Below are 493,147 nucleotides of genomic sequence, written 5' to 3' on the forward strand. Positions count from 1 at the left end.
CGACAGGTGTAATATTTTTACACTGTCGGATCTTAGGATGCAGTACCGCGGCCGCCGCTGGGGGGAGTTTGCGTCGTAAACCAGCGTCGGGTATGCAAATTAGCACTTTAGTGTTAGTTTGCCGTCGCAAAGATAGGGCACCTTTTACAAAGTGTAAAATTAGTACACCATGTAAAAGTATACCCGTCTTTCCCGCGTCGCTTTTGAATTTTTAAAAAAATATATATTTTTTTTTCACGTCGCGATTCACAAAACGATTCACAAAACGTAGGCGCGTCGGGAAATTTGCGCCAGGAGCATGCGCAGTACGTCCAGTGCGGGAGCGCGCCTAATTTAAATGGTACCCGCCCCATTTGAATTGGCCCGCCTTGCGCCGGACGGATTTAGGATACAACGCCGCAAATTTCCAGGTAAGTGCTTTGTGGATCGGGCACTTAGCCAGAAAATTTGTGGCGGTGTAACCTAAATCGGTTATGTTGCGCTGCGCCCGGGCTACGTGAATCTGGCCCTTTGTGCCCAATTTGGATATTTTCACTTAGGGGTGTACTCACTTTTGTTGCCAGCGGTTTAGACATTAATGGCTGTGTGTTGAGTTATTTTGAGGGGACAGAAACTGTTATACAAGCTGTACACTCACTACACAACATTGTAACAAAGTGTCATTTCTTCAGTGTTGTCACATGAAAAGATAGAAGAAAATATTTACAAATAAGGGTACCGACTTTTGTGAGATACTGTACATAGTATAACTAAGAACCATACATAGAATCAAGGTTTTCATAAATGTAAGAATATGTTCAACAAATGTATCACTTTAAATAAAAAACAATGTATACAACAACTAAGACCTGTGAAAGGATGATAAACACGGCTTCTTAAAATTAAATTACCAGGACAGCGGCACTGCCCAGTATTGCTGAGAGTGATACTCCGGACAGTTTTAAAAACGCAGAGCCTGTAAATGAGTCATGAGGTCCAGGCCCTCGCCATTGTTGTATGATGTATCACGCAGTCATATGTCGCAATTGTGTTGGTATTTTAGAAGCTTGTAAATACTCGTGCAAATCAAGCTTTCCTGATGTTCGGCTGCAGGGCAGGGCGTGTTTTTTTTTCTTCAGTGCCTGGGGAAAATGGGATGCAGTTACATCCAAGAGGGCGTAGCGTGCAAGAATATGCCAGATCTGAATGGTTTCAGGCAGTTTGCCTTAACTAGTTTGGGCTAAACATTCCAGCTCAGGAAAACAACAGGGAAAGACTAAGAATGTCTGCCGCATTAATTCGGCTTTTGTTACACACAAACCGTGGCTATTGTGTCAGCACTCCAGCTTATGAAACTCACTTTCATCACTTTGCTTTGAGATGGTTACACAAAGGTTATTATAATAACCTTTATGAATTGCTGGATTTACAGAACCGCACAAAGCGTCACTCACTTTTAAAGTCTCACTCAACATTTTAACCACTTCAATACCGGGCACTTTCACCCCTTTTCTGCTCAGACCAATATTCAGCTTTCAGTGCTAAAACACACTTTGAAAGACAAGCGGTCATACAACACTGTACCCATATGAAATTTTTATCATTTTTTTTAGACAGTGCTTTTTTTGGGGTTGTTTAATCGCCACTGGGTTTTAATTTTTTTGCTAAACCAATGAGAAAAGATCAACATTTAAAAAAAAAATGTTTTTCCTTAGTTTCAGTTATAAAATTTTGCAAACAAGTAATATTTTGTCTCCACTTATGTGAGCTGATGAGGCGGCATTGATGAGCACTGATAGGCGGCACTGGTGGGAACTGATAGGCTGCATTGATGAGCACTGATAGGTGGCACTGATGGGCACTGGTAGAAAGCACTGATAAGCTGCACTGATGGGCACCGATTTGCACTAATGGGGCTGCACTGATCAGGGCACTGATAATCAATACCCTAATTATCAGTATAAAGAATGTACTGAGAGCCTTACCGGTTATCGGCTCTCCTTTCCACATACGGGCACCGTGCGCGAGGAAAGATTTGCTGACAACTGGCACGTCTGTTTACATGGACACAACTGATCACATGGGAAAGGGCCACTGTGATTGGCCCCTTAACATGATCTGTGATCAGCTGTAGCCAAAGGACACAGCAGTCACAGAGCGTGCCCGGTATGTGCCCTAGGGGGCAGGGTTCTGCGACAACATCCATCACCCAGAACGACAGAACTACGATGTAGCCATCTTTTGGCTATAGCGCGGTACTTAAGTGGTTAAAGTAATATGTCACGGTATAAATATGTGAGCCTGGCATTTTTTTATTGAAGCAGAACTTTAGGGTAATGTAAAATTCAAAAATTGGAGTATATGTAAAAAAAATATATATTTTAAATCTGAACTCCAGGATAAGCAAATATTGTCAATATTCAGCATATGTATTCTTCCTACAGGCAGATTCACATATAGGTACATGATTCAGCACTTCCGGTTTGGCGACCAGCTCCCGCTGTGATTGGACAAAGCAGGAGCCAATCAGTGGGTCCAGTGGACTCGATTTCTGCCAGGACCTGCCGATTGCTCCTGACTGGGGCAGAACAGTGGTCTTCCTATGTAGCAAGGAAGACCACTCAACAGCGCCCCCTCCATATGGTGCCCATGGCACTTGCCATGGCTGCCATACCCTAGATACGCCACTGCGCGGACCCACATAGGATGAAACATGTTAGGCTGACGGATACAAGTACGCTATGAGCCGCAAAAGTTCTTATATGTTTTGATGCCTGTTTGTTCCTGTAAGTACCATACAATAAACTGCATGTTGCTTTTACCTACGGGATTCACTTTTCCTGTTTCCTCTCTGCATTTTTGGTTAAACTCCTGCTGATGAACGCAATGTACAAATTTGGGTCCTTGTGAGTTCTGGACATCCTTTACCTTTGACGCTGTTTGTGGACCATCATTTTCATCCATACATCCTGTTTGGAGTGAGACTGCCACTGACCTAGGCATCATTTGATTTCCATGCCCATAATGATGTCTTTCTGGTAAGCAGACTGATTGCACAAGGGTGTGGTGTGTTTCATTGTCTGCACACTGAAGCTTTGGTGGAGGCAGGGGAGGACTGACAACTCATGGGGCCCCCGGGCAATCGAAGATTATGGGGCCCCTGGGCTTACAGATGGCCACCACGCCAGGAGGCAGTGCAGAGGCGGGGCAGCTAAAATCTCAGGATTTTCACATCAAAAGCATGTCGGTTTCAGACATATCAGGGACAGATGTAAAAAAAACATAGATTTTTACATACTGTCCCTGGTTTTACTGAGCCTGGCAACCTTGATGGTGCCCCCTAGTGGCATGGGGCCCTCGGGCAGTGCGCGAGTGACATAATGGTCAGTCCGCCCCTGAGTGGAGGTCCTTTATTTCAACTTCATTGATGATCATACTTATTTGGACTTTTATATTCATATTATTATTAATATAATTTTGTATTCACTGGAGCGCTGCACTATTGGACTCTGTGCTATTTTGAAGTCTACATTGGGTTTTGATTTACACAGTTAAAGATCACAGTTTGCTATTCTTTACTATTGAGTTATCAGACTACTGTTTATTTTGATTGCAGAAAGTCTCCCAGTAAACAAACTTCCTGTTCACTACATTTGTCTCTGTTATTACTGTGTTTGCAAGTACACTGTTTGTTAGGTGTGCCAGAGGGGCTAGGACAGTTATAGGGGTTGAGAGGCAAAGTACGCAACAAACATACTTAAAGCGGATGTTCCGCCAAAAAAAAATATTAAAAGCCAGCAGCTACAAATACTGCAGCTGCTGACTTTTAATATTAGGACACTTACCTGTCCTGGAGTCCAGCGGCGTCCGCAGCAGAGGACGAGCGATCACTCGTCTCTCTGCTGCTCCCCCCGCCATCCACGCTCAGGGAACCAGGAAGTGAAGCGCTCCGGCTTCACTGCCCGGTTCCCTACGGTGCATGCGCGAGTCGCGCTGCGCCCGCCGATTGGCTCCCACTGTGTGCTGGGAGCCGAGTGTTCCCAGCACACAACGGGGGGGGGGCGACGGGATGTGACGCAATGCCCGTCTTTTGCCCGTGAATGCCGGGCCGGAAGTGGGTGCAAATACCTGTCTTTAGACAGGTATCTGCACCCCCCTCCCCCCTGAAAGGTGTCAAATGTGACACCGGAGGGGGGGAGGGTGCCGATCAGTGCGACTTCACTTTAGGGTGGAGAACCGATTTAAGTGGAACCTGTGGGGCAGCGCTAAATAAGCAAGGCAAATTGCCCTTTTGTGACAAGGGAAGCAAATTGCCCTTCTGTGCTAAGCAGGAACACTAATCTCTGTCTTCTCACAGTATAAGCTTTTTCCACACCAGTTAGCAAGCCCTCCATAGGGTACATAGGTCATTAGTACAGTGACAGTGCATATTTTTTTAGCACTGATCACTGAATTGATGTCCCAAAAAAGTGTCACTTAGTGTCTGATTTGTCCACCACAATATCGCAGTCCCGCTATAAGTCGCTGATTGCCACCATTACTAGTAATAAAAATGTAAAAAACAAAAATTCCGTAAAAAATCCCAAACTTTGTAAGCACTATAACTTTTCCGCAAACCAATCAATTTACGCTTATTGGGATTTTTACAAAAACAGTAGCAGAATACATATTGTCCTAAAATGATAAAGAAATTAGATTTTTTTTTTTTTTTTATTGGGTGCGTTTTTATAGCAGAAAATAAATATTGTTTTTTTTTCAAAATTGTCCGTCTTTTTTTGGTTAAAGCACAATAAATAAAAACCTCAGGCCTCGTACACACGACAGAGTTTCTCGGCAGAATTCACAGAGAAACTCGGTCAAAACCCGGATTCTGCCGAGAGACTCTGTCGTCTGTACACTTTTGGCTCGATGGAGCCGCCGAGGAACTCGTCGAGAAAATAGAGAACATGTTCTCTATTTTCTCGTTGTCCTATGGGAGAAGGCGGCCCGCCGAGCTTCTCGGCGGCTTCATCCCAGAACTCGACGAGGAACTCGACGTGTTTGGCACGTCGAGTTCCTCGGCCGTGTGTACGGGGCCTCAGAGGTGATCAAATACCACCAAAGAAAGCTTTATTTGTGGGGAAAAAAAACATCAATTTTATTTGGATACAGTCTCACACGACACGTGATGTAGTGCCGTATCGCATAAAAATGGCATTGTCATGAAGGGTGGTAATCTATATAGAGCTGAAGTGATACTAGGGCAAATTTAGACAGGAGCCACTTACCCAACCATCATATCTATGAAGTGTGGGAGGAAACCGGAGTTCCTTAAGGAAATGCATGCAAGCACAGAGAGAACTTGCAAACTTTGTGCAGATAGTCTCCTGGCTGGAATTCAAAGGGCCTCAGTGCTGCAAGGTAGAAGTGCTAATCACTAGGTCACTGGACATTCTGCTAGAAAAAGTGTAAGGCCGCGTACACACGGTCGGTTATCGGTTAACCGATGAAGCTGACTGATGGTCTGATGTGCCTACACACCATCAGTTAAAAAAACGATCGAGTCCAACGCGGTGACGTAAAACACAACGACGTGCAGAGAAAAATGAAGTTCAATGCTTCCAAGCATGCGTCGACTTGATTCTGAGCATGCACAGGTTTTTAACCGATGCTTTTGCATACTAACCATCGGTTTTGACCTATCGGTTAGGCGTCCATCGGTTCAACTTTAAAGCAAGTTCTACAATTTTTGACCGAAGGATAACTGACCAATGGGGCCCACACACAATCGGTTTGGACCGATGAAAAGGTCCTCCAGTCCGTTTTCATCAGTTTGGACCGACCGTGTGTACGCGGCCTTAGCCATGTCTTCAAATGCTAGTGACAAATTCATAAATTTTACTTGAAATTTTATCCCAGTCTAAAAATAAAAAATAAATCACTGGTTGCTGTCCTGGAATAGTAGTCTTTCTGGGGCTATAAATAAAAGCCTCTTTCAGCTCCAGTAGGGAAGCTCCAGAGCCTACACTCTTTCAATTGGCCTTCAGCACATTCATGCAAACATGGACCTGGCCTAGGAAGGCCAGACAATCGCATGGCCCTCAGACATTGAAGGCACAACTTGGTTTTAACAGCAATAAACCAATAGGTTTCCTGTCTTTCCCCACTTGGTATGTGACTGTTAACCAGGGCTGCTGTTAGAAGTCACAGGGCCCCATACAGCCTATTTTACAGGGACCCCACCTCAAATAATATTTTTGCAAACGTGCCATGGCAAGCAGAAATTATACCCTTATTGATAAATACCTATTCAGATGAATAGTGCTGCTCTGCAAGTGCCCCACAATCATGTGCAAAGCATGTAGTTATGGGGTTGAAGCAGGTGGTGGGGAGGCAATTTAAAACACTTGAACAAGTTTGTAATGTTTTTCAAATTCATTTTTAGAATTACATTTTTTATTTTATTTGTATACATTTTTTTATGCTTTTTCTAAACTGCCCTGTTGGGGGTGGGGGGCTTTGGGGAATTTTCAAGGGTCTAAACCAGGGGTAGGCAACCTTAGCCCTCCAGCTGTGATGAAACTACAAATTAAATCATGCCTCTGCCTCTAGGAGTCGTGCCTGTGATTGTCAGGGTCTTGCAATGTCTCATGGGACTTGTAGTTTCACCACAGCTGGAGGGCCGAGGTTGCCTACCCCTGTTCTAAACAGACCTCACATTTGAGATAGAGAAAGGGACGGAGGACAGAGATTCATCAGTCCCTTTCTCTGCAGCCTCAGGTACACTATATCTACAAGTGTCAGCAGTTAGGCAGTACAACCGGCACCTCCAGCTCATCAGGTGCCTGGGCCCCCCTTTTGAACTGATGGGGCCCAGGCCCAGTACAGGAGGGCTGTCTGTACTGCCTTATCAGCGGCCCTGCTGTTAACACCATGTAGTTTATTCATTACCTGAACTCAGGATTTTAAAGTACAACCTCACACCTTCACCAGGTTATATGCTGTACTGCAGGAGAATTCGGGCTTCACCAAAAGCTGGCTGTATACTCGTTCCCTGCGGACCTGTGTGTCTCCTAGTAAATCTCAATGTTTTTACTTATCAAGATCAGGTCTTGCCTGTTCTTGGTCTTGTAAACGCTTTGAAGTGCCAGTCCACTATCTCGTTTCAGTTGAGACAGTGTATCCGTTTCATCATTTTCGCCTTGTCTCTCTGGGTCACAGCGAAGCTATAGCCTCAGCTCTAGTTTCTGTTCAAAGCAAGACGTGTCAGGAGTGAGATGGGGGGAAAAGTGTGCTTTAACTCCCGGCCTGCCGGAGCGCTCGCTGGCCAATTGCGAAGCAAAATGACCCAGTTCTTAATTGCTGTAATAACTGTTTGACCCACACTGCAGCTTCAAGCGGCAGGAACATTTCTACTTGTGCGCTGGGCCATGTGCTTAAAGAAAAGCTGTCACATACCTGGGCAATTCAAACTGAGCGCATGGAAAATGCATAATCGGAGGTCACCTTCTAGGAAATATGGTTCCAAACAACCAGCAGATTCTGAAACACAGGCAGCTGAACATGTATTAAAATATTTAGACTCATCCTGTTTAAATGTGAGCTTGGACCTGTGCCATTGACACCTCCAGAAACCCCTATTAGTTTCTTAATGCATTGGGAAGTCTGGAGGAGGCATGGCATGGTGATAAAGAGGCTCAGGGTGGGTATAGACATGGCAGGTGATAAAGCGTCAAACGAGGAGTGGATGTATTGTATGATGATACAATGACAACGGATGGACAGAGGCATTACCAGATGTTGCCGTGGCAAAGGATGGGTGGAGTCATGACATGGTGATACAGTGGTTAGAGTTGGGTGAAAGCATGGCATGGCGATAAAGCAGCAAAGTATGGATGGAGGCGTGGCATAATGGAGTTGGCCTTTAAATTTAGGCTTTGTTCAAGCATGACAACAATTGCATGTAGTCCTAGATAGCAATGAAAACTTAAAGGATACTTTTTTGGCCATATTTGTTCTATGGATCACAGGAGTGCAATTTGTTCTGCACTCCTGTGACCTGTTTTTAACTGACAGTGGGCTAAAGCTTGCTGTCAGTTGACGCTGTCCAGACATAGGAAAGATCCCAACTATATGGTCGTTATCCATCGAAAAGCCTGGACCAACACCTGGCTGAGCCTCTTAGCAATCTGCTGAGAGCCTGAGACAGCCCCTCCCGCCCCCTCCACAGCCCAGTGCTACAGTAAGCACTGGAAGGTAGAACAAAGAGCTGGGCCTTTCAGTCATCGGCCCTTTGCTGTCCCCTCCAGCGCTTACTGAAGGGGAAGGGGCACTGAGAGATTAGTGGTGTTTAATTTCTCTGTTCTCACTGCAGAGCCGGCAAGGGACAGATGCAGCATCGGGATGATGCTGCATCCACTTAGGCGAGTATAAATGTTTTTATTTTTTTCTGAATTTCTCTTTCAAACTGGTTCTAGAATTCCTCTACAGCCACTGTCTATTTGCTGTAGGAGATTTTCCCTCACATCCTATCTGGTGAAATTATTGTAATCAGACAGGAAGTAAGGGTAAATTTGTCTAACAGAACCCCAGATATCCACGAAGCCTGAAAGTCTTTCTAATCTTTCCTCATTCTATCCAAAATAAACCCAAAACCTTTTGACTGGACAGACATTTTAATGAACTGGAAATGTCTACCTCTATGGGCTTCAATGGACCTCTGGAGAAAGGCCAACACTCCAATGAGTCTGTTGGTCTCTCAGAAAGAGGAGCGCTGGCCAGCTTGGAACAAAGAGTTTCCCTTTGAATCTAGAGAGTGATGTAAGTCTATGGACACTTTCCTGTATGATACCGTGCGCTGGCTTCTGCTTTAGCTAAATGCACAGGTATTGGAGTGTGGTACAAAAGATAACCTTCAGCAGGAGCTATAACTTTCATTGTGCACTTTGTCATGGTGGTGGCAGATGGTGAACTATGCTCTTTGTACTTTGCTTTTATATAAATCCTTTGATTGAAATCTGGCATAGACAACATTCTTCTAGGAGGTAAAGAACGACAAGTCTCCCCATTCAATGCAAACTGAATACAAAATGGAGAAGACAAATAAATCTAAATGAATTCATTGACACTTAACATTCATGTAGGTAAAATGTGAAGGGGATTGAGCCTTTCAGTAAAAACCTGACTCGGAATGAAGGCAGCACAAATATGAACAATTTGCCTGGGGCCGTTCAGCTGAGCACAATGAGCACTGGAGCCTAAGGCTCCTGCTTCTCAGAAAATTGCCCAGCCATGGGTCAAACTTTGCCAGAGGGGCAAAGCCACCTTTCATGTATTTTTTCTGCCAGAGGCTGAAAAGAGATTGGACTTTAAACTATGCAGCAACAGACATAGTCTCTTGACGTGAATAAGAACAAAATTCTCCGTCAGCCTGGTCTTTTGTTTCCATACTGGTGACTAAACTCTAATTGTGATGTTACAGTAAAAGCAGGTTTAATGGCCCAGTTTGCATGATGGAACAATTGTAAAGCATATCTACACTAAAAAACAAATCCAAATATTGCAACTTATAAGAGGTCCCTCTTTACATCAAAGTCCCCCTATCACATTAGAGCTCTCGTTTTTTATCAGAAGACCCGCTATCACTTCACATTAAAGGCCCCACACCATTTTAGACGTTCGGTCATCACATTAGAGCCCCCTACTTCACATCAGAGGCCCCCATCATGTCAAAGGTCCCTCTTTCACATCAGAGGTCCACCAGCATGTCCCCTTGTCACATTAAAGTCCTTCCTTCACGTCAGAGGGCAACAGGGTTCTGCGGCACCCTGGTTGAAACACACTTTTCTAGTGTATTCTATTTTGATTTTATCACAGACTGTTAGGGAGGGCTGCTAATCTCGACTGGGAAGTCCAATGTAAAGCTTCCAGCATCCTCCTTTTAAAAGGCCAGGTCAGGGGTTAAGCAATTGGAAACCCCAAAACATTTCTCTATACTAGTTTTCTCATTATTGATAAACAGAATCAAAAGTATTTGGTAAGTGTTCCCTTAGCTCTGTCTTAGAATATCTGTGCTTTTTGCCATAAAGTTAAAAAAAAATCAATCCCATAGTGACTGGGCAAGTAATGGCGCCTATGACATAAGCTTCAGAATCGCAAAGATTTAAAAAGGGGCTTAGAAAAATGAAATTGCTTCTCGTAAAATGGGTGTATTGTGCTTTTGAGTTGATGTACTGTACTTCATAAAGACAGTATTGAGCAAATACACCCCAGTCTTCCCCGGTCTAAACCCTCATACTTTATTGACAGTACGTAGACAACATTATTGAAACATGTCATGTTAATAGTTAATGTCTTTCCTAAAAGCATTCCTGAAATGCAATCTACATAATTTTCTTTAATCTATCGACGATTAAAGTGTAATGACTGAAAGGAAAGCAAACAACCTTTTACTGCGGGTAAGCAGGATGTGGTGTCAATCACAGCGGATAACGATTTGCGCCGAGATTCTTTTGCAGGGTGTGGGCACATACGTGTCCACAAAACCATTTCTAAAACCCCTGATTGATGTTGGGGGGGTGCAGCTTTGCAGATACCATAGCTTAGCCCAAGGCACTCTGTATTCATCTTATACAGACGTAGCAAAACGGCAACATACGTTTATGGAGAAAGTGACATTATTGAGCTTCAAGGTTTGTTGTTATGCATTAAAGAGTATTTAAGCCCAAAATCAAAAGTTTAGCTGTCTTTTTTCCCCCCTTTGTTTTCAAGTGGTGATCCTGCCAGTAACACGCTTCTTGATCACTCACTGTCCTGTATCTATTGTAAGCTCTAATGAGCAGGGCCTTATGTTGGCCCTATTGTAATTTGTATTTCTGCCCTCATGTTGTAAAGTGCTGCACAAACTGTTGACGATATACAAATGTACTTACAATTTAAGCATTACATTGTATTTACAATGGTTATTTAACATATCTACTATGTAGTTACAGAAGAAAAAAAAAAATCCCCGTCAAAAAAAAAATGTAGGCTCCGTGCACACTGGCTTAAAGTGGAGTTCCACTCTATTTTTTCAGCTTGGCCCCAGGCATTGCTTATGCCATCAATATTTGGGAACTTGTTTTTTAATTCACCTTTTATTCTTTCTGAAGTGCTGCACTTCCGTATTACCTCACCGCGGCGAGGTACATTACAACCTCCCGCCCGTGACTCCTGGGATATGGGTCATCAATCCCAGGAGTCAATAGGCATCCTTCACGCTGGGTGCATCTCGTTTTCCTTTCACACTGCGCAGGAGTGAGATCTGGAGGTGCATGCTGGGTAGCCAGCAGCACCATATCCCAGACTATGTCCGACCGGGCTTCAGATGCCCAACACTGAAGATCGATGTTTCCAGATTCGGGAAGGGATAGTGAGTAACATTGGATTTACATGGAACACAAATGATTACATATGCAGCTTATGCCAATTTGGCGACTCTCATGGGAGTGTTTAAATTCTGTAATTCACATCAGTCCCTGCTTTGAAGGAGATTACAATCTAAGGTCCCTAACTCACATTCATACATACACATTCTGGGACCAATTCATAAAGGTGCCAATTACCTAGCAGCATGTCTTTGGGGTGTGGGAGGAAAGCGGTGTACCAAAAGGAAACCCACACAAGCACAGGGAGAACATGATAACTAATTTATTGTGTGCTGAAACATATGCCTGTGGAAACGTAAAAATTAAAATTAAAATTTAGTTCCACAGTAGGACAGTGGTAGCGTAAGTGAGTGGCTGACTGACATTGGTTTGTCTGAGGAGGAAGAAAAGCAACTATACACAAATATCCAAGACAACTGATCACTTTGTCTGCTAAAACCAGTGAGCCAGAAGTTTCTATTGCATTATGCCAGCCATTCTCAACCAGAGTTCCTCCAGAGCATAGGTGTGCACAGCCTATTGCTTTAGGATGTGCACCCCAAAGCTCAAATACACACTACCGACCACTTTACAGTGTTCATTCAGAAAGGGAAGGGGCTGGTAAATATTTACCGGCCCCATCCCTCACTCATCCTAAAACATCCCCCCAGCAACAGCTGGCAGGAGAGGAGGGAAGTCGGAAGTGCTGCAGAGGGAATGAGGGGGAGCCAGGGTAGTAGGGGGCAATCTGTGCTACACAGGATGATTAGGGTGTGCCTGGGCACACTGGTCACACCCTGTGCACACGCCTATGCTCCAGAGGTTGCTAGAGTGTCTCTTGGCTGTGGCTGATTGACCTTCAATATGATGGTGCCTGCATTGTTCCGGCAACACTTGGCAAAGTCAGTGAAATTACACCAATATTTTTTTTAACTGTTGGGTGGCGTTATGACCACCACTGTAATGTGGGCATACTTTCCACTGACCTCCAATGTAATTTGTTTTTTTCTCACCTTCTTGAAAATCACTGTATAATAATGTTTCCTCTACGGCAGCCTTTCGCAACTAGGTGTTTCTAATGGGCTCCTTGAGCAATTTCTGCCTAACGGGTAACTACTGATACCAATGATTTTTTTACGGGGGGGGGGGGATTCTTCCCACTGACCACAACTGTAAGAAATACTCTTTCCACTGTCCATCACTTTAATGTACTGTGAGATGTAGATATAATAATTATTTCCTGAGGCCTGAAGTTATTTTAGGGTTTTTATGAGCTGTTATTTCCAATTAGTCCTGTATTTTTTTGACACCATATGTTTGTTGTGGTCGATGCAGTCTTCATTTGGAGTGCTTTTATTCTTCATGTGTAATTTAAACCAGTGGGCTCCAGACTTTTAATATACCTTGAGTCATATTTTTTTTTTCGTTTTTGAACGTTTGCCCAGACCCTATTCCCTGTCCTCCCAGGACTCCGGTGAACATTCTCTTCTTTTCCCAGCACACCAGACAAACAGGCTTTCCCCTCCAGCATGGCTAGTTAAAATCACAGAAGCAGATACTTTTGGCCTCCAGTTGAGGTTAATCTTGTTTTCTCTAGTGCGGGGGTGTCTATCTCGACATACCCCAAAATACTCACACATCTGTAGTGTTTTTTCTAGCATCTAAAAGTGGATGATGGTAAGGTATGATATGCTAAATAAAATGAATCTATATTAATCTATCTGGCCTCAGATAGGAACACATCTCTTGATGCAGCGTACTTTGGAACAGACAGTTTGGATGGTGATATAGTACAAGGTAGATTTGATTTGGCAGATTCGGTTTTCAGCTCTTAAATTGTAAGGGTTAAGATGCCTACTCATTCTGTGTTCAACTCCAGGACTTCTCCAGAGGCTCTCCCATGCTCTGGAACTCTCTACCTCAATCTGTCCCACTATCTCCTACTCTAGCTGCCTTTAGGGCAATCCCTGAAAACTCATCTCTTTAGGAAAGCCTCTCACGCCTCCAACTAAGTGAATTTTTATCACTTCCATCAGCTCATCCCCCACAGTCGTAATCTTTTGTGCAACTTGCCCCACCTATTACATTGTAAGCTCTTATGAGCATAGACCTCTTAACTCTCTTGTATTTTATTGTGTTGTAACTGTACTGTCTCCCTTTATATTATAAAGCACTGCACAAACTGTTGGTACTATATAAAGCCTGTATAATAATAATAATAATAATAATAATAATAAAAGGGTTAAGATGGTAAAAAAACAACAGCATAATCCTGTCCAGTGTGACCCCCAGGCAAGCTTTTAGTCCTTTCAAAGTCTTAGTCTGTATACTTGCTGTACAGACTTCCCTTTTATACAAGCTAAAGTCTATGTGAAAAAGGCCTAAGAGGAAATCTCCAAAGTGAGGTGAAATTTACTCTTAGACAGTTGGCAAGAGAAGAATTTCCCCCCATTGGAAGATTTCCCCTCACCTATTTTCTGAAATGTTGGTTTTCCTATCACTCTCTGTCCTGTTGACTAATGGTCGTCAGTATAGCTAGAGAGGGTGAATTTCCTTAGCAGGGAAACGCATAGAAAAACCTAATCTTCAAATGTACCACGCTTCACTGTTGCCAATGCACATCTGCTTATCGTTCCAAGCTCTGTATATATCTCAAGGCCATATACACACAGAAAAGAGTAAGGCTGGCCATACGCAGTTCGATTCTTGGCAGTTTAGTAGGAACCGAGATTCGGACCTTTAAATAGACAGGCTGAATGTATTAGGTTGATCAATCAACTTGAGTACAACCAGCCTTCCCGGATTCACTTGCGATTATTTATAGCAGCCGCAAGCGATAATCACTGTCTTCTTCCAGTGGGGACAAGTTCACCCGCCCCAACCCCGCTGGGCGCAGACAATAGTTGGGTAAGAGGGATTCCCCTACCAGCGCTGTCTGTGTTGATGGAGGAATTGTGGTTGCAGGAAAGAAATTCACACCATATGCCTTACACAAACCAGAGTGCACTAGACAGTGGATAGAAAAGCATTGTAAATTGTACTTAAAATAAAGTGACCTAATCAGGGCATATAACCAGGGAGGACCTCTCCAATGCGAAACCAAGTTAGAGGCTGATTCAGGGGTATGACTCCAAAGCATGTAAGTGAAGGTTCTTACTAACCCAGGATACAACTTTGGTCTTTGGGGACTTATCTGTAGTGCCTTGCTCCATGGTTCTTTCATTGTGCAAATCCTTGCTCAAATCCCCCTTCCCCCCAGCTACACTTGTGTCTTCAGCAACTATTTCATGTGACCTGGTGTCCCAATGGAGAGGTTCTCCATTGGTACACCAAATCTCAAATCACCAATTTCAAGTGTACTGTTAAAAAAAAATTTGCACAGTGTGAAAATATTTTTTGTTTTATGTTACATTTTGTAAAACCCTAATAAAAAATATTGAAAGAGAAAAAACTTAAGAGGTTCTAACACGTATTTCCTTCAATGCTAAAACTGGATCGTCTACCTCTCCACACCGATCTTAACTGGCCAAGAAAACCAAACCAATAAGAAACGACTCGCAAACACTTTTCCTTTCTTTTTTTTTACTTTACAGAAATGTTTATGGCATGAATTACTATATTAGAAATATGTATACACAAGTACATGACAATATTTTTTAAAATAATGTATAATATACAATTCTACATATACTTTATGTACAGATCTGAATGCAGCACCGGACCCATACAGATATAAAATTGCAGAATAAAATATTTCTAAAAACGTTTATTACGCAAAGCCAGTCTGGAAAAAAAAAGTGATGAATGACCCCCAGATATGTAGCATGTTTAACCCATACATGGCTGCGGGATCCTTCAGTATTAGTGCTAAATACATTGCAAACCTCCGCACAGCAGGAGGAATCCAATGCTCTGTATATACATTAGCTTATTACACATATGTGCATGTGCTGACACTGCTGGAGTTTGTAGGGCTTCAGAGTGTTATAAATTAAAGGGGTCAGTGTAAGGTGAGGAAAGCATTGTGTCAGTGAATAAAACCCTGGTCTTTTCAGATTGGGCTGAATTCCAGCATGTTGAATCAACCTCCTAGATTCTTATTGTTCTCAAGGATTTCAATAGAAAGATCTCTGTACCTGAGTTTACAATTTTGCCCAATTCTGTTGATGGGCAGAGCTTTGAACTCGGGTGCAGAGGTCTTACGTTAGCTGTTAGTTTTTTTATATGGTTTCCATTAGAGAGGGTTCAATAGGCAAAGCAAAACTGTGTGACATTGGAAGACCTCTCTAATAGAGAACCATTGTAATAACAGATAAATATAAACATATGCACAATATGGCCACCTGACCATTGCATGCATGCATGCATGACCAAAGGTTTATGAACGCTTCTGCAAATAACGGAGTTCAAGGGTTTTCAGTGAAGGGTGCTGGTAATACTACAGCATACAAAGACAATAGATATTATGGTAACAGTTTGGGTAAAGACCCTTTTCTGTTCCACCATTAATGTGCCCTGTGTACAAAGCTAGCGCCATAAAGACATGGTGTGACCAGTTTGATGTGGAGGAACTTAAGTGTCCTGCACAGAGCCCTCACCTTTGGGATGAATATGGGCCCATATAGGTTTCATGGTCAGGTGTTCACAAATGCTTGTGACCATATCATGTATAAGTATCCAGTGGACGATTCAGCCTGCCAAGCATTATCCATAAATGAGATATCCATTTTACTGGACTAGTTCTTTAACGTTTTTATGGCAGTGATGCAGGCTGGTCCAAACATTCTCCACATTTGAGACAAAAGGTCTTTCCTCTGACCTGTATAGAGTGATACATTGTAGCTATTATTTTAGAATACAGACATCAAATCCTAAGAGCTAATGACATCACAGCGACATGAAACACTTTGTGATGTCATTGTTCGTTAGGCATTTGAAAGGCTTATTGTTTTAATCCATAGTATGGCCTTCCCACTGTATAAACTTCAAGTGCATATTAAAAAAAAATTCACAAACGATCAGAACATTTTATCAAATGTCTTCTGAATTTTAGACGATTGTGTACACACCAATTTGTATGCATTTCCTTCAGTTAGGGTACAGGTTTAGTATACTTATCTTTGTACTGAACCCTGCAAAATAATAATTACTAATGAATAAAGTAAGTTACATAAAAGAGAGAAAGAAAATGAAAAAAAATAAAAATAAAAATTTATGTATATTGTTCATTTTAGTCCTTCATTGAAGACTGATATTTTAAAGTCTACAATACATTTTATGCCTGTTGGTATTGTGATTTACAAAGAAGATTACCGCATTTATCAGCGTATAACACGCACCCTAACTTTAAGAAGGAATTTTCAGGGAAAAAAATTTTCCATGGCCCCCTGCGTATAACACGTAGGTACAGTTTACCCTTTATTTTCAGGGTAAAAAAGTGAGTGTTATACGCCAATAAATACAGTAATTATGGAACAACTCCAGACATGAAAAATTTGTTTTAGGTGGTGCCCAACGGAAGTACATGATATGAGAGTTTTCAATGTCTCTACTGACCATAGCTGCCTTCTTGTTGATACATTGTCATGGTAATACAGTGTCTGTCATTTCAGACTGGCCAAGTCGTTTTTATGGAATGGTAGAAGGGCCCGCTTCCAAATTAATATCATGGCCTATGTTATCTTATGCTTAAAGAGTTCTGATTTAGCAGAACAAGCAAATTTACTGCAGTTTGAATATAGCTCATATTTATCCCTTAATTTGGACCTATACACAACTTTTTCCTGCAGTGTTTCCCACATAATCAATTGCAGGCCCCGTACACACGGTCGGACAAAACCGATAAGAATGGACCGAGGTTCAGTTTCATCGGTCCAAACCGACGGTGTCTATAGCCCATCGGTCTGTTTTCCTTTGGTCCAAAATTTTAAAACATGCTTCAAAACCGAACCGATGGACCGCTGCCCGATCGGTCCAAACCAATGGTTAGTACAGAAAAGCATCGGTTCAAAACCCACGCATGCTCAGAATCAAGTCTACACATGCTTGGAAGCATTGAAATTCGTTTTATTCAGCACGTCGTGTGTTTGACTTCACCGCGTTCTGACCCGATCGGTTTTTGGAACGATGGTGTGTACACACATCAGGCCACTTCAGCGGTGAACCGATGAAAACGGTCCATCGGACCATTCTCATCGGTTTTGTCCGACCGTGTGTACAGGGCTTCAGAGTTCTGACTATCTGATAAATCCCTATTCCAGAAGTCAGGTGACCAAATGCCATCAAAGGTGGGAATATGGAGCAGCATTTTCTACAAGAAAATAAAGCATTTCAGCTCCTCTGCTAATCTTCATCCATCCCAACAGACTGTTAATAGAGCTTTAAGTTGAAGTGGACCTTTCAGGTACTGAGCAATGCTAAATATATTCCTGACATCTCACAATATACAATGGCACTATCATTTTTCAGGAAAGTTCCATCTTTTATCATTAAAAAGCCAGCCTTGAGCTCTAGTCCACCGACTTTTCCTAGGCTAAAATTATGTCATCAGTCTGCTGAAAGCAGGACAAAGCATTTCTTGATAAGTGCCAGGGAAAGTAGACTTTTAAGTCAATTGAAGCATTCAAATTGTTGCTCCGGTCAGCACAAAGGAGGAGAACATTCATGGTTGCATCCCTAGTAGGACCACATCCAAGACCATCCAATGTAGATATGGTGAATTAATCCTAATGTCTAGGACTTGCCAACCCAAGGATTCCCCAACAGCAAATGTCACTTTTTGAACCAGCACATATACTGGTAGAGGATGAAAACCCGCTTATTACTGCCTGGCTTCAGAAAAGTTTTAGGCAAAAATGAAGCAACAAACTACCCATAAAATTAACTGCTTAGCCACATCTTCAATTTTAGATGCTAATCATTCAAATGAAATTTTTGTCTCCTGCCCAAATCCTGCCTGTAACACAAGAATTGTGTATTTCTGTCAGTGCACTCTAGCTAATCTGAGCCAAGAACTGACCCACCAGAGTGGAATTCTGGTAACAGAACAGCTGGGAACAGGGGGTTTGTACGATACTTCAATATGAGAATTTCTGATGGTTTTGTTCAGCATATGGGGAAAACTATTTTTAATGTTTTTATATGTACACAAGGAAGCAATCGGCTTTAAAAAAAATAATCTGTGTAGATTGGGCAGCCATCTTTGCACATATTGTTTGCAGGCTATACTTCCTTCTTAGTAGTGCCTTCCTATTTCTGTCTCAGTGAAAGTCTGGCAGTCAGGTCTGACTGGCTGTAAACAATGCCCTTTCTGTCACTGAGAGGTGGGAGTGAGGTGATGGACTCAGATCTTCAACTCGCAGACTGGAATCTCTGGTTGGGCCTAATGACTTGGACTCACCAGCTTTCCACAAAACAAGGGACCACTCGAAAGACAGAAGTCGCTCAAATTCTGAAATCCACATATAAATAAGGCAAGAAAGAGAGGCAAATAATTGTCTAAAGAGTCCAGAGTCCTTTTATTACAATCAGAAAGAAACATCAGGAAAGCAATTAGGTGGCCATTTTGCTTCAGGGGCCAAAAATTCCCTTCATCAAGGCTTAAAACTATGTAACAAAAAATAGCTAACTCAAAATAAGTTCCAGGGGAAAAAAAACACCAGCAGAAGCAATAATTTATGAGGGGTTGTGCCTGTGTCAGTAGCCAAGGAATGTGTCATATCATCTGGCCACTGTTTGTAGACAAAATCACCTATGCCAAACGCATTGGCTGCCTTTTTGCTTTCCTGTTACCTGTGATTTTAATAAGAGACTTTGACTCATGGGACGATCATTTTTTCACACATTATTTACTCATTTATTTGTGACTCTCTCTGTCAATGAGATTTATCTCGGCAGTTGTTGATCGGCACAGATTGAATATCTGTTAATAATATAGTTATGGAAATATGGTACAGGGTGTGTTTAAAGAAAAAAGTGAAAAAAAGATTGCAACAAAACTTATTTTTAGGTAAGTATAATAATAATAAATTAAATATGGGTTAACTATAAAATACGTTATTGTTTCCTCTATTAGGCATCATGCACGCGGGTTGTCTGTAAAATCCCCTCTAAACGGCAGAACTCCTGGTCGGAAAATGCTGCTAAAAAAAAATTGTGCTAAAACCCGTATATTGCACAGGCGTTTAAGTGCGTTTATTGTTTGATCGTTAATACTTTCTAGTAGCCAGAGTATTAATTTATCTAGGTACTAAAATGCATCAACGCTCAAAGGCTAGACGCATCTATTGTTTATGCAAGTTTTGATGCGCTTAGACTTAGTTAAGCGCGTTCCACGTTTTATCTGCTCTTCAGCGCCTTTCCTGAAAGTGCCTTTGGTGGGCTTTTTTTCTGCTTCTTAACCCTCTCTAATACTCCTGTAGACGCTTATTGGTGCATGGACACATAGGCTTACTGTACATAGAGATGTTTTTACAGGCCGAAAGAAAAAATGTTCAACGCCTGCATAGGTGGCATTTTAAAGCTCTATATGCATGAGGCCTTAGACTGGCGTTACAGACCACACTTTGTGTGGTGCAGCAGGTCACATGTGTTTCCAAATTTACTCAACAAAAATCTGTTTTTAATTGATGAAACAATTTAGACTTTGTGCTAATTGTATTTTTTTTTTAAACTATATTGTTCTTTATAGAAACCTCTGCCCATGTGCATCCTTATTGTTTTGCTAGGTATTAATTCTGTAGATAAACCCAATTTTTTTTTATTGGTGCAACTGGTTTCTGTCTAGAAACTAGTGACATGACAGTCCTGACATCATGAGTTTGTATTTCCTGCCTATACCACCATTTAAGCTAACTATACTCACCAATTTCATCTTTGAGCCATTGGCAATCGCAAATAAGACTGGAAGTAATCACCAGAAACCTGCCAGGAGTTTGACTGAACATTAGAATTTGGTTAATTGTGAAGTCGAAACTGGCCAATACATTTTTGAAAGATCGGGTTGAAATGAAAAAACTTTCCTTTTTGAAGAAGGAAGAAGTTCCTTTTAGAAGAATTTTGAGCCACGTCTCAATCTGGTCGATCAAAACCACCATCTTATGTTTCCGATTACTTTGTGATTTCACCAAAAATGTAATAAAATGGTTAATCACGTGATCAAATTTCCACATGTATAACCATCTTAATATGAATGTATTTTGGCATCATCTATCAAGCCTATTCTTTGATTCTCATCCACACACCAATTCAACGTTCGAGGACTGAAGTCATTATCAGAGAAGCTGAATAGTTTCAGGTTCCTTGCCAAGAAAAGCTGTCACCTTAAAAATGACTGTCAGGGGGAAGTAAAGCTAAAGTTTAGGTTTGGAATAGTTAAAGCGGAGTTCCACCCATTTTTGCAAGTGGGTTTCATCCACATGCCCACCCACAGTACAGCCCTAAATGGATATCATTGTATTCCCTTGGACTCCTGGGATATCGGCGTCATCTATCCCAGGAGTCCAAGGGTATCGCCTGATTCTCTATTGATTGACAGGTTGCCATTACAACGGGGCAGGAACTTCCGCCGCCATTGCTATGGTGACCTGCAATCAACAAACTGTGCCATGCAGTGTCATTACTGCGCAGGTGCAAGATCTGGAGGTGCATGCTGGGTAGCCAGCTGCACCTAATCCAGGATATAGACACATACCCAGAACAGCGATGGCCCCTGCCTGCTTCCGAGATCAGGTAATTTTTTTAAAAAAAAACACATAATTATAGTTTGGACAGTATCCAAATAGTAATGTACAATCTGTGCCAATCATGGGGGTGCTTTTAGAAAAGAAAATGATTATGGTGACTGGAGATCCGCTTTAAATTGGTCCAGCTTGGAACAGTGTACTGTGATTGCTGATGGCTTCTGGGTCCTGTGTCGAGCGGCTGTCCTGTCGTATGGTGAACACAGATGGTCTCTTGCTCGGCATGAGACGAGAACACTTTGCATTTTTTTTTCAATGAGTTCAAAGTGTTGTCTGATTGAACAAAGTAGAGATCACAACGCCACCACCCCACTTCATCCAATCAGAGAACGCTTTGCATTTCCTGATTGACACCTATGTGCAGTGAGCAACCTCCTATGTTCACTATACAGCAGGGCAGCCGCTTCGTTTGGGACCTCCAGATGCTAGTGGAGATCACTGTAGTGGTGCCTACGAGAGTGATCTCCAGTTTCCACAGGTATGCTTACATTGGGCCAAGCTGTATTTTACTATGTAAAATATGCATAGATAAACTTTAGCTTTAAATATCTTATGACATGCTAAGTCTTGTAGTGTCATGACCAGGGCTTTTTTTCTCAGAGAATAGGTGCAGGAACTCCCCCTTTCTGAGTCAATTCTTGTCTCCGCCCCCTACCTATCTCCGAGCATCGTTTCTTGATTCCATCCATCTCTCAGTAATGCCGCTTTGAGAGAATACAGAACTAAGTATCATTTTGTGGTGCTAAGTAAGTGTATAGAATTTAATGATAACAAGAAAAGCAGTCAAATAGATTCCTTGCAGCCAGCAGCAATAGACCCTCCCCAGCAACAATGGACCCCTGCAAAAAAAAAAAAAATACCACCCCAGCAACAATAGACCTTGAGCATCAACAACAGATCTCAAAGCAGCCAGCATCAATAGACCCCTGCCTCAACAGCAGATCCCTTCCATCAACAATTGACCCCTCAGCAACAAAAGCCCCCCCCCCCCCAGCAAACCAGCAACAATAGACCTCCCCTGATTAAATAGACCACCATGCAAAAATAGATCCTCTCCAGCAAAAATAGATCCCCCAGCAGCCAGCATTAATAGACCCTCCAGCACACCCCACACCCCTTGTCATTACACACAGTACATTCAGTACTGGAGGTGCCGGAACTGCGTTCCCGCTGAAAAAAGCCCTGGTTATGACACATGGCGGTGGCACAGACATAGGACACTCACATAAGTATTGAAAGCCAAAGTCGCTGATAAAGGCTGCAGCATTCGTAGTTTACCCCAGAGAGGTGAGTATACTACTTCCTCTCTCGCAGGGACCTGTGTTTTGATTTTAAACTTCTCGAGAGAGTCGCTTGAAGTGTGGAAGCTGCTTCAGAGACAAATATTGTCGGTTTGAGTGATTTCCTCGATCTGAATCCCTTTGTCATTAAAAATACAGCGTTACAGAATGCATCAAAATACTAAAACAACCAAAACAGTTACAGTATGGATAGTCTAGTTGACACATTTTTTTGTGCTCCTCAGTCCAGTACTGAATGTCACAGTTACCCATCCAAAAAGCAAATCCTTTTTTTTTTTAAATCAGCTTTTCATTCGACCAAATATATGATTAATCAGGTAATTGCAAGGATCAGTCGACTGGATGCATTAAATAGAGGAAAAATGTGTCTTATTTTACGTGTCTGTAATATCATTAATTGGACTGGAGACTGGACCCCCTTGAATATTTTGTTCCTCTGGTTCCCGTGGGCAGTGAGATTCCAATATAGAGAAAGCAATTCCACTTGGTGAGACTTTTTGTCTTTACAGCACAGCTGTCGCGTTGAGTACCAGTCCCCCTGGACCCCCTTTGTTTTTTTTTCTTGTTTTTTTTTCTTTCAAGCGCCGAGTGTCTGTCCACTTTGCAAAGTCGTCTTTATAAAATATCACGAACTGGCAACAAAAAGTCATATCGAGTCTGTTAATACTGTTAAGCAGGTCCTGAAGTTTTTCACATCGAGGACTTTAGAACACTTCATCGGCCATAAAAATGACACCATTCGGAATCAGTCCAGAGGCTCCTGTTTTATCCTCATTGTGTTCGGCTGCACCCGCCTGTCCTCCCGGCACAATACGTATTCGCTAAACTGTGAGGAGTCAACTCCGCCACCGCATGAGGCAGCCACGTGGAATCCCTTTTGAAACAGTCTTTCGAGTACCTACAGGATAAAAATAAAAATTTAAACTCTTGAAGAAACAATATGAGAAATATACTAAACAATGAAAATAGACAACCACAATGTACTGCTTGTATTCCACTTTCTCCCAGCGTTTATAGATCAATTATTCCAAAAGGTCGGAGACCTTTTAACAGCTGCTATTAAACATTAAAGGGGTTGTAAAGGTACAATTTCTTTCCCTAAATAGCTTCCTATACCTTAGTGCAGTCCTCCTTCACTTACCTCATCCTTCCATTTTTCTTTTAAATGTCCTTATTTCTTCTGAGAAATCCTCACTTCCTGTTCTTCTGTCTGTAAGTCCACACATGGCTTTACTAAAGGAAAACAGACTGTGCACTTTGCAAGTGCAGTTGCACTTTACAAGTGCATTGGCTCCAGCGCTTAGTAAAAATGGTAAAGCTTTACTTTGCAAAGAATACCGAATCACATGCATGGGAAAAACAAGCTTCCTCTCATTTACTAAGCTCTGGAGCAACTGTGGCCCCAGCTGCTTCTTTATATGCAGCAAACAAATACTCTTGCGCATAAGTGTGATGTCCGGATGGTCTAGTGTTCAAGGGATAATTTCTCAGGGCTTGCTTCTCTCAGTATCCTAGCAGTCATAAAATAAATAAAGAAAAAGAGGGCGCACCGGCCTTGTGCATTATCCTTTATATATTTATTGATAAAAAAAACAGTTTAAAAACTATTCACAAACATGTGAAGAAAAATCGCTTTGTGAAAGCCTCCTAATGGTGGCAATTGGTCTAGGTCAGCGAAGGAGAACATTTCCCATGATACCACACTACACGGCAGAGTGCATGAGCTTTATTGGAAATGTAGTTCCAAAACATCTGGGGTGCCGAAGTTCAACATCACTGGTCTAGTTGTTGACGGTCTCCAGAAGGGAAAGGAGAGGACATCAGGACCACTGCTGGCTGATGCGTTTTAAAGGGATACCTTCTTCCTGAGAGCCTCGAGTACCCCTTTTGAAATGCGTCAGCCAGCAGTGGTCCTGATGTCCTCTGCCTTCTGGATCACCTAGATCGATTGCTACCATTAGGAAGCTTTAACAAAGCGATTTTTCTTCACATGTTAGCGAGTAGTTTTTCATTCTGTTTTTATCAATAAATATATAAAGGATAATGCACAAGGTGAGTGCGCCCGCTTTTCTTTCATATGGCAGGGCCCTCTGTGTACACGGCAAAATGGCTGCTGTATTGCTTGCTGCATCATTTTTTAGGACCGTCTGTCTATATTGTGTTATTACTGTACCCTTCTTTGTCTTAAACCTTTCATGGTGCTGTATTTATTTTAAAGGAAAAAGAAAAAAAAAAAACATATGATACAAAGACACCACATTTTGTGGGGGTGGGTCATTTTAGATTTTTCCTCCAGGCAGAAAAAAGTCAAGGAAATTCTGCATTTTTATCCGCCATTCTCAGCTTGTCAATGAGCAACACACTTGTTAATAGTCTGAGGGCAAGTTTTACAGAAACTCTTCTTTTCAGAGAAAAAAGTACAGATCAATTTTTTTCCCTTTAAAGTCCATACCGCAGGCACCATCATTTAATTATGAGCCAGACATAAATTATGCATTTATACATTGTTGCATTCTCTGAAGTGGCAGAACATTGAAAAAAAATCTTCCCGGGTAGGTGTTTGTGAGGGTGTAGACGTAGGGTCTGTAGACATTATTCACACACAGGGAGAGGGAGAAAATGGCATTCTATCCAATGATCTATTTATTGCGCCATCTATTGATTTATCTCAGAGTCATCTTATCTATCTATCCATCCACATACATGGCTGAGCCAGCCATCTATTGACCTATTAATCTATCTCAGATTCGTCTATCTATGATCCATCTCAGATTTATCGATTTTATCTACAGTTCTTAGCATAAATGAGTACACCCCAACAGATTAGTCAGAAAACCTTTACTTTCCTTCTGGAAATAACATTTTCTATGGGACACTATACTACACAATACTCCCACAAATGCGGGCCATTGGTTGCAACCAAGATTTGTTAGTTTGCGCACACAAAAAAATATATTTTTCCTAACAAATTCATTTAAGTCCATGTTGTAAAATTGAATACACCCCATTGAAAGTCCTATGGCCCGTACACACGTTCCGAAACTCGGATAAACAAATACCGCTTTTGAATCGATCTTACGATAATCGGATCATTAGTACAGAGCTTTCGAGAGCCGATCACGACAGTTCATCTGTTATTATTTGACCGGTCATGCACATAAATTTTTCTCGTACGATACCAGATCGTACGATTTTTGTTTAATCAGTACAGCTGTCGTCCGAAAATACAATACAAATACACTACAACACATGACATCACTTCTGAATTTTTATTCTGTCGTACGAGAATTTTTGTAACTTTAGTAAACTTTTCAGGGTCAATATACGATTAGCATGCAAAAAAAAAAAAAAAACTGACGATCTGTCGTCCGATTTTCAGATCGTGTGTACGGGGGAATTAGGAGCAAACCTAAGTTTTAGACAACAAAATCCTAATAAACAAGAATTTCTCTACATATTGGCCATAGGAAAGAAAAAAAAATATGTTATTCTATCGACAGGTTTAAGATAGATAGCTCAATAGATAAATCAATCTATCCATCCTTATATTAATCAGACCTGTATCCCTCGGCCCCTTTCTCATGGGGTGGACTGGGGCTGCGATCTGCTTGCTCAGTAGGGGATCTGTTTGCTGATCCCCACTGAGCAGGCGGATAACACGCTCTCCTCCTATTGGTGGTCAGATGTAAATGGACCGCCAGTCCATTTACACCCGACTGCCATCCCATCCGATCTGCTGGATGGAAGGGGAATGGATTCCCATCCGTCTCCATTTAGCAGATTGGTTTGGATGTCGTCGGGTGTAAACGGACACACGTCCGTTTACACCCGCCGCTCCATAAAGAAGAATTGGGGTTCCGATCAGTTTCTCAGGCAGACCCGATCTAAATGTCTGTGTGAAAGGGGCCTTATTTACCGAAATTTCCTTTGTATTTGGACCCATCAGTTCTCCACATACTTTTGACCATTAATGTTTATAATGCAGGGGGTGTTACTCTAATCTTAGCAGACCATGTGACTGTGTTGGAGCTTGGAACTGTCTATTCATTTTTGCAGGTGGCAAATGCATTTGAATTTTCATGAATGGATTTCTTGCATGTGATCAGCACAGGGCCAATCAGCACTGTCCAGACAGAGGGTCAGTGGTCTGTATCCTGATAGGACAGCTCAGTGCAGTATGAAAACTCCTTCTACAAGCTATAACCAGGCACTGATAGAAGTCACAAGACTGCTATACACTGTAGTGTATACTTCTGATGAGAAAAGGTGTTTAGCTGTTTCTATTTACTAAAACTATTGCATTTCCATGTTCTGTGTACTCTGGGAGAACAGATACAGTGAATGCAGGCTCCTGGGTTTAGTAACACTTTAAGTGTATGCAAACACGTATATTTTTTATAATTTATTTGAAACATTTTCTTTGTTTCTTAACATGTTTCTTGACATAGTGACAATTACGCTTTAGACTTAAAAGCTGAACTCCGAGCAGAAAAAAGTAATTTAAAGAAAGCGGATTGGTTTCTATGTACAGCTGCACCACATTTTGCATTCTCTAGTTTTAGTAAATCAGTGAGTACCGGTATATGGCCACCCTTGCAAATGATTGGTGTATTTAAAATGAAGGGTACAGTTTATAGCTACAGCACACAAAGACATTGTAGACAATTGTGCTTTTCCAACCTTGTTATAACAATTTGGGAAGAACCCTTTTTTGTTCCACCATGACTGTGCACCAAGTCAGCTGCATAAAGACATGGTGTGACCAATTTAGTGTAGAGGAACAGGAGTGTCCTGCATAAAACTATGACCTTAACTCTACAAAACACCTTTGGAATAAAGTGGAAAGCCAATTGTGAGCCAGGTCTAGCCATCAGCAGTAATCATTATATTCTTCCAGTGGGGAAGGCACCCAACATTCCTCATCATTCCAGAACACAATAGCGCTGAAGGAGGGATTGCCTCCATCAACACTGTCTATGTTGATGGGGGAATCTAGCAATTTCCTTTCCTTCAACCCATGGTTGAAAGAAATAAAATGGTATGATGTATAGACTGCCTAAGTGTTATAGCAGCTTAATCAATTGGGCCCATTATAGTCTGGTAAACATAACAAACAGGAAGAACGTAGGAATACCTGAACGGAGTTTAATCGGCAATAGCCGTTTAGTGGAAACCTGATGACGTGGGTTGGGTCTTGGTTCCATCCAGCATTTACAGAGTTGCACATGACATCGCCGGTCTCTGGAAAGTTCTCCTCTATTAATGCCTTTTCCCCACTCAGTGCAATCCTCTCGCCAAGGTCTGGAGTCACACGCACCACGAGACAGTCACAAGGCTGAAAGTGTTTTCGGTGCTCCCTGTCCTGTTTCCATCGCTCAAGTTCCTTCACCATTGGGTGCAGCTGGTAGTATTTGGCTTCTTCATACAGCAGGTTCAATTCCTAAAGGTGCAGAAAACACACTGTCATATAGAGTCTAAGCAACTTCACAAATTCCAAACAGCTGTATTATGGAAGGTTTAAGGTACTTTAAAAGATCGGTTCCAACTTGCGAAGTTCAGACTAGACAATCTTATGATTTACATGTATCAGTATACTGCTTCTAGAGGCCGAGACAATTTACAACAAATGAACCACAATTTAGAGGGGATTTAAAGTGTATGTAAAGTAGAAGTCCACCCTTACACTAAAATCCCTGCATCTACGGACATCCACGATCTAACATGAACCTATCTAGCCCTATAAAGAAGAAATCTGTATACATACCTTTTCTGAAGTCGATCCAACCTGAATCCCACAATGAGCCATCAGCTGTGGAGGCGGGTGCAGAAGATACAGCCGACGACAAAAGCCCCAAAGTAAGTCTATGGGTGACGTCACTCCCCATTCATTTCACAGCCGTTGTCGACTGTGTCCTCTGCAGAGCTCACTGGAGACCAGATGGGATCGGCTTCAAAAAAAGGTATGTATACTCAGAAAGAATAATAATAAAAAGTGTGCATCCTTTTTTGATAGACATGCTACAGTGCCGTTCTTACCTAATGGGCACCCCAACGCACCTTGCCAAAGTGAGATAAATTGTGCGCCACAATGCATTGTAACAAAGTACTATGCCTTTCGGCCCAGCAAAATTTAAAAAAAGGAATGGTCTCACTTTTTTTGTGTGATTGTTGGGCGGCCCATTAAAATGAATAGGCTGCCCTAAACATGCAACAAGGCAGGCACGCTGTTGCAACTGCATAGGTGTCAATTGAACCTTAGGGAGGTCAGGGATGGTTTGTTTTAAAGCCTTAGCCCACCTCTTTCCCACATTTTTGCAAAAGTAGTAAATACAGCAATTCTGATCTCATGATTAATTTACATTTACAAATGTTTCCAATACAGGCTGCAGAGGACCTGTGATCAGTGCATTGCAGGTCTAATGCACTGGTGCTTAAAAGTATTCCATAAGTGCCAAAAAGAAAGCGTCCCCCCCTCCCCAGCAAAAAAAAACACAAAAAAAAATAACAATATAAATATATTACTAATGGGTTATGACAAAATTCATGTTGAGTCTGCCCATAGCAGAGATATACAAATGGCTCTGATCCATTGGTGGGGGTACAGGTGTGAGAGCTGAAGTGGTTACATTAAAAATCTACCTTTTAGAAGAATTCAGAGGAAGTTAGTAATGGTAGATGTAATCATTGTGAAAATGTTTTGCTTCTATTAAATCTACTTGGAAAAGGACTCCGGATGAGCGAAGACCCCGCCAATACAATCTATCCATTCCTATTCTCCTCTTTAAAATGTTTCAGAAACTGAAACCATCCTCACCTTGAAATCAAATAAACTTACACAAAAAAAAATAATTTTCAAAAAATTAGTCACGCCAGAAAACGCGATTGAACTTTTAATAGTGAATTTCCATTTCCATAGTCACCGGGAGCTAATTAGCAACCTACACAGCAAAGCCTGCAGCACATATAATTATAGATGCCCAAAAGCCGTACTAACGTGTAATTTTTTCCATAGTACAGAACCATAGGCTGATATTACCTGTCACCTTAATCAATAGGCCACTCGCTTTGGACACGCTGTCATTGCTTATTTGAAAAGCGCCATCTTTTTTTCTCAAAGCAGACCTTGTACGAAGAAAAGATTTTCTAACAGTATAATCTACACTACCTGCTCAGCTTTGAAAAATAACTAAAATGCCTTTGCTCTTATTTCCACGGCTTGATAATAAGCAACTTAGGCCTCGCACACACGACCGAGTTTCTCGGCAAAAACCAGCAAGAAACCTTTTTTTGCCGAGGAAACCGGTCGTGTGTACATTTTTCGACGAGGAAACTGTCGAGGAACTCGACGAGCCAAAAAGAGAGCATGTTCTCTTTTTCCTCGACGGGAATGGAGAAAATTGGCTCATCGAGTTCCTCGACAGCCTAACAAGGAACTCGACGAGCAAAACGATGCGTTTCGCACGTCGAGATCCTTGGTCGTGTGTACGAGGCCTTAGGAGTGTCCCATATCTCCCTCCTTCCAAATACATCTTGGACCCCCATTGCGGCAAAATACCACTCACTAGGCTTCTTATTACAAAGCTGTGCCCCTCAATGGACTCTGAGAAAAGGAGTCTACAGTAGACATGTGCATTCGTTTTCGTCCGAATGCATTTTCATCTAACAAACGATAACGAATGCGCAGAATCCGAATTATCGTTTTTTTGCAACAACCGTTCGATATAGATAGAAGATTCGACATGACGGTGACGACAAGGATCTGTGTCTGTGCCAAACCTAACTCTATTAGTCCAAGATTATTCAACATAGAGAGAAAAGATTTGAGATGAAGATTCGACAAAGCAGCTAAAAACATACGATCGCCACGATGCTCAAATGCTCCGCCCATAGTCTATAGAAGAATTCTAATGTTAGTTGACTAGTAATAATAATAATTAATAAATATAATTATTACTAGTCGTACAACAGTAGAATTCTACTATAGCTTGTGGGTGGAGCATTGGACCGGAAATGTAAGATTACGGCGTCGTAGAATTTTGGCTGCTCCCTCGAATCTTCTTAGAACATTCGACAGACAACATAAGCCTTCAATTGACAGATTCGACCTTAATTTGGATTTTCGGACGAATGCATTTTTTTTAACTAAACAAAATAAATAAAAACAAATTTCGGGAGTAACTAAATAAATACATTTTTCATACGAAACCAAAATCCCGAAACAAAATATTTCAGTGCGCACATGTATGGTTTACAGTGAGTGCAAAAATCCTATTATTTTATCTTATCTTCCATAGGGGACATTGCATGTGAATAGGCATTCTAGTGTTTATAATATAATGAAACCTGTACCCGCGCTTATGGCAAGCAATCCAAACCAAACAAAAACAAAATTAAGTGATACAGTGCCTTGAAAAAGTATTCATACCCCTTGAAATGTTTCACATTTTGTCATGTTGCATCCAAAAACGTAAATGTATTTTATTGGGATTTTATGTGATAGACCAACACAAAGTGGCACATAATTGTTGGAAAATGATAAATGGTTTTCAATATTTTTTTTACAAATTAATATCTAAAAATGGTGGCGTGCATTTGTATTCAGCCCCCTTTACTCTGATTGATATCCCTAACTGAAATCCAGTGGAACCAATTGCCTTGGGAAGTCACCTATATGGTAAAGAGTCCACCTGTGTGTAATTTAATCTCAGTATAAATACAGCTGTTCTATGAAGCCCTCAGAGGTTTGTTAGAGAACCTTAGTGAACAAACAGCATTACGAAGGCCAAGGAACACACCAGACAGATCAGGGATAAAGCTGTGGAGAAATTTAAAGCAGGGTTAGGTTAAAAAAACTATCTCATGTTTGAACATCTCACAGAGCTCTGTTCAATCCATCATCTGAAAATGGAAAGAATATGGCACAACTGCAAACCTACCAAGACATGGCTGTCCACCTAAACTGACCGGGCCGGGCAAGGAAAGCATTCATCAGAGAAGCAGCCAATTGGCCATGGTAACTCTGGAGGAGATGCAGAGATCCACTGCTTAGGTGGGAGAATCTGTCCACAGGACAACTATTAGTCGTACTCTCCGCAAATCTGGCCTTTAGGGAAGAGTGACAAAAAGAAAGACGTTGTTGAAAGAAACCCATAAGAAGTCTAATTTGAAGTTTGTGAGAAGCCATGTGAGGGAGGGGACAAAGCAAACATGTGGAAGAAAGTGCTCTGGTCAGATGAGACCAAAATTTGACTTTTTTGCCTAAAAGCAAAACGCTATGTGTGGGGGAAAACTAAGGCCTCGTACACACGATAGGTTAAACAGAGGACAACGATCTGATGGACCATTTTCATCGGTCAAAACCGATCGTGTGTGGGCCCCATAGGTTATTTAACCATCGGTTAAAAAAAAGCCAACTTGCTTTAAATTTAACCGATGGATTCCTAACCGATGGGTCAAACCGATCGTTAGTAGGCACAACCATCGGTTAAAAATCTACGCATCCTCAGAATCAAGTTGACGCATGCTTGGAAGCATTGAACTTCGTTTTTTTCAGCACGTCGTTGTGTTTTACATCACCACGTTCTGACACAATCGTTTTTTTAACCGATGGTGTGTAGGCGCGACGGACCATCAGTCAGCTTCATCGGTTAACCGATGAAAACGGTCCATCAGGCCGTTCTCATCGAATGGACTGATCGTGTGTATGAGGCTTAACACTGCACATCACCCTGAACACACCATCCCCACTGTGAAACAGGGAAGCTGGTGAGAGTTGATGGGAAGATGGATGGAGCCAAATACAGGGCAATCTTAGAAGAAAACCTGTTATAGTCTGTAAAAAAGACGAGACTGGGGCGGAGGTTCACCTTCCAGCAGGACAACAACCCTAAACATACAGCCAGAGCTACAATGGAATGGTTTAGATCAAAGCATATTCATGTGTTAGTATGGCCCAGTCACAGTCCAGACCTAAATCACATTGAGAATTTGTGGCAAGACTTGAAAATTGCTGATCACAGACGCTCTCCATCCAATCTGACAGAGCTTGAGATAGTTTGCAAAGAAGAAGAATGTTCAAAAATGTCCCTCTCTAGATGTGCAAAGTTGGTAGAGACACCCCCAAAAAGACTTGCAGCTGTTATTGCAGTGAAAGGAGGTTCTACAAAGTATTGACTCCGGGGGGGGGGGGGGGGGGGGGGGGGGGGGGGGGGGGGGGCGCCATACAAATGTACCCCACACTTCTCACATATTTATTAAAATTGAAAACCATTTATCATTTCCTTCCGCTTCACAATTATGTGCCACTTTGTGTTGGTCTATCACATAAAATCCCAATAAAATACATTGACGTTTTTGGTTGTAACATGACAAAATGTGGAAAAGTTCAAGGGGGTATGAATACTTTTTCAAGGCACTCTATATATTAGTAGTAGCTGCTGTCTAAAGGTGATTAATCATCCTGCAGAACATATAGCAAATAGCCCTTAGGCTGGCCATACGTTATACAATTTTCTTTCACAATTTTCCTTTAGATTAACCAAAATCATATAATATGGTGGTCAAACCTAAACACTTTCAATTTGTATGCAAGCAGGCTGGCCCTTGCATTAAATAGTTGAAGGTAAATCTAAAGGAAATTGAATAAGAACATTTTATAATGTATGGCCAGCTTTACTTGAGAGGGAAGACTGTGCTTGTCAATAATATACATAAACAAAAACAACATTACTAATGAAAAAAGAGAGAGAAACAAAAAAAAAGATCTTTTCTTATTTGTTGTTTTTGATTAGCAACATTTTGTCTTTGTTTATGTCTATTGCTTAAAAATGTGACAAGCAGACTCCTGCCTGTCAGATGGAAGCATTTGGGCGGCTGCCGCCTGATTGCTTCCACACACCCCTGGTAACGCTCCCCCCGCCATGTATCCCGGGCTCCAATTGCCCATCTAACTGCCCGGGACCAACATAGCAGGTGCCGCTGGTTAGAGGGGAGGGAGCAGAGCGGACACACACCCCCTCATTGTTGCTGAGCCGGAAAGCGTTGTGTTTGACTTCACTTACGGGTCTACCTCTTGGAGTCCCAGCGTACCCGGGAAAGCACAGGGGAGACCCTGGATGTCTTATTAAAGAGAATCTTTCTCTAAAAAAATCATCACATAGGAGTTTTTGTGATGAAAAAAGTTAAGTAAAAAACTAAGGGGCAGATCCACAAAGAAATTACGCCGGCGTATCTATTGATACGCCGCATAATTTCAAATTTTGCTCATCGTATCTTTGTTTTGTATCCTCAAAACAAGATACGACAGCATCTCGGCTAGATCCGACAGGCGTACGTCTTAGTACGCCGTCTGATCTAAGCTGCAATTTTTCGGCTGTCACTAGGTGGCGTTTTCGTCGAATTCCGCGTCGAGTATGCAAATTAGCTATTTACGGCGATCCACGAATGTACGATCGGCCGGCGCATTTTGATTACGTTGTTTGCGTTCGGCTTTTTCCGGCGTATAGTTAAACCTGCTGTTATGAGGCGTACTCAATGTTAAGTATGGCCGTCCTTCCCGAGTACAATTTAGAATTTTTTACGTCGTTTGCGTAAGTCGTTCGCGAATAGGGATTTGCGTAGAATGACGTCACCGTCGTGAGCATTGGCTTGTTCCGGGTTAATTTCGAGCATGCGCACTGGGATACCCCCACGGACGGCGCATGCGCTGTAAAAAAAAAAACGTTGTTTACGTCGGGTCACGACGTATTTACATAAAACACGCCCCTATTACATCCATTTGAATCCGCGCCATTACGCCGCCAAAGATACACTACGCCGCCGTAACTTACGGCGCAAATTCTTTCAGGATTCGAAAAAAAAAGTTACGGCGGCATAGTGTATCATAGATACGCTGCGCCCGGCGCAAAGGTACGTGGATCTGCCCCTAAATATATATATATATTGTAAAAATTATAACTTACACCCAAGCACATAAAAGCCCCTCCATTTTATTTTTCACTAATCAAATTATATATATATATATATATATGTATAGTGTGTGTGTGTATGTGTATATATATATATAATATATATATACCCTCCTAACACTAAACTTCTAGCCCTTCAGGGCAGCATCTTGACAAAAACCAGATACAGGCGATATTTTTAGTTTTACTGGCCACTTCTCCAGAGCATGACGCTTCAAAGGTTGAGAAAAGCCCTTGGTTGTTTTCAGAGATCATAGTGAAATCCTTCCGTATGCCGCTACCTCTTGGGTGTGAAAGGCCTGAGCAGCCGGGTGAATTCGCGGGTGTTTGTGATGAACACCGCCAGCCTGAAGAGTGTTGCACAATCACTGGCGTTGACTAACATTTTGAGTGCAACTCAACTTCACTTCACTGGTGCTTTGAAAGGTGACCATTTAGCATCTGTACAATACATGTATTTGTACATATTCACAAAATAAATCCCCAGAGCACTCCAATTCATTTTCTACAAAAACGTATAAAAGGGAAGCCTCAGTCCCCAAATGCTGAAATATGTATAGTAAACTGACACCGCCACTCATGCATGTTTTTCAGATTACTTTTATTCTACAGATACAGGTTGCAATAAAACTTCAGTCCCTTAAAAAAGGGGTTTGCTGGAGATATCATTTGCACATATATATTTCTTTAGATCAATGGCCTTATTGAGACCATGGCCTGCTAAATTCTTCAAACAATGAAAATGGGAAAATACATATTGAAAAGGTTAAAGGCTTTGGATGAGGCTGGGTGTCAGTCAGGGGATGGGGGTTCTGGAGGGAGTTAAGGGGACTCTGCAGCAGACTTGGTGGACTTGTGGGGGGGGATGAGGTTTTTGGAGGGAGCTGGGGGCAATTATGGGTGATGGGGTCTCTCCAGAAGGCTGGGGCACTGTAAAAGGCTGTAGGGCCCCCACAGATACTTGGGTACTCTGTTGTTGAAAGTTTGAAGTACTATGGGGGAAACTGGAGGCTCTGCAGCAAGCTAGGGGGCACTGCACGGTACTGTGTGACACAATGAGAGGTTGGGGAGCACTGTAAGCTCTTAGGGGGTCTTGAGGCGCTGTGGGAGGTTGAGGGGCACTGTGAATGCCAATGATTCACAGGGAGTCTGGGGGCACTGTGGAAGGTTGAGGAGCACTGTGGGTCACTATGGAATCTGGGAGCTCAGGGGATCTGCAGCTGGCTGGAGGACCAGAAGGAGGGAGGTCACAGCCCATTGGTTGGGAACCACTGCTCTAGATGTCCTATCTTGATTGCAGTTGATGCACACAACCATGTGGCTAGCACCTTAGGGATTCCATTGGGACAACATTTTGGCAATATACTTCTACCATTTATCAAAGGAAATATTTGTGAAATTTAGTTGTGAGGGTCTCATCATATTGCACCTACAAAATCAGCACTTGAGAGAGGTGCAGCTCACAGACTTGGTGCATAGCTCCCAACTGTCCCTGATTTCGAGGGGCTGTCCCCGATTTGGAGAAATGTCCCTCTGTCCCTCTTTCCTCCTCATTTGTCCCTCATTTTGGTGTGATCCATATAGTTGTATATAAAACTCACTATTTATCTTTCAAAAGGTGTTTCATCTAAATTCTAAATTGCTGCATTTGTAGATTTTAAAAGCCAGTATAAAGGAATAGGAAAGGTAAAAAAAAAAAAAAGCCCCAGTGGATGTAACTCATCTTTGTTTTAGGCAATTCCCCTTTACGGGGGCTTGGTTTTGGCACATGGTGTCTTAATGCCTACCTACTTTTGCTAGTAGGTGTCCCTCATTCCCATCTCCAAATGTTGGGAGGTATGTTAGTGCACCTGTGGGGGGATGAGGTTTCTGGAGAGAGGTCTCTCTAGGAGGCTGGGGGTTTTACAGGGGCACTGTAAAAGGCTAAAGGCCTTGCGTGGGCTGGGGTCTATGCTGGAAGTTTGGGGCACTATGGGGTGGGGAGGGAGGAACTGGGTTCTGGAGGGAGTTAAGGGGACTCTGCAGCAGACTTGGTGGACCTGTGGGGGGATGAAGTTTATGGAGGGAGCTGGTAGCAATTGCGGGGGGTGGTGTCTCTGCAGGAGGCTGGGGGCTTTGCAGGGGCAGTGTAAAAGGCTGTAGGGTCCCCAAAGGGGCTTGGGTACTTTGTTGGAGGTTCGAGGCATTATGGGGGGGGGGGGGCTGGAGGTTCTGCAGCAAGCTAGGGGGCACTGCAGGGTACTGTGTGACACTAGGAGGGTTTGGGGAGCACTGTAAGCTCTTAGGGGGTCTTGAGGCACTGTGGGAGGTTGAGGGGCACTGTGAATGCCAATGGCTCTCAGGGAGTCTGGGGGCACTGTGGAAGGTTGAGGAGCACTGTGGGTAACTATGGAAGCTGGGAGATTACGGGATCTGCAGCTGGCTGGAGGACCAGGAGGAGGGAGGCCCCAGCCCATTGGTTGGGAGCTCTAGATTGCCTAACTTGATTGGATTGCTGTTGATGCACACAACCGAGTGGCTAGCGCCTCAGAAATTTAATTGGGACAACATTTTAGCAATAAACTTTGGGTCTTCTGCCATTGATCAAAAGAAAATATTTGTACAATTTAGTTGCGAAGGTCTCATCATATTGCACCTACAGAATCAGCACGTGAGTGAGGTGCAGCTCATATTTATTTCACGCACTAAAACTAATATTTCCCTTTTAGACAGATTTCCTATGTAATTGGTTGCTGGCAGAAGATCTGAAAAATACTGTAGACTGCTATTAAAAAAAATAAAAAGTGTCACTGAGCCATCAAGTTCCTGCATCACACCATTACCATCACATATGATTTACGTATCAGCCTTCAAGGGCTAAATCATGTATAAACAACAATTAGGAAATAATGCAAATGCAATTCCCAGGAATACATAGGTTCCCATCCTCCAAGGCCTGAAAGTTTAGAAGTGTGACACCTTATCTCATGTACATACAACAATTTCACACCCGTACATGAAGTGCTGCAAGACGTATAGACAGACCCCCCTCCCGTGTGACCCCCCACCCCACCCCCACCTCTGTCGCCTTTGTGTCAGGCAGGCAGAAATTAACGCGGGCCTCAAATTGTTCCACACTAAATATTCCAAAACTTTTAACAACTTTCACAAGTGCCTCGGCGACACCAAACACAATTTCACCCGAAGGCGTCTTATTCCATTTGATTAAACTAAGGTGAAAACTGATAAATATTCACGAGGCGGTCGCAATGACTGCTTTCGCATAAGACATGGCTCAGGAATTGGGGAGAAATTTGCCTGTGTTTTACACTCTCCTAGGTGTTTGCTAATTAGAGAAATAACACAAACACTATATTTATCTTCCCAATACAACTCTGCATCTTACTCTTCCTTGCAAAGAGTTCTTATATATCTTTTAAACTTATTTTGCTCAATACTACCATACACAATGCTGTAGCAATGTACGTTATTGGCACATCGAGCTCAAGGTATCTTTTCAGCTGTATTGCAATTCTGGGTAAGGCTGGATCTCTTTTTTTTTCATGATTACATTTTTATAATTGCATTCTTTTTTATAATATTTTTATGCAATGATTTTTATTATTGTTTTTTTACTATTTTTTTTAGGTGCCCTATTGGGGGCTTTGGTGAAATATCAGGGGTCTAAACAGGCTCCTGATGTCTCAAAGAAAGGGACTGGGGACAGAGATTCCCCAGTTTCTTTCTCGCAACCAAGCAGCAGGGGGAATCTGCCGAGGCACACCTGGCACACCCTGTGCGCACGCCTATACCATAGGTGTGCGCAGCCTATTGCATTAGGGTGTGCACCCCAAAGCTCAAACACACAATAACGCCACATGCTGTCACAGGGAGGAGGCTCTGATGGTGGGAGACAGTTGATTGGGAGCATATTTTGTTACATCCTAAGTATAGGTGTAACGTGTTCCTACAGTTGAACCTAGCCTTTAATATAATGGGGGCATTTACACTGGCCACTGGCACCCCAACCACCCACCTGGTGCCACCCCTTGATAATGCTGATGCACATGGGGTTATTAGGGTGTGCCCAGGCACACCCTGTGTGCACGCCTATGAGGAACACCAGTGGCTGGGCGCCCTAGGAAGCAGTGCACCCTAGGCAGCTGCCTAGTTTGCCTAGTGGTAGCACCGGCCCTGGTATATCGCCAAGAGTTTGTGGACACCTGATCATCACACGTCCATGAGCTTGATGTACATCCAATTCCAAAATGATGGGCATTTAATTGTATGTGCCCAGCTCCCCATGACCTTTCTTGGGGGAAAAATTGCCAGAATTTAATCCCCCCCCCCCCCCCCCCAACAGATTTCAATGAGATGAAAAATTTGAGTTTCTTGAAGTTTGAACCAGATTCACTTGAACCCAGGCAGATTCACCCATCACTACTCACAAGATAAAGGGGCACAATTTTCAAAAATGTCTCTGCATGCCGTGATACTCTTCATTGGAAACACCTGTATGCAATTGTTTGGAGGTCTAACTTTTGATGTGATGGTCAGGTGACCACAAATTTCTGGCCATTCAGTGAGCTACTATGACTTGTTCCATAATGCAACTCAGAGTGTAAGACCTGAAATTACAAACCATCTTTTTCACCATGTGGCAAGCTTGCCATGGTTGCTGTGAGTGGCCCAACATTTCCTATAAAGTGTCCAGGAGTCCCAAAAACCTGGAGGCTCTAGGATGCAAAACTTTGCTTGAAGAAGTAACAGAACATCACACTATTGGCTTTCCACTGGGAGGTGTAAAGGGTGGGAGTTAAGGTGACCACATTTCCAAACTACCATTCGGGGACACCCTCCCTTCCCAAAAATCAGCTTGTGCTGTAACGAATCACAGCACAGTGACTGGACACAAGAGGCGGGATTTATGATTTCTCCAATCACAAGCAGGGGGCGGGGATTGTGCTCCTCCAGGCATTCCCGGCCAGGACAAGTAATATCAGTGAGTAAAGCAGTGATGTGGCAGCCTTTTTTGGGGGCATCAGATTGGCCCGGGAGGGGGGGGGGGTAGCTGAGTCAGTTTCATTCCGGGACACTGTATTGTCCTGGAATGAAGGTACCCGGGACAGACCTGCAAAATGCGGGACTGTCCCGGGCAATCCGGGACACGTGGTCACCCTAGTGGGAGTGCTTCCAACTTTCCTTTCCAAACTAAACGTTTAGCCACTCAAAAGCAACTGGTGGCTTTGCCATAAGTACACATTTGTATTCACTGGACAGCTACCAACTCTACTATATATCAAGCAACTTTAGCTGTAAAACTCAAATGACCAACCAAACGATTTTCAGGGCTTCAAGTGGTACGTCAGTACGAAATACGGGTTCCCCTTACCTTAAAATCTTCCGGAAGCAGCAGCTTAGAGGTCCGTAGGAAGCTTAAGATATAGCGGAAGATCTCCCCATCCCGATCGATGAAGTAGTGCTGTTTTAAACTGTCCAACACGATGGGTTCTGTACCATTAAATAGACGACTTATTCTAAGGAAAAAAGAAAGAAAAATTATTATGTGGGAATCATTGCTCTACACAGGTGCAGTATATTTCTATAGCCACACTCCCCCCCTACACTGATTATACACATCAGCTAATTTTGTAAGACAAAGACACTTTTTTTTTATATCTCATTCATTAATATATTTAAATCATTAAAATCATGCTGATTGATTAATCTGAAGCAAAACCTCAGGCAAACAGCTAAATACACAGATGAAATGCATACACTATATTGCCAAAAGTATTGGGACACCTGCCTTAACACACATATGAACTTTAATGGCATCCCAGTCTTAGTCCTTAGGGTTCAATATTGAGTTGGCCCTGCCATTTGCAGCTATAACAGCTTCAACTCTTTTGGGAAGGCTGTCCACAAGGTTTAGGAGGGTGTCTATTAGAGTATTTGACCATTCTTCCAGAAGCGCATTTGTGAGGTCAGGCACTGATGTTGGAAGAGAAGGCCTGGCTCGCAGTCTGCGCTCTAATTCATCCCAAAGGTGTTCTATCGGGTTGAGGTCAGGACTCTGTGCAGGTTGTTCAAGTTCCTCCACCCCAAACTTGCTCATCTATGTCTTTATGGACCTTGCTTTGTGCTCTGGTCCAAATCATTTGGTGGAGGGGGGATTATGGTGTGGGGGTTGTTTTTCAGGGGTTGGGCTTTGCCCCTTAGTTGCAGTAAAGGGAACTCTTATGCCGCGTACACACGGTCGGAATTTCCGACAACAAATGTTCGATATGAGCTTGTTGTCGGAAAATCTGACTGTGTGTAGGCTCCATCGGACATTTGCTGTCAGAATTTCCGACAACAAATGTTTGAGAGCTGGTTCTCAAATTTTCTATCAAAACTTGTTCCAAGCGTGTGTACACAATTCAGACGAAGAAAGTTCCACGCATACTCGGAATCAAGCAGAAGAGCCGCACTGGCTATTGAACTTAATTTTTCTTGGCTCGTCGTACATGTATTACGTCACCGCGTTCTTGATGTTCGCAATTTCCGACAACATTTGTTTTTAATGCAAACTGTTAGACAGGTTAATTGGGTTGGTGGCAGGCTGGCGAGTTGAGCTGGGAACATTTTGGTTTTGTTTGCCCTTCCATGTGCTCCTTGCTGCGAAATCCAGTAATAGGTGGGGGCAGCGGCCATTTTTTTTTTTGTAATGTTAAAGAAAATGTATGAAGTGCTTTTTCTTTTTTTATTTAAATTGTAAATTTGCTTGTATTGTTATTTTTTGTTAAACGCAGCATGTCCTGAGCTTGTTTTCGCATTTAAACTGCCTACAAGTCGATGGGAATACAATGTGAACACATAACAAATGCATCTCACCCTGAAATGACCTAAAAGAAAGCTTTCTCTTGGTTGCCTTGGACCTGCTTACAAGTTGGACGCTCCTTTACACACAACTTTAACCCTTTTAATGTCACCGCCATTAATAACACTGTATGCTTGGGCAAGTCAAAGGCTTTCAGCAAGAACAGCTTTATCCTCCTATGAGCCCAGGACTTTGGCAAATCATCTCATAATAGCGAGTGCTGGGAATTAGGTGAAATTCTGTTGGCTGATTCCCTCTGCTCTGAACGAATACTTAAAGTGTTACATATAGCCACTGAAGTGACTGGCCTCAGGTGATACACAGAAATGAAACACATCCTCCTACATACAGTAAGTATTGTCTGTTTATGTGCAGCCATTTCTTTTCTACAGTCATTCAAAGTTCAGAAATTACACAGCATTTCTGAGTTTCAGGATGCAGGGGGGGGGGTGGGGGGCAAGGATCTGATGTCTAACACTGTATAGCACAGGACAGGTAGCTGAGTGTAATCTGAGACCAGAGTGGAGGGAAAAGACACCCCCCTACACATTACCATAAGGGAGTCATGCACAGCTGATTGAGGTGGGGTGGGACCAGGGGTCAAGTCCTGGGGAAAAAAGTGTGGGAACTCCCACCCAAGATCCACTCCCCCACCAAAAAAAAAAAATGATACGCTCATATGCATACTTACTAAACCGCATGATTTTTTTTTTTTTCCGACCCACTGTACTTTAGTTTTAGAAATAACTTTAAGCAAGTCCTTTCTAAATCCCGCGATAACTTGCGGCAGACCTCCGCAATGTCTCCTGGGAACAATGACAAAAGCTCCCAGGAGACATTGCGGCATCGAGGAAGTGACGGAATACCCGCACACTACCTGATGAATCCATATACAGGAAGCGGCCAGTGACATGAAGGATTACTAAGGTTCGCCTGCTCCTGACAGTGACTCAAGCTGGGCATCGCCGCTTAGTGAAGGATTGGCTCGGGCGGCTCGGCTGCTCTCAGCTGCTCTAGTCCTGCAAAGGGAACTGCGTTCCCGCTGTGAAAAAAGTGCAGGGACTCTGTTCCCACAGGACTTGAGCCATGGGTGGGACCATCTCCCGGGATTGCTTGGTGCCTGGTTACACTGTCAGAAGTGACTCGTATAGATAGCAGAATAAGGAGAGAGCAGACAGGATCAACACCAAGTGCTATAGACTGAGGGAAGTGGACACTATGGAAAGATATGCTTCTTTCATTTATCATCTCTAGGGTTTACAACCACTTTAAAGAGGAACTGCAGTCTGCTCACATAATTTATAACAAAAACAACTTTGCCATTCTGAAGCTTCCCTCCAACCACTTTGCATATTATTTTATATATACTGGGATTCTGTACTTGCCAAATATGCTGCAGAAATCTCCCTCCACTGAGTCTCGCTGCAACCATTTTAAATGTGGGCAGCTGAAGCCGCTGCCTGTTCACTTCCTGGATTTACACAGACACACAGAGGCACACCTCCAGCTCTGCAGCTCTCATTGGCCCTCTTATGCCTCATCCTCCCTTCCTGGAAAACTCTCACGAGAGAGAAAGAGAGAGCAGTGCATGATGTCATAAGCCTAGGGCCTAGGCTTATGACATCATGCACTGCTCTCTCTTTCTCATTTTTTTTTCTGCCCGTAAATCTCTTATACAGCTCACTTCCTGTTTCTTGTCTGGTCATTTGCCTAGGCCCTAGGCTAATGACCAGACAAGAAACAGGAAGTGAGCTGTATAAGGGATTTACGGGCAGAAAAAATTTATAGATGGAAAGATGAAAAGACTAAAGTCTGTAAGTTGGTTATCACTTAAACCGAGTGCAGCGTCTTGTTAAATCCCAAGGTCCCCTAAGACGATCAGGACCCAGTGCTGGTTATAAGTATTTGCCCTTGACCTTCAGGGCTCTGAATAACTCAATGAGACTTGGATTATCTTTTTTTTTTTTACGTTTTCTATATTCTTTATTTGTTCTATGATACTGTACTGAACTTTAATAAAAACCTTTGTACAAGAAAAAATTACTAAAGTTCTGCGTTAAGTACTTGTGAGTCCCAGATCTACATTAGCTGGACATGGAGGAGCCAACAAGCGTCAAAAAAACTTTACATAGAATGGTCAAATTTAAAACTGATAATGATATCTGCTAGCACAGTACAGACAGGGTTAAATATACTAAATATAACTCCTCACTGTAGTAGCCCATCTGTGCACATGCAGAAAAATAACCGTAAAAGTGTGCAGACATACCAAGGTAGCACACTGGCACCTTGGGATACTTTGCTACAATGTAAAGTAGTGAGTGTATAGCTTGTATAACAGTGTAAATTTGCTGTCCCCTCAAAATAACTCAACACACAGCAATTAATGTCTAAACCGCTGGCAACAAAAGTGAGTACACCCCTAAGTGAAAATGCCCAAATTGGGCCCAAGTGTCAATATTTTTGTGTGGCCACCATTATTTTCTAGCACTGCCTTGACCCTCTTGGGTATGGAGGTCACCAGAGCTTCACAGGTTGCCACTGGAGTCCTCTTCCCCTCCTCCATGATGACATCACAGAGCTGGTGGATGTTGGAGACCTTGCGCTCCTCCACCTTCCATTTGAGGGTGCCCCACAGATGATCAATAGGGTTTAGGTCTGGAGACATGCTTGGCCAGTCCATCACCTTTACCCTCAGCTTCTTTAGCAAGCCAGTGGTCATCTTGGAGGTGTGTTTGGTGTCATTATCATGTTGGAATACTGCCCTGCGGCCCAGTCTCTGAAGGGAGGGGATCATGCTCTGCTTCAGTATGTCACAGTACATGTTGTCATTCATGGTTCCCTCAATGATCTGTAGCTCCCCAGTACTGGCAGCACTCATGCAGCCCCAGACCACGACACTCCCACCACCATGCCTGACTGTAGGCAAGACTCACTTGTCCTTGTACTCCTCACCTGGTTGCCGCCACACACACCTGACACCAAATACGTTTATCTTGGTCTCATCAGACCACAGGACATGGTTCCAGTAATCCATGTCCTTAGTCTGCTTGTCTTCAGCAAACTGTTTGCAGGCTTTCTTGAGTATCATCTTTAGAAGAGGCTTCCTTCTGGGACGGCCATACAGACCAATTTGATGCAGTGTGCGGCGTATGGTCTGAGCACTGACAGGCTGACTCCCCACCCCTTCAACCTCTGCAGCAATGCTGGCAGCACTCATACGTCTATTTCCCAAAGACAACCTCTGGATATGATGCTGAGCACGTGCACTCAACTTCTTTGGTCAACCGCGGTGAGGCCTGTCTGAGGGGAACCTGTCCTGTTAAACCGCTGTATGGTCTTGGCCACCGTGCTGCAGCTCAATTTCAATGGCAATCCTCTTATAGCCTCGGCCAACTTTATGTTGAGCAAAAACAAAATTTCAGATCCTCGGAGAGTTCTTTGCCACGAGGTGAAATGTTAAACTTCCAGTGACCAGTATGAGAGAGTGAGAGCGATAACACCAAATTTAACACACCTGCTCCCTATTTACACCTAAGACCTTGTAACACTAACGAGTCACATAACACCGGGGAGGGAAAATGGCTAATTGGGCCCAATTTGGACATTTTCACTTAGGAGTGTACACACTTTTGTTGCCAGTGGTTTAGACATGAATGGCTGTGTTGAGTTATTTTGAGGGGACGACAAATGTACACTGTTATACAAGCTGTACACTCACTACACAACATTGTAGCAAAGTGTCATTTCTTCAGTGTTGTCACATGAAAAGATAGAATAAAATATTTACAAAAATGTGAGGGGTGTACTCACTTTTGTGAGAGATTGTATAGTGTAGTTCGAAGGTGCGGTCGCTTAATGTGTTGGGATACTAACGCCGCGTACACGCGGTCGGAATTTCCGACAAGAAAAGTCCGATGTGAGCTTTTTGTCGGAAATTCCGACCGTGTGTAGGCCCCATCTGACTTTTTTTGTCGGAATTTCCGACAGCAAAAATTTGAGAGCTGGTTCTCAATTTTTCCTACAAGAAAAGTTCCGACGCACAAAAAAAAAAAACGCATGTTCGGAATCAATTTGACGCATGCTCGGAAGCATTGAACTTAATTTTTCTCGGTTCGTCGTAGTATTGTACCTCACCGCGTTCTTGACGGGCGGAATCGTGTGTATGCAACACAAGTTTGAACCAAGATCCCGTTGGGGAAAAAATCCACGGTTTTCTTGATGGAAATTCCGACCGTGTGTACGCGGCATAACGCATTTATGTTGCAGTATTTTATTTTATTTTTCAAGGCAGGCAAGCTTTGGATAATGTGATTTGGTGATTCTGCCGTAATTGTTTTAGGTTCATAAAAGGAGTGAATTGTAATGATGGGATCACTTTAAAGCGTTTCCCATGCTGCACTGTCGGCGTAGTATTAGAAAAAAAAAGGAAAAGTTAAATCGATTGTGATTCACAATGTTCCAACACTCCATCATCGAGTCACACATGTGACAGAATTTCTGTAACATAATGGGTCTGTCGTGTGTGAGTCCTGCCCTGGATTTAATACAAGGCCCCCCAATGAGAAGGCGATTATTTATGGGTCAGTTCCTTGTGTCCCAGATGTTGTCTGTAGATCAGTAAATCACGGTGGAGATCTCTGTGTTGGCATCCATGAGGGTATATTCTACATTCTGCCGCCTGGCTGTATTAGGGGCACGCTTAGTTTTCTATAAAGTGATAAAATCTCCAGTTTATAATGATAATTCCGGCACTGAATGCAGAGGTCCTCCCTCCCTCCCTCCCCCCATCTCGTGTGCAGCTTCTTCCCAACCAGATCTGCACATGGTACAGCTGTAGCACTAGGTCAATAGCCCGCGGCTCTGAATCTCATTGGGCCCTCGGCGATAGGCTGCTCTTGTTCTATAGCATTCTGGGAGCCGAGATTGAAGTATTCATCATAGAAAAACCTACTATGGGATTCGCAAGGACAGGCCAAGCTCCATTACATCTTTTTTATTTTATTATTATTTTATGTGCGTGTTTATGAATAGCGCAAGGCCTGCTTATGAAGACCGTGGAAATAATTGCTTCCGGTTTCATGCAGTGTGTCTGATTTTTTATTTGTTTTTTACTCTGAAATTGCGCCTGGTTTTCTCGCAATTTCTAAAAGTCTGACAGGGGAAGTGGTGATGTCAAAGTGAAGTGTAACAGACTGGTGGAAATAAAAGGTGTAAAAAAAACTTGCAAATGATAAAATGTAAAAAGTCATCCTGGGGCCGCGTACACACGGTCGTTCCAAACCGATGAGAATGGTCCGACGGGCCATTTCCATCGGTTCACCGCTGAAGTGGCCTGATGGTCTGATGTGCGTACACACCATCGTTCCAAAAACCGATCGGGTCAGAACGCGGTGACGTCAAACACACGACGTGCTGAATAAAACGAAGTTCAATGCGTCGACTTGATTATGATCATGCGCAGGTTTTGAACCGATGCTTTCTGTGCTAACCATCGGTTTGGAGCGATCGGGCAGCGGGCCATCGGTTCGATTTTAAAGCATGTTTTAAAATTTTTGACCGAAGGACAACAGACCGATGGGCTATACACACGGTCGGTTTGGACCGATGAAACTGAACCTCGGTCCATTCTCATCGGTTTTGTCCGACCGTGTGTACACGGCCTGGGAGTTGCTTTTTCTTGAAATGAAAGAGTTGGGGCCTATTCACACCAGAAACTGCACGGAACGTAGCGTTTTTGACGTAGCGCATCTATATGCATTTGACACGCGTTTTAATGCGTTTGCAGTGCATTTGTCTATATGTTTTTGGGCTTGGCATTTCTTGGCTGAACCCCCTACAGACCGGAAGGATCCCCCCCCCCCTTAATCACCAGGACATTTTTGGCGATTCGGCACTGCGTCGAATTAACTGACAATTTTGCGGTCATGCGACGTGGTACCCAAACAAAATTGACGTCCTTTTTCCCCACAAATAGAGCTTTCTTTTGGTGGTATTTGATCACCTCTGCGGTTTTTATTTTTTGCGTTAATAACAAAAATAGAGCGACAATTTTGGAAAAAAAAATTTACTTTTTGCTATAATATCCAAAAATAAATAAAAAAACTAATTTCTTCATCAGTTTAGGACTGTATTCTTCTACATATTTTTGGTATAAAAAAAAATCGCAATAAGCGTATGTTGATTAATTTGCACAAAAAGTTATAGTATCTACAAAATAGGGGATAGATTTATGGCATTTTTATCATGTTTTTTTTACTAATAATGGCGGCGATTTTTAGCGGGGACAGTGACATTGCGGCGGACAGATTGGACACTTTTGTGGGACCATTGACATTTATACAGCGATCAGTGCTATAAAAATGCACTGATTACTGTGTAAATTTCACAGGCAGGGAAGAGGTTAACACTGGGGGGGCGATCAGATGGTTAAATGTGTTCCCTGGGAGGTGTTTCTAACTGTGGGGGGAGGGGACTGACTGGAGGAGGAGAGAGATCGCTGTTCCTAATCACTAGGAACAACAGATCTCTCTCTCCTCCCCTGTCAGAACGGGGATCTGTCTGTTTACTTTGACAGATCCCCGTTCTGGCTCTATAGGTAGTCAGCCGAGCTACATTTTTTATCCCCCCCAACCACTCACCTAAAGAAGTGCATGCAACCACCCAGGGCTGCAAACAATCTGTGCCAGTGATGATTTGCTGCATTTGGCAGGTAGTACTGTAGCAGAATGTGTTCCATTTAAGTGTATGGGGCATTTACAGTGTTAAAGTGGTTGTAAACCCTTCCATATACCCAGTGAAGTGAAGGTGATACTGAGAGATAAAACAAATCCTCCTACGTAAGCTGTACCTGTTTATCTACGATCTTCTCTACATCTATTCAAAGTGCTGAATTTATAAAGCTTGTCTGAAAGTTGAGAAAAAAGGGGACAACGAGCTGAAATTACACTCTGCAGAGCTCAGTGAGGAGAGCTCTGAGAGTTGATTGGATCGAGGAGACAGGCCCCCTTCACACAAAAACAGAGCTGAGGTTGTCAATCGGCTCCCCTGTCACCTTTTTTTCTCTTTGTGTCAGAAGTGACTCATGTTGGTAGCAGAGGAAGGAGAGAGAAGACAAAAATGACACTTGGTGCTCATGATTAAGATAAGTACACACTATAGAGGGATATGCTTTGTTCAAATTTCATGTCTGAGGTTTACAACCACTTTAAATCAGGTGGCGAGGAGGAGACATATCGCTTCCTTGCTGCCTGTCAAATGCCTGCCTGTCAGAGGGGCGGCAAGGGCTGTGGCACGCACGAATGAGTGTTTAAAGCAGCACTGAGATGTACAGGATAAAAAAAAGGTCTAAATTGTATTTTATAAAAAAAAATATTATTATAATATTAATAAGTTCAAGATTTCGTTTTTTTATGATATTCAGCGCTAAATAGATTCAAGCACCATTGTCAGTTTTAGAATGTAAAGCATTCGTGGTAATTATACTTAAAACAGTGTTAAACCTCAAACTAAAAATTCAATACAGTATATTGCAGCTTACCAATCGTGCGACGTGGAGGCTGCATTCGTTTTCCTTTTTAATGGCTTTTGGGGGGGGGGGTGTTGGAGGTGACTTTATATTAATCACTTGCAGACAGCCCGCCCCCAAATTGTACTAAGTACGGGAGGCCTGCACAGGCAAAGCGATGTACCTGTACGTCACTGCCTGCTTCCGGGTTTTGGACGCGTACATGCTGTGATTGTAGACAGCGGAGCCTGTCAGCAGATCCTGGCCAATGATTCATGGCTGGGACCTGCTGATCAGTCGTGTACAATCTAGAGCTGCACGATTAATTGCAATCTTGATTCACAACACACCGGTGCCCCTCCCCCAGGGGGGGTTTTCAGGCTGGTGTAGCTTGATTTTTCGGATGTCCCCATCGGAACCATGGAACAAGTGTGGAACGCATAAGGCGCCGATATCGGAACTGACGTCAGTCAGCAGAGAGCGTGATGCGCTACTGGATGGATGCCTGGGCGAAGGCGGTACCACGTTTCTCTACTACTTACTGCTGCGGTGCTTGATATTCAGTCCTCCCTAGGTCACCATGTCCTCCCTAGGTCACCATATCCTCCCTAGGTCACCATGTCCTCCCTAGGTCACCATGTCCTCCCTAGGTCACCATGTCCTCCCCACTAAAAATATTTGCCAGCACACCATGGAACAACGTAAATGGCGTCCAAACGGATGATTTATTGCATGATCACAAACGTGCAACGTTTCGGAACCACGCAGGGCCCCTTCGTCAGGCATGTCCTGCCTATTTCACCATGTCCTCCCTATTTCACCATGTCCTCCCTATGTCACCATGTCCTCCCTATGTCACCATGTCCTCCCTATGTCACCATGTCCTCCCTATGTCACCATGTCCTCCCTATGTCACCATGTCCTCCCTAGGTCACCATGTCCTCCCTATGTTACCAGTCCTCCCTATGTCACCATGCTGCACAGTGAACACCGCCCACAATCTACATTTCAAAATAGTTCATTTAAAAAAGAAAATTCTATATCAAAGTTAAACTCGACAAGAAAAAAAAAAAAAAATGTATGGATGTGTGTGTATATATATATATATATATATATATATATATATATATATATATATATATATATTTAGTTATTTTTTTCTTGTTGAGTTTAACTTTGATATAGAGATTTATTTTTTAAATTAACCATTTTAAAATGTAGATCTGTGGGTGGTGCATGGAGACATAGGGAGAACTGAGAGAGACTGAAAGATATAAAATATACATACATATATATTGTAAATATTTAAAATATTTTATTTTTTTGAGAATCGTAATCTTTATTCTAAGCAAAAGAATCGCGATTCTCATTTTTCCCAGAATCGTGCAGCTCTAGTACAATCACAACCCAGAGCTCTGTGTTGACAATCAACACACACATAGGCACACATTTAACCCCTTGATCAGCCTAGATGTTAACCCCTTCCCAGCCATTGTCACTGGTGATGTCAGTGTCAGTCAGACCCCCCCCCCCCCCCAGCGTCAGTTAGTTTGGGATTGATTGCCACACTATCGCAGTCCCATTATAAGTCGCTGATTACCGCCATTTTTTTTATTAAAGACATGTAGCAAAATACAATCAATTAAATATTATTATTTTTTTATTGGATATGTTTTTTAGCAGAAAGTAAAAAAAATATTGTTTTTTTTTTCAAAATTTTCAGTCTTTTTTCATTTATATCGCAAAAAAAATAAAAAATAAAACAGTTGTGATCAAATACCACCAAAAAAAATCTCTATTTGTGTGAAAAAATGATATAAATTTTGTTTGGGTACAGCATTGCATGACGGCGCAATTACTATTATAATGATTTATAATAATAAATCATTATGCCTAGTGCCGAATAGCAAATAATTGACCTGGTCATGAAGGGGGTAAAATTTTCACGGAGGTCAAGTGGTTAAAGCGCATCCTTTCAGATAACAGAGTATGCCAAATGTATAGCAGTGTAATTGCTAAATAAATTTCAAGTTAAAAGAATGGTCGTAAAATCTTTAAAAATTGTCGAAATCTATCAAATAGATTTCCTTGCCTTATTGACATGACGGAAGGAATTGCCCAGAGCAGCTTCATAATAGGCAAAACTGTCAGAAATCAATATCTCCCATTAGAAAAAAAGAAAATATCAATTTTCACTTATTAGAAGTAGACCCCAGGATGAGGAGACCGTTCCATCCTACAATCCATTTTTATAAATTTCTTATTGCACTTCCAACCAGAACCTTATCGCTGTCTCCTATCTGAAGAGTCTAAGAATACAGAGTTTTAATATTTAGATTTTAGAGGATCAAAAGTAACATATATAAACAAAAAATTTACGAGACTTGGCAATATTAAAGGCATTTTTTTTAACAACATGTTATACTTACCTGCTCTGTGTATTGCTTTTGCACCTCTTCTTGGGTCCCTCATTGGTGCTCCTTGCCCCTCCCTCCTGCTCAGTTGCCTCCAGAGCAAGCAGCTTGCAATGGGGGCACCCAGGCAGGCTCGCTCCCCAGCATCGGCTCTGCGTGCCGGTTCACACACAGAGCCCTGCCTCCTTTCTCTCCTCATTGGCCTACTGGCTTTGATTAATCTTGAGCCCTTGGAACCACTTTAAAGTGTAAGGCTTCTTGACATGGATACTCCTGTTTGAGCATCTACTTTTTCAGACGTCTTTTTTTTTTTTTTATGTTTTTTCGCACATATGTGTTCAAGCACATTTTCGCGCATGCTCAGAAGCTTGTTCTCTGATTGACAATGTCAATGGACAAATCTGTGTGCATTTGCTGACCTAAAATGCAGATTTTCAATTTTTATTTTTTTTACTGAAGAATACACGCCTGTGTGCATAGACACATTACAATTATTGGGCTGTATTTTAGCTTAGTAAAAAATAAAGCTGTACTGAGCATTTTCAAGCTGCAGTGTGCAAGAGGCCTAAGTTTACTGTTATATAACAGCCTCAATAAGACCCCCTATCCCCCCCCCCCCCACATACCTTTCCTATGAACTAGATGGTGACAACAGTGGACCATGCCTGTGTAATTTGTGTTGGCCACTTGTAGTCTTCATCGGAGGTCTGTGTGACAGAGTGACCCTGCAGGATAGAGACGGGGACAGAACACATACACCTGCACAGGTTGAACTGGATGGACTATTGTTTTTATTCAACCTTACCTACTATAATACTGTGAGAACGTTGTCACCCAATAACATGGAGAGCCCGAACGAGGACCTTTATGGCAGGATCACCTGGTATTTTTTAAAGTCCACAGTTCACAGCCCCCAAGCATGAGCCCCCCACTGAATCGAGAGGTTCTTTTCCCCACAGGATGTTGTGATTTTTTTTTTATTATCCAACGTGGCTGTGTGTGGCTCCACGTCATCCATTCATAGAGACCTCAAGTCCCATCTGCCATTGGAGCACAAGTGCTGTGACATCCATTGATAACTTTCTCCAGGCCCATAACCGAAGGTCCGTACCTCAGTATGGACCTGCAGCTGTAGGAATAGTCTGCAGAGGTCTCTGCATTACACCTGCAATACACTGAATATGGTTGCAATGCTTTGCAGGCTCTAATGCAAAAGAATGAATAAATGGAAAAAAATATTATTAGTCACTGTGGATGAATTTATTATGTTTTTTTTTGCAAAAGGTGGAATTAGCATTTTAAAAAAAAGGTACAGGTAAAAGTACATTCTATCCTGTTAAAGCTTATAGAAGATTTTAGGTCTTGGGTTTCACTATACTAAAATATCAAAGTTGGCTTTTCATTGAACCATTTCCCAGTTCACCATGTGGTGGTCTCTCAAAGTCCAGCCACATTTACAGCCTCTTAGGACTGGCAACCCCTGCAGCAGTGGCATCGCTAGGGGGTGGCTATTGAGGCTAGAGCCCTGAATCTGGGGCCCATAGACCAGAGTCTCTTGCTGTGGGGGTCTCTGCCTAACCAGCGGGTTGTGGCCTCTCTGCAGCCGGGCTGCGGGTGCATCGAGCAGGCTGCATGAGAGAGCAAGGCAGGTAGAAGGGAGAAGAATCAAGCGGGTAGACGAGCAGAGATGACATCATCAACCACTTCATTATATATTACAATAAAACAATAGAAATAATGTGCTTCAATCACCCCGACACCCTGATATCAACCATGGTGCTGTGATGATTGAAGCGCTAACGCCAGCCATTGCCCGCAAAATATTGCCCCCCCCCCCCCCGGCCTGCAAAATGGTTGGTGACCGCTGCTATGGACTCTAGTCCCAGATCTTTTGCAGACCTAGCAACGCCCCTGCCCTGCAGTATTCCGCACCTATGCGGGCGCTGGCCATACAGAACGATGGGCTTCCTGTCTACCTGCAGAGCATGCAATAGGTTACCTGTAGTGCAGAGGTCTCTGGCTCCTGAGAACTCATACATGTTTTTGGGAAGGCCTTGGCAACCTCAAGTGGGAGAAAACTGAGTCTATATCTCATACGTTTATATAAATTCAGTCACTGCCCAGATGCACTGCAGCAGAATTCCATCAGCAGATAAACAGAAAGTAGTAGTTTTCCTGCACTAAAAATTGGGTTTTGGGATCTGGTTACTACTACAGCAACATAGACTCTTTATCCTTTGAGAGTTTGCCCTTTAGGTTAGTGGGTTAGAAGTATTTACCTACACCATCGGTAGAGTCCTGCATCTCAAACGCCCAACCTCCCCCACCACCTTACATACTGGAGCGAGAAAACTGGCTGCAGCCGCAGACCTGGCCTGCAAATCTAATTTTTCATACTTTTTCTAATATATGTCTTCCTTAAATTAATATTTAACTCAAGAAAGAGGCAAGCAAGGGAGTCCGGGGGAGGAATAATTACCTCTTTGGAGCAGAAATGCCTGAAGGACTTTGTACAGAAGACAAGATTTTAAAGGCTGGGGGACGTCAGTAGTTGCAAACTTTCAAAATACAGCATCGAGCTTTTATAATAAAAAAAAGACAGAAGCCGCTCATTATGGGATGCGTGATAAAAGGTGACACCCTAAATACAAAAACTCTGACAGAGGACAGCAAACCCTTGAACATTTAAAGGGACAGTAACCTTTAAAGCCAGCTTTTGTTAAATGGACCTGCTATAGAGAAATACGTATTCACAGCAGATACATTTTATTCTAAAAATTCGATTCAGGCTTTAAAATCTGCAAAAAAATACCCGATGGCCCTAAAAAACTCTTTGTTTAGGCACTTTCTGTATGGCATGACAACGCTCGGTCCCTGCTTTCTGATTGTGCTCCTGAGCCGTTATGGCCCGGACACACGATCCGAAAATCGCACGAAAATTACCGCTTTCGGCACGGTAATCGGATCGTTGGTACAGAGCTTTTGAGAGCCAAAAGTTCATCTGATATTATCTGATTGGACAAACACAAAAATTTGTCTCGTACGATACCAGATCTTACGATTTTCATTTAATCCGTACAGTTTTCGTTCGAAAATAACTTACAACACATGACATCACTTGCGATTTTTTAATTCTGTCATACGAGAACTTTCAACACTTTAGTAAATTCTTCAGGTTCAATATACGACTAGCATGCAAAAGAAGGATTGTGTGTACGCAATGCCAGGACAAGGTCATCTATAGCCCAGGGCGAACATGCAAAATTGCACCCCTCCCCCAGATGTATGAGCCTTATGTGTCAGCAAAGATCCCCAGCCCTATAAAAATATGCTTACCCCCAAAGCATAAATTCACCCTCCTCCCAGTACAAATTTGCCCCCCCTACTGAAATTCCCTCCTTCCCAGCGCACATCTTTGCCCCCCCATCTCCCCAGCTAAAATTCTCTCTCCCCAAATGCCCCCAGCACAAATCCCCCCCCCCCCCCACAAAAAAATTCCTCCTCCAAGCACAGAGCCTTCAAATGTCCTCCTTTGCCCCAATTCCCCATCCCAGTGCAACAGCGCTGAGAAAAAAGTGAAAAAAAATATATAAAAAAACAACATGGCCTTTGTTTACGGTGCACAGTGTTTTAGCAAACTAAAGCCTCGTACACACGATCAGATTATCCAATGGGAATTGTGTGATGACAGACTGTTGTTGGAAAATCCAACCATTTGTACGCTCCAATTGTTGTCTGATTTTCCGCCAACAAATGTTGGATAGCATGCTTTAAAATTGTCCGCCAATAAATGTGTGTTGTCGGATTATGCGATCGTGTGTACATCCATCGTGTGTCCATCGGACAAAACTCCAAAGTACAAACACGCATGCTCAGAAGCAATGCTCACCATAACACAACATTAGCAGAAGTTGCCCAAAGGTTGGAGCTAAAGAGCTGAAAAAACGCATAGTTTTGTGTTTGTTGGCTGACAATTCTTTGCCGTTTGTATGCAATACAAGTTCCTGGCCAACACGTTTTGGAAAAAAGTCCTAGGCTTTGTCCTCGGAAAATCCGATTGTGTGTATGAGGCTTTAGGGGTTGAATTACTAAAGGCAGAGGGCCAGATTCTCAAAGAGTTACGCCGGCGTATCAGCAGATACGCCGACGTAACTCCGAATCTAAGCCCGTCGTATGTTTAAGTGTATTCTCAAACTGAGATACACTTAAACATGCCTAAGATACGACGGCCTGCGCCGTCGTATCTTAGGGTGCAATATTTAAGCTGGCCGCTAGGTGGCGCTTCCATTGCGGTCGGCGTAGAATATGCAAATGAGTCGTTACGCCGATTCACGAACGTACGCTTGCCCGTCGCAGTAAATTTACGCCGTTTCCGTAAGAGATACGCGGCGTAAAGATAAAGCTGCCCCCTAGGTGGCGTAGCCAATGTTAAGTATGGCCGTCGTTCCCGCGTTGAAATTTGAAAATTTAACGTTGTTTGCGTAAGTCGTCCGTGAATGCCGCTGGACGCTATTTACGTTAACGTCGAAACCAGTGACGTCCTTGCGCAATTTACTTCGGGAAATTTTAGGGACGGCGCATGCGCAGTACGATCGGCACGGGAGAACGCGCCTAATTTAAATGATCCACGCCCCCTACCCGGATCATTTGAATTAGGCGGGCTTGCGCCGGAGGATTTACGCTACGCCGCCGCAACTTTTACAGGCAAGTGCTTTGTGAATTAAGCACTTGCCCGTAAAACTTGCAGTGGCGTATGGTAAATGAGATATGTTATGCCGCCGCAGAGATGCGGCGATCTACGTGAATCTGGCCCAAAGAGACTTTGCACTTTGAAAAGTGCAGTTGCACTCTGCAGTCGTTGCTCCAAAGCTTAGTAAATGAAGCAAAGAGTACTCAATCAGGTGCAAGGAAAATAGAAAAAAACGGCAATTTTGCTTGCACATGATTGGATAATGGAAGTCAGCAGAGCTTCTGCTCATTTACTAAGCTCTGGAGCAACTGTTCTTGCAAAACACAGTTTATTTGCTTTTAGTAAATCAACCCCTAAAGGTCGCCCACTTAGGGTTGAGATCTACTTTTAGGAACACACTGTTCAAGCAGGAAATTCCATGTCAATGACCACATTGCCCGTGCCTATGGGCTTTTGTAATTACACATTACCCCCTCGGCATTTCGCACACACTATATATAATGATGAAAGTATGGTAATATTACACCATAGGTCCACTTTAATGGCTCACACATGCACCCTAATGACAGCCAACCTGAACCCCTTGCCATTAACCTTTGGCATTATGTTTGTCAGCAAAGATCTCTGTTTATTTCCCATAAAGACCAATAATCCCTGCTTCTTATTATAAGTGAATTGTAAATCTGCATCTCTTAGTAAAGCAAGATGTTTTCAAGCATACAAGGTATCATGAGTCCTCCCAGGGAGGTTTGTAACGCTCTATCAAGCTTAATTACAGGTCAAAGTTATGAACACAGTACCTGTAATTAGAAGCGGATCATCAATTAAAGCAGAAAACTGGTTTGAGCCCCTCCCTCCAGAGCGTGCAGGAACGTTTCCTGGCCTTGTTTAGGTTGGTGACAGAGGTGACACTTGGATACATTCACAGCAATAATAATAATTAGATTTGCCAGACATTGCAAAAGACAAGGAAACAACTAAAACCTCCTATATATGAGTGTTGGTGCTGCATAGAATAACAAGGGGGATCTTGTTAATTTCCTAGTGTGCAAGAGAAAAAGAAGATTTCTGAATTGGTGTTTTGGCAAGCATACCGTGTTCCCCGAAAATAAGACCTACCCTGATAATAAGACCTAGCGTTATTTACCAGGAAGGCTGCAATATCAGCCCTACCCCAAAAATAAGCCCTAGTTTAAAATGCTTGTAAAAAAAACTATAATCCACTCTATTACAGGAGTATATAATGTACAATATGTGTGTTTCTGTAATATAATTGTGGGGAGGAGAGCTCTGGGGGGTCACAGAAGCGCAGAGCGGCACTAACGAAGGTATTTGGCATAGATATATTACAGAAACACACACATTGTACATTATATACTACTGTAATATAGTAAATTATAGGATTTTACAAGCATTTTAACTCAGTTCACACTGGGGATTCCTGACAGGCAGGGAGGAAGAGGGGAAGAGAAGACAGCACATTACATGGTAAGATCTACCCCGAAATAAGCCCTACTGTGTCTTTTGTTTCCAAAATTAACATAAGACCCGGGCAGGAAATATGGTACTTCCTTTCACAAATTTTATGTAATAAGATTTAAATTGCACACGTATATCCTGTATATGGGCGAAGGTTGGTGGACTCCTTTACGGGCATGATGAACATCCCATTCCAAAACCATGGCCATTAATATGGGGTTTCCCCCTATGGCCAATTTCATGGAGTTGCTACTCTTTTTTTTTTTTTTGTTAATAACATCCTCCACTTTTTTGGTAAGACGATATACAAGAGTTTTGGAGGGTGTCTGTACCCATTTGTGAGGTCAGGTACTGATGTTGGATGACAAGACCTGGCTCACAATCACCTTAGGGTCTACCCCACACTGTTGCCACATGGTTGGAAGAACAAAATTGTCTACAATGTCCTTGTATGGAGTAATATGAACAGGACGCTTCACTGGAGACACCTGAACTTTTGGAGGGTGGTCCACATGCAGTTAGTCATATATTGTATATGTTTAGATTTAGTTTACACATACCGCTGCATATAAAGCTGGTAAATGCAAGTCAACAAGCTTGTTTAATGTAAAGACTTTGCTAATGCCTAGTACACACGATGGGAAAATCGGCCGAAAAATACCGCTTTCGGAGCGATTGTCTGATAATCTGATCATTAATACACGACTTTCGAGAGGTGATCACGAAAGTTCATGCAAAAATATCCAGAGGCACATGCACAAAAAAAATTCTTGTACCATAAATTGTGTGACCAAGACCACGCATGCTCAGAAATTAAAGAAAAGTTGTATTCTGTAGTACAAGAATTTTACTAACTTTTTGTTTTTTGATAGGAGACTAGCATGCAAAAAAAAATAAAACATGGATGATCATTCATCCGATATTCTTCTTGTGAGTACGAGGCTTAAGGCCTGGCACTCCTGGATGGGGGTTTAGTAGTGCAGTTTTGCTGCTATAACCTCTAGGAATAGAGCATGTAATTCACTATTCACTAATGATCAAAAAACTTATCCAAATGTGTGTGTGAATATTAGCTACTACAGCATACTCATTGACCTCACTACATAGGGAGCCATTTGGATAGTCGTTGACCTCACTGCATAGGGAGCCATTTGGATAGCCGTTGACCTCACTGCATAGGGAGCCATTTGTTCAAAATACACTATATTGTCAAAAGAATTGGGATACCGGCCTTAACACATTCATGAACTTTAATGACACCCCAGTCTTAGTCCGTAGGGTTCAATATTGAGTTGGCCATTAAAGTTTATGTGTGTGTAAAGGCAGGTGTCTGTTAGAATACTTTTGACATAATAGTGTATGCAGTGATCCACTTTAGGTCCAAGCTACCTGGGAAATTTGAATACCTTTCTACTGAGGGATTGAACCACTTGCTGGAATTCACCTGAATAGGTCAGCCTTCTAAGGAATTACCCCCTATACTTTCAATGTTGGTTTGGAAAAGCAAACAGCCCAGTGTCAAAGCGCTGAACATTGCCACCACTTCCATGCCACCAGGTATAAAAATAAACAGCTTTGGGAAACACAAACCACCTGTCTATTCATCCAACTGTAAGGAGCTATCATGATTTTCTTATATAATAATGCATTCATGTTTTATACTTTCAAAACTTAAATAGATTTTATTCTGTTATCTTGCTTCTTAGCCCTGATGAAGTGGCAGTGCTGTGTCTCGAAACATGGCCTCTTTTTGTGACCACTTGTTTTTTTGTTTTGTTTTTAACCTTGTGACTAAAATTGAAAAAATTAACCATGAAATCCCAGCACATGAAAAAATTCCCATAGGATTCAGTAATGGTCCAACCTTCAAAAAGAAAGGCCTTCAATCCCTGAACCCCTGGGGCACAAGGCTCCTGACAGGGGCAAGGCACTCTGCTCTACCTAGGCCAAAGCCAGGTGGATGCCACTCCTTGGGGACCCTCCGAAGCTGGTCCACTAAGTACTCGGTGAGGTCTCCCCAGACCAGACTCAACCCAGGAGGAGAAGGATCCCTTCCACTCATAGGCATGCACAGCCTTTTGCATTAAGGTGTGCACCCCAAAGCTATATAGTCTGCACAAACTCCCTCTGACTTCTTCTCCCCATCCCACCCACTCAAACTTAATTGCAGTACTAGAAGAAAGCAAAGAGGAGGCAGGATCCATCTTGGGGGGGGGGGGGGTGTGTTCCTGCAGTTCTCCTGAGAACTGGGGGTGACATAAACTGCTGGGGGAGGAGATTCATCCCAGTAATGTGCATGTCATCCAGGCAGCTATGAGTATTTCGGGTGTGCTCTGGCACACCTTGGGCTCACACCTATTCTTCCTCTGTACTGGCCTTATTACATTAGGAATTACTAATGGCGCCCTCCCTTGGATAAATACACCAGCTTTCTGTTCCTGAAAACTGATAAGAACAGATACTATACTTAATCTTAGCCAAAAGGCAGAGAAGACCACCTTTCACTTTGTGACTGCTTGTTGAGCAAAATAAAGTTTTACACAATTTGTATGGCACTCACTCTTCCTATATTAATTGACTACTCCCCTACTCCCCACAAACCCTCTAAACTCAGATCCAAGTTTTACCCTTCCTATCCCAGGCCAACGATCCACAGGCACACCTACTGTCAAGATGGAAGGCGCTGGTGCGTTATCTTGCCAGCTACCGCACAGAATTAATAGTTTTGTATTGAATCGCCCATTATTGGCTTTTATGGGACCATGTTTTAGGTTGAGCCACCCTTGGAAATGAACACAAGAAGTCGGACTGGTAAAATCTTACTACATGGTGAATATATTTTTAATAGTGGTAACTGAAGCCAAACATCTGGTAGCACAGGGAAGCGAGCGTGTCTCTAATTAAGATGTTACAAACACGAACCTCATAACCAAAATATGCCACATTATACCCTGAACTACCCCTCTGTCTGAGGGCTCCACTTTTCTTTCCCCTCATCGGAGACTTGTGGTAAAAAGAAATGACGACGGATGAGCTGCAGCATCCGTTTCTAGACTCAGGATGACCTTGCCGAATGTAAAGAGCTGGTTACACATTTACCTGTTGTTCCAGAAGCTTATTACACCAGATCACAACCTGAGTGTTTATAAGTCGGGGCAGAGGCCGGTCAGACGCAACCGGAAAACACAGCAAAGCCAATTTGTCTGCATCGCTATAATAAAAAAACTCTGCTAATTAGGCGGATAATTACAGTGTTGGGCTAAATAAAAAAATATAAATCATGTACAGGCTTAAGGCTGGGTTCACACTATTGCCACATGCGGCTTACAGCAGGGGTCCGGTGCGTCCCCGTCAGGGGTTAAGTCCTAGGGAAAAAAGTGTGGGAACTCCCACCCAAGATCCACTCCCCCACTAAAAAATAAATAAAAATTATACCCTGATATGCATAATTACTAAACCGCATGTTTTTTTTTTAAGCAAGTTCTTTCTAAATCCCGCGATAACTCACGGCAGACCTCCGCAAAGTCTCCTGGGAACAATGACAAAAGCTCCCAGTAGACATTGCGGCATCGAGGAAGTGACGGAATACCCGCACACTACCCGATGAATCCATTTACAGGAAGCGGCCAGTGACATAAAGGATTACTAAGGTTCGCCTGCCCCTGACAGTGACTCGAGCTGGGCATCGCCGCGTAGTGAAGGATTGGCTCGGGCGGCTCGGCTGCTTTGTCCTGCAAAGGGAACTGCGTTCCTGCTGTGAAAAAAGTGCAGGAACTCCGTTCCCACAGGATTCGAGCCCTGGTCCCCGTTCAGCGTTTCAGGCTTGATTTCAGCCCAAATTTTTGGCTGAACTCCGACCTGAAAATGGACCAAAAGACACACAGGACTCCTGTGCAAATTCCATCAAAGCCCCATTGGAGATGTGTGAACCAGCTCCATAGAGAGACGGTCAAAATCTCCTGCTGTGCGAATTGGATGTGGGGAACTCGCATTCAATTCCTAATAGTGTGAACCCAGCCTAAATCTGTGGGGAATGGTCACACCTGACTAGGAAAATGGTATGTCGAAAAGTGTAACTTTTTTTTTCTAGGGGTACACATCTGAAGCCATCATTGTACCATTTACCTAAAGGGGGAGTTAATGATTTGCCATTCACATTTGTACTTGCTTTCTGCTCCTCCATACCACATAAAAGCCTGAACCAAAAAAAAAAAGGATCTCAGCTCTAATTATGTTATGGGATATTTTTTCTGCTTTCCCTTGCGTCTACTGTGCTGTTGAATGACATATTGTTGTTGATGCGGCAGGCACACACCGCTTATGACGGCACTGGGTACTGAGCGCCCTCAGAATGGCCATTACAATGAAGGGAGGCAGTACTGTTCATCGGTTATATTTCACAATCTCTTGTTTAAAAGTAGAGGTGTACTACTGGCCAGATCACCAGGTGAAAACAGAGGGGGGGGGGGAGGCTAAAAAAGAAAAGAAAACGAATGCAGCAAACCATATCTTGTGAATGGTAAGCTAAAATATACTATATTACATTTTGGGTTTAATACCACTTTAAGTTGGCAATAATCACCAGGAAGTCTAAAACTGGCAATGGTCCCTATTTAGCACTGAATAGCATAAAAAAATTCCCGAATGTATTATTATTATAATTCTTTTCTATTAAATTCAGTTTTGACCTTTTTTCATCCTTTACATCTCAGTGCTGCTGCAGCCTCTTTGCAGCCACATCCAGCCTATATAAACTCCAGCAATGGCTGAATGTCATTTCTCAGGGCGGGTGTTCCGATGGTGAAAACAGTGGATCATGGCTGTGTAATGTATGTTGTAATGACTATTGTAGTCTCCATCAGAAGCCTATGTGACAGGGTGACAGTGCAGGAGCACAGTTGGAAGACAGGTGCAGAGAAATGGCACCAAGCAAGGACTTTTGTGGCAGGATCACCAGGGAAATTATATGATAAATAATGGGGGTAAATATTTAATTATTATTTATATTATTAATAATCAATGAAAGCTGCAGATTTAAAAAATATAGGAAATTACTTTTGATAACGACTATTGGTTGATGTATTTGCTGCCAGACTTATCCATAACAATGTGTTAAAACAGGGGTCTCCAAACTTACTAAGCAAAGGGCAAGTTTATTGTCCTTCAGTCTTTAGAGAGGTCAGATTGTGTCATAGTGGGAGTAGAAAATGCCCCGGCATCAGTTCCCCATCATTGGTTTCAATGGGAGGAAAGGTGCTCCATTACAGATACCAATTAGAAGAACAGTGCTCCATAGATGGTGTCAGTAGTGGGAATGGTGCTCCATCTTTGGTGTGAGTTGGTGAAATAGTACCCCAAGGGCCAGATCAGAGCAAGCAAAAGGTCAAATACGGCCCCTGGGTCACAGTTTGGAGACCCCTGGTCTAAAGCAATCCACAATTCTGCCCTGTGCTACACCACCATCATCCAAACCCCTGTATCTGCTCTTCCCAAGACCACCTGCTCTCCATCTTCCTCGTCATCTCCTCCCATGCTCACCTTCAGGTCTTCCCAAGAGCCTCTCCCATCTTTTGGAATCCCCAACCCCAACCGGTCCAGCTATCTCGTACCCTGAACCTTACAGAATATCAGCTTTGCTTAACACATCTCTCCCCACTAAGCCACCTTCACCGTAAACATATCAAGAACTCTATTTATCCACAAGTGGTATTAAAATCTTTTATGAAAACTAAATTTGAATGGTATCCTTTGCAATATCAAAACAACTGGGGGAGAGGCAGATTAAAGGGAATGATAGGAAGTACTAGATGTCGCCTACTAACTCAAACACCTAAACCAAATAAGTTGTTGCACATATACTGTTCTTGTAATGTCAAAGAGTCAAACCTATTTTACGTGCCCCGCTTTAATTTTAATCATACAAGCAAGGAACCTCCTGTGCCAAGGTGACAACGCTTCATCTGCTGTGTTGTCACCCTAGGACAGGAAGTAATGTCACCCAAGGACAGAACGTGTCTGTGGATAGACATTGCTTGTATTATTTAAAACAAAGCAGAGCAACAGGTTCAACTTTTTGACATTACATCTTTTAAGCACTTGCAAATTCTGCTTAGGTCACCACTGTAGAAATTATAGGGCCAGATTCACGTACCGCTGCGTATCTATAGTCGGGCGTAGCGCATCTCATATGCGCTACGCCAACGTAACTTAGTGAGGCAAGTACTGTATTCACAAAGCACTTGCTCCCTAAGTTACGGCAACGTAGCGTATATGGGCCGGCGTAAGCCCGCCTAATTCAAAGTAGGCTGGTAGGGGGCGTGTTGTATGGAAATGAATCATGACCCCATGTAAATGAAGCGCCTAACTAACGGCGCTTGTGTGCGCATGCTCAGTATTACGTCGAATTTTCTCCCTAAGTTACACTGGCTCAATGCCTGTGATGTGAACGTAACCTACGCACAGCCCCATTCACGTACGACTTACGTAAACAACGTAAAAAGATACGCTTGTGCCGACGTCCATACTTTGCATTACCTGCACCTCATATAGCAGGGGTAACGTTACGCCAGACGTAAGCCTTACGTAAACGGCGTAGCGGGCGCAAGTACGTTAGTGAATCGGCGTATCTAGCTCATTTACATATTCAACGCGTAAATCTACGGAAGCGCAGCTTGCGGCCAGCGTAAATATGCACCCAAGATACGACGGCGTACAGCAACTTACGTCGGTCGGCTGAAGCCAGATTTCAGGCGTATCTAGGTTCCAGAATACTGCACATAGATACGACGGTGCATCTTTTAACTTACGCGGCGTATCAATAGATACGCCGGCGTAAAAGCTTTCTGAATCTGGCCCATAATGTTAAGCCATTGGTGGAATGTGCATATGTTCACAGGAAGTTCCTATTAAGAATCTACAGGAAGAGCTCCGCACAGAGAGAGAGAGAAAGAAAGAAAGCATGTAAAAAGAAAACAGTATTTTTCTAACAAAAAAAGAATGCAATTCCCTATTCCCTACATTGCTGTACATAACTAAGTATCTCTGAAACTTTATTTAAACTTTAACTAAATTTGGGATGAGCACAGCTCTCTCTAAAGGTATATAATAGGTTGGAAAATGACAAATGCCCATTAGGTTCAAAAGACATGAATTGGAGGAAGGCAAAACAAAACACCTGGGGCAAACGTGGTTCTTCCCACCTATTGCAGTTGTATTGCTTCCTTGGATCAATGTTTTCCACACTCTACAGCACCCATAATTAACATTTTGTCATCAAGGGACTCTTTAAATTACACACAGGCCTCAGGGAACCCCTCAGCTGACGGGACATAAGCATGAATAGAAACTTGTGAATATAAGAATAAATAAAAGAATAAGGAATGTATAATATAATTCAACATAATACAATCAAACAAATAATAATGACCACAAATAGAATGCAGACTGTGAAAATAGCAGTACCTGCTCACATTAGTAATCAAGGAAAAAAAAAATCACAAAATATCTGCTTTCCAGGGATACCTGAACCTATAGGGCCCTAAAGCCAAGTATCACTTGGTACCGGGTCTAGCCGCAGCTATTTTGGCCTGTCATAGACTTTGTCAGGCTGTGCCCCCTGGTTGCATGAGAATGCCAGGATTGGATGTGCATGAGCTAGACGCCAAGTGTATGTATGGCCTTATAGTGATGGTCTTTAAAATAGTGCCTCTTACATTGATGGTCAGTATAGTGCTTTCTTACACTAGTGCTTTTATACATTATTAATAGGTATGGTGCCCTCATATTAGTGGTCAGTGGAGAAAGACCCACTTGCATTAGCGATCAGAGGGAGAAGGTTTCCCTTCTACTGGTTTTCATTGGGAAATATTACTCTTAAATTGGTGGTCATTGGGAAGGATTTCTCTTATATTGGTGGTCATTGGGATAAAACTCCCCTTTCATTGGTGGTCCCTGGGATGTATTCCCTTTACATTGGTGTGCATTGGGAAGGATTACCTTTTCATTGGTGTGCATTGGGAAGGATTACCTTTTCATTGGTGTGCATTGGGAAGGATTACCTTTTCATTGGTGTTCATTGGGAAGGATTGCCCTTTCATTGGTGTTCATTGGGAAGGATTACCCTTTCATTGGTGGTCATTGGGAAGGGTTTCCCTTTACATTGGTGTTCATTGGGAAGGATTTCCCTTACATTGGTGTTCATTGTGAAGAATTCCCCTTTCATTGGTGTTCATTGGGAAGAATACCCCTTACATTGGTGGTCCTTGGGAAGAATCCCCCTTTCATTGATGTTCATTGGGAAGGATTTCCCTTACATTGGTGTTCATTGTGAAGAATTCCCCTTTCGTTGGTGTTCATTGGGAAGAAATCCCCTTACATTGGTGGTCCTTGGGAAGAATACCCCTTACATTGGTGGTCCTTGGGAAGAATACCCCTTACATTGGTGGTCCTTGGGAAGAATTCCCTTTTCATTGGTGGTCAGTAGGAAGAATTCCCCATACATTGGTGTCAGTGGGAAGAATGTCCCTTACAATTGTGGTTAGTAGGAAGAATGCCCGTTACATTTCTGGCTAGTGGGACAAATGCTCCTAACATTGGTGGTCAGTGAAAAAAATGCCCCTTACGGATAGCTGGAAAGATTATTAGTGTTAATATTAAACTCATCTGGGAGGCAGAAACTGTTCAGTGATCAAGGAACTGCTAGCAACCTCTGGAGGAATCCTGGTTGAGAAAGGCTAATATAATATACAGCAAGTAAATTAAAGCTAATTGCAATTAAAGTATGCAATCCCATCTTCAGCTTTAGACAAAACTAAGGTAGGCAGCATGGGAAGACTAGATAGACCACACACAGGCTTAATGTAGATCTAGACACAATGGCCAAAACATAAGATATAACATGTTAATGTAATTTCAAAAAGTTTTTAATCTTTGCAGCTTTTATTAAAAAAATTTATTGGTGATCCTGACATGCAGGTCTGTGTTCAGGAATTTCCAGTTATGGAGTGAAAACTGTTCGCAATTGTTCTCCTGTGTTGCAGCACGTGCCTACTAGAGACTACAAGTGGCCATGCCGACACACATCGTCACCATCCAGAGCAATGTGTGTGCAGCCAACGCAGGAGTGAAAGGCAATAGGAAGTGGCGAGGAGAGCAACAGCTCTAACAGCCAATAAGGAATGAAAAGGGTAAAAAGAGGATTTTATAAAAAATTCATTGTGCATACTAAGTTTCATCCATTTAGGGTTTACATCTACTTTACTAAAACAAAGTGTTTACGGATTCATCATTAAACTGTCGTCCTTCGTTGTCGATGGCTCAAACAGAAGTTGAAATCGAATCAGTCGCTTGCTCCTATTTCTCCCCCCATAAAGTCCTAATCTTTCATCAATATTCTAGAATTCTAAAATCTCTGGGTTTGTTCAGTGCAAAGAAAATCTGTACAAATAACATATTCAAGAGTCTGGCATTTAAAAAGAAGGACGCGGACTGGGAGTACGCACAACACTGGCATCAGATTTGACATGAAAATGAACAAAGTGACATCTCTTACCTGGAGTCGGGGTACTTCGTCAAGGTAGCTAGGCTGCTCGTGTACATATGTCCCCCTACGTCAAGGTGGACAGGTGCGTTGGATTTGGTGAGTTGGGCAGGGAGAGGAATTCCTTGCGAAGCCAACGGGGAGACCGGCGAACGCGTTAGAGACAGACGGGACATGCTGCCTTCGTCCTGATCGCAAAAAAAAAAAAAAAAACAATCCTTCAGTACAGACAGGCAAAATTTTGTGATGTGATCACAGATTTAATCAGATCATCTTTGCTTTCTCCCTGATAATACATTTCCCTTACAAATTATTGCCACTGCTACAATTAAACGTCTTTTGCATCATTCTCTTTAAAATACCAGAGGGTAGGAGGAATATGCTTATTAGCAAGGCGAAATCAGGAGCAGTTTTTTTTTTTGTAATTTTTTCAAGGTGTCAGCCTCCAGGGGCACAAAACAAACTGCAAAATTTCTAATTAAAGGTCGTGGGCTTACGTGTTAGATGTGAAATATCCCCTGACAAACGTGGAGCCAATTTGCGAATTGAGATTCGGGTTTTTTTTTTGCAAGTGCGTCTCAATAACAAGACACCTCTAAATTAGTGACTTCCTCGAGACTTCAGGCATTTATTTCTTACACATCAGATTACCTACTGTAGCATTTCTGTTTTTTTTTACCTGTGCATAAAAAAGAAAACAATACAGATGTGAAATTCTTTTTTTTTTTTATTGATGAAGAGGGGTCATTAAAGAAGCCTAATAGACGGGAACAATCTGACATCAATCTACCTGCCAGCACCAATTGGCATAGATTACCATTACGGATGCCCAAGATTCCACTTGCCTTTGATGTACACATGAAAAACTTCTAAATTGCTACCAGCCGCCCAATCTTAAGTACAAAGTACAAGTTACCTATGAACTTTGTACAGTAGGCCGATGGCGTTAACCCTTTCAGTACTACCTTTTTAGCATATATATGCATGTGTGTGTAGATACACACACACACACACACACACACACACACACACACACACATATATATATATATATATATATATATATATATATATATATGAAAAAATCAAAACTAGGGCTCCCTCATTTTCCATACAAGAGAAAACCTTTGCAGCCCTTAATGGGACACCTTACATACTCTATATTATAAAGGTTGTCAACCATAATCACATTGTTTGTCGCATCCCTCCTGTAACACAGTTGTCATCTTGTCAGTAGATCCATTAAATTTCAACTTCTTCCTAATAAATGACAACATTGCTCATTCTGCCATGACATCACTGCAGCGTTGTCACCCTGTGTATGGGATTTTAATAGTTGGACTTTAAAGAAACATAGAAGAGTGATGGTAGAAAGAAGACCAAAGGGTTCATCGTGTCTGCCCATTTTGTTTTTTATTCATTTTGTTTTGTGTTTTTTATTTTTGTTTGTCCCATGCCTGTTTAAATTAATTTACTGTTGACTGGCTCACTATGTCAGCTGAAAGTCTATTTCAAGCATCAACTACTCTTTCAGTAAAAAAATATTTTTTAAGGTTAGTTTTGAACTGTTCTCTTGCTAAGTTGAGGTCATGTCCTCTTGTTCTTGACCTTGGCTTCATATTGAAAATATTGTAATCCTGAACCTTATTCACCCCCTTAAAGGTTTCAGTCTCCCTTCTTTCCTCCAGACTATACATATTTTGTTTCCGAAGTCTCCACTAATATGTTTTATCCATCAGACCTTTCACCCTTTTTTTATCATCTCTGGACCCATTCTATCTTATTGATATCTTTTTGTAAAGTGTTTAATGAAAATTTGAGAATTTTTAGGGACTTTAAAGAAGCCATGACCTGATGGGGTCATGTATTCCCTAGGGACTTTGAATGAAATCATGGCCCGGTAAGCCATGTTACACAAAGTCCCACCTTCCTTGCTCTTCCCCTTTTTGTAAAGTGTATCTAAAGCCAAAGTTTTTTTGTTGTTGATCTGCATAGAGTAGTAAGAGGCTAGAACTTCCTTCTGTCTTTTATTGCTACCTGTTTTCCTGATAGGGATATTTAACCTTTCTATTTGTCCTGGTGACCCCAAGGGCTTAAAGTGATGGGAAGATCTCTCACTAGAGTTGAAATCTTCCAGTGGGGACACATGTTGTGTTGACAGCTAATGCCGCTTACACACAATCGGAATTTCCGATGGAAAAAGTCAGATGAACTTTTTCCATAAGAAATTTCAACCGTGTGTATGCCCCATCGGAGAAATTCCATCGGAAATTCGGATGAATTCCATCGGAGATTCTAAATATAGAACATGTTCTATTTTACTCCGATGGAATTCCGTCGGAATTCCGATGTGCTTTTGGCCGGGCAAAAGCCTGATCGTGTGTACGCGGCATAAGAGATGATCTTCCTCATTTTGCAGGGATTTCCGCTTATTTCCCGTTGTGATTATAGGACAAGAAGTGAAGAGAAATCTCCCAGAGGCACAAAAAAAAAGCCATTAGGGATTTTAACTATTCCCTACTTTATCCAAAATAAAATAGAACATTTTGTCTTTCAATATACTTCAATATTAAATGACAATCAAATTGAAAGCCCAGCTCCACACAAGCAGTTACAGCAACCATTTTTTCTTTTCATTTTCGAAAAACGTTTTAAACCATATAAATAAAAGCTGACAGCTTAAGGCACCCCCGGCAGTGTCATCGTTTTGGAATCTATTGTCATTACAAGTAATAACCATATACAGATACCAGAATCTAATCTTTTCCTGATGGTTTGCGTTTCAGGTGGTAACTTTTTTAATGAGTAACAATATCCTGAACAGCCTCATAGAGGGGGAGACAGCAGATGAAGAAGAAAGGCAGATTGGGGTGGGGGGGGGGGGTGGATATACAACTGTATTCTGTATTGGAAGATATATATCTGTCTCCTTGTCCTTAACCGCATTAGTGTGATTCCATCTACAGTTCAACCACCTATTGACATTCAAGGGTAGTTGGACATGAATGTGTAATCTGACTGGCCCTTGGCACCACCATTGCCTTGGCTCAGCCATTTTTGTTCCAATGGAGAGGTGAGGAAAGAAGACATGAATGGCCCTGGCAGACCTTTGTGCCACCACATCGCTCAGAGTTACTGGACTGCCATGCCACATCTGTTAGCTTTAGCCAAAGATGGTACTCTCAACCTTTGTCCTTTTCATCAGAAGTACTATTCTCAATACAGCACACACTCATGGTGGGATCCCTGACCATTTGGGCACGAATCGGTTGTTTCCTTTGCCCCACTACATTTAGACCCTAGTTTGTGGCTTTCTTTCGGGTAGTGTGGACAGCACTGAAGATAAACCAGGCAAAGGAACCCAATGAAACTAGATTTCACCTTGCATCACAATTCACACACACTGTGCAATAAGGCCATCATAGTGACCATCATAATGGCCGGCAAGAGGCTAATCTGAGATATTCGATATGGGAAGTAAACCAAAATTGGCTTCTAAGGTCTACTTACATTAAGGAGAAATCAAATAATAAAGGTTCTCACTTGATTGCTGTCCTGGTGTAGGATGCATTACACTCTCTTTTTTTTTTTTTTTTATAAACTATCCCTTTACCACATACAAGTATCCTGAGATATTCTGCGTAGACTTATCAAATATCCATATCTTTATATGTATCTATCTATCGATCTATTACTCTTTGTCATTTCAGTCTTTGTAGACTTAAAGTTCTCTTAAGCTGGCCATACATTATAATATGTTCTTGTTCAATTTCCTTTAGGTTTACCTTTAACTATGTAGTGCAAGGGCCTGCCTGATTGCATACAAATAGAAAATATTTTGGTTTGACCTCATATTATATGGTTTTGTTAATTTTAAAAGAAAAAATGGAACAGGAAATGTGTATAACGTATGGCCAGCCTAAGCGTTCAGGTATTTCCCTTTCTCTGTGTCCATTACTTGGCCATATACTCTCATATCCAATTATTTATCTATCTTTCTAGATTTTCAAAGTTTAGGTCTTTCCTTTTCTCTCTGTCCATTACTTGGCCATCAAAGTTCCATTGAGTTTGTCCTGTGTGCCTTTCTCTTCAATGCTTGTCACAGGTCTCACCTCTCTCCAAAGCACATATAAAGTTCTAATTTAAAGGATATCTGTCACTAAGAAAATACTTCTTGGTCACAGAGTCCCCCAAAGGAACCAGGGTTTCTGCTAAACCCATCAGTGTTTTCAGATTAGTATTACAATATAATAATAATTCTGATATTAATTGACTTATTATATCTCAGCTCCAGACTCTGTGTTGCATTCTATTACAGAGCCAGAAATTTAAAGAGAAGGTGCCCAGTTTCTTTATGTTCCACTGGTGATTTTTAAAGGAGCGTGCACATAAAATGGAAAAGTGATTTCTTTATGTCTTATGTCTGTGATTTCCGGGAGCTTTACTTTAATTTCTAAGATGGAAGCGATGTCTACATGTTGGAAAAAAAACATACAAAACACCATCACTGAAGTTTAGGATATCCATGATGCAAGATATGCATAATGATATGCCAGGTACACTGTACAGCAACAATGTATTGTGTTGTCCAAAAAACCTTAGACTATATATTCACTACCAGAGTGCAACAGAAGAAGCGTGTGTGGTACAGTCTGTTAGGCAGTATAACGCACGCAGACTGAAATCACTGCTGGGCTGTAATATAAACTTAGTACAGTCTGTTACACAATACATGGAAAAGGCAGACACAATGAAAGTGCCTAAAGGACTCTGGATCACATTACTGTGTGCACCCTGGATAATATACACACAGCATTCAATATGACAACAGATACTGAGGCTTTCCTGAGATACAGTCATCTGTTTACAGTCATTTGTACAATAAGATATTAATATTGATATTCAAATATATGCTAATCTTGTAGACTGTGAGCTCCTTTGACCAAAACAAAATGTATGCATAGTTGCATATGATTCATTTACTAAAAGAACATAATATAAAAAATCTGCAGGGGATTTGACTAGGAAGGAAAGAGCACTTGACATGCAGCAGTTCACCAATTGATAATCTTTCTACTGAGTCTGTCTGAGTTCATAGTGAGACTGCAAAAAAAAAAAAGACATAACCAGGTACAGGTAATGCTACAATGTGATACAATCTTCAATATTTCATTTTTTACAACTATTTTCTGTCTCAAGGTGCGCAACAAGGTCTACATATTCTCCCAACTCCAGGCGGTGCCACTGATTTTTCCACCGCTCGTTACTCATCCTTGGCAACACATGTAAAAAGTTAAAGTAAATTCTGAATTGTCTCCATCTGCTGTAAAGAAATGTGACCTCGCTTGATAGGTAAAAGATTTGCTTTCAGTAAGATTCCAAGGGGGCATTGTCTAAAACTGTCAGTAAGCATTAGAAAGTATTAGAGTCTTTTACTGAAAAAGTAGTAGATTCTTGGAGCTGGCCATCAGCGAAGTGATCAATTAGACACAAATCCCTTGTAAAAAGGCATTAATAAGCCTAAGTGATTTCTTTTCTTGCTTCCTCATTCTAATATCACCCCTTATTATTTAATAGATAGACAGAGTGACTTCAATGGAAAGACCAATGGATGCCATGTTACCTATGGAATGCTTGCATTATATGTCATTGGTCTGTTCAAAGTTTAATAAATTATTATTGTTTCAGTAATATCAAGTCACTGGTAGTTGCAGCACGTAGCTGAAGCATTTTCTAGGGCTGGCCATACACGTTCAATGTTCTTGTACAACTTTCCTTTAGATTTACAAAAAAACATGTAATATAAGGTCAAAACTAAACAACTTTCAATTGTATCCAATTAGGCAGGCCCTTGCGCTACACAATAAATCATAAGGAAAATTGTGCAAGAAAATCGATCATGTATGGCCAGCCTCAAGGTTATTTTTTGAAAGATTTTATTTATTCAAAAACACTGATAGAGAAATAGGACAGTAAAAGCTCAGAACAGAGTTGTGTAATTGACCAAATCTTGCACTTCACATTATAGATGTGGTGCATAAAAGACACACCACTAACGATCAATCTGGTGAGACTGGTACACTTGACAGCATATTCTACATATCTGGGTTATGTTCTGAGAGTTGATTAGGGTCTTCAGAATGTTTGGGTGATGCGTGGAACTACTTCATCTGGGGAGAGTCTATAGCGTAGGAGCCAATGGTAGCCAAAAAAGATAAAAAAAAAAGAAAAAAAAAGTGATGGTGATACCAATGAGTCGAAGGATGCCTGACAAAAGGGGGTCCTTGGTTTATCTTTTGCGGCTCACTTAGATGCAGGTTTTGGACCTGGGCAGTATCTCGGAAGAGGACCCAAGATCCCCAGGTGTATGTGAAGCGGTCACATAGTTGGGCGGTCAGTTCCAACATACGCATCAGGCAATCTAGTTTTTCAATCCATTTCTTTACTGTCAGTGGATTTTTAGAATTGTAATGTTTTGCTAAAGTCTATTTCACAGTATATAACACATTAAACCAATATCACTCACTGCAAATTGTTCCTCTGTGGTTAAAGGTAGGAAAAATTAGTTTCCCATTCCACTTAAAAAAAGAAAGATTTGGGATTTTCTGTACTGTCAGGTTTAGACAGCTGCATGTAGGTCGGGGGGGGGGGGGGGGGCATTTAGTGGACCATCACTATCATCATACACCTTTTGGAGGACTATGAGATCGGCGGTTGCTGGACCACTGGCCATGTTTAGGTCCATCCACACTCTAACTAGGTGTCAGGGTGAAGGACTTCCAATAACTTATTTTAGTGTTCATATTTTATTTTCTAACATTAGCTCTGGAATTTTAATGAAAGGAAAGGTTAGTTTGGCATTGCGGCCACAGATGGATGTCAAATAATCTTATGTATACATCCATCACCCAATCCTACAAAGTTCCAACCTGTGATAAAGAAAAATGCTTTCTGAAGAGCAGCCTACGTCCTTGTACGGCGCTCGGCGGTCCAAAACATCACACAAATATGTCAGACATGAAGAATTTCAACAATAATGTTCTGTTTGGCCACCGTATAAATACCAAACCCAATTAATTTGATGTCCACCTAGAAATTACATGCCCCCAAAATTTCCCCTCCACTCGTTACCTAAATATTTATTGCATGAACACCACTGGGGATGTGAAAGGTGGCACCAGTTGTCAATAAACTAACAAGTACAAGGTAGTATTGTTAAAAAATGTCTGACCTTTTCGACTGTTCTTCCAACCTTGCAACCCCAAGTGAATCTTCCATTGCTCACATCCTCGTACTCTGTCCATCTCATCATTTTTATTTTTTGCCTTTGTTCCTTCACACTGGCAAGAATAATGTACAGTTCAGGAGTTGGTAGGCACTTAGTAGACAGGTCCATGTGCTTTTATTGACATTAATAGTGATGGCCCAGTGACCTTCAAGTGCTGTAGTCTTTCGCCATACTGGCTACCTGGCTTCTGGGACTGGTCCAACCCTTGTGGCTCTGGTCTGTTCTACCATACCCTGGGTTATACACTATTACACTAGTCAGTGTTCTTAAAAGAATCACTGCCTTTAATTGCCTACAAAAGGGAGGGTGGCCTTGATACATGGGGTATTGGGTGATGGCTTGTTTTGCTGTAGGCAAAACCAATACTGCCAGGCCTTCAAATTATCTGGGAAATGTCTTCTTTTTTTTTTTCATTGTCTCCCCCCACCTCCACCCCTTCCTTCAGAACAGCACATCAAGTTCTTTGAAAAGGCAGATTATCTTCCCCCTGCCTCTGACGACTAACTGCACAAATGTTGCTTGTAAAAGCTATTTGCCCATGTAAAGTGAAGTAATCAGGATGCCATGCTCATTTACACACAAAATGATTCTGTGTCCCATTGTGCTCACAGTTGTTCAGCTCTCTAGGGGTGATTAAACTAGCTCGCCTGCCGCCTGAGTCGATTTGAAGAAAATCGTTTCTCCGTGAAGTTGCCTCTCTGCTAAGCTGTTATTTTAACCATAAAAGGTAAACGGAATGGCAGATTTTTTCTCTGAGAGCTTCATTCAAGCCGGCTGCCCTAGGCACTTTGCCTGGAGCAGAGAATGCTGAAGAGTATATTCCAGGGTGTTGCCGGCACTGCACAAAAGACCACAGGAATACTCCTTGTTTCATATATACATAAAGATCAGCTATTCACATCCTGCTTTAAAGAAAAGAAGGCTTGAAAGGTATAAGAAGTTTTGGGTGTATGAGGTTTTCCCACCTCTGCACATGGCTCAAGGCCTTGGTAACTAAGGCTGCTTGTTGATGTTGGGAACACAGAGGCTGTGGAAACTAAAGACAAGGCGGACTGGGACTGGGTAGGTGAAAGGTTACACAGAACATGCAAGGAACTCCCTCCTAAGTCTCCCACTAACAATAGAAGTAATGGGGGGGGGGGGGTTGGGTTGGGTTGATGATGATTCGGCAGGTATGCAAGCAAAAATAATTTGAGATGAAGTCAAGTTCACAGCTACATTATGCAAATGTCATGCTTGCAAAAGATATTAGAATCGGTGACCATGAAAGCAAGTTAACCTACACAACCCCAGACAAGCTTTCAGGGAGCATGCGTCTAATGGGCATGTCTCAGGAGCCCGGGGATGAGGGGTGACCCAGCACGGCTACAGAATGTATGGCTCTGAAGCTCATACTTTGATTATCACTTTAAAATAATTTAGCAGAACCACACAAAAAGCAGACTGAGTGCTATTTTCTTGTGAGAGTTAAGAATGCCTATACACATGCAGTACTAGTCTATACACATGCAGTACTAGTCTATACACTATCATTGCTGTCTGGGCATAGAAGGGAGGGGGGGGTCTACCTAAATGACAGAAGTTTCATTCCTAAACAGGAGACCCCTAAACGCTGGTCTGTAGGGCTGGCTAAAGTGATCAAATACATGAGATTTTTATTTATTTTTTAACTGCCCAGTAACCTCTGATTGACAAATACCTAATTAATGACAAATGAATATGTAATAAAGCAGAATAGGTCAGTTTCATGATGGGACAAGTCATTAAAAACTTCAGCTGAGCCCCAAAGGGAAAATAATAAATAAATAAAAATTATGTAAAATTAAAAAAAATACTATACTATAATAATATATTTTAAAAAAAAATAACAATTATATACATATATATATATATATATATATATATATATATATATATATATATATATATATATATATATATACATATACATATACACACACACTCGCACACATGTATATGCATACATACATATATAAAATATATATATATGTGTGTGTGTGTGAACATGTATCCATTTCTCCGTCTAGCCATTCATTAGGATCACAGTAACCCATCAGATGTCCCCTCGCCCTCTCCACCCTCCAGGTGGCAAATATGAGACAGCAGGGGACACAAAGTGACTCCTGCAGAGCCATGAGGATTTGCAGGAAAGTTTTGGACAAGTGGAAGTGTGTATAAACTCCCAGCATCCAGCCACCGTGTCCTCCCATCAGAAAAAAAAAACAATGGTGAGAACACAATCTCAATCCATTGCTTCCCCCAACTGCTCCAAAATCCCCTTTCCAGAGACCCTCAGTGCAGGAGTCCTCAGCTCCCCAACACACTTTGTATAGGGAAGAGACTGCAATATCACAATGTATGTTCAGGTTGGCACTGCAGGCTTCACAGACAGCTTGCTATGGGTGCATACTGTCTAGAGTAGCATGGGCATCAGACAATGCTACCGATGTCACCCCCTGGGTCCCTCTCCCTACAGTCTGCAGCAGAGCCCCCCCCCCCCCTCCCTCATCCCCAGTTAGAGGAGCAGCAGATGACACCCAGTGCCCAGCCACCCCTCATCAGGAGGGCACACACAGGAGCTGGGCACAGCTTTGCCCCCCTCTCCGTCACTTCTGAGTCACTTTGCAGAATCCAAGCAGGCAGGATGGAGCTGCTCCCTTCCTCTTACCTTGATCCTGGCCAGGTCTTTCCTCCACCTCCTGCTCTGCCCTCTGTGCAGGCGTCCTTTCCCTGGTAGAGTGCCCCCTGTCTCCTGGGCGCCCCCTTCTTCAGGCTGTCTCCCCCCCAGAGCCGGGTAGAGAGCAAGGCAGAAGCTGTGCTGGAAGAGGAGGAGCAGAGCACACCGTCCACACTCCTAGCTCTGGGCTCCCAAATACGCCTCCGGGGCAAAGGATTAGCTCCAATTAACTGGCCCGACGCTGCCCTCCCCCCTTTTTCGTCTGTCGGTGCCCCGGTGCCAGGAGCAGCTGTGCCAGGGATAACGGTTCGCCTATCACCGGGCTACTGTCACGTTGTCAGCAGACGAGGCAGGCAACCGAAGGGAAGGCAGGAGAGAGAGAGAGGAGAGGAGAGGGAGAGAGAGAGAAAAAAAAGCTGATTTTAATCATTGTCATTTCGTCTGATGTAATATTTCCCCGGGCACTTTCAGCTAGGCATAAATTTTCAGTTCCCAAATAAGTAACACAGGGCACGTTTCTCACATCCTTTGACTCGCTGTGTTACAATTGCTGTGCCACACAACTGCAACTCCAGTTCAAGGTGGAGGGGGGGCAAGGCTGATTGAGATGCCTGGTACCCCAAATCTGCAGCCAAGGCTCCCCCAAAGTGCCATTCACACCCCAATCTCAACTTTTCAGGATATCTGCCTTGCCACTTCCCCCCTCTCCTCGTTTTACCTCCAATTCAAAAAAACTTTCCCTAAATTCTGTGTCTCCCCCAAAATCTATTTTCGGGCAGTTCTTATTAGTGCAGTTTAACCCCTGTGCTGCTCTGTCGGGGCTATTTTTTTCAATCCTTTGGGCTCTTTTTAGGATGCCCGGTACCTCAAATGTGCAGCCAAGGTTCCCCCATTGTGCCATTTAGCTCCCCTCACCCCATACCCACACCCTCCCCACACCACCACTCTAAACTTTGTAAGAGATCAGCCTTGCCACCTTTCACCCCTCTCTTTTGATTTACCTCCAATTTTTTTTGGGGGGGGGGGGGACATTCCCTAAATTCTGTGTATCCCCCAAAATGTTATTTCGGGCAGTTCTTTATTAATGCAGTTTAACCCCTGTGCTGCTCTGTCGGGGCTATTCTCAACCCTATGGGCTCATTCTAAGAAGCTTGGTACCCCAACTTTGCAGCCAAGGATCCCCCCCAAAGTGCCATATAGCCCTCCATCTCAACCTTCTAAAACTTCTGCTTTGCCACTTTCCCCCCCTCTCCTCGTTTCACCTCCAGTTTTTGTAAAAACTTCCCCAAAATTCTGTGTGTCCCCCAAAATGTATTTTCGGGTAGTGCAATTTAACCACTGTGCTGCTCTGTCTGGGCTATTTCTCAACCCTATGGGCTCTTTTTAAGAAGCTTGGTACCCCAAATCTGCAGCAAAGCCACCCCCCCCCATGTATCATTGAGCCCCCACTCTCAACTGTTCCCTATGTAGACCCCCTGAATTTTAAATGCTATTTTCAACTCTTTTAGGACGACTGATACCCCAAAATTGCAGCCATTGCAACCCTAATGTCCCATATACCCCCCACCTCAACTTTTCAAGAGACATGCATTATGCCTTATGCCTTTTTCATTCTCCTTTGTACTCCCCCCCAAATCGTTTTTTTATTTTTATTTTTTTGTACTGTGCAGTTTAACCCCTACTTCTCTTACTATGGTTTAAGACTATTTTAACCCCCCAACCCCCCCCTTCCCCCAGAATAAAAATGTAAATGTATTTATTTGCTAACAGCATTTAACCCTTATCCCCTGGAGCAATATGCTACATTCAACGCCACTGCTGTCACATCAACACTAATCCCCCCACCCCCATGCGGCTCGCTAAATTGTTTCAGTCTGTCCAGATTAACCCTTTGGGGGCTGATCGCCTGCCACCCAAAACCCCCCCTTTTTTTTCAGAACGCTCCAATGTAACCGATGTCAGTTTGATTTTCTGTGTTCATGGTTTTGAAAATCATTTTAGAAAACAGAATAAAGAAAACTAAACAAACATAATACAAATAGTATCACAAGTCAAAACAGAAGCGAAATAAAAAAGATGGAAATTGTTTTGCCAGTCAGTTTAACCCAATACCTCCCACATGCTCTTTTACTTTCTCTTGCCCCCCCCCCCCCAAGTGACTATATTTTGTCCTCAAGTTACCCACATGCACTTCAATTTCCTGAGCCCACCTGATTTTGCTTTAATTTTCACCCCCAACCATTATCCTCCTTTCCTGCCCTCCCCCCTCCTTTCCCCAGCCCCCTTTCAAGCTCCCTGTCTGGCATTAGATTGCCCCCGGGCCATTAATACCAAATGACGTCTATGGACAAGCTTTGTGCTATTGCAAAATGCGCCCTCTGCACTAGCCGAGGGCTAAACTCGCCATTTCAATTATAGAGCAAGGCTAGCTGGAGTGATGTGAGCTCTGAAGATTTCCCATGTAGATATTCTACATCCCCACCTCTCTCCCCTGCCTCTGCAGCCTCCTATTCCCTGCAAAAAAAAAACAAACAAATACAACAAAAACATAATACCGGTACTAAATAAACTTTTGTAAGGTCACACTGTCAGATTTTGTGTATAATGATGAATACAAATTCAAAAAGAAATCTGTTTTGGAAATGCTGCAGCAGAACCTCTTGAGCATTTCAGCATTCAATTGATATGCTTACCTCCTGGCAAGACCTACAAAGTATCAATGGTGACCCTAGCAGCCAATCAGATCAACCCCTTCACTAAAACAGCTGGAATGTGGTTGCCATTGGCACTTGATACAAAGGGATTGCTTTTCTAAAGGCAAATAGATTATGCACTTTGCAAAGTGACTTGTCCCCGCCCCCCGCGTCATTGGATTTGATTGACAGCAGCGGGAGCCAATGGCTGCGCTACTATCAATCCAATCAACGCTGAGACTCTGTGGAGAAGAGGATGCCGGGGACGAACCTAAGCCCATTCACCTGCTCGGCTCGTCCCCGGGGTCCTCTTTTTCATGGAGTCTCAGCGTTGATTGGATAGATTAAAATCAGCGCAGCCATTGGCTCCCGCTGCTGTCAATCAAATCCAATGACGCGGGCGCTTGGGGGCGGGGTCAAGTCGTACACTCAGTGTTTATGGACGCCGAGTGTATGACACGGGAGCGCGCCCGCAAGGTAACCCCCTCGGGAAAGAGCTTTCCAGAGGGGGTTAGCTATTGCATTAGCTATTGCGGGGAGGAGCCAAGAGAGCTACTATGGGACTCCAGAACAGGAGGATCGGGGCCACTCTGTGCAAAACAAACTGCACAGTAGAAGTAAGAGCCGGTTCACACTGGGGCGACTCGTCAGGCGACACAGCCACCTGACAAGTCGCGTCCCATTGTAGTCAATGGAACCGTTCTAATAGGAGCGACGCAAGTTGCTCCGACTTAGAAAAAGGTTCCTGTACGACTTCGGGGGCGACTCGGGGCGATTTGCAAAATAACTTCTGTATAGAAGTCAATGCAAATCGCCTTAGAAGTCGTCTTCAGGTCGCCTGGCCGAGTCGCCCCCGAAGTCGTGCCGCCCTAGTGTGAACCGGCTCTGCGTATGATATGTTTGTTATTTAAAAATAAAAAATAAAATGGGATGCATTAAAGGAGTTGTAAAGGTAAATGTTTTTTCACCTTAATGCATCCTATGCAAAAAAAACATCCGACGGTACCGCCCCCCCCCGAACCCCCGTTTTACTTACCTGACCCCTCGAAAGTCCCGCGCGTCCACGTGATCCTCTTCGGTTCCCAGCCTGCCCGTTGATTGGCTAGGCTGGACAGATTGATAGCAGCACAGCCATTGGCTGGCGCTGCTGTCAATCACAGCGAATGCCGAGTGATACAGTCGGCGGCTATGCCCACCGCTGTATCACGGGAGCGCGCTCGCAAAAGCTTTCCACCATGCGAGCTCGCATGAAGGTGGAAAGCTTTTGCGAGGAGGAGCCGAGACAGCCGTCGAGGGACCCCAGAAGACAGGGTTCGGAGACACTCTGTGCAAAACGAGCTGCACAGTGGAGGCAAGTATAACATGTTTGTTATTTAAAAAAAAAAATTGCCTTTAGTGTTGCTTTAAGGTGAAAAAACACAAACCTTTACAACCTCTTTAGGCAACATAGTAAATTACTGTTCAACAATAACATTGCTAGGACAAAGTCTACAAACTTGCAATAATTTAGAAAAAATGATCTGGCATTCGGTGGTCACCCATGGCAACTACATTTTAGGAGTCTTTCTAGTAAAAATAAGTTATAGTAGGGACAACAGTAAAAAGTTCTGGTTTCTGGAGGGATTGATAGTCCTTTAGATAGCACAGTAAATCATTGTGCATAAACCAATAAAGCAGTTAGAACAGAGCCTTAGAGCTTGCAATCATTTTGAAGTGTTGATATGGGATTCTGTGGTCACCCACAGCAACCACATTCCTGATATTTCAGTGGAGTCGTTGAAAACTATCATCTGATTGGCTGCTAGGGTCAACAGTGATACTTTGTAGCTCCTGCAGGAGTTAACTTTTTAGATAGCTGAGTAAATTATTGTGCAAAAAACAAAACAAAAAAAATGCTTTATCCTACATGATAATTTTCCAGCTACTTTAGTAGTTAAATTTTTTTTTTTTTTTTTTAAATGCTATTTGGACAAATCCATTTATTTTGGAAAATTAAACTGGGTTTCTGTGGTCACCCACGGCAACCACGTTCCAAAAAGTCTTCTAGAAAAAAAAGCAAACTACGGCAGGGTAATGAGTGATACTTTGTGGCTTTTGCAGGAGTTAATATTCCTCTTGATGGCATAGAAGAAAGTAAATACATTTTAGATATAAATGTATTTTCTATCTATCTATCTATCTATCTATCTATCTATCTATCTATCTATCTATCTATCTATCTATCTATCTATCTATATATATATATATATATATATAATTTGTAAGAACAGAGCCTTATGCCGCGTACACACGATCGGAAATTTCGACAACTAATGTTTGATGTGAGCTTTTTGTCGGAAATTCCGACCGTGTGTAGGCTCCATCGGACATTTGCTGTCGGAATTTCCGACAACAAAAATTTGAGAGCTGGTTCTCAAATTTTCCAGCAACAAAAGTTCTTGTCGGAAATTCCGATCATCTGTATGCAATTCCGGCGCACAAAAATCCTATGCATGCTCGGAATCATTGAACTTCATTTTTCTCAGCTTGTCGTAGTGTTGTACGTCACCGCGTTCTTGACGTTCGGAAATTTCCGACAACATTTATCTGATCATGTGTATGCAACACAAGTTTGAGCCAACATTCCGTCTAAAAAAAAAATCAGAATCGTTGTCAGAATTTCTGATCGTGTGTACGCGGCATTAGACTTTGCAATCATTTTGCAGTGTGGAACTGGGATTCTGTGGTCACCCATAGCAACCACATTTCAGCTGTTCTTTCCATGTGGGCTGAAAATTAACTAGAATTGGTAAATTAGGAGATTCGCCCTTTACCCTAAATGTTTTTTTTTTTTTTTTTTGTCCAAACAATTCCCCTTTATCCAGCCAATATACAGGCATACCCCACTTTTAAGTACACAATGGGACCAGAGCATGTATGTAAAACGAAAATGTACTTAAAGTGAAACAATACCTTTTTTATTTTGTAGTGGGGGGTCAGGGGCTGTAGTGGGGGTGTCAGGGGCACACTGGAACAGGGCGGGGTATGCTCTCTGAGCTTCAGCTCCTTCTACTGTGGCTGCAAAATGTCTGTACAGTACTTGTAAGGCACTTTACATACACTCGCGAGTAAGGATATACCCGCAAGTGTATGTAAAGTGAGTGTACTTAAAGCGGGGTATGCCTGTACTGGGCTCCTGATTTTTAGGGATGCAGTTAAACAAAAGAAGATAAGAAAGTTAGGAGCGGCTGCATCCTAATCACTCATCTTTCCAGGGGCCCTGGCTTTAATAGTTTTTAAAACATTGTAACAAGAGGACCATAACAATATTATCAGCACAAGATTTTTTTTCCATCATTTGTAGAAGATCACTGGCGCCAACTAGTGCCCAGTGGCTGCAAGTGCACAGTCATCTTCACCCCTTAATAAAGGTCAAATGCTTTTGTTTGGAGGTAAGCAGGAGAAAGGGTCCCAGTTGTAACTCCTATTTTTTCAAAGACCGGGTGCAGAGATTAGTATAATTAATTTGATATTCCATATGCCTTTTGTTCCCGCGTATCACAAAGCTACAAAAGAACTTCATACAGTCTTTTTATCCCCTTGGCGGGCATAAACAACTTTATCTTCCCGAGGCGTCGTTTTTTTTTTTTCTTCTCTCTTTTTGTTTTTGGAGTATGAACTCCAGCCGAAAAAAGGGAAATTTTCTCATTAAAGTTACATCCCCGCAGTTAGTTCAATTACTTGATATATGCAGAAGATGTTGTAAATTTAAAGATTTAAATAGCTTACAAAGATGCCAGGGGCTCCATCAGTTAATTTCCTTAATTTATGGATTTTTAACGCGGCTTTTGAAATGAAAAGGAGAATGAGAAGTAGGTCATCGCAGTGATTAGCATCCTGCGCGTTGCAAGTTGTTTGCTGGTTCGGTGCGACGGGACAGGTAGGTCAGGTGAACTGAACATTCGCAGTTAAGGATTTTTTATTTTTTTAAAGTAGGTATTGGATATTGAGGCGATATCAGCGGGCTGCGTATGCCCAGGGAGACGTGTTACCTGCATGTTAATGTTGTCATTTAAAGCAGAACTCCAGCCCAAAAATATCAAGATAAACACCAATTACCTTTTTTAAAAGATAAAATAAAAATCCATCTATTGCTGCAAAATTCACCTTCTATTTGGAGATTTCTCACGCAGTACTACTTTTCTGCTGCTAGAGGTCCTCATTCTGATGGGCAGCATCATTCAACCCACTTCTTCTGAGCTCAGATTGTCCTGGACCATCCTCGGCTTGTGACTGAACAATGAAAAGAGAAGTAGCACAGTGATGAGATCATCTTTGTCATCAGCATGCTTCTCGTCTTCATGTGCTGCTTCTTCTTGTCACACTACAGCTCTGCTATACAGAGCCTACAGGAGGCTGATACCAGGTCAAATTTAGGCACTTCCACTGCTTGCATTTTAAAAATACTGTATACATTAACACCTTCCATACCGGGCCATAACAAAATGACGCCGGCAGGAACCCTCCCTCCGGGTGGACAACATATGACGTCCTTTATTCCTGTTCCTCTAGGGGGCATGCGCGCCCGGCAGCCGCGATGTTCGCCGGGTACCCGCGATCACGGCAGGAGTGTGGATCTGTGTGTGTAAACACACAGATCCACCTCCTGTCAGAGGTGAGGAGACCGATGTGTGTTCCCCAGTACAGAGGAACACAGATCGATCTCCTCCCCTTGTGAGTCTCCTCCACCTACAGTTAGAATCACACATTAGGGAACATATTAAAGCCTTCAGCGCCCCCTAGTGTTAACCCCTTCCCTGCCAGTCACATTTATACAGTAATCAGTGCAGTTTTAGAGGCACTAATCGCTGTATAAATGTGAATGGTCCCAAAAACGTGTCAAGTGTCCGATCTGTCCGCCATTATGTCACGGTCACAAAAAAAAAAAAAATCGCAGAAGCCGCCATTACTAGTAAAAAAAAAAAAAAATGCCATAAATCTTTCCCCTATTTAGTAGACACTATAACTTTTGCGCAAACCAATCAATATACGGTTATTGCGATTTTTTTTTTTTTTTACCAAAAATATGTAGAAGAATACGTATCGGCCTAAACTGAGGATTTTTTTTATTTTATTTTTAAATTGTGATATTTATTAAATCAAAAAGTAAAAAATATTGTGTTTTTATTTTTTTCAAAATTGTCGCTCTTCTTTTGTTTATAGCGCAAAAAATAAAAACCACAGAGATGATCAAATACCACCAAATGAAAGCTCTATTTGTGGGGGAAAAAATCCAAAAAGATTTCATTTGGGTACAGTGTTGCATGACTGCGCAATTGTCATTCAAAATGCAACAGCGCTGAAAACTAAAAATTGGTCTGGGCAGGAAGGGGGTGAAAATGCCCGGTATGGAAGTGGTTAATGAATGTATTGATGATTACAGAGCTACGTTGGTTTATGTCTTATATCTGACTAGAGTCCAGCTTTAAAGTACTTGTACACCCTGTACAACCACTTTTACCTACAGGTAAACCTAGATTAAGGCTTACCTGTAGGTGCTCGAAATATCTCCTAAACCTACACAGTATAAGAGATATTTACAATAATGGCGGGCACCAATGTCTATGGCGCATGCGCCACAGAAAACGGTGCAATCGCACTTTAGAAACGGCGGTCGTGCCATTTCTAAAATAAAACAAGGAGAGGGGCACCGTATGTATGTCAATGGGTCGGTCAGGGCACTACATCTTTTATCCCTGTCCTTGGACTATTGGGTACTACACTGAACTATTATATTGAGGTACCTGTGCACTGCGCCTTTTTACTTGTTTAGTGCCATTTCTAAAGGAGGTCATTCCGTGACTGGCGGCTTCCATGCATGTGCGGCAGTGACGTCATTGCGGCTCTTGCCAATCACAGCCCCGGAGCCGCTATACCTGGAAGTAACTCCGAGACGACACGTGGGCGGCCAGTGCTGTGTAAACTTCAAAAGCCAATATAAAAGAATAGTAGTGGTAAAATAAAAAATAAAAAAATGTGGGATAGATCACCTTTAAGGGGGCGCGGCAGGGGGGGGGGGTGTCCAATGCCTACATACATTTGCTAATAGGTGTCCCTCGGTCCCATCTTGAAAAGTTGGGAGGTATACTCTGACACACACCTTAGCGGCGGGTCCATGACAGCCTGGGCTCAAAGGAAGTGGGTTGAATTTCATTGGCCTTTTTTCACCCTGGAACACCAAGTACTTCTACTGGTAGAAAGAAATTTCTGTGGGGGACAGCACTAGATTGAAAGTGAATATTGCTGTTTTTTAATTTTTGGTAAAACCGTGTGCTAAAAAAAAAACAACAACTTCAATATTGAGCTTTCAGCACTGTCGCACTTTGAATGACAATTGCGCAGTCATGCAACACTGTACCCAAACAACAATTTAAAGCGGTGGTTCACCCACACTAACAACATTTTAGCATTAAATTAGGCATAGTAGCGCGAGCTACAGTATGCCTGTATTGATTTTTTTAGCCCGGTACTCACTGTGCAATCCTATATAGAAGATTCCGACTCCCCACGGGGAATGGGCGTTCCTATCAAGAGGGAGGATGATTGATGGCCGGCTATGGCACGTCACGCTCCCCGAAGACAGCCGGAACAGGTCTCGGCTCTTCACGGCACTATACGGCGCCTGCGCACAGACTATGCGCAGGCGCCGTGAAGCGCCAAGTCCTATTTCGGCTATTTCCGGAGAAGCGTGACGTGCCATAGCCGGCCGTCAATCATCCTTCCTCTTGATAGGAATGCCCATTCCCCGTGGGGAGTCGGAATCTTCTATATAGGATTGCACAGTGAGTACCGGGCTAAAAAAATCAATACAGGCATACTGTAGCTCGCGCTACTATGCCTAATTTAATGCTATAAAAATAAAAAATGTTTTATTAGGGTGAACCACCGCTTTAATAATTTTCTTCCCACAAATAGAGCTTTCCTTTGGTGGTATTTTATTTTTTGCTAGCTAAAACTAAACTAAAAAAAGGCCGACATTTAAAAAAAAAAAAAAAAGATTGTCTTTGTTTCTGTGCACTGATGAGCACTGATAAGGTGGCACTGATGGGCACTGATGAGGAGGCACGGATATGTAGAATTGATGGACACTGATATGCAGCACTGATGGGCACCGATAGGTGGCACTGATATGCAGCACTGATGGGAACTGACCGGCAGCACTGATGGGCACTGACCGGTGGCACTGATGGGCACTGACCGGTGGCACTGATGGGCACTGACCAGGGGCACTGATGGACACTAATAGGTGGCACTGATGGGCAGCACTGATTGGGCGGGTACTGACAGGTGTTAATGCTGAGCACTGATTGGCACTGTAATGGACACTGTTTGGCATTATGGTGGGCACTGATTTGCACTGTGGTGGGCACTGATTGGCACTTTATTGGGCACTGACAGGGGTTATGATAAGGCACTGACTGGGCACCATTTGGCAGCTGATGGGTACATTTGATGGGGGCTGTGCTGATTATCAGCACATACCCCACCCCCCCTCTGACAGGGAGAGCCGCCGATCGGCTCTACCAGTCAGCACAAACCGAGGAATGCCGCTTGCCGGCACTTCCTGGTTCACGCGATGATCAGCTGTGATTGGTCTTCTTACCAAGATCGGAGATGCAGTGTATCAGACTGACGGGTGCGCGCCGCCATGTTATCCTGCTGGACGTCATATGACGCCCAGTCAGGATAACGGAAACCACTTCCTGGCCATCAATCTGCTGTAGGCCGGGCGGGAAGTGGTTAAACTGCTGATCTATCAGCCACACAGGGAGTACATTGTTTTTAGTGGGTTGGTGGATTCATAGACTTTGTCAGGAGCACAGAGATTGTGTAGCACTGCAGAGCAGGAAGCAGAACTTGCTTATGCAATCAACAAATAGGTCTGATCCCATATATACTGAATATATATATAAACATACTATACAAGTTTTTTTACAAACATTATTGCGCCTCAATACGCTTATTTACATCAAGGTGATTTTATGTGTCGGCCTAAAAAAAAAAAACAATTATGTACATTCCCTTGAAGCTGCAAAAGGATTGACACGGTAACAGGTAATGTGTGACACGCTCGACAGCCCTGCTGCTTAATACACAGAGCCTGTGAAATCCCACAAGTCAGAGATGGAATGTGTGATGAAGATAGAGCCCTTAACGCACTGAGCATCTCATGGGACAAAGAACTGTCGGTTTCAGATCTCAGTCCTTCGGTTAATCTAGTGACTGCTATGTTTGCCTTCATCAGGGGGATAAATATTGATTTAACCGGAGCATTAAAGGGAAACGGCAATAGTTTTAGTTAAGTTCATCCTTTTTGAAAAGAATATTTATAGCAAAAACTTTTTTTATGGTTTAAAGTATTTTGGAAGGATTAGAACCTCTGTCAAGTTTTATTACAGTTTGTCCCCACCGAGTGGATTCACCTTTGCTATTTGTTCTGGTCGACCATTGTCACCGAGACAGAAAGTGATGGGAAATCCAAAAATCTATAGTTGTCACCAGAACAAAAGGTGAGGGGAAATCTTCCAGTGGGGGGGGGGGGGGGGGGGGACACCTTTTCCAGTGACACAGCTTTCTGAGGGGACATTCTCTCACTTTGCAGAAAATTCCTCTCACTTCCTGTTGCATCTCCAGGACAAGAAGTCAAGAGAAATCTTCCCAATGGGACACAGAGAGTGAATAATAAACTAGCAGGGGTGCTAAACATTCCTAATTCCATCCAAAACTGGAAAAAAAAAAGTTTTGCCTGTACATATACTTTAAAGCAGAGCTCCATGCTCTTTCAGAAAATAATAAAAGTTAGCAGCTACAAATACTGTAACTGCTGACTTTTAATAGTAGGACACTGTCCATGAATCCTTTGGTGTCCTCACTGGCTCTCGGGTGCTGCCGCTGCCATTTTGGCTGAGATAAACTAGCAGTGAAGCCTTGCGGTCCCCTACTACACATGTGCGAAGTGTGCTGGGCTTTGTGAGGAGGAGGCGACCCCAGCCAAGCATCAATCAGCTGTCTCCCACACTAATATAGGCCCCGGCACGGCGCTTTGCTTGCAAGTACTGTAGTTACTTGGCCTGTTAGTGGGGTAGGAGAGTGTCAGGCGCCCCCATGCTTGCCGATAAGTGTGACTGGCCAGCAGGGCCGCTGATAGGGGGGGGACCACCAGCCCTCCTGTAGGAGGCCCGGGCAGACAGGGGGGCCCAGACAGCAGAGGGAATCATTGTGGTCGGATGGAGGGGCAATTACAGAATTACTTCACCCTTCCTGTTCTGCCTGCTTCTGATCCCCCTCTGTGCCCCATGTCACAGTGCTGCACCCCACGGCACTGCTGGCTTACCTGTCTCATAAAAAAATTACAAATTGTAAAATAAGATACATTTTAATACATTTTAACATTCTTTAAAAAATTATATTAACAAAAAAGTTTAAAGATTTTTCAAAACTAAGGGCTAATTCACACAGGTTTGTGTCTTTAGTGTATTTGTTTGTAAAAATATTGTTTTGATATATTTGGGGGGGGGGGGGGCCTTGTCAGGTAGGCTGTACGGGGCCCCGTGATTTCTGACAGCAGCCCTGCTGGCCAGACCGGGTCCACATCCGCCTACCTTCATCTGCGCAGCATCATTTTCTCCCCACATTGAGCACTATATTTGATTGGCTGCTTGCTTCTGCTTGGGCCTTAGCCTGGCCCTGGCACATGATGACTTGGGGTACTTTCACACTGGGGCGTTGCGCCGTCGCCGCTATTTTAATATAAATATAGCCTTATTGATCATTTGCATTTTTATTCTTGTGCATGATTGTGTAGACAGGGCCCCAGTGCACTGTATTGCCCGGGGGCCTATAATGCTCTTAAGATGGCACTGGGTGTGCTGGACTTCTGACTTTGCTCACCGTGGCGAGGTCAGCCGGAAGTGGGAGCGAGTACCTGTCAAAACCAGGTACCCGCTCCCCCACTAACAAATGCAGTTTCCACTCCTTGAAATTTGTTATTTTATTATATAAACTCAAAAGTCTCAGTTTGATTAGAATGCTTCATACTTTTTTTACTATATGTATGCAACTGTTGTATAGTAAATTTAACAGCATTTAGTGCATGACAAATGATTCCCAGAGCAGTAGGGGTTATCAAAACAGAGCAAAGTCTATTAGTCCCTTATCAAGCTCCTCATATGGCTCAACAAGCAGTGACAGATCTTCATCAAATTTTAGAAGAAATATGGACAGAAGATTTCTTCTCTGAAACGTGATACTTCTTCTGTTTCCTTTATGTTGACTAATAAAATTTGCTAAGGTAAAATGTACTTGAAATTTCTTCTTCATCTTCTGCCAGAGTGCTGGAGATCACGACCATGCATCTGCTGGCTTCCAAGAACCGCATGGCTAAGCGGCACAGGGCCCCGTGTGGCTTTGAGGCTGCAGGTTGGGCACCAGGGATCTAGATAAAAACAAGTCTATATTTTTTTCAGCCTTCATTATTTAGCTCATACAGACACAACACCAAAAAAAAGTCAGGGTTAGTTCCTTTAAGTGAGATCTGTTTAACGTATCTATAACAAGTGGTGTACGCGTTCGCATATTACAAGCAGTGTCGGTGCACGTGCGGCTGTTTATTCCAATCCCATTTATAAGTGGTAGGCCCTGTGACCCGAGACTCTGCGCGGAGTAGGTGTGAAAATGGAATTCATCAATGCATCTGTTTATGATCTTCTGCGAGTCCTACGTGTCACGTTGTAAATGAGACACGAAGAAGCATCTTATTTCCAAGCCGCAATCTTCCAAATGTCTCGGTGGGAAGAGGCACAAGGAAGTTTGCTGGGTTGAACTGTAGTTACCTTTTTTAAATGTGATCTCCGGCCTTCCCTTCAGTCATGCACAGTTGTATCGGCTTCTCTCCTGTACTGAAACGGCTTCCTCTGATTTCACTGCACACTGTGAGCTTCTCACAATGTGCATCAGAAGCGGTAGTAAGTTACATAGAGCTCCACCTCATTTCCTGGCCGGAGGACATCCAGCATCGTCTGTTGCGGAACTACAGGTCCTAGCATGCATCTGCCTTTGGGAGTCATATTTGTAACGGTCAGCCTTGCACCATAGCTCCCAACTGTCCCTGATTTCGAGCAATGTCCCTCTGTCCCCCTCATTTGTCCCTCATTTTTGGCTGATCTATATAGTTGTACTGTATATAAAATGCACTTTTTATCATTCAAAATGTGTTTCCCAGAGCTGAACCTTTCATCCAAATTCTAAATTGCTGCATTTGTACATTTTAAAAGCCAATATGAAGGAATAGTAGTGGTAAAAAAAAAGTGGGGAAACTAGTTCTGAGGGCCTGGGGGGCAAGTCCCTTAATTTGCATAATTTCCTCTCACTTCCTGTTTGGCTATGAGGCAGGAAGTGAAGGGAAATCTCTGCAATGGGACAGGGATGGTAAAACAATTAATTGACAGGGGCTATAACCCTCCCTTACTCTCTACAAAATGAAAAAAAATAAAAAAGTGTTGCCTATAGTTACATAGTTACATAGTTACATAGTTACATAGTTAGTCAGGTTGAAAAAAGACACAAGTCCATCCAGTTCAACCACAAAAAATAAAAAAACAAAAATAAAAAACACAGTAAAATCCTATACACCCAACTCCATTCCCACAGTTGATCCAGAGGAAGGCAAAAAACCCCAGCAGAGCATGATCCAATTTGCTACAGCAGGGGGAAAAATTCCTTCCTGATCCCCCGAGAGGCAATCGGATTTACCCTGGATCAACTTTACCTACAAATCTTAATACTCAAGTTATATTCTGTACATTTAGGAAAGAATCCAGGCCTTTCTTAAAGCAATCTACTGAGCTGGCCAGAACCACCTCTGGAGGGAGTCTGTTCCACATTTTCACAGCTCTTACTGTGAAGAAACCTTTCCGTATTTGGAGGTGAAATCTCTTTTCCTCTAGACGTAAAGAGTGCCCCCTTGTCCTCAGTGTTGACCGTAAAGTGAATAACTCAACACCAAGTTCACTGTATGGACCTCTTATATATTTGTACATGTTGATCATATCCCCCCTTATTCTCCTCTTCTCAAGAGTGAATAAATTCAGTTCCTCTAATCTTTCCTCATAGCTGAGCTCCTCCATGCCTCTTATCAGTTTGGTTGCCCTTCTCTGCACTTTCTCCAGTTCTCTGATATCCTTTTTGAGAACTGGTGCCCAAAACTGAACTGCATATTCCAGATGAGGTCTTACTAATGATTTGTACAGGGGCAAAATGATATCTCTGTCTCTGGAGTCCATACCTCTCTTATACAAGAAAGGACTTTGCTCGCTTTGGAAACCGCAGCTTGGCATTGCATGCCATTATTGAGCTTATGATCAACTAAAACCCCCAGATCCTTCTCCACTACAGATCCCCCCAGTTGTACTCCCCCTAGTATGTATGATGCATGCATATTCTTAGCCCCCAAGTGCATAACTTTACATTTATCTACATTAAACCTCATCTGCCACTTAGTCGCCCAATTAGACAGAGCATTGAGGTCGGCTTGTAAATTGGAGACATCCTGCAAGGACGTTATTCCACTGCATAGCTTGGTGTCATCTGCAAAGACAGAAATGTTACTTTTGATCTCAGACCCAATATCATTTATAAATATATTGAAAAGTAAGGGTCCCAGCACTGAACCTTGGGGTACACCACTGATAACATTGGACCATTCAGAGTAAGAATCATTAACCACGACTCTCTGAATTCTGTCTTTCTGTCTATAGTTCTACTTTAGGCACAAATTTCTGATGATTTTATGGAGAGGACTAAAAAAGATATAACCATGCAGCAGAAAACATATAGCACAGTGAGGAAGGTTTGTGGTCCAGGATGATAGAACAGTCAAAATTAGAAGCACGCCCCCCCCCCCCCTCCATGCCGGCCTCCCACATACTGGCAGCAGTGCGGCCGCTTAATGGGGGCGCTAGACTAATTTGTCCCTCTGCCCAGTCCACCCCATAAGACTGGCACTACACTAACAGTGTAGCGCAAGCCAGCGGGGACTCTTTCTGTGCTGCCCCCTTGCAAAGTGCTGCCCTAGGCCAGGATACAGCGTTATACCTGGGTATGATTTAAAAAAAATAAAAAAAACGTTGTTTATGTTTAATAAGTACTTTGTTTATGTTTAAGAAGTACTTTGTTTATGTTTAATAAGTACTTTGTTTATGTTTAAATATGGAAACATTATACAGTTTATCACTAATGTTGCAAATATTTCAGCAATCAGCGCTGGACCATATATCGCTGCCACAGTTACCTGTATAATATTGCCTGTCAATGAGAATAAAATATGCCAGTGACCCAAATTCCCAGCTACCCCAAACCAGGTGCCTCTCCCTGCCTTTTCTCAGAGGCACCAGGTCATTAGTACTCGGGTCCAAAACGCATTCAGGATGGGGTTACCAGCTGTCCCATATTAGCACTGACATCCATTATTTCCAATAAAAATCACACTGTCCCATTTTGCTGTAATGCTAAAATAATGACAAACATCTGCAGTGGAGCCTGTAGCAGAATTACCACATTGCTGATGTTTCAACTTAAATCTGACCTCCTTCCTCCCCTTCAGTCTTGCACAGTTGTACCGGCTCCTCTCCTGGAGTGAAATGGCTTATTCTGATTTCACTGCACACTGTGAGCTTCTCACAATGTGCATTAGAAGCATAGAGCCCATCTCATAGCCTGGCTGGAGGACATCCAGCATCATAAAGCCTTTTCCTTCCCAGCCTGGCTGTCCCTGGCCTGCCCCATTTATTCATTGCATTTCAGTTCCTTCAATTATGGAGGCTCAACATCACATGTGCACATTACTAGGGGTGGGGTCTGCTTGCAAACACAGCCTGCCTAGGAGCACCCAATCCAGACTGACACCCACTCATTAAAGAGGAACTGCAGTCCGCTCACATCATTTGTAATACAAACATCTTTGCCATTCCAAAGCTTCCCTCCAACCACTTTGAATATCATTTTATATATACTGCGATTCAGTACTTGCCAAATATGCTGCAGAAATCTCCCTCCACTGACTCTGGCTGCAATCATTTTAACTGTGGGCAGCTGAAGCTGCTGCCTGTTCACTTCCTGAATTTACAAAAACACAGAGGCACACCTCCAGCTCTCATTGGCCCTCTTATGACTCATTCCCCCCTCCCTTCCTGGAAAACTCTCCCGAGAGGGAGAGAGAGAGCTGTGCATGTCATAAGTCTAGGCTTTTTACCAGACAAGGAACAGGAAGTGGGCTGTATAAGGTATTTACTGGCAGAAAAACAAAGTTTTACTATCCAAAGTTAAAATAACAACAAGGGCAGAAGATTTATTAGATATAAAGGTGAAAAAATGACTGAAGGTCCACTTTAAGGTATTTTGATATTTGCATAACTCCTCCCAAGAGCCAACCCACTGCTTGCATCAGGACTAAGTGTCACCATTGGAAAGATTTCCCACAACTTCCTGTTCTAACAGGACGTGAGGGCAGATCTCCCTAAAAGGTACACAACAATTAGAGTTGAATCCTTCCCTGCTTTATCCAAAACAAAACAAAATGTTCTGAAAGGATTCTGAGTTCTAGAGTTGAGGAAGTCTTGTAAGGTTTGCCTACCATCCAAATGAGAAGCCAATTTTGATTATCTAAATTGGCACTAAGGGTGAATTTAAAATATAACTATAGACAAAACTTTCAGTTTGGATAGAGTAAAGGATGGTTATAACCCTTTTCGTCATCTGTGTAGAAATTTCTCTTCACTTCCTGTCCCATAGCCAAACAGGAAGTGAGAGGAAATCCCTGCAAGTTAAAGCGGGGGTTCACCCTATTAAAAAAAAAAAAAAAAAAAAAAATTATTCTAGCATTACATTCGGCATCGTAGCGCGAGCTACAGTATGCCGGTCTTACATTTTTTATCCCCGTACTCACTGCGCTATTCTACATTAAAGATTCCGGGGAATGGGCGTTCCTATGGTGAGAGAAGGTGATTGACGGCCGGCCCTGGCACGTCACGCTTCTCCGGAAATAGCCGAAATAGGCTTGGCTCTTCACGGCGCCTGCGCATAGCCTGTGCGCAGGCGCCGTGAAGAGCCGAGACCTACTCCGGCTGTCTTCGGGGAGCGTGACGTGCCAGAGCCGGCCGTCAATCGTCCTCCCTCACCATAGGCACGCCTATTCACGGCGGGAGTCGGATTCTTCAATGTGCAATAACACAGTGAGTACGGGGATAAAAAATGTAAGACCGGCATACTGTAGCTCGCGCTACGATGCCGAATGTAATGCTAGACTTATGTTAAGGAGGGTGAACCACCGCTTTAAGGGAACCCCCCAGTCACCAGAACTAGTGTCCTCATTGGAAGATTTTTCCCTCTATTACTTTTCTGGGTGCAACCCAAAATTTGTGATTTTCTTTTACCTTCACTTTCAATGACAATCAAAACAGGACAAACCGAGAGGGTGACTCTGCCTAGCATTATAATCCCTCTCCACTCTATCCAAAACTAAAAAAGTTTTGCCTTTAGTTAAAGGGATTGTAAACCTACATGTTGTTTCACCTTAAAGGGGAGTTCCACCCACAATTTCACTTTTTAAATATAAATACCCCTGTAATACACAAGCTTAATGTAGTCTAGTAAAGTTAGTCTGTAAACTAAGGTCTGTTTAGTTAGGTTGTTAGAGCATTTAGTTAGTTTATAATCTAGAAATAGACCATGGCCATTAAGTGTGGGCATCATGAAGCCAGACTAAATGACTTCCTGGATTTCAGCCTTGCAGATCTCGCACATGCTCAGTGCTGCACAAGCGATGTAATAGGTTTCAGTCAGGTTTCCATAGCAACGGGAGTGTCAGAGGAAGTTGCCGCCCCTTCTCTATGCAAATAGGCTATTTGCAAGGACTACTGGGATACATGATGCCTATCCCAGAAACCCTTGCAAATAGCCTTGTGACTTAATAGCCTAGGCTAATAAGGAGGAGGAAGTAATGAAGGACTACAAAATAAAGGTATTTACAAGCAACAAAATAAATAAAAATTGTTCATTCTGAACACTATGAGATTAGGGCATGCAGCACAGACAAACATAAAAAAAATGGGTGGAACTCCACTTTAATGCATCCTATGCATTAAGGTGAAAAAACACCTTGCAATGTCCGGCCCCCCAGCCCCCCCCCCCCCGTTTTACATAACTGAGCCCCGAATTTCCATGGGCGCGATCCCACGTTGCTCCCCCCCACCGCTTCTCGGCTCTTCATTGGATAGATTGATAGCAGTGCAGCCATTGGTTCCTGCTGCTGCTGTCAATCAAATCCAATGATAGGGCCGCCGGGGGCGTGGCCGAGTCATACATAGCCGCCGAGTGTATGACACGGGAGCGCGCCCGCAAGGTAACCCCCTCAGGAGAGAGCTTCCCCGAGGGGGTTATCTATTGCAGGAAGGAGCTGAGAGAGCCGCCGAGGGACCCCAGAAGAGGAGGATCGGGGCCACGAAAATTCATGAAAATTCTCGTACGACAGAATAACAATTGGGAAGTGATGTCATGTGTTGTAGTGTATTTGTATCGCATTTTCAAACGACAGCTGTACTGATCAAACGAAAATCGAATCATAAGAAAAAATACATGTCCGATCAAATAATAAAAATCAATAATGTAATCAAATCAAAAACATTGAAATTTGCTCAGTTGCAGAATTGTCGCTGTCATTACTTTCAGTGTCTGAAGACAAATTTCCCCACAAATCGCTATCGCTCAATTCTGCAAGTGATTCTAATTTATTATCGCTGTTTTCTAGCTGCTCTAAAACCACTTTTGACATAAAGGGACACTTTTTGGTTGCTATGGACAATCTCCAGTTTCCAGGCAGAAAAAACAGTAGTTATTATATAAAAGTGCATGCAGGACACTGGACAGACCACTAGGGACAAAGGGGATGTGTAATAATTGTATACAGTACTGTAATCTGTATAAGATTACTGTATATGTACTGTTTTTACTTTTTTGAATTTGGCGCCGATCTCCGCCCCCGTGCGTTGCAATGTCGCAGGGAACGGAGCTCGGCGGCACTCGGGCACTGTGTGAGTCGAGCGAGTAGACAGCTCGCTCACACAGCGGGGAGACATTGCAGGATCCAGGGACAAGGTAAGTAACTCTGTCTGGATCCTGCAATGCGATCCAGAGTCTGGCTCGGGGATATCGCTAATGGTACTAAAATTCCACCCCGAGCCAGACTCTGGAATACCGACAGGCAGGTTAAAGTCCGCTTTTTTGTTTGTAAAATATTTTGGATGTGGCATTATATCTATGAGAACACACTCACCGACCTCCTCTTTCTCTCTACAATCTAGGAAGGAGGGTCATATGCATAGGCATGCGCACAGGGTGTGCCAGTTGTGCCCAGGCACACCCTAATCACCCTTTACAGCACAGATTCCCCCTACTTTCCTCGCTCCCTCCTTCCCCCTGCAGTGCTACCAGCGTCCCTCCTCTCCCGCCAGCTGTTGCTGCAAGGATGTTTTAGGATGAGTGAAGGAAGGGACCGGTAAATATGTAATTGACCATCCCCTTCCCTTTCTGAATAAACATTGTGAGTGATCAGTGGTGTATGTTTGAGCTTTGGGGTGCACACCCTAATGCAATAGTCTGCGCACACCTATGGTCATATGATACAAAAGGTATTAACTGTGGGGATGAGCTGATAGAGAATATTAGTTAAGTAGAGGCGGGATAGGCTTCCCTGAAAAAAAGAGTCATCAACGATCGCCTAAAAGTGCACAGAGTAGGAGATAGTTGGGCAGATTAGGGTAGGGAGTTCTATAGGATGGTAGAGGCTGGGGAGAAGTCCTGGAGGCGAGCCTGGGAGGAGGTGACAAGGAAGCCTAAAGAGCTGGAGATCTTGAGAGTAAAGATGAGCTCCGGCGTGTTCGCAGAGTCCACCAGGAAGTCGGCACGGCGCTGCGCTAATCACAGGCAGTCAGACATTGTCCTGATGTGCGGCTGCAGAGATCAGGAAATGTCTCACTGCCTGTGATTAGCGCAGGATAGTGCCGACTTCCTGGCGGGCTCTGCACGCGGACTCTGCGAACACGCCGGAGCTCATTCTCACTTGAGAGGAAAGAAGAGAATGATTTGAATTCCACTTTAACATGGAAAATATATCTGATGATAGATTTATATTTAAAAAAAAAAAAGTATATTTAAAAAAAAAAAAATGTAAACTATTTTTGTAAATGGAAGGACTGCACGGCGATCACATGGCCTCTTAAATTCCTTACTCCTCTTCTTCATCCAGGTTAAGCATCAGTGCTGAAGGACTAAAGTTGGATGCCAACCGGGAATGTCCATTTTGTTTTTATTAACTATCCCTGATAAGATGACCTTATTATGAAGGACTGAAATTTATATATTTTTTTCTTTTTTTTTTTTTTTTACTAAGTAGAGACAGTCCACCGCCCTCCAAAAATAAAACGGAAAGACCAAGCTTTGTACGGATATCAATTAAAGAGCACAGAATTAAAGAAATTTTAATGATCGCCTTTCATTAGTCTAGAATGCTTTTCACCTTCAAGGTATATTCGAATAATATTAAAAATAGCACCAATAACACATCACTCAATAAAATAGATTTTTCATTTCAGGGTCACAAATATCATATCGAGATTTTTTTTTTTTCCCTCCCCTCTTAAACAATAACACTTCCTATCTCTGTACTTCTCTGCATACTTTTGAAGTGCCATATTAAAACCAATCTCTAAGCCTCCGGGCGAAGTGGAGCAATTAGTCTTGCAGTTGTGAATAAATAAAAAATCCTTTTATATACCCGTCCTTGACACGTACCTTGCAAATCAGGGAACTTTCATCTGCCGGAATAAAATGTTAAATAATGAACATCAATACTAGAAAAAAAAAAAAACTTTCACTGCTTTTCATAGAAGAATCCGACACATTTTTCTTATTATATTCATTTATATTTACATTTAAAACACATTTTTCTGAAGGCAGACGGCGGCAATACCTCCGGTTATACCCATGCATATGTATTACATATATGCAAAAAAATTTTTTTTTTTTCAAAAACTCATATTTTTAGGATTTATAAAAACATATCAAGAATGTTGTGGCATGGGGAAAAACTAATTTAGTTAAAAGGTCACAAGACAAAGTATCAGTGAAATGAAGCAAAGATTCTTGTATTTTTTTGTAATGGGGGGGGGGGGGGGGGGGGTGATGTCTTTTTTTTTTTTAATCTATTGGGCATTGTCATCAGAGAACTAAAAATAAAAGTCGAAAAGTGCTTTAAGAGATGCAAATAATAAAATAACTGTAAGAACAGAAAGTTGAAAAAAATTGAAAAATCGAAGCTTACAAGTCCTAGATGTATCACCCAGCTGAAACATGTCATTTAAAGGTTTAAATTAGATGTAAAGCTAAACGCCAACGGTTTATGGAATTTTTAAAGCTCAACTATGAGGGGAGAGTCTCTTAAGGTGGAGATGCCCCTGAACTGCGAGGGTTAAATGCTCTTTTACATCTAAGAGGACCAGGAAAAGCAGGGTGGTTTGGGAGCGAGCCCACGTGGGTACCTCCATAGAAAGCTGCTTTCTATGGGCTTACTCACTGAAGAGGTGGAGCCAGGAGCACCCATGGGGGACCCGAGAAATGGAGGATAGGCAGAGGCGTAATAGAACCTTGAGGGCCCCAGTGCAAGAAACCACAAACGGCCCCCCTGGCCCCCGAATGGGGCTCTTCCCACTGATCCCAGGGCCCTTTACTCCCATAGTGGGACCCTTTATTACGGTCCCACATCGGGTCACCTTCCTGATGTCTTGGGGTCCCCCCATGGTGGCAGAATGCCAGAGCCCAGCTGCAAGTGTGACCTTTGTGACCCTGGTAGTTCCACCACTGGTGTTTTTTATTTTTGTTTATTTTTACCATTTTCTTTTTTTTATTATTATTTTTTTTTTTTTTACAATTACATTTTTTTATTATTTTCTATTATTTTATATATTTTTGGGACCCCCTGCTAGGGGGGTCCTGCCCTGCCCCCCAGGACCCAGGTCCTGCCCTGTTGCAGCTCTGCCCCTCACTCCCTCATCCCAGAATTTGATTGTCACTCTAAACAGACCCCTGATGTCTCACTTTTGAGACTGAGAAAGGGACTGGGGACAGATTCCTCAGTCCCTTTCTCTGCAGCCTCAGCTATGAATTAACAGAAATGGTCTCTGTTTATTCATAAACTGAAACATAGTAAACACAGTTTATTATGCCTCAGCTATGAATGAATAAAAATAATAGGTGGAGCCTGGGTTGCTCAGGTGCACACACACTCACGTCCACCATGATTGGGCGCCTTTGCGGCATCAGACAATGTTATGCCTGGCTCTGATTTAAGGTGGCGTGCTATGCAACCCTGTATATGTTTCTGTATAATGTTACCTGTTTTCTCATGTATGTGTGATTATATGTTGTTGGGGTCCGTGTGGACTGTTTTTTCTCTGCTTTGAATAAATTAAAAATTAAAAAAAGAAAAGAAAAAAGACACAAGTCCATCCAGTTCAACCATAAAAATAAAATAAAAATAATAAAAATATCATACAATCCCATATACCCAATTGTTAAAACTCCTGCCTTTTTCTTTTATTTTATTTTTTTGCTGCCCATGTCCCAATGGAAAGATTTCCCTTTACTTCCTATCCCAGAGACAAAGCAGGCAGTAAAATAAGATCTCTTCAAAGCAAGGGAACATCCCCTCGTAGACATTTGTCATCAGAACAGGTTTCCTCTTGAAATGTCGAATTTTCTGTCACTTTCTGTACCAAAGACAATGGTTACCAGGACCAATAGTGAAGTTGAATCTCTCCAGCAGGTACACAGCAACAAAAATACTGAGATAGATATTCTAACTCAGGGATCTATGGAATATGTGCCAGGGCGGAAACACACAATGTCATTTTGAGTGAGTGAATAACTTGTATAGCGCTACAAATGCGAACTAAATCGCCTCAAGGCGCTTTTTGCATCCAGTGCCATCCTGTGTCTTCAGAAGAGGTGGGTCTTACGTTTTTTTCTGAAGGCCCGATGGTTTTCTTTCATGCGGATGTCCGTGGGTAGAGCGTTCCATAGTCGTGGTCCTTGGACTTTCATTCTATGTGAAAGATCAATCCATGGTACACGCATAGGCTCCTTTATTCAGACCCTGCTTCCCATAAACACAGCACTGATGCCATAGGCTGTAATTGACAGATCACTAGGCTGTCAGATACAAACCCGACCTGTCCCTCTGCACCCGTAGCCCATCCACCTCCTGCCCACCTTCATTTCAAAGTGGCCCAATTGATGTCAGGGACAATCAGGTGATAGCCCTCCTCCCAATACTAGCCTAGGCTTTGCTGCGAATTTTTAATGTAAAAAAGCTCACTTGCCTATCCCCTTCTTCTTCTAGTAGAACTGCAGCTGGTATGAATGGGATACCCCTGCATGTCTGAAAGTTAAGGAAATGGGTGGATCTGAGATCTGATGGTGAATGAATTGGGGCTGATCTGAGGTGTGAACGTGTAGGAATTGGGGCTGATCTGGGACCTGATGGTGAATTACTAGCAGCTGATCTGAGGTCTGAAGATGCAGAAATTGGGATATTTTGAGGAGTGATGGTTGAGAACTTGGGGCTGATCTGATGACTGATGGATCAGGAATTGGGTAGTCTGAGATGTGAAGGTGCAGTAATTGGGGCTGATCTGAGGTGTGAATGTGCAGAAATTGTGACTGACCTGAGATCTGATGGCGAATGAATTGGGGTGATCCGAGGTGTAAAGGTTTGGGGCTGAGATTTGATGGTGAATGAATAGCGACTGATCTGAGGTGTAGGAATTGGGGCTGATCTGAGGTGTGAAGTTGTAGGAATTGGGGCTGATCTGAGGTGTGAAGTTGTAGCAATTGGGGCTGATCTGAGGTGTGAAGGTTCAGGAACTAGGGTGATCTGAAGAGTGATGGTTCAGAAATTTGGTCTGATCTGATGTATCAGGAATTTGGGTAAACTGAAACGTGAAGGTGCAGGAATTGGGGGGCATCTAAGATCTGATGGTGAATGAATTGGGGCTGATCTAAGGTATGAAGGTGCAGGAATTGGAGCTGATCTGAGATCTGAAGGCGCAGGAACTGAGGCTGATCTAAGTTGTGAATGTGTAGGAATGGGGAATGATCTGAGGAGTGATGGTTCAGAATTGGGGCTGATTTGATGTCTGATGGATCAGGAATTGGGGTAATCTGAGATATAACGGTGAATGAATTGGGGTAATCTGAGGTGTGACGATGTAATAATTGGGGCTGATCTGAGGTCTGAAGGTCCAGGAATTGAGGTGATCTGAGACATAAAGGTGCAGGAATTGGGGAATTTCTAAGGTGTGAAGGTGTAGGAATTGGTGCTGATCTGAGGTCTGAAGGTCCAGGTATTGAGGTGATCTGAGATGTATTGGTGCAGGAATTGGGGCTGATCTAAGATGTGAAGGTGCGGAAACTGGCTGATCTGAGATCAGATGCAAATAAATTGGGATGATCTAAGGTGTGAAGTTGCAGGAACTGGGGTTGACCTAAGTTGTGAAGGTGCAGGAATGGGAGCTGATCTGAGGAGTGATGGTTTAGAAATTGGGTCTGATCTGATGTCTGATGGAATCTGAGGCGTGAAGGTGCTAGAATTGCGCCTGATCAGAAATGTGACGGTGAATGAAATGGAGTGATCTGTGGTGTGAAGATGCACAAATTGGGGTGCAATGAGGTGGGAAGGTGCAGGAATGATGGCTGATCTGAGGTCTAAAGTGCACTGTTGATCACTGGCATGCCATTTGTCCAATGAATTTGAATTGACACTTAATGTGGAAAAGGTTGCTGACCCCTCTTCTAACCCTTTCACATTCTATCCAAAAGTAAAAATGAAAAGTTCTGACTTTACATGCACCAACTTTTTCTACTTGCTGCCTCTGTTCCTGCAGTCGAATGGTTAAGAGCGCCCGCCATTGTCACCCTCCAGCTCACTCATTTCAGCAACCAGCTTTTTATGGAGACGTCGAGGCAGCCATGTTGGATTGCAGTCGCAGGCAGCACAGCCTCCCCTCATAAAGTGTCGCTCAGCAGCTGGAAGCAGAGCAGGGTGTCGTCTGTCCCCTGTGGCAGTAGACACATTGCCCGGGACATGATGTATCATGTATGTGCGTTAGAAAATTACTGGAAATTCGCCAAAGCCTTTAACCAGCCGCAGTAGGCTGGGCGCATTTTAAGCCCTTTTTTTTTCCCACAACTACCAAATGTCTTCCATAAAATTAAGTCTCTCCCCTAAAATCGCTTTATTGGGATATTCTGCTAGGTTGCTGTGCCAGCACACACTCCCGTGGCGATCGCATTTATATGGAGGGAAGCTCGACTGCTGTGATTTCATACTACGCCAACATGTCTGCCCATTGCAACTAAACACCCCGGCTCCGCATCGCTTTCCACACGGTTTACTGTAATTATAAATGTATTGGGAACGCAGTAATGTAACGTTACAATACTTATTAAACATTTTATAGGCACAATTCTGCTGAACTGTTTTGTGACTGTAGCTCTTCTTTTATTTTTTTTTATTCCGCTTGTGTTTGAGGACATTACACATGTTCAATTTGGTGGTAACAAAACGCGTAATGTGCATTAACAAACAATTCGCCTGCGTTCCCCGCTGTGCCGAGATCGTATTTGCTCAGACAGCAGGGAAAATTCTTGCACATAAAGGCTTTTTTTTCCCATCTCTAAGCACATGGAAAGCAATGTGTTCGGATCCGGAATTAAAACAATATATTCCCCTCCATATACATAATCCATATAACCAAAGTTTAATTTACCTCCTAACCAGACTAATAACCCGACAGCCTGCTTAATCTATTTAAAATGTTTTTATTTTCCTGTCGTGTATTTTTATTTTTTTTATTCTCCAAGATCCACTAAAACGACGCTGGGAGTTAGAGGGGGGGAACCCGACCCATACTCCCTATGGATAATATGCAAATAAGCCAATCAAAAGGGAGAATAGGTTTCTGGGTAGCGCTATTTATACAGCGGCCCGATGAGTCAAGGCCTTACCCACTGGGTTTTTTATGGCAAGAAGCAGACTTTTCAGCAAACAGAAAGAAAAAGACAGTTTGAACCTTTTTTGGTTTCCTCAGCATTAGGTTATCTGGGCCAGCAATAAGTCTATATTGTACTTATACCCAGAGGTTATTTATGACCCATGGGTATATTTAAAAAAAAAAATTGGCAAATACAGGCCCATTTGTGTATCTGGATTTATCCGCATTCATTAGCCATCTGGCAGCAAATGCCGGCATATGCAACTGGGTATTTTTTGGGTAAGATTCTCATTTAGGGTTTATTAAAATTTAAAGGTGACCTCCAGCATTCCCTTCAATCTTGCACAGTTCTCCTGGACTGAAATCGCCATAGCCGCTCACTGTATCACTCAGCCCCGCCCCTCGGCGCGCCACGTCACTGGATGTGATTGACAGCAGCGCCAGCCAATGGCTGCACTGCTCTCAATCCATCCGCTCTAGCCAATCAGCGGCAAGGCCGAGCGGCGAAGAGGATCTCGGGACCGAGCAAAGGACTTTCGAGGGGTCAGGTAAGTAAAAGGGGGGCTCGAGGGTGTGGCATCATCAGATGTTTTTTCACCTTAATGCATAGATTGCATAAGGTGACATTTTTTTTCCCTTTACAACTCCTTTAAGAGGGCTGGAAGGGAGCATATGTTCCTTCTATACCACTGCAGTGAGTGGAGAGCCTCCACTGCAGCATTTTTAATTGGACAGCTTGGGCCAATGGTACTTTACCATTGGTCCAAGACTCCAAGCTATCCATTGAGCTCAGTGTCTCTGACAAGAAGTGAGGGGAGGCACTGTGAGCTCATCCTCTTAGTTTGCTGCAAACAGAGTGTGGCAGCTTGCATTTAAACTGATATTCCTACACTTAGTAACATGGCTTGAATAGACCCTGGAGGGTCTTTCTGTCAGGTGAGCGGCCAATTCACTCAAAGGTGGATGGTGGTGGTGATTGCACATTTATGTTAAAGCACAAATTAAATTTTTACCTGCAAGTGAGAAGGATATCTGTTTACTTCAGAATCATCACAATTTCTGCACTTTCTTTTATATATTTGGACTTTTTCTTGTGTTTTTTATAAAAAAAATCTTTGAGGTTTTTTTTCTAATCCCCCCACAGTTAGAAACACTAACAATGGAACACATTTACCGCTTGATTGCACCCCAGTGTTAACCCCTTCCCTGCCAGTAACAGTAATTAGTGCATTTTTATAGCACTGATCCCTGTATAAATGTCAATGGCCCCAAAAATGTGTCAAAAGTGTCCAATCTGTGCGCCGCAATGTCGTAGTCCCGCTAATCGCCGCCCCTACTAGTAAAAAATAATAAGAAAAATGCCATAAATCTATCCCCTATTTTGTAGACGCTATAACGTTTGTGCAAAACCAGGGCTTTTTTTCAGCTGGAACTTGGTGGAACTCAGACAGCACATCCCTGAACTCTACACTACGTACATAGCACACCCCCGAACTCTGCATGTAGTGCATCCCTAAACTCTGTACTATGTACCAAGCGCACCCTGGAACTCTGCAAGTAGCGTACCTCTAAACTCTGTACTATGTACCAAGCGCACCACGGAACTCTGCACGTAGCGCATCCTTCAACTCTGTACTATGTACCAAGCGCACCCTGGAACTCTGCAAGAAGCGTACCTCTAAACTCTGTACTATGTACCAAGCGCACCCTGGAACTCTGCAAGTAGCGTACCTCTAAACTCTGTACTATGTACCAAGCGCACCCTGGAACTCTGCAAGTAGCGTACCTCTAAACTCTGTACTATGTACCAAGCGCACCACGGAACTCTGCACGTAACACACCCCTGGGAGGAGGGGGAAAGGGTTGGGGGGTTGTGGTTCAATTCCTTCACCTGTTTTTTGAGAAAAAAAGCCCTGCGCAAACCAATGAATATACGCTTATTGCAATTTTTTTGTAGAAGAATATATATCACCCTAAACTGATGCTATTTTGGATATTTATTATAGCGAAACATAAAAATATATATATATATATATATATATATATATATATATATATATATATATATATATATATATATATATATTTTTTTTAAATGGTTGCTTTTTTTTGTTTATAGTGCAAAAAATAAAAACCGCAATAAAAACCGAGGTGATCAAATACCACCAAAAGAAAGCTCTATTTGTGGGAAAAGAAAGGACGCCAATTTGTGTTTTGGTACAACGTTGCACGACCGCGCAATTGTCAGTTAAAGCGCTGAAGTGTATACAGCCAACTTTGTTGGCTGTATACATGGTACTTTTTCTTGCTTAGCTTTAAATTTAAAAGACGGCCGGTCAGCAAACATCTCCAGAAGGTGATCAGAATGGGAGTCTACACATTTCTGTGGTGACAGGTTCCCTAGAAGTGATAGTTAATTATGAACCAACTACCAGTAACAAAGAAAAATCTAGGAATGGAAATGACACTTTTTTTTGGTGTCCCTTTTCAAGGAAAGCTTGCCACTTCTTTTATTACAGCAAGAGAGTAATGAAAAAGTGGCGTAAGGCCCCGTCTCTCCTTGCAGATATTTAATTGAATTTATTTTAGTATTCAGAGGAGCCCCGGGCACAGTATCAGACGAAGGACCCCCGTTTTTTTTTTTTCAGTTAAAGGGCTTGTGAATCTGAGCCATTCGAGGGAAAATGAGATTGCAGAAGTTTGTATTGTATATCACAGGACCGAGACTATAATGTCATTTTCCTCATATTAAAAGTTAGCCTCTCTGCAGCAATTTAATATTGTAAAATGGGGATTTTAACATAGAGACATTTAATTTAAGAGGAAGATTGGCAGGAATCGGTGTATATACATGCCCTGTATGTGAAATCACTGGGGAGGAGGAGGATACCTTTCACTGGCAGTCTACTGGGAAGGTCAATGAAACACAGGTTCCAAGAACAGGAACAAAAAAACTGTAACATTGATCATTTTCCTCTTTAGTTCCCAGGGCTTTAAAAGTGGCTACTCACTGCCATAGCAAATGTGCCCCACCTGTCACAGGGTATGTACCCATTAAAGGTATGCCATAGGTGTGCAAAGCCTATTGCATTAGGGTGTGCACCCAAAGCTCAAGTGTGTATAAATATATATATAGGGGAACATTTAACATTGGCGTCTGTGGAAAACCTTGGTCAGCTTGGCATGGCAAGTTGACCAAGATTGCACCGCACTGCAAATGTGTGAGATCAGCAGGTGCATGTTGGGTAGCCAGCATGCACGGAATCCAGGAAGAAGAACACCGTGGCTTCAGATGCCCACATTGGAGATGGCCGCGCTGTGCAGAAACTTCACAAAGTAAGAAAACGATGCACCGCCACCAGATAAAAAACTTGCTTACCAGATGGCAAGCAAACCAGGCATGTGGCTTTAGCCCAGCCAAGGCCTTTGCTTGCACGGATGATCTTGGGAAACCCTGGGTAGATGGTTGCACTGATTCTTGCACCAATACCACCATGCGAGCCGCAATAGTAACCTTCAGCATTGGACCCAAAAAGAGAAACGGACCATAGCGTAATATTGTCTAATTCCTAATTTATTATTTTAAATAAAAAATATTGCACTTACACTTTATAAGTTAAATTTTTTTGCATAAATAAGAAGCCGGCCGGCTACACTACAAACTCCCGTCTTCCTAACAAGACAGCGTGGCAACGTCCTCTCGTATCCTCCTGCCCCAGATGCGTTTCGTCATACGTGACGTCAATGGGGAACGTATGTACTGTATAAATGTCACTGGCAGGGAAGGGCTTAACACTAGGGGGCGAACGGGGTAAGTGTTCCCTAGGGAGGTGTTTCTAGCTGGGGGGGGGAGTGTAGTGACTGGAGGAGGAGAGAGATCACTGATCCTGATCACTAGAAACAGCAAATCTGTCTCTCCTCCCCTGACAGAACGGGGATCTGTCTGTTTACATTGACAGATCTCCGTTCTGTCTCTCTCAGGAGCCTTTGCGGATGGCTGGCGGACATTGCCACTCTCATCTGCTCTGGCATCACGGCGTGCGTGCGCCCACTAGAGGTCTTAAAGCGGCCAACGTACAATGACGGCGATTCGCCCAGGAGAGCCAACCTTGCGCAGTACATCTGCGGCGGCTGGTCTTTAAGTGGTTAAGGCGAAGGTGGCAAGATTTGGACAGTGATTGGATCTGGGGCTGAAAGAAGAGGTCAGTGTCCAGGATTACAATAGCCGCCCCTACAGCAGAGTGCAGGACACAAGAGTGTTACTATAAACATTTTTTGGCTGATAATACAGTTGTTATGTGCATACGGGTGCATGGTTGTAGTTGCCCTTAAAAATTGGGGCCTGCCATATGCCCAGCTGTTGGCATTCAGAATGGATTTATTTTGCGCTTCACCTTTTTATGTCATATGAATGTATTCATTAGGCTGTTTTGTGCGTTACTTGGTTGGCTGGACAGGCAGAGTATCCGTTTCACCCTCCATTGCTCAGTGCACGGGGGACGTGGCATGGACCAGCAGATGCTCATCGGAAATGATATGTACTCACTCCTGTGTGGGATTATAGTTGAAAGCTGGTCTCAGAGGCAATGATCATGTACCAGCCTGAATTTCATCTCGGAGTATGACAGGCTAGGATCAGCAGGCTTATCTGTCAAGTGACAAGCTCATTCACTGTAACACTGGAGGAGAATAAACAGAAAGGACGAGGGATCCCCGACTGGAGATACAGTTACCTGCTGGGCATGAGTATAGACAACCGCAGACCCAGATCTATAGGAGGAGGGAGGCCTGGTACATATAGGCTATGAGGCATATCTGTAAGAAAAAAGAATTGTTGCATTTTGTAGCTTTTTCGCTGCCTGTTGGAAGATGATGGGGCATTTACTAAACACATTTTGGCCAACATATTTATTTCTCGTTCATCAGCAGAAGATCCATCTCTTGTAATATTCTTTGTACTGTATTTATAATAGAATAGTGTTACCTTTCACAATTCAGTTTGAGTATATGATGAACACAGACAGTTTAGAATTTAGAGCAGTTATTGTAAACCAGGGCTCTGTGGAAGCCTAGGGTGAACCCCTCCTCCGCCCACCCCTCCATCTGATGGTGCCACCATAGTTGGATGTCTATCACTAGCCAGTGACATACTGCCAATTATATTTTTAGCTGTCTGTAAGGGTGGCATTCTATTTGCTGCTGTAAGGGAGCTTTGTTCTCTCTGACCACCAATGTAAGGAGCATTCTTCTCTCTGACCACTAATGTAAGGGACATTCTTCTCACTGACCGCCAATGTAAGAAACATTGAAGCATTCTTCTCACTGACCACCAATGTAAATCCCCTTTATAGCAGGGTCCCCATGGATCCCCTTTAGAGCAGGCCAGGGTCCCCATAGAGTCCCCTTTAGTGCAGGGTTCCCATAGATCCCCCTTAAGAGCAGGCCAGGGTCCACCCATAGACCCCCCTTTAAAAGCAGAACAGGGTCCCCCATAGATCAACCTTTAGAGCAGGTCAGGGTCCCCATAGAGTCCCCTTTAGAGTAGGGTCCCCATAGATCCCCCTTTAGAGCAGGTCAGGGTCCACAATTGTATGTTTCAATATTTCAAAAGACAAGTTTCATTTATTCAATATACTTTTGCAAGGGATGTTGTTCATCCCTTGTGAAAGCAATAAAGCTAATAAAAAAAAAAATGTAAGAGGCAGTGTACAATAAAAAGATGCAAACAAATAGTAAAAAATGCTGGATTAAAACATTGCAACAACCTTTACCTGTTTGTCTGTGACATGAAAAGTGTACGTCTATGTTGTGCATCATCTTTACAAAGCAGCGGTGTCAGGTGAGAAAGCGTTTAGGACATAGGCGTGTGCAAGGAGTGTGCCAGGGGTGCCTGGGCACACCCTAATCACCCCAAGCACATTGGCATCATCACTCTGTGTGTCGGCGGGGAGGTGGGAAATATCTCCCTCTGACCAGTTCTGCCATTAACCACTTCCATACAGGGCATTTCCACCCCCTTCCTGCCCAGACCAATTTTTAGTTTTCAGCGCTGTCGCACTTTGAATGACAATTGCGCGGTCGTGCGTCGTGGCACCCAAACAAAATTGATGCCCTTTTTTCCCCACAAATAGAGCTTTCTTTTGGTGGTATTTGATCACCTCTGTGGTTTTAATTTTTTACGCTATAAACAAAAGAAGAGCGACAATTTTGAAATAAACACAATATCTTTTACTTTTTGATTTAATAAATATCATAATTAAAAAAAAAAAAGAATGTTTCCTCAGTTTAGACCCATACTTATACTTCTACATATTTTTGGTAAAAAAAATCGCAATAAGCGTATTTAATCGGTTTGCGCAAAAGTTCTGCGATTTGTATTGTGACATTGCGGCGGACATATCGGACACTTTTGACACATTTTTGGGACCATTCACATTTATTCAGCGATTAGTGCTATAAAACTGCACTGATTACTGTGTAAATGTGACTGGCAGGAAAGGGGTTAACACTAGGGGGCGCTGAAGGGGTTAAATATGTTCCCTAAAGAGTGTTCTAACTGTAGGGGGAGGGGACTCACAAGGGGAGGAGATCGATGTGTGTTCCTCTGTACTGGGAACACACATCAGTCTCCTCACCGCTGACAGGACACACAGATCCATGGTCCTACTGATCCATGGTCCTGGCAATCTTGGGTGCCCGGCAGACATCGCGGCCGCCGGGCAGGCGCACCGGGTCCCGAGCAATGCGGCGGGGGCGCGCGCGCCCCCTAGTGGCCGGGAAAGCAAGGACGTCATATGACGTCCAGTCTGAAGGATGAAAGGTCCCTGCCGACGTCATTTTACTATGACCTGGTAGGGAAGAGGTTAATAATGTGCTACCATACCCTTTTTCACTGCATCGGCTCTGCCATAAGAGTACGTGTCTGGAAACGGCTTTGTTCCAGTCTTCTTTGGAAAAACGGAAGCGACATCACAATGTCACTTCCGGTTTACAGGCTGCCAATGGCGCAGTTTAAAATAAAAAATATACAGTATTCAGAATCGCCGTTTTTGGCGATCTGAATACTTTGAAGTGCAAAGGAAGGATTTGGGGTCTTTTAGGCCCCCGATCCCTCCATAAAGAGTACCTGTCATCACCTATTACTGTCACAAGGGATGTTTACATTCCTTGTGACAGTAATAAACATGATCAATTTTGTTTTTAAAACACAATGTCAAAAAATAAATAAACAAATAAATAAGAAAAAAACATTTTTTTTAAAGTGCCCCCCGTCCCTGCGAGCTCACGCAGCAAAGAAAATGCATACGGAAGTCGCGCCCGCATATGTAAACATTGTTTAAATCACACATGCAAGGTATCTCCGCGATCGTCAGAGCGAGAGCAATAATTCTAGCACTAGACTTCCTCTGTAACTCTAACCTGGTAACCGTTAATTGTTTGTAAAGCATCGCCTATGGAGATTCTAAGGTACCGTAGTTTGTCGCCATTCCACCAGTGAGCGCAATTTTAAAGCGTGACGTGTTTGCGCTAACTTTGCTGTTTCATTTTTTTTTAATTCATCAAAGTGTCTTTTTCCCCAAAAAGTTGCGTTTAAAACACCACTGCACAAATACTGCATGATATAAAATATTGCAACAAACGCTATATTATTCTCTAGATTCTCTGCTAATATATATATATATATATATATATATATATATATATATATATATATATATATATATATATATATATATATATATATATATATATATATATATATATATATATATATATATATATATATATATATATATATATATATATATATATATATATATATATATATATATATATATATATATATATATATATATATATATATATATATATATATATATATATATATTAGCAGAGAATCTAGAGAATAATATAGCGTTTGTATATATATATATATATATATATATATATATATATATAGTGTGTTTGGAGGTTCTAAGAAATTTTCTAGCAAAAAATACAGATTTTAAATTGTAAACACCAAATGTCAGAAATAGGCTTAGTCATTAAAGGGTTTTATTTATATATATATATATACACGCACACACACATGCATGTGTGTTATGAGCATTGGGGTGCACACCCCAATGCAATAGGCTGGACACACCTATGGTTCAGGAACATTAGTACCACCAGCTGCTGAAAAACATTGAGAAAATTTTGTATAGAGTGCAGTGGAGGATTCTGGGAGATTGGCTGTTATCTTCCACATCTTAGGTCAGTATCACAGATCTATCACAGATCAGTTCTATTTATAGAGCGGAATGATGAGCTGCAACTGAAGACAGACCGATAAACAGGAGCTAGAATTACCAAACCAAAGGCAGAGAGCACCACCTGGTGGAAAATCTTCTAATTACAAAGAGGGGGGACTAATGGCCCGTACACGCGATCCGAAAAATCAGATGAAAAATAGAACTTTTGTACAATAATCGGATCGTTAGTACAGAGCTTTCGAGAGCCGATCACGTCAGTTCACCCGATATTATTTTATCGGACAAGCAGAAGCTATCAGCTCAAAAACTTTCTGGCAGGATCAACAGGTATTGTCTGTACTTATTGAACAGGTATAACAAAACACTTTCAATGGTAAATGTATTACATCAAAAGTGACCAAATAAGAGATGCTTATTATTTGGGTTTACACAAAGTTTAACCCCTTCATGCCTACAGGCAAAACAAATCTTAAAAGACATTTTTTTTTCTTCTTTTACTTACCTAGGTGGATGCAGCATGGGACCGATGCTGCATCTATCCCACGGCGTGTCTGCTCTGAAAACCGAGCCACCAAACATCACCAAAGGGCTCAGTTGTTTTACCTCCCCGAGCAGAGAGCTGATGCCTGTCAGTCAGCATCTCTTCTGCTCTGTTCCTCCTCGCTGTTCGTCCTCGCTCACTGGAGCGATGAGCTGTGGAGGGGCGGGTAGCCGGAGGGAGAGGAGGATAAGCGGACAGTACATGGGTCCCTATTTTGAACTGATGGGGCCCGGCCCAGTACAGGAGGGCTGATCCTGAAGTTCAGCTTTAAAGCTGAACTAATAATAATAATAATTATAGTGTCTTTTCCTAAAGGGGAATGTTATCACATGCTGATTAATTTCTTCATTTCAATGTATGGATAAGTTCCATATTCTACCTGTTTGTGGTTTTTCAGGACTATTGCGGCATTGCATGTCAGAATCTAAAAACTTAAGAATGACCTGGGAGGAGACACGGGATAGGAGACACGGGATAGGAGGCACGGGATAGGAGACACGGGATAGGAGACACGCGATAGGAGACACGGGATAGGAGACACGGGAGAGCTGCTATCACATGGGTGAAGCAGGTGAGCATCTTTTATCTTTACATTTCTAAAATCAGTACATTATTTTGTTACATCTTCTCCTACAATTGGTTCTTCAATGTGATCCTTCCTTCCATATAACAGTGATCGTTCCTTCTCTCTAATCTCTCTCCCTAATGGTTGGTTCACACTGGAGACTCCAGCTTGCGGCACAGCAATCAAACCATATTTTATAGAAGGCATTAAATGTGTGCCTAATAGGGTTGCCACCTGTCCAGGATTCACCCGGACAGTCCGGGTTTTGAATCTTGTGTCCGGGTTTCAGGCAGACTGAAACCCGGACACATTTTTCAGACAAGGCTGTGGCTCTCCAAATAATCAATATAGTCACACACAAATCTGTTGCCATCTAGGAGCTGTGGGCGGCTGTCTGGTGGCGGGTTCAGTATCATTGGGGGGCAAGGCGATGATGTCAGCAAGAGTAATTTGTTTACACCCACTGTTCACTATGCACACCGTATTGCTACTCTCCTTGGGCACCCAAAGGTGTCCCAGGCCGCTAAAGTGTTTGGGTTTGGCTTGAAGAAAAGGTGGCAACCCTAGTGCCTAACTATGTGTAATATGTGTAAAGTGTGCTGCTTTTACTAATAGATCTCTAAGTTTCTTTAAGTTTTTCTCTCTGTGGGAGCTCTGTGTTGATTGACACAGCCAATCAGTAGGTCCTGGCTGTGAATCATTGACAGGCTTCCTCTGTGTACAAGCACAGGGGGTACCGCCGGGGGGGTGCATGCGTGCGCTCTAATCTCGAAAGCAGGCAGTGACGTACAGTTACATCGCTTTGCCTTTGTGGGCGGCCTGTTTGCTGTACATTGCTGCAGGAGGTCCACAAGTGGATAATCTAGGGTGACCACATTTCCAAACTACCATTCAGGGACACCCTCCTTCCCAAAAATCAGCTTGTGCTGTAACGAATCGCAGCACAGTGATTTGGCACAAGAGGCGGGATTTAAGATTTATCCAATCACAAGCAGGGGGCGGGGACTGTGCTCCTCCAGGCATTCCCGGCCAGGACAAGTACTGTCAGTGAGTAAAGCATAGATGTGGCGGCCTTTTTTGGGGGGATTAGTTTGGCTTGGGGGGTGGCTGTGTCAGTTTCATTCCGGGACACTGTATTGTCCTGGCATGAAGGTGCCCAGGACAGACCTGCAAAATGCTGGACTGTCCCGGGCAATCCGGGACACGTGGCCACTCAATCAAGGCAGCAGTAGCCAAAGTCAGAATCAAGGGATGAGCCCTCTTTCTTAGTTACCAGCCCCTCCCCCTTGTACTGTATGTCTCTTCAGCTACATATAGATTTTGTAATTTAACATCAGTCCCTACCCTCAAGGGGCTTACAATCTAAGGTCCTTAACTCACATTCATACATACACACACTAGGGCCATGTTAGACAGGATTATTAATTAACCTACAAGCATGTATTTGGAGTGTGGGAGGAAACCTGCCCAGGCACAGGGAGAACATGCAAACTCCAGGCAGGTAGAGAGACACCAGCAGACAGGCAGAACTCACAACATGAAAGGAGAGTTTTTGAAATGAACTTATATTGTCAGTAATAACAAGTGTTTGTAATGTTATTACAATGTTAATGTAATAGAATGAAAGTCATGCCTCCCAACGATCCCGGATTCGCCAGGACCGTCCCGTGATTTCAAGTAAATCCTGGTGTCCCGTGAATCCGGGCTGGATCCCGCAGTGGGGCCAAGTTCCCGGAACATGACTCCACCTGTGCGCCATGCTGAAGCTGTGCTGCAGCTGTCAAGGCTGAAACTGGCTCAGTGCCCAGCCAATACAGTCCCCCCGCCCAGAATGGAAGAGGAGGGAGGCTAGATATGCTCCACCTCCTCCCCATGTCCCCCTGTGTCCGCTCACAAACTCTGGCGTGCAGCCAATCCAATGGCTGTGAAGGGGTTTTGTGGGCGGGAATTTAAAAGCAATACACACAATGTCACTGCCTGAGCTTCTGGAGAACAGCCAGCCTCGGGTGAATGAACTCTCCCCTCTGTCTTCATTCCTTTCATGTACCATAGTGATCCTTCCTGCCTTCCATGTGCCATAGTGATCCTTCCTGCCTTCCATGTGCCATAGTGATCCTTCCTGCCTTCCATGTGCCATAGTGATCCTTCCTGCCTTCCATGTGCCATAGTGATCCTTCCTGCCTTCCATGTGCCATAGTGATCCTTCCTACCTGCCATTGTTGTGGAAATTTTATTATATGGACTCATGTGAACATTTTATTCAAGGATGTGTGTTTTATTGATTGTCATCTGTCTCCCTGTGTCTGATTTAATTGAAGCGTGCTCTAACAAAGCGCACTTGGGTTGGATCGAGACCAGCGGTAAAACCGGCAGTATGAAAACCTTCTAGTGGACTTGGAGACGTCTTCTCTGTGTGTGTGGATGTTTGCTGGTTTGTAAATATATCGAGCGTGTAAGCAGCTGTCAGTGATAGGGCAGTCTAGTGCTGCAAGAGCAAGTGGTAAAGTAATCATATGTGTTCATACTGCAGTCGAATTGTTATGTTTTTGTATGTATTTATGTTTAACACTTCTGCCTCTAGAGTGTCTCCAACACCACCCTGTGTTCAGCCCTGTGTTCTGATAGGCCGCACGAGATCTCGAGAGATTTGGGCGACCATTTTTGGGTGGTTTCTTTTTATAGTAAAGCTCAAGCTGGTTTTAGGCAGAACACGTGTGGATGTAGATAGGGACAGAGACCCTGCTTGTGAGGGAGAGAGAGGAGAAGCCAGGGAGAGTGTTCCGGCCTGTGAGGGATAGTTTAGGGGTCCTACGGAGTCCTGCAGTGGTAACCTTGGTCGGATGAAAGACTCCCAGCTGCTACGGGTAAAGTGTTTCCAGCCTCTTCCAATAAGCATTGTGTGCTGGGGTATACAATGTACCATTAAGTGGGAAGTGCCTGTGATACTCAGAAAGCCACATCGCTTAGAACAACAGTATCTGTACCGCATATCTGTGCCTCCATGCCTGGAGAGGAACCATTTACCGTTCGATTGTAAAGACTGTTACTACTACCGCCTCTCGGTAATAAACGTTACCTTGTTCAAAGAACTTTACGTGTGTCTCCCTCAGTGAATCGCTGCAGCCCTAACCCCGCTTACAAGCGCAATGCGCTGGACTTCTTGCCTTGAAATGTCTATGCACATTAGAGAAGCAAAGTCTGCATAACAAAAGAAACCCATTATATCTCTCTTGTGGCTACGCTATCCCTTTTGGATACATATCTGCTTTTATAAGAGGACATTAATATCTGCCTTGTCAATAAACTTGTACCCGTATATTGACAACAGCAGTAGAAATGTCCCCAAAGATCTTCTTAAGCTTATAAGAACAAATAGAATGATCCTCGCTAGATACTGTTTTAATCCATGCTGACTGTCATATCCTGTGAGGTCACATCCTGTGAGGTCATTTCCCAGGGAGGAAGCGATTGGCTGTTGGGGGTCATGACTTCCTGTTTGTCATTCCTTTTGTTGTCGATGAATAAAAACCAAGTGCTGTGCTCGGTAGAGGTAGAGGAGCGATGGTACTAAGGACGTAAGCATGTGGTCATGTCTGTTTACTTGGGCATATGTGAGAAATAGAGTGATTTTAAGATGCATTATTCCATTAGACGAAAAGGGTGTTTAACCACTTCAATACCAGGCACTTACGCCCCTTCCTGCCCAAGCCAATTTTCAGCTTTCTGCACTGTCGCTGCTTAAATGACAATTGCGCGGTCATGCTGCACTGTACCCAAACAGAATTTTTATCATTTTGTTCCCACAAATAGAGCTTTCTTTTAGTGGTATATGATCGCCTCTGGGGTTTTTATTTTTTGCTATACAAATAAAAAAAGACCGAAAATGTTGAATTTTTTTTTTTACGTTTTAATTTTTTTTCGGTTATAAAATGTTGTAAATAAGTATGTTTTCTCCTTCATTGATGGGCACTGATAAGGCGGCACTGACGGGCACTGATAAGGCAGCACCAATGAGGTGGCACTGACGATGGGCACTGATATGCGGCATTGATGGGCACTGGTATGTGGCACTGATATGCAGCACTGATGGGCATTGATAGGCGGCACTGATGGGCACTCATGGGTGGCACTGGTGGGCACTGATTGGCACTGATAGGCGACACTGATATGCCGCAGTGGTGGGTACTTATGGGTGGCATTGATGGGCAGCACTTCTGGGCACTGATAGGTGGCACTGATGGGCACTAATGGGCATCGATACAAGGCACTGATGGGCACTGATATTCAGCACTGATGGGTATCCCTGGTGGCACTGGCAGGGATTTTGAATGGGCACTGGTTGGCAGCTGCATTGGCACCGATTGGCATTCCCTGGTGGTCTAGGGGGCATACCTGGTGATCCAGTGTGGATGCCCATCCCTGGTGTTCCTGGGCGGCATGCTGGTGGTCCTTTGCAGTGATCCGAGGGGGGGCAGCCGATCGGCTCTCCTCTACTCGCGTCCATCAGACGTGAGTGAGGAAAAGCCGATCAGCTGCCTTTCCTGTTTACATTGTGATCAGCTGTGATTTCACCGGAGGCTCTTTATCAAGATCAGTGTAGCGGTGTGTAAGACTGACACACCGCATCACCAATCGCCGAAATTCGCGCCCCCCCCCCCCCCGGGTGTGCGGCGGTTGTTATCTGGCAGGACGTCAATAGACGTCCAGTCAGGATAACAAAACCACTTCCCGGATTTCAATTCACTATTGACCGGGCGGGAAGTGGTTAACCACTTCCATACAGGGCATTTTCACCCCCTTCCTGCCCAGACACATTTTTAGTTTTCAGCGCTGTTGCACTTTGAATGACAATTGCGAGGTCATGCAACACTGTACCCAAATTAAATCTTTGTTTTTTTCCCCCACAAATAGAGATTTATTTTGGTGGTATTTGATCATCTCAGCGGTTTTTATTTTTTGCGCTATAAACAAAAGAAGAGTGACAATTTTTAAAAAAACACTATTTTTTACTTTTTGATTTAATAAATATCACAATTAAAAAAAAAAAAAAATGTTTCCTCAGTTTAGACTGATACGTATTCTTGTACATATTTTTGGTAAAAGAAAATCGCAATAAGCGTTTGATTGGTTTGCAAAAAAGTTGTAGCGTTTACAAAATAGGGAATAGATTTATGGCATTTTTATTTATTATTTTTTTACTAGTAATGGTGGCAATCTGCGATTTTTATTGTGACCATGACATTGCGGCTGACATATCGGACACTTTTGACAAGTTTTTGGGACCATTCACATTTATACAGCGATTAGTGCTAATAAACTGCACTGATTACTGTGTAAATGTGACTGGCAAGGAAGGGGTTTACACTAGGGGGCGCTGAAGGGGTTAATATGTTCCCTTGGAGTGATTCTTAATGTAGGGGGAGGGGACTCACAAGGGAAGGAGACTGATGTGTGTTCCTCTGTACTGGGAACACACATCAGTCTCCTCACCTCTGACAGGAGGTGGATCTGTGTGTTTACACACACAGATCCACACTCCTGCTGTGATTGCCGGCAATCACGGGTGCCCGGAACACATCGCGGCCGTCGGGCACGAGCGGTGGCGCGGGCGTGCGCGCGCCCTAGATTGCAGGGAAGAAAGGATGTCATATGGACGTCACCCGGAAAGAGGGAGGGTTCCTGCCGGTGTCATTTTATTATGGCCCGGTAAGGAAGGGGTTAAAGCACAGGAGATATGGATTACGCGTAGCGTATAGCCAAATCTCCACGACACCTTCCATGTGAAATAGTGATCCTTTCTGCCTTTCATGTGCCATATTGATCCTTCCTACCTTCCATATGTCGTAATGATCCTTCCTTCCTATTATGTACCATAGTGATCCCTCCTTCCTTTCTTCCATATACAATAGTGAACCTTCCTTCCATATAACAGTGATCCTGCCTTCTCTCCAATCTCTCTCCTTAAAGGGGAGTTCCAGCCTTTTTTTAAGTTTATTAAAAGTCAGCAGCTACAAAAAGTGTAGCTGCTGGCTTTTAATAAACAGACACTTACCTGCTCCACGACTCCAGCGACGCGCCGGCCGGGGCTCCGCTCCTCGCCCCCCCTCGCCGGCCGGCGTCTTCATTCCTAGTATGGGCAACCGGCAGTGACAGCTTTCGGCTTCACGGCCAGGCACCCACTGCGCATGCGCAAGCGGCACTGCGCGAGCGGCGCCGTCCGATTGGACAGGCGCTCGCCTACAGGGAGGGGCTGCAAGAAGGCGATTAAGCTAATCGCCTTTCCAGCCCCTCGGCGGAAGGAGGAAGTGGGACAGGAAGTCCCCTTCTCCTGAAGCCCCCACTCCCCCCCCAAAAAAATTACATGCCAAATGTGGCATGTAAGGGGGCGAGGAGTGGGTTAAGCGGAAGTTCCATTTTTAGGTGGAACTCCGCTTTAAAGGTTGGTTGAGACTGGAGACTCCAGCTTGTGGCACAGCAATCAACCCATATTTTATAAATATAAGGAAGCCCAGGTTTTGTTTAACCACTGCCTTAAGCCTCTCCCACTATCATGGTTGGCCACACCCTTTTTCTGTGGCGTGCTATGCATCACTATCTCCCTCAAATGTCCCTCATTCACACATTCAAAAGTTATTAGTTATCAGAAGTATTATTTAGTTAGAATATTGTTGTAATCAAGTACCTGGTTTGATATAGAGTATGCAGTACTTATGGCACACAGCATACCATTTCTCAGGCTGGCTTGTCCATGTATGGCTAAACCACCTAGCTGAAACTTCACTTGATGAATAATAGGCCAGGGGCCTGCAGTATCCCTTCTTGATGGCCCCGAACATTGAATTAATAAAGCATACTTGACGGTGGACTACTGATCCCAGCTAGCCCGACTTGCAAATCCTAAGTCCTCAGACTGCAGCGACTTGACACAAAATCCCACAGTCCCTCCTCTGGCTCTGCACCCAGCTCCACTGTAATGCCTCTTCCAGATCTCCACTCTGCTTCACTCACCGACTCCTGCCCTGAGTCCTTCTTTAAAGATTTACCCGGACCATGTGAACCAACTGCTCCTCCAGCTCCTGTTCCAGGACAACTCTACATGAATGTGTAAGGAGAGGCTCCCTTGTAGCTCCGGAGCTCCTCTGCCAAATCCACACCCTCCCCAGGTGTGGGTGTCTCTCCAGCATGCAGTCTACCCCCTCCATCTTTCAATTCACCCAGCCAACAACTCCCCTCCAGCAGGCTGACTTTGAGTATATGAAGGAGGCCTGCCCCTGCCAATCCTAGTTGGGGATTGGTCAGGGCTCCTCACATGTACTCCATGCCACTCCAACTCTCAGCCCTGCCCCTCTTCCAGAACATTCTCACTGAAATGAGGGGAGGCGCCCAAGAGCTGAAGCACATGTCGGTCACACCCACTGCTACACTAACCACTACCTGCCCCCAGATCAAAAACAAACAAGCCTAGCTCTCAGCATTAGACCTGCTTAAACCTACCTGCGCTGACAGAACCTCAAACACTACACATCTAGCACCTACGTATGGTAGAGGGTGCTCCATACAAATTACCCCTTTTTTTTAAAGTACTGTAGACACCCCATATTATTTAGTGGTGGTCAGGATTGGTCACCAGGTTGGATTTGATTAAAATCACTAGTAAAAAAGATTGATTTAAATCATAATTTTTAAAGAGCAACTGTCATCTCGGTCCCTCAGTGGCTCCTCCTCTGACCCGCTGTTGACTCACCCACAGTCCCATTCACTTTAATGGGGCGGCAGTGACACAACAAGGTGAGGGACGTGGCGGGAGCAGGTGAGTGGATGACCGCTAACAGGCGCTGCCATGATGGGTCTGAAATGACAGGTGCTCTTTAAATGTAAAGTCTCATTCTTGCTGGCAGTTAGATTCTTTAATATTTGCAAACAAAATTAAGGTTTCCAATTTAGAATAAGCTGTCAGGTTAGTAAAACAGCGATATGAGAACCAATTCAATCATACATTTTGTAGTGTACATAGATTTGCAAAACAATGGGATAAAGGGATATTCCTGAACTTATAATGTTGCAGTACCGATAAAAATCTACTAGTAAAAAAAAAAAATATTAAGAAAAATGCCGTAAAACTATCCCCTATTTTGTAAACGCTATAACTTGTGCGCAAAACAATCAATAAACGCTTATTGCGATTTTTTTTTACGAAAAATATGTAGACGAATAAGTATCGGCCTAAACTGAGGAAAAAAATCGTTTTTTATATATTTTTGGGGGATATTTATTATAACAAAAAGTAAAAAATATTATTTATTTTTCAAAATGGTCGCTCTATTTTTGTTTATAGCGCAAAAACTAAAAAACGCAGAGGTGATCAAATACCACCAAAAGAAAGCTCTATTTGTGGGGAAAAAAGGACGCCAATTTTGTTTGGGAGCCACGTTGCACGACCGCGCAATTGTCAGTTAAAGCGACACAGTGCCGAATCGCAAAAAGTGGCCTGGTCTTTGACCAGCAATATGGTCCGGGGGTTAAGGGGTTAAATAGAAAACTATCTTTAGATAGATTTTTACTCCAAAAGCATTTTATTAAGATCCATTTTATAAAAATCAAAAAGATCGATTTAAATTAAAAAAAAATCCAATTTAAATTAAAAAAATCATATTGAAATAATAATAAAATAAAAAAATTAGATCCATTTTTTTTAAATCGTTGATTTATATCCACCCTGTTGGTCACAGCAATTACATGGGACCAGGGCCAGCCCGTTACCATGATTTGTCTTCTGGCAGACCGTGGTGCTGTGTGCCCCCTGGAGTTCTCACGTGGCACGCACCTGGAGGATGTCCACCCAGGATAATGGTGCTCCCGCCTCATTTTACAATAGGCTAAGTGGTTAAAAAAAGCCATCTATAAGCTCCAGTCCAGTGACTCTGCCAAGGTTGACATTATGCGTTAATCTTCTTCAGGCAGAAGGAGGCATTTCCTCAGTCTCCTCTCCCTCCAGTGATCAGACTGCAACATTGTAACTTTGTAGAAAGTCGCATGGTAAGCGGCTGCATTTGTGAAAACGGCCAAGAACTGCACAAGCACTGGGATTTACATGATTGTGTCATCTCTGAGCCGGCATCGCACTCTAGGAAGTATATGGTGACCATGGATGATGCAATACAAAAAAGAAAATGTATCCTCCCGGAGATAAAGATGCCAAAAGTGGGCTGTGCCGCATAAAAAAACGGGGTTTATTGATACAAAAAATGAGCAATTACATAAAATCAGACACTTTATCACCCATCACCCAATGTAAATATTAAAATTAGTTAGTTCAATATTTACATTGGGTGATGGTGATGGGTGATAAAGTGTCTAATTTTATGTGATTGCTATTTTTTTTTTATCAATAAACCCCTTTTTTTATGCGGCACGGCCCACTTTTGGCATCTTTATTTCCGGGAGGATACATTTTCTTTTTTGTATTGCATTAATTCTTCCAATGGACACCGCACCTTACTCGGTGAGCCCGCAACTAATGGGTTGCTGTGATAGGAAGAACATCCTGCACAGTTAATAAACATAGAGGCCCAGATTCTCGTAGAATCGCCTATCTTTAGGCGGGCGTAGCGCATCTGAGATACACTACGCCGCCGTAACATAGAGCGGCATGTCCCGTATTCTCAAAGAACTTGCGCCTTAAGTTACGCCGGCTTAGTGTAACTGGGCCGGCGTAAGCCCGCCTAATTCAAATGTGGAAGTGGTGGGCGTGTTTTGTGGAAATTAATCGTGACCCCACGTATTTGACACTTTTTTTCGAACGGCGCATGCGCGGGCATGCTCAGTATCACGTCGAATTTTCAAATTAAATTGCGCCCGCTCAATGCCTAGTCGACGTGAGAGTAACTTACGTCCAGCCCCATTCACGGACGACTTACGCAAACGACGTAAAACGTGAAAAATTCTACGCTGTTCCGATGTCCATACGTAACATTGGTACACCTCATAGAGCAGGGGTAACTTTATGCCCAAAAAAGCCTAAAGTAAACCGCATAAAAAAATGCGCCGGCCGCACGTACGTTTTGAGAATCGGCGTATCTAGCTCATTACCATATTCAACGCGTAAATCGACGGAAGCACCACCTAGCGGCCAGCGTAAATAGGCAACTTAGATACGACGGCGTAAGAGACTTACGCCGGTCGGATTTAAGACAAATCTATGCGTAACTGATTCTAAGAATCAGGCGCATAGATACGACGCCTCAAACTCAGAGTTACGACCGAGATACGCCGGCGTAACTCCTACGAGAATCTGGGCCAGTGAGCATAGGACCTGCTCTCCCTTTTTTTGACCATGGATGATGAACAAAGATGGTGCCGTTGGAGAGAAGAGCAAATGAAAGCACTGCTGGGGCAATACTCTGATTTCTGTGAGAGGAAATAAATACCTGGAAGTGGCACACTGACGCATTCCGTAGCATGTATGGTCTTAACATGAAAAATATATCCGATGACAGGTCCACTTTAAAGTCACGTACAATAATGAGGAAAGACAGGAGCATTTTGGAGCTGATATACTGAGAAGTACATGCTTTCTGATTCTGCCTAATAATACAGCAACATATGGGATGCCTGTCAGGAACCCTCACTAAGGATCGGCCGACGTCCTTCATAGAGTGTTAATTAAACTCTGGCGTGCCAAGCAAATATTTCATAATTACAGCGCTGGAAATTCATTCTGTCGCCGTGCGGAGTATCCAGGTTACCGCCAATTACTGTTCTGTGATGGGTGCCATTATACCCTGGCAGGGGTTAAATCACAAATGTAACATTTTGTGTACACCAATAATTAAGACGACACTTCCCCACCAGCTCTTAATTGACCGGGTAATTGATGTGACTTTTAAGCTGGTGCGACAGTTAATAGAGGCTTGGAAACTGGCGACTGACGCCAAAGACGAGGAACTCGCGTTCACCCGGATTTGAAGTGAACCCTTAACATGTATGACTGAGGCGCTAGATGTGTCAATAGCTTGCGGTAGATGAGGGTTGATGGCATTCAAACAGGGCACAATGGCTTTGACAAAGCTGTTCTCAACACAAGCAGGGTACCATAGGTGTGCGCAGCCTATTGCATTAGGGTGTGCACACCAAAGCTCAAACACACATGCGTGTGTAATATGCCATATATGGCAGTGGGCAAGTCAGCAGGGCAGAGATTGGTGTCAGTAGTTTATCTTTGTTTGTATTATTATTATTTTTATTTTTTTACAATTTTATTTTTATTCTTTTTTATTTTTTTTTATATTAGTTTTTTTTTTTTTTTTAGGAGCCCTGTTTGGGGACTTTGGTGAAATATCAGTGGTCTAAACAGACCCCTGATGTCTAACTTTTGAGACAGAGAAAGGGATTGAGGACAGAGATTCCCCAGTCCCTTTCTCTGCAGCCAGGCAGCAGGGGGAATCTGCATAGTACAGGGTGATTAGGGTGTGCCCAGGCACACCTTACACCCTATGTGCGCACGCCTATGCAGGGTACCCCCCTAACCTTGGGTATTCAAAAATAGGAATCGGGTATGGACAGTCTAGTGTAGACATGCGCACTGCTGAAAAATAGTTTCATTCATTATTTTTGTTTTTTTCGGGTCATTTGTTAGGATCGCAATTCATAAATTCGAAAATACAAAAATAAGAAAGAAAATCAGAAAATTTGAAAGAAGGACTAACTACTAATAACTAACTATTAAATTATAGGTACAGTGGTTCCTTGGATTACGAGCATAATCCGTTCCAGGAGAATGCTTGTAATCCAAAGCACTCGCATATCAAAGCAAGTTTCCCCATAGAAGTCAATGGAAATGAAGATTATTTGTTCCCGCATTGATTTCTATAGCATGCATTACTGTATGTGGCCAGGGGTGGGGGGGAGGCGCCGGAGAGACTCATAAATACTTGGAGACCGCTCGGCTGCTCTCGGAAACCATTGGAAAGGCTTGGAAACACTCAGGAATGGAGTATTTCTGAGGCTTTCCGAGTATTCCCAAACGGCTCTGAGTGTCACCGCACCTCAGGCCAAATGCAGTACTGCACACCGCAGAGGCTTGAATCCTGCTTGTTTCGCGAGACAACACTCGCATGCCAAGTCAGGAATTTAAAAAATGAATTGCTTGTGTTGAGATTAACCGTGTTAACCGCGTTACTCGCAATCTGAGGTATTGGAATTTCCTTTCAAATTTGGCTGTTTGTGAACGTAACGAATACAAATGTATCTGAAGTTACAAATTATGCGAAATAAGGAATGACGCATCTAAACGACTGGAATGGAACAAATTAATAATAATAATAAATAATAATAATAAAAAGGTTTTATTATTATTTATTATTAATTAGTTACGTTCTATTCATTTAGATATGGCATTCGTTATTTCGGATAGTTTGTTACTTCAGGTAAATTGGCATTCAATACATTCACTAAAAGCCAAATTTGAAAGGAAATTACAATACCTATAATGTAATAGTTATTATTAGTTATTTATTATTTCAGATTTACACATTTTCAGGTTGTCGGAACTTCCGAATTTTCAGAAAAATTTGTTAAAGGGGTTTTTGTTCATTTGGATATATTCGAATTAACGAATTTGTGGCAATTTGTTAAAAAACGAATTCGGAATCAAACAAATTGCACATGTCTAGTCTAATGAGAGTGCTCAAACGGGGAACTTAAGAGGCCAAAAAATAATTTGCTGCTCTTGTGATTTCATAACAAAAAAAGCATAAAACATCCTCCACGCTTCAGGAGATCAAGTAACATCTTCAGGGCTACAAAAAAACAAATACAGAAATAGTTGTCAGAATTTTGTGTAGTTAAAACCGTTCTTGTATTTATTTTGTAGTCCAGAGGAAGGGGAAGAGCTTTAAACCCTTGAACCGTGTTGGCGAGCTCATAAAATTTCTGCCCATACAAGTGGGAGATAACTCCCATGTATGATTTTTTTTTTTACCAAAAGGCAGGCTTATTATAGGCACCGTTCAGGAAATATTGGCCCAGATTCACATAGCACTTATGCCGACTTATAACAAGTTACGCCGACGTAAGTGCAAATGTGCGCCGTCGTATCTGTGCGCCAGACCCACAAACTAATATGCGCCTAAAAACAGGCTACACCCCGCCGACGTATCTTGCTTACGCCGGCGTACAGTGGGCGCACATTTAGGCTGGGACCATTGGTGCCGCTCCCATTGATTAGCCATTCAAACATGCAAATGAGGGAAATACGGCGATTCACAAACGTGCGTGTGCCCGGCGCATGCTACGCAAGATGCACGTAAGTTGTACGTCCGGTGTAAAGTTATTCCCCATAAAGGAGGTGCAACCCAGCAACAGACATGCTCAGGTCTGCACCAGGGAACACAAGCCGGCGTATTGTGCGTTGGACGTGTGTCTGGCTGGGCATACGTTATGTTCACGGCGTACGCAGTGTTCAGGTGTAGCTTAGGCAGTTTTGCCGGCGTGGTTGTGAGCAGGCGCATAGGGGTGCGTCCACGTCATGGCGCATGCCCAGTTCGTAATATGTACCTGTCTGGCGCTCGGCCCATCATTTGCATGGGGTCACGTCTCATTTGCATGGGTCACGCCCACTTCCACCTACGCCGGCGTAGGCCTTCGAAACCCACGCCATGCTGGCGCAGCGTTGGGAGCACTGGCTTGCTGAATGCAATGCTTGCCGCTGCGTTGGCGTAGCGTACATTGGTTACTCTACGGCGGCGTAATGTGCGCCTTGCTCTCTGTGAATCTGGACCATTTAGGATGCAGCCGGTGACGTCGCCGGCGCATTCACTCTGAAATAATGGCATACCCGTAGCGTTCCTTCAAAACCGTGCCATAAACAGTAAACGTTTGTGGGTAGAAAGATTGCAGTTGTCACTGCTGACTTGTTTTTAAGGGTTCAGGGTCTGGGTGGGGCTGCCGCCATTAACATGAAACATATGAACATATTCGCCAGCACACCACGGATCGTATAAAACGTCCAGAAGTGTTGATGCAAAGGAAGCATCACAAGAAATGCAACGTTTCGAGACCATGCAGGACCTCTTCGTAAGACGAGTGATAAAAAAGTCAGTGCAACACCATTAACTATTAAATATATAGAGACAGCCACCAATAAGAACATGTGAAAAAAATTACATAATCACTCCCTTATGTAATTTTTTTCACATGTTCTAATTGATGGCTGTCTCCATATATGTAATGGTGTTGCACTGACTTTATCACTTGCCTGACGAAGAGGTCCTGCATGGCCTCGAAACGTTGCATTTCTTGTGATGGCTTCCTTTGCATTAAAACTTTTGGATGTTTTATACGATCCGTGGTGTGCTGGCGAATATGTTCATATGGTTTATTGTTCCAGTACCCAGCTGGTGATCGCTTCAGCACCCATTTTTGTATTTATGAGCCGTTTCTCCAGGAAGGTGTGCGATTGGAATATTAACTAAGATTAACATGAAACAAGCATGCTGAATGGGAGTTTAGACTTTTTAGACTTCACTGGCTACCTACTGGAACCTGCACTTGGAAAAAGCAATTCAGCAATAGAAGCTCCCATATTTTCATCCTCAGAACTTTTTAATCTCAAACTGTTAAGCAATGAGAGAGATGGTGGAAGAAAATAGGGGAGAGAGAGAGATGGTGGAAGAAAAGGGTGGATAGAGAGAGAGAGAGAGATGGTGGAAGAAAAGGGGGAGAGAGAGATGGTGGAAGAGAGAGAGAGAGAGATGGTGGAAGAAAATAGGGGAGAGAGAGATGGTGGAAGGAAAGGGGGGGGGAGAGAGATGGTGGAAGGAAAGGGGGGGAGAGAGATGGTGGAATAAAGGGGGAGGGGGAGAGAGAGATGGTGGAAGAAAAGGGAGGAGAGAGAGATGGTGGAAGAAAAGGGAGGAGAGAGAGAGATGGTGGAAGGGAAGGGGGAGAGAGATGGTAGAATAAAGGGGGAAGGGGGAGAGAGAGAGAGAGATGGTGGAATAAAGTGGTGGGGGGAGAGAGATGGTGGAAGAAAAAGGGGGAGAGAGAGATGGTGAATGAAAGGGGGGGAGAGAAGGACAGATGGTGGAAGAAAAGGGGGGGAGAGAGAGATGGTGGAAGAACAGGGGGGGGGGAGAGATGGAGATGGTGGGGAAAAAAAGGGGGGAGAGAAATGGAGATGTGGAAGAAAAGGGGGGAGAGAGGGAGAGAAAGAGAGATGGTGGAAGAAAGGGGGAGAGAGAGATGGAGATGGTGGAAGAAAAGGAGGGAGAGAGAAAGGGAGAATAAGAGAGACAGGGAAGGAAAGAGGAAGAGAGAGAAAAGGAGAGAGAGAGAGAGAGAGAGATGGTGGAAGAGAGAGAGAGAGAGAGAGATGGTGGAAGAAAATAGGGGAGAGAGAGAGAGAGATGGTGGAAGGAAAGGGGGGGGAGAGAGAGAGATGGTTGAAGAAAAGGAGGGGGAGAGAGATGTGGAAGAAAAGGGGGGGAGAGAGAGAGAGATGGTGGAATACAGTGGTGGGGGGGAGAGAGATGGTGGAAGAAAAAGGGGGAGAGAGAGATGGTGAATGAAAGGGGGGGAGAGAAGGACAGATGGTGGAAGAAAAGGGGGGGAGAGAGAGATGGTGGAAGAACAGGGGGGGGAGAGATGGAGATGGTGGGGAAAAAAAGGGGGGAGAGAAATGGAGATGTGGAAGAAAAGGGGGGAGAGAGGGAGAGAAAGAGAGATGGTGGAAGAAAGGGGTAGAGAGAGATGGAGATGGTGGAAGAAAAGGAGGGAGAGAGAAAGGGAGAATAAGAGAGACAGGGAAGGAAAGAGGAAGAGAGAGAAAAGGAGAGAGAGAAAAGGAGAGAGAGAGAGAAAAGGAGAGAGAGAGAGAGAGAGAGAGAGAGAGAAGTGAAAGGAAAAAAGATATACAACGTATACAGTCATTTGTTCACAAAAAGTGTTGCCTGTTACTTTAACACTCAGTCTGTTGTAGAATAGTTTTAGGTACAGAATGAGATGTCTTCTGTCACCATTCTGCCACTGCTGTGTCCTTTCAGCTGCCAGACAGAAATATATTAGTGGGTGATGCAAAGAGAACTATTAATTAGTGTGCTGCCCCCCCCCCCCCCGTCCATCTGGAGACTTGTAAATTTCCACTAATTAGTTGCCAAGCAGCATTCTCAAGGGACAATAATCCTAAATGACTGCCCACACAATACAGTCTGCTGTGCAGCAGTTCCTGAAATTGTCCGCTAGGTGGCAGCATCAGCATGTCCATTCTCTGGGTTGTCCAGGATATATTCCATAACCTGTAAATGAAAATTTGGTTACAATATTGTTACTTTCCATCAAAAAGATCCATCAAAATCATGCTTTGAAAAAAATAAAATTCTGTTCTCAAAAAGCAATTCTGAAGAACAAGTGAGTTTAATAAGTGAGCAACTAAATTTATAGCTATGGAACTGCTACAGTCAGAGAGTGAAATCTCTTCACCTTAAAGCTCTAGTCCAGGATCCAGTCTGCTTCCCAGGGACCCAGCCAAGATGCAGTATTTTATTTAAAATATTTTTCCAGGTGTCTTAAAGGGGATGTAAAGGTACAATTTATTTTTTCCTAAATAGCTTCCTTTACCTTAGTGCAGTCCTCCTTCACTTACCTCATCCTTCCATTTTGCTTTTAAATGTCCTTATTTCTTCTGAGAAATCCTCACTTCCTGTTCTTCTGTCTGTAACTCCACACAGTAATGCAAGGCTTTCTCCCTGGTGTGGAGTGTCATGCTCGCCCCCTCCCTTGGACTACAGGAGAGTCAGGACGCTCTCTACTCTGCAGATAGAGAAAGGATCTGTGTGTTAGTGGGCATCCTGACTCTCTTCCTTTTCTCCCGGTGGTGTATGGTCCTCAATGAGAGGCCAGATCTGCTTTTCAATTTAAACCCCTGCTGTGGGATAATTAAAAAACAAATGATGAATAGATAGATACCCAACATGCCAAGGCTTAAAATTGTGTGCCTCTGTGAAAGGCAATAAAATTCAGTACCCAATATTTTCCATAAGTGATGCTTTAAAGGCCCTAACAGGTCATCAGTGACATGCGTGGGGGTGGGACAGGCTCATAATTTCCTTTCTTGGGGGGGGTTAAGTGCTTAGGTGTTTACTTTTTTCCTTTTACCTTTGTAGCGCTGCCCCCTGAATGGGTCGCTGTAGATTTAACAGGTTCTTTCCCAAAACAGTGCAGTGGCAGCCAGGCACCCAGTAGCAGTCCATTCCCTTCGGCTCAGTAAACAGTCTAGGAGTTGCCATTTTAGTATTTATTGCTGAAGAAACGTGCAACAGGAAGAGGACAATGGGGAATGGGATACTCCGAAATGCTTGAGCACAATTCTGCAGAGGAAACCTCTCTCTAAGCAGCAGTCTATCGTTCACAGCTGAGGACCATAAGAGAAAGTTCAGCACAGATGATGACAGACTGAAACAGTCAGAGTCCTTACAGCTGGGGGCCACAATGTAAATTGGCAGCACAAAGAAGGAGAATGGAACAGTCCAAGTCCTTACAGCTGGGGGCCACAATGTAAATTGGCAGCACAAAGAAGGAGAATGGAACAGTCCAAGTCCTTACAGCTGGGGGCCACAATGTGAATTGGCAGCACAAAGAAGGATAATGGAACAGTCCAAGTCCTTACAGCTGGGGACCATAAGCTTAAAGTGTTACCAAACCATTGTTTGTTACATTAAAATAACAAACATGTCATACTTACCTGCTCTGTGTAATGGTTTTGCACAGAGAAGCCCGGATCCTCCTTTTTTCAGCTCCCTCACTCCTGGCCCCTCCCTCCTGCTGGGTGCCCCCACAGCAAGCACCCAAGCGGGTGCACTCCCAAGCCACAGCTCTGTGTGTCCATTCACACACAGCGCAATGTCTGGGCCTCGCCCCCTTTGTCTCCTGATGGGCTCACTGGCTGTGATTGACAGCCAAAAGCCAATAAGCAATGCGAGTCCCTGGAGGGCCAAGGCTCTCGTGGACATCGCTGTATAGAGATGGGGCTCAGGTAAGTATTACGTGGACTGGACTGGCTGCTGCACACAGGTTTTTTTACCATCATGCATAGAATGCATAAAGGTAAACAACACGTGCCTTTACAACCACTTTGATTCATAATACAAGTAGACAAACTGGAACAGTCCATCCATTTATGGCTGAGGACCATGGGTAGACTGTGGTACAGGGATTTGACTCTATTAACAGATCATGGAGTAGGACCATTCCTTAGACCCCATTCATAGGTGAGTAGTCCAGCAGCCAGTCTAGGGGTGCTCTAGGAGCAAACAGCCCATTGAAACTCACAGATCAGTTCCCTCTTGTGGAAGGACATTCTGACGATGGTTCCAGCCAATTTACCACCTCTCTGACCACCTACTAGGCACACCTCCCCAGGGATTGGCCAGAGCATGGCAAATATTCAGACTAGGCATTACAATTTCACACCCTATGCTCTGGAAGGATCTTCACAGAGACAGGCGAAACAATCAAATCGCCAAGCTGTGGAGCTATAAACAAACCCAGGCAATCTATCTCAGTTCCTCTGGTTACAGAACAAGCCAACAACTAGATTTTCCTAGCACCCTATTTTGGGAGGGTGCTACAACTTTATTGTATCACGTAGGACACCAATAGCTCTCCCTATTTTATAACTTCTTTTTACTTAAGCAGGTTCTCTTTATTGAAATCTCAGACCCAGGGGTCAAGTCCTGGGGAGAAAGTGTGGGAACTCCCACACAAGATCCACTCCCCCACCAAAAAAAAAAAAAAAAAAATTATACGCTCATATGCAGAATTACTAAACTGCATGTTTTGTTTTTTCGATCCACTGTACCTTAGTAATCCTTTATGTTACTGGCCGCTTCCTGTATATGGATTCATCGGGTAGTGTGCGGGTATTCCGTCACTTCCTGTATATGGATTCATCGGGTAGTGTGCGGGTATTCCGTCACTTCCTCGATGCCGCAATGTCTCCTGGGAGATTTTGCCATTGTCAAAGAGTTCTTTCTAAATCCCGCGATAACTCGCGGCAGACCTCCGCAATGTCTCCTGGGAACAATGACAAAAGCTCCCAGGAGACATTGCGGCATCGAGGAAGTACCTGGTGAATCTATATACAGGAAGCGGCCAGTAACATAAAGATAATAATAGACGTTTTACAACAATAACTTGCATACTAGGCTTTAAAATGAGCACTTTTAAATTCGAAAGTTCGAGTCCCATAGACGTCAATGGGGTTCAAAATGTTCGCGCGAACGTTCGGTCCGTTCGAAGGTTCTGGTGCGAACCGAACGGGGGAGTGATCGGCTCATCCCTAATCTTGAGCTGTGGACTGTTCCTGATGTCATCAAATCTAGAGCATACTCCATAGACCAAGAACTGTCCACTACTGGACCGTGGGGGGGACGCCGTTTTACGGTGGAAGGATCAGGTGAGTATAAGCGCTCTCCTCACCCCTGGACAAAAAGAGCAGTTGACCCGTGCGGTACTGGTTCTGTATACTGGGACATGTCAGGCTTGTAAGGTTACAGAAAGGTCCCCCATTGTAAAGCGCAAATGAGATAATAGGGATTTGTTTTACATCAGCACTAAAACTTCAGTGCAGTTTGTCGGAACTTTTTGAGTGTCTGGGTATTAAACAGTAAGAGGGAAGGGTGATTTTTACTGAGCTACTTCCAGATTTGCAGGTCCATAGATCTCAACAACTGCCAATAATTCTGTTCTTTTATAACCCCGCAGCACTGAGGGATTTGACAGACATTAACTTCCACAGATCCGAATTACCATAGCGTAATTAGAGATATTGCTGATCTCTCCCGCTACCCCGCGGTGCCAGGCTGGGGGAGGGGAAGAGATAACGCAGCACTCCTTCCCTTCTGATGAGCTTGCGAACATTTAGTGTTTTTTTTTTTGGAAGGCAGGGCAGGGGTTTACATTTTAGCGTTACCTGCCATTGCCACTAAATGATCTCAGCGGTGGCATTACATTAACGTGTTTAAATTGAAAGAATGCCTTAAAGTGCCACTCCAACATAAGCTGCTTTCACACTGAGGCGGTTTTCAGGCGTTTTAGCGCTAGAAATAGCTTCTAACTAACTGCCTCCCCATTCATGTCAGGGTTTCTTTTCACACTGGGGCGGTGTGCTTGTTCTAAACATACCTGCAAGCATCATCTTTGGGGCAGTTTGTGAGCGCTGTATACACAGCTCCCAGAACACCCTGCCCATTGAAATGAATGGGCAGCGCTGCTGAAGCACCGCAACACGGGCAATTTTAACCCTTTGTTCGGCTGCTAGTAGGGGTTAAAAGCGCCCGCTAGCGAGCGAAAAGTGCAGCCAAAGTTACCATAAAGTCCTGCTAAAACTAGCGGCACTCTACCGCTAATGCGGAGCGGCTACACTGTGAACATTAGAGTTAAAGTTTACCAAACCCTTGTTGTTTTTTTTTTTTTAAATAACAAACATGTCATACTTGCCTCCTCTGTGCAATTGGTTTTACACCAAGTGGTCCCGATCCTCCTATTCTGGGGTCCCTTAGTCGTGTTGTTGGCTCCTCCTCTTCTCGAGTGCCCTGTCGAAGCAGCACTCTCCTCCAGGACACCCTGCAGGCGCACTCCAGAGTCCTGCTGCTGCGTCTATTGACAGAGAGAGCAGGACTCGGCCCCGGCGCTCGCGTCATTGGATTTGATTGACTCACATTCCCCCGGGGGGTCTCGTGATCGGTCATCCAGTCACGCACTTACCCCATCTAGGTTCGGGGCAGGCGGGCGGTGGACAGGCATTTCCTCCTCCTCTGCATCACGTTGGCTTCCGCCGTGCGTCTCCTCCCTCCTCCTCCTAGTTGTCCAATAGGATCGCCAGTCCTTTCAGCCAATCGGGTGACGGGTCTCGTGACACGCTTCCCGATTGTCCGGGAGGAGGATTAGTGTGACAATACCGAATAATCATTTGTTATTGTCACACAACTGGGTGGGCTCAGAGCGCAGTGCTCTGCGCCCTGAGCCCACCTTTTTTTAAAGTCTGTTAAATCCTCAGGCTCAAATTACGTGCTTCAAACCCCCCCCCCCCCATTGGAATCCATGCGCTAGTGCCCTGCATGTAGATTAGGTGGATTAGATGGATAGGGGGAGAGGCGCCCATGAGCCCCTAATGGATAGGTCGCCACTGGATCCTTCCTTCCTTCATTATTTTTGCTCTAGTAATTTTATGCAATGTTATTTATCCTTTTCCATATAGTATAATACCAGGTTGATCCTGCCTGTTCCTGTCAATAGACTTTTCATCATCCTGCTCTCCCTGTCCTTTCCATGGTCTGTGTGAAGCCCCTCCTCTCCCTGTCCTGCCCCTCCCCTCTTGAAACTAAACAAGCAGAGTGATGTGAGTCCCTCCCACTGGAGTCCCTCTGTTAGGGAGTAAAAACCAGAGAAAACCATGTGAAGGAACTGCTGGGAAATGGATTTAAAGATTATGGCCCAGATTCACGTACGACTTACGCCGACGTAAGTTCTAGGATGCGCCGTCATATCTATGCGCCTTATTCTTGAAACAAGATACGCCTGAATTTTGGCTTGATCCGACCGACGTAAGTCTCCTACGCCGTCGTATCTTGGGTGCATTTTTACGCTGGCCGCTAGGGGCGCTTCCATCGATTTACACGTCGAATATGTAAATGACCTAGATACGCCCATTCACGAACGTACTTGCGCCCATCACAGTTAGCAACGCCGTTTACGTAAGGCGTACGTCCGGCGTAAAGTTATCCCTTCTAAAGCAGGGGTAAGTCATGTTAGGGTATGGATGTCGGAACAGCCGTCGTATTTTACGTTGTTTACGTAAGTCATATGTGAATGGGGCTGGGCGTAGGTTACGTTCACATCGTACGCATTGAGCCATCGTATCTTAGGGAGTATAGGCGACGTGATTCTGAGCATGCGCGCGCATGCGCCGTTCGTTCGGCCATTCATTTACATGGGGTCACGGTTAATTTTAATACAACACGCCCACTACCTTCCTATTTTAAATTAGGCGGGCTTACGCTGGCCCATTTACGCTACGCCGCCGTAACTTAGGGAGCAAGTGCTTTGCGAATACTGGTCTTGCCTATGTTACGTCGGCATAGCGCATATGGGATGCGCTACGCCCGCTCAAAGATACGCCGCTGTACGTGAATCTGGCCCTATATTGCTGGAAAAAAGACCACGCTGCCATTACTTTTACCCCAGAAGAAAACATATCATGGAAGTTTATTGTGGAGACCTTACAACCACTTTATCTTCAAGTGTTTGCTCAGGGCTTGAGTTCTAATGACAAGCATCCCCTGCAGTACTCTAAGCTGCTCTGCAGTGAACATTTGGAGGGCGCTGTCTGTTGATCCGGAGGAGATTCTTTCTCCAGTCAAAAGGGAACTTTCACTTTCAAGCTCGGGGAGCGTTTCCGTCTTCCACAGGCGCTCTGAACGGAGATGTCACCGCTGACATATCGACGCTCCCTCTATCGTCTTGTAGGCTGAATTAATTGAGAACTAAGCATGATGGATGGTGAAAAAAGCCGTGCAATTAAATACAAATTTGGAATTTCAGCGCTCTTTATCTGAGGAGACGTTCCATATAAATCTTTCAATTAAAGTTATTTTCCATTATCAATAATTTGCCTTATTATGGCTGCCTGGAAATACATGCGGACGACGGAGAGTAGGAAGAGCTCCGCTTTCATTTCCATTATGGAGAATACATTACAACAAGGGCTATTGATTTGCCATCAAGCCCTTTAGAATAATTCATAGCGGCAGAGACGCGTTGCAGACGGCGGGTAATACAGCGTCTATTCATTTGCTGGAATGTGCTTGTTTGTAAATTAGAACTATTGATGGCGCTCTAAGTGGATGAAATACGTTATGGGTGGATGTTACAGCGAAGGCGCTACAACTGTGACGATGTCTCATTATAAATGGACCTCCGAACCCCATTGGTGCAGATCAGTGTTGGCGTGTTAATGTCATTTCAAAAGTTGCTTTCTGTATCTTCAGCTACATACAGTATACAGCGCTGTGTTTCGGCAGCAGTATGGGGACTGCTAGTCCCGTGCCTGGAACAAAATCGAGTTGAGATGAGCGCTGCTCACCCATTCACAGGAAGCCTTGTATTTTTATGAATGAAGACAAGGCTTCCTCTGAGTGGCTGAGGTGGAGAGGCAGGCGGATGAAGTCACAATCTCCAGGTGGAACTTGTCATATTTAACTGTTTCCCACACCGCAGCCAGTAAATTTTTATTTTTTTGGGGGGGTGGCAATAACATTTTCCACCGACAACCCCTCCTGTCGGTGGGACGGTCAGTCGGACTCGAACTTACCCCATCGCGGCTTCCCATGCTCGACAGAGGCCTCCCGTTCCCCTGCTCTTCATAGTATTAATTCGCTGTTGTAACACATGGGTGGGCTCCAAGCGCAGTGGTCTGCGCCACGAGCCCACCCTATTTTGAAGCCTATTGGAGCCTCTGTCTCTAATCAGGTGCTTAAAAAAAAAAAACACCCCAGCCGCTGAAAGGGGCCGGACGCATGAATAGGGGGTGGCTGCTGCACTGACAGTTACATATATAGTTAGTAAGGTTGAATAAAGACAAGAGTCCATCCAGTTCAACCTGGTGTGTGTTTGTTTAGTTAATTCTTTCCCATATCCCTGTATATTGTGTTCAATAAGATGCACGTCCAAGAGTCTTTTGAAACTATCAATACTTCCTGTTGACACCACTGATTGTGGAAGAAAATTCCACATCCTTACTGCCCTGACAGTGAAAAACCTGTGTACAGCTTAAAGTGACTGTAAAGTCTAAATAATTTCAATTAAAATAACAAACATGTTATAATTACTTACCTTGAGTAGTGGATTTGCACAGAGCAGCCCTGATCCTCCTTTTCTTGGCTGCCTCTTCTGTGCTCCTGGCCCCTCCCTCCTGTTCAGTACCCCCACAGCAAGCAGGCTTGCTATGGGGGAACCCCAGCCGAGTTACAGCTCGGACCCTGTGTCCATTCAGACACGGAGCTGCGACCCCGCCCCACCCCCTCTCTACCCTAATTGGCTGACTGACTTTGATTGACAGCCGCGGGAGCCAATGACACCACTGCTGTGTCTCAGCCAATCAGAAGGGAGAGTCTCAGACAACCAAGACTTTCCTGGACAGGGATGGGGCTCGGGTAAGTATTAGGGAGGCTGCTGCACACAGAAGGCTTTTTATCTTACTGCATAGAATGCAGTAAGATAAAAAAAAAAACTCCTGACTTTACAACCCCTTTAAGGTAAACCACTTCTCTTCCAATCTCATTGTGTGGCCCCGTAGGGGATCAGCGACACTGATGGGCACTGATAATCATTGCCCTAATTATAAGTGTAGATGCCCCTTTCACACAAGCCAGTTATCGGCTCTCCTCTCCTTACACTCTCAGCGTTGGAAAAGGAATGCCGACAACTGGCTTGTGTTTTTTTTTTTCGGGCTACGTGCCACAATGCACTAATGTGCATTGACTTGCTCTTCAACTTACATCTACCGATCCTAACGTGTGTTCCTGCACATTGTAGTAGAGCCCACAGTTACTACAACGGCATAGTATTAAAGGACCCTAAGTAAAGAAAATTAAGGAGTAAATGAAAAGCCTACTCAAATATAACAATTTAGAACAGAACATTGAGATCCTTGCATTACTTCTCAGCTGTGACCGGTTCTCTTTAATATATCCTGCACCATCAAGCTGAGACTTGTAGTTCTCCATGCTAAGAGTTGCTGGCTTCCTATTCAGCTTCAGTGAGCAATTCTGTGTGCTACATAAGAATCTCAATATAGTTTAATAATTCATAGGCTCTGCCGGTTTTATTGCCGGAGCAGGTCTTTTGATAGACGTCGTGCAAATCAAATTACTTATAAGAACACAGCAACAGCAGCAACAAAAGGAATTGAGGAGAGATCAGAGTCGCAGCAATTTAATGGCTGTGTTATAACATTTTTCATCAGAAATTTATTTCCGTTAAGGGTAAAAGCTTGAAGAGAAGTAGACAATGTAGCGGAGGGACCTCTAGTATCCTGCAGATGAGGCGTACAATACCCAGACATTTCACACAGACAGACTGGAGCTCTTCTATAGTACAGATAATAGAGAAGATGCGTTTGGGGGTTCTAGGCACATGTGAATGACTCCCCATCCAGAGGATTATTAACCTGCAGATTACTGACCTAGATTTCATGCTTCATAAGTCCAGCACAAAGTGAGCCCCCGGGTCCCGGAGAAGCCAGAGGCTTAGTATGACAGGCAGGCTGACAGCATCAGGAGGTCTGCTAAAGTGTAAATATTACTCCCATGACAGGTTCTCTTTGATATAACAGACATTTGCAGCATTCTCTGCTTTGCCTGCTGAAGCTACAGTCACACTTTGCAGCTCAACAAAGACCCTTTCACCGACAGGGCATAATAACAGATACCTCCATGGCAGTCTACCCTATGGGGGGTCGGGAGGTGGGTTAAAGCAACCCTTTTAAGCCTTTAACTCCAGAAGAACCAATGAAATTATATTATTTTAGGTCTCGGGGAACCCTTGCTAAAACCAGTTTATTTTAGATTTGTGGGAATAATGCCCTTTACGTTGGTGACTAGTGGGAAGCATGTCACCTCTACAAATAATCATCAATGTCATGTCATGCAGTTGGCACTGTTGTTGTGAAGACACTGGTACTATGAAGGCACTGTTGTTGGCACTGGAACTAGGAAGGCACTGTTGTTGGCACTGGAACTAGGTAGACACTGGTACTATGAAGGCACTGTTGTTGGCACTGGAACTAGGTAGACACTGGTACCATGAAGGAAATGTTGCTGGCACTAAAACTAGGTAGACACTGGTACTATGAAGGCCCTGGAACTCTGAAGGCACATGTACTACAAAGGCCCTGGTGTTGGCAGTAGAACTATGAAGGCACTGGTACTATAAAGGCACTGATGTTGGCACTGGAACTCTGAAGGCACTGTTGCTGGGCCTGGAACTATGAAGGCAAAGGTACTATTTAGGCACTGTTGCTGGGACTGAGACTATGAAGACACTGTTGTTGACACTAGAACTATGAAGGCACTGTTTTTGGCACTGGAACTTTGAAGGCACTGGTATTCTGAAGGCACCACCAAATGGGAGGTCAGTCAGCTAGGGTTCCATGGAAACCTTGTAGAGAATGACTGGTTTGTAGGGTAGGTGAACTTTTAGATTTAGGTGGATGATGATGGAGTCATATATTAATAAAGGAATATCAGAGAACCACTCCCATGTCTGAACTGGTGGAGCGTAATTAGAAATTAGTTCTGTTGGTCTGTTTGGTGGATAATTGCAACCCACCCAATGTGTAATGAACCGGAAAATGCGTCCTTTGCTTCCATTCCATACATCACTTAGGGAGCTGGTGTCTCTTCCCTAGCAAGGAATGCACATGGGGTGCAAGATTCCTACCCCACCCACAATGCCATAGCAATACAGAAATCTATACTCCCTAGTAATATGTCAGTGTAACACTTCCAGGTATTTATTACCTCTCACCGAGATCACCATACCCCACCACCAAAAAAATCCCTTCATTTGCAATTTATTTTCAGAAGAATGGCACCATCTTTGTTCCGGCGTTATCCAGGGTCACCCACTTCATGGATTGAGATGGCAGCTCAGAAATGACACAATCATGTAAATTCTGGCTTTGTGCAGTTCCTGGCTGTACTCACAAATGTCGGGCAAACATCAGCCCCTCTTGCTACAAAGTTATAATGTGTGGTCTGGTCATTGGGAAAGGGGAGACTGAGGAAAAGATTCCTCCTGCCTGCAGCAGACTAATGACATTATCTCAGCCTAGATAGAACTGAAGTACTTGCGCTCAGGGATGGCTTTTTAATAATAAAAGGTGGGGCTTTTCTTAAAAAATAAATAAAAGATACTGTACTGTTATGTATATTGTGACATGTCAGGAATTTATTGATTGAGATTTGCAAAAGCAGAAGACAAAAGTTTGCAAATACCTGCGCTCCAGCGATGTGACATCAGCGAATCTGCTCCTCCAAAACTGATATCTTCTCAGCTTCTTCCAGGTGTTGGGTCTTTAACTGCATTGATTGGTCAGTGTGGGATGACATGACGGTAAATGGAGAAATTATTGCGCTCGTTCCGAAATATTAAAATTAAAAGTGAAAAAGGTGCGACCAAAAAGTGTTATACTACACCAAACAAATATACAAACAGAGAGCACGTCCCCTTCGAGACGAAACGTAGGGAGGCGACGTTCTGACGTCACCGCGCATTGTGATTGAACCCGGAAGATACGGGTGTTTGTTTTAGAGCTGGCCGGCTCGAATTTTACTGGATGCCTTTACTGACTGACTTGATGTAAGTGCATACCCTTTTATTTCCAAAACGTGAGGATTTTACACTATATGAGCCCTTCTTCTTTGCATATATTTAACTTGGGTTGGCTGAGATGATCGATCGTTCTGAGCTGGACAAACCTGTTTGAATAATATAATTTCATGCTGTGTTGGGTCTCCCTAAACAGAGACCAATAAGATTCGGTAACAGGCAGTGGTGGAAGTGCCTTCTTTGGTGGAAGTGCCTTTCTCATCACTTTTCCTGGGATGTTTCATTGATCCTGCACTGGGGACATCTTTATTATGAACTTTCTTCATGGTGGACTTTAGCTCACTTCAATGACTTTTATCCACTTAATTTTTCATATTTTTTCACTAAGAGATTTATATTTTTCACTAAGTATTTATATATGTTATAACATATTTGCATATAGTGTCATTTATTTGATATTAGCTTCTTTGTACACAGCTCATCATGTATATTAGCGCGATCTGCTCTCTGTTTGTATATGGGATGACATAACACTCGCACATGGGCATTGGGCACAGGAGTTGATTCCTCCAGACACCAGGCAGATGCTGGAATTGTAGACTGAGCTGTACATGAGCACTTCAGTGTATGGTGTAAATAGAAGATTGTGAGGAGGAAGGTAGGAAGCCTTTATTGCAGAAGATAAACAGTATAGCAGGGGTCTCCAAACTTTCTAAACAAAGAGCCAGATTACTGTCGTTCAGACTTTAGGGGGGACGGACTGTGGCCAATGGGAGTAGAAAATACCCTTGTGTCAGGAGGATTGAACAATGCTTCATAATTGGTTGTCAGTGGAAGTAAGAAAATTACATGGAGCCTGTGGTCATTAGGAAAAGGAATAGTGCCCCATCTTTGTAATTGGTATAAGCAAAAGTGATTTTTTTTTTGAATCATGTGAGAAATAGTACCCCATCGTTGGTATCATAGGAGAAAAAGTAGCCCATTGTTGCTTTAATAGGAGGAACGGTACCCCATTGTTGGTATCATGGGAGGAATAGTGCCCCATTATTAGTATTGGTGTGAGCCATAGTGACAATTTTTGGTGTCAGTGGGATGGAATAGTAACCCATCATCGGTATGATGTTGGTATCATGAGAGGAATAGTGTCCTATCATTGCTATCAGTGGAATGATGCATGATTATTGGTGCAATCAATAGTGCCTCATTGTTGGTGTCAGTAGGAGGAATAGTGCCATAACAGCAAGATAAGGGCAAGCAGAGGGCCACATCTGGTCCATGGGGAATAGTCTGTAGATACCTTCCTGCTATTTTGTTTTAAGGACACAGTCCCACTTTATATTACTGAGCAGTCTATTTTTTTTTTCTATTTGTTTTGTTTGTTTCTTTTATTTGTAAAACAGGGACAAGGCCACGCAGGCCGACAAAAGCAAAATAGTGCACGCTGTAGATAAGTTACAGGGAGGGAGGGAGGGAGGGAGGGGGGGGGGGGCTGGGAGTTCCCTTACTTACTGACCTACGCTCCGGTAGGTCTGGGGCGGGAGGGAACATGTTGAAAGGTATACGTTCACACATCAGCCGCGGGCTCCCTCAGTGCTTGGCCCTCAGCCGAGTATATGAAGATATTCCACAGTTGCCAGGTGTTTTTGAATGTTTCCTGTCTGTCGTGCACTGTGAGGACAAGGTCCTCCATGCGCTTAATCTCCTCCAACCTCTCGATCCACTGGGGTATTGTCGGCGGAAGTGTAGCCTTCCAATGGAGGGGAATGCAGGCCTTGGCTGCATCCAAAAGGTGCCTAATCACGTTTTTTTTGCATACTTTATCCTGGATGTTAGATGCATGCAGGAGAAAGAACGCGGGGTCCGCTGGGATATTGTGGTCTGTGAATTTCTGAGCCACCTCGCAAATTACTCGCCTGAGCAGTCTACTTTAAGAGTAGGAAGAAAGATGGAGTCCGTAGAGCTCAATAAATAAAATAACACTTCAGAATTACCATACGGAGTCAATACTGTTTTTCCTTAGCTGTCTGGTGGCGCATGTAGTGCGCGGGAATGTCGTGTACTGGCTGACCTATGGTAACAGAACCTGTTCATGAAGAGTGATACAATTTCCTCTGTTCACCGAGGTGTGTAATACACAGAAGATTATATTGACTGATATCGAACAAGCGCTGGATGAAGGAGAGACACCTTTCCCGCTGGCTCAGGAGATCAATATAATCTTAATCATGAGCCGACGCGCACAATCTCCTCTTTTAGCTGGATGCGGCTCACTCACCCATGGGCTGTCTCTGGCAATTGTTAAGACAAGTCTATTATCTAGAAGCCATATATAAAAGTTCATATACTCATTGGACTGGTTACTATGAGCAGTGCAGGAACCTTCCTTCTGTATATCAGTAGTTGGGGAGTTGTTAACCAACTGCACCTCATTAGAGTAATCCTTTATTTCATGGGGACCTATGATCCCATTCTTCCTAATCTGTAGATTCCTATACAGATTTATGAAGAAGCAGCTACTGCAGTTACTCCACATCCATGGAGCCATGGGGTTCCTACAGAGGTTGCTCGGGGTTCCTTGAGCTGTGGTTAATTGACCCCACATCAAATGGTGCTGGCATTGTTCTGGGGCCTAAGCCACATTGGAGAGCCAACAATGATGAATAATGAACAGTAAAAAAAAGAGTTTGAAGGTCTGCTTGAAAATGATTCTAAAGGAAAGACTTTTTATATATAGATATACAAAATGATACTCACCTGCTCTGTGTAATGGTTTTGCACAGAGCAACCCGATCCTCTTCTTTTTGGGTCCCAAATTGACGGTCCTGGCCCCCCCTCCCACTGAGTGCCCCCAATAGCAAGCCTCTTGCTATGGGGGCAATCGAGCAGGCTTGCTCCCAAGCCACGCTCCGCCTAAATCATTCACACAGAGCGTGTCTCAGCCCTGCCCCCATGCTCTCCTCATTGTCTCACTGGCTATGATTGACAGCAGCAGGAGCCAATGGATCCCATTGCTGTGTAAGCAGATGAGACAGAGAGACCCAGAAAAGCCGTTGCTCTCATGCACATCGCTGGATCGAGATGATGCTCAGGTAAGTATATGGGGGAAAGGTGAACCCAGAAGGTTTTTTACCTTAGTGCATTAAGGGGGAAAAAAAAATTGATCTTTTTGAAACACTTTATTAGAGTATAAGCTCTCACAAGCAGGGTCCTCCTTACTTTCTTAACTTGAATTGTACTGTCTCCCTTTATTTTGTAAAGTGCTGGGCAAACTATTGGCGCTATATAAATTCTGTATACTAATAACAATTCTTCCCACTGAGCACCAATGTAAGGGACATTTGTCTCACTAACATTTGATGAATTTTTTGACCAGGGGTTTCCCATAAACCTGAAAATCCTTCCAAGGGTTCCTCTGGGCAGGGTTGGATTAAGAGCATTATGCGCTTGGTGCTGAGAATTTTGGTGGGTCTTTACTGGGCACCCTTCTGCATTTCCAAGAGCCTGTGCTGGAATGCGCCCAGACTTGAAAGGGTAATGCTAGGGAAGTCTGACTAAATTGCCTGGTTTCTGTAAGGGCCGTACTCTGTGGCGAAAGAGTGCAGCCGCTCAGGCCCAACACTGTGGAAGCCCCCATGCTTCCGTAAAAGACCAGCATCGGCATGAATGGCGCTAACACAACACTACGGAAGCAGAATACCAGGCTTTCGTTAGGACTGTTCACCATTATCAATTCTATTGCTTCGCCCAGGCAGTGCATGCAGAATGTAGGGCCCATCAGGGGAGATCTCTCCCTATCAGCCCATTGCTTTCTGTGTCTGTTCTTTTTGGTTGGCTGGGCCTATATTAAAGTAGGGACCTGGAGCTGCAGCTCCAATAGCCTCTACATTAATCTAGCCCTGCCTCTGGGGTAAAAAGGTTGAGAAATGCTGAGATTAGCCGCCGGCCAGCTTTGCTAATGAGTGGGCTGTCAATATTCCAGCCATCTCTCGCGTGCCATCATAAATGCAGTTGCATGCTATCTCTGGCACGCGTTTCGGGGGTTTGCCGACCCCCTGGGTTCGAAATTTTGCAACAAATTCACAAACATTATTAGATTCAATTAGCTTTATCCAGTAAGGTATGGTGACAAAAATACTGAAAATAATATTTGGAGCGAACTTACACTTTAAAGTGGCTTTCTTTCTCAAAGACAATGACTCCCTTTATTTCTTTATCTTGTGTCACAAACTGAGGCAACATTTCTCCAATGGGGTCGCAGACCAATCAAAACTTGAAACAGAAGGGTGGATCATAAAAGCATATGTTAGAGGAATTCCAGGGATGGGAATTTTTTTGCATAGTTATATTGTTCCAATGTATCTACCGTATGTATACCATACCTGGCTGATTCCCATTGACGATGTCAATCACTGAAGTAGACTCTGGTACTCTGATGATCATGGGTGCCATTCAGGGAATGCTTTTGCATTTCCTGAAAAGCCTTTCTTTGATTGAATTAGGTGGAGAGCGCAATGTCACCACATGTCTCTCCACCTGATCCTTGGAGTGATCCAAGCTGGATGTAACTATATAAATACCTGGAATTTATTTTACCTTTGCATTGTTACCACTGTTATGTGCCATCAAGGTACAGAATTATAAGAGTTCTTTATTTAAAAAAAGTCTACTGCCCCATTAAAAATCTAGCCCTTTTTATTTGAATTTTTTTCTAAAAACAACTTTATTCACCCAACAAAAATACAATTTTTACAATAAATCTTCAGTTAAATAATTTCTTTCCGAGCAGAAATAGTTTTAGCAGAATCAGCAAGTGTGGATTTACCCTTAAATAAATTTAACTTTTATAGAAAAGGTATCCAAATGAGTTTACTGAAAGATCATCGGGAAAGTGGTATTAAAATATCCATCCGCAATAGCTGCTTAAAGTTTAAGAAGTAAAAATACGAACTGATCAGATTTTTCAGAGTTTCAGGAGCTGAAATTATCGATCTGTAACACTGCCTCATTCCCCTCAGCGAACGTTTTCTAGAAAACACATTCTCCATGTTTCATAATTAGTACAAGTCTTCGAAAGGCTTGGAGTAATTGAACATTTGATAGTCCATGTAATAAAAGTCATAGGTCCTTTGCCTTTCCAGTGGACTCAATTTTGCAAAATATTGCTGTGTGATTTTACTAGTGGTCCTTTCCTCATTTGAATGCCGGTCTTTAAATCGGGGGAATGTCAAATTTTGGGGAGCACCTATAAGGTGCAGGAGAAAATTAGCGTCTTCTTCCATGCTCTCAAATTTCCCAATGAAGTCATAATCTATCAAGCACGGACTGCAAAGTCTGCTCACGTGGTCCCAGTGAATGTCCATCCCAACGGGCCTATGGACATCCAACAAGTATTGAATAAACTCTTTAAATTGTACTCCAGAGCCTGTCCTTAAAGCTTCTCTGGTGGCATTTCGCCTATACTTTGAAATGATGGCTTTGCCAAAGACGGGATGGTAATAGTTATTGGCATGCTCAAACTTGTCCCGAAAAGCAGACACCAACCTCTCGAAAGGCTCTCGCACGAAGATCATCTTCTTGTAGGTATTGAGGCGGTTGAATATCCCTTTGCGGTCAAAACTGTCCAGTCTCTTAAGGTAGTTTCCGTAGTGGACGGTGTTGTGTTGGATATCCTTGGTTGAAGAGGCCAGTCCATTAAGAACCATTAAAACTCGCTTCCAGTTGGAGCAACCGGCTTTTGGAACCTCACAATAGAGAATCTTGTACTTGTCCTCCACAAAGATTCTGGAGACATGGTAAGGGGTGATAATCCTTCGGCTGCCACTCTTATACTTCAGGCAGATGTCTTGCATCAGCTTTTTCCGCTGCCGTTGGACCTCGTAGAGCTTTTTCCAGTTGCTGTTCCTGTCGTCCTCTTCCAATCTCATAAGATCCACTGCAGAACTGTTGATGGGCATTAAAATTGGAGTTTCTTTCAACAGGAAATGCTTGCGTTTCTTCAAGAGTTTTCTCTCATTGTATTTTGTATTGTCTCGCCTGAGAAATATTGCCGTCTTCTGCCTCCGGTTAGGGGTGTGTAAACTAGCTGAGTACTGATAAGGAGGATACGTCGGTACATCTTGGTTTATGTTCAGGAGCTGTTTGGCAGCAGCTTCTATTGAAGTTCCATACTGATTGTTAGGCGTGCAGCCCTGTGAATAGAAGAATAGGGAATTATTCAGAATTCCGCAACACAAAGCTTACAAGATACAGTGAAAAGAACACAGATCGTTGTGTCTGACAAATCTGCACACTATCTCAATTGGAGCGTGAAGAGTTTTATTTGCTTATTCATTATACTGTCAGAAAAAAAAAAAAAAAAAAAAAAAAATTTCTTTCACAGAACCAGACAGTTGTAGATAAAGTCAAATGGATTTGTTCTCTATGTACCACAGTACGCTCTGTCAGTAAACATACCCTGCAAGAATATTAAAACCATTATAAAATCTACAACCTTTTAAAGGTTAAATTTAAAACATGTGAATATGATCAGTTTAACGTGTGGGGATGTGAATGATTTATTTTAGTTTGTGTATTATATAGTCAGGATTAAAAAAAATATTTGTTTTCTTGTCTAGTAAATGTGAAATGCATAATAATATGCATTCTTTTTTTCAGCCAACAGGTGGAGCATTAGGCTTCTTTTACCCACTTCAGATCCAAAAGATTTCCCCTCTTTCATGACCAGGCCATTTTTTGGGATACGACACTGCGTTGCTTTAACTGCCAATTGCGCGGTCATGCAACACTGTACCCAAATAGAATTTTTTACTTTTTTTCCCCAAGGAATATATGTTAATATTTATAAATAACTTATAGTGTTATCCTTTAATGTTAATAATAATAAGACCCCACATCTCTCCTCCAGACTGGAAAGCCTGAGATTTTTAAAAAATTTTTTTTTTACTATCTCAGGATATTCTATATGAGTCCCCGGTGATCTGCCGTGCTGGTTCCATGTATCATGGAAGTTCCAGCGCATGCGCGAACTGATGCGCAGAGATGGTTCCAGCTATCGGGAAAGTTCCTTCAAGCACTGCGCAGGTGCAAACTTGCTGACGGAAATCCCCGAACGGCGGCCGGCATCCAGGGCGACGTGGACTTAGAGGAAAGTGGCCAGTCGGCCTCACGTCCTCGCTGCGCTCGGACGACTCGCTTCGCTCGCTCGGCCTCCTGGCTCTTTTTTTAACATCCTCCAATCCACGGGGATGTTAAAGAATGAGCCTGGATGCCGGGCGAGGTTCGGGGATTTCCGTCGGGAAGTTTGCGCCTGCGCAGTGAGTGAAGGAACTTCCCCCACAGTGGAACATTGAGGACAAGTCACCGGCATTGTTTACTTCCGCCGGCCCAGACGTGACGTCATAACGTGGCGCTGGGGACCATCTGGCCCTCGGCTTTTTCTATGACTAAGTTCTGGCGCTGGGGAATTCCTTCTCTGGCTCGCCAATCGCACAGGCGAGCCGGTAGAAGCAGCCGAGGGAGGCGGGGAAGTCCCTTCCCACCGCCTGTAAGAACGATCAAGCGGCTGAATAGCTGCTATGATTGTTCTTACAATGAAGGGATTAGTCAACTGAAAAAAATTATATCTGAATGATACCTGTAACAGCTTAGTATACCGCGCTAAAGAACAAAAATTAACTAAAGAACAACAGCGACAAACCATGTGATATAACTATAGTAAACATAAATAAAAACAGAAGGGCGGAGCTACATGCTGATATCATTTCTACCCACATGACCCTGAAAGTGCGGGTGATTTTGAATTTTGTTTGCCGGCAAACTAACTTTTAGAGAGCTTGTGATTTTCTATGTTTGTGAGTACCTTTTTGGCTTTTATCAATAGACGTTTTTTTTAGACTTTTTTACTCTATTTGAAGCCTTCTTTTTTTTATATACATGCTCCAAGGTATTTGGCCAATTGAGACCCCCAGATCTGGGTATCCTAGAGAAATCTCTCTGATCTTCAGCTTCCTTCCACTTCACAATTACGTGCCACTATGTGATTTTATCACATAAAATCCCAATAAAATACAAAATGTGGAAAATTTCAAGGTGTATGAATACTTTTTCAAGGCACTGTACTTCTTGGTGATGGAGTTCCTTCGATAACACTATTTTGTTGGATAAGTCCACAGCCATCTCTATGGTCTAGGAGGCTCGAAGCAACGTCATTACAGCACTTTCGGTAGGGTAGATTTCCTGGAAAGCTTGAGATCTATTTTATTTATTTTTGATCTCATGCTTTACAGGGTAGAGAAAAGATATGGGGGTCTTATAGACTCCAGATGTCATCATAAAGAAGACATGTCATGCCTTATCTCCATCACAAGTGATGTTCACATTTCTTGTGAAAGGAATAAAAATGATAAAAAAAATCAAGTGACAGTTTACAAATACTTTTTTTAAAATAAAATAAATATTAATAAATTATAATTTTTTTAAAGCGCTCCCGTGCAGAAGCGAAAGCACACATATGTAAAGAGTGTTCGCACCACATGTGAGGTATCGCTGTGAATGTTACAGCAAGAGCAATATTTCTAGCACTAGACCTCCTCTGTAAACGGGTCACCTGGAAAACAAATTGAAAGCTTTGCTGATGTTGTCGTTTGTCACCATTCCAAGAGTGTGCACTATTTTAAAGCGTGACATGTTAGGTATCCATTTACTCGGTGTAACATGATCTTTTATGCATTACCAAAAATTGGGTTATATATAGGGGTCAGGGGCGGACTGACAAAACATGGGGCCCTCGGGCAATAGGAGATTATGGGGCCATACAGTATACATACACAGTATACACACACACACACACTGAAAAGGCGGGCCAGCTATAATCTTGGGATTTTTAAAAAAACACAGATTTTTACATACTGTCCCTAGTTTTACTGAGGCTGGCAACCCTGATGGGGCCCTCTAGTGGCATGGGGCCCACGGGGAGTGCCCGAATGGTCAGTCCGCCCTTGATAGGGGGTTTATTTAGTAAAGCTGGAAAGTGCAAAATCAGGCTCACTAATACATAGAAACCAATCAGCTTCTAACCTCAGCTTGTTCAATCAAGCTTTGGCAATAAAACGTGGAAGCTGGATTGTTTCTATGCACAAATTAGCCTGATTTTGCACTCTCCAGCTTTAGTAAATAAACTCCATTGGGTTTTTTTTGCAGTAAAATTAATTGAAGTGTATTTTTTCCAAAATAATTTTATTTGAAAAACTGCTGTGCAAATAATGTGCAAAATAAAAAACTTCAACAACCACCATTTTATTCTCTAGGGCAGAGATCCTCAAACTACGGCCCTCCAGCTGTGGTAGAACTACACATCCCATGAGGCATTGTAACACATTGACATTCACAGACATGACTAGGCATGATGGGAATTGTAGTTCCTGAACAACTGGAGGGCGGTAGTTTGAAGACCCATGCTCTAGGGCCTCTGCAAAAAAAAAAAAAAGGGTATATATACAGGTGGTTCTCAAAAAATTAGCATATTGTGATAAAGTTCATTATTTTCTGTAATGTACTGATAAACATTAGACTTTCATATATTTTAGATTCATTACACACAACTGAAGTAGTTCAAGCATTTTTATTGTTTTAATATTGATGATTTTGGCATACAGCTCATGAAAACCCAAAATTCCTATCTCAAAAAATTAGCATATCATGAAAAGGTTCTCTAAACGAGCTCTTAACCTAATCATCTGAATCAACTAATTAACTCTAAACACCTGCAAAAGATTCCTGAGGCTTTTAAAAACTCCCAACCTGGTTCGTTACTCCAAACCGCAATCATGGGTAAGACTGCCGACCTGACTGCTGTCCAGAAGGCCATCATTGACACCCTCAAGCAAGAGGGTAAGACACAAAAATAAATTTCTGAACGAATAGGCTGTTCCCAGAGTGCTGTATCAAGGCACCTCAGTGGGAAGTCTGTGGGAAGGAAAAAGTGTGGCAGAAAACGCTGTACAACGAGAAGAGGTGACCGGACCCTGAGGAAGATTGTGGAGAAGGACCGATTCCAGACCTTGGGGGACCTGCGGAAGCAGTGGACTGAGTCTGGAGTAGAAACATCCAGAGCCACCGTGTACAGGCGTGTGCAGGAAATGGGCTACAGGTGCCGCATTCCCCAGGTCAAGCCACTTTTGAAAAAGAAACAGCGGCAGAAGCGCCTGACCTGGGCTACAGAGAAGCAACACTAGACTGTTGCTCAGTGGTCCAAAGTACTTTTTTCGGATGAAAGCAAATTTTGCATGTCATTCGGTAATCAAGGTGCCAGAGTCTGGAGGAAGACTGGGGAGAGGGAAATGCCAAAATGCCTGAAGTCCAGTGTCAAGTACCCACAGTCAGTGATGGTCTGGGGTGCCATGTCAAATGCTGGTGTTGGTCCACTGTGTTTTATCAAGGGCAGGGTGAATGCAGCTAGCTATCAGGATATTTTTGAGCACTTCATGCTTCCATCTGCTGAAAAGCTTTATGGAGATGAAGATTTCATTTTTCGGCACGACCTGGCACCTGCTCACAGTGCCAAAACCACTGGTAAATGGTTTACTGACCATGGTATTACTGTGCTCAATTGGCCTGCCAACTCTCCTGACCTGAACCCCATAGAGAATCTGTGGGATATTGGGAAGAGAAAGTTGAGAGACGCAAGACCCAACACTCTGGATAAGCTTAAGGCCGCTACCGAAGCATCCTGGGCCTCCATAACACCTCAGCAGTGCCACAGGCTGATTGCCTCCATGCCACGCCGCATTGAAGCAGTCATTTCTGCAAAAGGATTCCCGACCAAGTATTGAGTGCATAACTGAACATAATTATTTGAAGGTTGACTTTTTTTTTATTAAAAACACTTTTCTTTTATTGGTCGGATGAAATATGCAAATTTTTTGAGATAGGAATTTTGGGTTTTCATGAGCTGTATGCCAAAATCATCAATATTAAAACAATAAAAAGGCTTGAACTACTTCAGTTGTGTGTAATGAATCTAAAATATATGAAAGAGCAAGGAAGAACAAGGGTGGGACTTTAAATGAGGCATGCACCCCAGGAGGACAACGGTAACGATAGACATTGGCAGGTGATTGACCCAGTAGTACCAAACAAATAATATGAAAGCATTGCGTGATAACAATGGGCAGTCAGTTATTTAGTAGCATGATAATTATACAATAAATACAGTAATCACATGATAAAACTGTTACAATAATCAAAGGAATATTGTATAACTTACAACAGTTCATGGATGGAAGCGCTCGGCTCTATGCCTTACGCTTCATTTAAAGTCCCACCCGTTTAGTGTTCTCTATTAAAATATATGAAAGTCTAATGTTTATCAGTACATTACAGAAAATAATGAACTTTATCACAATATGCAAATTTTTTGAGAACCACCTGTGTATATATATATATATATCCCTCACTATGCCAACATTCATTGATTATACGAAAGGTTGGAAAAGGCTCCATCAAAATATGTCTGACTTTACCGGCACACCACAAGGCAATAGTTTAACAAAATAGAAAACTCTATTATTACAATAGTTAAAATAACATGAAACGCACAAGGACACCCTATTAACAAACAGACAGATACCCAAATAGACATAGGAGCTTAGGATTTAAAGGGGTTGTAAAAGTAAATGTTTTTTCACCATAATGCATCCTATTGCATTAAGGTGAAACAACATCCGACAATACTAGGCCCCCCCCCCCCCGAGCCCCCGCTTTACTTACCTCACCCCTCGAAAGTCCCGCGCTCGTTCCCGTCATCCTCTGCGGTTCCCAGCCTGGCCGTTGATTGGCTAGGTTGGACAGATTGATAGCAGCGCAGCCATTGGCTGGCGCTGCTGTCAATCACATTCAATGATGCGGCAGGGCCAAATGATACAGTCGGTGGCTATGTCCGCCGTTGTATCACGGGAGCATGCCCGCAAGAGCTTTCCACCATGTGAGTTTGCTCGCATTAAGGTGGAAAGCTCTTGCGGAGGGGGAGCCATGACAGCCACAGAGGGACCCCAGAAGACGTGGATTTTGCACGGTGTGCAAAACGAGCCACACAGTGGAGGCAAGTATAACATGTTTGTTCTTTAAAAAAAAATTTTTTTAACTTTAGTGTCGCTTTAAGGATCCATAAACTCCTTCATGTCTTCTTGTCAACGCGTTTCACAGAAAATAGCTTCCTCAGGACATGTTTGGGTAGGTGCTGGTACATGATTAAAATACAAAAAATGCTAAAATATGATATATACATTGCCATACTATGAGTACTTATGTTCTTTCCTTTTTTGTATTTTAATCATGTACCAGCACCTACCCAAAAATGTCCTGAGGAAGCTGTTTTCTGCGAAACGCATTGACAAGAAGACATGACAGAGTTTTTGGATTCTACCAACTGATAATCTCATACAATTTAGTGGTTATACAATATTTAACCTTAAATCCTAAGCTCCTATGTCTATTTGGTATTTTGACCTTGTTTGTTAATAGGGTGTCCATGTGTGTTACATGTTATACTTTTGTAATAAAGAATTTTCTATTTTGTTAAACTATAGTCTCATATCGTGTCGGTAAAGTCCGCCATGTTTTGATGGAATTTTTTCAAACTCATTCAATCCTTTTCAATGTATATAATGTTTGGGGCTCCTAAGTACTGTATGTACTCGAGTATACGCCGACCCGAGTATAAGCCGGGGCACCTAATTTTACCACAAAAAAATGGGAAAATCTATTGACTCGAGTATAAGCCTAGGGTGTCCATCTGCATGCCTCACTGTGTCCATCTGCATGCCTCACTGTGCCCATGCCTCGACTGAGCCCATGCCTCGACTGACGTTTTACATGGGAGTCTATAGAAGGGGTACCCGGCTTTGAAAAATCGGTGCTCCCCAGCCGTAGGTCCTACAGACAACAAACTTTGCAAACTTGTAGAGGAGAAATGGGGCTACATGTGTGCCAAGTTCCGGGACCAGGAAACCTACGACCGGCTGGTACCGGGCCCCCAAATTCATCAGAGAAATTACCGTTTAACATGAGAGTCTATGGAAGGGGTGCCCGGCTTTGAAAAATTGGTGCTCCCTGGCCGTAGGTTCCTCGGAAAACAAACTTTGCACAGTATAAGCCGAGGGGGGCATTTTCAGCACAAAAAAATGTGCTGAAAAACTCGGCTTATACTCGAGTATATACGGTAATTTTATAGGAAAAGAAAATGCAGAATCTTTTCAGAATAGGCCTGGTCTTCAAGTGGTTAAGGAAAAGCGCTCTGTGTTTCCAGCAGTCAGTTCCACTGAGCAGTGCTATATTAATTACAAATTGTTGTCGCTACGAAGACCGCTGACACCATCAGAGGAGGAGCGCGGCGATTATAAAATGCCCAACTGCAAAGCTCTGAATAGCAGCAAAACATTTGTCTCGGCAGCCTTGGTAAATGAAGACACAACTTTTCTCTGTGACCCCGGCTGTCACCCTAACCAGGAGAGGCTTTTAACGTGCTGCGTTTAGCCGGGTGTCTGCGGCTCCTCTCAGACTGCTTTCTAAGTGTCATCACTGAAAGGGATTCACTGACCTGAACAAGTAAAAGGACAGTTTTGAACAACACCGGAGTTTTAACCCGTTTACATCCTAATGTAGAGAAACAACAAAGGTTTCACACTGCGGCTGCCGTTCTGCTCTTTCTTAAAGTGCCATTATAGGGAAAAATATTGTATTCAGTAACTGTACGAAGTTGTAATTCAGAGCTAAATTTGCTTTTGTAAAAGTGCTGACAGACTTTTCTGTTCTAGATGTTTCTGTGCCATCCACCAACATGTATGTCCTTGGCTCATCTGTGCCCTCCAGGAGCCTGGGGCGTCCATTGGTGGTGTCAAGATGGCGAGCGGACGGTCCCCCTTCGATCTCCCATAGAAGCCATGAACCTGGATGCACTCAGCTCAGGGTAGACATGTGCATGACGAAAAATGTGTTTCGTTTTTATTAGTTTATCTAGTTATCTCGTTTTTTTCCGATTTTGAAACGTTCAAATTGGTACATTTTCAAATCGGTCTAAATGAAAATGTTATAGTGTTTGCGATTCGAATGCAGCAAAGTGAACAAACAAAATAAAAATATTCATCAAATGATTATGTACTACACTAAAGTTAGTGGGGAATGGGAGAGTTAATTTTGCTTCCATTCACGATTTGTTAAATTTGGGCTGCTGTCATTCCAGAACTGTCCTGTGGGTCAGTCTGCGTTCCAAGGGTGCGATCCCACCCCTGGGCGACAGTTGGCGCTAGGGAGGTTCTGGCAGAGCCACTTTTCCACAGCAGCCAATTAGAGGAGTTCTTCCCTCGCTGGGCATGCTGGGGAGGGGTATATCTGTGGCTAACACTAACACACAGCTCCTTTCTCTATCTGCAACGTAGAGAGCGTCCTGACTCTCCAGTAGTCCAAGGGAGGGGGCGAGCACGACACTCCACACCAGGAAGAAAGCCTTGCATTACTGTGTGGAGTTACAGACAGAAGAACAGGAAGTAAGGATTTCTCAGAAGAAATAAGGACATTTAAAAGCAAAATGGAAGGATGAGGTAAGTGAAGGAGGACTGCACTAAGGTAAAGGAAGGTATTTAGGAAAAAAAAAATTGTACCTTTACAAACCCTTTAAGCAACTCTTTATTCAAGTTCGGAATTCCCTTGCGAAGGAAAACAGCAGCCTATCCAACTCAGCCCAGCTGGTGGACCAGCATGTTTGATAATCGCTGCAAGAGGCACAATTGTCCACCCTTGCCTTGTCTGGCGTACAGTTCAGAATGGAGAAGAGTGTAGGAATTGACATTTGTTGTGACAAAAGATGGCAGGGCTCCAGCTGGGCACAGACCAAGCTGATGTCTATGAAATCTGTTATCATGCAAATTAAGCCGTTGTGTTGGCATCTGTGCTCTACGGCCAGACAATCCAACGCTGGCAAACCTCAAGCTGGCTCTTAAGAACAATAACATGGACTAATCACAGCCAGACAGGACTCGCAACATGCAAAACAGAATGGATTGGCTGTAAGGAGAGGCGATGGGTGTGCGCTACAGGGTTCCTGCGAAGAACGGTGCCAGCAACCAATAGAACAGGTCAACTGAGCAGTGTAGACAGGCAATGGTCATCGTACAGGACAATCTATCATGGGCTATGTTTGGATTATTCATCGTGCTTCCAATGCTAATCCTGGCTGCTCTGCACAGTGAGGCACAAACTTGGAAGACGTGTGCTGTCAGTAGTTACCTCCCATACCTCCCTTTGTTTCCCTAGATAGCCGTTATATTTTTTTAATTTTAAAACTCCAACACATTTAGCAGTATTTAAAGTGTATTTAACCACTTAAAGCGTTTGTTAACCCCCCCCCAAAAAAATGTATCCTGCTTCTTTAAAGCATGTTATATTAGTGCTTGTCGTGTGTCATTTGGCCCCATGTAACATCTAAAAAACTTGGCAGATCCTGCCAGTTTCTTCCCACCCATCTGTAAACTGACCACGGTGTATCATGGCTGCTGAGCCCTAACACCGTGGTCAGTTTATGTACCTCTGTCATCAGTAGCCTGCTCTCTGTCTGTGTGTGTGTGAGCTGCCCTCCCCCCTCCTGCTGCTCTCATAACACTAATCTGTATACACCATCCGCACTGCCTCCTATTGCAATGTCCCCCTCTGTGAATGATTTATAAATATAAATGCTGTAAATACCTTATTTAACCACTTACAGGCTGCCCACCGCAGGAATACGTTGCTACTTTGAAAAGGAATACCGTTATCGCAGCAGCTAGCTACCGTAACCCCCGGTATCCTCCTCTTTGGCAGTCTTTCAGATAAAAGTGGTCTTTGTGGCGGATTCACTGCGAGATCACTTTTATGGGTGGCGGGAGAGGGCCCCCCTCCCGCCACTTACCAGAGCCGTTGGCAGTGGCGATCGAATGTTGTCCCTGCCTGGGTATGGAGATGAGTGAGGGGAAAATGGCCTCCACCTGTCTCCATATCATTGCAGGGCGGAAGCGACATCAAAACATCTCTTCTGCCCAATGCTCTTAAAAGGGACTTTTTTTTTATTTTATTTTTAAATGACATAAAAAATAATAATGTTATTGCATTTTTGTCTAAATATGAGATCTGAGTTCTTTTTGACAGTGTAAAAAAAAAAAAAAAAAAAAAAAAGTAAAAAAAAAAAAAAAAAATTATAGCGCCCCGTCCCGACGAGCTCGTGCGCAGAAGCGAACACATACGTGAGCAGCACCCGCATATGAGAACGATGTGAGGTATCGCCATGATCGTTAGAGTGAGAGCAATAATTCTATCCCCAGACCTCCTCTGTAACTCAAAACAACCTGTAGAATTTTTTAAACGTCGCCTATGGAGATTTTTATGGGTAAATGTTTGTCGCCATTCCGCAAGCGTGTGCAACTTTGAAGCAAGACACGTTGGGTATCAATTTACTCAGCGTAACATTATCTTTCACAATATGAAAAACTATTTTGCTAACTTTACTGTTGTCTTATTTTTTATTGCAAACATTTTTTTTTCCAAAAAAGTGCACTTGTAAAGACCGCTGCTCAAATACGGTGTGACAAGTATTGCAACGACTGCCATTTTATTCTCTAGGGTGTTAGAAAAAATATATGTTTGCGAGTTCTAAGTAATTTTCTAGCAAAAAAATAATGTTTTTAACTTGTAAACACCAAATCTCAGAAAGAGGCTCAGTACTTAAGTGCCGAGATTGCGATCACATGACCAGCCAGCTCTCTTCCTCCCCTCCAGACTGATGTTAGTAGGGGAATCTCAGCCCCGCCCACTGCATCTCTCAGAAGAGGAAATGAGAAACTGGCCAGTCATGTGATCGCAATTTTGGTAGTGAAATTAGGTATTTGCAGCATTTATTTTTATTAATCATTCACAGAGGAGGATACTACAATAGGAGGCAGTGCTGATGGTGTATACAGGCTTAGAAACCACTTTAAAGACTAATAGGTAGATTCAGTAAGAGTTAGGCTGACTTATCAGTAGATAAGTCGACCTAACTCAGAATCTACGCCGACCTATGTTTAAGCGTATGCTCAAACAGAGATATGCTTAAACATATCTAAGATAGGACGGCTTGCCCCCCCCCCCCCCCCTATTAACCAACAGTATAAACAAATGGCAACTTCCCCAACCCATAATTGGTCTTAACAGCAAGGAGCACATGAAAGGGCGACACTAGGGTGACCACATTTCCAAACTACCATTCAGGGACACCTCCCTTCCCAAAAACCAAAAATCAGCTTGTGCTGTAACGAATCACAGCACAGTGATTGGACACAAGACGCAGGATTTATGATTTCTCCAATCACAAATAGTGGGTGGGGATTGTGCTCCTCCAGGCATTCCCGGCCAGGACAAGTACTCTCAGTGAGTAAAGTGGTGATGTGGCGGCCTTTTTTGGGGGCATCAGATTGGCCCTGCGTGGGGGGTGGCTGTGTCAGTTTCATTCCGGGACACTGTATTGTTCTGGAATTAATGTGCCCGGGACAGACCTGCAAAATGCGGGACTGCCCTGGGCAATCCGGGACACGTGGTTACCCTAGGCGACACATGTCAAACAAAAACAAAGAAAAATTCCCAGCTCAACTTACCAGCCAGTCTGCAAAAAAACAAAAACAAATTGCCCTAACAGTTCACATTAAAAACAGGGGTTTAGCTTGCACACACTTGCAAATACATGCGCAAGTTGCAGAGCCCGCGACAAGACACCCCAGTTTTATTGGCAGAATACGATTATATAACTTATTATGCTTACTGGCAATTTTATGTTGATTTGAGTTCTTTTCTGAAGGTTTTTGGCAGGGGATGTGTGTTGAAAATATGTAAATGACCTACATTGTTTGGGCAAGTATGCTGCAAATAAAATCTGTTTAAATGATCTCAATCACAGGTTGTTTAATTATCCAATGGTAATAAAGGTAAAAGTAACTACAATGTTTTCTGTTTTACTATCCAATCTAATTATTTTGAGTGTGGAGTGCCGTGTAAAATACATTCTGCACATTATGGATATTTATACAGGACTCCGGTTACGATCCATTTCCAAAACCTTTACCTTTTATACCAGTTAATAAATCTCTTTTCATGTGAAACATATAGTTGGAAAAAAAAAAAACTGCAGTGCGCAAATTGGCCACTAGATGGAGCAATGATTCTTCCACAATCCTTTACCCAGCACTTTAACAATTTCCAACAAAAAAAAATGAACTTACAAATTAAAGAGGTTAGTCATTCTTTCGGGAATTTTATACACCTGTGATTATTTTTAAAACCGAGAACGGCAGTTTAAAGAGAAGCTGGATGCTGCCATGTAAACCATAATCTCGAATGACTGATACGTTTATATTATATATGGAATTAAAGGAGATAACACACGACCCTGGATCTTGGTTGTACAACTCATTGCATGTATACGTTGTGACTATCAGGTTATATTTAAAGGAAAAAAAACCTTACCTTTTTTGGTTTATGTAATGAAAATCCAAATTTCATCCCTGTAAGGAAAATAAATAGATTTTGGTTACAGCAGGAACAACGACAACAAAAATTGGCTGCAAATTATACAGGTTTTAAAGCGACACTGTCAGGGGAAAAAAGAAGATTCCCTGTGATAGAAGAGGGATTATACGCTCTCTGGTGGACTCTGTCTTCTATTTCCACTCCATTTCTGCACCGCAGCCTCCATCAGTCTCTTCAGGATTTGATAAGATGCAAGGCCACCATCACTCTAAGACCCCTTTCACACTGGGGCATTTTTCAGGCGCTTTAGCGTTTAAAAAAGCGCATAAAAAGCGCCTGAAAGAAGCTGCATCTGCAATCACAATGTGAAAGCCTGAGTGCTTTTACACAAAAGCACCTGAAAAACGCCCCAGTGTGAAAGGGGTCTTAGCGTTAAAAAAAGCACCTGAAAGAAGCCTCATCTGCAATCCTAATGTGAAAGCCAGAGTGCTTTCACACTGAGGCGCTCCGCTGGCAGGGCGTAAAAAAAAAGTCCTGCAAGCAGCTTCTTTTCAGCGATTTAGGAGCGTTGAATACACCGCTCCTAAAGTGCTCCTTCCCATTGAGGTGCTTTTTTTTTTTACCGCAAAAGCGCCTGAAAAACACCCCAGTGTGAAAGGGGTCTTAACGGAGCTTTACCAGCATTTTTCGGGCGCTGGCAGTGTGAAAGGGATTGCAGATGAGGCTTCTTTCAGGCGCTTTTTTTTTTTAACGCCAAAGCGCCTGAAAAAAGCCCCAGTGTGAAAGGGGTCTAAATAGATGCATTTCATGATTGAGGAGTTCATTTACTAAAACTGGAGAGTGCAAAATCTGGTGCAGCTCTGCATGGGAGCCAATCAGCTTCTAACTTCAGCTTTAACCACTTCAACGCCGAGCACTTTCCCCCCTTCCTTCCCAAGACAATTTTCACCTTTCAGCTCTGTCACACTTTAAATGACAATTGCGTGGTCATGCAACACTGTACACATGACATTTTTTTCACACAAATAGAGCTTTCTTTTAGTGGTATTTAATCACAACTTTTTTTTTTTTTTTTTGCTAAACAAATGAAAAAAGATAGGCGTCACAGATGGACACTGAAAGGCAGGCTTGATGGGCACTGACAGGCATCGCTGATGGGCACTGAAAGGGATCACTGATGGGCACTAAAGGACAGAACGGATAGGGCTGCACTGATAATCAGGGCATCGATTATCAGTGCAGATGTCCCTACTGAGGAATGCTGCATTTCCCATTTACACTGTGATCAGCTGTGATTGGACACAGCTGTTCACATGGTAAAGAGCCTTCATCATAGGCTCTTTGCCGTGATCGCTGCACATGAGCAGCCCGTTCTGAAGGAGGTCATATGACGTCGAGTCAGAACGGTAAAGCCACCGCCTGGCCATTAATCTGCTATAGGCCGGGCAGGACGGTGTTAAAGCGGAGGTTCACCCAAAAAACAAGTATTTAACATTACATTCAGTATACCTCAAACATGTACAGTATGTCGTTTTTTTTTTGGGGGGGGGTGTACATACGGTATTATCGGTATTTTCCTCCCGGCTTCCGGGTACTCGCTCCCGCGGGAGTGGGCGTTCCTGTGCAGTGCCGCAATGTCATCTGGGACTTCACCCATATGATTGACGTGCCTGAGAAAAACTCCCACTGGCAGATAAGGCGTGTCACGACTTTCCGAAACTAGCCGAACCGCGAGTCGGCTCTATACGGCGCCTGCGCACCGACTAGGAGCCGTGTAGAGCTGACTGCGCAGGCACCGTATAGAGCCGACTTATCTGCCGGGGGGGGGGAGTTTTTCTCAGGCACATCGATCATATGGGCGAAGTCCCAGATGACATTGCGGCACTGCACAGGAACGCCCACTCCCGCGGTAGCGAGTACCCGTAAGCCAGGAGGAAAATACCGATAATACCGTATGTAAACCCCCCCCCCCAAAAAAAACGGCATACTGTACATGTTTGAGGTATACTGAATGTAATGTTATATACTTGTTTTTTTGGGTGAACCTCCGCTTTAAGCTTTAACAATAAAACCTGGAAGCCGATTAGTTTCTATGCAGAGCTGCACCAGATTTTGCACTTTCCAGTTTTAGTAAATCAACCCCCATAATACACAAGAAAGTGTCGTTTTGAGGCCTTGCAGGGTCCCATTCTCAGTGACATAGTCATCACTAGAATGCACTGAGAAAGGGACCCCGCAAGGCACTAAAATGTAGGTTTCTTATGCCTTATGTGACTATTTGGAGTGCTGGTAACGTCGCATCTGTGCATTCGGTTCTGGAGCGGCACCGTCTGTGGCATTCACTTTGAGCGCCCATCATTACAAGGTCGAGTACTGTGAGGAGTGCAGATTCTATTTTTACTTTATAGAGCATTCAGAATTTGATACTTTCTGGAGTGTCGGATGTCCGGGTCTCTTACCCCCTTCTTTGTTGTGCCCAAAGGACACACCAGCAAGTGGAGAGATGAGTATAACCCCACTTCTATTACACGGAAGCTTTCTTTAGGATATATATATATATTTTTTTTTTTTTTTTTTTTTTAGCTGGATGGGTCATTTAAAAAAACAAAAACAAGAGCAGGATTCTTTTAAATTGAAAATATACTGAAATTACAGGTATTTATATAGCTCAGTCAATTTAAGCAACACTTTACATATTATAAATTCGCATCAATCCCTGCACTCAAGGAGCTTACAATCTAAGGTCAAAAAATGGGTAATACAAACCGCCACATGATTTATGCCTGATCACCTGCTAGGTGCCAAGTAACCTAATTACGTTGCATATACAAAGAAAGAGGACTTCAATTTAAGGTCCCTATCTGACATATGTACACATATTAGCTCCAATTAAGCTAGCAGCATGGCAACCGGAGTACCAGAAGGAAGCGCACGCAAACACATAAAACACATACAAATTCCATGCATGCAGTGTCCTGACTGGGATTCAAACCAAGGACCCCAGTGCTAAAACACAGTTAAAGTGGTTGTAAACTCGTTTTTATAAGTTTTAGCTACAGGTAAGTCTATAATAAGGCTTACCTGTAGGTATAAAGAATATCTCCTAAACCTGTACGGTTTAGGAGATATTCCCCCCGCAATGCGCCGCTGATTGCAGCGGCGCATGCGCAGCGGGGATCCTCGGCTAAAGGACCGGCAGCCGCCGGACCTTGCCGAATTTAAATCTCCCGCGCGCATGCGCGGGAGTGACGTCATTGCCGCTCCAGCCAATCACATCGCTGGAGCGGCGATACCCGGAAGACACGCCAAGTCAAGATGATATCTCGCTCGGCGTGGACCATGCGAGTTCCCTACACCTCGTTTTGAGGTAAGTATTTCATAATGAGCTAATATGTGATGCATACTAGCTCATTATGGCTTTTACTTTTCAGGTGGAAAAAAAAAAAAAAAAAGATTTGCGGGTTTACAACCGCTTTAAGGAACACCTGCTGCACTCACCACTAAGCATGAGTCTTGCCACACAGAGTTAATCCAGCTCTGAGCAATCCTCTTTTATTGTTCAGTGAAAATTAACAGACTTCCAGATAAAAACCTGTCTAAATAAAATGTCCTTTCCGTCCCCTGGCTTCGAGTGACATACATTACCTCTCACAATGAACTGTGGATCACCCCCCATATTATGATAAACATCCAGGAATGTGCATGTGTCCAAGCTAGTGCACGAGATATGTAAAAACCCTGTCACTCGAAGCAAGGGGACGGAAAGGACTTTTTATTTAGACAGGTTTTTATCTGGAAGTCTGTTAATTTTCACTGAACAATAAAAGTGGATTGCTCAGAGCTGGATTAACTCTGTGTGGCAAGACTGGGCACAGATGATAGGAAATCTTATTCTCTACATTGTGACATCAAAAATAAATAAATACATTTTTTGGGTTTACATCCACTTTGCCTAAGCTGGACTGCCTGTAAGGTTTAGTTTCAGTTTTGGCTGGAGTGTACCTTCAGGATTTTCCAGCGTGAAAACAAATAATAAATCCAATTTGCTTCATTATAAGTGAGTATCTGGCAACCCACTGCTGACGGATCAATGTGAAGACATTATATTCCACTCAGCTAGCCAGGCATAGAAAGACTTCAAGTGTAAAGCCAAAGCTTTTACATTTAGTTCTGGATAGAGCAGGGGAGGGTTAAACCCCCCCCCCCCCCCCGGTTAGGCTTCTCTGGGTACCCCTGGGAGCACCCCTATCTATTTGGCCTGGGGACCATCCTCCCTGAGACAGAAAGTGATGGAACAGTTGTTTGGGAAGTTATCTAAAATATCACAGTCAGCGTTGTGTTGTAGAGGTGCCCGGCGTTAATGTGTGGAAGAGATTAGTCAGGAGATTTCACATCCTCAGAAAAAAGTTCCTTTATTTTATTAAAACACCTTACAGCAATATACAATAATACAATAAAGAGATCTTCTCTGAGGATGTGAAATCTCCTGACGAATCAATAAGATACATTAATGCCGGGCACCTCTGCAACACAAAGCCAACTTTTGAGAAACTTCTCCAACATTTTCCTTCAAGAGGGATGAAGGAAATACCGAGTGCAACCACCATACAGTGGGGAAAATAATTATTTGATCCCCTGCAGATTTTGTGCGTTTGCCCACTTACAAAAAAATGAAGGGTCTACAATTTTATCATAGGTGTATTTTAAATAATAGAGACAGAACATTACGTTTTTAAAGTCGGCAGCTACGAAATACTGTAGTTTGCTGACATTTGATATCAGGACACTTACCTGTCCAAGGATCCGGTCTTCAGGTCCCCAGCGCCAGCATATTTGGTGCGGGATCTGGCTGTTTCTTATGGTGCTGGGTATACAGCCAGGCTCCCACTGCACATGTGCGAGTGGCGCCCTGCGCTTTGTGAATGGTCCTGCAACCTCTTGGGACCTGAAACGTGTCCCAGGAGATTGTGAGAAGAGAGGAGAGGGGGGGACAACTTCTGGACCTAGGTGATTCCAGTGGAGGTGGGAGTGGGTACCTGCCAAAACTAGGTACCTGCTAAATTGTGTTGGAGGAGGGGGGGAGTCTTAAAAGCGGAACCCCTTGTTATGTGCACAAAGGAAATGCCCTGTCTGTATTGGCATGGTCTTATTAAATACCAAATGCCTGCCAGTATACCCTCCCTTGTTACGTGACGGGCAGGAGCACAGCTTTGACCAAATGAGCTATCCACTGATTTACTAGAGGTGCATGAAGTTTGTAGCAGGGGTCCCTGAGCGTAAACAGGGCCCTACTCTCCTACCTAGGTTGCCTTGCAGATGATCCAGCAATTACCCAAAGTTATGGCACATAGTGACTTCTGATTGGTCGCTATGTGCTTTGCCAGGGTATGTAACAAGATTTCTATTTCTTTATGCTACAATGTGAGCAGAGGGTGTGGAAGGTTTGATTCACAGGTTAAAAGTATGTTTATCCAGCTTTGAAAATGGAGCTGTTGGCGACATCGGCTGCACATAGAATGTATCCGAAATATAAACCTCGGTGCTGATGACAGAGTAAAATAAATTCTTATATAGATTGCACTCTGATTCCGTCTCACACTGTGATCTGAGAACCTCTGATGGATGGAAATGGGCAGCCCAGCACTCACCCCTGCGGTCAGCACATCTTCACCATCCAGGAGCCGAGACTTTACAAATAGGCCATAACATTCTGCATACTGTTCTCATCAATCCTCCTGATGTGAAAGAACACTTAGTCATCTGGACTTTTTATTTACTGATAAATCTTTTACTGAAGCAGAATAACAGAGGCCGGGGATAAAACAGGAGGCCATGTGAAAAAAAAAAAAAAAAAACAGGAGGCCAATCCACTGATAGAATGGTGGATCTGCCGTCACTCGTGGTTCCACGAGGCAGGACAGGGTCTGGATTTCTGGTGACAACATTCTGGGAATGAAAGGAGGACATGGAATCATAGGCAAAAAACAACAACACAGTAACCCCTTCCCGCCCACCCTAGCGTCCTCCTAAACAGTTCTGAATGCCCAGAGGGCGAGAAGGTTCAGCGATTATGTGATTAGAAGTCAGTCCCACCGTCTACCCTCTTTAGTCTGGACCAAGAGCCGTCTTTAACAGTTCATTCTTCTTGCTTGGAACACACTTTCTGCACATATACATTGGCTGCCCTGTGCAACATGTGGGTGGCAAAACCCACCCTTTTGCCATCGCATATATGTGTTGGGTGAACATAAAGGGGTTAAAATGGAAATAAAAATGGGTGCCAAGTTCAGATGGATAAAACAGCTAGTGCTCGCTTACTACACGCCCACCAATCTGTGGTGGATCTCTTTTAAGATGCATTTGACAGGCGGCTCGGAGGGGGAGGGCTGATATATCACCTCCTGGATACTTATTTTAATCCTTGAAAGACCACAGAACTGCGTCGCAACCATGCACATTACACATGGTTACTGTCATGGCCATACTCGCTTGAATAGGTTGCATTCGAACCACCGAATGTGACCTGTGGTCTAAATTTTGCAGCACCAGGCTCACAGCAGTGTCTAAATGGGCAATATGCAGCTGGGTGGTCAGAGGGTAGTAAAACCTCTTCTATTTTAATGCCTTCCGGCCACCCATGTAAAAGAGACCTAATAGACAGCTAAATGAGCCAAAAAAAAATCAAAAATATGGCGTGGGATCCCCCCAAAATCCATACCAGACCCTTATCCGAGCATGCCGCCCTGGAAGGTCAGGAAAGAGAGGGGATGAGAAAGCACCCCCTCCTGAACCATACCAGACCACATGCCCTCAACATGGGGGAGGGGTGGGTGCTTTGGGGCAGGGGAGGCCCTGCCCCAAAGCACCTTGCCCCCATATTGATGAGGACAAGAGCCTCTACCCGACAACCCTGACTGGTGATTGGATGGCCACGCCCCATGCCTATATAAGAGGTGCCGGACAGCTGGAACATCACAATGGAGGACAGCTTTTACGTTTTGGCATGGGGGAGGTCCCCTCCAAATCCATTCTACTGGGGGGGAACCCCACATCGTTTTTTTTCACAATTTTTTTTGCCAGAATTTTTTTTTATTTTACATTCAGCGGGAAAGCATGAATGAATACAGAGCTGCATTAATTTGTGTATATTACATCTGTTTGGAGTTGAGCTTTAAGCAAAAGAGAGCATTTGCGCTGTTGGCTGAAGGAAAGGAACCAAAAGAATGATGAATACAGAAGCTCCTAGGATTACGCAAACCATAACACATTACCTTCCTTACAATGCAAACATTTAGCAGAGCTGGAACATCTTGCGGGATTCTTATGAGCAGCATCACCACCAGCAATAAACTAAATCACTTGGGAGCCGGCGTGATGCTGGAGAATATTTTTATTTGTGTCATTAATATTATGACAGGGAGAAGCTCAGCTGCAGAATGGGAACATTTACATTCATTGTTTGTAATATCAACATGTGCAGGATGGGAATTTACATAAGTAAATATGCATTATTTCACCAAATGGCTGAATAGATTCAAAGCAAATGGAATAATCACTATTTTCTGGGAAACATACCCACACACACTTGTAATTAATCAAGATTAATCTTCCATCTTCAGTGCTGTCAATTCTAAAACTTTCTAGTGAAGAGAGATAGAAGACATTAAATGGCACCTGTTTTATACAAGAATAGGGTGCCTTCTTCACTGAATGAGTATCGGCATTCATGAAACCAGTGGCATCACAATGTAGCCTATCCGTTTACTAGAGACCGGTGACATCACTGAGAATGCAGCCTATCCAGTCACTAAAGACCAGTGACTTTACAGAAAATGCAGCCTATTCATTCACTAAAGGAAGGTGACATCACTAAAAATGCAGCCTATCCTTTTACTACAAACAGGGGACATCACTAGGAATGCAGCCTTTCCATTCACTGGAGACCAATAATGCAATTGACAATACAGCCTATCCATTTACTACAGACCAAATACATCACTGGGAATGCAGCCTATTCATTCACTAGAGACCATTGACATAACTGGGAATGCAGCCTATCCATTCACTATAGATCAGTGACATCACTGAGAATGTAGCCCATTTATTCACTAGAGACTGGTGACATCACTGAAGGGCAGCCTATCCATTCACTAGAGACTGATGACATCACTGAGCCTATTCATTCACTAGAGACCGATGATGTAATTGATAATACAGCCTATCCATTAATCACAGGCCGATGACATCACTAGGAATGCAGCCTATCCATTCACTAGAGACCGGTGACATCACTGAGAATGCAGCCTATCCAGGGCTTTTTTTGTCAGACAATAGGTGCAGGAACTCCACTTTTCAGAGTCACTTGTTTTTTTCCGCCCCTACCCACCTCCGAGCACCATTCTTTGGTTCCATCCCCTACCCACCTCCCAGTACCGCCCCTTTTAGACAATTCAGAACCAAATATCATTTTGTTGTGTTAAGTAATTAGTATTGAATTTGGTTTCCCCTTCAGCCAGCAACAATAGATCCCCCAAACAATGTACCACCGACAACAAAATCCCCCCCCCCCCAGCAATAATAGACTCCCGGCAGCATGAACGGACCTCTGCACAGTCAGCATTAATAGACTCTCTGGCAGCCATCAAAAATAGACCCCTCCCCCCACAGTAGATCTCCTTCAGAAACAATAGACCCCCTCTAGCTAGAATAGATCCACTAGCAGTGAGCATCAATACCCTGCAGCACACCCCAGCACCCCTTGACATTACATACAGTCAGTCCAGGAGGTGCCGGGACTGCGTTCCCCCGCGTTCCCGATGAAAAAAAAAGCCCTGAGCCTATCCATTCACTAGAGACCAGTGACATCACCGAGAATGCAGCCTATCCATTCACTAGAGACCAGTGACATCACCGAGAATGCAGCCTATCTAACCACTAGACAGTGGTGACGTTGTTGGGAATTTAGCCTATCCATTCACTAGAGACCAGTGACATCACTGAGAATGCAGCCTATCCATTCACTAGAGACCAGTGACATCACCAAGAAGGCAGCCTATCTAACCACTAGACAGTGGTGACATTGTTGGGAATTTAGCCTATCCTTCCTTCTCTGAGCACAATAGATAATTCAAAATCCTACACAATGACCTTTATAAACAATACTCATCTCATGGTCTTGATTTACTATATCAGTTTATCAGAAAGCTGAAGATGACTTTGAAGAAATTCCATCCCAGGATGGGGGTGGGAAGGCCAAGCATGAAATAGAAATATCTCCCCCCTGGCTCGCGCTCCCTCCCGGCGTCTCCTCTAGCTGTTCGGTGACACATCTGTTTCTTCTTCTCCCGCCGCACACAGAAGAGAGGAAAAAAGGAAGCGCCGCTGACAAGAATTCATTACCTGAGACTCTTTCACCTTGTGTAACATGCTAACATCATCGTTTTCTCTGTGCATATTTGCGGGGACAACATAAATTATCACCTTTTCCCCGTTCCCTGTGATCACATTACCTCACATGGAAAATGAGGTAATGTGTATTTTTAGCATAGCTCAGGCGCAGTGTTTACACAAGGGGATAACACTCTCATTGTCACTCGGTGGCGACCTGCAAGGTGAACGCATACGTTGCGTGTTTGGTCTGTAGAGAAGATGAACAGGCCGCCAGCAAAAAAAAACATTTTATCAGCGTAGACGAGACGATATTTATAAGAAGAAGGTGTGGAGATCCAGAAGACAACAATCAGATTCCAGCTGGTCCTCCAGTGGAGGCTCCAAACTGGAAAACGAACTTCCATATACTATATGTGGATCATCTGGAATCAAATAAATGCTTTTTATCTAAAAATGTAGGAAATATACCAAGGAGTTTAGGAAAATCTTTGTGAAATGTGGTCATAAAGGACGATTTTTATAAGATTATGCCGAACCGTTATTACACCTTTTGACAGATTACATTGTGTATATTATCATTTTGTAAAAGTTTTTTTAACATTTTGAAATGAAAAAAAAGTTTGACTTGCATAGCATAAGGAAAGAGACTAAACTTTTCTGAAGCCTGAACATCTGCAGACTCTTGGATCACCACCCCGCCTCCTGCCATCTCTCGAAATCGCTATCCTGAGCTCTCTATTCCTCCTGTAATGCCGCGTACACACGCTTGGAATTTCCGACAACAAATGTTCGATGGGAGCTTTTGGTCAGAAATTCCGACTGTGTGTAGGCCCCATCGGACATTTGTTGTTAGAATTCCCAACAACAAAAATTTGAGAGCTGGTTCTCAAATTTTCCGACAACAAAATCCATTCTCGTATATTCCGATCGTGTGTGAACAAATCCGACGCACACAATTCCACACATGCTCTGAATCAAGTATGAAACGGATCTGGTTAAACTAGCGTTCGTAATAGAGATAGCAAATTCGTTACGCTGTAACGGACTTTAAAGCACAAAGGCTGAAAAGCGTGAATCGTCTCTCAGCAAACTTCTACTAACACGATATTGAACTTCCCTTTTCTAGTGCCGTCGTACATGTTGTACATCACCGCGTTCTTGGCGTTCGGAATTTTCGACAACATTTGTGTGACTGTGTGTATGCAAGACAAGTTTGAGCCAACATCCGTCGGAAATGTATCCACGGTTTTGTTGTCGGAATGTCCAAACGTCTGTACTCGACACTAGTTCCTTCCTTTCCACTCGTCAGTGCACAAGGTGGCCAGTCCTAGCACAAGACTGATGGTAAAACCAGTGGCGTTCATTAACAAATCCCTTGTAATGCAGCTCTAAGGTAGGTCATAGGTGATGCGATCTTCTTTCTTAAAACCACGGGTTGCATGAAAAAAAAAATTGCTCAATTCCCCCATCAACACAGTCAGGGTTGATAGAGAAATGCCTCCCGCAGTGCTATTGTGTTCTCCCAGTGGGGGGAAGGAAGCCATCTCTGACGGGAAAACACAGTGATTATTGCTAGCGGCTATAGCTTCTGGCAATAATCGCATCCTAAAAATCCGAAATGCCTGTTGTACCCAAGTACAATATAGATCGATTTGGGTACAATCAGCCTGTAAATACATGCTTTGAATTTCTCCCGATTCCTGCGGAACTGGCCAAGATTCGAACCGTCTATGGTCAGCTTAAGAGTCCCTGTTCAGGTACTCCCTGTTATAGAGTAACAATGCTCTGTTACTGTCTACCCATTCTGATACTGCGTTGTCACCCTGTTACAAGGGCTTCCGATTAAAACTTCACAGCTTTTCTAGGCTTCTGTTGCGCATAGATCACAGCATCACAGGTCCAGTACGGTGACGTCATCATGCCGCTTGCTTGGAAAAGTGGATCAGAGAAGACGGTAATGGTGATAGTATAAGTGTATAGAATCTGATAATTTGGACTGGCAGGTTTTGCACATTTCAGGCTTCCGCAATGACCTTGAGTTGTGGCAGGAATGAGTCAAGAATGGAAGCACCACACGACAATATTGATGTTCAAGCAGATAATTCGGCAGTTCTTCATGCTACTTGACTTTGTCAAGATCTGGCCTTGGAGGGCAAAGCACCCTTTTGGAAATGTAGGAATGCACGAATGATGAGAAAGTCAATATAGTGTCCATTAACTGTGTATTTCCATGGAAACTGTGCAGAATATTCGTGTGTACAAAGATCTGGGCTTCTCAGAAATTGCGTACCAATGAACAGTCAAATTCGAGGGGGGAAATTTTATTACTTCTTCTATTTGGATGAAGCCCCCTGCAGCTTACCCAAAACCGATATTTTACTTCTGGTGGATGCTAGAGAATTAAAACACCTAATTGCTTCTTATATGCGTAAATCAGCGTACACGCCCCTAGCGGCCAGCGTAAATATGCAGTTACGATCCGACGGCGTAAGAGACTTACACCTGTCAAATCTAAGGGAAATCTATGCGTAACTGATTCCAAGAATCAGGCGCATAGATACAACGGCGCAACTCAGAAATACGACGGCGTATCTGGAGATACGCCGTCGTATCTCTTTTGAGAACCTGGCCCACTGACTGCATTCGTTTTCGGTTTTGCTTTCTTTTCCTCTGGTCAACCTAGGGTTGTGGTTGGTGTTCTGTAGACTACAGAATTGAACTGATCAGGGCTGATATACAGGAAAAGTGAACAGGGCAGCACTGGATTGCTGGCAAGATCCAAAGTTAATTTTGAACTTTTTGAACAGATATAACAAAACTTTTTAATGGTACATTTAATGGACCAAAAGGGAGCAAATAATCAAAGTTCATGGTCAGGGGAGGGCTGGGCCAGGGGGAAGGGTGGCAATTCCCTCCCAGGCCGCCCTGACTTATGGCCGGCAGCTGCTGCCTGCTACCATTTTCTTTTTTATTCTGGTCTAGGAAGTTGGCAAAGACCTGCTAAGATCACTGTGGTGAGAGACCCTAACACCATAGCTGACCCCCCCCATACACCCCATGTAACCTGCCCCAGTTATCAGGTTGCATTGATGGGCACTGGAGTTGACTGCACTGGTAAGGCTGCATTGAAAAAACAGATGGGCCATGGATGGTGAGCTGATTCGGCGGTTCAAAAGGCCAATTGACTGAAACTGCCACCCAGGCCTAAGGTTGCCAGCCCTCCCCTGTTCATGGTTAGGGTTTACATACACTTTGGATCAGACACAAGCAACCAACCTGGTCTTCCAGAGGCCAGCAATGACAGTGTTACTTTAAAAAGCTCCCTCGGATATTATTGAATGGGAAATGATTGTGTCTACTGTGACAGCAGCAGCCAGCAGATCTCCAAATCCCGCCGAGGTATCTGCTGCCTCTGTAATGACTCCCAGGCAGTGCAGCTTTAGAAGATCTAATACGCCCTTGCAATACTTCTTTAACAATACTAATGCCACTAATTGTTCTGGAGTCTCTGTACAGATCAGTGTCACAGGCTCTGGCTGTTTCTCTAAGGCAGAACAGAGGAAACATTTTAACATCATTGTACGGCACTCCGATACCTCTTCAGACGGAGGACTCCCAAGTATCATCTCCCTGCAGTTTATGAGCTTGCAACAGAGACGTGTCACATCACGTTTGCCTCTACATGCGGGAGAATAGCTTGAAGAGCGCCAGTAAAATTACATTGCCGAGATCTTCCTCTTGTAATCAAATCAGAATTTAGTATTCTGGTGAATCCTTGATATTCTCAGCATCCAAATCCTCCAGTCAGTCTGCAACATGGCAGAGTACCATAAATGATATTAACATGAGCAGCAATGAATATCTCTACCCACTGGGCATGGGGTGTAATTGTTCTCTTGCTACGCCACAGCAATTACTGGCCACTTGTAAACCCATTAGCTGATCTACTCAGAGCTGATTTAATGCAAAACTGCAAGCTGATGGGAAAGAAAAGAATCCCTCCAGGTCAGCTTTGTAAGGATTTTAGTAAGATACTACCTGTATCTGCTCTGTGGATGGTCAGATAGGCCATGATATTGCCCAGTCTTGTGTTCAATCTTTAGGAACTGATGTTTATATGGGAGAAGCTGGATCTAGGAGTCTTCCCAGATCCCAAAGCTTGTCCATCACACCTATATGAGCTTGTTGGACTTCTGTTTCCAAATCCATGGGTATAATTATGATGCCCTTCACAAGCTATAACAGCCTCCAGGTTTTCTCACTCTAAATACATGGGCAATAATACCCCCCCCCCCCCCCCCCAGATATAACAGCCTACACTCTCCTGGGGTAGTTTAGTGGTAATTTGTACCCACTCAGTCAAGAACATTTGTGAGGTCAGGTACTGATGTTGGACAAGAAGATCTAGCTTGCATTTCCAATTCATCCCATGTGTTCAGTAGGGTTGAAGTCAGGTGCTGTAGTCGGAAGAGAAGAACTGGCTTATACACAGGTCTGTGGCTTGGCCCTGCCCCTCTCTCCTCATTGGCTCACTGACTGTGACATGGCTACCCTTGCTGTCTCAGCCAATGAGGAGGGAGAGTCCCTGGAGACCTGAGGCTCTCATGCACATTGCTGGATCGCCATTGGGCTCAGGTAAGTATGGGGGGGGGGGGGGGGTGCTGGTTTTAGATGCACCCTGGCCCTAAAATGTATTAGCTTGCAATTTTAGATTCCTAAAAACACAGAGAGACTTAGAGGAAAGTTTTTTTCTTTTGATTCGCTCCAAGTCTTGATTGTGATTGCAAAAAAACAAGCCAAATTGTCCACAAAATAAATAAAAGAATAGTAGTTTTTACAAGCCTATCTTTAGATTTGTCAAAATGCAACAACAATAAAAGGCCATTGCACTTTAAAGTCCTTGTGCACAAAATGCCATTGTTGTGAAAACGCTAATCAATGTTGCAGCCGAGAACTAGGAACACACACCTGTAATCCTCCATAGGGACACACAGCAGTCAGCTCCTATTAGAACTGTGGAAGCAAAAAGAAGCAGGAGGCGCAAAGGCCCAGCGCAGCAGCCAGAAGTAAGTTAAAGTGACAGCGTTCAGTCCAGTGAGCAGTGCAGTGTGACAGTTCACAGACATGCATTTCAACTGTGTATTTAGTCATTCCCCTGCACTTTCACTTTATTAATATTTCGTATGGTTTGCATAAATTTATGCAAAAACTGTGTTATAACTAGTCTCGTTAAAAAAAAAAAATTAAGCTGAATTGTGAGCTGGAGAGAAATTACCCCTGTAGTCAACACGCACCCACTCCACCAGGGCCAGGGTCTCCAAACTTTTTAGTACACGGGTCACATATTTTACAAATATTGGACTGAAAACATCAGTTTTAAAAAATGGATGGAGAAAATCTGGATGAATGAATATGTTTTTCTTTGAGGTATTTTTGTAGTCGGCATATGATACGATTTGGTGCAACAGAGAAATAACTTCAGTAAAGCAGAGCAAAGAAATTCCAATTAAACTTGAGCCATTGATAAAGGTTGAACAAATACATTCAGTCAGCACATTTCTCATCAGAGCCTGTCCTTACATCAGTGACCCCATCAGAGCCTGTCCTTACATCAGTGACCCCATCAGAGCCCCATTCCTATATCAGTGTCCCCATCAGAGCCTGTCCTTACATCAGTGACCCCATCAGAGCCCCATTCCTATATCAGTGTCCCCATCAGAGCCCCATTCCTATATCAGTGTCCCCATCAGAGCCTGTCCTTACATCAGTGTCCCCATCAGAGCCTGTCCTTACATCAGTGACCCCATCAGAACCCCATTCCTATATCAGTGGCCCCATTCCTATATCAATGTCCCCATCAGAGCCCCCTTCTTATATCAGTGTCCCCATCAGAGCCTGTCCTTACATCAGTGACCCCATCAGAGCCCCATTCCTATATCAGTGTCCCCATCAGAGCCTGTCCTTACATCAGTGACCCCATCAGAGCCCCATTCCTATATCAGTGTCCCCATCAGAGCCTGTCCTTACATCAGTGTCCCCATCAGAGCCTGTCCTTACATCAGTGTCCCCATCAGAGCCTGTCCTTACATCAGTGTCCCCATCAGAGCCTGTCCTTACATCAGTGTCCCCATCAGAGCCTGTCCTTACATCAGTGTCCCCATCAGAGCCTGTCCTTACATCAGTGTCCCCATCAGAGCCTGTTCTTACATCAGTGTCCCGATCAGAGCCTGTCCTTACATCAGTGACCCCATCAGAGCCTGTCCTTACATCAGTGACCCCATCAGAGCCCCATTCCTATATCAGTGTCCCCATCAGAGCCCCTTTCTTATATCAGTGTCCCCATCAGAGCCCCTTTCTTATATCAGTGTCCCCATCAAAGCCTGTCCTTACATCAGTGACCCCATCAGCGTCCCATTCTTACATCAGTGTCCCCATCAGAGCCTCCTTCTTACATCAGTTTCTGATCAGAGCCCCCTTCTTACATCAGTGTCCCCATCAGAGCCCCCTTTCTCGGCCGGGCTTTTCTGCACATTCATTGGTCGATTGATAGCAGCGCAGCTATTGGCTGCAGAGAGCTCCCAAGAAGGGGGTTAGTTCTTGTGGGGAGGAGCCGAGACAGCCGCCGAGGGACCCCAGAAGATCAGGATCGGGGCCACTCTGTGCAAAACGAGCTGCACAGTGGAGGTAAGTATAACATGTTTGTTATTTTAAAAACAAAAGGAACCTTTAGTGTCCCTTTAAGGCGGAGCGCCATCCAAAAAGTGGAAACACCACTTGTCTGTCTCCTCCCCTCATTCGCTGCCACATTTGGGACCTTTTTTGGGGGGGGCAGGTACCTGGTTTTGACAGGTACCCGCTCCTACTTCCGGCTGAACGTTTGCCCCCTCCTCCTTCCCCCCCTTGCAGCTGGCCCATTTAAAGAGTACAGCGTAGTTGTACTCGCACATGCACAGTAGGAAACGGGCTGTGAAGCCACAAGGCTTTACTGTCGGTTTTCCTTAGCCAAGCTGGCGGCGCCGGAACCCAAGAGCCGGTTGAAGAATGCACCGAATGCCTGGACAGGTAAGTTCCCTAATATTAGTATTTGTAGCTGCTGGCTTTTTATTTTTTGAAAGGGGGTGGCCAGAACTCTTTAAATTTGAAGGCATACCTGTTCAGGTGTGATACCTGTACGGCTTAACATTCAGATCCTTGTAGAAGTTCGATCTCTTTAACACTGGCTACAATAAATCCCGCTCACTGTCAGGTCACCACCTAGTAATTATACGGAAGCCTGAGTGGCGTTGGCATTTGCAGGAAAAACATTTACCGCTGGGAACATACTTGTTAAAGGACACAGATCTAGAATCGAAATGTCACAGCCTGAACCCGCAGAGAGAAACTCGTAGACCCCGCTAATATAAAATCGGGGAGATTGAGTCGTTGCAGATTAGAGCCTGAGAAGTGGCACGCCGACCCCGATCTGTGGCGAATCGGAAACGAGAGGCTTGATCTTCTATTATGCTGCCAGCGACAAAGTTAACAAAGAATGAGAGCCGACTTGGGCTACAAAACAGAAGTTAAATCAAGTGTACGCCGGAAAACAAGTGACCCCGCACGGAGCAGAGGTGCTTTTTGCCGGCGATGACATTGTGTGCGCCGGGAAGTTGGATAAAAGGACGCGGGACTGTGCCGTCTCTGGAGGAAAATCATAACGGTGTGGTTTCATGCTCAGAATTCCAGTTATTTCTGTCTCTGATAATAGCGCGGTGCTGCCTTTCTCCTGGAAGGGGCTGCCCTGTGTCAGGCTAAATAATTAAAAGTAAGTGAATGACGCCTTAAACACCGCCATTCATCGGGAACCTGTGTAGGGATGGAAATATGAAAGTTGTCTTTGGTGATATTTAAAGGCACAGGGTCTGGATCTGTCATAATCGGATCTGAACTCAAGGCAAACAACTAAACACACAAAATAAAGTGATTGTAAATGTTTTTAGAAAAAGAAAAACATGTTATACTTACCTGTTTTTTGATTGGTTTTGCACAGAGAAGCCACAATCCTCCTCTTCTTGGGTCAGCCGCCGGCGCTCCTGGCTCCTCCCCCTGCCGATTGCCCACAGACAGCGCCGGGACAGGGCAATCCAGAGCCCAGGGCGAATATACCAAACTGCGCCCCCTCAGATATATAAGCATTATGTATCAGCAACCCCCCACCCAAAAAAAAATTGAGCACTAATCCGCATGCTTACCCCCCTAAGCATAAATTCCCCCTCTTCCCAGTACAAATCTGCCCCCCTGCTGAAATCCCCTTCCCAGCACAAATCTTTGCCCTCCATTTCCCCCTCCTATCTCAAACCCCCTAAGAACACATCCCCCACCCTCCCCCCCCAAAAAAATTCACTCCTCCTAGCACAATCAAATTTTACCCTCTTCTGCCCTACCTCCCACACGCCAAATCCCTCCTCGTAGCACAAATCTTCCCCCAAATTTCCCCTCCTAGCAAAAAACACACCCCCAATCATCCCTACTTGCACAAATCCCCTGCAAAAAAAATTGCCCCCTAGTACAAATCGCCTCCTCCCTCTACCTAATAACCTCTTCTAGCACAAATAGCCCCAAATTTCCCCTCCTGAAATAATTCTTACCCCCTGCTGCCCCCCAATCTCCTTGTGGCACCCCCCATCTAGCATGATACCACAGTGCCCAGGGTAGTTCCCTCCTGCCCACCCCTCGTCCCGGTCCTGCCCGCCCCCACAGCAACCCTGCTTGCTCTCTCTGTGTGTCCATAAGACTCAGCTCTGCCCCACCCTGCTCCCTCCTCACTGGCTGTAATTGACAGCAGCAGGAGCCAATGGCTCCGAGTGCTGTGTCTGAGCCAATGAGGAGGGAGATAACCAAGAGATCCTTTGCACTCGGGCACATCGCTAAATTAAAATCGGGTTCAGGTAAGTATTTAAGGGGGGGGGGGCTGGTGCTGGAGCTGCATACTGAAGATTTTTTAACCTTAATGCAGAGAATGCTTTTAAAGTAGACCAAGAACCGAACGAGCAAACACCACTAATTGCTCAGTTCTTGTTCTTCAGTCTGCAGAGAGCCGGTGACTGTCAGTCTCTCCGAATCTCTGCTCTGCAGCGCTCAGCTTCGCAGGGTTCAGGAGTGGCTGACTTTGTTTCCCAGTGACACACCGAGAGGCTGAGGCAGCTGCCAGTCCAGGCATCTGGGTGGATCCCGACTTTAAAGTTGGGATCCTTGCAGAGCCTGGACCGCCCAAGAGACATCAGCTGACAGCAGACTTTAGAACGCTGTTGGCTGAAAATGGGTCACAGGAATGCAGAACTAAGGGCACTCCTGTGAGGAGCTTTGGCCCTACTTCTCCTTTAAGGAAAGACAACAGTAGAGAAACGACTCTGCTGGAGGCTCCATAATGTGGACAAACATCAATACTAGGGGAGGGGCTTGTTTACAGTTTAGTGTACTAGCTGTTGCCAAAGTATCATACTGGAAGAAGAATGGCGAGGTACGTGCGACACCTTGCAGATCGTCTTTTAACCACAACACAGTATAAGGCTGAAGCCCTGAGGTGTTCCAGTGCCTCTGCACCGGGCAGGAGTCTCACTATTTATTATGTCAGGTAATTAATTGTTGGCTGGATTTCCAAGCAATCCGTCCGCATCAGAGGAAAATGCAATTGTGAGCCATGTTGATACTGATGTAATTTACGCTCGCAGCAACTAATTAACAGCGTGAACACATCTCCTGAGAGAGCCCGACGCAATGATTACTGCAACGCTTCTGAGATCGCTTTAATCTGAGTCTGGTTTGGTTACAGATCGTGCTCAGACCTGCAAATAATCAGATGGGAAAGAATCCATTTATCACTTCACAATGGGCCACAACGCGTCAGAGCAAAGAAAACCCCCAAAAAACAATAAACTTGTCCTCAGTTTTGTGGCAGATCCCTCCATGATCCTCCCCTCTTTCTCTGTAACTCTATACATACATGTATGGCACACCTACTAAAACTGCTTCTACTGCTCTTCACTGAGTTTTATATCAACTGCTTTCCAGATTTTTTTCAAAGTTTTCGTTGGGTTCTACTGCTGCTTCTTGTACATTCTGACACTTTCCACCAAAGCACCATCAATGGCTGGTCTGAGCAGTGTGTCTATGACCCCTTTCACACTGGGTCGGTTTGCAGGCGCTAGAACGCTAAAAATAGCGCCTGCAAATCGACCTGAAACAGCCGCTGCTGTCTCTCCAGTGTGAAAGCCCAGAGGGCCCGCTCCTGCCCATTGAAATCATTGGAGCACCGTGGCTATACTGCCAGCAAAGCGCCTCTGCAGAGGCACTTTGTGGTGGTTTTTAATCCTTTCTCGGCCGCTAGCGGGGGGTAAAACTGCCCCAATATCGGCCGAATAGCGCAGCGAAATGGACGGTAAGGCGTCGCTAAAAATGGTGGCGCTTCACCGCCGACGCCTCCCCGCCCCAGTGTGAAAGGGGGCTTTGGAAATAGTTGCCCATTCCTCCAGTAGCGCATTTGTGAGGTCAGGCATTGATTTTGGATGGGAAGGCCTGGCTCGCAGTCTCCGCACCAATTCATTCCATCGGGTTGAGGTCAGGACTCTGCAAGGCAGTCAAGTTCCTCCACCCAAAACTCACTCATCTATGTCTTTATAGACCTTGCTTTGTGCACTGGTCCAAATCATTTGGTGGAGGGGGGGATTATGGAGGGGGGGATTATGGTGTGGGGTTGTTTCTCAGGGGTTGGGCTTGGCCCCTTAGTTATAGTGAAGGGAACTCTTAAGGCAGGGGTAGGCAACCTCGACCCTCCGGCTGTGGTGAAACTACAAATCTCATCATGCCTCTGCCTCTAGGAGTCATGCCTGTGATTGTCAGGGTCTTGCAATGTCTCATGGGACTTGTAGTTTCAAAATAGCTGGAGGGCCGAGGTTGCCTACCCCTGTCTTAAGGCGTCAGCACGCCATGACATTTTGGACAACTTCATGCTCCCAACTTTGTGGGAACAGTTTGGAGATGGCCCCATGAATAGTCGCACACTACACAGCAAGGTCCATAAAGACATGGATGAGTGGGTTCCGGGTGGAGGAACTTGACTGGCCTGCACAGAATCCTGACCTCAACCCAATAGAACACCTTTGGGATGAATTAGAGCGGAGACTGCAAGCCAGGCCTTCTCGTCTACATCAGTGCCTGACCCCACAAATGTACTACTTTGGTCCAACTTTCATGCAACTTGAGGGCCATAGACTTCGATGTTAACCCTCAGAAGTTGCATGAAAGTCATACCCGAATGTTATACAATGCAACTTGTGTGCAACAGTTGTCCATTATCACTGGTCAAAGCCAAAGTCCTATCCAAGTTGCACCCATCCAAAGTTAGGTCGAAGTTGCACTCCAAGGTCAGAGCAACTTTGGAGTCGCACCAGTGTGAATGAAGCTTTACTGTTAGAGGGTGACTACATTCGTTCTCCATGGTCCCACTGTGTGCAAGAATGTAACCACTGTCTCTTTCCGCTGCTAAGATGGTCTGTAGACTATGGACTGTGTATTGTGCATAGGGGAGTGCAATGGTAGCTAACACGCAATGCACAATACAGAACATCTGGCACTCCCCTCCATATTCTCCTATGATAGAAACATGGCAGCTTCCTATCCTGAAAATGCCAGTTGTCTGGCTGTCATATGTATGCCTTTTACTGCAATACTTTGGTTACAGACCTGGAATGATTACTTCTGGAAGTAAAGACTGTTGACTTTTCTTTGACACCCCTGATCAGCATTGTTCTGGGTCAGTGAGTCCCAAAGAAATCAGAGGATCAGTGTAACAGTCAGGCAACTATCAGAAGGAGGTCATCATTTATCTGATGGCAGCAGGTTTCCTTTAAGTGTTTTATTCTTACAATAACACGCAGTCCCTGATCTGTCGCACGGTGGACCCGACACACGCCGCTCCCTAATGCAGAAATCATTGCTGGAAGCTTAACCAATGACATTAGAATAAGCACAGACTCCAAGACAAAAGCATTATTATGTGGCCGGGTCCGTGCCACCAGGATTTGCATCTTATTAAATCTCCCTTTCATGCTCAGGACCCGTAATGGAACGTGCCGGAGCATAGAGGAGAACTGATTATGGAGATTGTGTGTCTGCCAACGGCACAATATAAACTGGCTGCATCAACACGGCCTCCGCGTCCACCAAACCGCCAAGACACACGGAAACGCAGAAACTTCTTCATATCCACTATTATATCCCAAATACAAAAATGTATAAATGTCCCGAATATATCTACTGATCCTAATCAATCTATATCCTAAAATAGAGAATGTATGTGAACATAAAGGGGTTGTAAAGATACAATTTTCTTTCCTAAACAGCTTCCTTTACCTTAGTGCAGTCCTCCTTCACTTACCTCATCCTTCCATTTTGCATTGCAAAAAGGACTGCACCAAGGTATAGCTATTCAGGAAAATAAATTGTACCTTTACAACCCCTTTAGAGAGAAACTCTGCTTTATCTATCTATCTATCTATCTATCTATCTATCTATCTATCTATCTATCTATCTATCTATCTATCTATCTATCCATCTATGGATCCTTTCAGTGGAATCGGGAACCCAGCAAGTCGCTGGGGTCCCCTGGTACCTCCGGGGTGAGTTCCCAAGTAGTCTGCAATTTTGGCCAGGTAGGCCACGCCGGCGGGGTCCATGGATGTGTGCACCCTGAAGGTGGATGCCACATCTGGAACCGGGACCCCGCAAAGATTTTAGAACACATGACACCTGTCCCAGATATACTCCTCTCCAGCACGCCCCGCGAGGGAAAAAGCTCCTCTGATTGGCTGCTGGAGAAACTAACTCTGCCAGAATCCCTCTGGCGCCAACTGCTGGCCAGGGATGATATTGCATCCCTGACCCAGTGGACATTTCTGGAATGACAGAAGTCCCACAATTTGAACAAATCGTGAATGGGAGCAAGGTAACTCTCCCATTCCCCACTAACTTTAGCGTAGTGCCCATACAGAAAGTAAGGGGGCGCTACAGTTGCAAAGTCTAGATATGCAAAGTTAGTAGAGACATGTCGCAACAGACTAAAGGCCGGAATAAAGCAAAAGGTGTTTCAACAAAATACTGACACAAGGGGGGGGCTCCTTTTTCCAACTCAGTGATTCTGTGTTTGAATTTTTATTTTATTTTTTCTGACATGTCAGTGTTATAAGTTGCACTAGTTAATACAGCTAGATGAAACAAAAACGGTGTCTGTCTTAATTTCAGGCTGCAAAGCATCAACATGCGATTTTTTTTCTATATCCACTGTAAATGTGTAAAAAGGCCAAATTAGAAAACTCATCTTGCACTCTGTTTTCTATCAAATCAGGTGAACACTGCAAATTCATTTCTACTAAATTGCAAAATTACAAATTATAACAAGATTGACAATATTACATTTAGCATCGAAACAGATGTTTGGGGAGCAAATCGAAACTCTAGTAAATGCTATTTGTATGCAAAGTAGTCACATGACCCCCTAATTTACAACGCCAGGCCTTCCTGTGAAGAAGAAAATGCGTTTCCTTGTTACTCCAACTGCCATTTAGACTAAATGGAAGAGAAGCTTCCTCTGATCCGTGGAGGGGGAGGGGGGTCATGGACACATAATCAGAAAGGGTGTGAAGATACGGCTTTCATATTAACTGCTCCCCCGTTGCAAGGAGAGAAGATACAATGTTAATTGGTTGTATTAAGTGATTGCAGCAGCTCTTTATATCAAACCAATATCCTGTTTATTGGTTAGGAGTAACTTCTTTACAATTAAGTTTGTCTTCATTTAAAGACTTAAAACAAGGACTATCCTGTTAACATTGGACAGACACAGTTGGGCGGCATTCTACTGGTCACAGTCGTTTTTTCTGACATGTTGATGCTTTGCAGCCTGAAATTAAGACAGACACAGTTTTTGTTTCATTTAGCTGTATTAACTAGTGCAACTTATAACACCGACATGTCAGAAAAAATAAAATAAAAATTCAAACACAGAATCACTGAGTTGGAAAAAGGACCCCCCCCCTTTGTGTCAGTATTTTGTAGAAACACCTTTTGCTTCATTCCGGCCTTTAGTCTGTTGTGACATGTCTCTACTAACTTTGCATATCTAGACTTTGCAACTGTAGCGCCCCCTTACTTTCTGTATGGGCACTACGCTAAAGTTAGTGGGGAATGGGAGAGTTACCTTGCTCCCATTCACGATTTGGTCAAATTGTGGGACTTCTGTCATTCCAGAAATGTCCACTGGGTCAGTCTGTGGTCCAGGGATGCAGTCTAAAAAACGACGTTTTCCCAACTTCATCATGAAAACGACGTTGCCTACACACCATCGTTTTTAAAAAATTATCTAGCAAATCGCGGTGACGTACAACACGTACGACGGCACTTTAAAGGGGAAGTTTCATTCGCCTTTGGGCTGCTTTAGCTGATTCCGTGTTAGTAAAAGACGATTCCACACGATCATTTTTCAGCATGAAAAAAACTTTGTTTTTCAAAAACGTAATTTAAAATGATCGTGTGTGGGCTTCACATAATTTTTCAGGTTCTGAAATTTTTAATGTCGTTTTAAACTATGTCGTTTTTCGGGTTGTAAAAAATTATCGTGTGTGGGCAAAAATGACGAAAAAAACCCGCGCATGCTCAGAAGCAAGTTATGAGACGGGAGCGCTCGTTCTGGTAAAACTACCGTTCATAATGGAGTAAGCACATTCATCACGCTGTAACAGACAAAAAAGCGCGAATCGTCTTTTATTAATCAGCTAAAGCAGCCCCAAGGCGAATGGAACTTCCCCTTTAAAGTGCCGTCGTACGTGTTGTACGTCACCGCGCTTTGCTAGATCATTTTTAAAAAACGATGGTGTGTAGGCAACATCGTTTTAATGATGAAGTTGGGAAAACTTCGTTTTTTAGACATGCTGAAAAACGACGTTTTCTTTCATGCTGAAAAATTATCATGTGTACGCGGCGAGCATGTTCGAATTTTTTATTTGTCGTTTTTCAGAACCTGAAAAATGATGTGAAGCCCACACACGATCATTTTGAATGACGTTTTTGAAAAAAACAACGTTTTCTTCATGCTGAAAAATTATCGTGTGTACGCGGCATTAGGATCAGAAGACCTCAGTGTCAATAAGTGCCACAAAATCTTCAGTGGAGGAACTGCCACTGCCCATCTTGGCCACGTGACAACCTTTTTGTTGGGTGTTAATATTGTGAATCCAAAAAGCTGTTATTACGTTTTGGAGAACTAGCGGGTATTAGAGAGAGAGAGAGAAAAGGACAATATAGTAGTACACCTGGCCACCGGTGGACCCCATGCAAGACAGTCAGCCCACTACCATCAGCTTGGCCTTAATTCTAAACTGCCAAGCTGATGGTAGTGGGCTTACTGTTCTTGCATGTGGTCCACCAGTGGCCAGTTGTACTACTTTTCTCTCTCTCTTTAATAACCCACAAGTTCTCCGAAATGTAGTAACAGCTTTTTGTATCCACAAAATGAACACCCAACGAAAAAGTTTTCACGTGACCAAGATGGACAGTAACAGTTCCTCCACCAAAGACTTTGCGGTACTTATTGACACACTGCCATCCTTTCTAAAACTCAACAGATGGAAAACAGTGCGTGCGCCATAATTAATTTTATCACCAGTTAACTAGCCCTGCCCGCCTGTAGATCAGCTGACGAGCCATTGACGGCGCCTGGAAAAGCGGCGAGAGCTTGACTCAGCCGAGCTAATTGAGAGTCAGGAGCGGGCGGGCACGTCAGGCAGTGGGTTTTTGCAATATAATTGGAAAACAAATTAAAGAAATTGTGGGAGGTGTCGCTGCAGGGAATCGTGTATTCCGCAGATTTTTAATAACTGTTCCAGCGCTATTTCATTATAAATAATGGATCTCGCCCCCTACGCTTTGCTTGTCATTGAATAAATATGCCATTTGCCTTTGAATAATACACGGGAGCTAATTATGAATTTTGATTCGTAAATCAGCCGTACAGGAGGCTAGGCATGGCAAGATTTAGACTTATTCTCTGAAGCATTAAATATTTATAGAAAGACGGCAAAGAAAAAAAAAAAAGAAAACAGATCACAACTTTCACAGCGTGCCAATTCGCCCCCGCCGCAGCTTTTTAAAGCCCAAATTTACGGCACAACGTCCACTTTTTGTCAAAGCAATGCCTAATTCTGAAGATTCATGTCACACGCTTGCAGTGCTCATTGTGCTAACAGATGCGATTACACACAGTCGTTATTTAGGGAGGCTTTGAACAAAAAAAAAAGAAGAGAACGAAAGACACATTTTGTTTGTTCTTCACTTCCCTGGTTAGATTTGGGTGAAGAAAAAGTCAGTAAGGCTTTGTTCATAACTGCAACCAGGTGGCCGAGCCGCGGTTTTAGTCCCCTCTCCCCCGACCGCCTGCATAAAAACGAACATTATGTGGCGCTTTCGTGGCCACGGCAAAACTTACAGCTTATTTACATTAGCAGTGCCCTCCGAAGAGCAATCTGCATTCGGAACGCTCTTTGGATAACATTTAAGAGCCGGTTCGCACCACAGAAACGCAGTCTGGATGCGTTTTTGGTGTGTTTTCAATGCATTTTGCCACTTTTTTCCAAAGTTTCTTTATTTAAAAAAGGAAAAATGCACTACAAGTCACAGCACACAACACGAGAGTAAAACAGCTGAAGCGTTTCGCAATATAAATTAGTGCTTAATCATAGCTGCATCGGCTGTGCTGCCACTATCAACAGGTCAGGGAAAACCCAGGAGAAATTCTAGAAAAACAAGGACAGCGAGCGCACCAACCTTGCGCATTACCTTTGCAACAAAAGATTATATTTATTAAATAGAATATTGTACTCACAAACGAGTGGTAAAATCAAGAGGGGGTTTAAGAAAGTCCATGAGTGGGATGAGAGTAGTCCAAGGTTACTGACGCATTTCGAGGGTGACCCCTCTTCCTCAGGGCTCTCAGGCCTTACAAAGGCCTGTTTCACTTGCATGAGCAGCTCATTTGAACGCACAATGTGGTTTCACAGCAATAGATTCTAAATGCAAATACCACACTTAGGGCCCTTTCACATTGAAGCGGGAGCCGCGGTGGCGGTATAGCGCCGCTAAAAATAGCGGCACTATACCGCCGGGATTGCCGCGGGAATCGACCGCTAGCGGTGCGGTATTAACCCCCGCTAGCGGCCGATAAAGGGTTAATATTGCCGAGGTTTCCCGTTGTTTTAAATGGGAAGGAGCGGTGAAGGAGCGGTGAATACATGCCGCTCCTCTCACCGCTCCAAAGATGCTGCTGACAGGAGATTTTTTTCTCTCCCGCCAGCGCATCGCCTCAGTGTGAAAGCCCTCGGGCTTTCACATTGAGTAGGCAGTGAAGGAGTTTTTCAGGCGGTATAGCAGCGCTATTTTTAGCGCTGTACCGCCTGAAAAACTCCTCAGTGTGAAAGGGGTCTAAGGCCCTGTACACACCATAGAATCCATCCGCAGATAAATCCCAGCAAATGGGTTTCAGCGGATAGATCCTATGGTGTGTACACGCCAGCGGATCTGTTTCCGCGGATATTTATCCCCTGGGATGGATTCCAGCAGATCGGATATTTGCTGACATGCAGAACATATCCATCTGCTGGAGTCCATCCCAACAGATGGATCCGCTGGTCTGTACAGACTCACCGGATCCATCCGTCCGAAGGGATCCCCCGCATGCGTCGTAATGATTCGACGCATGCGTGGAATTCCTTATATGACAGCGTCGCGCACGTCGCCGCGTCATAATCGCGGCGACGGCGCGACACGTCATTGCCAGAGGATTTCGGCGCGGATTTCAATGCGATGGTGAGTACACTCCATCGCATTAAAATCTGCTGAAATCCTCGAGAGGATTTATCCGCGGAAACGGTCCGCTGGACCGTATTCGCGGATAAATTCTATCGTGTGTATGGGGCCTTAGAATCAACTCCAGACCTTTTACCTGCTTAATTGATGAATAAATAATGAAGGAGTAGCCCACACCTGAAACAGCTTTTGATTCAATTGTCCAATTATTTTTGGTTCCTTGAAAAAAGGGGGGAAGGGCTTTTCTTAAAGGAACACTAAAGGTTCGTTTTTTATTAGATCAATTGATTGCTGTAAGCTAGAGCATTTAAATATCACTTACCTCGTTTTTCCTTTTGACCTCCAAAATACAGTAATCCAGGTTTGAAAATGCCATTTCCTGTCACTCCTCTTCTTGCTTTCCACCAGCATCTGAGCCGTTTTGCATGGTGGAAAGTAGAATGTGCTCACCCCCTCCCTATGACTACAGCCCTGCGTGAAGATGCTCTCTTATCCCTCACAGGCATGAAGGCTAAGCCTAATGGGAACTGTAGTTCCCATTAGGCCATGATGTAGCAAGAATGAATGCGCACCGCAAACCAGGAAGTCAGTGAGAATAATGATTCAGGAGTGACGGAGGTGAATAAAACAGCTCGATTTCAACAGGTATCAAACTAGTTATAATGCAAAACATTACTTTTTACTTTATCAGCTACTGTCAGACTTTAATTTAAGAGGAAAATATTTTTGTCTTTACAACCCCTTTAAGAGCTGTAATGCCTTAACCCTTCCTCCGATTTGGATGTACATACCCGCAAATTAAGCCTGAGAGTGTGCACTTTCAGCCCATAGCCATTGTAGAACTATAGCTTGAACACGTTTTGGTAAATACCTGAAGAAAACTAAAATTGTGCCTGTGTCCAAATATATATAGACCCTAACTGTATATAAATAAAATCTGATGATTGTAAGCACCTCTGTCAGTGTTAAATGGGTTTTCTCATCCCTGTAACCGCAGGAGAGCTTGAGCTGTTGAAAAACAACAGACTTTCTGGCTGGATCACCAGATGAAAATGGAAGAAAGCCTAAAAAAAAGAAAACAAATGCAGCCATCACAGCTAAGAATTGGTACACTGCAATATAATAAATGTCTGCTTTTGGGTTTAATACAGATTTAAATTACAAGATGCCGAGGCAAAGTGACTGGACTGGGGCTCAGAGAAGGCTTAGGTGGCGCTTTTCTGAAAAAAATAATGGCCCAGATTCTCGTAGATCGGCATAAAACTGGGCGGGCGTAACGTATCTGATTTACGTTACGCCGCCGCAAGTTTTTCAGTCAAGTGCTTTATTCACAAAGCACTTGCGTGTAAAGTTGCGGCGGCGTAACGTAAATCACCCGGCGGAATTCAAATTCGGCGGGTAGGGGGCGTGTAGCATTTAAATAAAGCGCGTTCCCACTGCGCATGCGCCGTCCGTAAAATATCCCAGGGTGCATTGCTCCAAATGACGTTGCAAGGACGTCATTGGTTTCGACGTGAACGTAATTGACGTCCAGCCCCATTCACGGACGACTTACGCAAACGACGTAACTTTTCAAATTTCGATGCGGGAACGACGGCCATACTTAACATTGGTTGCCCCTCATATACCCAGGGGAAACTTTACGCCGGGACAAGCCTAACGTAAACATCGTAACTTTACTGCGTCGGCCGCGCGTACGTTCAGGAATTTGCGTATCTAGCTAATTTGCATACTCGACGGGGAAAACGAGAGAAGCGCCACCTAGCGGACAAAAAAAAATTGCATTTAAGATCCGACGGCTTAAGAGCCTTACGCCTGTCGGATCTAATGGATATCTATGCGTAACTGATTCTAAGAATCAGTCGCATAGATACGACGGGTCGGATTAGGACTTACGACGGCGTACATGGTGCTGCGCCGTCGTAAGCCCTTTCAGAATCTGGGCCTATACGACTATTTGGCAACAACAGGAAATTATTCATGTCACAGCTACTGACAGGTCCACTTTATAACTTTACTTGCATTTTATAGTACAAATTAGACTCCAGCCCCTGCCAGCGGATATGTTGGCTCCTAACGCTTGAGGCACAATCCTTTCATTCACACACAGTCCTGCGGCTTTCCATGCATTTGGAGTGGAAGAAATATATTGTATATTTTCCGAGCCATGCGAAGTTATTTTGGCTTCCTAATTAAGAGTGTGACATTTTCTGCTCTTAATTTATATTCAGGAGGAAACTGGCAAACAGGACGAAAAAAAAAACTCATGGTCTGCTTTCTCACATTTTTCATTCCCCCTTGGACCCGTCCATGGGAATATCATTAATTAGCATCATTAGTTTTCAGACACTGTCGGCAGATTCTTGCGGCTTCCACTTAACACCTTTCACTTATTCTCCATTGTCACATCTCATATTTGCATATAGACAAGCTCACCGGCCTCCTTGACTTTGACAAGGGCAGATTGTTGCCTGGGTGCGTGCCGAGAACGCCCGGGCCACGTGGCGGGGCTTGTTTGGCCCTTTGTAGTAACTGACTGGCGGGCACCCTGCCGAGCCGGCAACATGGTACATTCACGGGACGCCACGACCGACACGACAAACATATTACTAGCGGAGCGTAGGTCTGAAACATCAGATCATTTGTCGGCTGCTAAAGTCACATACGTTGTTTAAAGTTACACTCACCCACATGTGATATTTCACTGACTCACGCGTGCTGCTTCCTCTCCCATATCTCATTCATTTCTAAAGATGGACTTCAGCCAAACAAAATAGCATTCAGTTCTACTGAATTACATACAGTTGTGCTCATAAGTTTACATACCCTGACAGAATTTATGATTCCTTGGCCATTTTTCAGAGACTCTTAGCTAGATTCAGGTAGAGTTAGGTCGGCGTATCTACTGACTCTGAATCTGCGCCGACCTAGGTTTAAGTGTATTCTCAAACAGAGATACACTTAAACCTATCTAAGATACAACGGCTTGCGCCGTCCTATCTTAGGGTGCAATATTTTGGCTGGCCGCTAGGTGGCGCTCCCATTGCGGTCGGCGTAGAATATGTAAATCACTAGTTACGCCTATTCACGAACGTACGCCCGGCCAACGCAGTACAGATACGCTGTTTCCGTAACGCATTATCAGGCCTAAAGTTATTCCATCAAATAGTTGGAATAGTAATGTTAAAGTATGGCCGCCGTTCCCGCTTCGAAATTCGAAAATTTTACGTCGTTTGCGTAAGTCGTCCGTGAATAGGGATTTACGTAGTTTACGTCCACGTCGAAATCAATAGGCCCGTGCGGCGGACTTAGCCGCAATGCACACTGGGAAATGTAGGCGCACGGCGCATGCGCAGTTCCAAAAAACGCCAATCACGTTGGGTCAAGCCTAATTATCATAAAACACGCCCCCTCAGCCGAATTTGAATTAGGCACGCTTGCGCCCGCCGTAATTTACGCTACGCCGCCGTAAGTTAGGAGGCAAGTACTTTGAGAATACAGTACTTGCCTCTCTGACCTAAGGCGGCGTAGCGTAAATACGCTAGGCTACGCCGCCTTAAAGTTGCGGCCATCTCTGTGAATCTAGCTATCTGAATGATAACACAAAAACTTTTCTTTCACTCATGGTTAGTGTTTGGCTGAAGCCATTTATTATCAATCAACTGTGTTTACTCTAAATCAGGGTGTTGATACCTGTGGTCTAAATCATAATCACAACAAAAAATTACCCAAATGACCCTGATCAAAAGTTTACGTGCTCTGGTGATTTTGGCCTGATAACATGCACACAAGTTGACACAAAGGGGTTTAAATGGATATTAAAGGTAACCGTCCTCACCTGTGATCTGTTTTTATGACCTGTGATCTGTTGTAATTAGCGCGTGTGTGTGTGTATAATAGGTTGATGAGTTTCTGGACTCCTGACAGACCCTTGCATCTTTCATCCAGTGCTGCACTGACGTTTCTGGATTCTGAGTCATGGGGAAAGCAAAAGAATTGTCAAAGAATCTTCAGGAAAAGTGAATTGAACTGTATAATACAGGAAAGGAGTATTAAAAGATATCAAAGGAATTGAGAATGCCTATCAGCAGTGTTCAAACTCGAATCAAGAAGTGGAAAATGAGGGGTTCTGTTAAAACCAAACCACGGTCAGGTAGGCCAACTAATATTTCAGCCACAACTGCCAGGAAAATTGTTCGGGACGCAAAGAAAAACCCACAAATAACTTCAGGTGAAATACAGGACTCTCTGAAAACATGTGGTGTGTCTCTACAAGATGCACAATAAGGAGGCACTTGAAGAAAGATGGGCTGCATGGTCGAATCGCCAGAAGAAATCCATTACTACACAAATGTCACAAAGTATCCCACTTACAATACGCCAAACAGCGCAGAGACAAGCCTCAAACCTTCTGCCACAAAGTCATTTGGAGAGATGAGACCAAAATTGAGCTTTTTGCCACAACCATAAACACTACATCTAGAGAGGAGACAACAAGGTCTATGATGAAAGGTACACCATCCCTACTGTGAAACACGCAGGTGAATCGCTGATGTTTTGGGGATGTGTGAGCTACAAAGGCACAGGAAATTTGGTCAAAATTGATGACAAGATGAATGTAGTATGTTATCAAAAAATACTGGAGGAACATTTCATTCCTCAGCCAGGAAGCTGCGCATGGGACGTACTTGGACATTCGGACATGACAATGATCCAAAACACAAGGCCAAGTCCACCTGTCATTGAATACATCAGAATAAAGTGAAGGTTCTGGAGGGGCCATCTCAGTCTACTGACCTCAATATCATTGAGCCCCTCTGGGGAGATCTGAAACGTGCCGTTCATGCGAGACAGCCCAAGAATTTACAGGAACTGGAGGATTTTTGCCGAGAGGAATGGGCAGCTTTACCATCTGAGAAGATAAAGAGCCTCATCCACAAATACCACAAAAGACTTCAAGACGCATTGATGTTAAAGAGGGCAATACACGGTGTTTTGATCAGGGTCATTTGGGTAGTTTCTGCAACCATTAGGATTTAAAAAGAGTAAACACAGTCGATCGATAAGAAATGGCTTCAGCCAAACACTAACCAAAAAGTTTTTGTGCTATCATTCATATTTTCTGAAAAATTGCCAAGAAATCATAAATTCTGCCAGGGTATGTAAACTTATGAGCACAACTGTACACCGCTCCTCCACCACTCCTGCCCATTGGAATGCATGGGCAACACTGCTGAAGCGCCTGCAAATCGTTTTGGCAGCGGCTCTACATGGGTGCTTCTAACCCCTTTTTAACCCCTTCTAGGGTATTAAAAGCTCCCCGCTCCTGCCTGAATAGCATCACCAAAGCGCCGATATAACAGCGGTAAAGCGCCGCTAACACTAGCGGTGCTTTACTATTATCGCCCCCAACGCCCCAGTGTGAATGGGCTCTAAGGGCAATTTAAAACTATGTCCTAAAACATGGGTGCTCAACCTGTGGCCCTCCAGCTGTTGTGAAACTACAAGTCCCATGAGGCATTGCAAGGCTGACAGTTACAAGCATGACTCCCAAGGGCAGAGGCATGATGGGACTTGTAGTTCCACAACAGCTGGAGGGTCACAGGTTGAGCATCCATGTCCTAGAAGGACCTAATATAAATACTGGTATCTTGTATTTTTTTGTTTCAGTTGAAACCACCTTTTTAATAAATATATAAAGTTGCGTATGATTGCAGGCTGTGCACATTTACTATGAGATCAAATTTTGTATAACTTTGTTGCTTATAATGTAAAACGTTGCAAAAAAAAAAAAAAACCCTCTGAAGGAGCTCGGCGGCACCTGGGACCTGTATGGAGTCAGATGTCAGAAAGTGAAGAAAGTGAGAATAGCATCAATAGCGCAACGGTTACCATGTGAACAGAGCGGTGTCTTGTCTTCTCCGACTCGCAGTTATAGGAGTAAACAATACAGGAAAGCAGATACCGATGTAAGAACGTCGTCCGCTGTCATCATCACCATCACTCAGGTCACCTTGAAGAGTGATCAGCCCCAGAATCGGGGGGTATCAAAAATCTAAATATATCTTCCTGTCCAGTAGGGAAATCCCATTAGAGGCCGGCGGAAAGGAGATGATATTTATCCCAAGGCAAATTAATCTTAATGACCCAGAAAATGCTAAACCCGTATGTGAGAAATGCCGTCATTCAAATCTCAAGTCCAGGCAGGCAAAAAGAAACGCAAAATAACGCAGATCTGTTTTATGTGACAAGTTAGGAGTTATTTAGCTCATTGGTAGCGAATACAGCCTTCATGGGAACAGAGTCAGAACAAAGGGTGGGCAGAAAGGAGCGGCTGCCCTCGGCGCAGCGTAGGGATGGGGGCACTGCATGTTCCTTCTCCTTTAAGGCTGATATGAGTAGTGACAGTAGCATCACTACTTCTGCCAGCCCAGGGCTGGAAGCAGCAAGAAGAGGAGGAGAGAGCCGGGAGGAGGTGGGGGCTGTGCTCTCTCTCCCCTTCCTCCTGATAAGCTTGCACAAATTAAAGGGGGGGGGGGATGGTGCAATTTGCCATCCTTATCCTGGGCACTGGACGATCTTGTCCTGGCACTGCCCATTCCTCCAGATCAATGCCCACCCATCAATGCATTTTGCTATACTCCTCCTAAGAGCCAGCCCTCTGCTTACAGGACTGAGGGCCCCTGAGAGGATTACTGAGGCCGGGGGCTGTGATGTTTTCAGGAAGCTATGTAAAGCACCCAGTTGGCCCCTCCCACCAGCTATGACCTGCCTGCATTGCATAGAGAAGTACAGAGACACCGTAATCACATCACAGGGAATAAAATAAGGAATGTAATAAAATCAGAAAGGGTTTGTTTAAAATGTCATTAGCATGTTGATGAGGGGAGGGGGGGGGGAGGGGAGGAGGATCCAGGGAAGGCAAAATGTAAGCAGATTAAACTTCAGCTTTAATGATACAAACAAGAAATACATTACCATAAACTCTCATCTGTACTGAGCGTGTGCATGAGCTGCAATACTGATGACGGCTTGTGCCAACATTGTTTATTTACATTTCTATATCGCTATACTGTATGTAGGAGGAAGATGAGAACCCAATCACTAAGATTTACATTAATGTCAAAGTGCTTTTCTATCTATTTAAAGGGAATGCATAGCCACAGTTTCCTTTTACAGTAAAACCTTGGTTTGAGAGCTTTTTGAAAGACAAGCAACATTTCTAAATACATTTTGACTTGATATACGAGTTGCTAAATGTTGTACCTTCATTAAATGTAACCATATTGCTACACTTAGAGGCGCCTCTCTTCTCTACTCTGGAGCTTCTGCTGGATTTTGCTTCTAATCCCCTTGTGGAGGCTTCCATTTGTGGATGGACATTTTGTGGTTACACAACTTATCACATTGCTATAATCTTTTTATATGGACTATAAACTGAAGGACCTATGAATAAATGGTTGTGGAACAAATCATTTGCATTATTTCTTATAGGAAAATTTGCTTTGATATACAAGTGCTTTGGATTACAAGCATGCTCCCGGAACAAAATACGCTCGCAATCCAAGGTTTTACTGTATTTGATAGAGTGCAAAAAAAAATCACTATCAGTTTGTTTTTTGCTACCTGTGTCCCATTGGGGAGATTAGGGAGATCTCCCTTCACTTCATAGGCTCTAATAGGCTTCAAAAAAGGTAAACTCTGAGCTCAGAGCTTTGCGCTCCGAAGCCCACCCAGGTGTGTTAGAAAAGAAAATTAATATTTGCTCTTCTAACACTTAACCACCTCTCAGCCAATCGGGAAGCGTGGGTCTAATAGCCGTCACCCGAATGGCTGAAGGCACAGGCAATCCTATTGGACATCTAGCAGACAGGAAGAAGAGACGCACAGGAAGCATGGAGGACACAGGAGCAGTCGTCACCCGCTGCTTGACCCACCACCAAGATGGGGTAAGTGCCGGTCAGACAGTGAGCGGGCGAGGGATCACAGTGAGGCTGCAATGGATGGGCACAGTGGCTGCAATAGATGGGCACAGTGGCTGCAATAGATGGGCACAGTGAGGCTGCATTGAATGGGCACAGTGAGGCTGCATTGAATGGGCACAGTGAGGCTGCATTAAATGGGCACAGTGAGGCTGCATTAAATGGGCACAGTGAGGCTGCATTGGATTGGCACAGTGAGGCTGCATTGGATGGACACAGTGAGGCTGCATTGGATTGGCACAGTGAGGCTGCATTGGATGGACACAGTGAGGCTGCATTGAATGGGCACAGTGAGGCTGCAATTTTTTTTTTTTTTTGTATGATTCAAGATTTGTTCAGTTTGTTTGCGCACTAGCCGCCACCGTCTCAGATACAACAATGGGAATCCAAGCTGCCATGCCAAACAGCATCTATTATCCGAGTCCTTCTCTGATCTGTGGAAGTATCAGCACTGGGACTAATATAGCAATTCAATAAACTGACAGCACACTCACCTGGAGATTATGGCATTCCTCCTTAAGAGATCCAGAATGGCAGAACACAGCCGTAGACCTCCCAGGTGTGAACCAACCACAGCAAAACAAAATAATGGCAGTCAGTCACTTTATAATTAGCGCAGAAGAATTTAATTAGGTCCCTTTTGCTGCCTGGCAGGGCTGAGTACTGAATTGGGAGCGGAGTGTCTCACCTAGAACAGACAACTCTTAAAGGGACAGCCCAAGTGCTGGAACGCATGTAGGGGACTCCCAACTATCCAGGACTTTTAGTTCCATCCTGACCTTTACATCATTGCATCGGGATACCAAACTTTTTAAAGTGCATCCAAAAATCAGAACAACAAACATGTAAAATATTTTTTTTGGGGGGGGGGGGGGCAGTATGCTGCCCCCCCTCCCTGGTTGGTATCACTTACCCCATCGCTGGCAGGTCATCACGGCGACAGCTTCTGTTTCCTCCCTCCTCCTCGGCAGCCAATCGGGAGTCTTCTCTTTTCAGCCAATCGGAAACGGGTCTCACACCTGCTTCTGATTGGCCGGATTGAGGATCAGTGTTACAACGGCGAATATTAATTCTAGCTTAAAGCGGTGTTCCACCCAAAAGTGAAACTTCTGAGGTAAGTGAAGGAGGACTGCACTAGGGTAAAGGAAGCTATTTAGGGGAAAAAAAATTGGACCTTTACAACCCCTTTAACTTGCTATGTGCACCTGTCTTTATGTTGAAGGACATATCTTGAAGGTGAACACTAAAGCAAAATTGTATTATTTTTTCATTTTAAAATGTGCAGAGCAAGGTATTTTTTTAAAAAGAAGTAAAAAAAAAAAATGTCGTTCTACTTTAACAAATTGTCTGGAGCCACACTTTAAACATGAATGGTGGAGCCGTATCAGAGGACGGTAGTAGGTAACCGGCAATCCTTTGCATAAAACTTCCCCCGGCTTTCATCTGTAACAGCTCCTGGATGGAAGATTTTTCGACTTCAAGGACAAAGCAAAGTTAACTCCTTATCAGTGACGGGTTCAGCAGGCATTTTCACGCTGACATTATCCCAGTAAGACACATGCTCTCAATTCTGCTCCTCGCCTTCAGGATTTTCTTGTTTAATGTGGAAAATGTCTGAATCCCTTCAAAAAAAGTTTCAGGGTGGAAATACATCTAGTCCTCTAGAATAAAAAAAAACTAAAAAAAAAACTTCAAGGTCTTTACTCAATCTCCTGTTCAGTCTCAGAAGCTTCGAGGGGATATCGCTCACACTCTGCATTTCAACAAAGGTTAAACCACCTTGTCAAAATATTGAAGTTCGACATGGAAAATTTCAGACTGTGTGGATTAGGGATAAATCTCCGGGATTATCTGCCCTTCAAGGGAGCCAACATGAGCTGCCTTTTATTCTCCTTCACGTCTAGAAGACAGAAGGATTTGAACTACCCCACGGCATGGGTCCTTCTTGACACTCTTTGGGGACACGCCGATACTAGGTCAACCAGCCTGAAATAGTGCGTGTGTGATTGGGGGTGCAAGATCTCATCCTATTTTAAAATGATAACACCAAAGATATAATGTGGGCCCATTAAATCCTGATTGCACATCACTGGAGGGCACCAGAATATGCTGATGTGGGCTCAATATTCATCCTTCATTAGGGCTTGGCCTCTAAGGGATTCTACATTGGATACATTAAATTGGATGTAAACCCGAATTATTTTTTTAATGTCACAATGTACAGTATAAGATTTCCTATCATCTGTGCCCAGTCTTGCCACACAGAGTTAATCCAGCTCTGAGCAATCCTCTTTTATTGTTCAGTGAAATAAAACAGACTTAAAAAGAAAAACTTTAGTCCGTTCCGCCCCCTTGCTGTGAGTGACAGGTTATTTACAAATCTCATGCACTAGCCTGGAGACAGGCATTCTTTTTTAATTCCCACCCCCACTCCTTTTCTGAAGTCATGTGGTTACTTTTCTGGATTTTGACTGGATGTTGGTGATCATAGCAGAATTTAGTGTAAGGAATACACAGGAAAAAATGCACGCTGACAAGGGGAGTGTAGATGAGGGTGGGGAGTCTACTGACATCACGACTCCACCCACCGAGCTCCAGACAACAATTCCACCCACAGAATCTGCAGTTTTTCAGCTCTTATAACAGACAGAGGGGAGACATTTGACAGATAAGGATACATGCAGGAGGCATCTATATCCTTATAGATCAGCACTATGGCAGGAGTTTAGAAAGGATGAGAGTGGCTTTACATCCACTTTAAAAGCCCATGTGTTTCAGGGGCTCAGTTCAACTCCTCCTCTTTCTTTAGGGCTTAACTTCTGAAGGATTCTACATTAGAATATAGGGAAAGCCAACACATTTCAGAGTCTCAATACTACCCCTTCATTAGGGGCTACGCTGTTGAGGGATTGTGCCTTGGATATCGTGAAAGTCAACATGCTTCAGGGTCTCAATACTCCCTCCTTCTTAGGGCTTCGCCTCTAAAGACTATGGCCCGGATTCACATACATCGGCGCATATATATGCCGCCGTAGCGTATCTCTTTTACACTACGCTGACGCAACGCAGAGAGGCAAGCATGGAATTCACAAAGCAATTGCTCCCAAAGTTGTGCCGGCGTAACGTAAATTTGTAGGCGTAAGCCAGCCTAATTCAAAGTAGGTGGAAGTGGGCGTGATCCATTTAAATGAAGCGTGACCCCATGCAAATGATGGGCCGAACGAACGGCGCATGCGCTGTCCCGTGGACGCATCCCAGTGCGCATGCTCAGAATCACGTCGAAAATACTCCCTAAGATACATCAAATCACTGCCTACGACGTGAACGTAACCTACGCCCAGCCCTATTCACGTACTACGTAAATAACAACGGCTGTGTTCCCTGGTGCAGCCATTTGCATTGATGCTGCTGACTCACACCTGCTTTAAGAGTCGTAACTTTACGTCGGACGTACGACTTACGTAAACCACGTATATTAATGCGCCAGGCGCAAGTACGTTCATGAATCGGCGTATCTCACTCATTTGGATATTCGAATCGTAAATCAATGGGAGCGCCCCTTGCGGCCAGCGTAAATATGCGCCCACGATACGACGGCATAGGAAACTTACGTCGGTCGGATGAAGCCTATTTACAGGCGTATCTTGCTTTCAAAGTCAGGCGCATAGATACGACGGTGCATATGTGCACTTACGCAGCGTATCTTGAGATACGTCGGCGTAAGTGCTATGTGAATCCGGGCCATTATATATTCAAATATTATGAAAGCTGAAAACGGGTCTCAGGAGTGCAAAACGCATTGCACTCCTGTGACCATTAGGAGAAGCCCAGCCTAAAAAGCTCAGGCTGGACTTCTCCTTTACAGAGTTACCTACGGTCTCTTTATCCTATTAGCAGTAGCACAGGTTCTGTTTATTTTCTGGAGAATGTGTACGAGCATCCAGGAACAAATCGATTTTCAAGTCCGATAATAAACAATCTTTGATTCACCTAAACATATGCAGATAGATTTGTTCACAAGAGAAAGTTACGGCTCCAGAATCAAAACGGCATGGATTCCTAAACTGTGTGATTCTCCAGAGAACAGTCCAACAAAACAATCAGCAGACTCTGGATTGCAGCATTGCTACTCATTATTTTGTTGTATAACGGAAGAATCTTTATATGCACAATAGGCATCCTTATATAATGGGTGTTGATGACCAATAACGGCGTTACTGGCCAGAAAATGTTATGTGTTCCTCAGCTAAATTGGAAAAAAAGAATGTTCTGGGGTGACTCAAGGACAGTGACTGTTCTGGGGGTGACTTGGGTGCCCTGGCTATGTAGCAATGATGAGGGTTGTAAAGGTTTGTGTTCTTTCACCTTAATGCGAGGCTTTCTCCCTGGTGTGGAGAAAGCCTCTTGAGGGGGGAGGGGGCGAGCAGGAGTGTCAGAACACTCTCTACTTTGCAGATAGAGAAAGAAGCTGTGTGTTAGTGGGCATCCTGACACTCCTGCTCGCCCCCTCAAGAGGCTTTCTCCACACCAGGAAGAAAGCCTTGCATTACTGTGTGGAGTTACAGACAGAAGAACAGGAAGTGAGGATTTCTCAGAAGAAATAAGGACATTTAAAAGCAAAATGGAAGGATGGGGTAAGTGAAGGAGGACTGCACTAAGGGAAAGGAAGCTATTTAGGGAAAACATTGTTTTCCTTTACAACCCCTTTAAGTAGTTTTCATTTCAATTGTTTTTATTATGTTTTCAAGTAAGAAAATAAACAACACAAGGTAACAATATCTATAGAGTAATTAACTTTCAGCATGGGGAATATACAGGCTAATGATGACATCAGGAAGGGACTAGTGAAAGGTCCTATATTATAGTCCAGCAATAGGGAAGGAAAACACGGGTTATGTAGTTTTAAAGCGGAGTTCCACCCAAATTTGGAACTTCCGCTTATCCCACTCCTCACCCCCTTACATGCCACATTTGGCATGTAATTTTTTTGGGGGGGGAGTGGGGGCTTCAGGAGGAGTGGGACTTCCTGTCCCACTTCCTCCTTCCGGGTAGACGATTAAGCCTAATCGCCTAGGCGATTAAGCTTAATCACCTACAGGAAGGGGTTGCTGTAGGCGATCGCCCAGGACACGTGACAGGTCCTCGGCGATCACCTGTCCAATCAGACGGCGCCTCGCCGGGCCGCGCCGCTCGCGCATGCGCAGTGCCGCTCGCGCATGCGCAGTGGGTGCCCGGCCGTGAAGCGGAAAGCTGTCACGGCCGGGTGCCCACACTGAGCATGAAGACGCCGGCCGGCGAGGGAGGGCGAGGAGCGGAGCCCCGTCCAGCGCGTCGCTGGAGCCGTGGAGCAGCTAAGTGTCGGTTTATTAAAAGCCAGCAGCTACACTTTTTGTAGCTGCTGACTTTTAATAAACTTACAAAATGGGTGGAAAACCCCTTTAAGGACTGTTCTGAAGTACGTTAAAGCGGTTGTAATCCCTTTTTTTCACTTTGACCTACAGGTAAGCCTATAATAATGCCCCATACACACGACTGGGTTTTCTGATCGGAAAACTGCGAGGAGAGTTTTAGCCGTGTGTATGCTCCCTTGCAGTTTTTCCGATGCCGATGCCTTGTTCTAAGGTAAGTATTTCATAAAAAACAATTATATCAAATATACCACCTGTGTTTTCAATAGTAAATTATATGATGCCAAAACCAAATAAAAACAAGAGAAATATTCCTCCTCTTTCCCCATAATCACGTCCCCCTCTCTCCCCACAGTTACGTCCCCCTCTCTCCCCACAGTTGCGTCCCCCTCTCTCCCCACAGTTACGTCCCCCTCTCTCCCCACAGTTACGTCCCCCTCTCTCCCCACAGTTACGTCCCCCTCTCTCCCCACAGTTACGTCCTCCTCTCTCCCCACAGTTACGTCCTCCTCTCTCCCCACAGTTGTGTCCTCCTCACTCCCCACAGTTGCGTCCCCCTCTCTCCCCACAGTTACGTCCCCCTCTCTCCCCACAGTTACGTCCCCCTCTATCCCCACAGTTACGTCCCCCTCTCTCCCTACAGTTACGTCCCCCTCTCTCCCCACAGTTACATCCCCCTCTCTCCCCACAGTTACGTCCCCCTCTATTGCCACAGTTAGGTCCCCCTTTCTCCCCACAGTTACGTCCCCCTCTCTCCCCACAGTTAAGTCCCCCTCTATTGCCACAGTTACGTCCCCCTCTCTCCCCACAGTTACGTCCCCCTCTCTCCCCACAGTTACGTCCCCCTCTATTGCCACAGTTATGTCCCCCTCTATCCCGACAGTTCATCTCCCTCTATCCCCACAGTTACGTCCCCCTCTCTCCACACAGTTGCATCCTCCTCTCTCCCCATAGTTACATCCTCCTCTCTCCCCATAGTTACATCCTCCTCTCTCCCCACAGTTACATCCTCCTCTCTCCCCACAGTTGCATCGTCCTCTCTCCCCATAGTTACATCCTCCTCTCTCCCCACAGTTACATCCTCCTCTCTCCCCATAGTTGCATCCTCCTCTCTCCCCACAGTTACATCCTCCTCTCTCCCCACAGTTGCATCCTCCTCTCTCCCCATAGTTGCATCCTCCTCTCTCCCCATAGTTGCATCCTCCTCTCTCCCCACAGTTACATCCTCCTCTCTCCACACAGTTACATCGTCCTCTCTCCCCATAGTTACATCCTCCTCTCTCCACACAGTTGCATCCTCCTCTCTCCACACAGTTACATCGTCCTCTCTCCCCATAGTTACATCCTCCTCTCTCCACACAGTTGCATCCTCCTCTCTCCACACAGTTACATCGTCCTCTCTCCCCATAGTTACATCCTCCTCTCTCCCCACAGTTGCATCCTCCTCTCTCCCCATAGTTGCATTCTCCTCTCTCCCCATAGTTGCATTCTCCTCTCTCCCCATAGTTACATCCTCCTCTCTCCACACAGTTACATCGTCCTCTCTCCCCATAGTTACATCCTCCTCTCTCCCCACAGTTGCATCCTCCTCTCTCCCCATAGTTGCATTCTCCTCTCTCCCCATAGTTGCATTCTCCTCTCTCCCCATAGTTACATCCTCCTCTCTCCCCATAGTTACATCCTCCTCTCTCCACACAGTTACATCGTCCTCTCTCCCCATAGTTACATCCTCCTCTCTCCACACAGTTACATCGTCCTCTCTCCCCATAGTTACATCCTCCTCTCTCCCCACAGTTACGTCCCCCTCTCTCCACACAGTTGCATCCTCCTCTCTCCCCATAGTTACATCCTCCTCTCTCCCCATAGTTACATCCTCCTCTCTCCCCACAGTTACATCCTCCTCTCTCCCCATAGTTGCATTCTCCTCTCTCCCCATAGTTACATCCTCCTCTCTCCACACAGTTACATCGTCCTCTCTCCCCATAGTTACATCCTCCTCTCTCCCCACAGTTACATCCCCCTCTCTCCCCACAGTTACATCCTCCTCTCTCCCCACAGTTACATCCTCCTCTCTCCCCATAGTTGCATCCTCCTCTCTCCCCATAGTTACATCGTCCTCTCTCCCCATAGTTGCATCCCCCTCTCTCCCCACAGTTACATCCTCCTCTCTCCCCACAGTTGCATCCTCCTCTCTCCCCATAGTTACATCCTCCTCTCTCCCCACAGTTACATCCTCCTTTCTCCCCATAGTTACATCCTCCTCTCTCCCCATAGTTACATCCTCCTCTCTTCCCATAGTTGCACTAAATATCACAGAAAATGACTGACAGCTCTTAATTACTCTCCAACAACTGAAATGTCATTCCCGCAATTTCTCGGCACTTGGTGAAATTCTTACCTCGCTGTGCCAGTCTCTGTAATGAAAGAGGAGGCCGTCTCGGTACTTAGCGCAGACAGACATGAAAGGCCGTTGTTTTGTTCCAAAATACATCCTGCAGCACCCACAAGACTGCCATTTACAGACTCTCCACGTCTCCTTTCCACGCCTGTCTGATAAACACCTTTAGAGTGGAGTAAACCATTAAAACTTTTACAGTTCGGCTTTGTAGCGCCGGAAAATTTCTACAACTCACGGATAAAATCCCACATTTCTGAGAGATTTGGGTTTTAGGCCTCAGCCCTGACCTGAGAACTTTTCTTCCTTTGCTGCTCGTGTAATGAGTCTCGCTGGGAGGCCAGGCTCACATGTTCTGTACATTTCTAGAGCCCCCCCATCTACTAAGAGTGCGAGATTCTGCAAGAAGGAAAGTTCTACAGAGGCGGCAAAACTCCGACAAGCAGCTGCCAACACTTTATACATTCAGCTGCATCATCATTTTGGCTTCTCGGGAACCAAACGCTGAAAAAGAGAAATGGAAAAACGGCAATTTGCACGTCTCACCGGAGCGTTATCCTTCTACAGGTAATACACAACGCATGTCTAATGAATGGTATACAACCTGCTAGGAGCAACGTTTACAGGGCATTAGAATGAGTAAATGTGTGTGTTTTTTTTTTACTTTGTATGCAGTGGGAAAACCAACATGTTCTCTTTACAGGAAGGACCTAAACATGAACCTACTTACTGACATGCATACAGGGCCGCCATCAGGAATTATGGGGCCCCTTACACAGCTTAAGGCATGGGCCCCCTGGAGCAGAGAACCGGGGGGGGGGGGGGGGTGGGTGCTGCCGCCTGAAATTGAGAAGCGGAGGGGGGGTGGCTGCCACGAATTTATAAAGAAGAAATAAAGAAAAATATATATATATATACACACATACAAAAAAAGGGGGGTTGCCATACGGGACCTCTGGGCCCTTTAATAAAAAATAAATAAAAACAAATATAAAAAAAACAAAAATAGTCATTTATAAAAAAAAAAAGGGAGAGTTTCCATCCTGGGCCCTTTAATAATATATTATATATATATATATATATATAAAAGAAATACAAAAATATGTAAAAAAAAAAAATTTTATAAAAGGGAGTTGCCCTCCGGGCCCCTTACAGGTGTACTGCCTGTACCCCCCCTGATGGCGGCCCTGCATGCATATGAGTATTTGCATATAAGAGTTTGGCAGCTTGCTGCCCGATGCATTTTCTTTTTTACATTTTTCACATAATGGGAAAATCTGCATTTTTTTTGCTAGAAAATTACTTACAACCCCCCAAACGATATATACACACAGAGGGCCAGATCCACATACCCTGGCGCATATTTCCGTCGGGCGTAGAGTATCTCTGATACACTACGCCGCCGTAACTTACAGCTTTTTTTTCGTATCCTCAAAGAATTTGCGCCGTAAGTTACGGCGACGTAGTGTAACTTTGGCGGCGTAAGGGCGCGCAATTCAAATGGATGTGATGGGGGCGTGTTTTATGAGTCCTGACCTCAACCCGACAGAACACCTTTGAGATGAATTTTGAGTACTAGTAGGCATGCTTCCCCTCTAAAAGAATACATTCCCCCCTCCTTCCAGGACAAATCCGCCCCCTGTTGAAACCCCCCCTCACAGCACACATATTTGCCCCCCCCCCTCCCAGCTCAAATCCTCTCTCCCCTACTTCTCCTAGCACAAATCCTCTACCCCTCAAATTTCCCCTCTGAGAACACATCCTCCACCCCCCATTGACTACAAATACCCCCTCCCAGCACAAATTCCCCTCAATCCCCTTTCCTAGCACAAATCCTCCCACCCCCAAATTTCCCTTACTAGTACAACCACCCAAAAGCATTTCCCCCCCTAGCGCCAAATCCCTTCCCCCTTCTACCATATCACCTCTTCTAGCAAAAATACCCCCCCCCCCAGTAAAAAGACTCTTCCCCATACCCTCTTCTATCACAAATCCCCCAAAATCACCACTCCTAGCACCCCCCAATCAAAGAACAATTCTTAACCCCCGCTGCCCCCAAAATTCCTCCTCCCAACCCAATGCCCCCTCAATCATCTCCTTGTGCCCCCCCTCCACCTCACATGATACCACAGTGCTCGGGGCAGCAGCCCTCCTGCCCACCCCTCATCCCAGCCCTGGATAGGTGGGCACAGCTTTGGCACTGGGCAACTTTTGGATCTTACTACTGTGGCACGTCTAGTCTCCCCTTCCTCCTATTTATTTCCCGTGTCGCCGAGACTTTTTCTGCAGAAATCCCCAAAATAAGACCATTAGCCGACTGCCGGGGACTCGCGTCTATATACAAAATGATCGGCGCAACGTGTTTCTTCCCGCACATTAAAACCCCCGAAATGAAAGCTCTTCAGATGAAATTATTGCTGGCAGTTGGGTAATTATGGTGCAGCTTGTCTTCTACTACGAAACATTTAAATTTCAAAACTGAAGACGCTAAACTTTGGTAATAAAAAAAGAAAAAAAAGAAAAAGCTGATTTAATTCTCCTCTGTACGGGGGAGGGGAAATCCTGCGCTGTGTTTCTTACTGATAGGCGCTCACATTACCATAAAAACAGCCTTATTTATTTTTAAGACTCCGCTCCGGGTTTTTAACCCCATCCGTTGTCAAGTAATCCGCCTGGGTCATACTAACCTGAAGACGGCACTCGGAATTAGAGGCATTTTAATGCCGGCTGCTAATGTTAACCGAGGACTGGGGAGCCATTATGGCATCCGCCGCAAAGGGAGCTGAACAAAGCAGCCGGTCCGCTAATGGTACATCTCTACATTTCCTCTAAAAGGAATTTCTGGAGTAAGGAAAAGATTTTACCGTTTAGTGAAGTATGAATGGGGCGCCGACTCTGTGGGCATCAATCGGGCTACGCGAAAAGTTCGAACTCAATGGCATTCCGTTCGTTTTGTGCATCACAAACAGCTGCCAATTCTTTTAATAAAACACCAGCTTTTTTTCCCCCTATCCTTTGTTACATTTTAGGACCTTTGAGCTCCTGCAGCCTCTTGCAGTGGAATTTTGGGAGGGGGGGGGGGGGGGGGGGCAAACACAGAGGCACACATTCAGCTCTCATTGGCTCTCTTATGACTCATCACCCCCTCCCTTCCTGGAAAACTCTCACGAGAGTGCGAGTGACTCACACTCGCACTGCCCGAGGGCCCCATGCCACAAGGGGGCCCCATCAGAGTTGCCAGGCTCAATAAAACCAGGCACAGTATGTAAAAATCTGTGGGCTGGGTTCACGTAGTTCGGCGCATTATTACGGCGGCGTAGCGTATCGTATTTACGCAAGTCAGAGAGGCAAGTGCTGTATTCACAAAGCACTTGCCTACTAAGTTACGGCGGCGTAGCGTAAATGGGGCCGGCGTAAGCGCGCCTAATTCAAATGAGGATGAGGGGGGCGTGTTTCATGTAAATGGGTGGTGACCCGACGTGATTGAAGTCTTTTACGAACGGCGCATGCGCCGTCCATGGACATATCCCAGTGCGCATTGCTCCAAAGTACGCCGCAAGGACGTATTGGTTTTGACGTGAACGTAAATTACGTCCAGCCACATTCACGGACGACTTATGCAAACGACGTCAAATTTTCAAATTTCGACGCGGGAACGACGGCCATACTTAACATTGGCTACGCCACCTAGGGGGCAGCTTTATCTTTACGCGGCGTATCTCTTACGGAAACGGCGTATCTTTACTGTGACGGGCAAGCGTACGTTCGTGAATCGGTGTATCTAGTCGTTTACATATTCTACGCTGAAATCAACGGAAGCGCCACCTAGCGGCCAGCGGAAAAATTGCACCCTAAGCTAGGTTTAAGTGTGTCTCAGTTTGAGCATACACTTAAACTTACGACGGGCTTAGATTCCGAGTTACGTGGGCGTATCTACTGATACGCTGGCGTAACTCTTTGTGAATCCGGCCCTGTGGTTTTTTTTTTACATCTGTCCCTGATATGTCCGAAACCGACATGCTTTTGATGTGAAAATCCTGAAATTTTAGCTGCCCTGCCTCTGCACTACCTCCTGGCGTGGTGGCCATCTGTAAGCACGGGGGGCCCATAATCTTCTATTGCCCGGGGGGCCCCATAATCTTCTATTGCCCGGGGGCCCCATGAGTTGTCAGTCCGCCCCTGCACGAGAGTGAGAGAGAGACTCATGCATGATGTCACAAGCCTAGGCTAATGACCAGACAAGAAACAGGAAGTGGGCTGTATAATTTAGTGGCAGAAAAAAAAGTTTTACTATCCAAGTGAGGGGGCGAGCATGACACTCCACACCAAGGAGAAAGCCTCGCATTACTGTGTGGAGTTACAGACAGAAGAACAGGAAGTGAGGATTTCTCAGAAGAAATAAGGACATTTAAAAGCAAAATGGAAGGATGAGGTAAGTGAAGGAGGACAGCACTAAGGTAAAGGAAGATATTTAGGGAAAATATTGTACCTTTACAACCCCTTTTACATTGAAATAACAAACAAGACTGTCAGAGAACTCCATAAAAAGCAAACACTCTTCTGCTAATTTCTAAAATGACCTTTGGGGTTTTTGTATGTGGTCAGTTAGATGCAAGCTGTATTTAAAGCGACAATAAACCCAAAAAGCAAACATGTAATATACTGCAGCTTTCCAATCATTAAATGTGGTGGCTGCATTCGTTTTCTTTTCATTGGCTTTTTCCCATCCGTTTTTCACCCGGTGATCTGGCCAGTATTAGTGAGACACAACTCTGGATGAATGAGCGCAGGAGGGACAGCATGCATCAGCATTATCAGTCTGTGGGGGTAGTGTTAAATGTATTTGCAGATTTAAATACACTAAATAAATGGAAGCCAAACTCCAGCTCACATCACTTACAGCGGATAGTTGTTTTCCTTTTGGGATAAGGGTTTTGCATGAATAAATAAAAGCTGATCATTTTAAAGTGGTCGTAAAGCCTTAAGGTTTTTCACCTTAATGCATTCTATGCCTTAAAGTGGAGTTCCAGCCTGGGGGGGGGGGGGGATTCAGAGTCAGCAGCTACAAATACTGTAGCTGCTGACTTCTAATATAAAAGGACACTGACCTGTCCAAGGAGTCCGCGATGTCGGCACCCCAAGCCGATCCCTCCATTGGGTTTGGGTGCCGCCCCCGGCCTTCAGGCTTCGAGTCGCGTGGCGCTTTCTGAATGGTCCCGTTGTCTTCTGGGACACACCCAGGTCCCAGAAGCCAGCAGATGGGAAGGAGAAGGGCTGAATGCAATCATGGAAGTGACGTTCCTCGCCGCGGCGACATAGGATAGAAGTCCCAATGGAAAAATGCACAAAAGCTACCAAAAAGATAAAAAAGACATAAAAAAAAATATCTAACAAAAAGTAGGGCGGGGTGGGGTGGGCAATTAGTTGAGACAGAGTGTCCATTTGTCTGGAACTCCGCTTTAATGTGAAAAACCTTCTGTGCTTCAGCAACAGACTGGTTGGCTGAATTACCAGACTAAAGAGTAGTTCCACCCAAAAGTGGAATTTTCACTTATCTGCTCCCCCCCCCCCTCTGGTGCCACATTTGGCACCTTTCAGGGGGAAGGGGGGGACGGGACGGGTACCTGTTTTTGGCCCTAGTATATGAATGTGAGTTGGGACCTTAGATTGTAAGCTCCTTGAGGGTGGGGACCGATGTGAATGTACAATGTATATGTAAAGCGCTGCGTTTCTTGCCGCCGTCCTGTGACAAAGGGGCGTAGGGAAGTGGTTAAGATCAGGGCTTTTTTTCTCAGATAATAGGTGCAGCAACTGCCCCTTTCTGAGTCACCCCTCTTCTTTGCCCCTACCCACATCTGAGCACCGTCCATTGGTTCCATCCTATACCCACCTCCCAGTACCGCCCCTTTTAGACAATACAGAACCAAGCATCATTTTGTGGTGCTAAGAAATTTGTATGGAATTTGGTAATGATATCAAGAAAATCAGTAAAATAGATCCCCTGCAGCCAGCAATAATAGATCCCTCTAACAACATTGCGACAACAAAAAAACCCCAGCAACAATCGATTCCAGCCAGCATTAATAGACTCTCTGGAAGCCATCAACAATAGACCTCTCATCCAATAGTAGATCTCTTGCAGCAAAAACTGCCCCCCCCCCAGCAACATAAGACCCACCCCCAACAACAATAAGTCCCCCACCAGCAACAATAGACCTCCTCAGCAACAATAGACCCCCCTGAAAAAATAGATTCCCTCCAGTTAGAATAAATCCCCCAGCAGTGAGCATCAATACCCTGCAGCACAACTCAGCACCTCTTGCCATTACATACAGTCAGCCCAGGAGGTGCCGGAACTGCGTTCCCCTGCGTTCCCGCTGAAAAAAAGCCCTGGTTAAGATAGAAGGAAGGAAGCCTAAAAAAGGAACCATCTAAGAATTGGTAAGCTGCACTATAATAAATGTTTGCTTTTGGGTTTAATACCGCTTTAATGCCATTATGCTTAAATAGACCCATAGGTCTAAAAACAAACATTGCCATAGAAATCTACAAATACAATAAAGCCTTCAAGATGAAACAATGCAACGAAAAGAAGATGCGCATCGTTCCCGTTCCCGCGCCTGTAGCAGAGTTTTCTTGTACAGAAGGTTAAGTATATAAACATTTACCGGTATAAAAGGAAAGAAGAAAAGAGTCTTGAAAACCCCTCAACAGTTGCCAGATATTAAAAACATTCATTTTATGTCTTTTGTGCAGCTTCCCGGAATAGGGGCCCTTTACCTGAGAAGGAAGGCATTGTCGCGTCACACTCCCTGTCAGTACAACCTTTATTGACTCGCAGAACCATACGGCTTTGTGCTGGAAGTTACAAGAGCAGCTTCCATTCTGGAAAGGCAACAATGAGGAATAATTAAAAGTACCCCGCGCTCTTTCGTCTTGTATACTTTGTGTCCTTGGAGATCTGCTTAGTGTGTTTTAATGCCTTTCACATCATTTAATTGGAAGAAACTATAGCCGAGCTACAAAGCTGCCCACACAAAGATCACGACTGGAGAGCTAGCTTGCAACATATAAAAGTAAAGAAGATTTTTAATATCTTCTATCAAATGTCAGAACGAGATGCAACTGTGGCTCCTGTTTTATTAAAGTGACATGAACGCAAAAAGTGGAGATTCGCCATTTTATACGTAACATCTAGCAATGTTGGTTGTACCTAAGCAGTGCCCAGTAAAATATTCCCTTTGTCTTGAATCCTATGTGAATATTATCAGCGCACTTCTTGTGTCTAGGCACACCTCTTCTGTAGCCTCATGCCGCGTACACTCAAATGTTCGATGGGAGCTTGTTGTTGGAAATTCCGACCCTGTGTAGGCCCCATCGGACATTTGCTGTCGCAATTTCCGACAACAAAAATTTGAGCGCTTGTTCTCAATTTTTCCGACAACAAATGATTTATCTTTGCCTCATTTTTTTTTAAATCACAGAAACCTGATATTTTAACAGGGGTGTGTAGACTTTTTATATCCACTGTATTAGGGTTGTCCCGATACCGATACTAGTATCGGTACCGATACCAAGCATTTGCCCGATGCTTCACCCGATACTTGTACTGTAGGCGGTGATCAGTGCATGGGGAAGCTACACGCACCGATCACTGCTGTATAGATTTAAAAAAGTAATTTCTCCGCTTCTCTCAGCTGCTTTAAAATCAGCGGTGATCGGTGCTTGTAACTCCCCCACACACGATCACCGCTGACTGTCCCGAGTCCTCCTCCAACCCCCCTCCGTTTTGCAGCAGTCTGTCTCCCTCCATGTCCCCCGCCGTGTTTCTCTCTCTCTCCGTGTCCCCCGTGTTTCTCTCTCCCGCCGTGTATCCCGCCATGTTTCTCTCCCCTTCCGTGCTCCTCCTCCACCCCCTGGAATTGTCAGGATGGAGAGCAGGGTAGGAGTCGGTAAATCCGGCTCCTTACTGCTCCGAATGATCACTGACTTTGTCCATTCACATAACTGAAACATTGTAACCTGTGTTTACAATGTTTCAGTTTATGAATGAAGAGAAGACGCTGTCTTCTCTCTGATGCTGCTGAGAAAGGGACTGGGGAACATGTGTCCCTAGTCCCTTTCCCTGTCTCAAAGGGGAAATGTCGGAGGTCTGTTAAGACCCCTGATATCTCACCAAAGCCCCCCAACAGGGCTTAAAAAAATAAATAAAATAAAAAAACAAAAGAATAAAAAAAAATATTGTAGAAAAGAAAAATAGGAAAGAAAAAACACACTGCCGCCCGCGATGTCGGCACCCGAAGCTGATCTATCGCTCGGCTCTCGGGTGCTGCCGCCGGCATCTTCGGTAAGGGAATCAGGAAGTAATAATAGTAATGCGGCTTCACTTCCTGGTTCCCTACTGTGCATGCGTGACTCGCGCAGCGAGATACCACTGGTCCCTGCTGTATTCTGGAACCTGTGTGCCTCCCAAAAGACAGCAGGGGGGGGGCGGAGAAGGCACCAGAAATGGCGTAGATACCCGAGGGGGGCTTGGGTATCTATGCCTGGAAGTGAAAGCAAAATACCTGAAAGGTGCCAAATGTGACACTGGAGGGGGGGGGGTGTAATCCGAAAAGCGGAAGTTCCATTTTTGGGTGGAACTCCGCTTTAAGCTATACCTGGAATCCGTGGCGATCTACGCCATGTCCATCCCCCCCATTGTCTTCTGGGAGACACACACTGGGAGACTTAAGATGCCGGCGCCTGCACCCAGCCGGGCAGCTTCAGGTGAGGATATTTTGGCCTTATTTTAAAAATCAGCAGTTGCAGTATTTGTAGCTGCTGACTTTTCATTTTTTTTTTTTTGCAGGCAGAACTCTGCTTTAAAGGTGTTCTGTATCATATTCTGAAACACTTCTTATTAACTGCCTCATGCATAAAAACAACAGCCTAATAGCATACATTAGAAATACAATTCTCCAACATAACGCTGAGGACTGTTATACAGAAATCTTCAATCCATAGAGCTCTTTATCATTATTTTTTTATTGAAGTTTTGCATATAGAAAAAGAAACAATAAACTGTTCTTCATTAAACACTTTGCTTGTTGCCTCTTGTGATTATTGACAGTTTAGTTACTTGGAAACACATTATTCTTGTTCAGGGTTACAAAGTTACAGCAGCAGGAGGAGAATTCAATGAAAAGCAATCATTATGATTTGCTATAAAACAAGATGGAATGTAAGACATTCTTCTTCACTCTACATTCAAACCAGCGATAGTGGAGGCAGAAGGACGCCATGGGCACCAGATACTGTGCTGTGGGCGACTTCTGTTATCATATTGATGTTTATATAGGGGCAATATTAAAGTGGAGTTTCCACCTGAAAAAAAATATTTCCACCAAAAATCTAAAAAAAAAAAAAAAATGAAAAAAAAAAAAAAATTGTTTTTTACTTACCCTAAATAGCTGTTACTATGCGGAAGTGCCAAATCTGCCTCTTCATCCTCCGCGGTGGATTCTCTTCCTCCTCCTACACTCGGTGTCTTCTTGTGAATGGGGCGCACTGCATTCTGGGAACTGTGTGTGTCCCAGAAAGCAGCCGGCCCATTCACAAAGCGCCGCGCATGCGCAGTAGGAAACGGGCAGTGAAGCCGCACGGCTTCACTGCCTGTTTCCTTTACTGTGGATGGCGGCGCCTGGAGCTGCCAGGATCGAGGATCGGCCTCGGCAGGGGCCGACATCGCTGGCGGCTAGGACAGGTAAGTGTCCTTATTAAAAGTCAGCAGCTACAGTGTTAGTAGCTGCTGTCTTTTAATTTTATTTATTTTTGGAATGGAACCTCCGCTTTAAGGGCTCAGAAGTGGCTTTGTGGGACCGGTCACAATGCTAGAGGAACCCCAATGGAGTGAGGAATAAGGTAGGTATTACACCTTAAACCAGGGGTAGGCAACCTCGGCCCTCCAGCTGTGGTGAATCTACAAGTCCCATCATGCCTCTGCCTCTAGGAGTCATGCCTGTGATTGTCAGGGTCTTGCAATGTCTCATGGGACTTGTAGTTTCAAAACAGCTGGAGGGCCGAGGTTGCCTTTAAAGGATATGTAAACTTTTTTTTTTTTTTTAAAACAAATATGTCATACTTATCTCCTCTGTGCAGTTGGTTTCGCCCCGATCTTCCCCTTCTGGGGTCCCTCAGCGGCTGTCCTGGCTCCTCCTCTTTTCGATTCCCCCCGTCTGAGAATCGCTCTCCCCCCAGGCACACATGCGGGCGCGCCCCCGTGTCCTGCTGCTGCGTCCGGAACGGCAGTTCCGGTCGTAGCTTCTGTACTAACAATCCAACGTTAGTACAGTGATCTTCCTTGCTGAGCTGTACTAATATGCCCCCCCCCCCAACCAGAACACTCAGGTCAGCGCTCTCAGCATGCTGATCGGGAACCGGTCTACTGCTGGTCTTCCAGCATGCCGTTAAACACACAGGCCGAATGTTGGTTTTATTGAACCGGCTGATGTTGCCCGACATTCGCCCCATGTGTATTAGGCTTCATTCCTGTATCCCCAGGCAAAAAAATGAGCATTTAACCCTTGCAGTGTGTGTGGGGAAGCATTACAAGGTCTAATTTACAAGGGTGGCAAGGGGGTCAGTAAAAACTGTCAGTTAAGCGCAGTTTTACTGCAACTTGACTGCCCCGTCCTTAAAGCAGAACTTTAGTCATTTTTTTTCCCATCTATTAAATCTTCTGCCCTTATTGTTGTTTTAACTTTGGATAGTAAAACATATTTTTTTTCTGCCAGTAAATCCCTTATACAGCCCACTTCCTGTTTCTTGTCTGGAAAAAAGCCTAGGCTTATGATCTCATGCACTGCTCTCTCTCTCCCTCTCAAGAGAGTTTGCCAGAAAGAGAGGGGGGGATGAATCATAAGAGGACCAATGAGAGCTGCAGATGTGCCTCTGTGTGTGTCTGTGTGTATATCCCGGGCGCTCCAAGAATCCTCCTCCATTTGAATCCTGACAGATAAAGTCTGTGTTGGAGAGGGTAGCAGATCTTCACACACTTTAGGCAGCACTCAGGGAGACAAGCAATCTCTAATGGAAACAGAAAAACAAGCAAGGCGCCTCTAAGTGCAGAAGTATAAAACTTTTAATATCCCCTAAAGGGGTTAAAACACTTACAAGATGGTGGATGAAACAGGCATGTAGCAGGTAAGTGTGTCCAGAAGATGTTCTAGTGGCAGGGCAGTCCCAGTCTGATGATAAAGCTTCCAGGGAAGTCCACAAAATAACAGCCAACTTGTGCTGTGAGTGTTTAGGTAACACAATGGTGCTGGAGCCTGGGGATGATGTCAGAGGAAGCGAGACAAGAACCAGCATGGAACACAAACTGGAAGAGGACAGGAAGTGTGTCGTAGAGGCGGGACGCGTTTCGGAACAGCTCATTGGTTCCTTCTTCAGCCAGTCATCATCCCCAGGCTCCAGCACCATTGTGTTCCCTAAACACTCACAGCACAAGTTGGCTGTTATTTTGTGGACTTCCCTGGAAGCTTTATCATCAGACTGGGACTGCCCTGCCACTAGAACATCTTCTGGACACACTTACCTGCTACATGCCTGTTTTATTCACCATCTTGTAAGTGTTTTTTACCCCTTATGGGGATATTAAAAGTTTTATACTTCTGCACTTAGAGGCGCCTTGTTTGTTTTTCTGTGTTTGTCTGTGTAAATCCAGAAAGCGAACAGGCAGCAGCTTCAGCTGCCCACAGGTAAAATGGCAGTTGGATATGTTTTATAGCAGAAAGTAAAAAATATCGTTTTAATTTTTTTAATCAACATTTTTTATATATTTTTTGTTTATAGTGCAAAAAAAAAAAAAAAAGAGATGATCAAATACCACCAAAAGAAATTTCTATTTGTGGGGGGGAAAGGACACAAATGTTATTTGGGTACAGCGTTACAGGACGGCGCAATTGACAGTTAAAGTAACGCAGTGCCGTATCGCAAAAGATGGCCTGGTCATGAAAGCGGGGGGGGCAGCAGCAAGTTAAAGTGCATAACCGTCTATATAAAATTGCAACTTTTTTAAACAAACCTTTTTGGTAGGTTTAAATTGTTGCAATGAAATAGTTGCATTTAAAAAAAAAAATGCAGAAATACGAGGGAGCCATCAGGAAGAGTGAAGAGAACGGGAGAGGGGGGCGGCGATGTCTACAAATGTTCTTCATTATCCCGCACATAGGGAAGGAGTTCTTCTTGGCCTCAGGCACTCCTCTGTCCGAGGTGCTGAAAGTCCCATTCACTCTTCCGTGGTGCTGAACTGAAGACAACCTGTCATAGGAGTGACAAAGTATCAAAGACACTCATTGAGGGTCAACGTGACAAGTAGGCAGCCGGCATTCTCAGAAGAAGGTCACCAGTGACAGTCTCCTTGTTAAATCTAAACCCAATCATTACCGTACAATCTTCACAATCTTCATGTCATCTCAAAAGTTGTTTTCAGTCTTCCTGAATCTGCAGCTTTCTTCAGAATATTTCCTGCCATGCAGATCTCTGCTCAGGCACTTCTTGGGGTAACAACTATTTCCCGGTTGTGCTCCTGTGTTGTCAACCCCCTTCCCTTCCCCTGATAGAGACTACAAACCGCTGTGCTGACACCTATCGGGCTCCGGTGTCACTCGCCGGATGGAGGACCCGAGCAATGTTGTGCAGCGGATGCTGAAATGAGCATACAGACAGGAAACAACGTAATTTTTTTTAACTTAGACGTGAGTTACGTCCATCCATATTCACGGACGACTTACACACAAAAAAAAATAATTCAAATTTCGACGTTAGAAAATGCGACGGCCGCGCGTACGTTCGTGGATCGTCGTAAATCGCTAATTTGCATACCCGACACGGAAAACGCCACCCAGCGGACGCCAAAGTATTGCATCTTAGATCCGAAGGCGTACGAAGACGTACACCTGTCGGATCTAACCCAGAAGCCGTCGTATCTTGTTTTGAGGATTCAAAACAAAGATACGACGCGGGAATTTTGAAATTACGCGGCGTATCAATAGATACGCCGGCGTAATTTCTTTGTGAATCTGGCCCACATAGTTTAGTGTTAGGACCACAGACTCCAGGGTGCCGTGACGTGGCTCTGTGGCTCACGCATGCGTTTGTAAATGCATGCGCACAAAACCCCTGTTTTTAACGGATACTGTTAGACAGGTTAATTGGTTGTCTGCGAGCTGGTCGATAAGTAGAGAAAGTGTGAAAGGGCCCTAAACCCAAACATATTAATTACAGAGGTCCTGTGGCTGATTAAGGTGGTAATTAAACTTACTTGGTGCCTTATCTGCAATAAATTAACATCAGAACCTGTGTAATTCATATGTGTTTGGGTTTAAAGGGATGAGGTGGCAACCCTACTGGTCTGCCCAATGGTGGCCCCCATTGTGGTCTTGTGAGAAGGCATGCCATCATGGAGCAGACACGTGCGCTAACATCTCTGTTGCAGTAAGCGGGACGGCAGATGCCCAAAGTCATCTCAGACCACAAAATATCTCCACCGGCGACCGCCGCAATGCCTCTTCGCATATCCGCCTTGCCGGGGCCGCTGGCTCAAATGAAATAATAAATAAACAGCCTTCCATGGCACATTTTTCTCCTCTCTGCAGCCTGAGACTGTCAGCGTGGCAGGACAGCTGTTTTATTCTCTTTATTGCCGTGTTAAATTCTGCTCATCAGCGGCAGTGATATTTCCAGCGCTGGTTTGTGTCTCGGAGAGCCAAGCGGGCGTGGAATGTCAGATCATTGGCTGATTCTCCGCGGGAAGCAAGGGGCTTTTATTGGGTAGACATTAATCTCTCTGGGCGACGTATCAAGCCCTCACACCGCCCGCTAGAAGCCCAGAGAGGAGGAGAGTGAGAGGGCTGGAAATCCTACTCACCGGGCCTAATGGAAGGATGCAACAACAACAAAACTAGAAAACATCAGCTTGGAAAAAACAAACCGTAAATCCAACAGGATGGAGGATTAAAACAGCCGCAGAAAAAAAAGTATAAGTTGGCTTCTGTGAACCAAAAAACAAAAGAATTTTAAGTATCTATGGGTGAGCATGTAGAGGAGGAGATTAGTAGAACTTTTTAAAATAAGGATTATAAAGATTGATGTTTTCCAACACCCATCTGACCTCATGTCTGATAATCCCATAGAATGCAGAGATAAAAAGCCTGCCTTATGCCGCGTACACACGGTCGTTTTTTGTGATGAAAAAAAAACGTAATTTTTTCTCATGAAAAAAAAATGACGTTTTTCAAACTTAATTTTAAAAAACGACGTTGCCTATACACACCATAGTTTTTTCAAAATACTCTAGCAAAGCGTGGTTACGTTCAGCACGTACGGCGGCACTCTGTTCCATTCAAGCTCGCGTCATAACTTGCTTCTGAGCATGCGCGGGTTTAAAAACGTCGTTTTAAATGTCATTTTAGCCTACACACAGTCATTTTTTATGACATTTTTTTGTCGTTTTTCTGAAGACATAAAACAACGTTTTCCCCACACACCGTCATTTTAAATGACGTTTTTAAAAATTTTGTTTTTTTTCGTCACAAAAAACGACCGTGTGTACGCGGCATTAGTCTAAAATGGCAGCTATCACAGTATAGTGGTACAGCCCTTGATTGGTTTTCTTATTTCAGGCTTTTTTGCCCCCTTATTTCCACTTGTGTATTGGCCAGCCCAGAACAGACTCGCACTACTAGGGTGACAACATTCATTCAGCTTTATCTATGGAGGACCGGTGTTGTCACCCTTGACCCAGGGTCTCAAACCAGCAGCCCTTTGCAAAACTACAAGTCCCATGAGGCATTGCAAGGCTGACAGTTACAAGCATGACTCCCACAGGCAGAGGCATGATGGGACCTGTAGTTTGGCCCGGATTTAGATAGGAGATACGCCGTCGTATCTCCGGATACGCCATCGTATCTCTGAGAATTCAGATTCAGATTCAGAGAATCAGTTACGCATAGATTTCCCTAAGATCCGACCGGCGTAAGTGTCTTACACCGTCGTATCTTAGGCTGCATATTTACGCTGGCCGCTAGGTGGCGCTTCCGTATAGTTACACGATGAATATACTAATTAGGTAGATACGCCGATTCAGAAACGTACATCCGGCCGGCGCATCTTTTTACGTTGTTTACATTAGGCCTTTTCTGGCGTAAAGTTACCCCTGCTATATGAGGGGTATCCTATGTTAAGTATGGATGTCGTTCCCGCGTCGAGTTTTGAATTTTTTTTACGTCGTTTGCGTAAGTCATTCGCGAATAGGGCTGGACGTCATTTACGTTCACGTCGAAACCAATACGTCCTTGCGGCGTTCTTTGGAGCAATGCACACTGGGAAATTCCACGGACGGCACATGCGCCGTTCGTGAAAAACGTCAAATACGTGGGGTCACAGTGAATTTACATAAAACACGCCCACATCATCCCCATTTGAATTAGGCGGGCTTACGCCGCCACACATACGTTACGCCGCCGTAACTAAGGGCGCAAGTTGTTTCTGCATACGGAACTTGCGCCCTAAGTTACGGTGGCGTACCGTATCTGTGATACGTTACACCCGCCCATAGACCATTCTATCTGAATCCGGGCCCTTGATTCTACTAATTTCAATTATATAGAATAGGGGTCTCCAAACCAAAAAAAAAAGGGCCAGTGTACTGTCCTTCGGGCTTTAGGTCAGCCAGACTATGGCCAGTGTGAGTAAAAATTGCTTCAGCGTCAATGGAAGTATAGTGTCCCATTGTGTGTATCAGTAGGAGGAATCGTGCCCCATCATTGGTGTGAGTGGGAGGAACGGTGACCTATCTGTGGTGTCAGTGGGAAGAATAGTGCCCAATCATTGGTGTTAGTGGGAGGAATAATACCCCATCATTGGTGTTAGTGGGAGGAATAGTACCCCATCATCGGTGTTAGTGGGAGGAATAGTACCCCATCATTGGTGTTAGTGGGAAGAATAGTGCCCAATCATTGGTGTTAGTGGGAGGAATAGTACCCCATCATTGGTGTTAGTGGGAGGAATAGTACCCCATCATTGGTGGGAGGAATAGTATGTAGATATTCACCAGCACACCAAGGATCATCAGTTTTGTCCTGTGTGGCTCCGGAAAGTTGCGCTACACCGTTTTTTGAACCTTTGGACAAAATTGATGATCCTTGGTGTGCTGCCGATTATCTACATATCGTACAGGTTCCGGTATCCAGCTGGTGGTCGCTACACCGCCCAGTAGCCTAAAGAGCTTATTCCAGGAACATGTGTGATGGGAATATGGACAGTGGGAGGAATAGTGCCCCATCATTAGTGGGAGGAATGGGTATGGTACCCCATTGTTGGTGTCAGTGGTAGGAATAGTCTCCCATCATTGGTGTCAGTAGGAGGAACAGTGCCCAATTGTTGGTGTCACTGGGAGAAACATTGTCCCATCATTGGTGTTAGCGGGAGGAATGGTGCCTCATTATTGGTGTAAGTGGAAAGAATAATGCCCTATCATTGGTGTCTGTGAAAGGAACAGTGCCTCATTATTAATGTTAGTTGGAAGAATGGTGCCCAGTTGTTGGTGTCAGTGGAAAGGATGGTGCCTCATCATTAATGTTAGTAGGAGGAATGGTGTCCCATCATAGGTGCCAGTAGGAGGAATGGTGCCCATCATTGATGTCAGTGGACAAATACTGCCCTTTTGACGGTATCGATGGCAAGATTAGTGCCCCATCACTGATGTCAGTGTGAGGAATGGTACCCTATCATTGGTGTCAGAATAGTTCCCAAGCACTGGTGTCAGTGGCATCAATAGTACCCCAAAATTGGTGTCAATGGATGGAATGGTGTCAATGGATGGCCCACAGAGACCAGATAATGACAAGCAAAAAGCCACATTCGATCCCCAGGCTACAGTTTGGCGAGCACTTACATAGAGGGACTTTGCTTTGTAGTTCACACACAACAGGCTAATAACATGGTTTAAAAATCCAGTTCTATCCCCAAGAATTTACAAGGCCACTGGATTTGTGACGGGATTGACAGGTATTTTTCTGTACATAAAGACCAACTATGGCAAAAGTAAAAATCTTCCCTTGTAGTGGGGCTGCAAGGGTTAAATGTTGAGGTCTGGGGGATGGGAAAAGCAATTTTACTTACCTTCCTCGTAATCGTTTTGCGGCAATTTCTGTTATAAGTGACAGCATTCTGTTTCTGCCTTCCAATTTTTCTCCTGGATTGTCAAGTTCCTTACCTTACCAAGTGGATGTAAACCCGATTTTTATATTTTTTTTAATGACACAGGGCCAGATTCACAAAGAGTTACGCCGGCGGATCAGTAGATACACCGACGTAACTCCCAATCTAAGCCCGTCGCATGTTTAAGTGTATACTCAAACTGAGATACACTTAAACCTACCTAAGATACGACGGCCTGCGCCGTCGTATATTAGTGTGCAATATTTCCGCTAGGTGGCGCTTCCATTGAGTTCGGCGTAGAATATGCAAATTAGTAGATACGCCGATTCACGAACGTACGCTTGCCCGTCGCAGTAAAGATACGCCGTTTCCGTAAGAGGTATGCCGGCGTAAAGATAAAGCTGCCCCCTAGGTGGCGTATCCTATGTTAAGTATAGCCGTCGTTCCCACGTCAAAATTTTGAAATTTTACGTTGTTTGTGTAAGTCGTCCGTGAATGGGGCTGGACGCCATTTACGTCCACGTCAAAACCAATGACGTCCTTGCGATGTCATTTAGAGCAATGCACACCAGAATATTTTAGGGACGGCGCATGCACAGTTCGTTAGGCGCGGGGACGCGCTTCATTTAAATGAAACACGCCCCCTACCCGCCGAATTTGAATTCCGCCGGGTGATTTACGCCGCCGCAACTTTACAGGCAAGTGCTTTGTGAATAAAGCACTTGCCTGAAAAACTTGCGGCGGCGTAACGTTTATTAAAATACGTTACGCCCGCCCAAAAATACGCCCATCTACGTGAATCTGCCCCACAATGTAGAGTATAAGATTTCCTATCATCTGTGCCCAGTCTTGCCACACAGAGTTAATCCAGCTCTGAGCAATCCTCTTTGATTGTTCAGTGAAATAAAACTGACTTACAAAGAAAAACCTTAGTCCGTTCCGCCCCCTTGCTGTGAGTGACAGGTTATTTATAGATCTCATGCACTACCCTGGAGACCGGCATTATTTTTTTAATTCCCACCCCTTTTCTGAAGTCATGTGGTTACTTTTCTGGATTTTGACTGGATGTTAGTGATCATAGCAGAATTTAGTGTAAAGAATACACAGGAAAAAAAAGCATGTTGACAAGGGGAGTGTAGAGGAGGGCGGAGAGTCTACCGACATCATGACTCCACCCACAGAGCTCCAGACAACAGATCCACCCACAGAATCTGCAATTTTTCAGTTCTTATAACAGACAGAGGGGAGACATTTGACAGGTAAGGATACATGCAGGAGGCATCTATATCCTTATAGATCAGCACTATGGCAGTAGTTTAGAAAGGATGAGAGCGGCTTTACATCCACTTTAAGTCACCCAAAAGTGATATTTCAATTATCTGTGAAGCATGGTGGGCTGACTAAGCTGGTCTCTCTTGGTGGAAAGACCTCCCATCATAGACTCTTCTCTCCTTCCGCTAAATCACTGAGTCTTTTCCATATCGGTTTCATCTTCAGCCGTAGAAAAAAATCAAATAAGGAATTTGGGACCCCCTAGTGATGGCTGCGGGGGGTGGGCAGGCTTGGAAGCGCAAGAGTAGAGATCTCACGGCTGTAGTCCCGGATAGATGTAAGAAAATCCTGAGCACCAAAGGGATGAATCATTAAGACCACACCGCTGGTATCAGACCACATACAGGTGTATATCTAGAGTATTTGTAACAGCTTAAAGTATACGTCCAGGCAATATTCTATATATATATATATATATATATACAGAGTTTTTTTTCTCAGAAAATAGGTGCAGGAACTCAACCATGACCCCGTTCATATTTCACAAACAGTAGGAGCGTCTTAAAGGGGCATTAAATACCAGAATTGCATTACATACAGAGTGCAGAGTTCAGGAGGGGTAACACAGAGTGCAGAGCTGTCACTTGTAAACACAGAAACCAGACTTCTGTGTTTACAAGTGATTGTGGTGAGAAGGCACCACCAAAGGGTCTGAGCCAGAGGTGGTGGAACTGAGTTCCCCCAAGTTCCCCCTGAAAAAAATCCCTATATATATATAATGTGTGTATGTATGAACAAGTGAAGCGGAAGGATAAAATGAAACCATTATTCATGCATTTATGAATAATTTAGAAGATAAATAGGGCCAGATTCACAAACAATTACGGCAGCGTTACGTATCCCCTTTACGTTACTCCACCGCAAGTTTTCGTCGTAAGTGCTTGATTCACAAAGCACTTGCGTGTAAACTTGCGGCGGCGTAGCGTAAAGCCGTCCGGCGCAAGCCCGCCTAATTCAAATGGGGCGTGTACCATTTAAATTAGGCGCGTTCCAGCGCCGAACGTTCTGCGCATGCTCCGTTAGGAAATTTCCAGCCGTGCTTTGCACGAAATTACGGCGCCCCGACGTGTTTTTTGAACGGCGGCGTGCGTTACGTCCTTTCGTATTCCCGGACGTCTTACGCAAAAAAAAAAAAATTGAAATTCGACACGGGAACGACGGCCATACTTTAACATGGCTGGTCTAAATCTAAGCCATGAAATAGCAGGCTTAAGTTTGCGATGGGAAAAACCGACAAGCAACGACGTAAGAGAATGCGACGAACGCGCGTACCTTCGTGGATCGCCGTAAACAGCTCATTTGCATACCCAACGCGGAAAACGATGCGAACTCCACCCAGCGGTCGCCAAAGTATTGCATCCTAAGATCCGAAGGCGTACGAAGCCGTACGCCTGTCGGATCTTAGCCAAAAGCCGTCGTATCTTTGTTTGTGAATTACAAATAAAGATACAACGTGGCAAATTTGAAAGTACGCCGGAGTATCAGTAGATACTCCGGCGTACTTTTTTCTGTGAATCTGGCCCATAGAGTTTTGTTCAGTGGTTTTATTGCAGGTAGATGGAGATGTTTTGGGGTTTTTTAGGTGCAGAAATAATATCATTTATTTTTTATTTTGAAAGACGAAATAAAAAACGTATTGAAAATAAAACAGTTGGCAAGTAGAGTATATCACAGTATTAGCAGGACAGCACTGTAGAATGGATTTCGCAACATGTTTCGCCCATATGTCAGGCTTCTTCAGGTGGGGGGGGGCTGTCCAGTTTTGAAGTACACGCCTTCTAACAGAAGAAACAACAAAAAACAAAATTCATATATGTCAATTAACTAGTACTTTTTATAAATTTAAGTTAATTGACATATATATGATTTTTGTTTTTTCGTTATTCCTTCTGTTAGAAGGCTTGTACTTCAAAACTGGACAGCCCCCCATGAAGAAGTCCGACATATGGGCGAAACATGTTGGGAAATCCATCCTATAGTGCTGTCCTGCTAATATTGTGATATACTGTACTTGCCAACTGTTTTATTTTGAATACATTTTTTATTTTGTTTCTAACCAAATAGGTACAACATCTGCTCACACTGTGTACAGTACAGTTTTAATATAAATGTATACAAGATTTAAAAAACCAAAAACCAAAATGACAATTCAGGTGTTCTGACCACTCGACGGTTAGACAGATAACCTGCTGCCCTCTGGCAGGAATGACACGCTGGGCACAGCTGGGAAACTGCAAATTTGCGAGGACAATTGGGACCGCGCAACTGTCTTTGTCTGCTTCAGTGGCAGTTAGTATCGGCCCCTTCTCACCAAGCGTGTCATATTTTCTCTGAGCTGCGAGACGTTCAAGGACAGGCCAATGAGGGAGAGAAAGAATGAAATATAAAAGTAGAAGAGAACGTGGGGATGGATTCACTTTTACAAAGCTGTTCCCACACCCATTCCACCCTTGGTATAAGGAATACAATGCAAGGTATAAATTCACATCGCGCCAACTGCGGAGAGGATAATAGCCGTGTGGGATGGCAAATGAGCAAGACTCAGGAACACATAAGAAAATATCCAGGGGAAATGAAAAAAAAAATTATTAAAATTTTCGTGTTCGATTAATCGTTATTTTTTAATCGATTAATCGACAAATTTGGATTAATTATATCGCACATACATTTTTCGGATCACCACCATAAATAGTCCCCTCTGTAATATCCACAGACATCTCCCCCCCCCCCACTGTAATATCCACAGACATCTCCCCCCACTGTAATATCCACAGACATCTCCCCCCACTGTAATATCCACAGACATCTCCCCCCACTGTAATATCCACAGACATCTCCCCCCACTGTAATATCCAGACATCTCCCCCCACTATAATATCCACAGACATCTCCCCCCACTATAATATCCACAGACATCTCCCCCACTGTAACATCCACAGACATCTCCCCCACTGTAACATCCACAGACATCTCCCCCACTGTAATATCCACAGACATCTCCCCCCACTGTAATATCCACAGACATCTCCCCCACTGTAATATCCACAGATATCTCCCCCCCACTGTAATATCCACAGACATCTCCCCCACTGTAATATCCACAGACATCTCCCCCACTGTAATATCCACAGACATCTCCCCCACTGTAATATCCACAGACATCTCCCCCCACTGTAATATCCACAGACATCTCCCCCCACTGTAATATCCACAGACATCTCCCCCACTGTAATATCCACAGACATCTCCCCCCACTGTAATATCCACAGACATCTCCCCCCACTGTAATATCCACAGACATCTCCCCCCCCACTGTAATATCCACAGACATCTCCCCCCCACTGTAATATCCACAGACATCTCCCCCCACTGTAATATCCACACACATCTCCCCCCACTGTAATATCCACAGACATCTTCCCAACTGTAATATCCACAGACATCTCCCCCCACTGTAATATCCACAGACATCTCCCCCACTGTAATATCCACAGACATCTCCCCCCCACTGTAATATCCACAGACATCTCCCCACTGTAATATCCACAGACATCTCCCCCACTGTAATATCCACAGACATCTCCCCCCACTGTAATATCCACAGACATCTCCCCCCACTGTAATATCCACAGACATCTTCCCAACTGTAATATCCACAGACATCTCCCCCCACTGTAATATCCACAGACATCTCCCCCACTGTAATATCCACAGACATCTCCCCCCCACTGTAATATCCACAGACATCTCCCCACTGTAATATCCACAGACATCTCCCCCACTGTAATATCCACAGACATCTCCCCCACTGTAATATCCACAGACATCTCCCCCACTGTAATATCCACAGACATCTTCCCAACTGTAATATCCACAGACATCTTCCCCCACTGTAATATCCACAGACATCTCCCCACTGTAATATCCACAGACATCTCCCCCCCCCACTGTAATATCCACAGACATCCCCCCCACTGTAATATCCCCAGACATCTCCCCACTGTAATATCCACAGACATCTCCCCCACTGTAATATCCACAGACATCTCCCCCACTGTAATATCCACAGACATCTCCCCACTGTAATATCCACAGACATCTCCCCCCACTGTAATATCCACAGACATCTCCCCCACTGTAATATCCACAGACATCTCCCCACTGTAATATCCACAGACATCTCCCCCCCACTGTAATATCCACAGACATCTCCCCACTGTAATATCCACAGACATCTCCCCCCCACTGTAATATCCACAGACATCTCACCCACTGTAATATCCACAGACATCTCCCCCCACTGTAATATCCACAGACATCTCCCCCCACTGTAATATCCACAGACATCTCCCCCACTGTAATATACACAGACATCTCCCCCACTGTAATATCCACAGACATCTCCCCCCACTGTAATATCCACAGACATCTCCCCCCACTGTAATATCCACAGACATCTCCCCCACTGTAATATACACAGACATCTCCCCCACTGTAATATCCACAGACATCTCCCCCCACTGTAATATCCACAGACATCTTCCCCACTGTAATATTCACAGAAATCTCCCCACTGTAATATCCACAGACATCTCACCCACTGTAATATCCACAGACATCTCCCCCACTGTAATATCCACAGACATCTCACCCACTGTATGTAGAACAACATGTCCAGTAGAGATGAGTTAAATAATGCTTGCAAGCAAACAGATATTGTTCACAGATCGCCTTCTATCTCTGGCCAGGCCAGAATACATTTTCTTTAGCCTGGTTGTTATGTGTTCTCTGTGGTCACGCAGTGCCTCCTCCTCTCTGTGGTCATGCAGGGCCTCCTCCTCTCTGTGGTCATGCAGTGCCTCCTCCTCTCTGTGGTCATGCAGTGCCTCCTCCTCTCTGTGGTCATGCAGTGCCTCCTCCTCTCTGTGGTCATGCAGTCTGTGGTCCTTCCTTTTTTATATTCCCTGATGAAGCCATAAGACAAAACATGTAGGGATATCATACTAATATCTAATCTTTGTTCAACTGGAACTCTTCTTACATGGCCACCATAATGGAGATGTTCAACAAAACTCAACGCATTGTTAAGTTTGTTTTTTAATCGTGTTCATAATAAATTTATATACTTTTATATATGTATAGTTTCCATTTTTATCTGTAAGCACCGTGATAATCACCTTCCAATCTTTTTTTGCACATTTGACTTCTTAGGATGAGGGTCTAGATGCCAGGTGTCTACCTTAGTCGGATACAATTTTACAAACCAAAACTTAAACAAGACTCTAGCCAAGATAAAAATGGAGAGCTCATTAAAGTATGAAAAAAAAGGTGCTTCTTATGCAGTGCTTCTTATCTGCCACTAGATGTCCTCAGACTTCCTTGGTTGAATGGCAGCCAGCATCATTCAACCCATTTCCTCTGGGTCCAGGCCATCATGGACCCGCCCCCCCAGCCTGTGATTGGACAGTGACAGGAGAAGCAGCACAGTGATGAGCATTTCTCAATCACTCACATGAACTGATTGGTTCCTTGTGCTGCTTCTCCCTCTCATACTCCAGACCGGCTGTACGGGGACTTTGCTGATACCAGATCAGATTAAGGTACTTCCAATGCGTTAAAAAAAATAAATCCAATGATGTATTAATGATTACAGAGCTGCATTAATTAAATCTGCCAGTAAGTTCAGCTTTATCCACTTATCAAGTCATCGGCTACCAAGTGACACGTAGCCGAATTCCCAGCTGTGACATCTCTGAACCGTCCATAAAGATTCCACCCTTCTGCTGTTCTCACTACAATGTCACCACAATGTAACACCATTAAAATGTTATTATTACCAGGAGGAAATCAGAGAACACTGTGATGTGTGCCCCTCATTTTTCCCTGTTCATTAACCCGGCCCGGCATTAAGCGGCAGGCAGCCATTTTAATTGGCCGTGTGTGGCACAGAAGTGGGGCTCCTGATTAGTGGAGCTGTGCCAATCTGCAGGCGACGTGTCACATTAATTGTGATGGCCGGATGAGTTGACACTGCCCCCCCCCCCCCCCCACGCCAGCAAGCAATCCTCATTATGGCAGCTCTGCGGTAATATAATTACTGGAAGAGGGATTTTATTCTGCTTTTATTCCTGGGTTCAGGGACAACTGTGGCAGAGGACGGCCGCAAAGGCGCTTTTAGGGGCAGGAGCTTTTAGCGTTAAAGTACAGAGAGGTCCCATGGCTGCTGCAAGAAAGAAATCATTTTAATTTTCCTTACAGACCTGTGACTTACACAGCTCTGCCACACAGCACAGCTCTGTCTCAGAGACACTAATCAGTGCCCATTAGCAGGGCCATCTTAATAGCATCATGGGCCCCTGGGCAAAGTAATGCTCTGGGGCCCCTACAATGGAGACAGTGCAGGTAAACAGAAATCAAGTAGGTAGGAGGTAGGGGATATCGAGGGTGAAGAGGGTGAAGAGTGCTGGGGGGACATCTGGGATGTAGAGGGGCTCAAGAACAAGATGCTTGGGGGAAAGGGCAGAGGCCCCCCATGCAATGCAATGCATGAATCTATCTATTGTTGAGTGACGGGTGCAGGAGAGAGGGGGCGGCGCTCCTTCACCCACTATGGATGAACCGCCACTGGGATTTGAACTGAAGATTCCAGTGCAGCAAGGCAGACATCCTAACCACCAAGCCTCATCACAGCTTCGGGCCAACAGTATGGTAAATAAAGTGGGAGAGGCCCCAACTGCTATATTACAACCTGCTCTAAGTTTCAGGGGTCCCGGGGGAAATATACAGGGAACCAAGGGTGGTGTGTGCAGGAGCCTGCTATCCACAGGTAGTTTCCTGGAGCCTCCAGAAAGCTCCAGTCTTAGCACACTGTGCTCTGTAATTAATGATATGGTACAGACTAATTATTTGACTTTTCCGAGGCTCAGCGACTCAGCAGATGGCGTCTCTGTAAATGCTTATGTTAACACACAACTGCTCTGTAGCACTGACCTCCGCAGTGCAATCAACATAGACAAATGATTGCACAGCTGATATTGTCCATCCAAAGTCATCAGTTATCAATCCGAGCCAGCCGGATGGAATCCCTGTGCATTGTAATTGGTAATTAGGGGCCCCTAGCAGGAAATAGTGCTTAGAGAGGTTTTGCTGTAGCCATGACAGATTATGTGGCTTTATCCTCATATGATTGGTGCGGCAAACAATTAGGATGAAATTAATCTGTTTAGAGTTCAGAAAATATAGTCGGTTTGAATTTAGAGAACTGGTAGGCTAGTTTACATCGGGGGTTCCCAATCTTTTGGACAGCAGTGCCCGGTAAACTCTTCCAAAACCCTTTATGCTCCAACAGCGAAAAATCATACATCACACAATAAAAGTATGGGACTAGCAGACTTGGTGGCCCTGTAGGGGATGAGGTTTATGGAGGAAGCTGGGGAGCACTGTGGGAGGTTGGTGGGCACTATGGAGGGTCTGGGGGCACTATGGGAAGCTGTCTGGCACTGTGGAGACCGAGGACTCTCAGGGGTCCTTGGGGCACTGTGGGAGGTTGGAGGGCACTATGGAGGGTCTGGGAGCACTATGGGAAGCTGTCTGGCACTGTGGAGACTGAGGACTCTCAGGGGTCCTTGGGGCACTGTGGGATGTTGGGTGGCACCTTGGGAGCTGAGAGGCACTGTTGGAGGTTCAGGGATCTGCAGCTGGCTGGAGGCCTGAAAGAAGGGAGGCCACAGCACAAGAGCAGTGCCGTTGTTATGGGGGTGTGGATAGCACCCGAGTGACACCCACCAGAGGGATGACACTCATCCTGCCTCTTACAAGCCATGGCATTGCTGTCATTTTACCAGGCGGGAGGCAGGACAGCTCAGGAAAGAGGATTGGGTTGTTTGGATGCAAGGCGGTCCTAGTAACCAATCGCAATGGGGGTGGGGGATGCTGAGGACAGTAATAGGGTGCTGTGAGGGGGGAGCTGAAGAAAGTAATGGGGTGCTGTGAGGAGGGAACTGAAGACAGTAATAGGGTGCTGTGAGAGGGAAGCTGAGGACAGTAATGGGGTGCTGTGAGAGGGGAGCTGAGGACAGTAATGGGGTGCTGTGAGAGGGGAGCTGAGGACAGTAATAGGGTGCTGTGAGGGGGAGCTGAAGACAGTAATAGGGTGCTGTGAGGGGGGAGCTGAAGACAGTAATAGGGTGCTGGGGGAGGACCCAAGGACAGTAATGGGGTCACTGAAGACAGTAATGGGGGCACTGGGATAGTAATTGAGGACAAAGATGGAGGAGAGCCTCGCTGATGCGCTAGCATGCTCAGTGCCCTACTGTGGGGGAAGGGAAGGGTGACACCATGTTTTATCGCACCGGGTGACACCAACCCCAGTGATGCCACCGCCCAAGAATGGGCTCTGACCGTTTAAAAATATTGGGGTTTCTTTCTTTGGTAAGGTGCTCTTTATCACCAAGGGTGGAGGTGTTTTCTGTTCCTTGATGCAAGGTGGATTAACATTATCTTTCAAGAGGGTCTTACTTCACCTACTCTGTTTGAGACTTCACGTTGGGTATCTTTATAAAAATAAAAAATAAATGGGCATAGCTGTTCACTCTGTAAAAGTGCCCATACATTCTCTCTCTGTGAAAAGGGGGTTAACGTTAAATGTTACTAAACTATTTTCTCTCCAGGTCGAATGTTTATTCATATAAAAGAGAGTGGATCAGGATCCTACAGCATTATGGCCATTTGATGGAGCTGAGGATCATTGGAAATAATTAGTTATTTCCTATGAAATATGGCCAAATATCGGCTGATATATCGGTCTACCTCTATTCCTGTCTATACATATAACAAAATATCCAGTGATAGAATAACACCGCTTTATATGTTCAGTCACGTGTGAGGTGTGTATATCATCTTTTGTATATCATCTTTTTTTCTTGACGATTAAACCGTTTTTTTTGTGAAGCGCGGGTAATTTTATTGTGTTTTTTGGGGGAATCAGAGTAAGTATTGTGAACTAAAGCCAGGGCATCTTTTAGAGCGCGCTCCGATAGTCTTTGTTTACCAAGATTTTGTTTGAGGGTGATCAGCAGAATATCACAGACACAAAAAAAAACACCCTGCAAGCCACAGAACGGTAAACACAAACAGCATGTAAAAACACACACACACACATACAAATAAAAATTTAAAAAACGTTAATAAAACGAACCCAAAGAGCGGCGTTCTTGTTAGGCCATGAAATCGGCAGCTGCTGTCTTAAGCTCGGCTCCCAGATGCGCTGGTTTTTATGCCGTGTATCGTTTAAGGCGCGCTGTGATTAAACACACAACTAACAATTCCGCTAGTTGATGGCTTTAATCTTTTTACGTGCTGAAATGAAGCGTGGCATTAAAGTGAAAACTCCGGGGAAGGAGTCACAGTCGGGGTGGCCTCTTTTTCGGGGAAAAATATAACGGCCTTTTTTTTAAGTTTCATTTTTAATTGGATTTTCAAGCTTACAATCAAGGGGCGATAAAGCTGGTATATGGAGATATTGTGGACTTTCTGTGCTGCGTTAATGGAAGGTCTATTAGGAGCCAGCAGAAACATGCATCTAAAAACGCATGCCTTATACATTTTAAACCAAGCTGAACTCTGTGCATGAACATGTTCATTTAAATATATTCCTCGATAGCCACAATGGATATAAATCCGGTATGTGTGCCAAATGCCTTTGTGAACCCAGATATCACCTTGACATCACTATGCTGTACATAGCCTGTGCAGAGAGCAGAGCTGTGGGAGGGGCCCAACAGGCTCCACCCACTACAGGAGGGGGCGGAGACCAGACCAGTCACTCTACACAAGGAGAGAGAGCAGCAGTGAGAGGTCTTTATTACAGGAAGTCTCACGCTGGTTTACTGCACAGATCTGAAAGAAAGAAAAAATAATGATTTTTGAGTGTAGCCTCGAATATCAAAGTCTAAACATAGGCATAAAAGGGTACCATCATCCAAATATTATATAGGAAAAAAGAGGGAGGACGGAAGCGTGGGGAGAGTTGCTGAGGCTGTCCAAACACACACTCCAACCCACAAAAGGTTTAAGTGGACTATCTTGGTACTGATACACAATAATGAACTTGAAGTAACTAATATATAATTTATTACATATAAAAAACATACAGAAGTCTCAATATAAAAAGGTTCAATACAGTGTACAAATACTTAAAGATTTCCCCAATGAGTATCTGATGGAACTTTCTCACAGATTAAAACAGTCCTCTACTAGTTTCGCGGTCCATAGGCCGCTTCGTCAGGAGGAATAATCTATAAGACAGTACTATGTATAAAATACGCCTCAGTAAGCTGTTCTGGCTGACTAACCCCCAGCCAGAATGGCTCAGATGATGGGGGCAAGCTTACTGAGGAGAAACAGGAAGTGAGAAATTCAGACAAAGAAAAAAAACATTTAGAAGGGAAATGGAAGGAAAAGGTAAGTGAACCAACAATGCATTAGCTTAAAGGAACCTATTTTGAAAATAAAAAACAAACCTTTACAACGTCTTATAGTTCTTTTTCACCCAGCTTCCGGGTTCTCGCTCCCGCGGGGAATAGGCGTTCCTATGAAGAGGCGTAGATGATTGATGTGCGGATAAGGCGCGTCTCACGTTCCGAAAGTAGCCGAACTGGGACTCGGCGCTATACGGCGCTTGCGCACAGACTAGGAGTTGTGTAGAGCTGAAGAGCTGACTGCGCAGGCGCCGTATAGAGCCGAGTCCCAGTTCAGCTATTTTCGGAACGCGTGACGCGCCTTATCCGCACGTCAATCATCTACGCCTCTTCATAGGAACGCTTTACTCCCGGCGAGTGAGAACCCGGAACCTGGGTGAAAAGAACTATAAGACGGTATGTACAGCGAAAAAAAAACAAACAGCATACTTTAAGCTTCGCCCTCTCTTTAGCTTATATTTGCACGCTTTCGGACTCACCGACCGTGTAAGTAATTATTGGCCTGAGGTCTAGACCTAGTGGCCGTGTATTTGCATTTCCATAATAATGTTTACTGCTCTGTTGTCTTCATATTTTTATTGGCAAGTAATTCCACTATTGCTATGCCCCCCCCCCCCCCCCCGTGTTTGTGACCAGATGTTCTTTTCTTAAAAATTTCAATAAAAATCATTCTACCAGAAAAGGTATAAACTTTCAGTACCGGAGATCAACCAATAGCGGAGTGCGCTTCCAATCTTGACTCCATATAAGATTTAGAATTCCTCCTGACAGCGAACAATGTCAAATCAGACCGGTTCACAATTACCCGGGCCTCCTGGACAATATATTAAGATATTTACAGGAGTTTGAAATGCACTTAAAGTGGATGTAAACCCTCCATACACCAAGTGAGGTGAACAGCCTCAGATGATACACAGAGATGAACCAAATTTCCCTACATTGGTTTTACATGTATATCTGCTGTCTTCACATTTATATACCGTTTAGAAAGTTGAGATTGTGTTAGGAAATTTTCTCTTCCTGTTTAACACAGAGTGTGATGTCTGGGTATACAGCCAAGATGGCTAAAATTGCTGATTGGAAGAAAGGCACACACCCCCTCTCATCATAGGCAGAGACTCTCAGGCCGGATTCACACTATACTACACGACAGTAGTATGACTTTCATCCTACTTTGCTCTGCGACATCGGTCCTACATCGGTCCTACATCCATCCAACTTTCATGAACAGGATACTACTTTGATCCGACTTTGCGATAGTCTGACTTGTTCTTTGACCAATCAAAACAATCCCAGTGTTCCTTTTACTGCTGCTGTAATCATATGTCGGATGTCAAAAGTCGGATGGTAAGGACAAGACTCCTACTTCAATTATATTCAATGGGCTGAAGTAAGATCAATGTTGGACCAAAGTAGTACAGGGAGCATTTTCAAAGTCGGACCGACTTGTGTCGGAACCATGTTAAAGGAAAAAAATGTTTTGCCTAAAATTAATGCCTAAAATTAATGTCTGCAAGGTAGACAGACAGAATAGTGTAATGATTCTGTTAAAAAACGAGTAAATACCTATTAAATCCCTTCATCTATATCACCTCCGGCGTTCTAGTTTCTGTTCTCTCATTCACTTCCTGGTTTGCGGCGCTCGTTCGTGTAGGAACTACATTTCCCAGTATGCATTGCGGCACGCCCAGTAATTCACACCTCCTTGAAGTCTCTAACACGTAGAGAGCGTCCTGCCGCACAGATGTAGTTCCCAGGAGGGGGCGAGCACGTCACTGACCACCGCAGTAAAGCCTCCCTTCACGGTGGTCAGTAAAATCAGACAAGCAGGAAGTGAACAGAACAGAGAAGAAATAGAGCAACTTCTAAACAAAAACTAACAATGAGGAAGTGAAAAGAGGAATGTCTGCAGGTAAAGGATGCTTATTATGAAAAAAAAATGTTTCCTTTACAACCCCTTTAGCAATAGTCTTACTCACAAAAGGAGCTTGAATAAACGCCTATCTAGCAATCGGACTGGTCTCTTGGCACCTGCCAGCAGGACCTGATGATAACGAGGATCGGATGATACCCCAATGGCGGAATAGCTGACGCGTTTCTGGGGCGCACCCCTTTCTTCAGAGCCTAGATGGTCCGATATAGCTCTCTCCTATGTGCCCTCAAATATAAAGATGTACACATGTGTAGAGGGGTCCAAAATCAGGTGACCATCAACAAGGATCCTACTTTGATCCGACTTCAATGATATTCCATGAACTGAAGTAGGATCAAAGTCGGACCAAAGTAGTACAGGGAGCATTTTCAAAGTCGGACCGACTTGTGTCGGACCAGTTAAGACAGGTCTCATAGGGAAACATTGATTTTCACACGTCATGCGACATGTGCTCCCAATGCCGTAGCGTTTGTCGGACAAGTGTGAACCCGGCCTCAGAGGTGTTTTGTAATAGGGCCAGCTGCCTGCTAATCTATTTATAGCACCCTCCCCTGACAGAAATGTCAGGCTGCTTTTATCTGATGTGTCCATGAATTTGTCAGGAGTTATGAGGCTGATAAAAGAGGAACGGTTCAGGAGAGAACTAAGGGACGTAGCTCTTTGAAGAGAGAAAACAAAATAATGCAGATCTATGTGCCCAGCTCAAATTTCATGAATCGGGTTTACATCCACTTTAGTCATATGCAGGCCATGATGGAGTTGGGAAACAACACCCCCCATCCTGTTCTTTTCCACTGTATACTGCACCTCTTTCTCTTCTTGTCTCCTGATCCCTCGGCTCCCTCTGTTAGTCGTCTCTTTTATTTTTCTCACAGCCCTGAATGGAAGACCCGGTCTAACTACTCGTTTGAGACTCCTGAGCGATAACATTAGAAGGATATGCTCTGCTTTCTGACACTGACATCTAAGATGTTCATAAACCACAGATGTAGCTTTGCACCATTGCTCTTTGAGAAGTATAAAAGCATCTCGCCCTTTTATACTTCTGTATCCTGCTAAACTTCAATAAAATAAGATTGAACTAAAGGAACATACTTTGTATTTCAATTGGTTTATTGGCGTCATTTTCAAAAAAGTTATTACAGCACAAGACCAGGCATTGCTTTTTACAGAAAAAAAAGTCATTCACCACTTAAGGACCGCCTAACGCCGTTATACGTCGGCAGAATGGCACGGCTGGGCACAGGCACGTACAGCTACGTTGCCCTTTAAGTGCCTAGCTGTGTGTCTCGCGCGCTCGCGACCTGGTGCGAAGCTCCGTGACCGCGCCCGCAGGACCCGATCGCCGCCGGTGTCCCGCGATCGGGTCACAGGAGCTGAAGAACGGGGAGAGGTGAGTGTAAACACACCTTCCCCGTTCTTCTCTGTGGCAGTGTCATTGATCGTCTGTTCCCTGTTATAAGGAACGACGATCAGTGACGTCACTCGTCCAGCCATGCCCCCCTACAGTTAAAATCACTCCCTTAGGGCACACTTAACCCCTTAGCGCCCCCTAGTGGTTAACCCCTTCACTGCTTTTGTCATTTTCACAGTATATAGCACAGTATTATAGCACTTTTCGCTGTGAAAATGACAATATTCCCAAAAATTTGTCAGATGTGTCCGCCATAATGTCGCAGTTATGAAAAAAATCGACGATCGCCGCCATTACTAGTAAAACAAAAAAAATATTAATAAAAATGCCATAAAACTATCTACCGTATTTATCGGCGTATACCGCGCACTTTTTTGCCCTGAAAATCACGGCAAAATCGTGGGAGCGCAGTACACTCGTGTATTGTCGGGCAGTTTCGGCTCCTCCCGCGCTGACGTCCTGGACGTACAGGACGTCAGCGCGAGTGTAGCCGAGCATTGCCGACAATACACGAGTGTACTGCGCTCTGTATATGTCGGGCGCAGTATTCAAACTCGGCGCGGGAAACGAGCGGGGAGGACGCCGCAGAAGGACGCCGGACCCGACGAAGAGGACACCCAAAGCCGCAGACGGACGCCGGACCCGACGAGGCCGCCGCGCAAGACACCAAAAATGTAAGTACAAAAAAACTTTTTTCCACAGGATTCGGGGCAACTTTAGGAGTGCGCAGTATACGCAGGAGCGCGCTATACTGCGATAAATACAGTATTTTGTAAAAGCTATAACTTTTGCACAAACCAATCAATAAACGCTTTTTGCGATTTTTCTTACCAAAAATATGTAGAAGAATATGTATCGGCCTAAACTGAGGAAATAAAAATGTTTTTTTTATATATTTTTGGGGATATTTATTATCACAAAAAGTAAAAAATATTGCATTTTTTTCAAAATGATCGCTCTATTTTTGTTTATAGCGCAAAAAATAAAAACCGCAGAGGTGATCAAATACCACCAAAAGAAAGCTCTATTTGTGGGAAAATAAAACGCCACGACCGCGCAATTATCAGTTAAAGCGACGCAGTGCCAAATCAAAAAGGGGCCAGGTCCTTTACCTGCATAATGGTCCGGGTCTTAAGTGGTTAACACGGATACAATCATGGTCGCTCCAGTTTCCATTAAATCTGATACAATCGTTGGCTAGATATTTGAAAACACAGCGGAGTCTTGTAATGCCGGCTCTCGCATAACCAGTTTAGACCATCCAAGCCAAGATTAACTATATAGAAATTGATCTAACACAAAAGGCCAATTCCCAGTGCCACGTGGGCATCAGTCTTTATTGACCAGATTAAAGGAAATAACTAAAAACCACAGGGGCTCCTCTTAAGCCTAAACTATCTATTGATATTTTTCATGCGAGTTTGTCATTGACGATCACCGAGTTTAATTTGTGTTTGCCATATTCCAACATCATCATTTTTCCAAATCTTCTCTATGGTTATCCTAGCTGCCAACAAGATCTTCAAAATTAATCATCTAGTTTGTCTTGAGAGGTCAAGGTCAATCTGTTGGAATAGCGTGCTCTCTGGAAAACGAGGGATATTGATCTGCATCACTGAATACATTGTGGTGTAAATTCTAATCTAAATTTTTTTCGACCGTAGGACATTGCCACCATATGTGGTACATAATTTTCACTTGACCCCATCCTCTAAAACACAATAGAGAGGCCTACAGGGTCCATTTAGCAGTCCTGGCGGGAACCATGTACCATCTCATGAAATTCTTATAATAAGATGTAATCAAGGGCGTATTTGTAGATGTCTGAGATAGATTATCCGCCATTCTTGGAGGTCTAGGGATTCCCCAAGATCCTGTTTCCATTGTAAGACGTATTGAAATGTTTAAGTAGGTGTCTCTAGGGCACAGGTGTCAAACACAAGGCCCGCGGGCCAAATCCAGTCCTCCAGGCCATTTCATGTGGCCCTCGTACCTCTCCTGCAGCTGCAGGAGAGCTCCAGCCCTCCTCTGGTCCTACACCAGAGCCTGTACTTTCTAGACATGTGCATTCGTTTTCGTTAGAATGCATTTTCGTCCGAAAATCTTGTTTTTTCATTATTGTTTTAACAAACGATAACGAAAGCGCAAGAAACGAATACCCGAAAGATCCGACATAAAAAATGCTTTATTTTCGTTTTCGTTGCGGTAAAAATTCGATATAGAGAGATTCGACATTATAGAGAAAAGATTTGACATCATAGAGAAAAGATTCGACATCATAGAGAAAAGATTCGACACTATAGAAATAATAGATTCGACATTACAGAGAATAGATTTCGACTTATGAGAAAATTGATTCGACATTAGATTAGACATTATTATTAGTCATACAACATTAGAATTCTTGTAGGCGGAATATTCGAACGGAAATGTACGATTCGACGTAAAGTTTCGATGTTCCGTCAAATAGTCTTTTGACCATTCGACAGAAACCAAGTATTATTGGATTTTCGGACGAAAGCTATTCCCCAACGAAATAAATCAAAACGATTTTCGGGAGTAACTAAATAAATTTATTTTCCAAACGAAAACGAAAAAACGAAACAAAATATTCCAGTCTGCACATGTCTAGTACTTTCTGCTTCCAAGCAATGCATCCAGCTACTTCCCAACAGCAGCATAAGGAAAGGGGGGTGCACTGTGATGTAAGAGAGGGTGGGGGACTCCACTTCTGATGGTGGGGTGGCTCTTGACATCAAATGTAAGGGGAGGGGATGCGCTGGACATCTATTCTTACAGATACCACCGGCCCTTTTGAGGGCCATCATAATGCTGATGCGGCCCATGATGAAATTGAGTTTGACACCCCTGCTCTAGGGTATTATAAAAAATAAAAACTGCATGTTCCCCCTGACCCCGCACGTAGCTCAAAGTCGCAGAAACTGGAGGCATGGTGGAACTGGGCTTAGAGTTTATTTAAAAAAAAAAAGCTATACGTGAATAACAAAACATTTCCAATGAGAGTAATTTATGCTCCTTTATTCGATAATCTATTGCCACCAGCTCGCTCCCTTCCATGAAATCCCCTTCAGGAAGTAAACCATTATTGGTCTACTGAAACAGTGGTAAGTGAATAGAAATTCAAGATTGCCTAGAAAAGGAGTTATGAGGTTTATTGGAAGAACTCAAACACATCCCTACAAGATACATACTTTGAATCAATTTTTTTTATTAATAACATCGTCAAGGAAAAACAGTTGGCAGGCAACCTCCATCACAGCCCTCCTTAGTTACCGAGTTCATGGGGATAAAAAAGTAATTATATTCTATTTACTCTTATCTTCCTCCTCTCCAGCGAACACTTTGAGTACAGATCACCTGCGGGTTATTACAAGGTAACAGGGATGAAAAGATATGCAGGAAATCTGTGTAGCTCTACAGGGACTTCTGTGCCGTGTGCCAAAATGAACACAAAAAAGTTACCTACTACTGCTGGCTCGTTTTACCCGATGTTGCAGCCCTTGCTAAAAACTCAAACTGTACCTTTGCAAAAACAATGGTTTAAAAACTAAGAAGTTGGACATTCATTAATAGCTTCCATTTGGGACATTTGGATAACTTACTCTGTATTTAGGATGTACTTGGACTAAATGCCAGCAGCTCTGGGTTGACAGTTGGATAAATGGATCCAAATTGTGGCTGTATCAGTACTATGAACCAGCAGTTCTGGATGGACAGTTGGATTAATGGCTCTATATTTAACCATAGCTAGGCTATAATCAGGGCCGCCATCAGGGGGGTACAGGCAGTACACCTGTAAGGGGTCCGGAGGTCCCCAGGGCCCCAGATGGCAACCCCCCCCCCTTTTTTTATAAAAAAAAATATTTTTTTTTATATATTTTTATTTTATTTTTTATTAAAGGGCCAATTTTTTTTTGTTTTTTTTTTAGGGGTCCGGAGGTCCCCAGGGGCCCGGAGGCCCCCAGATGGCAACCCTCAGGGCCCCATGTGGCAACCCCCCTTTTTTTTTATTTTTTTATAAATGTTTATTTTTTTATATATATTTTTTTAGTATTTTTTTTTATTAAAGAGCCCAGAGGTCCCCAGGGCCCTGGATGGCAACCCCCTTTTTTTATATAAATGTTTATTTATTTATTTTTTATATATTTTTTATTAAAGGGCCCAAAGGTTTATTTTTTTTATTTTATTAAAGGGCCCAGAGGTCCCGGATGGCAAAAGTTAAGGTAACATAACGGATCACCGCGTACGTCGTGAACATAACGTACGCCCAGCCAGACACACGTCCAACGCACAATACGCCGGCTTGTGTTCCCTGGTGGAGACCTGTGCATGTCTGTTGCCGGGTTGCACCTCATTTATGGGGAATAACTTTACGCCGGACGTACAACTTACGCGCATCTCATGTAGAATGCGCCGGGAACACGCACGTTCGTGAATCGCCGAATTTCCCCCATTTGGCTGTTTGAATGGCTAAAACCATGCGCCCAGCCCATATGTGTGCCCACCCTACGCCGGCGTGTGCAAGCTACGTCGGCTGGGTGTAGCCTGTTTTTAGGCGCATGTTGGTTCGTGGGTCTGCCGCACACATACGCCGGCGCACATTGGCACTTACGTCGGCATAACAGGTTATACGTCGGCGTAAGTGCTTTGTGAATCTGGGCCATAGTGTTATATTTTGCTATTTTGAATGAACAGTTGCCCACTTGAGCATAAAAAAAATATTTTCTTGGCTCCCCCCCACTTTCCTAAATTGACTTCTGATTTTCTGGGTTTGTGTTCCCTCAATTTGAAGGATTCAGAATGAGGTCATTTCACTAAGCTGCAGAAGCTTCTTATGTTATCACATGATAATATTCTCATAAAAAATAGTTCATTTCTCATACATAAGTATCATATAGGCTTAGAGCTGACATTTTTCCATATGAAAGCCTCCATTTACCCGTTATTTTATCTCCACCAGCCAAATTGCCCGCTATCCTTCTCTCTTCAATAGACCGGGAAATTTACACTATTCACAGGCGATATTTTAAAGTTGCTGATGTCCTCTGTAATTCTACCGTGAAAAATCCACATAAATCATTAAAATAACACGCGGTAAATTTTGCTACAATAAATACTTTAGTGAAGTGAAAAAATGATTTTCAATCATAAATAATTAGCTAATGAGTCCCTGAAATGAAAATATCGCAGGTACGCGTTACCCTTTTTTATTGCATTTTCCTAATCTTATGACTGCATTTCTGAGGTGATTTTCGTTTCAATTAGCGCTCGTTCCCGCTGAAGACAAATGATTTTTAGCAGAATTTAAAAAAGAAAAATTAAATATAAAAAAAAAATAAAATAATGTTCGCCGAGTACATCACGCCATCCTGCAATGTCATTTATAAAGGTCCCACTTCTTCAAACGACTAATAGCTACAAACATCAGCCAGCCGCGCAGCTGACCGGGTTATGTTCTGCCACGAATTTTGGCGGAAAGCCGTTTTCTTTTTTCTTTAATGTCATCAAAATGTCCCAACAATCATAGGTTAGCAAACCGACATGTCCTCATTAAACAATGTCTCGGTAATGATGATGCGGCAAAGCTGGCCTCTCCGTGTGGCGTGCCGTGTAAGCGCGCCCATCTTTCTGTCTGAAGACAGAATCCCTCTTCTCTGCAGGTTGGCGACGCTGGAACTAAGTCACGCTTCTCCCTTTTAATGTGCCATAAAACCAGTGAAAGCGAATATATTGTGGCTGATATTCCCCGGGAGCCGCGATGTCATTTCAGAGTCGTCGTCCTTTTCCGACAATAAGTTTAACAGTTATTTCCTGGGCAATAAACTATAAGAATATGGCTCAGTTGTTTTAAGAAAACAATTACTTTTTTTTTTTTTTTTTACCCATTTTCACACAGATGTCATCCGCTGTGCGCATTCGGCATGCAGAAAAGACAAAGTAGACTTTTTATTTTTATGGTCTTCAATATTACATTATTATTATCTTACTCCAGTTCTTATGGGTAAGATGTTACATTAGTTGGATTTCAGCTTGTACAAGAGCAGTGTGCACAGTGTTTGCACAGCATTTGCAAACCTTGCGTTAAAGCGGGGTTACAACCACAATTAGCATTTTTTAAATGCTAAAACGCTGCTTTACCGCCGACGCACCCACCACCTCAGTGTGAAAGGGGCCTAAAGGCAGAAAGTTGTTTACCTTAATGCATTCTCTGAGTTAAAGCGGGGTTCCAGTCACGTTTTTTTTTTTGCCATTAAAATACTATGTTGCTAAAGTTCTCATTAAAGGGCATAAAACATACCGCATCGCTGTTTAAATTAATAAAAAAACTTGCCTCCACTGCTCTGCAGGACGATGTGGCCGTTTCCATCTCCTGTGTGGGCAATTGAAGCCTGGTACATTTTTTTTACTCTGCCCGGCTTGTGCATGCTGGGTGAGCTTGACATCTCGCGTGTGCGCATTAGAGCGCCGCTCGTAGCGGAGATTGTTTGTGCCGTTGTCATAACAACGGGCGGCGGCGGAGGAACGCCCCGCCCTGTTATGACAATGAAGGTAACAGAATCCCCACACCTCTCTCTCATTCCCGCAGATGAACGAAAAGTAAGGCTTTGTGCCCTTATTAAACATGGCGCTGTAAACAGCGCCTGTACTGTCCTTAGGAGCGCACAGACTCCTGGGAAATTATGACACTACATTCCCAGGAGTCTGTGCGGTGTAGGATAGAAAGCACAAGCACCGCGGTGCAGGAAGAAGGAAGATTATCTATTCTGCCTAGCAACAACCGTTTAAAGGCATGTAAAAAAAATAATTGTTAATGGGTTAATGACATTTTTTTAAACGTACTGATGTAGAGTTATATTTGTAGGTGGAGCTGCGCTTTACGGCAAAAAAAAAAAAAAAATTATTCTGCAAGCAGCTCCCCCCGTATATCTGAGCCGATCTCGACCCAGTGATGTGCACAAGAGCATAGGCTCTCTCGACTCTCCCCCTCCTCATTGGCTTAGAGACAGCTGAGCGAGCCATTGGTTACTGCTGCTGTCAATCACTTGGAGGGAGCAGACACACAGAGCTGGTTCGGGAAGGAGCACACACAAATGCCCTATAGCAATGGGGGCACTCAGCAGGTTTTAGGGCCAGAAGCGCCAGCAGGGGACCCCAGAAAAGAAGGATCGGGGGGGGACTGTGAAAAATGACTTCACAGAGCAAGTAGGTATGACATGTTTCTTATTTTTAGAAAATACAATTTTATCCCTTACAATTGAAAAAAAAAAAAAAAAAGTTACTGTTTTTTTTTTAGCACTGACCATAATAAGTGAATTTATACAAAACCCTCCACATTCCCTTTAATGAAAAAAAAAACCTGGATCACATCAAATGTCCATTTTAAAACCTATTCTGTTCTGTAGCCATTTGGATTTTGTCATTTCTGGATGAAATCTTCTCCCGGAATGAGCGAAAACAACTGAATTTAATGTCAACACAAAACCATCGCATCGCGCTTCAAAATATGGTTCCTGTAGACTGCTCATTAAATTGGGCTAAATGAAAATGAATATCATTTAGAGGAGAGGGAAAAAAATAAAAAAAAGTCCATTACTGTAGTTTAACCAAACAAGCCTGCAAAGACAAGCTGGCACAGTTTTATCCCAATTTTCTGCTGCAGCAATTTACAGCTTGGAAAATCTATTTCGCATTTTGCTCCCCGGCCCGAGAGGGATTTCGCAGCGTGCGCGCCGCAAACAGCTGGGAAGGAAGCAACTTTTCCCTCTGACTTTTAAATAGTTGGAGAAAGGTCATGATTTAAAGGTATGAAAGGATTTTTTTTTTGTATAGTGTTTTTCTTTATTACTGTTACAATTAGTAAATTACAACTTTAACCACTTACAGCCCGGAAGATTTCCCCCCTTCATGACCAGGCCATTTTTTGCGATACGGCACTGCGTCGCTTTAATTGGCAATTGCGTGGTTGTGTTACGCTGTACCCAAACAAAATTGTACCACCAAAATTTTCTTTTAGTGGTATTTGATCACCTCTGCAGTTTTTATTTTTTGCGCTATAAACAAAACAAAAAAAAACAGTTTTAAAAGAAAATTTATATTTTTAACTGTTTGCTATAATAACAAAACCAAAATAAAATGTAAAAAAAAAAGTCTTCATCAGTTTAGGCCAATTATGTATAATCCCACATATTTTTGGTAAAAAAAAAAAAAAATCAAGCGTATTGATTGGTTTACGCAAAGGTTATAACATCTACAAAATAGGGAATAGATTTATGGCATTTTATTATATATTTTTTGTATAACTAGTAATGGCGGCGATCTGCGATTTTTAGCGAGACTGCGACAGATCGGACGCTTTTGACACATTTTTGGGACCATTCACATTTATACAGTGATCAGAGCTTTAAATATGCCCTGATTACTGTGTAAATGTCACTGGTAGGGAAGGGGTTAACACGGGGGGATGGGTTAAATCTGGTCCCTGGGTGGTGTTTCTAACTGTGGGGGGATGAAGCTGGCATGAGGAGGAGAGAGGTCACACCCTAATCACCCTGTTTTGCGCAGATTCCCCTTGCTGCTTGGCAGTAGAAAAAGGGACTGAGGAATCTTTGACCCCAGTCCCTTTTTCTGACTCAAAAGTGAGACATCAGGGGTCTGCTTAGACCCCCGATATTTCACCAAAGCACCCCAATGGGGCTCTTAAAAAACTGTAAAAAAATATAATAAAAAATAAATGATTGTAAAAAATATGGTAACAAAATATAAAAATTTAATGTTAAGTAATAGTATATATATATATATATATATATATATATATATATATATATATATATATATATATATATATATATATATATATATATATATATAAAATAAATAAAAACATGACTGAAACTGTCCACTGCTCCTCTACTTACACTGTCCATTGCCCTGTTGCTATATATATACCGTATTTATCGGCGTATAAAAAAGGCACAGGCATATAACAAGCACCCTAACTTTAAGGCTGCATTCACATCTAGACGGACGAAATCGCGGCGTTTTGTCACCGCAAATCGCGGTAAAAATAGCGGCGTTTTGTACCGCGATTTGCGGCGACAAAACGCGGGTATTGTCCGCCTAGATGTGCCCCAAGATGACCCCCTCTATGGAGATGATTGCCATCTCCTAGCCGAACGCTCGAAGACGCCTGAAAAAAAGGTCCGGGACCTTTTTTCACGCCGCAGGCGACAGGCGTCCGGCGTTCGGCGTGGAGATGTGAACCATCTCCATAGAGGGACATGTATTTCCAGCCCTCTGGCGGCAGAGGCGTAGCGCTACAGGCGTAAAAACGCCTAGATGTGAATGGGGTCTAAGAGGGAAGTTTCAGGAAAAAAACTTTCCACACCCCCTTGTGTATAACACGCAGGCACAGTTTACCCTCTAATTTCAGGGTAAAAAAGTCAGTGTTATACGCCAATAAATACAGTATATATATATATATATATATATATATATATATATATATATATATATATATATATATATAGATAGATAGATAGATATATATAGATATATATACACACTATATGTGTGTGTTTGAGCTTTTGGGGTGCACACCCTAATGCAATAGACTGCGCACACCTATCAACAAAAGTATGCAGGCATAGGGCACACCCCTTGCCACGCCCCCTTAAAGGAGAATTGTACAAAAAAAAGATTGTTTAAACCCACAAGGGCTTTTTTTACCACTACTATTCCTTTATATTGGCTTTTGGAATTTACAAATGCAGCAATTTAGAAATTGGATGAAAGGTTTAGCGCTGGGAAACACTTTTTGATAGATAAAAAACTAAATTTTATATACAACTATATAGAACAGACCAAAATGAGGGCCAAAGGAGGAGGAATGAGGAACAGATGGACGTTGTTCCAAATCAAGTACAGTCCCTCAAAATCAGGGACAGTTGGAAGCTCTGGTAATTCCCACAATGCTGCTATCTGGATGTGCTGTGATCTGTAGTCCTTCAGCAAGTAGACGCAGTGGTGTTTCTAGGGTATGGCAGCCATGGACAGTGCCATGGGCACCATATGAAGGGGGCGCTGTTGAGTGGCTGGGCAGCAAGGCACATACCAGGCTCTGAGGGTCTCTTCTTCCCTCCTCCCGAGCATAGGCAGGATCTCCTTTTGCTAATGGACAATGGCAGCGCTATCCCTGCTGCGTTCAGCCACAGCCCTCCCCTGTTCTCCCAGGCTCTCCCATTCCATCTGGTCGGATTGGCAGCGCACAAAGAAGAAGGAGGAGCATCAGTTTCTTCCTCTCCTCTGTGAAAACTGAGGCCTTAAGTGATGAAGATTTCATCACTTCCAGTATTGGTTCTGCATTTACCTGGCCTTGGAGGGCAGAGGAGGGATCAGGGATCTAATAAACCCCAGATTTCTCCATAAAGAGGATATGTCACTACCCAAAGGATGATAATTATCACTAGTTTTGTTAGCTGTTTTTTTGTTAAGGTTATCTGAAAAATGGGTTTCAAATGTTTCGACAGGGGCGCAGTTTCTGTGCTTGCCATAGGCGCCATTTTCACTAGCTACGCCTCTGAGTAGACGAGAATATTTTTGCATGGAGAAAGTATTGTAACTGCACGCCAAGCCCCTCCGCTGTCACTGGGGAAGCATGTAGCTGCTTGTTTGCGTTCTGCTGTGACCAGTCGAACGTGAAGCTGGAATAAAAATGGATTCTAGATTGGCAGTAGGGAGTCACTTTATTCAGCCCAGTCCAGCGGTGACACGACGCGCAGGAGGCAGCTAAAGTGTTTATTATAAAAACCCAATGCTAATGGAGTCTGGCAGAGGCTCCGGGCTTCTGGATTTTATTTAGAAGTGGAATTAAATGTCCAGGGATTGTTTAGAGGATTGTGGAAGAATGGGGGGAAAAAAGAGAAGAACTGCTCAGGCAGAATAAAATTTTCTGTGCCTCGCCAGATTAGTAATGAATGTATGATGGCGTCCGTATAGATTGATGGAAAAAAGACAATATTGAACAGAGTCGAAAATTTCCTCCACTTCCCCCGGACTTAAATTACATTTTATGGAACAGCAGGCAGAGCCGTGAAACTTTAATTTAACCTTTCTGCAAATCTATGCCTTTAAAAAGATGCCGAGATCCTCCTAGGACCAAAATGTAAAGATAAAGAACTGCAAAATGACTAAGGATTACATATGGATGAAAATTCCGCATATATCCTGGATATAAAGGTCATCTGAAGAACACACAGACCACATTGGGCAGTGCGGGTTCGGGAAAATATGGAATAACAAGGAATTTGGACGTGGCCAGAGAAATTAAAGCGGAGGTCTGCCTAAAAAAAAATTAAAAGCCAGCAGCTACAAATACAGATCCACGTCCTTGCCTGTGTAACCGACAATCGCGGGTGCCTGGCGGACATCGCGGCAGCCAGGCATGCGCATCGGCATCTCTGTGATGCGCCGGGCACGCGCGCGCCCCCCAGTGGCTGGAGGCCGTATATAGACAGCCTCCCGGAAATTAAGATCCACACTGCGGCCGTATAAAGTCGTACGGCCGGCAGGATGTGGTTAAAGGAACCCATGTCGAAAATAAAATACGAACTTTACAACCCCTAATGGGGGTCAGTGGACAGCCTCGTCAGGCACTCTTGTAGGTAGATTCAGGTAGGGGCGCGCAAATCTAAGGCGGCGTAGCCTAGCGTGTTTACACTACGCCGCCTTAAGTAAGAGAGGCAAGTACTGTATTCTCAAAGTACTTGCCTCCTTACTTAGGGCGGCGTAGCGTAACTGCGGCGGGCGTAAGGGCGCCTAATTCAAATGTGTTGGAGGGGGGCGTGTTTTATGGTAATGAGGCTTGACCTCACGTTTTTGAAGTTTTTTTTTTACTGCGCATGCGCCGGGCGACTACATTTCCCAGTGTGCATTGCAGCTAAGTACGCCGCACGGGCCTATTGATTTCGACGTGGACGTAAACGACGTAAATCCCGATTCGCGGACGACTTACGCAAACGACGTAAAAAAATTTGAATCTCGCGGCGGGAACGGCGGCCATACTTTAACATTGTTATTCCACCTAATAGATGGAATAACTTTAGGCCTGCTAATGCCTTACGGAAACGGCGTAAAACTACTGCGGCGGCCGGGCGTACGTTCGTGAATCGGCGTATCAACTCATTTACATATTCTACGCCGACAGCAATGGAAGCGCCACCTAGCGGCCATCCAAAAAAATTGCAACCTAAGATAGGACGGCGCAAGCCGTCTTATCTTAGATATGTTTAAGCGCATCTCTGTTTGAGCATACGCTTAAACATAGGTCGGCGTAGATTCTGAGTTAGGTCGGCTTATCTACTGATAAGTCGGCCTAACTCTTACTGAATCTACCTACTGGTTTCTAGAATCATGTCTGAACACCTTACATATTGTTCTATCAATATTTGATATCCATTTGGTTGGACTGTCCCTTTTCAAGCAATCAGGGTGCGCAGGGACTTGTATCAAAGCGGCAGAAAGTCTGTGAACGTCTGCGATTTCCGCTCTCATTTTCATACCATCCTGTGCCTATATCCTTTGTGCTTTATCTACTTTCCCGCACAGCATTGTTGGAATATGTTAAAAAGTAACAACAGACAATTTAAAAAGGGAGAAAAAAGTCTGTGATAGTTCCTCTTCATCTCCGGCTTTGAACATTTATTAACACTGATCCAGCCATTAAATCTCGCTCATCTTTTCATCGTTTTTTTCTTTAACGACGCAGACAGGAACATATAGAGAAGGAGCCCAGAGGGGCCGCACCGCAGACGCCCTGCGCTTCAATAGGGGACAAAACATCACTTTATAACATCTGATTAGGGTTTTCATAAATCTTTCATCCCCTTCCCTTGTTGGAAGGAGGACGTGTCTGCTTTGGTGATGCGCTGGCTGCTGATTTAGAGTATGCATGACAGATTTGAGAGGTATAGTTTCATGTGTCGTTACTCCCTTACAGCCAATGCCGTTCCTTGCTGGCGATAGCTCCCCATTTCCATTATGACAAAGAGTGCTGCTTAGGCCGATCAATATTTCATTGCGTTTCTCATGTAATAATAATATTCAGGAATCTCAGGATTCGGGCAGTGCTGCAATTTTGTGAAATTTTATAAATAGGTTAAACGCTCTGTGTGTGTTAGAGAGGACTTGTCTGGTGCATTCAGCAATAGCATGGTCCAGGCCAATATCCTTTTTATTATACCCTGTAAACACTTGGAGACAAATACCAGCATTTCGTCTTCATTTATCAGAGCTATGATTGAGAATGCAGCCTATCCATTCACTCAGGGCCGGCCTTAGGTGTTTAGGCGCCCTGTGCAAGCTAATCCTGTGGCACCCCCCCCCCCCCTTTACATTACACAGCACCCTGCATCACTGGACCCCTTTACATTACACAGCACCCTGCATCACTGGACCCCTTTACATTACACAGCACCCTGCATCACTGGACCCCTTTACATTACACAGCACCCTGCACCTCTGGACCCCTTTACATTACACAGCACCCTGCACCTCTGGACCCCTTTACATTACACAGCACCCTGCATCACTGGACCCCTTTACATTACACAGCACCCTGCATCACTGGACCCCTTTACATTACACAGCACCCTGCATCACTGGACCCCTTTACATTATACAGCACCCTGAATCACTGGACCCCTTTACATTACACAGCACTCTGGACTCCTTTACATTACACAGCATCACTGGACCCCTTTACATTACACAGCACTCTGGACCCCTTTACATTACACAGCACCCTGCATCACTGGACCCCTTTACATTACACAGAACCCTGCAGCTCTGGACCCCCTGCATGTTACACAGACCCCCCTTCAGTGTATCCACCCCTTCAATGCAGACCCCCCCCCCCCGTTCAGAGTAGCCCCCCCCCCCCCCGTTGCCGGTCTGACACCCCCCCAGTGTGTGGTACGCCCCCAGCCCCCCTTGTACGCCTCTGGATGGCCGCACGGCGCCCCCTGTTGCCCATGGCACCCTGTGCGGCCGCACAGCTCGCACACCCCAAAGGCCAGCCCTGCATTCACTAGAGACCTGTGACATCCCTGAGAATGCAGCCTATCCATTCACGGGAGACCGGTGACATCACTGAGAATGCAGCTTATCCTTTCATGGAGACCGGTGACATCACTGAGAATACAGCCTATCCATTCACTAGAGACCGGTGACATCACTGAGATTGCAGCCTATCCATGCACTGGAGACCAGTGACATCACTGATAACGAACCCTATCATGCACTGTAGAGCAGGAACATCACTGAGAATGCAGCCTATCTATGCATTAGAGACCAGTGAAATCACGGAGAATGCAGCCTATCCATTCACATCACTGACAATGCAGCCTATCCATGCACTGGAGACCATTGACATCACTGAGAAGGCAGTCTATCCATTCACTAGAGACCAGTGACATCACTGAGAATGCAGCCTATTAATGCACTAGAGACCAGTGACATCACTAAGAACGCAGTCTATCCATGCGCTATAGAGCAGGAACATCACTGAGAACGCAGCCTATCCATTCACTAGAGAGCGGTGACATCACTGAGAATACAGCCTATCCATTCACTAGAGAGCTGTGACATCACACTGAGAAGGCAGCCTATCCATTCACTAGAGACCGGTGACATCACTAAGAACGCAGCCTATCCATTCACTAGAGAGCGGTGACATCACTGAGAATGCAGCCTATCCTTTCACTAGAGACCAGTAACACAAGCATAGAAGAGGAATGATCCTGGGTTGACCCATCTGAATTTTCTCATCATGCTATAGCGAGCTGCGGCTTCCTTGTACTAGTCTCATGCGAAATATCTTTTGAAGACCGTTGCAGCGCACACTATGCCAACTAATCAATGTCTAATTAAGATGTACATCATGTACCCAATAACTAGATATTCTGTTCTATCAGAAGACAGTACATGTAGTTTAAGGTGAGCCGCCTTCACACAGCAGCCGCTCTTCTAGGCCCGGAAAGTAGACGTGGGATTGGTGAATGCGCTGGGAGTCCTAATGAAACCCCGCTCATTCCTTGACGCGAGTGTAATGGGGAGCGCTTTGTATACGTGCGTGCACGCTGGGATTTGCAAAATCACCTGTCTACAGACCCCACTGGGATAAGTGCAGCTTTAGAAACACTCACATTAGTGCATTACCATCCATTATACAGCATCGAGATGACACAGGCATCGCAGTCTTTAGTTATGGGTGACACCATCCTAGAGAAGCCTACAAGTCCTCGGCTGACATCTTGTGACAAATGCATTTTTCTGTAGCAGCTGTCAAAGCTTGACTTTTCAATGCAGCGTTATTAAATCCGCTATGTTTTGTTTACCGCGTTCCATACATCACGAAAACGGCAGCTTATATATACACTTGACATTAAAAACACAAAGCAGGCAGCAATAAGTAGGAAAGTCGGCATCGGGAATAATCAATTGTTGTTTTTGTCAGAAAGCATCAAGCACTTTCCCCACAACATCAGGATTTAAAGGTACAGTACAGTCAGAATGTTGCCTTTAAAACCAATTCCATACCGGGATATATTCTGGCACTCCTTTCCTACAGGTAAAAATCATCATTTTTTTGCTCGAAAATTACTCAGAACCCCCAAACATTATATATATTTTTAGCAGAGACCCTTTGGAATAAAATGGCGGTCGTTGCAACTTTTTATGTCACACAGTATTTGTGCAGCAATTTTTCAAACACGTCTAAAATAAATACACTTAAGTTAGCCCAATTTTTTTTCTGTAGTGGGTGGAGCCTGCTGGGCCCCTCCCACATCTCTGCACAGGCTATGTACAGCCCAGTGATGTTGTCACTGCTACTTTTACATGGTAATACCTGCGTTCGCAAAACATTTGGTGCACACAAAGTGGATTTATATGCAATAGCCTTTGTAGCTATTGAGGAATGCACTTACATGTTATTGTGCCCGGAGTTCAGCTTTAAATTTCTGGAAAGGTAATTTCTCTTAGTTCTCACACATCTTCCAGCAGGATAAAAAGCGGACAGCTCCGTTCATATTGTGTGCAGTGCTGATAAAAGTCCTCCAGTTTTAGATGACAGTTTATCTATGGAAGCAGAAACCCAATGGATCCACATTCTAATTAAAGCCAGACACCTGGCCTGGCACGGCCTCTCTTCCCTTCACACATGGGTCAGTGTGTGCCATCTTATTATCTGCCTGCAGCTCAGTGGCAAGGACCGAGCTCATCTGTACCTGGCAGTCATTGTGCAGCTTCTTCTCTTCACAGAAATGCTCATAATTCAACAAAGACATCTAATTATATTTTCCCGCAATGTTACAGAAAGACACCGCGCTTTATAGGAAGAAAAAATAATGTGCCGGGATGGAGGGCACATGGACTCGGGGCTTGAAGAAACAGCAGAAATGATACCGACATTTGTACTGTAGGTTTGCATGCAAGGCTCGGTTCACACCTACAGGTATGACCAAGCACGGGCGCGTTTCTGCACGACCTTTTTCACGCATCGTGTGTACAGCAGCACATTAAAGTGATTGTAAAGCTTTGCATTTTTTTTTTTTTAATAACTAACATATTATACTTACCCTCCTCTGTGCAAGGGTTTTGCACAGGGAAGCACCGATCCTCCTTTTCTGGGGTCCCCCAGCGCCTCCTCCCCACATCGGGTGCCCCCACAGAGAGCTGCATTCCATGGGGGCACTCGTGTGGGCGTGCTTCCGATTCCTGCTGCTGCAACCATTGACACAGACAGCAGGACTCGGCTCCGCCGCGGCTTCCCGTGTCATTAGATTAGATTGACAGCAGTGGGAGCCAATGGCTGCTGGGGGGGGGTGCAAACAAACAAAAAATCCCCAAACGCAGCCACTGTGCCCATCAAACGTCGCCACTGTGTCAAACTCCACCACTGTGCCCATCAAACGCTGCCACTGTGCAAAACGCTGCAGTGTGCCCATCAAATGCTGCCAGTGTGCCCAAGCGCAGCCACTGTGCCCATCAAATGCCAACACTGTGCCCATCAAACGCTGCCACTGTGCAAAACGCTGCAGTGTGCCCATCAAATGCCGCCAGTGTGCCCAAACGCAGCCACTGTGCCCATCAAATGCCAACACTGTGCCCATCAAACGCAGCCACTGTGCCAAACACAGCCCCAGTGCCCATCAAACACAGCCACTGTGCCCATCAAATGCCACTGTGCCCAAATGCTGCCACTGTGCCATCAAACGCTACCAGTGTGCCATCAAATGCTGCCACTTTGCCCATCAAACACTACCAGTGTGCCATCAAATGCTGCCACTGTGCCCATCAAATGCTGCCACTGTGCCCAACACCCACCCTGTCTCAGTAGGGCAGCGGGTAATGGCAGCAGGCGGTGTTCCCCATGCCCCTCCTTGTCCTCAACGTCCTCTCCTATGATTGGATGCCTGATGGTCTTTTTTCTTTATTTGTATCTGGTGATCCTGCCAGTGACACACTTCCTGTCCTATGGGAAGAATGCTCCTTTAGTGTAATGTATCTGTATAGCTATGTCTCTCCCATAATGGCGCAGTCTATAGATCTATAGAACAGGCAGTTATACCTGCAGAGCAGGGCTTTTTTTCTCAGAGATTAGGTGCAGGAACTCCCCCCTTCTGAGACACTCCTTGACTCCGCCCCCCTACCCACCCCTGAGCACCGTCCCTTGGTTTCACCCTCTACCCACCTCCCAGTACCGGCCCTTTTAGAGAATACAGAACCAAGTATTATTTTGTGGTGCCAAGTAATTTGTATATTTGCTAATAGCAAGAAAAGCAGTAAATGAGATCCTCTGCAGCCAGCAACACTAGACCCACCCCAGCAATACTAGACCCACCCCAGCAACATTAGACCAACCCCAGCAACAATAGATCCCCTAGCAATAATAGACACCCCTGCAACACTAGACACACCACAGCAACAATAGATCCCCCAGCAACTATAGACCTCACCACAGAAATAATAAATCCCCCCACACAATAGAAAGCCCATTACAAAATACCACCCCAATGACAATAGACCCCCCCCCCCCCAGAAACAACAGCAAGCATCAATAGACCCTCCAGCAGCCAGCAACCATAGACCTCTCCTTCAACAATTACCCTCCCCCAGAAACAATAGATCACCACACAAAAATAGATTTCTGCCAGCATACCCCAGTACCCATTGCCATTACATACATTCAGTGCTAGAGGTGCCGGAACTGCGTTCCCCCGCGTTCCGGCTGAAAAAAAGCCCTGCTGCAGAGACAAATATCCTGGACTGTTGGAGGTGCCGGGCTGCACCCAGTAACAGGCCTTGGCTACAGATAAAAGCAATTATATAGGAGCCAAAAGATATGAAAAATAAACATTACATTCTTTGGAATGGCAGCAGATTTATAGCATAACTCGTTCATATTTCAGGACGCTAAATGTCAGACAGGGTTAGTGGCTGGTCTGCCTTCTCAGATAGCCTCCGAAATGACTCTCCGGGACGCGAACACCTCTGAACCCAATAAAAACTCTGTTTTCACATAACAGAGCATCCCTACTGCCAGGGAAAAGAAAATCAGCTCAGCACAGGAGATAATTACGGCCATATATCAGCTCTCACTTAAGGGTAGCTCTGTCACTGTCGCATATCATAAGGGATAGGTCTGGGTAAGAGACAGAGAGGACCTCCGAGGGTGCCTAGGTTAGGTCGAGCCGGTGAGTGATGAACAAGAGCTTGCAATTAGTTAATCAGACATTGAAATGGTGGAATTTCAGCGGACTTCATGCCAACAAGTACTAAAGAACACACCGCCATTGTGCTAGCTGTCATACACATATATACAGAGCTCCCAACTGTCCCTGATTTCGAGGGACTGTCCCTGATTCGGAGCAATGTCCCTCTGTCCCTCTTTCCTCCTCATTTGTCCCTCATATTGGTCTGATCTATATAGTTGTATAGAAAATGCACTTTTTATCCTTTAAAAAGTGTTTCCCAGAGCTAAACCTTTCATCCAAATTCTAAATTGCTGCATTTGTAAATTTTAAAAGCCAATATAAAGGAATAGTAGTGGTAAAAGAAAAGCCCTTGTGGATTTAATTAACCTTGGCAGTGGGCGTGTCCTGTGCCTACATACATTTGCTAGTAGGTGTCCCTCATTCCCATCCCAAAATTTTGGGAGCTATGTATATAAACACTTGAAGCTAAACTTTTAAATGTCCTTATTTCTTCTGAGAAATCCTCACTTCCTGTTCTTCTGTCTGTAACTCCACACAGTAATGCGAGGCTTTCTCCCTGGTGTGGAGTGTCGTGCTCGCCCCCTCCCTTGAGGGGGGGGGGCGAGCAGGACGCCCACTAACACACAGATCCTTTCTCTATCTGCAACGTAGAGAGCATTTTGACTCTCCTGCTCGCCCTCCCGAGCAGGATACTCCACACCATGGAGAAAGCCTTGCATTACTGTGTGGAGTTACAGACAGAAGAACAGGAAGTGAGGATTTCTCAGAAGAAATAAGGGCATTTAAAAGAAAAATGGAAGGATGAGGTAAGTGAAGGAGGACTGCACTAAGGTAAAGGAAGCTATTTAGGAAAAAAAAAATTGTACCTTTACAACCCCTGCAGGCTAGCCGGTAAGTGTGCTGGGAACTTTTGTTTGTTGTTTTTTTTGACGTGCGTCACCCTTCCATGTGCTTCTTGCTGCAAAGGCCAGTTATAGGTTGGGGTGGTTGCCATTTGTTTCTACTGAGGGAGAGAGAAGTAGCACAAGAGGCCAATTAGTTGTGCTACAGTGTAACGAGTATGCAATTAGAAGGAGAAAACAGAGAGATGGGAAATCCCCCCCTGGGCCAGTATCATTAAGATATGTTGGGCTGGTGTGGCCCTTTCTGTAAATACTTTAATACAAAGACACCAATCAGAGCAGGACCCACAGTCAGTGACACATGGTGGGCATTATATAGCTATCTACTCTCTATTCAGACCTATGATCACAGCATCTTGCAGTAAGAACTGTTTCAGTACTGACTCCCTGAGACACTGAGATGTTGTAACCGATGCTGCGTCTATTCCTCACTACCTCGAAGACCAGGAACTGAGTGATCAAAGACCTTTGGAGGAACCCTATCTGAGAAAGGCTGTGATAAACGATGCCATCCACAAAGACCCTGCTTTCATCTTGCCCACTCATCAATAAGGCACCATGGCACATTTGTGTAGTCCACATTCTTTAGCCCTCAGAAATTTGTCCCTACCACCAAAGGGTTAGTAGGTTGTGTCTTACCCCCCGAAGCCAAAGGTTCTCAGCAGGGGTCAAGTCCTGGGGAAAAAAGTGTGGGAACTCCCACCCAAGATCCACTCCCCCACCAAAAAAAATTATACGCGCATATGCATAATTACTAAACCTCAAGTTCTTTCTAAATCCTGCGATAACTAGCGGCAGACCTACACAATGTCTCCTGGGAACAATGACAAAATCTCCCAGGAGACATTGCGGCATCGAGGAAGTGACGGAATACCCGCATACTACCCGATGAATCCATATACAGGAAGTGACGGAATACCCGCACACTACCCGATGAATCCATATACAGGAAGTGACGGAATACCCGCACACTACCCGATGAATCCATATACAGGAAGTGACGGAATACCCGCACACTACCCGATGAATCCATATACAGGAAGTGACGGAATACCCACACACTACCCGATGAATCCATATACAGGAAGCGGCCAGTAACAAAGGATTACCAAGGTTCGCCTGCCCCTGACAGTGACTCGAGCTGGGTATCGCCGCTTAGTGAAGGATCGGCTGCTCTAGTCCTGCAAAGGGAACTGAGTTCCTGCTGTGAAAAAAGTGCAGGAACTCCATTCCCACGCGTTCCCGCAGGACTGGAGCCCTGGTTCTCAGTCATTTTAAGACTATTCATTCCCTTTCAATATAAACAAGGATAAATTTGTGCCTACCACCAAAGGGTTAGTAGGTTGTGTCCTACCCCCCGAAGCCAAAGGTTCTCAGCAGGGGTCAAGTCCTGGGGAAAAAAGTGTGGGAACTCCCACCCAAGATCCACTCCCCCATCAAAAAAAAAAAAAATGATACGCTCATATGCATAATTACTAAACCTCAAGTTCTTTCTAAATCACGCGAGAACTCGCGGCAGACCTCCACAATGTCTCCTGGGAACAATGACAAAAGCTCCCAGGAGACATTGCGGCATCGAGGAAGTGACGGAATACCAGCACACTACCCGATGAATCCATATACAGGAAGTGACGGAATACCCGCACACTACCCGATGAATCCATATACAGGAAGTGACGGAATACCCGCACACTACCCGATGAATCCATATACAGGAAGTGACGGAATATCCGCACACTACCCGATGAATCCATATACAGGAAGTGACGGAATACCCGCACACTACCCGATGAATCCATATACAGGAAGCGGCCAGTAACATAAAGGATTACTAAGGTTCACCTGCCCCTGACAGTGACTCGAGATGGGCATCGCCACTTAGTGAAGGATCGGCTCGGCTGCTCTAGTCCTGCAAAGGGAACTGAGTTCCTGCTGTGAAAAAAGTGCAGGAACTCCGTTCCCTCGCGTTCCCGCAGGACTTGAGCCCTGGTTCTCAGTCATTTTAAGACTATTCATTCCCTTTCAATATAAACAAGGATTATTCTAAAGGAAAGAAATCCTCTTCAACGAGAAATATGTAGTGCAAGCACTTCATCTTAAAAATAGAGATTCAAAAAATAACGAGGGCACCAGCCATAGAATAAAATCTTTTCCTGCAGTAAGAAAAAAAAAAAGAAAAGCCATAAGGAGACAGGTACAGCCTAAGAAAAACAGAACAGAAAAAGCCATTTCAAACAGAATATTTCTTGACCCCAAAGCCACAGATTTCTATTTCTGCCTAAACCCTGACTGTTGCGTTCGCTCGCTGTTACCGAATCTTCCTCATTTACCGGACAGCCAGCGGTGAACTCAATTTCTCCGATAAGAAACTGGCTGATTGAATGCCTCTCGAGGAGGCCAAATAAAACCCAGAGAGTGTTTCTCGAATTACATTTACGGCGCGAAGGACGATGATTAAATTATTTGCAAACTTCGGCTGTCATAAACAGAAGCAAAAATAAAAAAGGGCGAGAGGGCCATTATGTGCTTTCTCGAGTGTTATTGTGTCGGGTTCCTGTATAGAAACAGCTTTTCATACATAGCACAATGCTTGAGTGGCTTCCTGGGGCTCCGGCTAAAGTGCCAGAGCTGAAGAAGGCCGCGGCAAAAAAAAAAAATAGGACAAACAGAGCATTTAGCCCGCCGCCACCGAGGTGCGCCGCAACAAAGGCGCTGCCACAAAAGAAGACGGAACAGGAGCCGGGGAGATAAGGCTATTAAGGCAGGAACTCATCAAAAGGAGCCCCGGCACCGCTCACCGCTGTATATTATCGGAGGTATAACTCCGCAGATCCCGTCCAACTGATTTCATCTTGATCCGGGAAAGTACAGCGAGAGGGGTGGGGGGGTGGGGGCAATGAGCCTGACACCAGATATCAGACATTCATTCTCACCCAAATGCTCTCGGCGGGATTAAATGCCATTCCACCTAATATTATGATTTATACCCGCCGTCTCCCGTGCCCAGATCAAACTGCCGTAACTATAATTCATCACGGGGAGGCGGCTAGCAGTAATCCGGTTTGTCTGGCTCAAATAAAAGGAGATTTGGGCCGTGCCTGACACATATGCGGGAAAGGGGATGGGGTAATTATATTTCGGGAATATTAATGTCAAAATATGATTTATAAACCCACAGTTCCCACTGCACTACTCTGGGTTAAAGGCATTTCAAACTGTTGCTCCTCAAGCCCATATTACAAGATGTGTGTACAATGTTTGTGTGCATTAACATGCAGCTATACCTAGATTAACCCCCTCCACTTCCCTCAAGCGCCATGCCCCTATACCATAATAAACAGATATAATACAAATAAATACCATATAAAAATAAGTCAATAAATAATAATAAAATTATTTAACATACAAATAAAAAGATATACAATGGAGCCTTGGATTACGAGCATAATCGGTTCCAGGAGAATGCTCATAATCCAAAGTACTCGCATATCAAAGCGAGTTTCCCCATTGAAGTCCATGGAAACTAAAATAATTAGTTCCTCATTGACTTCAATGTCATGCAATACCGCATTCGGCCAGAGGTGGTGGGGGGTGCCGGAGAGCCTCGGAAACGTCCGGAAAGGTCCAAGGACACTATGGCTGACTTCGGCAAACCTCAGAAAGACTCCGTTCCCAAGGTTTGCTGAGCTGTCCTCGGCCTTTCCGAACGGCGCAGATCGGTGCTGTTCGGCTCCGACGCCCCCTCACCTCTGGCCAAACGCAGTACTGAATTCTACTTTGGCCTGAATCCTGCTAGTTTTGCGAGACAACACTCACAAACCGAGTTAGGATTTTGCTCTATTGCGAAACGCTCGTTAACCGAGTCAATCGCAATCTGAGTGTAGCGCCCCCTTACTTTCAGTATGGGCACTACGCTAAAGTTAGTGGGGAATGGGAGAGTTATTTTGCTCCCATTCACAATTTGCTAAATTTGGGCTGCTGTCATTCCTGAACTGTCCTGTAGGTCAGCCTGTGCTCCACGGGTGTCATTTCCACCCCTGGGCGACAGGTGGTGCTAGAGGGGTTCTGGCAGAGCCACTTTTCCCCAGAAGCCATTTGGTGGAGTTTTCCCTTGCGGGGCATGCTGGGGGAGAGTATATCTGTGGCAGACGCCATTTTGTGTGGTTCTTCGCGGGTTCCAGGTTCGGCACCCACCTTTAGGGTGTGCGCATCCAACGGACCCCGGCGATGGCCTTCCAGGCCGGGGTTGCATGCTACGCGGAGCTCCATGTTGCTGAGAGGGGCCCCAGTGACTTGCTGGGTCCCCCTGCTTTACTAAGAAGATCCCAGGCTGGGTGCTGCTCGATGGGGGGTCGCCTTTAGGAGAACTTGGAGGCAGGTTGTCCAACATGGCTTGAACGAACCATCGGGGATCTGGTGACCGGAATGCTGACAGGTACACTTTGCTGTTATCCGGTGACCTATGTTTAATCTACTGGGAGGATTCGCTCAATTTGTCCATTTAGCTCATTCAAGTAATAGGCCTGTGGCAGAGGCCTGTTCCTCCCAGCCATCTAAAGTGATGGCTGGGAGGCCTATCTTAGTTTTTAGGGTGAACCACCCCTTTAAACAAAGCTACTTTTTTTTATTACACTGCCCCCCCACATTACAATACGATTAAGGCTATTATTTTTTTTTTGATGCTGTACATACCTTTGTACAGCATATTCACCCGTTGCTTCGGGGTTGCGAGTCCCGCGGGAGTGGGCATTCCTAACATGTCTGTGATTGACATTTTGACCAAAAACGAGCTCCCCCCGTCGCGTAAGCCGCGTCACGGTTGGCGAAAGGAGCCGAACGGCGAGTCGGCGCTATACTGCGCATGCGCATTGCCGTTTGGCTCCTTTCGCCAATCGTGACACGGCTTACGCGACGGGGGGGAGCTAGTTTTTGGTCAAAATGTCAATCACAGACATGTTAGGAACGCCCACTCCCGCGGGACTCGCAACCCCGAAGCAACGGGTGAATATGCTGTACAAAGGTATGTACAGCATCAAAAAAAAAATAATAGCCTTAATCGTATTGTAATGTGGGGGGCCAGTGTAATAAAAAAAAGTCGTTTTTAGGGTGAACCACCCCTTTAAGCGCATCTCTGAGCATACGCTTAAACAAACGCCAGCGTAGATTCAGAGTTAGGTCGGCTTATCTACTGATAAGCCGGCCTAACTCTTTGTGAATCTACCCAATAGTCTTACAGATACAGCCGGACCTTTGAGGGCAACGATAATGCCGATGTGGCCCTTGATGAAATTGAGTTTGACCCCCGTCTCAATAGATAAGTAGGGCCAAAGCTCTTTTGGCTATACTTCTCCTGTGGGTCACAAGAGTGCACTTAGTTATGTACTCCTGTGTATATTCAGCCAACAGCGGGCTAAAGTCTGCTGTTGGCTATCATCACTCAGCCAGTACAGGCTAGAAGTAGATGGTGACCTTGGATAATGACATAACAAAGATGGCGCCGTCATTCTGGAGAGAACAGCAGATGAAGGCATTGTCCGGGGGAGTACTGTGATCTCTGTGAGAGGTAATAAATACCTGGAAGACATTTTTTTAGCATGCTGCACTTATCATAAAACATATATCCCTATTTTAGTGCATAAGTTGGTTTGAAGCTCAACAATCGCCCTTCCGGAGCCAGACCAGAATAACGGGATTAACGGTTTTCTCTGCTTTGCCTTCATCTCCCCGTCAGGCGATTTATAACACCCGCTCCTCTGATAGGAACCCGGGCACGGCTGATGGTGGATCCATGGTAATTTCTTCACGTTGATGGAATAAATGGTTGTTTTCTCGGAGCTGCTCCAGCCATGACCGGGAGCGGCTCTACATCTTCGCAGCGAATAGAGGTGTCCGCCGAGAGTGACCTTTCCTCCGCCTTCCCGAGCTGTAAATAATTTATTTTCATTGGAAGAACTCGGTGCAGGAGACAGCGGAGGGGTAATGCAGATTAATGAAGTATTTGAGAAGCAAAACTAGACAATGTCAGAGCCGCTGTCAGCGGGGCGCCATCGGGACCGTGTGAGTATATTCAGCAAGTCTGACTCTCCCCCCGGCTCCCCCACATGAATAACCCCCCAATAAGGTCCATATTTATATTACCAAAATAAACGACCAAATATATTTTATACTACTGCCAATATAACATTCTGAAGACTCTTTATCGATCGAATGCATGGTTCCAGTGATGGGGAACCTCGGCACCCCAGGTGCTTTGGAACTACATTTCCCATGATGCTTCACTACACTGCAGAGTGCAAGAGCATCATGGGAAATGTAGTTCCAAAACATCTGGGGTGCCGAGGTTCGCCATCACTGCATGGTTCTGACATGTTACAAGCACTGGGGGCTGAAAGCGGAGATCTTTAGGAGAAGATGAACTCAGGGAGGACCTTGATAATGTGAAGATACTCATTTATAGAACAGTGAGCGGTCCGGTGACACCAGGAAGCTGCAAAAGGTGTCACTCTCCTAACCATAGTGTGTAGTGGAGCTGTGTGAATCAGGGGGCCGAGGTTGCCCACTCCTGGGTTAGAGCCTCTTTTGGTATTTTATTACTGTCTGTTGTGTCTCTATTAGTTAGATCTTTTCTCACTTCTTGCCCTATAAGAGGGACAGTGGGTGATGAGAAATCTCTCCAATGAAATAGATCAGTGGGCTCCAAACTGTGGCCCTTTGCTTGCTTTTATTGGGGCATTATTCCCCCCCCCTCACTGTCAGTAACAATGGAGAATTGTTCCTCCCACCAACACCAATGATGGGGCACTATTCCTCCCACTGACACCAATGATGGGGCACTATTCCTCCCACTGACACCAATGATGGGGCACTATTCCTCCCACTGACACCAACAACGTGGCACTATTCCTCCCACTGACACCAATGATAGGGCACTATTCCTCCCAATGATGGGGCACTATTCCTCCCACTGACACCAATGATGGGGCACTATTCCTCCCACTGACACCAACAACGTGGCACTATTCCTCCCACTGACACTAATGATGGGGCACTATTCCTCCCACTGACACCAACAACGTGGCACTATTCCTCCTACTGACACCAATGACAGGGCACTATTCCTCCCACTGACACCAGGACATTTTCTACTCCAACTGGCCACAGTCTGTCCCCCCTAAAGTTGGAAGGACAGAAAACTAGCCCTTTGTTTAGAAAGTTTGGAGACACCTGGGGTAGATCACAACACTGTGGAGGAAGGTGAGACTCTTGTGGATGTAAAGCCGCTCTCATCCTTTCTAAACTACTGCCATAGTGCTGATCTATAAGGATATAGATGCCTCCTGCATGTATCCTCACCTATCAAATGTCTCCCCTCTGTCTGTTATAAGAACTGAAAAACTTCAGATTCTGTGGGTGGGTCTGTTGTCTGGAGCTCGGTGGGTGGAGTCGTGATGTCAGTAGACTCCCCGTCCTCCTCTACACTCCCCTTGTCAACATGCATTTTCTCTTGTGTATTCCTTACACTAAATTCTGCTATGATCACTAACATCCAGTCAAAATCCAGAAAAGTAACCACATGACTTCAGAAAGGGAGTGGGGGTGGGAATTAAAAAATAATGCCTGTCTCCAGGCTAGTGCATGAGATATGTAAATGACCTGTCACTCACAGCAAGGGGGGCGGAACGGACTAAGGTTTTTCTCTGTAAGTCAGTTTTCTTTCACTGAATAAAAGAGGATTGCTCAGAGCTGGATTAACTCTGTGTGGCAAGACTGGGCACAGATGATAGGAAATCTTATACTCTACATTGTGACATCAAAAAATAAATAATACATTTCGGGTTTACATCTACTTTAAGTTTTTAATGCTGGCTGTGTGCGCCTTCCAGTCTGTTCCTTCACTTCCTGCCCAGGTGTCACTGAGACAGCGAGTGGAAAGGAGGCAATCGGGTGTGCTGCAGTGTTCATATGTGAACAAGTAACATGCTGATAGGAAGAGACATCAGAGTGACAGAGAGATGAACCTATCAGTCTTCTGCTTCTCCTTTTACTGCCCAATCACCGGAAGGGGGGGACTGAGGCTCCGAGGGGGTTGGCCAATTCCAAGTTGACTGGGGAGGATCGGGGTACGGTTAGTGAAAAAAGTAGCTGGCCAGGGCTCAGAGGGGGTTGGCCCAGACTTCAAATAGGTCCCAGAGAACCATCTAAGTGTGGATCAAGCTTACCAGGGAGGACGAAGGTGAGTTGGGCGGAAGTGGCCGGATGGGGCTCCAAGGGGACCGGCCTGGATTTTAGGAAAGTCCCGGAGAAGCGTTTGGCTCCATGGCAAGGAACAAGACCTGTAAGTGACACTGAACTGCAACATGGAAAGATCAGGTCCCATGCCCGGCCAGACAGGGGCTGTGCTTTGTGGCAGAGCTGTGTAAATCTCAGGACTGGATGGGCAGAAATACAAATCCATTGTATGGATTTCATCTGTGTATTTAGCTCTTTGCCTGAAGTCCAGCTTTAAAACCGGTTCCCAGATGTTCTGCAGATTTGCCGTTAACTGTATTTAGGAGGGTCCACTACCAAAGCCAATTAGATTGTCTGCAATGATAAGCCATCCTCCCCTCCCCCTCATCCAAGAAAATAACGAAATCTGCTTTTTCAAAGGTTTCAGGGAGCCAAAAGCCGGAGAGGGCCGAGGAATAATAATCACATCCCATGTTGTGTGTTTTCCATCAGAAACGTTCTTCATTAGACTCCGGGACTCTTTCCAAGTCTGCTCTCCCGGAGACGAGCGCCGCGTCACCGCCGTGATTTCCTGGAAAAGTCGTGCTGGCGGCAAACCTTCAGTGATTTTCTATACATTGGAGATTATCGCTTTCTATATTATCTAGGTCACATTCGGAGAAGCCTCTTGCTAAAGACTAATCCATAGTGGTAAACCTTATTCAACATGATGTAATCCCATCAAAGGTGCTTAAGACAGAGGAATGAGCCGCTTTCCATCCTACAGACACATTACACGGCTCACATTGTGCTTCCTGATGGAGGAGATAGCCGAGCTCACATTGATAACCGCACTGCAGATCAGATACATGCAAGGAATCTGCCATACAATACGAGATTTGTGGCCTCCCTGAGTATACACGGGCCATGGGGTACGAGACATCCAGGAGATTCCCATTTACCCCCAACGGTCCCTTTTCTCCTTTTATCTGTTGTTCCCTATATGTGAAATCCTTACTTTTTATCCATGGTGCCCAACCTGTGGCCCTTTATAGCAGTGATTTCTTATGCAATATGTCTCCAGTCAACGACTGTCTCCTGAAGCATGTCCACAGTCTCTCAAAGTCTCATTCAACGTGTCTATAGTCTCTGACCATCTCTTGTATCATGTCTGCAGTCTCTGACCATCTCTTGTATCATGTGTGCAGTCTCTGACCATCTCTTGTATCATGCCTGCAGTCTCTGACCATCTCTTGTGTCATGTCTGCAGTCTCTGACCGTCTCTTGTGTCATGTCTGCAGTCTCTGACCAGCTCTTGTATCATGTCTGCAGTCTCTGACCAGCTCTTGTATCATGTCTGCAGTCTCTGACCAGCTCTTGGATCATGTCTGCAGTCTCTGACCAGCTCTTGGATCATGTCTGCAGTCTCTGACCATCTCTTGCGTCATGTCTGCAGTCTCTGACCATCTCTTGTGTCATGTCTGCAGACTCTGACCATCTCCTGTATCATGTCTGCAGTCTCTGACCATCTCTTGCATCGTGTCTGCAGACTCTGACCATCCCTTGTATCATGTCTGTAGTCTCTAACCATCTTTTGCATCATGTCTGTAGTCTCTGACCATCTCCTGTACCATGTTTGCGGCCATTGATCATCTCCTGTGACACATCTGTAGTCTCTGACCATCTCTTGTATCATGTCTGCAGTCTCTGACCATCTCTTGTATCATGTCTGCAGTCTCTGACCATCTCCTGTAGTATGTATGCAGTCTCTGATCATCTCCTGTGACACGTCTGTAGTCTCTGACCACCTCCTGTAATATGTCTGCAGTCTCTGACCGTCTCCTTCATTATGTCTGCCATCTCTGACCATCTCCTGTATTATAAAAAAAAAATCAATCGGCGCAATTTACTGTGAGAATTATAATTACTAAAGTAGCTGCTTTCATATACAGTGATTTCACTTCCACCTACAAACAATATTATGTGCCAACAAACAGTGCTGCGCTACTAAATATCTTATAATAGGACTAATCTGAAAGCAATCTATCCCTTTTTTTGTAGACACTATAATTTTTGCGCAAACCAATCAATAAACGCTTCTTGTGATTTTTTTTTTACCAAAAATATGTAGAAGAATATGTATCGGACTAAACTGAGGAAGAAATTCGTTTTTTTGGGATGTTTATTATAGCAAAAAAAACAAAAAATATATATTTTTTTCTAAATTGTCTGGCTTTTTTTGTTTATAGCGCAAAAAAATAAAAACCGCAGAGGTCATAAAATACCGCCAAAAGAAAGCTCTACTTGTGGGGGGAAAAAAGGACATCAATTTTGTTTGGGTACAACATCGCACGACCTTGCAATTGTCAGTTAAAGTGACGCAGTGCCAAATCACAAAAAATGGCCTGTGCAGGAAGGGGGTAAATCCTTCAGGTCCTTAAGTGGTTAAATCATCCATCCATTTGTTATTCTGAAAAGTCTGTATAAATAAAAAGCAATAATGCAAATCATTTTTTGAGCATTAATTCTTTATGTTCTGCCAAACGGTGCCATGGCAGTGGTGTGTGCTTTGCATACATAATCTGTACCAAAACACGTCCCTTTTTCTCCATTCAGAAGGTGGGGAAGGATGATTGCATTACTTTTTTGCTGAGGTATTTTTAAATATATATATTTTTTTTATTAGATATAATTTATTTTAGACCTTCCCTAGTGCTTCTCTAGGTCTATGCAATGCAGGCAAATCAGGGCTGGTGGGAGGAGCCAGCAGGTTGCTGTACATGGCTTCCCGATTCATTCTTTAGTACTCCTCTCCAGAGCCCTCCGTCCTGATGCAAACGGTGGGCTGGCTCTTGGGAGGAGTTATGCAAATATCGAAATGCATTATGGGTAGGGCCAAGTCTGGAGTGGGCGTCCCTACTCCGAGGCGGGCTGCATTTGCATTACAAACAAGATTAGCGGTGCTTAAAAGTCACTTATCCAAACAAAATAAATTTAAATAAAAGCACATCATGTAGAATACAAATTCAGAACCTTAAAAGCCTCATTAGAATTCATCATTGGGATATAGTGTCCTTTTATCCTCTTATATGTCTGCAGCACACTAATGGCATCAGTCACTCTAGATACATGACCTCTCTGCACTGATTGATGCAATTAGTGTGTTGAAGATAAAAGGACACTATATCACAATGGTGGATTTTAATGAGGCTTTTAAGATTGTTAATTTGTATTTCATATGATTTATTTTTTATTATTTCATTTTGATGTGTGACTTATACGTGGGTGTATATACCATATAATAACCCGCTGTTTATTAATTTACTGATCGACGGAAACACAGATTTACTTTATTCATTATTCATTGTTTGAATGCATTTGCATGCAGACCATCCTAGGTAACGCCCACATGTGATTCTGAGACGCCATTCTGAAATCCAATGAATGAGTGAAAGCGGCGGGCCAGAGACAGACCAGGGAGGATAGAGCTAGATGATGATGGGCATTCCTCCAGCCAGGAAATGAGGTTCTTTCTGACTTCTACAGCTTCTAATGCACAGACCACTTACCGACTCCACATTGGCCCAAGTTGCAAAATATTTTCCTTGTCACCGATTGTTACATGTTGTGTTCTCCTTATTGCAATCCCAGAAAAATGACTGAGGCCCCGTACACACGTCCGAGAAACTAGACGAGAAAAACACATCGTTTTGCTCGTCGAGTTCCTTGTGAAGCCGCCGAGGATCTCGGCGAGCCAAGTTTCCCCATTGACTAACGAGGAAATAGAGAACATGTTCTCTATTTGGCTCGACGAGTTCCTCGTCGGTTTCCTCGGGCAAAAGTGTACACACGACCGGTTTCCTCGGCAGAATACGGCTCCCATCGAGTTTCTGGCTGAATTCTGCTGAGAAACTTGGTCGTGTGTACGGGGCCTAACCCATTTGAAAAGGGGTGAGAACTTCAGCATGGCAATGTTGACCATAGAGCAGAAATGGTATAATGAGTGATCGGCGTAGGCTAGGGCCTACACGCTCAAAGGAGGGATTGTAAGGCTAGAGTTCCCCCATAATATCAATGCATTGTAAGGCTTGCTAGAGTTCCCCCATACTATCAATGCATTGTAAGGCTTGCTAGAGTTTCCCCCATAATATCAATGCATTGTAAGGCTTGCTAGAGTTCCCCCATAATATCAATGCATTGTAAGGCTTGCTAGAGTTCCCCATAATAGCAATGCTTGTATAGAGATGTATCCTTTAACCCAGAGCCGTTAGGATTGATTACGCAAAGCTAGGAACAGCCTTGCCAAATATTATTGTGTGCGAGCAGAGAACAATAACATAGATAAGGCATGCGGTAGAAACAAGGTTTAGTTGGTCACACAAAAAATAGACTGCTATGTTTTACACACGTTGTATAATTGTAACATACTGTATTTCTTGTATAACCTAATTACTTAAATACGATTGGCTGAGCCAAGGGCGTCCCTTTTCTTGTATGTTTTGATTAGGTGGAGTGCGCACGAAAAATAAAGCCTAGTCTTCGATTCACCATATTGCTGTGTGTGTCAGAGAGCCTCCATACATCCAGAAGTCCTAAACCCCGGGTCCAGTTGAACCACCAACCTCACAGTGAGAAGCTCACAGTGTGCAGTGAAATCAGAGCTAGCCATTTTAGTCCAGGAGAGGAGCCGGTACAACTGTGCAAGACTGAAAGCAGACCTTCAGTAATATTTTTCTTCTTTCCATCTATTATTATTATTATTATCATCATTATTATCTTCTGCCCTTGTTGTTGTTTTATCTTTGGATCATAAAACAGTATTTTTCTGCCAGCAATTACCTTATACAGCCCACTTCCTGTTCCCTGTCTGGTCTTTAGCCTAGGCGTATGACATCATGCACATCTCTCTCTCTCAATCTTCTGAGCGTTTGTCAGGAAGGGAGGGGGGATGAGTCATAAGAGGGCCAATCAGAGCTGCAGAGCTGGAGGCGTGTCTGTGTAAATCCAGGAAGTGAACAGGCAGCAGCTTCAGCTGCCCACAGTGAAAATGGCTACAGCCAGACTCGGTGGAGGGAGATTTCTGCAGCATATTTTGCAAGTACAGAATCGCAGTATATATAAAATAATATACAAAGTGGTTGGAGGGAAGCTTCAGAATGGCAAAGATGTTTTTATTACAAATTATGTGAGCAGACTGCAGTTCCTCTTGAAGTGAAGCCTGCAGGTCAGATTTATTGTTTGCAACACTTTATCAATGTTTGACTGGAGTGCCCCTTTAAAGTGTTACTAAACCCAGGACCATGCATTCACTATATCTGGTCTCCCACAGCACACAGAACATGGACATGCAATTATTTTAGTAAATATAAACTGCTAAATACATTTTCTCATCAGCAGTATAGAGCAGTCTTGTGACTTCTATGAGTGTCTGGTTAAAGCTTGTAGGTGGAGTTTTCATTCTCCTACGTGTATCCTATGAGAAGGCAGGACCCTCAACCCTCTGTCTGGACAGTGCTGATTGGCTTTGTGCTGATCACATGCACCCTCCCAAAAAAAAAAAAAAACTCTAGCAATACACACCAAACTGAGCATGTGCAGAATGACTCCAAAGGGTCTGTATTATCAGGGGATGGATTAGGGACAGTGGAAGAAGGGGAGAATCAGAGTAAACAGGATCAAACAGCCTTTTTACACAATGCTGAGGATTAACCCCTTAGGTTCCACAGTGAGTATAACAAGTGTGCTTTACTGCATCTACAGTAAAGGTCTCAAACTGGCGGCCCTCCAGCTGTTGCAAAACTACAGGGTGGGCCATTTATATGGATACACCTTAATAAAATGGGAATGGTTGGTGATATTAAAGCGGAGGTTCACCCTAAAAAACTACTTTCTACCATGCCATGCAGCATACTAGCGTCAGCTACAGTATGCCTTTATTTTATTTTTTTGCGCTGTACTCACAGTGTTATCCAATAGTTTCGTTTTAGACACCCACGGGGAATAGGCCTTCCTATCAGGAGGGGAACATGATTGACGGCCGGCTATGGCGCGTCACGCTTCCCGAAAATAGCCGGAGTAGGTCTCGGCTCTTCACGGCGCCTGCGCACAGACTAGGAGCTGACTGCGCAGGCGTCATGAAGAGCCAAGTCCTAGTGAAGAGTGAACCCCCGCTTTAACTTCCTGTTTGTGGCGCATTAGTATATGTAAGGGGGGAAACTTTTCAAGATGGGTGGTGACCATGGCGGCCATTTTGAATCCAACTTCTGTTTTTGGTTTTATCCATATAAATGGCCCACCCTGTACAAGTCCCATCATGCCTCTGCCTGTGGGAGTCATGCTTGTAACTGTCAGCTTTGCAATGCCTCATGGGACTTGTAGTTTCACAACAGCTGAAGGGCCGCCTGTTTGAGACCCCTGGTCTACAGACTGATTTTACTCTTGTGGGTTTAGTAACACTTTAAGCTACACCACATTGGAGCATGCACAGCGTACACATTTAGGATCGACTTCCTCTGTGTTGTATAAATTCCTCGCCAGAAAAGGAGATAAAAAAGTTATGTTATTCAACTACGCATGACCTCTGAAATAAGCTTCATACATCAGATATAATTGTCCCACAGCTGGGAGTGGAGCCCAGCCAGGTGCATCATGATGGCTGTTAGGAGGACGACATGCACCCGTTACCAGAGACACCCACTGACCACTAGGGGCGCCGCGTCCTAAAGAATCCTGTGCCGAAATAACTACGTTTTAATTAGCCGACATACGAGAAGCCTCCTTTGCCAGCTCAATTTGCATCTTTTTGATTTAACTTAGCAGGTGTCTTAATTCAGAGGAAATATTTGAAGTGTGGCTGTTCCTGCGACACACACATGTCCCTGCGACTCATTAGAACATATGCAGACTGCAGATAAGGTGGAGGCACGCTGATCATAAACACACATGAAACATGTAAATGAGACGGAGGGCAGGAGGAACCAACGCCGACCCACCGCCATTCATAAAATACGCATGAAACAGAACAGCTGCCCGGGACTGTCGCTGCCATCTCAGAGCAAGCCGTGTAAAAAAAATGCATCATGTTCAAATGAGCGAAAATATAAATTCCACAGCCGAGGATCATTTTCTCCCGCAAGTCGCAATCAATTTCTATTGTGCAGTTCAGGTCTTAAAGTAGAACTTTGTGGCTTTGTATGTCGTGATTGAAGACAATAAAAAAATGTGGAATAATCTAACCTGTATTCAAAATGTTTTCCTTGGGAGCATCATCCCACATATAAACTACTTACAGGTAAATACCTACCCCTGGTAGGAAGGCTGCCGCTCCAGGTGAGCACACTAGAACAATCAATGTCCACTCAGAAACCAATGGGTGCAGGCAATGCACGGGATATGCAAAAGAGGAAAAAGATATAGACAGCCGCACTCCAATTTCTTAAAAAGACGTGCCCTTTATTGGGTAAAGGAAAAATGCACTACAGGTATCAGCACACAGTGGGAAAAACAGCTGACGCGTTTCGCATTGGATATCAATGCTTAGTCATAGGGGGTGAAACACACTTTAGGGAACATATTTAACCCCGTCAGCGCCCCCTAGTGTTAACCCCTTCTCTGCCAGTCACATTTACACAGTAATCAGTGCAGTTTTATAGCACTAATCACTGTGTAAATGTGAATGGCCCCAAAAATGTGTCAAAGGTGTCCGATATGTCCGCCGCAATGTCACGGTCACAATAAAAAAAAAAAAATCGCAGATCGCCGCCATTACTAGTAAAAAAAATGCCATAATTCTATTCCCTATTTTTTAGACGCTAGAACTTTTGCGCAAACCCATGAAATACGCTTATTGTGTTTTTTTTTGTTTACCAAAAATATGTAGAATAAGTATCGGTCTAAACTGAGGAAAAAAAAAGTTTTTTTTTTTTTCTTTAAATATGATATTTATTAAATCAAAAAGTAAAAAATTGAGTTTTTTTTCAAAATTGTCGCTCTTCTTTTGTTTATAGCGCAAAAAATAAAAACCGCAGAGGTGATCAAATACCACCAAAAGAAAGCTCTATTTGTGGGAAAAAAAGGGTGACAATTTTGTTTGGGAGCCACGTGGCACGACCGCGCAATTGTGATTCAAAGTGCGACAGTGCTGAAAACTAAAAATTGGTTTGGGCAGGAAGGGGGTGAAAATGCCCTGTATGGAAGTGGTTAAACCAAGCATAGAACTAAGAACACATCTTGTCCCCTAAAAGATGACAATGTACGTTCCATATTACTCTACTTTGACTTCCATCTTTTCAAAAACATTTCACAAAATAATAATTTTCTGAAACAATTGATGTTGAACTTTCAAGGCACAAGACAAAAAATCCCCCCCATTCCAAGAGCCAGAAGAAAGGACTGTACTTGTTGCACGCAGGAAACAGACTCACAAATAATTGAAAATCTTCCAAAATTAAATGACGAATTTGGTTGCTAACGAGTCTTTTTTTTATTCAATCAAGGAATCCAATATTACGGAACAATAAGCCAGGAGTGAACGCTTAAAAGCTCATAGAAGATTGTATCAATCACTTATTCATCTCGTCCTAACTCAGTCTGAATTATAAGGCAGATAATAATCTATTTTCCTAATGAAATTCATGAAGATCCAAGAAATGAAAGAAAAACAACCAGAAAAGGGGGAGAGCCGGGGAGAGGAAGACTTGTCAGATGCCCGGGATTTGCATACTAATGAAGATTATGGAGGTGGGCTGGCAATCTTGGACTGGGCCAAGTGTAAAAAAAAAAAAGACAGGGACCAGATGATCCAGACGGGAACGTGGGAGGGGAAAAATATATTTCATGACCCAGTGACATCCCGCGTCCACACTGCCTGCCTCTAATTGAATTGCTTCTTCAAGTGTTCGGCAGTTGGTGGGCTGACAACAGAAAAGCGAAGGTATGGTTTATTTCTTATCTCCGTTTAGAGACAAGACAGGGCAATGGACGGGCAATGCATGCAAATTCCTGAAACCTCGTTGGCACGGCGGAATCTTTTGCAAAATTTTAAATTTTTTTGGATGTCGTAAGCCAGTTCAAAAAAAGAGTACTTTTTTTTTTTTTCTTCCCCCTTGAGCGCCTTTTCGGCCTGGCTCCAGCCTGATCTGACATTAAACGTGAACTGCGAAGATGAGATAAGAGATTGATGGACTTGAAAGCTGAAAGAGGCAAAGGAGAGATATGACAATGTACTCCTGCGGTGGAAGATGGATGACGCCGACACGTTTAGATAGTCAACACCCAATTAATTACAAGCAACAAACCGTTACTGGCAACTGGGGACATGGAGGCAAGGAGGAGGATGCTGGGAGAGGGGCAGTAAACCAGAGAACAAGATGATGAAATACAAAGAGATAGCATGTGAAAGTCAAAAGTATTATCGTAGATGTTCTACAAGTGGAATAGCGCTAGTCACTGAAATGGTATTAAAGTGTTTATAAAGACAAAGGGCTAGATTCAGGTAGGGGCGCGCATTGTTACGGCGGCGCAGCCTATCGTATTTACGCTACACCGCCGTAAGTTAGAGAGGCAAGTGCTGTATTCACAAAGCACTTGCCTTCTAAGTTACGGCGGCGTAGCGTAAATGGGGCCGGCGTAAGCGCGCGTAATTCAAATGAGTATGAGGGGGGCGTGTTTTATGTTAATTCTTGGTGACCCGACGTGATTGATGTTTTTCCCCGAACGGCGCATGCACCGTCCGTGGAATTTCCCAGTGTGCATTGCTCCAAAGTACGCCGCAAGGACGTCATTGGTTTTGACGTGAACGTAAATTACGTCCAGCCCTATTCGCGAACGACGTAAAAAATTCAAAATTCGACGCAGCAACGACGTCCATACTTAACATTGCGTACGCCTCCTAATAGCAGGAGCAACCTTACGCCGAAAAAGCCTAACGTAAACGACGTAAAAAAATAGCGCCGGGCGTACGTAAATTTGTGAATCGGCGTATCTAGGTCATTTGCATATTATACGCCGAAAACGACAGAAGCGCCACCTAGCGGCCAGCGTAAATATGCACCCTAAGATACGACGGTGTAAGAGACTTACGCCAGTCGGATCTTAGGCTAATGTCGGCGTATCTTGCTTTCTGAATACAGAAAAAAGATACGCCGGCGCAGCTTTGAATGTACACGGCGTATCTATAGATACGCCGGCGTAAATCATTGCTGAATCTAGCCCAAAACCTTTTTTGAGTTTTGTATAAAGAAGGTAAAAGTAAAAAGATTCCCGTCGAGGATTTTTTTTTTTTACTGTTTCCTGTTAAGAAAATTTCCATGATCTTCATGTCCCAGAGACACATCAGGAAGTAATGCCCCGTACACACGATCGGAAATTCCGACAAGAAAAGTTTGATGTGAGCTTTTGGTCGGAAATTCAGACCGTGTGTAGGCTCCATTGGAATTTTTGTCGGAATTTCCGCCAAGAAAAATTTGAGAGCTGGTTCTCAAATTTTCCGACAAGAAAAGTTCTTGGAGGAAATTCCGATCGTCTGTATGCAATTCCTACGCACCAAAAACCACGCATGCTCGGAATCAAGTCGACGCATGATCGGAAGCATTGAACTTCATTGTTCTCGGCTCGTCGTAGTGTTGTACGTCACCGCGTTCTTGCCGGTCAGAATTTTGTGTGACCGTGTGTATGCAACACAAGTTTGAGACAAAATTCAGTCGGAAAAAAAACCACGGTTTTCTTGTTGGAAATTCTGACCGTGTGTACGCGGCATAAGAGTAGATCTCTCCAAAGGGAGGAGGTTACCCTGTCCCAACTGTAAAATTCCCCCTCACCTCCGGTTCCTATCACCAAAAAATTGGGATTTCCATCACTTTCTGTACCTTAGACCAATGTTTCTCAACACCAGTCCTCAAGTACCCCTCAACAGGTCATGTTTTCAGGATCTCCGTCAGATGAAACTGCTGTGGTAATTAATTACATTTAAAGAGCACCTGTCATTTCAGATCCAACATAGCAGCGCCTGTTAGCGGTCATCCACTCACCTGCTACCGCCACATCCCTCACCTTGTTGTGTCACTGCCTCATCCCCAGCCATTCCATTAAAGTGAATGAGACTATCGGTGAGTCAACAGAGGGTCAGAGAAGAAGCCAATGGCAGGTCAGAGAAGGCGCCAACGGCGGGTCAGAGGAGGCGCCAACGGCGGGTCAGAGGAGGAGCCAACAGTGGGTCAGAGGAGGAGCCAACGGCAGGTCAGAGGAGGAGCCAACGGTGGGTCAGAGGAGGAGCCAACGGCAGGTCAGAGGAGGAGCCAACGGCGGGTCAGAGGAGAAGCCAAAGGCAGGACAGAGGAGGGGCCAAAGGTGGGACAGAGATGACAGTTGCTCTTTAAAAATTATGAATTAAATCAAGCCTTTTACTAGTGATTTAAAGTGGAGTTCCACCCAAAAATTGAACTTTCACTTTTTGGAATCCTCCCCCCCTCCGGTGTCACATTTGGCACCTTTCAGGGGGAAGGAGGGAGCAGATACTTGTGTAATACAGGTATTTTCTCCCACTTCCAGGCATAGGTCGCCTCGGTGATTGAGGTGACCTACGCCACTTCCACCGCCTATTCTGTCCTCCCCCGCTGGCTTCTGGGAGACACACAGGTCCCAGAAGACAGCAGGGACCAGTGAGGACGCGCAGCGTGATTCGCACATGTGCAGTAGGGAACCTTCCCTTACCAAGGATGGCAACGGCAGCAGCCGAGAGCCCTGGATGTCATCGCGGGCACCCTGGACAGGTAACTGTCCATATATTAAAAGTCAGCAGCTGCAGTATTTGTAGCTGCTGGCTTTGAGTTTTTTTTTTTTTTTAGGCGGACCTCCGCTTTAAATCATGATTTAAATTGTGATTTAAATCAAATCCACCCTGACAAAATGTATACAACTGTTGTCTTTAGCAGGCCCAAATCGCCAAAGCATCAAACTCAAGTGAATGGGGCCATGCTGTGTTTAATGCATGAGGCTGCAGTGTGGTGTCAATGGTTAAAACAGGCGTTTCCGGAGGCGTTCAGATACAACGCTGCCCCATATGTAAATGAGGCCTAATGGTGTGTTTGGGTGCCATTCAAAATAAATAGTAGGGTAAGCGCACTTTGAACGCTTGGGGGGCTAGGTACCAATACAGAAATGGCGCACTTCTCATCTACAAAACAAAAACTCCATAAAAACGTTTTATTCTAAAGATCCGCCGGTCCTGACCTGTCTATCAGCCATAATCCCCGATGATAATAATAATAATAGAGATCGGGGGAGCGCACTTCTTCTTTCCGAAGGAAATCTGTAACAATCCCACCCACACAGCCAGGCACAGCGGGAGATGTATTCACCGGAATTATTGCATACAGAGCGTGCCGGCTCTCCATCTGATCCTCATATTATCAGAAATAACAGCTATCTGTACCCGGCGCAGATCCACCGAGAAAGGCAAACATCGGCCGCGTCCCATCTGATGGCAGTATAAATGACCGAAATACGCAGATTCACGAACGTACTTGCGCCCGTCGCTGTAATCTACGCTGTTTACGTAAGGCGTATGTCCGGCGTAAAGTTAAGCCTCATAAAGCAGGGGTAAGTCATGTTAGGGTATGGACGTCGGAACAGCCATCGTATTTTACGTCGTTTACGTAAGTCGTACGTGAATGGGGCTGGGCATAGGTTACGTTCACGTCGTAGGCAATGAGCCGTCGTATCTTAGGGAGTATATGCGACGCGATTCTGAACATGCATGCGCCGTTTGTTCGGCCCTTCATTTACATGGCGTCACGCTTCATTATAATAGATCACGCCCACTACCTTCCTACTTTGAATTAGGCGGGCTTACGCCGGCCAATTTACGTTACGCCGGCGCAAGTTTGGGAGCGAGTGCTTTGTGAATACTGCTCTTGCCTCTCGGAGTTACGTCGGCGTAAAGATGCGCCGATGTATGTGAATCCGGGCCACTGTGTTTATTCAGAAAAGGAAGGGGCCATTTAATGAAATATTTACCAGCTCCTTCCCTGCTCTGGACCGGACTAGACTGGACCGGACTAGACTGGACTGGACCGGACTAGATCTGTCCGGTCTAGTCTAGTCCAGTCCAGTCCGGTCCAGTCTAGTCCCTCTATTCCTCAAACTGACACCAACAATAGGGCACAATTAATCCCACTGACACCAATGATGGGGCACAATTTAGCCCACTGACACCAATGATGGGGCACTATTTCACCCCTTAATACCAAGGATGCATGTTTTACCCCCACTGATGCCAGGATACTTTGTACTCCCAATGACCACAGTTCGGCCCTCCTAAAGTCTGGAGAATATTAAACTGGTCCTTTGTTTAGAAAGTGTCCAAGGTTGCACTCACACTTTAGCATTTTGTGAACATGCGTACAATTTGGTGTGCATTCACAAAACGTGGCACTTGCATGTTGCCATTCATCGTTAAAGGCAGCCCAAAGGTGGCAAAGACGACACGTGGCAAATGTTGGCAAAACAAGCGGTTTTGCCAGCATGTAATGGGTTCCCGATAACCAGGATCAATGGTGGGGGATGAGGAGAGATTGTATTGCAAAAGCATTGTCTTGACTGTTAGTTCCACATGACTGATGTATGGCTGATGTGTCGTCTGCTACCACCTACTAGCCCCACCGTTCTTTTCTATCCAATAAATACCTTAGGAAAGAAATATGCAACACCTTCTGGATTAACAACCATAACCAAATTTTAATATAAAATAAATTCAATGTTAAATATACAACCCAACTCTTTGTACCCGCTTTAAACTGACTGCTATGTCTAAGGTTCCCTGAAGGAAGGTTTTCTATCGCATCGGCTGTACCACCACCACCACCACCACCTAGGTATCCTGGCCCCTAGCAGCAATTCCACCAGCTCAAACTATTACCAACTTCTTGCCCAATGCAGCCCGATAGCCCATTATTTCCATGATAGGGAAGGTACCCATACCGAGCTAGGCCCAACCCTATATTCCTTCTAACATTCCAACCTTCAAGAACCCAAGACCCCTGCAGTCATCAACCTAGACGAAAAAACACAACATTAAACCAACCACACAGCCTCAAAGATAGGGAGGGAAAGAAAAAACTTCCTGTGCGGTTACCTCTCTCCTGCTGCCCCCAACTAATGAAACTACCCCCCGCCCCCTGGTGATAACCCAGTACCTAGGCCACACGCCCCATACCCTTCCATTGCTCCAGTGTAAGCCACCCCCCCTGACCTGTACATTAACAGGAACTGACCAGTGCAACCTGCCCAGCGACCCTCCAGTCATGTGGGTCCTGCACCTAGGTTCCCTTAGCTCCGGGCCTATTCTTTGTTGGGTGGATTGAGATCTCAGGAGGTAACGGCAAGGTCAACCAAGGAAAACCAGTATGTAGCCACCCATTGTTTGGGCTATTAAGGTGTGATGCAACATAATAAGCGGACACGTCCGGTAGCCCTACTCCACCTATCTCGTTTAGGGAGATTCAGGACTTTAAAAGGTATTCTTTTTGGGCCAGATTCACAGAAAAAGTACGCCGGAGTATCTGCTGATACTCCGGCGTACTTTCAAATTTGCCGCGTCGTATCTTTATTTGTAATTCACAAACAAAGATACGACGGCTTTTGACTAAGATCCGACAGGCGTACGGCTCAGTACGCCTTCGGATCTTAGGATGCAATACTTCGGCGACCGTTGGGTGGAGTTTGCGTCGTTTTCCGCGTCGGGTATGCAAATTAGCTGTTTGCGGCGATCCACGAAGGTACGCGCGTTCGGCGCATTCTCTTACGTCGTCGCTAGACGGCTTTTCGCGTCGCAAAGTTACGGCTGCTATTTAGGTGGTGTAACAATAGACAGCCCATGTTAAAGTATGGCCGTCGTTCCCGCGTCGAATTTCAATATTTTTTTTTTTTGCGCAAGACGTCCGGGAATACGAAAGGACGTAACGCACGTCGCCGTTCAAAAAACACGTCGGGGCGCCGTTATTTTGCGCAAAGCACGGCGGGAAATTTCTTAACGGAGCATGCGCAGAACGTCTGGCGCGGGAACGCGCCTAATTTAAATGGTACACGCCCCATTTGAATTAGGCGGGCTTGCGCCGGACGGCTTTATGCTACGCCGCCGCAAGTTTACACGCAGGTGCTTTGTGAATCAAGCACTTGCGGCGGAGTAACGTAAAGGGGATACGTTACGCCGCCGTAATTGTTTGTGAATCTGGCCCTTTGTACCTGTATTACTTTTACCAAAAAAGCCAATTGCTGTTTAAATAAAATGGTACCAAGATCATGTTAAAGCTGCAGCCATGATCTTGTAATAACCAATTTCTGAAAGGACGTTTTTATGCATACGTGGGGTCAGCAAGTGGTTAAGAAAAATGCACACAAGGTTTGGACGGCGTCCTTTCATTCAACCGGCTGTTTTTGTGCCTTGAATTTCGTCCGCACAAATTTTTCCCCACCGTGATGGATCACCTTTGTTCTCCGGGACAGTAAGACTTTTAGTGACGGCCATAAAGCAGAGCAAGTGCGCGATAGCATCTTCCACCGGCTGAGCCCGGCTTAAATAATGATACATTCCGGCAAGACATAAAGCGTCCTCCCCGTCTGCCGCCCGCCAGGATCCGCCACTTCCTCCGGGTGACTGATTAGTTAGCTCTTTGTCATGCAGAAGGGGTAGCCGGCACATAATCTGGCTGGCCTATTGATCTGCCAAGCGATACGGTTCTGCTTCTCCCCGGGGTATTATTTTATCTCTATAATACGACAACGAATTACAGCCGCTTACCGACTTCTGGAACATCTTTGTTTGGGGCTTAACGCACCTTGAACTCGGCCTGGCACAGGCGAGCCTTTCTTCTTAGAAAACTGCTTCTTCTTAGAAGTCCAAACACTTAAGGCGTCGTCGGGGGAAAAAAATAACCCTTTATCAGGGGAATCATGGGAATAACACAAAGCAAATATGTATCTTTCAAACTGGAGGTCATTCCGAAAAATTGAAACTGATGCAGGTAACTAATGCATTCCGGTGAGTATGTGTTTTGCGCTGTGATGGTCATAGTTACTTTGAAGCAATTTTTGAGGTGACATTCACATGGTTTCCGGTTTGCTGTAACATATTTTCATCACAGTATTGCGCAGGGAAATTTGTAAATTCTCCCCCTAGTGGCCATTTGTAATTGCAAGATTAGGTAGTCCGATCACATTACCCTAACAATGCAAACTGTAAACAGGAATATAAGTAACATAGCTATAAGAAATAGCCAACATAAACATTAAGCTAATTAAAAAGCAAGCGATTTACCAACTAGCCACTTAAACAAGCCCAGGTGCCCAGACCGTTCGGCAACAAGCCCACAATCCTATATACACAAAGTACATAATACATAACATCCCACAATGGTTCGATAATCAGTGGACACAATATTAATCACATCTCCAAGAGATGAGCACACAGAAACAATAGGTGACTCAATTAATAATGGAAATTTACACCTAGGAGGAACACAATGGGGAAATAAAACCATGGGAGGAAGACACCTTAGTACACAGATTATAGCAGGAGACCTCAGCATCAGATTGTTTTGAACTCGATGTTTGCCGGGGCCTGCGATCGTGAGATGGAGAGACAGAACGGGGAGATGCAAACAAGGCATTTCCCTGTTCTGCCTAGTGACAGGACACTGATCTACTGCTCCCTGTCATCGGGAGCAGCGATCGCCGTCATGTCAGTGGTAGCCCATCCCCCCCACAGTTAGAATCACTCCCTAGGACACACTTTACCCCGTGATCGCCACCTAGTGTTAACCCTTTCCCTGCCAGTGTTATTTATACAGTAATCAGTGGTTATTTATAGCTCTGATCACTGTATAAACAACGGTCCCAAAATAGTGTCAAAAGTGTCCGATGTGTGTGCCATAATGTCGTAGCCCCGATCAAAAAAAATCGCAGATCGCCGCCATTACTAAAAAAAAAAAGAATAATAAAAATGCCATAAAACTATCCCCTATTTTGTAGACACTATAACTTTTGCGCAAACCGATCAATAGACGCTTATTGCGCTTTTTTTTTACCAAAAATATGTAGAAGAATACGTATTGGCCTAAACTGAGGGGGGAAAAAACGTTTATATATATATATTTATTTATTTGGGGATATTTATCATAGCAAACAGTAAAACATTATTTTTTTTTTTAAATTGTCGCTCTTTTTTTGTTTATAGCGCAAAAAATAAAAAAACGCAGAGGTGATCAAGTACCACCAAAAGAAAGCTCTATTTGTGGGAAAAAAAGGACGTCAATTTTGTTTGGGTGCAACACGACCGCGCAATTGTCAGTTGTAGCGACGCAGTGCCAAATCGCAAAAAATGCTCTGGTCAGGAAGGGGGCAAATTCTTCCGGGGCTGAAGAGGTTAAAGTGAATGGGACTGTTAGCGGGTCAGAGGAGGAGCCGCTGCGGGACAGAGATGACAGTTGCTCTTTAAAAATTATGATTTAAATCAAGCTTTTTTTATAGTGATTTAAATTGTGATTCTCATCGACTTGATTTACCGTATTTATCGCCCTATTACGCGCTCCGGCGTATAGCGTGCACCCCTAATGTAGCCCTGAAAATCCTGGAAAAAAAATGTTTTATACTTACAGTTTTGGTGTCTTGCAAGGGCCTTGTCCGGTCCAGCGTCCTTCTGCGGCCTTCGTGGTGTCCTCCCGCGCTGTCTCCGAGTCGAATCCCCGCTTCCCGCGCTGTGTTTGAACCACTACGCCGACATATACCGAGCGCAGTACACTCGGGTATACTCGGACAGGCTTGGCTCCTCTCGCGTAAAGGACGTACAGGACGCACAGGACGTGACCGCGAGCGGAGCCAAGTCTGCCCGAGTGTACTGCGCTCAGTATATGTCGGCGCAGTGGTTCAAACAGCGCGGGAAGCGAGTATCGGCGTATATCGCGCACCCACGATTTTGCCCTGATTTTCAGGGCAAAAAAGTGCGCGATATACGCCAATAAATACGGTAAATCAAATCCACCCTGCCTGGAGCTGAAGTGGTTAAAACAATGTCTAATTTTTCACAACAGCTGCCTGCTTTGTAGCCAGCCCGGAGTTCCTCTATAATTATTATTATTATACAGGATTTATATAGTGCCAACAGTTTGCGCAGCGCTGTACATCATGAGGGCAGACAGTACAATTACAATACAATTCAATACAGGAGTGGATCAGAGGGCCGTGCTCGTTAGAGCTTACAATCTAGAAATAATCTCTTTTATTTAGTGTTTCACATTGTGGGAGTCGAAGCGCGTCATACCTGGTATTAGAAATGGAAACACGCGATAAGGCCGATCGCTTTTCTAAACGCTCTTTGAGCCTGTCAGGGGTTTGAAGGAATATTCTCATAAAGAATCTGCTTTGCTGGAGGAGGTAAAGGGCCACACCGGGGGTTTTATAACTCTGATAAAAAAAAAAAAAAGAAAAAGAAAATTAAACTCTACACGTCCACCACGCTCTGAGACCAAGCCAAACGTTCCGCCGCGATGAACGCTAATTAATCACCTTGATGACACCTAGAGATGTACAAAGTGAGATCATATTAAAAATAAAAGTGCAAAAGAAGAATCACAGAATGACTCACAAAGACCTGAAAATAGAAACGGCATCTGTGATCATTAAATCTCCCTTTAACGAGCCGCACGGCGAGGATGGCGGCTGAATCAGTGGGGTCTGTTGTCATGAGGACCATCTGATGTTCTGTACAGTATGGCCCTTCAAAGAGCACCTGTCGCTGCATGTGGAGCCGGCCTCTATTGTTCAGGATCAACTATCGTTTATGAGGGCCAGACTTCTGAGCGACGGCATTTTGTGCCAATGCTTTTGTCACGGTTAGACCCGGGTTTTCTTACCTCGTTAAAGGGACAGAACAATGATAACCAGACCTTCCTTTACAGAAGGTGCATTTGTTGTCATGCATTTACCAACAACCCCTCACCATGAGATAAAAAGGATTTTTATCCACAGCAACCGAATTTCATATTTTTTTGTTTTTTAGCACAAAAGAAAAAAAAAAAAAAAAAACGCAACTGGTTGCTAAGGATAGATTAAAAAAAAAATAGGAGGTGCCACTCCAAGCTCCAGGGCCGGCCCTACCATGGGACCCGATGGTACCATTGTACCAGCACTTTCAGGGGGGCAGCAAATTTCCTGCTTGCACGCCATCCCATTCTGCCAGCTCCACTCCACTGTGGGGCTAATTGCCGCCTGACCGCTCCTTCCGTTCCGCTCTCCGCTCCACTGTGGGGTTAATTGCATGAATAGAGCCATAACAGGTCCTTTTTATACTCCTATATACATGTATAGAGCCAGGATAGGTCCACTTTAGTTATCATGATATAAAATAATGGATGTGGGGGCATTTTGGTGGGCGTAATTTTTTTGGGGGGGGGGGGGCAGCATTTCATTCTTGGTACCAGGCAGCACAATGTCTTGGGCCGGTACTGCCAAGCTCCTACACGTCAATCCCATCTGGTGGCTCACACTGAAGGATGCTGCCTGGGAAGAGCCCGTCTGGGCTCGGTACACCTGATCTAGCAAGAGAGAGAAATGCCCCAAGCACTACATACCAACTAAACCCAACAGTCACTTAGATAAAAGTAGCCTAAGACCTCCGACGCATTTTGCTCCGCCCATGGGGCATAGTCATGGTGTACGCTAAAGACAGCATTCTGTTCTCCTTCAAGGAAATGCCCATCAAAGCCCTTAAAGGGGTTGTAAAGGTAAAAAAAAAAAAAAAAAAAAATCCCTAAATAGCTTCCTTTACCTTAGTGCAGTCCTCCTTCACTTACCTCATCCTTCCATTTTGCTTTTAAATGTCCTTATTTCTTCTGAGAAATCCTCACTTCCTGTTCTTCTGTCTGTAACTCCACACAGTAATGCGAGGCTTTCTCCCTGGTGTGGAGAAAGCCGCTTGAGGAGGGAGGGGGCGAGCAGGAGGGTCAGGATGCTCACTACTTTGCAGATAGAGAAAGGAGCTGTGTGTTAGTGGGCGTCCTGACACTCCTGCTCGCCCCCTCAAGAGGCTTTCTTCACACCAGGGAGAAAGCCTTGCATTACTGTGTGGAGTTACAGACAGAAGAACAGGAAGTGAGGATTTCTCAGAAGAAAGAAGGACATTTAAAAGCAAAATGGAAGGATGAGGTAAGTGAAGGAGGACTGCACTAAGGTAAAGGAAGCCATTTAGTTTTTTTTTTTTTTTTTTTTTTTACCTTTACAACCCCTTTAAGAAGAGATTTCACAGGTACAGGTAAACACAAAGAAAGTGAGGGGAGGGGGGAAATCTTAAAGCAGGGAGAGATTTAACCCTTCCCTAGTCTTTCCAAAACTAAAAGATTTAGCTGAAGTTCCACTTTAATTAAAGAGGAACTCTAGGCGATTAAAGTGGTTGCAAGCCTCTGAAAGGAAAAAGGAACAAAACACATCCTTCTATAGTGTGTATGTGCTTCAATCTAAAGAACTGAGCATCATTTATTTCTCCTCTCTCATTCCTCTGCTATCTGAGTCACTTCTAATAGATGATGTTGACCCCAAGAAATACAAGGGGACAGGAGAGGGGGTCTTAAGCACACAGCAAGTGATTAAGCTGTGCATGTTTCAATATGAAACAGTAGGGGAGAGTGTGTCCATTCCCTCCGCTCGAGTCTCAGATTACACTCAGCTCTCCCCACTCTGCTGTGCAGTGTGTGCCATCTGATTCCCACCCTTCTGACAATCAGAAATGCTGTGTAAAATTGTGTGCTTTTTGAAGGCTATAGAGCAGAGAGAGCTGCAGATAAGCAGATACCTTCCCCTCATTACATCAGAATCACTGCCCGCCCCTCCATCAGGGTATCCATATGATTCATCCTTACACCAGGGTTCCCATCTGAGCCCCCCCTTACATTAGGGTATCCATATGATTATTCCTTGCACCAGGATACCTATCTGCACCCCCCCCCCACCTTAGATCAGGGTCCCAATCTGAGTTCTATCTTATATCAGGGCCCTATTTAGATTCCAATTTATAGCAGAGTCCCCGTCAGAGTTCCCAACAAAGCCTCCCCATCAGACTCCCCCTTATATCAGGGTCTCCATCAGAGTCCCCCTTACATCACAGTCCCCATCAAAGTCCCCCCCCCCCACTTACATTATGGTTCCTATCAGAATCCTCCATATATCAGGGTCTTCATCAGACTCCCCCTTAAGTCAGGGTCTTCATCAGACCCCCCCCCCCTTATATCAGGGTCTTCCTCGGACTCTCCCCTTATATCAGGGTCTTCATCAGATTCCCCCTTATATCAGGGTCTTCATCAGACTCCCCCTTATATCAGGGTCTTCCTCGGACTCTCCCCTTATATCAGGGTCTTCGTCAGATTCCCCCTTATATCAGGGTCTTCATCAGACTCCCCCTTATATTAGGGTCCACATCAGAATTCCCCCTTATATCAGGGTCTTCAACAGAATTCCTCTTATATATCAGGCCAAAGCAGGGGCCACAGGCCGCCTTTGCTGATCTGAATGCTCAATCTGTGCACAATGAGAATGTGTCTCTGGCAAAGATAAACTCTTGTAGCAAGCCAGATGTGGCCTACAGGCCATAGTTTGGGGACCCCTGTTCTAGACCAGTGACTCGGTTTTGAAGTCAAAGCAACAGTGGGTCATTGGGAGTTGTGGAGAAGAAGCCTCCAGGATAGCACAGGGGGATTGCCATTCTTCCTGGGAACAGTAAAACCTCTTTATTTCTATTTTTGATTCAATTTTCATTCACACCGACAGCAGAGAAAACAGTGTGCAAGCAAGCGTGCGGCATGCCTGGGACTGGAGCGCGCTCACCTGTGCACACGGCTTTTACAGTGATGTTCTACGTGTTGGCAGCTGGTGTGTCCGCGAGACCCCTCGCCTCTCACCTCCACCCCCACTGACAGCTCGGCACCGATTAGACACGGGCGCACCCCGGCTTCCCCATCCCAGAGCCAGAGCCCAGAGCCAGAAACTCATTTGAAATCCTGACCTGACGGGGCGAAGGGTTGTGCGAGAGAATAATATGAAATTGTATTTTGCCGGTAATGGAAACGGACCTCTGAAGGGACGTAATCCCTTTACCGCCAGTTAAGTCTGTTTATTTTTACTAAACAAACACGATATAAAACCACTAAATTAATCGCGTAGGCACAAACGGCTTCATACTCTGCGATTCAATTATTTATGCCGTGTATATTATATTTTACCCTTTTGATGGATGGAAAAATTTCAATAGTTGAAACTTTAAATCCCCCTGAAAGTCAATTCAGAGGTCAGCTGCATTGTTTCAGCCTCTCTGCAATTCTATATTACTTTACAGGGGAGGAATAATCAGCGGCGGCCGGCGAGGGTTACAGGGCAATGGTTGCAGGCACGGGGGAAATTACAGAGACTTTTCTCAAAAAAAATGAAAATTTCTTAGTAATGAGAAAGTTGGGAAATGCCAGTGAAATGCACATTGATTGCTTTTCATGGGGCTACAGACCACCACAATGGCATATATTACGGGACGAGTTAAAGAAACATGTCATGAACATGGAAGCCAAAATTGTTGAGGTGTTCTTACAATGCCCACCTGGCCTATGGCAAGATGTCCTTCCAGGTGGACATATGACGTCCTACCAGTCACGCCGCTAATGCGTGCCGCCAGGAGCTCACAGCGTGGTGATTGGGGGTGAGGCGTGTCACTCAGACACAGCCCATCCCTGATCATGATGAAGAGCCAATGAAATTGGCTCTTTACTACGTGACCAACTGTGTCCAATCACAGCCGGTCACAAATGTAAACAAACTGCAGTAACTCGCTGCTACAGTATTGGGTTATCCTCCTCACACACTGATCCAGTATGAGGAGGAGATCGTGGGAACAGTGAGTTGACACCTTTCAGGGGGAGGGGGGTGCAGATACCTGTCTAAAGACAGGTATTTGCACCCACTTCCGGCCACACAGTCTCGGGCAGACTGCGGGCATGACGTCACCTCCCATCCCGTCCCGTCCCCGTTGTGTTCTGGGAACACTCGGCTCCCAGTACACAGCGGGAGCCAATCGGCAGGGGTGGCAGGCGTAGGGAACCGGGCAGTGAAGCCGGAGAGCTTCACTTCCTGGTTCCCTCACCGAGGATGTGGGGAGGGGGGGCAGCAGAGTGACGAGCGATCGCTCGTCCTCTGCTGCGGACGGCGCTGGGCTCCAGGACAGCTAAGTGTCCAAACATTAAAAGTCAACAGCTGCAGTATTTGTAGCTGCTGGCTTTTTTTCAGCGGAGCTCCGCTTTAATGGTTAACCCTTTACATTACTGTACACCACCACGTATGCCCACCTATGACCACCAGGGATGCCAATTAGTGCCCATCAGGGATATCACTCTGTGCCCATCAGGGATATCACTCTGTGCCCATCAGTGATGCCTGCCAGTGCCTCATGAACAGTGCTGTTCATCAGTGCCATCTATTAGTGCTGCCCATCAGTGCCATCTATTAGTGCTGTCCATCAGTGCCATCTATCAGTGCTGCCCATCAGTGCCGCCTATGAGTGCCCATCAGTGCCGCCTATGAGTGCCCATCAGTGCCACCTATCAATGCTTATCACTGCCTATCAATGCATCTTAGTGCCTCATCATCAGTGCCACCTCATCAGTACCAATCAGTGCAGCCTCATCAGTGCTCATCAGTGGAGAAAAAGGAGAAAAAATACTTATTTACAAAGATTTGTAACAGAAACTAAGAAAAAATTGTTTTTTCACAATTTTCAGTCTTTTTTTATTTGTAGCACAAATAAATAAATACCCCAGTGGTGATCAAATACCACCAAAATAAAGCTCTATTTGTGGGGAATTTTTTTGTCGTTCAAAATGTGACAGAAAATTGGCCTGGGCAGGAAGGGGGGGGGGAAATACCCGGTATTGAAGTGGTTAAAGTGCAACTAAAAGCGGCTGTATGACAGTTTAAAAAAGTACCCGAATTCAGATACTAGCCTCAAAAAATTCCCATAACCTCCTCTGACTGAGCCAAAACATCCTTCATTTGAATAAATAAAAGGGAGTTCATTGCCTTGCTGGCCTGATCACAAGATGAAAATAGAAGAAAGAAATCCTAAAAAAAAAAAAGAAGAAAAGGAATGCAGTCATCACATCTAAGGATTCGTAAGCTTGCAATATAATAAATGCTTGCCTTTGGGTTTAATACATGATGTTCCAGAAATAAATATTGCCATTATAACCCTCATTTACATAATAGTCCTATTAATATCTCCCCTCTTCTCATCCTTTCTAAAAACATGTTAGACTTATCATTATCACCAAATACATCATTAAAAAATCTAAAAGTGTATAGATCTATCTAAAATAAATGGAAAAACGAAAAATAACACCAATTAACCAAATTCTCCATCATAATCAAACATCTTTTATACATAAATCTATAAATTACTAATCCGAATCAATATAATTAGGACTGAACCCTACATTTAGACAATTGGTAACCATAGTTTTCAACACATGTATCCATTTTGTCTCTTTTTCCATACTGGGTCCCCTTCCAATGTTTGACTGCACACCCCTAATGTAAAGGGCAAAATGTTTTGAAACATCATGATTTTGATACCCTCTCCTTATATTATATACGTTTCCCAATTCTCAACTCCAAATTTTGACTTGTACGACCCACAGTACTATAACACACAGGGGGCATTGTATTGTGTACAATTCCTGAAATATTACTCGAAATAAACTCTTTTATACTATAGTCCTTGTCTATATAAGATACAGTGGACCTACTCTCCTCCTCTTATTATCTCTAATGTGCCTACATGCATAACATCTCCCATAGGAAAAAAGTATTTTCCTTTAACCACTTAAGACCCGGAACCAATATGCAGGTTAAGAACCTTGCCCCTTTTTGCGATTTGGCACTGCGATAAATGACAATTGCGCGGTCGTGCGACGTGGCTCCCAAACAAAATTTGCGTCCTTTTTTTCCCACAAATAGAGCTTTCTTTTGGTGGTATTTAATCACCTCTGCGGTTTTTATTTTTTGCGCTATATACAAAAATAGAGCGACAATTTTGAAAAAAAATCAATATTTTTTACTTTTTGTTATAATAAATATCCCCCAAAAAGATATGAAAAAACTTTTTTTTCCCTCAGTTTAGGCCGATACGTATTCTTCTACCTATTTTTGGTAAAAAAAAAAATCGCAATAAGCGTTTATCGATTGGTTTGCGCAAAATTTATAGCGTTTACAAAATAGGGGATAGTTTTATGGCATTTTTATTAATAATTTTTTTTTTACTACTAATGTCGGCGATCAGCGGTTTTTTTTCGTGACTGCGACATTATGGCGGACACATCGGACAATTTTGACACATTTTTGGGACCATTGTCATTTTCACAGCAAAAAGTGCTATAAAAATGCATTGGTTACTGTGAAAATGACAATTGCAGTTTAGGAGTCAACCACTAGGGGGCGCTGTAAGGGTTAAGTGTGACCTCATATGTGTTTCTAACTGTAGGGGGGCGCGGTTGGAAGTGTGATGTCATTGATCGTCTTTCCCTATATCAGGGAACAGACGATCAATGACACTGCCACTGTGAAGAACAGGGAAGGTGTGTTTACACACACCCCTCCCCGTTCTTCAGCTCCTGTGACCGATCGCGGGACACCAGCGGCGTTCGGGTCCCGCGGTCACGGAGCTACGGACCGGGTGGCGCGTGCAACCCGCGGCTGGGCTCTTAAAGGCGACGTACATGTACGTGCCTGTGCCCACCCGTGCCATTCTGCCGACGTATATGTGCAGGAGGCGGTCCTTAAGTGGTTAAAAAAAATTATAATATTTTTATATATTTTTCTCCTCTGGGGGATCCATTATATTCTTCACAATTATGTCTCTTAAAGTGGGTGCCCTCTAGTAAAGGATCCTGGGCTTTTCCAGTAATGTAGTACTCAAATAAATATCGTTCTATGGAATCGCCCAGTGTTTATGCCTTGGGACATATTTTGGGTATGGTATTAGGGCATATAGTGCACCGATTGGGATTACCGTTTAATAAGCTCAGACCGAGAAGACCACACAATGGGTATACCTCTACTCCCGATCGGTAGTATTCAGGAGCTGTCTAAGGCTCTCTTTATAGCTGGCGTAATGGATGTCTGTCACAATTGCCAAGCAGCACTAAATCGATCCCCCGCTGTCACCCCTGTGCTAATATTTACATCATAATAATAACATCTAGCACACAATCACTAACCCTCTTTTACAATTCATTTGGAGTCAATTATTCCCTGGCACGTCGAGGAACGAGCCTTTCCTGTGATACTTGGATGAGTTTAATTAATCCTGTTTCACATGCAGGCGACAGATAAATGAAATGCAGCCGCATATCTAAGAGCCGGGGGAAATTGTCTGAGAGGATGGGTGCTTCTGCTGATTGGCACATTCATTTATTACCAAAAGCAGCACCTTCATCCGAGGCCCCAGGACCAATTAACAGTGTGCCGTACCCGTGGCCAGCAGGTCACACACTTAGCCATTTTGAGAGCTGAACCAGAAGCAACCCGCTGAGAACTGGCAACATTGCGGTGGCAAGGGCTACAGAGAGAATTTTACTGTGCCAAGAGTAGCGAGTACAAACGGCATCAAGATGATAGGAAACCAACACGGGGCAAGGGAAGCCTCAGCCCAAATATCCTTTCATCAATAAATCACCCCATGTGTCAGACTCCAGAGGCAGCTCCCTTACATACCCCAGTGGCACTTTGGAAAGTTGGACTGGTTGGCCTTTCAGCTCCAAGACCAACCAAGGGATCCCTAGTCATAATGCTGCAGGCCATGCAAACTGCACCTTCACCTGCTGTGCAGTTTGGCTGGTTGACTATGTCACACCCTGTAACGGGAGTCACTTTTGGACACAGATTGAGCCAGGAAATAAGGGACATATGTTGGATTGTTTTAGCACGGGACAGTAATCCACAATATACTCAAGAATGTCTAGAAGAACTAACCCAACAGGTCAATAATAGTGTGAGTCATTCAATGTGGGGACACATACTGTTAAGATGTTAATTGATGTTAATCCCCTCCAGCTACCTGGCTGTAGTGATTAAAGCTTGCTGTGATTGCATTCTATTGTCTATTGTGTTAATTAAGCCTGGCTCCTAAGATATTTCATGGTGCTATGCTAACTAACCCTGTATTGTGTGAAAGTTCTATTGATGCTAATATGTGTTGTGAGTTAGCACACTCTAAAGGCCAGACGTCTGACTTATGTTCACTAAAGGAATGTGTATTGTGTAGCAGGTGAATAGCTTATCGCGGAGTCAGAAAGTCTGTCTAAGATGTGAATTGAGGGGGACTCGTTAGCACCCATTGTGTAATGTTGTGGGAGGAGTGTGTCACTGTCCCTTTGATTACTGCAGCATGCTTTCTAACTGTATATAAGAAACCTGAGTTTACCATTAAAGTGTCATCCGTTTGGAACCAGAGACAGAGTTGTGTGTGTCTCGTTTCTGGGGGAAATCCAATGGATCCTGTCTGCTGGATTGTGGAGTGTCGGAAGCTGTCTTGGGTTGATGGAATGGAATATCGTAGCAGTGTTAACCCCTGACCGTTACACACCCCTTCCCATACTGTTGGTAATCCGCAAAACTGTGCAATAAATGCAAACCTCAACCAAAGATAAAGTACAAAAAAATGTAGCGTTGGCTACATCTACTTTTATCCGAGTGCCACATCTGTCCCTGCAACTGGAGCACTTAAGTTTCAACTAGCGATTTCAAACTCTAAGCCTCACTGGCCAGAGGAGAGATGCACATTGTGGATACAGAACAGTGTCCTGAGCACAGACCTTGTATCTGGAGATCAATATTTGCACGACGTCTAGATTCACGTCACCAATGCTACTCAGGAAGGTATATACAACTACATGCATTTATGTCCAGGTGTCTGGTGTTTTTTTGCTCTTTAAAGTGAGCATGTCATATATTTGGAGGATTTCAAGCTAAGCATATGATAAAAAAACACACAAAAAAGACCTTTAATGAGAAGCCGGAAAGGCCATTAATGGAGTAAAGAAGAAAACTTCACACACACACCTTCAAAGCTTAGACCAGGGGTCCTCAAACTTTTTAAACAGGGGGCCGGTTCACTGTCCCTCAGACCGTTAGAGGGCCGGACTATAAAAAAAAACTATGAACAATTTCCAAAGCCCCCCCCCCCTCACCATTGCAAGCTCCTCACGATCATTGCAACCCTCCCCCTTCATCATTATAAGCCCCTCATTGCAAGCCCCCCTTCACAATCATTAATTGCAAACCGATCATGATCATTGCAAGCCCCCCACCTCACCATCATCATACCCTCATTGCAAGCCCCCCCCCCCCCCACCTCACCATCATCATTACATCATCATACCCTCATTGCAAGCCCCCCCTCGCCATCATCATTGTAAGCCCCTCATTACAAGCCCCCCCCTCACAATCATTAATTGCAAACCGATCATGATCATTGCAAGCCCCCCCCCACCTCACCATCATCATTACATCATCATACCCTCATTGCAAGCCCCCCCTCGCCATCATCATTGTAAGCCCCTCATTACAAGCCCCCCCCCCCTCACAATCATTAATTGCAAGCCGATCAAGATCATTGCAAGCCCCCCCCCAATCATCATTACATCATCATCATCATCATCAGCCCCTCATTGCAACCCCCCTCACCTTTGCAAGCCCCCCCCACCTTCACCATTACATCATCAGCCCCTCATTGCAAGCCCCCTCCCCCCACCATCATCATCAGCCCCCCCCCATCATTACATCATCATTTCATCATCATCAGCCCCCCCCACCATCATCATCATCAGCCCCCCCCCACCATCATCATCAGCCCCCCCCACCACCACCATCATAAGCCCCCCCCACCACCACCATCATCATCATCACCCCCCCCCCCCCCATCATCATCATCATCATTACATCAATATCAGCCCCCCCCATCATCATTACATCAATATCAGCCCCCCCCCCCCCCCATCATCATCATTACATCAATATCAGCCCCCCCCCATCATCATCATCATTACATCAATATCAGCCCCCCCCCCCACCATCATCATCATTACATCAATATCAGCCCCCCCCCACCATCATCATCATTACATCAACATCAGCCCCCCCCCCATCATCATCATCATTACATCAATATCAGCCCCCCCCCCCTCATCATCATCATCATTACATCAATATCAGCCCCCCCCCCCCCCATCATCATCATTACATCAATATCAGCCCCCCCCCCACCACCATCATCATCATTACATCAATATCAGCCCCCCTCACCATCGCAAGCCCCCCCTCCCTCCCTCACCATCGTAAGCCCCTCACAGAACTTTCTCCTTACTGTGCCACTGCTCACTCAACTGCTGTCACAGTCCTGCTGTGTCACGAAGCTCACAGTGTTAACAGTTCTGGCGCGCTATGATAAATGTCCCGCCCTCCTCCTCCTAGACCAGCTTGTGTGATAGACAGAACACTGGCTCTATCACACAAGCTAGTCTAGGAGGAGGAGGGCGGGAGATTTATCATAGCGCGCCAGAACTGTTAACACTGTGATCTCCGTGACACAGCGGGATCGCTGTGTTACGACCTGCAGTGTAACCGGCGTTGTCTGTCAGGGTCGGGTGGGCCGGTTACAAGTCCTCCGCGGGCCGCATGTGGCCCGCGGGCCGTAGTTTGAGGACCCCTGGCTTAGACCATCCCATAAACAATCAGAGCTTCTATGGGAACTCACTCAGCCAAAGCTATGCCCTGCAGCACTCTCTCTCAACCTCTCCCTCTGCAGGCACAAAATGAGTATTACACCTCACACCTTGGTATCACACCTCAATCTTGGCCTCACACCTCTTCCTCCAGGAGCCCAATCTTCGCTAACTTTTTCCCAAGGCCAGGGAAACCTCTGGTATCTTCTTAACATCGCACCTATTGCTCCATTATCTACATCAGGGGTCTCCAAACATTCTAAACAAAGGGACGGTTTATTGTCCTTCAGACTCTTGTAGGGCCGGACTTTGGCCAGCGGGAGTAGAAATGTTCCTGGCATCATTGTTGGTGAACATCTGGTATTAGGGGGAGGAATAGTGCCCCATTACTGGTATCATAGGGAGTAATAGTGCTCTGTTAGTTGTGTCAGTGGGAGAAATGGTGCTCCATTGTCGGTGTCAGATGGCAAAAAAGTGTCTCATATCAGTGGGAGGGATAGTGCCTCAAGGGCCAGATAAAGGCAAGCAAAGGGCCGCATTCGGCCCTCGGGCCGCAGTTTGGAGACCACTGATCTACATCATCCATCCTACTCAACCAGCACTTACTTTTAATTGAACCTCTGGAAACAATGGAGGAACAGCTGCCCAAACGCTCAAGATTTTACTGAAGACTTCTCATATGCAAAACATAACATATTATTCATTGCCTCCTACTAAACGTTATCAACTGTAAAGTTAGTCTTGAGTGATCGATGTTCCCTTTGCTGTATTAAAAGTCATTCTTTTGGGAGACAGCAGTCCCCATTTATGGAATGGGGAGAATAATCGCAAACTAACAAGGTTGGCCGTTTTTCTTTCCCAGCTTACCTTCACACTCCAGAAACAGGCACCCTTTTTGGTGACTGGAGAAAACTTTCCACCAGAGAACAGAACCTCTGTTCTCATACTACACATACTACTGCAGAAAAGCAGGGTCACATGTCTGAAGACCCCTATTCACCTCCTTACAAAGTTGTATCTACATCAATTTTTTTCTTGTTAAAGCCAAGCTAGACTGCCCCCCTTCCAAATCCTGAGCTTCCCTCTTGTCAGAGAGCGCTACAGGTTCACATTAACCTGTAACATGTTTGACAAGTATCTCAAACAGGTGAACAGTTACCCAGCCAAAGGTAATGAGAGATTTCTTGAAGACTTACCATAATGATGAGTAGATTTGGCATCCTTACATTAGCCAAGTGACAACCTGGAGTAACGACTTTGAAGATGTACTCCAACAACCTAAAAACTTTCTTCAGGTAATGACCTAGAATGTTCCTTTAGGTGTGCGAAATCCACAACTACACATCGGCGAGCCTTTTTCTTTTTTGCTGCTTTTTGCTCCACTAAGTTCTGTGCATAAAACACTTAGCAAGAAATATAGTGCATATGTATTATGTCACAGAGCTTTTCCGCTACTGATATATCCCAATCAGGGAAGAAAAAAGTGTAATTGGATTTAAATGTCAAGATATTCCTTATCTCAGCCTGGCGTCACTTATCTACAATCCCCAGGTACAGTTTCCCATTTGCTTAAAAGGAACCGACAGCCTCTGGGATCAGCGGCTGACAAGATGGAGATATCTGTGTTTTCTCAGTGAAGTGCGCAGCCATCTTGTCACCTGCACAACTCTTTGTGAAAATTAAGCTTATCCAGTTATATTAATCATAGGCAAAACTTTTGCCACTGCAGAACAGGTGGCTGCCATGGAGCCTGAAGTTGTCTTGCTACACAGTGATATATGCATATAGCAATGATCCTTGACTGTTACTTTTGGGTAGAGTACATATTTATATAGGCCTAGTGCTTTCATATGGTTGCAATAAGATCAGTTCGTATTCTATATCACTTGAGATGTCTCTAAAAAATTTGAGAGACAGGGGAAGTTTACTTTATTCATTTGTCCTGGTGACCATTGTTATGGGTACAGGAAGTGATAGGGAATCCAAAGTTTTATGCCTCATACACACAGTCGGAATTTCCGTCAACAAATGTTCGATGTGAGCTTTTGGTCGGATATTCCAACCGTGTGTAGGCTTCATCGGACATTTGCTGTCAGTATTTCCAAATTCTGATGCGCTGTATGTGCCGGTCGGAAGGATGTCAATAAATTAGGAACGCCCAGTCCCGCAGATTACATACCCGGAAGCGGCGGTGAAAAAATGGTATGTACGGCAATGAAATAAAAAATAACAGCCTAATGTCATTCTGACAACACGACTGAATGTAATGTTAAAAATTTTTTTGGGGTGAACCCCCGCTTTAAGGCAGACATTTTTGTAATGAAAAACATGTAGGTAGAAATAATCTGTATTGTGAAGCCATGGTTCATACCCAGTGCCACAATGGACTTTCTATGGCCTACAGCAATAATTTAATTTACACTGGGTAACCATAAATATGAATAAAAATCTGTTTAGTAGACATCACTGATGGTTGTGGTAATTGGCACAGTGAAGGCAGCCATTTTGAGACCTAGCTAGCCATAACGGTCATCAAATTATTATGAAACAGAGGGCCATATTCAAACTCCCAATCCAACAATAAGCACCCCGAAAACCAAAATAGCAGCTGCTTTATGGAAACTGGTTGATAAACAAAGAACCGGTAATGTAACTGATAAAGTCAATTCCTCAAGTCTAAGCCTGGGTTCACACTTGTCCGACAAACGCTCCGACATTGGGAGCTCATGTCGCATGACGTGTGAAAATCAATGTTTCCCTATGAGAGCCGTCTTAACTGGTCCGACACAAGTCCGTCCGACTTTGAAAATGCTCCCTGTACTACTTTGGTCCGACTTTGATCCTACTTCAGCCCATTGAATATCATTGAAGTCGGATCAAAGTAGGATCCTTGTTGATGGTCACCTGATTTTGGACCCCTCTACACATGTGTACATCTTTATATTTGAGGGCACATAGGAGAGAGCTATATCGGACCATCTAGGCTCTGAAGAAAGGGGTGCGCCCCAGAAACACGTCAGTTATTCCGCCATTGGGGCATCATCCGATCCTCGTTATCATCAGGTCCTGCTGGCAGGTGCCAAGAGACCAGTCCGATTGCTAGATAAGCGTTTATTCAAGCTCCTTTTGTGAGTAAGACTATTGCTTTTATTTTATTTAACCACTTAAGCCCCGGACCATTTTGCAGCTAAATGCCCAGGCCAGGTTTTGCGATTCGGCACTGTCGCTTTAACAGACAATTGCGCGGTCGTGCGACGTGGCTCCCAAACACAATTGGTGTCCTTTTTTCCCCACAAATAGAGCTTTCTTTTGGTGGTATTTGATCACCTCTGCGGTTTTTATTGTTTGCGCTATAAACAAAAATAGAGCGACAATTTTGAAAAAAATGCAATATTTTTTAGTTTTTGCTATAATAAATATCCCCCAAAAACATATATAACAGTTTTTTTTCCCCTCAGTTTAGGCCGATACGTATTTTTCTACCTATTTTTGGTAAAAAAAATTGCAATAAGCGTTTATCGGTTGGTTTGCGCAAAATTTATAGAGTTTGCAATATAGGGGATAGTTTTATTGCATTTTTATTTTTTTTTATTTTTTTTACTACTAATGGCAGCGATCAGCGATTTTTTTCGTGACTGCGACATTATGGCGGACACTTCGGACAATTTTGACACATCTTTGGGACCATTGTCATTTTCACAGCAAAAAATGCATTTAAATTGCATTGTTTATTGTGAAAATGACAGTTGCAGTTTGGGAGGTAACCATAGGGGGCGCTGTAGGAGTTAGGGTTCACCTAGTGTGTGTTTACAACTGTAGGGGGGTGTGGCTGTAGGTGTGACGTCATCGATCGAATCTCCCTAAAAAAGGGATCACTCGATCGATGCGCCGCCACAGTGAAGCACGGGGAAGCCGTGTTTACATACGGCTCTCCCCGTTCTTCAGCTCCGGGGAGCGATCGCGAGGGGGCGGCTAGAAACGAATAGCCGCGCCCTCGTCCCGGATCGCTCCCCGCGGGTTACCGACCGCCGCATGTACCGGGGGGGGGGGTCCCGATTCGGACCCCCGACCCGCGGAAAGGCGGGGACGTACATGTACGCCCATATGCCTGTACTTGCCATTCTGTGGACGTACATGTACATGCGGCGGTCGTTTACCAGTTAATAAAACCTTTTTATGTGAAAATGCACTGGGTCGGTGCGCCTTCCTTTTTCTTTCTTTCCTTGTCCTAACCATCCGACTTGTGACATCCGACATTGTGATTACAGCAGCAGTAAAAATGATTTATCTCACACTGGGATTGTTTTGATTGGTCAAAGAACAAGTCAGACGGATGTATGGATGTAGTACCGATGTAGGACTGATGTCGCAGAGCAAAGTAGGATGAAAGTCGGATGACTGTCGTGTCCAACCCCCCCCCCATTCTCCTCTCTGTGAACCATCTAATCCAGATGACTAGCATAAGAGACTTCAGTGGTTTCTTGTAAACCTCAGTTTGGTCTGCAGTACAAGCGATTCTAATTGTAGCTGCCAAGAGGAAGTTCAAATTAAAACATAACGCAATAGGAGAATTATTTTATCCTGCGGAATCCATGTGTGAAATTTGAAAATGAAAGATTTGTGTTGCTAATTATACCCTCAGAAATGGAAGGGATTATTAAAGGGGTTGTAAAGGTTTGTTTTTTATTTTCTAAATAGGTTCCTTTAAGCTAGTGCATTGTTGGTTCACTTACCTTTTTAGAAGGGAAATGGAAGGAAAAGGTAAGTGAACCAACAATGCACTGGCTTAAAGGAACCTATTTAGAAAATAAAAAACGAACCTTTACAACCCCTTTAAATTACATTTCCACAGCCCAAGAACATCTCCACCTTGTAACAGGTGCCCGGGACAGCAGGAGGAAAAAACAGGAGTAGAAGAAAGCAGCAAATATTCCACAGGAGTACCTGGAGGTCACTCATAGATGAATCAAAATCATCATGATGTATTAAAGTTGTCACAATGAGATACGGTTGTTCATTTACTACAGGTACTTGTATAGCGCCGTCAATTTATACAGCACTTTATATATATATATATATATATATATATTGTATATTTACAACAGTCCCTGCCCCCAAGGAGCTTAAAATCTAAGGTCCCTAACTCCCATTCATACATACACACTAGGGCCAATTTAGACAGGATCCATTTAACCTACCAGAATGTCAATGGAAATATTTTTAAGGGTTCCATTGAAGTGCAAGGGTTGAGAAACTCTGGATTAGAGTATGGGTATGTCAATCAAAAAGAGCATAGACAGAACTTGAGATATTTTTGCAGGTAGAAGAAATCACTTGTGTTTATCTCTAGTCCTGAGCTCTGCTGGAAAAATATCTGCGATGGATGAGAAGAACTACTTGTCCGTGTTCGGGGCCAGAAGATACTGAACTGAAATGAGGACAACTTGACCTGGCCGTGAAGATGCTTTAGGGATTCTTGTTTAGTAAGGCACGTTAATATACTACAGAGGTTTTTGCTTCCTTGCGTTATTGCAAAGTAACCTAAAAGATAAAAAGCAAAACAGAGCAAAAGACTAATGCCGCATACACACCATCATTTTATGTGATGGAAATAAAAGACATTTTCTGTGAAGTAAAAAATGACGTTTTTGAAACTTAAATTTTCAAAGACGAAGTTGCCTACACACCATCGTTTTTCTCACAATGTTCTAGCAAAGCGAGGTTACGTTCACCACTTTTTCCATTGAAGCTCGCTTCATAACTAGCTTCTGGGCATGCGCGGGTGTAAAAACGTTGTTTTAAACGACGTTTTTGCTACACACGGTCAATTTCTGTGAAGTAAAAAACGACGTTTTAAAAAACGACACATAAAATTGAAGCATGCTTCAATTTTTTTTTGTCGTTTTTCAGAAGACATAAAACAACGTTTTCCCCCACACACGGTCATTTAAAGTGACGTTTTTAAAAACGACGTTTTTTTTTCATCACATAAAGTGATGGTGTGTACGCGGCATAAGGAGGACCATGAAAACTGCATGTGGTGAGTAAAAAAAGGCAAAACCTGTGTGTCAACTTAAACTGAATAATGTCTTGCATTCATTTCTTCCACGTTTGATTTAGCTGAAATATGTTGACGTTACCATTCAAACAAACCGCTTGTAAATCCAGATTATTTCCACAAACTTTCCTCTCTAAGCCTCTGAAGCTGTTATGAACAATACATTCGAGTTTCAACTTTCAAGTAATTACCTGTGGAGATCAGACTTTTTTATTATTAAAAACCTTCATTCGATATTTGATCAAGTCTTTAACCTTTGAAAAATTAAGATCTAGCACTGAGCCCAGCAGTGGAGTATTAGCGGTGACGGCACCCCAGCGTCCAGATAAATGTCTTCTCTCCATCTAAAGGTCTTTCTTCAGAGTGAAATGTTAAAATACTACAGAGATTTGGAGGAGCGCGAGCGATTAATTTCTGAGCAATGCCTTCCATTCAGAGGTAATCTTCACACAGTTTTATTTAATATATCTGAATGTTACATTCAGCCGGCTCAGTATACCGTCTCAGAACACCGGCACAGCAATGGAAGCTGTCCAAAAATGGTGCCAATATTTTAGCCAACCGGGTAATGCGGTCTTTTTTATATTTATGGCAAATGATCTGATATTTGTACATCTGGTCAGCGACTGCCAGCTACCATCCATTGTGAATGTGTGTTTGTTATCATCAAGGTTATACATTTTATTATAGTGATGCCGCGTACACATGACCGTTTTTAATGCCATGGAAAAAAAACAACGTTTTTCTCGATGTGATTCTCATCAAGCCTGCCTTGCATACACACGATCGTGAAAAAAAAAATGCTGGAGAAAAACGCGGTGACGTACAACAAGTACGACAGGACTATAAAGGGGAAGTTCCATTCGAAATGGCGCCACCCTTTGGGCTTGATTATGCAAATTTCCCTTCTCATAACTTGCTTTTCAGCATGCACGTTTTTTTTTCTCCCGTTGTTAAAGCCTACACACGACCGTTTTTCACAGCGTGAAAAACGTTGAGAAAAAATAGAGCACGTTCTAAATTTTTAATGGCCATTTTTCATGTTGAGAAAAATGCTCTGGAGCACACACACGATCGCTTTTAATGACAAATTAAAAAAATTGTATTTTTCTCGTCATGAAAAACGGTCGTGTGTACGCGCCATGAGGATGAAAAAATGACTACTACAATGTTTAAAAATAAGATTATATTAATATAAATGTAATCAAATGGTGAGCCGCATACAAGCCACACCGTATCCTCCATGCGTTGAAGTCCAATGGGCTGTCCATTCACCAATTTAAATTACAGAGATGTTGCACAGGAATCCTTGTTCTTACAGATTATGGGCTAGATTCAAAGACAGCGGCGTATTTTTGTGCGGGCGTAGAGCAATTCTCATATGCGCTACGTGACGTAACATAGAGAGGCAAGAGAAGTATTCACAACGCACTTGCTCCCTAAGTTACGGCGGCATAGCGTAAATGGGCCGTCGTAAGCCTGCCTAATTCAAATTAGGAAGGTAGTGGGCCTGTTGTATTAAAATTAACCGTGACCCCATGTAAATGAAGGGCCGAACGAACGGCGCATGCTCAGAATCACGTCGCATATACTCCCTAAGATACGACGGCTCAATGCATACGACGTGAACGTAACCTACGCCCAGCCCCATTCACGTACGACTTACGTAAACGACGTAAAATACGACGGCTGTTCCGACGTCCATACCCTAACATGACTTACACCTGCTTTATGAGGGATAACTTTATGCCGGACGTACGCCTTACGTAAACGGTGTAGCTTACTGCGACGGGCGCAAGTACGTTCGTGAATTGGCGTATCTAGGTCATTTACATATTCGATGCGTAAATCAATGGAAGCACCCCTAGCGGCCAGCGTAAATATGCACCCAAGATACGACGGCGTAGGAGACTTACGTCGGTCGGATGGAGCCAGAATTCAGGCGTATCTGGTTTCAAGAATACGGCGCATAGATACGATGGAGCATCCTATAACTTACGCGGCGTATCAACAGTTACGTCGGCATAAGTTCTCTCTGAATCTGGCCCTATTTTTTTTAATCCAAATACATTGGAACAATAAAACAGTTTTGGGGGCATCTGCACCCTTTATAAAGTTCACAAGTGCACCAAGTCACAATGTACAACTAATTAAATTAGTAAGAGGCTGATACCAAATCAGATTCAAGTAGGTAGACTATTTGCATTACAAAATAAATGTTATGGTGTTACAATGATTATAAAGCTGCATTATATTGTGTATTTTATATCATTCTGGAGTTTAGATTTAAGTGCTGGCCCACAGAGTTGCGAGGAATTAGCGATTACCAGCTTAGCCAAAATATTGCATTTATAAAGGGTTTCCCGAAGACATTGCCGGTTCACCGACCACAATGATAATTTTACATAATTGAGACCATTTATCATCTCTTCACGGGTGTCTCACAAAGGAATATATTTCAGCCTGAAGAATCAGGACAGTAAACATGTATCTTTGTGGAAGCTGATAGACGCGAACTTTATTTCGTTGTCAGTATGATGCTAATAGGAGAGCAATTAGGCCCCGTGAATAATTAACAATCAGCGGATACCAGGGCCGCGTTATCTCAGAAATCATTCGTTTTAGGAAATGAATTTCTCTCACTTTGGCCGGGGACCGCGTCTAATGTAATTATCAGAGACGAGCGCAGTCAGCATGCTAAATTAGCCGCATTATCCCTTGTCATTCAAGAATCAAGATTCATGTCATGGAAGGGGGGGGGGTGGGAAGGGACCCCTGGAGAAGATGACTGCCACTCACTGCACGCCTCATATAGCAGGGGTAACTATACGCTGAAAAAAGCCTAACTTAAACAACGTAAAAAATGCGCCGGACGGACTTACGTTTCTGAATCGGCGTATCTAGCTCATTTGCATATTCCTTGTTCAAAACTATGGAAGCGCCACCTAGCGGCCAGCGTAAATATGCAGCCTAAGATACGACGGTGTAAAACACTTACGCCGGTCGGATCTTAGGGAAATCTATGCGTAACTGATTCTATGAATCAGGCGCATAGATACGACCGGCCGGACTCAGAGATACGACGGCGTATCTGGAGATACGCCGTCGTATCTTCTATCTGAATCTACCCCAATATTTTTATTTATTTTTTGTTCTATCCAAATCTAAGAAAAAAGGTCTGGACTTTAGATACACTTTACCTGCCCTCCGGCTCCCCCCTTCCCCCACTCTCTCACTCCATTAAGACACCCTGGGATCCTTAGTCCTACTTCTGCCGGTAGGCCACATTGTAGACCAGACAGAGATAGTGCGGCGTAATCAGTTCCAGAACACTCGTGTCTGCTGCATCCCGCCACTTCCAGAGCTTGTGAAGTGTAAATAAGTCACTTTAAGTGTGTGAATCAAAGTCCTACTAAGAGAAAAAAGTACATATATATATATATATATCCACATCAGCTTATGATGGCAAAAAGCAAACATAATCCAACATGAAAGCAGCGAGAAGCCAGTTCTGCTGAGTGTGGTCTAACCTGAACACTAAAGCACTTTTGGACGTGATGTTTCTGGCGCACTTCAGCCAGAACCGCGTTCTGCTCTAGGCTTTTATTGCTGAGCCGCCTTATCAACGAGTAAACAACAAAAGTACCGACATGAAACGCACAAAGAACAATGTATGAAGTGCAGAGATTCATTGCGGCCAATGAGCCGTCATTGGTTATCATCCCGACTGCAAGAGACTGCTGGAGCTCACAACTTAAGAGTATATTAATGCAAACACATTGGGGGTTATTTATGAAAGGCAAATCCACTTTGTCGCTGTGGATCCGAGGGGGACATGCAAGGAAAATAAAAAACAGCATTTTAGCTTGCACATGATTGGATGATAAAATCAGCAGAGCTTCCCCTCATTTCAGATCTACCCCTCATATTTACAGCAAGTGCACTTTCAGGTGCACTTTGCCTTGTGGCTTGCTACAAAATTACAATGTACAGACTGAGGAAATGCTTCCTCCTGCCTGCAGCAAACTAATGACATCATCTCAGCCTAGGCACCTAAAGTCACCTGAATGTTTTTTTAAATGAGCTTTTTCTTAAATTGATATTGTCGCTGTCGTATATTGTGACATATCAGGAACGTATTCATGCAGGCTTGTTAATGGAATGACAGGTGCACTTTAATTAAAGATCTTTATGATATCCCCAGGCTTCCCGGAGGCTACGCTGTAGGTAATATGTCGCTGCAGCAAAAAAAAAAAAAAAAACATATTTCCCAGAATGCATCACTTGTCCGCAGTCAGTTGACGAGCTTATAGAACAGCCAGCTTTTTAATTAAAGTTGGGCCATCTCCTGTTTTGCGATTCTATTTTTGTGCTCCCACTTAATCCTTGATGGACTTCCTGCTATTTTATCTAGAGCGGGCTCAATGAGCCGGATCAGAGCAGCAGCAGGATCAAGCACATAATCACAATTCATTCATTGCGCCAATTACCTATAATTAATATAATTAGATTTAACTCCCCGGCCCTTAATGCTGTCGAGGGTCCGTGCCCGGCGTCAGCGCACGCAAGCGGCGAGTGAAGCTCCAGACATTCCCCCGCCCCCGCCCACCCGAAAAGTTGCACAGAATTTATAGATTAACTCTTTCATCCTCGTTACGACCAAGGGTGGAGTGGTGGGGGGGGGGGGGGGGAGACATTGACCTGCGGATGAGCGCACAGTCATAAATCACGAGGCGTGCGATCAATGGGAACGTTTCTGTGTCACCGATCCGCTCGCTTCCCCATAGCAGACAGAGCGCCTTAACGCCAACCCGCTCCGAGAGTCCATCTGCCTGCAACAGGTTTTTCATCACATCGAAAAAAAAGGAGATCAGTTTAATAAAAGAAAGAAAATTCCCCCAATACTTCCGACAACGAGAAAACCGGATTTCGCGGTCAACTCCAGTCAAACAAAATACTTTTGCATTTAAACTGACTCACGGGACAAAGACGGGTCCAATTTTTTATGGCCCGCATCTGCCTACCTCACTAGCTGGCTGCTTACTCGATTTCTTAAAGGGGAGTTCCACACAAAAAGTGAACCTCCGCTTTTCGGAAACCCACCCCTCCTCCGGTTGTCACATTTGGCACCTTTCAGGGGGGAGGGGGGTGCAGATACCTGTACAATACACGTATTTGCACCCACTTCCAGGAACAGACTCCCGCGGGAGTCACTCCCCTTCCCGACCGCCCCTGCTGTCTTCTGGGAAACACACAGGTCCCAGGAGAGAGCGGGGACCAGTGAGGACGTGCTGCGCCGCTCGCACATGTGCAGTAGGCAACCGGGCAGGACCAGTGAGGATCCCAGGGAAACACACAGGTCCCAGGAGAGAGCGGGGACCAGTGAGGACGTGCCGCGCCGCTCGCGCATGTGCAGTAGGGAACCGGGCAGGGAAGCTGCAACGCTTCACTTCCTGATTCCCTCACCGAGGATGGCGACAGGGGCAGCGGAGAGACGAGCGATTGCTTGTCTTCTGCCGCCGAAAAGCGCGGGCGTGCTGGACAGGTAAGTGTCTATTTATTAAAAGTCAGCAGCTGCAGTATTTGTAGCTGCTGCCTTTTGATATTTTTTTTTCGGGTGGACCTCAATGTTTAAAGAGACCCTGTTACCAACTTCACAAATTGCAGATAAAAGGCACAGAAAATCATTCAGTCTATTTATAAAAGAAAAATTATTGGACGAATATGAGAAGGTTTTGCCAGTAATGTATTCTGACCTGCTTAAAGCGGAAGTAAACCCATCGATTTAACAGTTTCAAAAAGCAGTCACATTTCCGGCATGCCGGGATTGCTAACTGTCACATTGGTTGTGCTCTCAACCAAACTGTCAAACCATCAAATGTCTGGTGTCATAACTAATCACATGTGCAGCACCATGGCAGTTGAAGATTAAACATAGGCCAAGATGGCAGCTTCCTTGGCTGAAAATGATAGGTGGGTTTACTTACACTTTAATGTGCTTTTAAACTCTGGGGGTCTTTTTACAGGGGCTGATCGGACCTCGCAGTCTCCTCTGTGGATTGCTTTATGTCATCTGTAACGGTCAACCACCGTTTACGATATCCCATCTATCAACCACGACAGCTTATCTGACACTCCAACCAACAGGACCCAATCCATCCCATTTCCCAGAATAACCGAGACACACAGCTCTGGGTTCTGGTTTCAAATGAAAGACATCTTTAATGGTAACTTAGCTTTCTTATATACAGTACAACAGGTTACAATAATCAAAGGAACAAAGAACTCTCCACCCCCAACATCACACACTGGGGGGGGGCTTCAATACACCTTCAGATGGGCTAATTGCTAAACATTCCAGACATTTCGGCGCCAGTCTATAATTAACATGACCTAATCACTACACCTGAGAAGTCACATTCCTTTATTAATATAATTCAAACAAAACACCATCACACAATGATTTCCCCTCAATCCACATCTTTAGACAGACGGTCTGTCTCCGACAGAAAGGTATTCACACCTGATCATCAATAGGCTTTAAACAGTGTTATCGCACAATGAAAGGCCTTTCAGGAGCCAGCCCCATTTAACAACTCAATAGCCTGGGCTACGCATTGAAAGACTCATTCTATTGACTGGTAGGGTCAGAATAAACCAACACTTAACAATATCTCAAGATCCTGTAATAAGAGCCATCAGTAATGTCCCCTGTCCTGTAATTTAGGATATCATTTCTCAGTCACCCTATGGCCCTATTGGACATAAGGTGACCCTAGACATAAGACTCCTTGGTGACGCCGGTACAGGAGTACCCCTCATCCTTCCAAAGTCTCTGTTTGTCACGGGTCATTCCGTTACATCATCCTCCGCCATCTGATCCTGTCCATCCTGGTCCTATTTTCCATCTGTCTGGCAGATGGGATTGAAACGGGCAGGCGGTCCATTTCCATCTGAGAGAGAGGACACGGACCTGTCACCTGCCTGTTCAGCGGGGTCTGGCTATAATGAAGTTCAACCGGGCGAGCTTTGGAGGCATCCTTCTCCACGGGCTTCCATAATGATGATGTCATGCATGCTCCCTGGACTACAGTAGCAGCATTTCCACATGACTGTGGACCCCCCCCCCCCCCCGACCTTCTGTCTGTTGCTGCACGACCCCTCTAGGAGGTTTTATGATTCTGGTTATGATCTGCCCACTGAATTATTATTATTATACAGGATTTATATTGCGCCAATAGTTTACGCAGCGCTTTATAATATAAAAGGGAGACAATTAATCACATCCCGGCAGTGCCAAGTCCATTCCGGGAAGGTAGGACGATATCTAAATTGATAGAACATTTGTCTCTCTCATACAAACTTCTTGAAGCCCTAGTTAGCATCTCAGAACATTCCGGCTGATCCGTAAGCACCGTGCGAAACTCAGTGGCCGGCTGGACCTGCCAGGTTGTTAAGTAGACAATATTACCTTTTCGATGAAGGAGATTAAACTAATGGACCTGAGTGACTAGGAGCGGAGGATCAATTAAAATAATCTTGTTAATGATTACGGGTTCAGGGAGCAGATCAAATTTAATCTGCCGGCACATCCTTCTATTGTCAGGAGCATCCAATACAACATTAATTCTTCACAATACAATTACATGACAACAATAAACATTAGAACTCCATCAAGCGTGCCGCATTTATACCGACATCACTTTTATACACATAGATAAGATTATTTACATACTTACATAGCAGGTGAGGTTGAAAAAAGACACAAGTCCATCCTCATGTATGTGATTATATGTCAGTATTACATTGCATATCCCTGTATATCGTCGTTCAGGTGTTTATCGAATCGTTTTTTGAAACAATCGATGCCACCCACTGAGACCACTGCCTGTGGAAGGGAATTCCACATCCTTGCCGCTCTTACAGTAAAGAACCCTCCATGTAGTTTAAGGTTAAACCTCTTTTCTTCTAATTTTAATGAGTGGCCACGTGTCTTGTTAAACTCCCTTCCGCGAAAAAGTTTTATCCCCATTGTGGGGTCACCTGTACAGTATCTGTAAATTGAAATCAAATCCCCTCTCAAGAGTCTCTTCTCCAGAGAGAATGGGCTAGATTCAGAAAGACTTACGACGTGCGTATCAGTAGATACGCCGTCGTAAGTCCGAATCCGCGCCGTCGTATATTTAAGCGTATGCTCAAATTGAGATGCACTTAAATGTTGCTAAGGTACGACCGGCGTAAGTCTCCTACGCCGTCGTATCTTAGCTGTCTATTTACGCTGGCCGCTAGGCCTAGAATTTACGCCTAGAATATGTAAATCAGCAAGATACGCCTATTCACGAACGTACGCACGGCCGTCGCAGTAAAGATACGCCATTTACGTAAGGCGTTTTCAGGCGTAAAGATAAACCACCAAAAAGATGGCGCAGCCAATGTTAAGTATGGATGTCGAACAGCCATCAAATTTTTCATGTTTTACGTCGTTTGCGTAACTCGTCTGTGAATGGGGCTGGGCGTAAGTTACGTTCACGTTGAAAGCATTGACTATTTGCGGCGTGATTTCGATCATGTGCACTGGGATACTTTCACGGACGGCGCATGCGCCATTCGTTAGAAGCGTCAAATACGTGGGGTCACTAGTAATTTGTGTACAACACGCCCCTACCAGCCTATTTTGAATAAGGCGGGCTTACGCCGGCCCATATACGCTACGCCACCGTAACTTCGGGCGCATAATCTTTCTGAATACGGGACTTGCCTGTCAAAGTTATGGCGGCGTAGCGTATATGCGATACGCTACGCCCGCCTAAAGAAAGGGAAATCTCTCTGAATCTAGCTAATTAAGTTCAGTGCTTGTAACCTTTCCTCATAACCAATATCCTTCAGACCCTTAATTAGCTTTTTTGCCCTTCTTTGTACTCTCTCCATTTCCGGTACATCCTTCCTGAGGACTGGTGCCCAGAACTGGACAGCATACTGCAGGTGCGGCCGGACCAGAGTCTTGTAGAGTCTAAAGAGACCCTGTCACCGTGCTATTCACTAAAATATTCCTATAACATTATGTGCGTGTCTAATGGATATTAGGCATGTTATTTATCAGTAAATGCCTCCCCTGTGTAAGCAAACATCCAAAAGCCCTGAAACTGCTGCTGGGTGCCGCCATCTTGAATGTGATGTCATATGTTGGACTATACTGTATAGCAGTGGTGGTCCACTTATAGAGGACTTCAAATATGGCCCCTGACACTTCCAGAGGGACGCACAAAAACCGCACATTTTCATGCATTGAAGTGCACTGCGTCAAGTTAAGCAGCCCATTCAAAATGAATAAGCTATAATGTACCTCGATGTTCCAAAATGTCAGTCCTGCTGCATTTTTATTTATTTTTTTGCAGTGTATCGCAATGCACACTGAAGAGGTTGGGGAAGAAAAACCCCAGCATTGGTGTCAGTGGAAGCAATAACAACCCCCAGCACTGGTGTCAGTGGAAGCAATAACAACCCCCAGCACTGGTGTCAGTGGAAGCAATAACAACCCCCAGCACTGGTGTCAGTAAGTGCAATAATATCCACTCCATCATTGGTATGATTGGATGCAATAATAATCCCCAGCATTGGTGTCAGTGGGGCAGATTCACATACAGTTGGACAGGCGACGCTACGCCGCCGTATCTTACCTGGCGTAAATTCGAATCCAGAAAGAATTTGCGCCGTAAGTTACGACGGCGTAGTGTTTTTCTGGCGGCGTATTTGAAATTGGGCGGGTTGGGGGCGGGTTTCATTTAAATGAAGCGCGTGCCCCCGCACCGAATGAAATGTGCATGCGTCGTTCCTAAATTTCCCGCCGTGCATTGCGCTAAATGACGTCGCAACGACGTATTTTTCTTAACTTAGACGTGACTTACGTCCATCCCTATTCACGGACGACTTACACAAAAAAAAAAAAAAATCTAATTTTGACGCGGGAACGACGGCCATACTTTAACATGGCAAGTCTATCTATACGCCACAAAATAGCAGCTTTAACTATACGCCGGAAAAAGCCGTCTACAGACGACGTAAGAGAATGCGACGACCGCACGTACGTTCGTGGATCGTCGGAAAAAGCTCATTTGCATACCCGACGCGGAAAACAACGCAAACTCCACCCAGCGGACGCCGAAGTATTGCATCTGCGATCCGAAGGTGTACGAAGCCGTACGCCTGTCGGATCTGCCCAGATGCCGTTGTATCTTGGTTTGAGGATTCAAACTAAAGATACAACGCGATCTTTACTGTCACAAAAAAAAGATACGACGCGGGAAATTTGAAAGTACGCCGGCGTATCAGTAGATACGCCGGTGTACTTGCTCTGTGAATCTGCCCCAGTGGGAGTAATGATAGATAGATAGATAGATAGATAGATAGATAGATAGATAGATAGATAGATAGATAGTATTGTCATTTTTTAGAAAACAAATTCACAATAAAATTAAATTTCTACTCCACACATTATGACATCACAATTGTCAACTATGCATTTACCAAACAGGATTTAAATATACCAAAAATAATAAAAAAAAAGAGTCCCCATAATAAAAACAAAACAAAACAATAGAATAAGACTATGTGACCTCTTTCATTTCATTTCTGCATTGATAGCCTCGATAGCCCTGGGAAAGAAGCTCTCTTTAAATCGATTTGTCCTTGTTTTAATCACCCTAAAACGTCTCCCAGATGGCAATAATTCAAAGAAGTGACAACCAGGATGAGTCTGGTCTCTCACTATTTTTCCTGCAATGAGTCTCATATATATCTTCTAGAGAAACAAGTTCACACCCTACAATGTTCTGCACTGTTCGAACCATAAAACCCCAGCATTGATGTCAGTGAGTACAATAACAACACCAGCATTGGTGTCAGTGGACCTAAAAGTAACCCCCAACATTGGTCTCAGTAGATGCAATGACAACCCCCAACATTGGAGTGAGTGGATGCAATGACAACCCCCAACACTGGTGTCGGTGAATGCAATATTAACCCCCAACATTGGTGTCAGTGGGTGCAATAATAACTCCTGACATTGGTGTCAGTGGGAGTAAGAATAACCCCCAGTTTTGATGTCAGTGAATATAATAATACCATATACCGTATTTATCGGGCTATAACGCGCCCCGGCGTATAGCGCGCACCCCCGAACTTGAAGGAAAATTCCTGCAAAAAAAAAAAAAAATACTTAAAGTTTGGATGCCCCTCGTCGGTGTCTTGCCCGTCGTCCATCGCGTCCTGCCCGTCGTTCATCGGCGGCCTCGTCCGGTCCGGCGTCCTTCTGCGGCCATCGTGGTGTCCTCCCCGCTCGATCCCCGCTGTGTTCGAACCACTGCGCCGACATATACCGAGCGGAGTACACTCGGGTATAGTCGGGCGGGCTCGGCTCCTCTCGGGTAAAGGACGTATAGACGCACAGGACCGCGAGAGGAGTCGAGCCTGCCCGAGTGTACTGCGCTCGGTATATGTCAGCGCAGTGGTTCGAACACAGTGCGGGAAGCGGGTATCGGCGTATATCACGCACCCACGATTTTGCCCTGATTTTCAGGGCAAAAAAGTGTGCTGTATACGCCGATAAATACGGTAACTTTGGTGTCAGCGAGTGCAAAAATAACACCCATCATTGGAGTCAGTGAATGCAATATTAACCCTCAACATTGGTGTCAGCGGACACAATAATAGCCCCCAGTATTAATGTCAAGGAGTGCAACCTCCAGCATTGGTGTCAGTGGGTGCAATAATAACTCCCAGCACTGGTGTCATTGGGAGTAATAGTAACCCCCGGTATTGAGGTCAGTGAGTGCAATAATACCCTATAACTTTGATGTCAGCGAGTGCCAAAATAAAATGCATCATTGCAGTCAGTGGACCCAATAATAACACCCAGCATTGGTGTCCCTGGGAGTAGTAATAACCCCCAGCATTGAGGTCAGTGAGTGCAATAATAACAAAAAAAAACTTTGGTGTCAGTGTGTACAATAATAACCCCCAACATTGGTGTCAGTGGACCCAATAACCCCCAACACTGGCGTCAGTAAATGCAATATTATCCCCCAACATAGCCATAAACATTGGTGTCGGTGAGTCCAACAATAACCCCTAACCTTGGTGTCAGTGGCCAGTAGTTTGAGACTGCATGTTTGGGCTGCATGTTTGACACCAGGGATCTATAGTATTCCCCTTCACTTCTTTCCCAGGCAGTGCCGGGACAAGTTCATCCAGTGCCCAGGACAAAGATGCCAAACCGTGCCCCCAGTGTGGGGTGGAAGTGGCCAGGGGGTATAACATAACAGAAGAAACAGTCCCAAGTTGTCAGGGCACATGAAGGCAAAAGCCAGCAGGTGTGTTTACAGGCTACAGGAGCAATGCACTGACAGGTGGGAGAGAAAGGACACAGCCCTGCCTCCTTCCGGCTCTCTCCTCCACTTCCGTCTCTCTCCTCCACTTCCGTCTCTCTCCTCCACTTCCGTCTCTCTCCTCCACTTCCGTCTCTCTCCTCCACTTCCGTCTCTCTCCTCCACTTCCGTCTCTCTCCTCCACTTCCGTCTCTCTCCTCCACTTCCGTCTCTCTCCTCCACTTTCGGCTCTCTCCTCCACTTTCGGCTCTCTCCTCCACTTTCGGCTCTCTCCTCCACTTCCGGCTCTCTCCTCCACTTCTGCACTCAGCTGTGGAATGTGTTCTCTCTTCTCTCCTGCCAGTGCAAAGCTTCCTTTTGTCTGTAATTACTGCTGCCGGCTTCTGAATACAGGAGTGCTGCACTGGCAGGAAGGAGGAGGAGAGAAAGCACAGCCTGCACCAGTCTATTTGCCTTTAGTAAATAAACCTCAATGGGAGCGCATAAAAAATGCATCAAAATGCAGACACACAAGCAGTGGCAGCCACTCATAAGGGGTGAAGGGGCTCCGCCCCCCTAATCCATGCGCTCGGCCCCTAATCTCCATTCAGGGCGCCGGACGCTTGGATTTTCAATAGCGTCCCCGTCCCCCCCCAAGCACGTGATTAGAGCCTGAGGGCCAGATTCTCGTACATCCGCGTATCTTTGCGTGGGCATAACGTATCCGATTTACGATACGCCTCCGCAACTTAAACGGGCAAGTGCTGTATTCTCAAAACACTTGCTCCTTAAGTTGCGGCAGCGTAGCGTAAATCAGCCGGCATAAGCCCGCCTAATTCAAATGTGGGACAGGGGGGCGTGTTTTATGTTAATGTTCTGTGACCCGACGTGATTGACGTTTTTCACAAACGGTGCATGCGCCGTCCGTGGAAATCTCCCAGTGTGCATTGCTCCTAATACGCCGCAAGGACGCATTGGTTTTGACGTGAACGTAAATTACAACCAGCCCCATTCACGGACGAGTTATGCAAACGACGTAAAATTTTCAAATTTTGTCGCGGGAACGACGGCCATACCTAACATTGGTACGCCGCACTTACGCCACCATATAGCAGGGGTAACTTTACACCGGGAAAAGCCTAACGTAAACGGCGCAACTGTACTGCGTCGGTCGGGCGTATGTTCGTGAATTCGCGTATCTAGCTGATTTACATATTTCGACACGCCCCTAGCGGCCAGCGTAAATATGCAGTTACGATCCGACGGCCTAAGAGACTTACGCCTGTCGGATCTAAGGGAAATCTATGCATAACTGATTCTAAGAATCAGGCGCATAGATACGACGGCGCAACTCAGAGATACGACGGCGTATCTGGAGATATGCCGTCGTATCTCTTTTGAGAATCTGGCCCTGAGGCTCTAATTGGCTTAAAAAAGGGTGGGCTCGGGGCGCAGAGCACTGTGCCCAGAGCCCATCCTCTTGTGTGACATTAGCGTGGCTGTGAGTCCTAAGACCCGATCAGATGCAAGTCCTAAGAACCGATAGGCTGGGAGTGTTAAGACCCGATTGGCCAGGAGGAGAAGCGACCACCGGGAGATACGGGGGGGGGGGGGAACCGGCCAAAAAGGCAACCTGGATGGGGTAAGTACGAGGGTGGCGGGCGGACGGGCGATCAAGCACCACCAGCCACTGCACACAAGGGTGATCCTGACCTGAAAAACAATATTTATCTGCAATGGAATCGTTTTTTATACTGTAGCCTTTACTAATGCGACCCCCATTACCCAGAATCCTCTCCCGCACCCCTAGAACAGAGTTGTCCTGGGAGGTGTCCTAGTTGCATGTTTAGCACCGATAACAGGGAGTAAACAGTAATCATCTTTTTCCTCCCGTCTCCGGTGACACCCAGGTGATCACGCTGTTAAGTATGATATCAGAGTTACCAACACATCTGTCACAGGACCGTTTATACCGCGCCGTCGCAGCTCGCAGCCACAAGGGAGGTGACAGTGATTGAACACAAAGTGTGTTTGCAGTTTAGCGGGGCGATTAATCTCGTACACATCCCTCTCACTGCCTATTGTCTGCCAAGCGACTTTATTAAAAAGTCTTGAAGGGGACATTTCCCTGAATGGCGCTCCGAGGGGACGATGCTCCGGAAAAGGTCACCGCGTCGCCCATCCGCCAGCCCCCACCCCTTCTTTCCCCTCCGAGCAAACAAGAATCTGTCGGATGAACCCGTCACCTGCAGCAGGAAAATCAAAGCGGTTGGAAGGAGTGCGAGATTACGGCGCTGAGCTGCGTTACAGCCCCCGGGTACAATGCGACCAAAGGATAGACATCTTATCTGTCTGTGAAGAGCGCCTTCATCAATATCTCCGCCGGTCTGTGCAGATAATACAAATGTCGCCTCGCTCGCCGTAATAGAGATTCCACTCTCTATCAGATCTTGTAATAAGGACCCGCTGCGGTGCGGCCGTGTAAAAAACGGGAACAATAGCTGCATCGCTACATGAGATGTAAATCCAATCCCTGAAATCTCATAAATAATCCCATACATCAATCTTCTAAAATCTGCAGTTTTTTGTAATGCAATCCCCAGTGATCCTGCCATGAAGGTCCTTGTTCAGACACCGCCTGTTACAGGGCGACAACGCGCTATTCCATGGGTGCTCAATCTGTGGCCCTCCAGCCGTTGCAGAACTACAAGTCCCATAAGGCATTGCAAGGCTGACGGTTACAAGCTTGACTCCCATGCTGTAGAGTGCCAGGGGTCTCCAAACTACGGCCCTCCAGTTGTTCAGGAACTACAATTCCCAACAGGCCTCTGCCTTTGGGTGTCAAGCTTGTAACTGTCAGCCTTGCAATGGCTCATGGGACTTGTAGTTCTGCAACAGCTGGAGGGCCACAGGTTGAGCACCCATGCTCTATTCCAATATCCCAATTTGCACAAGGGAGCCAACCTGCCGCCGTAAAAAGATGGCGGCTGGTCGGCAAGTAGCCAATTAGCACTACTGAAGTCGCTCTGTCTTTAGAGAAGGTTCCTGTTTTACTTCAAGGAGACGTCTATCTGTCTTGTGCCCATAGACTTTAATAGAAGTCGCCTCCAAGCCGGATCCTCATCTATATTGATGTGATTTGGATCCGACATTACAGAAAGATTACCCAGGAATTCCCTGAAAAATGCTTCAAAGTCTCATCAAGTAGTACTCAAGTCACCAGCAATCGGCAGGAAGTCGCCTGGCAAAGGCAGGGCTCAGTGTGAACAATGTTTCCCAGCAAAGAAACGTGAATATCTTTCCTGCTGTCCATGGTCCTGATCTGTGCTGAGAAGAAGCCGCTGTCTTCACCTTTCTCAGAAATCCACATTCCGGGAGGGATTAGAAACCTTTGGCCAGATTCACAAAAGGGATACGCAGGCGTATCTGCTGATACGCCGTCGTATCCCTGTTTCTATCTATGCGGCTGATTCATAGAATCAGTTACGCATAGATATCCCTAAGGCCCCGTACACACGACCAAACATGTATGCTGAAACTGGTCCGCAGGCCAGTTTCAGCATACATGTTCGGTCGTGTGTAGGCGCGAGCGGGCCGAATTCCAGCAAACATTTGCCCGCCGGGCCTTTTCCCAGCAGACAAATATTCCTGGACGTGTTTTAAAACCGTCCGCTGGAATCCTGCCAGCTCGGACATGTACGGTCGTCAGTACAGACCTACCGTACATGTCCAGGCGCCCGCCGTCCCTCGCATGCGTCGAATGACTTTGACGCATGCGTGGAAGCCTTTAAATGGCAGGCCCGCCCACGTCTCCACGTCATCGTCGCGGCGACGACGCGGACACGCCCCGCGTATTGTTTACGCGCGGACTTCTGTACGATGGTGTGTACAACCATCGTACAGAAGCCCTCTGGCAGACATGTACGGTGAAAACGGTCCGAAGGGACCGCTTTCACCGTACATGTTTGTTCGTGTGTACCCGGCCTAAGATCCGACAGGTGTAATTGTTTTACACTGTCGGATCTTAGGATGCAATACCGCGGCCGCCGCTGGGGGGAGTTCTCGTCGTAAACCAGCGTCGGGTATGCAAATTAGCACTTACGGCGATCCACAAAACTTTTTCCCGTCGGAAAGTCGCGCCGCAAGTGTTAGTTTGCCGTCGCAAAGATAGGGCTGCTTTTACAAAGTGTAAAATTAGTACACCATGTAAAAGTGTACCCGTCTTTCCCGCGTCGCTTTCAAATTTTTTTTTTATTTTTTTTTTTCCCGCGCAACTCTTTTTTACCCATCCCGATTCACAAAACCTTGGCGCATCGTAACTTCGCGCAAAGCACGTCGGAAAATTTGCGTCGGGAGCATGCGCAGTACGTCCGGCGCGGGAGCGCGCCTAATTTAAATGGGACTCGCCCGATTTGAATTGGCCCGCCTTGCGCCGGACGGATTTAGGATACACCGCCGTAAATTTCCAGGTAAGTGCTTTGTGGATCGGGCACTAACTTGGAAAATTTGCGGCGGTGTAACTTAAATCGTTTAAGTTACGTTGCGCCCGGGCTACGTGAATCTGGCCCCTTGTCCCCCTGTTGTGCTCAGCTGGTTTCTATTGAGTTTGTAATGTTGGAATACTGGTGAGGGGACACAATGGGCACCTTCGCTGCCATGGTGCTATATGCTGGGGGTCCAGTGCACCCCTGTGCCTTTACAGAGGGGTGGGCTCTCTCCAGGCTCACCTGCCCTCGATCTATCTATTATAATGCATTGCTTCCACTGTGGAGGCTCTCATAAATGTATAGAGTTAGGACTGCAGATAATATTGGGGTGCCGTGAAGCGGCTCTGCAGCTTATGCGTGTATTTGCAAATGTGTGGAACGAAACCCCTGTTAATGCATAATGTAATGCCCCGTACACACGGTCAGAATCTCCAACAAGAAAAGTCCTATGTGAGCTTTTGGTCGGAAATTCCGACCATGTGTAGGCTCCATCGGACTTTTTTTTTGTCAAAATTTCCACCCCAAAAAAAATTTGAGAGTTGGTTCTCAAATTTTCCGACGTAACAAATTCCAATTGGAAATTCCAATCGTCTGTAGCAATTCCGACGTATGCTCGGAAACAATCTGACGCATGCTCGGACGCATTGAACTTCATTTTCTTGGCTCATTGTAGTGTTGTACGATACAGCGTTCTTGACGGTCGGAAGTTCAGAGAACTTTTGTGTGACCGTGTGTATGCAAGCCAAGCTTGAGCAGGATTCTGTCGGAAAAAACATCCAAGGTTTTTCTGACGGAAAATCCGATCGTGTGTATGGGGCATTAGTGAGGATATTTTGGTTGTTTGCAGGCTGGTCGGTAAGTTGAGCTGGGAATTTTTCTTTGGTTTTGTTTAACATTCCTCCTATTGATCCCTACTTCACTAGAGCACACAAAGGTGGTGAATCGAACCCCTGAGTACATTCTAAATGTTCCGATTCTTGTCTACAACCCTGTCGTGGTTGTTTCCCTTAGAACAGTGATGGCGAACCTTGGCACCCCAGATGTTTTGGAACTATATTTCCCATGATGCTTATTCACTCTGCAGTGTAGTTGAGCATCATGGGAAATGTAGTTCCAAAACATCTGGGGTGCCAAGGTTCACCATCACTGCCTTAGAAGGTCTGCTGGTTCCGTTTTTGGTTAAACCCCATGTATCTCTTGGGGGTTTTGGTTTTTCCGATTTTTGAGACTCTGAACATCTCATCTGGACTGTATCAAAATTAAAACATGAAGAGCGTGCCGCTCAGCCTGCAGGAATGTTTGAGAAAAGGGCCCTGAATGACCAGGGAAGGTTTTCTACAGATCGGCACGCAGAAAATGCGGAGAGCTTGACACGCACATACGCCGGTGCCAGCCCATCTGCTGATCCGTACAGCGCCCACATTCAATGGCAGAATTCTGCATTCGGAGAAATCTCATCCAGAAACTGCTGGCGGGAGTACAAAAACACAGCAAAAACATTTCCACTGCTCCCTCATTATGTATACAATGTGCGATCACTTTTCATGGCACGTTGGGTTTTGGGCCCGGCAGCCCGGCGGTGTTAGTTCCTGTCACCAGCCTTGCATTGCAGAAAGTAAGTTATAATAAATGTGTGTGGATCAATGTTCTGAAACGCCTTGCTATTCTATGCTCGTTCATTTACCATTTGGCCTTTTGAGTTTTTATGTCCATTTGTTTATATTTTTCTAATAATGATTATGTGGTTAAACCTCTTGTACATGGTACATGGAAGGGTTTACAACCACTTTAGTGTGGGCTCCACCTTTTATAATTAACTAGTTGTCTTTAAAGAGGAACTTCACCCAGCTTTCCACAATTTTAAACTCAGCAGCTCCAAGTACTGTGACAAATAAACCCCCCCCACAAATTTACTGACCCAAAATTGTCTTTCTAAAACCCGAAGGCTTAACCACTCTTTTTGGTTCCGGGCTGCCATCTTGGATTTGGGAGCTGGCTGTGACTTTCTGATCACCCACAGTTGGACCCCCTACTGCACATGCACAGCTTCTGCTAACTAGTGAAGACAGTGCAGAGAAGGGCAACCAAACTGATAAGAGGAGCTCACGGCAGCTCTCTCGGCTCCTCCACGCAATATCTAACCCCCTCTGGGAAGCTCTCCCCCAAGGGGGTTACCTTGCGGACACGCTCCGGTGTCATACACTTGGCGTCCATACCCGCCGAGTGTATACCTTGGCCCTGCCCGCGTCATTGGATTTGATTGACAGCAGCGGGAGCCAATGGCTGCGCTGCTATCAGTCTATCCCAGGAATGGGCAAACTACGGCCCGGCGGACCTTTTTATCCGGCCCCACCCGCGATCTCGTTGTGCCGCGATCACCGCTAATTGAGGCCGCGGCTTTGCGGCCTATGCTTCGAGGGGGCTGGAGCGAGGCGAGCCCAGATAGGCTGCGGGCGCTCCGCCTCCGGTCGCCTCTCGCCCCGGGGGATTGGGGGAATTCCGCTGAGAGGGCGGTGCCACCAACGTCACTGCCACGGGGAGACAGAGGAAAGGAGCTGGCCGGAGTCTGCATCACACAGCACGCAAACAGCAGGCTATGGTAAGAGAAGCCACCGTGCCCATCAATTGTCACTACTGTGCCATGCCAAATGCAGCCACTGTGCCATGCCATCAAAAGCAATCACTGTGCCATCAATTGTCCCCACTGTGCCATGCCATCAAAAGCAATCACTGTGTCATCAATTGTCCCCACTGTGCCATGCCAAATGCAGCCAATGTGCCATGCCATCAAACACAGACACTGTGCCATCAATTGTCACCACTGTGCCATGCCATCAAATGCAGCCACTGTGCCATCAATTGTCACCACTGTGCCATGCCATCAAATGCAGCCACTGTGCCATCAATTGTAGTTTTGTAAAATAACTTTTTATGCTTTTCTACCTTAAATTAATCTAAACATTTAATGTTACAAATTTAAATTTAATTTATATTAATTCACACATACACACGGTCCATCTACTCTTGGTCCGGCTCCTGGGTCCAATATATGAACCCTTTTCCGGCCCTCGAGTCAAAAATTTTGCCCACCCCTGGTCTATCCAATGAAGAGCCGAGAAGCCGTGGAGAGAGTGATGTAAATTCGGGGCTCTGGTAAAACAGGGGGGGGGGGGGGGTTGGCTGGGGGGCCGGACAATGCAAGGTGTTTTTTCACCTTAATGCATAGGATGCATTAGGGGGAAAAAAAACACGAAGGTTTACAACCCCTTTAAACTCCGAACTTTCTGCTTTAATAAATTAAAAAGCTTCTTTTCTTTAAATAAAAGCATAAAAAAAAAAAAAAAGAAGTGTACTAATATAATCCTCCTACATACATTCACAGATAATTCCTCACCTCTCCTTTATCTATGTAAATCTATTCGCACATTAAGCTCACATCCAGTGGCCACTAAACAGGATGCGGCCTGCTGAGCTGACACACATACTGATGCTATCTGGGTTGGCTTTCTTGTTTAAATAAGATCATATACATATTCAACGAGAGCCGAGACGAAAATAAACATTTACGGTGAGTGATCGCCCCCCGTCCAGGTGGGAAAAACGAGAGTCGATATTAAATCAGCTAAAGGGGCCAACTGCACCATCAGCGCATCATCCGTCTGCCTGGCCAAGGTTACCGAGTCGGTGTTTAATCAGCTATTAGGCAGAATTTTTCATCCTGATGCTCGGCTGTTTCGGCCTCGCCGTATTCATCAGGACGGTGACACGCGGAGCGATGATTTTCTGAATAGACACATTTCACAGACTTCATCAGACACCCGCCTGGATGTCATTCCACCGAAAGTTTATCATTCAAGAGATTTGTTTTAACGATCGGATCTGTCACCACTTTTGTTTCCAACACCTTGTTGAATCTATACCAGGAAGAATGAAGGCAAAAGGGGGTCCAACCCGGTACTAGCGAGGTGTACCTAATAAAGTGGCTGGTGAGTGTATTTCTCCGCTAATAGGGGCGCTTTGGCCTTTTCCTCATGGGCGCTATAGGACCTCATCCCGGCTCTGCTTGGCTCAAACTGTTGGATCCTATATGGATTGCTTTGGGCTGCGACCTTATGTTGGTGCTTCGTTCAGCAACACAGTCCAGTGCAGGCGATGTGAATGAGCCCTAAACATTATCATTACATCTTAGCATCATCCAGTATCCAACATCTGCCATGGAACAACTGCAAACCTACCAAGACATGGCCGTCCACCTAAACTGATCGGGCCGGGCAAGGAGAACATTCTTTAGAGAAGGAGCCAAGAGGACCATGGTAACTGGAGGAGCTGCAGAGATCCGCAGCTCAGGGGGAAGACAGATCTGTCCACAGGACAACTATTAGTCATGCTCTCCACAAATCTGCCTTTTATGGAAGAGTGACAAGAAGAAAGACATAAGAAGTCCCATTTGCAGTTTGTGAGAAGCCATGTGGGGGAGGGGACAAAGCAAACATGTGGAAGAAGGTGCTCTGGTCAGATGAGACCAAAATTTTACTTTTTGGCCTAAAAGTAAAACGCTATGTGTGGTGGAAAACTAACACTGCACATCACCCTGAACACACCATCCACACCGTGAAACATAGTGGTGGCAGCATCATGTTGTGGGGATGCTTTTCTTCAGCAGGGACAGGGAAGCTGGTTAGTGGTGATGGGAAGATGGATGGAGCCAAACACAGGGCAAACTTAGAAGGGGGTGGAGGTTCACCTTCCAGCAGGACAACGACCCTAAACATACAGCCAGAGCTACAATGGAATGGTTTACATCAAAGCATATTCATGTGTTAGAATGGCCCAGACAAAGTTCAGACCTAAATCACATTGAGAATCTGTGGCAAGACTTGATAATCGCTGTTCACAGACGCTCTCCATCCAATCTGACAGAGCTTGAGATATTTTACAAAGAAGAAGAATGGGCAGAAATGTCCCTCTCTAGATGTGCAAAGCTGGTAGAGACGTCCCCAAAAAGACTCCCAGCTGTAATTGCAGAGAAAGGAGGTTCTACAAAGTATTGACTCCGGGGGGCGCCATACAAATGTACCCCCCACACTTTTCACATATTTATTTGTAAATAAAATGTAAAACCATTTATCATTTTCCTTCCACTTCACAATTGTGTGCCACTTAGTGTTGGCCTATCACATAAAATCCCAATAAAATACATTTACGTTTTTGGTTGTAACATGACAAAATGTGGAAAATGTCAAGGGGTATGAATACTTTTTCAATGCACTGCATATAAAGCGTATTTGTTAATGCTAACTAGCCAAAGATGTCCTCTCCCAGCCACGCTGGCAGAACAAGACGCAGGAGCTCCACGTCAGAATATGCCATGACTATTGATGTGTATCGTGTCAGGATTATGTCCTTCCTGGCCTCTCTGTTTCCTATACATAAATATGAGGCCATATGTCACATCGCTGACATTTACCACATTGTTCTCTTCCTAGAAAATGATCATCCGGCAACACATCAGATAAACAAAAGATCCGTCGCAACAGGGCGAATCTCCCACATTGACGTAAAACTGGCGGGCTGATTGTTACACCTTATTTTATCGGCAGAGCACAAGATCTGATATCGGACAAAGAAGACAACGTGCAAAAATGAAAAGATTCCACAGACAAGAGGATCGGGAAGAAGACAATAGTTAAATTAAATGGTAGCACTCGTGTCCTGTTTAACCCTTTCACTGTCGGAGATGTTTTTTTTGCACACATAATTAAAAAGATAATTTTAGGCCTGAAGATTAGTTAAAACCCCTAAACATTATAGAATTTCTAAAAGCAGACACCCTAGAGAATAAAATAGTGGTAATTCCAATTTTTCCAATGTCACACGATACTATGAAACACAAAAATGTCTTATTTTTTTTTAGGATACACAAATGCAATATATTATTCAATCTTTTAGTGAAATACAAAAGATGAGGCTGTGCTAAGTAAGTAGAAAATAGGCAACACTTTAAAAGCCTGTGACAGACCCAACCGGGACAGAGGCTTTTGGAGGGGACTGCAGGGGAGCCTCTTACCTACTGCTATGGGCCCTGGCTTTTGATGGGGCTCTATTCTTTGGGAGCTGTGTGCCTGGGGGACTTTTGGAGTGGTTTTGATTTGGGTTCGGGGCAATGTCTCCCTGAAAACACACAGACTCTGGGAACCTATGACCTGGATAGAGATTTGGGGCCTCTGTGCCCAAACCAGAGACTCTAAGGCCTCGTACACACGGGCAAACATGTCCGATGAAAACGGTCCGCCGGACCGTTTTCAGCGGACATGTCCGCCCGGAGATTTCTGTATGATGGCTGTACACACCATCATACAGAAATCCGCGCGTACACGATACGCGGTGACGAGGCCGCGCCATCGCCGAGACGATGACGCGGCGACGTGAGCGGCCCTGGAAGTTCGATGCTTCCACGCATGCGTCAAAGTGATTCGACGCATGCGAGGGATGGCAGCCGCTCGGACATGTACGGTAAGTCTGTACAGACGACCGAACATGTCCAACGGACAGGTTTCCAGCGGACATGTTTCTTAGCATGCTAAGAAATTTTTGTCCGCTGGGAAACGGTCTGCTGGACAAATGTCCGCTGGAAAATGGTACGCTAGGCCCTACACACGACCGGACTTGTCTGCTGAAAAGAGCCCGCGGACCAGTTTCAGCGGACATGTTCGGTCGTGTGTACGGGGCCTAAGCAGAAGATTATAATCAACCTAAAACAACCTGATGCTGAGGTGAGTGAGTGAGTAACTTGTATAGCGCAACAAATGCAAACTTAATCGCCTCAAGGTCTCCTGCTGCTATGTGTAATCTGTTTATTAAAGTGTAGTACTCTCATTGTATAATTCCTCATTGTATGCCTCCTAGTTAAATGTGTCACCTATTGTTTCTGTCTGTCTGCTAGCATTGTGTCCACTTCAGCTCATTACCAAACCATTGTGGGATGTTTATATGTTTATGTTAGCTGTTCATTAGCTGTACTGATATTACTGTTTAATGTTCCGAGAACTAGGAAGTTGATCAGGCAACTCGGGCTGCACTAAGCATGTTTTATGTGGGCCATGAAGTGATATAAGGGAAATAAATATAAACCTGCAGTATAGCAGGCGATGCCCATAGGTGAACACAGAAGCCGAACATGTGCGTAGAAGTCATGAGGACGGGAGAAGTCATGAGGACTCGGAGCGTGGAGCACAATGCTGAGACAGGTAAGTGACGGCCGGGGGGCACACTGGCAGCATTTGATGGGTCACAGTGGCGGCAATTGATGGGTCACAGTGGCGGCAATTGATGGGGCACACTGGCGGCAATTGATGGGGCACACTGGCGGCAATTGATGGGGCACACTGGCGGCAAATGATGGGGCACACTGGCGGCAATTGATGGGGCACACTGGCGGCAATTGATGGGGCACACTGGTGGCAATTGATGGGTACAGTAGCTGCGTTTGATGGCACAGTGGCGGCAATTTATGGGTACAGTGGCTGCGCTTGATGTTTTTTTTTTTTTTTTCAGTTTGTTTGCGCCCCCCAAAAACTTTGAGCACCAGCCGCCACTGAGAATGACCATTTTCAGCTATTAGATTCTCATTGTTGAGCTCCCCCAGTGGATTCTCCATAGCATTGAATAAGGACCTGAGGAACTCAGGTGGAAGACAGCGAGTGGAGTTCAACATACATTCAACATACAAGAATAGGTAGGGAATGACGTATATACAAGTCACTAAAAGCCACGACGACCTCTTGCCTTTCTTTGCTTCAGCTAAAGTTTACAAAAGCCCCAGTGGGTACAATAAAGAACTACGGAACTTCAACTTGGGAATTCACTCCTGACCTCCAAGTAGCAATTAAATTCCAGGCCTGAGAACCCTTCAATAGACAGGAGAAGACAGAGGAGGTTCAGGGAGTGCTTTCCTTTTTCAGTGTCAGAGCGCGTTTTCGATATAATGCGATGAAGATTCTCTGAATGTCACGTCGTGTCAGAACGCATTACAAGTCATGCGCGGCTTTCCTATCTCTTCAGAGGAAATATTGGCTCTCTCTCATATAGAGATGGGCCTGGAGAACTCGATTCTTCCCCTGTAGGAATCGTTAGGCCACGGCAGTAACTCCAGAGCGATGGATGAGCACGGTAACGAGGAAATCTTCCTCTTGTAGAGAAAGGTCGTCATTAATATCAAGGATGACAAAACCACTCAAATCACAGAGCCAAATCAGGTAGAGAAGAAGACGGACGATGGTTAGAGGCAACGCGAGGCATTCATTACTTGCAGTAGCGGCACATGGGGGGCCAGCCCAGGGGTTAGGTTAACCATTGATTGCACTAGGTGTAATTTGCGCTCTTGGTCTAGGTAATCGAGAGTCAGATAGTGAGGGATAACGCCATGAATCATGCTTGAAGGGTATGTAAACCCTATAAATGAACGTCTCATTTCTGTTTCCTGTTAAATATATGATTAAAATCGCTTTGCTATAGCTATTCGAACAGATATTTAAAAAAAATAACTGTTGATCCAAATGGAAATCCACCCAGTGGGCTGATAACTTCTTGTGCTGCACGGATATCCTAAGCATTGTTATCAGCCCTGCCCAGTTCACCTCGGTGAACTACAAGACACTTCTACACTAGGGTATGGAAATGAGGAGAGAGGTGTCCTCTAGATGGGTTCTTACATTTTTTAACCTGAGGACCCAAATAAAAAAACGACCACACTGGGAACAGCGGTGTAAAGATATGTCTAAACCTAGCCTAAAACAAATTAAAATTCCCACCTTCGATGGCCTTCATTGGAGCGGGGGACCTCATTAAAAGACTTCCCCTAATTGTGGTGAGAATATTAGGACTTTTCTTCCCTTGCCAGTGGCGGCTGGTTCTCGAACTGAAACAAAACATCAACTGCAGCCACTGTGCCCATCAAACGCAGCTACTGTACTCATAAATTGCCACCACTGTGCCATCAAACGCAGCCACTGTACCCATCAATTGCTGATACTGAGCCCATCAATTGCCACCAGTGGACCCCATCAAATGCTGCCAGTGTGCCCATCAATTGCCACTACTGTGCTCCATCAGATGCTGCCAGTGTGTCTATCAATTGCCGCTACTGTGCCCCATCAGATGCTATGACTCTAATCAGGCGCTTCCAAAACATACCCACGCCGCTGTAATTCAGGTGCCCAACGCCCGAAAAGGGGCCGGACACCTGAACAGGGAGTGTCAGCAGCGACCATAGATAGATTCATGCAAAGCATTAATCCATCTATGGTGATTAGAGCGGTGCAGGAGAGAGGGGGCAGCGCTCCTGCGCCCTTTATGGACACACCGCCACTGTCCCTTGCCATCCTGATGACAGGAGGTCAAAATAAATATCTCTAGTAGGAAGACAAACCAGCTGTTCCACTGAAAAAGAAAAAACAAAATACTCCAGAAAATTCTATCAAATATTTACTGTAATTTTCCTTTCCTGGCGCCAATCTATGGTAGGGTACACGTGGCAGTATACCGTCATGTTGGTGCCAGGAAAATGAAAAATGGTGTCAAATACTTGCCATAATTTTCCTTTAGTAGTGCCAATTTATGGCAGCATACATGTGGCCGTATACAGTCATGTTGGCACCAGGAAAAGAAAAAAATGGTGTCAACTACTGTACTTACTGTAATTTTTCTTTAGTAGCGCCAATCTATGGCAGCATACACGTGGCAGTATATGGTCACGTTGGCAGCAGGAAAATGAAAAATGGTGTCAAATACTTTCTGTAATCTTCCTTAAGTAGCGCCAATCTATGGCAGCATACGGTCATGTTGGCAGCAGGAAAATGCTGGTGCCAGGAAAACAGAAAATAGTTACCGTAATTTTCCTTTAGTGGCGCCAATCTTTGGCAAAGCACACGTGGCAGTACACCGTCATGTTGGTGCCAGCAAAAGGAAAAGTGGTGTCAACTACTTACCATCATTTTTCTTTAGTAGCGCCAATCTATGGCAGCATACATGTGGCAGAATATGGACATGTTGGCACCAGGAAAAGAAAAAATGGTGTCAACTACTTACCCTAATTTTCCTTTAGTAGGCAATGTACACGTGGCAGTATGTTGTCCTGTTGGTGCCAGGAAAATTAATAAATGTTGTCACTTACCATAATTTTCCTTTCCTGGCACCCATCCATGTCAGCATACTATCAAATGTATGCTGCCACGTTGGCACCAGGAAAACAGTTTTTGTTGGCGATATATATTTTGAAAAAGACAGAAAAAGTTTGGGTTTAATACAAAGTATCACAAATACTCCAGACCATTTACAGCTTTACTTTAAGATGCTGGGGGACCCCGGGGCCCTATAAAGAGTTTTTTTTATTAGGCTCAGTCATTTATAGCATCGCCTCCAGCAACCTTCTTATTATTGTGCCCCGGCTAGCCTTCCATATACGCCGGGAAATCTGTGCGGTAAAAACTCCAAAACCCTTTTCATTTATTCCCCTCGTCGGGGTGGAAAGCAGGACGGGGAGAGAAAATATTGCCGGGCTGGCTGTTATTCCGGGGAGGCAGAGAAAATAGAAGACATCATTTCATAAACACTGTGATCGCGGCGTTCCAGGGCGCTCCGTACCACACTGCTCCCGAGTGCAGGCCTGCGTCCGACTCCCGCCGTGAGCTTGTGCTGCCTGCAATCAAGCCGCTCTCACCACTTCTCATTTCTCTCAGCTGTGCGTGATTGAAAAGTTGCCGGACTCCAAATCCCCCAACAGGTTTCCTTAACAATCAGCTCTGGAAAAACACTATTTGAAGCAAAACTGACATCTACAATTTGGAATTCTTTTAGCTGTTCTTGAGCTTCCAGTCTAGTGACTTTGCCTAGGCTGAGATGATGTCATCAGTCTGCTGCAGGCAGGAGGAAACATTTCCTCAGTCTCCTCTGCCGCAGTGATCAGACTGCAACATTGTAACTTTTCAGCAAGGCACATTATACAGCAGTTGGATACATTTTTGGAAAAGCTCCACCTTTTATCATTAAAAAGCCACCCATGAACTTCGAGTGCAGTGACTTTGCGTAGACTGAGATGATGTCATCAGTCTGCTGCAGACAGAAGGAAGCATTTTCTCAGTTTCCTCTCCTCCAGTGAGAACAGGGGCGGATCCAGGGGGTGGGGGGCTACGGGGCAGCTGACCCTCCCTGAGAAATTAATTACAGATGAGTGAGAAGGCAGGCAGCTCGGCAGATGGGTGAGTGTGTGGGTGGCTCGGCGGGCAGCTCGGTGGACGGGTGAGTGTATGGGCGGCTCGGCAGGCAGGCAGCTCGGTGGACGGGTGAGTGTGTGGGTGGCTCGGCGGGCAGCTTGGCGGACGGGTGAGTGTGTGGGCGGCTCGGCGGGCAGCTCGGTAGACGGGTGAGTGTGTGGGCGGCTTGGCGGACAGCTCGGTGGGCAGCTCGGCGGACGGGTGAGTGTGCGGGTGGCTCAATGGGTGAGCAGGCGAGCGGCTTGGCGGGCCGGCAGCTGGGTGGACGGGTGAGTGTGTGAGCGGCTTGGCGGGCAGCTCGGCGGACGGGTGAGTGTGCGGGTGGCTCAATGGGTGAGCAGGCGAGCGGCTTGGCGGGCTGGCAGCTGGGTGGGTGAGCGGTGGCTGGCCAATCAGTGGGCAGGGGAGCAGAGAGATGACATCATCTCTCACCGCCCGGCGCCCACCCTGCATCCCTACAGTTCTGCCCTTGATGTGCAGGCAGCCGTGGGCAGCAGAGAGATTACATCATCTCTCTGCTTCCTGACTTCACTCTGTGACACAGCAAGTAACAATTCCCACCTTAGCAGGCAAGTGACAATCTGCAATAAATGAATGAATTAAATAATAATTCAATAAATTAATTCACTAAACGCTAGACAATTACACTACACATCTGTAAACGGTCTTATCTGGATTTACAACCATTTTTATGATTCATACTCTCTGCCAGAGAGCACGTGTTGTCACCTCTATGCCCTCTTCCTCTGATTGGCCAATGAAAGAGCGACTACACCCTGATAAGTCACCAGCTGTGCTCCCTCCCCCTATCAGCATGCTCACTGCCAACACATGTGCATGTTGCAAAACCTAATTGGCTCCTAGTGCTGCCCCGCCCTCTCCCAGTCTGGAGATGCTGGGAGGCCGATACCTAGACAGATTCAGGTACTTATGCTAGCTGTACGTAAATATAAAGTAATAAATCTCTTCATTATCCGGCGGCACTTCTATTTGCCTGAAGCTCTAATATTTAACGAAGGTTCATTTAGAGCTCTTCAGGCTCAAGCAGTGTAACTCATTCTCATTTATTAAAATTTATCGGCAGGGAGTAAAATGTTATGTATAAATAAAACAGACGTATTAGTATTTATTTTCCGGCAGGTGTAACACGAAAAAAGTAACATGTCAGCTTTAATAGAGGAAGTTTAATGATTTAAAGGACGCGGGAGCCCTTTGTGTGGGAGAATTCCATTCAAGCGACTCATTAGTCACACTCCATAGAGCCCCAACGGCGTCGAAAGGGGGGGGGCTCATTAATTATAATGAGCGGTTCATAACGCTTTTCCGAAAGAAAAAAAGAAAAAAAAAAAGTTCATCATGTATTCAACCAGGAACTCGTTTTAATGAGGTAACAATTCAAAGCGGTGAGCTCAGAAAATTATACATCTGTAACCGTAAACAGCAATTAACTGCGCTCGCCGGATAGACGTGTTTGTTAGAGCTTCAATCAAACTCTTTGCAGCGCCGGAAAAACAGGCTCGCCGGGCGCTAAAGAAACACACACCGCCAGACACAACGTTTAAAGGTTGCAGCATCAGTCAATGCTGGTGGACGGCGCCTTGAAACCCGCGTCACGTGTCTGAAGCACTCCGATAATTTAGAAGCGGACGCCATTCTTGGCTCTTCCACTTGAAGGGCGGTCTTGGTGTGTTGTGTAAAGATGGTTCTTTAGGCTTCATAGGCGTGCGCATAGGGTGTGCTGGATGTGCCTGGGCACACCCTAATCACCCTGTGCTGCGCCAATACCCCCTGCTTCCTGGGATCCCCTGTGTTTCAGGATGGATGACTGAATAAACAGTGATTGATCTGCCCTGATTGCTATTGTGTCCATTTAACTGAAGCAAAGTAAACATAGTTTACTATGCTTCAGTTTGTGAATGAACAGGAAGCCGCTCAGCACTTCCTATTTATTCACTGTTCAGTGCAGCTGAGATTTTAGAGAACGGGACTGGGGAAGCTCTGTGCTCAGTCCCTTTCTCTCCATTTAAACCCTTGATATCTCACCAAAGCAACCCAAACGGGGCTCTTAACAAAAATAGTAAAAAAATAAATTATTAAAAATGATATTGTAAAAAATAAAAATAAAATAAAATAAAAGTGCAATTTAAAAAAAATATATATATAAATAAAAACTACTGACACCGTCCTCTGCTCTACCGACGCCGTCCCCTGCTCTACCGACGCCGTCCCCTGCTCTACCGACGCCGTCCTCTGCTCTACCGACGCCGTCCCCTGCTCTACCGACGCCATCATATGTATCTTTGCACACACCAAATGGCAACATGCCGATCGATGCAGCAGGATTTTTAGCGAAAAGGTCATGGATTTCTTTGGTGCACTAAAGTTAATGGGCCCCCCATATAAAAAAAATTACGACTACAAGTACCGACACTTTTTTAGTACTTGCCGATACCAATTACTGATACCTACCACAACGTTTCTTTATACTTCAGCTGTCAGCAATGGTATAAAGCATTGAAAAGGTATTTACAAATTAAATGAATTTATTTTATTTTTTTTGTGCTTTTTTTCAATGTGAAATGTGTAAATATATGTTAAAGGTGAAAAAATATTAATGAACAAAGCAGACAAAAAAAAGTTACAATTATTATTAGTTTATAAAAATATAAGTGAACAAAAATAAAATCAGCAGGAAAAGAACAATTAAATGGAGACGGAGAATAAGAAGTTAATTAAGGCTGATTATAGTAAATTAAGGGCTGGATTCGCGTAGATCGGCGCATTTTTACGGCAGCGTAGCGTATCGTATTTACGCTACGCCGCCTTAAGTCAGAGAGGCAAGTGCTGTATTCACAAAGCACTTGCCTCCTAACTTACGGCGGTGTATCGTAAATGGGGCCGGCGTAAGCGCCCCTAATTTAAATGAGGATGGCATGTTTTATGTAAATGATTGGTGACCTGACGTGATTGACGTTTTTTACGAACGGCGCATGCGTCGTCCGTGTACATATCCCAGTGTGCATTGCTCCAAAGTACGCCGCAAGGACGTATTGGTTTCGACGTGAACCTAAATTACGTCCAGCCTCATTCACGGACGACTTACGCAAACAACGTAAAATGTTCAAATTTCGACGCGGGAACGACGGCCATACTTAACATTGGCTAGGCCACCTAGGGGGCAGATTTATCTTTACGCGGCGTACCTCTTATGGAAACGGCGTATCTTTACTGCGACGGGCAAGCGTACGTTCGTGAATCGGCGTATCTAATCATTTACATATTCTACGTCGAAATCAACGGAAGCGCCACCTAGCGGCCAGCTGAAAAATTGCACCCTAAGATACGACGGCGCAGGCCGTCGTATCTTAGCTAGGTTTAAGTGTATCTCAGTTTGAGCATACACTTAAACTTACGATGGGCTTAGATTCCGAGTTACGTCGGCGTATCTACTGATACGCCGGCGTAACTCTTTGTGAATCCAGCCCTAAGGGTTTTAATAAAAAAAAGTAATTTTTTTTTACTTGACAGGTTGCTTTAAATGGACTTCAAGTCCATATTTAAGTTCATCCCTTTGATCTGTAGATGAAGAAAAAGAAAGACACAAAAATAAACAATGTTTCTTTTTACCTTTCTGTTTCAGCAGCTGAGCAATATTGTTGTTATCAACAACATTGCTCAGCTGCTGAAACAGAAAGGTAAAAAGAAACATTGTTTATTTTTGTGTCTTTCTTTTTCTTCATCTACAGATCAAAGGGATGAACTTAGATATGGACTTGAAGTCCATTTAAAGCAACCTGTCAAGTAAAAAACAAATTACTTTTTTTTTGTTACCCAGCTGCTTTAGTTCTTTCTTTTACAGCTCCAATGGAGTTTACATTGTGATGGGGAAGTACGGCGATGCTGTAATAAGTAATAAATACCTGGAAGGGCGACACTGACACATTACTCCGCAAGCTGCACTTACTATAAAAAGCAATCTTATGCTAGTTCTGCTTTAATGAAAAGGACACAAATCTCAGGGCGGGTTGGATGGGCAGCTCTCGTTAAGCAGATTCACTATCCGGTGACAAATGGGAGGAGTGGAAGCGGGGCGAGCAATCGATGATTTATCATTTTCATGTTAATAATCCGACATTATGTGTCATTCCTTATTTGACTCTCATAATACATTGAAGTGTCCTGGAGAGACGGCTCATCAATAACCATTTCTTCCTTCTACCGGGATCATATAAACTGACCGGAGCCAGGAAATAAAAAAGTTTAAAGGCAACAAATCCAACCAATGCTGGAGGAGAACATCCAGTAAGAATTTTCTGGACATGGAGGACAGTTCTTTTTGATTAGCTCACAGAGTCACAAGTGAAACATAAAGGCACAAAAAAAATAAAAAATGTCTGACTTTAGCATGCACGGAGGGCAGCCATATTTAAAAGCCAAGTACACAGATGAATTATATATACAGGAGCAGTTTTATCTGCCAAAGGATAAGTATTTCTTTCCTAGTACTGAGATTTACACTGCTCTGCCACACAGAACAGCCCTGTCTGGCAGGGAACAGGATCTGATCATTCTCTGCTGCAGTATCACTTTCACTTACAGGTATTGTCCCTTCCCAGCCTGCAATTGGACAGTGAAAGAAAGATGCACACTGATCATCTCCTTCTACTACTGTAGCATGCTTCTTGCATTGTAGCACACCCAATTGGTTCTTCGTGCTGCATCCCCTCTCTCAGTTTGAGGTCTGCTGTACAGGGACTGCATGAGGCTGATGCCAGATTATATTCAGGTGACTATGAATCTAAGGGCCATTCTTCCCACAGATCACCAAATTAAGGGGCATTCTTCCCACTGATCACCAATGTAGGGAAGGAGTATTCTCCCCATTGACAAACAATGTAAAGAGTATTCTTCACATTGACCACCAATGTAAGAAATATTCTTCCCACTGATCACCAATGTAAGAAATATTCTTCCCACTGATCACCAATGTAAGAAATATTCTTCCCACTGATCACCAATGTAATGAGTATTCTTCCCACTGATCACCAATGTAATGAGTATTCTTTCCTTTGACAACCAATGTAAGGAGTGTTCTCCCTATTGACCACTATACACCGATATAAGGAGTATTCTTCTCCACTTACCACCAATGTAAGGAATATTCTTCCCATTGATCACCAATGTAAGGAATGTTTTTCCCAGTAGCCGCCAATGTAAGGAACATTCTTCCCACTGATCACCAATGTAAGGAGCATTCTTCCCACTGATCACCAATGTAAGGAACATTCTTCCCACTGATCACCAATGTAAGGAATGTTTTTCCCAGTAGCCGCCAATGTAAGGAACATTCTTCCCACTGATCACCAATGTAAGGAGCATTCTTCCCACTGATCACCAATGTAAGGAACATTCTTCCCACTGATCACCAATGTAAGGAACATTCTTCCCACTGATCACCAATGTAAGGGACATTCTTCCCACTGATCACCAATGTAAGGGACATTCTTCCCACTGATCACCAATGTAAGGAGCATTCTTTTCACTGACCACCAGTGTAAGGGACACCAGTGCATTGGCTGCCAATGTAAGGCGCATTCTTTCCAATGACCATCGATACAACTAGTGGTGTCACTAGGGTTAGCGTCAGCTTGTGCGGTAAAACATGGTGTCAACCTCAACCCCAATCTGGCTCTCTCTTATCAAGCTTGCCACAGTGCCCTGTGGGTCAGTGCCCCGTTACGGATGGATGCAACATCATATAGGTCAGATATCACCTCCTACTTGATGGTGTCACCCCTCTGGTGGGTGTCACCTGGGTGCGGTCCTCACCCCCATAGCTACACCACTGAATGTAAGGGACCCTTCTTCCCACTAATTACCAATGTAAGGAGAATTCTTGGTTTGAGTAATATTTCCCAAAGACCTGAAAATTATTTGTAAGGGTTCACCTGGAGCAAAAATGCAGGTTTGGCTGGTCTAAAGCATGTATTAAATTTGAGTCCCACGTTAAAGCGGAGCTCCACCCTAAAGTGGAACTCCCACTGATCGCAACCCTCCCCCCCTCCGGAGTCACATTTGACACCTTTCAGGGGGGAGGGGGGTGCAGATACCTGTCTAAAGACAGGTATTTTCACCCACGTCCGGCCACACAGTCTCGGGCAGACTGCGGGCATGACGTAACCTCCCGCCCCCCCCATTGTGTTCTGGGAACACTCGGCTCCCAGTATACAGCGGGAGCCAATCGGCAGGCGTAGAGCGACGCGCGCATGCACCATAGGGAACCGGGCAGTGAAGCCGGAGCGCTTCACTTCCTGGTTCCCTCATCGAGGATGGCGGGGGGGGGGGGACAGCAGAGTGACGAGTGATCGCTCGTCCTCTGCTGCGGACGGCACTGGACTCCAGGACAGGTATGTGTCCTAATATTAAAAGTCAGCAGCTGCAGTATTTGTAGCTGCTGGCTTTTAATATTTTTTTTTTCAGCGGAGCTCCGCTTTAAATAATGTTTTTGGGCCAGATTCTCCAAGAATCTGCGGCGGCATCGCGTAAGCTATTTACACTACGCCGCCGCAACTTACTGGAGCAAGTGCCGTATTCCTCAAGCACTTGCTCCGTAGTTTGCGGCGGCTTAGTGTAAAAGGCCCGGCGTATCCCCGCGTAATTCAAAGGGGGCGGCTTGTATTTAAATTAAGCGCGCCCCCGTGCCGATCGAACTGCGCATGCGCCGGGCTAAAAATAGCCCAGTGCGCATGCTCCAGTTCTTGACGAAAAACGTCAATGACGCCGACGTGTGCGTCATTGACGTAAAGTCGTATTCAAGAAAGACTTACGAAAACGAAGTACCCGACGGGAAAAGACGACGCGGACCCGACGCCATACTTAACATGGCATACGTCGGACTGGCGTAAGGTTACCCCTCATATAGCAGGGGTAACCTTACGCTTACACAAACGACGTAAGCGACGGCTACGCGACGCGATTTCGTTCGGGCTCATTTGCATAAACAAATGAGACCTGAGCGTAAACGCCACCTAGCGGCCGGCGGCGAATTACATTTAAGATCCGACAGTGTAAGTGACTTACACCTGTCGGATCTTCAGCGTATCTATGCGAAAATTATTCTAGGAATCACTCGCATAGATACGCGGGTCAAAAAACAGAGATACGACAGAGTTTCCTGAGATACTCCGTCGTAACTCTTCTGAGAATATGGCCCTTTATGAATAAAGCCTGCATATCATTTGGAGGGTTGTACATCTACTTTGTCATTTGCTCTGCATGTCAGTTCCTTCGGTCCAATTTAGACTGATAAGTCTCTAAACTTCCAGCAAATCAATGCATAAAGTTTACTAGCATCCACCCAAGATCATAGACGCTATCTGAGCTGCAGGAGAACAGAACCATTTCTAGAATCATTACATCCCCAGTCCTCCAATAAAGTTTTTTTCAACTTAAAGAAACTCAGATTTGAATACCGCGTCTATAAAACAACCTAATAGTGCTTTGTCAACAACATCTCTTCCGAAGCACTCTGTCCCCGGTGCTCTGAAGGGTCGTTCGGTGTCGCAAAGCTGCACATGAAAAATGACGGTTGCTTGAAACAGAACTTTATGGGACTGGGAAGGAAAATTCTCGCCAGGAAACCGAAAATTTCAACTTTGTGTGCGAAAAAAAAAAAAAAAAAAAGACAGAGAGCCCATTCTGCAGAACACAGAGGCAATCGCGGTGAGATATTTGGGATCTGAGACTTTCCTCGGGGCCGGGTAACGCTGAACATGACAGAAATCAGGCCAGCGATGACTCAGACGTATGTCCCATAATCACCGGGAAATAGTTCCTGAAGATGCCCTAGGAGCGAGGAGAAAACCGCAGAGGGTAACAAATGTTCAGTATACTGCTGCTAATCAAAAGGGGGAAATAAATACATGGCAGCAACTATAATGTTTAAACCCCACCGGCTAGACACGGAGAAAAGTTAATGACATTCAACATCTTAAGCTTTCGTCAAAGAACTTCCCCAAACTAAACTTCTCAGATGAAGGGCACCTGTTATTAATGTTCTGTGGAGGAATTTAAAAATCTTTAGCATTTATAGAAACACTGCAGTTCGTTATTTATACCTAAAATGGTCATATGATTCCATTATAACTGGAATGTCTGGGGGGGAGGGGGGAATAAAAACACCTTATTGCAGGGCTGGACTGGGACAGAAATTTGGCCCTGGACTTCATCCAGACTGGCCCACTTTGACAGGTCTCTCCCATGGCGGCCGGACAACTCCCGCCCCCCCCCGGCCACCCAAGCCCCCTCTCCCCCTTCACTAGCCACTAGCCGTTCTATTTATTAGAGTAGAACGGCTGGTACTGGTACTCTTATAGGCAGTACCAGTGGGGAACCTCAGGGCTGGACTGGGACAAAAATTTGGCCCTGGACTTCGTCCAGACTGGCCCACTATGACAGGTCTCTCCCATGGCGGCCGGACAACTCCCGCCCCCCCCCCCAGCCACCCAAGCCCCATCTCCCCCTTCACTAGCCGTTCTACTTTATTAGAGTAGAACGGCTGGTACTCTTATAGGCAGTACCAGTGGGGAAGCTAGACATTATTTCACCCGGGGCAAAGAATCAGTTCGGTGCCCCCCCTTATGGGACAAGATTAGGCAGAAGTGAGAAACTCCCAGGCCATAGCTGTTGAGTCAGCTGTCTGTCCCCTCCCCCCATGCTCCTCTGTCGTCCCCCCTGCTCCTCTGGTCCTCCCCCTGCCTCTTTGTTCCCCCCCAGGTGAGTGCTGTGGGGAGGGAGAGGAGGTGAGCGCTGCAGAAAGGGAGAGACCGAGGAGCAGAGGGGGGCAGCGGTCCGCTGTCACTGAAGCCGGCCCACTGAGCCACCGGCCCACCGGGAAACTCCCTGTAGTCCCAATGGCCAGTCCATCCCTGGCGGTGACTGGAACAAGCTTCCAAGCTTCTGCTTATTTAAAAAAGAAATCTGAATGCCAAGGCAGATTTAAATAAATTCAATCCTTTTTTGTGGGCATTAGTTGGGCTTGGGGGGTGGCTTTGTCAGTTTCATTCCGGGACACTGTATTGTCCTGAAATGAAGGTCCCCGGGACAGACCTGCAAAATGTGGGACTGTCCCGGGCAAACCCAGGACACGTGGTCACCCTGCGTATACTGTTTGTCTATGTGTGTATATTGTGTGGCCCCATAATCTATTGCCTGGGGGCCCCATGAGTTGTCAGTCCACCCTACGCCGACGTATAACAAGTTACGCCGACGTAAGTGCAAATGTGCGCTGTCGTATGTGCGCCAGACCCACAAACAGATATGCGCCTAAAACCAGGATACACCCCGCCGACGTAGCTTGCTTACGCCGGCGTAGGGTGGGCACACATTTAGGCTGGGTGCATGGTGCCGCTCCCATTGATTAGCCATTCAAACATGTAAATTAGGGAAACACAGCGATTCACGAACCTGCGTGCGCCCGACGCAGGCTACGCGAGGTGCGCGTAAGTTGTACGTCCGGCGTAAAGTTCTTCCCCATAAAGGAGGTGAAACCCAGCAGCAGACATGCAAAGGTCTGCACCAGGGAACACAAGCCAGCATATTTTACGTTGTACGTGTGTCTGGCTGGGCGTAGGTTACGTTCACGCCGTACGAAGTGATCCGGCGTAGTTTAGGCAGTTGTTCCGACGTGGTTGTGGGCAGGCGCAGGGGGATGCGTCCACGTCACGGCGCATGCGCATTTCGTGATACGTATCTGTCTGGCGCTCGGCCCATCATTTGCATGTGTCACGCCCACTTTCACCTAGGCCGGCGTACGCCTTCGAATCCCACGCCATGCTGGCGCAGCGTTGGGAGCACTGGCTTGTTTAGACGGGAGATCTAGGAAAGATCTGGGACCAAGCTCAGGTAACCCATAAAAAGTGACAGTTGTGTAGGAGTTCAATTACTGTTGGGATTTCCACACTTATCTCCAGTGACTGGCAGCACACCCCAACCACTTTCAAGAGCCAGAAACGATAACAGGTTCTTGCTTAGGGCCCTTAGGAGTTGTACTTTGAAAGAGCTCTCCTACCATAGCAGGATAAGACATAGGGTGCCTTCTTGAACCCTCTCCAAGATTGGTGTGGTATGTTAGAGACCTGAACTACTTTTAATGAAAGAGTTTAAAAAAAGCTTCCTTTCATCTGGAAAAAGACACATTTTTAGGTAAAGGCTGGTCATCAAAGACCAATTGGTATGCTTGACCTCTGGATGATGTGAAAGCCTCTAAAAACTGCACAAATTCCTTTTGCTCAGTTAATAATGACCTACATTGAGTTCTTATGCTCTTTATTATCAGTGCTGAAAGCTCTCATCATAGTGGAGATCAACCAATTAAACTCTACAGAAAGCGAATGTACAACTTTCTTGGCAGTGGATGCCTACATCACCCAGGGGTTGGACCATTTCAGCGGATTTCAGGCAGCAGTGTGCCCGGGTGCACAGATGCCGACCAATGATCTCAGTACAAATAATTGAGGTAGGAGGTACTAGTGCCGGACCAAGTAGGTGAGAAGCTTTTTTTTTTGGGGGGGGGGGAGATTCATGCAGAGGTGGGGATGGGGTAGAGTGGTGCAGAGGTCAGAGCCGAAGAGGAGTGGAAGTGAGATGTGGACAGCCCGTGACAGAGACCTGAACCCTGCACACTATACATAGCACACTCCTAAACACTACACTGCAGCACACTCTTCAACCCTGCACTCTGTACACAGCACACCCCTGAACTCTTCACTCTGTATGTAGCACACCCCTGAACCCTGCACTCTGTACACAGCACACCCCTGAACCCTGCACTCTGTACACAGCACACCCCTGAACCCTGCACTCGGTACATACTTTTTATTTTTTAATTAAAGATGCAGAAAAGATAATTAAAAGTAAACGGCTGCACTCCTTAAAGGGGTTGTAAAGCTTTAAAAAAAAAAAAATTAAAACAACAAACAGATCATGCTTACCGCCACTGTGCAGCTAGTTTTGTACAGAGTGGCCCCCGATCCTTGTCTTCTGGGGTCCCTCGGCGGCTGTCTCAGCTCCCTGCTTCTGGTAACCCCCCTGGGAAGCGCTCTACCAAGGGGGTTACCTTGCGAGAGTCCTGTATTTGGCGTCCATAGCCGCCAACTACAGGACTCGACCCCGCCCCACGCATCATTGGAGTTGATTGACAGCAGCGCGAGCCAATGGCTGCGCTGCTATCAATCTATCCAATGAAGGGCTGAGAAGAGCCGGGAAGACTGGGCCAAGATCAAGCGTGTTCTCGACGTGGGACTTTCTAGGGCTCGGGTAAGTAAACTGGGGGCTGGCAAACATCAGATGTTTTTTCACCTTAATGCAAAGGATGCATTTAGGTGAAAAAACATGAACCTTTACAGCCCCTTCAACTCTGCATTCTGTGCATAGGGCACCCCTGAACTCTGCACATAACGCACTCTTGGTATTTACTGCTCCTTTAAGATCCACACCCACCGTTCAATGCGGTTCAGAGGGGTGTGTGGTTGAGTTCCTGCACCTATTCTCTGAGACAAAAATCCCTGGATAAATGTATATAGTCTTACATATACAGCTGGTCCTTTGAGGGTAACCATAATGCAGATGTGACCTGCAATGAAATGGAGTTTGAAGCCCCTGGCCTAGACCAAAGATGATGGGTGTTGTTTTGTTGGGGAGGATGAAGTGAAGTTACTCTCATATGTGATGGATGATTTTCTCTTCTTATATTCTTTTAATTTATTTTCTATTCTTATATTGTTTTTATATTCATTATCTATATATGCATGTGTGAAAAATATATATCACAATAGTGTTTATTTTCCTTAAAGAGTTTATATCAGATATGATGTTTGAAAAAAGTTATAACTCAGCATTGGAAAAGGGACAAAGAAGTGCTATTCAGCTGCTATTTCCCCCCCCCCTTTGCTACAGATGTGTTCAAACCCCTCGCTCCTCATTCCAAAAGCCCTCCCCATCGAGAGAAACCCTTGCAGAGCCGACCAAGGACCCCTGTACATGAACATTCCATAAGAAACTCTTACACGTGGGCTGTCTATGCCATGAGGACCCCATACCATATAAGGACTTACAAGGAGAATGTGTGCCGTGTGCAAAGAACAGACGCCATGGGGGGGGGGGCATGTAAAATGGAAGTGAATTGTATGAGCTGACCAATGTGAATGCATATGTTTTGTGATGTCATATTGTTAATAAAGGAAGCTGCATGGCCTCCATCCCTTCCTCTTTGCACGGGACTTGAAGCAAGGAACATTGTCATTTCTTGCTCACACACAATTTGACCCAGTAGGCAGTGCAGGTTTCCCTGTTTTGAGTCAGGACCTCATTCTCTTTACATATACATGGTGAATTTCCAAACTACAAAAACTCATGGATAACCTCTAAGGGCAGGTGGTGCCAATAGAGCAGTTTTACGTTCCAGGATCATGAGGAGGACAAACAACTTTTAAGATAAGTAGAGGCATGCTGTTATACACCGTTATTCTCCTATCTACGTAAACAACCCAGGGCCCTAGTTAAGACACAAACCATTTCTACAAATGAAGCACAGAAAATACAGAGATCGTGTATTAGCTCAGTAACCTTGAGAATGGCGGTAAGTTTTCCATTGCTAGGCAGCTGCCGTTCGTGAGAGACAATTTGACATGCCCTGAATCACACATATACAGTAACTACAATCCCGTATCTTCTTCACAGAGCTGTGCAGCTAATGGAATCATGCCAGCAAGAGCTGCTTAGAGGGGTTATCATGTTTGTTTTTAGATGTGCACCACATGGGAAGCTGCAAAACGATCAAAAAGAAGAGCGGCGGTACAATTTGGCAGGGGGTAAAACAAAATTGAATATATTTGAACAGGTTACATGTGTTTATGTCGTTTTATTATGTATTTGGCTGGAGTTGCTTAAAGCCCATCTCTGTGCAAAATCAACCCACCCTCTTCCTCAATACTTGCCCTACCTCAACTTTTACCTACTTAAAAATAACCCTTCTAAAATAGTCTTTGCCTCTTTGGTTGCCCCCTGGCAGGTCACGTGGGTTCAACCTGAGGCGCGTGGAGTCTAACGGCAGTTGATCATCACCACAGCTCCTGATGATGGAGATAGGCCAGAAACCCCTGCAGTCCAGGTTTGCTTTGTTGAAGCTGGCACCAGGCTGCTGCCCTCAGGAAGGTAGCTGGAATGAATAGGCTACAGTATGGACACTGTTCACAGAACTGTAGACAAGAGAGTAGTTGGGTCAGGCGAGTGAATAGTCCGGTCCAGGCAGGTGGCAGGCAAGGGAGTAGTCAGGTTTAGGCATAAGGCATAGCAGACTGAGTAGTCAGGTCCAGGCAGGTGTTAAGGCCGGCAGCAGAGTAAATACCCTTCTGGACAGAAGACACAACCAGGGTCATTACTGGGATCTCTGAAAGTCCTGGAGGTAGTGAAAGTCTTAGGGATCCTAGAAAACCTTGCAGGGGATCTTACAAGGAAGACCTGGCTGTTGTCCTGCAAGGAATCCTGGAAGAACCGGCAGGGACAAGGTAGGAATCCTAGAAGACCCATTAGGGATCCTGTGAGGAATCTTGAAAGATCTGGCAGGAATCATGCAAGGAATCCTGGAAGACCTGGCTCTTGTCCTGCAAGGAATCCTGAAAGCCTGGGCAGGGACCTGCAAGGAATCCTGGAAGACCTGGCAGGGATCCTGAAAGAAATTGCAGAAGACCTGGCAGGGATCCTGTAAGGAATCCAAGAAGACATGGCTCTTGTCCTGCAAGGAATCTTGGAATCCGGGCAGGGACCTGCAGGGAGTCCTGGAAGACCTGGCAGTGATCCTGCAGGGAATCCTGGAAGACCAGACAGGGACCTGCAGGGAATCCTGGAAGACCTGGCAGTGATCCTGCAGGGAATCCTGGAAGACCTGGCAGTGATCCTGCAGGGAATCCTGGAAGACCTGGCAGTGGTCCTGTAGGGAATCCTGGAAGACCAGGCAGGGATTCTGCGAGTACTGTAATATACCTAAGTCCGCTGTCATGTAACCCTCTGTGTTGCCTCTTTGGACATTGAATACCATTGATTCTCTGCTGCATTCCTGGCTGGTTAACCAATCTTGTTGCAGCCCCTCAAGTCATCATGATGTCACCACTTTCAATCTTCAGGACCCTGTAAGAATCCTGACAATGTATTCTTCTTATAGCCAGTTAGAAGCTAATGTCACCATGGAATAACATGGACCCTCAAAGAAGGACCTTCCAATCCTGCAGGCCAGAGGAAAGAAGACTTGGGACCCAGGGCTGCCAAAAAGGGGCCCCACCAGGACCAGACCCCATCCCACCAATTCTTCAGGGGGCGGGGACTCCAAAGTTCTAGGCACAATGCTCTGTAGAAATTAAAAAAGCACTTCCCCAGGCCTCATTTATTCAGCAGGGGTCAAGGGCAGAAAGGGAACTATTTAATGACTTTTGGGTGCAGGTGGAGTAATCTTCTGCAGTGCGGTTCCCGATAATTTAAGTCCTGGCCTCTTCTATATCATTCCACTAGGGCAGACCCGGACTTTAATTGTCAGGATACGTGGCACTGCAGATTACAATGCCTGCACCCAAAAGTCATTAAATAGCCCCCCTTTTCTCCCCCAACCCGCTAAACAAATAGGGCCAGGGAACTTTATTTTTTTTCCATTTTTGCAGACTGCAGGATTACGCTTCCAGAAATGCCCAGAAGTTGGCTGTACACTACCCACGCCTGACCGCTGCCCTCTGTACATTACATACTCCTGACATCTGCATTTAGTACATTCTATACACCTGATACCTGCACTATGTGTGTTACATACCTTTGACCATACCTCCCAACTGTCCCTGATTTCGAGGGACTGTCCCTGATTTGGAGCAATGTCCCTCTGTCCCTCATTCTTCTAATTTGTCCCTCATTTTGGTCTGATCTATACAGATGTATATAAAATGCACTTTTTATCTATCAAAAAGTGTTTCCCAGTGCTAAACCTTTCATCTGATTTCTAAATTGCTGCATTTGTAAATTCCAAAAGCCAATATAAAGAAATAGTAGTGGTAAAAAAAGCACTTGTGGGTTCAACCAATCTTATTTTTTTGTACAATTTTCCATTAAGGGGGCGTGACAAGGGGTGTGTCTTATGCCTACATGCTTTTGCTGATAGGTGTCCCTCATTCCCAGCTCAGAAAGTTGGGAGGTATGCCTTTGACCCTTGAGCTCTATACACCTCCCACCTTCTGCCAAACCCAAGTTTCTCCACAACACACACTGTCTGGGGGAAGATGTAATGATGTATATGCTTTTTGCTGATCAGACCATTTATCTGCATCTAGTCCTGCAAACACAAGCTCTATCAGCTCCCTCCATTGTGACATTGTTTTCAGATACATTCCCTGATTCCATATCCAGGGATGGAATGGACTTTGTGTTGCCGGTATCTGCCATGATTTTTCTGACCCCACTTCTGGTACCAAGTGATGATTTAACACCAAGAATAGGCAGACAGCAGGAGCTTGAACATGAGCCTACATCATTACAGAAGGGATGGTCAAGCTCAGGCTGTTCAGGGGCCCCATGATTTCTAATATGGCCCCAGATTCAGATTAAAAAATTTGGGTGTTTAGGCAATTACCTAGCAGGGACAGGGTTGAGAAAAAGAGTCGCTGGAACTTACACAAGGCCAGCTCTCTTCTCTCCAGGCGGTGGGGTGACAAAGGGGTGGTAAATTTGTGGTGCAGTAGGCCATGTTGGATTAGGCAGGGCAAAGCAACAGGTTCACTTTAAAGCGGAGCTCCACCCTAATTGCAACATTAGCCTATTTGTACTGCCGACATTAAAAATGTTTAAAACGGAGGTTTTTCATTTTCAGATCTGTACAGTACCTTTAGTTTGATGAGGCTTCCGGTCTGCACAACTGCGGGTATTCTTCGAGCATTGTGTCACTTCCCGTACCACGCAGTGTGCTCTGGGAGCTTCTCGCATAGCTCTCAGTGTTCATTGCGGAGCTTTCATACCAAATCTTGCGCGATTTCCGAACCAGGAAATGAGCTGTGTGTGGTGAGGTCTTACATTATGCTGTGTTTACATCACAACGGGGCGGTAACTTTTCCTAACGACGCCTGCCGTTGTGATGGCAACAAAGTAGTTGACGCCGCTACTCCCCGTAATTAGTGCGCATGCGCGGGATTGAGCCGCTCAACAAGGAAGTGGCTGCTTGTGGGCTTTCAATGCCCACAGTTAAAATGGGAACGGCGCTGCGACCAGCATATAAGTGTAAATCGCAGACGGAATCGGTAATAAGTGGACTCTGCACACCAAATAAGTGAGTTCTTCTAATCTTTACTATTAACGATTGACCTATTAGAAAAAAAAAAAACGTATGGCCGTGGGAGATCCACTTTAAACCACTACATCAGCTCAGATTAAAGTTCAACAGCCATTAGCTCAATCACTTGCGCAGCGATTTAAGCGCGGAGACTGATCATCTGTTATGTATTCAGGCACATCTCCAGAAACAGCTGTAATTAATTATTTCAAAGCATCACTTTGTAATCAGTGCTTAGTAAATATGTCATTCCGCCGCATTACAGCAGCAACAGTCTTGGAGACTTTAATACAGAATTAAAATGAAGGGTGAAAAAAAAGGAGAAAAAAAAAAAGAAGAGAATATTGTTGGCGAAGTTACGTTTTATCGCCTCCCATAAATAACGCTCTTTAGGGGAAAATTAGATTCAAAAGCGTGCCTGTGAATGGATGAATAATGCAAATGTGCGGCAATTAAACGTCCCTTCGACAGATCTTGCACTCGAGCAAACAGCCTGGAATATATATAGAGTTAGAAAGAACATTTTATTGTCCATTCAGTGTTCACTGCGCTTGAGTCTCAAGGTTTAACTAGAATTCCTGATTTGGCCTTAAAATAACCCTTAAGTGGTGTTCAGAGATCGTCACTAAACACTGCACTGGGCTAAATCATCCCTATCGTATACTCATCATTTTCTGTTTGAAGTGGAGTTCCACCCAAAAGTGGAAGCGCCGCTTATCTGCTTCCTCCTCTTCTCCGGTGCCACATTTGGCACCTTTCGGGGGAGGGGGAATAGAGACCCGTTTTTGACAGGTACCCATCCCCACTTCTGGGAGACTGCGCCGTGACGACGCCCCTCTGAAGTTCGGCCCCCCTGCTCCTTCTTGGGCCAGTTAGAAAGCGCAGCTCGCTTCGCGCATTCGCAGTAGGGAACCGGCTGTGAAGCTGAAAGGCTTCACTGTCGGTTGCCCTTACCACGAATGTCGGCGGCAGCACCCAAAAGCCGAATCCAAAAATTGGCTGCGGTGGCGACATTGCGGGATCCCTAGACTGGTAAGTGTCCTAATATTAAAAGTCAGCAGTTAGACCGATATATCGTCCGATATTTGGCCGTTTTGGAGAAATCGGCATCGTCCGATTTTTATCCAAATTAGGCCGATATTATATGGCCGCTAATGGTGCCACGGATCCGGAGTTAGGCCGAAGCCGCTGCCTTTCCTGATGCTGTGACCGCGGCGGCAAATCGCGGATTGCCGCCGCGGTCACAGCATCAGGAAAGGCTGCGGCTTCGGCCTAGCTCCGGAGCCGTGGCCATCTTGGTACACCCAGCGCGGCGGCCCTCCTCTCTGTTTACACCCACAGAGGAGGAGGGGCCCATGCTCGTGGGACACACACCGCTCTCTGGTGACTGTACTACGGGGGGCAGGGGGGGGGGTCTGTACTGAGGAGGGGGGCGGGTGTCTATACTGGAGGGAGAGAGGGTCTGTACTGAGGGGGGTAACAATTTTTTTTTGCACCAGTACCACCTGCCAGTGCCAATTAGTGCCACTTGCCGTCCAGTGCCATCTGCCAATGCCAATAACAGTGCCACCATCCAGTGCAAATTAGTGCCACCTTCCATCCAGTGCCATATGCCACCTGCCAGTGCCAATAACAGTGCCACCATCCAGTGCCCTATGCCACCTGCCGGTGCCAATTAGTGCCACCTTCCATCCAGTGCCACCTACCATTGCCAACTAAAGCCATCAGTGCCACCTGCCAATGCCAACCAGTGCCATCTGCCAGTGCTAACTATTGCCATCCAGTGTAAATTAGTGCCACCTGCCAGTCAGTGCCAGCCAGTGCCACTTGCCAGTGTCACCTGTTAGTGCCACCTGCCAGTGCCAATCAGTGCCATCTGCCAACCAGTGCCCTCTGCCAATAAGTGCCACCTGCCAGTGTCAATTAGTTGCACCTGCCAGTGCCAATAAGTGCCACCTGCCAATCGGTGCCATCTGCTAGTACCATCCTTCAATGCCATCCACTGCAACCTGCCAGTGCCAATAAGTGCCACCTGCCAATCAGTGCCTTCTGCTAGTGACAATTAGTGCCATCAAATTTTTTTTCTAAAAATCGGCCTAAAATATTGGCTGCAAAAATCGGCATCATATATCGGCCGCCCCGCTTTCTAAATATCGGCATCGGCCAGAGAAAAACCCATATCGGTCGACCTCTATATATCATGTGCGGGAAAAGGCAGGTGTCCTAATACTTTTGGACAAATAAACTAGAGTAGATACCTGTGGAGGAGAGGGTGCATTGTGAACTGTTACAAAGTCCCTACCTCACTACCTACATACCCATTCCAGGTCAGCAACTTGGTAATCTTGGATGGGAAGGACAAGGCAGCTCTCCGTTCTCTCCTAAATATTACTTTCTGGCTCTCTGACAGCAGAGAATTCTAAAACATTTCATTCTCCTACAAAAATAAAAAACTTTAACTGATTTTCAACCGTGTTTGCGGGTTCCTCAAATGTTGGTGAATCATCTTCCTTCTGGTGTAATTGATAGCCCATTTAGGCACACGCGCGCAATTTCAATCTCAACATTGACTCATACAATAACTTAACGCTTTGCCATCTGTCACTGTGATGGCGGCAACTCTTAAGCGGCACCTTCCTAGCCGGTGATCAGAGGCGCCGCGTGCCTTCCCGGTGCCCTCCCTCGTCCTACGCCGCGCTCCCGGCTGCGATGCATCATGCACAATGTCAGACAGCCTTCTGTGCTGCGCGAGCTCACAAATAATACATTACTTCTAAATGTCCTTTGTCTGGCAGCATGAAACCGACCAGAATGTGTTTGTTTTCCAAACCGGCTATTCTGCGATGGATTATATCAACTTATCTCTCCGATGAAAGAAGAAGAACAATGCGCGAAACTGAAGGGGAAAGAAAAAAGCAGTAAAAAAAAAAAAAAAAAGTATTTTTGAGACAAAATGTCTTGTCTACCGCGAGATGTATGTTAAGTTCATACATTTCAGGGTCAGGGAAGAGCGTCTCCATAGCAGCAATGCACATTCATTCTGTTCTCGTACAAAAGCTTTGCCTTCACTTCTGGATGCCTCTTGTGAGCCGGCAACTTGACGACGAGGGATATAGAAATGAAAACTTACAACAAAGCAACAGGTTTGCTTTAATCCCCCCCCCCCCCGCTACCATTCTATATACTTGCACTATAACCAAACATTCGTGGACTAGGGTGACCACGTGTCCCGGAGTGCCTGGGAAAGTCCCGCATTTTGCAGGTCTGTCCCGGGCACATTCATTCCAGGACAATACAGTGTCCCAGAATGAAACTGACACAGCCACCCCCCACCCAGGGCCAATCTGATGCCCCCAAAAAAGGCCGCCACATCACCGCTTTACTCACTGACAGTACTTGTCCTGGCCGGGAATGCCTGGAAGAGCACAGTCCCCGCCCCCTGCTTGTGATTGGAGAAATCATAAATCCCGCCTCTTGTGTTCAATCACTGTGCTGTGATTCGTTACAGTACAAGCTGATTTTTAAGAAGGGAGGGTGTCCCTGAATGGTAGTTTGGAAATGTGGTCACCAGGGGCGGACTGACAACTCATGGGGCCCCCGGGCAATAGAAGATTATGGGGCCCCCGGGCTTACAGATGGCCACCATGCCAGGAGGCAGTGCAGAGGCGGGGCAGCTAAAGTCTTGAGATTTTCACATCAAAAGCATGTCGGTTTCGGACATATCAGGGACAGATGTAAAAAAAACACAGATTTTTACATACTGTCCCTGGTTTTACTGAGCCTGCAACCCTGATGGGGCCCCGTAATGGTCAGTCCAACCCTGGTGGTCACCCTATTGTGGACACCTGACCATCATACCTCTATGAGATTGTTGGCCATTCTAGTCCAAAACCATGGCCATTGATATGGAGTTGACCCTCCCATCATGACCATTATTGCGGAGTTGCCCTTCTTGCCGTGGCCATTAAAGTGGTTGTAACCCCCCCCCCCCCTTTCACCTTGCACCTACAGGTAAGCCTAGATAAAGGCTTACCTGTAGGTGCAACAAATATCTCCTAAACCTACACAGTTAAGGAGATATTTGCAATAAGGAATGCACTGATGTGTGCTGGTTCGATAACAGGAAGTAGCTACGAGCGGACATGGCAGCGGCGGTGGACGGGACCGAGGAGGACTTCGGGGGCTTCGATCTCAGGTAAGTGCCACATAATGAGCTAGTATGCTGTGCATACTAGCTCATTATGCCTTTCTCTTGCATGATTTAAAAAAAAAATTGAGAGGGTTTACTTCCTCTTTAACCACTTCACGCCCGGCCTAAAGCAAATGACGGCCGGGCAGTGGTTCAGTTATCTTGACTGGACATCATATGACGTCCAGCAGGATAACAGCCACCGTACGCCCGTGGGGGTGCGCATCGCGGCGATCGGTGGTGCGATGTGTCAGTCTGGCAAACAACACTTGCAGACAGAGTTAGGGTTTTAGGAAATACAGTGCTTGTATTGCAAAACGCTCTTTAACCGCGTAACTCGCAATCCGAGGTTCCTCCAGAGGTTGCTGGGCGTTCCTTGAGTGATTAGAAATGTCTGCCTATTAAATAAGTTCCCGCTGACACCACTGATCTTTTTGGCTATCTGTTATGCCGCGTACACACGACCGTTTTTCATGACGTGAAAAAAATGAAATTGTTTAAAATGGTCATTAACCACTTAAGCCCCGGACCAATATGCTGCCTAAAGACCCAAGGTGTTTTTACAGTTCGGGACTGCGTCGCTTTAACAGACAATTGCGCGGTCGTGCGACGTGGCACCCAAACAAAATTGGCGTCCTTTTTTCCCCACAAATAGAGCTTTATTTTGGTGGTATTTGATCACCTCTGCGGTTTTTATTTTTTGCGCTATAAACAAAAATAGAGCGACAATTTTGAAGAAAATAATGCAATATTTTTTACTTTTTGCTATAATAAATATCCCCAAAAACATATATATAAAAAAAAAAACTTCCTCAGTTTAGGCCGATACATATTCTTCTACCTATTTTTGGTAAAAAAAATCGCAATAAGCGTTTATCGATTAGTTTGTGCAAAATTTATAGCGTTTACAAAATAGGGGATAGTTTTATTGCATTTTTATTATTATTTTTTTTTTTACTACTAATGGCGGCGATCAGCGATTTTTTTCGTGACTGCGACATTATGGCGGACACTTCGGACAATTTTGACACATTTTTGGGACCATTGTCATTTTCACAGCAAAAAATACATTTAAATTGCATTCTTTATTGTGAAAATGACAGTTGCAGTTTGGGAGTTAACCACAGGGGGCGCTGTAGGATTTAGTGTACACTTAGTGTGTGTTTACAACTGTAGGGGGGTGTGGCTGTAGGAATGACGTCATCGATCGTGTCTCCCCTATAAAAGGGATCACTCGATCGATGCAGCGCCATAGTGAAGCACGGGGAAGCCGTGTTTACACACGGCTCTCCCCGTTCTTCAGCTCCGGGGAGCGATCGCGACGGAGCGGCTATAAACAAATAGCCGCGCCGTCGTCCCGGATCGCTCCCCGAGGGAACCCGACCGCCTCGTGTAGCGGGGGGGGGGGGGGTCCCGATCGGACCCCCGACCCACGTCTAGGCAGGCACGTACAGATACGTTGATGTGCCTGTCCGTGCCATTCTGCCGACGTATATCTACATGAGGCGGTCGGGAAGTGGTTAAAAACGATCGTGTGTGGGCTCCAGAGCATTTTTCATGACGTGAAAAATGGGCATTAACAATTTAGAACATGCTCTAATTTTTGGCGTCGTTTTTAACGTCGTGAAAAACTGTCGTGTGTGGGCTTTAACGATGTGAAAAAAAACGCGCATGCTCAGAAGCAAGTTATGAGACGGGAGCGCTCGTTCTGGTAAAACTAGCGTTCGTAATGGAGATAGCACATTCGTCACGCTGTAACAGACTAAAAAAAGAACGAAGACTGAAAAGCGTGAATCGTCTCTCTCACCAATCTTTTACTAAGACGAAATCAGCAAAAGCATCCCAAAGGGTGGCGCCATCTGAACGGAACTTCCCCTTTATAGTCCCGTCGTACGTGTTGTACGTCACCGCGCTTTGCTCGAGCATTTTTTTTCACGATCGTGTGTATGCAGGACAAAAATGAATTGAGGGTTAGCGGCTTGCATGGTTCAGCCAAAAACAAATACATTTAACCTGGCAGATAATTTATTCTTTTCTGAACTAAATTTTGATAATTCCTTAAACACTAGCGCTGGACCAGTAGATGAAAACTAATTAAAGAAAATGATAATCAGAGGAGGAAATCCGCGGCTCTCTTTAATGACTGTTAGCAGAAAGCAAATATCACGATGGATATGTAAATGGCGGGAGCCGGATGTGGATCCGCAGCTGCTCACAATCACTGCTTCCAGAGCATTTCCATGAAAAGGTGAGGAGAGGCAAAGCGTCTACATCTGCCGCCGCGCTGCTGTGTCACAATGTCCAGGGGGAGCGTTGTTTTGGACCAAAGGCAGACGGGAAGAAAGCGAGGGATGTGCACCTGCCTGCCTCTCCGCAAACAAACAAATCGCTTGCTACTTGCACCTTGGAAAGAAGACAAACAGCGGCATCAATCGGCCAATTTAACGGGAACCTGCAGAGAGTTTTTTTTATTAAAGTGGACCTGTCTGCAGGAATGTATTTCTGACATATCACAATATACAGCAACTGACTCATGTACTGACTCATTAATGGGGTTTAATTTTTTTGGGCCAGATTCAGGTAGGAAGCGCGTAACTCTGTGCAGGCGTAGCGTATCCTATTTACGCTACGCCTCCGCAACTTTGACAGGCAAGTGCATTATTCACAAAGCACTTGCTCCGTAAGTTGCGGTGGCGTAGCGTAAATTGGTCGGCGTAGGCCCGCCTAATTGAAATGTGTAAGATGTGGGCGTGTTTTATGCGAAATCATCGTGACCCCGCGTAAATGCCGCTTTTTACGAACGCCGCCCGTGAAAGTATCCCAGTGCGCATGCTCCAAATTAACCCGCAAAAAGCCAATGCTTTCGACGTGAACGTAAATTACGCCCAGTCTTATTCGCGAACGACTTACTCAAACGACGCTGGCCCGACGTCCATACTTAACATTGGCTGCGCCTCATATAGCAGAGATAACTTTACGCCGGAAAAAGCCTTACGTAAACGGCGTATCTGTACTGCAACGGCCGGGCGTACGTTCGGGAATAGGCGTATCTAGCTGATTTACATATTCTAGGCGTAAATCAGCATACACGCCCCTAGCGGCCAGCGTAAATATGCAGTTAAGATACGACGGCGTAGGAGACTTACGCCGGTCGTATCTTAGCAACATTTAAGCGTATCTCAGTTTGAGCATACGCTTAAAGTTGCGACGGCGCGGATTCGGACTTACGACGGCGTATCTACTGATACGCCCGTCGTAAGTCTTTCTGAATCTACCCCAATATTTATAAAAATAACAAACATGTCATACTTACCTGCTCTGTGCAAGGATTTTGCACAGAGCAGCCCTGATCCTTCTCTTCTGGGGTGCCGCGCCGGTGCTCCTCCCTTTTATCTTATGCCCCCACAGAGAAAGACGCTTTCCATGGGGGCACCGATACGGGCACGCTCCTGAGTCCCGCTGCTGCGTCCATTGACAACGCCCCCCAGCTCCAAGAGCAAGAGCCAATTATTCTATCCAATGAGGACAGAGACAGCAGCTGGAGCCACTGGGCTTGTGCACATCGCTGGAATGGATGGGCTCAGGTATTAAAAAGAGGGGGGGCCCTGGGGGCAGCTACAGCAAAGAAGGCTTTTCACCTTAAAGTGGATGTATAAACCCAGTGAAGTGAACAGCCTCAGATGATACACAGGGATGAACCAAATCTCCCTACATAAGTTTTACATTTATATCTGCTGTCTTCACATTTATATACTGTTTAGAAAGTTCAGATCGTGTTAGAAAATTTCTCTTCCAGATTAACACAGAGTGTGATGTCTGGGCATACAGCCAAGATAGCTAAATATGCTGATTGGAGGAAAGGCACACACCCCCTCTCATCATAGGCAGAGACTCTCAGGAGGTGTTTTGTAACAGGGCCAGCTCCCTGCTAATCTATTTATAGCAACCTCCCCAGAAAGAAATGTCAGGCTGTATTTGTATCTGATGTGTCTGAGGAACGGGTCAGGAGAGAGATTTGGGACTTGGCTCTTTTAAGAGAGATAACAAAATACTGCAGATATGTGCCCTGAATTGGGTTTACATCCACTTTAATGCATAGACATAGAATAAGCTTGAGACTTTACAATCCCTTCATCTCATTGGCGCAAATATGCAGCCTCTGGGCATCTGGTCCTTAGTGCTGAGGGGCCGCATATTTGCATCAATTGCTGTCAATACACCTGTGCCTAGAGCCAGTTTTTCGGGTCACGTGGCGGCCATGACAGCCAATCACGGCAGCCGCATGGTCTTAAGCCCCGCCCTCGGCATCATAAACCTCTTAAAGGGCCGGGAGGTGGCAGCGCTAAAGAAGTTATGGCCCCTTTCACACGGGCGATCCGATAAGGTCCACCTGTCCGTTTTTCATGCATTTCAGTTCATGAATTCCCATGGACAGGCGGGTGTAAACAGACTTGCGTTTCCAAAATAAACTTCTCTCAACAGCACTACAGACAAGTGCGGCGCGATGTTTCAATTTGTTTACCCGCTTGCCTTTTATGACGGCGAGTGATTAGGTTTTGATTGGCTTAAATCTGCGGATAAACTTGGAGAGGAGGATTTTATCAGCCATGAGTTTATGGGAGCTGACGGCGCGGCGCGGGGGGATTTTAATGCTTCGGAAAATTATCTTACAATAGTCACTTCATCAAACTCCGTTTTACTAGCCTACATATAAATGTAATTTCCCTACAAAGGAAATGTTTTCCGCACTGGCGGCATACGGAGAGGGGGGGGGGGGGGGGGGGGACAGCGCTTACCCTCCCCCCCCTTTTACCACATCTTAAATCAGATCTGCGTTTAGCTGGTAAGTGGGAGAAATTGCCTTTGGCTTTGTAAAGGTGTCGGTGCGGCGATGGGGCGGATATAAACATCGCTTTTACGTTGGTCATTTCTGAAATAGCATGTTATGGGACTTAAGTAGACGCAGTCGTTAGAGCAGATTACTCGTCATTATTGTAAACATCGCTGATACTCCGATGCCGACAGCTGTGGCCACGTTAAGTGAAAAGCGTCATGACCGCGCTCCGGTGGTCCATCGCTGGTTATTCGGTCACAGGTTACCATCGGGGTTCTGATGTCAATTTAATGAAATGCTCTAATGGTCACGCATTAAGCCATTACATTTATACTCAGGTTACGCTTATTATGACCTTAGCATCCGGTTTCTGCACCCAAAGTGCTTATTTATTGTGAATTCATGCCAGAGGAAATGCAAGCCAAACTGCCCTCGGGCTCCAAGCCCCGCCCTCTGTAGTTATTAAGCGGGAAGGTTACGCAGCATGGTATCATGCATTACATGAGCTATAAAAATAAAATCTGATTTTAAAGTAGACATTAACCCTAAATGAACGAAAGTTTTTTGCTCGATGCATCATAAACACAACCTTTTAGCCCTGTTCCATGGGTTGGCGCTCACCCTATCAGCAGTCTGCTTCAGGCCCACCCACTAAACTGCTGGCACTTGCCAAAACTTGCGTTATTTTGGTTTATTTAAAAAATATATTTTTACTTCTAGGGGCTAGCATTTGGTAAATGACAGGTCCTCTTTATGGGGAGATATCAGGGGTCCATCTGACGGATTTAATAACTTGTTCGACATCCCATTCCAAAACTGTGGTCATTAATATGGAGTTGAGTGGCAACCTCTCCTTTCCCATTCTTCCCTGCTTTTGGCAGTACCAGCTGTTTGGGACCCATTGATTTTTTTAGCTGTCTGTTCCTCGCATTGGCCGCCAATTTAAGGGGCATTCTTGGAAGACTTTCCACAAGATTTCCGAGGGTGTCTTTGGGAATTTGTGCCCATTTGTGAAGTCAGGCACTGATGTTAGATGAGAAGACCTTGCTCACAAATTGGCATTTCAATTTATCCTAAAGGTGTTCAGTAGGGTTGAGGTCAGGGCTCTGTGCAGGACACTTGAATTGCTCCACACCAAACTGGTCACACCATTTCTTTATGGAGCTGGCTTTCTACACAGGGCTACACAGTCATGGTGGAACAGAAAAGGGTCTTCACCAAACTTACCACAAGGTTGGAAGAGCACAATGGTCTACAATGTCTTTGTGTGATGTAATATGGTATTATCAGTGCCCTTCGCCGGAGACACCTGAACTTAATCATTGGAGTAATATAGTAGGCATGATAGTCAGGTGTCCACAAGTGTTTGGTCAATAGTGTATTTAGCCTGACGCACCATACCGGTGCCTTTCCAAAGATTTCAGTCCATGCTAGATCCACACAGATAGCTAGATTCAGGATGGCGAGCGCATACTTGCGGCGGCGTAGCTTATGGCATTTAGGCTACGCCGCCGTAAGTTGGCGAGGCAAGTACATGATTCACAATGTACTTGCCTGCTAAGTTACAGCGGCGTAGCCTAAAGCGGGCGGGCGTAAGGGCGCCTAATTCAAATTAGGCTGAGGGGGCGTGTTTTATGATAATTAGGCTTGACCCGACGTGATTGACGTTTTTTTGGTACTGCGCATGCGCCGTGCGCCTACATTTCCCAGTGTGCATTGCGGCTAAGTCCGCCGCACGGGCCTATTGATTTCGACGTGGACGTAAATCCCTATTCACGGACGACTTACGCAAACAACGTAAAATTTTCGAATTTCGACGCGGGAACGGCGGCCACACTTAACATTACTATTCCATCTATTTGATGGAATAACTTTAGGCCTGCTAATGCGTTACGTAAACGGCGTATCTGTACTGCGTCGGCTGGGCGTACGTTCGTGAATAGGCGTATCTACTGATTTACATATTATACGCCGACCGCAATGGAAGCGCCACCTAGCGGTCAGCCTAAAAATTACACTTTAGGATACGAGGGTGTAAGACACTTACGCCGCTCGTATCTGAGCCTAATTTAAGCGTATCTGGTTACCAGAATACGCTTAAATTAGCGTTGACGCAAGTTCTGACTTAGGCTGGCGTATCTACTGATACGCCAGCCTAAGTCTCTCTGAATCTAGCTATAAGTCCTGCCTCTACAAGCACTCAAACATTCATGCCAATCTATACGCTGTGATGACTTCACCAATTGTACCATTGCGAGTTATAACACTCATCGCCAACCCTCCACCAGCGATGCCTGTAGTGGCTAACATGGCCATTTAAATGCAAGGGCACTGCCCAGAGGCCCCAGGTAAATGGCGGGCCCCACAATAATCTTGCATTACATCATACTTGCCAACTGTCCCGGATTTGCTGGGAACAGTCATGCTTTTTACTATACCGTCCCGATATGGTCGTGTCCTGAGAAAAAGTCCCAGAACCTATACTGTGCCCTCCTGATCCCAGTATTGTGCCTTCCTGACCCCCCCCCCCCCCCTGTACTGTGCCCTCCTGACCCCCCCTGTACTGTGCCTCTCTGCATTCCCCCCGTACTGTGCCCTTTGTGTTTATTAGTCTTTGATTTATGGAATGTTTTCCTTTTGTAAAATCGATTTTATTGAACGTACCAATGAATATATGTTTAATTCTATCAACTATTTATACTTTTAGATGGATTCAGAAAGACTTTGGCTGGCGTATCAGTAGATACGCCAGCTTAAGTCTGAATGTGTGCGCCGGCTCTAATTTAAGCGTATTCTGGAAACCAGATACGCTTAAATTAGGCTCAGATACGAGCGGCGTAAGTGTCTTACACCGTCGTATCCTAAAGTGTAATTTTTAGGCGGACCGCTAGGTGGCGCTTCCATTGCGGTCGGCGTAGAATATGTAAATCACTAGATACGCCTATTCACGAACGTACGCCCGGCCGACGCAGGACAGATACGCCGTTTACGTAACGCATTATCGGGTCTAAAGTTATTCCATCAAATAGCTGGAATAGTAATGTTAAGTATGGCCTTCGTTCCCGCGTCGAAATTCGAAAATTTTACGTTGTTTGTGTAAGTCTTCCGTGAATAGGGATTTACGTCATTTACGTCCACATCGAAACCAATAGGACAGTGCGGCGTACTTTGCCGCGATGCACACTAGAATATGTAGGCGGACGGCGCATGCGCCGTTCGTAAAATACGTCAATCACGTAAGGTCACTCCATTAGCATAAAACACGCCCCCTCAGCCAAATTTGAATTATGCGCGCTTACGCCCGCCCGATTTACGCTACGCCGCCGTAACTTAGCAGGCAAGTACTTTGTGAATCATGTACTTGCCTCGCTAACTTACGGCGGCGTAGTGTAAATGCCATACGATACGCCGCCGCAACTATGCGCCCGCCTACCTGAATCCACCTATTTATTTCTTGAAAGTAGGTGTGTGAATTTAGGCAAGCTGGTAGGAGCCCCAGGGAATTACTTTGCCCAGGGGCCCATGATGCTATTAAGATGACCCTGGTGGGTAATCAGATTCCTTCTTGCTTGCTCTAACCTGCACTGGAAAGGTGACTGTTGGTTCCTTATTGGTGGCAATTCTTCCGCTCTCTTTCCCCTTAGTCTTGTACATTAAAGTCATGGCTCCAGGACGAGGGAGATGCATCTGTTTTTAGAAGTACATCAGCCGGAGAAGCTCAGAAAGCTGCAATTTTTATTGCTTTCCGGGGCCTGGGGCTCCCGTGGACCATAAATGTTGCAGAGGCTTGGGCAGAGTGATTTAATGACCTGGCAGCGCAAACGTAAGTCTTTGAGAATTTGCTTCCATTATTCTATCAGTGAAGGAACGAGATCATAGTGTGATTCAGGACTTCTCCGCAGCAGACCTATCATTCAGGAGATTCTACGTTCCCTTATGCATTTCTACAGCTGCTGACAGAGAACATCTGAGATATATATGTAAGCCAGGTACTGGGCTACAGCAATCTACAGACGGAGACATTGCCTTTCATTTTTCTGTCCTACTGAGATACTGATGTGCACCATTCTTCTTCAGCCAGCAGGGGAGAGCTAAAACTGAGAAAGCCCATAGACTTCTATGCAGAGCGCTGAGATTCCTGGGAGTTGTAGTTTGAGAAGACAGACAAATAATGGGACAAATAGACTCCTTACACTACAGATTCCAATATGCACTGAGCAATAGGAGTGAGAGATGATTTTTATTAAACTGTCCAGGAAAGTTTTTCATCTTGGCATTAAGGAAGTTAGAGAGAGACAGCACCTCCGTCTGGATATTCGCTTGCCAGCGGGAAACCACACCAGTGAAGTTTCGATCCTGAGACTGAGCAGACCACACATGGGGAAGCACAGCACCGCTCACAGTACAGCATCTGCACTGCTGCCGCAGAAAGTGTGCTGTTCACCGGAGGCCTTCGGGGAGAGACCGAGGAGGTCCCCTTCAACAGATAAAGGTCAGCACGGCATTCCAGAGACTACTTAGAGGGTGAAAATGTCCAAATTGGGCCCAAAGTGTCAATATTTTGTGTGGCCACCATTATTTTCCAGCACTGCCTTAACCCTCTTGTGCATGGAGGTCACCAGAGCTTCACAGGTTGCCACTGGAGTTCTCTTCCCCTCCTCCATGATGACATCACAGAGCTGGTGGATGTTGGAGACCTTGCGCTCCTCCACCTTCCATTTGAGGATGTCCCACAGATGCTCAATAGGGTTTAGGTCTGGAGACATGCTTGGCCAGTCCATCACCTTTACCCTCAGCTTCTTTAGCAGGCAGAGGTCATCTTGGAGGTGTGTTTGGGGTCGTTATGTTGGAATACTGCCCTGTGGCCCAGTCTCTGAAGGAAGGGGATCATGCTCTGCTTCATTATGTCACAGTACATGTTGGCATTCATGGTTCCCTCAATGATCTGTAGCTCCCCAGTGTCGGCAGCACTCATACAGCCCCAGACCATGACATTCCCACTGAAAAAGAGTATCAGTACTTGTACTTGGTCTTTAAAAAAGTGGTATCGGGACAACTATATATATACACTACACAAATATATATATATATATATATATATATATATATATATATATATATATATATATATATATATATATATATATATATATATATATATAGCAGAACACCTAGAAACTTCTGAACATTTTAAAAACTGGAATTAAGGCCTTTCATGTGTTATTTTAAACCATACTGAATATCTGAACCCCAACATTGTAATGTACACTCAGGGGCCATTTTATTGGGTATGCCTACTTGATAATCCAAAGTGTTGTTGCCACTCAAAGCTATATATAATCTCTTCCCTGTGGGAAACGATGGGCCATATCAATACCTCCAGAGCGATGGATGAGCACAATAACGAGGAAAATTTCCTCTTGTAGAGAAAGGTCGTCATTAATATCAAGGATGACAAATCCACTCAAATCACAGAGCCAATCAGGGAGAGATAAAGAGGATGGTGAGAGAATACATCAGACATTCTATACTTACTATGAGACTGTCAGTAGTGGCACCAGAAGGGGTCCTGGGGTTAAATTACCACTGATTGCACTAGGTATAATCTGCACTCCTAATGGAGAGAAGCAAGAGTCAGACAGCGAGGACCAAAGCCATGAATCAGAGCTTAAAGGGGTTGTAAAGGTAAATGTTTTTTTACCTTAATGCATCCTATGCATTAAGGTGAAAAAACATCCGACGGTACCCCCCCCCCGAACCCCCGTTTTACTTACCTCACCCCTCGAAAGTCCGGCGCGCGTCCCTGTGATCCTCTTCGGTTCCCAGCCTGGCCGTTGATTGGCTAGGCTGGACGGATTGATAGCAGCGCAGCCATTGGCTGGCGCTGCTGTCGATCACATCCGATGACGCGGCGCGCCGGGGGCGGGGCTGAGTGATACAGTCGGTGGGTATGCCCGCCGCTGTATCACGGGAGCGCGCCCGCAAAAGCTTTCCACCATGCTCGCTCGCATGATGGTGGAAAGCTTTTGCGAGGAGGAGCCGAGACAGCCGCCGAGGGACCCCAGAAGACAGGATTCGGGGCCCTCCAGGCCATTTTATGTGGCCCTCGCACCTCTCCTGCAGCTGCAGTCAATGAGACTCTGCTGATCACAGATCGGAGTAAGGGGTCGATCCCGACCCTTACCACGTGATCAGCTGTCAGCTGATCATGTGATGTAAACAGAGCCGGTAATCGGCTATTTTTTCTCCTCACGCTGATAGTGTGAGGATAAAAAAAAAAAGCCGATCACCGGCGGCTGTCAGAGAGATGAAGGTCCCGATCAAGTAAAGCAGCCGTCTGCTCATCTGTGCCACTTGCCAGTCCACAACCAGAGCAGCTGCCTACCAGTTCCACCCATCAGTGCCCACCATCAGTGCCCACAGTGTCACCTACCAGTGCCGCCCATCAGTGTCAACTACCAGTGCCGCCCATCGGTGTCACCTACCAGTGCCATCAGTGCCACCCATCAGTGACCCCCATGAGTGCCACCCATCAGTGCCATCTTATCAGTGGCCATCAGTGCCTCCTCATCTGTGCATATCAGTGCCACCTTATCTTTCCCCATCAGTGCCTACCAGTGCCGCCTCATCAGCGCATATCAATGAAGGAGAAAAATTACCCGTTTGCAAAATTTTATAACAAACTATGAAACATGATTTTATTTTTTTCAAAATTTTCCATGTTTTTTGGTTTGTTTAGCAAAAAAATAAAAACCCCAGCGGTGATCAAATACCACCAAAAGAAAGCTTTATTTGTGTGAAAAAAATTATAACAATTTCACTTAGGTACAATGTAGTATGACTGCGCAATTGTCATTCAAAGTGCGTTAGCGCTGAAAGATGAAAATTGGTTTGGGCAGGAAGGGGGGGTTTAAGTGCCCAGTAAGGAAGGGGTTAAACTCATGGCTTGGAAGTGACAAGTCCCCATAGATAAAATGACCATGAGTGTCAGGCCACGCATTTCACCCTGTAGGCCAAGATCTGCAATCTGGGGGGGGGGGGGGGGGGGGGGGGGGTTCCGCCACATTCCAAGGTAGGAAAGGCAAACGTCACTTCTGGAAACTCAAAGCAGAAGAGAGTCTAATATGTGGAGAGATACGTTTCGCCTTTCATCTTGTTCCTGTCTCCGAGGATGCACGAGCAACAGCATTTGGCATTATCTGGAGACCTACTGTAAGCAGACGTATTTTGTCCGTTGGCTTGACAGCTGTTCCGTGAAAGAGGATTCGCGTTTAGAGTCAGGGAAAAAATGGATCCAGACAAGACGAAAAAATAAAATAAAAAATAAAACCTGAATGGCGCACATCATGTGGAGCTGCCTCGCCCTGTGGTCATCGCAAAAAATCGCTGGTCAGTCCTCGACAAGAAGGAACATGTCATTATCTCTGTAGAAATCTTCAAGTTTATTATACAAGAAAATAAGACAATCGAGGAAGATGGTAAACGATGGTAAGGGCTCCCCTGTGTGTTAATTAAAATGGTACGATTTTACGCTCCAATCAGCTGATCTAGTTTGATTGGCAGCGATACTTCGCTTCCTGTGTTTGACACAAACAGATCCGCTGGATTTATAATAAGATGGAGGGGGGGAGAGAAGGGAGACAACAAGCACCATGGACAGAGCCTATAGCTACACTATGTTGTCAAAAGTATTGGGACGCCTGCCTTTACACGCACAAATAGCCAGATTCAGAGAGAGATACGCCGTCGTAACTCTGAATCTGCGCCGTCGTAAATGTAAGTGTATTCTCAAATTGAGATACACTTAAATCTAGCCAAGATACGACCGCGGGCGCCGTCGTATCTTAGCTGTCTATTTAGGCCGGCCGCTAGGGGCGTGTATGCTGATTTACGCCTAGAATGCATAAATCAGCGAGATACGCCTATTCACGAACGTACGTCTGGCCGTCGCAGTAAAGATACGCCGTTTACATAAGGCATTTTCAGGCCTAAAGATATTCCACCAAAAAGAAGGCGCAGCCAATGTTAAGTATGGACGTCAGACCCGCGTCAAATTTTTTAAATTTTTACGTCGTTTGCGTACGTCGTCCGTGAATGGGGCTGGGCGTAATTTACGTTCACGTCGAAACTAATAAGTCTTTGCGGGATAATTTGGAGCATGCGCACTGGGATATGTCCACGGACGGCGCATGCGCCGTTCGTTAAAAACATCAATCACGTCGGGTCACGATTCATTAGCATAAAACACACCCACCTCTTCACAATTTGAATTAGGCGCGCTTAGGCCGGCACATTTACGCTGCGCCGCCGTAACTTAGGACGCAAGTGCTTTGTGAATACAGCACTTGCCTCTCTAACTTACGGCGGCGTAGCATATATGAGATACGCTACGCCTGCCTAACGTTAGGCACCTTTACGTGAATCCAGCTAATAAACTTTAATGGCATCCCAGTCTTCATCCATAGGGTTCAATATTGTGTTGGGAAATAAATACCAAGCCATTGACATCGATTTAAAGCACCTGTGCAAGGTGAAGGAGATACTGAAAACCGGTGGTGACCGGTGCTCAACATTTTTGGGGGGGCGCAAACAAACTGAAAAAACAAAACAAAAAAAAAACATCAATTGCAGCCTCATTGTGCCCGTCGAACGCAGCTACTGTACCCATAAATTTCCACCACTGTGCCCATTAAACGCTGCCACTGTATCCATTAATTGCCACAACCAGGGCCGCCATCGGGAATTATGGGGCCCCTTACACAGCTTCAGGCATGGTCAATCCTGGAGCAGAGAAGCAGGGGGGGGGGCTGCCGCGAATTGAGAAGTGGGGGGGTGCCGCTGCCGCGCATTGAGAAGCAGGGGGGTGCCGCCGCCACGAATTGAGAAGCGGGGGGGTGCCACGAATTGGGCCCCTTACAAAAATATAATCTATATAAAAAAAAATTATAAAAAAAAGGGGGGGGGTGTAGCCATCTGGGCCCCTTACAGGTGTACAGCCTGTACCCCCCTGATGGCGGCCCTGGCCACAACTGTGCCATAAAACGCGGCTACTATAACCATCAATTGTGCGCCATCAATTTGAAATGTTGATCTGCATTGGTATAATTTCTCCAATCACAAGCAGGGGGCGGGATTGTGCTCCTCCAGGCATTCCCGGCCAGGACAAGTACTGTCAGTGAGTAAAGCGATGATGTGTCGCCCTTTTTTGGGGGCATGAGATTGGCCCTGGGGGGGTGGCTGTGTCAGTTTCATTCCGGGACACTGTATTGTCCTGGAATGAATGTGCCTGGGACAGACCTGCAAAATGCGGGACTGTCCCGGGCAATCCGGGACACGTGGTCACCCTAGGTACACATGAGTGGCCATTAATTACTTACTACACTCCCTTCACCAATCAGTCATTAGTAGACGTCCTCTTTCTTATATGTGGTACATGTTGTGTCTGGCGCTAAGCAGAAATACATACACGATGTGAAGAACACGTTTCCCGGCTGGTAAGACCCGGACATGGCTGATTGTTTGTGTTCTTCAAGTAATTGTCTTGTTGTTCAATTTTAGAAGTCACTCATTGTTTAAATCTAAAAGTAATTTGAGGTCTCCAGCAGACAAGCGAATGCTGGAACAAAACAGCAAGAATAATGGAGGAAAGCGATGGGAAGCGGCCGAATCCTCGGGTTTATGGCGCCTCCCGTTGACCCTTCATAACGTTTTAGTGCAACGTAAATAACGAGGAGGGCTGGCGTTGCCACCTAGCGCAATAAAAGAGGTGCTGGCGGTATTGATATTTCCTTAAAAATAGCTCAAAAGCCAATCTGCAAAGGCCGTTACATTTTAATAACGTAATTTCCCTGCAATGCACAAAATGTTGCAGTCGCCGTCTTATACTAGAGAAGATTACAGCTAAGTGGACTGAAGGAAGGAAGTCACATCCAAATATTTAAAAGGGGAAACCATAATGAGACAGCTTTTTTATATACATTTTTAAACAGTTTTTCACACACACACACATATATATATATATATATATATATATATATATATATATATTATTATTATTTTTTTTACTTTATACAAATATAGGGCTAGATTCAGAGAAGAGATACGTATATATATATATATAGTTACCCCTGCTATATGAGGCGTATCCTATGTTAAGTATGGACGTCCGGCCATCGTAACATTTTTTACGTTTTACGTCGTTTGCGCAAGTTGTTCGCGAATAGGGCTGTGCGTTTGTGACGTTCACGTCTAAAGCATTGACGATTTGCGGTGTAATTTGGAGTATGCGCACTGGGATTCTTTCACGGACGGCGCATGCGCCGTTCATAAAAAACGTCAAATACGTGGGGTCACGATTAGTTTGCATAGAACATGCCCCCAACCAGCCTCTTTTGAATTAGGCGGGCTTACGCCGCCCGATATATGCTACGCCGCCGTAGCTTCTTTGTGAATACAGTACTCGCCTTTCTAAGTTACGGCGGCGTAGCGTTTCTGAGATACGCTACGCCCGCCTAAAGCTAGGCCCATGTACGTGGATCTGGCCCTATATTTTTAAATGTTTGTTACATTTTCACACACAGGTTCACTTGTTCACTTGTTTAGTCCTGATTATGGCAACGAAAACTAAAGGGACACTAAAGGCAGAATTATTTTTTTTTTTTTTTAAATAACAAACATGTTATACTTACCTCCACTGTGCAGCTCGTTTTGCACAGAGTGGCTCCGAATCCGGTCTTCTGGGGTCCCTCGGGAGCTGTCTCGGCTCCTCCTTGCAAAAGCTTTCCACCTTCATGCGAGCGAGCTCGCATGGTGGAAAGCTTTTGCGGGCGCGCTCCCGTGATACAGCGGCAGGCATAGCCGCCGACTGTATCACTCGGCCCCGCCCCCGGCTCGCTGCATCATCGGATGTGATTGACAGCAGCGCCAGCCAATGGCTGCGCTGCTATCAATCCGTCCAGCCTAGCCAATCAATGGCCAGGCTGGGAACCGAAGAAGATCACGTGGACGCGCGCGGGACTTTCGAGGGGTGAAGTAAGTAAAGCGGGGGTTCGGGGGGGGGGCGGTACAGTCGGATGTTTTTTCACCTTAATGAAAAACATTTACCTTTACAACCCCATTAAGGAAAAAACAAAAGCTATTATACATTCCTTTTGGCATGGAAAGATAAAAAAAGGAACAGCGCTTGCCTTCCATCCAGCCAATTATGCACACGCCTGAATTTTTTCTTCTTGCTCAATTTTTCTATTTACATACACACATATTATATTGTTAAAAATATTGGGGCGTCTGCCTTTCCATGCACGTGAACTTTAATGGCAACCCAGTCTTAGTCCGTAGGGTTCAATATTGAGTTGGCCCCCCCTTTGCATCTATAACAGCTTTGGCTCTTCTGGGAAGGCCGTCCACAAGGTTTAGGAGTGTGTCTATGGGAATGTTTGACCATTCTTCCAGTAGTGCATTTGTGAGGTCAGGCACTGATGTTGGACTAGAAGACCTTGCTTGCAGTCTCCACTCGTTCTATGAGGTTGAGGACAGTCAAGTTCCTTCACCCCAAACTCGCTCATCCATGTTTTTATGGGCCTTGCATTGTGCACTGGTCCAAATCATTTGGTGGAGGGGGGTTATGGAGGGCGGATTATGGTGTGGGCTTGTTTTTGAGGGGTTTAGCTTGAAGAAGGGAACTCTTCAGGAGTCAGCATACCAGGACATTTTGGACAATTTCATGCTCCAAACTTTGTGAGAACAGTTTGGGGATGGCCCCTTCCCGTTCAAACATGACTGCGCGATAGAAAACCTTTGGGACGAATTAGAGCAGAGACTGCCAGCCAGGCCTTCAAGTCCAGCATCAGTGCCTGACCTCACAAATGCGCTTCTGGAAGAATGGTCAAACATTCCCATAGACACACTCGTGTGTCTATGGGCAGGCGTCCCAAAACTTTTGGTAACATATAGGTAGATTCAGTAAGAGTTAGGCCGGCTTATCAGTAGATAAGCCGACCTAACTCAGAATCTACGCCGACCTATGTTTAAGCGTATGCTCAAACAGAGATACGCTTAAACATATCTAAGATACGACGGCTTGCGCGGTCCTATCTTAGATTGCAATATTTCGGATGGCCACTAGGTGGCGCTTCCATTGCCGTCGGCGTAGAATATGTAAATGAGTAGATACGCCGATTTACGAAAGTACGCCCGGCCGACGCAGTACTTTTACGCTGTTTACGTTAGAGTTAGGCCGCCTAAAGTTAGAGCTTAGCCCTACATGGAATAGTAATGTTAAGTATGGCCGCCGTTCCCGCGTCGAAATTCGAAATTTTTACGTTGTTTGCGTAAGACGTCCGTGAATCGGGATTTACGTCGTTTACGTCCATGTCAAAATCAATAGGCCCGTGCGGCGTACTTAGCCGCAATGCACACTGGGAAATGTAGGCGCACGACGCATGCGCAGTAAAAAAAAAACGTAAAAACTGTAAGGTCAAGCCTTATTAACATAAAACACGCCCTACTTACACACATTTGAATTCGGCGCCCTTACGCTCGCCCGCTTTAGACTACGCCGCCGTAACATAGCAGGCAAGTACATTGTGGATCATGTACTTGCCTCGCTAACTTACGGCGGCGTAGCTTAAATGCCTTAAGCTACGCCGCCGCAAAGTTGCGGCAACGTACCTGAATCTAGGTAATAGTGTTTGTTTTTCATCTGTGCATTTAGCCATTTGCCAGGTGTTCATCTTTAATCAAAAACACCGACTTTGTATCCCTTGACCTGGACTGAAGGGAGTCCTGGAACAGCATTTTCACCAGGGGCGGTGGGTATTTCAGCCCATCTGCTACTGCTAAGTCTATTTTTCCATCACAGCAAGACTGTTAACATAGCTTTAAGTAAGTTTGAATATAGATTCACTATAATGGCTTACTTAATGATTTTGTCCGGAATTGCTCTTAAAAAAGGTCCAGCTCAGTAATCTAGGCTCCAGCTGAATCCCTCCTACAACGCCCTACAAAGATCATTAGTAAAAAATACAATCGGTGACTCAAGTTCTTTGCCATCTTGGCCTTGTTCCAGCGCCAGCCCTGACACTATGCACAAAAGGTTATTACATCCCTGCAGGGCTCTGCCACTGGCTAGTATTTAAAGTTAACAGGATAATAAAATGTTAACATTAAGGTGAAATATTAAATGGATTATTATAAAAGGTAAAAAATGTATGTTTTCACTAAGCGTTAATTTTGTTTTTAATGAAAGAAAATTACAGCTTCCTGGATACTGAAGGCACATAATCATTCACTCCTATGTTTTGCATAAAAGGTCAATACACAAGCTGCTGAAACTGATAAACCTGAAATGAGAAGACAGGGAGAGCATTATTAACATTCAAACATCTGTGCTGCGCAAAGCCTAATGGCCATTGTGCCTATCTGCATACAGGTGTCGCCGACATCAGCCAGTGAGGGGTTTGGTTTCATTTTCAAAGCTTCCCCAGAAAAATGACTTCTGAATTATGGCTAGCTCTTAGCAGGGCCGCTGTTAGGAATCATGGGGCCCCATACAGCCTACCTGATGAGAGACCTGGGTGAGAGACACGGAGGGCATTGTTCTTCACCGATCCTCCTGCTGTCCGGGCCCCTTACAGGAGGGCTGGTGTTCCCCCTCCTATCAGCAGCCCTAGCTCTTAGGGCAACAAGGCAAGTTTGACTTTTATTGACAAACAAAAACCCTTTAAAAACTTTAGGAGGTAAGAGCCGGTTCACCCTAGGGCGGCACGACTTTGGGGGCGACTCGGCCAGGTGACCTGAAGACGACTTCTAAGGCGACTTGCAAAACGACTTCTGTATAGAAGTCAATGCAGGTCGCCCCGAGTCTCCCCCGAAGTCGTACAAGAACCTTTTTCTAAGTCGGAGCGACTTGCGTCGCTCCTATTAGAACGGTTCTATTCACTAGAATGGGACGCGACTTGTCGGACGGCTGCGTCGCCTGACGAGTCGCCCCAGTGTGAACCGGCTCTAAGGCTCAAAGTTTCCTTTACAACAAGCCAACGTGTGAGGGGGAGGGATTTTAGCGGCATGGTACATAGATCAAAAAGAGGGAATGGAAATATGATAAAATATTTTATTGTACACAGAATAAAATACAAGCTACTAATGAACTAAAAAATAAATAAACTCTGGTTACAGGCATGTCTGGAGAATAATACATCAATATTAAAATGGCGATAGACAATAAAGTACATTGTACATATTATTCAGTTGACATCCACATGAAAAAACGTACGCGTTTCGACCTATGCTTTCACGGTCTTCTTCAGGGGAATTTATATTTTGGCGAGATATATCAGAAAAAATTATAATTCTGACACTCTATAAAGGTACTGACGGTATCTTGGTATCTTGCCCTGCTGTTTATGCGAAGGTTGTTGTCCCAGCTGGCCACAGGGTCATTCATTTTAGTACAGATGACGTGTAATTATACCTTCGACGCCTAATTCAAGTTTGAATTTTGTTTTGACCTCAAAGTTACTACAAGATCCTTTCATAATTTGAGGATAAGTTCCTTATCGATCTTGTTATACCGCCTACTATACGTGCCCTATGGATGCACCCATCGAGAGACCATCTGTTATATAACTACTTGTTCTCTGTTACACACGATTCCACAAAATCCTTGGTATCGTCCTGAAGAAGCCCCACGGCGAAACGTGCGTCGGCGACTTCTAAGGATTTTGTATACAGTGGTCATTTGTTGTATTTGTATTTTATTACCATGTGTTTTTTTGTATTATAATGATGATACTGCGGTGAATGCTGGGAATACTAGCATCACCGCTTCCCGGAAGTCTTTGCTTGTGGGCTTCACAATGCCCACAAGCAATGTGGAAAAGTCCTGGCTGAATTTTTATATGTTTATATTTCGGACGGATAAATTTTGGATTGGTGTCAAAGCAGCTAGCAAGTGAGTGTATTTAATTTATCTGTAACCCTATTACATGCACACCAAAAGCAAAAAACGAGAAAGTGCGGAACCTCCGCTTTAAGTACAAACTCCCCTGGTGCAGAGACTGAGTTAATGGGGTTAATGTCCTCTGTACAGCACTATGGAATATGTCAGAGCTATACAACTGTCTGCATAATAAGAATAGGAGTGTGTGACTGGTGAATGGTTCTATATACAGCCCTCACTATTTCAGTATTTCTGAACAAAATATGAAAGACACAAGCAAGCAACCCACTCAAGAGCTGCATTACTACAAATGGTGAAACTACCACAAGATCATAGGACATGCTGATACTTGTAGTTCGGGAACAGGTGGCGGCTGACAGGTAAATTACTACATTTACAGTTATTGGGAGCCTTTGAGAAAAATGTTAATGAGGGGATGCGGATAAAAGGGCTTGGCTGTTTAAGAGTCTGATCCCCGACTGCTGAGATCCGGCACACAAACACTATAGTTATGGTTTAATGGCTGGAAATTCTAGATGTACCACAGGGACCTCTTATTACTTCCATTAATCATACGTGAAATCTGCACAGTGGAGTGCTGGCAGGCAGAGAGAGGATCCCCTCCTAGTAGATGATTACAAGTGATAAGGTGCAATCTTGGAGATTACTTTAATACTATACATCCACCGTGCCCACTGCGTGCCCATTCATGGCTTCACTTCAGTTTGTGCTCAAAACATTCCAAGGCATCGATCCATCTCTTATAGCGCCCTCAAGTAAAGGTACAAGGCACCGACTGGCACCAACCGCCCTTCTGCAAAAGACCGCTCAATGGTTTTCGTATGAAAAATTAAATAAAAAATAAAAATAATAATGCAGCTATGCAATTATAAATTAATTCAGAAATATTTATACGTATCTGGGAGACTGAGAAAGCTGGAAGAACTAGGCGAGTCCAGGGGACTGAGGGAATCCCTGGGTCTCGAGAATACTAGAGAGCCTGGGGTGTCAGGAGAATCCTCACCGAAAGGCCAGGCGTGGGGCCGTACAGCTTGGAGATGCGACTACAGGCTGACGGAGCCAGGAAAGCCCAGAGGGCAGGAAAAAGCTGGTTGAGACAGTTATGCCTCGTTTCCACTGAGCGGATCGGTTCGGGTCCTTTAGAATGGAATGGGTTAGAATGGTCCGGTCTATTCTGCTGAGCATTTCCACTACAAATCGGACCATCCGGGACCATGCAAGGTTTAGAAAAAAAGCCTAGCACGTCCACCAATCAGTGAGATGTATTTGTAGGTCTTTACCGCAAAAGTTGCCCCCGGCGGATAAGGCCCCGCCCCCCCGTATTGCATAGGCGCGTCCGATTCACGGCGTTTCTGAAAGAAGCCGAACATGCAGATCTGCTAGTCGGCTCTATACGGCACCTGCGCCGTATAGAGCCGACTAGCAGATCTGCATGTTCGGCTTCTTTCGGAAACGCCGTGACTCGGACGCGCCTACGCAATACGGGGGGCGGGGCCTTATCCGCCGGGGGCAAATTTAATCGTCTGGGCGACCTCCCAGATGACATGCCTCCTCAGCTTGGAAACGCCTACTCCCGCGGGGAGAAGTACTCGGAAGCCGGAATGAAAAGATAGATTATAAGGTATGTACAGCGTAAAATAAATAAATAAATAAATTGCGGACTGTACATGTTAGAAGTCGAAAGAAGTTGTTCTGAGAAAAATGTTATTTGGGTGAACCTCCGCTTTAAGTACCCGTAATAAATACCGTATTTATCGGCGTATACCGCGCACTTTTTTGTGGGTGTGCGATATACGCCGATACCCGCGCCGAGTTTGAATACTGCGCCGGCATATACCGCGAGAGTAGCCGAGCCTGCCCGACTATACACGAGTGTACTGCGCTCGGTATATGCCGGCGCAGTATTCAAACTCGGCGCGGGAAAGCGGGGATCGAGCGGGGAGGATGCCGCAGAAGGACGCTGGACCCAACGAAGAGGACACCCGAAGCCGCAGCCAGACCCGACGAGGCCGCCAATGGACGCCGCGCAAGACACCAAAACTGTAAGTACTAAAATGTTTTTTTACAGGAATGTCGGGTCCACTTTAGGGGTGCGCGCTATACGCCGGAGCGTGCAATACCCCGATAAATACGGTAAATAAAATACATACGCAGAAAAGAATACCGTCTTCCATATGAACTGGGATTAAATCTACCATGTCAGACCATCAATAATTATCTTACCTGTTAGATAAAAAACGTAAACGTCCCTCCCACCCCCAACACCTGTCAGTTGATGCTCTGGGGAAAACGCCAGCCCGCTAAGTGAAAACATAAGTCATGTAAAGTGACACGCCGCGGCCGCTAAGTGCCTTGCAAGCTTTAGCGCGTTAACATTCATTAGACGGCTCGGTCAAGCAGCCCATGTAAGATTAAATGATTATATCGTAATGCCGGCTTCATTACAGGGAACATCTGCCGGCGAGGAGAAATCCGGGCGGCCGGAGAGGCAAACATCAGATGCCTCGCGGACAGGAGACGCCTGAGTGACAGCTGGACAGGAGGCTTTAATCAATGGCGGAGAACGGAGATGGAGACCGAGCGCCTGCTTCCACGCGTCCTCCGCATCTATAAATTGTTAATTCAGTCAATAGGTGGCATCATTGTGTATTCTCCGCAGACGCGTCCCGATCACACGAGTCTATGACATCGCCCGCGGCCGTCTCTGTATATCAGACAACAGATAGACCGGAATTAAAGTGGACCTGTATATGGCTTCATGTTCAGTGCAAAAAATTGGCCCTGTAATAAAAAATAAAATAAAAATATATTAAAAAAAATATATTTTTTCTATAAAAAAATAAATAAAAAAAGGGGGGGGGTTGCCATCCGGGGCCCTCCGGACCTCTTTAAAAAAAAAAAAAAAAATTGGCCCTGTAATAAAAAATTAAATAAAAATATATAAAAAATATATTTTTTTTTTATAAAAAAAAAATGGGGGTTGCCATCTGGGGCCCTGTGGGCCTCCGGGCCCCTGGGAACCTCCGGACCCCCTGCAGTCGAGGAAAATCAGGCCTCCTTTCAGCCAGGGCTGTGCTTTGTGACAGAGCTGTGTAAAACCCAGGAGTGAATGGACAGAAATTCAAACCTTTATGTATTTCTTCTGGCTCTCTGGAATTTACCTTTAAAAAATCCAAAAGCTCTATAGTTATTTTTACCACAACCTTTTTTTTTTTTTCTTTTTCAGTCCTAGTAAGTAGGACAGATGACAATAAGACGCCTCCTCAATCGGTGACCGGACATACCTTAACAAGGGTCAACGCTATCTCTCCTGTCTGGTGGCCGGTAAAGAATTAATCGTTTTGAGATATAACATTTACACAGCTCTACAGCCTGGCAGGTCAGCTGAACTTTGAAAACTTGAGAGGAATTTAAAATGTCATCCCGAGCCGATGTAATACGAGAAAAAAAAAGAAGACCTTCCACAGCACCAGCAGCTATTATACAATCCCTCTATATACAAGATAAAAGCATTTCTTTTTTTCAAGGGAACTTATTCACAAGATTCTTGTAAAAGTTATGCATTGCGTGTGACATTCGTTTTCTGTCTTGCAGTACCCTCTATGACCTGTAGATGTCATCACTTAAAATGTAATAATAGATCTACGCCAGTGGCCTGCAAACTGTGGCCCTTTGATGCTTTTATCTGGTCCTCGGGGGAACTATTCCTCCCATTGATACAAAGTACTATTGCTTTGACATCACTAATGGGACACTATTCCCCCTCCAATAACACCAATGATGGGACACTATTCCCCCTCCAATAACGCCAATGATGGGACACTATTCCCCCCCAATAACACCAATGATGGGACACTATTCCCCCACAATAACACCAATGATAGGACACTATTCCCCCACAATAACACCAATGATGGGACACTATTCCCCCACAATAACACCAATGATGGGACACTATTCACCCCCAATAACACCAATGATGGGACACTATTCCCCCTCCAATAACGCCAATGATGGGACACTATTCCCCCCCAATAACACCAATGATGGGACACTATTCCCCCACAATAACACCAATGATAGGACACTATTCCCCCACAATAACACCAATGATGGGACACTATTCCCCCACAATAACACCAATGATGGGACACTATTCACCCCCAATAACACCAATGATGGGACACTATTCCCCCACAATAACACCAATGATGGGACACTATGCACCCACAATAACACCAATGATGGGACACTATTCCCCCACAATAACACCAATGATGGGACACTATTCCCCCACAATAACACCAATGATGGGTCATCTTTTCCCCACAATAGCACCAATGATGAGACCCTATTCCCCCACACAAGCACCAATGATGAGACACTGTTCCCCCACAATAGCACCAATGATGGGACACTATTCCCCACAATAGCACCAATGATGAGACACTATTCCTGCCACCGACACCCTTTAGACGAAAACAGATGGCATTCCCCAGAGGGGAAAGCAACATGATGAATATTTTACATCTCGACTAAGCCCACCCTAACCCTCCCCATGTGGCTCAAGATCTCTTTTCCCTCTCCCAAACTACTCGCAAAGTTTCTGTACACTACACCACGATTCTAAACACCAACTCAACGCCAGCAACAATCCCCTCTTCCCCTCGACATAGGTGGAGACCCTGCCCAGCGCTAGCAGGCCTTACAATTGAATCCGATTTTTTTGGCCACCAAAACATAATCTCAGCTGGGGCTACCCTAACTCATACTCTTGGTTGAGGCTTCCGTAATTCTTCCATAAGGCTCAGATGAGACCTGTTCTCCCTTTCTCAAACTACTCACAAATCCCTACACTATGGCCCTACTACACAACATAGTCTCGGTATTAGGCCATATAAGCTCATAGTTTGGGGTGAGGCCACCCTAACTCTTTCATAAGGCTCAGATGAGACCTCCTATCCCTCTCCCACACTACTCAGAACGCCCTTTTCTCTACACTACACGTTGACTCTAAACTTCATCTCTGATGAGGATATGTAATATAACCACCACCCAGGTGTATTCTTAGGTAATGCAAAATAACACTTCAGTGATCCATCAGATCTGAGAGAGAACCCAGTGATACACATGAACAGTTGCAGAGTGTTATCAAAAGGTCTCTAGTTTATTGAACACAGATTCACAGTATTTATGCAGTTTGTAAAAAAGCAAAAGTGGGGGCATAGGAGTGACTTTCCTTATCAGTATAAGACATACGTCATCTATTTAGCAAGCATCTGCTTCCATCTTGAAAATGCAAGTTTCTGTTTTCATCTCAATGATGTATGTTACAGTAAGAAACTCTTTAGTTCTATGTAAACCAAGGCAAAACTCTACCCAACAAAATACACACACATATATATATATATACATATACATATACATACACACACCCACACACATATATATATATATATATATATATATATACACACACATTATATATATATATATATATACATACATACATATACACAGGGGCGGACTGACCATTCGGGCACTGCCCCATGCCACTAGGGGGCCCCATCAGGGTTGCCAGCCCCAGTAAAACCAGGGACAGTATATAAATGTCTGTGTTTTATAGCCTTTCCAGTACCTTTTTAGCGTGTGTATGTGTATTCTGTGTGTATGTGTATTCTGTGTGTGTATGTATACTGTGTGGCCCCATAATCTCCTATTGCCCGGGGGGCCCCATATTTACATATTGCCAGGGGGCCCCATGAGTTGTCAGTCTGCCCCTGTATATATACATAAGAAATGAGAAATAGTAAAAATAATTGTTTTATACATTCTCTTACAATCTCCACCCCAACAAAGCACCCCAACCCACCGCCCCCCACCTAGTTGTAGACCCAGCCCACCACTCTTTACCATTTAATCCAATATAGTTCAGGCCACCAATGTTGGCATGTTCAAAAGATAATCTCGGCCGGGGCCACTATAACTCTCCCTAAAGGCTCTTATGAGACCTCTTTTTCCCAAACTACCCGAGAATCCCTTTCTCTACAATACGGCCAGACTACACAGCATAGGATCGGCTAAAGCCACCGTAATTCAGTCTTGGCTGAGGCCACCCTAAAGCCTCGTACACACAATTGGACTTCTAACCAACTTTTCCATGGATTTTGGTCCGAAGGGCGTTGGCTGTGAACTTGGTATGCATACACACGGCACAACATTTTCAGCCAACTTTCACCAATTCACGTGGTTTTTCAGCTCTTTACCAACACCCTTCAAAGGAACTTCTGCTATTGTCGGCTGATGTTTAACATTGGTTCTGAGCATACGTGTTTGTACTTTGGATTTTAGTCCGATGGACTTGTGTACATGCGATCAGATGATCCCACGAAACACATTTGTTGTCGGAACGTTTGCGAGCATGCACAGCGAACATTTGTCAGTAGAAATTCTGACATCAGTTGTCCGATGGAGCATACAGACGGTCGGATTGTCCAATAAAACACATCTGTCGGACAGTTGTTGACGGAAAGTCCGATCGTGTGTATGGGTTTACTCATCCTAAAGGCTCTTATGAGACCTCTTTTCCCCAAACTAACCAGGAATCCCCTTCTCTACAATGAGGCCAGTCTTAACAACATAGTATCGTCGGCTAAAACCACCGTAATTCAGTCTTGGTCGAGGCCACCCTAACGCTTTCAAAAGGCTCAGATGAGTATACTGTAAAAAAAAAAAAAAGGCTCAGATGAGACCTCTTCTCCCTCTCAAAAATGACTCACAACTCCCTTTCTCTACACTACACCTTGACTTTAAACCAGTGGTCGCCAACCTTTCGGACCTCACGGACCACTTAACTCACAATTTTGAATCCCGACGACCACCAACATGAATTTTACATGCATTATACACACACAATGCCTGGCTCTCTACACCCCCCCCCCCCCCGCATCACACCACTGCCTCATAATTGGATTTCACCTCCTAATCCAGCCATGTGCTCTACTGTCAGCATGCATTAAGAACATTGGAAACATCATTGGGCGGTATACAATGTTAATATGCGGCAGAACCGCTGGGGACCACCAAAATGTTCATATGGACCATTAGTGGTCCATGGACCACTGGTTGGCGACCACTGCTCTAAACCACATCTCGACCTCGGCAACGCACCCCTTCCCCCCACTTAGAGACTCTGCCCAGCACTAGCAGGCCTTACAACTTAATCCAATATAATTCTGGCCTCCAATATCGGTATGTTCACAACTAACCGAAGGAGCAGAGTCTGTAGATCACAAGCAAATATACATTCCAGTTGAATGTGAAAACTGGTAAATAGTACCTCCCGTGTATCTGCACCACTGACGTAACAAGTAAATAACAGCCTACAAGCGGCGCTTCACTGGACCATCAACTCACATGAGGACATCAAAGGTTCCAATGAAAGTCAAATAATGCCAACAATGAGGAGAATTCTTAAGCAAGGTAAAGATCTGTCCTAAAATAGCCCCACTGCAGGTCAACACAACATCTTACTATAAAGGTGACCACTCTTAGCTCCTCCGCATTAAATATTAAACAAGGGAGCCATTAAGGGTAAAAATATAACCGTGATACTTCACTCCGGGCCGACAGCTTATCGCTTTCTGAAAGCACAAAGACTGAGATACTCAGATTAACCGAAGAGCCGTCTCTATTCATCAGCATGACAGAGTGTCCCGGAAAAGCCTTTCACACAATGACCCGGCTACATTATCCAACAATTAGAATACATGGCTTTCATGTCCTAAATAAAATCCCTGGGACGCTGGATTCCTCTAGTGTGAACATTAAAAGCAAATGTAAAACTTCAAATCACCATGAAGGTCAGCAACCGCGCCATTCTTGAGCTCAAAATCTTCCAAATTTATTATATACTATATTATATAATATACGGAATACTTAAAAGCAGAACAGGAGCAAAATACTTTCAAAGTTGGTTCCATAAACTGGTTCTAACTCATCATGTATGGTGCAGATGAACTAATAGTCCGCCATCCATAGGGGACACTTTAAACAATAATACAAAAGAAAAATTAAACAGACTTGTTATAAATTGATCAAAAATTTAAATACCAACCTCAAGCTAAACAAGCACTTAATCCTCACCCCTACCCCCAACTTTACAGAGGAACCCCACTACCCCCCTCCCCCCAGGCTTAATTTAATCTTAACCCCCTTGTACCTTGTCTACTGAGTTGAGCTCAAATTACATACCCCTCCACCCAGAAAATCCATCAGTAATCTGCTGAAAGCCGCCACACTACAGGTCCTATGCCACCACCTTCTTTGTTGGCGTTATTAGGAGCTGGATGTCTTCTCTGGGTCATAGCATCTGGGCCCCTGATGATTCTCCACTGAGCATGTGCTGCACTGTGGTGTGCAAAGCCCCAAAGCCTCCTGGGATGTGCAAAGTGTATCCGAGAAGGCTTCAGCCAGGGGGAGCCTGGGCTGTGCTCCCCAAAAAAGGCATTTCCCCACCAAAAAATGTAATTGATTCCTGAAAGGAAAAGGGGGGGGGGGGTAAAATTAGTTGAAAAAGTAAATGGGAATGACGGTTTGCGTTAAGTCGACCACTAACCCAAACCCTTCTCAACCTAACACAACGCTAACCTTGACCTTCAAATCACTAAAAACAGGAAAAAGGAGGGCACAACTGCCTAATGAATGAATGAATGAATGAATGGAAAACGTATATAGCGCTGCACATGTGAACTGAATTGCCTCAAGGCACTTGGTATCCATTTCCTTCTAATTTTGGCCTTCAGAACAGGTGGGTCTTGCATTACCTTTAACACCAATGACATTTTATTACAAAAACACAAAAAGTTTTTGTTTGCTAAAACTTATTGCACATGGTAATATCGAGTGAGGGTGTCCCAGTCAACTGCCTACCTTGGGCAATTCGACCCCCCTACTCCCCTGGGCCATGGACACAGCTGGATCCCATGGGGGCGAACAGGTCGGGGGAGGACACCACAGGCCGAGGATGTGCCTCCTAAGAATTGTCATTCCCTGAATGTATCTCTTGTTGCAATAACTGCTTGTACCATTTTAAGTTGTGTAATACGGATTGTTTATGTCTTTTGATTTGGTGACCGAGTCGCCATTTGTCGCACTCTTGGTCGCATCATGTTTCCCTTCTGTTTATTCTGTCTTAAAAACTCAATAAATCTTTATTGAACCTAAAAAACGCAAAAAGCATACCCACAAAAAATGAAAAAATAAAACTCATCCAGTATCAGGGATGACATATCTCTGCGGTTGAAAATCTGACGTGTTTCAGGAGAGAAACTCCCTTCCTCAGAGCTTTTTTCTGTTTTTTTAGTGATTCTGGAGTTTCTCTGCTCAAGGAGCGCAGCATCGCTTGAAATACCATTTCAAATAGAATGAGTGCTGAGGCTTGACGGTCTTTGGAATAACCTTCAACCTAACCCCCCAACACTAATTCTTATTGCTCAGCCTAGCACTATTACTTAGGCTTAACCCTAAACTCAACCTAACCACAAAAGGGATCCCCAACCCTCAAGCTAACCCTAACATTATTCCCTAACCCTCAATCTAATTCCAGCAATTATTTTTTACCCTCAGCCTAACCCTAACCCTAATCAATAACTCATAGCCTACCCGAATACTAATCCCTAACCTTTCAACCTAACCCCAACACCAAATCTTAACGCTCAGCATAACCTTAATACTAACCTTCAGGCTAACCTCAATATGAATCCTTAACCCTTAGCCTAACTTCAATACTAATCCCTAACCCTCAACCTGTCACCAACACTAATCCTTAGCCTAACCTCAACACTAATCATTACGATACAGAAAATCCAATATTTTAAACCTATATTTTAAACCTAATCACTAAAATTTGATTGTACCCTTTACTGTGTTGATGGTTTAATAAAAGTAACTTTCAATTTGTTTAAATTAGTCAGTGAGGGTCATTGGTGTTCAGTGGACTTGCCTGTCCATGCTCTGTGTCCTGCTCTGCTGCCTACCTCTACCAGAACTATAGAGCTCATATCAGACAGGAGATCAATCCCCCCAACAAGGGGGCGAGCATGACACTCCACACCAGGGAGAAAGCCTCGCATTACTGTGTGGAGTTACAGACAGAAGAACAGGAAGTGAGGATTTCTCATAAGAAATAAGGACATTTAAAAGCAAAATGGAAGGATGAGGTAAGTGAAGGAGGACTGCACTAAGGTAAAGGAAGCTATTTAGAGAAAAAAATTATTACCTTTACAACCCCTTTAAGTATGATTTTTAATAACATAGGTACATGGTGGCAGTGACTTTTCTTCTTTAACTCATTACTCATTTGTAATCCGAAATTTTAGCTCTCCATTAGTGTATGCGCCGGAATATCATCTACCCGAAACCATACAAAAAGTGGGCACCAGAGATTTTCCGGAAGGAGCTGATCCAACACAGCATAAGATACTCCGTGTCTGAAACCGCCACGTGTTTGCCCAGTCACACAGCTATTACTGTAACGTACTGCAGTGCCGGAGAGTAGGTGCAGATACATCATAACCCAGAGCCACCCGTCATTAATCTGGAAAGTGCAACTGCTGCAGGTTCAGTCAAATTAATCATGTGCAAGGAGGAATGCAAAACTGGGGCAAGTGGTAATACACACCTTTATATTTCCAGCAAGAGGAAAACACAACATTTACAAAGAGTTAGACAGGGAAAATAAAAAGCCAATCTGAGAAAACACACATGGAGGAGAAGGAGGGTCAGGGGAGAGGAGAGGATAGAAAGGGGGGAGAGATAGGGGAGGATAGAGGAAGAGAGAGAGGGGGGGGGAGAGGGTTGGCGGAGCCACGAGAGGATAGAGGAGAGAAGGTAAGAGGATAGAGGAAGAGAGGGGGAAGAGGGTTGGCGGAGACCAGAGAGGATAGAGAAAGAGAGAAGGTAAGAGGATAGAGGAAGAGAGAAGGGGGGGAGAGGGTTGGCAGAGCCAGGAGAGGATAGAGGAGAGAAGGTAAGAGGATAGAGGAAGAGAGGGGGAAGAGGGTTGGCGGAGCCAAAAGAGGATAGAGGAAGAGAGAAGGCAAGAGGATAGAGGAAGAGAGAAGGGGGGGAGAGGGTTGGTGGAGCCACGAGAGGATAGAAGAGAGAAGGTAAGAGGATAGAGGAAGAGAGAGGGGGAAGAGGGTTGGTGGAGCCAAGAGAGTATAGAGGAAGAGAGAAGGTAAGAGGATAGAGGAAGAGAGAGGGGGGAAGAGGGTTGGCGGAGCCAGGAGAGGATAGAGAAAGAGAGAAGGTAAGAGGATAGAGGAAGAGAGAGGGGGGAAGAGGGTTGGCGGAGACCAGGGAAGAAAGAGAAAAGGTAAGAGGATAGAGGAAAAGAGAAGGGGGGGGGGAGAGGGTTGGCAGAGACCAGAGAGGATAGAGGAAGAGAGAAGGTAAGATGATAGAGGAAGAGAGAGGGGGGAAGAGGGTTTGGCGGAGCCAGGAGAAGATAGAGGAGGAGAGAAGGTAAGAGGATAGAGGAAGAGAGAGGGGGGGAGAGGGTTGGCGGAGCCAGGAGAGGATAGAGGAAGAGAGAAGGTAAGAGGATAGAGGAAGAGAGAGGGGGGGGAGGAAAAGGGTTGGCGGAGCCAGGAGAGGATAGAGAAAGAGAGAAGGTAAGAGGATAGAGGAAGAGAGAGGGGGGAAGAGGGTTGGCAGAACAGGAGAGGATAGAGGAGAGAAGGTAAGAGGATAGAGGTAGAGAGAGGGGGGAAGAGGGTTTGGCGGAGCCAGGAGAGGATAGAGGAAGAGAGAAGGTAAGAGGATAGAGGAAGAGAGGGGGAAGAGGGTTGGCGGAGCCAGGAGAGGATAGAGGAGGAGAGAAGGCAAGAGGATAGAGGAAGAGAGAGGGGGGGGAGAGGGTTTGGTGGAGACCAGAGAGGATAGATGAAGAGAGAAGGGGAGAGGATAGAGGAAGAGAGAAGGGGAGAGGATAGAGGAAGAGAGTGGGGAAGAAAGGAAAGGATAGAAAAAGAAAGAAGGCAAGAGTGGATAGTATAGAGCACAGGTGTCAAACACAAGGCCCGCAGGCTGAATACGGCCCTCCAGGCCATTTCATGTGGCCCTTGCACCTCTCCTGCAGCTGCCAGACAGCTCCAGCCCTCCTCTAGTCTTTATCCAGACCCTGTACTTTCTGCTTTCAAACAATGCATCCATCTTCTTCCCAGCAGCAGCATAAGGAAAGGGGGGTGCACTGTAATGTATGGGAGAGTGGGGGACTCAACCTCTGATGGTGGGGTGGCTCTTGACATCTAATGTAGGGGGAGGGGATGCGCTGGACATGTAATCTTACAGATACAACCGGCCCTTTTGAAGGCAATCATAATGCTGATGCGGCTAACAATGAAATTGAGTTTGACACCCCTGGTATAGAGGGGGACACTTTGAACAATAATACATCTGAAAACTGAAACAGGCTTGTTATAAATTATCCAAAATATTACTACCAACCTCAACCTAAACAAATTCTTTGCCTCAGTGGTTCTTGTTTGCATAAAACACGAATACCTTCAATATAATCCAAGCGAATGTCCTTCCATCAGCGCCAAGCTTTCATTCCTTTTCAGCATGTACAGCGTTTCTTCTGACAGTGTGCTCCTCTAATGGCTTACAATAGAAAACACACACAGCCTCCGGGGCTTTTGTAGCTGACAGAAATATCCATAATTGTTCTGGAGGTGACATTTCACACAAGCTTTGTCTCTCTTCCATGAAAATAAGAAAAGAGTGGAATGCTGTCACGTCGCAGCAGCCTATGTGATGTAAGCCTACCGAAGATTGCCGGCATTCTATAGTAAGGACTAACCATGCAAGACGAACAAAATATTACATACATATAAAGAGCTACTAATAGTGTTCAGAAATATATACTGGGGTGGATTCAGGTAGGGGCGCGCAATTTAAACGGCGGCGCAGCGTATCGTATTTACGATACGCCGCCGTAACATACAGGAGAAAGTGCTGTATTCACAAAGCACTTGCTCCGTAAGTTGCAGCGGCGTAGCGTAAATCCCCCGGCGCAAGCCCGCCGAATTCAAATGATCCGGGTAGGGGGCGTGGATCATTTAAATTAGGCGCGTTCCCGCGCCGAACGTACTGCGCATGCGCCGTCCCTAAAATTTCCCGACGTGCATTGCGCTAAATGACGTCGCAAGGACGTCATTGGTTTAGACGAGTTGCGCAAACGACGTCAAATTAAAAAATGTTGACGCGGGAACGACGTCCATACTTAACATTGGCTGCGCCTCCTAATAGCAGGAGCAACGTTCCGACGAAAACGAGTTACGCAAACGACGTAAAAAACTACCGCCGGGCGCACGTACGTTTGTGAATCGGCGTATCTAGGTAATTAGCATAATCTACGCCGACAACAGCGGAAGCGCCCCTAGCGGCCAAAGTGATATTGCACACAATTCTACGCCGCCGCAATCAAGTTACGTCGGTGGAGGAAGCCTATTTTTTTTCAGCGTAACTGCCTTTGTGAATCGGCGTAACGAAACGCCGACGCAGATTTGAAATTACGGCGGCGTATCTGGAGATACGCCGCCGTAACAGGTACCTGAATCTACCCCACTGTGTACCATTTCCTCACCAGAGGATGTATGAGGAGTCCCTCTAATGACTTATTATTAGGGGAATACTGTACATGGGACTTATAGTCCATAATACGGCGGTGTTCAGAATCGTATAAAACTGTACACAGTATGGATCTGATTGCCGCATTTTTTTATATGCCCATGTGCACCAACCCTTATACAGTGGAACCTCGGATTACGAGCATAATTCGAGCAGAAGAATGCACGTAATCCAAAGTACTTGCATATCAAAGCGAGTTTACCCATTGAAGTCAATGGAAACGAAAATAATTTGTTCTGCATTGACTTCAATGGCATGCAATACCGCATTTGGCCAGAGGTGGGGGGGTGCAGGAGAGCCTCGGAAGGAGCCTGGAAAAACCTGTGGAAAGCTTGGCTGACCTCGGCAAACCTCGGAAAGGCTCAGATAGGTAGATTCAGGTAGAGTTAGGCTGACTTATCTACGCCGACTTATGTTTAAGCGTATGCTCAAACAGAGATACGCTTAAACATATCTAAGATAGGATGGCTTGCGCCGTCCTATCTTAGGTTGCAATATTTTGGATGGCCGCTAGGTGGCGCTTCAATTGCGGCCGGCGTAGAATATGTAAATGAGTTTGTACGCCGATTCACGAACGTACGCCCGGCCGCCGCAGTCAATTTAAGCCGTTTCCGTAAGGCCTTAGGAGGCCTAAAGTTATTCCACCTATTAGGTGGAATAACAATGTTAAAGTATGGCCGCCGTTCCCGCCGCGAGGTTCGAATTTTTAACGTTGTTTGCGTAAGTCGTCCGCGAATCGGGATTTACGCCGTTTACGTCCACGTCGAAATCAATAGGCCCGTGCGGCGTACGTAACCGCAATGCACACTGGGAAATGTAGTCGCCCAGCGCATGCGCAGTGTTTAAAAAACGTCAAAAACGTGAGGTCAAGCCTCATTACCATCAAACACGCCCCCCTCCAAGTCATTTGAATTCGGCGCCCTTACGCCCGCCCGCTTTAGGCTACGCTGCCGTAGATTAGCAGGCAAGTATATTGAGAATCATTACTAGCCTAGCTAATTCACTGCGGCGTAGCCTAAACAGGCTAAGCTACGCCGCCGTAACTTTGCACTTATCTACCTAAATCTACCTAAGAGTGTTTACTTGTCTTTCTGAGCATTTCTGAATGGCGTAGATCGGCTGGGATCACCCCCCACCGCAGGCCAAACGCGGTACTGCACACCGCTTTGGCCTGAATCCTGCTTGTTTTGAGAGACTACACTCGCCAACCGAGTTAGGATTTTTTTAAATACAGCGCTCGTATTGTGAAACGTTCGTTAAATGCGATACCCGCAATCCGAGGATCCACTGTATTGTCCAAAAATGTTTCCATTGCATTTCCTGTGAAATGGCATTCCATTAGAACCTTACCTGAAAAATCCAGTTATAAACTTCAAGTGTTACAAAGCCCAACCCTGGAGGCTGCATTCACTATATGTGGCCTCCCACAGTACTCAGAACATGGAAATGCAATTACTTTAGTAAATCTAAATGGCTAATACCCTTTCTCATCAGCAGCCTTGTGACTTCTATCGGTGTCTGGTTAAAGCTTTCAGGGGGAGTTTTCATTCTCCTCTCACTGTCCTATGAGGCTGCAGAACCCCTGACCCTCTGTCTGGACGGTGCTGATTGGCCCTCTGCTGATCACATGCACCCCCCCCCCCAAAAAAAGCTCTCTAGCAATACACACCAAACTGATCATGTGGAAGAAGGGGAAGATCAGAGAAAACAGGATCAAACAGCCTTTTTACACAACAGATGATTAACCCCTTAGGTTCCACAGTGAGTATAACAAGCATGCTTTACTACATACACAGAGTAATTTTACTGTGGTGGGTTTAGTAACACTTTAAGAGACAGAGAGTAAAAGGCTCTTAGTACACTCACTTTTAGAGACTCTCTGCTCTTATTCCTGGACTCCATATCTATAGAAGAGGAGAGAAAACGGCACATTCTGCTAGGAGCAGACAATGAAAATATGTCACAGCATGTCACAATCCGATGTCCCCTACATGGACTGCCTCTCTACTTACACTTTACGATGTGTCTACCATGTCCCTAAACTCACCTCCCATTCACTTCAGATTACCCTTGTAACGGGAGGGCCCGTGGGACCCAGAGGCTCGTGAAGGATGTGGGGTACACCTGTGTCAGCTTCACCAATGACTCTTGCGTCTAGGGTCATCCTATGTCCACTGGGGGCATAGGATGACTGAGAACTGATATCTCGGATTACATGAGATGGGACAGTAATGATAATTCATGTATTGCAGGATATCTTGAAATATTACAAGTTGTTCATTCTGACCCCAACAGGTCAATAGAGTGTCAACTTCAATGTGGAACATAGACTGTTAGATATTAATCACCTCCAGCTACCTGACTGTAGTGATACAAGCTTGCTGTGATTGCATTCTATTGTATAGTGTGTTAATTAACCCTGGCTCCTAAGATATTTCATGGTGCTATGCTAACTGACCCTGTATTGTGTGAAAGTTCTATTGATGCTAATATGTGTTGTGAGTTAACACACTCTAAAGGTCAGACATCTGACTTATGTTCACTAAAGGAATGTGTATTGTGTAGCAGGTGAGAATAGCTCATCGCGGAGTCAGAAAGTCTGTCTAAGATGTGGATTGAGGGGGACTCGTTAGCACCCATTGTGTGATGTTGGGGGTGGAGTGTGTCATTGTCCCTTTTGATTACTGCAGCATGCTTTCTAACTGTATATAAGAAACCCAAGTTTACCATTAAAGGGTCAATCTGTTTAAAACCAGAGAACAGAGCTGTGTCTTGTTATTCTGGGGGAAAATCCAATGGGTCCTGTCTGCTGGATTTGTTGAATGTCTGAAGCTGTCTTGGGTTGGGGGAATGGAATATCGTAACGGCGTTAACCCCTGACCGTTACAACCCTTTACCATGATATGATATGATGTCCTAGGTTTTAATCCTTCTACCACCCCCAATCCATTATTTACTCATCTTCATTGAAAATGCATCTTAACGTATATAAATTTTATCTAAACGTATATAAAATGTATCTAAATGTATATACAATGTATCTAAATGCACAAAATATAACTAGATGCTAATATTTATAGGTAAAGTTGGTCCGGGGAAAATCTGATTGCCTCTCAGAGGGATCAGGAAGGGATTAGGAAGGGATTTTTTCCCTGCTGTAGCAAATTGGATCGTGCTTTGTGTTTTTTTTTCCTTCCTCTGGATCAACTGTGGTTATAGGATTGTGTATATGATAGTTTTCAGTGCCTGAGATTTTTTTTTCCCCTGTGGGTTGAACATGATACACTGTGACTTTTTTCCAACCAAACTAACCATGTAACTTCTTGACCAGCCAATAAAGTTTATTTGAAATTGAATTCAAGAGCAAGAGAAAAGAAAAGAAAAAGACTGGAGGGGAAAATGGAGATTTTGCCCTCGTTCCCACTGAAGGCGGGTTTGAAATTGTGCGAGTTCAGCTGAACTCCCGTGATTTCAATCCCGCATTTCAGTGCGAGTTCGGGGTGCGATTTGAAAGACATCTGTGCGGGTTCATGCACAGATGTCTATTGAAATCGCCCCTGAAGTTGCCAAAAGTAGTGAAGTTACTTTTGGAAATTGGTGCGGCGCCGCAAAGTCAGATGAACTGTACGTGAAGCCTTCACAGGTTCGTTCACTGTAGTTTTTAGGCAGTTTCGTTTATAGGCCTTTTGTTGAAGGCTTCTAAACGCGATAACCTGTTTTTTTTAAACGCTTCTAAACGCAAATGCAGCAAAACGCTGCTAAACGCGTCATGTAAACGCGGCAAAACAAACATTTCAAACGTCAGTTACAATTTGTCAAGTTAAATCGTTCAGGAGAGGTTGTAAAAACGTCCCGTGTACATGGAGCGTAAGTCTTCATGTACACGGGACGTTTTAACAACCTCTCCTGAATGATTTAACTTGACAGATAGTAACCTACGTTTAAAACGTCCGTCATGCCGCGTTTAGCAGCGTTTTGCCGCGTTTGTGTTTAGAAGCGTTTTTCTAATGGCCAAAAACGCCTACAAACGAAATGATGTTAAACGCGGGTTACCGCGTTTAGCGTCTGAAATGTGGAAATCTTTGGCGTCTGAAGTCATTTTTTTGCTACCAAAGAAACGCTGTTAAACACAACTGCTTCAAAACGGCGATAAACTAGACTGTGTACATGATCACATAGGACAGGGATATGCAATTAGCGGACCTCCAGCTGTTGCAGAACTACAAGTCCCATGAGGCATAGCAAGACTCTGACAGCCACAAGCATGACACCCAAAGGGAGAGGCATGATGGGACTTGTAGTTTTACAACAGCTGGAGGTCCGCTAATTGCATATCCCTGACATAGGATAACATTAATTGAGTTCAGGGGCAGTTGAAAAAAGTGTCCAACTGCCTCAGACTGTCCCTTTAGCAGCGTCCCGTGTACATGTGTCCTTAGAGAAAAGGAAAGAGGGAAAGAGAAAGACAAGAAGAAAAAGAGAGAGAGAAGAAAATAGAAGAAAAAGAAAGAAGAGAAGGAGAAAGAAGAGGGAAAAAAAGAAAAGAGAAGGGAAAAGGGGAAGAGAGAGAGAGAGAGATAGTAGAAAAGAGAGGAGATAGAAAGAAAGGACAGAAAGGAATGGGAGAAAGATGAAGAGAATGGAGAAAAAGTGATAGGGGGAGAGAAAGAGAGAGAGAGAGAAGGGGGAGAGAAAATAAAAAGTAGAAATGGGAGACAAAGAACTAACAGAGCGAGGAGGAAGAGTAGAGAGAGGGAGAGGAGGGAGAGTAGCGAGGAGGGAGAGTAGCGAGAGGAGGGAGCGTAGAGATAAGGGAAAGAAGAGAGAGGAGAGCGAGTAGAGAGAGGGAGAGGAGGGAAAGGAGGGAGAGTAGAGAGGAGGGAGAGAAGAGGGAGGGAGAGTAGAGAGGAGGGAGAGGAGGGAGAGTAGAGAGGAGGGAGAGAAGAGGGAGGGAGAGTGGAGAGGAGGGAGAGGAGGGAGAGTAGAGAGAGGAGGGAGAGTAGAGGAGGAGGAAGAGGAGGGAAAGAAGAGAGAGGAGGGAGAGTAGAGACAGGAGGGAGCGTAGAGAGGAGGTAGAGGAGGGAAAGAAGAGAGAGGAGAGAGAGTAGAGAGAGGAGAGGAGAGGAGGGAGAGGAGGGAGAGTAGAGAGGAGGGTGAGTAGAGAGGAGGGAGAGTAGAGAGAGGGAGAGGAGGGAAAGTAGAGAGGAGGGCGAGTAGAGAGGAGGGCGAGTAGAGAGGAGGGCGAGTAGAGGGAGAGTAGAGAGGAGGGCGAGTAGAGGGAGAGTAGAGAGGAGGGCGAGTAGAGGGAGAGTAGAGAGGAGGGTGAGTAGAGGGTGAGTAGAGAGGAGGGAGAGTAGAGAGGAGGGAGAGTAGAGAGGAGGGTGAGTAGAGGGCGAGTAGAGAGGAGGGTGAGTAGAGAGGAGGGTGAGTAGAGGGAGAGTAGAGAGGAGGGCGAGTAGAGGGAGAGTAGAGAGGAGGGCGAGTAGAGGGAGAGTAGAGAGGAGGGCGAGTAGAGGGAGAGTAGAGAGGAGGGTGAGTAGAGAGGAGGGCGAGTAGAGAGGAGGGCGAGTAGAGAGATGGAGAGGGAAGGACAGACAGGAAGGACCAGCTGCCACCTGCAGTCATAAAATCCCAATAATCAGCAGATTTGGACTCTGCAGACTACAGGTGTCCGTTAGTCATTTCTTTTTAAATGGCAGTAAATGGAGTAATTCATAAGTAACGTGTCACAGAAGCGGCTACGTGCCGCCAAATACATTATCCGGCACCTCGTACCATTGTGCAGACAAATTAGGCAAACATCTCTCCTTTTCCCAGCAGCCCGTGCAGCAAAGGTGTAGGAAGGACACTCCAATAACACTGATGCATATTGATAGGCTCATAAAGACACCCAGTTAAACAGCTGTAATTCATTTCCTGTGGAACACATTGGATTTCAGGACGCATGTTCCATTAATTCCCACATAACCAACTTTAGCGGAGTCCTCATTCAATATTAAACACCTGCCTGTCTCCCTGGCAATAAAAAAAGTGTGAGGATGTGACCGCGTTATGTGGAGTGTTCACTACAAAAATGTGACACGTTCCAGAAGTTATGGACTGACTGTGCCCCGTGTACAAAGCCAGATCCATACAGACATGGTGTGACCAGTTAGGTGTGGAGGAACGCGAGGAATAAAACTAGCCAGTAAAGTTAGCCCATTTTTTTTTTATAAATGTAAAAGATTTTACACCGTGAGAGAATCGTGATCTTCATTCTAAGCAAAAAAATCGTGATTCTCATTTTGGCCAGAATCGTGCAGCTCTAGGTTAAACCCACGAGTGCTTTTTTCTTTTTTACCACTATTTTTCCTTTATATTGGCTTTTGGAATTCATGAATGCTACAATTTAGAAATCAGATGAAAGGTTTAGCGCTGGGAAACACTTTTTGATGGATAAAAAGTGCATTTTATATACAACTATATGGATCAGACTGAAAAGGGGGACAAATGAGGAGGAAAGAGGGAAAGAAACATGTTACTTCAAATCAGGGACAGTCCCTCGAAACCCGTTGGGAGGTATGCAATACACGAGTAGAGAAGAATGTACATATCAGTCCGCAGTATTCCTCTAAGCTGGGTGTCGGGGGTGGAGGACATCTCATCTTCCGTAATAAAGCCTCGTCGGAGAATGAGCAGAGCACTTCCACACAATCAATATACAGGAGCTCTGCCATCCGGAGGGATGGAGACGTGAGCCTGTAATATTATTATCCGCACTGGGCTGGATGCCTGGCAAGTATCTACTCCACTGATTGGGACACTTATACACTTATCTAAAAAGCCATTTCCCCGCGGCGGTGACCTGATGTCCCACATACATTATGAAGCCAAGCAGCAGTGGAGCATCTATCCCATCCTATCAGGGAACCCGCTTCCCAGTGCTACTTTGTTTCTCCTCATTGTTCCTTTGTCACCCTTCATACAGTAGCAGAAGTTAAAGGGGTTGTAAATAAAGCTTTGTGTTTTTTCACCTTAATGCATTTTTTTTTGCATTGAGAAGCATTGCAGCCATGATTAGTCCCGCAGACTATTCCTCCAGCCAAAGGTCTGTACAGAGGTACGGACCTACAGTTATGCCGCGTACACACGATCGGAATTTCGGACAACAAAACCGTGGATTTCTTTGGGCTCAAACTTGTCTTGCATACACACGGTCACACAAATGTTGTCGGAAATTCCAAACGTCAAGAGCGCGGTTGCGTACAACACTACGACGAGCCCAGAAAAATGAAATTCAATGATTCCAAGCATGCGTCAAATTAATTCCAAGCATGCGTAGGATTTTTGTGCATCGCAATGGCATACAGAACTTTTGTTGTCGGAAAAATTGAGAACCAGCTCTCCAGCAAATGTCCGATGGAGCCTACACATGGTCGGAAAATCTGACCAAAAGCTCAAATTCTCAAATTCTGATTGTGTGTATGCAGCATTATTGTTCTTGAGGAAGCAACAATGGACTACAAGTGTGATGACATTACCATACTTGTGTTCAGTCAAGAATTATGAGCTCCTCTGCTGCAGTATGAAAAATTACTTGTAGTCTTCCATTCACAGATCCCTGTGAAGTAATGGTTTTGTTTCGTGTGGCTCCACCCAAGTCCAAAAATGATAGAAGGTGGCCAAAAGCTGAACCTGTAAGTAAGGGATGGTTTGGGAGGGGGGGGGAGAGGTTGGTTGTTGGGGCTGCATTTTGGGGGTGAGGGCTGCATTGTAGGGGACAGCTTGGGGATGGTGGCTGTATTATGGGGGGGTGTCTTGGGGATGGGGGAGGTTTGGGGATAAAGGCTGCATTTGTGTCAGGGGGAGGCTCAGCCCTTCCTTCTCCGAGTTGGCCGTTCAGCTGTCGGCTAATTGCCAGCTCCTATCTCTCAACAGTGACTCACCTGTTGATGATCCTGCTCGTCAGTCCTGCCTACTTAAGCCTTCCAGCTCAGTTGCTCTCTGCCTTCGCCTTGGTCAACATCAAAGAGACTATCTTTTGCGTTCCTGTTGAAGACTTGCTTGGCTGACGTACCTTCTGGCTCCTGATCCCGCTTGCTGTTCTACACGTTCTTCTCTGGCTCTCTGATATTTGGCTTGGCTGACTATCCGATCTGGTTCCTGAACTCTGGCTATGTTTGACTATGCTTACATTGTTTATCTTTTTATTATTATTATTATTATTATTATTATTATTATTATTATTATTAAACAAGTGTTGTGATGGAAGTTAAATAAAATGAATATTTTATTCTATGCTATTTTGTGTTAAGCTAATTCTTTTATTAGAACCACTGAAATGTTTTCTTTTCTTATATTGTTTTTATATTCTTTATTTAGATATGCATGTGTGAAAAACATATATCACAATAGTGTTTATTTTCCTTGAGAAGTTTTGTCAGATATTACGTTTTAAAAGTTACAACTCAGCATTGGAAAAGAGACAAAGAAGAGCTATTCAGTTGCCATTCCCCACCCCCCTTGCTTCTCATCTTCCAAAACCCCCCTCCTTGTCCTCATTTCACTGAAGGAACCATATATGGAAAAACCCTTGCAGAGCTGACCAAGGACCCCTGTACATGGACATTGCACAATGGACTCTCATGCCTGTATGACACGTGGACTTGCAAGGAGAACGTGTGCAGTACAGACGTCACAGGGGGCGTGTTATAAGGGACTGAATTATATGAGCTAACCAATGTGAATGCATATGTTTGTGATGTCATGTTGTTAACAAAGGAGCCGCACAGGCTCCACCTTTTCCTCTTGAGGTTGGACACTGCAAAGGTGAGGATGTAGATTTTTTTCTGGTCTACATGTTTCACTATTATGATTTGGGTCAAACGGCAGAAATGGGTTTCGCCCTGAGAATTGTGTCAGGGGTCATCATTATCAGTGTGATTTAACTGTACTTCTGTCTCGGTCTGATTATGGTTAGGGGCTGAATTTTTGGGGGCAGTTTAGGGATGGAGGCTACATTTTGGGGGGCAGTTTGGGGATAGAGGCTGCACTTTGCATGTTACATCCTATATATTTCGGTAACCTGCAACACAATCAGAAAGGTGGAACTATCCTCTAAGGACCCTATTCAAAAAATGGGAAGAAAACAGCTGCGCGTGGGATATTTCCTCGCCATGAGTCATTGTGATCTAGAAAGTAATGTGCTCAGATGATAAGGTGGCAAAGTTGTCCAGAAGCGTGTTAGACTCAAGTGATCTGAAGTCTATTATTAAAGGTTCCCTGTAGACAGTCTTTAATTACAACAATCTTTTTTTAAAGTAATAATCAGATGTATTCATATGAAAGGGTTGGTATTGTGACGGCCAACGTTGAGGCCACCAAGGTCTGTCATGTCTCCCTGTAGAAGCCTTTAGTAACTACACGTTGGCGGATCTGACACATACCCCCCCCACCCCCTTCATGCCGCAATTATCCCAGGTATTTTCCCTATAGCAGACAGACGGATTCCCTTTCAAGTCCACGTTCTCCGACAACAAAGCTTCTTCACGTCACCTTTTCCAGGAACGCGAGTGGAAAGCTTAAGAGAATTATTCAATACGGATCTTGGCGTGTCTCTTTTCATCCTCCTTCCATCAGCCTCCAATCTTGGCTGATAATGAGGCCAAAAGTAACAACATAAGAGGGTGGAAGAGGAACGGCGGAGCCTTTTAAAATGCTCCTGAAATACTCGCCGGAGGAAGGAGGCTAATCAGAGCTTTTAAATAAAGAGAGATGTTTTCTTATTCATTTCATCGAAGACGGGAGACAGAGCGACCCAAGCTGGCCGTTTCAATGCAGGCTTTATCTTCTTAAAGGTTCTTTACGTTCTCGACTGCAAAATCCGGAGACAAAAGAGGATTGTCAACACTTCCCGGATCTCTGGGGACGGCTTCAAAGTGGACTGATCAAAACTGCAGCGGGTGATGAGCACACTACTTAAAGTGGATGTAACCCCGATTCATGAAATTTGAGCTGGGCACATATATCTGCAGTATTAGGTTTTCTCTCTTCAATGAGCTAAGTTCCTTAGTTCTCTCCTGACCCGTTCCTCTGTTATCAGCCTGATAATTCTCCGACGCTTCAGACAAAAGCAGCCTGACATTCCTGTCATGGGGAGGTTTCTAAAATAGATTAGCAGGGAGCAGGCCCTATTACAAAACACCTTTGAGAGTCTCTGCCTATGATAAGAGGGTGTGTGTGCCTATTCTCCAATCAGCAATGTTAGCTATCTTGGCTGTATGCCCAGACATCACACTCTGTGTTAACACATCTGAACTTTCTAAACCGTATATCAATGTGAAGACAGCAGATATACGTGTAAAACTTATGTAAGGAGATTTGGTTCATCCCGGTGTATGATCTGAGGCTGTTCTTTTAACTGGGTGTATGGAGGGTTTACATCCACTTTAAAGTAAATCTAAAGCCAAAACGTATTTTTCATTTTGGAGGAAGTACAGAGTGAGGAAGATACTTGTTAAGTTTTTTTGTCCTGTTGAGATTTTCTTTCACTTCCTGTTCTGTAGATAAAACAGGAAGATCAAATTTATCCAAAAATGAGGGACATCCCCTCTTTGAGAGCTGTCACCAGAACACATGGAAGATTTCTTCTTTATTCCTGTTCTGGTTAGGGCTCAAAGTTTTTTTTCTGATTTAAAGGGGGGACCTCTGATTTAATGGGGGGACCTCTGATTTAAAGGGGGGCCTCTGTGATAAACGGGGGTATCTAATATAAAGGGGGGCTCTGATATAAAGGGGGGCCTCTGATATAAAGGGGGGCCTCTGATATAAAGGGGGCCTCTGATATAAAGGGGGGCCTCTGATATAAAGGGGGGCCTCTGATATAAAGGGGGGCTCTGATATAAAGGGGGGCTCTGATATAAAGGGGGCCTCTGATATAAAGGGGGCCTCTGATATAAAGGGGGCCTCTGATATAAAGGGGGCCTCTGATATAAAGGGGGCCTCTGATATAAAGGGGGCCTCTGATATAAAGGGGGGGCCTCTGATATAAAGGGGGGGCCTCTGATATAAAGGGGGGGCCTCTGATGTAAAGGGGGGCCTCTGATGTAAAGGGGGGCCTCTGATGTAAAGGGGGGCCTCTGATGTAAAGGGGGGGCCTCTGATATAAAGGGGGGCTCTGATATAAAGGGGGCCTCTGATATAAAGGGGGCCTCTGATATAAAGGGGGCCTCTGATATAAAGGGGGCCTCTGATATAAAGGGGGGGCCTCTGATATAAAGGGGGGGCCTCTGATATAAAGGGGGGGCCTCTGATATAAAGGGGGGGCCTCTGATATAAAGGGGGGGCCTCTGATGTAAAGGGGGGCCTCTGATGTAAAGGGGGGCCTCTGATGTAAAGGGGGGGCCTCTGATGTAAAGGGGGGGCCTCTGATGTAAAGGGGGGGCCTCTGATGTAAAGGGGGGCCTCTGATGTAAAGGGGGGGCCTCTGATGTAAAGGGGGGCCTCTGATGTAAAGGGGGGCCTCTGATGTAAAGGGGGGCCTCTGATGTAATGGGGGGCCTCTTGATGTGAAGGAGGATTCTGATGTTAACTTTATCAAGGTTCTCGTGTGCATTGTCCGAGCCTCAGGTTTGCCATTGATCAATAACTTTTACCTTTTTTTTATTTTAGACCAGGGTGCCTCTAGAATAGATTTTACTTACTTTAAAGGGGTGCTGTGACTTTAAAAAGTTTGAGAAATGCTGATCTAGATAATATTAAAAGGATTGGAGAGCCACAAAACATCAGTGAGTATAGCAAGAGGTCAAAAACCAGCATGTTTCCGGCACTCGAAGCTCCTCCTCCATCAGAACCAAGAAACAAAATAGAACCAAGAAACAAAATAAAATATGTATTGTAAAAAAAAACGTATTTAAAATGAATTATAATACAATATATATTATAGAACACCCTGTGCTGTAAAAATGTATCCAATCTATTGAAAATAATTGTTTCACTTGTTTTAGTTTATTACAGTCCTACAAATTTCAGCCTGAACTACATCTGCACAGGAAATCTATTTGCGTCTGACGGCGGCGTGGTGCACATGCTGTTTGGCCGGAGCCGTCAACAACCCGATCGATAGATTCAGGCATCCATGTGCGTTACCAAATTGCTCACTGGCCTGGCAAGCCGGCACTCATGTTCTCTGTGGGCACAGCAATGTCCTGTTTGAGATGGAAAGGGTCTGATCAATACAGGAAAAAATAAACGTATTGATGTTTTATTTTGAGAGCAGTGGTGGCATGATTCTACGCAACACGTAAAGGGCCACTCTAACCAAACAGCTGAGACACATACAAAGCAATCCTTTCAAATAATAACCGATGATTAAAACGTATTACTCTATCTGAACGCCCGCTGTCACATCATCTACAATGGAACCTCGGATTACGAGCATAATCCGTTCCAGGAGAATTCTCGTAATCCAAAGCACTCGCATATCAAAGCGAGTTTCCCCATAGAAGACAATAGAAACTAAAATGATTTGTTCCGCATTGACTTCAATGGCATGCAATACCGCATGTGTCCAGAGGTGGGGGGGGGCGCTGGAGAGCCTTGAAAACACACGTAAAGGCCAGAGAGCAGCTTGGCTGACCTCAGAAACCCTCGGGAACAGAATGTAAAAAAAAAAAATGTAAACAAAACAAAACCAAAAAACTGTCCACTGCCCCAACCCCCCTCCCCCAAAAATCATTGTGAAAAAAATTAAGAAACAAATTAAATTGAAAAAAAAAAAATCAACTACCGTGTTTCACAGAAAATAAGACCTACCCCGATAATAAGACCTAGCACGATTCTTGGGGAGGGTTGCAATATAAGCCCTACCCCGAAAATAAGCCCTAGTAAAATCAGTTTAACATTCTATTTTTAACCCACTTTGCAGAATGATTACACCCCATTTGCACACTCGCCGGAGGTCTTCTCCACTCCTCCTGGCTAACGCCCGCGGCCCCCCCTCCCCAGCGCACAGCCGGCACTGCTGGATATAAATGATGTTTATTGTATCACTACAAGGAGCGGGCCGACGCCAGTGGGACAGCGGCTCCCCCTCTCCCCCCCCGATGCCCGCAGCCCCTCCCTCCTCAGCGCGCGGAGCAGGCAGACACCAGCGGGACACCGGCTCCCCCCTCCTCGGCTCTCCTCCTGCCCAACGCCCACGGCCCCCTCCCCGTGCACGGAGCAGGCCGATGCCAGCGGGGATCCCGGAGCAGAGAAGAGCCCAGGCAGACCATGCGACAGTCAGGGAAGCTGCAAGAAAGGTACTGTATTGCCCACAAAACAAATCACAATCACACTCTGCACCCCATTCCTACAGATTGAATTGAATTGGATTTGATTTTAAGATGCTATTTACATCAAAATACTAACTCCTGACCTGGCACAGGAGATCTATCATGATTTAAAGGAAAAGGATTTTTTCTTTAGGGCAACAACCACTTTTAGATCATTGTACATACCGTATTTAACCACTTGACCACTGGGCACGTAAACGCACTTAATAACCAGACCAATTTTCAGCTTTCGGTGCTCTCACAATTTGAATGACAATTACTCAGTCATACAACACTGTAACCAAATGAAATTTTCGTCCTTTTTTCACACAAATAGAGCTTTCTTTTGGTGGTATTTAATCACCGTAGGGTTTTTTTTTTTTTGCGCTATAAGAGAAAAAAAATCTGTAAAAAAAAATGAATTTTTATTTGTTTCTGTTATGAAATTTAGCAAATTTAGTATTTTTTCTTCATTCTTTTGCATAAATGTGAAAGATGAAGTTACGCCGAGTAAATAGATACCCAACATGTCACCCTTCAAAATTGCACACGCTCGTGGAATGGCGCCAAACTTTGCTACTTAAAAATCCCCATAGGCAACGTTGCAGGGTATTGTGGGGTATTGCAGAGTAGTAGTAGAACTACTCTATCACTCTTATGCAGACGATACGCAACTGTATTTTCGCATCTGCAACAAAAAGGATCATCATCTCAGTTTAGAGAAATGTCTCTCTTTGATAGAAAACTGGATGACTAAGAGTTATCTTAAACTCAACAGTTCAAAAACAGAACTTCTTATGTTTCACGCCAGCCGAAAGAGTCAACTGGCAACAACCTGGACACCCCCGCCCATTCTGGGCCAAATCATCACCCCTAGCTCCAAAGTCAAAAGTCTCGGGGTCATCTTCGACACCTTCATGACAATGGACGCACAAATAGGGTCAGTAGTCAGCGGAGCGCACTATCTGTTGCGCCTTCTACGCAGACTTATTCCATTTATCCCCAAAGAAGACGTAGCAGTCGTGGTGGGAACAATCGTGAATTCCAGACTGGACTATGCTAACGCCCTGTACCTCGGACTCCCAAAGTACCAAATCTCCCGTCTGCAAGTCGTTCAGAATACGGCCGCCAGACTGGTGACTGGGAAAAAAAAAATGGGAATCAATCTCACCTTCGTTGAGAACCCTTCACTGGCTGCCAGTAAAATACAGAATTGCATTTAAAGCACTCTGCCTGACACATAAGTGCATCCATGGGAAGGCTCCGCAATATCTTTGCGACAAGATAGAACCTCACAATTCAAATCGCGTTCTGCGATCCACCGACCAAAATCTGGTCAGGGTACCAAAAACCAAATACAAGTCCAAAGGAGAAAGAAGGTTTGCTTTTCAGGGTCCTAGACTATGGAACGCTTTACCAACCAGCATTCGGTTGGAGGAAAACCACCTGACTTTCAGAAGACGGATCAAAACTCTGCTCTTTTGATGTCATGAGACACGAACAACTAGCGCCCAGAAGCAATTCAGTTCGCATGCGCCGCGCTTTATAAGTTTTTCATTCATTCATTCATTCAGTGTGGGGTATTGCAGAGTATTGTGGGGTATTGCAGAGTATTGTGGGGTATTGCAGAGTAGTGTGGGGTATTGCAGAGTATTGTGGCGTATTGCAGAGTATTGCACAGTATGGGTATGGAGTATTGCACAGTATGGGGCAGGGATGGCTGAGCAGGGATGGATGGCTGGCTGGATCTGTGACTGCATTTGTCACAGATCCAGCCCACAGCACTCGTGCTGCATCCGCTCTCTCCCCCCCCTCTCCTCTTACACTGTACCGTTCGGTACAGAGAGGGGAGTGAGGAACCGGCGTCATCACATGACGCCGGTTTGTTTACAAGTGATCGCTCCGTCATTGGACGGAGCGATCGCGTGGTAAACCGCCGCTATCAGCGGCGATTTACCGTGATCCGTGATTGGGCCGGGTCCTCTGGACCCGGCGTTCACGGACATTCCCGTGTGCGCACCCCAGAGGGCGTACGGGAGCGTGATTCTGGGAGAACGTCCATGGACGTCCTCCGAGAATTAAGCAACCGCCTTGTAGACGTATATCGTCTATAGGGCGGTTAGTAACTGATTAAATAAGACATCCCCCGAAAATAAGCCCTAGTGTGTTTTAGGTTGGCAAAATTAATATAAGACCCGGGCTTATTTTCGGGGAAATACAGTATTAAAAAAAAAAAAAACGACTGACACCGTCGTCCACTGCCACATACCACCCACCCCCTTCTCCAGAAACAATGTGAAGAAATATTAAAAAGGTGATTTAAAAAATATTTCGCCCGCAAAGGGGGGGGTTTTAGTTGCGGGCGCAAAGTGCCACCTCCCCGAAATGAGTTTTTGCAGGTTGGGATGTCCAATAGTCATCAGTGATTGAACCTGCAATTGATGGTGCTTTAAAGTCAGCTTCCATTACCCTGTGATGATCGAAATTCCCAACCTGCTGCCAGAAAACACGGCTCTTCCTGCGCTTTCCACGCACACACAAAGCCAAACATTAACATTTACAACGCCGCGTCCGTCAGGACATAAAGCCATCTCTCCAGGCCATGCGTTAGTGAGCCTGCCTTGTTCATCTTCGTTACACAGTACTGGAAAATAAAGTTTGACTTTTTCAAAAGGTAGGCAAGGAGCATAAAAGGGCTCTGCATTGCAGGGTTTGCAATGATAAATGTGTAATTGTAAAAATGAAAGATATAATAAAAAAAACACACAATGCAGTACAACTAAATGAGATTCTCATTTTCTCTTCACATACTCCCCACAAAAAGTCTCCCCGGCCTCGGAGGCTGAATAAGAGGTCATACATCATCTTCCCCGAGCCGAGATCTGATAATATGACGGTTACATCAATAGGTGGTTAAGCAGAACTGCTCTCCCGAAAAGGTTGCATTGTCTAATGTGGTTTTATTTAGTTTTGCTGTGGAGCAGAAGGGCCGGACCATTACTTACAGCCGCAATGATAAGGCGACGGCCGGATGGTGATGGATGACTCCGGAGGCCTGGGACGCAGCCTGCCCGCCTAAGAGTGCAATATTAATTTCTCTGACTGCCCCGCGACGGCCCTCCAGGTTTAAACATCAAACAAAAAGACGTCGTGTTATGTGACAGAGCTGGTAATAGGCAGACTATCGGCGGCCACTTTAAAAGGTCCACCTGCTGGTAGGCTAGGGTGACCAGACATCCCCGCATTCCGGGGACAGTCCCTGGATTGAGGACACTGTCCCCGGACCAAGTCTGTCTCTGGTTTTACCCCTGGTCTGAGGACACTGTCCCCGGACCAAGTCTGTCCCCGGTTTTGCCCCTGGTATAAGGAAACTGTCCCCGGACCAAGTCTGTCCCCGGTTTTGCCCCTGGTATAAGGAAACTGTCCCCGGACCAAGTCTGTCCCCGGTTTTGCCCCCGGTATAAGGAAACTGTCCCCGGACCAAGTCTGTCCCCGGTTTTGCCCCCAGATTGAGGACACTGTCCCCGGACCAAGTCTGTCCCCGGTTTTGCCCCTGGATTAAGGAAACTGTCCCCGGACCAAGTCTGTCCCCGGTTTTGCCCCCAGGTTGAGGACACTGTCCCCGGACCAAGTCTGTCCCCGGTTTTGCCCCTGGATTGAGAACACTGTCCTTGGACCAAGTCTGTCCCCGGTTTTGCCCCCGCATTGAGGACACTGTGCCCGGACCAAGTCTGTCCCCGATTTTGCCCCCGGATTGAGGACACTGTCCCCGGACCAAGTCTGTCTCCGGTTTTGCCCCCGGATTGAGGACACTGTCCCTGGACCAAGTCTGTCCCCGGTTTTGCCCCTGGATTAAGGAAACTGTCCCCGGACCAAGTCAGTCCCCGGTTTTGCCCCTGGATTGAGAACATTGTCCTTGGACCAAGTCTGTCCCCGGTTTTGCCCCCAGATTGAGGACACTGTCCCCGGACCAAGTCAGTCCCCGGTTTTGCCCCTGGATTGAGAACACTGTCCTCGGACCAAGTCTGTCCCCGGTTTTGCCCCCGGATTGAGGACACTGTCCCCGGACCAAGTCTGTCCCCGGTTTTGCCCCCGGATTGAGGACACTATCCCAGGACCAAGTCTGTCCCCGGTTTTGCCCCCGGATTGAGGACACTGTCCCCTGACCAAGTCTGTCCCCGGTTTTGCCCCCGGATTGAGGACACTGTCCCTGGACCAAGTCTGTCCCCGGTTTTGCCCCCAGATTGAGGACACTGTCCCTGGACCAAGTCTGTCCCCGGTTTTGCCCCCAGATTGAGGACACTGTCCCCCGACCAAGTCTGTCCCCGGTTTGGCCCCCGGATTGAGGACACTGTCCCCGGACCAAGTCTGTCCCCCGGTTTTGTCCCCGGATTGGATTTGAACAGGGGCCTGGGCAATTTCAAAGACAGTCAGTGCAGAATTAAAAAAAATATATTAATATGAATTACACCCCTGCTCTGCCGCTCCTACTAGCTTAGGGGGGGTGTATTTTTTTTCGTTATCTGTGCCTATTTCTGATGATCATGTGCTGGTCGTAGCGGAGGGAATATTTCTTCAGTTTTGGGTGCATGCCCGTTCTTGTTTGTGCGCTGGTCCAAATCATTTGGTGGAGGGGGGATTATGGTGTGGGGTTGTTTTATAGGGGTTGGGCTTGGCCCCTTAGTTATAGTGAATGGAACTCTAAGGCCTCGTACACACGAAAGGTTAAACAGAGGACAACGGTCTATGGGACCGGTTTTATCGGTCAAAACCGATCGTGTGTGGGCCCTATAGGTTATTTAACCATCAGTTAAAACAAAGCCAACTTGCTTTAAATTTAACCGATGGATTCCTAACCGATAGGTCAAAACTGATCGTTAGTAGGCACAACCATCGGTTAAAAATCCACGCATGCTCAGAATCAAGTCCACGCATGCTTGGAAGCATTGAACTTAGTTTTTTTCAGCACGTCGTTGTGTTTTACGTCACCGCGTTCTGACACGATCGTTTTTTTAACCGATGGTGTGTAGGCGCAACGGACCATGGGCACAGTGGCTGCAATTGATGGGGTTTTTTTCAGCTTGTTTGTGCCCCCCCCCCCCCCAAAAAAGACGAAGAATAAAATAAAATCACACCACCTATGTACAAATCTATATGTATATAGAGCATTCAGGCCATCTGATCTTTAAACCCACTTGAAATTTATCCTTGGAAATGGATCCCAGGCGAAAGCCTGATAATACGGATTGGAAAAGACACAAAAGAAGGATTTGATGCTATCGGAGTCATAGAATACCAGAACACAACGTGATGATGACATCCCGTGTAATTCCAGATGAAATTCGCCGGCATGTGCAGGAAACGCAACACCAAGCTCGGAAGAACGGACACCGATATACTCCTCGCTATCCGGGGGGACCTGTGGCTTTCTGTAATACATCATCAGCAATAGGATTCTCTTACAGGAAATTGAAGAGTGTGATTGCTACAGTCCATAATAATAAGCAAATATTCCCTCCATGCCTCACTTTCTCTCAATTAGCAATACTGGAAAGTGCATAAAACCAGCTTCCTGTGTGCAAACGGCAGGCCATCTTTTACCCTCTACGATTAGAACAATTAGTGCCTGCGCTGGAAGTGGTCAGCCAAAACACACAAAGTATGATCTGGCCAGACATAGGCCGTTGGTAACAAACAGGGCTGTCTTTAATGTTGATTGGACCCTGGGCAAACATTTTATTTTTTAGCACATTTTTTTTTTGTGACGAAAAAGCCCCCCCTCGGCTTATACTCGAGTCTCCAGCTGTGTTAACTGTAGTCGGCGGCCGTTGCCGGGTGCACTGCGCATGCGCGAGCACGTCCACGAGAATGTCTTTCTTGGTGTGTGATGATCGTGCGTTAAATGAAGGACGCGCTTGCGCATTTGCATTCCCCCCGGCACGGCCGCCGACTACAGTTAACACAGCGGGAGAAGTTGGAACTTTTGACAGAACACCTGCAACAAGGTACATGAGGCTGCAGATGGGCACTGATGAGACAGGTGGGCACAGTGAGGCTGCAAATGGGCACAGTGGCCCGGATTCAGATAGAGATACGACGGCGTATCTCCTGATACGCCATCATATCTCTGAGTTGCGACGGTCGGATCTATGCGGCCGATTCATAGAATCAGGTTCCGCATAGATCTCCCTAAGATCCGACAGGTGTAAGTGACTTACACCGTCGGATCTTAGGCTGCAATCTCCCGCTGGCCGCTAGGTGGCGTTTCGTTTTTTTGTACGCGACGAATATGCAAATTAGGAGTTCCGCCGATTCAGAAACGAATGCCCGCCCGCCGCTTTTTTTTTTACGTCGCTTGCGTTCGGCTTTTTCCGGCGTATAGTTACCCCTGCTATGTGAGGGGTATCCTATGTTAAGTATGGCCGTCGTTCCCGCGCCAAGTTTTGAATTTTTACGTCGTTTGCGTAAGTCGATTCAGAATACGACCGGACGCAAGTTACGCTCACGCCGAAACCAATGACGTCCTAGCGACGTCATTTGGAGCAATGCACGCTGGGAAAAATCGCGGATGGCGCATGCGCTGTTGTATCGGCACGGGGACGCGCCTGATTTAAATTGTAGCCGCCCCCTAGCCGCGGAAATTGAATTCCGCCGGGGGGGATTTACGATACGCCGCCACAAGTTTTGAGGTAAGTGCTTTCTGAATACAGCACTAGCCTCTAAAACTTGTGCCGGCGGATCGTAAATCAGATAAATTACGCGGATCTAAAGATACGCTAATCTATCTGAATCTACCCCAGTGAGGCTGCAAATGGGCACAGTGAAGCTGCATATTGTCACAGTGAGGCTCCAGATTGTCACAGTGAGGCTGCAAATGGGCACAGTGAGGCTGCAAATGGGCACAGTGAGGCTGCAAATGGGCACAGTGAGGCTGCAAATGGGCACAGCGAGGCTGCAAATGGGCACAGTGAGGCTGCAAATGGGCACAGTGAGGCTGCAAATGGGCATTGTTGACCCTCTTTTCCACTTACAGTAGCTGCTGCATTTCCCACCCTAGGCTTATACTCGAGACAATAAGCTTTACCAGTTTTATGTGGTAAAATTAGGTGCCTCAGCTTATATTCAGATCATCTTATACTCAAGTATATACGGTATATTTATTTTTTATTTGCTATTTTTTCCCCCCAAAGAATGTGGAGTTACCTTTTAAACCAAAACTGTTCTTGAAATACTGAAAGCAATACGCTTGCCGCTTAACAGTATAAATTTCCCCCTTCCCAAATATCATCAGTCACCTGTTTGCCTGCAGCCCTGTAAATAGCAGTTGTTCCGATGCCGGAGCCGAATGTCGAACATTTTGAAAAAAAAAACAAAAAAACACCCCCTTCGCTCTTTTCCAGAGCGACTCGTCGTGAATGCAATCTTCCATGGGAAGGTTTATCCAAATGGAGTGGGGAGGGCAGACCGTACGGGGGCCGTGCACTTTGCAAGATTTGCTTTCCTATGGATAAATGCAATCAAAGTTTATCTGTTCGCAGAAGCCGACCGGACGGGATTGTTTCAGCAGAAAGCAGAAGAAAATTGTAACTAATGTTGTGGAAAATGACTTGGATATTGCCTGCTCGGGAACGGCATTTACAATTAGGCTGGAATGGGAAGCACGGATGGAAGGGGAGACAAATGGAAACAAATCAACACAAACAGGCACTGTCAGGAGTACTTTACTGACGTAGAGTAATGAAAGCATTACTTAAGGTTCTCTCGGCGTGCTGATACAATCTGCTCCGGCTCAGGACATAGCTCTATGCCAACACTAACCAAATCAACGGCTTTGAAAAAGACGCATGCTCAGAAAAAGCGAGGGAGACATTTCTAGGGACACTATGGTTTTATGTGGTTGGACATGAGATTCCAAAACCATGGTCGTTAATATGGAGATGATCCTCTTTGGGGCTATAAAAGCCTTCACTCTTCTGAAAAGGCTGTTCACAAGATTTTGGAGGGTATCTGTGGGGATTTGAGCCCACTTGTGAGAAGATCTGGCTCACAATCAGAGTTCCAATCCACCCCAAAGATGATAAGCAGGGTTGAGATTAGGGCTCTGCCCAGGCCACTGTTGGTAGACACTCGACCATTGCCTGGTGAATGTCCCATTCCACAAACATGGCCACTAGGATGGGGTTGGTAACCTTTTTGTGGCTGACAAACTTCACTCTTCTTGGAAGGCTTTCCAGAAGACTTTGAAGTGTGTTTGTGGGAATTTGTGTCCATTGATGAGGTCAGGTACAGATACTGAACTAGAAGACCTGGCTCAAAATCAGAGTTCTAATTCAACCCAAAGAAGTTCAGTAGGATAAAGCCTTGTACACACGATCGGTCCATCCGATGAGAACGGTCTGAAGGACCGTTGTCATCGGTTAACCGATGAAGCTGACTGATGGTCCGTCGCGCCTACACACCATCGGTTAAATAACCGATCGTGTCAGAACGCGGTGATGCAAAACACAACGACATGCTGAAAAAAAATGAAGTTCAATGCTTCCAAGCATGCGTCGACTTGATTCTGAGCATTCGTGGATTTTTAACCAATGGTCGTGCCTACAAACGATCGGTTTTGACCTATCGGTTAGGAATCCATCGGTAAAATTTAAAGCAAGTTGGCTTTTTTTAACCGATGGTTAAATAACCTATGGGGCCCACACACGATCGGTTTTGACCGATGAAAACGGTCCATCAGACCGTTGTCCTCTGGTTAACCTATCGTGTGTACGAGGCCTTAAAGTCAGGGTTCTGCCCAGGCCACTTTAGTTCAAAAAGTTGGTAGACACCCAACCATCACACCTATATGAGCCAGTTGAATGTCCCATTTCAAAACCATAGCAATTAAAATGAAGTTGAACCTCCATTACGGCTATAACAACCCCCATTGTTCCTGGAAGGCTTTCCATTTTGGAGGGTGTCTGTTGGACATTTTGCCTATTTGGAGTTTAGATACTGATGTTGGATGTAGGGTTGCCACATCATCCCTTCAATCCAGGATACCCATTTAATTACACAGGTTCTGAAGCTGATTTAATGCAGATCAGGCACCAAGTGAGTTTAATTACCACCTTAATCAGCCACAGAACCGGAGTAATTAATATGTGTCCTGGATTAAAGAGATGATGTGGCAACCCTAGTTGGATGAGAAGACCTGACTTACAATTAACATTCTAATTCATCCCAAAGGTGTTCAGTAGGGTTGAGGTCAGGACACTTGAGTTCCTCCACACCCACCTGGTCAATCTATGTTTTTATGGAGCTGGCTTTGTACACAGGGAATGGTCATGCAGGAACAATAAAGGATCTTCCCCAAACGGTTCACCAATGTTGGAAGCGCACAATTGTCTTCAATGTCTTTGCATGACGTAGCATGAACAGTGCGCCCTCACTAGAAATGTCTTAACCCAATCATTTAAAGGTTCGTCCACATATGTTCGGCCATATATAGTGCATCTGGAAAGTATTCACAGCGCTTCGCTTTTTCCACATTTTGTTATGTTACAGCCTTATTCCAAAATGGATTCAATTAATTATTTTCCTCAAAATTCTACAAACAATACCCCACAATGACAACGTGAAAGAAGTTAGTTTGAAATCTTTGCATATTTCTTGAAAACGAAAAATCCCATTTACAAGTATTCACAGCCTTTACCATGACACTCAAAATTGAGCTCAGGTGCATCCTGTTTCCACTGATCATCCTTGAGATGTTTCTACAACTTGATTGGAGTCCACCTGTGGTAAATTCAATTGACTAGACATGATTTTGGAAGACACACACCTTTCTATATAAGGCCCCACAGTTAACAGTGCATGTCAGAGCACAAACCAAGCCATGAAGTCCAAGGAATTGTCTGTAGACCCTCGAGACAGGATTTTATGGAGGCACGGATCTAGGGAAGGATACAGAAAAATGCCTGCAGCATTGATAACCCTAGTGAGCACAGTGGCCTTCATCATCCATAAATGGAAGTTTGGAACCACCAGGACTCTTTCCAGAGCGGGCCACCCGGCAAACTGAGCGATCGGGGGGAGTACCTTATTACATTAGTCAACCTAATGGTCACTCTGACAGAGCTCCAGCATTTCTCTGTGGAGAGAGGAGAACCTTCCAGAAGAACCACCATCTCTGCAGCACTCCACCAATCAGACCTGTATGGTAGAGTGGCCAGACGGAAGCTACTCCTCAGTAGAAGGCATATCACAGCCCACCTGAAGGATGGTTTCATCCTACTGGAGAAAAAATAATAATCAGATGAAGGCATTGTCAGGGAGAATACTGTCATCACGATAAATACCTGGGAGTGTTACACTGATGCATTACTCAGCGTGAATATATATTATATTTGATGCTACATCCACTTTAAGAAATGCCTCCTTGTCCCCAGGAGTTTACAATTCACAGGTGCCACTATGTTCAGCTGGTGACGTGTGAGCGCTACCTTCAATGTAAAAATTGGTTTATGCAGACTACTTGCATCTAAACAGTTATTTGTATTCGATATCAAACGGCATCAGCTGGATTTTATTTCATTTGGACATGATTTGCATATATATTACATTTTAAAAGCCACGTGTAAAGCTTTGTGAAACATTTCCCGATGATACCGTGACATTTACTGGAGGCTGAAGAAACGTGGAGGCTGCAAACCATCAAAACTCCTGACACAGTCTGCAGAAGCTCCTTATCCTCTCGGGGATCTCCAAAACTACGGCCCTCCAGCTGTTGCGGAACTACATGTCCCATGAGGCATTGTAAAACTCTGACATTCACAGACATGACTAGGCATGATGGAAATTCTAGTTCCTGAACAAGTGGAGGGCCGTAGTTTGGAGACCCCTCCGGATGTACCTGGTAACTAATGATCATAATGGATTTCAGGGTTATGGCATACCTATCAACATTTTGAGATGGGAATAAGGGGCACCTACCAACAAGCGTATGTAGGCATAGGACACGCCCCCTGTCACACCCTCTTAAAGAAGAATTAACCCAAAAAAAGGTTAATTAAATCCACAGGGACTTTTTTTTTTTACCACAACTATTACTTTATATTGGCTTTTAAAATGTACAAATGCAGCAATTAAGAAAGTGGATGAAAGGTTTAGCACTGGGAAACACTTTTTGAAACATAAAAAGTGCATTTTCTATACAATTATATGGATCAGACCAAATTGAGGGAAAAAGAGGTACATTGCTCCAAATCAGGGACAGTCCCTCAAAATCAAGGACAGTTGAGAGCTCTGGTTATGGTCTTAGTGGGGAATTTAAAGCTGAAGTTTAATCTGCTTTTATGTTGCCTTCCTTGGTTTCTCCCTCTTCAACATGCTAATAAAATTTACAAATAAAACACTTATTTTTACATTACATACTTAGTGTTGGATGTAATGAGAACATCCCTAGGTTTCTGTCATTCTCTATACCAGGGGTCCGCAACCTACGGCCTGCAGGTCATACCCAGGCCCGCCACTGCTCAATGTCCGCCCCATCAGTGCACGTGATAAATTCACGTGCACCCGGCCCACGGACATTTTAACCCCATCGCCCCAACCGTACACAAATATGTGTCCTCGGCTTAAAGGAGCTGTACCGGAGAGATGCCTGCAGCTGCGAGCATCACCCTAGTACTGTTTTTTAGAGCCGGTAGTTGGCTTTCTTGGGATAACAACCGATGCAACTAAGAAGCCGTTTGGTTGTTATCCCAAGCAGCAGAAAGGGAACCCCACGGCACGCCTGGGCTCTCCTGTCCCACTGGGATGCCCAAGCAACCAGCCAGCACATCCGCTGGCTCACAGGAGACCCGAACGTAGCTGGAATTGGCTTTGATCAGATCAGGTCTCGGATCTAGTAACCTGGAAGTGTAAGTGATGAACCACGCAGAGAAATGTAATATTCTCACTAAAGCGTTGCCAACATCCCAGACATTTAGGAAAAAAAACTAAAAAAAGGGCATAAGTATCCCCCGGTACATTGGGACTTTATGGGCGACCAGACAGAAAAATCATGTATCATAAAATATCGATTATTTAGAAAACAAATTTGTTTAACTACTTTAGACCCGGGCCATAGTCAAAAGACGGCCTCCAGGTGGCTCTATAAATCCTGGAAGCCGTCTTTTGACGTCCTCGCATCCTCCGGCCACTGGGGGGCGCGCACCCGAGATGCCGATGCGCGTGCCAGGTGGCCGCGATGTCCACCAGGTGCCCGTGATCGGCAATGACAGAGCAGGGACGTGGAGCTCTGTGTGTAAACACAGAGCTCCACGTCCTGTCAGGGAGAGGAAACAGATGCTGTGTCCCTTGTACATAGGGACACAGCATCGGTCACCTCCCCCAGTCAGTTCCCTCCCCCCACAGTAAGAATAACTCCCAGGATACACATTTAACCCCTTCCTCGCCCCTAGTGTTAACCCCTTACCTGCCAGTCACTTTTCTACAGTAATCAATGCATTTTCATAGCACTGTTCGCCGTTTTAATGTGAATGGTCCCAAAAATGTGTCAAAAGTGGCCGATGTGTCCGCCGCAATATCGCAGTCCTGACAAAATTCGCAGATCGCCGTATTACTAGTAAAAAAAAAAAATATGTCAGAATTCTATCCCCTATTTTGTAGCCACTATAACTTTTGCGCAAACCAATCACAATACGCTTATTGCGATTTTTTTTACCAAAAATATGTAGAATACGTATCGACCTAAACGGAGAAAAAAAAATTGTATTTTTTAAAAAAAAATTGGATATTTATAATAGCAAAAAGTAAAAAATATTGTGTTTTTCAAAATTGACGCTCTTTTTTTGTTTATAGCGCAAAAAATAAAATTTGCATAGGTGATCAAATACCACCAAAAGAAAGCTCCATTTGTGGGAAAAAAAGGACATAAATTTTGTTTCGGAGGCATGTCGCACGACCGCGCAATTTTAAATTTAAAGCGGCGCAGTGCTGAAAGCTGAAATTTCGCCTGGGCAGGAAGGGGGTATATGTGCCCAGTAAGCAAGTGGTTAAAAATATGTATATATGTGATGTCAAACATAGTTTGTACAATACATTAACATAGTAGAGCAAATCGATTCTTAAATGAGCTTTTACAAATTCCAGTAAAAGTAGGTTTTTCTCCTTTAACCCGACATGTTTCAGGAAATGTTTCCCTTCCTCAGAGGCATTGTAGGAGAGACTACGAATACATTCAGCTCTGAAATGAAATATTTTTCAGAAGCATACTTTAAAATCAAGGGTTTCAAAAAAAAGCAAGTACGTCACCGCCTATTCATCAAAAGGCGATGAACCTCGTCTGGGCTCAGCCCTCACAAACTGAATGCAATAAGTCTGCGTTATATGTGGGTGAATAAAGGTAGACAATGACATACGTCTATTTAACCCATAGGGATTATTACAAGCAAAAAACTAAACAGACGTGAAGAGGGTGTAGAACTGATTATTTTTTTGTAATGCAGTCCTTAGACAGAGCACAGATGCCAATCATTAACGGCATCCAGAAGAACCCTTAGCAGCCATCTTGAAAAAATTACAGACATCACCCACCAAAGAACCCTGAAGAAGGGGGTGTTCCCCATTACATGTCATCTGTTTTTACAAGGACTAACACCAATAAAACAATGATTTCCTTTCAGTTGAACATTTCTTAATTTTTCCACAGTTCAACACAGCCTTTCTCAACCTTTTCAACATGGAGGAAGCCTTGATGAAACAAGTTTCCAGGCTCAGGCCCCTTTCACCCTTATACAAGTTCAAAGTCTTGCGATTTTGCTGCGATTTGGGATCAGTACAACTTCGACTTTGCCACAACTTTGGCATTAACCAATGAAAACATACATGGGGTGAGGCAATTCCTTTTCCTGACTAATTTCTCATAACACAACCAACACCACATGGAAAAACAAATCTAAAATCTCCCTTCTCGAAATCCCGTATGGAGCCCCCAACTTCATCAGACCATCCCTTTATTTTTCCCCATGCAGCCTAACTCCAGCCATATTTTTTCAGTCTGGATAAAGTGAGGAAGAGTTAACATTTCTGCCAGGTTCTTATTACTGGTCTGTGACCCTATATAGGAGATTATTTCTCATCTCTGTGTTGCAGATACAAAAATTACGGCGTACGATTGTCACCAGGGACAAAAGCATTGTTGAATGTTCTAAGCTTTTCTCATAAAATAGTGTCTCTGTTCAAGAGATTTCCCACCATCTGGAAAGGTGACGGTGGATCTAACCCTTCCCCAAATTTACCAACTTTGGCTGGAGCTGCGCTCTAAAAATAAACATAAATTGACAAGAAACAAAAAAAGAAGGAGTCTGACCTGGAGCCAATCCCTGCTGGTGAACCATTTCCACGGGATCTTGTAGGTGGATGAAAACCACGAGGCCGGCAAGTCCAAACAGCAAAATGAAGGAGAACATGCATGTCAGCCTCATAATTACTCCTCTCCGATCAGTCCTGAGACCAGCCAAGAAAATATACCATTCCATCTGCCGTCAGGAGTCCATCTGCTTTCATTTTCTCATCTTCTCACCTCCGGTCCTGTGCAGCACCACTAGAAAACATAAAGAAATACATAGGCTTTAAAGCGGACCGATCACGAAAATTCACTATTCGCCACAATCAGCAAAACACATCATCTGGCCTTCAGAGAATTGTGGGTGTTTCATGTCTGCAGAAAGTCACAAGAGCACTATTTCTCCCAATGACATCAATGATGGGACACTATCCCTCTCAATGATACCAACAATGGGACACTATTCCTCCCAATTATACAAATGATGGGGCACTATTCCTCCCAATAATACCAACAATGGGACACTATTCCTCCCAATGATATCAACAATGGGACACTCTTCCTCCCAAAGATATCAACGATGGGACACTATTCCTCCCAATTATACAAACGATGGAGCACTATTCCTTCCAATGATATCAACGATGGGGCACTATATCTCTCAATGATACCAGCAAATGGGGCAATATTCCTTCCAATTTTACCAACGATGGTGCACTATATCTCCCAATGATACTGTTGGAAGGCAACATGGTTTAATATCATAGTTCTGGAATTTTGCTTTCTGGTTCATACAGGCAGGTGGCCCCAAGTTGGAATGTAACCAGGTAACATCAAAGCTTTGTAGCACATCAGAATCTGCATCTGGAAGTTAGTAAGTTTAACAAGGGCTTGGCTCAAGCTGATCTGGTGTGATATGTGTGATTACAGGCTTCAAAGAGAACAAGGACCAACTAACACTGAAGGGCAGGGCACATAGAAATGATGCCTGGACAATGCTGCCCTTAGAGGCCAATACCACAGGACGGACAGAAATATATTATAGTAAAAGGACTACCTCTTGGCAATATATTATTGGATAGGAGGCTGTCAGGTCACCTGTGGCCAGGTGACAAGTGCACCCTGTAGGGGTCAGGGATGCACCACAGGGAAGTGAACCCTATAGCCGACTACTGCTGGCAGGGAGGAAGCGTAACCCAAGATCACCCAGGGCGCGGAGTCTAAGACCCAGTTTTGTATTCACCAGAGCCCTTGGTGGTAGGGATGGTCTTGGCCGCAACTGGGTCCAGGTCGCGTTCCCGGGATTCCTCAAGTCACACTCCGCAGGGAGAAGGGGGAAGCAGCCAGCAGGACAAACAGTGGTGATGGACAGGCCGAGGTCAGGGCAACAGGCAGACAAGGATAACCGTGGAACATGCAAATAGTCAGGGGCACAGGCAGACAGGGAAGTCGGGGACAAGCCAAAACGGTACACAGAAGATGATCGTAGCACTCTGCAACCAGGAACTAGCAATACACTGCAGACAGGAACTGAGCATAGGAACACTGTTGAACAGCACTGCAGACCTGTAGATCAAAGGTTAATATAGGCTTCCTGGGATGGACTAGGGTGGAGCCATACAGGAAGAGGAAGTGATAAAAAGGGGAACCAGAGCAGGATCTGCCTCTAATGAACACATGGAGATCAGGTAGGCAGACAGGCTTGATGCATATTCATGACAGTACCCTCCCTCTTAAGGCCCCTCCCCCTCCCCAGCCTGGAGCCAGGGCTAAAGGGGAATCCCAGAAGAAACCTCTTCGACAAATAGGGCGCAAAGATCTCAGATGCAGAAATCCAAGACGCCTCCTCAGGACCAAATCCTCTCCAAAGCACAAGGTACTGAAGAACGCCTCTGCGGAGACGAGAATCCAGAACTTGAGTATCCTCATTGACCAGAACCGAAGTAGGGACAGGAGGAGAGGATTTATTGAGGACCAAAGGCCTTTTAGGAATAAGTAAGGGCATGAGAGGGTCAACAGGAATCCGAGGAGGATCAAGCAGACCCTTAAAGATGAACTGGGGATTAAGCACAGGACCATCAGACTGGGCAGAGGTCAGAGGAACCCTGAAGTCAGGTTGGTTAGAAGGTGACAGGGCACAGGAGTCAAGCTGGATAGCAGGGAAACCAGCAGAATGCAGAGAGCCCTGAAAACAAGGTAGAAAACCCCATTTGGCCGACGATGGCAATCTATCCAAAGGATGGATTGAGCCCCTTAGACAGGTTGCAGGAGGGCCTGAACAAGAAAAGGTAGGAGGCTCACTGGGCATGGGCTGACCTGGCATAGCTGATGCAGAGGCCGATTGAATAGCATATTCAGGTGTAGCGATTACCCGAATCGCATCACAAGGCGTAGTGACTGCAGAACTCGCAGACAAGTTAGCCTGGCTGTGCGTTTTAGAGACAGTCAACGGTAAACTGGAGTGAATGATCGGCTCAGGTTCACAGACGGGCTCCTCATCCAGAGTGCTACATTGGCTAGAAAGTGCATCTGCCTGACTATTGCAGGACACATTCCGGACATCACTACATGTGGTGGGACGAGCAAAAGATTCTGGAATGGTGGCAACAGGAAGTTTCTCTTTTGGGGCAACCTTGGGTAGGCAAGACGTGGAACAGGAGGGACCCCAAGCCAGGATCTGTCCGGCAGTCCAGTCAATGTGAGGAGAATGGAGTCTTAACCAAGGAAGACCCAAAACGATAGGAGCTGAGGTCTTAGGTAGAACAAGGAAGGATATCCACTCCTGGTGAAGTGTGCCTACTGACATCTTAACAGGGACCGTCTGGAAGCGAATAGGACCCCCCGGGAGAACAGTGCCATCAATCGCCGAGACCACCAATGGTGTGGTGAGGGGCAAAAGGGTAAGTCTCATGGACGATGCGATTTCCCAGTCTATGAAATTGCCAGCGGCTCCGGAATCCAGATATGCCGAGACCGAATGAGAAGAAGCACCAAAATGAAGGGACACAGGAAGAAAAAGACGAGAAGGTGAAGGAGATATTTCTGGATCCAATACTCCACCTTCCAGATGTATTGAACCCGAGCGTTTCTCGGGGCGAAGAGGGCAAGTGTCACGAAAATGACTTTTGCCCCCACAGTATAGACACAGGCCTAGAGTTCTGCGCCTGGCACGTTCCTCAGGGGATAGCCTGGTCCGACCCAGCTGCATGGGTTCCTCAGTTGGCAAGGGATGCTCCACGGGTCGAAGAGAGGGGAGCTCAGGCTGACTAAGGGCCAAGGAATGTTGGCGTCGCTTTTCTAGGGTCCTTTCCTGAAAGCGAATATCGATCTGATTACACAAGGAGATCACTCCGTCCAGATCAGTGGGGATGGTTCTTCCTGCTAGTTCATCCTTCACTCTATCAGATAGGCCATGCAAAAAGGTTGCGACTAAGGCCTCATTGTTCCAGCTCAGTTCAGCTGAGTGGATACGGAACTGCAGAGAATATTGTCCCACTGAACGGGATTCTTGGCGGAGACGTAAAAGGGCGCTGGCTGCTGAAGAGACACGAGCCGGTTCTTCAAAGATATTCCGAAAAAGTTTCAAGAAAACAGGCAGGCTAGAAACCATTGGATCATTCAATTCCCACAGAGGGGCAGCCCAGGCTAAGGCCTCCCCGGAGAGGAGAGAAATGATATAGGCTATCTTGGCCCGATCAGACAAGAAGTACTGGGGCAGGAGCTCAAAATGAATAGTGCATTGGCTAAGGAATCCCCTGCAGGCTTTGGAGTCTCCAGAAAAACGGATTGGAGGTGATAACTTCAGTGAATGCGACTCTGCGACTGGTGCAACAGGTGCAGCTGCTGGTTGTACTTGGGGTTGCGGATTCGGGGTTCCCAGCGAGGTCTGAAGCTGATCAAAGCGGGAAGCCAGATCCTGAAGGAAACGCATCACCTGATCCTGATTAGCTTCATGCGTCTCGAGTCTGCGAACAATGCACTGTAATGGATCATCTGCGGGGAGCGGCATGTCGGCCGGATTCATGGCTGTTCAAACTGTCGGGTCACCTGTGGCCAGGTGACAAGTGCACCCTGTAGGGGTCAGGGATGCACCACAGGGAAGTGAACCCTATAGCCGACTACTGCTGGCAGGGAGGAAGCGTAACCCAAGATCACCCAGGGCGCGGAGTCTAAGACCCAGTTTTGTATTCACCAGAGCCCTTGGTGGTAGGGATGGTCTTGGCCGCAACTGGGTCCAGGTCGCGTTCCCGGGATTCCTCAAGTCACACTCCGCAGGGAGAAGGGGGAAGCAGCCAGCAGAACAAACAGTGGTGATGGACAGGCCGAGGTCAGGGCAACAGGCAGACAAGGATAACCGTGGAACATGCAAATAGTCAGGGGCACAGGCAGACAGGGATAACCGTGGAACATGCAAATAGTCAGGGGCACAGGCAGACAGGGAAGTCGGGGACAAGCCAAAACGGTACACGGAAGATGATCGTAGCACTCTGCAACCAGGAACTAGCAATACACTGCAGACAGGAACTGAGCATAGGAACACTGTTGAACAGCACTGCAGACCTGTAGATCAAAGGTTAATATAGGCTTCCTGGGATGGACTAGGGTGGAGCCATACAGGAAGAGGAAGTGATAAAAAGGGGAACCAGAGCAGGATCTGCCTCTAATGAACACATGGAGATCAGGTAGGCAGACAGGCTTGATGCATATTCATGACAGAGGCAAGTGGGGATGGTTACAAGTGGGTGTGAATAGATGTGTAAAAAAGTACACACAGAAGAGAGATTGGCCTCTTTCTCTGCTGGCCTACTCCTGTGAGCTCATGGCTCTCCTGCCATCTTGAGCCCAGCCGATGAGACTATGTCTAGAGGATTGTGATAAGTATTTTTGATATTCTACTGTTTAGTCTTTGGTGTTAGCATATTCCTATCTTCTTGGGAAATAAATGAAAGATATTGTTTTACTAAGCTGATGTGTTTGATTTCATAGCTAACCTTATATCATTATACTTATCAGAGATTTTATAGACTAGCTAATTATAGGGATAGACAAGTTAATACATACATTGGAACCTTGGACTGCGAGTAACGAGTGTTTCGCAATATGAGCATTGTATTTAAAAAAATCCTAAATCGGTTTGCGAATGTTGTCTCGCAAAACTAGCAGGATTCAGGCGAAAGCGGTGTGCAGTACTGCGTTTGGCCTGCGGTGGGGGGGGGGCGCCGGAGCCGAACAACGCTGTTCAGAAATCCCCAGAAAGACTTGGGAAGACACAGAAATACTCCATTCCCGAGGTTTGCCGAGCTGCCTTCTGGCCTTTCCAGCCATTTCCGAGGCTCTCCGGTGCCCCCCCCCCCACCTCTGGCTGCATGTGGTATTGCATGTCATTGATGTCAATGTGGAACAAATTATTTTAGTTTCCATTGACTTCAATGGGGAAACTCGTTTTCATATGCGAGTACTTTGGATTATGAGCATTCTCCTGGAACGGATTATGCTTGTAATCCAAGGTTCCACTGTATATGCAATAGTTATATAGTTTATTAGTTTGTTAATTGCATTATTTACTTCAGATACCAACAATGGGGCACAATCCAAATGATACCAATGATGGGGCACTATATCTCCCAATGATACCAACAATGGGGCACGATTCCCCCCAACGATACCAACGATTCTTCCTCCTAATACCAAATGTGGCGATGTTTACTTCCACTGATGTCAGGAAAATTTCCAGTCCCGCTGGCCACAGTCCGGCACCCCTCAAGTCTGAAGTACAATAAACTGTCCCTTTGTTTAACAAGTTTGCAGATCCCTGATCCAGAGGATGAAGGTCCACTTTAACACACAATGATAAATACAGTAAGTTTTTCTCCATTGTCAAAATTGTCGCATTTGCTGTGCAATTCCCTGGAAATAGAGCGACACCACTGTGGAGCAAAACTTCATAAAAGCTGATGGAAGGTGTCTGTGCTCTTCATAGCCTGCGAGGTGCTCACTTCATCATACAAACTGCAGCAGGACCGTACAAGCTGGACTGACAGATTGATATTGACTGCAAGGGCATTTTACTTTCAGTATACATTAATCAGCCTGTTACACCGTGCATTGGCTCTGTGCTATCCCAGGGAGAGAGGCTGAGCACGCAGAATGACACAGGCAGGCCTACAAGCCCCAGGAGAGCACACCGTGCCAATTGTGTGACTATGGGGCCCTGGAGGATGGAGCCCACTTCCAGCTATGGTACTCAGCAGGGAGAGACTCTCTGCTTTCATCCCAGACATTACTTCTATAGAAGAAGAGGAAACTCCATGTTTTACTGGAAGAAAAGGAGCCAACGGAGACTGTATGTCATAGACTGGGGGGGCCAGTTCACACTCTCCATTGCATTAGGCCTACTGGGCTGCTTTGCCCAGCGCAATCCTAATACAACACAAAGGCAGTTGGCTTTCTTTTCCTATGGTGTCAGTTTACACCACTGCAGTGGCGTAGAGTGGGGGGTGTGGAGGGGGGCCGTGGCCCCCGGGTGCAACATTTAGGGGAGCGAAATCCCATGCCAGGCAGTGTGTGTCACTGCCTGCTCTGTCCCCCATGACCACTGTGTTGTAGAAGTGTGTGCTAAAAACAAAACTACTATCTCAGTGCAAACCGCCGCATCGCAAAGCCGCTGTGGTGAAGAGATCTCATAGATGAACTTCAACCATCGTATTTTTTGCATACTTATATTGAGCCAGCTTGGCAGAAAGTATGCTCTATCCTGGTTCTCTTCTCCTACCTATCACAGCGCTCCTGCATACTAGCTCATTATGCCTTTTGTCTTGCAGGTTTTTTTTTTTTTTTAGGGGAGGGTTTACTTTGTTACTCCTACACTTCATATTCCTGATATGTGCCTGCTGTATTATGTACTTGTATGAGAAAGTCTCCTGTTCTTTTTGCATTGCTTCCTTTGTGTGAAATCTCTGGTGTTCCTACCAGTCCCTCTGCTATCCTATCAAAAACTGACCACAGTAGAAAAAGAGCACAGTGTGGTCAGTTCTCTAGCTATGCTGGGAAATCATCCTGCTGTCCTCCAATGATCAGACTTGCCCTGACACGCCCCCCGCTGCACAGCCATTCAGTGAGAAGCTCAGTGTGCTGCTGCTTCTCCTGCCCCCAGTTCTTATGCAGCTGAGAACAGAGGGAATGTGATCTCTTATAAAAAAGGGAAAAATTTTTTTTTTAATGTTTTTTTTATATCTATACACACGTTTTGCCTTCCATTTCTATTTTAAAAGGAATGGTTTGTTTTACGAGGTAGACCTTTACAATCACTTTAAATGAAGGGGGGATGGGGGTGGCATATGAAATGAATGGAGCTATGCATTTAATCTGATGTAAATTATAAATCGGTTCTCCCGACGTCATTTCTGATGTGCGTGCAGTTTACGTTGTATTTAATAAAATATCACAGGGCTGCGGCTGAAGAGGGCGGCCATTTAACCAGACCAAATTGACCCCAATCAAAATCCCAGCTGGGGATAGATTAAGGAAATATCACATGCTTATTATGCTTATTATGCAGAATTAATTACTTTTTATGGCTGCCTTGTGCTTTGTATTCGAGAATCGAGATAGTACAATGTGTAGCCGTTGTAGAATTACCCTGATAAGTTCACGTTACAGATGTGCATCTTATCCGGGGGGGAAGGCTGGAAGGAAGGGAGGGAAGAGGAGGGAGGGAAAGAAAGAGAATGAAGAAAATGAAGAAGGAAGAAAGGAAGGCACTGCGCCCTGAGCCCACCCTGTTGTGTGACATTAGAAAATTTATATTCACAAATTCACGAATGTCTTCCTGCTTCTCTGGCCAATTAGGAAGCGGGTCTGAAGACTCGATTGGTTGGGAGGAGAAGTGACGGCCGGGACACAGAGGAGATGGAGGGGGGGAAGCCACTGATGCAGCTATGACTTGCATGGGGTAAGTGCAGAGAAGGAAAGAGAATGGAGAGGGGGAAAAAATAAGAAAAGAGAAAAAAACAGGGGAAGGAAGAAAGGAAAAAAAAAGGAGTATGAGTCTAAAGTGGTTGTGGGGGCAGTAGGGTTTTTAGCTTAAAGTGAAAGCTCCCGTTATCAGCTTCCTCCACCCCTCCAGTGCCACTGGAGGGGTGAAAGAAGAAAGAAGAAAGAAGAAGAAAGAAGAAGAAAGAAGAAGAAAGAAGAAGAAAGAAGAAGAAAGAAGAAGAAAGAAGAAGAAAGAAGAAGAAAGAAGAAGAAAGAAGAAAGAAGAAGAAAGAAGAAAGAAGAAGAAAGAAGAAAGAAGAAGAAAGAAGAAAGAAGAAGAAAGAAGAAAGAAGAAGAAAGAAGAAAGAAGAAGAAAGAAGAAAGAAGAAGAAAGAAGAAGAAAGAAGAAAGAAGAAGAAAGAAGAAAGAAGAAGAAAGAAGAAAGAAGAAGAAAGAAGAAAGAAGAAGAAAGAAGAAAGAAGAAGAAAGAAGAAAGAAGAAGAAAGAAGAAGAAAGAAGAAGAAAGAAGAAGAAAGAAGAAGAAAGAAGAAGAAAGAAGAAGAAAGAAGAAGAAAGAAGAAGAAAGAAGAAGAAAGAAGAAAAAATAAGAAGAAAGAAGAAAAAAGAAGAAAGAAGAAAAAAGAAGAAAGAAGAAGAAGAAGAAGAAGAAGAAGAAGAAGAAGAAGAAGAAGAAGAAGAAGAAGAAGAAGAAGAAGAAGAAGAAGAAGAAGAAGAAGAAGAAGAAGAAGAAGAAGAAGAAGAAGAAGAAGAAGAAGAAGAAGAAGAAGAAGAAGAAGAAGAAGAAGAAGAAGAAGAAGAAGAAGAAGAAGAAGAAGAAGAAGAAGAAGAAGAAGAAGAAGAAGAAGAAGAAGAAGAAGAAGAGATAAAAAAGAAGAGGGGAGAAAGAAGAGAGGAGAGGAGAAGGGAGAATAAAGAAGAAAAAAAGTAGAAGAAAGAAGAAGAGAAGAGGAGAAGAAAAAAAAGGGGAGAAAGAAGAGAGGAGAGGAGAAAGGAGAAGAAAGAAGAAAACTAAGAAGAAAGAAGAAGAGAGGAGAAAGAAGAAGGGAGAAGAAAGAAGAAAAAATAAGAAGAAAGAAGAAAAAAGAAGAAAGAAGAAAAAAGAAGAAAGAAGAAGAAAGAAGAAGAGTAGAGGAGAAGAGAGGAGAGAAAAAAGTGGAGAAAGAAGAGAGGAGAGGAAAAGGGAGAAGAAAGAAGAAAGAAGAGAGGAGAAGGGAGAAGAGGAAAGAAGTAGGAAAAAAAGCAAAAAAGGAAGGCAATATAAGGAAGAAGAGAGGCAAAGAGAAAGTAAGGAAAGGAGGTAAAGGAAGAAAAGGAAAAAAAAAGCAAAAAGAGAATCGAAGAGAAGAAGGAAGGGAAGAGAAAGAAGGCAGGGAAGGAAATGGAAAAACAAAAAGGTAAGAAAAGAGGAGAAGAAAGGAAGGAAGAAAGGAAGGAAGGAAGGAAGGAAGGAAGTTACCAAATCTTTCAGCAATCTGCCTTGCAGCGGCAAAACAGCCAAAGCCCCGGATTTATTATGTAAATACTGAAAAAAATAAAAAGTGTGTTCCATCCTCTGTCTTCCCCACCTTAGATCACAACAGCATTTAAATGAGTCAATCAAACATCAGAGAGCCCCCCTCCCATCTATGCCACATTCCTCCAAACACATGATTAGAAGTGACATGTCCATTTCCTTTCACAGTCCCCACTTTGTGGATTAGATCCCAATGAGGGATATAGAAATCATTTATCAAGTCTATTCCTGAGTTAATGGACGCTCTCCTTTCATGCGTTTGGTGCCTTTCAGGGTGCGCTCATGCAGATAACGCTGCGCTCTCCTGCAGAAGATGGGGGGGGGGTGACATCCTCGTTCATAAGGACAGAATAAGAATTGTTCTGACAGCCGCAATTCCTTGTCACATTTCCTCACCAAAAGTCATTCTGAGCATTTGTCCTGATTTCCTCTGGAATGTACACAAGCCTTGCACTCATTCCTGCCTACTGTATTCAATAAAATAATAGTAAAGAATCCAGTCCATAGGCACAATCTTGTGCGTATCCAACACTAAAGCAGCGCTGCTGTCAGTCCAATAAAACATGACCGGCTTTTATATATTTGGTCACATAAGAAACATAGGAATGACACTTGGTGAATGAAATTCGGTGATCCTAGTGCACAGGTGTCAAATACAAGGCCCACGGGCCAAATCCGGCCCTCCATGCCATTTCATGTGGCCCTCGCACTTCTCCTGCAGCTGCAGGAGAGCTCCAGCCCTCCTCTGGTCCTCCTCCAGCCCCTTACTTTCTGCTTCCTAGCAATGCATCCAGTTTCTTCCCAGTAGCAGCATAAGGAAAGGGGGGTGCGCTGTGATGTAAGGCAGGGTGGGGGACTCAACTTCTGATGGTGGGGTGGCTCTTGACATCTAATGTATGGGGAGGGGATGCTCTGGACATCTAATCTTACAGATACAACCGGCCCTTTTGAGGGCAATCGGAATTCTGATGCCACCCACGATGAAATTGAGTTTGACACCCCTGCCCAGGATGTTTTTTTTGCAATTGACCCCCGGGCAACCCCCCTCTTTTTTCCCCCCCGTCAGCATCCAAAGCCCCCCCACCTCAATTCACGGCAGCAGCACCCCCCCCTACGCTTCTCAGTTTGAGACGGCAGCACCCTCCCCCGCCCCCCAGGTTCTCTGCTCCAGGGGGCCCATGCCTGAAGATGTAAGGGGCTCCATGATTCCTGATAATGGCCCTGGCCCCAGCATCCGTGGAAGTAAACAATGTCCTAGGCTTGGTGTAAAACAATTGCAATGTCTGTGGTCAGTAGGAGGGGCAATAGTGCCTCATCATTGGTGTTAGTGTGGAAGAGTGGAAAAAAATGATCCCTCATCATTGGTGCCCATGGAAGGAATAGTGCCCCACTGTTTTGTTTTAGGAATTATGACTCATATCAGTGTTAAGAATATTCCTGCGGAGCTGCGGTGGCTCAACGCGATTGGCACTGCGCTGACAAGCCATTCACCTCTGCAGCTAGGGGTTCGGATCCCGGTCTCAGCTACATGTGAATTGAGTTTGGTGGTCTCAGCCCGGCTCCCGGTGGGTGTGCTATGCGAGGTAAGCCTGCGCTTAGTACGCCCACCCCCCTCCCACAAAAACCACCACACTTACACGCACTCGAAATTGGGTTAACATGCACGCACTTTGACCACGCGGTCTCTAAAAAGAGAGGCGAAGGACTAACGGGGCTGGTTGAGCGGGCTAATCCTCTCACTCCCTTATAGGGAGTCCCTCTGCCCCATTGGGCTTCAAAGCGGAGCAGGTAGGGCGGGCTGTGTGGGAGGACCCCCTCACACACCCACCATTGCCACCCGGGGCATGTAGAAAGGTGGCAGATTGCCTCTGGGGGAGGCCTACCTACTCCCAACTCCTGCAGTCCGGCTCCTCTCTCGAGTACACGCACAAAATACAACCAAAAAAAAAAAAAAAGAATAGTCCCGCAAGGGCCACAGAAAGGCAAACCAAGGGCTGCATTTGGCCATGGGTCCGAGTTTGGAGAACCACTGGTCTAGATCTTCACCACATTTTCATACCAACAGCCGACAACCTTCTCTCACATTTTCACTGTCTTCCCTCACTATTCCTGCCACCTCTGTACTCGGGGGGACCCACCCCGATTCTTTGTGCGCCAATAAAGTTTTATGGAGTTGAATGAGGCATAAAATACACAATGCCTTTTCTGTAACATCCACACCAACGACAGCTCGCCGTTAAAGCATTTTACGGGAAAACCAATAAACCGAATCGCTTTGGCCCGTGAAAAGGAAGAGCTTTAAATAAAAAGGGATCAGTTTTCAGGTTGAGGAAGATACATGACAGGGATATAGATAGACAGATGGAGAGACAGGCATAGATAGATGGGTGGATGGATAAAACAGACAGATGTGACGGGGTGAGTAATAGAACGAGATGTTATAGATAAACAGATCTCTCATTCATATTTAAAGAACTCGGATCGAAGCAATAGTTTATTACTTTTGAATCAATGAAAACAAAAAAAAAACAATTAATAACTTTGGTTTCTGAAGCTGGGAGGGTGGCTAGTGTGTACAAAGGCTGGAAATCTAAATCAGATCTCTAGCTGAAAATAACAAAATTATTATCCTATTAAAAGGTTAAAAACATTGCTTTTGTTGGAAAATGAACCTTAAATCCAAAGATTCCCTGCAGTACTTATTTTTTTTCCGCTAGATTTGCTCAATCTGATGCCAGGATGATTCAACCCATTTCCTTACAGCCATGAACCCAATCCCAATAGGTGACTGGACAGTGAAAGGAGAAGCAGCAGAGAGGTGAGGTCATCTCTTTGCTCAAAGGTTCTATCAGCATGCTCCTTGTCAGCGCATAGAGTGACTGAAACATTGTGCTGCTTCCCTCTGTCTCTGCCTGAGCCCCGCTACATGGGGAGTACAAAACACCAATATCAGATCGGCCAAGGCAACAAAGGAGAGGATCGAGAAAAACAGTGGCAACTGGTGTTCAAAAATTTCCGGGGGGCGCAAACAAACTGGAAAAAAAACATCAAGCAGAGCCACTGTGCCCATCAAACACAGCCACTGTACCCATAAATTTCCACCACTGTGCCATCAAACGCAGCTACTGTACCCATCAATTGCCGTCAGTGTGCCCCATCAATTGCCGCCAGTGTGCCCCATCAATTGCCACCAGTGTGCCCCATCAATTGCCACCAGTGTGCCCCATCAATTACCACCAGTGTGCCCCATCAATTGCCATCAATGTGCCCCATCAATTGCCGTCAGTGTGCCCCATCAATTGCCGCCACTGTGCCCCATCAATTGCCGCCACTGTGCCCCATCAATTGCCGCCACTGTGCCCCATCAATTGCCGCCACTGTGCCCCATCAATTGCCGCCACTGTGCCCCATCAATTGCCGCCACTGTGCCCCATCAATTGCCGCCAGTGTGCCCCATCAATTGCCACTACTGTGACCCATCAATTGCCACGACTGTGACCCATCAATTGCCACTACTGTGCCCCATCAAATGCTCTCCCAGTGTGCCCCCCCCCCCCCAGGCACTTACCTGTCTTGGCGCTGTCTTCCACGATCTGAGTCCTCATGTCTTCTCCCATTCTCGTCCCGTCCTGTACTACGATTGGATGCCTCATAGGCGTCCAATTGCAGTGCCTGTTGCTTCAGCCAATCAGGTGACAGGGTAACCAAACCCGAGCACCTGATTGGCTGAGAGGCGAGTCAGTGTTAGGGAAGCGATTGCCCAAAAATAAAAATCGCAGAGGTGAAATACCACCAAACGAAAGCTCTATTTGTGGGAACAAAATTATAAAAATTTCATTTGGGTACAGTGTAGCATGACCGCGCAATTGTCATTCAAATTGCGGCAGTGCTGAAAGCTGAAAATTGGCCTGGGCAGGAAGGTGCGTAAGTGCCTGGTATGGAAGTGGTTAATCAATCGGGGAAGTCTTCGCAGTCACAGAAGTCATGTCTCTGCCCGCTTTCAGACTCCTCTGCTTCCTGCGCAGGTGAGACCGCCATTTCTGTGCAGCTGCAAAGCGAATGGTTTGGCGCCCTGCCAACGCCGTCTCTTACAATGATCTGTAATAGCGCCGGCTGTGCAGGCGGCATGCAGATTACCGGCTGACTCACTTACTACATGTTGATGTGTAAATTTAAGAAGATTAACAAAAGAAAAAATAAATAAATAAACACAAAAGGAAAGTAAAAAAAAACAAAAAACAAATCACACGAGCTGCCGACGCGACAAGATACACATCCGAATTCTTTATTGGTGACAGCCGCGCGTCCAGACAATGGCTCCGGAAATAAATGCGGCTCTGATAGAGAGACGGACCTATTGTTGGGTTTATTCTCAGTAAAATGAATTGTTTTCTTTTAAAAAAAAATTCATGTAAAGATCCATTCATGGCGAATATATAAAACTGCGAGTTTGACGTTCACCAAACATTCTTTGTAATTTAAAGGGGTTTTTTCATAATAAGTATCCTTTACCTGCAGACAATGGCCCAGATTCAGCATAGCTTGCGCTTTATTTTTTGCGCGGGCACAGGGCAACGATTTTGCCCTGCGCCCACGCAAATATTTTGCGCTGCCCTCGATTCACGGAGCAGTAGCTCCGTGAACTGCGAGGGCGCGCCGGAAAATTTGCCCGGCGTAAGCGCGCGCAAGTTAAATGATCCCGCCGGGGGCGGGAATCATTTAAATTAGGCGCGCTCCCGCGCCGAGCGTACAGCGCATGCTCCGTCGGGAAACTTTCCTGACGTGCATTGCGGCAAATGATGCCGCAAGGAAGTCATTTGCTTCAAAGTGAACGTGAACGGCGTCCAGCGCCATTCACGAAGCACTTACGCAAACGACGTGAAATTTAAATTTCACGTCGCGGGAGTGGCGGCTATACTTTAGCATTGGCTGCCCCTACTATTAGAAAGGGCAGCCTTGCGCTAAAGTTGCCGTACGGAAACTCCGTACCTGGCTTGCGCGGGGGCCCGCGCAAGTTTGTGAATCAGTTGGTAGTATGCAATTTGCATACTACATGCTGATACACAATGGGAGCGCCCCCTAGCGGCAAGCACAAGAATGCAGCCTAAAATCTGCGAGGCATAAGTGCCTTATGCCGCGCAGATTTTAGGCTGCAGTCGGTGTAACGAGGTTCCTGAATCAGGAGCACTCGTTACACTGGAGCAAGTAAGCAATTGCGCCGTGTAACTTATGGTTACACGGGCGCAATTGCTTCTTGAATCTGGGCCATTGCTCTTTTCACTTCCTCATTGTTAGTTTTTGCTCAGAAGTTTCTTTATTTCTTCTCTGTTCTGTTCACTTCCTGCTTGTCTGATTTTACTGCATGAGGAAGAAAAGTGTTACTGCGCTGATCTAATTATCCAGAGGTATTAAATCTCTGGGAGTATGGACATAAGTGAAATATCAGGGCCACAATGTACCCAATCTTAAATGTGAATAACCTGGATACAAACAATATATATAAAAAAATATGAGAAATATATGAGTCATACAAATGTGACACAGTGATTTCAAACTTGAATCGTATATCTAGATCAGTGTGTCAGCATACAATCCATATGCCACAGTGCTTCTATGAGAAAAATGGCTGTTGCTGCTACTGACCAACCAAATAGTGAAAACAATACGAAAGATATTACAAAAAATATTGTGTATATATGTGTATAAAACTACAATATGCAGTATGCCAACTGCACCGTGAGTTGTCCAATAACCGATATTGGAACAAAATAAATATCAAAAAAGTGAAATAATTATCAAACAACCATACAGATGTGCAATGTGCTGACTGCACTTAAAAATAGTCCAAATGGCAGGCAATCTTGCGCTTATACAATAGGTTCCAGCAAACACAAGGTTCAATGTTGGTAGTACTGTGTAGAGGAAAGTGCCGCTATCTCTTCCACCCGACAAAGATGTGCCACCATCACCAATGGTTAAAATCAACACTCACCAGACCCCAGATATTATTAGGCTCCAAAGTGGTGTCTTTTCTTTGTCGGTCAGTGGGTGTTGCCTCCTTTTCCCTTTTACAAGGTGTCATCAATTCCTCAAAAACAAGGGGCTCATCATGGTGTAGTATATTAAAATATGTATTTATTTAAAAAAGGTAAAAAAATAACACTTACAATATAAAGTGCCTCTGACCGGCACTGGGTGTCTTTGGCAGTGTCAACCGTTAAAAGCCGCTGACCAGCATTTAAATGGCGTCCTAAGAGGTGTGCTTGCCCCGCTGTGCTCCGCATGTATTGCTACAAGGGGTCCGGGCGCGCTGGTGTGCTGCACCCTCTATGTGCGTGTCCAAACAGCCTCTACGCGTTTCGCTAATTGCGTCGTCAGACGAGCTCTCCTGACGACGCAATTAGCGAAACGCGTAGAGGCTGTTTGGACACGCACATAGAGGGTGCAGCACACCAGCGCGCCCGGACCCCTTGTAGCAATACATGCGGAGCACAGCGGGGCAAGCACACCTCTTAGGACGCCATTTAAATGCTGGTCAGCGGCTTTTAACGGTTGACACTGCCAAAGACACCCAGTGCCGGTCAGAGGCACTTTATATTGTAAGTGTTATTTTTTTACCTTTTTTAAATAAATACATATTTTAATATACTACACCATGATGAGCCCCTTGTTTTTGAGGAATTGATGACACCTTGTAAAAGGGAAAAGGAGGCAACACCCACTGACGGGCAAAGAAAAGACACCACTTTGGAGCCTAATAATATCTGGGGTCTGGTGAGTGTTGATTTTAACCATTGGTGATGGTGGCACATCTTTGTCGGGTGGAAGAGATAGCGGCACTTTCCTCTACACAGTACTACCAACATTGAACCTTGTGTTTGCTGGAACCTATTGTATAAGCGCAAGATTGCCTGCCATTTGGACTATTTTTAAGTGCAGTCAGCACATTGCACATCTGTATGGTTGTTTGATAATTATTTCACTTTTTTGATATTTATTTTGTTCCAATATCGGTTATTGGACAACTCACGGTGCAGTTGGCATACTGCATATTGTAGTTTTATACACATATATACACAATATTTTTTGTAATATCTTTCGTATTGTTTTCACTATTTGGTTGGTCAGTAGCAGCAACAGCCATTTTTCTCATAGAAGCACTGTGGCATATGGATTGTATGCTGACACACTGATCTAGATATACGATTCAAGTTTGAAATCACTGTGTCACATTTGTATGACTCATATATTTCTCATATTTTTTTATATATATTGTTTGTATCCAGGTTATTCACATTTAAGATTGGGTACATTGTGGCCCTGATATTTCACTTATGTCCATACTCCCAGAGATTTAATACCTCTGGATAATTAGATCAGCGCAGTAACACTTTTCTTCCTCATGCACTATTGACCCCCACTAAGGGCACACAGTACTGCAGCAGATCACGGTTCACATTTATTTATTTATTTTCTTTTGCGCCGGTGACATTCACAACCAATTGTCTGATTTTACTGACCACCGTGATGGAAGGCTTTACTGCGGTGGTCAGTGACGTGCTCGCCCCGTCCTGGGAACTACATCTGTGTGGCAGGACGCTCTCTACGTGTTAGAGACTTCAAGGAGGTGTGAATTACTGGGCGTGCCGCAATGCATACTGGGAAATGTAGTTCTTACATGAACGAGCGATGCAAACCAGGAAGTGAACGAGAGAACAGAAACTAGAACGCCGGAGGTGATATAGATGAAGGAATTTAATAGGTATTTACTCGTTTTTTTAACAGAATCATTACACTATTCTGTCTGTCTACCTTGCAGACATTAATTTTAGGCAAAAATTTTTTTTCCTTTACAACTCCTTTAAGACACGTGCGCCAGGAAGAGATCTTCTATATATCGGCAGCGAATGTTGGGTGATTGTCCCATTCACTGCGTTACAAATACTCGGCTTTATGGTTCCCCGAATGATTCGTCTGCTCTGGCCGGACACGGATCTCCTTGCTCTGAATTTATATAGAGGTGACATTACACCCTGAACATTTATTTTTCACCAGTTTGTGAAATATTTGCGCCCTCTTTATACGCCGGTCTAATCCCCCATGAGTTATTTTTTGCTCTCCTTATTTAGCAGCTTTTATAGAAAAAAAAATATATATAAAAAAAATAAACATTGTTCACAGTACATAACATCTGCAGTTTGATATGCCGGGTGTGTATGTGGGTGAGTTACCAGGGAAGGGGGAGAAAGAACGAAATGGGGAGATAGAAGGGGGAGGGGGAGATGGGGGGAGGGGTGAGAGAGAAAACGGGGGTAGCAGTAGAGATAGGGGAGAGAGAGGGTGAGAAAGAGGAGGGGGGTGAGAGGGAGGAGGGGAGAGAGAAAAAAGGGGGGAAGGTAGATGAAGGAGGGAGAGGTGGGGAGATAGGGGGAGAGAGAACAAGGAAGGAAGAGGGAGTAAGGAGAGAGAGAGGGGGAGACAGAGGAAGGGGAAGGGGGTAAAAAAGGGGGATAGTGAACTTGGGGTAGGATAGAAGAGGAAGAGATAGAATGTGTGGGGGGGCAGAGGGGGGAGAACTAGGGTTGCCACCTGTCCAGGAATCACCCGGACAGTTCGGGTTTGGGATCTTGTGTCCGGGTTTCAGGCAGACTGAAACCCGGACACATTATTTAGACTGGGCTGTGGCTCCCCAAGTAACTGAGGTAGTCACACAAAAATATGTTGCCATTCGGGAGATGAGGGCCGCTGTCTGGGGGCAGGTTTGGCATCACTGAGGGGGAGCCACGATTTCAGCAAGAGCAGTTTGGCCACACCCACTGTTTGCCGCAGCACGCTGCATTACCACTGTCCTTGAGGCACCCAAAGGTGCCCCAGGTCTTTTATTATCCTATTGTGTATACTTCGGAAAAAAACATGCCCTGTGCCACTAAAGTGTTTGGGTTTGGCTTGAAGAAAAGGTGGCAACCCTACGGGGGAACAAGGGGGGGTAGAGAGAGTGAAGGGAGGGGGATGGTAGGAGAGAACAAAGAGGGGGATGGAGCAGGATAGGGGGAGGGGAAGAGAGGAAAAAAAGGGGGGAAGATAGACGGAGAGAGAGGTAGGGAGAAAGGGGGGAAGATAGTAAAGGGAGAAAGATGGAGGGGGAGGGGAGAGATATTAAGGAAGGAAGAGGGAGTGGGGAGAGAGGGGGAGGGGGAGAAGGGGGTGGAATAGGGAGAGAGTGAACTAGGGGTAGGATAGAAGAGGGAGAGATAGAGTGTGTTTGCGGGGTTGGGGATCAGAGAGGGGAAGGGGAGAACAAGGGGGGAAGAAAGAGCGAGGGGTGGGACCAGTGCCGGCCCAAGACATTGTGCTGCCTGGTACCAAGAATGAAATGCTGCCCCCCCCCAAAAAAAATATGCCCACCAAAATGCCCCCACATCCATTATTTTATATCATGATAACTAAAGTGGACCTATCATGGCTCTATACATGTATATAGGAGTATAAAAAGGTCCTGTTCTGGCTCTATTCATGCAATTAACCCCACAGTGGAGCGGAGAGCGGAACGGGAGGAGCGGTCGGGCGGCAATTAGCCCCACAGTGGAGTGGAGAGCGGAGCTGGCGGAATGGGATAGCGTGCAGGCAGGAAATTTGCTGCCCGCCTAAAAGTGCTGCCTGGTACAATGGTACCATCGGGGTCCCATGGTAGGGCCGGCCCTGGGTGGGACAGAAAGGGCGGGGGGAGGTAGTAGACAACAAGGGGGGAAATGGGGGGATAGTGGGAGAGAGAACAGGGGGTAAAAGTAAACAAAGGAGAGAGAGGTGGGGAAATAGGGGAGAGATAGGAAAGAGGGAAAGATGGAGGGGGAGGGGAGAGAGAAAACAAGGAAGGAAGAGGGAGTAAGGAGAGAGGGGGGAGACAGAGGGAGGGGGAGAAGATGGTGGAAGAGTGAACTGGGTGTAGGATAGAAGAGGGAGAGATAGTGTGTGTGTAGGGGGGGTTGGCGAGCAGAGAGGCGAAGGGGGGAGAACAAGGGGGGGGGGGGAGAGAGCGAGGGGTGGGACAGAACGGGAGGGGGGAGGTGGTAGAGAACAAAGAGGTGGGAGATAGGTGAATGAGAGAGGTGGGGAGATAGAGGGAGACATAGAAAAGGAGGAAGATAGAGGGGGAGGGGGAGAGATAACAAGAAAAAAAAGAAAGGGGGGGAGAGAGTGAGATGGGGGGAGGCAGAACAAGGGGGAACAAAGAGCGGGGAAGGGCAGAAAGGGAGGGGAAGTAGTAGAGAATAAAGGGGGTGGAAATAGTGGACATGGGAGAACAGAAGAGGGGAGAGAGAGGGAGGGAGGTAGAGACAAAAAGGGAGGGAAGTGGGAGTAGAGAAAGGGGGAGGGGTTGAAGATAAAAGGGGGAGAATAAGGTGGGAGGGTGGAGAAGGTGGTTGGGGTAGAGAGAAGGAGACACATGGTAGGGGATAGGTAAAATAAAGGGGTGCAAGGAGAGGGAGTGGAGGGAGAGGGGGGATAAAGAAAGAGGGGAGGAGAGAGAAAGCAGAGGGAAAGGTAAAGAAGAGAAGGAGGAAAATAGAGATTAAGAGAGGAAGGAGAGGCGGGAGAGATGACAGAAAGAGAGCGCATGATAAAACTTCAGCTAAGGAACTAGCTATTATTTTCAGCATACATAGGAGTAAAAAATCTAGAAAATAAAAACTCAAAAAAACAAACAAAAGGTCAGTAAAAAAACAACATATAAAACAATCAGCAAATACAGACAACTGAAGTCACGTGTAGATCTTGACCTTTCCTGTAAAAGTTGAGCTTCAGCCCCCCCCTTCCTACCTCCGGTGCTTAAAGGATAAGTACAGGGAAAGCTGGTTTGACTGTACTTCTTCTATGAATCGCAGGGTTGCAGTTAGTTTTGTACTCCTATGATGTGTTTTCAGCAGAGAGCGGGCTGACATCACAGAGTCGGTCCAGGCGTCACGCCATCACGACCATGGAGTCGGGATCCGTCCAGATCCCTGGACTGACCCCCAACTCAACCTCTCGGCAAGCTGCTGAGAGCCTGAGCCGGATGCTCCCGCCCCCTCCACAGCCCAGCGCTCCATGAGGGGGGGGGGAGCAAAGAGCTGTGACTGACAGTCACCAGCTCTCTGATCAGGGAGCTGTGAGGATGGAGCGATCGGAGGTGTTAGAGGCGCCGGGGGACATATGCACCATCCACTTTGGTAAGCGCAAATCAAAAAATCCCCCGGGGCTTTAAGCCGCCTATTTTACCTGTATATTCTCTTATGTGCTCAGTCTGATCGTTCAGGTGTGGGACAAGTTTATGATTATTATTATGATTAATAATAATGAATTAAAATTAAATTATTATTATACTATATATTATATGTTATTAACCACTTGCCGCCCGCCAATGACAAATTGACGTCGACAAAGTGGTTGTAAAATCCTGAGTGGACGTCATATGACGTCCTCAGGATTTTGAGCCGCTGCCTGCCCCCGCAGGCGCGCATCGCGGCGATCGTTGTTGCAGGGTGTCAGTCTGACACCCCGCAACACCGATCTAGGTAAAGAGACTTTTTACCACGTGATCAGCCGAGTCCAATCACGGCTGATCACGACATAAACAGGAAAAGCCAGTAATCGGCTTTTCCTCACTCGCGAGTAGAGGAGAGCTGATCAGACGCGAGTAGAGGAGAGCTGATCGGCTGCTCCTGTGACAGGGGGGTTTGTGCTGATCGATTATAAGCACAGCCCCCCCGAGGATACCCACTGGACCACCAGGGATGCCCACTGGACCACCAGGGATGCAAAAAAAAAGGTATGCCACCCTAGACCACCAGGGATGACAATGACAGAAAAAATGGATGCCAATCAGTGCCCACAATGGGCATCACTGATTGGCAGGCATTGTTTGGCACTGATTGGCATCCTTTAGTACAACACATACAATAGTGCCCATCTATGCCCATCAGTGCCCATCCATGCCACCTATCAGTGCCCATCCAATGCCGCCTATCCGTGCCCATCCGTGCCGCCTATCCGTACCGCCTATCCGTGCCGCCTATCTGTGCCAATCTGTGCCACCTATCCGTGCCGTCTATCCAAGCCCATCCATGCCGCCTATCCGTGCCGCCTATCAGTGCCCATCCGTGTCGCATATTAGTGCCCATCAATGCCACCACATCAGTGCCACCTCATTGGTGCCCATCAGTGCCGCCTTATCAGTGCCCATCCGTGCCGCCCATCAGTGCCGGATATTAGTGCCCATCAATGCCACCACATCAGTGCAGTACCATCAGTGCCTATCAGTGAAGGCGAAAACGTACTTATTTACAATGTTTTATAACAGAAACAAAAAAAAACAATTTTTTCCAAATTTTTTATTTTTTTTTGCAAAAAATAAATATCCCAGAGGTGTTTAAATACCACCAAAATAAAGCTCTAGTTGTGGGTACAAAATGATAAAAATTTCGTTTGGGTACAGTGTAGCATGACCGCGCAATTGTCATTCAAAGTGCAACAGCGCTGAAAGCTAAAAATTGGTCTGGGCTGGAAGGTGCATAAGTGCCCTGTATGGAAGTGGTTAATGATTAATAATAATAATAATAATAATAATAATAATAATAATAATAATAATATGTCTATGATCACCAAGTTCCATTATAAAGATTTTTTGCAAAAAGCTGCCAAGAGCTCCACATCTGAAAAATGAATTATTTTTCACAGAGAGAACTTCTGTCAAGGTGGCGTCATTATTTTTCCTTCACATACCACCTGTTCCTTCTTTCCTTCCTTTGAACAAAATGCAATGAAATGTAAAAGTAGCAGATTACAAGGAGCTCGCCCCATCGAATCCAGTTATGTGTTCATTTAAAAAAAAAAAAAAAAAAAAAAACATAAAAATGCTTTTGTCAAATGCAGGTGACAAAAAGAACCCGAATCCATCCGAATATTAGCTTCCTGTACACCAGCCTTGGGGTTCTGCTGTGTTAAACTCCATCTTCTATCCAATCTGAAAAATTTGATGACAGGAATATAGGAGCAGAAAGATGACCCCTAGTAGTATCCTGCTTCCCCTTCCATTGTCCAATAACACACTGAGGTGTTGCAGACAGGGCCGCCTTAAAGAGGAAGTAAACCCTGATGGGCATCGCATAGTGGCCCATTATGTGACACTTACCTGCAGGTGAAGCCCGCAATGTCCCTGTCTTCCTATTTGTATTACTATTATTATATTAAGTTTCATTAAATTTAAAAACAATTATTTTATTCATCATATTTATATTAATTACATGAGTTGAGAGGAGACGTTTGAGAGGGCATATGATAGCAATGTAGAGGGTTCTTTACTGTCAGAGCAGTAAGGATGTGGAATTCTCTTCCACAAGCGGTGGCGTTAGTAGGGAGCGTCGATGGTTTAAAAAAACTATTAGATGGGCACCTTAATGATCACAACATACAGGGATATACGATGTACTACTGACATGCACACTCACACACCACAGGTTGAACTGGATGGACTGTCTTTTTTTAACCTCATGACTAAGCACTGATTGTTTGTGCGAAACGCGTTAGTTTTTTACCCAACTGCTTGCTCTGCTGTGTTTTGTAGTGCTTTTTATCCTTTTTACACCAATAAAGGCTACATTTTTAGGTTTATTTTGGTGTGCGGCTGTCCATGAATTATTTTCATTGATTTTTTTTACTGACTATGTAACTATGAGTTATTATTAGCACTATCTTTTTTATTAGTCATATCTGTATTATTTAGAAATAATAATATATTTTATATATATATATATATATATATATATATATATATATATATATATATATATATATATATATATATATATATATATATATATATATATATATATATATATATATATATATATATATATACATATACATACATATATTCATTTTGTATCTATTATTTTACTAGTCATATCATTTATGATTATTATTTAGATGAATTGTTATTACATTCATTTTAGTTATTTATATTTATTATTTTGTATTAGTCATATTTATATTAATCATTTAGATATTATGTACATTTGTTAATTTTATATATTGTAATTATTATTTTATTAGTCATATTTGTATTATTATTTTGATGAAGAATTATTACTTTGACTATTAAAAATACTATTATATTCATTTTTATGTTAATATTACTTATATCAATTATTATTTTACTAGTTATATTTATATTATTTAGATTACATATTTTTTTTCTATTTCTTTTTATTCCAAGTATGTCCAATTGTTAAGCTACCGTATTTATCGGCGTATACCGCGCACTTTTTTGCCCTGAAAATCAGGGCAAAATTGTGGGTGCGCGGTATACGCCGATACCCGCTTTCCCGCGCCGAGTTTGAATACTGCGCCGGCATATACCGAGCGCAGTACACTCGTGTATCGTCGGCCAGTCTCGTCTCCTCTCGACGTACAGGACATCAGCGCGAGAGTTGCAGAGTCTGCCCGACGATACACGAGTGTACTGCGCTCGGTATATGTCAGCGCAGTATTCAAACTCGGCGCGGGAAACGAGCGGGGAGGACGCGAGGACGCAGCAAAAGGACGCCGGACCCGACGAAGAGGACACCCGAAGCCGCAGACGGACGCCGGACCCGACGAAGCCGCCGATGGACGCCGCGCAAGACACCAAAACTGTAAGTACAAAAAAAACTTTTTTCCACAGGAATTGGGGCAACTTTATGGGTGCGCGCTATACGCGGGAGTGCGCTATACCCCTAAAGTACAAGTACCTTACACCGCCTGCCTCAAATCCAATGACTCGCTCTATACGCCTTCTGATCTCTCTCCTTTACAGAACGGGAATAAACTGGCGGGAGGTTCCCTCGTTGCCAACGTTGTATTGGCTGCCCTTCGCTGACATGGAACGTCATTGGGGCAAATATATAAGATGCCGGTTTCTTTTTTTTTTTTTCTTTCGTAAGCACAAATATGTATAGATTTTGCCGCCACCTACGTGGGACTGCCTTTTAGCAGTCGTTCGGTAATGCAAATTGATTGCATCCGGCTGGCAGCATTCGTTTGCAAAGAAAAAGACAAAAGTTCCTGGCAGAGGCATCTGATGCAGCGTCAAGATATTCTCTTATAGAGTACAAAGACTACAGATGTCATATATATATATATATATATATATATTACATTCCAATTAATGAGTACAAATACTATTCACCAGTAGTGTATTTAGGTTTTGTGCTGCCCTAGGAAAAAAAAAGTATCGGTATCGGCGAGTACTTGAAAAAAAGTATCAGTACTTGTACTCGGTCTTAAAAAAGTGGTATCGGGACAAGCCTAGTGGTAAGTATTAGTGTTGCTCACGAATATTCGTATTGCGAATATTCGGCTTGAATATGGCATATTCGAGTATTCGCGAATATATCGAATTTCGCGGCCAATATTCGCTATTCCGAATATTCGCATTTTTTCAATTTTATTTTTAAAACAGATCACATCCTAGTGATCTCCATCGACGTCTAAAAGCATTGCTGGTATGATTAGAGACACTGGACCGAGTAGCTGAAGCGATCATTTTATATGCAATGCGAATATTCGGTAATAGGAATATTGCGCGATTATTTTCTCCGCCCTTCTTTTGCATCAGAGTTCTCCTACCACAGTTGTTAAAATTTCGCTATCATTTTCGCATCCGCATTAGCGCAATTTCGCAATATTGTTTTTTGGATAAAATGTCACGAATATTCGATTTCAGAATATTAGCGAATACTTTCTCCGCCCTTCTTTTGCATCGGAGCCAATCAGAGTTCTCCTACCACAGTTGTCGAAATTCCGCAATCATTTTCGCATTCGCATTTGCGAAAATTCGATAATATATCACGAATATTCGATTTCAGCATGAGCCCATCAGAGTTCTCCTACCGCACTTGTCGAAATTTCGCAATTATTTTCGCATTCGCAATAGCGAAATTTCGCAAAAATTTCATTTGGATAAAATATCACGAATATTCGATTTTAGCGAATATTTCTCGAATATTCGGCTATATATTCGTGATATATCGCAAAATCGAATATGGTGTATTCCGCTCAACACTAGTAAGTATGTGTAGTGATATAAATGTATAGTGGAGTCCGGTTAGATAATTGATATTTAGGTGTTAGTATGAGGACTATAAATTATGTTCCTCCGCAGCAACACACCAGGCTCTCCAGAGAGTGCATTTATTTGATTTCAGAACAAAGTCCAAATTCCCACAGATGATACAAATCCAACAGAAGAGTAATTCAGAATCCCATCTTTTCCTAGACCTGTGCCACGTTCATACAATGCACAGAGAATATTCTCAGTGACAAGACTTGAATGTCTCAAATACTGGTCTCACACTGGAGGGAGGGGTTCTTCCAGGTCAACCAAATGTTTCCCTGAATGAATACCCCCTCAAGTCTAATTACCATCAATAAATACTTCCTAGGTAGTCTTGCGTAAGATTAACACATCAAAGGGTCTTCAGCTGCCCCATTTGATATGTTAGAATTCAGCTGGCTTGGACAGTTCAACACAATATAACACAATATATTAAATACTTATACATATATATTAATATTACAACAGTATGGAGCATCTGTTATACAATAGTCATGGCTCTCGTTGATACCTCACCTTGACTTACCCAGTTGCAGCACCGGCCCACTCCCCTATTTTCCCAAAGTTTCCCTAGAACAACTCTCACATACTCCCATACTGGCTGCTACAGATGAAAGTAGGTTTTGTTTCTGCAGCAAAAAAAAATATTTCAAGCCGTGAAAAGAAAATAATGTAAGAAAAATGTATATCTATCACCCAGGGAGAGGACGGGGGACTGCGGCGGGCGGGAATCTGTGTATAAATCAAACTCAGGAGTGTTTCTGGTTGGCATTAAAAATAGATTAATATACAACTCGAGTTCTGGGTTCGCGGAGACGGATTCCAGCCGGCCCAATACAATCTGAAGGGCAGGTGAGGATGAGACTGCGGCGGAGAGATATTTCACTGATTCATCGTTATTCAACATTAAATGTTTTATTTATCTCTAAAGAGTCTACACGCCAAACTTGTAAATGTCTTTTGTTGCTCAATATTTCATTGAGGTATATTTATTAAACAAAAAAAATAAAATTGCATAGCTTAGTCCATCAAACGTCATGTTAATTAATTTTGTGTGAATGGAACAAAATCAAATGTTCTCAGGCTATCTCCTTCTTGGATCAAATGTGTGAGCGGGGAAAATACTTCATTATGGCCACTAGATGGAGGTGAATTTTTTTTTTTTATGATAGTCAGCCCCATCTAGTGGCCATAGCGCAGTATTGTCCCCATTAACACTGTAAAGAAAAACGTAATTAGCGCACTTTGCAGGTGACTTGTCGTTAAGGTTCCCCTATCGAGATGGTTCCTGTAAGGACTGTGCAGGCGCAATCCTTGCCGACGGAAATCTCCAAACCTCGGCCGGCATCCAGGCTCATTCTTTAACATCCCCGTGGATTGGAGGATGTTAAAAAAAGAGCCAGGAGGCAGAGCGAGCCCGTGAGGCCGACTGGCCACTTTCCTCAAATTCCACGTCGCCCTGGATGCTGGCCGAGGTTCGGAGATTTCCGTCGGCAAGCATTGCGCCTGCGCAGTCCTTACAGGAACCATCTCGATAGCCGGAACCATATCGTCAGATCACCGGTACCACATTGCAGAAACAAAATTTTACAACAATAAATTTAAAAAAATTTAATTCTTACTTAAAAGGAGTTGTAAAGGTTCATGTTTTTTCACCTTAATTAATCATCAGTTGTTACCGCCGCCTTCCGCCGCTCTTACCGTGCCTCCCATCCCACCGGGATACGCGATCCTCAATCGGATACTTCCGGCGGTTAGAGACATAACGTCATAACGTCCCGCCCGGGCCTCCGACGGTCATAGAGATGACTGGTGACCATCTGGTCACCAGTCATCTCTATGCTTCCCAGCAGTGCCGGCCGATTCGCTCTCCGGGCCCCCGATGGCACGAGAGAGCCCGGAGAAGCACCGGATGGCAGTGGGAGGGGGAGACGTCCCCTCCCGATGCCTATAAGAACGATCAAGCAATGGAACTGCCGGTAGTGGAACCATAAAGAGGACCTGTCACAGTGATTCATATTACAAGGGATGTTTACATTCCTTGTAATAGGAATAAAAGTGATCAAAAATTTTTTTTTTTTTTTAAAAGTATAAAAATAAAAAAATGAAGTAAAATAAAAATATATATATATATTTTTTTAAAACGCCCCTGTCCCAGTAGCTTGCGTGCAGAAGCAAACAGGCATGCAAGTCCCGCCGACATATGTAAACACCGTTCAAACCCCACGTGAGGTATCGTCGCCTGCGTTAGAGCGTGTGCAACAATTCTAGCACTAGACCCTTCCCTGTAACTCAAAAATAGTAACCTGTAAAAAAATTTAAAGCGTCGCCTATGGAGATTTTTAAGTACCGAAGCTTGGCGCCATTCCATGAGTGTGCGCAATATTAAAGCGTGACATGTTAGGTATCTATTTACTCGGTGTAACATCGTCTTTCACATTATACAAATAAATTGGGATAACTTTACTGTTTTGTTATTTTTTAATTCATGAAATAGTTTTTTTCCCTAAAAAAAGGCGTTTGAAAAATGATTGCGCAAAAACCGTGCGAGAAAAAAAGTTGCAATGACCGCCATTTTATTCCATAGGGTGTCTGCTAAAAAAAAATATATATAATGTTCGGGGGTTCTGATTAATTTTCTAGCAAAAGAATTGTGATTTTTTCAATGAATGAGAGAAGTGCCAAAATAGGCCCGGTGATCAAGTGGTTAAGGATGTAATACCTAGCTGGCCCATGATTGTTTTTTATCCCCATTCACACATTCAATCTGCAGAAAATATTGCCAGAGAACATTCGATTCGATGTTGCCTTATTCTCACAGTATAAATTTACATGTAGCTTCAACAGCTAAATGACGGTTTTGATAATGAACCCCCCTCAGTGATAGTTTTCAGATGCTGGTATAAAGGGAAGAACAGTATATTGTATGTTTTGCTGTTTTTTTTTTAATACGTTTTAGGTGTTTGCAATATGCGTGACTCACCTACGTTTGTATCACTTCTGTACAACGCCACGGGAGACGGCAGCACTTTATAAATCATTAATAATGGAGATGGTGGAGAGCGCATACAGCGAGCTCCTCGCATGGCCCGGCGTGTTACACAGAGTGCCGGTTATGCAGTTGAGGATGTAACAAGATAATATCCCAATTAGTTTACAAACTAAATTCCCAGCAGTGTTTTCAATTCACCTGAAGACAATTTATCCCATTATTGCATCGGATCATAAAAGAATAATCTAGATAATGAATGCAAAATGATACGGAAAGATTGAGAGGAAAGTCTTTTGGCAGTTGCTCCCTCGTTAAAGGGCCAGTCCAGCGGCAGGCTCGGGGAAAATGTTCAAAGGTTGATATATAGACATGTGCACAACAAAAATTGTCGTATTTTTTTGTTCCGTTTCGTCTCGTTCCGTAGATTCGTAATTTCGTAAGACGCAAGTTTTCCTATTCGGACCCGTTCGTAATTTCGTAAGACGCAAGTTTTCCTATTTGGACCCGTTTGTAATTTCGTAAGACGCAAGTTTTCCTATTCGGACCCGTTTGTAATTTCGTAAGACGCAAGTTTTCCTATTCGGACCCGTTCGTATTTTCGTAACATTTTTATTTTCGTTTATACTGAATGATTCGTAATTCTATTTTCGTTGATTTGAAATTCGTAATTTTGTTACATAATAATTTTCGTGTAATGAATTCGTAAATTTGTACTTTCGGAAATACATCGCAACACGCGGCTAATATTAAGATAGACTTTCTCTTAAGCCCCGTACACACGGTCATACTTTTTGCCAACAAACGTCAAAATGAGCGTTTTCCAAAAAATCCGACCGTGTGTACGCTCTATCGGACAAACTTTTTCGGTTTCAAAAGTCCGGCCAACTCCCTTCAGACAAAAATCCATGCATAAGTTTGTTTGAAGTCCGATCGTGTGTACGAGGCTTTACACTGTCCAATGTGACTCGGCACAAAAGAGATAAGCTGATTGGCTAAGATATTAAAGTGGTTGTAAACCCACTATTTTGACTTTTACCTACAGGTAAGCCTATAACAAGGCTTACCTGTAGGTAAGGAGAATATCTCCTAAACCTGCACGGTTTAGGAGATATTCCCCTCGCAATGCGGGCGGCGCATGCGCAGGGGGAAATCCACGGCGAAAGGACCGGCATCCGCCGGACCCTGCCGATTTTAAATCTCCCGCGCGCACGCGCGGGAGTGACGTCATCGCCGCTCCAGCCAATCACAGCGCTGGAGCGGCGATACCCGGAAGACACGCCGGAGCAAGATGACATCCTGCTCGGCGTGGACCAGGTAAGTGGTGGTCACCTCGTTCCGAGGTAAGTATTTCATAATCGGCTAGTATGCGGTGCATACTAGCCGATTATGCCTTTTGCCTTGCAGGTTTAAAAAAAAAAAAAAAAAAAAGTTTATGCGGTTTACAACCGCTTTAAGTAATCACTCACTAACTACACTGCCCAGTGCCCATTCGAAAGAAAGATACAAGTACACAAATTTCTGAACAGACAAAGGAACGGATTTACAAAACACACAAATGAAAATACGAACATACGAATGAAAATACGAACAGACAAAGGATTTAAAATACGGAATGCAAATCGTTCGTTATAGATGTCATTTTCGTTCTTTTGCTTTTTCGGTGTTTCGTATTTTAGTAAGATTGTCCAATCATACGTTCGTATTTTCGCTTGTTCGTAATTCCGTCATTTTCGTATTTTGGTTCTTTCAGCTTTTCGGATGTTCGAATCGATCCGAATGTACGAAAACTAACAAATTCGTACGAAAATCCATTCGTTACAAACGGGAACGCACATGTCTATTGATACAGTGAAGTCACATCTCTTGATCTGGATAGATACACTCTATATACAGCGGTACCTTGGATTACGAGTAGAATTCGTTCCAACCGCCACTGCCCAGAAGAATGACGGCTGTTATAGCCGCAAAGGAGGGGCCAACTCTATATGAATGTCAATGGTTTGGGATGGAAAGTCCAACAAGCTCACATAGACGTGATGGTCCGGCTTCCACAAGGTCTAGATAGACAGACACACACATAGGTAGATTCAGAAAGAGTTAGGCCGGCTTATCAGTAGATAAGCCGACCTAACTCAGAATCTACGCCGACTTATGTTTAAGCGTATGCTCAAACAGAGATACGCTTAAACATATCTAAGATACGACGGCTTGCGCCGTCCTATCTTAGGTTGCAATATTTTGGATGGCCGCTAGGTGACGCTTCCATTGCGGCCGGCATAGAATATGTAAATGAGTTGATACGCCGAATCACGAACGTACGCCCGGCCGCCGCAGTCGATTTACGCCATTTCCGTAGCGCATGACAGGCCTAAAGTTATTCCATCTATTAGGTGGAATAACAATGTTAAAGTATGGCCGCCGTTCCCGCCGCGAGATTCGAATTCTTAACGTCGTTTGCGTAAGTCATCCGCGAATCAGGATTTACGTTGTTTACGTCCACGGCGAAATCAATAGTCCCGTGCGGCGTACGTAACCGCAATGCACACTGGGAAATGTAGTTGCCCGGCGCATGCGCAGTAAAAAAAAAAAACTTAAAAAACGTGAGGTCAAGCCTCATTACCATCAAACACGCCCCCCTCCAAGTCATTTGAATTTGGCGCCCTTACGCCCGCCCACTTTAGGCTACGCCGCCGTATATTAGCAGGCAAGTATATTGAGAATCATTACTAGCCTAGCTAATTTACGGCGGCGTAGCCTAAACAGGCTAAGCTACGCCGCCGTAACTTTGCACCAATGTACCTGAATCTACCTAACAATCTAGAGAGAGGCTTTTTCAGCAGGTACAAGTGGACGACTGGGAACACCTGGGAAGGAACAACATTCATTTCTACCCAACCCTTCAATCTCGACATCTTCTAATGTGCCTGCAGCTTCTCAATGGCAACAAGAAATAAAATCTGCTCACTTCCCAGAATGGATAAGTAGATTAGAAAAATGGAACTAATGTTATTTTCCGATCATCTTGAAAATGTCAGGATTGGCAGAAGGTTTTGAAAACATAAACATGAAAACATAAAATAAAAGTCAGTGCTACAAACTCTGACACTTACCTGTCCAGGGATCCAGCGATGTTGGCACCCCCAACCGATTCTTCAATACCCTTCGGGTGCCGGCGCCGGCATCTTCACCAAGGGAAACTGACTGCGAACCGGAAATACTTGGAGATTGCCGCACGATCTTACCAGGAAGTAGGAGCGGGTACCTGTCAAAACCAGATACCCGCTCCCCCCTCCCCCCAAAAAAAGTGGCAAATGTGGCAGTTGAGGGGGAAGAATGCAAACACAAGCGGAGCCTACCCCTTTGGGTGTAACTCTGCTTTAAGAACTTTAGGAAGCCAAACAGAACATCCTCTAGAACTTTTTAAAACAAGGGACCAACCAGTTCACTGTCCCTTAGACTGTTGGTGGGCCGGATCAATGCAGCCTCACCAGTGCCCAAAAGCGCAGCCTCACCAGTGCACGTCAATTCAGCCTCACCGGTGCCCATCAATGCAGCCTCTCCAGTGCCCGTCAATGCAGCCTGACCAGGGCCCGTCAATGCAGCCTGATCAGGGCCCGTCAATGCAGCCTGATCAGGGCTCGTCAATGCAGCCTGATCAGGGCCCGTCAATGCAGCATGACCAGGGCTCGTCAATGCAGCATGACCAGGGCTCGTCAATGCAGCCAGCCTCTCCAGTTCACTGGGATTAGAGAGAGGCAAGTCCTGCCTCATTAGTGATCAGTGGTAGTATTGTTTAAGCTCTGTAGATTGGTGGTACGTGGCATGTTATTTAAACTCTGCACATTGTTGCAAAATCCGGCCGTTCCTACGCACGTTTCGTCGTAAATGACGTCGTACGGGATTGGCCTATCCCCGACGACGTCATTTACGACGAAACGTGCTTAGGAACGGACGGATTTTGCGTGGAAACGTCATCACGCTTACGAGGAGACACACACACATACACATACGGAGACCAGCTGACAGGACTGGATCGGATGAAAACGCCGCTTTCTATCTATCCCATGCCGTTTTAACTCAACTTAACTAAGTGCAACCCAAACTTTTATTAAACCCGCGATTTTGAAGACTGCGATGATGTCATCCGTCTGCTGCAGGCAGGAGGAAGCATTTCCTTAGTCTCCCCTCCCTCCTGAGAGATAGCAAGTCACAAGGTGAGAGGCTACAGACATTTGGGAGCACCGGCACCAGGATTTACATAGCTGTGTCACCTCTGAGCCACCATCTTTAAAAATCAAGCCAACAATTCAAAAGGGGGGGGGGGGGAAAGAAGGCTAGACTTCACCCGAGTTAGGAAATATGTACAGTCACTAAGGGCCAGATCCACATAGGGAGTACGCCGGCGTATCTGATACGCCGGCGTACTTTCAAATTTCCCACGTCGTATCTTTAGTTTGAATCCTCAAACCAAGATACGACGGCTTCTGGCTTCGATCCGACAGGCGTACGGCTTCATACGCCTTCGGATCGTAGGTGCAATACTTCGGCGCCCGCTGGGTGGAGTTCGCGTCGTTTTCCGTGTCGGGTATGCAAATTAGCGATTTACGACGATCCACGAACGTACGCGCGGCCGTCGCATTTTCTTACGCCGCGTCTAGTCGGCTTTTTCCAGCGTATAGTTAAAGCTGCTATTTTGCGGCGTATAGATAGACTTGCCATGTTAAGTATGGCCGTCGTTCCCGCGTCGAAATTTGTATTTTTTTTTGGCGTAAGTCGTCCGTAATTAGGGATGGACGTAACTCATGTCTAAGTTAAAGAAATTACGTCCTAGCGACGTCATTTAGCGTAATGCACGGCGGGAAATTTCGGAACGACGCATGCGCAGTTCATTCGGCGCAGGGACACGCTTCATTTAAATGAATCACGCCCCCTACCCGCCGATTTGAATTCCGCCGCCAGAAATACACTACGCCACCGTAACTTAAGGCGCAAATTCTTTGAGGATTCGAAGATCCGCCAGGTAAGGTACGGCGGCGTAGCGTATCTCTGATACGCTGCGCCCATCTAATTATCTGTGGATCTGGCCCTAAATTGCGAAGCCAACTAGTGTCATCAAGTTTTCGCTCCCCGCGATCCCCTTCTCATAATTGAGCATTCTCTTCAAAAGGGAAAGGTTATTTTACAGTCTGTAAAGCTGCTTTCCCCTCAAAGTGGGAGCGTGCGCCCGGCGCCATGTCTAATAGGGAAATATGATGCGTTGGCAACTATTGGTTGATCTTTGCTCGTTTTTTTTTTTCAATGGTAAATTACACTTTAAAAAATGCAAACAATGATTATAATTGATTCAGACTAAAACAATATTGAATTTCAATACGTCGCCGGCCCTTTTTATGAATGCCTCGGCACAGTCAGGGTGATTATGATGAAGGAGTATTTGCACGCTCAATTTCTTTTTCAGCGAGGAACCTTGAAGTGTAGTAATTGCGTTCACGCTGATAATGATAAGCCTTGCACGTTTCCCGAAAAATAAGGCGCTACATGGCAATTTTTCGGCTGCAGTGTTATAAATTAGCTTTCACTTTTTGAAACGTGAAGCTTTATGCAAAAAAGTTTACTTACAGCGGAGCGGAATAAGCGCGCAGCGAGTCGGCCGTTATAAATCTTTACATTTAAGTTCCATAAATACACGGATAACAGGCGGAGAGCGTTCTGCTGAGGAAGGCGCGGGGGGGCGCCGGGAGCAGCCATGCGGGGTCTGTGTTAATGCATTGCCGGCGGTATAGCCGCGGTGCCCCATTGATTTCAATGGGCGGGAGCGGAGGAGGAGCGGTATACACACCTCTCCTTCACCATTCCCAAGATGCTGCTAGCAGAACTTTTGTTACCGTCCTGCTAGCGCACCGCTCCAGTGTGAAAGCACTCGCTATTTTTAGCGCAATAGCGCCTGCAAACCGCTCCGGTGTAAAAAGGGGTCTAAATGGCAGACATAGGGAGGAATTCTGCATAATTATGTACAGACAGGGCTTTTTTTCTCAAAAAATAGGTGCAGGAACTGCCCCCTTCTGAGTTACCCTTCTTTTCAGCTCCCTACCCACCCCTGAGTATTGTCCCTTGGTTCCACCTCCCAGTACCAACTCTTTTAGAGAATACAGGACCAAGTATCATCTTCTACTAATAAGTGATTTGCACTGAATTTGTTAATGATAACAAGGAAGACAGTAAAATAGATCCCCTGCAGTAAGCAACAACAGACCCCACCCCAGAAACAGTAGATCCCCCCCAGCAACAATAGACCTCACCCCACACAACAATAGACCCCCCTGCAACAGAATACAACCCCAGCAACAATAGACCTCAAGCTGCCAGCATCAATAAACCCTCCAGGAGCCAGCAACAATAGACCTCTCCCTCAACAGTAGATCCCTCCCAGCAACAGTTAACCCCCCCTGCAAAATAACACCCCAATCGCCATACAAAAAAAAGATTCCCCAGCATCAATAGACCCTCCAGCAAACCCCAGCACTCCTTGATATTACATACCGTATTTATCGGCGTATACCGCGCACTTTTTTGCCTTGAATATCAGGGCAAAATTGTGGGTGCGCGGTATACGCCGATACCCGCTTTCTCGCGCCGAGTTTGAATACTGCGCCGGCATATACAGAGCGCAGTACACTGGTGAATCGTCGGCCAGTCTCGGCTCCTCTCGCGCTGACGTCCTGGACGTAAAGGACATCAGCGCGAGAGTTGCCGAGCCTGCCCGACGATACACGAGTGTACTGCGCTCGGTATATGTCGGCGCAGTATTCAAACTCGGCGCGGGAAACGAGCGGGGAGGACGCGAGGACGCCGGACCCGACGAAGAGGACACCCGAAGCCGCAGACGGACGCCGGACCCGACGAGGCTGCTGATGGACGCCGCGCAAGACACCAAAACTGCAAGTACAAAAAATCTTTTTTCCACAGGAATTGGGGCAACTTTAGGGGTGCGCGATATACGCGGGAGCGCGCTATACCCCGATAAATACGGTACATTAATTGCCGGAGGTGCCGGAACTGCGTTCCCCCTGAAAAAAAGCCCTGTGTACAGATCTTATAAGAGCTCACAGTTCATCAATAAGTTGGACACCGGTGAGGCATGGTGACCTCATTGGTCTAAAGCAGGGGTGTCAAACTCAATTTCATCGAGGGCCGCATCAGCATTATGATTGCCCTCAAAAGGGCCGGTTGTATCTGTGAGGCCCCGTACACATGACCGAGTTTCTCGGCAGAATTCAGCCAGAAACTCGGTCGGAGCTGGATTCTGCCGAGAAACTCGGTCGTGTGTACACTTTTCAGCGAGGAACCCGTCGAGGAACTCGTCGGGCCGAAAAGAGAACATGTTCTCTATTTTCTCGTTAGTCAATGGGAAAAGTCGGCCCGCCGAGTTCCTCGGCGGCTTCCACACTGAACTCGACGAGGAACTCGATGTGTTTGGCTCATCGAGTTCCTCGGTCGTGTGTACGGGGCCTAAGATTAGATGTCCAGCGCATCCCCACCCCTTACAATAGATGTTAAAGGGGAGTTCCGGCCACAATTTCACTTTTTAAATATAAATACCCCTGTAATACACAAGCTTAATGTATTCTAGTAAAGTTAGTCTGAAAACTAAGGTCCGTTTTGTTAGGTTGTTACAGCATTTAGACACTTTATAAAATAGAAATTGACTGGGGCCATCTTAAGTGTGGGCATCATGAAGCCAGACTGTATGACTTCCTGGATTTCAGCCTTGCAGATCTCGCACATGCTCAGTGCTGCACAAGCAGTGTAATAGGTTTCAGATCAGGTTTCAGCACCTGTACTGTCCAAGTCACATGATTCTTCGAGACTGGGGAGTGCACAGACTCCTGGAAAGTTACACCCACTACATTCCCAGGAGGCTGTGCGGTGTAGGTTAGGAAGCTTAAGCACCTAGGTGCAGGAAGAGGGAAGATTAACTATTCTGCCTAGCAACAACACTTTGAAGGCATCTAAAAAAATGTTTTTTTTTCTTAAAGGACTAATGACATTTTTTTAAAACTACTGATGTAATGTTATATTTATGGGTGGAACTCCACTTTAAGAGCCACCCCACCATCAGAAGTTGAGTCCCCCACCCTCCCTTACATCACAGTGCACCCCCCTTTCCTTAAGCTGCTGCTGCTGCTGGGAAGAAGCTGGATGCATTGTTAAAAAGCAGAAAGTAAGGGTCTTGAGGAGGACTAGAGGGCGAGGGCCACATGAAATGGCCTGGAGGGCCAGATTCGGCCCGTGGGCCTTGTATTTGACTCCTGTGGTCTAAAGGCAACTGCCCCACGACCTCCCTTGGCAAAAAATAAATAAAACGCGTCCTTCTGAGCATCACTTGACTCAAACTTCTTCATACACAGTACATCGTCTTCCTTTCTGCCGCTTTCCAGAACCATTAAAAAAAAAATACTTAAAAAGCAGTAAAAGCCGCCAACATTGTCCCCCGCTACAATGCTTCATTGGTGCTCTGACAAGCCATAGCGGCAGATGTAGAGGTAGGCATGGAGCGACAGGGTAGACAGAGTTGATGGCTGCTCCGAGATCTTTGCCATACTCTTGGCAGTTTGACAGGGTCCTCGTGTCTCAAGGATAAATTATCATATGGGAGCGGGTGAGCAACGCGTTTCATTCATGCAAAAGAAACCTTTCTAGAACTTACATGGAGGAGCACAGAGTCGAGCATTTTTATATATGCTTTTTCATTTCCATCCCGAGGCCCGGGGAGTTTAATGGAGGGTGAAGGAGTCAGCTGTTAATAAGCCCTCTTGTTGCACCAAGACTGTCAGTTACTGGAAAGGCCGAGAAAGTTTGAGAAGCTTTCAGAACTCTGTCCGTTAATTTGGACCAGAATGGATCAGTTAACCAACGCCGGCGAGTCAGTAAAAAGGTCAGAAAGTGTAAAATAACAGTTGGCAGTTTTAAAAACGGCTATTAAGCCCAAAGAAGGCAAAATGTACTTTAAGTGAAGTAGCTGCTGATAAAGAAGAAACAAGAAAATACTTACAGCGGGTGAACACAATAACCGCAATGCATTCGCTGTTCGCACAATACTATGCGGCGGTATTCAGAGTGACGGTTCTGGCAACGCTTTATTTACCACACCTAGAATAATAATTTATCCCACCTAAAAACGATTTCTAACTTTAACTTAATTCTTAACTGGAACCTATCCAAGTCCCTTCTAGGGAAGAGTTCTGTGACAGATCTGGGTGGGGGGAGTGAAAGTCTTACATTAACTTCCATAAGGTGGAGGCATAAAAGACAACTAAAAAAAAAACACAAATGTGAATGGTCTTTTCTTATGGTCTTTAAAAAACGGCAACTTTGTTCAGACACTTTTCTGAAAAAAGGGATCCTAACACTGGTCCATGCAGAACCACATTACATTGCTGGCCAGAGTAGTGCCCCTTACATTGCTGGCCAGAGTAGTGCCCCCTTACATTGCTGGCCAGAGTAGTGCCCAGGGCCCGGATTTGCTCTCCCTGCCGCCCCAAGGCCAGGTTCCACAATGTACCCCCCCCCCCCCAAAATCAACAAGGAATAGTAACCGGATGGCAGGGGCGGCACGGTTAGTTCAAATATTTTTTGTTTCTTTTTTTTTTTACTTTTTTATTACTTTTTTTGTTTTGTTTTATTTGTAGCTTGTCGTTTACTTTTATATATATATATATATATATATATATATATATATATATATATATATATATATATATATATATATATATATATATATATATATATATATATATATTTATTATTTTTCTTATTCTTTACTTTTTAATTACTTTTTTATTTTATTAATTGAATTATTATTTCTTATTTTTTTTCTCCACCTAACTTTATTGCTATCACACAGGAGAAAACAATTCCCTGTGTGATAGCATTTGGAGGTGACAGGTTCTCTTTATTGACCCTGTCACCTCCAAAACAGGAGTCCTAGCACTGTGCTAGAACTCCTGTCACAGCTGAGATGGGAAGAGCACAGCTCACCCCTCTCACTGTGTACATCGGGGGAGGGACAGGAGACGAACTTGGCGGCTAGGGGGAGAACGGAGTCCCGAAGACAGAGCCAGCAGAGAGAGGTATGTGGGGGGGGGAAGGGGAAAACGGACGGCAGCACACATTTTACAAGTGATTTCGGCGACATCGCCACACTTGTTAACGAGCGAGCGGATTTGCCCACACTACATTTAGCACTGCTAAAAAGCAACTTACCACCCTTAACTGTATGTTCCGGCCGTCGGGGGACTCCATGCCGCTGCCGCCCCTCTGTGCCCTGCCGCCCCGAGGCCTGGCCTCTGTGGCCTTGTGGGAAATCCGGGCCTGGTAGTGCCCCCTTTATTGGTGGCCAGTGTGGTGCCCCCTTTACACTAAAGCTTTATGCAGATCCACATTACTTGGGTGATCTATGTAGTCCCCCTTACACCAGCAGTCAGTTTAGTGCCCCCCCTCTACATTGGTGGTTAGTGTAGTGCCCCCTTACACTGGAGGTTCATGCAGATCCACATTACATTGGTGATCCAAGAAGTCCCCCTTACACAAGCAGTCGGTGTAGTCCCCCTTACATTAGCAGTCAATGTAGTGCCCCTTAAATTGGGGGTCAGCATATTGTGCCTTTACATTGATGGGTGTGTAGTGCCCCCTTGCACTGGTGGTCATTGTAGTGCCTTCTTGCATTGGTGGTCAGTGTAGTGCCCCCTTGCATTGTAGGTCCATGTAGATCCACATTACATTGGTGATTAGTGTAGTGCCCCCTTAAATTAGTGGTCAATGTAGTGCTCCTTCCATTGGAGGTTAGCCTACTGTGCCTTTACATTGGTGGTCAGTGTAGTTCCCCCCCTTACATTGGAGGTACGTGTAGAACCACATAACATATGCGACGAATGTAGTCCTCCATACATTGGTGGTCAGTGTACCAGTATCGTCCCCTTACAATAGTGGTCAGTGTAGTGTCCCCTTATACTGATGGTCAGTGTAGTGTCCCCTTTACTGGTGGTCAATGTAGTGCCACCTTACATTGGTGGTCAGTGTAGTGCCCTCTTACATTGGAGGTACGTGTAGAACCACATCAAATTGGTGACGAATGTAGTCCTCCATACATTGGGGGTCAGTGTATCGGTAGCGTCGCCTTACATTGGTGGTCAATGTAGTGTCCCCTTATACTAGTAGTTACTTTAGTGCCCCCTTACATCGGTGGTCAGTGTAGTGTCCCCTTACATTGGTGGTCAGTGTAGTGCCCCCCTACATTGGTGATCAGTGTAGTGTCCCCTTATACTAGTGGTTAATTTAGTGCCCCCTTACATCGGTGGTCAGTGTAGTGTCCCCTTACATTAGTGGTCAGTGTAGTGACCCCCTACATTGGAGGTTCATGTAAATCCACATTACATTGGTAATCAGTGTTTCCCTGCTTACACAAGTGGTCAATAGTGTACCCTTACATTGGTGATTAGTATAGTACCCCTTACATTAGTGGTAAATGTAGTGCCCTCTTACATTGGTGGTCAGTGTAGTGCCCCCTTACGTTGGAGGTCCATGTAGATCCACACTACATTACTGGCAGGGCCAGATTAAGAACATCATGGGCCTGGTGCTGAGGATTTTGGTGGGGCCTTTTAGGCTGCATTCACACCTCCGCGACAAGTAACGCCGCGTACGCGGCGTATTTTGCCGCAAATAGTGTAACTTTTTTTTTACAAATCCTTCCTATTGCTTTGTATGGCGGAACGCCAATGCCGCCTGAAAAAAAGGGTCCGGGACTTTTTTTCATGCCGCAGGTGTACGGCGTCTATGAGATGTGAACCATCTCATAGACAGCAATGGGAATTCTCCCCTCCAGCGGCACGAGCGGCCGGCGTCGGGCGTTTTGTCGCGGAGGTGTGAATGGGGTGTAATAAATAATAAATAAATGCGTGGGAATGACATGAACGCAGCCCAGCCAAGGCAAGTGACCAAAGGCACAGAACCCCTGATTCATCGCAACACTGGAGGGCTCAGTCTGAAAATGTAAGTGTACACTAATGTGCTAATATGCTGTGCATACTTGTACATTGTGGCATAACCTACCCCAGGGCCTCTAAAAAGTAGTAATGTCAGGAAAGTTTACTACCGCTTTATTATCACAGGATCCCAGGACCCTCTCATGGGGCCCCCTACTGACCCGGTGGGCGGTGGCCCTTGGGCAGTGCCTAAGTGCACAGTTGCCAACATTTAAAAAATATTTTCAGGGCCTTTTTTATATAAGTGCTATATTTAGAGTAGCTGAGATCCCAGATGTTCCTCTATACATCATAGTAGTAATCACAAAATTAAAGGAGTACTAATAATGGGGCAGAACAAATATGAGAACTGATATTTCCTTTAGTTGAACTAACAAAAGTGTGTCCATTCTAGAGCTGGTAACATTGAGGATATTCAGTATAATTTTAAAGAACTGTTTTTGTGGGTAAGCGACATAGGGGAGGAGTATGGACGGTATATAAGTGGGAAGTATGTGCAGGTGAGGGAGAGGAATGTGGAGGGTCTAACAGTGGGCACTATGTACAGGAGAGGAGTACAAAGGGTACGGAAAAAAGCACTATGTACAGGAGAGGAGTGTGAAGGGTATGACAATGGGCAGTATGTACAGGAAGAGTGAGGGGGTATGACAGAGGGTAGTACGTACCAGAGAGAAGTGTGGAGGGTATGATGGGGCAGTATGTACAGGAGAGGAGTGTGGAGGGTATGACAGTGGGCAGTATGTACAGGAGAGGAATGTAGACGGTATGATAGTGGGCTCTATGTATAGGAGAGGAGTGTGGAGGGTATGACAGTGAACACTATGTATAGGAGAGGAGTGTGGAGGGTATGACAGTGGGCACTATGTATAGGAGAGGAGTGTGGAGGGTATGACAGTGAGCAGTATGTACAGGAGAGGAGTGTGGAGGGTGCGACAGTGGGCACTAAGTACAGGAGAGAAGTGTATGACAGCAGGCACTATGTACAGGAGAGGAGTGTGAAGGGTATGACAGTGGGCGCTATGTATAGGAGAGGAGTGTGGAGGGTATGATAGTGGGCACTATGTACAGGAGAGGAGTGTGTAGGGTATGACAGTGGGTACTATGTATAGGAGAGAAGTGTAGAGAGTATGACAGTGGGCACTATGTACAGGAGAGGAGTGTGGAGAGTATGACAGTGAGCACTATGTACAGGAGTGGAAGGATATTTAGGGACTGAGTAGTGGTTAAGCGGGTCATACATGGATTGAAATTACGCCAATTATGCAGAGACCAGCCATAGTCAATCTATGTATGGGCTAGCTGGTTTTACACAAGTCAATCTATTAATCAACTTGAGTACAACCAGCCCTGTTTTTTTTTTTCTTAAAACAATCAGTGCTGCCAGCTAAAGTTAGCAACATTGATCATTGTATGCACTGGCAGAACACAATAACACTGCAGGAGTGATTCCCCCATCCACAGGTCAGCAGGTGAGAGGGTGTGTGGGGACAGGCTGGGGAGAGATACTAGTCAGTGGCTGGGTAGGCACTGGTAGTATCAGAGCCAGATACACACAGGTTACATACGCCACGATCGTTAGAGCGAGAACAATAATTCTAGTACTAGACCTCCTCTGTAACTCTAAACATGTAACCTAAAAAAATGTAAAGCATCGCTTAGGATACCAAAAAAAATTGTGCTAACTTAACTAACTAACTGATTTTTTAATGAATGAAACATTTTTTTTCCAAAAAAACATGTTTGAAAAATTGCTGCGCAAATACCGTGCTAGAGCTGCACAATTAATCGTTAAAAAAATCGTGATCTCGATCCAACCCCCCTGACGATATTCAATGCAGAGTTTGCTAAATCTTTCATATAACAAGTGGAGAGACTTTCAGCTGTCAAAAGAAAATATCTGGGCAGTCTGCCAAGTTTTTAACAGGAAACATTGTAACTGACACTTCCTTCTTAGATCAGAGGGATACACTTCTGTGTGTAAAGAACAAATCTGGGCAGTCTGTGAAGTTTGTAAACAAAATGAAACATTGTAACTAAATTTAACCACTTAAAGTCCAACACTTGTTTCTTAAGTTAAAAAGCAATATTATTTGCTAGAAAATTACTTGGAACTGCCAAACATTATATATATTTTAGCAGAGACTCCAGGGAATACAATGGCTATTGCTGCAATATGTTATGTCACACTGTATTTTCCCACTTCAATGTATAATAAAAACCATAAAAACAAAACAGTGAAGTTAGCCCATTTTTTTTTTTTTTGTTTTAATGTGAAAGATGATGTTACGCCGCAACAATCGTGAGAGAATCGTGATCTATCTTCTAAGCAAAAAAATTGCAATTCTCATTTTAGCCAGAATCGTGCAGCTCTGTACCCTGCAACATAAAAAGTGCAAAGACCACCATAGAGTCATTTTCTAGCAAAAAACAAATGATGATTTTTACATGTAGTAGAGAAGTGTCAGAATTGGCCTGGGTGGCAAGGGGTTAATTACCATGAGTAATATACAAATAATTATTATAAGCACTGTGATCCTATCAGTCTGCTGCAGTGTGTCACCTTGTATTTATATTGGCCGCTCTGAATGTAGCTTCTGACAGGCTGTGCAAGCAGGCCCGTATCTCCGGAACCATAAATGATAGCCGTCCCATATTTTGACCAGTTGTGGGGTAGCTCTTCCCATGCCTACCCCCAAATGTGGGGTTTCTGTGACCTCTGGTCATCGAGCTACAACCCCCCAAATTCGATCTTAAAAAAAAAAAAAATCTTAAAAAAAAAAAAAAAAAAAATTTTTTTTTTTTTTTTTTTTGGGCAAATGGGCCTATCTTTAGAAAGGGGCCTGGAGCTGCAGCTCCATCAGCCCCATTGTTAATCCGGCCCTGATTACTGGTCAGTGTAGTGCACCCTTAAATTAACGGTCAATGTAATGCCCCTTACATTGTAGATCAATGTATTATGCCTTTACATTGTTGGTCAGTGTAATGCCCCTTACATTGGTAATTAGTCTAGTGCCCCTTACATTGGCGATTAGTCTAGTGCCCCTTACATTGGCGATTAGTCTAGTGCCCCTTACATTGGTAATTAGTCTAGTGCCCCTTACAATGGTGATTAGTCTAGTGCCCCTTACATTGGCGATTAGTCTAGTGCCCCTTACATTGGCGATTAGTCTAGTGCCCCTTACATTGGCGATTAGTCTAGTGCCCCTTACATTGGCGATTAGTCTAGTGCCCCTTACATTGGCGATTAGTCTAGTGCCCCTTACATTGGCGATTAGTCTAGTGCCCCTTACATTGGCGATTAGTCTAGTGCCCCTTACATTGGCGATTAGTCTAGTGCCCCTTACATTGGCGATTAGTCTAGTGCCCCTTACATTGGTGATTAGTCTAGTGCCCCTTACATTGGTGACTCGTCTAGTGCCCCTTACATTGGTGACTCGTCTAGTGCCCCTTACATTGGTGATTAGTCTAGTGCCCCTTACATTGGTGATTAGTCTAGTGCCCCTTACATTGGTAATTAGTCTAGTGCCCCTTACATTGGTGACTCGTCTAGTGCCCCTTACATTGGTGACTCGTCTAGTGCCCCTTACATTGGTGACTCGTCTAGTGCCCCTTACATTGGTGACTCGTCTAGTGCCCCTTACATTGGTGACTCGTCTAGTGCCATTTACATTGGTGACTCGTCTAGTGCCCCTTACATTGGTGACTCGTCTAGTGCCCCTTACATTGGTGACTCGTCTAGTGCCCCTTACATTGGTGACTCGTCTAGTGCCCCTTACATTGGTGATTAGTCTAGTGCCCCTTACATTGGTGACTCGTCTAGTGCCATTTACATTGGTGACTCGTCTAGTGCCCCTTACATTGGTGACTCGTCTAGTGCCCCTTACATTGGTGACTCGTCTAGTGCCCCTTACATTGGTGACTCGTCTAGTGCCCCTTACATTGGTGACTCGTCTAGTGCCCCTTACATTGGTGACTCGTCTAGTGCCCCTTACATTGGTGATTAGTCTAGTGCCCCTTACATTGGTGATTAGTCTAGTGCCCCTTACATTGGCGATTAGTCTAGTGCCCCTTACATTGGCGATTAGTCTAGTGCCCCTTACATTGACAATTAGTCTAGTGGCCCTTACATTGGAGGTCAGTGTATTGTGCCTTCACATGGTTGGTCAGTGTAATGCCCCCTTTACATTGGTGCTTAGTGTAGTGCCCGGTTAAATTGGTGGTTGGCAGGAGGAATCCTCCTTACATTGGAGTTCAGTATCTTGCCACCTACATCGATGGTCAGTTGGAAGGACACCACGGTACACTGCTGGTCAACAGGAAGAAATGCCCCCCCTTACAAACAACTAAAAAATAGTTGGTATCATCGGTTACTTACTTAAAGGAGATGGGAGGAAAGGCTCCACTGGTCCCACGCCGTTGGCTTCTGTAGAATGAGTGACAACACTAAATATATAACACTGAACTGGTGGGAAAGGCCAACAGCTCCCTGTAATTCCAGCACAAAGCTCTTCAATAATGGAACTTTGTTTTTCTCTAACAAAAGAAATCTCATTTCGAACTTGGAAGATTCCCAGGAGAAGTCACAAACAAGTCTTAGGAGTTGAATGATGGCCAGTTGGCCAGTGTCAGTCAACCTACTTCCTCTGAGCCTAGACTACACAAACGCCATTTTTTTTTATTTGGTGGGGGGAGGGGCAGCTATTTAGCCAGTAGGAGGGTGGTGGGGCTCAGTGTTTCGATGCAATCACTCAACCTCCCTGCATTGCAATGGCTATCGCTAATTCTAAGGTATTTATGGGTACTAAGGGCCAGATTCAGGTAGAAGTGCGGCGGCGTAACGTATCGTAGATACGTTACACCGCCGCAAGTTTTCATCGCAAGTGCCTGATTCACAAAGCACTTGCGATGAAAACTACGCCGGCGGCCTCCGGCGTAAGCCCGCGTAATTTAAATGGGCGTGTGCCATTTAAATTAGGCGCGCTCCCGCGCCGGACCTACTGCGCATGCTCTGTTTCGAAATTCCCGCCGTGCTTTGCGCGCAGTGACGTCATTTTTTCGAACGGCGACGCGCATAGCGTAATTCCGTATTCCCGGACGGCTTACGCAAACGACGTGAATTTAAAAATTTCGACGCGGGAACGACGGCCATACTTTATACAGCAATATGTTTGCTGCGTAAAGTTAGGGCACCAAAAACGACGACTAACTTTGCGACGGGAAACTAGACTAGCGGCGCCGTAGCGAACGTGAAAATCTGTCGTGGATCGCCGTAACGCCTGATTTGCATACCCGACGCTGGTTTACGACGCGAACTCCCCCCAGCGGCGGCCGCGGTACTGCATCCTAAGATCCGACAGTGTAAAACAATTACACCTGTCGGATCTTCTGGCTATTTATGCGTAACTGATTCTATGAATCAATCGCATAGATAGAAACAGGGATACGACGGCGTATCTCCGCTGTGAATCTGGCCCCTGGTGTACACAGAATTTTAACCACTTCAGCTCCGGAAGATTTTACCCCCTTCACAACCAGGACATTTTTGTCTGCCATCGCTGTTCCCATTCCGGTCCTCTCCGGCATTTTAAATGACATTTTTTTTAAACGTCGTTTTTTACATGCCGAAAAATGATCGTGTGTACGCGGCATAAGATCTGTAGGCAGATTGGTCGGGAATATCCAAGGTTACTCTACTCCTTTAATCATCCCTCTTTGTCTATTCTTGTCTGCTATCGCCGTTCCCATTCCCGCCGTCCTCTCCCGCACACAGCTGAGCTGGGAATCTTTAATTTACTGAAAGCAGCAAGCTACAGAAGCTTGACGGTAGATAGGCAACCCTGCGACTTCATAACTTCACGTTATTTGAGTTAAGAAGTAAAAATTTGGTTTAGTTTAATCATGTCAACCCTAGTGCCTGTTCTCAGATGTCTGGCACAGATCGCTCACTGTCTTCATTCACAAAAGGAAAGGGCTGGTAAATTTGACATATTTCCTGTCCCCTTCCCCCCAATCTCCATTCTAAAAGCAGTAGCTGCCGGTGGGAGAGGAGGGAAAGCCAAAAGCTCTGCGGAGTAGAGGGGGGCCGGGTGGAGTTAGAGGATTGTGCACAGAGAGGGTGATCGGTGTGGTGGTGGGTTGGGGGTGAGACAATCCCAGGAACTGATCCCCTATGTCTCTCTCCCTGCAGAAGCTAAAAGTTGGCAAGAGGGAGAGGAGGAGAAGCCAGCTTTCAGCTGTTGCAGGGAGAGGCAGACAGGGCATCAGTTCCTGTATTTGCCTCACCCCACTTACACACTGATCACCCCCTCTCCTGCTCACATCTAATTCCTCTGTTGCCAGGGCCCCCCAGCTGGCCCAGGCCCAATACAGCTGCTACCCCCTTATCAGCGGCCCTGTACAAAACCCCAGCAAGCTGGGGATTCAAATTTTATCCCACCCCACCCCCCATTCTGGCACCCTAAGGCAGCTGCCTTATCAGCCTTATTGTTGGCATCCGCCCTGCATCTAATACTGAGCTCTACAGAAAACTGAATAAAACAATACCAGAATACCTCAAGCTAGTTAAACATGTTTTTGCTTTTTTTACAAGTAATATATAGATATATATATAAAACAGGGGAAAATTGCCCAAAACTGCCAACAAAGCACATTTTGCGTAAATCGCTGACGCCTTCTAAACAAACGGCCTCTGCATAGAGAGGAGCAGCACCTGTTCCTTTCTCATTGCACCTGCTCGTCCCACTCAAATCCAGATGCTGCACATCAGGGAGCCGTGCTGCAAGCGCCATAAATTCTGGGCGTGAAAGGTACCCAAGGAGAGCCAGAGTACGATCAGGTAGTAAACACCAGAATGGCAGGCAAAACACGAGTACCTTACCCTATACAGCAACTATATTAATTACAAACATATGTAAGGTAAAGTTTATGGAAACGGGCTGCCAAGGGGTATATGTTAAGGAAATGAGGAACAATTTATGGAAATGGACTGACAAGGGGTACAATTTATAGATATGGGCTGCCGAGGGTTAACATTTATGAAAATGGGCTGTCAAGGGGTACAATTTTTAGAAGTGGGTTGCCAAGGAGTAAATATATGGAAATGGGCTGCCAAGGGGTACACAAGTGAAAAAAAAAAAACTGTAGGGTATCCTATCTCAACTATGGTTCCTCCAGAGTTTCCTAAGGGTTTCTGGAGCAGGGAGCAATGATAGAGTGACCTCCTGCCTTCTTGAACACTAAGGCAAGGAAGACATTTTCCTCTGACCACCACGTGAGCACTACACAGAAATATATATATATAATATATATATATATATAATATATATATATATATATATATATATATATATATATATATATATATATATATATATATATATATATATATGAATTAACATGTAGGTTGCCAGGGGATAGAAATTGTGGAAATAGGTTGCAAAGGGGTACAATTTATAGAATTAGGCTGTCAATGGGTACATTTATAGAATTAGGCTGTCAAGGGGTACAATTTATTGAATTAGGCTGTCAAGGGGTACAATTTATAGAATTAGGCTGTCAAGGGGTACAATTTATACAATTAGGCTGTCAAGGGGTACCATTTATAGAATTAGGCTGTCAAGGGGTACAATTTATAGAATTAGGCTGTCAAGGGGTACCATCTATAGAATTAGGCTGTCAAGGGGTACAATTTATAGAATTAGGCTGTCAAGGGGTACAATTTATTGAATTAGGCTGTCAAGGGGTACAATTTATAGAATTAGGCTGTCAAGGGGTACAATTTATAGAATTAGGCTGTCAAGGGGTACAATTCATAGAATTAGGCTGTCAAGGGGTACAATTTATAGAATTAGGCTGTCAAGGGGTACCATTTATAGAATTAGGCTGTCAAGGGGTACAATTTATAGAATTAGGCTGTCAAGGGGTACAATTCATAGAATTAGGCTGTCAAGGGGTACCATTTATAGAATTAGGCTGTCAAGGGGTACCATTTATAGAATTAGGCTGTCAAGGGGTACAATTTATAGAATTAGGCTGTCAAGGGGTACAAATTATAGAATTAGGCTGTCAAGGGGTACCATTTATAGAATTAGGCTGTCAAGGGGTACCATTTATAGAATTAGGCTGTCAAGGGGTATAATTTATAGAATTAGGCTGTCAAGGGGTACCATTTATAGAATTAGGCTGTCAAGGGGTATAATTTATAGAATTAGGCTGTCAAGGGGTACAATTTATAGAATTAGGCTGTCAAGGGGTACAAATTATAGAATTAGGCTGTGAAGGGGTACCATTTATAGAATTAGGCTGTCAAGGGGTACCATTTATAGAATTAGGCTGTCAAGGGGTACCATTTATAGAATTAGGCTGTCAAGGGGTACAATTCATAGAATTAGGCTGTCAAGGGGTACCATTTATAGAATTAGGCTGTCAAGGGGTACCATTTATAGAATTAGGCTGTCAAGGGGTACAATTTATAGAATTAGGCTGTCAAGGGGTACAAATTATAGAATTAGGCTGTGAAGGGGTACCATTTATAGAATTAGGCTGTCAAGGGGTACCATTTATAGAATTAGGCTGTCAAGGGGTACCATTTATAGAATTAGGCTGTCAAGGGGTACAATTTATAGAATTAGGCTGTCAAGGGGTACCATTTATAGAATTAGGCTGTCAAGGGGTACAATTTATAAAAATGGACTGCCAAGGAATAAACAAGTGAAAAAAGATTGACAACCAATGCTGTAGGTACCTTTCTCAATTAGGGTTCCTCTAAATGTTTCTAAAGATTCTCGGAGCCGTGAGCATTGAGAGATTGATCTCCTGCCTACATGGGACACCAAGGTAAGGAAGACCATCAGTGTTAAGTGGGCACTACACATAAAGATATAAAATCATAAAATAATAGCAACTATATTAATCACCAACATATGTTTACCCAAGGGGTAAAACCTATGGAAATGCGCTGCCATGGAGAACAATTTATAGAAATGGACTGCCAAGGGATACAATTTATGGAGATCGCCTGCCAAGGGGTTCAATTCATAGACATGGACTGCCAAGGGATACAATTTATGGAAATCGCCTGCCAAGGGGTACAATTCATAGAAATGGATTGCCAAGGGATACAATTTATGGAAATCGCCTGCCAAGGGGTACAATTTATAGAAATGGACTGCCAAGGGGTACAATTTATAGAAATGGATTGCCAAGGGGTACAATTTATAGAAATGGATTGCCAAGGGGTACAATTTATAGAAATGGATTGCCAAGGGGTACAATTTATAGAAATGGATTGCCAAGGGGTACAATTTATTGAAATGGATTGCCAAGGGGTACAATTTAAAGAAATGGATTGCCAAGGGGTACAATTTATGGAAATGGGCTGTCAAGGGATAAAACATTTTTTTTTTTCTAATTGACAATTTTTATTAAGGTTTTATATTTTTCAAATAGAGAATTAAAGAAGAATAAACACTAAAAATGTTACAAAATTTCAATAGCAACCTGTCATGTCATACACACAATAATTATCTCATATGTCATATAGAGGCTCCAAGTCTGCAGCCAAATTCATCTAACATATACATGGACTACTAGAACATCAGGCAGATCAAATGTGTAGAAACATTGTGGTAGGTTCCTATGAAGAGTTTAACCTCGACTTCGGACCAAGTGGTAAAATTTAAGGAAATGGACTGCCAAGGAATACACAAGAAAATAAAGGTTAAAACAATCCTGTAGGATACCCCTTCTCAACTAGGGTTCCTCTAAACCAGAGATATGCAATTAGTGGACCTCCAGCTGTTGCAAAACTACAAGATCATGCCTTTGGGTGTCATGCTTGTGGCTGTCAGAGTCTTGCTATGCATCATGGGAATTGTAGTTCTGCAACAGCTCGAGGTCTGCCAATTGCATATCCCAGCTCTAAACATTTCTAGAGATTCCTGGAGCAGCGAGCATTGAAAGACTGATCTCCTGCCCACAGAGAACACCAAAGTAATCAACAGTTTCCTCTGAATTTCAGTGATAACTAGACATAAAATGGGAAATAACAGCAACTATATCAATTACAAAACATACATAGAGTGCCAAGGGGTAAAACTTATAGAAATGGGCTTGCTAAAAGGTACAACTTATGGAAATGGTCTATCAAGGGGTACAATTAATAAAAATGAGCTGCCAAGGGGTACACAAGTGAAAAAAGGTTGATATCCAATACCTTTGGGTACCTTGTAAGCAGGTTGGAATTTTCAAGTAAACTGCTTCCCAGCCAAGGTGGTGATAAGCATAGCGCCCACCTCCCTACACCCTTTCTCAACTAGGGTTCCTCCAAAGTTCTCGAATGGTTCCTGGAGAAGTGAGCATTGCTGATGTCCGGCCTACATTCACCACCAATGTCAGTAAGAAATTTCCCTCTGTCCATCAGTGCCAACACTGGTCACTAGTGTATGAAGATGCAACAATATTCACGGCCTTTCGTTCTCTACTGCCCATTAATATTAATTCCATTTCATCATTATCACTAAGAATAATTTAATATAGAGTAGAGGGGGTCAAGGACTTGAGATATGCCACAATCTATGTACGTATCCAGACATATAGATTTAGCAAGAGTTCTTCTAGACCTGAAAAATGTAGCATGGGTTCCTCAGTGGGTAAAAAAGTTGTAAAAGGCTCCTGTAGGGTATAATTATGTGTTTGGTTTCTATGCATATTGTCAATATGTTGGCCTGAGAAAAAGACCCTGCAAGGCCTTTAAAGCGCTGACTACATTTTGACGAACGTGATGCTCCACATATAAAATGAGTGAAAGTCCCATGGGAATGCCAGAGACCCTCAATGTGATGTTCCATAAATAAATGTGTGAAAGTCCCATGGGAATGCCGGAGACCCTCAATGTGATGTTCCATAAATAAATGTGTGAAAGTCCCATGGGAATGCCGGAGACCCTCAATGTGATGTTCCATAAATAAATGTGTGAAAGTCCCATGGGAATGCCAGAGACCCTCAATGTGATGTTCCATAAATAAATGTGTGAAAGTCCCATGGGAATGCCAGAGACCCTCAATGTGATGGTCCATAAATAAATGTGTGACAGTCCCATGGGAATGTCGGAGACCCTCAATGTGATGTTCCATAAATAAATGTGTGAAAGTCCCATGGGAATGCCGGAGACCCTCAATGTGATGTTCCATAAATAAATGTGTGAAGGTCCCATGGGAATGCCGGAGACCCTCAATGTGATGTTCCATAAATAAATGTGTGAAAGTCCCATGGGAATGCCAGAGACCCTCAATGTGATGTTCCATAAATAAATGTGTGAAAGTCCCATGGAAATGCCAGAGACCCTCAATGTGATGTTCCATAAATAAATGTGTGAAAGTCCCATGGGAATGCCAGAGACCCTCAATGTGATGTTCCATAAATAAATGTGTGAAAGTCCCATGGAAATGCCAGAGACCCTCAATGTGATGTTCCATAAATAAATGTGTGAAAGTCCCATGGGAATGCCAGAGACCCTCAATGTGATGTTCCATAAATAAATGTGTGAAAGTCCCATGGGAATGCCAGAGACCCTCAATGTGATGTTCCATAAATAAATGTGTGAAAGTCCCATGGGAATGCCAGAGACCCTCAATGTGATGTTCCATAAATAAATGTGTGAAAGTCCCATGGGAATGCCGGAGACCCTCAATGTGATGTTCCATAAATAAATGTGTGAAAGTCCCATGGGAATGCCAGAGACCCTCAATGTGATGTTCCATAAATAAATGTGTGAAAGTCCCATGGGAATGCCGGAGACCCTCAATGTGATGTTCCATAAATAAATGTGTGAAAGTCCCATGGGAATGCCGGAGACCCTCAATGTGATGTTCCATAAATAAATGTGTGAAAATCCCATGGGAATGCCAGAGACCCTCAATGTGATGTTCCATAAATAAATGTGTGAAAGTCCCATGGGAATGCCAGAGACCCTCAATGTGATGTTCCATAAATAAATGTGTGAAAGTCCCATGGGAATGCCGGAGACCCTCAATGTGATGTTCCATAAATAAATGTGTGAAAGTCCCATGGGAATGCCGGAGACCCTCAATGTGATGTTCCATAAATAAATGTGTGAAAGTCCCATGGGAATGCCAGAGACCCTCAATGTGATGTTCCATAAATAAATGTGTGAAAGTCCCATGGGAATGCCGGAGACCCTCAATGTGATGTTCCATAAATAAATGTGTGAAAGTCCCATGGGAATGCCGGAGACCCTCAATGTGATGTTCCATAAATAAATGTGTGAAAGTCCCATGGGAATGACAGAGACCCTCAATGTGATGTTCCATAAATAAATGTGTGAAAGTACCATGGGAATGCCGGAGACCCTCAATGTGATGTTCCATAAATAAATGTGTGAAAGTCCCATGGGAATGCCGGAGACCCTCAATGTGATGTTCCATAAATAAATGTGTGAAAGTCCCATGGGAATGCCGGAGACCCTCAATGTGATGTTCCATAAATAAATGTGTGAAAGTCCCATGGGAATGCCGGAGACCCATGGGAATGCCAGAGACCCTCAATGTGATGTTCCATAAATAAATGTGTGAAAGTCCCATGGGAATGCCGGAGACCCTCAATGTGATGTTCCATAAATAAATGTGTGAAAGTCCCATGGGAATGCCAGAGACCCTCAATGTGATGTTCCATAAATAAATGTGTGAAAGTCCCATGGGAATGCCAGAGACCCTCAATGTGATGTTCCATAAATAAATGTGTGAAAGTCCCATGGGAATGCCGGAGACCCTCAATGTGATGTTCCATAAATAAATGTGTGAAAGTCCCATGGGAATGCCGGAGACCCTCAATGTGATGTTCCATAAATAAATGTGTGAAAGTCCCATGGGAATGCCGGAGACCCTCAATGTGATGTTCCATAAATAAATGTGTGAAAGTCCCATGGGAATGCCGGAGACCCTCAATGTGATGTTCCATAAATAAATGTGTGAAAGTCCCATGGGAATGCCGGAGACCCTCAATGTGATGTTCCATAAATAAATGTGTGAAAGTCCCATGGGAATGCCAGAGACCCTCAATGTGATGTTCCATAAATAAATGTGTGAAAGTCCCATGGGAATGCCGGAGACCCTCAATGTGATGTTCCATAAATAAATGTGTGAAAGTCCCATGGGAATGCCGGAGACCCTCAATGTGATGTTCCATAAATAAATGTGTGAAAGTCCCATGGGAATGACAGAGACCCTCAATGTGATGTTCCATAAATAAATGTGTGAAAGTCCCATGGGAATGCCGGAGACCCTCAATGTGATGTTCCATAAATAAATGTGTGAAAGTCCCATGGGAATGCCGGAGACCCTCAATGTGATGTTCCATAAATAAATGTGTGAAAGTCCCATGGGAATGCCGGAGACCCATGGGAATGCCAGAGACCCTCAATGTGATGTTCCATAAATAAATGTGTGAAAGTCCCATGGGAATGCCGGAGACCCTCAATGTGATGTTCCATAAATAAATGTGTGAAAGTCCCATGGGAATGCCAGAGACCCTCAATGTGATGTTCCATAAATAAATGTGTGAAAGTCCCATGGGAATGCCGGAGACCCTCAATGTGATGTTCCATAAATAAATGTGTGAAAGTCCCATGGGAATGCCGGAGACCCTCAATGTGATGTTCCATAAATAAATGTGTGAAAGTCCCATGGGAATGCCGGAGACCCTCAATGTGATGGTCCATAAATAAATGTGTGAAAGTCCCATGGGAATGCCGGAGAGCCTCAATGTGATGTTCCATAAATAAATGTGTGAAAGTCCCATGGGAATGCCGGAGACCCTCAATGTGATGTTCCATAAATAAATGTGTGAAAGTCCCATGGGAATGCCGGAGACCCTCAATGTCATGTTCCATAAATAAATGTGTGAAAGTCCCATGGGAATGTCAGAGACCCTCAATGTCATGTTCCATAAATAAATGTGTGAAAGTCCCATGGGAATGTCGGAGACCCTCTATCCTTCTATTTTGGTCTTGCATGGCGTCATCCAGAAGTCTCCAAACTATGGCCCTCAGTTGTTCAGGAACTACCTTTCCCATTATGCCTAGTCATGTCTTTGAATGTCGGAGTTTATACAATGCCTCATGGGAAGTGTAGTTCTGCAATAGCTGGAGGGCTGTAGTTTGGCAATCCCTGGCGTCATCCATTGCAGTTTCGCTCTACAAGCACCCTTTTGTTACGTTGATCAAATACTGTAACGAGTGCGGCTCAGAACCGAATAGTTCTTTGCTCGTGAGTCGGGTGCCCTTGAACATAAGCTCTTTCCACAGAAGGACACAGCCAAGGAATGACAAGTGGGAAAGAAAGCTTATTCAATATGAAACAAAAAAAGACAAATGCCTAGCGAATACGTTACAGGTGAACTCCGCTTTCAAGATCGCCTGCCCTATCCATCGGCCTCCTCCCAACCCCCTTACACATGGCGACAGCAGGCGCCACCTAATGTCTAGTGAAAAGTGACTGATGAGCTGAGTGAGGGGCTGCGACTCGCCGTTTGTATTGGGCCTTGACATAATACAATTGTATTCCTGCTCAAACACTACCATGACAGCATAATGTACGAGCGTGTCACCGTGCGTTGACTGCAAAGAAAATAGCGGGCTTGTGATTAGACCGCACGCCCAACCTTCGAAAATGACAAAGACTTCGTATTAAATGATAACCTGCAGCCAGATACTCTGCATAGATCACGCGGCGTGTTCAGCGCGCAGGTAAAATGTCACCGCCAGTCGTTCATCATTAAGATCGCTTTCGCTCACAAATAAGATATACACCGCGCCGCTACGAGCCAAGGCAGGCGATAACACGCCCGTCTCCAAATCTACGTTTTATTTTTCTTTATCCTACTGGGCGCGCTGCCCATATGTCAGTCACAGTGGAAGGAGAACTTAAGAGGATGAGTAAAGACTTTTTTTTTTTTTTTTTTAACTTATACTCCCTATCTTTATTTATTATAGACAATACTAAAAGAAAATAAAAAAAAAACTTCTTTTTCTTTTTTGACACTCGATAGGAAACCTTGAATATGAATTATATGTAGTCTTATGCTCATCCAGCAGGTGGAACCCTCAACCCCTTTCCTAATTAAAGAGAAACTGAACCCATGACTTGCTCTGCATTGTGTCTCGTTGTGGAGGCAGCCATATTGGTAAAGGGAAATGCTTTGCCTCCTCGTCTCAAATCCTTCCAGCATGGAGAACACTGAGCAGCACAGTAGTGCCATTACCCAATCTTGTGAGGCTAGCAAAAAGGGCAGCATTGCCATAGGTATCACATTGTAGATATACAGCCATTAGGCTACAGAAACGCCTAGACACCCTAAAACAGGGGTGCCCAACCTTTTGAAGAGCAAAGGCCACTTTGGTAACTGGTCGTGGGCCACAATGAGCGGAGCGGGAGGATGACAGGTACGTGTCCACCGACACAGCCCACTCTACTCTATGGGCCCTCTGATCCAATCCGATTCGCCCCAATGGAAGGGGGCAGATCCCTTTCTAAACCAAGCACTGGATTCACATAGCACTCGCTCTTAAAGATACGCTGGGTTTCCTCTGCATAAGCCAGCGTAAGTGGAAGTGGGCGTGAGCCATGCTAATGAGGCGTGACCCCATGCAAATGATGGGCCAAGCGCCATAGAAGTACTTAAAATAAACGGCGAATGCACCGTTCCGTGGCCGCATCCCAGTGCGCATGCTCAGAATCACGTCGAAACAAGTGCCTAAGATACGTCGAATCACTGCCTACGACTTGAACGTAACCTACGCCCAGCCCTATTCACGTACAACGTAAACGACAAAAGATACGACGGCTTGTGTCCCCTGGTCCATACCTTTGCATGACTTGCGCCTCCTATATGGGGAATAACTTTACGCCGGACGTATATTATGCGCCGGCCGCAAGTATGTTCGATCGGCGTATCTCCCTAATTTGCATATGTGCATAGAAAATCAATGGGAGCGGCAAATGCGCACAGCGTAAATATGCGCCCACGAGACGACGGCGTAGGCAAGTTACGTCGGTCGTAGGAAGCCTATTTTTAGGCGTATCTCAGATTGTGGGCACGGCGCACAGATACGACGGCGCATAGTTACACTTACGCGGCGTATCTCGAGATACGTCGGCGTAAGTGCTTTGTGAATCCGGGCATATATATATAAATAATATAATTTTTATAAAGATGCTAAAAAATCTTGAACAACTTCTAGCACATAGTATGGTAATGAAATATGAGATGATTATGTATCCAGTTAAAAAATATAAAAGTAATAAAAATTGATCCTTTCTACACAATACTCCAATTCACACAATAGTCATTACAGATTTTAGTGTCCCCACCAGGGAAATTCATCATCTCTATTGGCCCCGGTGACTAATGAAATTGATGGGAAGTCTAAAATGTTACAGTAGCCACCAGAACAAGAGAACAGAACATGTTCAATGGGGTCCAGATCTGTTCTGGTAATGGTGGCCAATCAATGTGAATCAAAAACGATCAAATCCACAAACAATCAAATAACCACAAATTCCCTTGATTTAGACTTCAATCTATCAGAGCGGAAAACTATCAGTTAATTTGCATGGATTGCCAGCTTTGAGATACTTTGTTTACTAATACGATGGAATTTTGATCGATCAGATTATGAATTTGTATGGTGGAAAGAGACATGCAATCAATACCTTACGATCGTACATTACGAGGCTATCTTAACTATGAAAAACAATTTCTCTGTGTTGTGGCTTATCAGTCGAATGGGTTGTCATTGATTAATCCTATTTAGAAGAAATTGATTGGATAATAAATGGGTCATGTATTAACCACTCGTCATCTGGGCCATTTCTGACACTTTTCTCCGATCTGTAAAAATCGACAATTTTTTTTGCTAGAAAATTACTTAAATCCGCTCGGCGCAAGCCTGCCTAATTCAAATGGGACGGGCACCATTTAAATTAGGCGCGTTCCCGTGCCGAACGTACTGCGCATGCTCCGTCCGTCAAATTACCCGACGTGCATTGCGCTAAATGACGTCGCAAGGACGTCATTGGTTTCGACGTTAACGTAAATGGCGTCCAGCGCCATTCACGGACGACTTACGCAAACGACGTGATCTAAATTTACGTTGTTTTTTGGATGGAGCAGGGAGGGGTTAGAACCCCTGTTGAGTTTTTACTACTGCCTGTGCCCCCTTTATGAAGCTTCACCGCCTCTATTAGACTGTAAGGTTACAAATAAGCTGAAAAAATAATTCTTTACTTTGAAGATGAGAGTAGACGATTAAAAAAAGAAAAGTAATTCCAGGACTTTTGCGCGGAGGGCTTACAAATTCGTTGCTTGACCCCTTCGCTTTGCATGCGAGATCTGATGTCTGTGAAAAGGATTAGGAGTTGATCTTTGCCGGCAGCATGGCGAGCATTAGACGCGGCCGTTTCACAAAAATAAATATGCCGGCTTTCTCGGGACGTCCATTTCGGCATCGTTCGCTCCTCTACCCGAAGATAAATATTGACAAGTCAGAATTTCCAAAATACATGATCCGTATTTGTCTTGCCTTTAATCAGAGAAGAAAATAATAAAAACGAGGCGAAATGAGTCTTATAAATATTAGATAAAGCACGGCTAAGTGTTTTCTGTTAAAGCCTGATTATATTATTTATCTGGTGATGACAAATGGAGAGCTCCGGGCTGTAGATCAGAGAAAGACAAATCCAACACTATCATACGGACCCATAAAAAGCGCAACACTAGGTTCTTTTTGGTGCAGTAGTTCAATTCAGCCACTGGATGTCCTCAGTCTGTGGGGTTAAATGATGTCCAGTATCATTCAACCCAGATGACTGAGGACATACTGTGAGTGCAGAGCATCATAGGACCGCCCCATAAGGAGGCATCACCGCAATGTCCTACACCCGCAGTGTAATGACCTCAGCTTGTCATACAAATAGAAGAATAGCACTCACATTGCCAACATCCGTAAATAATGTGGTAAAGAAAAAGCAAAAAATAGGGGTATGGACCCTAATCGGACTTTCAGCGGCACAATAAACAACAGAGATGTGTAAAAAAATATATATAAATGTTTAATAGAAAACCACATATATAACATAGGATACAAGGACAATAGTAGTCCCTCTTTAATTAAGCATGTAAGCAACCCAAACCTGCTATTCACGTGGCAAAGTTCCACCCAGGCCCAGATTTCCCACAAGGCCACTGAGGCCAGGCCTTGGGACGGCAGGGCGCCAAGGGGTGGCAGTGGCATGGATACAGTTAAGGGCGGTAAGTTATGGGGGAATCCGCTTGCTCGTTAACAAGTGATTGCGGCTATGAAGAAGCACTAAGGCATAGTGCGAAACGTCAGCTTTTCTTTTGTTGTGCTGTTTTTTGCTGTGGCATGTATTTTGTGATTTTTAATTAAAGGAGGAGTTTTTTTGGAGTGCGGCTGTCCCAGCTTTTTTCCTTCATCCTAACCAAAATCACTTGTAAAATATGTGCTCCCGTCCGTCCTCCTCCCCCCCCCCCCCCACATACCTCTCTCTGCTGGCTCTGTCTTCAGGACTCTGTCCTCCCCCCGGCCACCGAGTCTGTCTCCTGTTCCTGCTGCCGATGTACACAGTGAGAGGGGTGAGTTGTGCTCTTCCCATCTCAGCTGTGACAGGAGTTCTAGTGCAGTGCTAGGACTCCTGTTTTGGAGGTGATAGGGTCAATAAAGAGAACCTGTCACCTCCAATTGCTATCACACAGGGAATTGTTTTCTCTTGTAGGATAGCAAAAAAGTTAAGTGAAAAAAATTGATAAACAAATAAATAAATAAATAAATAAATAATAAGAAATAATAATTAAATTAATAAAATAAAAAAGTAATTAAAAAATAAAGAATAAGAAAAATAATAAGAAAATTATGCAAAAAAATAAAAAGTAAGCGACAAGCTACAAATAAATAAAAAAAAGTGATAAGAAAAAAAATTTGAACTAACCGTGCCGCCCCTGCCATCCGGTTGCCATTCTCCGTTGATTTTTGGGGGGGGGGTAGTTTGGTTGTCAGGGAGGGGGTGCATTGCGGAACCCAGCCTTGGGGCGGCAGGGAGAGCAAATCCGGCCCTGGTTCCATCCTTACTTCCCGCACATCCGTCATTGCTGACACAGACTGAAGACTTCATTTAATAGGCAAAGCTCTAATTATAGGAGTCTGCCTCCCTCCCTCCCTCCCCGAGAGACCGGCCAGTCTCCAGATCAATCCCCCCGAGTCGTGTTTTAAATCATAACCGCCCACAACAAGACAGCAACCTCTGCGTTATATCTATAGCTGGATTCTCCATATAACATCTTCACCTGGAAACTGCAGTAATAGTCTGATTTCATTTATTTTAGCTATCAGCGTGAGGAGAAAAAAGATCCGATTACCGGCTCTGTTTACATCACATGATCATCTGTCATTGGCTGACAGCTGATCACGTGGCAAGGGGTTGGGATTGACCCCTTACTCCGATTTGTGATCAGCCGAGTCTCACAGACTTAGCTGATCACAGAGCATGCCGCACACGCCCTGCAGGCCGCTCGAGCACGGGAGGAAGTCCATTGACGCCCTCCAGGCAAAGTAGGTCTGCACTGTAGCCGTCATTCGGCTATAGCGTGGATCTGAAGGAGTTAAGGAACTCTAAATGCCTGGAGGCAGCATTGGACATTTTGATCACGTGACCGCTGAGAATGTCTTGTATGCATCAGGAGCTTTCCGTCACATTTTAGTTACTGTGCTAAGAGTCTGAGAGGCATTAAATGCAGCTATGTGTCCCCAATGCAGCCTGTGTCCCCAATTCAGCCTGTGTCCGCCATTGCAGCCTGTGTCCGCCATTGCAGCCTGTGTCCGCCATTGCAGCCTGTGTCCCCAGTGCAGCCTGTGTCCGCCATTGCAGCCTGTGTCCGCCATTGCAGCCTGTGTCCGCCATTGCAGCCTGTGTCCGCCATTGCAGCCTGTGTCCGCCATTGCAGCCTGTGTCCGCCAGTGCAGCCTGTGTCCGCCAGTGCAGCCTGTGTCCGCCAGTGCAGCCTGTGTCCCCAACGCAGTCTGTGTCCGCAAATGAAGCCTGTGTCCCCAGTGCAGCCTGTGTCCCCAGTGCAGCCTGTGTTTGCCAGTGCAGCCTGTGTTTGCCAGTGCAGCCTGTGTCCCCAATGAAGCCCTGTGTCCCTAATGCAGCTATGTGTCCCCAAACCCTTCTGTAGTGCAGAAGCCCCCCCCCCCCCTTTTACTTACCTGAACCCGATTGTTCCATTGACTGGGACGAGCAGAGCAGCTCCAGCCGCTGTCTCAGGTGCTCATTGGCTGGATTGATAGCAGCAGGAGCATTGGCTCCCGGCTGCCTTCAATCAAAGCCAGTGACACGGGAGGCCAGGGGGCGAGTCCTGCTGTCTGTATCAATGGACGCAGCAGCAGGACTCGGGAGCGCGCCCGCATGAGTGTCCCCAGGGAATGCAGGTCTCCGTGGGGGCACTTGAGAAGAGGAGGAGCCAGGAGCGCCACTGGGGGACCCCAGAAGAGGAGGATAGGGGCCCCTCTGTGCAAAACCCTTGCATAGGAGGTGGCAAGTATGACATGTTTGTTATTTAAAAAACAAACAAAAAAAACAACCTACAACCCCTTTATGCCCACGTGCCCAGAGGCTGCAAGTATGAGTACAGCTGGATGGAACAAATTAATATACTCGAGTGTAAAATCCTGGCATATTTCCGCACGGCTGTACACGGGAGTACTTGGATATACACCATTGCTTTTGTGCATTTTGATAAACACACGTATTCTTGTTTTTGCGCTGATGTGTAAAAGCTTTTATACGCAAGTATGACCGCGTATAGCCATGCGCTGTAAGGCCGATTGTACGCACCACCGGCACTTTCTTGGATTTTACACTAGAGAGAAAAAAATAAATAAAAAATAATTGTCCATGCACACAAGTCTTTAATATATCGATGGATATATAACATTAATAATAATCATCTTATTAATAATAAATATGGTAAGTTAAAACAAACAAAATCACCATCTAAAAAAAAAAAAAATTCAGCTTACACAATTTCCCCCACCCCGGTATGTTTCGTCTTATATCACTTTTAATTTGGAACACATAACAAACTAGTCATTAGTCTCTATTAAAATCATTTAAGAATTCAAGTCATGTAAATCGCTGTATCAAAATAAACTACCTGCCGTGAGATTCAGGTGCACCCTTTTACTAATTATATACAAAAAAACATAAATAATCATCATGCCAGATAAAATCTCATCAACAAAAAAACATGCTCAGGGGTAAAGAAGAAACAAAACAAAAAAAATCTGTATGTAATTAGATCTTTTATTGCAATTGTTTATCCTTTTATTTATGTAATTGAATTTATTTATTCGCTATTTAGTTCTTAACATATAAAAAAATCTCCAATCATAAATCTCTAGTAGTGACAATTTTTAATATTATTTACATAATTTAGACTTATAATGAATAATGTGAAAGCTATACTTTCATTTTTCTCTTATTTTTTTTTTTTAATGCGGTTGTATAGCCCGCTTGGTGAATGTTACTCACCTGTAGGTACCTGGAATATCAGCACCTGCACGGTTTAGGAGATATTCACACTGCATGCAGCCCTTGCTGTCCCTTCAGAGCTCCATGCCACGGCGCGACTCCCACGCACAAGTGACATCATCGCGGCTCAGCCAATCAGCAGGCCGGAGCACCCAAACCTGGAAAGGAAGACCGGGTAAAGATGGAAGCCCTGTCAGCAGTGAGGGCTTTTTGTTCTAAGGTAAGTATTACATAATGTGCTAGTATGCGATGCATACTAGCACATTATGCCATTGTCTTGCAGACTTTTTTTTTTTAAAGGTGCGGTTTACTACTGATTTAATCTCAAGGACCCTGCAGTCACTATATCTGGTCTCCCACAGTACATGGAAAGGCAAATATTTTAGTAAATATAAACTGCTAAATACCTTTTCTCATCAGCAGTATATAGCAGTCTTGTGACTTCTATCAGTGTCTGGTTAAAGCTTGTAGGAGGAGTTTCATTCTCCTCTGACTGTCCTATCAGATTGCAGGACCCCTGACCCTCTGGACATTGCTGACTGGTCCTCTGTTGATCACATGCACCCTCCCAAGAAAAAAAAAACCTCTCTAGCAATACACACCAAACTGAGCATGTGCAGCCTGACTCCACAGCGAGTATAACAAGCATGCTTTACTGCAAATACAGACTGATTTTACTGTTGGGGGTTTAGTAACACTTTAATGTCATTGAGACAGACATTTTCTCCTCAAGCTATAAATTAGGTTGTTTCATTTCATTCTTTGCACTCCTACAGGTTATTTTATGGAACTTCTACAGATTTCTTTTATGGCACAACTATGGATTTCTTCTGTGGCATTTCTACAGCTCTCTAATCTCTGTTGTGGTACTTCTACAGATTTCTTCTGTGTCACTTCTATGAAATCTTCTTTTGGCACTTCTATGGATCTCTATTTTGCCACTTCTAGGGGTCTCTCCCCCGATACTTCTAGGGATCTCTCCCCCGATACTTCTAGGGATCTCTCCCCCGATACTTCTAGGGATCTCTCCCCCGATACTTCTAGGGATCTCTCCCCCGATACTTCTAGGGATCTCTCCCCCGATACTTCTAGGGATCTCTCCCCCGATACTTCTAGGGATCTCTCCCCCGATACTTCTAGGGATCTCTCCCCCGATACTTCTAGGGATCTCTCCCCCGATACTTCCAGGGGTCTCGCCCCCGATACTTCTAGGGATCTCTCCCCCGATACTTCCAGGGGTCTCGCCCCCGATACTTCTAGGGATCTCTCTTGATACTTCTATGACCCCCCCCCCATCTCTCCCCTGATAGCTCTATGGCACTCTCCCCTGATAGCTCTATGGCACTCTCCCCTGATACTTCCATGGATCTCTCACCTGATACTTCCATGGATCTCTCCCCTGACACTTCAATGGATCTCTCCCCTGATACTTCCACAGATCTCTCCCCTGATACTTCCACAGATCTCTCCCCTGATACCTCCATGGATCTCTCCCCCGATACCTCCATGGATCTCTCCCCCGATACCTCCATGGATCTCTCCCCCGATACCTCCATGGATCTCTCCCCTGATACTTCCATGGATCTCTCCTCTGATACTTCCATGGATCTCTCCCCTGACACTTCCATGGATCTCTCCCCTGATACCTCCATGGATCTCTCACTTGATACATCCATGGCTCTCTCCCTTGATACATCCATGGATCTCTCCCCTGACACTTCCATGGATCATTCTCCTGATACTTCTATGGATCTCCCTCTTGGCATTTCTGGATACTACTTCTGTAAATTCTACAGATCTCTCCAATGGCACTTCTATGGAATTCTCCTATGATGCTCCTATGGATATCTTCTGTGGCATTTTTATGGATCTCTCCTAAGTCCCTTCCATAGATTCCTCTTGTGGCACTTTTACAAATCCCTCTTGTTGTACTTCTATGGACTTTTTCTGTGGCACTTCTATGTATTCCTCCCTTCACACTTCTACAGATCTCTCCGGTGAATCATCTATGGATTTCCTCTGTGGCATTTCTATGTGTTTCTCCTGTGTCACTTCTTGGTTGGATATACTTCTATGGAACCCTGTTGTGGCACTTCTATGGATTTCTCTTATGGCATGTCTACAGAACTCTGTTGTGGCACTTCTATGGACCTCTCTTGTGGCACTTCTATGGATCTCTCTTGTGGCACTTCTATGGATCTCTTTTGTGGCACTTCTATGGATCTCTCTTGTGGCACTTCTATGGATCTCTCTTATGGCATGTCCACAGACCTCTGTTGTGGAACTTCTATGGACCTCTCTTGTGGAACTTCTATGGACCTCTCTTGTGGCACTTCTATGGACCTCTCTTGTGGCACATCTAAGGACCTCTCTTGTGGCACATCTACGGACCTCTCTTGTGGCACATCTACGGACCTCTCTTGTGGCACTTCTATGGATCTCTCTTGCGGCACATCTACGGACCTCTCTTGTGGCATTTTATCCTAGTCATTCTTCCCTCTCTCCCGTTACTCTGCAGAATTTCTGGATCTCATACAAATCAAGCAGCTTATAGAAGTTTGTGGAAGTATTTGCAGGAGCACAAAGTAAAGTCGTTTTAAATTTACTTTTGTGAAAGAGATCTATTTTTAGTCCAATTAGAGGAGATGAAACGTAAAGAAGTATCCGGAGGCTGAGAGGATCGCGGCTTTCGCATACTTTCGCATACTTTGTTTCTCGAGTTTCTGCTTCCTTTTTTATTTTCTGCAAATCCAAGTAAATCGCTGAAGTCATAAATCTTTGGAGATGATCCGAAAGTACAAAGGAACTGCATAAGATTTTTCTTCTCCAATGTTTTGTCATCGAGTATTAATTGCTTCTCACACTTAATCCTTGCTAAGTCTTATAGAGACCATTAGAATCAGTTGGAGGAGGGGGAGGGGAAAACAATGGTTGACATCACTTTAATTAGGGACCTCTAGAGAAAGTGGAGCATAGGACACCTTTCCTGGAAGAGGTAGGTAAGCTGGCATCGCTTCCCTCCTTTGAAAATGCTTGGTCCCTGGTCATCATTCTGATCCCAGTGGTTTGGATGCTTCAGTTGAAAAAAAATACAAATCTGAAATAAGAAAACAAATGCAGCCACCATATCCAAGGATGGTTGAGAAGGTGTTGCCTAATACAAAAGGTCAACAAATAGGGATAGGGGTGGGTACAGGGCTGTCTTAATGAGAGGGCACACCTGGGCACTGCCCAGGGGCCCCAGCTGTATGGGGGGGCCCCTGCCCTTTCCCCAAAGTAGCTGGTCCTTGAGCCCGGGCTACCCCTCTACACCCTAGATATGCCCCCAGCAGTCTAACCCCTCTACACCCCAGCTATCCCCCCAGCACTCTGACCACTCTACACCCAGATATCCCCCCAGCACTCTGACCCCTCTACACCCCAGATATCCCCCCAGCACTCTGACCACTCTACACCCAGATATCCCCCCAGCACTCTGATCCCTCTACACCCCAGATATCCCTCCAGCACTCTGGCCCCTCTACACCCCAGATATCCCCCCAGCACTCTGACCCCTCTACACCCTAGATATCCCCCCAGCACTCTGACCCCGCTACACCCCAGATATCCCCCCAGCTCTCTGACCCCTCTACACCCCAGATATCCCCCCAGCACTCTGACCCCTCTACACCCCAGATATCCCCCCAGCACTCTGACCCCTCTACATCTCAGATATCCCTCCAGCACTCTGGCCCCTCTACACCCCAGATATCCCCCCAGAACTCTGACCCCCCTACACCCTAGATATCCCCCCAGCACTCTGACCCCGCTACACCCCAGATATCCCCCCAGCACTCTGACCCCTCTACATCTCAGATATCCCCCCAGCACTCTGACCCCTCTACACTCCAGATTCCCCCCCCCCAGCACTCTGACCCCTCTACACCCCAGATATCCCCCCCGGCACTCTGACCCCTCTACATCTCAGATATCCCCCCAGCACTCTGACCCCTCTACATCCCAGATATCCCCCCAGCACTCTGACCCCTCTACATCTCAGATATCCCCCCAGCACTCTGACCCCTCTACACCCCAGATATCCCCCCAGCACTCTGACCCCTCTACACCCCAGATATCCCCCAGCACTCTGACCCCTCTACACCCCAGATATCCCCCCAGTACTCTGACCCCTCTACACTCCAGATTTCCCCCCCAGCACTCTGACCCCTCTACATCCCAGATATCTCCTGCCTTCTACCTACTTGATTTCTGTTTACCTGCACTGTCTCCATTGTAGGGGCCCCAGAGCATTACTTTGCCCAGGGGCCCATGATGCTATGAAGACGGCCCTGGGTGGGTACCATCATCCTATAAATATACAGTGAGGAAGGAGGGATGAGGACTATCTCTGTACCCAGAAAATGTAGAAGGCTGCTTAAAATGATATAAACATTTATTGAAAAATGTCATAAAAGAAATGATCAACAACAGAATAATAGTAGAGTTGTTGTAGGTTCCATGCATTAGCAATTAGAAAGTGAAGAGCCCCATTGGTGTGTGTGTCGGGACACGAAGATGCAGGTTCAGACATGGTCCTCAACATGTTTCGCGACATATGTCGCTTCTTCAGGAGGAGTCAACCGCAAGCATCTACAGTGCTCATAGTCAGGGCTGATCCTAGGGTCACAGACGCCTATGTGCAGAAATATTTCTGGCGCCCCCACATGGGCGTGGTCATCTTACTAACTCCTCCCCTTTACAAATGTTTCTATGGCTACAAACACAGAAATGCTCCCTTAAGAAGTCTTCATTAGTGTCCCCCATCAGAGTCCCCCCCAGCAGGTGTCCCCCATCAGAGCCCCCCAGCAAGTGTCCCCCATCAGAGCCCCCCCACAGCAGGTGTCCCCCATCAGAGCCCCCCCCACAGCAGGTGTCCCCCATCAGAGCCCCCCCAGGTGTCCCCCATCAGAGCCCCCCCACAGCAGGTGTCCCCCATCAGAGCCCCCCCCACAGCAGGTGTCCCCCATCAGAGCCCCCCCACAGCAGGTGTCCCCAATCAGAGCCCCCCCACAGCAGGTGTCCCCCATCAGACCCCCCCACAGCAGGTGTCCCCATCAGAGCCCCCCACATCAGGTGTCCCTATAGATCAGTACTTGTCCAATAGATCCCTGTAGCTTGGGCATGCTGGGAGCAGAAGCACATTACAGGGGGGCGGGTCATATGTGGCATCTTTGGTCACTTGGAGGTTGGCACTCGGAGAGCATTTCTGGGAGTGTACGGAATGATTGGCAGCAGCTCCGGCCAACCCAGAAGCCTCTCATCACACCGCCTATGGGAGAAGAGCCGACACACGCAGAGGGGATGGGGCAGACAGGAGACTGCTCCATGCGCACAGGACAGAATTAATTAGTGGAGCCTAGTACCGGAACGTGTTCCGGTACTAGGCTCCGCTGTGGTACCCAGCTCGGATTCCGAGTATGCGCTCTTTTCAGTTGCCAGCAGAGAGAGCAAGCGGGATGGGGAACCGCAGCACCATCTACATGCGCTCCGCCTCTGGACACAGACAAGGAGGAGGGAGGGGAGCACATTGGAGCTTCGGCTGCCCCACCTCTGCAGCGCCTGGGTGGGGAGCACCCCGTGCACCCTGCCTAGGATCGGCCCTGCTCCTAGTTATAGTGTCAAAGAATACTGGTATCTAAGGATGGGTAATCTGCAATATCTGACACTCTTGTTCTCGGGTAGACAGAGACACATGTTGAAGCATTCCGCCGGTAAATCCTGAACGCAGACCATCTTGCCTGAAGCCGTCAGGATTTAATTTGACAGATAAATTACAGCAAGCCAACGGTTACATTGTTCACACTGTATAAACAAGTTCTGATAATATACCGGAGCGGCCGCTGGCAAGTCGGAGAGAGAGGGTGGGGCGCGGTACAGGAGAACGATCCGCGTCCCCGCGTATTGCTGACATTGTAACAATGACATAAGGCCCCTTTCATCATATCTGCTCCATGCAGCTTTACCCATTACCGTTATTATTACAAATCCCGTCCTCCATTAATGGTGAATGTCAGTGTTTATTAAGACTTGATGGAGCCCCGTTTTCTCACTATTCCGAAGAAGGAAAAAAAAAAAAATTGGCGCTTTGCAAGTATATGAAACTCATTCATTATTTCTAATAGCCGTGTACCTCGACTGGCTGCTGAAAATTTATCAGAATAAAAAATGATTAAAATTCACAGAGAACTTATAAATCTCCTGAAACTGAATATTGCTGCTGCGTTAGAGGCGACGATGGACCACATGGACAAAAAAAGGATTGGAAGATCAAATTCATGTTGGGTACTTCAGACGGTGCAGGTCAGACAAAAAAAAAAACATTTGATTGGTTGCTGATTAATAAAAAAAATTATATTTCTTGTAGTGCTTAACCACCGAAGACCTGGACCAATATGCAAGTAAAGGACCGGGCTCCTTTTTGCGATTCGGCACTGCGTCGCTTTTACTGATAATTGCGCGGTCGTGCGACGTGGCTCCCAAACAAAATTGACGTCCTTTTTTCCCCACAAATAGAGCTTTCTTTTGGTGGTATTTGATCGCCTCTGCGGTTTTTATTTTTTGCGCTATAAACAAAAATAAAGCGACAATTTAAAAAAAAATTCAATGGCCCAGATTCTCGAAGGACTCTAACATTAGATTGAGGCTCATTTTGTGAAGGGGAATCGGGTGTTTTTTTTTTAATCGAAGCCGTACTTACCGGTTTAGAGAGCGATCTTCTCCGCCGCTTCCGGGTATGGGCTGCGGGACTGGGCGTTCCTATTTGATTGACAGGCTTCCGACGGTCGCATACATCGCGTCATGATTTTCCGAAAGTAGCCGAACGTCGGTGCGCAGGTGCCGTATAGAGCCGCACCGACGTTCGGCTTCTTTCGGCTGCTTGTGACGCGATGTATGCGACCGTCGGAAGCCTGTCAATCAAATAGGAACGCCCAGTCCCGCAGCCTATACCCGGAAGCGGCGGAGAAGAACGCTCTCTAAAACGGTAAGTACTGCTTCGTTTAAAAAAAAAAACACCCGATTCCCCTTCACAAAATGAGCATCAATCTAATGTTAAAAAAAAAATTTCGGGTGAACTCCCGCTTTAAGTATGGACGTCGGGCCAGCGTCGAATTTTCCGTTGTGTACGTCGTTTACGTAAAACGTTCGCGAATAGGGCTTTTTATAGAATGACGTTCACGTCGAAAGCATTGGCTTGTTGCGGGTTAATTTGGAGCATGCGCACTGGGATACCCCACGGACGGCGCATGCGCCGTTCAGAAAAAAATACGTAATTTACGTCGGGTCAAGACGTATTAACATAAAAAAGGGGTGGTACTACTGCGCTACCAAATAAAACTAATACAAGAAAAAAAAAAAAATAAATAATTAAATGATACAAAGCTGCGTATCAAAAAGGTGTACAAAACCAAAAAATAAATATGTGTAATAGGTAAAGATAGCGCTAATATCAACTAGTGCCGATTAGTACAATATGGTGAGTGATAAGCATTCAATTAAGTGAATATTATAAATATAAATAAATAGAAAACAACAACACTCATGAATGAATAATCTGTCTAATGATAACACAACAGTGAGTTCATAATGGGTTAATGAACTACTCCCATCTGCAGCACTCAAGCCACTCAGGTGATGTCTCCTTCCCACTGCTTTTCATTAGACAAAGACCTTCTTGAACAATTCAGTCAGAAGCATTCCAATCGAGATATGTAAAAAAAAAAAGAGAGAGGACAAGCCTCATAGCACAATACTGTTTAAGCCAGAGGGGTGGACAAGATACTACACCGACGGTGTAACAACTCACACATCCGCCGATAAACACAGGCTCAGAGTTACAAGCTGCCGCTCAGTGCGATGGTCTCCTCACAAGGATGTATTCCCGTCACATAGGCTCCTCCCCCACGCGTTACGCCACTCGTCACGTGGCTTAGTCATGGGAGACCCATGGGGAGACCCATGACTAAGCCACGTGACGAGTGGCGTAACGCGTGGGGGAGGAGCCTATGTGACGGGAATACATCCTTGTGAGGAGACCATCGCACTGAGCGGCAGCTTGTAACTCTGAGCCTGTGTTTATCGGCGGATGTGTGAGTTGTTACACCGTCGGTGTAGTATCTTGTCCACCCCTCTGGCTTAAACAGTATTGTGCTATGAGGCTTGTCCTCTCTCTTTTTTTTTTTACATATCTCGATTGGAATGCTTCTGACTGAATTGTTCAAGAAGGTCTTTGTCTAATGAAAAGCAGTGGGAAGGAGACATCACCTGAGTGGCTTGAGTGCTGCAGATGGGAGTAGTTCATTAACCCATTATGAACTCACTGTTGTGTTATCATTAGACAGATTATTCATTCATGAGTGTTGTTGTTTTCTATTTATTTATATTTATAATATTCACTTAATTGAATGCTTATCACTCACCATATTGTACTAATCGGCACTAGTTGATATTAGCGCTATCTTTACCTATTACACGTATTAACATAAAACACGCCCACAACTTAGCCATTTGAATTGCGCACCCTTACGCCGACACATTTACACTACGCCGCCGTAAACTTACAGCGCAAATTCTTTCAGGATACGGAAAATACGCTGAAAGTTACGGTGGCGTAGTGTATCTGAGATACGCTACGCCGGACGGAAAAATGCGCGGAGGTACGTGGATCTGGCCCACAAGGTGTTCCGCATTTCCTCTCTCGTGCCTCCATTGTGCGTCTCACGAGGTGTGGAACGGCTTGAATAAAGTGAACATCAATGTAGAACACAGCGAGGCGTTCGAATTACAGGAATGAACATTATTTCTTTTTTCCCCGAGTGCGGAATAATTGATATTGACGAGATTCAGGCTCCGCGTTATGTTATTGGGAGAGGCCGGCGATCAATGACTGTATAATGCAGGCAAAAGATTTGTTGATTTAAGGCCCTTAATTACGAGAGTGAAGTCTTCCAGAGACGTCTACGGGAGGAGAAGTTCCCAGGCTTTGTTTACATCCCCGTGTCTGCCGCCTGCCTCGACCTTTGATTTGTCCATCTACAGTGGAACCTCGAATTACGAGCATAATCCGTTCCAGGAGAACGCTCGTAATCCAAAGTACTCGCATATCAAAGCGAGTTTTCCCATTGAAGTCAATGGAAACTAAAATAATTAGTTCCGCATTGACTTCAAATGGGATGCAATTCTGAATGTGGCCAGAGATGGGGGGCGCCAGAGAGCGCCAAAAACTTCCGAAAAGGCCCGAGGACACTTCGGCTTGTTTCCTGCGCCCCCGTACCTCAGGCCAAATGAGGTACTGCAGGCCAGTGTCTGGCTTTTCTCGGATCCTGCGCCCCCGTACCTCAGGCCAAATGAGGTACTGCAGGCCAATGTCCGGCTTTTCTCGGCTACTGCGCCCCCGTACCTCAGGCCAAATGAGGTACTGCAGGCCTATTTAGCTTGAATTCTGCTTGTCTTGCGAGTCAACGCTCGCAAACCGAGTCAGAATTAAAAAAAAAAGAAAGTTGCTCGCAAATCAAAACGCTCTCAAACCAAGTTACTCTTAAACCGAGGTTCCACTGTATATACCTTTTGCCTGCCACCAGCCACCACCCAGGGTCAAAATCTACTTACTGGACTGAGAAGCCGGCTAGAGATCGCAAAATTGTGTAAATCCTGGCACGTATGCAGATGCACGTGGCAGTGGCGTATCTAGAACAGCGGTGGTTGGTGCAAAACTTTTTGGGGGGGCAAACAATCCCCCCCCCCCCCAGGCCTGTACTCACCCCACCATGGTCGCAGCGCCCCCGATTCCTCGACTTCTCCTCCTGGCCAACCCGATCTGCCTCCTGTCCTGAATGGGCGAAAGACATTAGCGAATATTGATTTGCTAGGGTCACAAGTGGGTGGGCTCCCTGAAACTTGTAAGAGGACCTGTCATGCTTTTTTTTTTTTTTTTACAAGGGATGTTTACATTCCTTTTAATAGAAATAAAAGTGACCCAATTTTTTATTTTTTTAAAAACAGTGTCACAATAAATAAAATAAAGTAAAATAAATAATAATATATATATATATATTTTTTTTAAAAGTGCCCCATCCCAACGAGCTTGCGCACAGAAACGAACGTATACATCAGTAGCGCCTGCATATGAAAACGGTGTTCAAACCACATGTGAGGTATCGCCGCGATCGTTAGATTGAGAGCAATCATTCTAGCCCTAAACCTCCTCTGTAATTTAAAACATGAATTTTTTAAACGTCGCCTACGGAGATTTTTAAGGGTAAAAAGTTTGTCGCCATTCCACGAGCGGGCGCAATTTTGAAGCGTGACATGTTAGGCATCAATTTACTTGGCGTAACATTTTCTTTAACAACATAAAATAAATTGGGCCAACTTTAGTGTATTTTTTTCCAAAACAAGTGCGCTTGTAAGACCGCTGCGCAAATACGGTGTGACAAAAAGTATTGCAACGACCGCCATTTTATTCTCTTGGGCGTTAGAAAAAAAAATGTATAATGTTTGGGGGTTCTTAGTAATTTTCTAGCAAAAAAACTTGTAAACAACATATCTTAAAAAAGAGGCTCGGTTCTTAAGTGGTTAAGCTACGCCAGACCATCAAAGTGGCGTCCAAAAGCTAGATAAAGATATGATGTAGAAAAACACTTTTTTTACTTGCTGCAGAGAGTACAAATCACTGTGAAGGTAAGATAGCGATAATGAGAAAAATAAGGGCTGAGCAACAAAACCAAAACGCGGCAAGAGTGATTATGTGTATATTTATCTGACACGACCACAATAAACATAGAGAGCGGATTCAGTTCACTGTACGCCGCGATGGTTCCCGGGGGAGCGCTACGCCTCCATTAACATCCATTAAGAAACGTGAGGATATTTATTACAATGGCGCAAAAAAATCTTCTCAAGTCTTTAATGAAGGCTCTGCGCTGCATACTTATTAGGCACCATATATGAGAGGGAACGGAACGGGAAGCACGCAATACTTGGAAATTAGAAAGAAAAACGCCGTTCTGCCATTGCTTTGTCGATAATTCAGGAGCGGCTCTGGTACCTGTCAATAGTAGAACATGGAGCGGCAATTAAATGTCAGCAGCATTTTAATTCGCTTGTCATTCTCATTGCCGTTAACGCAAAAATTATTTCCGACTGCAGAAAACCTTGACGGGCCGCGGGGACGCAATAAATGCGCGTATTGATTCTTTAATCGTTCTACCAGTAGCATGAGGAGGGTATTAGAAGAGAGTGGGGGGGGGGGGGGGTGCAACAATGCAAGGGATTCCAAGCTTTGTGATGCAACATGGAACGCTCTCCTCCGCGCCAAGGGATGGGTCATCACACCTGGAATGTTGATCAAATCTACAGCAGTCATATTCATACTACTTCTGGTGTTAAGTGAGCCTGTGATCCACTTAATCACTATCACATCAGAGCTCCTCACATCACATCAGAGCTCCCCCCATCACATCAGAGCTCCCCCATCACATCAGAGCTCCCCCATCACATCAGAGCTCCCCCATCACATCAGAGCTCCCCCTATCACATCAGAGGTCCCCCCTATCACATCAGAGGTCCCCCCTATCACATCAGAGGTCCCCCCTATCACATCAGAGGTCCCCCCTATCACATCAGAGGTCCCCCCTATCACATCAGAGGTCCCCCCCATCACATCAGAGCTCCCCCCATCACATCAGAAGGTCCCCCCATAACATCAGAAGGTCCCCCCATCACATCAGAAGGTCCCCCCATCACATCAGAAGGTCCCCCCATCACAACAGAGCTCCCCCCATCACATCAGAAGGTCCCCCCATCACATCAGAGCTCCCCCCATCACATCAGAGGTCCCCCCCATCACATCAGAGCTCCCCCCATCACATCAGAGCTCCCCCATCACAGAGCTCCCCCTATCACATCAGAGCTCCCCCCTATCACATCAGAGGTCCCCCTATCACATCAGAGGTCCCCCCTATCACATCAGAGGTCCCCCCTATCACATCAGAGGTCCCCCCATCACATCAGAGGTCCCCCCATCACATCAGAGGTCCCCCCATCACATCAGAGGTCCCCCCTATCACATCAGAGGTCCCCCCCATCACATCAGAGGTCCCCCCCATCACATCAGAGCTCCCCCATCACATCAGAGCTCCCACCATCACATCAGAGCTCCCCCCATCACATCAGAAGGTCCCCCTATCACATCAGAAGGTCCCCCCATCACATCAGAAGGTCCTCCCATCACATCAGAAGGTCCCCCCATCACAACAGAGCTCCCCCCATCACATCAGAAGGTCCCCCCATCACATCAGAGCTCCCCCCATCACATCAGAGGCCCCCCATCACATAAGAGGTTCTCCCAACCCCCCATCACATCAGCTGCCCCCCCCATCACATCAGAGGTCCCCCCATCACATCAGAAGGTCCCCCATCACATCAGAGGGTCCCCCATCACATCAGAGGTCCCCCCATCACATCAGAGCTCCCCCCATCACATCAGAGCTCCCCCCATCACATCAGAGGTTCTCCCCCCCCCCATCACATCAGAGGTCCCCCCATCACATCAGAGCTCCCCCCATCACATCAGAGCTCCCCCCCATCACATAAGAGCTCCCCCCATCACATCAGAGGTTCTCCCCCCCCCATCAGAGCTCACCCCATCACATCAGAGGTTCTCCCCCCCCCATCACATCAGAGCTCCCCCATCACATCAGAGGTCCCCCCATCACATCAAAGCTCCCCCCCATCACATCAGAGGTCCCCCCATCACATCAGAGGTCCCCCCATCACATCAGAGGTCCCCCCATCACAACAGAAGGTCTCCCCATCACAACAGAAGGTCTCCCCATCAGAGGTCCCCCCATCACATCAGAGGTCCCATCACATCAGAGGTCCCCCCATCACATCAGAGGTCCCCCCCCCATCACATCAGAGGTTCCCCCATCACATCAGAGGTCCTCCCATCGCATGTCCACCCCATTACATCAGAGGTCCTCCCATCACATCAGAGTCCCCCCTTCTCACCAGAGGTCCACCCTTTACATCAGCGCCCCCCCCCTATCACATCAGAGGTCCCCATCACATGTCCCCCCCTCACATCAGAGGTCCCCCCATCACATCAGAGGCCTCCCCCATTACATTAGAGGCCCCTCCATCACATCAGAGGTCCTCCCATCACATCAGAGGTCCTCCCATCACATCAGAGGTCCCGCTTCACACTGGAGTTCCCCCAATCATATTAGAGGTCCGCCCGGCACCAACACATTAGAGGTACCCCTAACACACCAGATTCCCCCTTAAAATTTAAGTCCCCCCATCACACCAGAGTCCCCCCTTCTCACCAGAGATCCCCCCTTCTCACCAGAGTCCACCCTTTACATCAGTGACCCCCCCATTCCATCAGAGGTCCCCCATCACGTCCCCCCATCACATCAGAGGCCTCCCCCATCACATCTGAGGTCCTCCCATCACATCAGAGGTCCCCCTTCACACTGGAGTTTTCACCCAATCATATTAGAGGTCCCCCTGGCCCCAACACATTAGAGATACCCCTAACACACCAGATTCCCCCTTAAAATGTAAGTCCCCCCAATCACATCAGAGGTCCCCCCATCACATCAGAGGTCCCCCCATCACATCAGATTCCCCTTCACATTGGAGTCCCCACAATCACACAAAAGGTCCCCTCTTTACATCAGATGACCTGTTTATTTTAACACCCTAGAGAATAAAATGGCGGTTGTTACTTTCTGTCACACCGTATTTGCGCAGCGGTCTTACAAGCACACATTTTTGGGGAAAAAAAACCTATTTTGTAATTAAAAAATAAGACAACAGTAAAGTTAGCCCAATTTTTTTTTATATTGTGAAAGATAATTTAATTAAATTGATACCCAACATGTCACGCTTCAAAATCGCGTCCGCTCGTGGAATGGCGACAAACTTTTACCCTTTAAAATCTCCATAGGCGACGTTTAAAGAATGTCTGCAGGTTGCATGTTTTGAGTTACAGAGGAGGTCTAGGGGCTAGAATTATCGCTCTCCCTCTACCAATCGCGCCGTTTTCATATGCTGGCACTACTCACGTATGCGTTGGCTTCTGCGCGCAAGCTCGGTGGGAAGGGGCGCATTCCTGGCTCCTAACCTTTTTTTAGCTGGCTCCTAGGTTCCAATCAAATTTGTCAAACCCTGCGCTAAAGAGCTGAAAAAACACATAGTTTTGACAATTCTTTACCGTTTGTATGCAAGACAAGTTTGTGGCCAACGCCCTTCAGGAAAAAGTCCTACGCTTTGTCCGCGGAAAACTCGATCGTGTGTACGAGGCTTTAGCTGCTGCAATGCCCAGCAATGTGAATTATATCAGAGACATTTTGTTATCTAATCCATATAAAATTTTCATTGTTTTTTCCTTCCCCCAACCCTCGATCACCTCTTAACGCGATTTTTCCGTAACCTTGTTAAAATTATCTACGTCGGCAGAACGAAAAAGAAAAAAAAATGGAAAATAATGATTCTTTATGACTTATTAACAAGACTGTTCCATGTTATTTCCGGAACCTCAACACAGGTCTTCTTTTTAATGGGTTCAGGTCATGGCGAAGCCGCTTGTCAATCAAGGAAAATATAGAATTTATTAGCGCGATGGGCGAAAAAAAAAAAAAAAAAAAAGGATGGGAACGAGGATGTCTGTAATAATGTTGGAAGGAGAATATTGCATTATGGGCTCATAAACGAGGCCATCACCATCTCTGGAGTGTCTGTCAAATTAAAGAGAAATATTCAGGACGACCTTTAACCTCCCTGGCGGTATGATTCTGTCTGGAATTACGTACCAAAAGCGGTACATTTTTTTTCATGGAAATTTGGTGATATGTATTATAGGCCTGCAATTCTTAGTAATTACTTACTTAAACCTGACCAAAACAAGACTCTAGTAGACATTCCAGATGTGATAAATTTGAAACACAAAACACATGAATTATAATTAATCAATAATATAATTTTATTTAACAAAGCAATGAAAAATAAAGAAATTAGTCAAAGAAAGAAATTCAATACACATCCATAGTGTGAAACACTTTGAAGCAAGGAAATAGACAAAGTCCGACATTGCAATCTGGGCAATAGTACCTTGATTCTTTTCGGACTTTTTTCCCATTTTCATCCCTCTTGGCGCAGCAAACGACGCACATCCTGGTAGGCGCTAACTTTCGTGCGGTTGGCGGTACAGGTTCCAAAAAATGACGACCTGTCAGGCGCTCTGGATTCCCAACGTCAACAGAGCGTCGTCCGTGTCTGTTAGCAGACACTGATGCCGTCGGGTGATTGATAAAGATCTGCTCAGCCAACTTCCAAATAAAGTCCGAATGAACAAGAGGTATGTTCGTGTTTTTTTTGTAAAGGATATAGGCGTTCCAAAGACATTGTTCAAGGAGATGCCTAAAAATCTTTTTATAGTACTTCTTTTGTTGTTTTCGCATCGCCGGGTAAAAAGTCATCGCCTGATCGGCTCGGTCGACACCTCCCATTGTGTGGTTATAGTCGATCACGACTTGTGGTTTCAGCACTTCGTTTCCGTATTTTGTGCGGACCATGGCAGTGGAGGTGCTGTGCACGGTGCTCATGAGACACACGTCCTTTTTGTCTCGCCAGCGCATTGCCATCATTTTGCCCTTTTGAAAGGCAACCATCTCTCCTTTTTTTATTGCCAAACGTAGATGGCATGTCACGCCGGTTTGGCCTCACGGTACCATACCCGTCCGTTTTATTGAGGAGCAAAACCTCATAAAGTTCTGGTGACGTGTAAAAGTTGTCTGTTGTCACGCAGTATCCCTGGTTCAGCAATGGGTCCAGCAGTGACAGGACAGAAGACGTGGCCATCCCATAGCGGCTGTACCTGGGATTGAATTTGGTACCTTTCCCGGTGTAAATTACCGAATTCCATATGTAGCCGGTGGATGATTCACATAGCATGTAAAATTTTATCCCAAAGCGCGCTCTTTTGGACGCAATATATTGGATCCAACTCAGGCGTCCCTTGTAGGCCATCAGACTTTCGTCCACACTTACGTCCCTTTCTGGCACATAGGTCCGCTGAAAGTTGGCAACAATCATCTGGCACACCTCCCAGATTTTTTTCAGCTTTGGCGCAGGATGTGTGGCCTCGTCAAATTCTTCGTTGTTGGCGAAGTGCAGGTTTTTCATTATTAGTGAAAAGCGATACTCGGACATCACAGTGCCAAAAAACGGAGTGGCCAGCATCTTATTGGTGGTCCAGTACCACTTCTGGAGCGGTTTGCCCACCACCCCCTGAAGGATGATGAGTCCCAAAAAATTCCAAATGCCCTCCTCGGTGACCGGTTCCCATTTTCTGGACCTGGAAAATCTGCCACGCAGCGTAGCAGATTGCTGATCGTGGTAGCGATTGGTCTCCGTCACAATTTGTAAAATGACCTCCTCAGATAAAAAGAGTTTCAAATACGCCATAGGGTTGTCGGCCTCCACATTTACCTTCATCCCAGGAGATCCAGTAAATCGGAACCTCGGGGGCGCTGTCTGGTCCGCATCACTGTCTATAGGGCACCAAGTGCGCACATCACTCAGGTCAGGTGCGGGATCATCTGCGGCGTCACTTTCTATATCAGTGTCAGTGTCAGATCCAGATGATAAATCTCCATATGATTCACTGTCGCTCTGATCTGCGAGCAACTCCGTGTCGCTGCCGCTATCGCTGTCGCTCAGCTGGTCCAAAAGCGCATTTGGAGGACAGCGCTTTTTTGATGCCATTTTTTATATGGTTTATAAGGTTTTATATGTCAGCAATGACAATGGCAAGGGGCAATGAAAGGGCACTGTGTCAGTTTTCAAAGTGATACAGTGTAATCCTCTCAGATTACATTGTATCACCACCTTTTTATGTGTTTGTGTTGGTGCAACATTTGAATTTCCCTCCCAGTTCCGTTCCCATGCACCATTGCGGTGCATGGGAACGGAACCAGGAAGTCAGATGAGCGATGGACGGCGCGGTGTGTGTCTCGGCGGCGATCACAGCAATGATAGATCATCGCTGGATCGCCTGGACAAGGTAAGGAACACCGCTGCGCTCTCTGCACATTCATCCCGAGCGCGACTCGGACTAACCGATAGTAACATAAAAAACCAGACCCGAGTCGCGCTCGGGTTTACCGTCAGGGGGGTTAAACCTTCCGCTGGAAAACGGCTGGGAAGCCCTCATTGCATATTCTATGGAGCTTCTTAGCTACCAATTAACAATCAACCCGCCAAAGCGCAAGCCTATCACCGCTACCGAGCCAAGAATCCCGGCTAAAATGGAAAATTAGAAACGGTATCGTTCCCGTAGAGCTAATCGCTTTGTATGATACACAAGCCGCACACTTTTTTCGAAACGGAGAAGAATAAAACCACGAGAATTCGAAAAAAAATAATAAAAAATTATTTGGTTCCATTAGTGTCCTCAACAGGATGCCACCTCCGATATTTTTTTAATTCGAGATTCCAGTTTTCTGAGCCACACCATTCATTTCAACAACTACCCTCCCATTACGATTACAGTAGATCCTCAGGTTATAAGCATAATCCATTCCAGGAGAATGCTCGTTGTAACGGTCAGGGGTTAACACCGTTCACGATATTCCATTCCACCAACCCACGACAGCTTATCCGACAATCCACAATCCAGCAGACACGACCCATTCCATTCCCCAGAAGGACGAGACACACAGCTCTGTCTCTGGTTCAAATGAATTAATACTTTAATGGTAACTCAGCCTTGTTATATACAGTTGAAACTAAGAGTGGACAATGACTCAACTCCCCCCACCACTTTACACATTCTTTTAGATAATGACATTCAGGTGAGTTAATTACTACTCATTACCCAGACGGTCTGGCTCTGCGACAAGTTATCCTCACCCGTTACACAAAACACATTCCTTTTCTAAACATAATTGACATACTAATTCCCTACCCCTGAAAGGTCAGACTTTCTTGCACCGAATCTAGAGGAGTCGACCACTTAACGACCGCCGCATGTACATATACGTCCACAGAATGGCACGTACAGGCAAATGGGTGTAAATGTACGTCCCTGCCTTTCCGCGGGTCCAATCGGGACCCCCCCCCCCCCCCGGTACATGCGGCGGTCGGAAATCGTGTGGGAGCGATCCGGGATGAGGGCGCGGCTATTCGTTTCTAGCCGCCCCCTCGCGATCGCTCCCCGGAGCTGAAGAACGGGGAGAGCCGTATGTAAACACAGCTTCCCCGTGCTTCACTGTGGCGGCGTCATCGATCGAGTGATCCCTTTTATAGGGAGACACAATCGATGACGTCAGACCTACAGCCACACCCCCCTACAGTTGTAAACACACATTAGGTGAAACATAACTCCTTCAGCGCCCCCTGTGGTTAACTCCCAAACTGCAACTGTCATTTTCACAATAAACAATGCAATTTAAATGCATTTTTTTGCTGTGAAAATGACAATGGTCACAAAAATGTGTCAAAATGTGTCCGAAGTGTCCGCCATAATGTCGCAGTCACGAAAAAAATCACTGATCGCCGCAATTAGTAGTAAAAAAAAAAAAAGAAATTAATAAAAATGCAATAAAACTATCCCCTATTTTGTAAACGCTATAAATTTTGCGCAAACCAACCGATAAACGCGTATTGCGATTTTTTTTTTACCTAAAATAGGTAGAAGAATACGTATCGGCCTAAACTGAGGAAAAAAAAAATGTATATATGTTTTTGAGGAATATTTATTTAATATATATTTATTTATCACTCAGGCAATAGCGGCCAACAACCCTCCGTAAAATGAAATACAAAGCTCTCCGGACTGAGTGGAGTATTCCTTTAAGGAAAAACGCGATAGCGCGCCTAAAATACCTCAAAAAAAGAATAACCTTCTGGATGATACGTTCACTTCTTCAAAATAGAAACATTGTTATTGTTGCCAAAGAAACTGCAGGTTCCCCGGATCATCCGTATTATCTGCAACAATATCGCAGCAGTCGTGTTTGATTCTCAACATCGCTTTGGTCATCTTTTTTTATCCCTCCATGTTGACGATCGCATAAAATGTCAACTGAAGAATATCTCTCAATTTTCTACCTGTATCTTCTCACATTTTTCTTCTTTTGATTCTATTAAAAAAACAGGACGGCCAAAACTGTTCAGTACATACAGTACTGGTCAGTGTGACACTGGGGGGAGGGGAGACTGAGGAAATGCTTCTTCCTGCCTGCAGCAGACTGATGACATCATCTCAGCCTAGGCAAAGTCACTGATGGAATAGAAGGAATTATATTTTTTTACACCTCTTGGTGCTGACAGTATGCAAATATGCGGCCTCTCGGCGGGTGGGCCTTGGCGCCGAGCAGCCAAATCTTTGCGTGCAATATTGCGAAAATAGCATGCCCTGCATGTTCCAGGCACCGTTACCGGAATTTGCGGCGCCTGAGAGTCTGAACGGGTGGCTCTGCGGCGAGTGAGAGTCAGAGAGTGGGCGGTCAGCTGGTCGGCTCTGTGGGTTAGAAAATAGGAGCAAAGCCGCGCCATAAACAATAAACTATATTAATAGTGATTGCCAGAAGTGTATATGTGTCAAGTCCATATATAAGAAATAACGAACATGGGACACCCCTGAATCAAAACCAGTCCATATGGTGAGGTTGATAACCAGCTGTTAACACAGGTCTCAAAGTAGGAGATTTCATCAAACAAATTCCCAGGCAAAATTCACACCACCAAAGTGACTGGATACATAAGTTTAGTGAACCCTTCACCGATAATGAGAGGCCGCTTACCAGAGGGCAAGCACAAATGAGCAGATGGCTATAGCCCAGCCACGGCCTTTGGTATTCACAGGATCACTCAGGGACAGATAACAGGAACCACTCATATGGTATCACCATCCGATACATCCAGTGAGAGAGTGGAGAAAAAATGCACTATAGCGTAACTCCGTATCAATGGGCGTTTAATAAAACAGTAGATATACTTACAAACATAGAAGTAAAAACAGCGTTTAAAAATCGAACATAGCCGGCCGGCATACAAGGAGCCCTCCTCCTCTGCGTGGTGACGTCACTGCGCTTCCTCCCAGATGCGTTTCGTCATCAACAGGACGAATTGAAAACGTCCTGTTGATGACGAAACGCGTCTGGGAGGACGCGCAGTGACGTCACCACGCAGAGGAGGGCGGCTCCTTGTATGCCGGCCGGCTATGTTCGATTTTTAAACGCTGTTTTTCCCTGCAGTAACTTCCGCCCTCACTGTGCAGGCAGCTGAGAGATGACATCATCTCTCTGCTGCCTGACTCTGACAAGCAAAACACCACCTTAGCAAGTGACAATCCGCAACTTGTGGCAGGTGACATGGCAAGTGACAATCCGCATAGTGTGGCAGGTGATGTGGCAAGTGGCAATCTTCAATGTGTGGTAAGTGACAATCCGCAACGTGTGGCAGGCGACGTGGCAAGTGACAAATCTGCAACGTGTGGCAGGTGACGTGGCAAGTGACAATCCGCAACGTGTGGCAGGTGATGTGGCAAGTGTCAATCCGCAACGTGTGGCAGGCGACGTGGCAAGTGACAATCCGCAACGTGTGGCAAGTGACAATCCGCAACGTGTGGCAGGCGACGTGGCAAGTGACAATCCGCAACGTGTGGCAGGCGACGTGGCAAGTGACAATCCGCAACGTGTGGCAGGCGACGTGGAAAGCATTGTTGCGAGTTGATACAATGTAATAATATAAAAAATGCGCTTCAATCATCCTGACACCATAACAACCCTGGTGCCGTAATGATTAAGGCGCCAACACCAGTCATTTCCTTGATAAATCCCCCCCCCCCCCCAAAAAATATTTTCTGGCAGCGCCCCTCCCGAGACTAGACTCTGGATCCGCCCCTGGTTCCAACATGACTGCGCACCAGTGCACAAAGCAAGGTCCATAAAAACATGGATGAGCAAGTTTGGGGTGGAGGAACTTGACTGGCCTGCACAGAGTCCTGACCTCAACCCCATAGAACACCTTTGGAATGAATTAGAGCAGAGACAGTGAGCCAGGCCTTGCCTGACCTCACACATGCTCTTCTGGAAGAACGGTCAAACATTCCCATAGACACTCCTAAACCTTGTGGACGGCCTTCCCAGAGGAGTTGAAGCTGTTATAGATGCACAGGGCGGGGCCAACTCAATACTGAACCCTACAGACTAAGACTGGGATGCCGTTAAAGTTCATGTGATTTCTTTTTCAGCTTCCATGGTGTCATTGTAATGTATGTATACAAGCTTTATAGCCTTACGGGGCTTTTTTATTTTTATTTGATTGTTTTGATGATGAAAAAAAATGTACTTTTTATCATGTTTTATGTAAATTTATTGGGTGTCCACAAGTCCCGTGTTCCCTTTTTTCCCTCTAAAATAAATGTTTGTTTTTCTGGTCTAATCCGGCTTTAGGCTTTTTCCAAGTCTCTGACTCCGGAGGATCTCAGGCCGGCTCTCCTAGTCCTCGGTATAAATAAGAGATAAGGATTCTTCCGGAACGCAAAGATGGAGTCTCACTTTACAGACATCCTGGACTAGCGAGCCACAAATGCCATTAGAGGAGGTGAACCGGAGCCCCGGACGGGGAATTCTTTGCACTCAGTCCCTCCTGCCAACAGACCGAGGTCAGAAATGTCAAACGGATTTAGTTGCGGGAGGGAAGGGTCACCGGAGGGCCCCCCCGACACAAAAAAATGGATGGCGGGAGCGTCCGCTGATAAACATGTGATCCCGACTTCTCCACGAACATGGATCACCCCGATGATCGATATCCTCTCGGCCATCCATCTCCCATGGAGTCATCTGTAATAAATAGCAGGAATTAAACACCACGGGGGGATTGGGGGGGAGGGGGGTACCGCGATCGGCACACGGAAGCAGGAGCGCCATATGACAGGTCCTCATTTTGTCTACCGGCCACTTTCACCCCCTTCCTGCCCAGGCCAATTTTCAGCTTTCATGGCTGCCACACTTTGAATGACGATTGCGCAGTCACGCAACGCTGTACGTAAATTCGATTATTATTATTTTTTCACACAAATAGAGCTTTCTTTTGGTTGTATTTAATCACCGCTGAGGTTTTGATTTTTCGCAAAATAAACAAATAAAAGAACGAAAATTTTGAGAAAAAGATTTCCGCGGCGAGTATGCAAATTAGCTAGATACGCGAATCCACAAACGTACGTCCGGCCGGCGCATTTTTTTACATCGGTTCTGTAAGTCTTTTTTCGGCGTATAGTTACCCCTGCTACATGAGGCCTATCCTATGTTAAGTATGGACGTCGTTCCTGCGAAGAAATTTGAAAATTTTACGTTGTTTGCGTAAGTCGTTCGCGAAAAGGGCTTTGCGAAGAATGAAGTTCACGTCGTAAGCATTGGCTTCTTGCGGGTTAATTTGGAGCATGCGCACTGGGATACCCCCACGGACGGCGCATGCGCCGTTAAAAAAAACCCGTCATTTACGTCGGGTCACGTAAAATTAACATAAAACACGCCCACATCTTTAACATTTGAATTCCGCGCCCTTACGGCCGGCAGATTTACGCTACGCCGTCGTAACTTTAGAGGCAAGTGCTTTGTGAATACAGCACTTGCCTCTCAAAGTTGCGGCGGCGTAGCGTTAATACGATACGCTACGCCTGACTAAAATTACGATCCGCTACGTGGATCTGGCCCAGTACCACTATAAGTCGCTGATCACCACCATCAAATAAACAATAAAAAATAAAATTAAACACAATAATGAATATTTAAATACATATATGAACTAATAATGTTATAATAATGGAAATACAAAAATAAATAGGAAATAAAAAAAAACTACAACCCTTAAAACTTATATTAACCCCAAACCCTAATATTAAACAATTATT

The 493,147-nt window shown here is 44.8% G+C and overlaps 2 protein-coding genes and 1 pseudogene across 4 annotated transcripts; all 3 read right to left on the minus strand.

Moving 5' to 3' along the window:
- Positions 1-22,409: 22,409 nt before the first annotated feature.
- Positions 22,410-76,992, minus strand: KCTD15 (potassium channel tetramerization domain containing 15). Of its 3 annotated transcripts, XM_040329435.1 has the most exons (6): positions 76,817-76,889; positions 74,071-74,179; positions 66,852-67,027; positions 39,742-39,886; positions 27,539-27,844; positions 22,410-23,302 (listed from the first exon to the last, which is right to left on the minus strand). In XM_040329435.1, exons 2-6 carry the CDS (start codon positions 74,149-74,151, stop codon positions 23,150-23,152), a joined length of 861 nt encoding a protein of 286 aa, XP_040185369.1. In that variant the 5' UTR covers positions 74,152-74,179; positions 76,817-76,889; the 3' UTR covers positions 22,410-23,149. The 3 variants fall into 3 exon arrangements, with proteins under 3 accessions (XP_040185369.1, XP_040185370.1, XP_040185368.1); XM_040329436.1 differs by lacking the exon at positions 74,071-74,179 and having other exon boundaries at positions 76,817-76,992; XM_040329434.1 differs by lacking the exon at positions 76,817-76,889 and having other exon boundaries at positions 74,071-75,894.
- On the minus strand, positions 59,689-59,798 carry LOC120918040 (annotated as a pseudogene).
- Positions 76,993-145,073: 68,081 nt separating the features above from the next.
- Positions 145,074-408,169, minus strand: CHST8 (carbohydrate sulfotransferase 8). Its single transcript, XM_040329437.1, has 3 exons — positions 407,916-408,169; positions 158,923-158,960; positions 145,074-146,591 (listed from the first exon to the last, which is right to left on the minus strand). The coding sequence occupies exons 1-3, from the start codon at positions 408,082-408,084 to the stop codon at positions 145,458-145,460; spliced, it is 1,341 nt and encodes a 446-aa protein (XP_040185371.1). The 5' UTR covers positions 408,085-408,169; the 3' UTR covers positions 145,074-145,457.
- Between the last annotated feature and the right edge of the window lie 84,978 nt (positions 408,170-493,147).

The sequence above is a fragment of the Rana temporaria genome, chromosome 11, assembly GCF_905171775.1.
Source record: "Rana temporaria chromosome 11, aRanTem1.1, whole genome shotgun sequence".
Taxonomy (NCBI): domain Eukaryota; kingdom Metazoa; phylum Chordata; class Amphibia; order Anura; family Ranidae; genus Rana; species Rana temporaria.

Excerpts from the sequence above, each read along its gene's own strand:
- KCTD15 (XM_040329434.1), bottom strand. The coding sequence starts at position 74,235 with ATGGACCTGTCTACTAAGTGCCTACCAACTCCTGAACTGTACATTATT. Across the intron at positions 27,845-39,741 it reads TGCTTCCGGAAGATTTTAAG|GAATTGAACCTGCTGTATGA; the intron begins GTAAGGGGAACC and ends CTGCACCTTTAG. Across the intron at positions 23,303-27,538 it reads GCCGATTAAACTCCGTTCAG|GTACTCGAAAGACTGTTTCA; the intron begins GTATTCCTACGT and ends TTTATCCTGTAG.
- CHST8 (XM_040329437.1), bottom strand. The coding sequence starts at position 408,084 with ATGGAATGGTATATTTTCTTGGCTGGTCTCAGGACTGATCGGAGAGGA. Across the intron at positions 158,961-407,915 it reads CCAGCAGGGATTGGCTCCAG|GGATGAAATTTGGATTTTCA; the intron begins GTCAGACTCCTT and ends TTTTCCTTACAG. Across the intron at positions 146,592-158,922 it reads CATTACATAAACCAAAAAAG|GGCTGCACGCCTAACAATCA; the intron begins GTAAGGTTTTTT and ends TTCTATTCACAG.